Source organism: Neolamprologus brichardi, chromosome 8 (genome assembly GCF_056152115.1).
Source record: "Neolamprologus brichardi isolate AB-2024 chromosome 8, ASM5615211v1, whole genome shotgun sequence".
Taxonomy (NCBI): Eukaryota; Metazoa; Chordata; class Actinopteri; order Cichliformes; family Cichlidae; genus Neolamprologus; species Neolamprologus brichardi.
In genome coordinates, this window is record NC_142111.1 from 22,099,958 (window position 1) to 22,676,673 (window position 576,716).

General features: G+C 41.0%; 10 protein-coding genes and 1 long non-coding RNA gene across 19 annotated transcripts in view; 4 read left to right on the forward strand and 7 right to left on the reverse strand.

Annotated features, from left to right (window-relative positions):
* Positions 1-4,574: 4,574 nt before the first annotated feature.
* meox1 (mesenchyme homeobox 1) lies at positions 4,575-14,011 on the forward strand. Its single transcript, XM_006793158.3, has 3 exons — positions 4,575-5,561; positions 11,015-11,187; positions 13,043-14,011. The coding sequence occupies exons 1-3, from the start codon at positions 5,054-5,056 to the stop codon at positions 13,163-13,165; spliced, it is 804 nt and encodes a 267-aa protein (XP_006793221.2). The 5' UTR covers positions 4,575-5,053; the 3' UTR covers positions 13,166-14,011.
* A 46,230-nt stretch (positions 14,012-60,241) lies between these two features.
* Positions 60,242-77,430, reverse strand: LOC148101799 (uncharacterized). The gene is made up of 3 exons (XR_015719426.1): positions 76,099-77,430; positions 75,709-75,941; positions 60,242-60,545 (listed from the first exon to the last, which is right to left on the reverse strand). It is a non-coding gene; the product is annotated as an uncharacterized LOC148101799 (long non-coding RNA).
* A 6,047-nt stretch (positions 77,431-83,477) lies between these two features.
* On the forward strand, positions 83,478-125,741 carry etv4 (ETS variant transcription factor 4). 2 transcript variants are annotated; one of them, XM_087844864.1, is made up of 13 exons: positions 83,478-83,510; positions 88,625-88,732; positions 89,334-89,424; positions 89,568-89,615; positions 95,979-96,032; positions 112,322-112,451; positions 114,588-114,770; positions 114,867-115,291; positions 119,367-119,435; positions 119,999-120,046; positions 121,476-121,648; positions 124,528-124,629; positions 125,270-125,741. In XM_087844864.1, exons 2-13 carry the CDS (start codon positions 88,676-88,678, stop codon positions 125,495-125,497), a joined length of 1,608 nt encoding a protein of 535 aa, XP_087700990.1. In that variant the 5' UTR covers positions 83,478-83,510; positions 88,625-88,675; the 3' UTR covers positions 125,498-125,741. The 2 variants fall into 2 exon arrangements, with proteins under 2 accessions (XP_087700990.1, XP_087700989.1); XM_087844863.1 differs by lacking the exon at positions 83,478-83,510 and having other exon boundaries at positions 88,548-88,732.
* A 7,033-nt stretch (positions 125,742-132,774) lies between these two features.
* dhx8 (DEAH (Asp-Glu-Ala-His) box polypeptide 8) lies at positions 132,775-142,779 on the reverse strand. Its single transcript, XM_006793159.3, has 23 exons — positions 142,567-142,779; positions 142,196-142,281; positions 142,045-142,117; positions 141,853-141,944; positions 141,178-141,284; positions 140,646-141,017; positions 140,336-140,480; positions 139,818-140,024; positions 139,608-139,695; positions 139,263-139,360; positions 138,481-138,628; positions 137,817-137,998; positions 136,299-136,493; positions 135,989-136,174; positions 135,689-135,899; positions 135,404-135,585; positions 135,058-135,198; positions 134,781-134,936; positions 134,495-134,632; positions 134,211-134,339; positions 133,608-133,804; positions 133,320-133,499; positions 132,775-133,219 (listed from the first exon to the last, which is right to left on the reverse strand). Exons 1-23 carry the CDS (start codon positions 142,673-142,675, stop codon positions 133,000-133,002), a joined length of 3,642 nt encoding a protein of 1,213 aa, XP_006793222.2. The 5' UTR covers positions 142,676-142,779; the 3' UTR covers positions 132,775-132,999.
* Positions 142,780-159,739: 16,960 nt separating this feature from the next.
* Positions 159,740-418,411, reverse strand: thrab (thyroid hormone receptor alpha b). 6 transcript variants are annotated; one of them, XM_087844867.1, is made up of 12 exons: positions 418,388-418,411; positions 390,409-390,586; positions 321,105-321,187; positions 278,491-278,565; positions 214,323-214,701; positions 199,063-199,124; positions 193,319-193,419; positions 192,329-192,476; positions 191,912-192,117; positions 178,761-178,907; positions 175,641-175,899; positions 159,740-170,895 (listed from the first exon to the last, which is right to left on the reverse strand). In XM_087844867.1, exons 5-12 carry the CDS (start codon positions 214,376-214,378, stop codon positions 170,645-170,647), a joined length of 1,230 nt encoding a protein of 409 aa, XP_087700993.1. In that variant the 5' UTR covers positions 214,379-214,701; positions 278,491-278,565; positions 321,105-321,187; positions 390,409-390,586; positions 418,388-418,411; the 3' UTR covers positions 159,740-170,644. The 6 variants fall into 6 exon arrangements, with proteins under 6 accessions (XP_087700993.1, XP_087700992.1, XP_087700991.1 ...); XM_087844866.1 differs by lacking the exon at positions 418,388-418,411 and adding an exon at positions 393,146-393,234; XM_087844865.1 differs by lacking the exons at positions 390,409-390,586; positions 418,388-418,411 and adding an exon at positions 349,564-349,906.
* A 17,647-nt stretch (positions 418,412-436,058) lies between these two features.
* On the reverse strand, positions 436,059-460,926 carry ormdl3 (ORMDL sphingolipid biosynthesis regulator 3). Its single transcript, XM_087844871.1, has 5 exons — positions 460,908-460,926; positions 453,904-454,025; positions 443,894-444,098; positions 443,125-443,276; positions 436,059-440,101 (listed from the first exon to the last, which is right to left on the reverse strand). The coding sequence occupies exons 2-5, from the start codon at positions 453,906-453,908 to the stop codon at positions 439,966-439,968; spliced, it is 498 nt and encodes a 165-aa protein (XP_087700997.1). The 5' UTR covers positions 453,909-454,025; positions 460,908-460,926; the 3' UTR covers positions 436,059-439,965.
* Positions 453,626-476,700, forward strand: wnt3 (wingless-type MMTV integration site family, member 3). The gene is made up of 4 exons (XM_006793160.3): positions 453,626-453,986; positions 465,933-466,174; positions 471,275-471,540; positions 474,192-476,700. Exons 1-4 carry the CDS (start codon positions 453,907-453,909, stop codon positions 474,669-474,671), a joined length of 1,068 nt encoding a protein of 355 aa, XP_006793223.1. The 5' UTR covers positions 453,626-453,906; the 3' UTR covers positions 474,672-476,700.
* A 1,898-nt stretch (positions 476,701-478,598) lies between these two features.
* On the reverse strand, positions 478,599-510,279 carry LOC102777467 (vesicle-fusing ATPase-like). The gene is made up of 22 exons (XM_087844872.1): positions 510,174-510,279; positions 507,039-507,124; positions 506,444-506,540; positions 504,449-504,488; positions 501,473-501,639; positions 501,144-501,251; positions 500,840-500,915; positions 500,286-500,441; positions 496,513-496,712; positions 493,864-494,029; positions 493,629-493,703; positions 492,161-492,348; positions 491,256-491,351; positions 489,748-489,904; positions 489,510-489,643; positions 489,296-489,362; positions 489,105-489,184; positions 486,778-486,912; positions 486,437-486,550; positions 481,932-481,987; positions 481,647-481,719; positions 478,599-479,809 (listed from the first exon to the last, which is right to left on the reverse strand). Exons 1-21 carry the CDS (start codon positions 510,183-510,185, stop codon positions 481,689-481,691), a joined length of 2,241 nt encoding a protein of 746 aa, XP_087700998.1. The 5' UTR covers positions 510,186-510,279; the 3' UTR covers positions 478,599-479,809; positions 481,647-481,688.
* A 1,644-nt stretch (positions 510,280-511,923) lies between these two features.
* psmd11b (proteasome 26S subunit, non-ATPase 11b) lies at positions 511,924-520,250 on the reverse strand. Of its 2 annotated transcripts, none has more exons than XM_006793164.3 (13): positions 520,118-520,250; positions 518,965-519,066; positions 518,245-518,441; positions 517,310-517,367; positions 516,830-517,024; positions 515,116-515,260; positions 514,964-515,024; positions 514,530-514,592; positions 514,154-514,279; positions 513,403-513,438; positions 513,243-513,294; positions 513,012-513,154; positions 511,924-512,917 (listed from the first exon to the last, which is right to left on the reverse strand). In XM_006793164.3, the coding sequence occupies exons 1-12, from the start codon at positions 520,206-520,208 to the stop codon at positions 513,012-513,014; spliced, it is 1,269 nt and encodes a 422-aa protein (XP_006793227.1). In that variant the 5' UTR covers positions 520,209-520,250; the 3' UTR covers positions 511,924-512,917. The 2 variants fall into 2 exon arrangements, with proteins under 2 accessions (XP_006793227.1, XP_006793226.1); XM_006793163.3 differs by having other exon boundaries at positions 511,924-512,922.
* A 2,238-nt stretch (positions 520,251-522,488) lies between these two features.
* Positions 522,489-528,267, forward strand: cdk5r1b (cyclin dependent kinase 5, regulatory subunit 1b (p35)). 2 transcript variants are annotated; one of them, XM_006793166.3, is made up of 3 exons: positions 522,489-522,853; positions 524,073-525,238; positions 525,825-528,267. In XM_006793166.3, the coding sequence occupies exons 2-3, from the start codon at positions 524,334-524,336 to the stop codon at positions 525,844-525,846; spliced, it is 927 nt and encodes a 308-aa protein (XP_006793229.1). In that variant the 5' UTR covers positions 522,489-522,853; positions 524,073-524,333; the 3' UTR covers positions 525,847-528,267. The 2 variants fall into 2 exon arrangements, with proteins under 2 accessions (XP_006793229.1, XP_006793228.1); XM_006793165.3 differs by having other exon boundaries at positions 524,076-525,238.
* A 5,978-nt stretch (positions 528,268-534,245) lies between these two features.
* myo1d (myosin 1D) overlaps positions 534,246-576,716 on the reverse strand; it is a 135,884-nt gene continuing 93,413 nt past the window's right edge. Inside the window, exons 21-22 of the mRNA XM_087844874.1 lie at positions 576,193-576,347; positions 534,246-538,839 (exon numbers count right to left, since the gene is read on the reverse strand). Of these exons, the coding sequence (XP_087701000.1) occupies positions 538,683-538,839; positions 576,193-576,347 (312 nt within the window). The 3' untranslated portion in view covers positions 534,246-538,682. The remainder of the gene's footprint in view (positions 538,840-576,192; positions 576,348-576,716) is intronic.

Here is a 576,716-nt window from a genome sequence, read left to right on the forward strand (position 1 = left end):
GATTTTCCATTTTTGTGTTGTTCGAATATTGGTTGACAGTTGTATGTTTGTGGGAAAATAGAACATAAACTGCATGGCTTTTAGAATTGCAAAATGTAACAGTAAAATCAATTCGTTCCAATAAAATCAAGAGTAGCTGTAAAGTTAGGTAGTGAAATTTTAGAAAAGAGACACTGGCTCTTGGGCTCTGTCTTGCACTCTCACACTGCCTCTGTTTCTACAGGAAATAATACAAAGATTCCATTAATTTTTTCTGCAACGAAAAGTTAATTTCATCCATTTCAGCTCTAAATCTGACCCAAAAACACTGCTGAGAGCACAGAACAAAGTTTGCTTTGCTTTAAAGGCCGGAGATGTGGATACATGCAGACTAGGAACACGGGGCATTTTCCAGTCTAGAAGACAATAGCAAAGATTTCAGATGTGTTTCCACTAGGGGAAATACTCTGTTTGGGTCACATGTGTGGCGATGGAGGAATGGGTGCTTGGATTGAGTAAGCAAGCTGTAAATGCTCTATTAACACACAAGCTCAATAGGACATTAGAAGGATGTTGCACTGGGGAGATGGTGAGGTAAAACCTAGCTGAAATTTCACAAAGATGTCCATGTAGTAGTAGATTGGGCTACAGTATGTGAGGCGTGGGAATTTTAGCAGTTCTCTTCTGAGCTCTATCACAGCTACTGGGACATTTTTATAAACTGTTTTATTTTTTTATATCCTATCAAGTCTAGATTTAGGGTAAGTTCTGTTTTCCTTTTTCCTTTTCCTTTGTGTGTTTGATATACTGATGCAGACCTTTATAACCCCTAAAGTTAGTGACAAGATATGGCAGATTGGATGAAGAACAACCCTGAAAATGAATTTATTATATCACAACTTATTGCACAAATCTAGTATGCATGGGCAAGAATGTCATGTATGTATTTATTACATTCAAGATGAATGGCATTAATTTTCTGAATGAATTCTAGTACCATATTTTTCGGACCATAAGGTGCACTGTCCATGAACGAGTCTGTTTTCATTCATAAGGTGCACCGGATTATAATGTGTGCATTAAGCAAAACAAAACAGTCAGATTAGTCAAATTTGACTCAACTTATTCTTCTTGCTTCTGTACCATTGATTCATTAATGTTGAATTCTCTTGCAGCTGCTCTATTCCCATGTTGTTTCAGTATATTAATGACTAATGTCGTATTGTGGATGGATTATCTCAGTTCTCCTGACTGGAGTTTGGTCCGTTGTGTAACAGTTGCTGTTGTAATGCAGTGTATGACCACATGGCGGCGCCTCCTGTCTCATGACTGGTGTGTCACCCCCTTTTTTGTTCTTCTTCGCACTCTCCCTGTAATGGATGCTCCCGTGTGTACGCGGACTAGTGTGATCTCGTGTAATGTGTGGTAGAGGTAGTACTTTTATTTTTGATATCGTAAATAAATGAGTACTTTTGGAAAGTCAGAAGCGGTTGCTCATTCGCTATCCACCTGCACACCTCCGCGGCTGGCTTCATCTCCACCCCACGTTACAGTTGAGAGCATCAGCCATGCAATAGCATTTGTCCCTAACCATCCTGAACCCGTTAACTTTTATCAAGTGGAAAAAAGTTAGCGTTCATCCTCCAGCTTCACTGTGTTTATGTTATGCTAACATAGCTGTGTCCCTAGCGATCGCGTAGCACATCATTATATACCAGCTAGGCCAACTTCAGTAACCCTGCAAACACCACTGCTGTTGTTAGTTTTCTGTCTTCATTTATGTTGGAAGTGATGGCAGAGCTGTACGTTTTAATTTTTTCAGAAATCTCTCAGTCAGAGCATGCTATATCATGTTTAGGTGGAAACTAGCGAGCTAACTTCCTGCTTACGTTCTGCTAACTTCTAACTCCGTTAAATTTAATAAATTCTGTTTTCATGGATGCCTGGATGTTAAACTTAATTGTTACACCTGGTAAAGCAGCAACGCTGATGATTTAATTAAAGATGAAAGAATTTAGACAGTTTTTGACTTTGGGACCTGAAATCGACAGAGTTTTGGACCCAGATTACTCCGCGAGGCTCCTAACTACGGCAGCCGTAATGCTCCAACAATATGTCAAGTGGTGAGGCTCCGAAGCTTACCAAAGTCATACTAAAACATTTTTGACAGATTTTGGAGCGCCGTGTACCACATAAAATTGGTTCAAGTTCAGTAAGCACAAGCAGAATCCATACATAAGGGGCACTGGATTATAAGGCAATTTTTGAGAAAATTAAAGGATTTTGCGCCTTATATTGCGGAAAACACGGTAATAGCTATTTATCCATACATTAATTTAGAGGTTTTGTGCAGTTTTAGAAAAGCATGTGTGGGATTTACAAAAGCTGCAGTATTTTCTAAAAACAGGTGTAGTGACTTCATTTGAATATCAAGTACTAAATATAGGATTTTTTTTTTTAATATCAGTACAATTAGCAGTGAATTGCATTTTTAAATCAATGTGCTTGATTTTAAATATTCTCCTCTTTATATTTTGCACCTTATGAAAAGAACTCCCAGAAATACATGTGCAACTAGGAAAAGTGCAAAAATCTCTGAGTTCCCACCTCTTACATTGGTTTGGTGACTCCGCTGTCTTTGTAAAAACAGACAGTTTTTTTCTTTGCCAAAACCAAAAGCACAATATGTCAATAAATCTGGCCCTAAATCTCTTTTCTTACTCAGCAGGTCTGTTCATATACCAATTCAAATTGTATTTGTCAATAGAACAAAGCTATAACTCTTCTGGATCCAGATGTTTCCACATATTCATAAGCAGATATCTGCTAATGTTTACTTGCTTGACTTTACTTCATACGGCTTTGTAGGCAAATTCATTTTATGCTGACCATTTCTATATCCTTTAATGTCAAACACATAGCTTCTCACATTCACCGAAACACATAAAAATACCCTGCGTGTCTTCTTCTTGAAACACACGCACATGTGCGCTCTCTTAATGACGTAAATTTTCACATTGCACACACACTCACAGACACACTAATTTATACTGACACACAGATGGCCTCTTCTTTGACCACAAATGTAGAGTAACTCCTGCTCCCTGCGGTGTGGCCAAGGCTCAGACTGCCAGTAAAAGCGAGGGATGCTTCATGGCTCAACAATTTGCTGGCTAAATGGAAAGGGTTTGGTGTGTGACCTCAAACACTCTCCTTTCTTCCTCTCCTTTTCCGTCTCACTTACTCTCTTCTCTTTTGTCCACTCCTGGTTTTGTTGCCCGTTTCCTAATCTGATTTAATGTCATTCCAACCTTTTATTTGTTGCTATGACGTTTTACTTATTATTTTTGTTTTGCGGCAACTGAATGAAATGTTCTCAAAAGCAGGTCAAGTTATTTTCTAGTATTTCGAAAATGAAAGAGGGCAATTTCAACTCCTGTTTTTTCTTCACGGCTTCAAATCAGTTCTCCTTTAGCGTGCCTTGTGTCTTTATTAACATATTTATTTTCTCACTTCTTTTCCCACAGCTTCCAGCTCTCAGTTTTATTTTCAAGGTGCGATATGAGAGGTCAAGACCAGAGTGAGGACGCGTGAGGAAGGCAAGCAGCTCAGCTCGCAAATATGAGCAGTATGAAGAAAAACTGCATTTAAGTAAAGTGCGGTTCAGCGGGTTTATTGGGTAACAGTACGCTGAAATTGAATCCAAAATTTGGTTTAGCCAAAAAGGTTTAAATGGTATTAGAGACATTACTTCATGGGGAAGTGGCTTCTATCATGTGTAGCATGCAGAGATTAGAAATCAGCGATCAGAAAATTGAATAATTGCATCCTTGCTTCATGCGAACGCGGTTAATCTACATGTGATTGGTGTCGCAAACAATTGCTGCTGACGCTGCTTGACATCTCGGAGAGATTTAGTAAGAGATGCAGGATCACAAAATTAAAATGAACTGACAAAGAACCCCCTCTCCCCTCCCAGTCACAGTGTTTGCTTAGGGGAAATATTAGATTGTATGTGTAAAATACGACGGTGAAATTTCATACTGTGTTTCAATAACGTGAGAAAACCTCAGGAGGTGTGAGCGCTCGAATAGTCAATATCAAATCCAGTTGTCCTTTCACCTCAAAGTTAAATAAGTCCAGCCAGGTGGATTTAGGTGTGTTGCAGTAATGTGCACACACACTTACACAGCCATAAAAACAGCACGAGGAAAAAAAGGAAAGACTTTTCAGATTGGAGAGGACAGGCAAGGATCAGGGGTGCAGAGGGAAAGGGTTACGGTTAACTTTCCTCTAAAGGGTGTCAAAAAATGAACTAAATTGGGTGTCAGAAAGCACTAAGGAGTTGAAATAAGTCAGGGTCCCCCAGCTCCCATGTGGGTGGGTGCTTGCTTTATACTTTTCAGACAATGTCCCTTTAAAAGCACCATGTCTGGAAAGCCCATTAGATGTGCATATAAAATTTCCCCTGTGATTAATAGTTTGATGAGGCAGGGTTGGTTGGAGGGTACTACCAACATGTGGCCGGCAGGGCTCCTCCTCTGCAGTCTCACGTTACACTCCATAAACTTGCCACTCTTTCCCACCTATATGTTTAAAAAGGAGGAGGGCTCACTTGTCAAGAATGCCTTAGAAGAGTTGTGAAAACAGCCAGCCCGAGAACGGGAGTCATACAGTTGTGGATGCCGCTTTCCCGAAGAGCAGCAACTTGGTTAGATCTGGGAAGGAGAGAGGGTGTGTGTGAGAGCGACGCAGAAGGGAAAGCGTGTGAGAGTGTGTCAGGACCAGAGGCTCCAAAGGACGTCACGCACGCTCCCAGAGAGAGAGGGAAACGTGCTGTCACAGGAAGGTGTCTATCCTCACGTGCTCTGGGCTGTGGAAGAGTCAACAGCCTCTGACAGAAGTGAGTAGATGCAGTGAGACGATGGTGTTCATTTAGTCAGCTGAAGTGGATATTACTCAAAAGTGACAAAGATATCGATTTCTAGTCCTAACTTACTTTCTGAGAGAGGTTGAAATTCCTCGACAGGGAAAAGACTGTGCTCGAGATCGTGCGAAGGGTTTTTGCATCACGATGGATCAGCCGGCCAGCAGCTGCATGCGGAGCGCCCATCCCAGCAGCCCCATCTGGGGCTGCATGAGGAACCCTCACTCTGGGGTCCCAGGGGTGAATCTGCAGTCGCCCTACCAGCAGGCCCCGTTCTCCCTCCACCAGAAGCCTGAGTTCCTGGCCTACACAGATTTCTCCACCTCCTGCCTGGTGTCGAGCACGCCGCACGCAGCCTACCCTCGCGATGACAGACTGTACCAAGAGAGCCAAGGGGGTTACCAAAGAGCTGACTGGCAGTTCAACCAATGTGAGACTCGTGTGAGAGCACCTGAGGCCTGCCCGCCTGTCGCCCCTGCAGTAATAGGTGGCGGCGGCGGCAGTGGGGCTGGAGGGCCTGAGCTGGACAGTGTAGGGGGGGACAGGCTTCCAGGCACCGTGCCCGGGTGTATGGAGGGAGAATACTCACCCCAGAGCGTGGCGTCGGCCGACTCGGACAAGAAGAGCTCCAATAAGAGGAAAAGAGATGTCACAGGTAAGCCAGCGAGCTGGGATCAAGGGGTGCCACCTGGTGTGTGTTGGTTTAAAAGTATAGGAGAACAGAAAAAACAGTGATCCCTACAGGCATTTGAAAGCAAATAGCCAAATTTAGGAGTGGTAACAAAAACAAAGTAGACATATTGTTTTTGTGTTTTGGGTCTCTGATAAATTTTAGACTAAAAAAAAAAAAAAACCACTTCCACAATTTTTTTCCTTTAGTTTTTATGCCAAACTACTGCACAGGTGTAAAAACAGATCAACTAAAAACAATATTTACGTCATTCTTACCTCACTGAAAATCAAGAATATACGCATCAAGGTCAAGAATTCCTCCCGCGCCCTGTATCACAGCTGGCAATGACACAAATTCCCTGCATTTCCTCACCAAATCAGCCTTAAAGCAGCACACTCACACGGTCGCTATGTAAAAGGTGAGTAGGTGACGAGACTTTTGTGTTCAAGACACACTTTAAGTAGCAGTTGCATCCTCTTATTGTTCCAGCGCTTTCAAAAGGATGATTCATGAGGCATTTGAACTTTTCATTTTGCTGCTGTATCCGTTGGAAAAAGACCTTTGATTTATTACAGCAGGGCGACATTAAAAATTATGATAAAAAAACGAAGTTGGGTGTGAAGAGGAAAGCGTTTAAAGGCCTTTTGGGTATTTTGCGCTGTGTTTTTCTCCTGAACACAATCCTGTTGCGTATTGATTGCTGCTGTGAATTTTTCAAGCGGATAAAAGGGTTGAAAAAAATTGTATTTGGTGATATTTCAATGTATTTAATTAAATTTTATACAATTTTTCTTTCCAGATATTTCCTAAAAAAATTCCCACAAAAAAGGACTTAATGTATTTTTATTCTCAAACATCAATAAGAAGGAATGCCCTTAGATAATTTCGCCTATCATATTTCACACTTGCTAACAGGACACAAAAGTAACAGATAGCCACGACAGACCAATCCTAAAAGTTTCAGGCGAAACATTAGCAGCAGAACAACAGGCCAAAGGAAACATTTAGTTTTAAAGTGAATCTAAATGTGTGAAGGTTTTATTATGGGGACTGTCACCCTAGCAAAATAAAAACACATCCAGCACATATGGAGCGTTCATATTTCATTTGTAGACGTTTTTTGGTAAATTTATCCTGTAATAAACACAGTGATTTATGCGTCTTACAGGAAAGAAAAATAAGCATCCATACTTTTAACTTTTTACACATTTTAATATATATTTAAATTAAATTTTGTTATAGTGCTCAAGCAAGTGTGGCGTAATTGTTATTCATATAGCCACTCCACTTGCCAGACAAATATTAAAGAAATTAAAACAAAAGTTAAAAAAGGGGAACCCAAGACAGAATTAAAAGACCAAGACAAATACAAAAATAACGCTTAAATAAGAGCGATGAGTGTCCAGAAATGTTAATGTTGAATTCAAACCACATAGAGAAGTACACTAGTGCATGTTGCTAAAGATGGTGTCGTCTAAAGTGTCCAGTATTTAACCCTGACCTGTCCAAACATAACAGACCATGTCTGATTGTAAAGCGTGCAAATTTGGAAATACTACATGACCAATGCATGCAACAGACATGAGTCTAATTGAAAAAGAGGAGGCGAGGGAGCACCCCACACACCAGCCCACTCCACTCACCCTCCTTTTTTTTTACCTTATTGTAACCTCCACTCTCTACGCTGAAAACATGCCAGACCACGTCTGGTAAAATCACTTTCCTGTGAGCCCACTTCTTACATTCTTATCCATTGACATTTTCCTGTCGTTAAGCCGTAACATAATCTCCCACTGAGTGCATGCAACATGTCCGACCGCTGCATCAGTTCTGGGTTTTAGAAAAGAACCATTCACTTTTTCGAATTGACTAGCTGGTAGGAGAGCATATATTAGGAAAATGTCCTGAAGGCATTCACATTACATGCACATACATAGCAGCTGCTATACGGTCTGCTTCTGTGTATTTGTTCTGATATGGAAATGTGGTGCACTCGGGTAAAGTTTCCAAATGTTTAAAACCAAAATGATATGATCTGACATTGACTGCAATCCAAAATTTGACCATCATAACACTGTGTGATATTTAACAGGGATGCTGTTGTAAACATTTGACTGTTGCTGGCCCTAAAATCAATATGGTTTTGATATTAAATTTTAAGGTCTGACATGCATGAAAAGGAGTTCTGCACCATTACAAAATGAGCGTGTTAACACTTAACACAGTAACTGTTAGCAAATATACTTCCTCTAACAGCTTGGTTTTGCTACATGCATTTTGCTTTTTCAACAATTTAACTGCTTCTATAAACCATCCATATACAAACAAGCAATAAATGTATACTATAAAGCACTGCAAAAATGATTCTACACATGCAAAAAAAGATTTTTCAGGTAGGCGTAAAAATGTTTTTTTAAAAATATTTTTTAAAGCTGCTGGTTTTGATCAAATGCAGCATGATTTGCACAAATGTACATCATACCTAGGGGTCCATGACCACAAGCCAAGGGTATAACAGCCAGAAAAATAGAAAATTGTGCTCAGTTACTGGAAATGTACAACCATAAAATCTTTGGCTTGATAGAAAGATATACTGTTGCCCATCGCATCACAAGCTTATGAAGTATTTTGGTTAAAATATCTTAGAATACAAATAGTTTGCAACTATATGCTTAATCTCTATTAGGATTAGGACGATGAATGAGGTTCTTGGTAAATGTTATTCCTTTAATAAATGCCTAGTAAGTTTGAGCACCATTCTCATAAAGTGTTATAATAAGAAATTAAACATTTATTAACTGAGAAAAGTTTAAAGATGCTATCTAAAGGGGTTAAAATAAACGTTAGCCAATAAACTGTCTTAATGCATTGTGAAATTCAGTGTTGAACTTTAGCACACACATTTTTGCGATCAGTAGTTTTCGCCTGGGGTTTTCTGCTTTAAAACAATCACTAATTTACAACAACTTTAATTCAGTCCTGATGAAGACAAACTCCTTTTGCACCATCCACCCAGAAAGGCACCAAATGCTGTTTTGCCTTTGGGAGACCCCGCTGTGTGCAGAAGCCCTCTCCCTGCTAGTTTATGGCCTCTGGCTGTGCAGGATATTTATTGGGGGCCTGTTTGGTGAGAGCCAGTATGTGCCCTGCCAGGTGTTCAAAGCAGCTAAACCTGTCTTGGGAAATTTCAAGAGTCGGCACACTTGAGGATGCCCATCGTTATTGATACTTGAACCACAAAAACAAATCTTTTTTTCCCCTAACAAACCATATGGCACATCAGGCGTTTGTACACAAAAACTACACGTGTGCACAAACACTGTATGTCCTGGTTTGCCCAGTCACATCTGGCCCAGGTGCTGCAGTCCATTTCACATTCTGGCACGCTGCTCTGGCAAGCACAGAGCAGAACTTCTCACTTTGACAAATTAGAACCATTTTCTGGTGATTACATCAGCTGCTGGTGTCTCTACGCCTGCACAATTATTACCGAAACTCTTTCCCTTCAATACACAGGAGAGGTTTTACTTAAAGGTAAATCAACCAGCTTTCATATATGTTTATCCTGTTAATGAGGTTTAAAATTTGGCCATTTTTCTAAGCTATGTGAGAAATGCAGGGAAATATATAAATGTATAAACCGCAGCCAATTGTTTCTTGAATAATCTTAGGCTGTGGGTTTTCTGACTGCCACATTCACAGAGATATCTCAAGGCTTTTTTTCTGATGCTTGCTGTCATGTAAAGATGAGTTAATGTGAATCTGCTCCGAGCGCTCCCACGGGGACTGTTCTGACACACACACCCACACCGACGTAGCACTCCGACCTGGACACATCCGCACCTTTGTTCTTTTGTTAGAGGCTTTAACGATGTTCCGCTGCATTCCTCCACTAACTTAGGCCCTCTGTGGCTGGTTTGGTGGCCCCTGCCCTGTGCCGATACGCTCTTACATACATAAATCGCGAAGGAATGTTTAGAGGAAGACATTTGCACTTACAGCATGTGTTCATGAACAGACAAATAAGGGGAAATAAGCAGCAAAAAATAACCCCGGCATGCGCAGGCTGCAGGTGTATGCGACTCGTGAGGCCAGGTCATGGTGGTCTCTTTTAAAAGTGCTGGTTTTAGTGTTTACTATATGAGGGGCCACCCTTTAAAGAGCCTTTGGAGTTATGGTTTGTTGGTTGAAAAGGGTCTTGGGGTCAGTTTAATTGCGAACTAGAGGCCAGTCACAAAATGAGTGGGGAGCTAATTTAAATCAGATTAGCTGTGAATGATAGGAAGATGAAGGGTCTCCAGGTCAAGTAGCACACTTGCATGTGTAGCTGCTTGTGAAGAAAGGGGATGCTGATCATTTTTATTTAGTTTTAAACTAAAATTATGGGATCGTACAGATCATTTATTACCTTCACTGCAAACAGCTTTAAAGCATTGGTTTCCTTGTGTCACCTGACTTTCCCTTTAAGTTGATCCAAACAGACTCATAGGGAAAGCCATCAACACAGCTTCTTAATGTCCAAATATTCCTATCTGAATTCATGTATACCACTATTCCTTATTGAGCAATTTCAGCTGTTTCTGTATAATTTTCTCTTCAATCTTTATTGTTATTCATGATTTTAGCAGAACATTAGCTATAATTTTCAATTTATTCATTTTAGCTTGCTATATGAACTATTATTATTATTATTAAACTATGTACAATAGTTAGTCTGGGCACAAAATTATTTATAATTATAGCCAATTTCTTCTATTAGTCTATTATTTATCTAGTATGTTAAGTTAAAATTTTATTTGATGATCCACATTTTAACTAACAATTTCAATTTGGTAGCCATCCTATTAACTAAGAAAATATTCATAACCTTAGCTTGCCATTGAAATTATTTTTCACAATGTTTAGCTAGCTAAAGGTATTAACTGGCAGACACACCAACACGCAGAATCTTCTCATTTTTACTGATAATTTTAATCTTTTAAAGTTTCGATTCTTATTGGGCGTTAGGCTTACTCTTCTATTTTACTGATTTATGCCGTTATGTTGGCTGGATAGTGGCTCCCTTGTGTAGTGGTTAATATTTTTACATAACCTAATACACAAAGGGTCTGCAATTCAAAACTAGGAAGAGAGACAAACCCTTGGAAGGGTTGCATAAGAAAGGGCATCTGGTGTAAAAATCTGTGCCTAATCAAATATGTGGATCCACCCACTGTGGCAACCCCCTTGGGAGCAGCTGAAAAAAGCTATGCCTTTACTTTGACTTTTGATTAATAGTCATTTCTTCACTCGAACCTCAATTCATAAATAGTTCTGTTTTTTTTCATCTGTCGACAAACCCATTTGGATACTTTGACACCTGATTGGGAATCTCTGGTTTAAAGGAATAAACTGGCAAATGGCTCGCACTCTATGAAATGCCTTTCTCTTTCCAGATATCCAGGAGTCCAGCTTTAAGGTGGATTCCAGCTGCAAGGCAAGAAAAGAGCGCACAGCATTCACCAAGGAGCAGCTGAGAGAACTGGAGGCAGAGTTCACCCACCATAACTACCTGACCAGGCTGCGTCGCTACGAGATCGCTGTAAACCTGGACCTCACAGAGAGACAGGTACAACACTTTTCCCTAATATACAATTTCCAGCATGGCAGGATGAACCATAATGTTATCGTTCCACATCAACATCATACAACATCTTGGAACGTATTGGAAAGCCTTAATGTCTGTCCTTCCCCTGTACTAAATACCAATGCATAAACATAGCGGCATTTGAATTACAATGAACATGTTTTTTCCACAGTAGTTTTCATTCTGTGGTTCTAGCAGAATGACATGCAGCTTTAATGAGTGGGTGGCAGCTCCAGACTCGATGAAATCGGGCGAACATGTGTCGATGCTGCTGGATCAAACCCCGGTCTGCTTGTCAAGCCACTGTCCCTCTCAGCTCCTTCTAATGAGGCCGTGGTGCCACAGTGACCACACATGCTGCCGTCTGCTCCTAAATCTATTTCCCAGATCCCTAAAAAACACACACACATGCATGGACAGAAATGTTCGCACACAGCCAGGTTCCATCTTCGCTCAGGGCTCCCACTGCAACCAGCGCTTTCCAATTCATCCTACATGCTTTGGCAGTTTGCCGTCCTTTCAATCAGTCCTGAGTAATGGACAGGCTGAGGTTTATCTGAATCCCAGAGCTGTAGGGGAGGACACTTCTAGTGGGATGTGCAGGGGTCACCTAAGGCTTCCTTGAATTGTGCACACACCGGTTGGAGTTAATTTGAATCTATTTGAGAGAGTTTAGTTTATAATTTTAAGGGAAATAAACCTGTGCTTTTGTCTGCAAATTGACATAATCAAGTAGTTTAAAAACATAATAACTGTGTATGCATAGCCTGGTTATAACTTAAGGTTTATTTGCTTTAAAATGCATGTATTTGTCTCTGCCATGGAGCGTCCCACACACCATTCTTCTGTTGTAAATACTCACTACCGCACCAAATCCGCAGCTAACAATAGTCTTCAAAATGTATTGTTTCCTCCACTGTGAATAATGTTAACTAAAATGTACAGGCCCCAGCTGTTTGAGGCACCAACTGTATTAGAGACCTACTGATAAAGGCTTAAGTAAGACATTTTCTAAAGCTTTAAATAAACTATCTTGGTCACAGACTTAACAAATGCTCACTCTTCATTTTTTTTTTTTCCTGTCAGTTTTTCTCTATAATTTCCCCAGGTGTCGGGAAGTGTGTGTTTTTGCAGCTATTTATGTCTGGATAGTTAAAATATGAGCTCATTCTCATTTTTGAACAGCGCAAAGATACAGATGAGCACTGTCCACACCACAAGTACAGTAAACTCACATCCTGTGTAGGCTGACTTCCTGACAGTTGACTTTTTTGACCCGCTGTCTATACGATACTCTCTCCCTCCATTCGGAGTGATTTTGCAGCCAGGCCTCAGTGCTTTGTACTGACAAGCCGTGCTCCCTGCAAGGCCAATGCAAACCAAGTGAATTTATAATCTGTGCTGGGAGATTTGTGGAGGATTATTTGTCTATTTTTTTGCTGACCGTGCTGTAAATTTTGCTAAAAATTGCAAACTGGAGAGAAAAGCCACAGTGATCCTGTTACACGTTCAAATATGGTGAAAAATTCAAAGTACTGTGAGAAGGTATCTGGTTTAGATTTGTATTGTCCTAAGACCACAGCCTTTATTCGTAGTGCTAAGCGTTTATACTACTAGATCTACTATTGTTCTTTTCAATTAATGATCTATACAAATCTAAAAACTGATCACAAAAGACAAAGAATACTGTGAAATCAACCTTTGACATCTTAGCAATTTTGTCCCTAATCCACAATTAACTACATTAATTTACCTCAACAGCGTATCCATGCTAACGACTTTGAAGAGTCATCATTCTATATGCTAATTTAATATTTCCTGTGTTTTTCCACTACAGGTTAAAGTTTGGTTCCAGAATCGGCGAATGAAGTGGAAGAGAGTGAAGGGAGGACAATCGGCTTCGCCCAACGAGCTGGAAAATGACGACATAGACTCAGCTGCTTCACCCAGCTCTGAATGATGTTTTTTAAAAAATTGTCTTCGGACAAAAAAAGAAGAAGAAAAAAAATAACGAGGCCTGCGCTCAACTGGACACCAACGCAACCTTTGATTTTATGGAAAGTTGGCTCCAGGAACCAAATAATTCCAGAGACTTTTTCATTCCCAAGAAGAAAACACCAAGCATCCGTCCCTGTTTTCTGTTGTAAATAGTTGATTTATGTCCATAATGAACTGTATTTTCATACAACTTTGATAAATACTCCATTTAAGAGGCCCACTCTTGATACTCCTGATCGTTGTATATTAGTGACAAAGTCCATACAGCAGCTTAAGGCTAGTGATGACATATCAGCCCATGATGTGATTGTGTTTGAGGTCCTCCCCTTTGCTTCCAGTATTGTAATCATGGCCTTTGACGCTTGACTACAACCACCTGGGAAAACTCAGACTGCACGAGTGTTGCCAAGGCCTAAGTGCCTCCGAATCAGATTTTTTTTCTTTTTTCATTTTGAGAGTTTCTTTTTCCTAGAATATAGTTTTTTGGTTTTTTTTTTTTTCTTTTCAGTAAGGCATTTTTACTACGTTTTATACCATTTGAATGTTGTTGATAAAACACAGATGTTGACTGTTTCTGCAAATAAAATAAATCATCTGTTGCAAAATGGGAAACATATTGGTAATTTCTTCCACCTGCAACAGTTGAGTTATGACTGGACAGTAGGTACAGTAGATGTGTATTTTTGGCAGATGCTTTTATTATGTGTGACTATAATTTCTAAAAGCAAAATAATTACTGATAGTTCAGTTTGCTTCCATTTGCTATTTCTGTTGGCAGGGGAAAGCAGGAGTATTAAATAGTTTGCATGTGTGTGCACTTAAAGGATGCAGCGAAATATTGTAGCTATATCAAACACTGTGGTGCACTTATTGGTGGTTGTTTAAAATATCAGTGTTTTGTACCATGATTTAAAATGATGACTCTTCTTCTTGTGCAAGAGCTAAAGAAATAGCACACAAAAAATATTTCTTGCTAAATCTAACAAACAAAACTGCACCAATCAATGTTCTTAATCGGTCCGTTTATCAGTGAGTGTACAATATAATACAACCAAATAGGAATGAACTCATAAGCCTGTCCTTTGACCATGTAGTCGAAGAGCAGTTTTTAATTTTAATTTAATGCATTTTAATGTTTTTAACATGACAAACAGGAAGCATGATTAGTTATGAGCCACATGGCCACTGTGTACTAAAGTCAACACCCTGCAGCTCCTGTTTGCATGCTGCATATATGTGCCACCTGTGTGACCACTGATTAAATATACACAGGACAGTGTTGTTCTATGGTATTGGGCTATTTTATGTCAGATTATATACCTGAGCATTACTATGACAAAAACATTGACCTGATCATCAAATTTATCAATGCTATCTACTACTGTATATCACTTTTATTTCAGACTTTTTTCATTCTTGGCTAAATTTAACTTGCAAGATAGCCCGTTCAACCGCTGTTTTATAAATAACGGCTATAGTAAGCGAAACTGAAACTGAAATCCACACTGGTGACGTTGAAACCGGAGACCTGAGAAACTGAATAACATTCCTCACTCCAAGCGACTAAGAGTGAAATAATCACTGGTGACAGCAATTGGGTGGGACCAAGAGAAACCTTTCTCAACTTCCAAGCAATTGCAACAACTACCAAATACAGCAAGGAATACAGCTGATTGACATATGACCTGGTAGTAAATATGTTAGAGGATTACCCAGGCAATCAGGGCCTGCAATGTCCACAAGCATCCAGCTGTCAGCTGCAAAGCGGCGTGCAATTAGCAAACCTTTTCCAGTATATAAGAAGCTTAAAGTTAGGCAACTTCTGAGCTAGCTGTAACTTAGCTGCCACAGCCACTGTTGTGTATTTGCGACTGGCTAAATAGGCCAATCACAAATACATACACACACACACACACACACATAAAAAAAAACATGCCTTGTGCTGTATTGATAGTAATGCATAATTTTTTTACCTTGGTAAGGCGGAAAACAAATCCTGTTATTCCTAGCTTTTCCGACTTTGCGATTAGAACTCGCTCAACTTGTGAGTGATGTCATTCCCAGCTCAAACTTCCGAGGTAAACTGAATGCAGCATAACTAAATCTAAAATCAGGATAGTTTTTGTTTTTGGAGAGTTTGTGTTGGAATTTGCATTGGAACCTGTGTTGCACTTGGAGCCAGTCATTTGTTGACATTAGCGATTGTTCCATTTAAAAGCTAACATTGGCTAATGTTGCTAATGAGTGTTGGAAGCTGGAAGCGGAAGAGAAGTCTTGACTCAAGGTAATTAACATCACATGCTTTGGATATTCATGGCAATTCACATAGAAATACACATAGAAATAACACAGGCTGTTTCTGTTTTTTATGTTTAATCCATTCGCATCGCCAATAAAAGTATTTAATCCACAAAAATGCTGCTAACACAGCCCTAATGTTGCTTTTGGCCTTAGTAATTTGGTGCATTCACACTGATGCCATGTCTTGTTTTCAGCAGCAGGCAGTCTCCTACATACAAAGTCATTTTGTGTCAACATGATGTCAGCCTGAATTATGAATTTATTTATTTTGATAATGAGGCTAAAAGCATTCATGTAAATGTGCAGATATATGTGCATTGTGGCCTCATGGGCAATGGTTACATGGTCCCAGGTGCAGTGAAACGGTTACAATATAAGAGGGTCTCTCCAAGAAAACCTCATCAAGAAGGATTATGTAGTCCATGAGCAGTCCTGCAACCTCCAACGTCCCACGTGATGATGGCATAATTATCTTCATTAATATCTCAAATGCAGGTCGGATATCCCTGAGGTCAGATTGGAATCAGCTCTCATCAACGCCCACACAGATCCTGTCTATATAGCACGGTAATCCTTAAGAATGTTTTCATAGTGGCAAGTGGTCTCCCGTAGACCCAACACAGATCACGGTGATTGGTCTACAGTGACCTGAAAAGCACTGGCGGAGCTATAAGTGGATGTGAGTATGTTTGAGCGTCTGAATAGGAACATTCATTTTTGCACACCATCACTGTCATTCCAGTGAGCTCACAAAGGGTCATTAACCTGACAAGGTGGAGTCAAGCTCCAAAAGCTAAAGTATTTGGCCCCTACACACTATTTTCAACGGAAGCATCTGGATGGGGCCAATTTGATCTCAACCTGAGTGGAACCTAGACAAACCCACGCACGGGGCCCTGAGGACGAGTGGAAAACAAAAAAGAAAGAAGGAGAAAAAAAATGCTGGCTTACCACTTGTGTATGATGGAAAAGGGAAATAATAGGTGGGTATGGGTGAAAAGACGCCTTCTCAAGTACAGGATGTTGTTGTAGCAGGTAGCCAGTCATCCAATTTCCTGCTTCCCAAAGAAAACAAGAGCTCGAGCATAGGAGTCCTCAGACTTACAATGGTGGGCCTATGCTCAGACTCCGGCCAACCAAACAAAGCCTTCAGAGGTTACTGCCCTTTTTGCTGGTCTGCAGGGACCGGAGTTAGTGGGAGGGTGGGATGGTTGTTCCACACACATACACAGAGTTGGGGTCAAGTGTTACTGTACGTCTGACCCCTTTGGGCCCCCCGCTGCAGCTGCTGGGGGGGAATTACTCCAAGTCGATCCCGTGCCCATTTCCCCCCCATTGCTTAGCCTCTATTAGGGTCTATTATTGTATTAGTGGTAATAGCAGTCAAAATAAACCATGTCCAATTGTAATGATAGTATTAATATCAGCAGTGTAAACTAATGAAGCTGGAATGTTGTTTTTTGACCATGGTGGTTCCTTTTAAATACACTGGGGTGGCCAAATTTATGGATTAGATTTAATTTGCTGGTGTTGTGATTGTGGGATTTTTAGCCTTGGCAAAACACCCAAGCAGTCAGAATGAAATAGGTTTTCCTTTCCCCTTCGATCTGCAGGAGAACAGTTCATCTATACCTTAACAAATATGTCTAAACATATTTTCTTACACTGCTGTCTTCCTCTACGCCGTGTTCTATTTTTATTTATATAATCCGACTTGTAGATGTGCAAATTGAGAGAACACATTTCTAAGAATATCACTCCAATGCTGCGTCCAGCTGACCGTCGACCAAATTGAAGCCACCAAAAATAAGGATGGATGGTGTCCCAGAAATTTCTCCTCTGCTGTGATTATAAAAGCAGATTCAGTTGCAGGAAACATTCTTGAAATAACTCCTCTTCTTTGAACACAACCTTCTCTGTGGGCAAAGAGCAATAAGAAAACATTCGTCAGAGTTCGAAGCAGTCACTGACCTCACCCTCAGCACTCAACAGGCATATTCTTAACTTTCAACATACGGAAGGTATTGCCACTAAAAGCACAGATTACCAGAGATTTCAGCCAAATGCAAAATTTAAGCGAGCTCTCCAGCAGACCACGTCACCAACACAAAGCTAAAAATGTTGCATTTATGGACAAATTCAACATGCAGCTGTACTACAACATTTCCATTTTTACAGATTTCCAATTGTGAGTCATTCAGCTAAATGAAAAAAGATGGCACACACCTCAAAACCTTTAAAAATATAGGCGATGACAGCCTAGTAGTTATTTAGAAGTTATTGGATTGAACCATAATTCAGTTCACTGTCTATAATTCAACATTATCTAAATGATGCAGAAGGGTTACATGACAGACTTTTTTTTGCGTTGTTGATTTTTTGTAAAGTGGACATTTCAGATGTTTTTCCAACTGACTTTGATCATTTTGTTGTGAAAAGCCAAGAACACTACATCACCAGAGCAATACTAAAGCTAATTATCATTTTCATATGCATTTCAGAACTTAAATCCAAGTCCTTATTAGCTTTTTGGAGATCAGCAGAAATCTTTTTGTATATAGCAAATAAGTTGTTTTTTTTATTTAATTCTATTTTCTATTAGTTTCTTTCTTTTTTGGGGCCTCTTGTTTATGTTTGTGCTGTTGTCATCGGTCCACAATTTCCATTTGAAGTGGGACGTCAGAAATCCAGAGTTCCCAGTCAGAATTTTTAGCCGAAACCAACCCCCCCCCCCCCCCCCCCCCCTCAAGTCATATTTCCCACTTGGAAATTTGGAGAACCCACATATTAATTTTACCACTGTTGTGTATTCGTCCATCCATCTATCCCTCCTTTGTGGGCCCAGCAGTCTAAGCAGAAAAGCCTATACCTCTGTCTCTCTACCCGCCTCTTTGAGCTCATCCAAGGCGATACCAAGGCTTTCCCATGACAGATAAAAGATATAATTCCTTTACTGTTTACTGGATTTTCCCTGGAGCCTCATTCCACTAGGACAAGACAGAAACACCTCACCCGGAAGGTATCCAGGGGGCATCCTACTCAGATCTCCAGGGAGAGCCCAGCCACACTTCTGAGGAAACTCATCTCCAGCATTTCTATACACAATCCTATTATTTCTGTCACTACCTGGAGCTCATGGACCGCAGGTCCCAGGAGGTTTTGAGTCAATAGCTTCATTGCATTAATTTGAGACCTGCTCAATAAGCCATATACTAGTTTCCAGCACAAAGAAATGGGCATTGTGCTGTACTCCAGTGCTACTGGTAGATGAACAGCTGTAGCTTGCTAGGAAGCAAAAAAAAAAACCTATATTGACTATATTGCTTTTCTGAATACTATTACTACTTGTGATGTCACTCCCAGTACCTTCATCTTCCCAGGTAAAAGGAACACAGCAAAAAATATAACAAACGTCTTGGTAGTGAATTGAAACCGAGTGGCAAACAGAATTAAAACTAACCCCTATAGTTACTGTGAATAATCACACTGCTGTCTGTGATTAACCTGGCAGCAAAGTACGAACATCAGGCATGCTCGCTATCAAGCACTGAGGGAACACGTATACAGCTAAGCTTTTACTTGCTCTTAGAGGCTGCAGGGGCCTTGACTTTTTTATTCAAACATCCAACTCAAGACTCCAAATGAATGTAAACTGCCTTAAAAATATACATTTTCTTTTTGTTTGTTTGCTTGTTAGTTTAATATTTGCTCACATCTTTACAATTAAACTATCATCTCAACTTGATTCTTTAGGAAGCGATGCACTCTCACCTGCGCTGCACAGAAAAATGTTTATTTTACAAACCCAGCGCTCTGATAGCCTCCGGCAGTTCTTGGAGGGAAAACGCTTGATGGATCGCCGGAGGTGTGAAGGTCAGCTCTACAAGAGGTGACCGTAGAAATTAAAGCATGTCCTTCTCCTACTGGTCCCTGTGATGTGGTCCATGAGCTCCATCTGCACACTGTTATTGTGTCCAGGCGGCACCTCGCGGGTCACATCAAAGAGTCTTTCTACTAAATTTGATAGGCTGATAAGGAAGGACGCTGCTGTGCAACCACGAGGCAAAGAGAGTTTAAGATAACATCCCAATGGAATAATATTAAAGTGGTGCATCTGACTGAACATGTGTCTCTGCATGTTTAATATATACAGTGGGGCAAAAAAGTATTTAGTCAGCCACCGATTGTGCAAGTTCCCCCACTTAAAATGATGACAGAGGTCAGTAATTTGCACCAGAGGTACACTTCAACTGTGAGAGACAGAATGTGAAAAAAAAATCCATGAATTCACATGGTAGGATTTGTAAAGAATTTATTCGTAAATCAGGGTGGAAAATAAGTATTTGGTCACCTGAAACAAGGAAAATCCCTGGCTCTCACAGACCTGTAACGTCTTCTGTAAGAAGCTTTTCTGTCCCCCACTCGTTACCTGTATGAATGGCACCTGTTTGACCTCATCATCTGTATAAAAGACACCTGTCCACAGCCTCAACCAGTCAGACTCCAAACGCCGCCATGGCCAAGACCAAAGAGCTTTCGAAGGACACCAGGAAAAGAATTGTAGACCTGCACCAGACTGGGAAGAGTGAATCTACAATAGGCAAGCAGCTTGGTGTGAAAAAATCAACTGTGGGAGCAATCATCAGAAAATGGAAGACATACAAGACCACTGATAATCTCCCTCGATCTGGGGCTCCACGCAAGATCTCATCCCGTGGGGTCAAAATGATCATGAGAACGGTGAGCAAAGATCCCAGAACCACACGGGGGGACCTGGTGAATGACCTGCAGAGAGCTGGGACCAAAGTAACAAAGGTCACCATCAGTAACACACTACAACGGCAGGGAATCAAATCCCGCAGTGCCAGACGTGTTCCGCTGCTGAAGCCAGTGCATGTCCAGGCCCGTCTGAAGTTTGCCAGAGAGCACATGGATGGTACAGCAGAGGATTGGGAGAATGTCATGTGGTCAGATGAAACCAAAGTAGAACTTTTTGGTATAAACTCAACTCGTCGTGTTTGGAGGAAGAAGAATACTGAGTTGCATCCCAAGAACACCATACCTACTGTGAAGCATGGGGGTGGAAACATCATGCTATGGGGCTGTTTTTGTGCCAAGGGGACAGGACGACTGATCCGTGTTAAGGACAGAATGAATGGGGCCAAGTATCGTGAGATTTTGAGCCAAAACCTCCTTCCATCAGTGAGAACTTTGAAGATGAAACGAGGCTGGGTCTTCCAACATGACAATGATCCAAAACACACCGCCCGGGCAACAAAGGAGTGGCTCCGTAAGAAGCATTTGAAAGTCCTGGAGTGGCCTAGCCAGTCTCCAGACCTCAACCGCCACAATTGTGGCGGGAGTTGAAAGTCCGTGTTGCTCGGCGACAGCCCCAAAACATCACTGCTCTTGAGAAGATCTGCATGGAGGAATGGGCCAAAATACCAGCTACTGTGTGTGCAAACCTGGTAAAGACCTATAGTAAACGTTTGACCTCTGTTATTGCCAACAAAGGTTATGTTACAAAGTATTGAGTTGTATTTTTGTTATTGACCAAATACTTATTTTCCACCCTGATTTACGAATAAATTCTTTACAAATCCTACCATGTGAATTCATGGATTTTTTTTTTTTCACATTCTGTCTCTCACAGTTGAAGTGTACCTCTGGTGCAAATTACTGACCTCTGTCATCATTTTAAGTGGGGGAACTTGCACAATCGGTGGCTGACTAAATACTTTTTTGCCCCACTGTAAATGAAAAAAATGAAATATGAGTGGTTATATTCTGGTGCCTAATTGTCTTTGACAGACTTGTCCAACAGGACCTTGGGAATGCTCAGCAGACAGTCTTCTGTCTTTAAACTCTGAGTCTTGTTAATTCTCATCTTTTTAAATATGACAGTATGAGTTTCAACCAGACATGTGCATCTCTTTCCCTGCATTGGGCTGCAGAAGATGACAGCACGCTGGAGTTTGTCAAAAGAAACAGACCCATGAGAAACTCAACGTAACAAGGCTGTTCTCCTTTCTTCCTGGATGTCTGCGCTGCCTTCTTCTCTTCACTCCTGCATCAAGTTACCTTGGAGTAGCTGGGAGCAGTGGATATAACATCCTCTTTTTCTTTTCAACCTTATTGTTAATCTGTTTCTCTGTTTCAGCCTCTCTGTTGTTCGTGTCTGGTTTTTTTAGCTTGTCACACATGTACCACATGTACAACCAAAACCACCAAACAGCAAGAACGGGAGGAGGAAGTAAGCACGTCTTCCGCACATCCTCCCAAGACAGCCGTTGTGTTGAAGGAGGCATACAAGCAGCGCGTGTTTGCTTGTCAGTCTGTACCTGAGGGTATGCGAGCAAGCCCTACATGTAGACTCATGTGTATTCAGTTGGACGAAATCAGCAGTGGACACTGATACAGCTTGCCTCCGCTCATCCTTCTCTCCCAAGCCCCTTGTCTCCGGTGATTAGCGACTCCTACAGGAGCTATAAATCTCAGATTTCCATTTCACAATCAGTCAAGACTGGCCAAAACTGAGGAGCTGCACAACGTTAAATTATCTGAGACTTCCTGCAAAGGCTCCTTTTGGATGCTGCATCTTAAGCGAAGTGGATACCAGAGCCTAAGGTCGTGGGATTCTTGTCTATGGCTCCCTTTGCTTGGTACTTTTGACCTGCCTGGTTTGAAACCAAGAAATCCAGAAGCAGTTTAGCTCTGAAAATCATCACACAGAGGAATACTCAATCATAGTGTTTGCTAAGCAAAGAGAACACAGAAGGCCTTGTTCACCTGAAACCACACAGTAACAAAACCTGGAGAGTGAGGCTTTGCTGTTTAGCTCAAAGACATCTGCAAAACTAGTAAAACGCAAATTCCAGTTTCAGATCTGGCACTACAGGACATCTCTGATCTTTTTCAAACCGCATCTGAACAAAAAAATTCAGTTATGATGGCAGTACCTTACAAATAGATTCATAAAACCAAACTCCCACTTCGTTGTGTCTTCTGTCCTGTGTTCAAGATGTCTTGGCCTAGTCGTGGACCATAGTTTAAGATCTCCTTCATTAGACCCAAATAAATTTAGTGCTATACCTGATCTTTATAAAAGTGTGTTCAAACTGACAGAAAAACTGAATTTACACTGAAAAAGATGTGACTGAAGACAATCATTTTACACGTTTCTTCAGATTTTATCTCCTCAATTAAAGTTCCAAGATACAACAAATGTTTCGTTAGCATAAAATGTACATTAAACTGAGTAGTACTAACCAACTAGGAACAGTGACCATATAGAAGTACACCGCTGTGTAAAAGTCTTGAGCGACGCCTCATTTGTTGACTTTTTTCCTTCCAAAGACACAGACAGTTTTTTTCTTTTTTTCTAATGGTCTTGAGCAATAGTTCTTGTTTTTCTTTGGAAATTGGCTGCTTTTTCTCTCATTTTTCAGTGAAGTCCTTGTACCTTATTTTTTTAAGAAACTTGCCTGCGACCTATGAATCATTCATGCAAAAAAATGGCACCTTGCTCAAGGGGTGAACCAGTGTTGTATCTACACATATGAGAACCATTTTGCCTGTCACATATAGTCTTAATTTGTTCACATTTTTTAGTTGAATCTACAAAAAAATACCAAAGATAACACGGCTACTTGCCAAAAAGTGGCATATTTCAGGATGGCTACGTGCCCTTAAATAGTTTGAGGAGATAAAAGAAGTGGCAGGCCTAAACAAAAGTGAAAAAGTAAGTCATGTCATTAAGATCTGACAGAACCTACAACTCTTCAAATAATCGATCTACTGTTCACTAAAGCCTAACCAGAAATGATCTCAGTGGAAGGGTGGCTGTAATGAAGCCATTCGTAGAGAGATGGGGAGAGTTATCCCATCACACAAAGACCAGCGTTTGTCCTTTAAGTGCAGGACAAAGATGTTTTGAGGATGTGGATGTTCACATTTTGGACTGAGAAAACAAATAGTTTGAAAGAGGAGTGAAGTATGCCATTTATGTCCATCATGACTGACCATTGTTGAGCAAAGGTCAGCCAACTACAATGCAGTCTTGGGCCATGTCCACACTAATACGTTTATCTTTTTCTCTCTGTTTTGGTCTTCCGTCCACAGTGAGACGGCATTTTTGGTCAAGGAAAACAGAGCTCTTTGAAAACGCTCTCCAAAGTGGATACATTTCAAAACACAGTTTTCGTGTCGCAGTGTGAACAGCGTAACCGCAGGCTTTCGGAAACGATGATGCATTTTAGTCATATGATGCAGTCATGTGACCAATTAAACTAAGATAGGAGAGGGAATTATACAGCAGTTTGCCCTCAGTTTTGACAGCCCTATTAAAGATTAATATCAGTTTGTACAGGCCCCAGATAGCTTTTCTTCAAATTCTTTAATTCTCACTCGCTTTTGCAACTTTGTACTTTTGTGTTACTCGCAGCAACAACTCCAACTCATTGTAAAAGATTTAAAAAACTTTTCCTCGACATTTTGCCGCGACGTCTCAAAGAGCTGGTAAGTAAATAAACAGCAGACATTAACAACGCACGTCGAATCGTCTTACGTTTCACTCGTGCGCAATACAGGAACGTAAGCGTTTGAGTCGTTTTAGGGTGGATGAACAACTGTTCTGAAACGATTGAAAACCATAGTGTGGATGCGGAGCGTTTTTAGATGAAAACGCCGTTTTCAAACTTATCTGGATTAGTGTGGATGTAGCCTTGAGATCTTTTCTGAGTCACTTAGGCCCCACTCACACCTTGCCTCATGCAACCTCAATAGGCCATATGATGGGCTGGGCAACAAGTGGTTTCACATTAACCCCCCCCCCCCCCCCCCCCCCCCCCCCGCCATGGTAATGACCCCCGCCTTTTTCTAAATCTTATCTGACCAATAGTGGGTCAACGACCCTAAGCACTCCCAAATGGTACAAGCCTCGCTAGGAGTTGAATACCTGGTACTCACCAACATTTGTTTTTAGAATTGAAGAAGCCTCTTGTGCAAGAAGAGAAACATCTTAGCAAACCTAAAAGGGTGCAAGTGTTCAAGACTACAATGAGTTGGATGACTGGAAAACTGCAGACATTTTACATGCTTCAGTAAATCCCAGCCCCTATTTCCAATTTTCCAAAATACTTCACAGTTCTGTGAATGAATCAGGTTTTCCAGGGAGAAATGGGATCTCGGTGTTTGGACATTTTATTAGGGTTAAAGTTTCAGAACCATTTGTTTTAAACTACCAGGAACTTCATTTCAAGCTAGTCTCAAAGTCATATTTATGTCACATTATTGCAGCAAAGTTCTTCCCTGAGTCCACTTGCCATAACATCTCATTTGTTAACAGCTAAACCTTATAAAATGCATACCAGCCCTTAAAGGATAGAGGTCCATAGAAAAGCATATCAATCAAATACATCAGCAGCTTCTTGCTCTCCCTCCAGAACAGTAGAGTTTGTCTTCACAGTAAGCCAATCCCACATCTCGAACCCCTAAAACTCTGGTGCAGTCAGCAACCCTCTCCATCATACACAGAAGCTCATTCAGCCATTGTGACGAGGTCTCCATTCATCTGCTTACCTCACAAGTCACCTATCCAAACAGCCTGGGTTTGAAGAGTGCTGGGGAAATGGTCCTGGAGGCAGTGGCATTGGCCAGCAAAGCAATCATCCATCAACACCAGGGCTCCCAGAGTGCACTGGGATCAGACCGCCGTCATAAAGGTGACAGGGCCGCCAGACAGTCAAACCCAGGACAACAAAAACACCCGCGTCTCTAAAGATCCAGTGTTAGCATAGTCTCACAGAAACTTCCAAAGATTAAAGCCAAAAGAAAAATCAGATGCAAGGCCCAAGGAAGACTTTCAATCAGGTTGCTAGAGCTCATATAAAAACATACAAACATTCTAACCACCTGTACTGATAAGATTGCAGCCATGTAGCTGTAACCCGGGTTAAAAGCTGATAATAATCTACCCAATCCCAGACCGTTCCCACAAATATAAATATTACGTTTAGGCGAGGTTATTTCCCCTTCATCTCACTCCTTTCGGCCTGTTTCTCAAGTTGCTGCTGAAAAGAAGAGAAGTTTCAACTCATTCTTCTTTTAATGTGATTCTTCTATGTGAGTTATACTGACATATATTAATATTATAGCATTGCTAATAAAGTTCCACTGTAAGCTCTTCTTCAGCTAATTTCACAAAAATGAAACATTTTATGTCTTGAAAAGTCTTAAAGTTTGCAACAACCCTAAGTTACTTTATTCAGAAATCTTTAGCTAATACATTTATCAAAGCTTTCAATGCCCCCAAGCAGAACAAACAAACTTACCTATTATAGTGATGCAGCTTTAATGTCTAAAACATTCCAAGTATTGAAATGATGGGTTACAGGAAAGGTTGCTGCCTTAGCCTCTTAGGACTACTAATGACGGCTTGTCCATGCACAACCTCCTTTAGCATAATGGGTTAATAAACACCATGCAATAAATGCAAGTGAACAAACATGCATGAACATGCATACACAGTAATGTGTATTTATAGGGGTGGGTAAAAAGATATTAACTGCTATAAATGACAAGATAAACTGAACTTTAGTTCAATTCAGTTTTATTTAAATTGCAACAATTCACAACTACAGTTGCCTCTATATGCATTATATTGTAGTGCAAAGACAATATTAGAAAGAAACCCCAACAATGAGACAACATGACGTAGCGTTTATTACTACTTTTTCAGACAAAATAACCACTGGGAAATATATCGCTAATAATATGAAAACATTTGACTCCTCTTATTTTAACTGATTTAATATATTCTTTACTATTGTTATATTTTCTAATTTTTTACATTGTGTCTGAAGAAGGAGTCCTTTGTCCCAGCATGAAAAGGTAGAATTTAAACACTCGCTGGCTGATCAATAAATAGCACTGTTATGGAGTATCAGCTGTACATTTACTACCTCCAGTAAATTCCAGGGATTTGGGTTTCTATGCAGAGTTTTAGGAGCAAGATGGCAGTTTTCTACTACAGTTGTTATAAATGAGATGATTTTATCCAAAAATGGAAAGCTTGTGTGAGGTAATGCCATTCAAAAGAGCATGGTAGCAGCACAGCATGTGTTTGGACAAGTTGGCTTTTAGAAGTGCTCGAGGTAGCGCCTGTTTTTTAATAAATCAGCAGTGTGAAAACTTAGAAAAGCTTAGACCTGGTCTAGAGTTGCAGAAAACATCTGTAAGCATCATTGACCACATGTTTAAGCCAAATTTACTTTCAGATAAAATTTCCCAAACATCTGTTTCTCAAGCAGAATTTTTTTAAAATCAACAGAAATGTTTACAAATAGTTTTTCCTCATAGGTCTGCGGATAATTTTAGTAAATGTAAATGAAGCCGCATATTGAGCCCAGCTCTACTTGTCTGTCTTCTCTGCATTTTAATGATCTGTGGAGGTGTTGTGAGCCAAGAGTGTGAATGTTCACCTGTGCCAGCACACTCAGTCTGGACTGAATTCAAACCTGCTTTGAGTAGAACCAGAAATTAGCTCAGCCGGTGTGAACCAAGATTTGTAAGAACTTCTCATCCATCCAATCCACCAGCACCCATCCATCTCTCCCGCAACCCATCTCTCCACCCACCCCCATACTCCAAGTCCCATTGGCCCTCAAGTCTGGGCTGTATGAGCCTGTAGCGTGACAACGTGTGTATGTATTGCATGGATATCTATGTGTGGGTGTGTGTGGCTGGTCTGCATCTCTGCAGGTACGTGCGTGTGCAAAATGTGCTCTGTGTAGGAGCCTGGCGTTTGTTATTCTCTCCACAGCCACACTGTCTTTCATCAGGGCCCTGTCCTGCAGCCCACAGACTCTCAGTATACAGTTTCACAGTCTTGGGCCCCTGTCTGCTGTAGCACGTGGGTGGATGATTTCTAACACATGGGAACCTTGGGAGCCCACGCAAAGCTGGAACAATAGAGGACCTGTCAGTATGCGAGCAGTGGAAGAGGACGAGACGGCAGGCGGTGATGATGTCAGAATCATTCACACCCTCCCACACTTCATCTGCCCCTTTTGGCTCTCAGTCAGAGGGATGGATGCACGCATACAGAAGCATCCACGAGTGCAAAAAAATTCATGATAGTAATGCTTCATGCATACCATTCATTCACTGTAATATCTTCCACAAAAGGTGTTGCATATTTGCATAAGTGTACAACTCAGTTATGATTGTTTTGTATATTTCCTTAGTTCTTTCAAAGCTTCTTTTTTAGTTCATTGTTAATTCTGTATGTTTTTATTGTAGTGGGGGTTGTTGGGCATTTGTTAGCGGCAGGATTTAAAAAGTTTGGAACAGATATTGCTAATTACGCTTCACTCCCGAACAATTTTATTTTGCTTTTGTTTATTTTGTACATTATATTTTTTCATATAGTTTTAATTTTGGGGTTCTGGGATATATGGTTTCCAGAAACAACAGCCTACTGGCTTTGGTGATGCTTTAAATTTTCTGTTAGTTCCATATGTAGTTTTAAGAAAACCAAACAGGGGGTCTTTGGACAGGGGTCCTCTGGTGTCTGGCAGTGAAACTTTGTCAGCAGATCCTTTGAGTGTGGCCACCTTACCTCAGTTTTGCTTGACCTCAGTTTTGCTTGACCGGACTTTTTTTTAAAATGGTGAGATATGAATCCTACTGGTTGAGGCCTCTGTCAATGGGGAGTGCTGGTATTTGTGTTTGGTCTACAGTGATGTTTAGGTAAGGTACACGTCAGTAGTAAATAATATCCACAGGACCATCAGGACCCAGTGTTTCAAAGCAGCATTGGAATGTAATAAGATGGTGAGTGTTATTCACTTTACTTGTCAGTGGTTTAGATGTGGTTTCAGAACAGTGTACGTACCAGGTCTATACACTGGTTTGATACACTGATATTTTCTTTCGATTATCAGTAACTTAGAAAGCCTTTAAGGATTCAAAATGTTACCATTTTGCAGAGACTCATTCAATTTTAGATATTTTAACATATTTTAGATGTTAGATTAATCTTTTTCCGGCATGTCTCACTTCAGAAGCAGGAAAAAGCTCACGCCTCGTGGTTCTAATCAATCATTATTAATAAAGAAATTATGAATGTGAAGTTTTTGTGGAACAAAAGGTTGACATGATTGCATCAGTAAACTCACCTGCAGTGACTAAATGCCTGACAGTTTAAGAACTGCTGCTTAAACCAACGTTTAAACCAACATTGTAGACTGCAAAAAAAATAAATAAATAAATTTTAAAAAGTACATATCTTTTTGGTCCCTTACATAAATTTCTTAGCTCAGATTCTAAAGATAAATTATATTTATAAGTGACCCAGAGATCCAGAGATCTTGAAATGAGAAAACTGGGAAGCAAAACAGAACATCTGATTATTTTTTTCACTTCACTTTTTTGTTCCAAAAAGATGGAAATTTGTTCACGTACCTGCAGAAACCTTTAGCTTTATGCTACAATGAGACTAGAAAAGTCACGTAGCAATGCAGGTGGCACAGATTATGGCTTGATTGCTCTTGTGATTAACCCATCAGGTGCCTCATACAATGCCTGAGAATGGCTGTCTACCATTTTTCCTGTTTGGTCCCTGATGAATGCAGAAGCTGAAACTGTGGGATTTAATTCAACAGAACACTGACTAAATAAATAAGTTTATGATTAAATCTATTATGCTGTCACTTTATTTGAAGGCAAAATTGAAAGCGAGCCCCTTAACATCCTATTGCTGCGGTCTAAAGATTCTGTAAACATGTCTGCGTAGAGGCCAAAAAGTATGTCCCCATATGTTTGGGGTATGTGTGTGTACAAAATCCTACTTAAACTCTATAGGATTAGGCCTCTCAGACCAGCCGTTCTCCAGCTGCAGACCTCTTGCACGCCCAGTGGATAGCAATCTGCTTTCCTGTGACACCTCCGCCCTTCTAAAAGTGAGACCCGACACTTCATCCCCATGTGGACAGTGGATAGTCTGTATGTTAGCAAGTTGGCAGAATGAGCAACAATAGGGTGGCAATTGTCTATGGGATTATGTTGGTACAGGCAGGGTAATAGCTAGCTACTATATGCCTCTCTTGTTACATCTTCCTGCTTCTTCCTTCACCTCTTAAAATGGAAAAAAAAAGATACTTTTTATACTTTGGCTCCATTTCTCTGTATTGTCTGGAAGTACATTCAGACCCAACAGCAGAATCCATCCTGCTTATCTGCCAAATGAAGAAAAAACACAATGTGGTTAAAAAATGGAAGAATGTAGGTGGATAGCATGGATAATGAGTGGAGTTGCTGACTGTTTAGAAGTTTAGAGTCGCAGAGAGGGAAAACAGGACAGTTTCCAATGGTCTGCTGGAGTCCAAAGAGGCCACAGCACACGCCAAACACCAAGAGTGAGGAAAGCAATCCATCACTGGACAGGAGGAGGAGATGGGGAGGGTGGAACGAACGTTGGGCCAAACCATAACAATATATGTGTGCGTCCATTGTTAGCTGGCCAGCGTCATTGTGTGTTGCTGGTAGCCCCACGCCCTCTGATTCCAGTGGGAGTCAATAACTTCAGACAATCCCAAGAGGGGGGCAGAAAGGGTATCTGTGGGAATGTACAGCAGGGAAACCTTTCCATTCATACACAAATATGCCCGGTAATGGGAATGCCCTATTTAAAGCATTTCTTTTTTACAAAGTGGGAACACCTTTGAATGCTGTTTAGTAACTGCTACAGCTGTGAATAAAGAGCCCAATGCTGAACACTGCATTTCCTTTCTTTCAAGAGCAAATGCTGCCTCCCCATGTGGCATTAAAACTCTTATCAGTCATCGTGCCTCTTTATCTAAGTGTTGTTAATTGGTTTACTTCATCTGCCTCTTCTTTCTGTTAATCAATGGTTGTGTGTACAACATCAATTATGAGTATAAATGTTGCCCCAGTGAAAGGTTTTGCATTATTTTAAATCTTCATGTCTTCAGAAATATATTGAGTTGGTAGGTGTGCAAACCTTAGAATGATTCTACACATATGGGAATTCTGAAATTCCTCGAGGCAGCATCCCAGGCCCCATTCTCCTTTCCCTTATCCACGATATTTACTGATATATCAATTACTTTATAAACTCCAGTAGAGTTATGCTAAACCATAGCCTCATGATAGTCTTTACTTGAATTAGTTAAGTCTAAATGCTTAGATTGTGGGGAGAATCTATTTGCTTTATTTATATTTTACAATATATAGATAACCTAAGGCACATTGTGTTTGTTTTGACTATCACTTCTTTGTAAGTCAAATTGAAACACAGAGGAGGAGTTTTATAATAACTTTCATTTTTCAGAATTGGATCAATCAAGTAAAGCTATTGAGGTTACAAGTTACAAGGTACACAGCCTCTGACCGTCATGTGATCCTTGTTTGACAGGCTGTTTTGCCGATCAGCAGGCTATCTGGGCCTAACCTAAACAACCCGGGGGTTACCTCTGTGTTTGTTTGACTATTTGCTCTGGGCCAGGTTAGCGCCCTCCCCTCTGAAAGCAACACAAGCCATTACTGCAGACCATCTGTGGACACGGGTCAGTGTTGACTTATGGCTTTCTAAACAGCATGCAGCATCACCCAGAGGGAATCGGTCGGGGCAGCAGCAACACAAGTGCAGTCAATAAGAATACACCGTGGCTGCCCTTACCTTCTAGTGCTTTCTAGTCCTTTGAAAAATATTATAAAGCTGAACTCTTCAGTTTTAAACAGTGTCTCAGATGATATAAAAAATACTTTGACACTTTTTAGTGCACTGATGAGATGATGAAATATGATGAAATATGAAGTTTATGGAACAGAGGCAGCGATTTGGCACACCAGACAAAAGAACTGGATAGAAATAATTTTTTGTTTGCCACACTGAGTGTCAGGTAAATATAAAAGTAGCATTTTTTGACATATACATATAAACAAAGCAATACTTTACTGATGGCATTACACTCATCTCTACCCACAGTTCTTCAGCACACTGGTCCCGCACAAACGAGGAAGCACAGTGCATTGTTTGTCTCACTGCAGCCGAAATCCACTGAGATTCAGATCCAGAAGACTAACAACACGCTAACTCGTTAGCTTGTAAATCCTGATTGTTTTTGTTTTTTTAAAACAGGCAATCACTTATTAAAAAAAATCTTGGACCTAGGCACTGTAAAAGGAGAAATGTATACCAGGAAGTCTTTGGAAAAGTATTTTAATTATTGTAGTTACAGCTTGGAAATAATCTCTTTAGGTCTCAACACTTCCTACTGTCAGATTGCTCGATTATTACGGCTATTTAACACCACATCAAAAACAGCGGTGCATAAACCAAATACATGCCAGAAAGTTGGGCACCAGCCGGTGTGAAACCAACGATCCGTATCCTATTTCTTAATCCCATCCCACAGAAGAAAGGAACTCTCACGGAGACTGCTGAACACCCTCGCCTTTCTGCAAAACACCTGGTGAAGCCGGTGGCCAAACGTGCCACCTCCATACGGTACATCATCATCACCAGCTTTCAAAGGCCCCATAGTCAGTCTTCATCACTCTGTCCTCTTCCATCATCTAGTTTCCATTGCCTGACTCGCCGCAGGTCTGTACACACAAACGTTCATAGACAGGAAAGCTACCCTTACATGGATTACATTTAAGTTTGCCTCTGTCTGAAGGGGAAGTCTCAGCATCCACAAATGTCGACTGCCTTGGCTGTAAACCAATTCCTGCCAGGCTATCACCTTTCAGCCCCCCAGCCCCTGAGTTATTACAGTGCGGCTGTTCACAGCAGGTCCAGCCCAGCGTGGTCTGATGTGGTCCGGTCCAGCGCTGAGCTCTGCAGTCAGTCACCTCTCTCCTCGGCTTCACAAGACGTCTCCAGCCGAACAGTGAGCTGAGGGCTTCCGCCACAGGTGTCTGAGACTTTCTTCTCCTCCTCCTGTCAATCCTTCTCCTCTTTGACGAGCTCTTTAATTCCCTGTCCTCTCCCTGCCTCGCTCCCTCCCACGCTCTTTTTCTCACTCTCTCTTTCTTTCTGGGTTAGTCACAAGCAGTCCAGATTGTTCTCATTTAGTCTGGCGAGTTCAGGGCTCCTATCTCACTGCAGGCCTCAGAGCTTGCTTGCTCGCTGTCCATCTCTCTGTCACACAAGCATACGCACACACACACACATACGTTCCTTTCTTCATCAATCCTTCTGTTGGTTTTACAAGTCTGAGCAGCTGGTTTAACCACTAAATCTCTGGGGATTTGGGATAGTTATGAAGATAAAGCTTGAGGAAAGTGATAGAGGGAAAGTTCAAGGTACATTACAAAGGGTGGTTTTGGAGTATGCATGAGTTGCTGGGTAAAGGTTTATATGGAAGTGAGTAAAATTGACCCTTAGAGTAAAGTGTATGAACAAGTTGAAGTTGAGTTTGGGCAGGTTTCAGCACAGTGTGCAAAAAAAGGCAGAAAACCTTCATTTCCTCTAGGTTTACGCATCAGAGCTCTGTCATAAAACCAGCGCTTTTGCCAAAATGCAAAGCAAAATAATCTTGCACCACATTTGCTGTCTATAAGCGCATGTTTTTCCTATTACAGTAACTTCGGTGGTTTTATTCTATGTCTAACCTTGGAGTTACCACTACAGAGGATCGTGTCTCAATGTGTCATGCACCACTGTGCAGTGCCATCTGACAAACATTCAGCTTCACAGATATGTGGTTTAAACTAGCCCTCCTGATTAGTATTATCCCTTGAAGAAACCAAAACTACAGGATGTTGCATTTTTTATTGCTCTGTCTGGTGAGCTTCCTGTTCTGTTTCATAAATATTCAGTATCTCTTTGGGTAAAATCTTTTAGTAGTTTTCAAACAGTAAACGTTGCCCTTTAACCAGGTGAATAATAGATGTGTAATAGATGTGTAATAGATGTGCGTACTTGTGGAAAGTGACGTAAACCTGCATTCTTTCCTAGAGCCAGAAGGGGGCGACTCCTCTGGTTGCAAAAATATGTTTATTTGAGACCTAAAGCGACTTGACTTCCTGTTTGATTTGGCAGCAAATACTTTCCTGATGAGTTTATGGTCTTGGTTACCAGTTTTAACTCTTACTGAATATAGTATGATGTTTATTTTGTGAGTTATGGTTCTATTTAAAGTATATAGACCATAAAGTATGTTATGCTCCAGAGTGTGGAGTGATTGATAAGTTTGTGCTGGATTGCACCTCATATATGCTCCTCAATTCTGCAATTGTGAACAGCAGCGTACACCAAAAGTGGCGTCACAATCGGCGCCACGTGCCATGCACTGGTGTCATTTTGGCTGGTTTTGTACCTCTTGGCACATCGGGTTATGCAACATAACTCCTGTTATGACTATAAACTGAAGGTCTTGAATGTTTTTTTCAGTGTCAGTGTCTGCCATATGTGGGTGCAAAAGGTTTTGTACACGTCAGCACTTTAAAATGCAACTTTACAACTGGTATTGCTATGTTCACCTTTTATATAGAGGCTATGGCATTACAATATGTTGAGAAGTTCATGTCTTACCAAAAATAAAAATGCGAGAAGTAAAGGAGATGATTTTCTACTCAGATTTACTTCTGGCAGGCTTCTGTCTTTTCATTTTTCCTTCTAGAGCCTGCAGACAGTAGTTTTATATTAATTTGCTCTGCAGACTTAAAACCATTCAGCGAAACTAGTTTATTTTACACAGAGAGTAAAACATCGAGTGGATTTTTCAAATTCAACTGCCTTAGCATAGACATACCAGCCTGGTATCCTGGGAATTATACAGATATTTGCTGATTTCACAGCACACAATTCAGTTGCAACCTCCAGTCCACTTACAGGGAGTAGTGTGTGCTGGTGTTAGAAGGAGAAAAATAAAAGTGTAAAACTTACTTTGATACAGGAGAACAAAGTTTGTAGCAAGCTTGAACTAATTACAATCTTCTGCAGACCTTTTAGTTGCCTAATCTAAACTTCAGATTTGTGCCATTAAATATGGGATATTTTAAATGATATAGAGTTTTGTAAAACTTTCCAGTCGCAACCTTCTTCCCAGCAATGGTATTTACCTTTACGCAGTTCTGCAGCTTGCATGACATTTGCAAAATAAAGACAAGTCGATAAAATACCTAAAACTGTCATTTTTATGTGTGTGTATTGTTTTTTTATGCCAGTTTCTTTTATTTCCTAAACACCAGCTGTGGCACTGCAAACACCCATAAAGTCACCTAAGCTCTGTGTAATTTCCCTCCGACACCATCAACAGAAAGTGAGAAAGTGAGAAGCTGTCCAGCACGGTAGCACCACCTCTCCGTCAGCTGTCCCACTGACTGGGAGGCCATGTTGTTTGTGTTGTGTAACTACCACTGGTGAACCAAAGCACCAGCGGTAATAAAGCCCAAAGATCACAGCCTTGAGTTGAATATTTACCTTAGACTAATCTGACCATGGTTTATATCATCCGAGCTCCGAGGGTGGATGGAAACAGACATGTCTGAGGAAGAGGAGGAGGGGGACTGCAGCACTCCGGCACCTCGTCGTGACCCTTTGTAAAAACCAGTAGACACTTTGAGGAAACCCGATCAGCAAGGAAAACAAGTATGAAGTCAGATCTTTATTTAAGGTAGTCAGCAGGAGCACAGATCATTGATATCCAGAGGAGAGGAGAAAGGAGGAGGTGGGGGGGGGGGAGGTGTGGGAGGGTGGAGTGACCCCCTTCCCCCTCCCACCCACTCCTCCCCTCCATCTTTCTCTCTTCTGAGTTGTTTTCTGAATTCCTGCCAGGAAAGTTTAATGGCTGTGGAATTTGTACAGGAAAAAAGCGGCGCTGGAAGTTTCAGAGGAAGTGGGGATTTGTGCTTCACGAAGGCAGCACCTCTGTTTGTGTTCTCCCAGCCTGAGAGAGCAACAGACAGAGGGAACGAAAGACAGAGGAAGCACGTCAGAGAGCTTTTCCAGCGAGCAGCACGGGCCTCTTGGGGAGGCAGACCTCAGACAGACAGGCCGTGATCATTTAACCTCTCGTATACATGACCACGCATAGAACAATACACTGACGCGCTGCCAGACACACAAACCGAGACGCTAAACGCATGCAGATGCACGTTCATGATGCACTATTTTTTTTTTACTGCAAGCATACACAAAACCGCACACATAAAGATTACACACGGTCATACGCGCTTATCGCAAACCATTTACATCTCGCCTTGAACTGAAACATGATCTTCGGTGCGGTGCTCTTACATCCAAATGCAGTGCAGCTGTTTCTTACTACCACCTCACACAGTAGTAGGCAGATCATTCATTTCACTTTCAAGATATGAAGACTGACAAATGCATGACAAAAGTCCTGTTAGAAAAGTGTGTTTCCCTGTTTATTTTGCTGAATTATTTGTAAATGGACTACTTTTATAGTTGTGGTCAGAAGGTCCTGACATGCTAATTGGGGGGTTTTAATGACTTCGTTAAACTGTTCTCCAGGGTGGATTGATTGTACAGCACACATTTTCAACCTTGTAAACACTGAACCATGAAATAATTTTGAAATTAATGACTATAAAAAAAGAAGAATTGGGTGTAAAAGACTGAATTTATTTGGGATTTTCTCTCATCCACACAACGTCAAAGTCTCCATCCATTCATCCAGTTCAGGGTCACATGGGAGCCTATTCCAGCTGTCATACTATGAAAGGTGGGGTACACCTGGAGAGATTGCCAGTCTGTTGCAGGGCTAAAATCATATATACAGGCTCGAATATATACATACGCCGCACTAATATTTGGTTAAATGTCCCTACAACAAGTTGCATTTTAACCAATGCTTCTGGCATAACAGAGATAATTGTAATTGTTTGACAAGGAGCCGGCTTTTTACTGTGGTTATTATATCTTCACCAGATTTGAGGTCTGGTTTTTGTGAAAGCCATAAGCTTAATGTTAGCCTTCTCGTTCTATGCCAAAACCAGTTATAATGTGTTTTTGGGACCATTGTCCCACATGGTCCAAGTTTCAGTTAAAGAATATTGAGGTAGTCTTCCTTCTTCATTATTATCACCCCGGAGCTTGATGCCACTACGGCCGCGCTTGAGAGTCGGTACTGTATTCTTAGGTTTGCAAGCCTCAAACATCCTTTTGTCATTATGCTAAATAGCTAAATTTTTTCCTCATCTGACTATAAAACTTTTCTCCAGGACATTTGGCTTGTCCATGTGAACTTCATGTGGATTCTTAGTTTGACTGTTGTGTTTCCAGCCTTGTGCTGCCTTCACTGTGTTCCTCATATCTGGTTACTCAGTCTCTGAGTCAGGTGTTCCCATGTTGTGGTTTTCCTGTTTCATTTTGATAGGCTGTTATCTCGTGCACATTGTATTTAGATTTGCTTCCCTTTTCTGGTAATCTCTGATTAGTTTCAGTTGTGTACCTGGTATTTCCCATTTCCCTAATTGCATTGTGTGTATTTATAGCCTCTGTTTCCCCTCTGTGCTCTGTTGCATACTTTGTCTGCCTGTAAGTTTTCCCTCGTGTATCACCGGTTTGGATTTACAGACTTAGTTTTCTGCTGCCTGTTAAACTTCTTCTACATCAAAATAAAGGTTTATTCTTTATTTATTAGCTCCATCCTACGAGTTAGCATTTGGCAACAGAAGACTACAGAATCCCATCCATGACAATGTCAAATTAAGACACTGCAGAACCTTCAGAACCATTTATTAAAATATTTAAGTGTGCATATATGTATGTATTTTAACCTGTATGTATAGTTTTGATTTGAGAAAATCAATAAATTACTGAATAAATTACATTTAGAATAATAGACCGAAGTTAGAATCCCGACTAGGGCATGCATCCAGTATGCCCCCCACCCCCACGCTACACAAGCCTACCTCGGAATATGAGCAGGAAATAACTGAAGCGCGCAGACTTAGACGACGGCCGTATTAACAAGGTTCGTGTCAGGTGGCCCCTGGAACAAGGCATACATGGAGAGGGAATATGTGCAATGCATATCAGTCCTCTGAGGAGACGTAAGTCATTCAAGATTCACTTAAGGCAGACAAGACATTGAAGCTGCAGAAAAATGCTGTAAGCAACTTTGAACTTTTTCTAACCCTAAGTAGTTTAGTTGAGGTTTTGGAGAAATACGACAATAATATGAAAGGAAATGTGAAAATGATCTGTTCTGTGTGGTGCTTGAAATGTGTCGGCTGTAAGGAGTGAAATGACCACCTCTCTACCCTCTAAGTGCACACTTCTGCATCCTTTAAAACTGGAAAAATGTCCTTTGTGTATATGAACAAAAATCTATATGAAATCAAGCTGATTAAAAGAAACTAAGATAATAAGCTGAGAGACTGAGCTGATCCGTGACTGGTGAATATCACTTATGCTGCCTACAGAACTTTTCTCACTCTTTTTTTGGTTTTATGTAATATGTTGTTGATTTATTTCCCTCAGAGATTTAAGTCTCGAGTGCAGCACAATGAAGATGAATGGAATTTGCTTTTAGTGGTTTAAAACAACGAGAATTTAACACCAACAACTCTTTCCAAAAACAATGTCCTGACCGCTCTGGATAATCTACCATCTTTGCTGTGAAGAGTTGGGATACTTTCTACTGAAAGCCCCATGAAAACAGCAAGTATTCTCTCTCTCTCTCTCTTTCTCTCTCTCCCTCTCTCTCTCATATATATACATATATACATAAAAACACCCAGCTCGCCCCTGCGGGTGGTTTTATCCTTCAAGCTCGGGTCCTCTACCAGAGGCCTGGGAGCTTGAGGGTCCTGCGCAGTATCTTAGCTGTTCCCAGGACTGTGCTCTTCTGGACAGAGATCTCCGATGTTGTTCCCGGGATCTGCTGGAGCCACTCGCCTAGCTTGGGAGTCACCACACCTAGTGCTCCGATTACCACGGGGACCACCGTTACCTTCACCCTCCACATCCTTTCGAGCTCTTCTCTGAGTTGTGCTTAAATATAACAAGTAAGTGGAAGTCAAAGTAACAGGTGAACAAGGAAAAAAGAAAAATGTGAAATGCAAAGGTGCCAAGAAGGATGCAAACCAGGGTCTCTCGTTTGTTAAACCTTAAAAGTATGCCAAATACACCCTTTCGACCTCAAGTTAAAACACATTTTGTGAGAGTTTCACAGCAGCATGACAACCACAGACCATAGAAAGTCAAGGACATTCACCAAATTTGTGTAACTATTGAGCCATCTGCCGTGTCCGGTTGGAGATGAGGGGAGGGAGACAGGTGAAAGACTCACTGTTCAAGAGAGCCAGAGATTAATAATAACTAATAATCAAATGTAGACTGGCATGACCCATTCTACTTTTATATATCCTACGAACCACAAATAAGCCCACTGTCTGAGAAGTGCTTTATTGGGATGAATTTGTACAATAAGGTCTTTCAGACAGGGCTTGATTATTCAAGGTCTATGTGTGGAGAAGTTGATTCTTTATTCAGAATCACAATCAGAATACTTTGTTAATCCCTGGGGAAATTATGTAAAAAGCTGGCATGATTATTTATATTATGTTAATTCATGCATTTAACAAACCCAATCTAGAACCAATATCCTTTCTTTCTAGTCCCTATCAGTCACCTCGCTGCAGCATTTTGGATCAACGAAAGGCTTTTCAGGGTGCTTTTAGAACAACCTGATAGTGAATTACAATAGTCATTCTAAAAATAATAAATGCATTAACTAGCTTTTTAGCATCACTCTAAGACAGGATGTTTATAATTTTAGCAATATTGCACAAATGTGAGAAATCAGTCCTGAATATTTGTTCCATATGTGTACTAAAGGAAACAACCTGGTCGCAAATGACTCAAATTCCTCTCAGTGTTACTGCAGGTGAAGGTAATAATATCCAGAATAAGGATCTGATTACACCATGCTTATAAGAAGCAGGAAATTAAATGGCATACAGGCTTTTGTATCTTTAAGACATTCCTGCAGTTTAAGTAATTGGTGTTTGTTATCTTGTTTCATTGATAGATAAAGCTGAGTGTCATCTGCATAGGAATGATAATGCATGCTATGCCTTGTAATGATATTGTCTAAGGAAAGCATATGTAATAAAGAGTATTGGTCCTTGCATGGAACCCTGTGGAACTCCATAAATATTCTTAGTCTGTGAAGAGGCCTCCTCATTCATATGAACAAATTGGAGTTTATTAAATATAATTCAAACCACCGCAGTGCAGTACCTTTAATACCTACTGCATGCTCTAATGTCTGTAATAAAATATTGTGGTCAATGGTATTGAAAGCTGCACTGAGGTGTAATAGGATTGGAGGCCTTTAACCCTATCATGCCCTTCGTATCATATTTTATACATGAGATTCTGAGACCTCTATCTCACCAACACGATCAATACTTGCCAGAGTTTCAAAATGTTATGGACAAAACTCTTTTTTGTCTAAAGTTAACATTGTTCACTCAATTTGAATTTGATTTGAATTTGATTTGTTGTTAACAAAAAGTTACCAAAAATGCCCAATTTATTAAATGTGCTACAAAAAATATATAATAAATATATAATAAAATTATTTCATACACAATATGATATAGCAAAAAAAATGTGGATTTTGTTATAAGGGTTAATAAACATCCCAGTTCCAAAAAAATCTGAATTTTCTGGCTATTTTTTGATGGGTTGGGTCTTACAGGGTTAAATTAGTTAAGACAGCTGGGTCAAGTAATGACTTTTTAATGATTTAATTGCTTCCATCTTAAAGGCTTATGGCATACAGCCCAATGAAAGTAATAAGCTGACCACGTTTAAGATTGAAACAGCCACAAATGAAATCGCAGGATACTGTTAATTAATATATGACTTGGTAGTAAACTTTACAAGCCCTTTTAAACGACCGTAACTCTTTTCATTTGTGTTAGAGACAAAATTGAGGCAATTTCGAGGGAGAAAAAGAAAACAAGCTTTACAGGGATATTTTGTGTTTTGGGTCCACAAGGTACTTCTGTCTGAACGTGGACAGAAAGACTCAGCTCCTCCTAGAGTTTACCGTGTGTGCTTCACATAATTCAGATGGTCCCTGAAAGATGAAAATTATTTTATTACAGCCAAAATTACAAAATAAGTCCATTAGGTCTGGTCAATAAAGGGTTAATAGGAAAAGCACTTGACAAAGCAGCGATAAAGAACGTGCCAGGATGAGAATGTAATTTATCTGGAACACAGAAATACAGTTTTTAAAATATGGCAGTTTCCCATTTTAGGATTCTAAACAATTAATAAACCCTTGAAATGAATCATAAAACCAACAGGTAACCACTTTGTTAAAAACTGAAACGGTTTCAGTTTGGACCACATAAAAGCTTGCAGTGAAAACATATTAAAATCAACATGGGGAGACTTGCAGTAGTTTAATCTAGTTTGAATAAATGCATGCATGACAACCTGCAGGTCTTCAAAGAAGTATTTTATCTCTTTCAACGTTGGTGTTCACCAGTTTTACTAACTCTATGGTTCGGCCTTCCCACAGGCTTTCAGAACCACGGCTCTCACCCATGTCAGCACTTAATGGCTGTACATCTGCCCGGCTCCCCATCCTTCACCTCACACTTCTGTGCAGAGACAGATGGGTAGACATGGGGACAGACAGGCCAGGCGCCCCCAGACAGCCAGCTAGTCATTCAGTCCTGGAAAGAAGGCCTTGATGATGGAGATCACTGTATCCATTACACACACACACTGCCTTGATCCCATACTATGGCACCAGCTACCAGGGGATTCCTTAGCACTCACATGGATGCACAGTTACACATACAAACACATACTCACACATGTGCATCCAGAGCCCTCACATCCTCCAAATACTTAAAAAAACTGATGGGGATACATCCACCTATCATCAGTCTGAGTCTTTCCAAAGGTACTTGGATGTGCGTATAGAGGCCTCTTATCAGTGGATAAACTGAAGCACATGTCAGTCAGAAAGGTTTCTTAATGATGAAGACCCATGTGTGTTTCTTTGTTTTTAAATTACTTTGGGATTTGTTTTTTTGTTTTTGCCTTAAAAAGTAAAACAAATTAAATTTTAATGAACATTTTATTCAAATACCTGCACTCATTCCCATTTAAAGGCGAATAGGCTGCTTGACTTATAAGCAACAACTAGCCAGGCTGCTGTAGTTTGTATGGCTGAATGTAGCGTAGCCACCGTTAGTTCCCTCCCAGCAGACTGTTCCGAACAACCAGGAAAAATTTAAGGCTGGGTGACGGTGAGGAGGAAGCATAGTCATAAACAGAAGCCCCTGGTATGCCACCAACCAGTCCAGATCTCTAATTATCTACCAAGGGCAGAGTAGGCGACTTTGAAGGAACCCTGAAACTGCTGGCTGAGGGTAAATGTAAATTCACCTGGTTATGCCAATTAGAGGTCACTATAATCAATATTAAATCAGTGTAACCTTGTCAAAACAACAAGTCAGTCTCTTTTCTCTGGTCCCCTCACCCATTTGGACCAGGAGTGACACGTTTAGCCACATATTCTCCTTAAATTGCTGGCTGTCTGAGTGGTGTATAAAATAATGTGGGCTTTTTTGGAAACGTGGTCTTGTTATGTGAGATGCCATTTGGATGGAGCTGCTCTTATTTCTAGAAATCTGGCCAAATTGGTTAAACCCCCAATACATGACCAGAGTTGGGACCAGGAAGCAGAGCTGCTGTCTCACACGCCTCTCTGCAGCTTCTCTCCTCCTGTTATCCCCCCAAGAGTCTGTGTCTGCTCCCACACCACCAAAAACCAAACCAAAAATCAGCAATAAATGATTTAAATATTTAAGAAAATCACACAGAAAGAACAATATAGTATCCACACCTGTAGCAAAAAGTGTGCAGAGCCACTCTGGATACTGTAGCTCCTCTGAAAAACAAGCCTCAAATCAGAAATACTTGACTCCTTAACATAACTCTAACACATGCACCTTAAAGCAGATATCTTGGGAGCTAGAAATTGTGTGTCACTAATATAGAAAGATCTACACTGAGCCTGGAAAAATAGTTTGATGCTCTATAAAAAAAACTGAAACATCTTACTACTCATCACTGATTGAAGAAAATAAGAAAAATCCTAGGTTTCTCTTTAGCACTGTAACCAGGCTGACGAGAAATCAGAGCCCTGTTGAGCTAAGCATTCCTTTCACATTAACTAGTAATGACTTCATGAATTTCTTCACAAGAGATTAGATCATGACATATTAACGGTATTACAGGTACTGCAGTGGTTTGAATCATATCTATCTGACAGACTCAGTTTGTCCATGTAAATGGAAAGTCCTCATCATACACTGAGGTTAATTGCTAGGACCAGATCCTGCAGCAGAATCATTAGAAGACATAGCATACATTTTCAAAGCTATGCAGATAATACCCAGCTTTATCGATCCATGAAGCCAGATGACACACACCTGCAGGATTGTCCTAAAGATCATTTTCTCTTCTGATTTCAGATAAAACTGAGGTTAATGTATTCAGACTAAAAATCATCAAATGTATGGTGTCTAAGCAGTTGCTTACTCTAGATGGCATTACCGCGGCCTATAGTGACACTGTGAGGAGTAATGGTATCATTTTTGAGCAGACTACATCCTTCAGTATCCATATTTCTTACATTTGTACAATATCTCTACAATTAGAAACATCCTGTCTCAGAGTGATGCTGAAAAACTAGCGTATCTATTACTTCTAGGCTGGGCTATAGTTGTTGTCAGGATGATCAATAACCTATAAACCAATAATGAGAAACCTCCAGCAGAGCCAGGCTCAGGACATCACCTGAAACTTGTATTAGGGAACCAAGCAGCATCTTTCAGGACTGAAAGAGTTCCTGTAGCTCCTAGAGAGGGCACTCAAGACAAGCCCCGAAAGCATGGTTTCTTCCTTCATAAGAACTATAATAGAGGGATATTTATTTTGCAATAACTCCCATAACCAAGATCCCTGGTTTGAGACTGGAAGAAGAAATTTGAGGACTGGGTTGTGTGAGGAAAGGCATCCGGTGTAAAAATCTCCAAAATCATATGTTTGGCTCCATTGTGACAACGCCTTGTGAATAAGGGAGCAGTTAAAAGAAGCAGTCTTTGTAAGGCGCTCCCTTAGAGACACAGAAAGTTTTATACGATGAAAGTAGCAACTATGGCTGCAAAAAGATGCTATAGAGGTCTATAGGCCCTTTCCTAATGAGTTTATGGTCAACATCAAGTCAAGAGTTTCAGAAAAGGAGGATTATCCAGGATGTGCTCGTTGGCTAACAACTTGTGATTGATAAGTTTTCAGTTTCACAATCAAATCTCCTTAGTGATGCTCTTCGACTTGAGGCTTCATAACAGGACTTGACAGATCAATAGGTGTCATCACAGTGTCAAAGGTTTTATGCCATCTACGCTTAAAGGCTTTGGTGTTCACTCTAGTTTATCAGACATTTGTGTTCTTGTCACATATTTGTATTTGCACTTTCATTATCCCCTTTATGAAATCCAGAAACATGCATGCAGTGCATGTATGAAACTGACTTAAGAGCCAAAACTCCTGCATGGAATCACACAATTAAGTCAAAGGTGTAACAAATTATAGAGTCAACATCCGGTCAAGTTTGTAATAGTGCATGGTGTTACGTTCAACACTTTCAAATACAAACACATCAAAACAGGAAATGCCTGTCAACAAAAGTGAAATGACCATCATATAATGTGTCCTGTGGCATCACCTGTGAAGATAATGATGGGCGTTAATTCCACTTTGGGACTTCTGGAGGAGAAAGCTCTCCTGCTGGGTCTGGAACACAACATTTGACACCACAGCCTGAGATGAGAAACAAACATTTGGCACAAAGGTCTGACCTAACCAAACTGAGAGCTCTTTGGGACACAAGTGGAGGCTAATCTTGATAAGTAATCGAAACAGTACACACATCAGGAGAAATTTGTCATGAACGCAGATTATATTTGACACGTGGTATCCCTCGACTCGGAAAGTATTTCGTGTTCTTGTCTTCTGGTGGTTCTGGGAGCAGCTCCTGCTGAATAAAGCTGTTTTAAATTCCATATTCTGCTGGCAATTATGTTGTTTTCTACCCACAAGTAATGCCTTTGTCGTCTAGGTATCTGTTTTGATTAGCCATCCTGTCAGAGCATGGGGATCAAAAGATCAATCTTCAAACCTGCTGCCAAAAGAAAATCGTTGCTAAAATCTGGCATTACTCACGGTGGATATATCTGCAAATAAGCAGACAGCATTCATCCCCCAAAAATTCATATGGTTTATATAAACCTCCACAAGAATTTTATAGGATTTATTAAATAGTTTTAAGAGAAAGTCCTGCCTATCATTGCCTAGTGCTCATTACTTGTAATTATAAAATACTTTTGTCTGATTCAGACATATTTAAGATTGCACTCAAACTGTGTTAAAATAAAGCATATTTATGTCACTGATTACTTTTGATTTGTCATAGATGTGTCATCTTTACATGGCACTGCACAAATTCATTTTACGCTATATATGAAGTCGCTTCACATGAGGCAGCGGTCGTTTGTCTTTTCATGACGTAACGCGTTCCCAGCAGGTCTCAGAAACCACAACCTTAGTCACTGCGTTCATTTCAAAGAATGATTAAGAAGGTAATAAATCTGCGGCCACAGCATGGGCTTATTCCAGAGAAAATGGAGTCTCTCAGGAACTGCTTGACCATGTATGAATGTCTGCCACACATGTTCAGGGAGACCGAGTATTAGGAGGACACAATGTTTGGTCTTTCACCCATAAATACTCAGATTAACTTTTGTTTGAATGTCTTCATAGACATAGACTTTAAAGGAAAGCACAGCACAGATTTGACAGATCTCGTGAGTCGCTACCTGTTTTAGCGAGTTCCCTGTCGGCCCACCTCAGACCAGGGGTTAGGGCCGCATGGTGGAACAGCGGCTGGGCTTGTTTACTCAGCTGTGGGGCTCCCCAGGTCCAGGGGAAAGAGAGGATGTGTTCAGGGTCTCATTAATCATGGCCATTTCGGAAGAGATAAACAGGCAAGGCCCAGCAGGGATGCTGCAGCTCCTGCCGCTGATCGGGGGGAAGGGATGGAGGAGAAGCGAACAGCATGGAAGGAAAGGAGGAGGTGTGGTGGGGTAGGTGGAAGGCCAGAAGGCGTGTGGATGGTGGGGGGGTGGACGGTGGACTCACACACTAGGGGATACACAATAACACTTGCGTTTTGGTTCCACATCTGCATGGCTGCACAGGCTTGTAAATCTACATTCCTCGTCTGGCCGGATGCAAACCCAGCGCGTGATACAAGTGGATGAACCAGCAGACATTTCTTTAGACAGAGTTCTTCTGTTTTTGCCTGGAACAAAATTATTTAAATTCTTAAATATGTTTTTATGGATGAAATGTGTGTTTCATAGAAAACCAACAACATTAACTTATAGAAAAATCAAGAAAAATCTGTGCCTGGAAAAGATAAAAGTTTGTCGTCGAGGTGAGCTATAGAATAAGTAAAAAGGGATGGTCCACAAAGGACTTTTTTTTGCACAAAAAACAAAACAATCAAATGCATGGTAGAAATCAGATTTTTCCAGTCTGCTTTCACTGTGTACCAGCAGATGGGAGCATAAAACCCATAATCCTCTTTGACAACATTTTATTGGCTCCCTGGAACAGCCAGAAGGCCTGAGTCAGCTCATATTTGATAGAGTTGCAATGGAGCAAGGCCATGCATGGCTTCAGAAAAAAATTATAAGTTTAAAGTTCTTAAAATAACTAGAAGCCAGTGCAGAGACCTGAAAAAAAACTGATATGATCAAATATGGCACTTTTGGAGCTAAAGTTGTCCCACAAACTTTTACAATAAGACCAAACTCACAAAATAAACAAAAGAAAAGCTGCAACAGCATCCCTTGGGTTTTGATTTCCTATTTTAAACCTTTGAGTTTTGGCAATTTGGCCATCACCATATGGGCTTTTTGGGTCCTGGAGTGGACATATTATGATACGGAGCAAGGTGCATCGAAAGACTCTATTGGTGCATTGTTTTTAATTATGTCTTCTCCCTTATTTTTCTATGATGCTCATATTTGATTTGAATCAGAATTTACACCACATGACCTTCCTGACACAACCACAACCCAAAAGTCTGCTCATGGGTGTTTCCACCTGGTCTCAAACCTGTAATCATGTGTTAACCACAACACCACGAGGTAACATTCCAGTAAATAAACTCCTTCACTAAAATTCCCATGTTGTCACATAATAGTATTAAACACATGGATCATCTGCACACGTCTCCACATCTGATTGAAGAGTGATATTAGCTAAGGTGAAGCCTAGCACACAGTTAGCGACAACAACAGGAATCACACCCCAAAATGTGCAGAATTTTAAGCCATTACAATAATTCAAAACAAAATTAAATAACTGTGACAAAAATTCACCCGGTACGGTTATTATGTAAGAAGGTCAGCGATTGGCTCGAGGAGATGGTCTCCTGTTTATACCTGGAAGAAATTCGGTTCTCTACGTCTGATTCCATGGAGAAGTTCAGGAAGATATGGGGGCCCTTTATAGACCACATTAAGAAGGACAGTTCACGCCCTGGGTCCTGACCACGTTGTTTTAACTGCTTTCATTCTGAGCTGTTGCCCATAACTGTTATTGCATAATTGTTATCGGCTCCTCCTAGCGATCTTGTGAATTTGATCTTGTGGATTGGACTCACTGGATTGTGAGTTGTTTGACATGTATACCAGTTGCTTTTTTTTCTCTCTCTCTGCTGTTCTTAATAAGTGCTGGCCGTGTACCCTCTTGTGGGGTTTGTTGCTGTTTTTGTTTGTTTGTTTGTTTGTTCCTGTGTTTTGTTTTTGATTTTTTTTGTTGTTATTGTCTTTATTGCCTGTGTTCCTCTGTCCCGCTGTTTGTGAATGTGTAAAAATTTTGAAACTTGCATAAATAAATACATAAAAAAAAAAAAAAAAAAAAAAAGAAGGTCAGCGATTCACTCTTACATGTGGATGAGTGAGTCACTGTGGGCAGTGGGCAAGATGATGAAAGCGAAATTCCCCCCGATTCATCCATCAGCACATAAACCACTGTGTGAATGTAGGTTATCAAAGAACACTGCCAAAAGTCACACACTCTAATAGTTCATTATTTGCTAAGCTTTTACAATGTAACAATATTTATTTCCATTCAGAGTTGCATGGATTTTTTTTTGCCAAGATTTTGTTTTGGTGATTGGAAAGTCAGACCACTCTGTAAATTCTTCTCCACACATCCCAAAGGTTCCCAGGGAGGTTAAAGTCTACACTCGATCACGAGGATGCTCTCTGAGCCACTCCTTTACAACTTACCCAACGAATCCACTGATTAAAAAACCTGCTCTTTCCGTATACTCACATAGCGAGCTGACCTCATTATTGGGCACATGATAATAATATGTTGCTCAACCTCGACTTCCACTTCAGTGGACAGCTCTTAACTTTTTGCTAAAGTTAAATCCAGGTGGTGACTTTTCTTTTTCTTTTTTTGGCTGGACAGTACACTATGGAAGCTTGTTTCCATATTACGCTATCCCCAAAAATAAGTTAATTAATTAAAAAGTTATTTATTGACTTAAAAACATTGTAATGATGGAAATAAGCTTTCATAGTGAATGAACCAGTCCATCCATCATGTTAAGCATGGACAACGTTTTAATCATTCTTGGCTCTGTAAAGCGTCAAACATAGAAGATAATATAATCATTACTCAAGCCCCACCCACCTGCAATTCAAACTTTGTTTGTTATTTTTGTTGTTTTTTTTAAGCTATGAATCATTCAAACCTGCTCCAACAGGCTCCAAACATAATGATACTGAGCTGGAAATTCAATTAAGTTGTATTTATATAGCACTGGTTCACAACAGTCGCGCAAAGGTGAAGATACCTCAGTATTAGGGTGAAAAGGGAATTTTTCTGCTATGAGAAGGAATTGGGGAGGAAGCACTCCCTTTTAACAGGAAGAGGCCTTTGGCAGACTTTGTTGGAGGTGATGGGGGAAAAAGAACATACACAGCACACCACAAACAACAAATAAGACTCAACTAAAAATGAGCATAACAGGCCCCCTTTAAAGTCGGGCTTTTGAACATGGGAGTGAGTGTGGACTGGCTTCCTGTGTTAGGCACCCTCAAGTGGCTGTTCAAATCATGGAAATGTACTTTTTGGTGCTTCTGCGTTGCCACTTTGCTTTTTGAGCATCATCTAGTGCAGGATATGAGTAAAAGCTCCAATCTAAGACTGGTTTCTTGATTTTCTGCAATCATCAGACCAATATGTTTTCAATGCATGAACACAATCTGTACAAAAGTAATACTGAGGTTTGGCACCTGTATCCCCACTCCTTCTATTGCTATACAATATTAATATGTTTACATCAATCTGTCTGCTTAGCAATGACTGCTGTGATACAAAGCATGAGGTCTGTTTTATTTATTAATGGTAAAATCTGGGTTCCAAAGCTCTAACCACAAATATTGAGCTTTTTTGATATGAATAAAATATTCTCTCCACCGTTCCCCGCTAACTTGACTCTGTTGGCTCGAATCCCGCCAGATCTTTCCTTGTCTCAAACCTTTTCTTACTTCTCCACTTTCTCATTAGGAGAAAAGAATACTTGAATACTTGCATTCAACTGTAAGAAAAAGGCAGAGAGAAATAGTGCTTCTGTCAATCTGTCATGAGGACGAGACACAAGGTCACAGTACTGTGTTATTCTACACCTACAGGCTCCGAGACTGGAAAAAGAGGGACCTTGGTGAAACCTGCTCCAGCTACGGTCTGTTCCAAAAAAATCCACTATTATTACCTGCTTCTCCTCTCTTTGGCCTCTATGCTTCCCTCCAGACCTCTTTCTAACAACCTCTGTTTATCAGAGGGGGCAAGATTTCACTCATCTCCTGGACAATATTTCATCAGTCTGAAGGAAAGAGGCAGACCAATCAGTTTGAGAGACCTGACAAATGCAATAAGCCAAAGGTTTATTTCAGTGTTCCTTCTAAATGGGTTTTAAGATATTGTATTACTCCGTTTATATAAGTCTATTTCTTAATGATATCGAATATGTAGATACGTGCATGTGTGTGAGTGTTTATGTGCGTCTGTCTGCGCCCCCGTGCACGTGTCCTTGCGTTGGACACTAATTGTTCTTGATAGGCTCGGAAAAGTGACATCATTACCAGATTGTCTGGATTTCCCGCAGAGGTCAAACGAGTGGGCAAGACTGAAACACTGCTCCATGATGTGGTGAATGAAAGAGATATGAGGTAAAAAAAAAATATATATATATATATATATAGGGTCTGCAGCACTACCATGATAACTTCATCAGTGGTGAATGTAACCAAGTCAGACACTGTAGATGATGGAATATTTCTGTTGACCTCAGACGGGGTTTGGCGTGTGCTACACCTCTTCAGGTAATATTGTCTCCAAAATAAAAATATTATCCAAAGCATCTAAAAGCCAAGAAACAGAGGGAGAAAGAGGCCCCAATTAGAAGCAGCCTCAGCTTCTGTTTCTGATCTCCTGCTCTAATCACAGACTGTGTAAAGGCTGCATGTAGCCACTATGATCTCACTTACTGGTTTCTGTACTCTATATATTTAGTTTCGGACGTTGCTGTGTTTGTTCTTTGAGGGTGGAGTACAAAGATATCAGCACTTGTGACGGTCTGTACCACACACATATATTATTTGTCAGATAATTCTACTGAAATGCTCCAAAAGACATCAACAGCACAAGTTCAAGAGACATTAAAGGAGGCCAAGAAGGACTGTCTTCTCCCATCTGTCACTCGATGCAGCCACACTGCTGATAATGAAAACTTAACAAAATCCAAATGGATGAGTTGTGCAAATCCTCCCACATACAGTTGTTGGAGAAAGCCAGATATTTTAAGATGTTCATATTCATGGCTGAAGCTGAGGATGGTAATATTGGAGTCTATGAGGATTGCCAGCCTCTAGTGGCCAGAGGAACCTTTGGCTCCAGAGATTTCAGTTAGGATATTATGTGTCATATGAAAAATAAAACATTCAGAAAAGAGAGACAGTTTCAGGAAAAAGTTAGTGAATTACCAGAAATTACCAGGATTCCTGCACTGATTACTTAACTAGAGAAACGCCATGACTACGCTAATAACAAGTACAAGTTGTACCTTTCATATCACAGTGAGTGCACACACTTTAGGCTGGAAAAATAACTGATCTTCTGTGCTAATCATTTATTTCCAGGCTAACTGGATTTCCAATTAAGGATCAGTGTGGAGGCGTATAAATGAAAGCATGCAAAGTGTAGAAACTGAAAAAGTCTGATCTTCTCAAGAAAGAAAACAACTTTTAAAGACCCTCGGTGAAAGCATTATGGAGATGCAGGAGGTTACAAAAGCACTTCTTAACGTTGAGCAATACATATTAAGATATATTGTCTATCATTTCAAAATCATCACTACTTTCCCAAATAATGATATGAAGGGCATAACATTCAGTCATGAAAAAAATAATAATCACAGAGACAAAAATGAAAAGCTAACAGCAGCACGCCTGCAGAAATCACTTGCTAAAAAATTCACTCTTAAGAAAAACACTGAGTATGAATGGTGTTAATGAAAGGACACCACAAAGGAAACCACTGGTCTCCAAAAAGGGGGGGAAAGTGCAGCAGCTTTCAATTTTGCAAAAGACCACCTGGAAGTTTAACTACACTTCTGAGGTGATGTTCTGTAAGTTCAAACCCTCAACAACACAAAAATACCAGCGAACCAAAACTTCATGATGAGAGGTGGAGACGGTAAAAGGTTCTCTAGCTCCTCAAACGATGGCTTTTTGTACAGTTTATGTGGGTCTTTAAATAAGAAAGCCTTTGACAAATTACTGTTTTAATCATCAATTATTCTAAAAAAAAAAATAGTTTCGGATTTCATCGAGTGGCCTCTGAAAAATATTTTAAAAGCCTGTTACAATTGACCAATTTCTGAGCTGACAACTTTAAATATGTTCTTAAGTTGTTGATTAATCTGATTTTTTAAATCAACCAATCCTTGGATCAAAACATGAAATAGTAAACTACTTCTCTAAAATGTCTGAGATAGATGGCTGTGGAACCACATATAAAGTATGACATAGATAATATGAATATACCAAATATCAAGCATGAATTATGACCTGTGGTTGGAAGTTATTAGTGTAATATCAGTTCATGTGTGAACACATGCAGGTACATCAGTGACAAACACTAACTGAAATGAGTTTTGTACACTCTTAAAATCCACAACTTGGACGTTTGAGAAAAGCCAAGAAAAACTTGACTTTTACTTGGCTTGTACTGTTGATTTATTTGTATTATTATTTATATATTATAGTTTGTTTTTTATTGTTAGTAATATGCAAATTCTTACCTTTTTTCTAGTTACATTTTCTTTAACTACAAATACATCTGCGGCATGTTTCTTGTGCGATAATCATATTTTAGTCTGGATAAATATTTCAAAAGTAATACTATAAAACCAACATTCAAAACATCTCAGTGGGGAACTCAGTTTAAACTCAGTTTTGAGATAGTACTGACCAAAAACTACTTTTACTTTTAAGAAAAACAGTACAAGTAAAACATTAAATGGCTGAAGCAGCAAAGTTCATCTTCACCCGTGCACTACTGTCATCTAAAGGGGAAAAACCTAAACATACGTGCAGTTTGCTGTAATATGCCGTGTAAGGCAGCGCTCTTATTTCTGGAAAAATAATTCACTGACTCCACCTTGTGGTCAGTCACATCAGTCTTTGTTTCTTTGATTGGATACAAAACCAAACCCATAGGGGACCACTGCTTCACAGATGCCTGTAGGATCATTTAAGCTGTCGTTAATTATTAGTTAGCATATTGACTTAGAAATTACAATGCACTCTATGAAGAATAAATAAAGGGAAATGAGAAATATTAGGTGCAAGTAACATTACTTCTTTTGAGACAGACATTCTGATTGAGGTGTAGAAAGCATTAACGCCCTGCATAACTTCACAGGTTTTCTCAGGCTGGAGTTTTGTTGGTATCTGCATGAAAAAATAAGCTAGGTGGAACAGCAGTGGATTAGTTAGCAAGAAGATTTGAACTTCCTTCTTGGATGAGCTGGTTGTGCAGAGATTACACGATCTATCTGTATCTGTACGAGCTTCCTCCAGCTACTCCAGCCTCTTACAGTCCAAAGACGTCCCAAATGTACCTTGTTCCAACTTGATGATGCTATAAAAACCTATGATGCTGATATAACGTCTAAAACCAGGGGAAAAAATGTCAGGCATAGTAAAAAAGCTTAAAAGAAAATCATCTTTCAAGGCCTCGCAGGCTTAGCACTGATTACATGTATACTTATTGATCTGCTTTTATTTGATTCCTTTGCAAATCATTGTTTTTAAAATCTTATGCTTGTTGTCCTTTAGCTGTCTTGCTTATTGCCTGCCTCCAGTCGTTCATTTATTTATTTGTGTATTTTATTTTTGAGTGTGTGTACTTGTGTGATTTTAATGTTTGGCTTTCTGTTTAAGTCTACCTTTGAGTACCCTTAAAAGCAACCTGAGAGACTCTTTCAATCCTTCACTTATGAGAGCTTGCCCACAGCTTTTAAATCCATGTAGGTACTTTGGGCTGCTCCCATCTTTCCCAAAGGTCCCCACCAGATGGGATCAAAATGCTTCATTTGGTAGGGACTTTAAACCAGATGTCCTTCCTTTGCTTGGGCTGGGTTTTGTGTCTCCTCCTAGTCTCAGAATGGGGATATTTCATGTATAAAGCAAATTTGTTAATACCAATACCTCAAGGAACCACCAAGCTTTTAAAGTCCATGCATGTATACTGATTTTTTTTATTACCTTACTGTTACCTAACTAAACGTTTTGTTAATGTGGGACACTCTATCTATCTATGCTAAATTAACAGCTTTTTAAATGTATCTAATAGAGTTCATAAAGTTAGGGAGGGATGAAACACAAACTCCTGCTTTTATTAAAATACAAAATGCATGTTATAGTACTAGATTTGTTTGCTTCTCTCCTCTTTGTCTTCTTCAAAGCATTAGTTCAGCTTTTCCGTGTAACAGCCACACATTGGTTTATAGGTAACTGACAAAAACAAAAGATTTTAGGAACACATTATGACTTGTTGGTTTAACTAAACTGAGCGATAAAACGCTGAGTCACAAATATACACAGTGCACAAATCGTTTCTTTATGTTAATAAATTATGTAGCTTCAAATACTTTTGGTGAAAACAAATGAAAACGTTACAACGACAAACAGGACATAATAAGCCACACACACACACACACACACACACACACCAGCGCCATCTTGTCTTGATGCAAAACATGTAGTTAGCTTCTTTCAGTTATGAGTGATTGCAAAGGTGAAGCCCTTTCTGTCTTTTTTCTGGCCTTGATTTCATACTGCGTGGACCTTTGCAACAGACTTTATGACAGATTAACCGACTGCAGTTGGTCCAAAATGCTGCAGCTCGACTTTTAACTGGCACATGCAGGCAAGACTACATTACTGCCATCATACTGGCTTCTTCTTCACTGGTTAACTGTGCGGTTTAGAATTGATTTTTTATTTTTATTTTTTTTGCCTGTCCCGTTTGGCTCTTTTGCCATCAGAATTATTGTCTAAAGGTGAAGAAAGATGATTTACTTTACCAAATGGACCATCCCAGCCTTGCCGTAATGGTCTATTTGATTCACCTTTTATTGTTTATTTTATTTTTTATTTTCACTTGCTAAATATGGGACAGACTTGAATGAGGAAAAGAAAAGGGAGAAAGAAAGAGGGAAAAAACCAGCGGAGAAGAGGGACGGGGATAAAGGGCAAAAAACAAAAACCAACAAAATAAGCAGACAAAAATACATATATCAATCACCTGGATCACCTGTTGAGAAAGAAAAAAGAAAACAAGCATTTAACAAGGGATAAACAACATCATGATGATCTATGGGAATATAACAGTAAATACTAAGTGTTAAATATTATTGTGCAGCACGTAAGATCAACAGCGCACAGTGTGCTTTAAGGTAGGAGCCAAAAAGGGTGTAGTTTGTGTGTGTGAGCACCCGTGTGTAGAATGTGTTTAGAATTGATTTTAAATGGACTGGCACCCCACTATCTCAGTGATCTGTTGACTATACACACACCAGCTAGATCACTAAGGTCTGCTGACAGTATCTTCTTGTCGTTCCCAGATCCAGGCTGAAACACAGAGGGCAGAGGGCTTTTGCAGTAGCTGCTCCGAAACTGTGAAATAAACCGACCCTGCATATTAGAGCCTGTCCTGCCTTTTTAAAGCTCATTTAAAACCCCATTTTTATTCACTGGTTTTTAAACCTCCCTTACAGCGCTTTGGTCAGCTCTTGTTGTTTTTAAATGTGCTTTATAAATAAAATTGACTTGACTTGAAATATTTTAAGATTGATTGTTATCTCAGCTGGTTCATATAAAAAAGACGAGTGAATAATGAAAAAAAGTGGTAATTCACAATTGATATAGATGTTTTCATAATATAGCCCTGTTTTAATTCCACTGTTAGCTTGGATTCAAGTGTATGTGGATATCTTTTATGTGAGTAGGTGACTCATACTGCATAAACATTCATGTGCAAGCCTGCAGGAAAATCATGCTCTACTATAAGTAGCCTCACGGTGGCGCCTCTGACTACAATTTGACCTGCACTGACTGAATAACCGTTCAGGTCATCGGCCCCTGTTTCTTTTGAAAGGCTTATTACTGGAAGCAGCCAGCAAACAATAACCAGACCAACATCATAGAGATGCTGAACATGTTCCACAATCATTAACATGAATATGACAGACTGGTCACGCAGTTACCACCATCCATCCTCCAAAAATATTTACTCAAACCAAACATGGCACCAGCAGTTTATCTCTCACACGCTGTGTTGCCGGGGGATGTCACCAATAAACCTTATCGTCTCCTCTCAGTTGATCACCTCTGCCATCTGCTCTCGCTCACATTTCGCATTGCCAGTCACTTGCTCAGGTAGCTACGTGGTGTTAAAGTGGATTTAAGTAATCACGGTGTTGTTTTATTCCAATCTTTTTTTTTCATTTCTTTGGCACTTTATGTTGTGTTGACCTAGAAGCTGCACTGATAAAGAGAAAACACAAAGACTGCACGTCCACTTCTTCCTTTATATTAAAAGTGAAATGCAGTACTGTGCAAAAGTCTTGGGCCAAATTCTCATTTATTTATATTTTGCTACCAAGAAGCCAGATTTTACTTTTATATTTTAAAATGATCTTCAGCAGTAATTCTTGAGGGTTCAAAGTTTTTCTTTGGACATCATGGCTCAAACAGTGACCTGTAGATTATTTCAGCATAAAAAGAAACCTAACTCCTGGAATGAACCAGTGTTGTTTCTACAATAAAACATATTTCTTACTTTTCTTTAAAATAATATATAAAAAATTTAAAGTTTGACAGTAGATATAAGAAGTATTTTTTGCACCAGTAAAGTACAGGAATCTGTAAAACACGTTGTAGGTCATAGTTTGAAGATCTTGTTGATGAAATTATGAACTATGGAATTAAACTGTCAGATTTCCATCTGCCATGTAATACCACCTGGAAAGCATCTAATTGGCAGCGGCTTAATTTTGTTTTAGTATGACAGTGATCACACTGTGGACAAGCATGCCTAGATAGAAAAACAGGCACAGACTGACCTCCCCGGGGCCTGGATCTCAACATTATTGAAGTGTTTATCAAATGCAAGGTGGTCTTAGCAAATATTAACATTCAAGCTTTTTGACTAATGTCTGCATGTTTCAGTAAACCACTGCACCCATTTCTCATTTTCCTAACAAAGTATAAAGAAATAAGGGATTGCTCAAAGACTTACAGTGGGGTAATGTATTAAAAAAGACTTGAGATCAAGGAAAAGATAAGTTTATGTTACTTATAGGTAAATAATGTTATACGTATCTTATACCCAGCTATCATATTTTATCTTTGAAATCAAATCTATGTATTTGAGTTTTGTTTTTAATTTTAAATAACAGCACTTATAAAGGGGGTATACCTGATGCTTGCTACCTCAGCCACAGACATCACACCGATATAACTGTGTAGTTATTTTACTACTTGGGGCAATGGAAATACACTGACTCACATTTTCAGCTGATAGCAGCAGCATTACCATTTATTTGGAGTCGTGTGTCTGTCCACAGGCAAATAAAAGTCTAATCTTGTTTACGCTCTTCTGTTCTCCATTAACTCTCGAAGGAAAAGTCAGGTTTAGCTGCTCAGTTTTTAGCGACTCGGTTCTCCCGCGCAGTCCAACAGTCTTCCAGCCGATGATTTGGACTCACTGCTTTGATGTAGGCCAAGTTTCTTTTAGCATTATCAAACATCTCCTAAAGTGTGACACACAAAGGGGAGTTGACATCCCCTTTCCAGCTAAAGCCAAAATAAAAGTAGATGTCACAAATGTTTTCAGCAGCTTTTTTTCAACCTATAAATGTACTTACTCTCTTTGCCATCAGTTTTTAATTCCTCTGTGACAAACCCAACCCTAACCCTACTTCTAACTATAGCCCTAGGCAATCATAATAAATCATTGTTGTTTTTATTAAATATCAGGGAACAGAAAATATCATTCTGACACACATCAAACACTAGATCAGTTTTTTCCGAAAAAGTCCATTTCGCCTTTCTCTGAAGTACAGCCTTAAGGTTGGGAGCCTGGGATTAAACAAGCCTAATTCCCAGTAATATCTCAAACTGTTATAATTGTTAATATCTCAGAAAAATATGAGGTGCTTTTTTTTGTTTTTGGAATAGAGACTATGCATTTTAATGACCCAGAACACCTGAGATCAAACTGAATCACTTGTGGCCAGTGAACCGAAATTGGTTTGAGACCCCTCCTTCACCTAGGGGGAGGGGTAAAGCATTTGTAGAGCAATGCTTAGTCGCTTTAAATTCAGTTCTAGTTCTCTATAAAAATGACTCTTGGCTATAACGTGTAGTTTAATTTCTGTAGCCCTGATGCAGTTGAATATAAAGCTTACTGAGTCAAGTCAATCAGTCTTTCTATCTTTATCACACAATCAATTCCCATATGAAACAGGACTCCAAGCCAGATCAATCGGCACGGCTGTCAAAACAGGTCCTCTGAAGATCTTAAATAACAAGTGCCTGAATGACTCATTTAGAATCACTCGTGATTATGCAATGGCATGTGTAACCGAATAGCACAGGGAAAATGTTTTCACTGAACTAGACCCTCCCGTATCAGGTGTACCATGTGTCATAATATGGCGTTATTCGTTTAAGGGATATTGCGAGTTTGTTGTTTTTCACATGTCGTACAGTGGTAGGTCAAAAAGAGAGGTCACTTAGCAGCTATAAAGGCTCAGTGTGAGGCACAGTCCCACAGGATTCATCCAGTGGGGACTATGAATATCTAGGACTGTCTATAATGACACGTTATTTCAGTTTGAATCAAAATAGTGACTGCACTGGCATCCATAACGCTAGACAGTCAGTGCATGGTAATAAATGTAGTATAACTAAAGTATAAATCAGAAATAAATAAAAGTATATGCTTGAAATAATGGGTTGAGCAGTCTTTGTCTCTGTTTACTTATTAGCTGCATCACCCATGAGAAACTAACGTGAAATACATATACACTGCTTTTTATTTTATTCTATTTATTTAATTTTTTTTCCCACCTTTGTTGTATAATGGTTTCTCATATTCTTACTTTAGCACCTTTGTGGTCCAGCTACCCAAGAAACTGCACAATGACAATAAAAAGCTCTAAGTCTCTAAAGTCTCTAAGAAAGACATACGATACACCTGCACTTGGATTATACGTATATGTCAGGAATGTGTGGGAAAGGCTGTGAACAATACAACCAAATGTATGGTTTAGCTGAAAAGGAGGAACTTAAGTTGTTGTTATAACCATTTTTGGTGTACATCCTGTTCACAGTGGCTCAGTAAAATATCACTGAAGACATTAGGTTTCATCTGCTGGGGACTAGGAATATCTGTAGCCAACAAATGTCATGGCAGTTCGTTTAATATTTGAGAGATTTTGAAGTGAACTGGTGAAAAGCTTGGGTAAAATGTTCCTATTCAAAAACTAAAAATCATAACTCAACTTCCAAAGTAGAAATAAAAGCAGGGTTTGACTTGTCTGTCTTGAAACATCAACTCTGTCAGTGCGCCCCAGGGCAGCTGTGGCTACAATGTAGCTTGCCATCGCCAGTGTGTGAATGTGTGTGTGAATGGGTGAATGACTGAATGTAGTGTAAAGCGCTTTGGGGTCCTTAGGGACTGAGTAAAGCGCTATACAAATGCAGGCCATTTACCATTTACCATAACTGCATCTCCCATGTGAAAGTAGCACTAAGGACACATGATACACCTGCACTTGTATTATACATATATGACAGGAATGCGTGGGAAACACTAACAAACCATCAAGCAATACAGGCTGTGAACAAAACAACCAGCAAATGTGTCGATTACCTGCCAGAAAATAAACAGGTTTGAAAATGTTATCCATAAATTTTGACTCATAAGCTTGTCAAAAAAAAAAAAAAACATCTTCTGCAATATCCTTAAAGCAAAGGTTCAATTTGTGAATAGTTGTGCTCGGTAACAATGAGTGGGATCCCAGTAAAATCCCTCCCCAGTGTTGCCAGTAAGGTGATTATGGAGTATCATTTCCTCTAGCTGTGGAAACCCATTTTCTGGGTCAGTGGACCCCACCAAAAGACTGATTGAGTCTTAATAGGGGCTCCCTCAAGCATACATTTGCTCTCCTTGTATTTGAGACAATGGGCCCAACGCAGCAGTTGAGCAACAACACTCTTACTGAGAAATGCTGTAACATCAGAAGAATAGAGCACTAAAGCCAACAACGCAGCAATCTCATACAGCCTCAGCTGGATTTAAATGTTTACATTTTAAAGTGAATTAATGGAAGAGTTTCAATTTTTAAAAAACCCTGAATAACCAAATAATACGTTATTTCGAGCATTTTGCTGAATGGTTCAAATGTCTACCTCCAGGTGGCAGACAGTGTGATATTACCATATGGAGGTTGCTCCTAGAACAATATCATAGTTGCTCCAGAAGCATCAGAGCTTCTGGTCAGCGGCTCAAACTCATTTAGTCAACATAATTTAATTTTAAAGTAAAGATGCTTTTAAGGTTAGATAAAGAGTTTAGGATAAGGTGAAGGCAAGGGTGAGACTGGGTTTAGGTTAAGGCAGGGTTTCTCAAGAGGTTAGAGCCTCTGCAGGTGTGGCGTGAAGGAACAGAAGGAGTGAAACTGAGCTGAAAATATTTTTAACCTCCAGTGTAAGCAAAAAAAAAAAGTTACCAGCATTTATTTCGCTAGAATAAGCCTTCTTTATTGTTCATTTGTGATTTAAAGTAAAGAGGGGGAACGTGAACTTCATCACTTCTTAAAAATTGTGAATGCATTAGGAATTCATTTGAGAGCCATGCAGGGAGCAGATTGTGAAAAACAAAGAGTAATACTGACTTTATATGCTTTTTGACTTTTAGTTTACATTTTTTGTATCCGGTCATTAAGTGATGACGTGACGAATCCTACTTCCGGGCCTAAAGTAGTCTGCGTTTAATATGGCTTTTGTGTTGTTAACATGTTTAATGTTTTGTATTTTCTTCTATTTAATCTCAAAAAGCTCCTAAAACAGTCAGTGATCACTGTTGACCTCCCTCTGCTTTTATTACCGCTAATCATTTATTTAAGCTCAGTTTTTAAAACCTTAGGATGTAACTACAGCCCAGCCCATGCAGCAGTATATGAATGACTAACCTCGTATTGTGGATGGATTATCTCAGTTCTTCTCCTGGCTGAAGTTTGGTCCTTTTACAGCATCCTGCCATGCGATTACAGTTGTTCCTGACCACAGAGAACACTCACGTTAACTTTTATCAAGTGGAAAAAAAGTTAGCTTGTTTATATTATGCTAACATAGCTGTGTCGCTAGCGATCACGTAGCACATCATTATATACCAGCTAGCCAAACTTCAGTAACCCTACAAACGTCACTGCTGTTTAGTTTTCTGTCTTCATTTATGTTGGAAATGATAACAGAGCTGTACGTTTTAATTTGTTTCCAAAACTCCGCAGTCAGGACATGCTATATTGTATTTAGATAGAAGCTAGTGAGCTAACTTCCTGCTAACTTCTAACTCCGTTAAATGTCATAAATTCCGTTTTCATGGATGCCTGGATGTTAAACTCAATTGTTACACCTGGTAGAGCAGAACGCTGATCATTTTATTAAAGATGAAAGACTTTAGACAGTTTTTCAACTCTCAGTAATGCCATAGTGATCGTTTGATATATGGACCTGCAGCAGAGTTTAGGCCCAGACACGGCTAGTGACGTCAGACTTAACAACCAGATACTTACTGTATAGTTGGATTAGGTTTAGGTCTCACTAGGTGAAACTGGGACACATTTTTCTTTCCAAGCTTTAGGAAACTCAATTCTTGGTTGGGTTTAGAAAGCAATCGTGAACTGTTATGGCTCCAGTGACGGAGCAGGTCAGTTCTCCCCTTTACTCTGAAGTGTCCAAAACACTAAAATCAGTGTTGTTCCTGCCATCCATGGCAGACCAGTGCCATGGATGGCAGTTCCACAGTGTGACTGGGTGCATCGGGAACACATTGCAAAGTGCAGACCAGTTACGGTAATGGTTTGGACTGAAATTGACCCTTTCGCAGCTTTAAATATGTTTTAGAAACCCTTGGAGGCAAATATCCCACATGTGCTTTTTCTCCACAAGTCACAAATTCATAACATCAAATGACCAGCATGGATTTCTGCTGGATGCCCTATGTAGAGCTTTAAAGACCATTATCTTCATGTTGCAGCTATCTATCAGCAGTAATAGTGTTCAAAATATGTGGCTCAGCTGGTCAGTGGGCTTCTCTTGATGGTGTTTGCGGTGCTATTGGTACAATAGCTTAGCTCAGCTGCAAAGAAGACCAAAGTGAGAATACAGGAAAGGATATCATTTCTTTTTCACTTCAAAATTAAACACATAATTTTGCTTGAAATGTTTCCAAATTTATTAAAAATCAAAAACTAAAATATAACATGTACATAAGTATTCACAGCTCAGTACTTTGTTGAAGCAATTAAAGCCTCAAGTGTTTTTGAGTATGATGCTACATGCTTGGCACACCTATTTTTGGGCGGTTTCTCTCAGTCTTCTTTGCAGAACATCTCAAACACCATCAGCTATGATAGGGAATATCAGTACAAGTCATTTTCTGATCTCTCCAGAAATGTTCAACAACACCGAAAATTATCTATGTACCAAAATATCTAAGCAAACAGACACAAACATGACATAATGAAAGTCATGATGTTGTAGGCAAGAAAACCCTGACGAACTATCAATTCTAGAGCAGAGGTTAGATGATAGCAAACGTCATTTAAATATAAGATTTATAAGATGCTACAGTAATTAAAAAATTCAGATAAAAATAATAAGAAAGTCAAAAATAAAACATGCTGGTGCTTCTTCAGAAAAAGTCAAAACACCACAACCCAAAAGCATTACAGCAAATTATTCAAGGTCTGGCTTTATGTCAGTGTGGCAAAGACTGCGTTTGACCTCTTTATTTTCTTCGCCATCTACTCATGATTCACCCTCAGAAGCACTCATGCATGGCATCAGCAGTGGAGGAGGGAGGAGGAGGAAGAAGGGAGGGATCCGTTGCTCCCTGTGTAACGAGATTCCCAGCTAATCAGTGACTTTCCTACCTTATCTTTGCTATCAGGACACTCGGGAGGCCGAGTAACCCAGGATGAGCTGATGTCATGCCGAGATGGGTACAGAGGGGGAGGAGTGTGTGTGTGTGTGTGTGCGTGTGTGCTACCCATCCATTTGTGTGTGCCAATGCCATGTTTCAGACATAGTTTGTGTCTGTGTGTGTGTTTCTCTGAGATCAGGAGATGAGGTTAAGTCATGTGACTAACAGTGCCTCCATGGACCTCATGATGTAACACAGTCAGACCTGGTGAAATGTGTGTGTGCGCATATGGTTCAAACCACTGTGAGGACATTGCTACCATGTGGGGACACGTTGGCTGGTCGACACAACATCAGCGAGTGTCCTTTCAACAAAAGAAGCAGTGTGTGTGTGTGTGTTCAGCCAACACTGTAAGGGTTTTGTTTCATTTTGTATGCTGCAGTGTGCTCTCAGAGGTGTACTGTAAATGCACAGCCAGGCTATGCCTGTTAAAGTATGTAACTATACATGTCCTCAGTTTACTTTCAAAAGTAACTTGTTAATTCAATTCAATTCAATTTTATTTATACAGCGCCAAGAGAAGGAAGACAGGATAAAAGACATGCTGTGGAAGAGAGCCAGAGATTAATAACAAGCATGATTCAATGCAGAGAGGTCTATTAACACATAGTGAGTGGAAAAGCCGACTGAAGAACACAAACCAAACCATACAATATTTGTAAAATTTCAACTATAAAATCACATGTACAGAAGTAACAAGTAACAGCACAAATCTCAAAAACCAAAACTTAATAGGAAAAATGGCACACGTACCACTTCAGATAGAGCTGCTCTCATTTCTAGATATTTGACTCATTTATTAAATACCCCAAATCATGACTGTCCAGAGTTGGGACCAGAGAGCAGCGTCGCAGTCATACATGCTGCTCTTTGGATGTCCCTATCCCCATACAGACTGTTTCTGCTCCCATGAAACCAAAAACCAGCAAAAATAAAAGTAATAATAATTAAAAATTCACAAAGAACAACATGACATCCTCAAGTCCCCCAAAGGGTAAATCAGTTACGTGTACACTATTATTCATACATTCGATCTCTCTCTTCTAAGTCCTTCGGAGTTTCTATCTGATTTCTGACTTTAATTTCATGCTCAGTTCTGATAAATTAATTGTTGCAGGTGATTTTATGTACAGGTTGAAAATGACAGTCTTAACATTGCATTTAATTATTTATTAAACTCAACAAGCTACTCTCAAAATGTACCTGATCCCATTCATTGTTTTAATCATACTCTGGATCCTGTTCAGATACAGTATACGGCATAGAACCTGAACAACCTGAAGTAGACGTCTTTCTGAAAGTGCTGTAACTAAATTAATGGAAGTGACTCATCTGCCGTTATCTTCTTCAATGCCACGCACACAATGCGGAGCAGCTATCTAAACTCTAAAACCACAGAGGTCGAATATCTTGTTAATAGAGTTACATCCTCACTGCATACAATTCTGTTTAGTGTAGTTCCTTTGAAAGAGAAGGCAACAAATCAGACGCTTGACTGCCTGATATAATGCTCAAACGTGAGCAGATACGACGTAAGCTGAAGAGGAATTGGTTGAAAAATCTTCATTCAGCCTAAAAAAGAGTGTTTTGTGCTGTAAAAACACTTTTCTTAAAGCTAGCACATCTGAGTATTCCTCACTGTAGCTAGGCTAACAAAGACGTTCTGTTGAGCAAAGTATTCCTTTAACCTTAACTAGTAACGACTTCATGAATTTCTTTCCAAGAAAATGTAACCATTAGAAAAAATTCACAGCCTTCACACAGATGTATCTGTATAAATTTTAATAATGGCTTTACTTGGAGTCTTTCTATCCTATTGAGTTTTCTCAGGTATCTTCAATGATTTCCTCCTCTAAACCAGCGGTCCCCAACCCCCAGGCCTTGGACCGGTAGCGGTCTGTGAGTCGTTTGGTACCGGGCCGCGAGAGTTGAGGCTCCTGTGTGAAATGTGTGGTTTTCAGGGTTTTTATCGGTTTTCAGCGTTATTTTGTTATCGTTTTTATCGATATCTCGGTGTTCCTTGGTCTTTTCACGTGTGTTATGAATAAATCTTCTTTTTTTCGGTACCGGTACTAGTTTTATTTTGTTGTATTTATCCACGACACCTTAAAGGCCGGTCCGTGAAAATATTGTCGGGCACAAACTGGTCCGTGGCGCAAAAAAGGTTGGGGACCGCTGCTCTAAACCATCAATGTGTCTTTTAGACCCCCATCCTAAAGACTGAAGTTTTATTATTATTATTATTATTATTATTATTATTATTATTATTAATTAATTAATGCTGCAGTTTTAAACATGACGTTGATCTTTATGAAAAGGCTATGTACAACGTGGCAGCAATTAAACGATTACTTGAAAAACCTTACTTCATCAAGCTTAGCTAACAACAAATTAGTTTCTAACCTTCTTTTTGCTTCAGAAATTCTTGTAAGAGTAGTTGCACAGGGACTGCACTAGTGAAGGTTTAACATTACCTTCTTGTGGCCTCTGATAATGCCTGCTTGTCTCTGACATCCCTGCTCGTCCTGCTAGACCTTAGAGCAGCATTCGATACCCTTGACAAGAGTATCTTACAACAGACATTAAAACACATGGTTGGTATTAAAGGAAATGTGCTGCAGCTCTTTGAATCATATCTTTTTGGCCATAAATGGAAAGTCTTCTCCACACACAAAAGTTAGTCACCAAGTTCCACAGAATTCTGTGTTGGGACCATTACTTTTTTTATTATACAAGCTTCTCTTAGGCAGTATGATTACAAAACACTGTATATGTTTTCATTCCTATGCAGATGATACCTACATTTATTTATCCAGGAACACATATAGACAGAATTCAACTAGTTAAAATACAGACATATCTTGGAGACATAAATACCTCGATGATCTCTAATTTCCTGCTTTAACTTCAGATAAAACTCAGGTTAGTGTACTCGGTTCTAAATATCATATCTAACCAGATACTTTAGATGGCATTACCTTTGCCTCCAAAAACACTGTGAGGAGAAAGTTTCTTTGTTTTGTTTTGTTTTGAACCAGGCTCTGTCTTTCAGTGAGCGCATCAAACAAATATGTAGGACTGACTTCATTTGCGCAATATTTCTAAAATTAGAAACATCCTGTCTCAGAGCAATGCTAAGAAGCTAGTTTGTGCATTTGTTACTTTTAGGCTGAACTGTTGTAATTCATTATTATTATGTTGATTTTAAAGTTATCTGAAAAGCCATCAGTTGATCTAAAATGCTACAGCAAGAGTACTGACCGAGACTAAAAAGCGGAACCATATGGGAGGCAGAGGCTTTGGCTTCCAGGCCCCTCTTCTTTGGAACCAGCTCCTACTTTGAATTCAGGAGACAGACATCCTCCCTACTTTTCAGATTAGGTCTAAAACTCCTTTTTAGAAGTTCTATCCAAGGGAAAGACATTGAGATAGTGGACTCTTATAAGTACCTGGGTGTTCACCTCAACAATAAACTGGACTGGACTACAAATACAGACATCCTGTATAAGAAGGGCCAGAGTCGACTCCACCTGCTGAGGAGACTGAGGTCCTTCGGAGTCTGCAGGACTCTGTTAAGGACATTCTATGACACTGTGGTAGCATCTGCCCTTTTCTATGCAGTGGCCTGCTGGGGGAGTGGATGCACGGACAGGGACAGGAGCAGGATTGACAAACTGGTGCGGAGGTCTAGCTCCGTGCTGGGATGTCCCCTGGAGTCTGTGGAGGTGGTTGGCGAGAGGAGGATGTTAGTAAAGCTGACATCCATCATGAACAACCCACATCACCCACTGCATGAGTATGTGAGTGGGCTGAGCAGCTCCTTTAGTCAAAGACTGAAACACCCTTGCTGCAGGAAGGAGCGCTTTCGCAGATCCTTCATCCCAACAGCAGTTAGACTCTATAACTCCTCAATCACGATGTCATAAGTCACTGGACACTGTGAACATCCACGGTCACCACTTCATGCATAATGGACCTTCCGCTATATAGTTTGTCTTCCATATTTCCAACCATATCCATAATCACATACTGTGTATGCTACCATTGTATATAGTGTATTATCTTACTTTTTTTCATTGATTGTACTTATTTGTATTTTTGTATTTCTTTCTGATATCTGTACCTGAGCTGAGGTGACGCAAAAATTTCCCCGTTGTGGGATCAATAAAGTCTTATCTTATCTTATCAAGATCAAGGTGTCGGCTCAGTTTCACTCAGCAGTGGATTTACAGAGTAGACACATGGATTTAATACAGTACAATAGTATCAAGTATAAGTTCATATTTACATATCTAATCATATTTACAATTTCAAGAGTGAACTTAAAACCATTTTTCTTATTTGTTTTTGTGTTGTTTTGTATCTTTTTTTGGTATCTCTGTAGGTTCTCTTTGTTAGATCATAGAGCATGCAGTACATACAGTATGTGCTTTCATTGAATTACCTCAAGCATTAGGTATTTTAAGGTCCACAGCGTATGTCGAATGATACGCCCACAAAGACCATTAAACAAAGAAAAAGAGAAACTAAAACCATGACCTGCATCGGATACGCGCCTCGCGTCTTTGGAATGAACTGAAAAAGAGTTACTTTCAGGCAGACAGCTGCAAGCAGACAGGCAGGTGAGTAGAAAGGCAGGTAGACAGGCAGGTCGATAGAGAGACAAACAGGCAGACGAGCAACATCTCCCTGATTGCCACAAGAGGTGTCCCTTACATTGCCCCACTCTCCAGTCAATGGAAAAATGATCTCACTCCTTCAAACGCCTCTGACTTCATACCCTGATGTTAGACTGAGAAAGGGCTGACATCAGTGAAGCTTTACCTGAGCAGTGCAAATAAATAATAATGACATGAGTAGGTAGTGCCCACTTCAAACCAGGCCAAGTTTTCTCAGAGGAATGTTGTTTTTATTGCATCATGTTGCATGGCGTTATACATGCAAACATGGGCTGGGGAACAATTACAATAAGGTGACATGAAACTGCTCAAAAACTGTTTCAAATGCACGTTTCTTAAATACATGGCCAGGCAATCTTTAAACAAGGACTCTGGGGAAATCTGGTATTATAGTCTTAAGTTGTTCTTATTTATTTTTTGTTTCGATTTCAATTAACTTTCAAGCATGTGCTCCAAGTGCTGGTTGTATTAATACATTCAACCAAGATGACAAATACAAACTCTAGAGACATTAACTGTGGGCTTTTATTTTCTCATGTCTTTGATTTCTTTTCACTCCAACAAAACTCCAAACAAACCAAAGTGCGTCACCGCAGTGTGAGAACGTTAGTCTGTTTATTGGCCAGATACGTCTGTGGCGGGAGCAACCAAAGTAAATACAGGAAGAAGATGCTCTGTTCTGGATTTACTCCCAGCATTTATATTTATCTGGCAGTGCGTACTCTTCATGTCTATGGTCTGTTGCATCCCACAATTCAAAGCATCTTCAGTTACAGTAAGGTGTTTAGCTGAAATTTGAAGTATTCACCTAGTAGTGGGGTCAGCTCTAGGTTACATTCTCACCATAAAAAAATATTTTTTGAAGTAGACCAAGACCAATTCCTCCAAGGGGTCTCTGTGAGGTTGTTTGGGTCCCACACCCAGACCCTGAGTACATTTACTATATTCAGATTTGCACAAATGGACCTCACCGAGCAGGAATGGACCAGAGTTTAAACAAACTGAACAGCAGAGATGTGAAAGCACCTTTAATTTTATAAGGGCTGTAGCAGATTTCTTGTTTTAAGCTTTTATTTTATTTCAGGATAAAATAATCTTGTGGATCTTTTGTGCAAGCTATTTAGGGCAGCGGTCCCCAACCCCCGGGCCTTGGACCGGGGGTTGGTGTCGTTTGGTACCAGGCTGCGAGAGTTGAGGCTCAGGTGTGAAATGTATAGTTTTCAGGGGTTTTATCGGTTTTCAGCGTTATTTTGTTATCGTTTGCTCGGTTTTCCTTGGTCTTTTCACGTGTGTTATGAATAAATTTTCTTGGTACCGGTACTAGTTTTATTTTGCTGTATTTATCCGCGACACCTTAAAGGCCGGTCCATGAAAATACTGTCGGGCATAAACCGGTCCGTGGCGCAAAAAAGGTTGGGGACCGCTGATTTAGGGTACCTGTTAGCAGCAGCTGAGTAGACTGATGCAAAACGTGCATGCAGGTGTTGTCCCATATTGATGTGGCAGAACTCAGAAAACTGGAGGTCTAACATTCAAGGTTACTAATAAATATTTCTACTTAAACCATCTCTTCTAGCTTTAACCAAGCACAAAACATCAGCTTCCTAGCTAAAAGTCAAGTGTGCACCTTTCAAACACTGCATTCTTCCCTCTTTTAAAGTGTAAATACTCGTAAATGTAATTTACAATCTTAAAAATATTAGGAGCAAAACAACAGATATGACGATTTTGATGAAAGTCTTGAGAGAATTTGGTCTATTTCACATTTTTACTTTTGCTTTAGCTTCCAAATATGTTTAATTGACTATGTCACTTTAATAATTATTATTATCATGAATATGTCCGTCTATCTAATCAGTTGCAGTCCACATGAAATCCAATCAAATATGATGTCGGGTATAGACAGATGTGTCCTGATTAGAATTGAACATGCATAATGTCACATAGATCTCTATTTAGAGAAACTGTTTATAAGTTGTGCACTTACTTCTGGGGACAAACTGTTTTACTTCACTTGGAATTTATTGTATCAGGAAACCCAATAAGTAAACAGTATATGTTTATTGGTTACACTGGCTAAGCACATTTTCAGTATCAGGTCAAAGTCCCAAAGTCTACATTCATACAGTCCCTCCTATCAAGTCTCAGACAGCTCAAGACTATCCTGTGAAATCAGCAGGAGCTTAAATGCTTCTTAACCAGTTATAAACATTGCATAGGTTCATAGAAGACAGAAGTTAAAAGTTGGCATTGATGGACCCCAAGTTATTAATACCAACGTACGTCTGCAAGCATTCATTTTAACAAGGCTTTATTAGCTTAATATCGATTTAAGCTGATTTGACACGTGCATTGCAGACCTGAACTTTTTTGTGCATGATCCAACTGAGCTGCATGGGAGAGTGCAAAAGCCTGATTCAGTTAGATCTAACATAAAATGGTCTTAAATTAACTTAGTACCCAAAGGCTGTGTCATGTTAGACTTTTGTAATCTAAGAATAGAGCAGGGAACTGTCGTCTATTCTTACATGGCCAGTAAATTCACAGCGAGCATGTAGGGCATCCTGTTTCCTCCCTCCTGCATGCTCCATTGATGCAGCACCCTCACCAAAATCAAACGAAATATTAACAGTAATATTAGTATTGCATTTAATTCATTTTTGTGATGACTACTTTGTGGTCATTTCAACACTTTTCCTAAATTCTGCTCTTGCAACACTAACAGCCTAAAATAGAAGCCCCCAACTACTAGAAATTAATTTTTATTGTTACTGACAATAAAAATGTCAAAGAATATTTTTCATTGATGCAAAATTGTAGAATCTCCACTCCCAAAGACAAAGCTTATGTCAAAGGCCCTTAAACCACATCCTCGCTGCTCCTGGACAATCAGACCTACATACAGTGCATATTCCTCTATCAAGGGCAGTCATTCACATTCCTGCTCTGGTGATGGCCCAGATGGCACAGGATGGCGTGGGTGCTAGTCTGACATAGCCTGGTGGAGAACTTCAAAGACAGTGTGGCGTGCCAGGCATTTCATACATGTGGAGCATTAGCTGATTCTTACAGGTGCAAAAGGTCACCTTGTGTCTTTAGACTTCCTGTGACAGTTGTTTGCAGGGTGTGTGTGAATATGTGTTTGAAGAGGGGCATCTCTGTAGTGATGGTAGGGATGTCTCATGTGATTTACTTTTTAACTATAGCTGCAACTTCCATGTTTAAAAATACTTAATATCCAATAATACTTTATTTGTCATGGTTTGAAAATAAAGGCAACATTTGATCTAGAAACATTATGGAAGGGTTTTAGATAAAGAACATCACTTGAGTTGGTGGGTCAGCCAGAGTGAAATATCTCGACAACTACTGGATGGATTGCGATGAAAATTTACAGACAGTTATGGTCTCCAAATAATAAATCCCAACAACTAGAAGCCTGAGAGAGAGGATTTGGCTATGTTCGCATCCCATGCATTTAGATATTTAAAAGTCATGGTTGTACACTGTTTATTTACCATACACCTTTTAAATTAAATATTATTGTAAAATGTGAATATAAATTTTGATGTTTTTGACAGGACACAGGCTGAAATGTTGAAAAGTATGGTTGCCGAGTACACTACCAACCTATGAGGTATAATGTTAGTTGCATTATGTTAGCTTAAGCATTTATATAATGTTAGCAGACACAGCATTTTAACCTATGAAGCATTGTTGATTAGGACGGACCATCATCCACTTGCAACATTTGCAGAGGATAGACGAGGACATTTTCAGGCGAACCATAAATTGTAGTCCACCGGAAAAAAAGATTTGTGCTGTCATAAAACTCGTTACTTATTTCCATCTATCCTTTACATTACAGTCATATTGTGGCAGCAGTTTGCTATCCGGTCGTTAAGTCTGACGTCACTGGCCGTGTCTGGGCCTAAACTCCGCTGCAGGTCCATATATCAAACGATCACTATGGCATTACTGAGAGTTGAAAAACTGTCTAAAGTCTTTCATCTTTAATAAAATGATCAGCGTTCTGCTCTACCAGGTGTAACAACTGAGTTTAACATTCAGGCATCCATGAAAACGGAATTTATGACATTTAACGGAGTTAGAAGTTAGCAGGAAGTTAGCTCGCTAGCTTCTATCTAAATGCAATAAAGCATGTCCTGACTGCGGGGTTTTGGAAACAAATTAAAACGTACAGCTCTGTTATCACTTCCAACATAAATGAAGACAGAAAACTAAACAGCAGTGACGTTTGTAGGATTACTGAAGTTTGGCTAGCTGGTATATAATGATGTGCTACATGACCGCTAGCGACACAGCTATGTTAGCATAATATAAACAAGCTAACTTTTTTTCCACTCGATAAAAGTTAACGCGAGTGTTCTCGGTGGTCAGGAACAAATGTAATCGCATGGCAGGATGCTGTAAAAGGACCAAACTTCAGCCAGGAGAACAACGGAGATAATCCATCCGACCGGATTGTCACTAAAAGCACTGCTTACCACTGTACTTACTGAAACTGTAGCTGGCTCCAATTTACTGGTGTGTCCATTCACCAGTAACAATGACTTGTGCTTATTTTTAGCGGCGTGCACATATCCATTGTGGATCAACCTTCTTTCAAAGTAAACTAATGGGAGACCAGCGTGCGAGGGAAGCTGTCACTGGTTCTACTTTCACTTCTCCGAGATTAGTTATGATCTGCGCTTTGTTTCAAAACCCAGTTAGCTTTAGCAAATAAATGAGCGTCAGTGATTTAGCATTGCAACCGATGAGTTTCCTCTTGATAACCACATTGGGCAACGTGTGTGATGTAGAGGAGATCGAGTAATAAAACTACTTTAGTACATCATCAAGGAAATCTCTGACAATGAAAACAACAGCTAAGTCGACCAGGTGCAGGCTCAGCAGCACTTTCAGATTAGCATCTGTGAGAAATCACTTGGTTTAACCAGCAGTTTTTATAAACACTCCCCTGCCAGTGTTCACCGTCACTCCCTTGTAGTCACACATTGTGTAATATGGATGATTTTTTAAATTAATATATTTTATTTTATTTTTAAAATCAAGGTTTAGGCTTGTGTTTCAGAGGTCATGAACAACTGTTTTGTCCTTTGTTTTATTGTTTTTGTTTTCAGAGCTGCATAATCCTCAAAGGACCGCAACAAACATGATTTATAGGACATGATGCTGAACATTAAACAGAATATAAAATATTTTGAATGAGATAAACTTTAAATATATGCAGGAGTAATATTGATCATTTAGCACTGATGTGGATCTTTTTTCTGCAGAAGAATTATTTTTACTTTGTATACTTTATGCACACATTTTGTGCGTAGTGAAGTGTAGTTTAAATAAAATTCCTCCACTACTTGTTGCTGTCAGCTACTAGTCAATAGTTTTTGGTAAAATAACAGGTGTTTATTTAGCTATACAAGTAATGAATATTTTAAAATTCTTGACTTTAAGGTTTTGAAACTTAAATAAGTCTATCGCTTTTTAACCAAGCTCCTTAGACTACCACAACCTGGATGACTGAGAACCTACACAGAGATATCCAGCCAGGAAGGAGTGCAGAAAAATGAAGATGTCCATGCAGACTGCAGACAGTCAGCATAAAAGGTTTGTTTTAATCTGATCTGATTTGTCTTGTTAAATTGTTAAATAGTGGACAGAGACGTTTTTATTTGTCTGTATTTTGTGTGGGAAAAAAATCTACACAGACAACAAAGAATATACAGAATCATATAGAAACTTAAAGAAATTCCCTGGGATAGTTTTCCCTGACCCTCACATCCTATTAAACTCACAATCACCCATAGTAGGACATCTGCGGTCAAGCTGCGTTATCAGGTCTCCTAGTACCGGATAAACCCAAACTAAACACAACCACCCACTTGTTCAGGCCTCCAAACAGGCTTGTGTGTTGTTTTGGTGGAAAGATCTGGAGGCATTGTTTACACCACAGAGTTAACAAGGATTGAGAGTCATTACAAGGAGGAATCCAAGAAAATTAGACAGGCCCCCTTGTGAAAACAACACAATACAGGATTGCAAAACCATGAAACCCCAGCAGAAAATTTGGAGCACAGCTCAGGAAAGCTAAAATAACTTGTTATTAATCTGTTTTTGTTCTTTCGATCTCAATGCCAGGCATCCCATAACAGACATCTTTATCATCAGTATGCCAAACAGTCCTACCATCTACATGTCCTGCCTTTGATTTAACAGAGGAGGTTTTGATGAAGGGGAGCCCATGCCCCGAGGCCAGCCCCACTGGTTTTCCCCTTGTATGGATAGATAAACCAGCTGCAGCCCTATAAATGACATAACATGGGATTTTTTTGTCTCCTGAAATTAGCATGGAAATGAAGTGGAAAATGGGATATAAATGGAAATGTGGGTGAAGAGGGGGCTGCTGGCAACAATAAGAGGGTTTACTCAAAACCAGCCCGATGTGAGCAGTGGGAGAGTCAGAGAAAGAGACATAACAAGGCTCTTCTGTGTCTTCTCAAAGCTATCCTGCTTTTAGAACAAAACAGCGTCTCCCACAACTGACTTGGTCTCCATGATGGATGTCTGGCTAGTAATAGAAGCCCAGTTTTATGGTGTCGGTATGTCAACCATGGATAAAAATGCATTTGATTGTATCTTTAACAGTCTATAAATGACCGGATGCAATAGCAAGTGGTTTATGTTGCGAATAATAAGTAAAAATATCCTCCTTCTTTAAAGAATAATTAGTTGTGATAATCTTTTGTATGTTTTTGCCATAATATAAAGAGTGTAGACTCGGTCATCATCGTGCTTAAATACTCAAAACACCAGATTAACCTAATCTACTTTACTTTCTTCCTTTTGCATAAAGGACTGAATCTGAATATCACAGTTCTTTCAACATTTTATTAACTTTTTTATGGGGAAACCATTTGAATACAAGCGCGCCGATCCACACAGGTGTGCACACGGGTGTTCACTGTTCGTAGACTTAAATCACACCTTTCTTGGCTGCTACTTCAAAGCACATTGTGCGCTGTCTGTCCTGCGTGCTGCACAACAACATTCAATATTTAGTATTTACTGCTGTTTACACTTAGCTAGATTAATGCGATGGTGTTGTGTTTAGTATGTTGCTTTGTTTTGGGTTTTTTTGCTTGTTTTCTATTCTTTCTCTCTCAACAGGTGATCCAGGAGATATTTTCCCCTTTCTCACTGTCCCTCTCCCCTTCTGTTTTTCTTTTCCTTCCTCTTTCTTTCTCCCTTTCCTATCCCTCACTCATGTCTGTCCCGTCTGTAACAACTGAAAATAAAATAAAATAAATAATAAAAACAAAGGTCGATCAAATGGACCAATACGGCAATTCCATGATGATCCATTTGGCAAAATAAATCCATTGGGTATCCTTGTTGGTCTTCAGACAACAATTCTGACGGCTAAAGAACCAAATGGGACAGGCAAAAAAAACCCAAAAAACATTTTATTAACTCTTTCTTCTTCTTTTATTTATTTACTTTTGATTTTGGTATGACACCAATGGACTATCCTATCATCCATGATGAGGAATCTGCATTTGGGAGCATGTTTGGTTTAGTTGACCGCCCCTTTCAGTTGGCTGTCTGTAGGCAAATACCATTGCAAACAGACCCGACTGTGGTAGTATAAATTAAGCATTAGGAGTACGAATGCACTGGAGCTTTATCTCTTAGCCTTACCTTAACCTCCTAGGACCTGGCGTCCACATATGTGGACATCACATTTTGGGTTATTTAGACCAAAATACTAAATTTTGCTCTACAAGGGCCTGATATCCACTTACGAGGACATTATACTGCTACTGTTCTATCGAAATTTTAAACAAATATCCTCATATGTGGCTCTCATTTTTCTTAGAAACAAAAATTAGGTTAAAAAAAAATCTGGTAATTCTTTGTTTTTACATTCATAAGGTCCCAATGAGCTCAAATATCAAAGAGAAATTAAAAATGCATGCCGTGGAAGAGTTCGGGTCTTAGGAGGTTAATGCAAACTTCCATGTCTCCATAGACTGGCCTTTAAAAAAAAGTTGATATCACCCAGCCGTTTAAGTACTGAAGCGGTTAGCACTGGCACCTCACAGCAAGAGGGCAGAGTCGATTTGAATTCAATCTGGGACCTTTATGTGTGCATTTGGTCTGTGTGGAATCTCTCTGGTGTCTCCAGCTTCCTCCCACAGTCCAAAGATGTACATGGTGTTAGGTTAAGTGCTGATTGTAAAGGATTGTAAGGACATACAGGAGAAAAACACGAATAAAATCAAATAACAAATAAATACGGGATAGATTACATTTATGTTTATGATATATTTTCTCCCATTTCAAAGCATTAAAATTGGTATTTTCCAGTGTGTATGTATGTGTGTGTGTGAGTGGGAGTATCTCTGTGGGGGAGACTTTAGAGTCAGCTTTGTGTTTGTGTTCCTGGCAGCTCAGCTGGGACGGTGCAGCTGCATGGCAGCCACTTACAGGGCCACCAGTCAAAAACAACCCTATAAATGCTATTGTGCTCACCTGATTGATCTTTCACAAGCTCAGGGCAGGCCAGACAGGCTGACTTTGGAGAGGAATGGCAGGGAATGGTTGGTGAACAAACAAGCGAGCCAGTGTCTGCAGCAGAGGAGGTTGGGCCGCAGGTGGCGAGGAGGCACGCTTGGGTTGGCGCACTAGCCTTCGTCAGATGCCAACAGTGACATTTCCTGACTATGGCTATACACAAGCAGGCATCCCAGCAACGGTGCAGCGTCCTGGGGGGAATGAAGAAAAGGTCCTTGGGTGAATTTTACAGCACACATGGGCTAAGGAGGGGCAGTGCACATACATGGTAGTATGCATTAAACATGAAACAGACACTTCCTCATAAACACACAACCTCTTTTAACCTCTCTCTTTTCACAGACGCACCTCCAATGAAGCTGCTGCAGCTGAGGCGAGTGAAGCCTGTCTTTGGTGCTGGCTGCACATCACTGCCAGGAATTCCACAGGGTGGTGCACGGGTGGGAAATCACTCGGTATGTCTCTGTGGTCTAAAACCCAGCAGGCAGTAACAATCCTCTGCACATTGCCAAAAGGCGTAAATCAAAATCCTGGAAGCAGCCTCAGAGTTAAGAACCAAACATGTCAAGCAAAATGAATCACAAATCAACTCTCAGCTTTCTTGTACATACAGGCTCAAATGCAGCACGATCACCATCAGTTTGTCAAAGCGTAGCGACGTGATATAGAGTCTTTTAACGCCTTAAACAATAGGATCTTTTCAGGAAGGTTCCAAGTTTCAATAATCCCGCATGACCTTTGGAGGAAGTGTCCTGTAAAATCATACAGCAAACATAGCTGGCTCTATTTTGTCTAGAGTTATTTTCAGGTATGTATTGTTTGCAAAGGAAATTGTCCTGGATGTAAATCAGGCACCTTGGGTTTTGCACAGGCAGGACACGAGGCAGCCCTGGGGGGTCTAGATTTGGCAACATAGCATACTAAGGATGTGAGATAGTCGGGAACGGAGGTGGAGCTGATATTATTTTTGGTCACCTTGGGGGGGAAAAAACTGGAAAAGGTGTCTTGCGTGTTGCAAGGACGTGTAGGACATGCACACAGGCAGTACACACAGTTGTTCTTGTTTGCATTATGAAGGATTTTCCAGTTGGCATGGCATGTCAGAGAGGCTGCTCTTCCTTGCAAGCCTATTCCATATTCTAAACAAACCGAGCTCCCTGTTAGCTTCCAGCCTAAGAGTGTTTGTTTTAACGGTCCACTGTCCGTGAAGACATCTGATGTATGCTTCAAGATATAGAAAAAATGGCTATTTTATTTCTGTTTTGCACTGGAAAGTTTGAGTTTGGGTCATTCAGAAGATTAGAATATACAAACATTATGAAATACACTTTTCTACTGCCAGGTTGGACCGTTTTACCTTCAGAACTGCCCTAACTGTTCATGGCACAGATTCAACCAGTGTTGGGAAGGTTACTTTTAAAATGTATTCCATTACAGAATACAGAATACATGCCCCAAAATGTATTCTGTAACGTATTCCGTTACGTTACTCAATGAGAGTAACGTATTCTGAATACTTTGGATTACTTAATATATTATCATGCTGTTTACAACTACGTGAATGTACTATTGCTGTGATTTATTACTGTTACTGAAGGTCCGCGGCTCCGAACCGTAGTAAAGGGACCTCTGGCTAATACGGTGGGTTCTGTGTCGGGCTAGTAGCCGAAAACTAGCTTTACTTTGTTGTCTGGGTCAACTTTGCTAGCGAGAGACAGAGAGAGGCGTTGAAAGGCTGCTCCAACGGAACTTATTGTTTTTGGAGGAAAACACGAACACGGTGTACAGTCGAGTCTTAATAGCTTACTTACAACTGGGCTCGTCAGGCACTCTTCTTGGCTGCAGTGGTTATTATTATATTTACATGCTTCCAGCTCCCGTTTTTGCTCGATGACAGCTCCTACTTTTCCTTTTTCTCCCTCCCTCGCGCACAGACACATAACGTGTATGGCAGTCCATTCTCCCTGCAGCACGGACTACACTGCCTATGATGCTACATTCTTTAGAGCTATACCGGTAGCATTCTGCCTATTAGCTTAGCACAACAACAACAAAAATGCCTCTCTCACCCAGGAAACACGCAGAGAGAGCGTCACCCTGTAACCATGGCAACCGTAACGCTGCCACCTAGAACAACAGAACAAACAGAACGTAGCTGTCAAACAAAACCCAAACAGTCCTGACCCGCCACAATATGAAACAGGGAAGTACCGCCGTGTAATCCATTTATTTCAACAAAGTAACTGTATTCTAAATACCACCTTTTTAAACGGTAACTGTAACGGAATACAGTTACTCATATTTTGTATTTTAAATACGTAACGGCGGTACATGTATTCCGTTACTCCCCAACACTGGATTCAACCATATGCTGGAAACATTCCTCAGTCATTTTGGTAATACTGACAAAAGTGCAGCGGATTTGTTGGCTGCATACCAATAACGGGAACCAAACAATGCTTTGGTGCATAAGCAATGCTCAGATGGTACCGAGGAGCCTAAAGGGTGCCCAGAAAATATCCCTCACAGCATTGCATCGTCACGTCCAGCCTGAACCTGATCTTTCCATCCAAATGCATCAGCATAAATCGATCAGGCAACACTTTTCCAGTCTTCTGTTGTCCAATTTTGGTGAGCATGTGTGAACTGTAGTCTCAGTTTCCTGTTCTTGTGTGATAGGAGTGGCACTCGGTGTGGTCTTCTTCTGCTTTTCTCTGTTTTTTCCACAGTAGATCAGCAGTTTCTGAAATACTCAAACAACCCATAAGTTTTTGATTCAGTCATGTTTGCATAAATATTTAAATATTTAGTCCTGATTAAATATTTAAACGTTTACAGAAATATTTACTTAAGTAGCACTTAATCACAACAATAAGACTTTTGTGGACCAAAGAAATCTTTTGATTGTTTCAATATTTCTTGGCGAAAGTCTTCGCTTCCTTGTGTATCGTCGCTTCACACAATTCCTTAGAAGCCCGTTTTTCTTTTCATGCTCTGACTCCAGTGACTAATGTTGGTGTGATGGGAATGGTCTAGACATAAGCAAACATTATTGCAGCGTCGGCATATCTGGGAAAAAAAATCCATGTAAACATGAGCTGAGCAAGTAACACTAAGGAGAAATGGACCAACAAGGAAGGCTTCACAAAGCAATTATTACTCAAAGTGTACATTTTTACTCATATTTCTTCTCAATTTGCAATCTTTGGTGCTCACACACAGTGAGCACAAGTAATTCAGAGAGAAATGAGGAAACAGAGAGTTCAGTAAGTTCTCTCTTGTCCTGTCTTCATTCCTTTTCCATGCTATAAACATTTACATGAATATTCTGCTCCAATTACGTACCTGCATGTGTTTTCTGAGCCTCTACTCTGCTTCCTTTAAATTCACTGTGTTCTGTCACTGTCCCTTTCAGGCCCTCCTCCTCCCACTCTCCAAGTCATCCAGATTGTCCAGAAAAATATCCACTTACTCAGCTCTACCACCAGTGGGTTATAGTCACTATCACCTAACTTCATCTGGGATAATGCTCTATGGCGTTGCATCTCATGGGAGTCAAACCACCACATTTTGCATACCTGGCTAAAACACTACTTTTACAAGTCCATTGTCAGCATGGAAGCCACAAAAGACAACAAACACATGTGGTTGTATCTTCGCTAACCTCCAGCTCCACCTTAGCATCCCTGTTCTCAGTAGAATCAGAAGAATTACTAAAAATACACTCTGTTACCCTCACTTAGACCTGTTGGATTTGAAAGATCAGCCATTTGAAAACACTTTACATTTTGAGAACCTTACAACGCTATAGATAGAAACTCTATGATCCAGCGATCCACTACAGGCAAGAACTTTGTGACAGCAGAGAGGAAGAGCTCACTTTTAATAGGAAGACATCTGCAGTAGGGAGCACAGCCAAATGGGTATTGTTAGAGAAATAAGAAGAGACAAAAGAGGAAGACAGAGAGACGACTAAAAGGACAAAGCACACGCTGGGGGAGAGTGAAGGCCAACTGGTTGAAATGACATGGCATACTAGCATATAAATGCATGGGGAGGGGAAAAAAGGAGCATAGAGGAAAGATCCTCAGGGGAGGTCTCTCAGCAGGATAACTAAAGGATGATTTAAGGTCGTTTGATCCAGCCTTAAGCTTTCTCAAGAAGGAAAGTTTAAAGCCTGATCTTAAAAGTAGAGAGGGTGTCTACCCCCTGAACCCAGAGTGGTGCAAGAGGGTATCTATCCCCTGAAACCAAACTGAGCGAGGAGCCTGACATAATCTATTTGAACTAAAGTGAGTAAATACAGTAAAAAGAATGAACAAATAAACATAGTTTTATTTGCAGGGAAGATTTGCAAGCATAGATTGAACCCATATGTTTTCGTTTTGGATTCCCCTTAACAACCACTGCCCAGCAAAGCAGAACAATAGCTGTTATGGGGAATCTATTACATTCCCAGTAAAGCTGCAGCTGCTGCATGCAAACTGTCGACAAATGCTTGGTGGAAATGGGCAGCTTTGTGAAATAAACTGACAATGAAGGTTGCTAGCAAAGCCACATATATACACAGGATGTGTTGAATTCATATTACTCAAGTAATGGAGACCAGGGTCAGAGTGTTTTTGTCAGAGAATGACTAATGGCTGGCAAGTGCTCAGTGTGGCGGCTCATCACATAACATTAGGAAGTAGAGTTAATATTTAAATCACTTCATCTTCATTTACAGCAGAGAAGACAAGTCAACAAATACCACATCAACAACAAACTGCTTTAAACTAAAAAAGGTGCTCTCTATTTAAATTTCATTGCAAATGTTTTGATTTTAAAAGAAGAGACAATTCTATTCTATCCTAGTATATCAGAATAAATAATTGTTTTTTATTCCCAAGTTAATGTTTTCCTACTAAGTCACAGGCTTTCAACAACTACCCTTTCACCTTCCCCTAATATGCTACATATACCCCATAACTGTTAAATCCACTCTACTAGGTTGGACTTCAGAATTGCCTCACTTCTTTTTGGCATAGATTCGACAAGGTGCTGGAAACGTTCCTTGGAGATTTTGGTTCATATTGACATGATAGCATCAGAGTTGCATTAGACAGTTGCTGCAGATTTGTTGGCTGCTCATTCATGGTGTGAATCTCATGTTCAAACACATCCCAAAGGTGCTCTATTGGATCGTGGTCTGTGACTGTGGATGCCATTTAAGTACAGTAAACTCATTGTTATGTTCAATAAACCGGTTTGAGATCATCTGAGGTCACTCACTGTGGTCATAAAGGGATGGACACGTCAGCAATAATACTCAGGTAGGCTCTCACATATGAATGCTCAACTGGTTCTAATGAGCCTAAAATGTGTGAAGTTTCTCACACCATTATACCACCACAGCCTGAACCACTGATACGAGGCAGAATGGATCCATATTTCTATGTCACTCAAAGCAAATTCTGACCCTGCGATCTGAATGTTGCAACAGAAATAAAGACTCATCAGACCAGGCAACATTTTTCCAATCTTCAGTTGTCCAATTTTGGTGATCCTGTGTAAACTGCCTCGCTATCCTGCTAACAGTGTTGGGGAGTAACGGAATACATGTACCGCCGTTACGTATTTAAAATACAAAATATGAGTAACTGTATTCCGTTACAGTTACCGTTTAAAAAGGTGGTATTTAGAATACAGTTACTTTGTTGAAATAAATGGATTACACGGCGGTACTTCCCTGTTTCATATTGTGGCGGGTCAGGACTGTTTGGGTTTTGTTTGACAGCTACGTTCTGTTGTTCTAGGTGGCAGCGTTACGGTTGCCATGGTTACAGGGTGACGCTCTCTCTGCGTGCTTCCTGGGTGAGAGAGGCATTTTTGTTGTTGTTGTGCTAAGCTAATAGGCAGAATGCTACAGGTATAGCTCTAAAGAATGTAGCATCATAGGCAGTGTAGTCCGTGCTGCAGGGAGAATGGACTGCCATACACGTTATGTGTCTGTGAGCGAGGAGGGAGAAAAAGGAAAAGTACGAGCTGTCATCCAGCAAAAACGGGAGCTGGAAGCATGTAAATATAATAATAACCACTGCAGCCAAGAAGAGTGCCTGACGAGCCCAGTTGTAAGTAAGCTATTAAGACTCGACTGTACACTGTGTTCGTGTTTTCCTCCAAAAACAATAAGTTCCGTTGGAGCAGCCTTTCAACGCCTCTCTCTGTCTCTCGCTAGCAAAGTTGACCCAGACAACAAAGTAAAGCTAGTTTTCGGCTACTAGCCCGACACAGAACCCACCGTATTAGCCAGAGGTCCCTTTACTACGGTTCGGAGCCGCGGACCTTCAGTAACAGTAATAAATCACAGCAATAGTACATTCATGTAGTTGTAAACAGCATGATAATATATTAAGTAATCCAAAGTATTCAGAATATGTTACTCTCATTGAGTAACGTAACGGAATACGTTACAGAATACATTTTGGGGCATGTATTCTGTATTCTGTAATGGAATACATTTTAAAAGTAACCTTCCCAACACTGCCTGCTAATAGCTAGGGCAGCGGTCCCCGACCCCCGGGCCTCGGACTGGTACCGGTCCGTGAGTCGTTTGGTACCGGGCCGCGAGAGTTGAGGCTCAGGTGTGAAATGTATGGTTTTCAGGGTTTTTATCGGTTTTCAGCGTTATTTTGTTATCGTTTTTATGTTAACTCGGTTTTCCTGGGTCTTTTCACGTGTGTTATGAATAGATCTCCTCTTTTCGGTACCGGTACTAGTTTTATTTTGTTGTATTTATCCAAGACACCTTAAAGGCCGGTCCGTGAAAATATTGTCGGGCATAAACCGGTCCGTTGCGTCAAAAAGGTTGGGGACCGCTGAGCTAGGGCACCCAGTGTGGTCTTTACAGCCCATCTGCTTAAAGGTTTGACACGTTGGAGCTCTTCTCTTGGTGGGAACCAATGGTTATTTGAGTTACTGTCAGCTCAAATGAGTCTGGCCATTGACCTCTTTGACCTCTGACATGCATTTTCTCCCAGAGAACTCTTTGGATATGTTCTCTTTTTTTTTTGGACCTTCTCTCTAAACTCAGGAGATTGTTGTGTCTGAAAATCAAAGTAGATCATCAGTTTCTGAAATGCTCACAGCAGCCCATCTGGCACCAACAACCATGCCATGTTCAAAGTCACCTAAGTCACCTTTCTTCCTCAACCCTATGCTCAGGTTTGAACTTGAGCAGTTTGTTTTGACAGGCTGCTGTGTGACTGGCTGATTAGATACTTGCAGTTGAACACGTGCACCTCAAAAACTGGCAGTGAGTGTGTGTCCATTTAAAAAAACAGAAATAAATGTTGAACGCTTATACCTGCCCGTGGTGCATTTATGCTAACATCGACCAAAAGTCTTTAAATTTTTCAGAAATAATCTAAAATTTGCACAACAACATGACAAGAAAGAAATCTTCACGTGCTGATGAAGCTCAAATACAACAAACACTCAAACTTGCTCTGTAAACTAGTTATTCTGGGGTTTTGCTTTTGTGATTTCCTGTGTTTAAAAAAATACGATTAGGTTAAAATGCCTGAAAGCAACATCATTTTAATGCATTAATACATGCATAAGAGTTGGGGAGGGAAACTCTGTAGTATGGGTGTAATTGTTTTGATTATGCATCGTGATTCCAGTAAATCCTCGTGTGATGTTGCCCTTGTTTTATTTTATGTTTATCAGTCACCATCAGCCTTATCAGGAGCGAGGGAGGAGAGAGGAAAGACAGAGAGGTGTTGTCGACGGCCCTTCCACACACACCCATCCCCCCCACAGACGCCTTCTGCCCCCTCGTCTGCCTCTGCATCAGTTTGTCATTCCCGTCATGCATTTATGCTTTGATTTCGTCCTTTATTGAAAGCATTTCACTCTTTTGGAAAAATTTCTGCCCGTCTTTCCTCCATTTCAACACACCTCACTTTTTCTCTCCCCATAGCGGCAACAGCTAAAGCTATAATAACATTTCATCCATCCATCAAGCACAGCCAGCTTTGATCAATAAGCACTTTGAGTCCACTCTGCAGCACCGCACTGAACTTAAAATGTCTCCCCTCTGTCTCTGTTAGTACTTATCTCCCTGCTGACAAAGCTATATTAGACTGAAGGGTGGATGACTATTACAATAGATTTCACAATGCTTTTCAGCACTATGCGTGTGTATGTGTGTTCTGTAAATGAAATAGATGGGAGGTGATCTATAGCCAATGCTTCTCCATTCATCCTAAAGGACCTAAAGAAGTTGTAAATCTTGCATAAGCTGTAGCAACAGAACTGCGTCAGCACAACGCTAAATGTAGGTGTATCACTGTGTAGGTACTTAACGCGGCTGTTTCTGCTCCTTTCTCCTCTTTTATCCAATTTGAGGAAGTCGAATTAAAAACATGTGTGCTTTCCGAGCGCGTGCCACATCTCCAAAGTCAACTTTTTTTTTTTCCACGGTGCATTGTCTGGAAGCACATGTGACAGTTCCCACTTTAGATGTAAAAATGTTGACTCGTGGGTGAAAAGTAACAGTAAGCCAAAGAGAGAGGGGGTTTCCATGTGAGGATTTTGAAATAACGGCGTCGTTTTTCCACATCTGAAAAGTTCATTTAGCATAAAGAAAGAGATCGTTTACAAACACAAAGATCGTCTTTTTCACAGGGAAAATGAGGAATTTTCACATGTCTTCCTGTCACATGTGGATTGTCACATCTGACTTATTTTTGCAGGTATTTGCCAATAATCTGTGGTAACAGCACCAATATGTTGAGTGTTGCTTTAATAAAGCACAGTGTAGTGCAACCATCAGCAAAAAATCTTTGTTTTTTTCCAACCGGTCACTGGAAAAGAGCTGGTTATGTAAAGCCCGGACTTTTTAGGTTGTGACTTCTCTGGGGAACACTGGTGAGGTTTCTATGTTGGGTTTGACTCGTACGTTTTTGGCCTGTTTGCTGGGGGTTTTTTTTATGTGCGTTTCAAACATTGCTTTTAATACTGACATGAACAATTAAATCAAAAGATTTTAGATGTTTTAAAACATAGGTAATGTCAGAGTCTATGGGTTTCTCTCATTTTTAAGCATTTTCAGTTTGACCTTCTTTGCTATTGAGAAGCTCCAGGTTTTTGATTAGTAGTTGTATCGAGTCAATTCCAGTTTGTTTCTGTATTTTTTTCCTATTTTTCTAGTTTAGTGTTTATGAAGCTTGTCATTTGAGATTTATTCCTTATATTTTGGTATAATGTTTTTGTCTCCCCAGCATCCTTCGTTCAGTGAGTTTTCTTAGTTTAAACCTCTAGTTATTTCCTATTTTACTTTATCAGTTAGTCTCTTGTATCTAAATCTGAGTTTGACTTACCCATGATTGTCTTTATTGCCTTCACCTGTGTCCCCTTTGCCCCCAGCTGTCTCCACTTCCCCAATTACTCCATGAGTATAAATAGTCCAGACCGTTCCCTTAAATGTTTGTATCTGGAGAAGGGTGGTGTACTGAGAATTTGAAGGCGTTTACAGTAGGCGCCTGGACAACAATGTAATGCCAGATGTGCAGAAGTTGGATTATAACATGCAAATCTTAACTCGCTACAAGATCTTCTTACATTGTTGCTTTATGCAGGTAATATAATTGAGGACAGCCTGTGAAAAATATCCGTTTATTATAAAGTTTGGAAATTAAAAAACAACAGTAACACACACACACAAGGCCATATTTATTAGGTGTGTGCCTGTGCACCCGCTTTGGACTCTAGATCAACCTGAATAAAAAGTTTGCTTCATTTTCAGTTACATCTACCTGATCTTGTGACCACAGGTTCAAGATTCATGGTTTAGCAAGATGGAAGTCAGAGCTTTGTTGTCACAAAAGTGGCTGGCCTTCTACCTGGCTACATCACCGTGATCAACTACTGAGTACTTAACCTGGTCACAAGCAAGTTATAGTCAGGTTCAAAATCAACTGACACTGACTGTTATATTCACAGCATGTTTTCAGTGCATTGTCATTGTTTTATAGGTGCAAGTTATTCTTCTCATAGTGTTTGTAAAATAGTTTCATTTTATCTTCTTTATAGATTTTTCATCATCGATGATCGGAGTAGGTGGCACTCATTGGGATCATTTTTTGCAGGAGAGTCATATGACGGCCATTTTTATGTAAATGCATACAGACCCTGAAGCAGAAAGCCCTGCTTAAAAAATAGAGAGCTAACAATCATCACCATGATGCCCATTATTGCCAACTGGAGTTTCATGTTTTGTTGAGCTAGTGAAGGCAAAGAAAGCCTGGCTATGTTGAACATCATTTGCTGTATAGCCCTCTGCATTTGGGTTCTTTATCCTGTGAACTTGACAAATACAATGACTTTTGTATACCACAAGTTTACCCTCAGTGTTTTGCATATTAGCGTTCTGACTGACACTAGACACAAGTAGGTTTGTCTAAAGAGATAAGGTTAGCTAAGTGAACACCAATGTATCAAATATTCTAGCGAACAAGTGCTTAGTGCACGTTATCAGAAACCACAAAAGCCACCCTTGAAGTGGTGCTAGAGAAAAGTTAAGAGGATAACAATGTCGGATAGATCCATCCTCTTTAGCCCATAACTTAACGTATAGAACTTCTTGAGATATTTCACTGGACACGTCAAAACGTGGAGTACCCAGTAGAGGTCTATGAAACAAATGACAGAATTTGTTTGGGATCATAAATCTTGGTTGAGTATTTAGCTGCAGTGCATATAACTGTTGGTACATATTGACCCAAATGGCCTGATATGTTGAAATGACTTGTATTTATGGATAAACGGCACGCCCATTTTCATAACTCACACTGTGTGTTATCACAATTTATTTTTGCTTTTTATGCTTTATTTGACGATATACACCACGGACGAATGACTAATGAGAGCCTACGCCTGTCTAAGCTGTAGTCTTTTGACCTATTTAAGGTCATACACTGACACACAACGTTGAAAATCCATCAAAACAACACGTGAGACATCCCTGAAGCTGCGTGCTTTTATAGGCAAATCCAAAATGGACGCAGAATATCAACCTTCCCTAGTTTATGCAGTTTGAGATCCAACAAAGATTGTAAAGGCATGCTGCGTCTTACGCAAAAGAAAAACAAAATTGTGTAACTTGATGTTTTTTTTCCACCACTTTATTTACTTTAATCTTCCAGCATTTTGAGGGGCATCAAACCCTGACTTGACACCCACTGTACCATCTTATAGAAGAGCATTGAGTGGCTTAAATTCAATTAAATTATCAGAATCTTTTCTAATTTCCTTGAGTCTGTGTTCCTGTTCTGTAGTGAAACTGCTCAGTGCTACTGTAGCAGTACAGAGCGGAGCTGATGCAATATTTATAGCCTGTTGTGTACATCTAAATGTGCATCTAAATATCATTAAGCAGGAAATAACCTGTACAGTATCCCTTGTTATGGAGACTGAATATCAACAGAGGAGAAATGAGGACGAGGGAGGGTGCACGTGCTCTTATAAGGCTCATTGCTGTATCTCTGAATCTCGTTCGCCACTGAAACTAAACGCAAATCCCTTTAGGACTTGATTTCCTGTCTCTCGACTGGCCTCTCTCGGTTTTTTCAAACTGTTTCTGTGGCTTTAATTTGGCAAAATAGTTTCATAAGCAATGAGCACTTCCCCATTCTCTCAGCCTCGAAGAGCTTTAAATCCTGTGGTTATCATGTGGCGTGGAGTTAAAACCACAAAAACGTAAGAATCCTTAATCCTGAATTCATTTGCGTCACTTTTTTAAAGCTTATTTTGATCTATGTAACTCCTGCAGGGCTGGTTCCACTTTTTCCTGGCCTGGCTGTGATGTCTTGTTATAAATATGGGGGAGAGACATGAAATGAGGTAAACAACATGAGGTTCTTTGAGTTTGTCTGGGCAGAAAAGAAAAACTTGTCAGGACTTTCGTGCCAGGGCAGGTTTTTATGAATGGACGGGGTTTTTTTTCCTCTCTCTTTTTTGTGAATGAAAAACAACTGGAAAATCCAGTATAAAAGCTAACAGCCTGCCGAGATATGATTGGCTGCTAAGACCCAAACTCCACCTACGGTTGCTAGGATCCTGACTACCAGGCCTCTGATTGGCTAATAGAGGGGACCGAGACTTCATTCATAAGCCAGTGTATTCATCCGGACAAAGGCAAGAAATTCGAGCTCTTGAAGAGGAAATCCACCAATCACGAGTCTCTCTGGACCGAGCCAGAAAAGCACGTCTCCATATTACCCCCAAATCATCTATGCTGGAGAAGTGACAGCACAGCTGGCGTTCAAAGTCACCACACTTCGGTATAAACTTTATCTAAGAGCGTGCGTCAATCAAATCGGGTTTAGTTTAGTTGTTGCCTCTCGACAACACGCGCTCACAAAAAATCCAACATCTGTTTTCCCCTCGCAGTTTCCTACAAAAAAAGTGGAGCCTGGCAATCTGGGCAGACGTGGCAAAAAGCCCAAGAAAAGTCTCAAATACACACATCTTATATGTTGTGCACTTTTCTAAACATCCGAAGTGTTTTTGAACCAGAAAAGGGAACTTTTGCGCACATTAACTAACAAAGCTGCATCTTTCTGCAAATACAAGTAAATAGGTGGTTGCTCGGGGTTTTTTTTTTTTTTGTTGTTGTTGTTGTTGTTTTTAACTTTACCTGAAACTTGCAATCTGTCACACTCACACAGACACACACAAACGCAAAAAGAAGATTTGTAAAGAGGGCCGCAGCCCGCTGGGTAATCACTCGCCATCGCTTCCCCTCGGCATTTTTTGTGAATGGAGCTCATTATGCATGCAGCCTCCACGCAGCTCCATTCACAAGCAGCGCTCCCTCCTCTCTCTGCAGGCTGCGTGGATCTCACTCAACTCAGCCTAAATGACCACAAACGGTTAACGGATGGATTATAAGATGGATGGATATCTGGACCAGCAAGTGCCTTACACTTTAGCAAATGTACGTATATTGGGATTAACTCTCCGCTCCTCTTTCGCCTGGTTTTTTACGTTTCTGCTACCGGGTTTTGTTTTTGTTTTTTAAATTTCTCTCGGCGTCGCGTCTGCACGAGTTTTGGCTGGAGCAGCTGTGTGTGCGTGCGCGCGATAGGAAACTGTTTGTCAAGCCGCTTAAAACTATGAAAAAAAACCCACTCAAAGTAAAGGATATAATGTGGCGCATTTAATGTTTGTCAGCGGGGTTTCTTACGTGAAAGAGTTCGTTTGGAGAACGTGTCAATGTGTGCCAAATGGTCACGTCGTTCAGACGCATACGGCGCGTTTGTTTTTCCAAGATTGCCTCCACAACTGGGAAATCAGTTGTTTTCAGTGGAGCTTGACGCTCACCAACTGCAGTAGGATCTCATTTGTAATCCATGACACTGTTATCATTATTATTATATCATCATCAGTCCAAGTGGTAGCTTTTGCATCACTTCATGCCATTTTTCCTGGCCATAGTAAAGAGCTGTTAACTGCTTTGACACTGATGTGCTTAAAATGCCCTGTTGGGAGTCCATTTCTCACTTCTTTTCCTCTCTTAACCTCTATGGCTTTTGCAGAAGTCGCAAGGAAATGGGCCCCTAAATAGACTGTTGATGGCAGCGAAAAGGAAATACATGGACACAGAATTGCCCCCTCAGGAATCTGAAGGTAAAGTGAAAGAGTAGAAGTTTAGTCCTCTGGTCTTTTTACATGTTATACATCATGATCTATGGTTAGTGTCAGTCAGTCTGTGTCATAGCTACTGTGTGTCGATGAATATTCACTCTTTGTTTTTCTGTCTTTCTGTTCAGACCTCTTCCAGGATTTAAGCCAGCTCCAAGAGACGTGGCTCACAGAAGGTGAGACTTGCTGACTCTTAATGTATAATTTCTGGGATGTGACTTTGACAGCCGTGGGGGTTGATGCTACATGCGTCTGGACAGATCTGTAACCACTGAAACCACAAAGAATCATTTTATTTGCTACTAAGATTTGCTTGAAACATTCTGAGACTACTACAGATATGCATGGCTCCCTGTTTTTTGTGCTTATGCCACAACATTTTGCACTTTTATTGAACTGCTTTCAAACTTTATGACAAAGCTAATCGGGTTAGTTTTGCTGCCATACAGGATCTCGATTTTTCTGACTCAACACACATGCTCGTAAAATGCTCAGAATCCCCCCCACCTCCAAAAAGTGAACACAGACGGGACATTATTAGCTTTGAGCATACCCTATTTTGGCCATGTTGGCATGTAGTATGCGTGCGAGTTAGGGGCCAATGCAAACAAACAGGCTGTTTGGCTTGTGTCACTCAAAGGCGCATAGCGATGAAATGAGGCCCAGTCAGAGGTGATTGTCAGCTAGTAGACTTAATAAGTGCACTGATGACGTGAGCTGCAATGGAGTAATTATACTGTATGTCAAGAGGGGGAAAACAACACAACCAGTGAGTCACTGAGTGGGTTATTTTTTTTAGTGGTAACCTGGAGCACAGCAGTGGCAGGACAGTGAGTTTAAATTTGCAGAAAAGCTGCAAGTAAATTGGGAAGATCATCACTGGGTGTGAATTTTGTTGTGTCCGTTGCTTTGATGGGGAAGATTAATAAAATATGCCGTTCACTCCAATGTGAGCCAGAACAACCTGATAAACGCTGCTTAAGGTCATTTTCTACTCTGTTTGCTTACTTGAATGTTTGAACTTCACCATGCAGAATGAATGTGCAGACGACTAAACTTGGACGCTTTTTTTAATGTTTGTCTGCTGCATATGCAGCTTGCATATGCACAAAACTAAGGGTGGTCTAATATGCAGTTTTGTGGTGTGAAAATATGGGACAGTGAGAGGGTACTTTTCCTTGAAGTTGGAGATGCGTTATATTCCTCAGTTAAATTTGGGAATTGAAAAATATTAATGTGTTCATAGGCTCAAGATTGTTTCATGCGCTGTGTTTTGAATTTTGGGGAAAGTCGTGCACAACTTATTGCTCCGAGCAGTGTTTTTTAGTGTCTTTGGTTTCTTTCTAAACTATGGTTCTCAAAGGTTTGAGGGCCAAAGCCAAGTTAGGCAAGTACATTTAAAAAACAGGGATTTACTAAGGTGCTATTTAAGTAAAAATGCATTAAAATAACATTTAAAAAAATGGATATCAGTCAGGTTTAAAAGCCAATGAATGAAAATAGAATATACAAATAAAGACAGTTTGTGCCACACTTTAGGATCAGCTCCTGTTAATTTAGTTTGCCATCAATGGAAAACTCATGATGTATCATTAAAACATGTATGCCAATATGTATATATAGTGTCCATCACGTCCTCTCACGTCATCTTTGGGCCAATAGAAAGCTTTGATACATTAACCTATAAAGAATTTGATCATTTTTCTGTTGCTATGTAGATGAATTAGCCAGCTCATTTTGACACTATGGACTCAACCTAAGCCACATGACAAAATGCCCTACTAGGGGATGTTTTCATCTCCGTTGTGTTTCCTGACGCAATAAAGTGGCAATAGTTGTTTGACATTTTTTGTTTTTTAAATCATGCTTAGTCATGTACAACTGTAAAATAAGCCAAAGCAAAGGGGGATGTGAATAAAACTGCTTGGTCAAATAAGGCAGCCAAAATTATATTTTAGTCATCATTTCATGGAAAGTGGTAGCTTGCAACTCCTTCTTAACAACACTGTGCATGCAGTGAAAGAGTGATCGGGGAGTAGCGTGCAGTCTCTCATGATTCTTAGTCACAAAAAAATGCTTTAAAAAAATATTGTTCTCTAGTTGGCTAATCTAGTCTAAGCCCATGTTTAATCAGCATCTGTTAACATTTTGGGCGATCAGTTAACTCATTTAGCAGGATGAAAAGAGTCTTTTTTTTCTTCCATGTTCCCCCCCAAAAAATGTAAAATCTCCTGTAAACATATTTTTGGTGGAACCTGAATGTGATGAATGTGCATCTTTTGACTTGATTAAGGATCGTTGGATTACTTTTAACAGTCAAATGGGACCCATTCTGAGTCATCTGTAGTACACAGGAGATAGAAAAATAAGGGAGGTGAAGCAACTTTGATCTGAGACCTCGTGGAAGCGCTTGTGTCTGCCCAAACAGCAGACGGATATTTAAATAGATCCTGCTTCTGAGCCAGCTACTGTTTACAGCAAACAATGTCGTTTCCACGTTAGCTTCCACACCTTTTCACACGCGGCATCAAATACCTGCAATTTCTCTTCACACCGGCGTCTCGCTTTAACAAAAAGACAAGACCCCAAACCAATAAAGTGCAACAATGGAAGTCACTTCAAAGCTGAGGCCCTATTTGTATTCACACATTTGGCTATTAAAGGCCACACTTAAATGCACCTTCTCCACTTACCTCCAGTGGTGTTAAGCCATTTAGATATCTTTGCCAACGACTTTACTACATAGAAGCTAAATTAAGTTTAGTTTGTGGCGCTCGCAGTCTTGAAATGTCGCTTCCCAGATACAGTGTTGTGGTTACGCTGACTAATTCACGAGGCCTTTTTAGTTCGCATAGCAACTTCCTACCAAAGAAACGGTCCCTTTGAAATCTGATAATGGGCCTTTGACTGTTTCAATCTCAGTTTTTCAGACATTTAAGTCACTTGTAGAGTTTTCTCTCGAGATCCTGGAACAATAAAACCTAAAACTGTCTGCATGGCTAAATAACACAGAAAGCAACATTTAAAGTGAAAATTAGGCCCTTTCTATAATTAGATAAACCAGGCGTTTAAAGGAATTTAAAACATTGTTTGGCAGCTTATTGTTGAGTCACAGAGAGTGAAGGAGGGGGTGGGGGAAAGACCAAACGAAGTGTGTAAGTGTAACTTTATCAAAGTGTTATTTAACCCTAAGTATGGGGCTTGTTTTCAGCTTTCAGCTAAGACCTCTCCTTTCCTGTTGCATTAATTAAAGACCTTATCGTGAGTGATTGCAGTTGTGAGGGATTCACCGAGGTTGTAAAAGCTGGTTTGCTGGAGGGATTTTTTTTTTTTTTTTTTTTACCAAAGCAGAGCGGAAGCAGGAGTGAGACAAAAAGGGTGAAGCGCTGAATGGCAAGAGTTCAGGAGCTTGTCACATCTTGTCTGATTTCTGGGCCTTTAGGTTTGTATGTCTGTAGCTGTTTAGCTCCTCCCAGGATCTCCCACTGTGAGAAGAAAGGGGGGGGGAAAAAAGTCATTCGAGGTGCCTGGAAGCATCGAGGAGAACATGCGTCTGTGCCCGAATAAACACACTTTCCTTCTTGTGCTGACTTGCATCTCAAAGTCCCTGATGAGGTGTTCCTGGAAACAAATCAGATACACGTGCAAGCGCTCGTACGCACACAGGAAAGTGTGCAGACACAAACGCACACACAAACACACGGGGTGATGCCTGACGCTCATCATTTGTTTTCCCTCTCCCGCGTCTCTACGAGGTCCAGCATGTTCCGCTTTGGACATGTTGAAACTAGTGGAAATGATTGATTGTTGGATGTGCAGGACTAAATATTGGCCCCTGCTCTGTCTCATACGGCAGCTTTATTCCTCCCCCCCTGAGGGCGAAAGACTGAAAAGTTAAAAGGGGGTAATATTATTATGGTATAGTAAACCACAGGATGCGGCGTTATATAAGAAATCGATGTCATTTATCAGAACATGCTCCAAAACGGAGTCATCCGGTTTCCTCTGCACAGGAAGGAGGAGTGTGACAACAAGAAAGTGGATTTGAATTTCTTATTTCCTCTTTTTGTCCTCTGCCTCTGCTCGCTCGCTCGCCGTCTGCGTTTTGTTGTCTCCACTGATGAAGTGAGAGAGCGAGCGATGAGGCCACTGAGGTCGAACGCTGGGTCAGATTGTGGTTCTTGGGTGAGGTTACAATCAAAGGTCCTGTTGCAGAGTTGCCATCTGCGAATGTCTTTTTGTAAGGTTAAAAAAAAGTTGCTCTTTATCTAAAAAGTAGATACTTTTCCTCTTTTTAGTGGGTAACTGATGCTTAAGTACCCACAGTGTGTTGTTGTGTGGTTTTTTTTTTTGTAGCTCATTACACCCCTGATTGGGTTCATGATATTTAATGATACCCATCAAATTTTCCTTACCAGTTAGGTTGTACCATGACGTAAGTTTGAGTCCCAAGCAATGGAAACACTTAAAGTCCACACTCTTGTGTTGCTGGAGCGTTGCCAGATTAAAAAGGTTGCGAGCTCTGGCTCCGCGCTACGATTAGGGTTAGGTCATTAACTCGAGGGTTGGCAAAAGAAATGCCAGTGCGTGCATCTGACCTCTTCACCCTTAGTAGGGTGTTGGCAGTCCAACGATTTCGGCTTTTCAACGGCGTTTGTGTGACTCAAAGTCCAAAGCTCCAAAAGGATAATTGTGAATGGGGTTTGGAAAGAGTAGCACAATAGCGTCTGTCTAGCTCTGCTGCACCTGGGCTTGGCGTCGCTGGCTCTGCTTATTCAGTTAGATCCTAGATGAGATTCATTATGAGAGAGTGCCTAATCAGGCCCACTGAAAACGTACACCGCTGCAAGCCATTACAGATCAGATGGAGATATCACATATCACCGTATTGACTCGTCTATTTTTACAAATCAGTGTAAGTCGGGTGTATTTTGTTTCTTAGATGCAAACTTCTCTATCACTGAAAGGTAACTGAATATGATTTGGGTTAATATATTACTCGCATTAAATAGTATTCACTCTCACATATGGAGGGCACTTTACTAAAGTCACATATCCATTGTCTCTAATGCCTTTTATCAATCTACGCAATATTTGGGGGATTTAAATCACATCATTTAGCTTTTAATGGGACTGAAACTTGGGGATTTATGCTTGCCGATTCATTTTTGTTTTAATTACTCACCGGCCACTTTAAATATAACTGCTGGTCTACTGGAATTTTTGCACACAACCTTTTCAAGGGTTTACAGTGAACGGTGCAAAAAGCAAAAATAACCAATGAGCGGCTGTTCTCTGGGCAAAAATTCCTTGTTGATGTTAAAGGGATGAGATTGTTTTGAGGAAGGCAACAGTAACTCAAATAACCAGGCATGCAAAAGAGCATCTCTTAACGCACAACATGCAAAACCTTCAAGTAGAAGACCACACCAGGAGTCACTCCTGTCAGCTAGAAACAGGAAACCGAGGCTACAATTTGCAATAGAGTTTCTGCTGTGACATTTAGATGGTGAGGTCAGAACTTGGTGTAAACATCACGAAAGCGTGGTAGCATCCTGCTTTATTACCGACTGAGCATTGTTTCAGTATCACGTCATGTGGACCAAAGTCTCTGAGGAATGTTTCCATCGCCTTGTTGAATTTATGCCATGAAGAATGAAGTCCTGAAAGCAAAATGGGCTCCAACCCAGTGCTAGCAAGGTACACTTAATAAAGCGGTCGGTCAATGTCGCTCTATTATATTCAAGAGAAGACAGCCAATATGGCACACCAAAACAATCTAGATACTTGATAACCCTACAAGCAACAAGAAAAATATCTCGACTTGATTTCATGGGGAACTATTCACGTAATCTTCACTTGCTCTTGTTTCGCTCTTCCACTTCTTCTTTTTGCTTTTAGTTTCCTTGTTTTCTCTCTACTTCTATTTTAAGCCAGTCGCCATCTCTGCAGAAGATGAAATCCAGACTGCTTTTAGATTGTTAGACAAAAGTCCCCAACTCTTTGGAAACAAATCCAAAAAGAAAAGAGCTGGTTTGTCACACCGTGTGACAGATGTCTTCACTGGTTTGGCCAGAGCGGCTTGTTGGGATTTCGAGTAGAAACTAGATAACACCTGCCTGTTAGTGTAGAGATGTCTGACGGGTTTGAGTTGAGGGAACTTTCACTTATAGACAAAAACATTGTGAAATCGAAGCGGGCAGGCTGGGTGGGGGGCCGAAGGACTTTATTTCCTCTATATAATAGTCTTAAAGCAAGGACAAAGAAAAAATTGTATTGTATTTTTGATGTGACTGCTACAAATGCTACACAAAACCAGTTTGGCAGGTTAACATCTACAGTGTATCCGTGTTGTTGTTTTATTGATTTATCGATAAGTAAACTGCTGGCATGCTACACACACAAATCATGAAGGTGACCTGAATGAGCACGACTCGGGTTTCAAAGAAGAGAAGAAAGTTACACTATCAGGGATGAAAGAAAGGTAGAGAAATATTAGATTCTTGTCTAAAACACAATCTGTTTCTTCTTACTTTCAGCTCAGGTTCCTGACAGCGATGAGCAATTTGTTCCTGATTTCCATTCTGAGAACTGTGAGTACATTCAGTTTTTGTCCTTTAAACGAATGTCTGGAAATGCGCTCTGTGTCAATTTCATAGAAAACAAACTTTGGCCTTTTGACCACGCTTTGTCACAAAATTTCTACTTCAATCAGGTATTGAGTCATGTAACACACATGCCCGTCTAACCCCATCTTTCTGCTTTGGCATTTAGCCCGTTCGTATAATTCCTGTTGAATTTTGCATGTTATGAGAAAGACGGGATGAAAGCAGCGGTCAGAGGCTTACATGAGGATACTGTAACTCGCTGATGTTACAGTAATCTCTTTGGGAGGCAAAGCTATGCAGAAACAGAGGGGCTAATGACCCAGTCAACATGGAGTGAGTTTGGATCCCGGCGTTATGTGCTGCCGACATCCATTTGCATGCCTTTGAAAAGTTGAATGGAGACGGCCCAGGAAACCAGTAAAAAAAATTATTCAGGGCCCAGGTACAAAGATGGCCTTTTGTCCATATCGGAAGGTGTAAAATAGAAAAGCAAATTCCTGGGCTGCACAACTGAGCGCCTATTTGAATGAGTTTCCCTTTCTTGTTGTGTGTTTTAACAATGGCGATTCAGGATATGGGTGGGAGTACGTGTTGCTCTACAAACAGTTTTTTTGTTTTTTTCGGCCCCATTCAGCACATTGAAGGCTTCTCCGTCTTAAGCAATGACATTGAAATGGCTGGCAACTTAAAGGAATCTTAAAGGGAACTTCTAGAATTAATCCCACCCCCTAAGTAAAACTGGCAGCTTTGGTTCCCGGTCAAAGGCGCTTCCTCCATGTGCCTTTTGTGTGCAAACATCATGTGATTTAACCAGCTCCGTGTCACCGCTGTTCGGCCCCTCGGTGACACATGCCCTGCGCAATATTGTCACCGCGTCGGCCGACAATGCGGAGGAGGATGTGCGGATGATCCCCGGGCCACACAGAGGTCATGTCTACTTAACCCCCTGGACTGTCAGCCAATCAGCTGTCAGGCCTCCACTAAGGGTTGACCTGGGTATGATTTGCAGGGTCAGCGGGGCTTCAATTTGACAGGCAGCTCACTTATACGCAGCAGAGACACTCCTGCGTTGACAGACAGTGTCCCCGCTGATCACGGTCAATAGCCGCCGAGTCCACTTAGAGCATCTCTATTCAGCTCTGACTGGTGGAAAACTGAAGCTGACAAGCGACTTTAAATATTTGCGCTTGTTCTGTTCCCATGCTGAACTGAAAAGGCATTCTCAGCAAGTGTTTAAAAAAAGAAAGAGGTGACTCACCTGTTTTGGAAACTCAAAAACATTGAAAAAAAAAAAGAAGCATAAAGGAAAGCCTTAATCCCAGGTGACCGGGATATAATTGAGGCCTCCACTGAATAAGCATCCTAGTAAAAAAATTAAACGTTGTTTACCGAGTCAAGTTGTTACCTGCATGGGTGTGGTGCTGACGAAGGGAGGAAATGTGGAGCGAGTGAAATGGCAAAAGAGAGGGAAAAACATTGGAACATGTTGGAATGCTAGATTAGAGGAGAGGAGGGGGCAAAGCAGGGATTGTGCAATACCTGCACATCTGGTAAATCTATCTCATCTGGTCCATTCTCCCTCAGTTCACAGCTAACAAGCATGCTCTGTCTGCAGGCCGCCACTGAGGGAAGGTTATGCAAACATGCAACTTTTATGTACTTGCTGACCTGCCTGTGTGTGCTTAAAGGTAATTGAGCCATTGGTGATAACAGTGCACCCTATTTTTTTTTTTTTTTTTTTTTTTTCCATCGACTTCATGTGATTGCCCGTGAGGATTAAATGCTTGTTTTTCTGTGGTGACAGCACAGATTACTTTCTGTTTACTGCCTTCGGGGGAGAAACACATGGAGGTGTCAGTCAAATTTACAGTGCACAAGCGTAATTAAAATAGTTTAGACGCGTCACTAGTTTCGCACTAAAAGGCCACAGTCGGAGGCTTTGCCTGCACTGAGAGCTTGTTCTTTGTTCAAGTATGTTGTTTACACTTGGAGCAGCTCGAGAGATGTGACCCATTCATAAATTTTCTTCCCTGTGTGCGTAAAAGGAAGTGTGCCTCTCCCTCCCCCCTCTTTCTCTCTCTCTCTCTCTTGCGCTTTCTCCCTCTCTCAGCCCTCTCCTTCAGTCTTCATTCATAAAAAAGCCCTACAGTACTACAGACCCCCCCCCTTTCTGACGCCCCCCCTGCTCTCCAAGTGGATACTCCAAACTCCTCCCTCCCTTCCTGTGTCTGTACAAACTAAGTCAAATTTAAAAATCTGGACTCCCCTTTCCCTTTTCGCTCTACCTCTCTCTGTCTTTCTCTCCAAACGCACACATTCATGCACACACTGAGTGTTCCAAGATGTGAACTAATCCAGTGATTTTAAGAGTTGTGTGGGACGATTGTTTAGTTTTGTGCCTTGCAGTAATTATATAGGAAGTTGTGGCTATAGAATGCTGTTACAGTTCTTCTCCGCGAGTAAGTTTACCAAGGGAGAGAAAGCAAAATGACAAAGGGGCGAGAGTTTCTGAGGGCAAAGGGGGAAGAAAAGAAAAAGGGATGAACACATAAAACTGAAAATCAACTTTGTCGAAATAATTTTTACCTTTCGTCCTTCTGGGGTCCTTAGAACATTGTCTACATGCAGCTGTTTTTCCGTTTTAGCACACCATGCTATGAAATAGGGCTGCATGATCCGTTTGACTGTCCAGAAAGTGTCAAAAGGTGTCTGAAAAGCCCAAAGGCATCATTGTCAGATTGCTTGTTTTGTCTGACCGACATTAAAAGGCTGAAGTTATGCAAGATATAATCACAAACTGTGCATAAAACATAGACATAGCCACCACAGTGGCACCTGTTTGTTTTGCGAACTCTTATTCTGAAGCCTCAGTTTTAGCATTGTGGCTATCTTGGTGTTTGGAAGCCAGGAGAGGCTTTATTTTGGCAAGCAGGTGGAGTGTTGGGTTATCTGGAAGAGCTGAGGAAGCTTGGTTTGCACACCGCATCTGTAGACTGTATCCATGCATTGCACAGACTCCTGCAAATCTGTGCATTCAATTCTAGACATGTATTTATAAATCTTGAGCTGAAGAGGATGCTGGCTAAAGCTACCTCTCACCACCTGTTAAGGTAGCCCAGCCTCTAATGATACATAACCTTTTAAAGAGTTTATACTGGCAACGCATTGCAATCAATCCCAGTCAGTTTGTGGCACTGGGCACAGCTCGTCTGCCACCAATCTCTTTGCAATGGTTGACTGTAGTTGACTGAATTTCTGAATTTTGTTTCAGATTAGAGCAGTGGTTCTTAACCTGGGTTCGATCGAACCCTAGGGGTTCGGTGAATCGGTCTCAGGGGTTCGGCAGAGCCTCCACCGTGACATGCACGGCTCATTTTGTGCACCAATAAAAAACATTTCTATGTCTTGAATTTGAAAAAAATCACATTTTATTTTTCACTAAAGAGGGGTTCAGTGAATGCGCATATGAAACTGGTGGGGTTCGGTACCTCCAACAAGGTTAAGAACCACTGGATTAGATGGTCTGTCTAGTAATAGAACAAATAGACTGACTCCACCTTGCTGCGTTTGCCTAAAAATATAACTATTTAAACTATTACTAAAAGTTGCTGATTCTCTTCCTAAAGAAAGGAAAGAAGGTAGAAAAAAGAAGAAAAGGTTCCAGTAACCCAGCTCTAACTAAATCCTCCCAGCAGCGTGGCTCTCTGGCTCCCTGTGTTCTGCTTTGTCATGAATTCACAGCGTTCCTCTTGTTTGGGTTGTTTTTCTGGATCCGAACTGGCCCAATCAGGCCCTATTTGGAGCGTGGGGCGATGGGTGAATCGAACCCATCCCCACCCCCTTTCCCTGCTCCCTCTTTCCCCAAAAGAGAAACATGCAGCTCTGTGTTCTCCACTTTCCAAAATACAGCTGCTATGCAACAAAGTGTGCAAAAACAGCCAGGTGCCTGCCAGACATGCACAGATACCGCTCGCCTTCTCGCTCTGGGGGAGGCGAGCCTTCGTCAATGACTGTGTTTGTTGCGGCGTTTTGTTTTGTTTATGAGTAAAACACTTGATTTCTCTAACGTGAACATGTGATTTCTTTTGACAGCTTCTCCTCCACTTACTCACGCGTGTACATAAACACACTTGGGCTGGTATACGTTTTGTTTTTTATACACAGGCTTCAGCCCTGCAGTTTTATGAATGGGTTGGTTGTGAAAGACTGGCTGAGGCAGCACATTGAGTTAGGGGGAGTAAACCTTCATTCATGACATTAACATGAGTTATTCCTCCACCAAAACACCTATAGAAGTACAGGCTTCTTTTCTGCCAGCCTTTCACTGACTACAGTGATATAGAGAGTTTGTATTTTCTCTGTTTGGTGGAGTTATAGCCACATGTTTGGTTTAAATGTCCTAAATTCAGTTAAGATGGGACCTTTTAAATATACATAAAAGTTACTTTAGGTTTACAACTTCTTTTAGTCATGTCTTAGGCAATCAAATCCACTGAAAAGGAGTTTGTAATGTCTACAATGTAGAGGAAAATGCGTTTAATAACTTCCAGTGGGGAAGTTAAAGCTGAACTCCTGTGTTGATTCAGAACAGCCCTGTAAAAGCCAGGGGGCCATGGGGGATTTGAGCCAGGCAGCACAGCCCGCATGTCAGCAGCATGGTTCTGTGAATGGACAGCAGTATGTGTTTTATTACAGGAGAGTGATGGGAGGTGTATGTGCAAGGAAAAAAGGGTTGATGGGATGCTCATATGCATGCCTGTCTCGTTCTGTGTTATTTACATGAAGAGCTCTGCTTTCTGCAGCTGGAATTTTTCTCTTTTAAAGGAGAGCACAGACCAAAGTGGGGAACAGATGCCGTGGAGGAGGGTGAGGCCATAAAAACAACAGTAGCTTAACTTGATTGAATAATAATAGGAAGAAGCAGCAATTGCAATGACAAAGGCCAGTTTGAACATGTTGGCTGTTATGATAATCGGCGTTTATTACAACTTTAGTGTCAATTTGGATTTGACAATTAGGCATCTCTTTTAAGTACACGTTACACGTTCCATAAAAGCTAAAAATAAGTCGGTGCTTACTTTTGGCTTCACACGAGACTCTGTTACTTCCCCTTATTCCCTGGACCTTTAGAGGGGAACATAACAAGGCATATGATTCTTGCTTCGGGTGCGAGAGGTCCCGGACGAGCCCCCACTTGTTATGTTCCCCCCTAAAGGTCCTGGGGATAAGGGGAAGTAACAAAAAGTGTCCGGATTGAAAAAGGAGAGAAAGAGGCAAGCTGGTTTAATTAAAAGGCTTTATTAGCGTTTCAACAATACTAATTCAAAGAGACGGTCAAGCCGCTATCACTTTTTTAAAGGGAAACACAACAAAACTCTAGTTGGTCAAAGCCCTGGAAAGTAAGTAAAACAAAATGTTAATCACCAAACACACTCCTCTCCACAGAGCAGGAGTAATCGAGCAGGATGCGCGCACACACAGTTCACCAGCTCAGCCTAGAGCTCACCTTTCTCTGGCCTTAAGTACCTCTAACTGCTGATTGGAGTCAGCTGTACCCAACGGACGGCACCTAGGCAGAAGAGACCACACCCACACCAGGGCAATTTCAACAGACTCGAACCCCATTCACCTTGGTGGAAGTCATCTAGAGACTTTACTCACCCAATCCGTATGAAAAGACCTGTGATTGGCCCGAAAACGGAACCCAGGGCAGGTGCAGGAATCTAGTTTACCTTCAGTCCACTTCAATCACAATATCCCGAAAGTTTATAGGGTTTTGCTCCAGTTAGGCATAACTGGTAAAAAATGACCATCTACAGTACATATACAGTTGTCCAGTATAATTACAATTATTCCCAACATTTTCAGCTCCACTTCTTCCCCCTCTTCTTCAACCCTTTCTGAAGTCATAATCAAGTTTTGTAACTTTCCCAAACAGAAGTTCGTGACTGTCCATGACAGAACAGACTTTAGCACTGTTTATATTTTACTTAACCCAACCCCATCTAAACCATTATTTGGTTTTGTCCCTTGTATGGTGGCCATCATCTCATGTGTACTACATTTTTAGACATTACCCAGCTTAGCTGCTCGAGAGAACACAAAGCTCCAACACAGTCAGTTGAGGCGTTAAAGAGTCTTTAACCTGCCGGCTTGTTAGCACAAAGTACTTGTTATGCCTAACTGAGCCCATGTGAGAATAACTTGGACAGTAAAAGTCTAGTAAAGTAAAAATCTAAGAGACAAAGCCTGACACTATGTGCTAGAACTGAGAGGGGGCAACTTCAGCTTTCACAGCTCATGTAAGAAAATGACTTTGATATTTCGCAATTTTGCAAACTAAATTTGTCTTTAGAGCCACCTGTGTTGTCATTCCTCTCTAATTTAGTTTTTCTTGTACCAATGCTGCTGCCTTTCCATCAGTTTTACGATAAAACAAAGAAACTAGGAGCATGGCCAACCAGACAGTTATCAACACACCAAACACGTCCAGCTTCTGAGCAGAGGAGGTCAATGCATAGTAACCTGCTGACACACAGCAGAAGGTGTGTGTAGCGTGAGCTGAGAGCTGGCGTACGCTGATATTGATCCTCGCTAGTCCAGGAGAGGAACAGGAGGAGATGGAGAGGGTTGATGGATGACTTGATAAAGATAAAGCAGAGATAAATCAGTCTGAAGGAGAGGGAGGGGAAAGTAGAGGGCTAGGAGCGGGTCAAACGTGCCACGAAGCATTACGGTCAAGATCGCTATCGAGAGGGTTGGAGGGTGGGGGCTTTCTGAGAAGTGCGGGAAGAGCTGTGGATGTGGCATGCTCACTGATAATTTCAAGCAAGGTGTCCCGGCCTTTCAGTGTGTTATCTCCTCCTCCCGATGAGGCAGATTTCACCTCCAAATACGTAAAGGCATGCGTTCTCGCAAACACGTGAACGACTGCACGCTCACATCCACGAGATGCCCCCGGTGGGCAGCTCATTATATCATTTCAGTAACAGTGTGAGGGGGCGGATCGATCGCTACATTAAACATTAAGAGGGGACAGCTATATTGGGGGCCGAGGGATTGAGAGTCGAGAGTCAATATTGTTCCAGATTAATTACATCCACCTCTCGCCTGTGACGGGATGTCCCTCTCGTGGCACGTCCCAAGACAGGAATGTGTTGTATCGCCTGCACTAAACAGCAGTAAGGCTCCGAGATTTATGGCTGTTCAATGGCCATTTATAAAAAGCCAGCGCTGCACAATTGAAAGTGAAGTGGAAAATGGGGAAAACATATGATTTCAGAAGATTTACCAATTAAATTCTGATCCCTTAATACTTTATTTTTTCTCTCTCGCACTCAGTTTTTCCCATTTCTCTAATAACGAGAGCAATATCGATACAAATTGATCCAGTTCACTGAGGATTCAAGGTCGTGCTGCAGGAAGAATTCTGGGGGAAGAAATCTAAGTTTAGTTGTTAAGACAACAATTACACCCCTTTCAAAAAATATTGTTTCGATTTCAAAAAATGGGAAGTGATACTATGATGCTTGCAAAACTGTAGCGTCACTGTTGTTCCCATGTTTAGTGTCATTTCGATCTACATCCTGTTAGCCAATGCAACATAGTGCACCAGAGGCGTTTCAACGGCCAACAAAGTTCAGAAAACATTTGTCAGAAGTGCCACTGTGCTATCCAAAGAAATCATCTCTCCGCCCTACTGATACTATTCTACTTTCCATCAATCTCGTTAGGCTTGTTTGGCAGCTATCTGACAACCGTTCTTTAAATATTCAAGTAGCCTGAACCATTATCAGATGAGAGAAGATGATCTGTAAATCTGATAAAGCAGACACTAATGGAGCCAACACTCCTGGGCCTCCCCCGAGCAGACAGACAGTGAAGCCACTCCTGAGCCCGTTGGCTCCCAGAGACGAGGTTGAGTTCGTCTTCCTGATTGTGCAGCAGCCTTAAAAGCATGCACACATGCCCGACACATGTTTCCATGCACCACTGGACAGGCTCGAAACGGTCTGGATCACATTGGTTCGCCTAGCCTCCCTCGCTCTCTTTTTGCTCTCACTCTTGCACATTTTCACACATAAGTAGAAACTTGGCCAAAGTCAGTACCACATTGTGACCAGATTTTGACTTTTTAGACTTCTTTTTTTCCCCTTTAAGGTTTTTGACGTGCACTAGATAAAGACAAGTTATTTGTGCAGTCAAATGTTACAATCTTGTGTTCTTAAATACATGTGGAAGACGCTCATTTTAGCTATAGTTATAGCTTATCTTTGATAAATGAGATTTAGGTGGTTTTTAAGATTTGCCCTTGGTGCTCTATTTCACCATTGCTGGGCACTTTTGACTCTTAAAATGCACATGTAAAATGCAGCCCTAAACTGGGAAAAATGAACAAGGAAAAGAATTGAAATTCATGATATATTTAAGTGTGTGATGTAATGCATGATACAGTGTGTGTTCTATACTATCAGTATGGAAGCTTATAGTTCTTTAACACATAAGATGTATATATTTTCTACAAGAAGATGTACTTTAATTTTTAAATATCATTACAAAATGTAGTTTAGTGAAACGGTAAGGAAGACAATTAAACAAGGTTCCTGCAATTGTTACTAATATGATTGCTTATAATATGGCACCCATGATTCTAGCTGGTAGCGCCTGTATAAGGATGGGTCATTCATATTCATTGATCATGGTTCATTTTTAATGGATAAACTGATGTAAATTTCAATTCATTCATCTGAACTTTACACAGAAGCAAACTACTTCTGTTCTATTTGTCCAAAATTTCTTACCTCAAATTACTTTTGCCCTTGAATTACTGCAGAAAGAAAGTAACACAGCATTTCCACAAGCAGAGAGGGAATCCTAATGAGCATGTGCAATCACTCTAGCTCGTTTTTGGATTGCATGGTAGCGCCGCTATCCCTGGTCTCCATATGTACGTCGACTTGACCGTTTTTGACCATGACAAATGGTGTAAAAATTGAAAGAAGTTTACTAGGCCAAAACATTCACTTCAACATGCGGTATTAGTCATTTAATATGAAGCTCAAAAATCAGGTACACAGCTGCGATCTATTTATTTTTATCTGTTTAGTGTTTAAAAAAGAGACCCCACACAAAACAAACTATATAAACTTAGAATTAGACCGTAAGCTTGGTCTTACAAAGTAAAATCCACCAGTCTGTGCAAAACTTTGACTGTCAACACATGCATTATAGGTTTGATGTAACCTACACTTTAAATGCTTTTAGATTGTTTTATACTGTGCCAGGCATTCTCCTATTATGTCTCCACCACAATGTATTCACTAAGCAAATAACGTGATTCACAGCCTCTGTAAATCAATAACTTCCTTTTTAACCTTTAAAACCATCGTGGCATAATTGGCATCCTTGTTATTATTGATCACTCACCACAAGAGATCAATTGGAAAGAGTGGGAGACCAGGTGTAGGCCATCTTTGCAGCTTGCTTTTAACGTGGCTGTGCAGCACGCTGAGGCCACGTGTCATTCGTTCTGCACATGTACAGCACATTTCATGTGAGACGGGAACCAGATCTCCAGATAACCCCGAGAAGATCCCTCCAAGAGTCCGACTTGAATCTTATTCGTATGATTGGACGCATTAAGTGTGTATTTACGTTACGCTTCACAAGTTCCTCGCTTTAGCAAGATCCAGTCACCCTGTTTGACGCCGAGGCTGATGTCCAATGAGTTATTGTGAGCGAGGTTGTCGTGTGCTGCAGACTTCCAGAGGCTTAGCACTTGGCCAAGCAGCGTATAAACATCCAACGTAAGACTCTCCAGATGCACTCCTGTCTTCAGATTGGATTTCCCTACACTAGAGCCTTTAATGGTAGGAAATAATCTGTCCAAAATAAGATGAAAGAGTTCATAGCCAGGTCTCGTCAACTGCACGCAGCAGCTCCTTCACTTAAGATATTAAAATATTTTTGACTGATACAGTTCATGAAAGTTTAATCCCATCATTCTGTCTCTTTCAATCTAGGCGATCGTAGAGATTTTTGCAAAAACTGGCTTAAAATATCAGTCGGTGTCAGTACTATTTGTGTTTTTGTGTGGAACCCCAATAGTGTTTCCTGACATTTTCACCCCAACTCCATATGGCTCAGCTGAGGAGACCATTGTGTAGTGAAGAGTCTGTGTGTGGGGATCGTGCATGCTTATGCCATTTGTTTGTGGTAGGTGTCTGTTGAATGGAAACCTACCCAATGTAATTATCCCTCTACTTCCTAAAGCACTCAACCATGACCATCACCTTTCACCCTGCATCTTCCCCCTCTAAGAGCCAACATTTACATATGTAAGAGCCCATCTCCACCCTGTCTTTAGCTTGGGGTCATCCCTTTACATAGGGCTCGAAAAAGGGTGCAAATGGCAAAGAATACCACAAAATAAGGAAGGAGGAGATGAGATGTGTTTGGATTGAGGAAGAGCCCTTTGACCTTAAGAGGCGGTGGGAATCTAACAGACGTTGCACACATTTCATACACTCCTGTGCATGAAATATGTAAAAGCATACACATAAATACACTCACATACATTTATTTTACTGTATATACTTCTGTGTTATCTCAAAATTGTCTGATTTACAACGCAAAAGCTGTTGTGTACTGTATCTGTCGCTTGACTTCTAAACACCTTTCAGTTTTCCATGTTTAAGTTCACAAACTGTTCCTCCCCCTAAAACCATGAAATATGAGGGTCTCTGTGATGATGTAACATTTAACAAAGCAGTTAGAGGAGGTTATACTGCCCCAAATAAAAGCAGGAAGAGAAGTGAACGTGGAAGAACATAACTCTCCCTGGATCCGTTTACAAGACTGCCAGCACCGTATAAACTTTAGCTGCAAATTTGACATCATTTGGACAGAGAGATTTACTGTGATATACCAGAGAGTTTGTAATAGTTGGGGGAGACCAGGGTTTGTTTTAATGACTATTCCTGGAGCTGGATGTTACACTTATTCCCAGATTATGTTTTTAGATACACCAGTGGCTTGGCTTTACAGATGGTAATGTCCCAACATTTTTTTTTATATTGTGGCAATCCCCAATTTTTCATTCTAGCTCTAATATATCAAAGTTTTACTGTGTCTAGAAGAAGATTTTCTGCACACGTGCACCTTAAACAATATACACTACCGGGGGGGGGGAAAGTCCCCACTTGGATTTAACTAAGCAAACAGGTAAGAGCCTTCCACTGGATAATTACTGCAGTGAATAATATGTTTCAGCTGGCAACAGGTTATTTAACCCCAACTGATGCACTCAATAGCTTATTTCTTAAAGCACCATGTAGGAAGACGCATCCCGTGTTCATGGAAAATATGTTATTCACATCTGAAGAGTTAGTCATTGGTGGCCCGCATCAAGCGAAGAAAAAACCCCTGAAACAAATAAAACTGAGTTAATAATGCTGTCCATTAAACCTGGAAGGACATAGTGGTGAATAATAGTCATCTCTGAGAAATAAATGCGGTCAGAATCTGGAGGTTCATTAAACACTTGGTGAAATAAAATCATTGAAATCAGCAATAAAACTCTTGATTGTGTTTAACAGTGAAATTAAGAACATTTCCACGCTCACAGTGTAAAAAGAATTCGAAGGATTGTGACTAAACAGCTGTGTAGCCTTAAGAAAACCACTTATCAGTGAGGTTAATCAAAATTAAAGGCTTTAGTTTGCTTGGGAAGCATAAACGTTGGACTCTGGAGCAATGGTAAAGAAAACACTGTATGGTCTGAATCCAGATTTGCCCTGGTCCAGACCAATGGATGCATCTGGGTAAGAAGAGAAGGGCATGAAGTGTCGTTCCCATCACGCCTTGTGGCTACCGTACAAGCCAGTAGGGGCAGTCTTATGATGTGATGTTAATTCACTTGGTGAGACCTGAAATGAGTTCAGAAAAAAAGGTTTTTCCATTTTAAATGGAGTTTTCTTTTGTATTCGCTGCTGGCACAGACATATTCCAGGACGATAATGCCAGGATTCGTTCAACTCAAACAATGAAGAAGTGGTTCAGGGAGCATTTTCACTCATGGGTTTGATACTACAGATACCAGACTTTAACCCCAATTGAGAAACAGGGATGTGCTGGAGAAGCCATTTTTAGCTCCAGTCAGCCCAGTGGACCACTTTATCTAAAGCAAGTTAATATGTTAAAGACTTAACTGGTCTTAAGGGTTAATTACAAAAACCCACCCTTTTCCAATTACGTAAGTACACATGTGAAAACTGTTAGAAGTGATACATTTGGCTCATTGTATGATGTCTGAAGCATCAGCCCGTGGGGGTATTTCTTTTGGGGAAGAAAAAACAAAAAGAACTTTCTTTGTACAAGAACTCTATGACAAGTTTCATGAGAAATTCGAAGCAACAAAATGTCCACAAACTGAAACAATCCAACTTTGTGTGCTTCCTTAGCAGAAAGATACAAAGTGGCCCTAACCAGAAAAAAAGAGAGGCCATCAGAGCCTTACAGGTCCTAAAACTGATGTCATGGTACTCTTAAGAACTAGATTGTAATGTTTGGGGAGTAGCACACATTTTAGCATAGCTGAAAGAATTTAAAAAATGTAAGATGCTAAATTTGAGTAATGGAGTGCAATCTGCCCCAGGGCACAGGAGATTTGGCTGCTTAAAATAGGCCTCTGAACACTTATGTATAGTAAACAGTCCCCAGATTTCATAAATCGTTGTCACTTGTTAGTGTAGATAAACATTAACAATAGATAGTGTAGATGGATCTGTGTTTCTAAGGGACCCAGCATGTTTAGGCCATTGTCAGCACAGTGCTTTTCCAAATTACACATTATCATTCATTGCAAGTGTGATTGTGTTCCTTTAGTGAAAATGACTGCAGATTCTCTCAGAAACTGCTGTATTCATGTTTCACCAACTGTGTGTGTGTCTAATTGAAGTCCCCATGCGACAGCAGTCACACTCGCAGGCAAATTACACAAACACACAAATCTGCATGGTGCTCATTTACCAGATTAATTAATATTCCAGAAAGGTCACACACACACACACACATACCCAGACCCTTTTGAGTACAGCTGACGCCGTTACCCGGCCGGTCTCTTTGAAATGTAACATCATCATGATCTGAAAGCCACATCAAGGGCAATATTCCTGCCAATCGCATTAGCGGCTCTGCTTGGCCGCGCTGTGAGTGGACACTCTCTGAGGATTGTCTGCAGTTCACGACCAAGACAGAGAGAGATGGGGATGTCAACAGACAAACACGGCTGTATTATTAGAGCAGCGGTCATGTGCCACCCTCTGTGTGCTAGCAGACAAACTGTCGGAGACTTAGAGGAGGCTGGAATCCCATCGCGTCTGTCTGGGAAATCTGGGTAAATGCTCTCTAATCCTGTTGATCCTCCACTAAAGCCAACACTTCCTCACCTGCCTGCCTGCCATGGGAGAGTAAGTACAGACCAAAAATAGGAAGGATATGATGATGAGCAGCGCTCTGAAATCACATCGTTTATCATTTAATGTGTTTGCTTTCTCAAAGGCATTCAGGTTAAAGTGAAACAAACACTCGAACAGGAATTGCAAGTTTGAATCCACAGCAGTTGGCAGAGGATTTTGGATATGCGTAGGTGTTATTGGAAATGTTTAAAAAGGGTATTTGTGACACATGCTCAGAGAGGGAAAATAATAAAGGGCAGGGCAAGGTATATTGGACAGCAGTTGATGTCACACCCTGTACTATATTTTTGTTTTGTTGCTTATTTTACTGTAAATGGGACCATTTCATGTGTGAAACTAGTGAGTGAGATTGCACTTATCGGAAAAAGTTACTCTGTACTCAAGAAGCAAAAAACTCGGGTGAATTGTTGGCATTTCCAACAAGGTGTAAAGGTATTACACTTGTACAGTCCTGCAAAACTAAGTGCATCCCATTATTCAGTAACTTGTAAAAACCACCTTTAGCAGCAATGTTTTCAGGTAATTGTTTTCTATATGATTTCATCAGTTCATCAAGGCTTGCAGACATTTGTTTATATCCATTTCAATCAGGTTTAGGTGTGGATTGCACCACTGCATCCATCTCATAGGTTTTTCAGCCATTCTGTTGTAGATTTGCTGCTGTGCTTGGTATGACACTCTTGCATGTCTCTGATTGGCCCAAGCTTTAGCTGGAGGGCAGATGGCCTCAATGACTGCAAATAGTAAATGGCCTGTATTTGTATAGCGCTTTTCTAGTCCCTAAGGACCCCAAAGCGCTTTACATATCCATTCATCCACCCATTCACACACTGGCGATGGCAAGTACGTTGTAACCACAGCCACCCTGGGGCGCACTGACAGAGGCGAGGCTGCCGGACACTGGCGCCACCGGGCCCTCTGACCACCACCAGTAGGCAACGGGTGAAGTGTCTTGCCCAAGGACACAACGACCGAGACTGACCAAGCCGGGGCTCGAACCGGCAACCTTCCGATTACAAGGCGAACTCCCAACTCTTGAGCCACGATCGCCCCATAATGCAGAACACGACTGCAAAACAAGCCCAGATCATCATATGTTGTATATTGTACCCAAACATCTCTACTTTGGTCTTATCAGTCCAAAGGACGCTGTTCCAGAAGTGTCGTGGTTGTTGTTCAGTTGTAACTTTGCAAACTTGAGCTCTGCCACCAAGAGGTCGTCGCCTGGCAACCCTTCCAAATAATCTGTCTTTTTCTAATTATACTCTCGTGAACGTTAACATTTAACACACCGAGGCCTGTAGAATCTGAGACGTAGCTCTTGACTTTTTTTGGCAGTTTGTTAAGCATTGAATGGTAGGACTATGGGGTGGAATTGTGCAAAGCTTCTGAAGAGTCCTGCAAAATAAAAACTCTTTTCATGTGACTACATATGTTTGTTGACCGAGTGTACGACCGTTTAATGAAAACCATTTTAATGTTGCCATTTTATTTCTTTTTTAGGGAGTAATACTTCCAACTTCCATCTGAACAGCAGATCCCTGAGGCAGTTTGTGGTTTATGTCACTGTAATGTTGTGTCAGTTTCCATTTTGTTTCACTTTCTACCTCCTGCTTTAGCGGGACAGTCATTTTGGGCTTCATTCAGTAGAGCCAGACTTCTTTTTTTCTTCCTCTTTTTGTGAATGGACGACGCTATATAATTACCTGGGTTGAGCTTTCAGTGTGGTCTGCTCCGTCAGCTCCACACCCACTGAACACACACCCACACACAAAAAGGGATACACACTTTTATGCACGCAGCCCGCTTAGAGACTAGCCGAGATTGCTAATACACACGCGCGCTCCTGCACACATGCGCACACTTAAATACATGCCTCCCCAGCTGGAAGTGCGCAGCTGCTGCTGTTTACCCTGTCGGGACCAGAAAAACATCCTGTACAGTTCTCCGGGTGAAAACCTCCCCTCACATAATAAACACAAGCCCTCGGCACATTTTGAAGCTCCACTTTGGGTGGTTTCTGTGGCCGTCGAGGCAAAGGTCCCCTCCAGCAGTCTGGCTTGATGGACAGTTTGGTGTGTTAAAGATTGAGTAGATTCCTTTGGGGGAATCATCATATGGAAAAAACATTTAGTTAAAAAGAAGCTGAAACTTCTTTTTTTTTTTTTGTAGCACATGACACATTATCAGGTTATCTGTTATCGCTGTCTGTGCTTTCTTTTTTTTTATCTCGCCATCAAATGCAAAAAAAGAAAAAGCAGGATACAAGCAAAGGCTGACATCTGGATACCAAATCGGAAAGAATGCTGAGTGTATATGCCGTTCTAACAGAGCTGTGACATTTGCTTTCATCGCTCCGTAGACATCGCTCTGGCCCGTACAGTTGTTTAACTCGAAGTTTAACACGAAGCTTAACTTTGAAAGAGGAAGTTTTGACTGCTGTTGTGTCTGGAAGAGCGAAGAAAAGTGGGCGAGGACACTCTGCGCTTTCAAATGACTGCTGGAATGTGGTCGTGTGCGAGCATGTGTGCTTTTGTGTGCCTGTCCCTGTCAGTGTTTATGTAAGTGTGTGTGTATGTGTGTTTATACGTGTCTATCTGCTGCCCTGTGTTTTGCAGTTGACAGTCACTAAAGCATGTAAAAGAGATTCCTGTGCAGGCAGAAGAATTTGTTTTTGCCGTTTTTGCCTTTGAGCTTAATAGCAGTAGTATCAGGGCAGGGCTGGATGACAAAAGAATATACAAAAGTTGTGCTGTGTGTGCGCCAAGTTTCATCTCTGTTTACTGTCTCTTGTAGCGGTGGCATTTCACAGCCCTCCCGTCACCATCAAGAAGGAACCGCAGAGCCCGGGCTCCGACCCCAGCCAGTCTTGTAGCCACAAACCGAGCTTCAGCTACCCCAGTGGAGAGCAGTGCCTTTATGCCAGGTATTTACTGTAGTGCATGTTTAGTCACGGATGACGTCACCCAAATAAAAACTGTGTATTCCCTTATCTTTATCTCACTATGAAGATAAATTCTTGGTTGAATCTGTCGAACTTTTAATACTTTATCTCTGGGATTTCTTCATCAATAATGCCATCAAACATCAAAAATTACCTTCATGATTATTCGAGACAATCCAGACAAAACAGTCTTGTTTCTTCAATATAGGATAGTTTCAGTCAAAGTAAGTTTTTTGTACAGCACCTTTAAAAAAAACAAAAAACAATGGAGATCACAAAATGATGCAAAAAATAAAAAGTCAATTAAAATAAAGAAAATACGATGTCATGTCACAAACTTAAGTGATTTGAAGCTTGATATACAGGAAATCACTGCAAGCCTCATCCCCCTCGGGCAAACTGTTCAAAAGCTGAAGGGCAAAAGCACCGTCACCACCGTCGCCTCTAAATTTAAGCCTCGGCACGCAACAGCACAAACAAAAGCAATGTCACCACTACTCGTGCTTTGGTGTTGTTTTTGGCTTATGGTTGACACATTAGAGACTGCTCTCGCTTGACGTGCGCTCAACTCGCTGCAGTCTAATCCTGGTAGTAAACCTGAAACACACTGGAATAAGGATACGAGAAGTCAAAAAAAAAGTTTGAAGGTGGTGAAATTTTTCTGCAAACTTTCCAACTGTAGCAACAACTTCTCTGTGATGGTGTCATCTGTATCAGAGAGATCTCTGTGGAGGGGAATCAGCAGGCTGGCACAGACTTGTGCCACGTTGCCAAAATGGGAGACAACACCAAAGTGTGCGGTATACCGGCAGTCATTGGCTGTATCCCAATTCAGGGTCTGCAGCCTTAAGGTACGCAGCCTCAACGATCCTCGAGGACCGCGTACTCAAAGACCGCTAAGGCCGGAAGTGCGAGGCTTGTGAAATGGACGGTCTAGCCTCCGTTGCGCTGCCCAGGTTGCCTAGCAACCATGATACTAACAGCTGGAAACGTTACATACGGCTTTGTTTGACAGAAATGAAGGAGAAAATCTTTTGTTCATTTGTTTGTTTGTTTCTACATGAGCTTTGATCATTCTCTGTAAGATTAAGCTCAGCTATTGGACGGCGTATATTTTAAAGTAAAGGCTTTAAAACCAAGTTAGTACAAACGTCACTAATGTCACATAACTTTGCCGACATGTGGCCAACAGGAATGTTTTCATGTTCTTCGTTATTAAACATTTGCACATAAATAAGTGACATAATATTCAGTACTTACTTAAAGTTTACTCTTCGGGCGCCCCTCATCCGCCGTTTTTTTTTCGGCAAAATTATCCACACCCACCGCCCGCCGCGCTATGCATTCTGGGATATGTTGGGCCACGAAGTCTACACCGCCACGTCCTTAAAATTCAGGGAAATGAAGGACGCATTTGAGGGCCGCATTTTGAGCAGCCTTCGAATTGGGACAGCCTTCGTCGCGTCGATGTGACGTAATCGGCCTTAAAATGCGGCCTTTAAGGCTGCAGACCCTGAATTGGGATACAGCCATTGCGTCACTTTTTTGTAAACGCTGCCATGCATGATGATGACAATGGCAAATCTTAAATTGCCTTTATCACACCTCCCAATTTTGTGAACTTGCCCGCTCAATGGGGCCAGTGTGGCTGACCTGGAATCAAGTGTGCAACCAGGTCCACGGCTATAAACATTTTTTCTGCTAAATGATGAGCAATGAGTAAGCACACCTCAAGCGAGCCATGGTTGGAGTTAATGCAAGCAATGAGTATTTGTGGCAACCGTGACGACTAATTTCTGCTGTATGAAAGTGGGGGAGGAACTCTGAAGTGACACAAAAGGATGATTAATCAGATATTTAGACATCCATTCTTACCAAAGACAAAATAAATGCTTATTTTACTTTTTCTCTCGACAAAAATGTACAATGACCAAGCCCAAGTTGGTCAACCCATATGTAAACTCTTATCACACGTTATTGACTGAATCCCTGCACATGAACTCTTGCTTTGTTTGTTGTATTCATTGAAGAAACAGCTCACCCCTGTTGTGACATGTGTAGTCATGCATGGCTGTTTTTTTTGTCATGAGTGTATTCATGTGTTATTTGACTTCACAGTGCCTATGAGCAGAAAAGGGCAGCAGGAGGAGCAAAGAGCTCCTGCCCAGGGACCCCCATGTCTCCCATGCAGCAGCATTACTCCCCCAAACCTGCCACGGCCGGACGGCCCGATGCTGGTTACATGAACCCAGGTGCCACCTCCCAGCCACTTCCCAGCAACAGTTACCCCATGAATGCCAGGTGACACGGCACTGAAATCTTACCATTGGGAATTCTGGATATTATGTTGATTTCTCCTGACGAATGCATCCTAAACTGCCTTATTTCATTTCCCAGTTCCAGGTTTCAGGGACCTTCAGGAGACCCCATGTGCCCTCAGTTCCCCCAACCAGCGCAGGCCTTTCAGCGCATGCCATCTGCCCCAGCTGGCCACTGCACCACTGGTGGAGGTGGGGGTGGCGGTGGGGGGCCAGGGGGCGGAGGGGGTGGCGGTGGTGTTGGCTACCATCGGCAGCACTCTGACCCCTGCATGCCTTACCTGCAGCAAAGCTTTAAGCAAGAATACATGGACCCACTGTATGAGCGGGCAGCCCATATGGCGGGGCCGGGTCACGTGAGTGGACAGGGACACGGGCATGGACACGGAAACAACCATGGCCATGGACCACACCAACACCCACAGTTACACTCGCACCCACATCGGTTCCCACCAGCCCACATGATGGTCAAGCAGGAGCCCACAGATTACACCTATGAACCAGGTGAGCAATAAAGACGCTCATCTGTCTGAAACGCATCGTTTTAGCTCCTGTCCAAGGACCACCAGTAAAGACAAATCTGCTCTGATTGGTCAGGTGGCAAAAACAGGACATCACTGTTTAAGCACTTTCTCTGCTAACAAAAACATTTTAGCAACACTAAGACATTCTGACATCTCCAACTTTTCTTCTAAGTGATCCAAGTAGAAGATGTCAATGTTCAGGACTTAAGCAGTGCCGTGGACTAAAAAATGACTTGAAAGTAACAGCTGCTTTAGTCAGATTTGTTCCACTGTTTAACAAATTGAACTGAAAAATATGTAAAAGAAGAGAAAAGCTTTATTTGGGACTTTATCCATCTTGAAATGCAGTGGATGTGACCACAGAGATTAGGAGAGAAGGAAACAGATGGGAAAGTGAGACACATTGTGCCAGTATGTTACATAGTGACGGAGATAAGGACCGTATACAAAACCTTCTCTGCAAACAAGGCATTGCAGGCACAATGATACAGTGCTTTTGTTTTTTTAATGGGAGATTATAACTCTGTTTGGCATGGACACAACTGTGTTTTCTTTTTCTGCGCATGAGCTAAAAGACACAATTGAAGAGTATGTTAAAATTCTTTTACTCTATTAATTTCCAAGACCTGGGTGGCATGTCCTAATCTTTTTTGTCTTTTGGTCCAGAAAATAGTTCACAACCAGTTAATGATCATATTAGAGGAAAAAAAGCATTTGAGAGACTCAAAATGGCAAATATAGAGCATTTCTCCTTGTTAGACTGCTTGCGAATCAATGGGTTGAAAACCCTCCCCTGTGTACATTGCTTACTCTAGAACAAAATGTCCAAAAGGCAAACAAACTTCTTCACTGTATCTGCACTCCTACTCAACTCCCTCTTAGCCTCCAAAACTCCTCCTTTCAACCCTCTGACACTTTGCAGTAAAAAAGGGAGAAAAAAAATGTTTTTTTCTGCTGTAGCTACACCCCTCCCTCCTTCCTTATCCCGCTCCCTCCCTCCACCGCTCTCTGTGAGAGAGAGGCAGAGGAATTTCATTGAGAAAATGGAGGGCACTGGAAAGACTAGAGTCCCCGGTGGAGTGCTCCAGGGTTTCATGTTGCACCAGCGGCTTCCTTTTTCTGCAGGCAGATGAACTCATAATGGAAAAATGAGCGTGGCCACAGTAACTCGAACCTCTCACTGGCCGGGCTTTGGGAGTGGGTGAGGGGAGGGAGTGGAAGGGTAATGGGGGGAGGTAAGGGGTGGGGTAGCCAGCTCAGGCACTTTAACAACAAGCACTACCAGCAGCGAGTATACAAAGTAGCTCTTCTGTTAGCTTCTCCCTGAATCTAAAACGAGCAAGAAAAGTAACACTTAGCATCGTGGTTCACCTGTATTAAAATGGCTAAAGGGCTGACAGCAGTGCACATGTGCTGAAAACGGCTGAAATCCAAAGAAAACAGAATTTAAGACTGTTTTGACTTGCTGTTTTTACAGTAACAATGACAAGGGTCACACAACCTTGAGAAAGAAATGGGGGAAAGTACCAAAGGATGTTTTTCTGTGGATAACTGCTAGGTGGAGGAGCAAGTTTTATTTGGTGGGGTTTCCTTAAAAGACTCTCTCTGATATGGGTTTTAACCAATCCAGAGGCTGATCTGACATGAAAGATCAAAGTTTATCTTTATTTTTGTAGACGATTATACAACAAGTGACTGGACTGTGTGCAGGATAATAGAAAGTGACAGGGGCCTAAAACTTGGATGTGATTACCAGTAAATTTTCTGCACTCAAGGACATGTTCTCTCTCTCTCTCTCTCTCTCTTACTGAGCAGTGTTTAACGTCTGTATTGAAAAGTCAGTCACTGGATCTCAGGTGGTCTAAAACAGCGGTCCCCAACCCCCGGGCCACGGATCAGTACCGGGCCGTGAGAGTTGTGGCTCGGGTGTGAAATTTATGGTTTTCAGGTTTTTTGTAGTTAACTTATTTTCCCTGGGTCTTTTCCCCTGTTGTAGTTGTGTGTCTTATTTTGAAATAAATATTTACACGTTACCATAGCAACCATAGAGCGCTAAGGGGCAGAGAGGAGGATGTTACTCTCAATGTTGTTGGCGCACTTCAGGAGGACGCTGCTAATAAAGTTACACAATTACACAGAGAATTCACGTTTGTTATTATATTTACAAAATACCACAGTTTTTGTCTTGGTCGTATCATTTTATTTCGTTCCGCGACACCTTAAAAGTCAGTCCGTGAAAATACTGTTTGTCATTAAACCGGTCCGTGGCTCAAAAAAGGTTGGGGACCGCTGGTCTAAAAGAACCTTTTTTTTAACATGTCAATAAAAATCCAAAAGCATTTTGCAAACATTTAAATGGAAAATGATGTTTCTTTTTGGCGGCTGACCAATAATCTGTATTGGAGTCTTCACGTATGGTTAATAGCATCCATTTACCTGATAGAAACCTAATCCCAAAAATATCCTAAGCAATGATTGAGGACAGTTGTTATTGCCTTTTTTTTTTTTTTTTTTTTTTTTTTTTTTTTAAGTGATCAAGTAGTACATACTTGTAGATCGATCTCCTTGAGCTTCTTAATGTGCAGCATACAAAAACCAGCAGCCTGCCAAAGGGTTCAATTCGGCCAAACGTATGGCTGTGCCCTGTGTAAAATTCACCTTAGCCTTAGAGGTCTACTTTGGTCACCTCTTTTGGTTGTATCGTGAGCCATCTGTGGCACTGAGGTCACTTGTACTCACTGCAGTAGTCTCCTACACAACATGTCCTCCCATATAATCAGGGAATCTTTGAGCTTCTGCACTGATATATCAACAAAATGCAGTTGAAAGGCAACTTGATCATATACTGAGGTTTTCAACCCAGCCATGCCAGCCGCAACATCTGCAAGGTTGCATACATGCAGGCAGGTCTGAAAATATACTTTCCTTCAGTGATTTGTTATTTTCTCTTGATTTACAGTGTCACTGTAAGAAATTATATCCCAAAAGTTTGATGTCAGAAGCGCGTAATGGAAAGAGTAATAAAAAAAACACCACCAGTGTTTTCTTTCACTCTGCACAATGTGAACAATGACAGTCAAATGCCGCAAGTATACAGTCTCATTTTAAAAGCCGGGTAGATAATGAGACTCGTAGTTTCACATACAAATTGGCATTCCATCGCTTAATCACTGCTATTGTGTTGAATCAAAGACGCAGAATGGTCATGCCACGGAGCAGACAATTAACCCCAGTGCTCTCACACCCAGTCTGCCCATCAATCCCTGGTGAGAGCCTGCCATCTCTGGCAGACATATTATTTACAGTATGATCGAGCGTCGCTGCCCTGGAATGGAGGTTTGATTTTCCCCAGTAGCATCTTATCACAGTCGCAGAGCTGCAGCTGCATTCCCCAGGAGTGAGTCACGGTCAGAGCCAGAGGCAAAGAGCTGCACCTTTCAGTTTTATGCACTTGCTTGGCTCATTGATACAGTTGACAGACTGTAAAAAACAGACAAACAAGCTCTTATAATAGGCAATGAGTCACCTTTTTTTTTGTATGCTTAGCCAAAGAAAGAGAAAAAACACACAGACAAAGGTTAGTGGCTCGGTCACAGGAAATGGAAAACAATATTCTCACATTACATGTGAAATGCACTTTACAACTGTCCCAACTTGCAGAGAATTTTGCCGGAAGGTTTATGAGGAGCAGTGTAAAATCTATATCTGTGATTTTAGCGAGCCAACGATGTGCCCAGACAAAGAGCAGACACTGTATACTGTACCACTTTTCTGGTCTGGTGCAGGTGCTTGCTCACGGCCTAAAAATACCACCAGGGACAAGAGAAGTGATATGATAAATGCAGCATTTGCCCTTGCAGGTCACAATGATCCCACTAAATCCAGCTAATACACCCACTTTTCTCAAACAGGTAGTGCTTAGGAAAGCACATTAGCAGCCATCCTTGCATTTTAATTTGACTTGACACCTTACAGGGATTTCTAAATGACACTTTATGCCATAATCTAAATGTCAGTTCAATTTGTTAACCTGTAGTTTGGTGTTTCTGTTACAGATGTGCCTGGATGTCCCTCTATTTACCACCACAATGAGGGCTACCCAAACCCCCAGCATGGCAATGAAGGTAATGTGAATGGTTTGCATTCTACTGCAATAATGCCCTTTAAAGGCCTCCAGTAAATGTTATTATGGAGTTAAAGGGATTTAAGTGATGTCAGTATACAGAAATTGCATGTACCCAATCTGCCCTGTCTCAAAAGCTTTATCTACTCTGGTTAGAGGTCTGCGGTCATTGGCTAACCGGCCTAGAGTGTGCGTGCTTCCATTGGCCAACCAGTGGTGTGTCTGTTTCCATTGGCAGAGGCTCTCGCCTCACCCCTGCCTCAAGAATCCCTGAATAAACATAAGTCCTAGAAAAAGCACACTATTTCCCCAGCAAAAAGGAAAACAAGCCCTCCCTTCTTTACCATTGTTTGCAAGACCATTTTCGGCAATTTGAAATCTCATTCAGATGCACTAAGCATATAAGATATCACAGGTCTAGTATACTAAAAGGGCATTAATGCTGTGAGTTATTTTGGTTGAACAATATTTAAAGCTTGCCACTGGTTCCAGATGAACAACCTTGTTGTGCCAGGATGAAGGCCATTTGAAATACTGACACAATTCTCCCCCCTTCTCTCTTAGGCTATCTGTTTGAAAATGACTCCCGTGTGGTTCCAGAGAAGTTCGAAGGTGAGCCTGCTTACCACATATCCCCTCTGCATGCACACACAACTTCAAATGCACAGCACACAGGTGTTACTTAGTGACAACAGGAAGAAAAGAAAATCACAGGAAACACAGTCACTTACTTCAATCTCTTACATGACTGATTCTCTGCCAGAAGTAAAAGTACCCCAAGGGTATCACTACAGTCGCTGTGGGGGGGACATGAAAGGATTAACTCGACTATTACAATTTTAGTGAACTTTAACAAGTTTGAGCAGAAAGGTTAATGGTTTATTTAAAAAAAAAAAAAAAAAAAAAAAGAAGAAGTAAATGGTTAAGCAGACGAAAAAGAAATGCGTTTAATGACGGTCAAAAAGCAAGAAAGTTGTATACATTTGCAATTTGCTGCAGAAAGTGAACTGCACTTTAGAATCGAAGTGAACAGAGCAGCAATAATTATTATTTACACGTCATTTTAATGTTCACAGTGTACTGACAGCATGGACTAAAACAACGTCTAGTTTTTCTTACACAGAAGCCAATTTTTCCCATTTTATCTGCATGCTAATTGGTTAATGTGGGGTCATGGTGGTTGCAGAAAATGAAACTGCTGGAAACCGAGGTAAATCATAGTAGAAAAAAAAAGTTGGGAACTTCTATACTACTGTCTATCATATTATACACACATCAGAAGGATCCCGGTGTCCTCAGAAACTGAGTTAGTGGGTTTGGTTTCCTTGTACCCTCCAGGCAGGGCTCCTCTGTCACAGAAACAAGCTTTTCCCATGGTGTTGTTGGTTATTGATGCTAAGGGAGATTGAGTGAAGAGCCTGAGGCCGTCAGCACTCGTTGAACCAGTCAAGTGTGCAAGTTCTCTGAGAGACGACAGCAGTAACTTAGCTGTGCATCTCGTGTTCCAACACCTGTGTACAACATATCAAGTACCTGGTAAACAACCGAGAACCAAACACCAATCAGTGTCCATTTACCTTACTAAGTAGTAAGCTTCATTTCTTTCTTTTTGCCCTGTACTGCCCCTTACTTTTATCTCTATTTGCCTCTAGTTCAACATGCTCTGGCTTTTTTAGCTGCAAGCTGACATTTATGGGGATTTGGGTTTACGTCAGTATGCAAACATGGAAAAAAAAAAATCAAGATTAGATGACCTACGGATGTACTTATCCTACTAGAATTAAACCACTTTTAGGCTGTTAGGGGTCAAATGGTTCTTGTTTGCACAGCAAGAAGTACTTTAGACCATAATTTAGTGATTGAATCTTAATGGTCGGATGCATTAATGTGCTGAAAATATATCAACTATCACATTAACTGGCTGGAGATAAACCACAGTGCACATAGGGCAACAAATCTCTAAATTCCTGGTTACATGTAATAGATGGAAAGCACTTTGACGCCTATAAACATACTGAGTACCTCTGTATTCCTCGTCCAGGTGAGGTGAAGCAGGAAGGGGGTGGTATTTTCCGTGAGGGTACACCTTACCAGCGCCGTGGCTCTTTGCAGCTCTGGCAGTTCCTGGTGGCCCTTCTGGATGACCCAGGCAATGCCCACTTCATCGCCTGGACAGGGCGCGGCATGGAGTTCAAACTAATTGAACCAGAAGAGGTAAGTCTGAACTGGAAACTACCTTTTTTTTTTTCCTTCAATCAAAGATGGTGGGGAAGCGTTGTCTGTAGGCGCTATAATCGACCAGGCTAGCCATCATGATGTCACCCACTGGTCTTGCTATTTTAACCCGATTTGACAACAGAGGGATGAATCAGACTGTGAAACCACACACTCATTGGCTAATGATTTGTAACTGAAACGGCATTATCTACTCTGGTTAGAGTCTGAATTATCATCCTTTCTAACTATTAGAATGACCATAAATTGCAAACCAACTTAAGGGGCTTCCACACCGAAAGCGATTCTCTCATTTCCCGTTGTTCTTGTTTTGTACTTGACAGTTGATTATAACCAGCAGACAGGATCTGGCTGCTTAGAAAAGTGTAGTGTAGTTCCCACTAGAGATGGCACGATACCACTTTTTTATGTCCGATACCGATATCATAAATTTGGATATCTGACGATACCGATATGAATCCAATATAGTGTATTTTTTAAACAATAAAACAGTTTTTTCTTATATCTTGCTGCATTTTGTATAAGTTCATACTCAAGTTTAACTAAACAACAACACTAAAGCTATTCTGTTATACCTATATGGTAAAAATACACTGCACCCAAAATATTTCATAGTTCAGCAATACTGATCAATCTACTGCTGCAACGTGCTACGGTTATGAGCCGAGTTACGCTGTGTCGCAAGTTTTGTGAGGTGCTTTTTTGATATTTAATGGATCGGATTACATTTTTTTATTTTTCTCCGATATCCGATCCAGTAATTTACGTCAGTATCGGACCGATACTGATACGTAATATCGGATTGGTCCATCTCTAGTTCCCACATCACGTCTATTACCAGTATCCTTCACCATCACCGGTAGTCACATGGATTTAAACTAACGACTAAGCCCATAAAATCATCAGGAAAGAGTTCGCTGGCATCCCAGTTAAAGTGAGTCCGTGGTTGTTTCCAAGACTTCAATACAAAATGAAATTCTTTGAAACAAGAAGAGTCGCCCCCTGCTGGCCATTACGAAGAACAAAGGTTTAAGGCACAGCCATGCTTGCTAAACTTTTTAAGGTCCAGTAGTCACGTCCATCTTTTACACTTTTGTTTACAGAAGTACAGGGGCAACCCTTCAGAAGCTCATTCGATCACTGCTCGAGGCCTCTTCCTGTTAAACAGGAGTTCTTCCTTCCCACAGTCACCTAGTGCTTGTTCAGAGGGGGTTGTCTGATTCCTGGGATTCTCTCTCAAATGTTGCAGGGTCTTTACCTTAAAGCACCCTGAGGCAGAAGATGTTGCACAGCACTACATAAATAAACTAGATTTAATGCATCTTTGAAAATGGCCATACACAGATGCAGAGGCTGTCCAGCTCTTAAGAGAGACATCTTTATGTTTCAGTTTGCTAAGTTCCTTAGCAAGTAAATTCAGACTTGTAGCCAGAGAGTAAACTTTGTAAAATGTTGGGTAAATCAAGTCAGCAGCATGCAGCACACAACAGGAGTCCGGTTCAGAAGCATTCTCACTACTAGAAATCATCTTTGGTTTAAAGCAAAGGAAGCCAGAAACAAGATGTCCATTGACTTGCTGTGGATTTAGTGGTCTATAACCTGCAGAGTCTTTGTACTAGAGACTTTAATATCCAGTGAGTGTCAGACATATGTGATCTCACATCTCACTTTGTTGGGTAACTTTAAAAAAAAGTTCTAGTTTAACTGGAGCTTTGTCTGCAGTAACAATATCACTTTAAATGTTTGAAAAAAAGACTACTGTGATATAAAATGCATTATTTTTAACACATTACTGTGTGGCCTTGTCCACTGATAGCACTGATAGTGATTGTGACATTAATATGATAAGGATACTCTTTAAATAAATTTAGTGAGGGTTTGAAGGTGCTACCTAGATTACAGCAATGAGAAGGGGGATTTGGCCACTTTCCTCATAGGCCTATTTTCTGATCCATCTTCCATTAGGCCCCCATACATTATTCAACACGCACTGGATTGATAAATGAAGGACAAGCACTATCACAGAAACATCCAACACCCCTGTTCTCTCTCACCTCCTCACATTTCTTAAGTCCAGACATTTTTGCAATGTTTAAGTCTGCAGTTTGATTGGATATCAGAGCGCCTCCATTTAGGTGGGCCCTAATACACACAGGCCTATATTGTGTTTTCCATTATCTTTTTACTGTACATTAAAAATGAATGGGGTAAGAGTTTTACAAGCGCAATTAGAGCTGAGAGCGCACTCAGAGATCAAACGGGGCTGCTGGGCCACTGTGGGATACAACCTGTCTTCCTGAGTCATGAATATCAATGCCCCCCCATCCCCATCCCAAGCTTTACGGTTTCTTCCTACATCCAAGGTGTTTGTCAACAGAAAATTTATCCACTGTTGCACAAGTCCTTGATTTATATCCCCTTGTTTGTGGGGGGTGGGGCTTAATGTGAGGCATTCATTTTCTATAAGAGGCAGAGCTGCTTTATCAGCCCAGGGTTCAAATTTTGGGCTGTATTTTATGGCCTGCCCCCGACAACCCGCCCTGACTCCTGTTTCACTGCAAACACTGTGGGACTCTGGTTGCATTCAAGTGGTAATGGTTACATAAAAAGGAAGTGAATCCACATGTGAGGACTCGCCCTGATCTTGGCATGTCGACACTGTTGAATTTAATAGCAGAAGGAAGTTTGGCTTGCTACTGAGGCCCTCTAGTGGGCAACCTGTGAAATTAACTACCTGTGTCCAACTATTAGGGCAAAAAGACTCGATCTTCTCGAAATGTAATTTGAGGAAGGTTGTGTTTTACACTATTTAAAAGCATGCAAACACGTTTTTAACTGATTTATTTCTTCTTTCTCAGGTTGCCAGGCTGTGGGGAATGCAGAAGAACCGTCCAGCCATGAACTATGACAAGCTCAGCCGTTCTCTGCGCTACTACTACGAGAAGGGAATCATGCAAAAGGTACAAAATGCAGCCAGCACTAAATCTACTGGGAACCAAAGTAATCCCACATAGGTTTTCAGCACAGCGCCTCCAGTTGTCAGAGGGCAGTCAAAGATGCACAAAAGTGCCCTTAATGTCAGTGCACTGGCAAGTTATTAAAAAATAGACCTCTTGCAACTTGTCACGTATGAATGTTTGCAAAGGAACCCCTGGATTCATGTCCAAGTACACTAAATACACCGATTTGCTTTGTTTTCACTCAGTAAAAGGCTGGAGAGGTGCTGGTTTTGAGATTTGCCCTTAGTCTAAATATCACCACACTGGATGCTCCATAAAAACAGGAACATAAACTCACACCCAATATTCCAAAAAGGCATCTTGTGCATTTGTCGGTGACAACTTAAGACAAAAAGTTGGAATAGGAATATACTTGTGCACTCGTCTTGCTGGATAGCTAAAGAAAAGGAAACAGTTTGGTGTTCTTGGTCAAAGTGGACATAACACATTTCCAGCACTTTTATATTTATATACATCTCCCAATTTTCTCTTATACTGGGTGCTTAGTCTCTGCAGCCCTCAGAGGCTACAGAAACTGTGAAATATTAGTTTACAAATGCATTCGTATTTCATTTTAAATAATCCTCCTCTCTCTCTCTAGGTGGCTGGGGAGCGCTACGTTTACAAGTTCGTTTGTGAGCCCGAGGCTCTAATCTCCCTGGCCTTCCCCGACAATCAGCGACCCAGCCTGAAGGCTGAGTTCGAGCGCTACGTCAACGAGGAGGACACAGTGCCTCTGTCGCACCTGGACGAGGGGGTGCCTTACACCCCGGAACAAGCCCCTCAAAACATGGGCCCTCAGCCCTACTCCAAAGGCTACATGTACTAAAGCCAGCCCCAACACGCCCTCCTTTCTACCCCACCTTCAGAGATGTTCCCATTGTACCAACCCACCATCATACATGCCCCACAAAACCCCATGCACCTCTTGCACATGCCCACCCCATCCTCTTGTATATAAGGATATGGTGTTTTTATTTTAAATTAATCGCATTAGGGATTTTTTTTTTGGTTTTGTTTTATTTTTAAGAGCTGTATTCCTCTCACATTCGAGGCTTATTCAATCCATAAACCTGACTGTGGTTGAAGAGATTGCTTAATAAATACTCATAATAATATTCAAACTGAAGTCCTGAGAATTCTTTAACACAGCTGAAAGAAATGTTACTGAATAGTGATGAGAATTTTAATCAAGTGTTTCTTAATTCAAATTAGACTGACCCGTTGTAGCCAGGTACTATTAGTCATTCAGGGCAGTTTAAGGGATAGCTGGAAGGGTGGAGCTGCACCATAATAATAATAATAATAATAATAGATTGGATTTATATAGTGCTTTTCAAGGCACCCAAAGCACTTTACAATGCCACTATTCATTCACTCTCGCATTCACACACTGGTGGAGGCAAGCTACGGTTGTTGCCCAAGGACACAACGACCAGGACAGAGAGCCCGGGAATCGAACCGGCAACCTTCCGGTTACAGATACGCTTCCCAACCCCCTGAGCCACAGTCGCCCGACCATTCAATTCAATTTTATTTATATAGCGCCAAATCACAACAAAAGTTGCCTCAAGGCGCTTCATAGATACAGAGAAAAACCCAACAATCATATGACCCCCTATGAGCAAGCACTTTGGCGACAGTGGGAAGGAAAAACTCCCTTTTAACAGGAAGAAACCTCCGGCAGAACCAGGCTCAGGGAGGGGCGGGGCCATCTGCTGCGACCGGTTGGGGTGAGAGAAGGAAGACAGGATAAAAGACATGCTGTGGAAGAGAGACAGAGGTTAATAACAGATATGATTCAATGCAGAGAAGTCTATTAATACCATCTGCTGGTAAAACTGGTTATGGTACCAACCAAGGTATGGCCGCATACCTTTGAGCTTTAAAAGATGATATTTTAGCATAACTGAAATATTCTGGTTCATAGTGGGGAGGATAACATTTGTGAGGTGGTGAAACTTTTTCGTTTGGAGACAGCAACACAAAACCACAAAGATGAGGGGGAAAAAACAAACTGCAAAAGCTACCTGTTACAAGTTCAGTTGTAAACTGTCAACAGCCTTCTGGCTAAATGCATCATTTGGAGTTAACTAGCACTAAAATGATGCAAAGTCTCTACAGACACACTTTAAAACCCAAAGAACTTTTAACTGGAGGTAGCAATAACGATTGCTACCTCCATTGTGTGCCTTGAAATTCTGGCTTGCCCTTTAATGTGCCTCAGGCAGGACATTTGAAAACCACTGCAGAGAACAAAAGAAGTCGATTACAGGTGTTAGGCACCAAATCCTACCTGGGGGCATCTGTATCCATAAAATAAGTAAGGTTTGGCGAAACAACGAGTAGCTCACTGTTCCAACATGGTATGGCGAGGGGGAGCCAGGATGACAGGTCAGGGGGGAGATATCATCACCCCCACCAAGATTGATTGATTGAATCAAATAGCTTGATTTAACTTTAAGTAAATTACTTCTAAAAAGTACTGATAGGGTTGTGGATTTTGTCTAGCAAACTGAGTCGTGTCTGGGTCCATGTCTCTGCAACACACAAAACTAATAAATTAACCAACGTGAAATTAGGGTTGCTAATAGATGCTAAGCCTAACAAAAAAAAGCAACTACTTTGAAGTGGATAAATAGCCCTAGAGAGAAAAAGTTCCAAGTAAGATCATATACAGTTGTGGTCAGAAGTTTACATCCACTCATCAAGGCACTGAATGGTAGTAATTTCTTTCAATTGTTTTCAGTGTGGAATAACCGTATAGATTACACAGACCCAACAAGAACTGGGTTCCTAAGTTTTAATTTATTTTGGGTTTACTCTAGTCCTCACCAGATCAAAATCATACATGGAAGATGAATTATATACATACACTCACTGAAATCTTTTGATAAGTGGCGCTGAAGGGATTATAATGTCTTTTAATTTGACAAGGCCATTAAGTTGTCTTAAGTGATCTTGATTGGCTGCAACTGGTAGTTTTTCTTTGCTAGCATAAACTGACAGCACTCATTGGATTGACCAATACTCCGAACAATAGGAAAGACCAAGGAACTCAGAGAAGATCTTTAGGTATTCTTCTAACCTTGGCAAACTATCACCCTCAGAGACGAGAGGAAATTACTTGGGATGTTCAGAAACAACCCAGGAATCAACCCAAGCCTGCGTCTGTGAAGGTTCTCAGTCATCCAGGTCATTGTAGTCAAAGGAGCTTGCAAAGAAAAGCGTCTGGACTTCTTTAAGTTGCTTGAAGACGTTTCACCTCTCATCCGAGAAGCTTCTTCAGTTCTAAGGTCAAATGGTGGAGAGTCCCAGATATAAACCTAGTGGGAGAGGGACAAAAGGACCCCCTGATGATCCTCTAATCACCTGAGCCAAGGTGTGGAACTGGGTGTGGGTCCCAATCAGCCAGAGTTTCGGGTGAGTTCATTGTGAAACCTGGCCCCACCTTATCATGCGAATTCCTGAGGTCAGATGGCCCAGATGGTCCCACTAGGTCCCACTAGGTTTATATCTGGGACTCTCCACCATTTGACCTTAGAACTGAAGAAGCTTCTCGGATGAGAGGTGAAACGTCTTCAAGTAACTTAAAGAAGTCCAGACGCTTTTCTTTGCAAGCTCCTTTAACCCAGACCTGCCATGAACTGGAAACTGCAGAACACCAGTGTCACTGTCCAGTGAAGCGAGTTTTACATCACCATGGACAAAGAAAGAAGCCACTTTTTCAAAATTAGCACCTTTAAGCTCAGCTGAAATTTTCAGCTGCCTACATGGACAAGACAAATGTGTTTTGGAGTAAAATTTTATGGTCAGTTGAGGCAAAGACTATTTTGCCACAATGACATGAGGTATGTGAGGCTTTCAAACCTAAGAGCACCGTCAAGCATGATAGTGGCAGCATCATGCTCTGAGGCTGTTCTGGTGCCATTGGTACTGTTACATTGCACAAAGTGGATGAAATAATGAAGGAGGAGGACTACCTCCAAATTCTTCAACTTAACCACAAATCGCTCGATAGTTGAAAACTGGGTGTTCTAACAGGACAATGACCCCAAATATACATCAAAACTAGTTTGGGAACAGACAAATCAGGCTAACATTAAGCTTCTGGAATGGCCTTTCAAAAGCCCCGACCTCAGCCCTACTGAAAATTTGTCGACTGCACTTAAAAGCCAGGTTCAGACTAACCAGTTTAAATAAACTGTGTTAAGAAAAGTCATTAAATATCGACAAAATTATGCCAAAAGCTTGTTGATAGTGAACAAAAGTATCTGGTCACGGTGCAACTTGACATTTCACCAGATATTAGTAGGGGGATATGTATACTTTTGACCCTGTGTTGCTTAGAGAAAATCCAAAATAAATTCAAACTTGCGCAACCAATTCTTGTTGCTTTAAAGTCACTAAAGATGCATGCTATACAGTCGTTCCACTTTCCATTTTTCTCACCAGGCATTGCGACACTGTGTTGGCACTGATCTTCCAGTGAGTCTGAACATGTGTAAATTTCCAGCTAGATCCATAGAACAGTCTTCATTTTGTTTAATTAAGATGAATTGCCAAGATAATGAACTACCCAACAAGATCACTGTGTATTAAAGTATGAGTCAGAGGTAGTGAGCAGGGCTGGAAGGAACTTGTAAAACCTCAGAGAACCCTCGGGCTACCGAAGACAAGAGTGCATTACGCCTCTGTGTGCCAGTGGAAAGTCAGAGGAAGCCCTGATAATCATCTCCAGCTCTGAGGTCACAATGGGATAGGCCTGGCGTAGAAGAGAAATTAGAGTTTGATTTCTTTAAATTTCAAATCTCAAACAAGAGATTGGTGGTGTTGCATTTTAATTAAGTTTCCGGCTGGAAGTAAGTTTCTTTCAAGGGTGCTTGAGAATTATTGCAAGAGGAAGACACTGCAAAGGTTACAAATTTTGGAAATGTTCATATGTGGGCATTTTGAAGATTTAAAAAATCCAGCTGGTTTTTGTTGATTCCTACCAGTTACATTTCTCACCTTGCTTAGTCGAGAGGAACACATGGAAGGTACTTAAAACTGATCCTCAATCGAGGTTTGCCACTTAAATTTGCGCTATTTTTCTAGCATTTGTGAGCTCTCGAGACTATAAATATGGCAGATATCCACAGGGGCTGAAAAAACACACCTTCTGTTAGAAATTGAAATCAAATCAGTCTGTGTCACAATCTAAAGCCAAACTCACAGCACAATTTTTCTATAAGCAATTTTGAGCATCAGTGCAGAGTGAGAAAAACAAGCTACCCTGGATGTTTTTCTTTTTTTGTAACTCAGTGCAGAAAACCTTCTAAGTGCATTTTGGGTAAACCTTCAGAGAGTTGTGTTACTAACTGAAGTAAGTCAAGAAGGAGAGCTGTCATATGCTTTATGTTCTATATGAGTGTGGCCATGGAAGGAATTCCTGCAGTTCTGCTATTTCAGTTATGATAGACTGATGTTCAAAGCTGGTTATAGAAAATCTTTGACTTGCAACACTGGCAGATGTGTGAAACGTCTGTGTGACTATCTCCTGTACTTATGAAGTTATGTGAAAATGCTGGAAAAAGCAAATAAGGCAAAACTAGAAAGTACCACAACTCCTAAATATTCAGAGTATGAATTTTGCATGGTATCATTAAATATGGTTAAATATGGTAAAGTTATTGTACGATAATTGTAAATAATTTCATTCTGAGGGAGTCAAGAGGGAATTCTTTTAGATTTGGTAGATTTCATATGAAGAGACCCTTAAAGTTTCCATATGTAGGAAATAACACATAACAGAACTGGAAAATGTCAGTAAGTAAGAAGTACATAGTGTTCACATGGACAATATCAGACAGTATACCTTGAAAACTGTGAATGACGCCTGCTGACCATTAGTCTGACCCTCAGGAATGGTGAGTACCATTTAACCACCTTCATCCGTTTCATCATCTGCAGTTTGAAAGCATAGAGTAAAAATTTATCCTGCAGTCCAACTTCAATTTAATTTTTTTGCAGTTTCTTTTATTCACACTCCTGACTCACTAAAATATGGAAGCTTTTTTTTAGGACAATCAAAACAAAAGGTCGACAACACACCCAATGAGACTTTTCTTATGCCAAGGCCATTATATTTAAGTATAAGTAACCAATAAAGATATACTAAAAAAAACCTTTAAAAAAAAACATTTTTAAAAAAGTAATAAAACAACAGCAGCAAATGGATAAAAAATAATAATTTAAGCTGTACTTACTATAAAGACGGCTCAATTTTCTGTCAGAAAAGTCTTCAAATGTTGGGGTTCTCGGTAAGACTGATCACAGATTCTGCTCTAACACAGCGACCTATGCTCACAGTTCATCCTAACTTTAAACTCCTAGGACGAACTTCATCACGCATCTTTACAATTAAGCAATGTCAAGTTAACTAATTATGTCTTTACAAGTAACGTTGTCATCAAGATTCTCCCGCTCTGTGCACACCAAAGACAAACGTGCAAGTTGTTACACGTCAAACGTCATTTCGCTTCTCGTGATTGAAGCTAAATATTTCAGCACTGCTGCCCCCTGTTGGGCAACTCTACATAGCTCAAGGTTAATATGCATTAAACGAGGGGGTTTTAAAAAAATATATTTTTTGGCTTATGCGCTTATACTCACCTAGCCTTCACGTTTTATTTTTAACAATAATTTAATTTAACATTAATATCCCAGTACTATACATACATATAAATATATATATTTATATGTATGTATAGTACTATATGTCTTTCCGTATTTAAGACACAGCTCAAAACACACCTGTTTAGACTGGCTTATTCGCTTTAATGCTGATTTTTATCTGTTGTCACGCTCTGTTTTGTAATTTTAACTTATTTTATGTATTTTATGACTATTGTTCCTTTTATTAATTGTGTTTTTTGTAAGGTGACCTTGGGTTTCTGAAAGGCGCCCTCAAATAAAATGTATTATTATTATTATTATTATTATTGATAATCCCATTATTAAAAATACATTGTAAGTGGCCTGTGGAATAATTCTGGTAACGAAAACCTCTGGTTACATTTAGTGTGTCTCTTTGTAAACATCCTAAAGTTTTAAATCTTGAGTTTCCATATTCATATAAGACTTTTCATATATTTTCTTAGGTGTCCTGTTAGCTTGTTACCACCACTGATTCTTAATCCCTAGAATATCCACCCTTAACAACATCAAAGTCATCAAATTGATATTTTTCGTGCATTTTTAAACATTCTCATTCAAATTTCTGTAATTGTTTTTCTTCCATTAACTTCTTTGGCTCATTTTTATTCTCCTCTTTGTGCCTAGCTACAATACCACAATTCCCCCTCTCAGGGAAATTTCCAGTGTACCATTCTCTACCTTCGTAAGAAGAGCTTACGAGTCAGCGGTGTTACTGATGGTTGTGAAGAGAAAGCTGAGCTAGAAGTTGAAGCTTTTAATTTACCAATTGATCAGGAAGAGTAACTTGGACATGCAGAGGAAGCTCAGAGCAGCCACCCCACCTTCCCATCCAAAACAAATCAGCTAAGGAGGTTTGGGCATCTGATGAGGACCTCTCCTGGATGACTCCCATTGGATGTTTTTCTGGCACACCTAACCCAGAAATCTGTCTGGCATTCAGCATCCCTCAGGAGGAAGGGAAAAAAGCTCTGACTCAACTTCAGATAGCTGGATAAAAATGGATGGATGACAACAAAATCTTAACAGGCTTAGGAAAATTCAGTATTTAATGAGAACACATTTTCAGTTTCACTGTAATTCTTTGATACACCGACAAGTGAAAGCCTCAATTCCTGTACAAAATACATCAAATGTTTTTCCATCCTTTTACTCTGACATCAGTCGATCAGTTAAAATATAAAAGTCCCATTACGATTTCCTTTAGGTCATTACTTAAGACTTAACATTGCAGTACAATGTTACTGTTACAATTTAGAGAATAGAAATAAATATAACATTGTTTTGCAAAATCTGCAAACAGAACATTAAAATCGCCAATTTTTCCTGCTAGTCTTAAACAAAGGAAATACCTCTGGTGTTTCTAAAACAACTGACACCAAGATTCCCATCACATCTCAATTTTTTTAAAAAACAAAACAACAAAAAGTCAAGAGTCAAGACGAATACAGAAATGTGATCAGTAAGTTTTGGTGGAAAATGTACACTGTTTACAAAACTGAAAGGAGGAATGACTGCAGCGTCAAATCAAACTGTGACCCTGCAGGGTTTTCCCAGTGCTGGTACGAGACCACACGTCCGACTTTGTCACTACTGTCCAAGTACCCGAGTTGCGCGTTTGTGATGTCACACACATTATCGGCGTCTGAAGGCGCGTGAGATTCTCCAAGCGTTGGGCTCTTCGTAACGGTTGTACAGGGGCTCGAGGCGCTGCTGTTTCTTCTGCTTGCTGAGGCGGGTGGGGTCGGACACTTTAAAGAAGGCAGGTGCGAACTCCACCAGCCAGCGAGGGTCGATGGTGGTCACCTCACGCATGTACTCCTTTGTAGTCAGCACCAGCTCGTGGTACACGACCCTATCGACAAAGAGTTTGAGAAATCAGACAGTGCTCGACTTGCAAGAAAGATTTACTTCCTCTTTCGCTGTGGCACAGTAAAACTGAAATGCTGACATACCACTCGGGCTGCCGGTTGAACAGAGCACTGGAGGGGTGGATGTAAACAACTTGCTGGTCTATCAGGGTTCTGTAGCCCTCCTGAGGATCCTTTTTGGCCGCATTCCTGAAGAAACCACTGCAGATGGCTTTCTGGACTCGCACAGTAGCTTTACCACAAGATACTACATCCAGTTTATGTCTAGAGAGAAAAGAACACGTTAAATCTTTCTAAGCAATATAATTTCTTGTGCTACTGTTAACATTTAAAGTGATTTTTAGTATTTAACATTCTCTAGCTCTGATGTACCTGTCCATGATCCCCAGCATCTGTTTGCGGATATCCTGGGCTCTGCGCAGGGAGCGAGCCTGGATGAAGTTCTCGTAGCACCAGGGGTTGGAGAACTTGTTGTTCTTCCAGGAGTTGTAGACAGCTAGCAGGGTGAGGTGATCGCCCTCAGGCTGGTGGAACTTTGCCTTCTTCTGGTCAGCCAAGGCCTGCTTGTCCTTTAACACAAAAAATGGGGGGGTCATTGAATTCAGAATACATTTCATAATCTTTTACTATAAAAATGTTAAAAGCATTGCAAACACTCAGCTGCAGCTCTCATAGCCACTTTCAACATTTGTAAAGTTTTTATGAAACTTTTCTTTTTCAAGTTTAAATGTTTCTTAAAAACATCTGAAGTAAATAAGTCCAGAGGTTGCTAAAGATTTCCCAGAAGTGTTCATTTCCACTGGACATCCCCTAATCTGTATAAAGTGGCCTTGATCTCGACTTAATGCAGTTAAACCTTAGTGGATTCAATGCTCCATTGATTCAAAGGAAGCGCTACCACAACACATTGCATGACTGCTTACACAGATAAGGAATGAGATGTGTAGAAATGATTGGACGGTGTTCAAAGCATACCTTAGGCCTGTAAAAGACATTCTGCACAGACAGCATCGACACGATTGTGAGCATCTCTTCGCTGCAGCCCAGGTGGACGGACATGATCAGCATCTTACACAACATGGGCTCCAGAGGGAACTCAGCCATCTAGCAGACACAAACGCACGGGAGATTAAAAGTCTTATCAGAATAACAGAAAGACAAGAAGTTAAAGAAAATACAGCTACATAAATCTGATTACATGTCGATTTATCTGCTCTTCTTTGCAGCAGAAAGAAACCGTTGGGTAAAAAGATCCTTACCCTTCGACCCAATCGTGTGAGTAAGCCTTCATCGTCCAGAGCTCCTAAGGTGTAGAGCTGCTCCATGGCTGTGATCAGAGTCTCCATAGGAGGAGCGTCCATGAAGTCAAAAGACAGCAGATCATTGATGCCCATTGCCTGGAGGAGTCAATATTAATATGAACGTTAGTGATCTGAAATGTTAAAGCAGAGGTCTAGTTTACTTCTCCTGTCTGTTAGTTGTTTGTTTTTTTCATGCAGGATGTCATCCTATGCATGATAAGAACTGAAGGACAACAGCTCCTACCTTCAGCGACAGCACAGTGCTGGCCAAGTTGGTTCTCTGGATTTCAGGTACATTGGTTGTCAGCATCTCATCTCTGTAGGCTCTCTCAGTGTACAGCCTGTAACACTTTCCAGGGCCTGTTCTGCCGGCGCGACCTGCCCTCTGCTTAGCCTGAGCCTGGAGCAAACACAATAAAGAGTTTAATCTCACACTAAATCATTTTGAAACACTAATGCCTTCAGCGAGGCTCTAAGAGCGCCTTTGCTACGACATCAAGTACATCACAAAGCCGCTGTACCTGTGAGATTGGCGTCACCACCAGCTGATCAATGCCAGTCTTAGAGTTGTACACTTTCTGCTTGACAAAGCCTGGATCTACAACATAATAGATTCCATCGATGGTCAGAGAGGTCTCTGCAATGTTTGTGGCGATGACAACCTGAGAGAAAGAACAAAGGACGTTATATATTTGCTCTGAAGCAACAAAATATCCTGAACACACTGACTGATTCACTGAAACACATTATATGAACCAAACTTTTAGTTCTACAGACAAATGAAAAGAGACACTTACACAAATTGTAATTTTTGAACAAAACAAATGTTATATGTTTCTATAGATTCTAAAGATTTACTGAAGGTACCTTTCTGCTGCCTGGGGGTGCTGGGTCAAAGATTCTGGTCTGCATCTCACTGGGCAGGGCAGAATAAACTGGCAGAATGATCAGCTCAGGAACATCAGGCCCAAGAGACTTCATTCTCTCATAAAGGATCTCACAGGCTGTGTCGATCTCCTCCTGTCCAGTTAAAAACACCAGGATGTCTCCTGCAAAGGAAGAGTCACAGTAAGATTGATGACATGGACTGATACTAGAGTCCAAAGGTGGAAAGAACATCCCTTTTTCATGAGTTAAAGAGAAAAAACATACCTGGAGGCTCAGTCAGATGAATCTGCATGACAGTGATGAGGCTGGCATCCAGATAGTCCGTCTCAGGTTCTTTGGTGTAAAGAACCTCTACCGGATACGTTCTGCCGGGGATGGTGAAGATGGGTGCTTCATAGAAATACTGAGAGAACTTCACAGCATCCAGTGTAGCTGATGTCACAATAAGCTTCATGTCTGTGCGCTTCTGTACAGTCTGACAAACACAAGAAGAAACACTCAGAATCCCTTTTGTCTCTGATTCTCCATTAAGTCAGAGATTAAATGTAGGAAACCTTTGCTTACCTTCTTGAGGAGGCCAAAAAGAACATCGGTGTGGATTGTCCTCTCGTGAGCTTCATCTAACATGATAATGGCGTACTGGCCCAACTCGGAGTCAATCAAACACTCTCTCAATAACATACCGTCTGTCATGTACTTGATCACAGTCTCAGGACTTGTGCAATCCTCGAAACGGATGGTGTAGCCCACCTGGAAAACACAAAAAGATAAGTCCCAATGAGATTAAGCAAAGCTGCAGTGTGCAAAAGGTGCTCAGTAATTATATACTGTAACACAATTGCACTTTACTTAAGATCAGAAATATTTAACTCACCTCTTGTCCCAGACAACAACCGTACTCCTCAGAGACTCTCTTAGCCACTGACATAGCAGCCACACGACGCGGCTGCGTACAGCCAATCTTCCCCCTGGCTGTGTAACCAGCCTCTGCCAGGTACTGGGTGATCTGTGTGGTCTTTCCAGATCCCGTCTCTCCAATGACGATCAGGATCTGGTTGTCGTGAACAGCCTGCAACAGATTAACAAGGACACGGCAACAGTTAGTAACTGGTAAACAAAAAGCATGCATCCTTATTTGGGTTTGTTTTTTTAGAGGGAATAACAGAGTTTTTGTTGGGGGTGTTATATTTTACTTTGTCAGAACCAGAAGAAAGAAGACACCAGCTAAAAATCTGGTCATTAACATTACTAAAAGCTCAATTAACCTAATCGTTAACATCAAGGACCAAGTTTATGTAAAACATTTTAAGAACTTTTACATACCAACTTGAAAATGTCATTGCTAAATCTTAGAGAAAACGTGAAAATATCCTCTTTAGGGTAGCTATGTTATTAGACTTGCACATGTCAATATTTCCACCCCACCGGGCTGGAGCTTTGTGGATTTTTGTATTTTAAAGATGTCTCCAAAAGTTGATTCTGTTCATCTGGACGTAGCGTTTTCTGGGAGAAACGTTTCGTCACTCATCCAAGTGACTTCTTCAGTCTCAGCTGACTGCAGGTTTCCCCAATCTTATAAACAGTACATTTGCATGATGACTGAAACCAGTGGACACTCTTTCAAGGATGAGGATGTACACATCCTGGACAGGGAAGAACGCTGGTTTGAGCGAGGAGTCAAGGAGGCCATTTACGTGAAAAGGGAAAGACCATCTCTGAATCAAGGAGGGGGCCTAAGGGTACATCTTTCACCATCTTACAATGCTGTGATTGCAGCCATTCCCCAACTCTCTGTGAATGGTACTCATGGCCATTGATCAGTGGTTGTTGATCAATGGTCATGAGAATTTGCATAATTATGATTAAGGAACTGACCTCCCAGCCCATTGTTCCTTCAGTGGGCTGGTTTCGGTCATTATGCAAATGTACTGTTTATAAGATTGGGGAAACCTGCAGTCAGCTGAGACTGAAGAAGTCACTTGGATGAGTGACGAAACGTTTCTCCCAGAAAACGCTACGTCCACATGAACAGAATCAACTTTTGGAGATTTATTTTCCTGGATGATTGAGAATGCATCAAGATATTTTGAGGATGTTTTTAGGCTGAGGATGTTTCAGTATTTCATAAGTTTTTTTATTACACAACATACCCTGAAACGCTCAAACTATAAATGATCAGATTAGCCCTACAGTCAGATTGGGCGATCTAAACTTTCAAAGTCCAATTTTAGTCATTTCAATTCTTTTAAAAGGCCATTTATAGGTGAAAGCGTCTGCCCAGGACGTTTAACAACCTGCAGTCACCTTTGAATAGATTCAGTTAGAAACCAATTTTTGAAACGTGAAATTAAATCTCAGGAATTTCTCCCACTGAGTTTAAACTGTAATGAACCTGAATGAGCTGCTCTTTCAGCTTGTAGATGGGCAGGCTCTCTCTCTGCTCCAGGATAGAGAGCTGGGTCTTCTTTCCATAGGATGCCTTGTTCCCTCCAAACGCATGTTTCTTCCACTCTGGGATGTCATTGGGCATCATGCCAATGCCTCTCATGTTAGCGGCAATCTGTCGACCATCAGCTGTAAGAGAGAAGAGGAAATGTATCTAGCTTTACAACTCAAGTTTGACCGCATATTAAGCTACATCTCTGTTGGGTCGGCAGAATAATGCCCACCAGTGGAAGCCATCTAGACCACCTTGTGCTTAAGGAGGGCACACAGGCACACTAAACCATGACAAGACTATTCCGGCCAGATGGGGGGCTGCAGGAAACCAGATAACTATCTCCAGTACCGGCAAGCCTGAGGGGTGCTGTCTGCCAGCATGGAGGAAGTGTCGTGTCTGGGCTGTGGTTTTTAATAAGCAGGGCTAGCATAAATGCTACAGTGCTACATTAATTTAAAGCTTATCCAAAGGCAAAGATAAAATATTGTCCAATAACATCTGAAAACCCAATTTAAGATACTTCCTCATGTCATGATTGCAGATGTGCTGTTCAACAAACTCCTATTTAGCATTAATTTAAAACTGATTTAATGAGGACGTCCAAAAGACTTCTTACCATCTGGCAGCGGGTCAACCCAGTGTTTGTTCAGCCCCATGGGGATGGAGTCCATCTCTGCTTCCCGTGCCGCCTGCTTCAGTTCTCGTCTCTCTTTTGCCAGAGCACTCTGCATCATGGCTGCCTGGGACAGCGAGCCATCTGGATTCTATGAAGAGCACAGGAAGAGATCATAATTAAATACCATATAAATCATTACATCCAAATTAAACCACATACTGTATTGCTCAGACTATAAGATCACTATCAGCAGGAGATGGTGTTTTATGCACCAAGTTGTGCCTTTTCCTGAATCAGTCCATGGTGATATACTACAGAAACTCATTTACTTCATGACATTAAAACTTTATAAACTCATCCATCTTTTTTCCCCATTCTTGCTCAACGCTGTGGTTAAGCTGGTTGGAAAGGTTCACCAGTCTATCCCAGCGCTGACACAACCACTCACACCTACAGCCAATTCAGCATTACCAATTGACCTAATCTGCATGTTCCACTGGGAGGAACCTAGAGAGAACCCACGCAGGAAACATGCAAATTCCTTACAGAAAGGCTCCAATTGGCCAATGGATTCAAACCAGGGACGTTCTGTTTGTTTGACTGCCGACATGTTTAAATTTAACTATTAAATATAAACAAGAATATTTCGCCAGAATTATAATATAATTAATTCAATTGATAAATCACAGCAGGGTGCTGGAAAACTTTATGGCCTGATCATTTTTTGAAAATTTACTCCTAGTTTATTCTTTTTTCCCTTTCACTCAAACTTCTACTGTTACCTTGACAATCTTGACAGGGCTCATGTCCATGCTTTGCTTCGTGTGGCCTCTCAGAAACGGTGGTTCCTCTTCAACCAGCTCAATTTCCAAGTCTTCATCTGTATGAAATGAAACCAACCAGTTAGCAATCAGGTCACACTTAGTCATGGTTCACATGAACAAGGGCAAATACACGATTTAAATATTCAAGAAGAACAAATATACAAGATAGTATTAAATATTTATGCTTAATGCTAAAAAACTGAAATTGTTTAAATACTTGATGACTGTTTTATTAAGTGCCTTTACTAGCCTGAATTACTCATTTATTAAAGCAGTTCAGTCATAGACAAAACAATTTCTTACCCTCTTCATCATCAACTTTAGGAAGGATGCCTGTCTCATCATCAAAATCAGGAAATTCTTCTTTGGACAAAACATTGGCAGCAATCATCTGAGGAAATTTACACAACAAGAGCATTTTTATTTTATTTTATTTTTTTAACAAACACCTTTTAAAATTAGATAGACGCACAGACATAAACGAAGCTTCAGCCACTTCAAATGTGAACCCACCTGTTTGATCTCCCACTTCTCTGGGTCTGAGATTTTGGTGAGCCTCTTGCGCTCCAGTGTGTCATCCTGTTCCAGCTCCGGCGCGTGGCCGAGGTTCAGGTTGCTCGGCCGATCGGGATTCCTCATGGAAATTTCCTCCCCCCCGTCGGGGCCAACGTTCCTCCTCCTGTTGGGGTTCAGGTCTTCTCCCGTCTCCTGGTCTACATCCTGGCAAACAGAGGAGGAAATAAAAACGTTCCATTATCTGTACCCGGAGCTGAGACACAACAGCTGAAAAATCTCGAGGAAAATTTGATTTAGTTCCACTGACTGAAACTCACCAGAATGAATAAATACATAAATTTATAATATAATAAATGTAAAATTAATTAACCACAAATTATTTGATAAAAATCTTATTTCTTCAGGCAGGATCAGAAGGAAGACATCTGAAAACTTCCTTCACTTTAACACAGAAAATCTCTACTTACTTTATTAAAATCATCTGAGCACTACACTGTTACGTTTTGTTTTTTTACCTTCATACTGAGGCTGGTCTTGGACCCTGTGAACGACAGCACCTTGACTTTGACTCTTTGGCCTTTGCTAACAACATCGGCCACGTTGGCCACACGGCCCTCCCTGCGCAGCTCAGAAATGTGGACCAAACCCTCCCATCGCTTCCTAGAAATTGAGAAGATGATCATGGACAACTTTAACAATGAAATAAGAGACAGGACAAAAGAGGAGACATCTCTAAATAGTATGCACTGAAAACATCTTTAGTAACCGGCAGACCCCTTTAAAACTGAAGGTATATTTATACAATGTTTGCGACCTTATACTAACCTGAGTCCCTCAAGCTGAACAAAGCATCCAAACTGCATGATGCTGGTAACCTTTCCATTGTAGATATCACCAACAGAAGGCTCCTCAGGTGGAGGGCGATCCACGTGTTTGTCCTTCCAGCGGTCAGGCTCTCTCTCTTGGTCTTTTCTCGGACTAGGTGAGCGCTCAGACCAGCGGGAAGATTTGTCTCTTCTCTTGCCACGGTCTCTATCTCTATCTCTATGCCGATCACGGTCTCTGGAGCGTGACCTGGATCTGGAATAGGATCGGGAACGATGCCGTCTCTTTCGGTCCTTTTCCCGATCTCTGTCTCGATCTCTGTGTCTGTCTTTTTCTCTGCTTCTGCTGCGACTTCGCCTGTTTTTTTCTGATCTGCGAGAGGAGAAAAGCCAGAAATACATAATACAATAAACACAACAATAATATCCTGAATTCAAACAGCTGCCACAAGTTTGCTAGTTGGAGCACAGGTATCAGAGATTTAAATAAACCCAACAGGACAATGAAATGTGACCAGTGACTTGAGTCTTACCTGTTCTTGCTCCCTTTGGACTCTGTCCCACTGACACTGGGCATGAACATTTCCAGTTCCTTCATGGCATCAGCTGCTACTTTAACATCATCTTCATCCAGGAGAGCCTACAAAGTTCAGTATAACAAAAGTCAGTCAACATAAATTAGTCAACGTTTCTATTTAGTGTTTGTTTTTTCTTTTATTTACCCATTTTTTAAACCCACATAGGATACTAGCTGAATAAATTAACAACCTGATGAGATTGTGAGTGCTTCAGAGCAACATATGTTAGACATGGGAGGATGAAAAATTACCTTTATTTACTTACAATTACAAATTGCCAAGTTGCCTACCTACAAGCATCAATACCACATTTGGTATTTTGTGAATATATTGTCAGTATATATTGTATTATCATCGCAAAGTTTCTTAAAATATTGTAATTTTGAGGCTGCATCTCCTATCTGTACTGCCAACACCAGCCCTTTCATGTAAACACAAAGAGGAAAATCCTGGGTTCACTTATCAAAATGATAACCAGCTTAGTGACACTGCTTAGCCTGATTGCCAAGAGAAGACACCCTGTGTGTGTTTAGATTGTTTCTTTGTACAGGGCCCATGTGTACAAGCTTGTTTTGCAATAAAGATAATGTGGACACTGCAGCTTCATGACAGTGTGATAAAGCCACACACCTTCGGTGCCGGCTCATTTGGTCTACACAGTGCAGGAAACATCTCCCTCAGCTTTTCCTTTTCTGACTTCGGCTTAGCCACGGACTCGGATGCTGGAAGAGGAGTACACGGTTAGAAATGTCACTTTTAAGGAGGAAAATATGTCCTTGGGACCATTAGCTGCCCAGTTTACAGTTAGCCTAACTACTTTACCTTTACTTGTAGATGCTTTGGATGGTGGTCGCATCGTCTGAATGAGCCTGAGCAGATTACTGATGAGAGAATCCTACAATAAGCGAAGAAAACGTTAATGTTCAGTTGAATAACAATGAGCTTCATGAACAACTCGTAGAGACTAACTTACTGTGAATTCGGCTCCATTTTCGAGTAAAAGTGCTTTGAATCCATCAAAGCCCGGTTGTTTTTCGGCAAGGCTGATGACAAATTCAGCTATAAAGGAACCACAAACAACACATTAACGAAGAACTAGATGAGACTCATAACTGTTGAAGTTTATATCCCAGCATTAAAAAGTGACCCACAACGAATTTATTGAAGGATCAGTATGTAACGTTTTTTTTTTTTAAATCTAGTAAACGACACAATACATCCAAAAAGAACTCATATGTTGACAGTAAATACAAATGCTAGTTTGCTAACAACCGTTAGTTAGCATAAGCAAGCTAGCTAGCTAGTTTTGGCAGAAGGCGATTTTTAAAGGTGTAAAATACGTACCTAAATCTTTGTCATTTATTCCCAGATGGTTGTCAAGCTCCGTGCAGACTTTCGACACTAAAGACAGATATTCGAGCTGCGATAGCTCGTCGATTCCGATGTCTGCCATCGTCCACGAGTTGTTTTTGTTCACACAACGTAGACGCCGGCAGACATATTGGATATGGGCAACATCCTCTTCCGCCCTTTACGGAAACACTTAGTAGAGTTCAAGGTCTGGCTCCTACTTGCCACACGATGGCACTCAAGACCCTCACAATAAATTTGAATTGAAACGTCTCCACCACAGATGTCTTCACATGTGGGGTTTTCATTTCATGTCGTTTGCAAGAGGTTTGCCAGTTCTTAGCCCATATGCTTTTCTCCTTATTTTGCCTTTTGTGCTTGTTTTATAAACTGTATATGGTTTATTCGTGCAAATGTTGAATACATTATTTTTTGCCACAGTATAGATGATAAATTGACTTTTTTTTTCATGTTTTATGTTCTTTCTTCTCAAGTGGCGAGAAATGAAAAAATAAAGCCAGCACCAGCCCCTCTTATGTTTACTTGAGGTTTCTCTGAAAGCAAGTTAATGCCCATAGACTCCTTTATTAAAGCATCTAAACTTCGCTTCATTAAAAAAAAAGCATGTTTAGAACCTAACACCATAAATGAATTTGGTATATAATGAGTTAGGTGTGGCTGTTTTGACTGACAGGTGTGCTGACACAGGGAGCTGTAGCTGACAATTGTCTTCTGTGCTTCACCCCCACTAATCTGAGGCACTGAAGTGAACCTTTCACCAGTGAACCTTTCTCTATGTTGTGAACTTCTTTCGGCCCATTTTAGTGCAAATATCACAAGAATCTGGTACATCGTTTTGGTGAGTGAAATTCTAGTATATAGCTGTTCTTTGCACCCATAAAGTGAATAAATACAGCATGATGACAGGTAAATATGAACACATCTGGCAACAAATATCAACATAAAAATGGGCAAAATCCTAAAGACAAGGCTTTGAAATGCAGATCCAAAAACCAGTGGGTGATGTTATGATGATGGGTCATATCTTGGGATGCATTTCAAAACATAAATGTCTGTTGTTGCCTTGTTGCATAAAAAAACGTTGCAGTGCAATGAATAATTAATTGCCACTGATGAGTGCAGGATATTTGAAATGATAAAAGAAAGCCTCAACCCTGCTACTAATGGTATGTGGACAGGTATAGTTGCCATCTTGACTTTTATGGTTTTGGCCAGAGAATGTAAAGGCACTCCTCTGTTTCAGCACGTCATGCACATACCCAGTCCATTAAGATAAGTTTTTTTATGCTTAAGTAGCGATCAGCCCTTACCTCATCCCCATCCAACGCATTTGCATGAAACTGCAAATGTTTGTGGGAACTACTCTCTGCAGTTAGATATTTACACAAGAGCAGAGGCCGCTAGAAAATGAACGACCAGTGATTTGGCATGAAATGTTCAGCAACCGCACATATGAACATTTAAAGATTACCCACATGCACTGTATGCTGAACTATGTGTATGGGTCATGAGAAGCAAAGTGATTTGCAACAGCAAGAATTCAGTTTCTAGTAATGAATCACGCTGTGCAATCGTGAACGTTTATGCAGTTTCACGCTATGACTTTACTTCTGTTTTTGTTTCTGCCACTGTCGCTGATTCATAGTTCTTCACCCACTAACTGTTTTATCTGTTGTGGAGTCTTGAGATCTTTTCACTGAAGTAAAGGTGCAAGGAAAATCAAGACTGTATGTTGTATCACCTGCATCTTAACTTACTGCAAAAAGCTATGTTTATATGATAAATTAAGGTATGCACTGCACAGGAGATATCCTTCCTCGTCTACTCCTTGGATACCTCCCAGCTTTGATCTCATGACTGATAAATCGCCTGCAGTCTTATAGCTCTTTTAAACCTCAGCTTCGCTCTGCAGAACCCTTTGTTTCTCATTCTCACTCATATATGCGCCCCAAAGGGGGCAGAGCTCCCATGTAAGCTGCTCGTTTACCATTGGGAAAAACCCGGAGTTCTAAGTTTTACCCAAGGACACTTCGGGACAGGGTGGGACCAGAGATCAAACCGCTAACCCTGCGATTAATGGACACCCCACCCATCTTATGAACCCTAGTGCATGATCACTCACTCACACACACACACACACACATACATACACCACCACCATCTGTCTGTTTACACATTTCCCTCAGTTGGTGTCTAGTTGGCTCCCTCCTCACAAGCCTCCTGCCGATAATCTCCTTATTAAAATCAATCCTCATTACCATTCATAAACACACTACTTATTTCACACCACACTTTAATCCTGATTAAGAGCCTCGTTTTCACATAACATCCACATAACTTCTGACATTTTATCATTTTTGAAAAGAACATTATCTCCCAATGTGTTTTGCCGTGTCAGACGAGTCCTGAATTTCACTCATGTTTGATCTTTTTTTTTTCCTTTTACTTCACTTGACATTTCTGCCATCACATCCTTCCATTTGTTCCTGTAGTATGACTTAGCCAGAAAGGGATTCTCATGGAGAATCTCCCATTATAGCAGTCTGCTTTCCTAATAAATCCCTCATGATCTTTTGCAAGTCAGTTTCTCCCACTCTCACACTGTTCAAAATGCAATCTGGAATTTATTTCACTGTTTATCTCTTCGGTACTGTCTATGCTGCCAAAAGTTCAAAGCATGTACACAGCGCAGCCAGAAATGTGTGGACACCTGAACATTACACCCATATGTGATTGTAAAAGATCTCATTCCAAAGGTATGGGCATTAATCTACTGGAACAATGGCCTCCAATCTTCAGGAACAGGCTCAGATTCTGCCACAATAGTATTAGCGAGGTTGAGCATGGAGGTTGGTTCATTCATCCCAAGGCTTCTGAATAGAGATGAGGTCAGAAAATTTGCATCTGGCTTTGCATGCTATGCTATTGTCATGTTGAAACATGCAGTTGGCACTTATTTTTCTAAAGAGCCCGTACTTCACTTTAAAGCATGGGTGTCGAACTCCAGGCCTCGAGGGCTGGTGTCCTGCAGGTTTTAGATAACACCCAGGTCCAACACACCTGAATCAAATGATTAGGTCATTACCAGGCTTCTGGAGAACTTCAAGATATGTTGGTCGTGTCCAAATTCATGGGCTGCATCCTCCTGAGGACCCGGCCTTCGCGGTCTACGTGGGCCGGGTCCTCAGGAGGTCGGGTAGGCCGGAAGTAAACGGCTATGGAATTGGACGGTCTAGCCTTCTCGATCTACTCCCGCCCTTAATTCAGAGTATTTCCGGTTGTCAGCGCCACGGCACGAAAATCGAAAATGGACCCCGAAATCTTTCTCCATTTTTTGTGTTCATTTTTAATTATCAACGAGCTAACCCACATTCTCGCCTGAAAATATGTTTAAAGTTTATTTTGTGGCCCAGAAAGATTAATAAGAGTAATTTTAAAACTTAGTAGCGGCCGCCATTGCCGGAAACTGGAGCTTGGCTGGGCCGCGCTATGAATTCTGGGATATGGTGGGCCAAGAAGGACACACCCGACCCATCCTTCAAATTCGGGGAAAAGGAGGACGCATTTGTCGGCTGCATTCGGAGGAGTCTACGAATTTGGACAGCCTTCGGCGCGTCGCTGTGACGTAATCGGTCTACAAATGTGGCCTCAGGAGGATGCAGCCCATGAATTTGGACACGACCATCGAGGAGGTAATTTAGCCATTTAAATCAGCTGTGTTTGGTTCAAGGACACATCTAAAACATGCAGGACACCGGCCCTCGAGGCCTGGAGTTTGTGAGCTAATGGGTATGTTCAGTAAGGAACACCAGTAATCATGCGTCTGTGTGGTATCCTGTGTGTTCAGGCTACAACTCTATTCTTTACATTGCTTCTTCTTTCACACGCTTTCAAACTCAGTACTGACACCATGTCTTGTTGCATGCTTAAGAAAGGAAATCTGAGAAAGATGATTTTGTTCATGTAGACGTAGTGTTTTCATTTCATCTCCTCACACTGAAAAGGTCATGTCGAGAGGGACAGAATCAACTTTATGGGATCAGTAATGGCACCATTACTCTAGACCAGTCCTTTTCTTGCCCATCTTCTGTGAGCCAATAAGCCTTCAGTGTGCTTCAGTAATCTCAGTACTCTTCTGTCAGTCTGCTTTTAAGAGTTTCATTCGTGCATCCCTTTTTCCCTTTTTCCCATTTCCACCTCTCCCTGGTCATTCAGAGCCTCATTCAAGCCTACATTGTTCACCTTTACCAGCACCAACATCTAGGCTCTACAGAGATCCTTACCAAAATCCAATCATTGCTGGGACTCAGAACTGCTATGATGATTCAATGGAGTATGATCAAGAAAAAGCTTATTAATCATATTTGAATTATTACTAAGCTTATTAATTAGAATCAAATGTTAATAAACCACATTTGAAAGCATCTCGCTTTATCGAACTTCATATAAGAGGTGAGTGCACTTTCTAAATCTAAAAAGTGACGTCAGTGCGATACTGCCTTAAACTGTCATTTTTTTCGACTACTCCAGTTGCAATGACATTTCAGGTAGTGTAGAAGTTATAGGAAAATGGCACTTGTCTCCCATAAGACTATGGGCTTAGTGCTGGTTCACGTTGTCCTGTATATGACAAAGACGGTCCCCATTACGGAAATGTGGGGATGAACTTTGCTGCGTTCTTGCTGCTCATGCAGATCTGCACCACACTCACCAACAATGACAACAGCAACAACAACAAAAAGTCCACTTAGGGCTTCATTAAGGAACTTCACTAATCGGGAACTTCACAGTGACTACACCCATCTTTTATACAGTTGATGCTGTTGCTATTTAAAGCTTGTTAGCAAACACAATGTCTCTTGTTTGTTTAATTTAAATACTCAGATGACAGTTTATGCTTTCAGGGCAAGTTGAGTGCTGTAACTATTTCTTAGTGAATAGGTGCAGCGACTCTCTGGAGTCTTGTTACAATCATTTATCAACTATTCAACTATTGTTTGTTGGTGTTTTTAGATGCTTTAAGGAGAGATGAAATAGCTGTTTCCAAAATCTTTTCCAAGCTCTGTAAGATGAATGTCTTCATGCCAAAATATTTTTGGTATAGCAATGAGTAAATCCCCCATCCTTCCAATAGAACATGCCCAGAACCCTGTGGGCTAAGGCCCAGCCACCAGGCACTCTCCCTCAAGCTACCTCCCCAGGCCTGGCTCCAGAGTGGTGCCCTGGTAACCCTATACTGGGCAGGATAAACTGGTCCCATGATTTTTTTTTCATGGAGGTCCTCTAAATCACTCTTTGTCTGGCCCCCCACCAGGCAGTTTGCCCCAAGAAACACTGTCAGGGGCAAAAGGCAACATAGCCCCTAGGATCATTGGGACACAAACCCTGTACTGTGGTGAGGGGACTCTTACTCCATATCTACCAAAACACACAAGACTGTCCTGCAAGCTTATGTTGCACTGTTGTATATACTGCATGCCATGGATTCTGTTACATGACCAAGAGCATAAACAGTATACTATAAAAGCTACTTTTGGCTGCTCTCTTTTCACAAGGGGTCACAACAGCTAGCATCAAACCAACAACCTTTGATTTGTAAAGCAAATATGTTGACCACTAGACTATGAAGCAACCAAATGTCGCCTTGAGGCGACATTTGTTGTGATTTGGCGCTATATAAATAAAATTGAATTGAATTGAATATATAGTGTCTTATGTACTTGAGTATTGGTACAACGACATAAAAGCTGACTCAGGTAAAGTCCAGACAGTCAGTGGTGGTCTCTTGTCTTCAAACTGAGAAAAGTTTAACTTGGGACTTGCACATTTTGCATCACGAACAGTTATTTTACCTGCTGACTTGAACTTGCTGAATGCCATTGACTTTTTATGGTGTTGTGGTTGCCAGATTGCTGGAAATTGCACATCCGTTTTACTGATTACGGTGCAGCTAAGTTACAAATAGCTCCAGCATCTATTAGGACCTGGGCAATTTGCCATAATTGAAGGGCGATGAATTCTGGTCTCTACCATAAAATACTGGACGGGGATGTCCAGCCGTCAGTTCATGTTATGTAGCAGGACAATGATCTGAACCCTAAACAGGCTGCTCATGCTTGAATAACCCTGCAATGTGGCTGAATAAAAGTTACTTTTTCACATAGGGCCAGGTAGGTTTGGATGGTTGTTCCCATCCAAACCTACCTGGTTCCCATCCAAACCAGGTAGGTTTGGATGGGAACCTAAAAAAGTTGTTCCCCATAACAAATGAAGCCATCACTTAAAAACTGCATTTTGTGTGTACTTGGGCTATCTTTATCTAATGTTACAATTTGTTTGATGAACTGAAACAAACCTGCAAGGAAAGAAGGGGGAAATACTATTTTACAAAACTGTATTTGGAAACAGGCTGCACCATCTGCTGTGTCAGACTGGGGATTCAAAGATTCATAGAGAACCGATTTGTTTTTCTCTTTGTCCATTTATGCACATCCAACCAATGTTTATCAAACTCCTCATTTCCCCCGTCACTGCTTTCTCTGTCTGGTGTAGACTTCCAAGATTGTACATATATTTTCATTTAGGGGCCGTTTGAGGGCAATTCTCTCAGTCAGCAGTCCTCACCTGACCTGATTTGAGAGGAAGCAGGGAAACGTATGGGCTAAGGGGGAAGGGAAGTGGGTGGGCTCTCACTTGCATAACAGCCGTCCAATGTAAACAAAACACATGCTAGATGTGCATGTCTGTCCTTACGCACGATTTCTATGGTGAGTGATGATGACGCAAAAGAGGGAGAGCAAGAAAAGGAGAAAGGGAGAGTGTGCTGTTGTTGGAGGGGATCCATGAAAGATTCTTGAGAAGGTGAGAGTTTAGAAAAGAGTGAAAGAAACAGCCTCCTCTGGATCCCAGTAGTTGGATTTGTATTCTTCTGCTTCACTCTTCTGTCAAAAAGCACACACTGATCTTTGCATAAAGTTCTTTTTAGTTATTCTTGCAATACGTAGTTTGTAGGTTAGAGTCTTGCTGCTAATCGACATCAACACACTAGCACGCCATGTGTTTTTCTGCCCCTACAGTTGTGTGCGTGCCTGTATCCATACATATGAGGGAAGACAGAAAAAGCTGGTTGGGAGTATAAGGATGTCTGCAAACAGTCTTTGGGATTTGAGCATATACTGCAATTGACAGCACAGCTGGCTGCAATGTTCTCCTGCTGCTGAGTGGAAAATTCCTACTATGACCGAGCATGGAGCATTAAGCGTGTATATGTGAGCGAGAGAGTGTATGTGCATGACACACACACCAGTGAGAGCGAGAGAGGAAAAGAGGAGGGCGATCCAAGGGGGGCTGGGCTTGCGTCCAAACAGCAAGTGAGGGATTGGTTGGCGGAAAAGCTGCCTTTGTGAGATCACAGCCCCCACAACAGCTTCCACCCACATGGCGGACTTCATGCAAAAAGGGCCACGCTGCCTACACCCAATTAAAAAAAGTGGAACCTTCTAGTCATTCACACTTACCTGCTTCATGCTAACAGACCCATTTATACACTTCTATAGATGAGTCAGTAAAGACTTCTCACTGGCAAACTGCGGCTGGTATCCTTCATGGAAGTGAAAGTAGCACAAAACACTATGATGTTTTCAGTGCATGCATTGAATGATAACAAATCCCGATATGGTAAAAGAGTTGATGTATCATCTGAAAGAAAACTTGTTTTTGTGTGTGTGTTTCATTTAGGTTTGGTTTTCACCCTCTCAGCGGAAAAGCAGAAAAAAGTTGTCATACATCCTGCCCAGAGTCAAGCAGCAGAAACACACATTTAGAAGATAAGAACATGGTATTTAGTGAACTGGCAATTTCCCCAAATGTCAGCTGATTTCTGCTGAAAAGTCAAAAGTTTTCCTCAGGAGCTGCTAGAGACCACAAATATATCTAAAAGGAGTATAAATAGCTCACATGTCATTTGATGCTATTCTTACTTCCATTTATTCCACATCTAGTCCAGTTGTGTAAATAGCAGCTGCTGTTTAAATCACGACTATATAAAGTGGAAATATGGCAGCATTTATACTGTGATTTCAAGAATAATCCAGCTTTAAAAGGTATCAATTTAGTTTGATAATAACTGTCACCATCAATTTCATTCTTTAACCGAAGGAGTTAGTGAGCAAACACTGAATAACTGTCAGCAGGCTGTCTTTTTTCAGCATTCAGTCATAGTTATGGCATTGCTTAAACCTACTTTTTAAGCATCACCTGGATGTCCTATATAGACTTTTGAGCAAGAATTTCTTACATTTTAATCTATTTATTGATTACATTAGAATAAAATAAAGTATGCAAATCACAAGTAAATGGTAAATGGCCTGTATTTGTATAGCGCTTTTACTAGTCCCCAAGGACCCCAAAGCGCTTCACACACTCAGTCATCCACCCATTCACACACTGGAGGCAAGCTACAGTTGTAGCCACAGCTGCCCTGGGGCAGACTGACAGAAGCGAGGCTGCCATATCGCGCCATCGGCCCTTCTGGCCAACACCAGTAGGCGATAGGAGAAGTGTCTTGCCCAAGGACACAACGATCGAGACTGTCCGAGTCGGGGCTCGAACCGGCAACCTTCCGATTACAAGGCGAACTCCCAACTCTTTAGCCACGATCGCCCCGTGACTCCTGTGACTCAAACAACCAACTCACACTGGTTTAACACTTCCTTATGAGCAAACAGACCTACATGAAGTCACTTGGGTCATTATTATTTTCATTAAAGTAGGAATCCAACTCTTAAAAGTTGTCTTGTCTTGAAAATGAAGGATAAGACTTTCGATCTTCTTGGGAATGTGATAACTGAATAGGATTTTTCCGCCAGCTTGGGTGGGCTTTGGCAAGCTCCACAAGCACTATTCCCAAGTACTCTCTGCTTCCTAAAGCATTTTTGATCAGCCAGGTTACCACACCCAGCCTAAAACACCTGGGACTCCTCCCTTCTGTACTGTGGTTTCAATATAGGAGTTCTTTAGGAGGAAACCAATGAGGATAATTGTAACAATCTTGAACAAGATCTTGCATTCCACACTGAAGAGCCAGATGCTCCTCAATCACTTGGTGTTGCCAGCGTTCTCCTCCTCCATACACCCTCTCCATATCTCCACTGCTGCAGCACTCTTGCCCTCCTCATGCATTGCTTGAAGGTCTCATGTGGTACAGTTGGACCTGGAGCTATGGTTGGATGGTTGGATGAATGGATGGATGCAGTTTGAATCTCAAAGACTTTGAACTTAAGGTTAAAGCCACCTAGGATTCTAAAACTGATACCAGAGGTGCATCTACTAAAAATCTTGGAGAAAGTTGAATGTCAGCGAACTTGACCTCAAGGACCTCAAGATCAGAATAAGTTTTGTGAACATCTTGTAAATGCATTAACGTCAGAAGAAGAAGATGTATGATTTTTTTAACTGGTACCATAGATTTGGGAGGAGGCGACTGAGGGATAGCTCTGGCGGTTGCCAGTATTCTTACTTAATGCGCTCAACAATAAGCTGGCTTGTTGGGCTGCTAAATCTAATCCAGAGTGCCCCAATCTATAGCAGGAGAACAAGTCATCAACCCACCAACTTTAAAAAGATATGTTTATTTATGTTAATTTAAAATAAAAGATTTAGCATCTCTAAATGTGATTAACACATGAGCTGGAATCTGCTGAATTCCCCACCAAGCAGGCGGACACCTTTCCCATCTGTCATGAGGAAATTCACTGTGAGTTAAAGAATTAGCAGCCCTGTGACTCACTGTACCTCACTGGGAAACCTCACAGCACGCTGAGAGACATCTGAGTTGATCTGTCAATAAATCAGACGGGATGTGCTGTGACATGCGCTGATGAACTGAGCAGTGCTGCCAGCGCCCGTCCTTCTCCTCTGATGCTGATTTGAGCAGACAAATCTCGTTTACTCCTCATTTAGCCATCATTTCAGCACGCTGAGTTTATATAGTTGCTGCCTGCAAACTGTAAAGAACGTTGTTTTCAATTATGCAAATGTATTTCACTAAGAGGAGGTACACACAGACCACTGGCAAACATCGTTGTCCTTCTTAGATGAAGGAACACTTGGATTAAGTAAACCATAATCCAAGTGTTCCTCTTGGATTATGGTTTACAGGGATATTTACATTTTCTGATATTAATACCAAAACCTGTCTCAGAACTGCATAGCATGCTAGACTGGTCATTAAAAAGAGTTCAAACAGTGATAATGTTTTTATATTTTTTTGGCACAGCGAAAATAAACTGTCAAGATTTTATGTTTACTGCAGCTCTTATAAATTCAAGATATTGAAATAACATTTTAATTTTATTTCTATTCACGGTGTGTACAATCAAGGGAAAAAGTATTTGGATGGTGACTTGTTGTTGGCTATTTCGCCTCTGTACACCATCACAATGGATGTTAAATCAATATGTGATTGAAGTGCTGACTTTCAGGTTTATTTAAAGGGGTTTAGGGAAAGTATTGCATTAACTGTTTAGTATTACAGCCATGTTTACACATAGCCCACATTTTGAGGTTCAAAAGTAATTGGTGAAGGATTGTTTCCAATACTTAGATGAAAATCCTTTGTAGCCATTGGCTATCTGAAGTCTGTTTCCTCCCTTGAGATGCACTGCTAGGCCCTTTAGTCACTGCTTGTTTGTGGATTTCTCTTTAGTATCTGAAAAGCATGCTCCGATGGGCTGGGAATGGATGACTGACTAGGACATAGGTGTCAAACTCTGGCCCGCGGGCCAAATTTGGCCCGCAGCCTAATTACATTTGGCCCGCGAAGCCATACCAAATTACTATTAGAGCTGGCCTACTGGTATTATACTGCTAATATATATATTGTTTAGTATTAAGCTTTGCTTGTTCCATATTCAGTTTTTCAGCAAAACGTGTTTGAGTCCATAAGAAAAGATTCATTCTTATATCTAGAGGAAGATTTTTTTTTTCAATAAAGATTAATGTTAGCCCGTGACTTTGTTCCAGTTTTGAATTTTGGCCCACTGTGTATTTGAGTTTGACACCCCTGGACTAGGACATTGAAGACTATCAAATTTCCTTGATAAACTTTTTGGGCTGCTTTTGCAGTACATTTTTTTGTCATTATCTCTCTACAGTGAAACAGTTTTGGAAAATTTGGCTGAATCTGAGCAGAGTATAGTCCTGTATGCTTTAAAATTCATCCTGCTGCTTCTATAAGCACTAGCAGCAGCTTCCTTAATAAACATCCGTGACCCAGGTCAACTGCCTACTATACTACGATGTTGTGAAGTTGTTTTTCTTAACAGTGGAAATAATTCTGCCATCATGCACTTTGGTTGTCTTCTGTGGTCTTTCAGGTCTTTTGGTGTTTCTGAACTGGCCAGTATATCGTTTCTTTCTTTCTTTTTTATTGCACCACATTGCTCATTTGGAAAAATGTCTTCTGACATGTTTATTTTGTTTTTCAGCCTAGTGATGGTGTCCTTCACTTGCACTGTAATTTCTTTGGACCTTCCTAACATGGAAAGTTCCAGAGAACGGCTACAAAATGCATTTATAACAATAAGAATCAACTCCAGATGTCTTATCTGCCTAATTTGTAATGAAATAACAACCAGCCAAGTGTTTACTGGCAAATAATCCGATTGATCGGGATACTGTTTAAAAATTACAAACTGTTAATGGAACACTTTTGCCAAACCCCTTGAATCAAATCTAAAACTCTACAATTCAATCACATCTTGATTATCTGGTGGATACTTGGCAGTGTGCAAAGGCGAAACTACAAAAAAATATGTCAATGCACATATGGATCTGATTGTAAATCTAAGAACAAATCCCACGCTTATACAGCTGTAAAAACACAAAGAGACAATGAGAAAAAGGTTTTTGTGAATTCCATTTATTAGTCCATTAATGAAAACCTTCCAGCACATGGTTCAGCTGGAAAACCGAGGGCTAATAACAGACCAAAGAGCCAATGAGATGTAAATGTACTCACATATTTATTACATAAATATATAGTAAAATAGACCAGCAACAATTACCATAAAAAATATCTTCCTTTAAAACCCTGACCATAAACAAAGATTTGAAAAATCACACACTGACATTTACAAACACGCTGATTGTCTGGACCTGTCGTAAGCAGCCCACCATATAAACCTGACAGCACACCACCCACTGGACTCATGTTGGGGGGGGAGGGGTGTAAAATGGAGGGGTGGGTAATAGGTCCAGGTGAGGAAGGGTTTGGTGTGATGAAGTTGTGGGTGGTGTGAGAGGAGATCACAGTAGATATTCGGATGTTTCCTGCATGTATATGCGTTTATCTGCAATAAGTGCTGTCAGTGTGGATTTATTTAGCCCAGAGCATTGCCTTAAGCTTCATTGTATGTCTTTGCATGTTTGTTTACCCCCGTGCATCATGGGAATGAATCCTGAACATTGTTCCTTTGCTTTGCATGCCAGTGACAGTGGCGTCAACTGAGAGGTAAATAAAGAGGAAAAGGAGACAAAAAGTAAGTAATATAGTAATATTTGTTGGTATAATGTTATTCTTGTGTGGTTGAACTGGCACCAGATATCCAGAAGATGGGGTTTGTCGTACCGAGGAAATTTACATAGTCTCCCATATGTCAGTAACATAAGAGTAAACTAAAGACCTTCTGTAACCCTTTTATTACCCTGATAATACATGACGGTCTGGCACCTCGGGATCAAGATTGAATGAGAGATCTGTACTCATACAGTTAATGGCCTTTATTTTCTGTGCACTGTTTCCTATAATGCAGCAAAGTCTAGCAAAGGCTGTACCTGCAGTCTCAATGGCTTTCTATTGAAGCTTTCCATCTCAGTGTTTATTTCCTTTGGAGTTGTATTCTCTCCCCTTGTCTAGTACTGTTCCAGGACCTCGACATCAATCCTTCAGTGACTCATAATATTCAGCTCAAGAATAATAAAAAGAAAAACTCTTCCAGTTTTAGGCAGTCTTCGTAGTAACTTCTAAGATGAGGGATATCAGTGATCGACAAGTGAAAAATAACCATGAATGTGTTTTAATAACCGAATTCCAATATGACGGTGTTCTCTTGAGGCCATAAAAAAGAAATATCTACCAGCTTCTGGATTTCCTTCTTTTATGTTTGCACAGTGTCCTAAAAGCAGCACAATTGCCAAGTTCTTGCTAAACAGGAGATCTCTATTGTTCTGGCTTACAATATAAAGCAACACTTTTTTTCTTTCTTGGAAATTGGCACCAACTTTAAAGGTTCTCGTGTAACAGCCATAAAATTGTTATTATTAATGACACCCACCATGTGAAGTCAAGTCCGAATCTTGTTGTTTCCGTTTGCGTTATTTCCAAACTAGTACTAAGACACACTGTTATCGTATGTTGTGTTTACTGTATGACATGTGTGTCGCGCTGACAGATACACCATTTATCTTGGTTGGTGGGATCATTATAGCAACAATCAATCAACCAATCAACACATGGCAAATTAACCACCTGTCGATTAGCAGTTAGTATTAGCCAAGTTAGCTACATATTAGTAACTATGTTCCTATACAACAGGGTGATAATTCACAGCAATGTGCAACTTTTCCCACATATTGGTGTTGAACTACACAGGTTACCATGTCGCTCTCTTAGTATATTTGCACAACGTGATTTAATTAGCTAAAATCAACAATGTTTGACATAATACATAAGTTAGTATCACATATCAAGTCAAGCTAGCGGTAGAAGTCATTCGACAATTGATTGATTTACATTGAAAGTGGAGCGCCTCTGTTTTACTACAGCTCAGAGAGTAGTTGGTGACTATTTGCAGACAAGTTGGTGTGTTTTATTCAAACTGCGTCAATCAATCTGATAGCAACAAAGCAATCGCAAGGAGGTTGCCGGTGCAGCAGTATATACCTTTTTGCAACCAGTTTCACCTAACAAAGCAAGCAACCTAGTTACTGGTGATTGTTAATCAGATTCTATGCTAATTTTTTTTTCAAAATTGGCAATATAACTAACAGACAATATAAAATATGGACATAGCTTCCGAGTGGAAAAAATAAAGCCTATGCGGAAGTGTCTTAAACCTGCATTCTATTTAGAGGCCACCAGATGGCGATAGTTGTGGTCGCAAAAAGATTTCGAGTTCTATAGATCTGTATGGGGAAAACAGCTTTCTGTCTTGGCTTCTGTTAGCACTGTCCTGATGAGTTTCTGGGGTCATTCAGTCGCTTTAAGTCATATTTAATAAAGTAATCTATTTTGAACATTAATTTTGTGCATCAAAATGGGACCGTGTAACAGTATGACCATGTAACAGTAGCTATGCAAATCTTTTTCTAATGTTACAACTAATAATCACTTCATTACGTGAGGTTTTGTTTAAATTAAAATGAACTAAAGGAACTTCATGAGCCACTGACTTGATGAAATCCTACACATTATCCTGGATTGGGGTAAGTAACAATTGTTTGTGGTTGCTCCAAAGATAATAACCTGGCTGAAAAGTTTCAAAATAACTAACAAAAACACCTAGCATCCCGTCTTTGGCACCTTCCAATTATCCCTGACTGGTCAGGTCAACCCCTGAATGTCTGCAGAACATCTTTTTTCCCAGCAGCTTCTGCAGTCACAGTGAAACAAGGAACATTTGAAAGAGTGGTATCAAACAAAGAACAGTGGTTCCTTTTTTGTGATTTTGTTAAATGTATTGTAGTGTGTTTTTCCACCGACACAAATATGCAGGCTGAAAGACTGTCCTTGAGAAGATCAGAGGAGAAAGAAAATTCCTAAAGAAACATCAAATTAAAACTTAACCCAGAGAGCGAGAGAGACAGAGAAAAAAAGAGGGAGAGAGCGAAAGAGCTCTTCATCTCCGACTGTGAGGTTACTTTGCTTCTATTGGCTGATTTTTCTGTAATATTTACCACATGAGGTTTGTAAAAAGTGTTGAGGTTAATGCACAACTGATATTTTCATGTTAAATCAAGAAAAAAAATACACCCTACTAAGTCGTTCAGTCTATTAATTGCAGCTCTAAAGACTTTACTTGTTCTTGATTTATCATATGGCCTCACACACCCGTGTTGCACAAAGTGTCTCTTTTAAAAAGGACAGTCAATAGTAAAATAGTGAATACAGACACATATAGCTCATAGACATTTGTACATGACAACCCCATCTAGAAATAGTCTGACATAAAAACATCTAGCACGAGCACCAGCTGCTGCATACTGGATGTAGAACCGTCTGCTTCCTGGTAAAACGAAACCTTCCTTGAAACACAGTTTTTGCGAGTTTCACAGAACATACTATAAGCATGCTAAGCTTTCTGTACATGCAACACTGAGACCTATCTGTTACAAACATTGTGGGCAAAAAAGGTGTGCAGTAAAGACGATGTAAGCAGTGGGCATGGCGCCTTGAAGCCGTGGTGGTTTTTGGTAATTTGCTGGTGCTGTATAAAGTGACTTGGACCTGCTACATAGTGAAATAAATGGATTTCTTTCCTTAAGGTTCGCTGACCAGAGAGCGTTTTCTTCGGATTTTGCGTACAAGAATGGGCTCGTGGGCCATGAGGGCTGATGGTGCACATGCTCTGAGAGCGTTTGACAAAACAAGACAAGTGAGACATCACAATAGAGTGGGAAAGAGAGACGATGGATGAAAGCACCCTTTGAGGCCTTTTTATCAAACCTGAGCAGTTTTAAACCAGTTTTTCAACCTGACAAGCATTGCATAATTTTCTTATAAGCAGCCCCCACCTCCGTACAACTACTATACAGTTTATATATTCATATAGTCTCTGATCTGTATCTCTGATTGATAGACTGTTAATAAATGAGCTAATCCGTGTACATTCTTATCTGTCTAGGCATGCATTTTACACCCGTTTACAAAAAACATTGCTATAAATCTCCATGCAGACAGTCAGAGCAGCATAAAACTTATTCCAAGACCACACCACTGTACCACCTATAAGTATCTTCAGGTCTTACTTGGTATTTGGTGTAAAAAGGAAAACAGTGTCCACATAAAGTTATTCATAGTGGCCAAATCATACAGCACTGAACTGAGTTTACAGGGGACCAACTATACTTTTACATATTTTCTGTCACATATATTCTCTGGATACTCATATTAAACACGATCAGTGTTTCAAATAATGAGGTTGAGATAAGTTCAAGTAGTTCCTGTGAGCCATAAGCTCAAATTTCAGATAGTTTTCTCTACTCTTGGCTATAAACTGTATATAAAACATAGGTGTGACTATTAAAGGCACTGTGAAAGTGCCTTAAACCAGCATTCTTTCTAATGGCCACAAAGGGGTGATTCCTGTGAATGTCACAAGATGGGACTTCCCTAATAATTGGGTGCCACGGTGGCAACGTTCATCTTTTCTAAATAAGTGTGCTCTTCACTTGGTGTGATGTCGCTGAGAACAGATATCCCCTAATATGGTCATTTCAGGCACACAGCTCAGGCTGCCAGCACAGAAGTTTCCTTTTTTGTTTTGTTTATGAGGGGCAGCCAATCAGAAGAAAGTTGGCTTAAAGGGTAAAATCGTAAAGTATAATAGTGGCAGAGTATGATGGCTCAGTCACACGAGAGTAAAAAAAGGCAGCCTCCGTGCGACAAAGAAAAAAGGGCGGTTGCAGCGGTTGAGCGTGCAACACCCTCAACTTCTCAGTGACCACTTTTGATCACAAGGCGATTGCACAGATTGCCAGTTGGGAGGCGACCGGTCTCCAAACAAACGTGATCTGACTCCGGCTGCATGCAATCACTCTCAAACAAACTGGAACAGGTTTGCAAATAATTACAGTCTGATTTATAAATGCAGACAGATACTGCCAACACAATGCAATCAGCAATAGTCTGCGCCAATCTGCAAAACTCATCTATGACACGTCTTTGCAGCAGGGGAATTACCTCAACCGTCTGCCAACTAGCTGTATGTTTTCCAACACGTTCTCACTCCCAAAGCGTCACATTTTAGGCTAGGTGACAAATCATCAACATATTACGTTTTCGGCTACCCACCACGTTCCTAAATGACGACCTCGGAAAAAATGAGGAAATATGAGAACCGTATGGACTCAATCTACACAATCTTTTTCTTCAAATCGCTTAGAAACACGCTATTTAACATAATTAAAGTCATGGTTAAGGTGAGGAAAAAGGTTATGGTTAGGGCTAGGGATATGGTTAGGTTTAGGGCTGGAATACAGGACTGGAACGTCTATTACCGCGAGAGCGTCATTGCACTGGATTTCGGCCATAACCCGCCACGTACTATAAGAACGCCGAAGGTCTCCTTTCGCGTTCCTCAGGAACGCCGCGGGACGTGACAAAACGTCGGCATGTTACGCCTCGGGAGTGAGAACGGGCTGCTGAGCGCCTGTGTCATTCTGCAGTTAAACATGTCATCTATGATGATTTAATCAATGAGGTTCTGGCTGGACTGACTGTAGATACTTAATAGCAATTTCAGCGTATGTGGACAGCCTAACGTGGTATTTGCGAGAGATTTGCGTGACTTTATTATATTAAATTGCCATGTTATCAAAAAGAGATTGCATGTAATTGGAGTCAGAAACTGAAAGAAGACTGACTTCATCTTATGGCTGTTTTATCATTGTCTTGATGGCAGCAACTGACGGATGGTCGCCCGTCTGTAAAGCAACCATTTCAAAAGTAACAAGATTGCAAGTTCATTGCACACTGTTGCAATATTTTTTTGTCTCCAGCCACTGTTTTCTGTAGTGTGACTGGATCATGAGGTAAACAAGGATAATAATGAATTGTGACTCATTCAGAGCAACTCAAATACAGTCCAAGAATAAAAAATACTTAGCTGGAAATGAGGATAACTGTTCCGCTTTAATGTAACCTTGGATAAACGGGGTGACTTTAGTCTCTTGATCAATACAGCTTAATTTATATGCATCTTACTCAGCTATTAATGCATAGCTATCCAAACATATTCTAACAGTCAATTATCATTCACGCTTACTGAACATTGTCAGAAATTTGCAATAATGTTTGTAGCTTGTCCAATAAATAACATTTGGTGCTTTGATTACATTGTTTAGCTCATGGGTTTCAATTTTCTCTTCTGATTTTCTTGTTGCACAAATGCAGCCACAAAGGGAGTACTAGCTTGGACATAGTCATTTAATATTGTATGTAGTGATAACCTTAAAGTCACTCTCGGGAGTCCTCAGTTCCTACCATGCAGCATATTAATTCATTCTTTTCCCCGAGAACAAACTCCACAGCATTTCTAAGTGCAAGCCTTCATAATAAATCCTCTGGAGTCCCGTGAAACATGCTGTACAGCAATGCCACACAGGAGGAGGGATATAAAAACAATCGATAAGGCCATCATTGGAAAGGAGAACCCAAAATTGCAAAGCCTCGAAGCGCAGCCGTGGCTGCTCTTTTCTGCAGCAACAGTCCATTTGTAAGAATTGATGCCGCTTTTAGTTTAAAATGTCACCCACTCCTGAAATTCACAGTTTTGTTTTGTTTTTTTATCTCTTGCAGTCCCGCCACACTCAAGCAGAAATGCTTCCCAAGTGACCCCTCCTTCTTCCTCTCTGTTAGCCCGCTGAACACAGTGTTGGTTACATTCTTCAAAGGAAATAACACGAGTATGTGACAGGAATCTGTTTTTACAGACTTGCGTCACACACCGCGGCCTGAAAAGGTGCTTTAGGGATTTTTGGAAGGGGAAGCAAAGCAGGTCCATCAGACATTCAGCATTCACACACTTACGCTCAACGTTCACTTGCACACAGCACAGTTCTCATGTGAAACAGCAACATCCACGTGCACACACTTATATACATGCACAGCCTTGGTTTTAGCCATACAACTGAGAGTTAAACAGAAAATAAAAGAGGCCTGTGGCTGGAGGACTACGGCCAGTTCATTTGCCCCGCTGAGGGCAAACCGTGCCTGGCTTGGATGGGAGCCATGCACTGCTGTATGTACACCACAAGCAACTGGATGAGGAAAAGCTGAATATTGCTGCTGGCACTTTGACCCTAAAAAATGCAAAGACGCTAGAGTGCTGACATGAAAGAATGAATTTATTTTTGCACACAGTTTTTCTTGCACATATCTATGCGAATGTAATTTATTGATAATCAAAAATAAAATTGTAACCAAAATCAATCATTATGTATGTCTTTACTGTGTTGTGGTAACTCACCTATTCCATGAAAAAACTGACCAAACTGAGTCAAAAACAACAGATCTTGACTTTCTCTTTCATGATTTTTTTATGAACGACGTGTTTCATGAAACATATGTCACTTTGATGTTATAACCCCGTAATTAACACTTTAAATTAATCAAATGTCAAAATTAAGTGACGATAATCACCGTGTGAAATCAAAATATACGACTTGAGTCGATCTCCTTTAAGTAAAAATGATGACTTCGTCTCTCAGCATTTTCTTATCAATCTGATGCTTTGAAAAAATACTCCTAATATTTCAGATGTTTTTCTTTTTTTCTGGCAGGAATGGTCTTCCATATAGTGCGGCACAAAACCCAAGCGATACACAAAAGCACCCAAACCCAAACAAACAAAAACCAACAGACAAAACACTCCCCACACGTAAAGAAATCGATTTCGATTTAGGGTTAAGAAAGCAGTGAGGGCCTGGTTATGTCTGCCCGAGGTTGGACTTGGGGTCCGATTTCTGGGAACCTGGATGTCTACTCCTTTCCATCCAGGAAAGGATGACAGAACAAGTGTAAAGTGAACACTGGTGATTGCAAATTGAGACAAAAAAAGAGGAGCTAACAATGGTTTTTTCATCCAAGGTTCATCATCATTTATTAGAAAATGTTCTTTTACCTGAGAGAATCCTTCAATAGCTTCCTTTACCCATTCACAAAAAGTGGTCTGTGTTTGCGTGTGTGCGTGCACGTGTGTGTGTGTGTGTGTCTGTGTGTGTACTGTGTCTTGCCGATGCTCTCATGGGACAGTGCATTATTTTCACACAAATGTAAGAAAGAGATCTGATTAGACAAAAAAAATCTAATAAAATTCACAATGTTTACTCAGCCACTTATTGCACTTCATTCAAAATAACTGTAAACGCTATAATTGATCATTTCATTGCATGGCTTTGCCCAAAGGCCTCTGCCGTTTTTACTTTCAGATTGAACAGAAATTTAATGGTGCAAAAGTCATTTGGCTTGGGTGCAATTTAAATATACATATATTATAGTATTACCTCTGAAGAATCTTCTACCTACTGTTGGTTTGGTCAATTCAAAGTGCTTTTAAGTAAGTGCTAAAGGATTTTTGCTATCAAACACTTGCCTCACATTTCAAAAGCAGAGGTAAGCACATGGTTAACTAACCTTACTTGTGCTACATAAAATCCACATATGAACGTCAACTACTTTGAATACATAAATGTCAGCAACTTGGTCGCGATATGCAAAGATTAAAGCTACATTTTCAAGCAAGACTAAATTTAGGGCCTGGTTTTAATTTTATAATTTGAGGCTCTGAGACGCACCAAACAATGAGAGCATCGCATTCGACGCACACAAGCAAAGTTCCAAACAACACACATATACATACACACACCACTTTCTGAGCAGTTCACAAAAAAACAGCACGTCTCGTAGAATCCTTGTTCTCCACAACATCCCCGGAGCCCCTCCTACTTCTCTGGGTCCCAGACGACTGAAGATTTACTGAGCCTAAAGGACCAGCCAGCAGGCTGGGCTAAAGGCCAGCTAACCCCAACAGTCCTGGCCCGCACCCACACAAAGTAGCAAGGGTCTCTGGGTCATGCAAAGAACCTCTGGAATTCAAGCAAGGGCCAAATCTGATTTCATAAGCAAGACCGGCTCACAGTTGTTACAGCGAGCATGTCTTTTGGAGGGAAATTGCATAGACATCTTGCTACTTGCATGTCTTAACAAACTCTACATTTGGCATGGGGGAGGGGAGAGGGAAACCAAAAACAACCATAAAACCAAAAGACATTACAGACAATCTCCACCCTTGTCCAACATGTCAACATGTGAGAATAAACCAGGATCCATGGAGGGGAAGGGCTGAGAAGCTCCACAAAGCCAGCCTCAAAAACATCAGTCTGCTTGTTGTGGTGAGGAGCAGCATGATTTGTTTGAGCTCGGGGTGTCACCAATTGTTAGAAACCAAAATTACTTTCAGCTTTAAACAGTTGGAGCTGAAAATATGACGCTTGGTTCAAACTTGCATCATTTGTACTTTCATTTATGCATTGTGGGAAGGTTGCTTAGCTATTCAATCTCATAGAAGCAGAAAAAAGGAAATGGATCCAGAAAAGCATTTAAAACCTACTGAGATCTGATTACTGAAACTAATTCGAGAGGTGATTCCAGACTCGTTTTAGCTAGTTACTGAAATGCTATACATACACATTTGTCTCTCCGAGATGCACAAGTATTCTTTATGCCTCACAAGTGCAACCACATCAGCAAATGACCCGTGGAAGAAGGCCCCAATGGCATCTGAAATGACTTGTGTTAACGAGGCCTCATGTACTTGTTGCAAACTACTTCAGGTTTTAGTTAAATTGATCCTCACAGAAAGTTCGGATTCAGTGTATTTAGGCTGGCTTTTTGGGGCATTGGTGGACAAATCCATTTTAGACTTTGACAACTACGATGTGGGTGTTAAACAGCTGTTTCAACTGGCATTCATGCCCAATAATAACCTGCTCCCTATCCCACTTCCCACTTTCCTTTGTAAGTCACCCAAAATCAAATATACACGTTTATCTACCTGGAGTATTTGGTGTGAGTTGCAGAGTTTTGGATATATAATTTGTAGATATGCCTATTTTCTCTTTAATTATAAGATAAGTAAGTGCTCCAAAATCTATAAAACTCAGAAGTAATGTGAAGTTACTTACAGAAAAGTCAGAAACCTTGTTGCGACATGACCAGTTTCAGGTACAGACTGTTTTCTTTGCACTAAACTAAGCCTGCCATTGCAAATGAAAAGCATTAACCCTCAGCTGAAATGAATGCCGGTCATGTTCACATTCTGTCATAGGCACGAGCTTCTTGTCACATGGTAGATGCATGCTTCCCTTCAGTGCAGCGACTTGGTGACTGAAACCTCAGTTGGACAGGGGAGTTTTTAAGTAGCACAAAGCAAATGGGCCAGTTAGAATTATTGTTCCTCAAGAGAAGGCTGACGTTTGTGCAGCTCATATCTCTGGAAAAGAAAAAGGCAACTCACACCAACATAATCTCGGTCAGGGGTTCTCGGTGTTTTGATGACCAATTGCAGATTTAGGGAGCACAAGAAAAATGCACATTTAATCAAAGGCTTTTTAAGTGTGTGTATCTTCTGTTCTGTTGATTGAATTCACCTGTTGCTTATCACCCTTACCTATCCGTCTTGGCCGAGCCCCACTTTTCCCAAGTCTTTTCTGTTGTTTTCCTTTTTCCCTATTTTTCTGTTGGGTTCCCTATTGCTAGATCGACCTGCCTCTTTATCCACTGCTCTTTGACACTTTAATAAAGTCCTTGCTTTCCTGTCATGTCTTACTTTTGGCTTCTCAGTCCTGATAGAACTGTGGATGAATAAAATATATGCAAATATATAAAATTAAAATAGTAGTGGATTCTTACTTGGGCCACAAAAATGCCACTGAGAGCCACTGGAGCGCACTTTGAGAAGCCCGGCTCTACTATGGACCATGTAGATTTGACTTTGGGGTGAAGCGTCTCTTTAATAAAACATCCCCCACTGCACTCCTGACCTTTAACTGCCGCAGCTGCTGGCAACACTCACATCAATAGTTTGGAAAAACGGAATCTGATCCCATAGGTAAACGCACACTCGCACACAAAACTATAGTCATTCATGTGAGGCGTGAGAACACGAGGGGTATGCATCCATCTCTTTGCAAACAACACGAGGCACAGGGCTTACGATTAATGTCACAGGGCACTTCTGAATATGGATCTGCATGCACATGTGAGAGGGTGCACACATAAAAAAAAAAAAAATGTAACAAGCATTACACATTACTTTGCTCTTTTTTTTCTTTTTACTTTTATCCACTTGCATGACAATGGGATGGAGCGGTTAAATTGACTTTTTACAATGAATCTTCGAGTGTTGTATGTTTTCGTATTTACATCCTTGGTTATGGCCAAAATAAGCTGTAAATGAAAAAACAAAACAAAACACAAAACATAGAAAAATACATAACATAGTATTGCACCTTGCAGACGGGCAATATATATATTCTCAGTTTTGTTGGTTGTTTTGTAACATCTATGTGACACCACTATCCTCTCTGCTGGTGTGTGGAAGTTAGGTTGTGGGTGCCGGGCTCAGGTCCAGCCCCTTCCTGTCAGCTACATTCAATTCCATAAAACACTCAGCTATTACAGAAGTCAAAATCCCTCAGTCTCTGGGCCATTCACATTTTAGGTTTACCGTCTAAAGACTGTGCCTTTAAGGTGGAGAAGTGCTCACGTTGGCAGAGCTCAGAGCTGACGTCTCGACATTTTCTTGAGTTTAAGTTGCACCTCCTGTCATTCGAGAACCAAATCAATAAGGTAGAGGGCACCAAAGCTTGAGGGAAGAGTCCTTTTGTAACTTACACCGATGCGTACGCAAGCACATATTATCTCGACATGTACACTTTTTTTTTAAAATCTATATATGCATCTCTGAACTTTCACATGTGCCTGCAAAATATGACTCCTCCCAAGTTCCTTTGAGTCTTGTGTTGTGTGAGGTATGACAAGATTGTGTTTCAGTTTTTTTTTTGTTGTTTTTTTTTGTATTTTCAGTTTTTGTTGCATTATTTTTTTTTCTATTTGTTTTTTTCTTTCCTCCAAAGATGTATTTCATTAAAAAAAAGGAACAAAATATATATAAAAAAAGAAAATTCCTGGGTTTTTTTTTTTTGTTGGTTGTAAATTTCCTCCTGATAAAAGGGGACGGACAACTGGACAGACACACGGACAAACAGATCAGTTGGCTTACAAACACAAACTATAGACGTGAAAAAGAAGTGAAATATGTTACACTGCACACATGGTCAAAAAGTGACAACAGCTGTTTTGTTTTTCTTTTACACAGAGCAGTTGAAGGGTCAAAAAAAAACCAAACAAACAGAAATATAAGAAAACAATGATAAAATGAAAAATAAAAATCTCCAATAATTTTGTTCAGGAGTCTTTTTTTTTTTTTTTTAAAGTCATCTTTTTTTTCATATTGTTTGACGGATGTAAAATCCTTTTCATATATCTTTTGTTTTCTTAATCTACATCAGACTCAGAAGGTAAAAAGCAGCATTATAACCCCAACTGTCACACGCACATACCCAGTCAGCTCACAACAACAAAGGCCGTCGATTTTTTTTTCGGTTCTTTTACAAAGATGTGTTGGAATCCCAAACCTGCATCTCAGGAATGCCGGATCTGTCTTCCTGATCCTCACAATCTGAACGTTGGAGGTAATCCTTACAGTGGGAGCTGAGGGAGGACATTTGGGGTCGTCAGCTGGCACGGGAGCGGGGGTTTGCGCGGGGCTGCGTGGGAGCCGAAGGGGACATCGGCCCTTCCTCCCTGTGTTTGACGACATTGTCTCTGCAACCAGCCACATCACCCCCTCTCGCCCATGTCAATGATGGCAGTGAGGGTTGAGGCCCTCGGCTTTTTTTTGTTTGTTTGTTTGTTTGTTTCCTGTCCTTTCTTCTTCTCTTGCATCCACGCATTCTCACACTCCGGTCTCTCGTCCCTGCTGCTTTGTCGGTCACATTCAATTGGTGGCGCCACTCTAAAAGGGCAGTTATGGCCAGCCTTGTTTCACAAGGCCTGGATCCTGTTTGGTGTGAATGAATCTGGACAAAACTGGGTATGAACTGCTCAGTGGTGACAGCTATGATGCTTTGGGTAAAGGAGAGGATTCTCAGTGTCCAGAAGAGGGCTTAAAGTGAACTTTGAGTGGGCTCTAGTATGGGACAGCGAGTACTACACGGATAAAGAAAAAGCCCTCCTAGGGAGGGGTCTCTGCCCACTGCTTTTGGGCTGTTTTGGCTCTACTGGTGTAATGCTGACAACAGGACAGGTTTAGGGCCGAGCCCACTGCAAAGTGCAAAGGCCCCGTTAAACAGAGCAGCTCAGGATACCCAATTGTGGTCAATTTTAATTGGGGAAACTAACCTGAAAAGGAGAGTTTATGGGGTGTTGCATTAGTGCAAAAACTCCCACCAGCCTGGCTGAGTGGGGTCTGTTATCATATTGATGGCGGGAGGGGGGGGTTAGACTTGAGCTAGGCTCCAGAAAGGGCAGTGTCACGGACTGGACAAGAGGAGGGTAGAATCCTCTAGAATGGATCTCTAGAGGTGGTGATGCACTTTAGGAAGAGTCAAACCAGACTCCACCGCTGTGCCCAAAGATGGCGTTCCAGTCCCTCTCCCCTCCCAACTGCACTCAAGCTCTGAGGAGGTGTGGATAACCCATCCTGTGCATGTGCCCAGTATAAACTACTGCTTGGTATTGGATAGAAAATAGACTAGATTTCTTTCAACCCAGTGAGATTTGGCTTGGCCCCAGAATTGGATTGAACAGAGTGAGCTTTTGAAATCAAATCAAACACTCTTGTATGGTCATTTGGAGGGTAAACTTATCATATCTGCCATGGATGTTTGAGCCGAGATATTACTGCTATAGTAGTGAGCGTTGGGGAGCTAGAAGTGCGATTGAGTTGCCTGCGAGGAGGCTTCACTCCATCATTTTTTTATGTCAAACACACTGCCCATGCATGACAGAAAGCTGAAATTTTCCATGAAAACATTTACCAAGCTCCAGTGGCAGCTATCATAAGTGTAGCGTGGTACGTCGTCACCACGTGCCGATTTGACGGGCGTGGCCACCTCGACTTTTCGGTTACTCCGTGTAATCGTTCCTCTTGCTGCTTTTTGCTTTAATGGGCTGCACATCCCACGCTGTCCTTCGTTGCTTCTGCGAGCCGGTTTCTGTCTTTAGAGAAACTGGTAAATCCCAATTTGAAAAGATGACACTTGGTCCCGCTTGATAAAAAAAAAAAAAAGAAAAAAAAGAAAGAAGAAGAGATAACCCGAATGTTATGGGTACCACTCCCTGGAAGGGGGTAAAACCTTCCAGGGGGATGGTTGGCCCTCCTGTCTTCAGTGGCATTTCATTTGAACCAAGTGACAGCGCTGTGTGTATGTGTGTATTCTGCGAGTGTTTTTGTCTTTCCATGACTACGAGTGTGCAACTATGCACATCTGTGTATCATTCTACACATACTCCAACTCGAATGGTGTATGTCTGTGTGTAGGCTGTGGGCAGCTGCCCTGTGTCCACAGAGGTGAGGTAGTGCCTGACACCACAGGGGCAGTAATGCTGCCCCAGCCTAGGGGTGTGTCCACTTTGAGGTAAATGGTAGCCTTCTTGGCATTTGCCTGCTCTCAGTGACGCCCATGGTAAAAAAAAAAAAAAATAGAATAAAATAACCAAGAAACAAGAAAAAAACAAAACAAAACAGAAGGCAAATGTGTATGGAAGCCCGGAGGGGCCACACTGAGTTGAGCCCACGAAAAGAGGACTCTGTACAAACCCTGCAGGTTAGGGCTGTATATCAACACTGCCGTGCAGTGCATTCAGTAAAATGAGGCATTCACGTTACTCTGAGGTGATGTGTGTTTTCGTGTGTGTGTGTGTGTGTTAAAAAGACAAAAAGAGAGTCAGTGTGTATGTGATGAGGCCTGCCGTCTTGCTGGTGTTTGCTGCTATTCAGAACCTCCTCGGAGGTTGGGTGTGGGAGATTTACTTCTGACCTCTGGCTCAGAATCTACAATCCAGCTTTTACGTTGTAATTCCTCTCTCTGTCCCTGCGCCTTCCTTTTCTCCCACCTCCCCTCTAAGCATCTCCCTTTCTCCTCCCCCTTCTTTTTCCTCTTCCTTCCCTTCCTTCAATGCTGTAACTCTTCAGACAGAGAAGGGCTTACTTGTCATTCATAAGATGGTAGGCTGCTGGCACAAGCAGCATAGGCAATGACAAGGCAAGTCTGCTCGTGTGTGTGTGTGTGCGCGCGTATGTGTGCGTTGTATGTCACAGGAACCGGTCCAATGACAAAAATGAAGGTAGATATCAAGCCATGGTCTGTATGTTTTTCAAAGAGAACACAATTTCATAAAACTGGAGTAGCCTTATATAAATATAGCACCGGTTTCACAGGGATATGAGAAGAACAAGCTCCAAAAACAGCTGTCATGGCTCAGATTGAGTTGAGTAATTGATAAGTGGTGCGGCTGCTCTGCTTTACCGCCGCCGTTACACACCACGGAAACGTTTACGTCTGCTGAAATTTTTATGTGCAGTGTCTGCTAATTGCGTGCGCCTGCATGACTGTGAGCAACAATATGACACTACTGTCCATACCTTCTGAATCAATGCCTTAACACTTATTCAGAAATAATACTGAGAGGTGCTGGCCAGCTTTGACGCTGGAAACATGGGCTTCAAGACAAGTGTAAATCTGTGACCGCTACAATAAAACCAAGGAGGGGAAACTGACCCTCCAAAGAGTGCTGCCCTGAAGAACTGAGGTGGAACTGGCTGTGAGTGTGTGTGTGTGTGTCTCTGTGTGTGTTTGTGTCTTGGCAAATGGCTACAACTCTTACTAGATAAGACATCATGCTCAGACAGAAGGGCCCCCAAACAGATTTTAAAACAGGGGTTGGTATAAGGAGGAGAAAGAGGTGGAGAAGAGGGTGTTCACAAAACAAAATCCTCTGTTTGCTTCACTCTCCTGTTGCTGGTGTGTTGTTTCTGATATTGTTGTTTCCAGTTTTAAAACCACATACTGTGAATGTGATGTCAGAGAAATGCAGATTCCTGCAGAGAGGATTCTCCCTCCATTCTTCCCCCGCAAACACGATGGACTAACCCATCTTCTGTTTCGCTCCAACTTTCTCTTCCCTTTGCGTGCCGGCGAGCGTGTCTCACACCTCCTGGTCCTCGAAGACCTCTAAGAAGAGCGGGGGAAAGAGTTCGTTGGGACATTCCACCTTCATGTGAAGGAAGCGACTGGCGTGGCACGCCCCGATCATCCGCAGGTCCGTCACCTTCATCAGAAGCTTCGGCCAGAAGTGGGGAATGTTGTGCTTGCGGTAGTTGATGTAGTGCTCGAACGCCAGCAGGTACGTCTCCTGGCACTTCTCGATCTTTTCCGTACAGGTCAGGCCTGAGCGATCTGCACAAAGCAAAGACGGCGAGCGGGAAGAGGGAGCGCAGATGGCGGTGGGGAGGGGGTTAGAGAAGAAATATGGGAAAAGGATAGAAGAAGGAGAAGGGAAAAGAGAACATATGGACAATGAGTACTACATAGTTGAAGATGTAAGAACTATAAATGTTAGCAATACTAAATAAGATGAGACCCGTTATCAAGCATCATGTCCAAGGTTTGTACTGGAAATAGCATTATATTATCATGGTGCCATCTGGGCGATTACAACCCAGAAAAAATTCTAATTACGTGGCAGCAATTTTTCCAGTTTATTAAACTTAAAAATACAAGCGTTTATTCTAGGAACATAACATTTTTTATATATATATATTAGGGGTGCAACAATACTCAATCGATATTGAACCGTTCGATACAGTGCTTTCCATTCGGTACGCATATGTATCGAACAATACAAAATTTTAAATTTATTTTATCAACTTTCCTTGTGACGATGCTGTCTGTGTTGAGCGCTCAGTGGATCTGCGCTCGACAGTGCAGCCTAGGCTGAGTAGTCGAACGCAGATTCACTGAGCGCAGGGCAAGCTAGCAAGACAGAAGTTAAGCTCTCCTTGCAACATGGCAAATTGAACCTCCCCCACCCTCATTCAGATCTGGCGTTTGGAACTATTTTGGTTTTCATGGGATGTATGACCCTGAAGGTAAGCGCGTCATGGACAAAAGTAAAACAGTATGTTGGATGTACCACGCAATGCTCAATTACATTGGTGGGAACTAGTGCGTTAGCGCAGTTAGCTCGTTAACGTGTTGTCCGTCCAGCCCCACGCACGGGGCGATCCGCGGTAGCTCGTTAACGGAGATTTGCCGTGTTGTGGCGTTAACGTCATTTCAACGAGATTAACGCTGACAGCACTAGTGGGAACACAACGAATATGACTGCACATTTACTCCGACAGCATCCTAGTGCAAAGACAAGTGAAAGCAGACAAAAACAACAAGCACGCATGCTACAAACTTTAGCCGAGTCATTTAAACAGCCATTAGCACATGATTCTCCTTATGGGGACCTGATATGTTTAATATGCTGCTGAGAATATAGCCCAGAAGAAGAGTATAGTATAGCTTTTATTTTGGAAAGAGACATTTCTCTGTAATAAACTCTCTTTTCCAAAAATGAGTGATTTCTTGATCAGATAGATTAATGTTTTTATTACTTTGTTTCAGCAACATTAAATGTAAAAACTGTACTTTTGAGTTAAAATATATATTTATAATTTTAATAAATGACAAATTAAAAAGGCATGAACATTTTTTTTATATTGAAAAAATATCGAACCGTGACACCAAAGTATCGAACCGAACCGTGAATTTTGTGTATTGTTGCACCCCATTATATATATATATATATATATATATATATATATATATATATACACACATACATATATACATATATACACACACACACACACACACACACACACACATATATATATATATATATACATACATACATACATGTATATGTATTTAGCCATTTATAACCATTTAAAATATGCTTCAATAGTCAAATCTTTTTTCATATGCTGTTGAAATATGCATACATAACACAGCAACCTGACAAGATCACATTCACTTTTATTGGCTCAGTCACGCTAGAATAAAAATAGGATGGCAACATCCTTGTGACTAGTAAAGGCTGGTGGTTATGTGGTGACTGCAATTAATGTTTTTTCTCTTTCGCACTTATGTGGTTGCAACACCTACATAACACTTTTAATCACAATGCGATTGCATAGGGTGCCTGGTGGTATTCAACCTGTCTTCAAACAACCCCCATGTGACTCAGGCTGACTGAAGTCACTCAGAATGGTGAAGGTTAGCAAATAATTGCAGTTGAATTTGCAAATACAAACTGCCAACGAGTCTGTGCCGATGAGCACAATTTTTTTAAAATTGCGTCTCTTTTAAATAGGGAATTCAGCTTAATTGTCTGCCAGCTGGTTGCAGTCTGGGTATATTCATATATATTATAAGGTTCCTGAGTGCTTATGCAATTTTGGCAGCAACTACTTCGCTATTTGTGGAGGAATTTATATTTGAAATCTATGAAAATCTGGCTGGACTCTGAATGTAAGCACATGACGTGAATTTCTGTTTAATGTGAATTTATGTGCATACAGAAAGCAATAGATTTGCAGTTTCGCTGATTTATCACACATAGCTGCTGTATTATGACAAGCAGATTGCTTTTAATGCCAGCTTGACCCCATTTAATCCCAGACTGATAGCAATGAACTCTCTTATACTGCCATTTTAAGGGCGTCTGGGCGCACCAAAGTCATTCTGAGGAGGGCAGCTGACAGCGAGTGGTTGCAGAGTTGATCCTCGTCTTAAAAACAACTGTTTCAAAGACAACAAGGCTGCAAATTCACTGCACATGGTTGCTGTAATTTTGGTGGCGCTGCAATCTCCAGTCACTGTTTTAACTAGTGTGACTCTAGCATAAGTGTGGATACTTTAGCGATGCTAGCACCAGCAGCTTTCATCCCTTTGCAGATTAACATCACATGTGGTTACGTATTGTTGGTGGCATTGTGCCAGTTTTTTTTCATATAGTTCACAGTGTGTTCCCAAACCAGAGCAACTTTAAAATGATAAAAAGACTGCTACTTAGTGTAAGTGTTTTCTCTTACTACTTCTGAGGACTAACTACAAGCTGCATTCACACATTTTTCTCCATCATGCACACTCTGAAGGATGCACCGGGGCATGTATGACCAGGGAAAAATATGAAGTGAAACATACAGTGTATTCGGCCCCCCTTGAACTTTTCCACATTTTGTCACATTACAGGCACATACATGAATCAATTTTATTGGAATTCCACGTGAAAGACCAACACAAAGTGGTGAACACGTGAGAAGTGGAACGAAAATCATACATATTTGTCAAAATCATACATACAACACCACGAAGTCTTCAAGGACTTCGTGGTGTTGTTGCTTCCAATATTCTCTTAGACAACCTCTGAGGCTGTCACAGGCAGTGTTGGTCAAGTTACTTGAAAAAAGTAATCAGTAACTAATTACTGATTACTTCCCCCAAAAAAGTAATTCCGTTACTTTACTGATTACTTATTTTCAAAAGTAATTAATTACTTAGTTACTTTTTAAAAACACGATTTACAACCTGAATAGGTGATAAAGCGATAGATCTTTCAGCCCAATTCTACTTTTTCTGCATAATCCATCATAAAAATGTAATCAAATGGAAAAGTCTCTTTTTAAAACTTGTTTTATTAGTTTTAATCTTTTAACTTTATGCATCAAGCAAAAATTTAATTATATGCAACATTCTCTGACTGGAAGAAATTTGTTTAATATTTAAACCTATTTTCTGCACATTCCAGCACATAAAATAAAATATTTTTTGTGTTTACACTCAGTCTTTCTAATAGATGCAAGTAAAACACAGCAGAAAATAAATAAGGTCAAAGACTGGCGGTCCTTTTGCTCTATTTTCACCTGTAAAGCAGGAGTGAGGTAGGCGGAGGTTTACCCTGATGCAGGTGTGCTGCAGCGGTCAGTGGAAGAATCCGCGAGTTTCTCTGTGAATTTCCCATCACGTGGTAGCTACTCGGTGCTTGCTCGGAAGTTTAGGGGTTTTTTTGCTGTAAAAAGAAGTTTTCTTCCCACGCACAACGGACACTAATGTTTTTGTCACTTTTTATGGAATCAAACTCAAAGTAAGGTCAGTACTTCCACGCTTTAAACGCTGCACGCTCATACTCTCTCCGTACTCGATATATTATCCATTGTTGATCTGCACACAGCTGTTGTCACGAACATCGCACTCGCTTACGTCACTGTCATGAGACATTCTCGCAAAAAAAATCACGGTTTTAGTAACGCAGTAACGCAGCGTTCCTACAGTAAAGTAACAGTAATCTAATTACCGTTTTTGCAATGGTAATCCCTCACTTTACTCGTTACTTGAAAAAAGTAATCGGATTACAGTAACGCGTTACAAGTAACGCGTTACTGCCCATCTCTGGTCACAGGGCAGTTGTGGAGCTGTTTTGCAAAGAAGAATGGGCAAGGATTTCAGTCTCTAGATGTGCAAAGCTGGTAGAGACAAACCCTAAAAGACTGGCAGCTGTAAGTGCAGCAAAAGGTGGTTCTACAAAGTATTGACTCAGGGGGCTGAATAATTACGCACACCCCACTTTTCAGTTATTTAATTGTAAAAAACGTTTGGAATCATGTATGATTTTTGTGCAGCAGCACCAAATATATATTAATATATTATTTATGTATATTTGCCATATTTTAAATAATTGGTGGATGCACTGAGAGAGACGAGGGCATCCCCTCTTTTTTTGCATCCTACTATTTGAAAAAACTGCACTTTTGCGTGAGTACGTAATAAATGTTCTACAATAAATAAACCAAGACTAGAGACATGCAAAGACTTATTCATCACATTTCAATTGAGCTCCCAACACTGAATATGCATGTGGACATTTATCTTCAGACTATAATTAGATTTTGATTCAAAATAGCCTACATTGTATGATATGTAGAGTAGCGAGTAATGATGTCTTTGTATTGCAACTGCAAGGCCAAAGGAGACTGAAAATTTGCATTTAAATTGCATTAAATTCAAACTGATATATCACTAATAACATGTGCAACAAGTCCAGAGACTGCCATGTAGCTTTAAATATGTGGAATAAAGGTTTTAGCAATAACCTGAGCTCATGAGAAGCACGGCTTGCAAGAGCGCCACTTCCGTGTCGTCGAGGTTGAACTGTGCCAGGCTCTTGCCCAAATCAAAGATGGCGTCCGACACCACGCCCAGCCCGCCGTTCTTCAGTTGCTCCCGCTTCACAGCCATCTCCCCGCTGAGCGTCAGCGTCTCGCTCTCCGGGTCGTAGCGCATGGCTGCGCGCAAGGACATGATCTCCATGCAGCAGCCCTTCAACAGGATGATCTGGTCTTCACAAGGCAGCTGGTGAATGAAAAACACGTTCGTTTTCATCTCCGAGCAAACATATTGTCATATTCTCAAAAACAAAGCAAGTGAGTAAGGAAAGTTTATCTATGAAGCGCTTTTCACAGACAAGTGGTCACGCGAAAGGCTAAAAATAAACGTGAACATTAAGTGCAAAAAACCCAAAAACAAAACGATTTAACAGGTTTTTAAAATAAATAAATAATCATTCAATAAAAGATACCACTATACTTTACATGCTGTCTATGCTGAGTCACTTTAATGTCATCTGAAAGTTGATGTCCTTGTATGTTTTTACCAAATTTATTAACCCATTTTTACTGTATTTTATTTACTTTACTGTATTTCAGATTTTTGTTCCAATATTCTCTTAGACAACCTCTGAGGCTGTCACAGGGCAGTTGTGGAGCTGTTTTGCAAAGAATGGGCAAGGATTTGTTTGAATATTGGAAGCAACAACAATTTTAGTTTTGCCCATTCTGTAAATTCTGTGCGCCGATCTGGGTCATCCTCGTTGAGATGCTGCAGTAGCTGGAGTTTGTAAGGCTGCCATTTGTGAGTAGCTAATATCCGCCGAAGGGCTGTTTGACTAATGCCACTCTCTGGTGACATGCGGCGAGTGCTACGCTGTGGGCTCTTGCTGAATGAAAATAGCAAGAATGAAGCAAGAATGAAGCAAGAAACATCAGTGGCTGACACAAAACTTAGCAAGCAGTTTGCTAACTGTAGCATGGCAGATGGGTGGTCTTGTAGGGTGTCTTGCATTGAAATCTGCTGCAATGACCCGGTTACTGCGTTCACCAGATATCAACACAATTTCAATCCGCTCCTCACGTGTTAACCTCTTTGACATGTCAATGGCTGTGAACAAAGAGAAACTTGTAAATAACTCATGACAGAATAAAGTTACGTTGAAACCGAGCACACCATTGGTTTTCTTGTGACATTACCAATAAGTTTGATGTGTCACATGGCCCTCTCCCTATTGAAAAAACAAAAGTTGTATCCAAGATGGCCGACTTCTAATTGGCCACCATGGTCACCACCCATCTTGAGGAGTTTGCCCCCTCATGTATACTAATGTGGCACAAACAGGACTTTAATATCACCAACCATTCCCATGTTATTACGGTGTATCCATATAAATGGCCCACCCTGTATGTATGTGGAGGAATAGTGGCTCTAATCTGAGTCCAACCCTAAATTACTGAGCTCTTCAGCCAATCTGGATCCCAGACACCCTTCAGTGGAAACTCAATTAAGCTGCTTGTATCAGCAATCTCATTTTATGGCCGATATCAATGGGTCGTAGTAATAAATAACTACAAAAATGAAGCAAGCTAACAAAAAAATGCCAGTGTCTTCTGCAGCATTATTTCAAACACTGGCATCTGTATACATCCATGGTTTCACAGCCCTGTAAACCTGCCATCCACAAACTGAATCTTTGACACCAATTTTTTATTCAATTCAGTAAGTTTCATAGAAAAATGAGAACTATCTGTCCTTCAGTTGATTGCCTTAGTGCTCACACATTAGATATGACTCAGCTGCGTTGCTACCTTCCCACATCTTCGCCATTATCCAAGTGTCAATAAAGCAGCAGAGCAAATAATGGCAGAGAGAATTTAGGTAAAGAGGATACTAAATAATAAATGAGCGCAAGGAAGGCAGAGAGATGTGCTAAAGAGGAAGAGATGGGAGGAGGAGAAATATGAAGATGGGCTGAAAATAGGCGTACTCCACCCCCCCACTGATGAACACAGATTATGACTAATACACCCTGATTTACATGGATATTAGAAACTCTGGGTTAAAACCTGTTCAATTAAATCTGCAGCCTCTGATGTGCTGAATTAATCGTACCTTGATGTAAGCTGGTTTCTCTCCTCGTTGCTCTTGACTGCAGAGCAGATTAATTGACATTCACTGGCTTGATTTGTCTTGTAAATTTCTAACTAGGGGGCAGGCTTAAAGTAAATGCCTAATAATGCAGTTAGTACTGCGTCAATTTGTCAAAAAGCAACAGATTAATTTTTACTGGCTAATTGAATGCTGGTTTTGTTTCTGCGGATTCTTATTAGTAATTTATTGCAGAGCCACGAACAGATCGCTTGTACGCCAAACAAGTTCCCTCCCTCTGCCTCTTTAATCAGATTAAAATGACTTCTTTTATAATAAAATATGTTACAATGTGAGAAGAAGAAGAAAATAAACATTGCTGATCATGTGCTTGTGTCTGGAATATTCAAACTTTAAATTTGTTATAGCTAAACCTCCAGCTCTGGGAGCACTATGAGGAGTTTATTCATGCTCAGACGCTGACTTGATTAGTAGTATCCATCATGATAGCGATTCTTGTATAATAATTATACAATGCATTAAAATATGCTGATTAAAAAATAAAAAAGTGACGTTTTCATAAACTCTAATAGATCACAGTAAAGACTTTTTCCTCTTCTGTAATTCATCACGCTGCAGACTCACAGTCGTACTGCTCTGTCACTACAGCTGTCCCGCTAGACAACAGCTCTGATACACCCTGATAATTATCCAATCACCCGAGGTCTCATTACAAGCAGCGCAGAAGGGAAACATGATTACGTGCTGCTAAGTGAGGCAGGCCAAACAGGAGCAGGAATGCTTCACTAATTGTCAGAAACAAAGGCCGGTTTATTTTGCAAACACTGCGATTGCTTGAGGAAATATGTAAATGATCAGCACTTTCCTTGTGTGCTGGACTTTTCTGGTAAACTGAAGCAGTCTTGGTTTAGCTGTGGCAAATGAACAGTTTTGCCAATTTTTGTGTTAATTCAGGCCTCCCCTGTGCTCTTCAGGTCAAATTAACCGCCACTCACCTCAGAGAACATGGGCAGTTTTTTGGCAAAGTCAACGACACGGGTGATGGCGGGAGTGATGATCTTGGTGAACTCGCTGAAGGCCTCCAGGTCCACCTTGTCTCCGTCTGATGTTGGAGCGACTGGAGACTGGCCGATTTTCTCTGGCTAAATGGGGAAATAAATGTGGGCGGTTGATTAGTGCACAGAGGAAAAGTTAAAGTAGATATTAGAAAGCAGAAAAGAATAAAAACTGTTTCATCCATATATGATGAACCTAGTTTACAGCTCTGCAAAGTGAAGCCCAGGCTTCTAATGCCCAAGCAACTGCAAACCAGCCCTGAGGGTCCCTCGATCTTTGACCTCAGTAAACACTTTGATGAATATTTATGGGTTCAGTCGCTGGTTTAACACTTATGTGCAACAAAATGCTGATTTTGTAAATTATGAGTCAGAAACAAGGATAAAGTAGGGCTTACTAAACAATGCACAATGTCACGATTGCTACCTACATCTTTTAAATGCAGTCAAAAGACTGAACTGACTGAACTGTGGGTCAGTTGCATTGTTTCAAGTGCTTATAGTCAACAATTCCATAAAAACATCAAAAACAACCATGCTCAGTGTTGTCCAAAGCCTATACTATCCTAAGTATTCAGTGGACAGTCGTTCAGTGCTTCTGTACCAATCGTGGAAACCAGTATGACTTAAGACAGGGGTGTCCAACTCCAGGCCCCAAGGGCTGGCGTCCTGCAGGTTTTAGATATCACCCTGGGTCAGAACATCTGAATCAAATGATTAGTTCATTACCAGGCCTCTGGAGAACTTCAAGACATCTTGAGGAGGTAATTTAGCCATTTGAATCAGCTGTGATGGATCAAGGATGCATCTAAAACCTGCAGGACACCGGCCCTCGAGGCCTGGAGTTGGACACCCCTGACTTAAGAGGACACTGAGGAGGCCTGTGCAGGAGAGACTTTGGAACACACCCCTCATGTCTCTTTGACATTAAAGTGATGTCATTCATCAGCTTGTGCAGATAGTTTAAAGCATGATCCTGCACAAAATTACAAAATAAATGGAGTGGAAATGTGCTGAGGATATCATGCGCTCACAGTCAGCTGTCCTAGTCTGTGATCCACTTCTTTACTTAGAGAAAGCATCCCTCCTGTTTGTCTCCATGTTTGCCTCTGCAGTCTAAGACAGACATTTTTGCACTTTTATATCTGTGGCTACATTTTTCTATGTGTACTACGCATAGCCTTTTTTAAATAGCAAAGTGATTCGAGCCAACTCCCAGTCACAGCTGCTTGCCTTTCCAGTTCGTACGGTGTGTTGTTGTAGTTGAGCACCTCAGACAAAGCAGTAAATATTATGGCCTTTTTATGGGATTTCTTTAAGGTTTTTCAGAATACAACATTTTTCTAAATGGTTTGTCTTCCACAAAGTGCTGCAAATCAACGAACAGTTTTTCAGAGGACAGTGGAGTGTCCTTGGAGAAAGGACGGGGACATGTAATCAAACAGATTACACTTACTTAAAGGGAGACCGCCGATCACTAATATATATGTTTACAGAGTTGTTTGAATTGATGTTATGACTATGAAAATATTGTTTCCCGCTCCAGTAAATAAAGCATGTGTCAGGGACAGAGTCATTTATTCAGACTTTGCTCCGGCTATAAATGGGATGAGATAAAAGTAGAGGAATAATCACCTCGAACAAAGAGTCATCAATCATGATGCAGAGGAAGAAGGATTGCGTAAGTCAGTGCAAACACAGCCAGTCCTCTGCTGTGAGGCTGAAAGCCGGGCAATTATGGAAAATTTCAAGTAGTTGTTATAATAACTTTGATGGACTGCAACTCTTGTCGTGCAAGAGCCAAAACAAAACATTGCTTTTGTTGGTGGAGGTCAGCGGCCATTTTTCATGGCAGTATTGGGAAAACAGCTGTCGGGAGAGAGACGGGCAGATCTCTCGGGTTTAGCTCTGTGTCACGATTCACAACTGACACAGATGACAATGTAATATAGTCTTTAGCTCAATCCATCCAGGATTAGTATTACCGGGGGACTTAATGTGATTTGGAAATGATCCCATCATGTCACTGTACTGTGTGATGAATTTGTACGGCATAAGCAAAGTTTGTATTTCACTCAAATTTTCCACCATCATCCGCGGACTTGATTACAAATATTCATTAGGAAAAATGTCGCTCAGCTCATGCTGCCATTGATCCCATCCATCTGATCATCCTTTGGGATTTTGCTTCTGATGGATTTCAGCCTGCATTTTCTGTATAAACTGTTCATCATGCTGTGTGGCAACGTGAGTCATGAAATCGCACACAAGTGCTGCTCCAAGCTTTGCTGACGCAAACTCCTCTACTCAAATTCTCAAGCAGAAAGAGAGGCAGCAAAAAAACAAAAAAACTTGGAAAGAAAAGAGCTCAAATCGCAGACGCCGACTCTCACTGGTCCTCTGGCAAAACATGTTATGTAATCCGCAGTGAAGTTTGCACAGGCACAAAAATACAATTGTTGCAGATTACTACACTTCACTTGCTAATACTAGTATAGGTAAAAAGGTGAGTGCACAGACAGTGTAAAAAGAAGATGTTCTTTTCGATAGCCACCTGGCCGAAGACACTGGGAAAACGTCCCTCAGCTCCTTTTCTCAATGATCTTATGTGCTTGGTCACTTGCTAACATCAGCTGGGGTCCCTTACTCTTAATGGGGACAAAAGAGAAGCACTTAAAGAAAGCAAGCAGGCTTCAGATCTGCTAAAAAATACAAATCTACTGTGCAATATTTGCAGCCTGTGCAGAAACCAGCCCACATGATGGCAGCAGCAGCAGACAGAGTTGGGATGGTCTTCTCTTCTTTGAACCAATGCATCTGTAAAGGCAACGCTCCACAGATCCCATCGTCACTACCCGACTTCATGGGTACAACTTTATTTACACAAGAACACTTTAAAACACTTTAATTTCTCATTCAGACTTACCGACCTTTTAAATTAAACATGACAAAGTAGACTTGATAGTTTGCCAAGTGCGTATTTTGGAGGGGCGGCATCCAGTATCTTTGAATTAAAAGCGATTCAGTCAGTAAAGCTTGCCTAATCAATAAAATGCAAATGCAGCCTTCAGTTCTTTGAATAAAGTTCATGCAGCATTGTTCTGCTCTGGCAGTGATACAGTTCACAATTTTTAAGAATCCGCTCAATAGCATTTGTTTCGTGTATCTAGTTTGCAGGACTATTTTTCCAAGTTTTAACCTAGCTACATGTGTGAGTAGTGTATTTAAATCATTCCTTACAGAGTCCACAACTGCCTAACTGTTCTGGATCAGTCAATTGTGTGTTAACACAATGCTACAGTCTTCCCAGTGGCTGTTCATCCCAAGGTCAGATGTGTGGTGTGCAATGCTCAAAGAAATTGCAAAAAACCCCCCAAAACAATCTGAAAATAAACAACAAATAAACAACAAGGCAGCACGGTGGCACGGTGGTTAGCACTGTTGCCGCACAGCAAGAAGGTCCTGAGTTCAATTCCAACATCAGGCCGGGGTCTTTCTGTGTGGAGTTTGCATGTTCTCCCCGTGTTTGCGTGGGTTCCCTCCGGGTACTCCGGCTTCCTCCCACCGTCCAAAGACATGCAGCTTGTGGGGATAGGTTAATTGGATAATCCAAATTGCCATTAGGTGTGAATGTGCGATTGAATGTGAGTGTGAATGGTTGTCTGTCCCTGTGTGTTGGCCCTGCGACAGACTGGCGACCTGTCCAGGGTGTACCCCGCCTCTCGCCCTATGACAGCTGGAATAGGCTCCAGCGCCCCCCGCGACCCTGAAAAGGATAAGCGGAAGCGAATGGATGGATGGATGGATAAACAACAAGGATGCTAAATGTTAAAGCTGATGACAGGACAATTAAAAAAAAGTCTTAGAGGACGTTCCAGGAGAAAGCCTCCTCTCTGTAAAAAGGATACAGAGCTGCATGTGAATAAAACACAAGACTTCTATGAGACCAAAACGTTGATGTCTGGTCATTATGCACAGCGTCGCAATTGGTGAAAACCAAATACAGCATACCAGCACAAACCCCTCAAACCAACTGTCAGAGTGGTGGAGGAGGCCTCTTTTGCAACCACAAGACTTTCAGTAACTGAGTCGACCGCAGATTACTCTTGTATACCAAAAAGAGGTATACAAGAGTGAAGGCAGGTAGAGTTTGACCCAAACTAAGTCATGCTATATGACAATGATCACAAGCGCAGCAGCAAATCCAAAACAGAATGACAGAAAAAGGAAAGACTCACGTGTTTAAACCGACTGTAATGCTGCAACAGAGCTCTGCATAAACAAATGCCTGCAAACCTCAATGAACTAAAGCAACATTGTAAAGAAGATTGGGCCAAAATTCCTCCACATGAGACTGAAAAAGTCACACAGAAAATGCTAACTTCAAGTTATCGGGATGTTCTAAAACTTTCACAGCCTGTGAAAACGTTCTTTTTCACATGACTGCAGCTGGTGAATTGCCATAGAGCCGTTCATGCACAATGAATGTATGGGTATTAATTAGTATTTGTAAATAGTTTCCTCTTCTCTGGCCTATGTAATGCTCATATGTGCTTTCTAATGGACTCGTGTGATTTTCTTGCAACTGTTATTGTTTATTTACTGCATAGCCATCTGGGTGACACTGAGGAAAAGCACTCGGCTGTACCCGCAGAGATGGCAAGGGATTATGTGTTTGTTTGCTGCTGTACAGACTAGTTAGTCAGGGAGCCAAAGCAGGCTTTTTAATAAGTGTTAAGCTCTCCTTGAACTGCACATTGAAAAGGAAAATGCCCAGAATGTGTCCCAAAGGAAGCCAAAAGATATTTAGACTTGAAGATAAGCAGCATTACACTCAGGGAATTTGCTCATTACGAGGAGAAAACAGTAAAAACTTTTTGCCGCAGTGTCATCCTGACCTTTTATTTTATCAGATGCATTAACTCTGCAAAAAGTTTGCGCCTGCAGAGCTGGAGAAGATAAATTGGGTTCACTGTTGTGAAACAGAGAACATGTGTGTGGTTAAAATGGATTACTAATGAATATATTATCACCAATCGCAGAAATGTGACGGAACATTGATAGTGAAACTGCCACAACATGCTGAATTGTTATCAGTGCCAATCACTCAGAAGCGACTTTGCAAGGTGCAAGAATTTTAGATATACAAGGTCACATACAGTGTTGGGAAGGTTACTTTTAAAATGTATTCCATTACAGATTACAGAATACATGCCACAAAATGTATTCTGTAACGTATTCCGTTACGTTACTCAATGACAGTAACGTATTCTGAATACTTTGGATTACTTAATATATTATCATACTGTTTACAACTACATGAATGTACTATTGCTGTGATTTATTACTGTTACTGAAGGTCCGCGGCTCCGAACCGTAGTAAAGGGACCTCTGGCTAATACAGTGGGTTCTGTGTCGGGCTCGTAGCTGAAAACTAGCTTTACTTTGTTGTCTGGGTCAACTTTGCTTGCGAGAGACAGAGAGAGGCGTTGAAAGGCTGCTCCAACGGAACTTATTGTTTTTGGAGGAAAACACGAACACGGTGTACAGTCGAGTCTTAATAGCTTACTTACAACTGGGCTCGTCAGGCTCTCTTCTTGGCTGCAGTGGTTATTATTATATTTACATGCTTCCAGCTCCCGTTTTTGCTCGATGACAGCTCGTACTTTTCCTTTTTCTCCCTCCTCGCTCACAGACACATAACGTGTATGGCAGTCCATTCTCCCTGCAGCACGGACTACACTGCCTATGATGCTACATTCTTTAGAGCTATACCTGTAGCATTCTGCCTATTAGCTTAGCACAACAACAACAAAAAGGCCTCTCTCACCCAGGAAACACGCAGAGAGAGAGAGCGTCACCCTGTAACCATGGCAACCGTAACGCTGCCACCTGGAACAACAGAACGTAGCTGTCAAACAAAACCCAAACAGTCCTGACCCGCCACAATATGAAACAGGGAAGTACCGCCGTGTAATCCATTTATTTCAACAAAGTAACTGTATTCTAAATACCACCTTTTTAAACGGTAACTGTAACGGAATACAGTTACTCATATTTTGTATTTTAAATACGTAACGGCGGTACATGTATTCCGTTACTCCCCAACACTGGTCACATATCATTTGCATATCAGTGCTTTAAATACACAGTAGAGTAAAATGAACTGCATGGCATGATCGTAAGAGCACCTCATGAGTACAGGTTAAAAAACTGCTGTTACTCTGGATATCTCTGTTCAACCAAAACCATATGCCCACCATGCATGAATCACATATGTCTGTTTCTCATTGCCTGGTTGTAGCACAACTAAGTAGCTGGAGAGAGCTTTTCAAGGCCTTTTAATGTTTTTGAGAGCAACAGCTTAAAGGTCAGAAGTTCAGGACCAATCGGGGAAAAAAGGAGGTTTGTGTGAGATGAAGTGCCGCCGTGACGATTTATGCTTCACTTCTCCCGCCTAACGAACTGAATAGAAAACTTGGAGCAAGCAGTGCATTTTGGCCATTAGTAGCCGGGAAGTAGAAGGAAGAAGGATAGCTCGCCATCCCGCCTGTTAGTAAATATGAGTGAATAATTTTGCATTCATGCTTCACTAATTTGTACGATCACGTGTATTGTAGTTCTATCTTTGAGAACTATGTGAATATTGAGGGAAAAGCCTTTTGAATACACATGGAATCAATCTTATCCTACTGCATTGGAAAGCTGCAGACCACCAGTGTGCTGACATTCCTTTCTTTGAGACGGGGTTGTTGACGTCGACGAGACGTTACACTTCGTCCGCAGCTCGTTTGATGGATACGTGAAAAAGGTGTGCACAAACAAAGCTTCTCGTGCATTTTCTGCAGACTGCGTTGAACTGTGAACTATTACTTTTAATAGAAACGCTATCAGACAATTAGGAATGCTATGACCTTTGGACCGATGTAGAGACCCACGCAGGCACAGCTGCCGCACACAGCTGAACCGAATCTTCTCTCGTCAACGCCGTTTCCAGATGCCAGACCAAAGCGTGTGAGAGAGAACACTGTGTTACAAGTCAGAGCAGTGTGTTCCCCTCCATAGGGCCAAATGATTCAATGGGCTAGATATGTTCGTTGGCCTTAGCAACAATGAAAAATCTGAAACATCAGGCCCCGCATTATCTCTGAAACGGTTTCCTTCACAAGCAGTCAACACTGCCACAATGTGCTGTGGGTGATGCCACGAGACAAACAAACAAAGCGCACAAAACTAAAAATGGAAACAGAGTGACTCATGTGTCACTTCTTGGTCTAAAAATTAGATTAAGTGTAATGATAGCAGATGTTTTCTTATTATCCTTTATAGTCTGTAAAGCCTCAGCCACACAGACTTAGAGAGCAGTCAGCAACCCAATGGGAACCCCTGGTCAGTAGGGAAAAAATGTGATTCCCTCAACTGGTTGGATTCTGTAAGCTGCTGCTGTCACTGGCTGAAACTCGTTGCACTTAGGCTAAGGCGCTAAAAATATACTTTGAATTTCTCAGGTTGCTAGAACCAGTGGTCACCTGTAATTTACATAGAAAGTATGTTAAATACCCAACAAGTGCTAGAGGAAGCAGACCAGAAATCGTGGCTTACTGCTGAAACAAACACATTTAATCTGAAGGTGAATGCTCTCTGCGCTTCACACTATTACCAGTTTCACTACGGCTACCAAAGAGTTGGCAAGTGCTTGTAGACAAGTCGCAAGCTACAAGCCACTGTGGCAGTCTGCTAGCGGCCAAATTGATCGTAATAAGGTTTTCGGGGTAGCACCATACACTTCTTTGAGACCAACTTGAGACCATAAAAGTAGAATGGGAGGCAGAGCCTTCAGTTTTCAGGCCCCTCTTCTGTGGAACCAGCTTCCAGTTTGGATTCGGGAGACAGACACTATCTCTACTTTTAAGATTAGGCTTAAAACTTTCCTTTTTGCTAAAGCATATAGTTAGGGCTGGACCAGGTGACCCTGAATCCTCCCTTAGTTATGCTGCAATAGACGTAGGCTGCCAGGGGATTCCCATGATGCATTGAGTTTTTCCTTTCCAGTCACCTTTCTCACTCACTATGTATCAATAGACTTCTCTGCATTGAATCATATCTGTTATTGACCTCTGTCTCTCTTCCACAGCATGTCTTTATCCTGTCTTCCTTCTCTCACCCCAACCGGTCGCAGCAGATCACCGCCCCTCCCTGAGCCTGGTTCTGCCGGAGGTTTCTTCCTGTTAAAAGGAAGTTTTTCCTTCCCACTGTCGCCAAAGTGCTTGTTCATAGGGGGTCATATGATTGTTGGGTTTTTCCTCTGTATCTATGAAGCGCCTTGAGGCGACTTTTGTTGTGATTTGGCGCTATATAAATAAAATTGAATTGAATTGAATTGAACTTCACCTACCAACTGCCGGCAACCTCTTGCGAAGCAGATGGAGAATACACGTTTTTGCCTGGAGACTGAAGGTTGCCAGCAGGTTGCTATCCAGTGTCTAGGCCTGTGTGAATGACACCTAAGGACCACCTCTCTCAAGCACTTTGTTACTTTTTTTTAAATTAAAAAAGATGCATTAGAATTAAAATTTCCACTTTAGGCTGCATTGTGTTGAGATTATTGCCTGTCATGGTCTTAAAGTTCCCATATTTGAACAAAAGGGTTCTAGGGACTTTTAACACCATACAGATGAGTGTGGTGAGCTCATGCTTAAAGTGTCCATTGGCATCCACACAACAGTTTAGCTTTCCCCTGTGCTTATAAAGGTTTAAGTCAGCTATAGAGAACAAAACCATTTTTAGCATCAGGCAGTTTCTGCTTTAGAATTTGCCATTTTCACATAAGAGTTCACCGCTACTGATCGCTACAGTAGTCAGCCTCAATCGGCCACCTGAGGAAATCGAACTATTTACATATTTTCAATTTGTTCGTGTGGGTTGCAGCTGGTTTCCACACATATATGCGAGGTACTCATGTATCCCCCCCATATTCTTTATTTGTTCTGTGCCTGTATCTGATCTGTACCTGATATATGCAGCGTAACAATGAAACTAGCGTTCCAACATACTGAATGTCTTCTCTTCTCTCAGGAAAACACTGCAGTCTAAGTGACAGTGCATCAGGCATCATTTGCGTGCTGAACAGTGTATGAGAAGGAGTGTGATTGCTGCTGTTTTAAAAGTAGTAGTCCTCATAGGGCAGAATGGGCTCATCCTGGTTGGCTTAGCATTTAAATTTAGATATTCAGGGTTAAGTGACTCCAGCTCCCCGTTAGTGTGGGAATGCTGTGTGAAATGGAACAGTTTATCCTTTAGAGGAACAAAGCTCAGGGTTACTGTGCTGAGCTTTAAATTCTGCTTGGTGCAAGATCCGTCCGTAACATAAAGCGCTTTAATTTTAAGTGCTGTTAAAAATACGTTTAACCCTAATTTTAACACCAACTCTGACCTTCCACCTGCTCACTGTAGCCTTCAAACAAGTCATGAGTGGCGACAGGACAAAGCTATGCAGCTATGTGAGTATGCCCATAAGGCCCCATCTTCTCATCCCATCCATCCACCGCCTTCTGCAATAAGCAGGCCGCAAATGCTTTGAAACCCTCTCCACCTCGGCGGGATAGAATTTTTTAAATACAGCGCCTTGATTTGGACATGACATATCATCTCATTCTGCTGCAAAGCTGTTGACAGGCACTTAAAACTGTGTAAGTATCTCCGATAAGCCTGAGCCAAAACATAAGGTCAGAGTCTGTGTTTATGCATGACAGGGGAGCTTGATGCAGACGGGGACACCCAGACGGGGCTGTCCAGGATGAATCTGAGCACTAACACATGCAGGAGAGCAGTGTGTGAGAGACACACGCGCACACAATGCCTGCCAACTTGCAGATGAGCACTAATGACTGAGGATTTGCCTTGGCTGAGATAAGAAAGGATCTTACGGAAAGCAGATGGGCAAAACAGAAAGGAAAGCGAGGGGAGACGCCGAGGGACAGTGAGAGAAAAAACAAAGAAATGAAGACGAGCGTGAGATTAAAGTGGAAACGAAAAGTTGAGGTGAAAACTATGAGGAGAATTATGTCTGTGTTAAGAAGATTTGAATGAATAAAACTCACAACTGAACTGAGGAATAAAGGCACAGACGAGGTGAGAAAAATAGAAAAAGACCGGGGAATACACAGCGATAAAGCCATGTGAGTGACTGCATGTTTGTTGGAAAACACTAAAATAGAGCTACAGAATTTTACTGTGTGAAATAGATAGTGGTGGTTGTGTTTATTGGGTATTTTCAACCTATATTTAGTGCTTTAAACAGATTTAAAATGACCTTAATGTGACTTAAACTTGAGTCTGGCTCTGTCAGAGGTTTCTTCCTGTTAAAAATGAGTTTTTCCTCCCTAATGTTGCCAAGTTCTTGCTCATAGGGTCGTCTGAATATTTCAGTTTCACTGTATTATTGTAGTGTCTTCGCCATATTATCTAAAGCGACTTGAGGTCACTGTTGTTGTGATTTGGGGGCTGTATACATAAAGTTGAATTGAACTGAATTCATCCAAAGAAACTTGCTAGAGTACTATAAGTGCAGTTATTATTGATGTGTTCCCTGCAACAACCCACACCGGTGAAAGAAGGAGATGACTTGAAAGAAATATTATAACATTACTCAGGTGGGAATGCTTCTGCCAGGAGTGGTTCTCTTTTTATTTCTGCAATGGGTATTTTTTTACTCCCAAAATATGAATATAAATTAAAAGTTCATATAAGCCTCAAATCTTTTGGGGTAAATGTAATTATCACTGTCAAACACACATATTCACACATGCACAGAGAGCTTCTCTGGTTCTGTGTATCTTTGAAATCATCCCAAAATTAAGATGCATGCAATATATTTTTAATATGAACTTTTTCAAAATGAGGAAAAATCTGAAGTGGAAAGGTTGATAAATCAAAATATTAAATAAGATAATTGATTCGTCATCGATGTAAACAGGCCATGATGTTAAGGCCTAAAGACCAGTTGATGACAGCCTGGCAACCACTGGTTGCTAGGGAAAAATGACTATTCCTCAACCACCACGCAAACCTAAAGTGACTGTGGCAATCCATTACTTTGAGATGTATGCTGTACAGTGCAGCGAGGAATGCCCAGACCTCTACATTGGAGAGACCAAACAGCCACTTCACAAGCGCATGGCACAACACAGAAGAGCCACCTCCACAGGACAAGACTCAGCTGTCCATCTGCATCTTAAGGATAAAGGACACTCTTTCGAGGATGCCAATGTTCACATTTTGGACAGAGAGGACAGATGGTTTGAAAGAGGAGTGAAAGAAGCATCTATGTCCACTGTGAGCGACCATCTTTGAACAGAGGCGGTGGTTTACGACACCAACTCTCTGCCATCTATAATCCAGTTTTGAGTTCCCTCCCCAGACGCCTTAACGCCCACTCACATCCTGGGCCATCTGACCTCAGGAATTCGCATGATAAGGTGGGGCCAGGTTTCACAACGAGCTCATCCGAAACTCTGGCTGATTGGGACCCACACCCAGTTTCACACTTTGGCTCAGGCGATTAGAGGATCATCAGGGGTCCTTTTGTCCCTCTGTGGGGGGATACTCCCACTAGGTTTAAATCTGGGACTCCCCACCATTTGACCTTAGAACTGAAGAAGCTTCTCGGATGAGAGGTGAAACGTCTTCAAGCAACTTAAAGAAGTCCAGACGCTTTTCTTTGCAAACTCCTTTGACTACAATGACCTGGATGACTGAGAACCTTCACAGACATTACTTTGAGACCGAAACAATTGCAAAGAGGTATGTGGCGTAGTGCTTTCTGATTTCACCCAGTGACGACTAGTAACGTCCAGTAACCATGAGTGTAAGCGGTTGCTGGACGTTGCTGGCAGTTGCTGTGAAACTGCCAGCTAAAACCCCAGTGAACAGGTCTAGAGACTGGTTGGCGAGACCCCGGCAACCTCCGAGTATTCCATAAATGGAACATTGATGAGTATTGTTTGCTGCTGCTAGGTGAAATTTGTTGCAACGCTGTGTACAGTGCTGAACTTTGAGCCTCCTTGTGACTGCTCTGGTTGCTAGCGGACTGCCACAGTCACTCATAGTTTACATGAAAGACAACGCCTTGTCTATAAGAACTCGCCAACTACTCGCTAAGTGGTTATGAAAGTGCGAAAATTTGACACAAATCAGAAGTGCAGATTGTTTGCCTTCAAAAGAAAGAGAGTTTTCAAAATAAAAGACCCACTGATAATCTGCTTCTGATGTCTCTCACCGGTATTCCTGATGTAAAGAGTTCTCAGATAAGTTTTGCAAATCAAGTAATGCAAAAAAACCCAAAACAAAACAAAAACTTTTTAAAGGAGCAATTTTATGCTGTTAAAAGGCTGCTGTACTTGCCCCACAGTTTCTGTATGTGGGCAGCTACTATGGCTCCTTTATAGTGAAAGACAATGAATTGTACTTTTGCCACAGCGTATATCTGTAGCTCAGCTTGGTGGATTTCAGAGAGGACAACCTTTACATCATGCCGTAATCACCTTGAACTTACAAGTGAAACTGACACAAACAACATCAATAAGTGTCTGTGATCTACACGGAGCTCCACCTCAGTCACCGCAAGCTAATCACAGTCCCCCAACACTGTTTGTAAAGGCCGCTGAGGAAGGCAATTAAGCCAGCTTCAAAACAGCAATGGCTAGGTTTTAGTTCGGCTAAGGCTGTCACTCTGAGTAAAATTAATGAGCTTGTTGCTGTTTATGTTGTGGGAGAAGAAGCTTTTTTCTAAGGTAATGGTGAAACCTAACAAGCTACTTTTTTCAGTAGATAATCTTGTAATGTAAGAAGTCGCCTTAAATTGCTCTAAAGAAATGACAGCAATGAAAAATCCCAGCTGAGGTAACCCTAAGCTATCACTTAAATATGCTGGAAAAACAGTGCGGCAACAATGTAGAAAAGAAAATACTTTAATCATATTCAAATACTTTGGTTATCTCCTCTATAAGGTTTCTCTACTAAAGAATAATGGGAACTATAGAAAGTGAACACAATCACAATTGGCTGTGTATCACTGTGCCGTAGCTTCTCACCAGGAATTTGCGCTTCTGCTTCCACTGTGCGCCCTGAGCATTGGTGTGACGATGGGCTTCCGTCACCAAGCGGATCAGCTCCCACTCGGCCCCCGTGGGCTCCGGACGGGTCTGGAGGGATTTTACCATCTCCTCCTTCTTACGCCGCTCCCTGTTCTCCTCAATCAGGCGCCGTTTAGCCACCCGCTTTGAGTCATCCAGTACCACTGGAGGGAAAAGGAGGTGGGAAGAGGAGGAGGAAGAAATAAGAAAAAAAAATTGCCTGAAATTTGTTTGCATATATATAAAGTTGCAGCTCCAGCTGTGAAATATTAGGTCCCTGTGCTGTTTATTCTTACTACCTCTTGAATCTTTATTAAAAAATTAAACAAGTGACATTAATTCATTTTTGTCTTGTATTTTTGTGCGTGCACTCACAGTCCATGGCCATGCCCACAGCAATGCACTTCTTGAAGCGGCACAGCTGGCACTGGTTGCGGGTGATCTTGTCGATGATGCAGCAACCATCGTACTTGCAGGAGTAGGCCGGGTGGAGGTTCTTCTGAATGGTCCTACGGAAAAAACCCTGGAGGTAGACAGAGCAGGCAGACGTGGATGTGAGAGAGACCGTCAGCGACACAGGCGGAGAAATACGAGCACAATAAAAGCCCTGAAAACATTTCGCTTCCAGCCGCAGCTGCTGCTGGCGGGAAGGGAGACATTTTAATTACCGCCGCTGCGTCTTTACTGTGAAATTTATGTGTTTAATGCAAAATTTGATTGAACGTATTGTCAGCCCCACTTGCTACTAAATCTGAGGCAATTTCTGTGAAAGCTACGCGGCGGCCCAACGGTCTACGCACAAGACAAACAAACCGTAGATGGAAATGTGAAAGGAGATTTAATATTATGCTCGTATTATTAGATCTAAAGCATTCTTTTGACAGGCGTAGATACGTCTACATATTGAAGGGAAGTGAGCATGAAATATTTACCATAAATCAGATTTATTTGAAAAAAACAAAAGGAAAAAATGTCTTTTTCCCCCCAATGCTGCCCAATAACTGAGACATCAAATGCATCATTGCCAGCGACGCTCAATCCCAATCCCTTCAGTGACGCCTAAATATAAAATGATAAACAAACACATGAGCAAAAGGAAGCAAAGCAGTCTGATCACACAGCGCACTGACAGCGAGGAAGACAAACGACACACGGCTCAGAGATGAAGTGACAGCAATATGTGTATGACCTTGGTGCATGGCTGTTCACTATAAAGAGTGTGCGCGTGCACGGCTGTGAGTCACATATGCATGTGTGTGTGTCTCGGCACTTGACCTCGAAGGCATTAAATTAAGTTTTCCTGCAGTCCTTATGCGGGTTATGAACCTGCTGTGTGCTTCTCTGGGTTTGTGTGTGTGCGCGTACCTTGCAGCCCTCGCAGGTAATGCAGCGGTAGTGGTAACCCGTGGCCTTGTCGCCACACACCACACATGGCTCATCCTTTTCGAGGTAGCTGGGAATGTACCCTGAAAGAGAAAGAACCAATGAAAAGACAGATCGTGTGTTTCTCACTGATGCTGTGGGCGAGCATCTATAAAGCAATTACATCCTACCACGGCAGAAGTACTTCATCATCATCGTCCTTACCTTTTAGTGCTACTGTACATCACTGTGAATTCAAACCTCTGAATAAGAAAGTAAAAGCACACTTGGAGACCTCGGAAGGAACACAACAGTAGTGTTCGAGTTTTTCACTGTGATGCCTGAATAAAAAAATCCTGATAGAAAAAACAGTTTCTATCAAGGGGCTGTTTCTTCTAGGGATGCAACAATACCAATTTTTTCAAACCGATACGTTACCGATACTTGGATCTGAGTACTTGCCGATACTGAGTACAAAAACCGATACTTCTACCACACACACACACAAATGCAATGAATTGGAAGACAGGTTTTATTTTATTCTCTGCCGATAAAAAGTAAAATCATAATAAAAATGACCACAAAAAAAATTTCAAGTGAAAAATAAGCACTTCTGTTAAATTATTGCAGAGTATCCACATTGTATTTTAACAAAATATCACTGAACTATTGGCACTGTCTCGAGCTTTCAGAATAATAAATAAACACTTCTGTTTGGAATAAAATAAACTTTTTAATTATTGCAGAGTGTCCAATTTCATATCGCGGCTCGAGTATGCTGAGAAGACGGTTCAATCCTATGCTTTCCACGACCGGCATTGGCTGGTCATCCAGAGAAATAAAATGAGTCAGAGCCTCTGTTATTTTAACTGCCTGTGGATTTTCTCTTGACATTTTTCATCGCTTTTCCAAAACCTGAGTTAAAGTTGGCTGTTCCGGTCCACACTGCTGACATTTTGCTTAGCCTAGCTACAGCAGCCTCCAGTTTCTCTTTTTTATCTGGAGCCACCAGTCTCACTCGCCTAACCCTGTGCCTGTTTAGCGTGGGATGTCCCCCTAGTGGCCAATCTAAAAAACTACAACAGAAATGACCAGTCACCCTCTGACTAATGAAATAAGTTAGTATCGGTTCATGGTATCGGTTAACTTTTACGAGTATGAATACACACACATTTTACAGTATCGGTTCCGATACCAGTATTGGTATCGGTGCATCCCTAGTTTCTTCACATCATTTAACCTGCAGGGTAAAACAGTCAGTACCTTTCTAATAGGGACAAGTGCTAATAATTCAAATAGGGCCACTAGACTATACCCACACAGTTTCTGTGGTGAACAGTACCGCTACGCAGCCTGTGGCACCTTTAAAGTGGTCAATGTGAGTTCACTTTCCAGCATCATATTTTTAGTTTTAGACTTTACTAGAGTAGCTTTGCATGATTCACATAATAAAAAAACTACGTTACTTATGTTACTGTGACCTTTGAAGCCAAACGGTTTTAGCTCTCGTCTCTTTAAAGCTCCCCTCCTAGTAAACTGTAATGGTTTAACCTTTCTACAGCCATGCAGACGAGCACATCAGTGCACCGTGACACCGCTGTGTGGTTACAGAGGCAGCAGAGCTCACAATCAACCCCACTTACCCTCTGGTGCTACAGTAAATGAGGTGAAATACTTCTTTTTACACTGGTAATGATAATGTGAAGTGAACCCCCATTTGTAATTAGTCATTAATTAGCAAACAGGATATTCAACAAGGTTTCCAAGTAACTAATAGGGTTGAGCTGGGAGGAAGCTGTACTACATGAATTACTTTGGAAAGTCTGCAAACTTTGTTTTAAACTAAAACAAGAAAAAAGTACTATGCATATTTTCCTACTTCAGTCATCCCTTTAAGTTGTGTACTGACACAAAGCTACTCAAATTACTGTGGTCACGCAATTAAACACACAAGATCTTTACTGTTTGGTTTGATCCGAACCGAGCTGCGGTTCTCACAGCAGATACTACAGCGCCAGCTCATCTAAAGTGACAGTATTTGGATTGTTCTCTCTCTGTCCTACTTCACAGTCGTTCCTCTGCTTTAGACTCAGAAAAGGCACAGTTTGTTCTTTTTTCCATACTGCGAGACCAAAAGAGCAAGCAAGGAGACACAGGAAATAGCAGATTTGCAGACATTTCATGCGATATTTACAGTAGCTATGAAGTTGGGAGGGGCGGAGATGATGCACTACAAGTCGCAAATAAATTCAGTGTGGGTGTTTTAAGTGCAGCACCACACAAACGGGGCTACCGACAAATCTCTGCACTTTGCACATACAGGATCGGGGTGTTGAGATTGTGATCTATTGCACAGTATCACCAAGGAAGCGTCTGATTGGTCCCAAATTCATTCTGCAGCACGACAAAGACCCCAATCATAAAGAAAGAAGACTAAAGGGTCGCGCAACAGATGGTTCGGTCCTCACAGAGTTTCAGATTTCATTAGGAGACGGAAGCGAATCCACAGAAGCTCTCGGTGATTCAAAGAAAAAAAGCTGAAAAACCGGTGACGTTAAAGGCAAAGTACACAATAAATATTGATTTAATGTAGTTTTACTTTTTCTATTGATTATACTTCTATTAAAAAAAAACTGATATAGAAAATCTAATGAGGGATATCTTTGAAAGCCCGCTTTTCTTTATTTTTAGCGGTTAAAAATGGATCCAGTGATATACGCTTTTGTGTGTCTGTGTGCGTGCACCAAGGCGTGGTGAGAGCAGTGACTGGCAGTGTCAGTTGGGCTCTGCCTTTTTGGCTCGGTTACAGATTTTAGAGGAGGAGGGGGAAGGCAAGAAGCGGATGGTGGGAAGAAGAGAAAAAAGACAAAAGAGAGAGAAGAGCACTTGCCAAAGGCACAAAAGTGACAGTTTTCCAAACTGAGGAGCACTCGGCGTCTTTCTGTCAAATTTAAAAAAAAAAAGAAAAGATAAGAAGAACTTATCTAAAAAGAGAAAATAAAGAAAAGTAGTAAAAAGGAGGTGAGCCAGAGACATGACAAAAGGTCAGATGGGAGGATGCAGGGGGGAAAGAGGTTTAAAAAGGAGTCAGAAGAACCGTCACATAAGATCAAATGTGAGCCCCACTGTGTTGGCAGGGCAGGCAGCAGCAGGCGGATCCCCGAGCCGCTGCTGTGGCTGTGTTTGGAAGCCAAGCCCAAAATCAATACCGCTGCAGCTCTGTGGCTCTGGCTGCCGGCCCCTCCCAGACGGGCCACCAGCAAAACGCAGGAAAAGGAAGGAGATTTTTCAAGTGTGGCTGAGTCAAGATAAATATTTTGTCTCCGCAAGTTTCCCACCATAACACTTGCCGCTTTTGTTTTATCAAAGTGTGTGCGCATGTGAGAGTGTGTCTGTGTGTGTGAGTGAAATCGGGTGGGGAGGGGCGTTTGAATCCCTGAAGGAGTCTCGGGATTGTTTCTTAGAGGTCCTTACATGACAACATCCAAGCGAGGTGACATTTGAAACTGTAAACACTGATGACACCGGAGGACAATACTACACAGATAGCTGGAGTTGAATCAACAGCTATTACGCAAAGCTAAGTGCAGCTGTGTTTATTGTCCCTTCCCTGAATGCCACTTAAAATCTATTGCTGTAAATGGATTAAATGCTGTGTTTATGTACCGCTGAAAGGGCCTGAGAAGAATTGATCAAACTACCAATTATGGCAAACGTGGCAAAAATCGTTTTGGTCAATGTGCTTTTGTCTGGTGCTTTTTGTTTTAAACAGCTTTCTTTTAAGTGGACGTCCTTGAACTTTTAATAAATGAATTAAGTTCAAATGAAACTAAAATAGCAGTGGGCACAGGGTTGCTCTGTCAGAGGAGGGTTTATTTTTGCCTGGGAACATAATCCTGCAGGCGCAAAAGCCAGTTTCTGGTTCCTTTACAGAAGATGTGAAAATGCAGACGAAGGGAGCGACAAGAAACTGAGGTGGCAGAAGGCTTGTGCACTTTGAGAGAAGTGAAAATAGAGTAATGTGCAAAGGAAAAAAGAGAAGCAGTGCATTTAAAATCCTTGCATTCGCTCCTGCTTATCCTTGTCAGGGTTGCGGGGAGCGTTTGAGCCTATCCCAGCTGTCTTAGGGTGAGAGGCAGGGTACACCCTGGATAGGTTGCCAGTCTGTCGCAGGGCCAACACACAGACAAACAATCGCACTCACATTCACTCCCCTATTCACAGGGGCAATTTAGTGTTTCCAATTAACCTATCCCGACTAACTGCATGTCTTTGGATTGTGGGAGGAAGCTGGAGCGCCCGGAGAGAACCCACGCAAACACGGGGAGAACATGCAAACTCCACACAGAAAGACCCCGGCCTGATGGTGGAATTAAACTCAGGCAACAGTGCTAACATCCATGCCACTGTGCAATGTTTGATGCACATATTACCAGTAATGCCAGTAATCCAAACCTCAGTCTGCAGTCAAAGCTCGTACAAGTTTTTGGTTTAAAGGATGCAACAGTTTGTAACATCATCACAGCCCTGTAAGCACTTGTCCTGGCATTTTGGGTGCTCTGCACTTCTTGCAATCTTCTACCGATTGATTAAAAACAAAGAAACTTTTTCAAGCTGTTTCAGCTTTTCCTCGGTGTAATCTGAGAAGTCCTGAACTCCTGCACATATAACTGACTTGATTGTACACTTCTGTGTCCAGCCTGGGGAACTGGAAGGAGCACGACAAGCTGAAATTACACCAAATGTGCCATATGGATAATAAGGACATGAAGGGCTCACTAGCGATTCATGCAAAGCTACTCTTGTAAAGTAGCTCTACTGTAAATCTACTATCTATCAAGATGATTTGGTTACCTAGGCTTTGATTATTGGTTTTATTATTAACATATTATAATCGTGTATATTTATGCTAGCCCACATGGTTGTAAAATGTGCTGTTTGGACACAACACAATGATATTATGGTTGTTAAGGTATCCATTGACTTGCTGAGGGTTGGTCCACTCTCAGAGGAAAATTCTGACAGTGTATATAATTGAATCTCAGACAACCATGCCCCTAAGACAGACATACTGTCATACTTTCCCAGTTCAAATGAACCATGGCAGGTAAAGCATGGCACAAGCAGTCATGCAGGGAGGAAGCCTGCTGGGAGGGGAAACATTTGGACTCAGCCTCGGGAGATATATTTTATTAAATCAGCTATTCTGTAGACTTGGATTTTTATGTTGGCGTTCCTCCCACTCTATCGCTCCCAATCTCTCACCTCCCTTCCTCACTCGCTTCTTCCAGCTCAGGGGATTTGGAGCTGTCACTCTGACAATGAACTGCATCCAACATGAAAACAGACAAAGCGGAAGGCTTTCGTTTATTGATGACAGGTGCCAAGATGTTTTACTTCTTCTCTTTGCTCTTGACAAATCGAAAGTGTAATGTACACGCGGCAGGAATCAATCTCGTGCTTAACGTCTTTGCAGTCACTCACTCGGTGCTTGCGTACACTGTGGCGAGACTGAGAGTCCTTTTTTATAAAGCAAAAAAACATTCAGAGAATCCAAAAATATATCAAACACCTCCAAACCAAAGTGCTGGAAAAGCAATTTTCAAAATGAATGGTTACCTATATTTGGAGACTGTTTGTTCTCTAAAGTAAAGGGGTACATCTGAAGACGTCAGGCATATTTCAGGTAAGAGAAGTGCTTTTTTTCTTAGGTGCCACTCCAGAGAGTCAATCCATCAGACACTCACCAGTCATGCTCTTCACCGAACATTGGCTGTTCTTCCTCTTCCTTTTTGGGCCATTGAGCCACCTGAGAAATAACAAAGGGACAAAGAGAGACAAGCAAAGAGGAACAATCAACGCCTGTAAATATACAACACTTATTTCTGTAAAGCTGTGTGTATGTAGGTCATAAAGAAAATATATAGCCAGGTATGCCAAACACATCACAGTCGGAGCTGAATCAGACAAATCACATCTGGAGGGGGTTTGGCTCACACTGACATCACATTGCAGGCAGGTGTCTGGTGGTTCAGCCAGACAGATTATGTGCCCTCAATTGTGATTTTTCAAATTGCACATCAAAGAACTGCAGACGAATGCTTTCTCCGCGAATGGAAAATAAGTAGATCTGATACAATAGCACCGTTTCCCTTTATGCCAACAAAACCAATCAGCAATGTGGCCACATCGTGAGGGGAAGCCAGCAGATATATTATGTTCCATCCGGTGGTCACCGGTTATAAACACAGGTAAGTTCTGTTATATGTCTTTAGAAAGAAAGAAAGTGTACTTTATTGATCCCCGTGGGGAAATTCCTCTCTGCATTTAACCCATTCACTCAGTGAAGCAGTGGGCAGCCATTGGGCGCCCGGGGAGCAGTGTGTAGGGACGGTACCTTGCTCAGGGGTACCTCAGGGTAGCTGTTCAGGGGAATCGAACCCCCGACCTTCCGATCATGGGGCCACCACTCTACCTACTGAGCTATCCCTGCCCAGTTTAGATGTTAGATGGTAGCTTTGAGCTTGCATTTTGGCAAACACATGGTCAGCACTTCTGTTTATAGAGATTCGTCAGCTTCAAAATCAAGCTAATGAGAATCAATACCAGATGGAAATATCCTTTTCCAAGTAATCCAAGTAAAGTCTCCACGTTAATATCAGCTATAAATGGGCTCCAGGACAGATCTATAAACAACAGATCGAGTGACTGAGAGATAATGTAATCTGTACATTTCATGCAAAACCATATACGGAAAGTAAACTGACTTCTCTATTTGTGTAAACCTTCCTCCTATATCCATTTACCAGCCAAGCATCTGGTACTCAAATCACGCAGAGATATAGGAGCATGATTTGCCACCATAAATTTTAATTTTCAGTTGTAACTGAGCTCTCTAGACCAAAAGTTAAGTCATAAAGTTTATGTCAAAGAAAAAGGCAGCTTTACTTGCAGCAAATTGATGCATTTTGGCAGTAAAAGCTGAATGTGCTCCCAAACTGAATCCAAGAAGCAGGAAAAAGACTTTGTGGGGAATACTAGTAAGGTCCCCAAAACCACGGCAATTACGAGAGTGCTCATGGGGAAACCCCACAATAGCAGCCGAAAGACAAGAACTGCAAAGAGTGTAGGTGTCAACCATGCGGCCAAAAGCAACACGCATTCACAGCAAGGATGTGCACACACACCTGAAGCCACGCTCACACATATGGAAGGCATGTAAAGCGCAGATGGGAGCTGGCTAGCAGGGGAGTTATGAAAGCAGAGAGAGATGAGGTAAGGGGGGGTTATGAAAAGCGAGTACAGTATGGGCCGGAGTCAGCGAGTGCTCCCTGCAAGTCTGGGATGTGTTTAGAATCCCGAGAGTCCAGCTCTTTGCTCTCTAACAGCCTCCGGCTCTCCTCCCGCACCAGGACCCTTTAACGCCAGCTCCAGGAGAGGGAGCAGGACTCCATTACAACCATAAATAAACTGAGCTCCAACTCTGCTGGACTCTAGATCACAACACACAAGCCTCTGAGTTAAATTTGCTCTGTGACAGAGATGTATAAGAGTGTACTCTTTATTAATGGGTGAAAGGATCCTTCCTCTGCTGCTACATTTTATCTTATGAAAGGAGTTTTTAATGAGAGAGTCGCTGCCTTTCTAATGACACACCCGGGGGTTCAAATGGCGGTCACGGCAAGCCGTCGCTGATTAGCTACTGCAATAAGACGTCCAAAGACAGGCATCTAGAGAGATGGATAATTGAATAATTTAAACACTCTTAACTTAAGCATATGGGTGGATTTGAATAGTAAACTTAAAATGGGACTTTCACTGAACTTCCTAACTCAAGTTGACAAATCATTAAGTAAAGTTCATGCAAACTGTTGCCCTGTTAGCCATCAACAACAAATAAATAAAAGGTAGGTTAGTTTCCTCCAGACTGTACATGAATAAAGGAGCGTTAGCCACTGTGAAGTCAGCCATTGTTTGCATACGTGAATTCAGAAGTCTCAACTTTAGCTTATTGCTGTTGCCATCTTGGTCACTAAAGCCATAATTGGACAATAGTTTAAGCTCCAACTTACCTGATACTAGCAGCTCAGTAAGCAAAGTCCACCCATAGACTGTAGGGGTGCATTTTACACACTCTCATATCTAAATTATTTTAACAAATTTATTAGAGCATGTCATAAAAACAAGTATCTTAGAAATCTGCCAAACGTGAATTCACGTTTTTATACCCAGCACACTTGCAAGAACGCAAGAAAATAAGTTTCATCTTAATCAAAAAAATCATAACACGCTTTTTTATTTTCTAGCCTTTTTGTAAAACAGTAAATCTGAAAACTCACGAATAGCAACAATATTTGTTGCATGAAATTTTTTAAAAAAAAAGCATCAACACGGACAGTTCAGTGGCTTGATGAGCTTTAAAATCTAGCTGATGCATTTAATAAAGAATAGCTTTAAGCTTGATATAATTTGAACAAATGACTTGCAAAAATATTCAGCCGCCATCCAGATTCCATGAACTGTATGGCGGAAGTTAACGTTTTAACATGAGAGCGTGGCTTCTGGAGCCTTCTTGCTTTATGAAGCGATAAACTCTCTTAACCTAAATGAACAGAAAACAGAGGTGATTGTGTTTGGTCCCTGTGATCACTGCGACTTTGGCCCCTTAGAGTCAAAAATCACTCCGAGGTCCCTCGCAAAGGTTTTTTTTTAATACATTTCTAACTTTTGATAAACAAATCAATGCTGTAATCAAGTTTCTTTCATCTTCGGCTACTTGCTAAAGTGAAGCCATTTCTCTTTGTTAGAGACATTGAGAGAGCTATCCATGCCTTCATTTCATCTCGCCTCAACTATTGTAATAGTCTTTACTCTGGTGTTAGCCTGTCATCAGTTAGCCGTCTGCAGCTGGTCCAAAAGACTGCAGCACGGTTACTAAGTGGCACACGCAAGCGAGAACACATATCTCCCATACTGGCATCATTACACTGGCTGCCAGTTAGTTTTCAAATTAATTTTAAGATTTTATTATCCGTTTTTAAGGCGTTGCATGGGTTAGCACCCTCATTCCTTTCCGATCTTTTAAATTGGTACACTCCTGCAAAATCACTGAGGTCTGCAGATTAATTGCTCCTGGCTGTCCCGAGGTCCAGATTAAAGTACAGAGGAGATCGGGACTTTGGTGCAACTGCTCCTAAATTGTGGAACAAATTGCCCCTTCACATCAGGACCTCCCCAACACTGGACACTTTCAAAACCTGTCTGAAAACCCACTTTTACTCCCTGGCTTTTAAATCAGAATGAGTTTGTATTACTTTTATTGATCTTATTTTTTACTCAAATCTTCTAATTTGATGATTGTTTTTCTTAACTTTTATCATGTCTCCGTATGTTTTTTATCTCTTTTGATTATCTTAATTGTACAGCACCTTGGCCAACAGTTGTTGTTTTAAATGTGCCGTATAAATAAATTTGACTTTGACTTTGATAAAGCACTATACTGCCATGATTGCAGCTTTCAGTATGTCTTGTTTACACAAAGACAAAACAAAAAAGTTCTACACTAAATGAGCTCCAGTCATGTTACTCATTGCTTAATGTTTCTGTGGCTATATTGCACATTTTTCTTCTCTGCTCTCTTGGTCAAAAAAAAAACACAAGTCTGATAAACAACATGTTTTATGTTACTGCTTCTAAATGAGACACAGGCTTAGAGAGCATGTTTTTATGTTTCACACCAGCAAACATTGTCTCCAACTGGGAAACATAACAATATAATTACCTGTCAGGCTCACAAGTTGCTATAATTGTGCATGAATGCCGGCTCAAACTACCCTTCATATTTTAAAGTGGTTTTAATTATAGCAGTGTCTTGTTCTCAGCTGTTCCCTTTTGCCCTTTTCAGAATACAAATGTGTATTATACTGGGCTCTTGAACAGCCTGTTGAATTAAGACTTGATTTATCATGACTGTTGGGTATCTTCTTTAGTGGATTTCAGTGGTCAAAAGCACGGTATAATGTTACTGGCACTGACAACCGTCTCCATTTCTAGCAGTCATGCTGCTCACCTGTGAAGCAACACTTCTACATACAACAACAAATTGATGCAATATGCATATTTTACAAAGTAATACCTAAAGAAATCCGAGAGCCTTTGAACACGGCTGTTGTTTTTCATTCACTTTGTGGGCAAACATGTCAGTTAAAGTGCCAGTAGGATGTGAAAGAAAAGAATTCAAGCTGTCACAGCAGCAGAAAGATGCGATGGGGTTTTCACTCACTGCCACTCAAAGGTAAATATCTCTCCCTCTGCCAACTGGCTCCAACATCACTCCATGGAGCTGCTGGAGGCGACAACCATCAGACTGTCAGCTATGTGACAGCTCAGTCTTCCAGTGCAGCAGCATGTTGTTGCAGATGGGAACATCAACAAATGGGATGACATCAGATACTCATTAATCAGGTCTTTGTCACTCCTACAAGGACTATACTTCTATACTACACCAAACACTATCCTATACCTCTGCATTTCTGTACAGAGAGTTTGCACAAACCCTAAGGTTCCGCAACACAAGCTCGGCAACGTGAGCTCTGATGAATGATGCAACAAATGGCAGAGTAATGACTAGTGATTCACTGAAAATGATCACAAAATAAGAACAAAAACACAGAAACAACAGCTCTTTCTGACCAATTTTAACTAGTGACAGGAAAAAGGAAATACTTTTCCCTAGCAACCGGTGGTTGCCAGGTGGTTGCTAACTGGTCTCTAGGCCTTTGTGACCAGAGCAGCTAGCCTTAGCTAGCTAGCCTTAGCTAGCTAGCTAGCGTGGACCACTTGAAAAACAGTGAGAAGATGAGGATCAACAGCAGGCGCAAGTGCAGAGAAACAAACTTTGTATTAAATCAAAATAAGAATTACGTAACCAACAGAGTGAGTTTCTACAAATATGCAAGAGAAGTTTTTAGCCACAGTAAAAAGCATGCTATTAACATCAGCTAAAGCCATGATAAAATAGGCTATAACCCACCCTAACTTCAAATGTAGTCATGATGTCACATCCACATTGTGGTACCACAACTTAGAACTTATTACCAGATGGCAACGCCTAAAAAAAAGGCTTTAATATGGGAATCCAGAAGCTAATGGGTCATATTACATTGCCTACCTCTGCCTTTTATATACAGTCTATGCAGTAACCTCAGAGGTGTTCTTTGTTCAAAGAGCTCTCATTAAAAAAAGACAGACATTGTGACGAGTGGCCCTGAAAAATAAAATAGCTGTATAATACATAACATAATGGCATAAAATGACTGTATTTATTAAAGTGGGTTAGTCTGAAAGCTTTTACGGCTGTTTAGATTCACAGTGGCATGTTGCATCTTCATCTGTTATGATGTTTTGTTGCTACAAACAAACAGAAAAGTAGATTTGTTTTTGTTTTTAATATATATATATAATTGTATTGCACAGTTGAGGAAGACGTTGGTCACTTAGCACATAGAAGACCTTCTGTTCATGGGCTTAAACTGAATATATGTTGATGGAATCTGAGTCTCTGCAGGTTGAGGCAGGACAGCGTGTGCTATACGAGCATACCAAGGTAAGTTCAATTCCCAGGTCTTGCTCCGTGGCGAGATACAGATTGCAACACAGTTCTAAATGTGCGAGTCCTGTAGACTGTGGCTCTCGGAAAACTCAATGCACATGCTCATACTCTACATTCTCCGCAGCAAAAACAGTATAAAACGTAAACTGGCGCTCAAGAGCAGCAGATGAATTCCTTGCGGCTCGACACATGTGCCGAATGTGGCCGCGTGGTCCAAAACAAATACACAAGAGAAGAAACAAGAGTTTGAGCCAAAAGGATGACACAAACAAACACATAGTGCTGACCTGATGTAGCAGTGGGAATGTAAAATATGCATGGCTGAGGTACAGTTCTAGTTAAAGCCGCAGCTAAAGCTGTGCACGGCCCTCGTGCATGGACGCTGCCTGTTTTTCCCACTCTCCTTCACACTGATATCTCGTCCACTCGTGCTATGTTTAGCCTGCTGACCCACATGGATACTCTCTGCCGCTCCCTCGCCGTTTTATTCCTATCCGTGCAACTTGGTACCACCCAGGCTCCTCTTATTGGAGCACAGTCAGCTTCTCCACTTGTGACTCTGACAGTGAGCGCGACACAGGTATTACTGGTCTGTCAGGTAACTGACACTGCAGGACTTAATAATAAAGATATAGATACACTACATAAAAAGCAGCCAACACCAGTCACAGTCACTACAGTGTAGATTATTAAGGGTAAATATATATATTTCCCCCCGTAAAAAGACAGACAATCTCTGAATACTCTAGCTGTTTATGACATTCAGGCCTTAAATCCTCCCCTCATTAGAGACATACACATTTTTAAAAATAGCATTTATAAAAGGAGCTAAAACAGCTGGTGAGAGCATTTGTTGTTGACTATATTTGGCTGCGGATTAATGCACATCTGGCACTCTAGACCATGTTAATGATGCAACATGTCACAATGAGCCATCAGTCTCTTCTCCCGTGAAACCAGCTCCCAGTTTGGCTGCAGGACAAAGACGTGAAAACCTCTCTACATTTAAACTTTGCTCTTTGATAAAGCTTACAGTTTGAACTGGATCAGGTGACCCTGAATCAACCTTGTGTTATGCTGCTAAACGCCTGCAAATATTTATTTATAGAGCTCTACAGGCGCTCTGTAGATAATCTGTCCTACTAACAGAGCACTCGAAGCGCTTACCTACTACAAGCCTCATTCGCTTACAATCACACAAGCTTTTTTTAAACCTAAAATTCACAGTGACGGATGCATCAGGGACAACCCAAGGATGGTCTCTAGTATCTAGGAGAGATGGGATCGAACCGCTGACATTCCAGTTAGGAGATGACCTGCACCACCTCCTGAGCCACAGCCGTGCCATTACACACACACAGCTTTTCATAACTTTTGTATGTTGTAACCTCAGTTAAAGTTAGTTTTTCTTTATGTAATCAATACATATTTGTTATATTTTTACCCTCCTAACCACGATTTCAGTCAGTTTACAAAATAAGCCTTTATATTGCCTTAAAATTATCCCTTAAATAAAGTCAGTATACAGTTTTCTGACAAACTTGAACAGTTCACTGGATTTTAAGTGACTCAATTTGACTCTCAGATACAATTGTGTTTGTTTATGTAATTACTGTAAAAAACAAACAAACTATTGTTTATATTCACACTCAAATTTTTCACACTTAGAAGAAACTCTTCCTTTTTCACACTTATCTACATTCTGCCGATACTCTGCCTGTGATTGGCTAGAGTTTGTTGCCTTTTTTAATCTAGGTGAACGGAAACTGTCTGCTCTGAAGCTCGTGCATCTTAGACAGAACAACACAAAGATGCTCAAAATAGCCTGGAGAATTATATCCATAACAAACACTCAAAGAGGCCCCCTGTCCTATGTTTAGAGGGCCACAGTCGCCTATTGTTGTGCTTACATGCTGCGGGCCAACAGCTGTGTCTGCCCCGTCCTATACATCCAGAGCTAATGGACACTTTGTTCCCGCCACTCTCTAAATTACAGGCTGAGGAAGAAGGGGATGTAGTATGCCACCGAGTGAAAGCAAGACAACTCCCTCTGATTAAATCCATAACTCTACAGCAACCCAGACATAACCAATAATAAACATGTAGTTAAAAGCTCAAATATAAACAGCTTGAAATGTTCTGAACTGAAACCAAAGAAAAACACTTAGTAGGTATTCGACTACATTTAACTGGATTTTTTTCCATATCCAGATGTGTCTGGTGTGCGCTTAAAACCTATACACTCTATGTTATAAATATAGAGGTTCAGACTTATTTATGTTGATACTGTGAAGTGAATATTTTTTTAAAAAAAAGAAAGATTTCACTAAAGCTGCAAGTTCGTTTAGCACATTTGACAAGATGAATAAAATTAATCTGTCATGCAAACATAGTAGCGCTGAAGTATATTTATTCACACAATTCTCAGTCCAGACTAATGCACACGACAAAGCGAATATAGACTGATATTGCATGAATCAAACCAAATCTCACTGAAAGTTTTCACAGTTTCATACTGGGCGTGGTGGTTTTACATGATCATGAGAGAGAAATCCCAGTGCTTTTGCCAGTATGAAGTACGTGTTTTACACGTAACCACACTAAAGAGATCTGCAGCATGTATTTGCTGTTATTTCTGTGATCATGATAATAATAACTCTAATAGGGATGCAACGATACCAATTTTTTCAAACCGATACTATACCGATACTTGGATCTGAGTACTTGCCGATACAGAATACAAAAAATGATACTTCTACCACACACACACACACACACACACACACACACACACACACAAATACAATTAATTGGAAGACAGGTTTTATTATATTGCCTGTCGATAAAAAATAAAATCTTAATAAAAATGACCACAAAAAAATTTCAAGTGGAAAAATAAGCACTTCTGTTAAATTATTGAGTCTCCACATTGTAATTTTACAAAATACCACTGAACTATTGTCTCGAGCTTTCAGAATAATAAATAAACACTTCTGTTTGGAATAAAATAAATACAAATTAGGTTTGAGAATAAAATAAACTTTTAAATTATTGCAGAGTGTCCATATTGTAAACAAACAAACAAAATAATTATTATTAAATAAATAATAAATAAAATAATAATTGGCTCCCTAGTGGCCAATCTAAAAAACTACAACAGAAATGACAAGCCACCCTCTGATTAATGAAATAAGTTGGTATCGGTTCATGGTATCGGTAACTTTTACGAGTATGAGTACACACACATTTTACAGTATCGGCCCCGATACCCGATACCAGTATCGGTATCGGTGCATCCCTAAACTCTAATTTATAATACAAATCGAACAACACAAATGCAGTTCTGCCGTGAAATGTTCACAGCTCTTTAAAGTATCACTGAGATCCTGCAGGGGGACTTTTCTTTTACAAATGCAGAAATAAAACCTGACAGTGTTTCGGACAATTAGTCTGAGGTTTATGCCGACTGACTCACAGATTGACACCCACCCACCTGGCCTTAATGGGTACCCGCCTCTCACATTAGGGGTAATTGTGAAATAAACTCTGGTTTAAGTACTTTATAAGAGGGCAGACTGCAGGTCACACTGATCTCAAACAAGCGAGGATGATCAAAATACATAAAATCCTCACCAAGTGTCTTTTCCTGTCCAATATCTAATTTAAAATGTTAGGAAGATCTTGCAACATACCACTATTTTTTTTATTTTTTTATTTATTAGAATCTTATGACTCACTGTGTCCAGCTTCAGGGATATTAGTTGATGTTTACCACATACAAAAACCATACTTTGCTTAAATGTGTTCATCCTTTGACATATAATGCCAAAAATGCATCTACTGACATAATTTTTAAGTCCCCAACGAACAAAGGAAGGGGACGTTTAAAGCTATTTCAGCTAATCCCCTATTCACCACAGGTCGCCTACAGTGTCAAAAACATATGGCAGATTTTTACACTGGATGCTCTTCCCTGACACAACCCCCACAAGGATCTGCATCTCCTCCTGGGATCAAACTGGGGATCTTTTGCTTGGTTAGGCTAATGTGTAAAGCACTACACTCTGCATCCACAAACAAGGGAACAGGAAGTAATAGTCGTAAAATCCATAGGAAGAGCGAATAACAATGCTTTTAACGTGGGCATGGCAGGACATCCTCATGTATAGGGGGAAGGAAAAGCTGCGTGTTGTTTATGTGCTCAGTTCCACCAAAGACGCTGTTGTGGGAAAATCTGACCAACACAGAGACTTTGGCAGTGAAGAAACAAACCTTCACTCGTTCTTCACCTTCAATCAAAGGCTCATTCAAGTACACTGTATTTCACCAGATTCAATCAAATGTAACAATTTTACTTATGTAACAAAATTACAGGGAAAATTTTACATTCAAGTCAGAAATTTGGGCGGATTTGGAAAAAGAAGCACAAAACATGCTTGAAGATCAAAATATGCAGATTGAGTGACACAGATGGCGTAAAAATTCACTTCAGGTTTATTTATCTATATAACACCAACAATCACCTCAAGGCGCTTTATACTATATGATAAAGACCCTGCAGTGTTCTGGAGAAAACCCCAACAATCAAACCATTTTCCTTCCCAGCAGGACCAGCCTCGGGGAGGGGCAGCCGTGCCCGGTTTGGGGGTGGGGGCGACAGGAAACAGCTACAACATGTAGATGACTGTCTGCAAAGCTCTGCAACCAATGCATAACCATGAAATCCCTTAAAGCAGTCCACTATGCACTGCACATGGCTGATAATATCATTCTGCTGGTAGACTTCGACTGCTCCCTGTTTTCCTCCTGCCTGGCAGCTCCATCATCAACATCCTTGGTCCAGTATATCCACTCTCTCTCCTCTCAACACGTCAGCCTTGTCTCGCTAACTTTGTCTCCAAACTGCTCTGCCCGAACTGTCTCTTTCACACTCATTGATAATCATTTCATCTTCAGCTCCGGCTCTACCTCCTGTCTTTTTGTCAGCGCCACTGTCTCCAAACCATACATCATAGCAGCCCTTTCACTCTTGCTCCTATCCCCAGTTTTTCACCTTCATCTTTCAGTTAAATGTCCCATGACTGGACATTTTATGTTCAGATGCAAGAGAGCAGACATAACCGGAAACAAAAATCACGTGCTTCGATGAGGATCGTCCCACTTTTTCAAATAAGCGACAATTGGAATAAAACGTAGTGTGCAAAAACGAAACAAACAAAGAAATTGTGCAGCGCAGAGAGCCGAACAATCACAGCTGGTTTTATTTTTACCATAACACTATGCGGCTTGTATACAGCATCATCAAAATGTGCAAGACCATCCAAGGAGGGGACGCTCTGCAGGGATACTTCTATGTCACAAACGTTTTCGCGCGCCATTCCTCTTCTCGTGTTTGTTTTGCATCTTCCAAGCAACAGTGACGCCATAAATCGCAGCTGTCAGTTACAAATTTTAAACAAGGTTTTTAAAAAAAATCTGAATGAGAACGTCTGGCAGTGACCGGTTCCGAAGAATTCAGACTAGAATCTTTACACACCGCACGGCGTTATCTGCCGAATGTAAACACCAGCTGAGCCCAACTGGAACAGATCTGGTGGGACTGCTCCTCATCAGCCAGCACCTCCAAGCTGCATTCATAATCGGCCTGACAGTCGTTAAGTCCATCTCTAGGTTTACATACGGCATATGATTTGGAGAAAGAGCACATATTCTCCATGTGTGTCAATGTGATTGTTTTCCTTTGCAGGACAGGTGTCCTCCATTTGTCTCTACGTGTAGAAATTAAGAACAGCAGGTCTGTTTGAGGCTTAAGTGCGTTCCCTGACACAAATCCAACAGCACGACGCAATTACTGCGAGCCACCTTATGTTATTTACAGTTGAGAGGAGCACTTAATACTTATTGTACACAGAGAACGCCAAACGATTCCACATGCAGACGAGCACCACCAGCCGAGAGCTGTGATCGTCTCTCGTGCATGATGGATGGGAGGATCTCACATAAGTGCAAAGGATAAAAACAGGCCTCGCGCCTCGCGAACAAAGTTTCCTGGATACAAGAGACTACACAACACTTGTATGGTGCAAGCCTTTACCACTGTTAATGCAACACAGTGCAAGCAGTCTTGCGTCAGCTACGGTGACATGTTCAGAGGAGTGATGCAAGGAAGAATCCGACGTGTGCAGGAATTTGTGCATCTTAATATGTTAATAGGAGCACGAAGCAAAACAGCATCGAAAGCGAGTGCCGAGAATGAAATTTAGTGCGTAGAATGTATATTTGTATGGATTTATTTATACGAAAAAAATCAGCTGAACAAGGCTGACGACATATCAATCAATCTTTAGGAGGAGGGCGTATTCTCTGTCTGCCTTCTGGTATCCAAAACACCTCTTTAAAGGACCGGATCAGATCACAACAACTGGTTGACAACACGCAGAAGGGAGGGGTAGAGATTTAATAAAATCCACTGTCATGCTGAGCGCACTACCGATATCCACTCTAAGCAGAAACCACTCCAGTCTGTAGCCTCGGGAGTTGAATTCATCGTCCTTTTAATTATCCCTGACGTGCAGAGTACTGCAGCCAGCAGGTACAGGTGTAAACAGAGATACACTCAGTTATTACACCCGCACATGTGAAATGAAGCAAGATGTCTTCTGCCACGCCGACTTTCTGTTTCCCCCGGCAGCAGAGCTGTTAATCTCCTGACAGGTGTCCGTGTTATCTTAGGAATCCGTCGGCCTCTGACGGAGCGGAACAGGCAGCCAGTCCCTCCACACAGTAACTAAAACATGACCTTACATTTTACATAAATTTGACTGCGGAGACGAAAGACTGAAAAAGTTCCGGTGTTTAAATTCAAACACTGCATGTTAATGCCGGTGTCCAGTGTTGCCTTCAAATGCTCGCTTTATCCTCGGACTGCTCAGCCTGTAAATGGTATATACCACACGATGTAAAGACAACTACTCATTTATAGGGATGGGTATCATTTAGGTTTTATCCGATACCGGTGCCAAAACGGTACTTTTGAAACAGTGCCGGTGCTTAAACGGTGCTTAAAGAATGGAAAACACAAAATTGGTCCAAAAACCTCTAATGTTCAGCTGTTTTTTTTTTGTTTTTTTTTTTAAAGATAACAATGTTAGCCTTTTCTGCAGCTATAGGGCATATATGGTATCACTCTTGGCTGGAAGCAGTGCTTAAACAATGGAAAAAAAACAAACTTTGTCCAAAAACCTCTCATGTTTAACTGTTTTCCACTTTTTCTTTGGTCATTTTAGCCTTTTTGGCCAGGGTGAAGGGAGTATCTGCCATCAAACAAGAAGACAGCTCCATGTAACTACGACGCTGTTTGCTAGTTCACCTTACATGCATTAATGTAATAACGTGGTTAGCCTACTCAACGTAAATTACACACGAACAACATTAAGCTACTCAAGCAGAGAAGAACGGCTGCTGCTGCATCATCATCCGTCATCATTTCTGCTACAGTGGCAGGGCTAGGGGCCTGCCACACCCGCAGTAGATGTGCTCGGTGTGAGGTCTCGCAGCAAGCCATCAAATACGGCGCATTTCTCGGTTTTAAAAAAAAAAAAGCTATGCGTTGCCAGGTGTTTCATTGGATTTGAGGTGTTACCTCCTTTGACAGTATCACAGTATCACCTTAAAGCACTTGGTGCAGGCTGCTGAGTTTGCATATTTTGCTGTGAAGTACAGCCAGACTTTTGACCGCTTCGCCTTGGGCATTTTTAATCTGTAGCTCTGCTCTAAAAGAACGTACGTACCTGGGCCCGCCTACTATCCCCGGAAACATAAAATGATTGGCTAGAATCTAAAGTGTATCATTCCATACCAGTTGGTGGCGGTAATGCACCTTTCAGTTGTTTGCCAACCGCCAATACAAATGTAAGGAAGAAAAAAGTGTATCACAGCTCAGGAAAATAAAGCACCGAAATGTGCGCTGCTTTTCGGTCTGGTTACTATGGCACCGGATACCGGTACCCATCCCTATTCATTTAAGACAACAAGACGACAAAGTTAGAGTTCACCCTGAAAATCAAATGTAGGACATGCAGGGAAGTGGTGTGACAGAAGATACTTGTTGAAGGTAGATGATCTACTGTGGTGAGCCCTAAAGGGAGCAACCAAAAGCTGAAAGTGCTATTTATCTATCAGTTCAAAAACAGGTTTATGTAGGACCTACTTCCTTTCTACTGAACTACCCCCATCAACTGTATCGCTGTGCAAAACGAGCTACCCGTGACCTCATGCTCGTGACCGCGTGGCAGGATGTAAACACTAATGGGAACCCACTCAGCTGAGCTGTAATTAGCTGGCTGCACGCTTTAATTGGCGGATGTAGACAGACAGTTCCGACATGAAACTGCACACACATATCTAGGTCATGATTTGCGGAAAGAGGTGTTGCTATAGATTTTTTTTCAAGTGTACTTCTTAAGATTCTGACCACCAGCTAGTTTCCATTAGATTCAAGACAAGCTGAAGCCGATATCTCCCGCTACATGCCAGAGGAGAAACACGTATACTTGATTTAAGGATGAAACGTCTGTTTAAGTAAACTCGCAGAGTTCTGCTGTGTTAAAATTGCTCATTTAAGAACTTATTGGCAACCAAAAAGAATATAAAATAAAGACCTGATGTGATTAAACAGAAGCTTTCGTGAAGCTTTCAACACTTATTTTGTGAAACCACAAAACCAACCTGTCATTACACCTTCAAATAACTGTGAAGGCGACGCGTCTTTACCTTCGATATTTCACAGTTCAAATGAAAGGAAATCGTGGCGCTTTCTAAATTAAAGACTTGTTTCAAACCCAAAGCAGCCTGATATACAGCGATAACTATTTCCTTTACCCAGAGGTCTCTTCCATACAGAGGGGCCCCTTCCTCTAGCAGTATGAGAAAACAGTCCATTCCACTAATATTATGTTTTCATTAATGAGAAGGGGCTTAAAAAGCGCCATGTTTGTTTGCATTTAGGCTAGACTGACTCAGTCTGAAGAAGCTGAGCGACGGCGGGAACGTCAGGGTCAGGAGCAGCTGAAGGTCTAGTTTCTCAGAAACAATTCAGACAAGAGGAAAAGGGCGAGAGGGAGAGAGGGGCGAGTGGTACGGAGGAAAAAAGAGAACACGACGATGCTTAGCTTATCTTGAAAAATGAATACTGCCTTATCAGAAAACCTCTTTTCTACAGCACTGAGAAAAAAATCATGGCTGCTTCAGTAAAGATACGACCTACAGTAGGAAAGCTAAAGGTAGAGAAGGAGATGGGATGGCTATAAAGGAACTGGAACGACTACTGCTTACTTTTAACAGCCATTATGAAACAATGATGCAATTTCAAACAATAAATACATAATTCAAACTCACTGTTTCTCTTCTCCCTCTGATGGGTTAGAGTCCTGCTCCTTGGGCATGTGTTCCATTCACCTTAATTCCATCCAGCAGCCAATCATGAGAGACTGAGGCAAGCCCCACCCTCGGATGCACACTTGTCATTCGCCGGTTGGGACGAGTCGGTCAACAAAACATAACAGGGGCCAGTCCCTAGGGGCCGGTCCCTGGTGTCCTGGGAAGGTGGGTTTTGGGCGTTTCTCCAAAAGGAGTGCACCCGGTGTGTTGTTGCTCAGGGTGACGCTGGAAAATATGAACGATGATGTAGGTTCCGCGGGTATATCAGCTGGCCTTGAGGCCAGGGCTGGAGGTGGATGACAGTCTCAGGAACGCAGTGGGAGGACTGGGATCCAGGCTGGAAGAGAACAAAGGTCACACTCAGATTAAAAAGTCTCCAGATGTGAAACAATGGGAATATGTGCACGACTAAAGCTCCCATCTGTCAGGACAATAATGATCATGATTAATACACTGGAAAAATAGAAACCACATTGAAATATCAGGCATAGATTAAAGTTTAGACTTGCAGAACAGGTCATCTACTACTTGGAAGGTTGGTGGTTCCATCCCTGGCTGCTATGGTCTGCATACCAAATGTCCTTGGGCAAGATAATAACCCCAAGTTGCTCTGAATGTGTGTGAACGTTAGATAGAACGCACTTAGAGAACGCAGCAACCACGTCACTAATTATGGAGGAATTATGGCTTAACTCTGAATGTAGGTAGTTAAAGTAGTTTCTGTGGACAGCAACAGAATTAGGATGCTAAAGTTGCTACAAAGACAGCCACTGAAGACCTGGTTGTTCTCGAAACAACCCTTTCAAAGACAACAAGACATTCCACACAACACTCATTTTAGTCCTAAGAGTCCAAACTGACAGCAGGCTGGAGAAATCTGGAAGTATTCATATCAGAGAAGCTGCAGTCACAGAGTCAAGGTTACTTTTTTCCACTACAATGCTCTATAAAAATGTGTCGGAGAGCATGATCCCAAGATTTGAATCACTAGGAACCAAGGTAGACACAGAAATCAGACCTCAACTCTGTAAAACCCAACCCATCTCAAAACCTGAGACGCAAACTCGACCCGAGACCAGACATGTTGCTTTGAAGCAGAAAGCATTTATACAACACTTCTACCCAACGTGCTTTACAATTTGCCTGTCAGTCACGTACCCAAACACACAAACAGCAATGGCAGCAAGTCATAGAAAGTCATACAAGGCAGTGGCTAACCACAAAGAGAAGTTGGGAAAGCGCCTTTGCCCTAGGACATGCAAATTGTAGGAGCTTGGAACTGAACCCAGACTGCTTCATAGTTTAGCTACAATTATCCCACACATAAGGCATTTTGGAGCACGTTGTTATCTTGGCGCTCCCTCCCAGAGGGCATTATTTAACTACCCATCTGAATGTATGATCTGCATGAATGCAGACGACTGATAAAGTGAGAACGGGACACAAGACCGAGTCTGCAGGCAAGAAAAAGCTAAAAAAATAGCCAGGTTTGAGGTTTTGTGCCACGAACGATCAAAAAAAGTCTTCTGAATTTGTTTCACCAAGGATGTGGCCATACTACAACCAAACAAGTACTTCACCACATGTTGTGACCACTGAGTTAAGCTGTCAAATCCACTGAATCTCATACTCCATCTACCATTACATGACCCTTGGACATGAGAAATAAAGGCTTTTGCTCATGCATGCAGAAGCAAATTGATTTTTTTTCCATTCACACACAAAGTTAAAGCTGGATAAGTTGGTCTGAAGGTCAGAAACTGTCACGTTCAGCTGTTACTGGCGCCATTGCTAGTTCCTGGAAAACTGCTTAGAGAACGTCACCTCTTGCAAAGGGTTAAGTAGTTTTAAGATTAGCAGCTGAATCCGTGAAAGGGTATGTGTGTTTGTGTAAGTACTAAGAGGATCTTGATCCTTTAACCCCTGCCCTCCTCCCTCTGTTGTTAAAGGAAGGCTTCTTTCTTTCCTTTACTAACCCTTCATTCGATAGCTTTCTAACAATAGAGCACACACAAAGCATAAGAATGGCTACAAATGAGACCAAATTAGTATTACTAACATAGAGAATATGCTGTATGCAATACTGTTTTAAAAACAACCTTTCTAAACAGGAAAATGAGGCTTTCATCAGTTATTTTGTGGCCATATTAGCAGAAGGTGACTGATTGTGAAACCCTGAATCTGATAATATCAGACCGATGGTTGCTGAAAACAGTAAGAGTGCACGATAAAATCCAAATGTGTGGTGGTGCACCAAGATTTTTTTTAAATCATTTTGCATATCAATCCATTTTTCTCCACTTAAAAATAATTTAAAGACCAATGTTCAGCTGTAAAAGCATGACCACTAATGAAGGTAGGCTACACCATTTATCAGTGCATGTAAATACAGTTAAATGACTTCTATGTTCTTCTAATATATAAAGATGCAATTTTTGACATAGATAAGTAAATATCTCCTCCATCTCTTCTTCCCTTATGTTTGCAGAGGTGTATATAAGCAGGCCCACTGCTCCATCTGTCTGTCGATTGTATAGGAATTTATTTTACTTATGTATTAATCACATTATTTTATTGTATGATGCCTTGGTGCCACTGGATTTTAACAAGTCTCACACTCATACAGTAAGACAAATGGTGGGGGTCGAGCAAGGAAGTTGGGGGAAGCAGGAAGAATCTTTTGTCTCTTCTCTGACTCTGGGAGCTAGCAAGGGAGTGTGAACCTTAAGGTGTGAAACAGCTGTGTACTGCCTTTTGTTCCTGAAGAAGGTATTTAACTGAGAGCCATGTTAGGCTCGGGAGACTCTGCTGGCCGTCTGCCCCGCAGTCATGCAGGCTCTCCACCAAGCTCGGGTTTTTCTGTTCTTTGTTTGTGATTAAAGAATGTTAGCTACCGCTCGCCGCTCGTCTGCAGGCTTTATTTAATGGAAAACTTCCACAACACTATATACAGTGCATATACTCACTATCCATTTCATCTGTTCGTTAATGCAAATATCTAATAAGCCAGTCATGTGGCAGCAACTCGGTGCATTTAAGAATGCAGAAATGGTCAAAAATGACCTGGCGAAGCTCAAACAGAGCATCAGAATTCAGGGAAAAAAGGTGATTTAGGTGACTTTGGATGTGCCATGGTTGTTGTCCAATGGAGACACAGGAGATCCACATCATGGATGTGCAGCTGACAAATGTGCAGCATGTGTGTTGATGCTATGAAATCCTGAGGAATGTTTCCAGCAACCCGTTGAATATACACTATGAAGATCTAAGTTGGTAGTTGGTAAAATCAGGCCCAACCTGCTACTAATACACAAATATATACATGTAACGAAAAATAATTTCCCCCAGGGATCAATAAAGTATTCTGATTCGGATTCAAATGGATTTCTGCTGGACAAAACAAAAGGGTCAATTTTTGTTTTGTTAAACAAAACAACCTTAATCAAGAACCCCACAAAGACTAAACATTAGGCATGAAGTAGGCACTTAAAGACACTTAAAGATAAAACACACGCAGACACACTGTGAGCGGAGTCTACAAGGCTGAAACCAACAGGGCAAACTGTGGCGTGATGTTGATATAGGACAGGAGTGATATAAACTGCATATCAAATATAAATGGAGTGTGCTTTATCATAGCTCTGCTCTCTATCAACATCAACAGATCACCACTACAAGTGGCATTAACCTCAGTATGTGTCTGTAACACAAACAATAAGTCGTTTATCACACTGGAACAATGAGCTCAAAATCTGAAAGCAGAGTATTGTCTGATTAGGAACTGAAATTACATCCAAGTACCATATGCTATTAGAGCAAGACAAGTCTTTTTAGAACTGGACCCTATTCCTTTCCATTTTCTGTTTTTAGTATGTTATTTGTATCCATAAACAGCGAGGCTCTAGGGAACTGTAAATTATAATGATGCTGCAGGTTTAGTTTCGGGGCATATTTGTAGAAATAGTGCTTCAAGCCTCTGGCTAGGAGTTACAACAGCTTCTTTTGGACTAAACAGCTTTGGCAACCAACCCACTGGGATGGCTGCCCTGGAACTACGTGCCATCCGAGCTTTTCTTGTGCTTGCTTTAGCATCGCTAATTGCAGAGGCACCGCTCTTTGTTGACTTTTACTTCGTTGTGAACCTTTTTACATCCTCTTCATTTTTCCTCACTGTATTGTGTGTGCCTAACAGCAAGTTATAGGGAAGTGCTAGTGCATGTTTTTTTCTAATTTGTTCTAAATTGTAAGATTTCCCGCACTGGAGGCCTGGACTTCACTGCTGGAGTTTCTTCCAGTTTTTAGTCCTAAAACTAAAAACTGTCAGTTTTTTAATGTTCAAGTGTTTCCATCAATTTTCTCCAGAGTCCAGATCACAGGGGTAGAGTCTCCTCTACTTGGCTACTTCCAGCAACTTTTGCAACAAGGCATGAGCCCATGGGGCTAGGCCCAACCGAGCTCAGCCCCAAAGAGCAACACAAGCCTGGGCCTCAGTGGGCTCGCTAGCTGCACAATGAGCTGTAGGGGTCCGGTGCAGCGTGGATCAGTAGTAGTCGGGTGCAGTCACTGGTTGCAAATACTGGCTACATGACTTTTTGCAGCACTTGTCCCCTGTTGGCCATTAAAAAGACTGCAGGTTTAACACACTTCCACATTGAATCTGAAAAGTGAAGCCAAAGTCAATTTTTCATACCATTTATGGTCCTACCAAAAATGGACTTCCAAAAACTTTGACTTTGAAAAACAGTTACTCTAAAAACATTCCTTTAGTGTTAAATCAAAAAACACGGGCTGTTTACTGATCTCTGCTATTGACCAGGCTTCTTTAAAGTGTTCAACCTTTAGAAGGATATACAGTAAATTCTGAAATCCACCCAGAGAGCTCCCTAACCTTTGGATTGATTTATACCAGGCATTAACTTTAATTCATGTTACTACAAAGACTGTTGAGTCATTAAACAGATCGTCCAAACTCGGCACCATGTTTGACAAACTCTTCCACAACGTCTCTCTTCTATAAACTCACTACCTGTGAGTTTATGCAACACAAAGTGGCACACGGTATCATGATCACAGATAGGATTGAGCCTCGAGCTTGTTAAGTACTTGTGAGGCTGTATCTGCTACCCTACCACACTAAGAACATCCCCATATATATATATATATATGTATGTGTGACTGTAGAAATGTTCTATAAGTCTTTGTCAAAAAGTGACATCACATTAGACTTTGCAATAAAACTTATCTCCCCCTGTCCACAAGCTATAAAATTCACCTGTTTCATCTTAACTGTGTCCTTGTCTGCTCTCATTCATCCTTGATCCAATTCAGGAAGTTATGCTTGTATAAATATTCCCTATATCCAAGGTCAGGGCATGAAAATATATTTTAAGTGGTCTAGGGCCAGTAATGTGTACATTGCATACTTGAGCTATGGAAAGACAGCGTGAAACAGGGAAGATGAAAGGGGGCAAAGTGAAAGACTAAGAGCCAAGAAAGAAAATCTGGGATAATAATATACAGTACATGGAGAGTGGAAGTAAAGCTGATGAAAGCTGGAGTGAAGACAAAACAAACCTACTTATATGTGAGCTCGAAGACAAATAACAGGACGAGGTAGAGCTTGTCAAAGCTTTCATTCGGGTCTTTTTGAGCATGAATATACAGGGTGGGCCATTTATATGGATACACCGTAATAAAATGGGAATGGTTGGTGATATTAAAGTCCTGTTTGTGACACATTAGTATATGTGAGGGGGCAAACTCCTCAAGATGGGTGGTGACCATGGTGGCCATTTAGAAGTCGGTTATCTTGGATACAACTTTTGTTCCCTGAGTTTTTCCAGCAAGATGGTGCACCACCACATTATGGGTGCCAGGTCCGAGCATTCCTAGATGAACAGTTTCCTGTAAAGTGGATTGGTCGTCGTGGGCCAGTTGAATGGCCCCCAAGGTCTCCTGATCTGACCCCCTTAGACTTTTATCTTTGGGATCACCTGAAGGCAATTGTCTATGGTGTGAAGATACGAGATGTGCAGCACCTGAAACTACGGATACTGGATGCCTGTGCTGGCATTTCTCCTGCGGTGTTGCTATCAGTGTGTGAAGAGTGGGAGAAGAGGGTTGCATTGACAATCCAACACAATGGGCAGCACATTGAACACATTTTATAAGAGGTCAGAAACTTGTAAATAACTCATGAAAGAATAAAGTTACGTTGAAACCAAGCACACCATTGTTTTTCTTGTGACATTACCAATAAGTCTGATGTGTCACATGACCCTCTTCCCATTGAAAAAACAAAAGTTGTATCCAAGATGGCCGACTTCTAAATGGCCACCATGGTCACCACCCATCTTGAGGAGTTTGCCCCCTCACATATACTAATGTGTCACAAACAGGACTTTAATATCACCAACCATTCCCATTTTATTACGGTGTATCCATATAAATGGCCCACCCTGTACATACAAAAAAACCCACAATAACCTTACTCCTTGATTTGAAAATAGGCCACGAACGTCTCTCGTGGAGCTTTCTCCAGGCTAATTCCCCTGGTGTACTGAAAGTGAATGAAAACTGTGCCAAATTTGAGCATGTTTGTCTTTATTTAACAGTAAAGGTCAGCCAAGAGACAGAGTATAGGGAAGAGAATCACCTCTAACATTCATCGGTTGTCCATTAAACACTAATCCACTTTATATCATAAAGTGCCCCTATAGCGAACACTGCAGCTATTGAAACACATCAAAACACCTCATACAACATTTTGAACTTCACCAGTGTCCATTTAGCCCACCAAAACATAGTAAATGCTCTCTAACGTATACATAGGCATGATTTTCACACCCAAAAACAACAAAAAAAGGAGAAAACTAATGCTCACTGCCTACTGATGCACACCTTTTCAGTGAGTTATTCAACCTTAAAACGGTAGCAAACTGTTGCATACTGTTTTCACACTGAATGTGCCCCAGATTCATTCATTCATGAGTCCTCGTGGTGTCGATTACATCGACTTGCAGTGAAGAGGAAGAATCTCACGGGGATATTGGTGCGCTAATCAGAAAGCAAACAATTTCAACCGACACCTTATTTAAACAACGATAATTATAGGCACACCGACACAGAAACCAGAATCCAGTTACCTTCAGTTAAACAGTAGGGGTGCAACGATACTCGTATCGATATCGAACTGTTCGATACAGTGCTTTCGGTTCGGTACGCATATGTATCGAACGATACAACATTTTTAATTTATTTTATCAACTTTCCTTCTGACGATGCTGTCTGTGTTGAGCGCTCAGTGGATCTGCGCTCGACAGTGCAGCCTAGGCGGAGTAGTCGAACACAGATTCACTGAGCGCAGGGCAAGCTAGCTAGACAGAAGTTAAGCTCGTTGCAACATGGCAAATTGAACCTCCCCCACCCTCATTCAGATCTGGCGTTTGGAACTATTTTGGTTTTCATGTGACGTATGACCCTGAAGGTAAGCGTGTCATGGACAAAAGTAAAACAGTATGTTGGATGTGCCAGCAATGCTCAATTGGTGGGAACTAGTGTGTTAGCGCAGTTAGCTCGTTAATGTGTTGACGTCTTCCAGCCCCACTCATGAGGCGATCCGCGGTAGCTCGTTAACGGAGATTTGCCGTGTTGTGACCTTAACGTCATTTCAGATTAACGCTGACAGCACTAGTGGGAACACAACCAATATGACTGCACATTTACTCCGACATCATCCTAGTGCAAAGACAAGTGGAAGCAGACAAAAACAAGCACGCATGCTACAAACTTTACCCGAGTCATTTAGACAGCCGTTAGCACATGATTCTCCTTATGGGGACCTGATATGTTTAATATGCTGCTGAGAATATAGCCCAGAAGAAGCGTATAGTATAGCTTTTATTTTGGAAAGAGACATTTCTCCATAATAAACTCTCTTTTCCAAAGATGAGTGATTCCTCAATCAGATACAGGGCTCGCAAAATCGCTAGCCCGGACGTCCCGGGGCTTTTTTCCAGTCGGGCTACCAAAATCTATCTCTGCCCTGCCCGTCGGCCTATCGTAGGAAGGAAAAATATATGTCAATGCTTTTGCATTCTTTCGGAAATGTAGCTGGGTAATTATGTCATTGGCATCGGCCACTGTCAATATGTGACATACTGAAATCGCGTTTGAATTTGCGCTTGTTTTTTGCTTTCACTTTGCAATCGCGTGAACTGTGTATAGAAAGCGACAGTACTGATTGGTGAGTGATGATAATTTGCGCACCAATTCCTCTGACATCGTCTTATCAATCGTTAGCTTACTATGCAAACATGACAAGTGAAATCTCCTGCAGCTTAAACATGTGAGAGGTTGATCGCGCAGAGAATCGCTGAGCGTTATGCGAGTGCGTGTGTAAAAGCAGCAAGATATATATTTTAGTTCTGCTGAGCCAAATAAGACAGGTCAGGGTGAAGAAGTGACAAAACGGAAAGGTTATGACAAATCAGACTATAAGGCAAAAAGAAAGTGCAGCTTTATGGTTTCATGGACAAAAGAATTTCTGTGGCTGCAATATGACGAGCTAAATAACCAGGGCTGCACATAAGTGGTCCGCAGGTGCGCATTCGCTGTCAAAATAAAAACCCGCACAAGATAAGAAGTTGCAACGCGTGTTTGCGTACATAAGATTTTAAGGAAGAGGACAGACATTTGTTTAGAACTCTTAAAGATGTCGAAGAAGCTCCTTTAAGCAATTACTGTGATGTTCCTCCACCTCCAAAGAAATGTCAGAAGGAGTCCGAACCACAAAAGAAGCACGTATTCTCGGAAAAGTGGTTGCAGGAGGTGAGCTGGCTTCAAACAAATGATGAACGCACAGAGATGTGGTGCAGAATGTGCCGTGAAAATTTAATAAATGACAAATTAATAAAAAGGCATGAACATTTTTTTTGTATCGAAAAAATATCGAACCGTGACACCAAAGTATCGAACCGAACCGAACCGTGAATTTTGTTGTATCGTTGCACCCCTATTAAACAGATATCACGATGTGTCATAGATTGTCTTGTTATCCAGTGTTATCATAAGATAGCATTACCGCTTCATTATGGTCCCCATATTCTCCACAACTTCGCAACAGCTTTTTTAACAATCAGTGAGCATCTTACAGAGGATCTTTGAGGTTTGAATAACTTTGATTAAGTCCTATTTTAATGCATTTATGAGATTTCTGGAAGAAGAGGCTACAGCAGCAGCAGTCACAGTATAAAAGGAAAAACTTTGTCACAAGTACGGTATAAAGTAACGCAGCAGAAGTTTATTGACAAACCAGTATCCCAAAAGTTCGTTATCAAAGATTTCGACATCAATTTTGCATGCATGCATGCAGAGCATGCAGCTACATTTGCTCCAAGTGATTTACAACACTCATAACATTCCTTAGATCCAGTTTTCTGATGGACAAGATGACATATTCAAAAAGATCCTGATGACTGCGCATTCATCAAATATTGATGCGATGACATTTTATGTGAAAAAGACTTCCAAAATTTAGGTTCAAGGAATTCTAGGAAGCGCGCACAGCCACCCACACTCTTTAAAACTCACACATCTCAGCTTCATCTACCTTGACTAGCACACTTTCCAGTACGGCCTCAAAATTTTAATTGGACCTGCAAACGCTGGCGTTTTCCTGGTTCACCTTTAATTGCATGCTTTAAAATGCATCAAAAGAATAACTAGTGAATGCATGTTGATGCCTGGAGAAGCAGAATTAATTAAACATGACCTACTCTCTTTCTATGCCGTTTCAGGCCAGAAAAAAGAAAGAAAAACGAGAAAATGAAAGAAAAATCAAGGTACCTCTGCTCTTGAAAAACAGAGAAAATGAAGGTGGATGACAATGGAGAATGTGGATATTGTTAATTTGTATCGATTTGGGGAAAATCAAAAGAAAATAAGTGGTTGAAATAAAATAAAAGGACATTTCTTTTTGATCTCTACATCAGCTGGCAGTCAGTTCATGTGAGAGTAAGCTGTCGTGCAGCTTTGACATGCAGATGTTGCTGCGTCTATGTTTAATTGCAAACTTCCAGCTTCTAAACCATCAATGAGAAACTGATTTGCCACATCTGACATGCACGTCTCGTGTCACTCAAGGTCTTGAGTTATACTGTCAACGAACAATATTTTTAAACCCTCGCACGACCGATGCAATCGTACAACCAGCTCGAGTGGTCTGATGAATGTTTGTCGATGAAGCGACTGCGTTGTTTGCGGTATCCCAGCGAAAAGACGATGACAGGCCTCATTTACAAACACTTCGTAAAAATGTTTCGCGCGCAAACGCAGGATTTATGCGACTTTGTTTGTACACGAAAGGACAAACTGCTGTCGAGCACGTCTGCGCTAAAGATCATGAAGTCTGGGTTGTTGCAGAAAACAAATTTTAATTAAACCGTTGGCCTGTTATTAATCCATTCATTCATTAGCAGAATATGACATTGAAAACTGTTGATTTAATGGACGCATTGAGCAAATATCCATAAAATTGATGCCCTTTCATATCAGCGTTTACACCCTCATTATTTCACATAATTAAAGGAAACTTCTCTTTCTTTGTTTACCACAACTGCACATCTGCAATAGAGACAAAACCACCAGAGCACTTTCACTGTCTTATCATGTGTTTTTCACATGTTTGCATGCTGAAAATTGACCCTTAACCTAGTAGATTACTAAGTGAAGCCTGTCAATCTTGACCAATCGTCACTATGAAGCAGCACACCTCAGTTTATGGGTCAGATCCACTAACACACACATGCATGTAGAGCTGGGTGATAGAACGATAACGATATGTATTGCGTAATAACTTTTTCTCGATAGAAAAGTTAAACTATTGCGATAGGTCTCACCGCTCTTGTCCTCTTAAAAAAAAGAAAAAAAAAAGAACAGCCAATCCAAATTAACTAGCGCAGAGCCGAACCAATCACAGCCGCAGCGTCACGTCACGTGACTTGTTACGTACAGCACAAGTGCCAAGCCGCACATGTGTACTTGTTTGGGAAGCAGCCAGCCGCCGTGCCGCCCGGGTAATGGAGGAAATGAGTGTGCCGACTAGAGAAAAATCAACCGAGAGCGTGACCGAAGGTTACCGAAGAGAAAACAGATGATGGTTCCAATGCCGGAGAGATTGTCGAACGGAAGAGCCACAGAAGTTCCGTAGTGTGAAGGTATTTCGGCTATTTCAAGTCTGACAAAAAACAGAGTAGCGCGCACTCTAAATTGTGCCGAAAGCAAGTCTGGAAATACAATAAAGCGGTGCATGCTCAATCTCTGACTGGAAGCGCTAATTCGTCATCCGGCTTTTGTCAGACTAAAGTAACTGTTAAAACTGTTTGAAAAGCTAAGCTATACAACAAGGAGAGATTGAGAATTTCCTTTTAGTTCTCAGTTTATTTGATATTGTTAAGTTAGTCAATTTTGTCTGTTCTTCTGTAAAACAAACTAAGATTTATTTTTAGAATTAATATTTTGTTTCTAAGTGGAATTGACAATTTAGCCTGTTTCGTTTGTTCTATTTTGAAACTTAAACGCTTTAGCGGCTGCCTTTTGTGTAGTTTGCAATATTTGCCTTTATTTATCTGAAAAAGTCTCATGTTCCTTAAGTACATCTACCCTGTTGAACTTATTATGGGAAATAAATATTTAAATCAAAACAAGCTGCTGATTATTTCACATTAAACTTGTGAGCAACGGCACATTTAAATCTTACAAATATAGTTATTTGGCTTATATCGTGATATATATCGTTATCGCCTGAAATGAAAAAAATATATCGTGATATAAAAAAAATCTTGTATCGCCCAGCTCTACATGTATGTCAGTTAGAACTAAACTTACCTGTGCACATGACTCAGGAATGCATCAGGAACTTTGCAAGCACTTTTGTACACACCCTCATTACTGTTCTATCTCAGCAAATCTAGAACCTGCAGTACATCTGTTTGGTTACACATTCTCGATGGTTCTGCATGCAGTTTGTAACCTCTAAAAACCAGTTCAAGGCTAAGATTGACAACCCTAATGACGCTTCAGAGCAAGTCTAAAAATATGCCCCCACCCCAATTACGTGTCTATTTAAATGTCAAAATGTCCAGTGTCTAATTAGGAGAAAATATGCACCCTTATGTGTTGCCCGAGCATTTTAATTTAGAGCTTCTTCACTAATTAAATCATAAGGATTGCAGTCAAGCCTACATGGTGCTTGCTAAAGGCCCTGCTAGTATAGATATTCATGTACAAAAATATATACATTTCTTTTCATTTAAAATATGAAATTAGTTGAGGTGAAATAAGCACACATTAAAAACAAAGCATAAACATGTCTTTCCCTGTAGTTGCAGCAGTTAGAATGTAAATGCCAGTGTTAATGCAGTGGAGGATGATGGTGCATGCATGCTTAGCCTGTTGAGCTCCTGAAGAGAGCCCTTATTAAAATTCACATCATGACAGCAGACGTTGGGGTCAGTGCTCCCGAATCCCAAGGGTTGCCGGGGCAATTAGTGGTTAAGTAATGGAGAAGGGGCAGGGCAAAGTTGTTGATGTGGCACATGCAGTCCGATCATAGAGCAAACGGTGGTAGAAAAGGGGAGGAGGTGGGTGTTAGTACCTCAGGGTTAAAAGTAGTCAAAGGCAAAGACATCATATTTCATGCTTGGTCTCTCTCCAAGCCAATTACTGCCAGGGAATTATCAATATGCGCTAATAGATCACGGCGAAGCAACAAAATTATGTCTGTTGAGGCCATCCTTCTAAACGTGACCTTGTGGTTGCGAGTATATACAAACACAGATGTCTGCATACACAAAAAATGTTAATGTTCGACATCCACGTGTATACACAGATGGGGATTCAAGGTTTCATGCTCGTCAGGTAAAGGACAAATACAGAAACTACTCAGAAAGTGCATACATCCATTTATTTACTTTGGTGGAAGCAATAACAACTCAGTCAGCAGCTTGCGACAGGCGCCGCAGGAAACTCTTAAAGAAAAACAGCGTGTAGGAATCTCTCGTTACAAACAGTTCGAACTCTGACATACTTTGACAGCGAGCGTTCGGGTGTACTTAGGCGCGCTTGGTTTGCCTCACGTATCCTTAATTCAGATGTCAAGTAAACAAACACTGGATTTTTTAAAAAAATGTGACACATGTTCTTTGCTTGGTTCGTAACAACAGGGTTTCATTTACAAAAGAGCCGTCGTCTCACTGCCTGTATATCAAACGCTTTGATACACAACACATGCTAAATCGCCCAGTTTTCCAAAAAACCCTGAAAAGAGTTTCTCCTCTTGTATAACTGCAGTGCATTCTCATTCAGTTTGCATGCACTTGTCTTTAAGTATGCATACTGCAAGTTTTGCATATTGCCCCCCAACCACCACTGCTATTTCTCTTAATCCTTGCATTAACTTTCTCTGTCATCTCTTCTTTTTTCTTAATTTTATGCCCTTGCAATTTTTTTCGTCGCCTCTTCACCATCTGTCCTTACCATGTACTTTGAACATGCCACTCTCACTGTCGATCGTGGCGACGATAAAGCTGGTGGAACAGCACTCACGGGAAAGCAGAACCGCTGTTTATTTTGCTATTCAATCATCAAGAAGACATGTTACCAAAAAAGGCATAAAAAAACGATTCCAAACAAAAAAAAAAGGACATAACTACTGTGAACTCACAGACTCTTAAACATTTTGAAGCCCTTATTCATCCTAATTAATACTACCTTGGGTGTTGTTGTAGTCAAAACTGACCATATTTAGATGAAGGGACTAACTAACAGAACTTGTGTTGGTGATTTGATCCACAAACTGCATGGATACATTCATAACAGACACACACACTAATTTGTGGTAATTAGTGATAAATAAACAATGAATAAAACACCAGAACTTCCCCAAAACTCAAGAACAGACTTCTTGAATGGGGTTTTCAGCTCATTACCTCACAAATGCGTCAAAAGGCAGGCAGCACACCACAAGCACGCGCTAACTGTTCATTTCAGACTCTCTAATTATGTGAGGTGAAGCCAGATGGCTCCTGTATTTGCATCCACCTGTCACCTATAGTGGCCCCTAACAAGGATTTCTTACAGAGGAGACTTCTAATGAAAAAGTTGCATGGTTGTTGTGAAGGAGAAATTTAGTGTTGGACACACTGATATGAGAGCCTGTGTGCACTTACGGAGCCAGCTTCAAGTGGACATAAGAAGAACTGCACTTCAACAGGCATCCTGGAAATACTTTAAAACCTTCGTTTACCCAGATTAAGGAGTCTGAGCACACATTCGACCTCAGTAGCCGCCCAATTACAGTGTTCAAACAAACCGTGGACAGTTAAAGGTCAGCTGCCTTGCTCAGCGGCATGTCAGCAGTAGCTGTTTAAAGGGAAGCCCAGCGGCACACCACAGCAGATCACGCTGGCGCCTGGCACCGAACGTGAAGACCAATGGAAGACATAAATTTACACGAGACATTTGAATACTCGCAGGGCACGGCCAAGTCGCTAATGATGCTGCCAGCCTCCCCTTCGTCGCTCCCAACAGTACAAAGTCTCCTATTCTTAACATTTTATTGTCCCATTAAAGCAGACAGCCCATAAATCTTAACGAGACTCGAGTAAAAACAACAGACGTTTTGTGTCCTTCCTTTGTGTCTTTCTGCTATGCCGTCTGTTCTGATCTTGATTTGTGCGTCAGTTAACGTTAAAAATAATCAATAAAGGTTGCAGCTTTGAAGCTGGTTTTTTTTTTTTGCCAATAAACGTGTCATTTAATTCTATCATTCAACAGATGAATCAATTAGCCTTTGAGACAGGTGAATAATTGCTTATAATAAGTTCTCAGAGTCCAAAGAAACAATAATATTACATTTGAATATGTTGATCCTGGTAAGTTTATTAAGATGGTTTTCTTTACTGTTTCCCATCACAGTTAAATCTATGTTTAAAACACTTTAACACTTTTTAAAGACAAAAGTAAAAATAAATGCACACAGAACAGGCTTGTAAAAAAAAAAAACAAAAGGGCAAAGCTGGATTAAAATGAACTCTCTCCAACAGGTCTGTGTTAATCCTAAAAAAGTAAACATAGGATGATCAGCAGGCCTAAAGGTACTGTAGGGAAACTAAAGTAACCCTTGTGTTTGCATACAGATCTAAACTGAGGCCAAAGATTAAAGTGCAGAATGAGTAAGGCCCTGGTCATATACAGTGTTGGGAAGGTTACTTTTAAAATGTATTCCATTACAGAATACAGAATACATGCCCCAAAATGTATTCTGTAACGTACTCCGTTACATTACTCAATGAGAGTGACGTATTCTGAATACTTTGGATTACTTAATATATTATCATGCTGTTTACAACTACATGAATGTACTATTGCTGTGATTTATTACTGTTACTGAAGGTCCGCGGCTCCGAACCGTAGTAAAGGGACCTCTGGCTAATACGGTGGGTTCTGTGTCGGGCTCGTAGCTGAAAACTAGCTTTACTTTGTTGTCTGGGTCAACTTTGCTAGCGAGAGACAGAGAGAGGCGTTGAAAGGCTGCTCCAAAGGAACTTATTGTTTTTGGAGGAAAACACGAACACGGTGTACAGTCGAGTCTTAATAGCTTACTTACAACTGGGCTCGTCAGGCACTCTTCTTGGCTGCAGTGGTTATTATTATATTTACATGCTTCCAGCTCCCGTTTTTGCTCGATGACAGCTCGTACTTTTCCTTTTTCTCCCTCCCTCGCTCACAGACACATAACGTGTATGGCAGTCCATTCTCCCTGCAGCACGGACTACACTGCCTATGATGCTACATTCTTTAGAGCTATACCTGTAGCATTCTGCCTATTAGCTTGGCACAACAACAACAAAAAGGCCTCTCTCACCCAGGAAACACGCAGAGAGAGAGCGTCACCCTGTAACCATGGCAACCGTAACGCTGCCGCTTGAACAGAACGTAGCTGTCAAACAAAACCCAAACAGGCCTGACCCGCCACAATATGAAACAGGGAAGTACCGCCGTGTAATCCATTTATTTCAACAAAGTAACTGTATTCTAAATACCACCTTTTTAAACGGTAACTGTAACGGAATACAGTTACTCATATTTTGTATTTTAAATACGTAACGGCGGTACATGTATTCCGTTACTCCCCAACACTGGTCATATATGCCTAGAGACTGGCTGTTGACCCCTCGACACTTACCGTGAAAAATGTGTATGTCAGCTGCTGTAAAATCAGTTGCTTAAGCTCTTAAACCAGGCCTACAGACTGGTCAGAGACCCCCAAGGCAAGTGTGTAGTGATTGCTGGAAGCCTCCTTCTAATTGCTTTGGTTGCTCTGCTGTGGTTACCTGTAGTTGACTGTGGCAATCTGATGCTGAGGCTTCAGTAGAGCCCCAATCTCACCATAATGGAGTCGGTCCGCAATTAAACAAAGAGACTGCCTAAATCCACAGAACGGAGCAAATCCTGCCAAATACCTGAAAAACCCCGGGTAGACAATCCAGTGCCTTATTTTTAAAAGCATCCTTGCTATACTTTTAGTGCACAGTGCTGTACATCTTCAGGTACTTTTGACATATTAACTTTTAATGCACTAGGCGGAGAACAATTTGCCCTTTCTTTCTCTCACTTCCACTTTCTCCTCTCTCCTCATGTCCCTCCTCTTCCCACCCTCCTTTGGCAAGGACAAGTTCAGGTGCTGCCAAGAATGTGACTGAGTTTGGAAAACAAATCCAGCTCGCTTCTCTTTCTTTGCTCTTCGAGTTTTCTCTTTTGCACCAATGGCTGTTGTTTCTTGTTCTTTTTTAAGGTGGGCCACCGAGTGCAGCAGAGCTCCCGACAAAAGTTTGCAACTGAGGTTTTAGACGGCGACCTGCAGCTCACCGCTTTCAATGCAGCTAAGCTAAGCCTCTTTCTAACCCATTCTTACAAACACACATTCAGCCGTTTCTCCGGCTTATTAAAACAGTGCATTCTGTGAAACTGGAGGCTGTATAGTATACGTGGGATTTTCAGGATACTTCCACTTCCTGACACTTGTTCATTTCCTCACAGCTAATAGGACACGACAGATGGATGAAGGATAGCTCATTTTGGAAGTTTGTTGTGTTCCCCTAAAAGGGCCCAGGCGATTAGGGAAGGTAACAAAAAGTGTCTGGGTCGGAAAAAGGAGACAGAGAGGCAAAATGGTTAAATTAAAGAGTTTTATTAAAGTTTCTATTAATAACTCAGCTAAAAACAAAACTCAAGCTTCGGTCAGTAAACTGAAAAGTAAGTCAGGGTTAGTGGTTAGTAACCAAACACACTCCTCTCCGCCAAGCAGGAGAGCAGCTCACTAGCTGCACCCACTCACATGGCACCCTGGCACCAGAGCTCACCTTTCTCTGCCCTTAAATACTTTAAATTGCTGATGGGAGTCAGCTGTACGAAAGAAAAAGGTGGCACCTAAGGCAAGAGAGATGGTAGGACACGCCCACACAGGCAACTTCAGAAGGAGGCCCTGCTAGGGCCGTAACAAAGTTAAAGAACTAACGGGCATTAGCAACAATGAGTGGTTGACAACCACCCACGCTCCCTTATCTCTTTTATAATCTGTAAATAAATGATGGACCATGACATCACCCATTGGTTAGTGCAATCCTGCTTTTTTAAGCCTTGATTTCAGCAATTTTACTTCTATGTCGCTTTTGTTTGTTCGTTTTGGTGCACTGAGCATACCTGGACACGAAGGTGGAGTGTTAAGGTAACAACAAAAGGTGCATCCATCAAATGTATGGGTCCACTGCACAGATACAGAAAGCCGTTATTTAGCATTAAGAAATATATAAAGCAATTACTACTACTTCAATCACCGGCACAGGCTTCTTGGATGGGCCACACCTCACAGCAAGACATAATTTGTAGGACAGTTATATTAAAAAACTTAACTCAAACTCAAATATAGCTGAGAGGTGCAGTTCGGTGCTTCAAAGTAAACCCTAGAAAACATCTAGCATCATTGCAACCAAGAAACTTTAACGTCCAAAGACCCGAACTCTTCCACGGCATGCATTTTTAATTTCTCTTTGATATTCGGGCTGACTGGGACCCGGTCAATGTAAAAACAAAGAATCACCAGATTTTTTTTTTACCCGATCTAAGAAAAATGAGAGCCACATATGAGGATATTCGTTTTAAATTTTGATAAAACAGTGGCAGTATTAATGTCCTCGTAAGTGGATATCAGGCCCTTGTAGAGCAAAATTTAGTATATTGGTCTATCCATCCATCCATCCATCCATCTTCCTCCGCTTTATCCGAGGCCGGGTCGCGGGGGCAGCAGCCTAAGCAAAGAGGCCCAGACCTCCCTCTCCCCAGCCACCTCCTCCAGCTTATCCGGGGGAACACCAAGGCGTTCCCAGGCCAGCCGAGAGATATAATCTCTCCAGCGTGTCCTGGGTCTGCCGCGGGGCCTCCTCCCGGTGGGACATGCCTGGAACACCTCACCCAGGAGGCGCCCAGGGGTCATCCTTATCAGATGCCCGAACCACCTCAGCTGGCTCCTTTCGATGTGGAGCAGCAGCGGCTCTACTCTGAGCCCCTCCCGGATGGCCGAACTTCTCACCCTATCTCTAAGGGAGAGGCCAGCCACCCTTCGGAGGAAGCTCATTTCTGCCGCTTGTATCCGCGATCTCGTTCTTTCGGTCACTACCCACAGCTCGTGGCCATAGGTGAGGGTAGGGACATAGATCAACCAGTAAATTGAGAGCTTCGCTTTTACACTCAGCTCCCTCTTCACCACGATGGACCGGTGCAGCGTCTGCATTACTGCAGCTGCAGCCCCAATCCGTCTGTCGATCTCCGGCTCCCTTCTCCCATCACTCGCGAACAAGACCCCGAGATACTTGAACTCCTCCACTTGGGGCAGGAACTCATCCCCGACCCGGAGTGGGCACTCCACCCTTTTCCGGCTGAGAACCATGGCCTCAGATTTGGAGGTGCTGATCCTCATTCCCGCTGCTTCACACTTGGCTGCGAACCGTTCCAGTATATTGGTCTAGACAACCCAAAATGTCCACATATGTGGACGCCAGGTCCTAGGAGGTTAAACCTTCATACAATTGAAATGAGTGCATTCAAAAAACAATTTAAACCTCTATCATTGTTATGAGATGGCAAATAAGCTGGAGAGGCCAAAGCTGTTCTTTCACCAGGTTGTCCACGTTAAGTAGTCACAGGAGGACCTGTGAGCTACAGCACTAGTTATTTAAAAATAAAATAACTTTTTCCGTAGTGGTCACCAGTGCAGGGACCAGGTGCATAATGCTGGTTTAACTTTAAGACTGAAATGCTGGAGAAGAGTTTCCTCCGTGCGTGTGCTCACGCCAAACGTCACTCTACCAGAGAAGAAAAGGCGTGACTGTGTGGTGCGTCGGCGTGTGCAGGTGGTATAATTAGTCTAGAGGAGCAGGAAATTCTGTTTTCAGTGTGTGAGCGTGTGCATTTATTAATGTGTGTGTTACTGTATAATTAAGTGTGTCTCAACATTAGGCTGAGTGAGCTGGCAATGCTGATACTAGAGGAGAGTTTGTGTGTCTGTGGTGCGACTGGGCGCCGAGCCTAACGCGCCTCAGTGTGCGTGTGCATACGTGTGTGTGTGTGTGCATGCACGGCCATACACACTCAAGCAGGCTGACTGCACGGGTAACTTTATCCAACTGTGCCAGCAATCTGGGACTCCGATTTCCCTCTCCTCCCCTCCCGCCTCGCTCGCTTCTTTTCACTGAACCCACACAGTTACTGTTGCCATATCAACAGCCCTGGGAGAGGTCTCCTTTACGCAGATACGTGATGGAGCAACAGGAAAACTCCCAGAAGGCCAAAGCCATGGCAGGCTTATCAGTACTGATGTGTTTGTGAACGTGCGTAATACGCAAACTTGCTGGAACCTAGAAAAACCTTCAAAAACCGTCCATCCATGCCAGAGGTAGTGCAACACTGCTCAAGGATACATCAAGGTGATGCCCTTGATCTTTCCAGATAGGCACAGAATGCCACTATGGCACCGCTGATGGTTTCATTCTTTCAGCTGTTTACCTTTTTTCCCAGATAATTTGAATTTGTATGAAGTTGACTGTGAAGCAGCAGCAGCTGTGCATGTCAAGCTGCACTACACAAGCCTAGCAGTGAGTATTTTATGTCTTCCAGCGTGCGTTCACTTTCTCAGAGTTTACAAACAAGGCTGGGGTGCAAACAGAACAAAACAGACTCGCGTCAAGCGCACAAACAAAATCATATAAATAAATACGTGTAAATTATCAAGAGAAATGAAAAAGCCTAAACAAATTGGGACGGGTTTTGATTTGAGAGGGAGCCAGTCTGAGCTCCGCTGGGAAGACAAACATTAAGATTCAGCCCCGCATCATCTGGTTTCTTTACGGGAATGGAAATGTGCTGTAATCAGTTATACAAGTCGATTTTTCTATTTCTTACTGTGCAGTATGGCACTTCGAGTGCTATATTATACTATACACGTCCTGGGAATGTGCTCGCTGCATGCATGCATGATGACAACTGGCCGTGTATAAGATGACACCTCTGACGAGACTGAGGCCATCCTGACCATATTTGAGAGCTCAAACACTGCAAGAGTGAGCCGTGCCCGTCGGGTATTCAGGTCAGCTGCCTGTCAGCCTGTTTAAAGAGAACAGACGTACTAATAAGCAGAGGAGCATTCATCAGACTCTTTAGTTTATCGTGCAATATAGTCTGTCATCATCTGCTTAATGCTTTAAATATTACCATTTCACCGCAGAAGGCTGACAGACTGAAAATATGACTACCAATATCTGCGTTACCCACATAGAAGCTTTACCTAGGCTGGAAATATTTAGTGCCCCCCTGGATACCACCCATCATATTTAGTGACTGAAGCCTTGGTAGGTACCTGCAGCAAGCTAGAGAAGCAAAGCAATAAGTTCCTGCAACAGGTGCAGAACTGCTTCATCGATTGCTACGTTTATCTAAGCGAAGATGCTGAACAGAACAAGGACTGATTTCACAAACAGCAGTCTGATTATTTTGCTCCAGCTATTTGTCCCAAAGTTAAACATTTCCAAAGTAAAGCCTTTTAAAACCTTCTTGTGTGTTTCAGATGGTAAGCTGGTTATTTTACGCATTTTTTCATGTCCTGGCGACTCTAAGTTGACAACAGTCACACACGAGTAGTTGGAGACTATAATTACTCCTGTATGCAACAAACCTGGATTTTCACTGCCTTTGAAATTGATGTTTTTAAGACAGCCGACTGGTCTGCAACCAGTTGCAACCTGTTGCCCTCTGCAAAGCAGCTTGGGTGCATGACGAAAACGATAAAATTGCAATCAGATGGAGTCAGTCTGCTATCAGCTTGCAGTTCAAGGGCAATCACCAGCTTTTCCTAGTTGTAATGAGGTTGTTATCCTATTTTTATTCTAGTGTGATTGAGCTATTACATAGTAATAACTCTCCAACAACGTGCCCAAAAGCATTTGAGGATGGCTGCAGAGACATTTCCATCTTGAAGGACTTATGTGTATTTAGCAAGAGTAACTTATAGTCACTAATATAATATTCAAATGATGTCAAATTTTAAAAAAAAAAAGAATATTTTAATGTAAATCAGCCCCTCTTCGCCACCTGATAGCCCTCAAGGACTCAAATGAACTGCATCTTACTTGAATGTGCATACAGGTGTTTTTAAGACACAGACCTGACCTGCAGCAAGCTGCATGTGTAACCACCTACCCCACACACCGTGACACCCTTCACCACCCCCTCAAGACCTCCCATTCATCTACACATCTCAGCCACCTCTGTAATGAGCAATAAAACACATACTGTAAAGAGCCCACAAAAACACACATACACTCACAAAGGACCACATGGTCACTTCTTACACATGCCCCCAACCAATGCCCCCCACCCACCGGTGCAATGAAGCCCACAAGACCTGGTGAGGCCCCGGGGCTCCGCAGAGCTATAACTACACCCACCCCACAGTATAATCTCAGTCCTTTCTAGCCTTGTGCACAGGATTCTGTGAAAGAGGAGAAGGTGGTAAAGGGGGAGGAGAACTTGGCAGCGACAAAAAGGTAGAGCCAACAGGCTGGAAGGTGATTTTCTTGGCAGAAAGTCATGTTGGGTGCCGAGAGCAAGGGGCCCCCCCGATTCCCACCAGCTAGCCTGAATGCCTGTGTGGTCCTGGTTCTGATTACCGGCGAAGCTCTTGTCATACTCGGACACACGAGCTTACAGAAGCCCACATGCGCATGGTGATCAAGGCTAACATTTGCACACATTTACATTTTACAGACGCACGCCCAGTCAGGCGGTCTACACACGCGGCATGTCAATCCTCGGTGTCCGCGGCTTCGCTCGCTCTCCGAGCATTGTCAGAACAGATGAAGCGAACGGGCAGCTCACTTTTGTCACTGACTCAGAGAGACGGCACGACAGAAGAAAATGATAGGGCTGTGAATAAGAAAAGAAGGGGGAGGAGAGAATGTGGCGAGAGCCAAGTCTGTCAAAGTGCAAAATCTTGAGTTTTCATCCCTGGGGAATAAAATGAAACGGTTACTCAATCATTTCATATTTTTACCCCATGCTTTCTCTTTGTTTTGCTTTCATGGACATGCACACACAGATACACACACATATATATGGACACAAGGAAAATCATGTCCATGTGGCAGCCTATATATACACAAAATCTCCCAGACAGCGCATGAGAATATGTGTCAGTGATTTAAAAAAATAATCAGAGAGGGACAAGAAATGTGCTGGGTTGATGGATGTCAGGATGAATTTTATGCTACTTGAACATGTCTTTGCTTCTTAGTTACTGGGCAGTAAAAAGAGTGGAAGCAGCAGAGCGCACATCTTTACAATGTGTGTTCAGACAGGCTCCACCTAACACCCCAGGACGTGAGCCTGCATGCGATTCTGTGTGCTGATGACTTATTATCTGTCTCCACCGGCGTTATTCCCCTTCAATTTACTTAATTTGCTACTAAACTTGAAAAAAGTAGAACCTGTTACAATCATTGAGACAGAAGGAGCCATTTAGGATTCAACCCAGGAACAGTTTCACTCGTTTCAGTCATTTTTACGAGACAAATCTATTAATTTCCAGCGGAGCGTGCAGTCAGATGACTCCTATGATGAGATTGAATAAACAGTATGTGGGAAAAGTTCAAGAAAGTGAGGCACGCTCGATGCTTAGAAGGAAAAGGGAGGGGCAAAGGGCGGGGACGAGCTGTCAGCAGCACATCATCGCCACCTCTGCCTTTTGTTTCTGCCTTGGTGGGTTTGGAATGTGCGTAATGATCAGGTAGACTCTTTAAAATATGTGTTGGAAGTATATGGCAGGGTATGTGTGGTGAGCGTGTGAGTGCTTTATTTACCCAGTAGATTGTGTACCATTTATGTAAATATGTATAAAACTTATTATATTGTATGTAACACATCACAATGCATCTGCTGTGATATTCCTATGTGTCTGCCAGCATATGCAAGTTCAGTTTAAGACTTTTATCACAATTTAAGATGAAATTTACAACCCGGTTTGCAATGAAAACACACATCAGAAGTAAAAATATACTCTACATCCAAGTAAACACATTGATGTCAGTTCACGGTGAACAGTTAGTGAGGAAAGACTTGAAGAAATGTGTTTGCTTATGTCAAAAAGCAAATAAATAAAAATACTGCTGCCCTAAGCTTTGCACTTCTAGGCACCTGTTGCAGTTTTCAGCAGGACTGTTTTTCATTTTTCCTGTTAAATTACCATCTTACTATTTCAGGAGACTAATGAGCAGGCTCGCCAGCGAGGGAGGCCTCATTGCGGTCAGGCTGCCAGGCCTACACTGACCCCCAGCTGGACCTGACCATGAGTGGAGGTGGTTCCTCTTTTTAAGTTATCTAAGGTATCTTACCAAACTAGTGGAAAATGTTGTGACCTCTTACCTCAGTTGCAGAAACATCACAGGTTTCTTTCTGCCGCCTTAAAGCTTTAACAATGATGCGTATGACGATACAGAAAAAGAATACTTAGTGTTTTCTCAGTGATTTGCAAACCAAATGAAGGGCATTTTCCATTCTTCTTTTCCAATGAGCTACCGTCAGTGATCACAGACTACCTGTTTCAAAGTGTGAATCTACTTCCACACAATGCCAGCAGCAGAAGCATCATAGTCCAATATGACATGTCATTATGTTGAGGTTTCTCACATGATGTCATGTGTAAATTGCTCAAGAGCTGGTGGCCATATTAGATGTGACACAACCATTGGTTGCTAGGGAAAAACGTGTATCCCTCCACTGGTTGGCAATGGTTCACGGACATTGTTCCATTGACTAAAGGAACGGTTGCAAAGACGGTGGTGACTGCTTTGGTTACTACAGCTTCCGGTAGTTTTTTCATGTTTTCTTCAAAACCTGCTAACTACTAGCTGAGCAACAGTGGAACTCGAAAAAGAGTGACGCAGAATAAAAGCTGTAGCTCAGCACGGCAGCCGACATGTTTTGAAAGCCGCGACTTTTACTTTGAACATGATAAATATAAGCATAAAAGTAGCCTAGATAGTAGGGGTGGGGGAAAAAATCGATACTGTGTAGTATCGTGATATTTTGTTTGCTAATAATGTATCGATACAGGGACAGCAGAAATCGATATTTTGTTACAAAAAAAGTGACTTCAGAGCACGTTGATCCTTTTTCTGAGCAAGAATCCTGACATTCCTTCACTGTCCAAATGTGTTTAACTTGTTTTTTGGCAGCAATAAACATGACAGTTTACTTATTTTAATTTAAGACATGTTTTATTTTAATTCAGTTTAAAACTTTTTTATTTAATGTAAAATTATATTTTGTTTTAATTTACTTTCAAATTCTTCAGTTGCTGAAGGGGCTGCATAGTTTTCATAAACTGCATAGTTCAGAATAGCTATAATTGTACCAGATGGTTGCGTTCAGTTAAGTTGGACTAGACTGTAATACAAACCGTTCAGTTTGTCAACAATAAAACTGAAATGAGAGAAAGACTGAGTGTGAGACTTTGATATTAGAGAAAATGAATATTGATAAAGTTTACCTTTATGTACAGAATCTGAATATCGCAAAATATTTTAAAAAAATTGCAATAATATCGTATCGTGCGTTAAGTATTGTGATAATATCGTATCGTGGGATGTATGGTGATTCCCACCTCTACTAGATAGTGTTTTCCTTGGAAATCTTAACTACTTAACACTTTATTTGAACAAAAACTTCAGTAACAACTTTGTAATTGTTCAAATGACTGCATAATATTGTCAGATGAAAAAAAAAAGTTCTGCCTGGGATATTTTATCTTGGGTTGATTCGAACCACTTGCTCAAAGCCCTCTTTTACCACCATGTGACCACATCAGTAATCTCCATCCACCATTTGCTCTTCCTGTTATATGCAATGCAGCTAGCAAACGCCGTAGCAATGCTTGGTTGAGTAATTTGTTTACTTTTGGGTTACGTATCACCAACTGCTAGTTCCTCCTTCTCATGTGCCTTCATAGCCTGTTTGTACTCCAGCCCAAGTGGCAAAACAAGTAAGTAATTTCCCAATTCCACTTAAATTTGTTTATACAGAGCCAATTCGCAGCAGTCGGTTGTTTCATCTGCAAAAAAATAAAAAATTCTAACGGCACAGGTCATGATCTTAACTGCGTCAGAAATAATTTTCAATTAAACTTTTCCAATATGAAAACAGCCCTCCAGCGCCAATTTGTAAACATTTATTGTTCTGCATAGTGAAGGACAAACACCTAAAATAAACAATAACCAAAACAGATTTCTAAGCGGTGAGGGCCTTAAATACTGCAGCGTACGTGGGCGTTCATATGCCTTTTTTGTTTGCGCGTGCACATATGTAACTATCCTCGAGGCACGAGCAGAACACTTGACTTTGTGCAGGTGCGACTCCGGCTTATATCTTCTCTCGTCTACCTTCCGCATTTTTCTTCTCAGACAGCTTCACAAGAAAACATCAAAAGCCTTTATTGGACTTTGATGGCTAAACAAGACAATTACATGAAAGGATCCAGCTGTTTAATTTGCACGTTGCGAATGTGGGGTCAGCTTGTGAGCAAAATTGGTTTATTTAGGTGTTCGCTTTCTCTTTTCGTCTCCGCTCTGCCTGTTTCAGCTCGAGATGAGCAAATGAAATAATCAAACCAACAATTATTTTACGATATTGATCTTCAGAGCTGTGAACTCTGGGGAAAAAAAACAAAACTTTCAAGTCTAGCGTGCTCTGAATTATTTAAGTCTCGCTGTGCATGGAAAGAAACAACACAATCATTCTCCTAAAATTAAAAGTTGAACTCATAAGAAATTAAACACCTACACTTAAAACTTCTGCTACAACTTCCCTCCATCAGGACTAGTTCACAGAGACTTGTGATAACAAACTTTAAATTGATGCTGCTTTTAATTAAACTACGTTTTCGTATGGATAAGATCATATTTCAGAACGTAGGTCAAAATTTTCAATTTTAAAAACTAGAAGAGATAACGCAACGTGAGGAAATGAGTTTTAAATAAAATATTAACACAATGTGAGAATTCACATTCGAATAAGGCAATTTTTTAAATGTGTACTTTAATTAACCTGTACAATGAATGGAAAAATACCAAATCATGCGCGCTTCGTCAGTTTCTGTGTGAGCAGCTATGCGTTTCCCCTCTGGCGAACGTTAGACACGACTCGACAGGACAGGACATTTGCAGTGGGACAGTCCTGTTCGACCAGATACGCCACAGATGCTGTGAGACTCAGACGACAGAGAGGCGCTTTCACACTTCAGAGAACCTGTGTTTAAAATACCACCGCACGCATATTCAAATAAAGCCAACGTATACTTACAGTATACATAAAATCATGCAGGCACCACATGCCGTATAGATGTTTGTGCGTGGAAAGGTCAGACGGGTACAGTGGCCTCAAGTTCACCACACTGCAGGGTGTTTTAGGCTGCCAAAGGAGCGCATACACTCTGTCTCCCTTACAGCGGAGGGGGGGGAATCAGCACTACATCAGTTTGGCATGCTGACCCCAACATGCTCTTACCCACAGGCTCCTCTGAGTCAAAGGTAGAAACAAAAGGTGCCAGATAAGTAAGGAACAGAGAGGCGAGGGAGGGCGCCTATGGGACCCAAACAAAGAAGCCAGATAAGGATTGGAGGCATGTCGACCTCGCACAATAATCTGTACACGTTTGACTTGCAGTGCACGTGCAGTATGCCGGTGCATGCGGGCGTGTACATGCATCAACAATGGAGAAAGGAATACGGTTTCTCACAACCTTCCAGAAACACAGCTGTTTGTATTCACAGGTGCAAACAATAATTCATCGAGACACGGTCATGACATCTGAGTTCTCGGCCGCCTTTCTGTCGTAAAATCCTTTTTATGTGCTTCTGCCGGCGACGGTCGCGGGCGGACGCATGTGCTTGGGCCGTACGTCCACATTCTCATGAGCGGGATATTGCTTGAACGCCTTGAGGGAACTTTTTTAATGCACCGATTAGAATTTGTTGTTCAAAAGGTCACAGTGACCTGCCTCGAGAATTAAAAGGCGAATTATGACGGCATTTCCCAAAAATGTCAGATTGGGGAAAAAGTAGGAGGCGGCAAAATTTAAAGCCAATAATCGGAGAAACAGAAGGGGATTTTTACTTCATATACTTCTATTTTTCTTAATGTGGTTTGATACTGAAGAACGAAACTGACCTGGACATGGATACAAGTTCTAGTTTGTATCCATGTCCAGGTCAGAGCAGACCTGGACATCCACGGGAACCGTGTGGAGAGGGTACACTCCATGAGGTTTCTGGCCGTGCAGATCTCTGATGATCTCTCCTGGACTGCAAATACCACGGCGGTGGTAAAAAAGAAAAGGCCCAGCAGCGTCTCCATTTTTTGAGAGTGCTCAGGAGGAACAACCTGGAGGAGAGGATGCTGGTGACATTCTATAGAGCCACCATAGAGAGCATCCTAACATACGGCATAACAACATGGTATGCAGGGTGCTCAGTTGCAGACAGGAAAGTACTGCAGAGGGTCATCAACACAGCCCAGAAGATCACTTGCTGCTCTCTGCCCAGCCTGGAGGCCATTGCAAACTCCCGATACCTCAGCAGAGCTGGCAATATTATTAAGGACTACTCTCACCCCAGTAATCAACTGTTTGAACTATTACCGTCAGGCCGACGGTACAGGTCACATAAAACCAGGACAAACAGATTCAGGGATAGCGTCTTTCCCAGAGCTATCACCGTAGTAAATAAGCACAAAACAATTGAGCCTGCTTAACTATACCATACTGCCACTGTCACTATATTATGCTGCTATTCATACTATCATTATATGAATGTTGCTATTCTGTATATATCGTACTTATTATTGTTTGAGTACTTCGGTTGTTTTATTGTACTTTTTATATTTTATATTTATATTTATTATTGCATTTTGCACCAAGGGAGTGGCACTCCAATTTCGTTGTACCTTGTACAATGACAATAAAGGCTATTCATTCATTCATTCTAGTTTGCAAATTTATTCCAATTTGTTTTTTACTACAAAACAAAACAAGCGTGTTGCTCCTCATTAGTCACTAGAATCAGCACAGATTTACCTGTAAGGTAGTTTTTTTAAAGGTTACAGTCAAGATGCATTGTTGTTTTAAAAAATTTGACCTACATTTCATTGTTTTTTTATTGTGTCTCTTCAGTAAAGCACTTTGTGTCTCCTGTCTTTGAAGCCTGAGTCTCTGAGTGCTGTCTAAATAAATATTCCTTGACATGGTGCTAATGCTCGCTTTCTGATGGAGCAGTAGAGGAACAGTCGCACAAATAGAAGATCTGAACACTAAAATGAGTAAAGCTTCGGAAGATTTCTCTGCTTAAGTGAAACAAAGGTTTTAACAATCCCATTAAAGTGGTCACATTGTCCAGTATGAACAGGAAGAAACCAGTGGCTCTAATTAAAATAGAGGAGACCGTGGCTAACTTCTGTTCACTCCACGGAGTCATTGGTGACCTCTGGCAGATCTTTTTTCAGACATCATTTTTTCAAGGTGTACTTGAACACAGCACTTATGCATATGTAAGCAAGTGAGCGTACAACGCTACACCAGCGAACATTTTGACACTGAATAATTCAGGGCTGGTGGTCACAAGTTCACGGGTGGCTCGAGATACTTTCCATCAAGACAAATCTGTGTTCAAGAGCTGTTTTATATTATTTTTGTTAGCAATTTCACAACTTAAAGTGGTCCAACTTCTCACTCTGGGGGTCATTTCTAATCCCACTGTGCTAAACGAATATCTGCTCACATCTCAGCTTCATATTATCGATATCGGGGGGAGACGGGCATCGCTTGTGACAGGCTAGATTTGATTAGCTCGCCGTGCAGCAGATGAGACGGAACTTTTTTGAAAAAATATTGTTTATAAATAAATCAACAGGTTATGTGCACAAGAAAAACATGTTGTGTGACTGTTGACAACTATTTGGTAACCAAATTAGCTGTCAGTCAAATGCATTAAAAAACAAAAACAACAAAACAAAGGCATGCATTTATTTCTGCTACGCTATAATCTAATCAGTAGCTCTTGCAGTAGAACAGTAACACTGTTGTATGTGGAGAACACATCAGCATCTGTTCATCTACGCTGTGTTTCTTTTCTCGAGTAAAATGTAAGTGAGGCGGGTAAAAGAGAAGGCATCAGCGTAGTAAAGGTGCGAAGAGAGCTTCCAAACAAGTGTTACTTTAGGGAGCATGTCCTGGCTGGTGGGAGCGCTAGCAGCTGGCACAAAAAATGTTTACCCGTGCATTACATTTATGTATTTTCCTCCAGCACGGTCTAAAAATCATTCCAAAATACCAGCGTCATTAGCTAGCCACTATTTTTAGAAGTAAGATGAGTAAGCAAACATTAGAAAACATCAAAAACACACCATGCATGGATAACATACCAAGAGCAGATTCCCAAGCATGTTTTACCCAAAGACAGCAATGCAGAATGGAGAGCATAGAGGCGAGAGGGATTTTATGTAGACACTGCTGTTGAAATAATTCGTTCATTTATCAGTTTGACCCAGCCGTGACTTTAAAGACAAATAAGCTGTTGTGACTGAGAGACAATCAATTAACTACTGGAACTGGCTCACCGGCCACACACAGTGTGTAAGAGCAGATCCAGTGACTAGTGCACAGCCAACAGACGCTTCCACGGCTCCCATTAGTCAAGTGGGACTCAGCCAACACCAGGGAAGCAATAAGGACTTAAAAACCTGAGATCAAATGTGGCCTCTGTGACTCATATCTCAGGGAATAAAGTTCAAAAGAAGGCTAGTGACATAAATAGTGAATGAGCTAAGCCTAGCACCATTAAGCCCAGTGACGTAACGCAGGGCTAGTAAGATCTGCTGTCAAGCTTTGACAGTGGCATTAACATCATAGACGGAGATGTGACGGGGCTATATGTAGTCATGGGACATCAGGGTTACTAAAGCTGACAGTTTACATTGTGTCTAAAGCCAGATTCAACATTTAGAAAAGTAAACAGGATGTTTAATATCAACTTTTCAGACAATGCTTACATAGTCTTTTTGTCATTTTGCAACTTTCAGGATTAATTGAAGGCGTTTAACAAAAGTTTTGCATTTACTGTTCTGAAACTACAGCCATTTTTATACACAGCCCCACATTTTCAGAGGCCTAAAACTAACTGGACAACTGACTAACAAGTTTTTATGGCATATTTCACAACTACTTAAGAAGATAAAAGGTCTGGAATTTGCCAAACTTCCATTTCGTAGCTTTTCACTGAAAACCTCAATATGAGGTCCAAAGTTATGTTGATGCAAGCGAAAGAGGCCATCGTTAAGCGGTAAAACCCAAAATAAACCTACTAAACAATAGTATAAACTTTAGAAGTGGCCAAATCAACAGTCTGGTACATACTTGAAAAGAAGTCTCAGCAACACCAAAAACGGCTGAAAGATCACGGAAAACAAGACAAGTGGACGAAGGAAAACCTCTTTACGCCATCCAGCCAAGTCAAGATCACTCTTGAGGAGGTAGGCTACAAACAAAAGATGATTTAATGAATCAAAATATAGATTGTTGTATACATGGAAGGCCAGATTAGACTTTGTAGTAAACATCTACAGAAACCTGAAAAGTTCATGAAGAATCTTTGGACGGATGAAACCAGAATGACGGAAACAAGAAGGTAAAAAGTTCATGACTTTCATTTGACTGATCAGCTTGTGGTTCACAGCGCAAACAACTGAAAGCATACTGCAAAAGTATCTCAAGATTTTTTAAAAGCAAAGAAATAGCCAAAGCCTTCCTGGAGCATGCTTTTAAGTTATTAAATACAAAACTGAAAGAAATAAGCAGCAACTGGAGGCGACTGCAGTAAAGACCAAGCAGAGGATCTCACAGGAGGAAATACAGCATTTGTATGTGGTGTCTAGACATCTGGCAGTCACTGCCCACAACGGAGTTTTATTCAGTAAATGGACTGATTCTTATATAGCGCTTTTCTACTCTCCCGGAGTACTCAAAGCGCTCTATACAACATGCCACATTCACCCAGTCACACCCATTCTCACAAGCACTACCTCTATACTGAGTGCTTTCTAACTACACTCACACACATTCATACTCCGATGGATGCATCGGAGAGCAACTTGGGGTTAGTATCTTGCCCAAGGATACTTGGCATGCAGACTGGAGGAGCCTGGGATCGAACCTCCAACCTTCCGATCAGTAGGTGACCTGCTCTACCTCCTGAGCTACAGCCACCCAGGCTGTAGTCACAATACAAAAAGTTTCAGAATAAAAGCTGAAAGTCAGCACTTTAATCGCATCTCGGCTCATTTAAAATCCACTATAGTGGTGTACAGCAGCAACATTACAAAGTTAATTATGTAATTAATAATAAACAAATTGGGAGCATGCTGCTCGTGCATCAGCTCAGATGGGCATCATAAAAGAGCCCATTATGCTGCAGCCACCACCCTACAACAGCTGCACCCAAAGACAAACGTGCTGCTTCGGCAGCCTTATCACAAACAGCAGGCCTACGGGCCCAGCTGCCCGCAGCTCATGTGATCTATCATTAGTCTAATGGGCGGTCAATTAATGCTAACTTGCCAGTAGAGCTCGCTCAGACATACAGCTCATTCTTATAGTTTTCCTTTGTGATTGTTTCTTAATCACTCAAAGATCAGTCGTTGTTTTGTCGTGAGTCCACCACAAATTCAATCCATGAATTAAACTGAGACGATCCAGGGTAGACGTGTTTTCATCCTTTTACGGGGAGCATCTCACATTCCTGTTTTATGTTACTGTCACTCCTCCCACAAACAGAAATGCAGCTGGAGGACAAATCAAAAGTATAATATAATTTTTGAAACAGCCCTTATGTTACTTGATTTCATTTGATCACATCAGGTCTACATCGGGTTACAAAGTGGTGCAATGTACAACAAATTCGATTCAGAGATGTCCCTGCTGTCCCCGGCCGAACAGAAGACTGATACGGTGAGATGTTATTAGGTAATTAACCATGAAGCTTTAATAATCGTGCCACTGAAGCTCTGTGAAAGTGCTTATTCTTGCTGACAAAGCAGATCGTGGTAGAGTGTGCTGCCGATTCTCGCTTCTTAATGGTGCATAAAACATTAAATTAGGGCTCCGTGACAACTTAATTTTAACTTAAGCGTTCGCGACTGATTCACTGAAATTATAGAGTGCCATCAACTGACAAGGTCAGTTTGTGTGTATAAATGATTCAAAGAACACTATAATTAAAAAGAAACCAAATGGGTTATTAAGGTGCTACTATAGCAGTGTGACTGAAATTTCTCAGCACATGTTGTTGCTTTGCGATTTCTCCAGTGGAAATCTCTCTGGCATTAGTGCAATCCAGCTGTCATGGGACGAAAGGCGGGTTTTAATCATTTTGTTTAATCACCAAAAGACAGTGAAAATTTAGGAAGCTTCCAAATTTGCATTTGTCTCATAAGACATCAAACATATCCTGGTTCATTATCTGAACCTAGGTGGCTAGGTGTTTGATTTTATACACTTGTTTTCAGAATAAGAGGGTTGGACCAACACATATATCCATACAATGTAATTCCCGTCTTAAAACTGTCTTAAAATAGCAACTTATCAGAGGCCTGATAAACATCTGCTTTTTCATTCAAGGACAATAAAAAAAAGCAGTGGCTTCACTCTGATTGATTCAGTACTCTTATAAGTGAGTTTATGGAAATGCCAACTGGCGATATCACACTTTTTTTATATCAAGTCTGTACACAACCCCAAGATACTAGAAGTATATTCGTCAGTATCATTTAATCTAAAATGTTACGAACCCTGAAGGTTTTACTTTGCAGTATCAGCAACTGGACACCATCTCTAAATAACACAGACTTCAAAGCTCTGCTAGAAGACTTGTTGTGAGAGCGCTGACTACCGTATATCATGTTCCCTTAACCTGTACTTGAGAGTCAAAAACATTATCCATCTGACATGTTAGGAGAGCTTCGTGTTACAGATGAAGTATACAGTACATTTTCAAGGATGCTGAGAGGCAATAGCTACCTACGATGGCAATATCCCTGCTTAAGAGGGTTAGGAATTCAAACCAGGCAGCTTCTGCTGAATAAAATATCACACCTGGAGGGGTTCCAGGCTGTTCGAATGCCGAGCTGGTGGCGGGAGCTCGTACGTGAGACACAGCTAGGAGGCATTACGCTAGCTTTTTGATGTCAGTGAGCGAGGCTGGTTGGTGCAAATGGGACACTGGGAGGGTGAGGTGAAAAATAACAACATTTCTTCCCTCACATGAGATCCTTATAAACAACAGCAACAGAGATTCTTAACAAGAGCTACAGCAACAACATTTCAGACATGTCATTTACCACATAAAGGTGCAAAACCACACGGGATTCCTGTTTTGTCTTTTAGCGGTCTCGAGCTGTTTGGGAAAGTGTGAGGTGCGATTACGAGCGATGCTGACACCTGATAACACATCTGAAGGGTGGCAGCTTTATGCAAAAGTTTAACTGTAACTCAGGTGCATGCAACGCACCGAAACTATTCTCACAGCTACCGACTAATTCAGTAGCACAGTGCGTTTAAACCGCAACAATGCACCAGTAGTTTTGAAGCAGCCCAAAAGTCAACATCACATTAGGAAAATATCATTTTATTGAATAAAACTGGGGTGTGCTGTGTGTGCCGTGCCAATAAAAACATGGCAGCAAGCCATTACTGGCCTTTCCCGCTTGCTCGTAGAAACCGCTTCATGGTTTGAGATGATGCGGTGCCTTCAGCGTAGCACCCGAAATAAAAATTTAAGGTGGAGTTTGCCTTGGCATGGCTTAAAGCAAATATACGTGACTCAGGTCTGTTTGAGCAAGTAAATAAAGCAGGCCTTTGTCTCACCGTTGTCTCTCTTATGTTTGCACAACTCTTATTTTGCATCCTCAGACTTCTTGTGAAAGAATCAAATATTTAAGCTTCTGTGGATATGCAGCAGTAGCGTGAATGAATGATAGAAAAGAAACACGTTAAGGGACAATTATTAAAAAAAATTGCCAGCAGCAACATGACATTTTTAGCTTTCTTTCCTCCACAGATGAAAGATTAAAGTCCACTACCTGTATTGGCAGCCAGTTCTTTTCATCATCTGCATGGGGATAAAGTTATAAACCAATTATGTACCAACATATTTGGATACAGCCTCACTGTTTGGCGTGATGTGTTTTTTAAACATGAGGAAAGATTGACTTGGACAGTTTTTACCTTTCCTGTGTAATTGGGCTGTAAAGCAAACGCATGCTCTTTGATCTCATTGAAGTTTCAGCTGGCGCTTTGAATGCAGCACCCCTATGGGGATGTCTTTTACTGAGTGTTTGAACACGAAATGTATTATTTGTGAAGCTGATATAATGATGGCGGCATCCTCTTGGTGCCTCTACTGGCAAAGCAACGGCGTGCAACCCATTACCTAATGCAGGATTTGAAAATAAAAGTCAAACTGTGACTCTATTCAACTATTTACGAAGAACGTCTCTGCCAAAATCTCCTCTATACGCTCTAATCCCTTCAACAACGAATATTTAGGACATGAGCGGATATACGAAGAGTGCAGCTGCCATGATAAAAATCCTGGCAAGTTACAAATACAAAAAAACCCAAAAATAATATTTTAAGTGCAATTCCACGAAAAGCTATAAGGTTCTGTAGATCCGTGGTGATCAATGCACGATGCGGTTGTTTGAATTATTTATGTCGGCACCATAAAAACCAACAGAAGGCAAAGACTTAAACCCGTGCACTGCGACTCATAAGCACAGCCCTTAAGGCTCTTCTGCAACTAAACAAGCAGTCCAAATAGATAACCTAGATAGTGCACTGCAATTCCTCATCTGTCGCACTCAAACGCACGCCATGCACACTTGCACGAGTGAGCGCGGGAGACAGACTGGCTACACTGCCTCCCCTGCGCTGCTAACTAACAGAACCAGACATGCATGGCCGACGTCAGATGGGAAACATTAAAATAACATGGGACCTTAGGGGACCGGGAAAGAGGATTGGAGCCATCCTGCTTCTCTTTGCTAACAGTCCCTCTGCAACGGTGAAAGAACACATGTGTGTGCGTCCCCTCCCTGACCTCGGTATGCTACAGCTAATTGCATTGAATACAGCTATATAATTACCTTGCTCGATCGTCAGAGAACCCGTGGGTTATCTTCATTAACTGTCACGCTGCCAGTCTTTTGGTGAATGAGCACATATCATTATTGTGTCTGTGTTTAAGTAATTGCACTCCAAATGAGCGCCGCACAAGGTTGTTCTGTGCTGGTGAACATCCGAGACACCCAATCACCTCACGGACCTGCGGGATAATTAATATGAGCTTGCTTGATGCACTTGACTTTGATTGTTTTTTAAAAAAATTAAATAAAAGTCACAACAACATCTCATATATACTCGTACGCTCAAGCGATGGGCTCTCTGTATGCATACTGACGTCGACTTGGTACTTCTTGTTCTCTTCGTCTTCTCAGTTTGCATATTTATGCGAACTCTAACAGGATTTTCCAGCAGTAAGTGGAAAGAGCACAAATACGGAAGATTAGATTAGATGTTCTGCTGGTTTTAAGTGCTTCATTATTAAAAGTTTCTGTTTACATGCGCAGCTGTGAGTAGATGTGTGCAATGCGTTTGCGAGGCCACCGAGTGGAATATAACAAGCGTATATAAATATGAATGAACTCACGAGAAAGATAGATATCCTGTTGTTGTTGTCCTGCAAAATGGAATTATCTTTTAAGCATATATACCTCACTTCGATGCTTAAAGTATGCAAAATATGAATGATAATGTTGTCACGGCGAGTGAGATGAGCCGTATAAAAATAATAAATGAGGATCCAATCGCAGGCAGTAGTGGAGGAGTGTAGGTGGTTTATTGAACACAATGGAAAAACGGAAACAGAGATCACACTAAACTATACTGGAGACAACTAAACTACTGAATATGAACCGGAACTCAAACATGAAGCAAGGTGGACGACGGTACAAGATGGTGACGGCAGGGAACACACGGATGAAACATGGTGGATACACAGACGGACCAGCAACTACAAAGACAGAAGACGCGACTTAAATGCACACAGAGAAACACAGGGAGATTACACACAGGTAGGGGACACAGCTGGGAGTGATCAACGAGACGAGACAAGAGGTAAAACTGAACACACTCACATGAGACGCAGACCTTCACAATAAAACAGGAACAAGAAACCATCACACAAAGACGCAGACTCGACACTGAGAGACAGACAGAAAATGACACATGGAACTTGAACTAAACCTGCGAAAACATGAGAACACAAAGCCTACGAACAACTCCCTAAACAAGAATAACTGAAACATAGATTCATAATCATCATAAGAAAAGAATCCAAAATGCAAAAACACACCAAAACATGACAACTCAAAATACTGGGTCAAACTGACCCAGAACCGTGACAAATGTTTTAAATTAAAGTCAGGGGAATAAGCATTATTTGTAAGCAGCATAAAGAAATATTTTACCCAGTGGTCAATAATTGCTTAGCATATAGATTAATCTTTAAAAAAGCAACCAAAAAAAAATCTATTTTTTTTTTTAATGTGAGTAACAATGGAATAATAATGCCATCAAAAAATTACATGACAGTCCTGGCTTTTGCAAATTTTCTTGAATAGTCTACTTTTTAGTCTAATTTTAATTACCTACTTAATTCCGTTAATAGCACTATTTGTAGCATGTTTTATAATATTCTTATCACCACCTAATATATGTTCACAGCCATCTCCTAAGGACTTATAAGTTCATCCATCCATCCGTTCATCCATTCTCTTCTGGTTATCCTAAGGACTTAGGGTAAATGGTAAATGGCCTGTATTTGTATAGCGCTTTACTAGTCCCTAAGAACCCCAAAGCGCTTTACAAAACCAGTCATCCACACATTCACACACTGGTGATGGCAGCTACATTGTAGCCACAGCCACCCTGGGGCGCACTGACAGAGGCGAGGCTGCCGGACACTGGCGCCACCGGGCCCTCTGACCACCACCAGTAGGCAACAGGTGAAGTGTCTTGCTCAAGGACACAACGACCGAGACTGTGCAACCTTCCGATTACAAGGCGACCTCCCAACTCTTGAGCCACGATTGCCCCAACTTATTAGCGCCCTATGTCAAAAAGACAGATGTAGCTTCTGTAACTTGCCTTAAACCTGCATTCTTCTTAATGACTAGCAAGAATGACTCCCCTAGTTGCAAAGATATGTCTATTTATATGCATAGAAAACTATAGGAGCATTTAAACTTTATTTTTGTTGTTTTAATGCTCCTGACTTGAGTATTACCAGACTCCAACTCATACCTATGTGCAGCTGTAATAGCGCTAAGAGCCCAATAAAACTCTGTGCTTAAATACAAATTCCTCACATGCTACAAATCAAAAGATCACAATGTCTTGTTGTAGTTTGTCTTTTTGTCCGAACCCACCCACAGTCTTTAAGTGTTTACTTTTATAATGCTACTGCTGTTGCTGTGATAGGCATGAGCAACCATTTGTGCAAACTTTTGTTCCTTTGTTCATACTAATGATTATTTTCCAAAGCAGAAGGGCCACTCAGTATCAGTGTGGCACGGACACTTTAACACCAAGCAAAGATAAGGATGTGCATCCTGAATGGCCCCTCGGGGACTGCAGCAGACAAGCTGTTTTAACTGGAGCTGGGTCTGTTGGAAAACTACCAGTCTCTTTTAACTGACAGAGGGAGTAGAAGCACAGACACTCAGATTTCTTTTTCTTATTTAAACTGGTTTAACATCACTGGTTCTTCACTATTTGCTCCCATTACACAACACAGCTGGTGCACATAGCAGTTAACTGAACCCCCCTGCTGAGCCCGAGGCTGTAGGTGTTAGTTTACTGCTGGTCCTGATCCAAGGTGTCCGTATATGCAACCAAAGACCATCAGAAGCTGTAAAGTGAGAAATCGACACTTATTCACTACTATTCTTATTAAGTGTGTGATGCAAAGTAGATGCAGAAAATTAGGCACCAACAGCCAGAGAGAGAGAAAAAAAGCAAATGATAAGGAACAAGTATCCAGACTGGATTCTGTCTTTTGAGCCATTAAACCAAAGCCATTAAATCAATTTCCTCTAATCTGGACAGGGCCATCCCAGGGCAGGAAATGCCAGCCAGTAAGCTTCTTGAGGGAAAAGCAGCCATTGTGCCTGCAAACAGAGCATAAACTGAAGATCTGATTTAATAAAAAGCCCCTTTTCTCTGCTGGGGAAGGTGCCTGATCTCATGTTTCATTCTTTTGTTCCCTTCAGCTCTCTGCATCGCTCTGCTTCTTTAGCCACACTGTCCCTTACAAGAGACAAGCACACCAGACACCACATTACTAACGCGTGTGCCTTCCAAATTAATACAACTGTTATGTATATAAACAGTTATGCATATGAATCTATAGCCAAGGGGCAGGATTACTGGTACCAGGGGTTCTCTAGGTTTCTTTCTGTAGCCTGAATTCTTTTGACCAATTACAGGCTTTGGTTGCATGCAGGTAAACCGAACCTGTGCAGAGGAAAAAGGATAATGCATTTGCCAGCATGCAGTTTAAAGCTGTCAGCTATCATTTAAAACAATTTAGCCTCTTATGATCTTTAAAAAAAGTGTATGTGCATTGTAGCTTATTAATCAGCAGATGTGACCACCTCTATAAAAGCAGGGTTTTGGCCATTTCCCAGTGAGAAACATTGCGGTGTCGATATAACAACAAATTCGCCCTAAGGTCAGACTGAAATCTTGAACTCAACAGGTCTCAGTCAGCATGCTAAATGTTCAAGTTCATGACAGCAAATTTAAAACAGATATAAAGTACTGTTTGTTTGGAAGGGTCGGGAAAAAGTTTTAAAAACCAACATGGCAGCAGAGGTTAGGCTTGCAAAGTTGTGTCTGAACAAAGCACAAGACTTCTGCAACAATGTCCTTTGGACAGATGAGACCAAAGTGGAGATGTTTGGCTGCAACCAAAGACAGCACATCAGCACAACAGCTCATACTGACTGTCAGCACGGTGGCGGAGGGGTGATGATTGAGGACTGCTTTTCAGCCTCGACCTGGTCACCTTTCAGTCCCTGAGCTGACCATGAACTCCTCTGCACACCAAAGTGTTCTAGAGTCAAATGTGAGGCCATCTGTCTAACAGCTAAAGCTTGGCTTACACTGGGTCACGCAACAGGACAACGACGCCAAGCACAGTAGCAAAGAAAGCAAAGAAATGAGCTGCTGCAACAGTCCAGTCAGAGTCCAGACCTCAACCTGGTTGAAATGCTGTGGTTGAACTTTAAGAGAACTGTGCACAAACAAAGGCTGCAAACCTCTAAGAACCGAAGCAATGAAACAGAGATGAGAGGGCCAAAGTTTCTCCACAACAGACTGTTGAAGTCATATAGAAAACAACTACTTTAAGTTATTGGTGCTAAAGGTCATTCTACAACAGGGGTGGGCATTCTCAGTCCACGAGGGCCGGTGTCCCGGGAGGTTTTAGATCTCACCTTGGGTCAACACACCTGAATCACATGATTAGTTCGTTGCCAGGCCTCTGGAGAACTTCAGGACATGTTGAGGAGCTAATTTAGCTATTTAAATCAGCTGTGTTGGTTCGAGGACACATCTAAAACCTGCAGGGACACCGGCCCTCGTGGACTAAGATTGCACCCCCCTGTTCTACAAGCTACTGAATCTTAGTTTTCCCTACAAGCCCATAGAAACTTTTTTCACATGACACCACCATCTCACTCATGTGGGTAGCGTTGACATTAGTAGTAAAAAGTCCATGTTAAGAAAACAAAAGTCCTGATATTAACCAGACAATAGTTGAGTCCTGTTCTGTAAAATGCACAGTATGCACAGGCTTGTATACTACTGAAGTTACCACAGTGTCTAAAGCAAAAGAATGCAATGCAAAACCTTGAAGTACACGGTGTGAAAACCATCGTTATGGTTTCAATTTAAAACCTCCTTTCTTGCCACACGCTGACTGGTGTCATATCTGATAATGCATCAGTTTAAACAAACAGGAAGCAGAAAACCATCAGGAAAGTTTTGCTCCGCTTCAGAAATCCGAAGTCTGTTAGAATCAGTACAATGAGATAATAAACATACTCGAGGCGTATCATCATTTTGTCACAATGTAGCAGCGGATTGTTAGCAGTAATTAATCCAACCTGGATTTGTTTTCAGATAATCTGATCCTCCTTTTGTAAACGGCAGTGTTAATGTCATTTCAGAGATCTTGTGCGGTAATGCCTATTTCTCCCCAGGGTAGGAATTTCTCGCAGTCTCCTTTTCGAGCTCTCATATCATGTATCCTCCTGATGTCTACTTTACACTTGCTTTTTTGGGAAAAGAATTCACTCTGGCTTTGGTTACAGTCTGGCTGCACAATGCAAATGCCTCATTGTGCAGCACCTGCAGTGATAGTATGTGTCTATGGGAGCGGGAAGAATATTGGCTCTAGTCAGTCAACCGTTTCTCAGGATAGGAGCATGTTGGATTGCATGCAGTGTCTTTTGTGTCTTTGCATGTGTGTGTATGTCCGTCGGGAATCTGCCTTTATCTCGGGCTGGTCCATTAGCCGACAACGGAAGTGTGGAGAGAACATTACCAGAGAGACATTTGTTCTGTGTCTGACAAGACCCAGCTGTAAAAGATGAGACTATATTTTACACCAGCGGCCTCCTCAGATAAGATTCTGCCTTTTTCCTTTTCTTTCTGTTAGCTCACATTTTTCTGGAACAAGCCTTTTAACATTGCTAACTGGTGCAAAAGTATCTCTGGCATGTTGTGGAATTGTATCTGCAAAATCCAAGAATCACATTAAATGACCTGCAGAGGTTGCACTCTGGCTTCAAACGGCTCGTTTTCTTCCCGTCCCCATCTGCAACCCTTTCAGTTCCCCTGTTGCCACAACAACACGTGTTCCAAGCCACAACTTCCGGGTGAATCCGCAAGCCGATTGGCTGAAAGCAGTACATACCCACGACACGCCTACTCTGAAATTCTTGCCTAGGTTTCTGGCACTGGTTTCTGGCCCTTTCTGCCCAGGCAATTGGAGGTTTGCATCAGTGTTACGTGACCGTTCACACACCCACCCACACACACAAATACACTCACAGACACACACACCCCCAAAAAAAAAGAAAAAAAAGAAAAGAAAGGACACACGATTGCTAAACTCAGCACATTAGCAAACGTCAGACCTGGGCTCTGCTCCGGAGGACAGCTGCCAAAAGTGACTGGCTGTGTCAAAACACATCGCTCACACCTACACACTGTTTGTTGTTATTCCGCTGCTATTTCATTGATAGAGTCTCAGTGGAATACGGCACGAGACGAGGTGCTAAATGCAGTAACACTCCGGGGAGAGGAGAGTCACCATGATTCAAAAATGGCCACAACAACGCGCTATTTCTAGGCATGAAGAGGAGGAAATTAAAAGTCAGAGTTCACACACCGCAGACATATCTCTAAGCCTCAATGTGCCGCATTTTCATCATTTCTGCAGCTTTACCACAAGCCTGCCCTTTAAACCACACTCAGCCCACAGTGAGAACCTCATCGCAGACCACCTATAAGATGTATTTTCTATCTACACACAGCTTAGCCGCTGATGTATGACTGTGCACATATGCTTAAATGACAGTAAAACTGGAAGATTGGTGCGGTTTAGGGACAGATTCCGACCTGTTCCGTTTAACTGTCGTCTATAGAGAACAAATTGAATTAAGGAAACCTAGAAGTGCAGTTTTATAAGATGAATAAACACAAGGATGTAACAGCATATGGCTCTGATAGGGAAATTCCAGCTTTGCCCTTCTGCTTGGCTACATTAGAGAACCGCAACTACATAAATCCTGGAGCTGAAGCCAAGAAAAATCAATAAAACTTCAATTAAATGATAAAAAACTGACATAAAATATTTATTTTCTATCTTACATTTATTTCTGGGCACATGGCTTTTACTAGGAGTCTGCTTGTGATGCAGAATACAAGAGCTCGGCATGCAGCTCAGCTGATTTGTTTCCTGCGTGTTTTAGAGTCAGTTACAGGCTTAAGGCTCATAATGCCTTTCCGAGCGTGAGCTGCTCCAGAGCCGCTAACGCATTTCCCCGGAATGAGAGCAAGCACACGGGCAGCAGAAAGCAGCCATACGGGCGACGCGGTGGCAAGGCAGCCATTGATCATAGTGATTAACAGAGGGGAAATGTGCCTCGTTTTTCCTGCAGAAGGAACACGAAGGAGAGAGGAGGGCAGGAAAAAGAAAAAGGAAAAGGGCAGATGTGAGGGGAGAACAGAAAAGCCTGAACGTTATTATCAGGATGTACAAAAAACTCACTGAAAAGCCTTCAGTTAATCCAAAATGCTGCAGCAAGAGGCCTGACAGGGACTAGAAAGAGAGAGCATATTTCTCCTGTTTTGGCTTCCCTTCATTGGCTTCCTGTTAAATCCAGAATTGAATTCAAAATCCTGCTCCTCACATACAAGGTCTTAAATAATCAGGCCCCATCTTGACCTTGTAGTACCATATTACCCTATTAGAGCACTTCGCTCCCGCTCTGCAGGCCTACTTGTTGTTCCTAGAGTATTTAAAAGTAGAATGGGAGGCAGAGCCTTCAGTTTTCAGGCCCCTCTTCTGTGGAACCAGCTTCCAGTTTGGATTCGGGAGACAGACACTATCTCTACTTTTAAGATCAGGCTTAAAACTTTCCTTTTTGCTAAAGCATATAGTTAGGGCTGGACCAGGTGACCCTGAATCCTCCCTTAGTTATGCTGCAATAGATGTAGGCTGCCGGGGGATTCCCATGATGCATTGAGTTTTTCCTTTCCAGTCACCTTTCTCGCTCTCTATGTATTAACAGACCTCTCTGCATTGAATCATATCTGTTATTAACCTCTGTCTCTCTTCCACAGCATGTCTTTTATCCTGTCTTCCTTCTCTCACCCCAACCGGTCGCAGCAGATGGCCGCCCCTCCCTGAGCCTGGTTCTGCCGGAGGTTTCTTCCTGTTAAAAGGGAGTTTTTCCTTCCCACTGTCGCCAAAGTGCTTGCTCATAGGGGGTCATATGATTGTTGGGCTTTTCTCTGTATCTATGAAGCGCCTTGAGGCGACATTTGTTGTGATTTGGCGCTATATAAATAAAATTGAATTGAATTGAATTGAATTGAATGAAAAGGAGGAGATGTGAGAAAGTTAGAGGAGAAGCTCGGTGGGTTACACTGGGGAGATGAGGCAAAATGCTGCTGATAATCTTATCACCTCCAGATAATTAGGCATTCAGTTTAAAGCACTGCTAATGACTCTGCTTCCTTCCACACACAAACTTGACTTTACAGCCCAGGTATACTGATGCTCGTCTGAATATATTTTACAGTCTAATTTTAGATTTCCAAATATTTGAAATAATGATACACTACCTGACCGTATTTTTAAAGTTAAGCTTATTTCTAACCAGCTAACCCCAGTTTTTCCTGTCTGGTCTGGTTCATTACAGTTAAGGTCAGGTTTCTGCTCTTGACAGAACTCAGTGTCACTCAGTTGTTTTGAATCTCGAGTCGCAGGGTTGCGCAGACTCCAACTCCACCGTCATGGACTGCAGCTAGCAAGGGGTGGTCACAGTTTCACGCTATGAATCGATGGACCAGCAGGTTTCACTCTGCTGAGATTACCAATCCTTCCAAGAAAGCAAGTACGAGCAAGTCTGAGGCGGTTGAGCTGATGGATGGTAGAAGATATCAGATATTGTTATCTATGAACAAAGAAAGCATTTAAAGATCCCCTCTCAAGCCCAGACGAGTACATACAAACACCCCTGCTTCATGAAAAACACAAAACAATCTCAGTCTGTGGGAAATACTGAGAATGAAAGTGTGTACAAAAATAATTAAAGCTGCCATACTTTACACCACATCACAAAAAACACCCAAGACTTTCACAGCAGATAACCGCTGAGTCACAGCTCAGGGATCAATAGGCAGAAGCAGGTTTTACTACTGCAGGAATTAGCAAAATGAATTTTTGCTCATTTTTAAATGCAAAACCTCCCCATCCAAAACGATGAACTTCATACTTCAACCCCATCAAGTTTTATGGCAGCGCAAACCAATAGTTTGAAGCAAAAAGCTCCAGACTGATGAAATTTTATGTCTCAAGGTCACTTCTCACCCATTTCTAATTTTAGTTTTATATCTCATCAGCAGCCGAGGCTCCTCTGATGCCAAACATGAAAAAAAGAGCGAGCCAGAAAGAGCCAAGTGACTTGCTCCTTAAAACCAGTCTTTTGGGTTTTGTGTTTGTATGTGTATGTCTGTGTAATTGAGGTAATTAGCTGATCTAACAGACTGACAGTGGACCGGACTCCTGCTGTGGGTGGGCTAGTTATGAGGTTATGCGATTAAAATGCTTGAATGAATGCGTTACTCTGCAAATGCACAGCAGGACGTGACGGCCAGTGTGCACTAATCCCGGGAATCTAAAAAGGAAATGCCGTAATACCGAGTAATTAATTGAATCCAGCATCTTCTTTAACAAAGTCCTCAAATCATTACATCTTTTCACCGTCGCTGTACCAGACTGGGACCTTTTTATCTTCCATCCATCTAAGTTTCTGTTTCATTTTAACTTGACAGCTTTACTGTTGACTAAAGGATTTAAGCCACACCGTGAGAGTTATATGATGTCACTGAAAGTTCTATTCAACCATGAAACACCTTTAATAGAAAACTTTACCAAAAATTCACATTGACAAACTGTTTCCTCGGAAATTCCAGCATAACTTAAAAGAAAGTTGTGCCAGAACCGATACTGTGAAGTTACACAACATGAATTTGTAATGCCTGGCAATAAGCAGAAGCAAAAATATAATCGTCTGTGGGAAAATAACAAACGCTATGATGCAATCGCTTTTTTAAATCCTCCCTTGTCTACGTCTATGCCCTATTCTCATAAACCTCTGTGTTATTTTCCCAGAAAAATCAAACTGTGACAGTGACACCTGAACTAAAGTGAGAATTTTCTCGAGGTGACGTCACAATAGAGACTACACGAGCATGCTGATGGCTATTTTTCTGGCTATTATCTAACAAAGACTGGACATAATCATCACAGTCTATAACTTGGCGTTGAAAGAAGCCACATTTTTTAACCATGGGATCCAAGTTCACACTTGAATATACTTGTCATGTGGGGATTGACCAGATGCAGGCCTGCAGACCAAACCAGGCCCCAACTGCTAGTTAAAGAAACCAGGCTCTAACTTATATAACCGTCCCAGAACAGGAATAAAGTTCTACCTCCCACTGGATCCCAGCCTGCAGGATAAAAGTCCTTCCTCAGCATGTTTCATCTGCCCCGTAGCCGCCACATCCCACATCCTTCTGATGACATTTACGATCTGATTGATGGGACAATGTCCAGGGCTGCCGCTCGCGTTAAGGCGCGGTCGTTTGATCAGCAGAGGCCCACCCTGTACGTGCTCGGAAATCAAAAGCTGTGGGCCAAGGCCAGATAAAATGCTGCATGCGCAGAGGAAAAATACATGTTGACACGTGTGAAAAAAACAGGAGAAAGACCTTTGACACGCTTTGGAAGCGCTGCAAGGATTTCTTCATGCTGTAGCCACGCGTGTGTGTTTTTGAACACATAATATTTGTTCATGGTTCATGGATGAAACAGTGTGTGAGTGTTTACGTTCCGTCACAGATGAAGCCCTAAGGTGTTCGAATAGTAGAGGGAACACACACCAAGCACACGCTAAAACACTTCAACATAAGCACATGTAGCGGGGTGCAAAAATAAACAGACATAATACAAACGGTCACTTTCTTGGATCTTCTCCAAGTGCGGCGCTCCGAATAAGCAGGCGGCTGAACGGCATCAGTGTGTTTCTGTTTTCGAAGCCGCGCCGCGGAGGGCCTCGCGATGAGGAGCGAAACGAGCCGGCAGATAAATGGGGAAAGGATGAGGACGTGTCATTACGCTTGACGCCGCCACGGCAGGCGATGGGTGGGGGGGCTTGTTTGTTACAGATCATTACGTGATGCGATTGCGCTCAGAGAGTCAAATTTCTGACGACAGCCTGAGCTGCTGACCTCGGACCGATTTTATGTGGGAAAGCAAGGCAAAACAAACAATAATTACTGCACAATGAATTATCACCGAGGATTCTGGGAGGCAATAAAAGCCGCACTGTGGATCCCACAGTCTAAGCAAAACAACACTCGGCAATTAGTGCAGAGAAAATGCTGTCCTATTAGCGGCAGAGGCCGGTGTTCGTCCTTCCTTCAGTAGTGCTGAGGTAGGACGCAGTAGCACACGCCAACAAATCCCATAAAAAGAAAGGATCCTGCTAACAACAGTAGGGTCGACGCCTGATGCCTTACTGCTCTGTTCCATGGAGCTCCATCATTAAGCCACACGGGATGACATGTTGGTTAATTATCCCGGACACACAGGCTGTAATTTATTTTGAGTCAATCAGCCTCCTGCACCAATCTTGCATATTAATCTGAACGGAAAACTACCCGACTGCTAATTTTGCATGTGAGGAATACCAGACTAGAGATAAATGTGCACAATAAGTTAATTGGGGAGGAAAAACTGATGCAGATTTCCTAATGCAAACATTTGGAACTGACCAACAACCCAACAATCTTCAGGTCACAGGGAGAGCAGACATGTCTCAGACTTCCCTGTCAACAGCCACCCGCTCCAGCTCATCTCGGGGGACAGTGAGGTGTTCCCAAGCCAACCAAGAGATGAATGCCCTGACCCTAACCTTCTCCCAGTAGTACCCCAAATCGCCTGACCTAAGAGGTGCCCAGAAGTCATCCTAGTCAGACGCAGAACCACCTCAACCACCTCCTTCAAGTAGAGGAGTAGTGACTCTACTCAGAGTCGCTCCTAAATAATCAAACTTCTCACGGTGTGTTCGCCAAGGGAGCTTCAGCACTCTCTTCACCACAACACACCAGTGGAGTGGATGTGACAGTCTATCGGTTAATCTCTCCGTAAAGAAGTAGACCTGGTTGCACCTCTGTGTATCGCTGACGTGCAGGGGCACCAAGAATGAGGGAGTTGCATGAGATCTGTGGATCTAATTTCTACTTACTATTTTATTGCTGGTGAAGTTGACTGCTCGGCAGGTCAAAGTGACCCTGAAGCCACAGGGCAACGTCCCAGTACTCACAGCAGGAGGTCTGCCACTGATCCACCAATAAATTACCACTGCTTGACAGTTTTCTAAAAGATGGAGGGGTCAGCTATTTTAGGAGATAAATTAACATTTTATTTCAACTTAGACAATATACATTTGTCCTAAATAGTAGGAACTAACAGGCAAGACAAGAGCACCACAGACACGGAAGAGAAGTTAGAAAGTATGGAGACAGACTTTGCTGACAGCAAAAATTAAAGTAAAAGGCCAACTTTATTCTTTCATGCTAATTAGGCTATGCAAACGTCCTGACTGAGGCCATTTATTGTCCAGATTTCAGCACCAGCAGCACAGAAAGCAGCCAACACACACATACAATGTGTAACCTTGAGCTCAGCTTGATTTATATATACACAGTGTATTGACAGGATGCCAGACCAAAGGTACCACTGCTAGTGGCTAACATAACAGATCATTAATGCCAACTGTGTGTAGAAATAGATGGTAACCCCTCCTCCCAAGTAAAAAAAAAAAAAAGCATCTAAAAGTAGCGGTGCGGCCAGAGAGCTGACATCCACAAACACATATCAAAATGCCACAGGGAAAATGAATGAGTCTGGTCTTCGAGCACCACATAATCAGGCCTCGCTTGTGTACGACAACTGCAAATAACCATGTTCACTCGAAAACACGAGCAGCATCGGCAAAGTGCAGCGGTCGCAAATGTGTACCTTCTGCGCTAATGTATTCGATCTCTCATTTAGCAAACGTCTGTCAGGGTATGAAAAAAAAGAGCTCAGTTTAGGTACTGCTGGCACACAGGCTGACCGCACAGAACAAACTCTATCCCTGCCCGGACGCACTCTGTTTGCCAGGAAACCATTGCCCCCCTGAGCCACTAGCAAATAGCCTCTGAGCAGAGGGGGTTTCAGTAATCAATGAGCTGTGGACGGGGTGGCAGCAGACAGCTAGTTAGTCCAGCTGACAGATACCCACAGACACTTCCAGAGATGTAGCCAATGTCGGCTGTCTGCATGTGGTTTTCGGAGGTTTGAGAATTGCTGTTCAAAGACAACAGCAAAAACAGCACAGTGATAATACTGGCCGTAATCTATCATACCTGTCTTTAGACGGGTACCTCAGAGATTTGTGGCTGCCAGCTTCTTGGAGTCCATGTTTAAGTCATAATGTGTAATTAATTGTTCGTTTTAAATGGACTTTGTTTCGTAGTAGTTCAGAAACATCCACGTGACTTCAGCTTGATTTCTGTGCATCGGCTCGCTGTTCATTCTACCGTTTTGGCCGTACCGGATGTGTTTAGCACATCTGGGTCTAACTGAGAAACTTGGACACCACTAAGTCATGATTTATCCACATATAATCCCATTACTTAACATCTACATTAGGGCTGGGCTATATCATAGCGTTCACGGTAATGCCGGTGTAATTTTGGGCAACGATAGGAAAATGAAATGTCGCGATAGAATATGGGTAAAACGCGCATGCGCAGTGCCTTTGTTTACATACGCACGTGGCGGCGACGCAGAATGAGAAGAGCGAAAGCGGATCGTTAAATGAAACGGATGAACCAGAATTGGTTTGTTAAAATGCTGCAACTTCAGTGGTGTGGAACTGGTTTGGCTTTTGTCCGTCAGATACACAACACAGCACTATTTTTGGTAGCGCATGCTAGCGGATCGTCGTTATTACCGTGTTTTTTTGGAAAATACGGCACACTTAAAATCAATCCTTTGATTTTTCTGAAAATCGACAGTGCCCCTTATAATCCCGTGTGCCTTATGTATTGTTGAGAATAGATTCCTTAATGTACATCAACGTTAAAGAGAATATAGTTGTGATTGCTTGCAACATTATAATATTGTGGTAATGAGTGTAAGGATACAAAATAGAAAATAGGCCTGGGATGGGAACAAAGAACTGAGGTGCAGGGCAGGAGGACCAACCCCCACCCCCAGGGCATGAAGCAAGAGTTACTGGGGGGTGAGGGGCAGACAAAGGGCAAACGGACACTACCTTAAAAGGAGGTGGGGGTCAGGGTGTCAGCACCCTTGGCCACTGTACTAGTGTATTTCCATTGTGGGGGTGTTTACTGTAGGGGGAGGAGACCAGAGGTTATAACTGTAACTGTTGTGTGGAGTTCTTTAGATCAGCCTTTAGCATAGGACTGCATAGGAATGCAGTGTGCTGATCTCCAGATGCATCTGTAAGAATAATGGGTAATAAAAGGATTGTGTAAAACATAGAAACATCTCAGAGTGATCTCTACCAGGACCAAAAGAATCGCAGAGACCGGCGTTGTCTCAACAATTTGGTGCCAGTGACCCGGATCTTGGTAGTTGATCTCCATTTGGACCTTGGCTGAAGCGTAATGGACACTGAGGGTATTGCCGGCAAAAAACAAGGTAAGCAGAACCTGTTTAATCGAATCTGCATATTGGAATTAAGCTAAATTTCACCCAAAAGTGTCCTGAACGCAGAAGTCCGTAAATTTTGATAAGAGATGTGTGTAGAACAGAGCTGGTTTCTCTAAAAGTGAGGGTTTGAGGCCCAGAAAGCAGGACTTTCTAAATTCTATTGTCCTTGGATGTGGCTGCCCCTCCTATGAGTTGACGAATTCATAGGCCCAGACGGCGTTTCTGGAGCTAGGTTTGAGGCCTGGGAAGTTCAGGACCCCCGAATTCTACTAAAACGGTTTGAGGCCGAGGGAGTAGATTGGCTAAAGATTCCTCCCTAAATTCTACTAAAACGGTTTGAGGCCGAGGGAGTAGATTGGTTAAAATTCCTCCCTAAATTCTACTAAAACGGTTTGAGGCCGAGGGAGTAGATTGGTAAAATATTCCTCCCTAAATTCTACTTTGTTGTGAGCTTGTGTTTTAAGAAAACTTAGGTTTGCAAAGTGTGATTGTGCAGAGAGTAGCATGTGGCTGAATCTGAAGAACAAAAGGTGTGTGTGTGGGGGTGCTCCTTTGAGGACAAAGGAAAGTTGTGTAGGTGTGTGTTTAAACTACCTGATAACCAAAATGGAGGAGGTGTGTGTAAGTGCCCTGAGGGGCAAAATGGAGGTGAGGAGCAAAATAGAGGTGTGTGTGTGTGTGTGTGTGTGTGTGTGTGTGTGTGTGTGTGTGTGTGTTCCTTTGAGGGACAAAAGGGGAGACAGAGCGGATTACAGGGGATTATTGACAAAACAATAATAGTAATAATATGGAGAATTTGATCAACAACTAGATGAGAGCAGTTGGGGAGAAAGGAAAAGAGAGGTTGGAGAAGTGGATTAAGAGGTTGATGTGCGGGTGTAAAACAATGGGGTAAAAAAAAAAAGGGTAAAAATTAAAAAGAAAAAACAACAAAACCAAAAAAGTGTGGAATTGTGAGAGGGGAACTGTCTCCAACTGGGGGGAGCGGGTGATACTGCAGGTCACCAGCTGCCCTTAGTGGACACAAAAGAAAAACAGAATAGGAGTGTGGTTGATGAAAAAAAGTAATAATAATATGAAGAGGGTTTTGTTTTTCCCAGTCAAGAACAACTAAAACTTACTTTCAGGGTTTTTAAGACAGGAGAGAGACACGGCTGGAATTAATTGGACATTACAACACAAGGGGAAGTGAAACTAGAAACACTGAAAAGACCTTCAAAATAAAACAGGAAACACACCAACTGAACTCTAACACAGATGCAAATTTAACACAGACTGGGTAGACAGAACATAGGAATGTGGAACAGGAGGGCACAGAGGACACAAAACACCAGGGATAATTAGAAACAACCCAAAATAAACAAAACCACAGAATGTTAATAAACTTAAACATAAACACAGAGTCCACAGACTCCGGACCAGGACAGTGAATGATCAAGTTGTCTCAGTGTGTCACTTGCAGGTGGGGAGATGGACCTTGATCAATTCTCCACAAGCAGCAGTCCGAAGACAATTATAGGTAAAGATCATTAGAAACACCCAGCCCAAGTTTTGGCTGAATTGTTTTGCAGCTTCCCGTCCTCATCCTGAAAAAGCAAGCTCCAAGGAAGCTAATCTTTTCTTGAAGACACGGAGTGCAGTTCCAGAAGCACAGACATGAACATCAACAGTGGACAGCAGGCCAAGAGACAACAGCAGAGTCCTGAGCATAGAGGTCCAGCAGCGCTATGGGCAAACGACATCAGAGAAAGAAAGAGAAGATCCATCATCACGACTGGATGGATGGAGAGATGCAGTTCCAGCAAGCTGCAACTTCACTGTGGGTGAAGGACTTTTGAGGAGACTTTCTGAGTTTGACATTTGCCATGTTTGGAGCAAAATGGCAATGAAAGAGACAGTGGGAGAATACACAGGACAAAGCTGAAGCGAACTGACTGCCATTGGACTGCAAAGTGGGAGAGGAGCAAGTGAGGACAGAGGAATGCTGTTTTAGTCTGGGGAATCAAATTGGGTTAAGGAATCCAGGGAGACAAACGGCTGCCTTGAAGTGAAGAATTGAAAAAGTGTCCAGACCACCACAAAAGGGGGAGGAAGACAAGCACTGAGGTATGCAAGTGCACTGCTGGACAAAACGGAAAGGCAACATCTCACATGCACACAACATGTACTGGGGGTAGCACAAAATCATACAGGAAGTGCACACATCACAAGAGGGTACCTGTAGAAGGGGTTAACAACACACAGCGTGGTTGCCTATGGTAACTCGCAAGCATTAGGATTTAGCTGTGCCTGACTATGATTGAGATTTTTAATTTTTATTTAGGTGTTTCTGAAACAAAAAGGTGGAGCAAAAGAAGTTTTGTTTCAGAAAAAAGGGGGAAGGTAAATAAAATGACATACATAAGTACAAAATGCATGACTAGGAAAAGTTTGGGGGATTTAATTGGCTGATGCATTTTTCTTTTGTTACCAAGTTGAACCTGCCAATTAGATTTGGTGTGTTTTATTTTTTAGAGAAGGAATATTCTGGGACAAGTCCTAAGACTACGATTTTATATATTTGGTTATTCTGGTATTTTTATTTTTTGACAGTGCACTAAAAAGTTTTGTTTGACAATTTTCTCTCTTTCAAGCAGGCCTGCACGATTGGATCTGAAAGCGCTATACTAAATTTTTGCTTGAAAATTATCGCAAACTGAGCTTCTCCACTTTACAATGGGCTCTGGAGAAAGTCACTTATCTGGGACGCAATCAGATAATGAGTCCCTGCCTAAAAGGATTTCGCGAGGTAATCCATTCTAAAATTCTTTTTTTGTTCTTTTTGAAATGTCGTCATATTGCTGGCAGTAGGAACTTAATGCGACGCAAGAGGTTCTGCTATCAGCAATAAACACGGGGATTGACTGGACTGACAAAAACTTGACTGACTTGACACCAATATGCAAGATTGCACCTCCACCCAGAGAGACAAAAGGGTGGATGTATGTATTTATTGTTGAGAATAGATTCCTTAATGTACATCAACGTTAAAGAGAATATAGTTGTGATTGCTTGCAACATTATAATATTGTGGTAATGAGTGTAAGGATACAAAATAGAAAATAGGCCTGGGATGGGAACAAAGAACTGAGGTGCAGGGCAGGAGGACCAACCCCCACCCCCAGGGCATGAAGCAAGAGTTACTGGGGGGTGAGGGGCAGACAAAGGGCAAACGGACACTACCTTAAAAGGAGGTGGGGGTCAGGGTGTCAGCACCCTTGGCCACTGTACTAGTGTATTTCCATTGTGGGGGTGTTTACTGTAGGGGGAGGAGACCAGAGGTTATAACTGTAACTGTTGTGTGGAGTTCTTTAGATCAGCCTTTAGCATAGGACTGCATAGGAATGCAGTGTGCTGATCTCCAGATGCATCTGTAAGAATAATGGGTAATAAAAGGATTGTGTAAAACATAGAAACATCTCAGAGTGATCTCTACCAGGACCAAAAGAATCGCAGAGACCGGCGTTGTCTCAACAGTATGAATTCTGGTTGTGTTTACTGACCTCGAAACGATTTTATGTCGTACAGGACGCTCGAAAATCTGTCAAATGCTTTAGTACGACTTTGCTAAGCTACGAAGCCGCACCGCTTGATGGATTGTCGGAGCATTACGGCTATTTTAGGCAGGCGCCTCGCGAAGTGATACGTACTGTGCTTCAACATAATATTACCGTATTGTGTGTGTATAGCCTCTTTTTAAGTTTTGTGGATATTAAACCTGGTTATGCTGAGGATATGTCGGCTAATTTCCACTGGAAATGCCTTTTGGTTAAACTGTCAGCGAGGAATTTGAATATGCACATAAAAAACAGCTGCTTGTTTAAGTAAAAATACATTGATGGGTTTTTTTTGCACTAATAAAGTTGTGGAGTTGTAAAGCATTTTGTCTAGTGTCAATTATATCGTCAGTTATATCGTTATCGCAAATTTTCAAATGTATATCGTGATAAATATTTTTGGTCATATCGCCCTGCTCTAATCTACATCCTTGTAAATTTTAAGTGAAGTCTTGTCTCGTCTCTGGCTCCTAAACATTAGAGATGTTAAAAAGTGACCAAGGTTTTTTCCTTCATGGCTGCTCAGCTTTGAAGCAACATGCCCGAGGAGTAAAGGTTCATCGAACACATTTGTAGACACCAGCTTCTACTATTTTTTTGTCATTTGTGGTACTGTACTGGCATTTATTCATTTTGACATTTTGCATTTTGGAGAGATGACTTTTGAGATAATTTCCCTTCAAGGCCACAAATACGTCACAAATACTCCTTTCTTCTTATCACAACAGAAGAACGAGATAAGCCGCAAAAGTTGAGAAGGATTCTTATTTACTCCGTCAATGAATGTGTTTGTGTCTCTGCCTCACACACACACAGATCTGCTCAGACATCTACGTCTGTGTGTGGGTGACAGACAGACACAGGACTGGTGGCTTTTAACTGCCATTACTGAGTAAGCCATCAGTGTTCCACACAGCCGTGTGAAAAATAGGCCAGAGAGAAGAGTGGCGGTGACACTATGTGCAGCAATCTCAACACTTCTGCTGTAAGTGAGAGCAACGAGGAAAGAAAGCGAGCACTACGGCACTAAACTATTACTCCGGACGCTGCTTAAAAACAAATAAAACTTCTATACGCACCTGTTCAAATACCGGCACATGTATTCTTTCATGTATAAACAGCTCAGACTAAATGGGAATAATGAGAGTCTCTTTCCAGAATCCCTCAGGCAAACAGATTTTACCTCGAGCCAGTCGTAGCTGTCGTACTTTCCGAAAACAAATTCCACTGAACCTGCTAATGTGGCCATTAAAGTCAAAGTCAAGCCTGTGTGTGTGTGCGCGTGCGTCAGTACATCAGTCATCACCAATTTTCTTCAACTGAAATGGGAAAACAGGTACAACGGAAAATCAGTTTCTATTCCTGTAAAGAATTCTCGGCAAACAAGTTGCCAAGAACATTTCAGCTTTCAATCAGGCATGACCAAGACGAAAGAGCCTTTAACGGCAAGGAAGTCACCTCTGGAGGTTTTAACAGCAATTAGAGTTTTAAAAAAGTCTATATGTAACATGGAAAAGGCTGTACCTAAAATAGCGCTTCGGTGCCTTTTCATATTCGCTCAACAAGTCTCTGGAGCTTCGCTGTTCTTATGTCACGGAATGCAACATGGCGCCTGTGTTCGGCTTGGCCGCTGTTGCTGCTCCGTGTTTTTGTCGACTGCTTCAGTATATTGTTTTTTATCTTGTCATCTCATCTGTCATCAGCCTGAAATTATCTAATCAAAGGCTGTTGGTAGTCCCTCGAACATATTTTAAAACCAGAGTTGATAGATCTTTTAGAGCGGTGGCCACCAGGTTGTGGAATGCTCTCCCTCCATCATTACGTTGCCTTGGTTGTATTTTTTCTTTTAAAAAGCCGCTTAAGACTCATTTATTTAGATTGCCTTTTAATTAGATTTGTGCTGTGTGTTTTATTATTAATGTATTTTATGTATTTCTGTTTTATATTACTGTGACGCACTTTGTGGTTTTTATCCTGTGAAAAGTGCTATATAAATAAATTGATTTGATTTGATTTGCTGGAGTGAGAGAACAAAAAATCTTCATCAAGATATTTACTCATATGAGGGTGGTGTACGAAAGCACTGTCTAACATCATCTAATAGGTATTCATCTGGGTTCATATTTGGAAACTGTGAAGGCGAATGGTTCATTTAGATTTTTATCTTCATCAAACTTTCTTTTCATGCTGGAAGTGAGAAACATCCTGGACATAACAAGATGCGTTTCATTATATACAGAAAACACGAGACCTCAGCCATACAGGCCTGGAGGCCGGTTGGCAAGCCAATGTGTACTCCCAACAGATTGGCGAGTGGCTGTTGGAGTTTGCTGAAAGCTGGTAGGTAAAATCAGTCAAAGAGGGTCCTGCACCAAAAACCTCCTTGTGATTGCTTTGTCTGCTGATAGGTACAACTAGGTACAACAAAATCTCATATCCCGATATAAGAATTCTATCGTGTGATAACGATATAAATCACAAAAATGTAACATTTTTGTAAATTATGTGAATCTCAGGCAGCTCGACTTGCATGAAGTGTTTTCAGCTGCGCATCATGTAGCTGGAGTCGAGTGAAACGATACATTTTTAGACATAAGTTGTAACAGCCGCTGTTTTCTTTGTATTTATTACACGCCGTGCTGCGGGGAAAAGCCTGTTCTAACGTTTGAGTTTATTTTCTAGCACCTGGCGGCTCTTTTTTACTTCTCATCCGTAATTAATCTGCTCTTTCACGTGATTCAGTTTATTTTGAAAAGTCTTAACAGGATCGCGAGCTTTATTGTGAAAGGTTTATGTGGAACATAAGCGGACACGCGATGCTGTTACCGTCGTTGTCGCTAACCAAAACGCATAAAAACAGGCGCTTGTCTGTCTGTAGTGTGGTTATATTAAATATAAGAGAAAGAGAGAACTTTAACTAATTAATATAGCCACTACAGTGTCCATCAAAACGATGAAAAAATATTGCCGTAAACAGTTTATTTTGCGACACCACGAAACAAATGATAGCGTAAAATGAAACGATAGACGTTTTTATATCGTCATCCGATATATATTGTGATATTGAACAGCCCTAGGTACAACGGTAGCTTATAGTTTGCATGGACCATGGCAACTTGTCTACAAACACTCAATGTTGGCTTTGAAAGTAAATGTTGGGCCTTCCACTTCAGCGTGTTTCAAAAAGCGCGACAAACAGTCCAGTTTGTGTCGCATCTTTCAGCGTCTTGTGAAGAAATCTCGACAAACAAGATGCAGAAAATTGGCAACAACTGTGTGCTTAACCATAGAAATCTGCTGACAACCAAAGCACTCACAAGGTTCTCGGTACAGCACGTGGTACCCAGTTGTGACCACTCTCTAGGGAAGCAGTGACTGCCAAAGTGCTGCCAACCAGTGTCACATGTCAATCACTGCGGTCTTCTTGAATGCCATTATGCCAATGGTTCGCTACACTTTTTGACTTGGTAATTTGATTCATTGCCACCAACTGTATGTTTCTACCTTATCAATGAAGCCGTGCAGAACTCATAAAACAAGTACTAGAACACATTTGCCAATAAATAAACAAACATTACAAAGACTACAGTTAGTGAGCAGCAAAGATACAGTACTGCTAAAGAAGGCATGAATCACATGAATCCACTTAAATACCATGTGGTCAGTGAACTGTACACTACTTGTATATGTATCAGCAGCTGACTCAGTGTGACAAGTATGTGGGCTGACAGACTGTCACAGGAAATCAAGACATGATATTGAAATCTATTGGAAAGCATTCAGAAACTGTTTTTTTTAGAGGTTGTTTTGTGGGCAGCATAATGCTAAGAATTCATGCTGAACCTGGATTGTGACTGAACCCTAATACCTAAAAATATATAAATATTAAATCAAACAAACAAAAGAAAACCACTGAATTCTGATGATGAATATGATGAATTCAAAGTAGGATCAGTCTTGGTTGAGTGACTTTGCTCGGATTTTGCAGATTACAATTTATTATGAAAAACCACATCTTATTTTTGCAAAACATGGACACTCGCATCGGATCATGCATAAATTTATACATTCGAGACTCAGTTAAACTTGCAACAGCCAGCAACTGTTGCCGAACGCTTGTTAAAAAAGGCCCGTGCAGATGCATAACAAACAAGCAATTGTTTGAATGAGCATGCAAAGCATCAACTGATAAAACAAACAAGGACTTTGCCCGTTGACAACATTCAGAAATTTCCTACACATGATAACATTTAGCTCGTGTTTCCATTCATCTGTTTCTGAAGCACTTAACCAATTCAATTCCATTCATGTATGATATTATTGTTATTTAAATATTCGCTTTAATTTGACCCAGCACTGTCTCCTATCCAGCGGATATATAACCGACACTTGCACTGCATGCGCACACGCCATCCGTACTCCCAGCGCTGCACATTTTGAAATGATGTTTGGTGTAAGGAGAGGCTATACCGATCGATCGCCACCACTGTGAAGCGAGTTACTGTAAGTGCAAGGAAAGCTTTCTAAAGCTAGCATAAATGAAAAACACAAGTGGTGCGTGCAGGGAGAAACACTTTGAACTAAAGCTTTGCCATAAACATAGAAAACACACACACACACACACACACACACACACACACAGGTATCACAATGTGTAAAGGATGTGTATTCCTTTGTTTTTTTACATGCAAAGTATGTCCTGGAGAGCTAACGTGAGTGCAAAGCGGTGAGCTGTGTTTACAAGCACAAACTCCGCAAATGCAATAGCTCCAAGGGTACAACACAACTGTGCACGATTTTGCAACGCCGTGCAAGCAGTGGCATCTGTGCTGCGATCGGGTTTAACTTCTGACATCTGTGGTTACCACGATGCACCACAACTGCATTGTAGTGAAAACGTGTTTTCGTGAGTGGGAACGTACTGCAAGGAGAACAGACGAGATATGCAGAGTGTCCATACTGGTTAAGAAACAAAAGAGTCGTTGATTATAACGAGGTTCAAGACACTGATGCTTGAGCTTAGGAACAAACTACCAAGTCAAATCTATTTGAAGGGCAAAACTGAAACTGCGTTGGTAATCTTTCTGAGCTTTTGGCTCCTTTACAAAACCAAACCTACAATCACGTATCGTCTTGCAGTGTCATTACAGCTAATAAGAGTTATAAGAAAATAAGATCTGACTGGAAATCGCCTTTAAGCTTAGTAAGAACTTTAGTAAGAACCGCTTTCAAAAGGTTGAAAATTTGCAAGTGCATATACCAAATGTTTATTCATCAATGTAACTAAAAAAGTAAAGAAAATATAACAGGACTAGATGGAGCACAGCTGGATTTTCTTATTTTCAGTTCAGCAGCTGTTCCTCTTTGCTCCAACAGAAACCACTTCCAATAAAAGATGCCATTTTCCAACGTGGAACGCTAACAAACAGATTATACATCACTTTATTTTCCCAATTTCACTCCTGCTGCTGACATGACCGACTCCGGTGCCGCATGCAACGCGCTCTACGAAATGTGCATGTACACCACATGTGTGCACGAATGTTTGTGAGTACAGTACGCACTATAGCAGCTATGTCAGCAGCAGTCTTGTAGCAGCAGGTGAGATTTACGAGGTGCTAAGAATGCTCGCCTGTAGCCAAGTGATGGGAGACGGATTCGCCCTCCTCGCCTCCCTGTACCCCTGCCTAACGCTCCCCGATTGCCTCCACTTGACGACACACGAGCACTTAAAGAAACACATTCACATAAACACATGGCTGCGCTTATACATGGAGTAACCCCACCAGACGAACATGCACACACAACCCTTGAACCTTAAAGCCTTCACTGCCCCCACTCCAGTTCTCAAAGACACGCTTCCTGGGGCAAAAAAACACCTCCTAAAATGTCCTGCTCACCAATTTTTCTTCCCTGCTGACTAAATCTCTCCTCCTTCACACATATTCTGGAATTACAGCATGCACAGAAATGCAGTACAGTGGGGATCATTATGACAGAAAAGGCTGTCCTGACAGGGGAGCATGTTTTACAACCTGAGGCTTCTACCTTCACTGGATGATATAGAGTATAGGGTTTCATTTTCTCTTGCAGCTGCTATATATTCTATAGCTTAAGTAAGCAAGTAAACGCATACTCCCATATCCAGGACGCAGAATGTGTATCAGATGGATGGCTGCTTACTGCAGGTTTGCTTTACGCTACAACAAAAATAACTTTTCTTATGACTGATGAAGGTTCTGTTTGACGAGCAAACATACCTTGTATGTTTTTGGATGCCTTTCAAAGAACCTTTTACCTTAATATTTTATTACACATGCCCAAACTAATAAACCAAGTGATCAGTCAAATCTGCAGGATTTTCTGAGTCAAATAGGCTTTCAATCCGGTCACACCAGATTTCAGTGACTGGCCACGTCGCTGGGACCTAGTTCTCCTCTTAACACCAGTGTTGGGAAGATTACTTTTAAAATGTATTCCATTACAGAATACAGAATACATGCCCCAAAATGTATTCTGTAACGTATTCCGTTACGTTACTCAATGAGAGTAACGTATTCTGAATACTTTGGATTACTTAATATATTATCATGCTGTTTACAACTACATGAATGAACTATTGCTGTGATTTATTACTGTTACTGAAGGTCCGCGGCTCCGAACCGTAGTAAAGGGACCTCTGGCTAATACGGTGGGTTCTGTGTCGGCTTGTAGCCGAAAACTAGCTTTACTTTGTTGTCTGGGTCAACTTTGCTAGCAGAGACAGAGAGAGGCGTTGAAAGGCTGCTCCAACGGAACTTATTGTTTTTGGAGGAAAACACGAACACGGTGTACAGTCGAGTCTTAATAGCTTACTTACAGCTGGGCTCGTCAGGCACTCTTCTTGGCTGCAGTGGTTATTATTATATTTACATGCTTCCAGCTCCCGTTTTTGCTCGATGACAGCTCCTACTTTTCCTTTTTCTCCCTCCCTCGCTCACAGACACATAACGTGTATGTCAGTCCATTCTCCCTGCAGCACGGACTACACTGCCTATGATGCTACATTCTTTAGAGCTATACCTGTAGCATTCTGCCTATTAGCTTAGCACAACAACAACAGGCGCTCTCTCACCCAGGAAACACGCAGAGAGAGAGCGTCACCCTGTAACCATGGCAACCGTAACGCTGCCACCTGGAACAACAGAACGTAGCTGGCAAACAAAACCCAAACAGGCCTGACCCGCCACAATATGAAACAGGGAAGTACCGCCATGTAATCCATTTATTTCAACAAAGTAACTGTATTCTAAATACCACCTTTTTAAACGGTAACTGTAACGGAATACAGTTACTCATATTTTGTATTTTAAATACGTATCAGTGGTACATGTATTCCGTTACTCCCCAACACTGCTTAACACCCTACATTACAGCCTGTGCATCCTGACTGCGTCCACCTTCATTTAAAGGCTGCAAGACATCCTTTACAGAATTGCTTTAGTTGGTTACTGTGGTTTGCTGTATTGTCTGGTTTAAAACAAAATGAGAAGACTAAAAAGATTTTCATCTTCTTTGTTGCAGTGAACACATGTGTGTGAGCAGGGAGGGCAACATGCACTGCTTACACACCTCCGCGGATACATCAGCATACTTCAGGAGTGTCCAACTCCAGGCCTCAAGGGCCGATGTGTTGCAGGTTTTAGATGTGTCCTTGATCCTACACAGCTGATTTAAATTGCTAATGACCTCCTCAACATGTCTTGAAGTTCTCCAGAGGCCTAGTAATGAACTAATGATTTGCTTCAGGTGTGTTGACCCAGGGTGAGATCTAAAACCTGCAGGACACCGAGTCCTGGACACCGAGTCCTGGACACCGAGTCCTGGACACCGAGTCCTGGACACCGAGTCCTGGACACCGAGTCCTGGACACCCCTGGCATACCTGGTTGCTGGACAGTTTAACCAATCTCTCAACCTGAATCACGAACCTTCGAGGATGAGCATCCTGAATGTCAATTATTTACAGCAGTATCATAATCAGTTACAACACAAGTCAATGCTTAAAACAGACTTTTTTTTCTTCTACTGAGGCATTGTTTTCACTCAGTGGTTGAACAGGGGGCCAAATGCAGATGCCTGGTTTTGATTCTAACCCAAGGCCATCTGCTGCTCCATCTCCCTGCTCTACTGTCTCCTCTTCACTAAAATTAAGAAATAGAAGTGAGAAGAGCTCAGAGTATAAAAGAATACTTCGCCTGAGGTGTATATCGATTGCAAAAGCTACCAAACAAAGAGTCAGTCAAATGTTCAATATTGTTTTGTTGTTACAAATGCTAACATGCACACTTTCAACCTGTGACTGACAGGAGTCCCCATTCAGCTTGCAAACATCTGTCCAAACAACTCCGATGGCTGTTCTGTCTTCCTCTGTCCATGCCGCTATGCATTACCTCCCTCCTCTGCAGGGACTTAGAGGATTAAACTGCAATTATATGCTTCCCCTTTCTCCCCAGCTGTGCAGAAAGGGGAGAGGAAAGGACGGGAGAGGAAGGGAGACCTTTGACCCAAAACTAATCTTTGAACGACTCAAACAAATTTAAATACAACTGTCGACGTACACAAATCCACCGTACATATTTGCATATTTATAACCTACCAGCACACTGCAACAACTAAACAGAGATATGTTGTTCAGAAACTGCAAACAGAGCAGACATCAATGTCAAATGTCACATCAGTGTCAGATGTGAAAAAGCAGGAAGTAGCAAGGATAGGCAGCGATCACTTCCTATATGACATTACCCAACTGCGTGTATAGAAGGTATCAGCTGAGCCATCACCCGACGATCAGCTGATTTACTTGGATGATCAATTTATTATTTAGTGTTATTCCAGCCAATAAGACCTTAAAAGATGTGCGACAGCTTTGTCAGATATAAATGATCTGCAGCAGATGAAAGTACTGCTGCTGATTAATATTTGTAAAACAAAGAATGGAAAATATTTTATAGACATCCCCTCCAGTCAGAAGGAAACTTAAAAGCCCTGAATGAGCTTTCATATTCAGTTCTGTCATTATGACGAGACACGACTCACAGTGGATGATGGTGCAAACACTGATGCAAAACAAGTGTCAAATCATCAGGTGCTTGAGCTTCTTCTTCCTCTGACAGATGAATATGTTTACATAAATCAGTCAGTCTGCACACACTTGTTAATAGTCCGATCCATGACATTAGGTGGCACATTAGTGGGGTTTTTTCCCCTTTGGTCAAGAAAAACTGGATGAAATATTGAGACGTTCCTGAATTGAACAACAAGACTGAGCAGTACAAGGAGAGTTGAAAATTACACGAGCAGCAGACACAGCTTGTCAAGCTGGGAACAAAAGAAACAAAGCTCCAGAATACCAATGAAGTCAGTCCCCTGTTTGGCAGTCGTTAATTAATAAAAACAATGGTGATCTAAAGAGGTTAGATATTCCAAAAAGAAAACACACACACATAAATAACAGTCAACGCTCTTTTGCTGTGTACTTTTAAACACTAGAGAGCAATCCACAGCGATCCTACTGACATTTCCAAAAATTTAGAGGAATAAAATGCTTGTTTTCCTCCCATTCGTTGGAAGTGGAAGCACAGGAACGCAACGTTATCGTCAACTCGACATGAAAAACACCGACTGCAGAATCTATTATTTATTTCCAGTCTCTCCTGTATCGCTTTTATTCCCAATCAACCCCTGAGAGAAATATCTGGCTTTCTAGCCTCCAGCCACTCCACTGCGGAAGCCTCCAACTTTGCCTGCTTACTGTCTGTGGATCAGGTAGTGCACAGCGGGTTTCTCGAGAGCTGCAGACATGGTGTGAGAGAAAAACTGGAGAGGAGAGCTGCAGATTTGGGTGACAGTGCTGTGTCATTATGACAATACTGCATTGTTTTCACACAGTGAACCCGACGTGTCGAACCGTTTCTCTGTGAAAATTACATCTATGTAATCAGACCAGCGAGCGATCAGTGGGACCAAGCAGATAAAGTGGGCATGTGGGCACTGCTACAATTAGATAATGAACGGCTATACAAACAGCACCGGCTACAAGCCAGCAGCTCGCTAAGGCTCTGCTGTGTACACTCGCATAATAAGCATACATTTATTAAATACACAAGAAGACAGGCAGAACGCAGCCTACCAGTCATACTGCGCGAGCGTGGAGTTAATGATTTCCCCAGGCCTCTTGCGTTGTGCAGTCCGCCTTGCCTCCGTTCTGGAAGAAATAAAAAGAGGATTGTCAGAGTGGATGAAAAGCTTAGGTGGTGGGTGGAGGATGCAGGGATAAAACATATAGAAGACAAACAAAGGTACACAGTACAAAGGCCAGTAACGCCACCTCCTTGCCCTTTGTCCTCATTCCTCAGGCTCAGTGTTCTTGCTGTCCTTTCTGTTTGTTCTCTCTTTACTTCATTTCTTTCTTTCTTTCACGTTGAAGAATAGTTTTTTTACTCCATCCTTCTTTTGACCACCTGACGTTACTCTCCTTCGACACACCTTTTCCCTCCTTTCCTTCTCATTTTCTTCTATTGTCCCATTCTTCCACTCCGGCTCACCTTCTTTTTCCATCCCTCTCTTTTCTCTCTAACTCTTTAACTCTGGCCTTGGGAGACTTGGCCTGTTTACCTCAGAGACCGACATGAAAGCCAAACATTTATGTATGGGGTCTGTGTCACAGTCACGCTGTAACGGACGCAGGAACATCCTCCTGCAGCTAGCATAACTGGTTTTATGTTAGCTGAAAGTCTCGCATCAGACAGATGCTGCAGACATCTGCTTCCTGGAGAAGACTTTGACTCTGATCTTCACCTACATATCATCTCAGGTTAGAAACTCTGTGCTACTATGCCGGCCACTTAACTTGACCCCATGGTTTCCCTAGAAAACCAATGGGGTCGGCTCTGACCCCATGGGTTCTCCAGGGTTAAGTGAGATAAAAGGATCGACATCAACCCTGTATGTACACAAGCTAAAGAGCTGAATGTGGACTGGAACGGGGGGGGAAGAAGTTTAACCAATTAATTGGTTAAAAAGCAAAACCCACTATTGCGCAGCATATCGCCAGGGTTTTTCCATGTATAGGGGAATTTTAGCCACTAAAATTCCCAAGAGCCCAAAACCTCAGCACTGGCATTAGATATTTTTAACTAGTTTTGTAGATTGTGGTTTCATTTATTCAAGCAGAGCAGACATAGATTTCTGTCACATAAAGTGACACAGACCTACTGCCTTTAGTGCACACAGTCCAATCAACATTAGATGCAAAGTCCCTCCCCAAAGGCCAATTATTAGGCAGGAAAACCCCCGATGGCGCCGCATGTAGTGTCATCGTAAGCCCATCTTTTGTTTTTCCTTCCTTTCTTATCAACATCCTGTCATTTCACACTTATTAATTCTTTCAAACACATTTCTCCCCAAAATATTCAATTTCCCACAGATATGACGCTTTACCTTATGCCTATAAAACCACAATAACTTAACAAAAGTAAACTCTGCTGCACGAGTTCGACTTTATGCAATGGAGCAGTGACTCAGCATGCAATGTCTCATTTTAATGTCTGAGGTTTAGCTGTGAAAGATGTTTAGTTCAGCTTGTCTATTCTCTGGTGACAGCTAAATGAATACTTTAGTAGACAACACTATACTATTGACAAATACATCCCAGCATCCTTGTAGCATTTCAGTACAGTTTGTCTCCCTATAAAGCTCCATGAGGACAATAATGCCCACAAGCGTCAGAATGCATGCCGGCTACAACAGCTGCTTGGCACACAATGACAGAGGTTTGAGGCAGAAGAGGAAATAGAAGAGAGGAAGAGAGAAACTGAATGAGAGGAGGGTTCAAGAACACATGAGAAAATCCCTTCATGGTAAAAAAAAAAAACAGGAAGGAAACAGAAATTTGAAAGTGTTTTAAGACGTTGAAGGAGGAAGGAAGCCCTTAATGTCTCCACGATCCCCTACGATAGGAAATGCCTGAAGTAATGCTTTTGTGTGTATGTCTCCATGTGTTGAACTGACTGTACTACAAACCTGGAAATGGTCAAAAACAAAAAGTCAGAGAACAACTTTGCAGTCACCAAAAGTTGATTCTGTTCATCTGGACGTAGCGTTTTCTGGGAGAAACGTTTCGTCACTCATCCAGGTTTCCCCAATCTTATAAACAGTACATTTGCATAATGACTGAAACCAGCCCACTGAAGGAACAATGGGCTGTGAGGTCAGTTCCTTAATCATAATTATGCAAAACTTTGCAGTCAGTTACAGAAAGTTGAGATTTGGAGAAAAGCGTTTTCAGCTTCTTGAAATGGACACTTTTCCTCCTCCTCTTCTCCTCAACCTCCTCAGACAATCAGCAGCTTTGAACCCACACACTTCTTTCTATGAGGTGGCGGTGCTGCCCACTGCGCCACCGTGAGAACATTGAAGTGCTGTCCAGAAAATAAAACTGACAGTGCAACATACAATGGAACAAAATCACCTCTTACACATTTAAAATATTACTGCCTGGTGGTAATATACTATATACGCTGCGTAGTTGTCTGATCACAACCATTTCATCACATTTTTACATTTTTTATTTCACTTTTTATTTTTATTTTGGACAACGACTGATCGGCCAGTTCAGAAAAAACAGTCTGTGGACATTCTGCTAGTTTTCCCGCTAATTTAATCTGCTGCTTATTTAATGTCAATACTATCTCAATTTGACATATACTTCCTAGCCTGAAGTCCACTCAATACTTTTCTCCAGAGTTTTCCACCGAGGATATTCCATCTGCTGCAGGAGGATCAATCGCTGTTGCCAAGGTCAACAGTGGACTTTCACATTCAATTTCTCAAGTGATGTTTCAGAGTATGTACTATACACTGTGAGAGAATTCTATCCATATCACCCACTACCAATGTACTCTAGACGACATGTGTGTCTGCAATGGAAAGTGTGGGTTGCACTTAAAATACCACATACGGGGGAATTCCCCTCTGCTTGAAAGTAAAGAATCAATTTTCCCGGAGAAACTGCTGCAGAGAGAACAGGAAGGTTGGATGGATGGATGAGGGTATGGGTGGATAATTTGATAGACTGAAGGCCCTAAAGATGACTAATTTGGCTAACAGACGAGGCCGAAGGTCATTCCCTGAGTTTGCACATGGGATCTCTGACCTTGCAGATACAGGCGAGAGGTGGACTAACAACGTGGCGGTGAAATGGATCGAGTCTATAATGGATTTTTTTTGTGTGCAAAAAAAGAAAAATGTAGTATGGGTCAGATACGTTTCATAGGCAACAGATGAACTCACTAAGGACAGCATCTTCAGACTGAAGGTCAGCTACGCAGACCTAGTACTGACGCTCACGTTCAAGCTGCACTCCCCCACTGCAGAGCATCAGATGATAATGGATGTCAAAACAGAAGCAGAGGGAGAGCAGCAATGCACCGAGTCAAGTGCTTGGGTGTCTTTGTAAGAGGACGAGCTTCAAAGTAAAGCCTCTTCATTTTGCTAACGCTGAGCAATGCTATCACTGCTGCCAGCGCAGCCTTTTCACCGTCCTGCCGACATGAATAGCTCCTTTTGTCACAGCGAAATTCCACTGGCAAGTTTTTAATTAGCTGGAGGGCTCTTCCCTTGTAGGCCTGTGTGGGCAAAAAATAGAGAAAAAAAGAAGATGGGGCACAAGGAAGGTTTCTTAGCATGGAGGAAAATGTGGAATCTGTAAGAGAACTGAATGGAGAAGCTGTGAAATTTTTGGATGATTCACACCAGGGTTTAAAAATTTAGATGTTTCTTTGCTTTGTTTTTTTTTTTTACTTTACTTGCATAATAGTGTAATCCTTAAACTATAATATAATCGTCATATTAGGGCTGCCATGGTTATGTCGACTAGTCACGATTACGTTGACTATCAAAATCGTCGACGACTAATTTAATAGTCGACGCGTCGTTTGAAGATTTACGACGCAGGAATAAGTAGTAGGATTTAAGAGTGTAATAACGGACTGAAACAGAAGATGGCAGCACTGCACGAAGAAGGATGACAGCTGCCGTTAAATCCCGAAGAAGAAGCTGTGTCCCAGAATTCATAGCGCGGCCCAGCTCAGTTTACAACAATGGCGGCAGCTAGTTAGTTTTAATGTTACTCTTATTATTCTTTCTGGGTCACAAAATAAACGTTTAACATATTTTCAGGCGAGAATGTAGCTGTGTAAACCTCAAATATCTGCTCAGTTTATCAAGACACCACATATTTTCAAAAGCGCTCCGACGTTTTCGGAGATGTCTGTTACCCACTAGCTCGATAGCTAAGGCTCAAGGCTCACTAGCGCCGTGAGAACACCGGACTCTCGCCAAATCGTTCAAACCCACCGCCGTCTTTCGCTACTCAGGTTAAACATGATATATAAGTCACTTAGATAACTTAAAAATGTTATTGTTTGGCTTTTTTTAGTATTTTATTTGTTCCTGAGTAAATCGGTTTGGCTGAGATTAAAGTTATAGTTTTTACACAGCTGAATAAACGTCAAGCAGACAGCTGATTATCAGAAGTGTGAGATGCTCGAGAATATACTCCGGTGTCCCGTTATATTTTAGAGAGCAAGGAGCAGACGGCTCAGTTTATTAAACTCCACCAAAACAATCTGCAAATTTCATTAAAATTTAATAAACTATCATCTTGTCTTTATTTTTAATTAGCACATACCTTAAACACTTAAAGCTGTAAGCTAATGATAGTTATATAAGAGCAGACGCATGCTGGGGCAATAAGCTGTACGTTTTACGTCCAATGGATGCTTGAAATGATAAGTCAAATAATCGGTGACTAGTCGACTATCAAAATAATAGTTTGTGGCAGCCCTACTTCATATTCAATAAAGAATACTTCATGGTATGTTCTGCATCTACAATGCATGTCCTTTGTGAATAATAAAATGATCACAGCTGTCTTGTGTTTTGCACAGAGCATGTGAAACTTGTTCACGAGTGTCCTGTGACAAGTCGGGTTTCAATCGTATGCGTGTGCCATTTGATCACATGCTTGTGCTATATTTGCGCTGACTGGACCACCTTCTTATATAGCACTAAGCCAACCTCAGTGCAATGTCACATACTGCTGAACACTTTAGGATGTGTGTCGAAACCGTATGCGCAGATCTGATTGAACCAAAGCCAAGGACACTTCAGGCCATATGTTCAGCAGCTTTCACCATGGACTGCCTACAATTACCTACTTTATTCTTTGCTTCAGACAGCACATGCCGAAGAATCACCTCAAACTTAAAGGTGTAGATTCTTTAACTATGAAATAACAACATAGCAAACTTGAAACCGGCAACTTCCTGTTTCCTGTTAAAGGGAACCTATTCAGCTCATTTTCAACTGCATGTTTTTATTCTTAAATAATTAGCTTTGCATGATTCAGAGTTCAAAATAAAAGTATCTGCTTTCATTGGCATCGTACAGACCTAAGAGCACAGCTCGCAGGGATTGCTCGTAACTTTGCCTGTGTTCAATATGAGCATCCTCTACTGTAACAGTATACATATGACAACAAATAAGGAAAACCAAATTAGGTTGCCTTTAACAAAACAAACACAGATGCCATAAGTAAAAACAATACGAGCTCGGTAATTAAATGTAGCGTAGATACCTACGACACTGCAAGAAGATCCAGATGTCCAAAGAGACGGAAAAGCTGTGGGAGGTGTTTAAGGTTCTAATGTTCCCAAGCTGTATGTGACCTAAAGGCATAATGTCGTAAAGCAGCTTCCTGGCAGGAATATTTAATTATGTGATCTCAATTATCCATCCAAGACTGGAAGGGTGCCAGAACATCCAAATGCGGATACTTCGATAAGATCGCTCATATGCTGACTCTTGTGCTCACCATGATGGATCGCTTGATGCCTATCTGACCCACGCCTGCCCTCCATTCCCCTACATCATGTCAATAATAATACAATAATAAGAGCACAATAATAATTTGTGCTTCTTTAATTTAATTTAGTTCTTTGCTGTCCTTTCTCTAGTTTTATGGGATTTTATTTTTTGTCCTTTTTTCACAAAGCTGTCTGACCGAAATAAAAAACAAATCAATATCACTGCCACATCTTTACACTTGCAAATGAAAACTGTAAAAACCTGATTCATGAATTCCTTTATGATGTTCTAACAATCTGGCTGCAAACTTTCCCTATAGTAAATTGTGGGATTTTATTTTACAACTAGTGGTATTTGCCAATTATTAAAAACAATCACGTGCAATGATACAAGAGCACAGGCACTGGAGATGCAAGGCTTGTGACCAAGAAATTTTCATGCAAGCAGTGCTGCATTTTGCAGGATTTGTGCACCCGTTGCTTCTGGCGTGAAAGTGTGAAAAATCACCAATGTGATCTCCCCAAATGAAATGCCCACACTGATCCCAAGGAAGTTTAAAACAGAAGCAGGAAAAAGTCCTCCCACTTCAGAGGACATTCAACTGAAAACATCTTGAGGATAAATTCTGTCAGTGGGCCCCAAGTTCAACGCGGCGCCCCCTCCTCTCTAGTGGCAAATGTAAGGCTTTGAACTGCCGACTGGGAGGGGTGTGGGGAATTCACTGGCCTGTCAGGACTGAGTAATGGTGGATGGGAAAGATCAGATCCTGCCTCGCTGTTCTGCCTTCAGGGAGAATTTTATGACATAGCAGACCGAGCCACGCAAGGCTAAACACTGCATATTATAAAGAGCTCAAACTCTGAGTGTACAAAGTGTCACATTAACATATGGAAAACCAAATTATATCTTCTATAAGATCTTTAATTTAGAAAATTGGAAACAACAAATGGCAATTTTGAATGCACAAGTTGCAGAAATGGTCTTCACATACATGAAGAAGAGATAAGAAGCAAAGAGTAAATTGCAGTACTTAGGATAGAGCTTAAGGGAAGAAAAAAAGTCGAATGAAGACCCTACTAATGCAGTGTAATATCAATTTGCAACAGACTGATATTAAGCAGACGCCCCTGTTAATAGCTTTGTGGAGTGTGCATGAGCAGGGCTCCTTTAGTTGTCTAAGCCCACACTTGACAACAATGCTATCTCCTCCTTCCACTGCACTTAACCTTGACCCATCTCACTTACTCGAAATAAGAAGGAGAGTCAATCTAACATCTGGAAAAAGACAGGCTGTAGTGTAGACCCACAATGTGCACACACTAATGGCATAAAGGCAGAATTCCATCAAACAATTGCAGCAACTTAACAGCATCCATGCCAGCAGCCTAAGGGATCACAAACTTGTCTGGCAAAGGTATCCGGATATCCATTATTACAGAGAGTCGGGGAGTGAAAATGGACTGGCGTTCAGATACTACAGTACTCAGGGTGATTCAGACCAAGTTCCATTCACACAGCTTTTTATTATATGCAGTTTAAAGGTTGTATGTAGCTCTCACACATGAGCAACTTGGGATCATCTATAAACTTGCATGGATGTGACAGTGAGAACATGCAAGCTCCACACTGAACCACAACCAACGCAGAAACTGCCGTGTGCTCAAAGTGATAACCGCTACACCACGATCCCATCCAAATAGTGCAGTGCACTGCGAAATGTGTGCAGTTGCAATCTTCTGTAAATTGTCACTTGGTAACAAATGAAAAGTGGTTCATTTAAAATTCCATATGAACTGTTCGTCCCCACAGTTATCGATTCCTTTGATCCGTTCTGGCATGCTTTTCTAACAGTTGCACATTTACATCAAATGCATGGCGATGGAGGTTTTGCACGCCTGAGTTGAATTCAAGCTGTTTATGTTTAAAAAAAAAGAAAAAATTCTCAACTGTGTTCAGACTCAGAGATAATTAAAAAGCCCCGTTCAGGCTGGAGACCTGTGCAGGCCTGCTGTTTATGTCCTCTCACAGCAAAACAATCAATAATGAATGAACGGAAACAATGTGGAATGTGAGAAGAACTCATAATCCGCACTGTATCGATACCATCTAAAAGCACGCTGTGGTGGAACTCTTCAATATCCAAGGTTAAGGATGTCACGGTGCGTTCCTACATCCAGCCAGAAGCATTCGTGCCTAAACCAAACAGCAGAACAAAACCTGTGTCAAAAAGTGAACTGAAACAAAGGGAATATAAACTTCCCAAATATGACATAAGGCCCTTTGTCACAGTTTTATATTGCTGGATGTGTTTGCCTACAGTGTTTAATACTGTGTGGTCGACATGGTGCTTCATGTCGACCACACCAAAGGACACTGCATGTATCATTTAGAGGACCCGGCATCTTTGAGAGTACTTCATGCTGAGTCACAGTTAGTATAAAATGCCTTATCCAGCTAAATTAATTCAAATTTTAAACAAACAAAACTAATAAAACCTAAATGTAAAGTTTACACTTTTGGCTCCTTTCTGGGACTTCAACGTTCTCCAATTCTTGTATATATGAAAAGTTACAAGGAGGAAGAGCAGTGGAAAGAACCGCCCAGAACACAGTGGGCAGGAAAAGATATGACCTCGATTAGGACATACAGATCCCAAATAAAGTTGTGATCTATATGCAAAGAGGCTTGCAGCAACTTAAACTTGCAGGTTTTCCTGTTTCTCTTTTAACCAGCTGCAATTTATGTTAATTATGGATAAGGGAAATTGTTCCATTGTGCAGCTTTTACATGCATTTTAAAGCAGAATGTCATTTGGATTTGAATGCACACTTTGCTTTGAAGCTGGAGATATTGCCTCTGATGTCAGGAACCAATAATAAAGCCAGCTGTGAAGAAAATAATTTTACATTGATGTGCATGCTAGAAACTATCCTCGCACATTTAAGAAAAAGGAAAACACCGAAAATGTTCTACCAAATACATCTATGTCGATCTATTACGATTACGAATAGATTGGGTTGGGGCTCTAGAACGTGTCATTCCAAGGGCGCTCGTTTAGCCTCGGTCTAGAAGACTAGCTTCACTGTACGAGCAGTCGTAAAATTCACAGCTCTCAGGGAGAGGATGACTAACGGGAGATGGGGAGGGGGTGGCAATAAGGAGCGATAGAAGGAAGAGGAGTCACAGAGAGTGACACGAGGCTTTGCTGATGAGAGCCTGCAGAGCTGCATGGTTCAAGGAGACAGAAAGAGGGTAGTGCGAAGGTCATGGCAAATAAGGAGAAGACACTGGAACAGGGCTCGACAGAAGGGAAATTTACTGCTGGTCAAGCTGCATATAGCTTTGCTCCAGTGCCCTTGACACTGTATTAGAATGAAGTATGTGCTGGGAAGAGGAGTAAGGGAGAATGGAGGCTACAGAAAGAGCAGCGGAGGTATAATACGAGACAACATTTCTGTATATTGCATTGAGATGTAAAAAACATCACACCCATGACATAAAACATACGCACAAAATGTACTTTTATATCGCTGGTGCAAGTTAACCACATTGGAAATGCCTTATTAAAATGCTGTAAGTGTTAATGTTAAGCAATATTAAACTAAATATATAAAAAGTGGTTACAGTCACTGGCATTTATATTCTCAGGCTGTTTTGATGCCTTGTAAAAAGGGCAGGATGTAGTTCGTCTGGGTAGCTGCACCACTGATCAAACACCGGGATTTTTCTTCTATGAATCTGCAGTTTATTTGTATAAGGATATGGACCAATGCCACACAACACAGCGTTTATAGTCCAAACTAATTTGCAGAGCTTGTTCGTAGATTGGCTGTTGTGATGTCCACAATGCCCTCATTTAACCTTCAGCCAATACAAACAAAGCCTGACAGGCATAAAGAATGGGTCCAAGACATAATTAGGTTGTGTTTATGTTACGTTATGTTGACCCATATAGTAACACAATATATCTAAAACACACTGACAGAGACTGCAAGGAGCTGTCAGTGTGTTTTATATGCTGTATGTAGCACTTTAGCTGATCTTACGTATGACATATGTACATGAAAGAATGTGTTTGTCCTCATCGAAGGGGAACTGATCATTTTAATCTCCAAGGGAGCGTCAAATAAAGCTATATTCAAAATCTCAGTTGAAACTCATTGTATGTTTACTATTAGCCTTTTTCTCCAAATGAAATCTGCAGTTCCACCTGTCAAGTGTAATTAAGGAGAAGAATTATGACAACTATGGATATTTCGCAAGCACACAGCTAAGAAACAGCCCCCTTACTCTTCCGCTCCAAACAGAGTAAAACAAAAATCTCAAAGCTTTAGAGAAACTGAAAGGCCATTTTTTTCTATAGAAAAAAATGGCCTTTCAGTTTCATGTTTCAGTTTTCATGTATTTTCAGTGTTTAAGCTATGCTATCAAGCTGCTTCTTGCAACCTCATTGCTACAGTACAAATTGGGGATGTGCATGTCTAATTGACTAGACGTTAGCTGGTGCCAGAAATATTAGTCGATGTTTAGTTTATCAGCGCACAACTGCAGGTACCAGTTGAAGCTTGTTACACTGGCCACTGCCCGGGGCTGCAGATGGCTCTACTTCCCTCTCTCTGTGAATGAAGGTTGTATGTGCATGTGTCATATCTAACATCTTATTAACATGAAACGAGAATAACAGTTTCATATACAGCTCAAAATATTTGTTTGAGTGTTTAACTTTGTCCATTCAAAGTGTGAGAATTCTTTTTCTATTGTTTTAACAGCTATTAAATGATTAGGCAGGAAAAAAAAAAAAACGTTTTCTGGGGCTTCCAGTGAAATCATGATATTAACTGAGTGCATATGTATTTAGAAATGCATTGATTGAGCTTCGGACACAAATCGCATGATCATGAGCAATCTTGGCCCCGACTACTTTAAGCATATTTGCACTGCACAAGACACTATATAATGTGGATTGCACAACACTGGACATTATATTCCTCATTTCCAGTTAATACTTGTACAGCTGCTGTTATTGTGTATATATATATATATATATTTATATTTCTTCATACATTCTTATATATTTCTATATTGTGTATTGTGTATTTTGTTGTACAGTTATTTTATTTTCAACTTTAATTTATATATTTTATCTTATTCTTTCCCAGTTAAATTTACCCCTCATTCTAATTTGTGTTGTACAGTTATTTCATTTTTAACTTAATTTTTATATTTTATTTTATTTTATTCCTTCCTGGTTAAATTTACCCTTTTATTTTCATATTTATTTCCTATCTTATTCATAGCCTTTTCTTTTTTCTTTAGGTCACGAGCAGTTGTCTAAGCATTTCACTGCATATCGTACTGTGTATGACTGTGTATGTGACAAATAAAAATTTGAATTTGATTTTGATTTTGAATTTACTGACTGGCAGGTCAGCTTCCCATATGTCTGTCCCTTTCATTAACACTCAGCACTCGCACATCGGTGCAGGCACACACTTGTTAGCTTACAAACTCCCCAGTGTGAGTGAAGACACAAAGCTCGCTAAGGTGAACCCCAGGGGGACCACCATGAAAACGTTTGTAACAGCAAACCTAATCAAACACTTAAAATAACCTCCACCCAGCTGACAAACTCACTGCAGGGGGGAGTTATAAAGCTGAATAAGTTCTTTTATTACATTTATAACAGTTTGCATTGAAGAATAGTTGATTTTTGCTTATATGTGCAGTCAGTTCTTAGAAATAAAATGGCAATCACACTTTAACAATCAATGCATCTCTACATAGGGTCTGAAACTTCCTGTTTTGTGAGTCAGTTTTTGCTGACACATGTTAAAAAGCTAACAAACAATAGCCAGTGGTTTTGAAACTGCACTTTGGTGTAACTGTATTTCCTTTTTTGGATCTTCAGGGCGATCCTTTGACCAAAGTCTGCTCAGAAATGATTGGTGCACAGATCAGCTTTTAGTACGAAAGATCCTGCTGGACCTTCAAACATCGTTGTCTGTGTAACCCATATCAACTACTCCCTGTCACATGACCCACGATGATGATTCATGATTCATGATTTGCATTGTTACATAGAACTGCAGAAAAATGTATTTGATTACCGGTAACCTGAATCGAACTAGATGTGTTAATGGACATTCTTCTGACCTGCAGGTCAGGTTTTTTTTCCCCCCTTTGAACTGATCTTCTTCATATTGAAGTGGCGAGCCGGTAGGACCATTCTTTGTTTCTTTCCCCCACGTTGCCGTCTTTGGATTACGGACATATTTCCCCATTGTATGAAGCTGCACCCTAAGGAGGAATACCTTAAAAGTGAACTTTAAAAAGAAAAGGACCAAAAAGGACTCTTAACAAAAGGACTCTTGCACAGAAAATCACAGCAATTACTTTTCTAATTAATTGTGGGCATTCGTTTATGTTGTGTGTTGCATTAATTATTTTGTTCCACTTCCCCTTTCCCCCGTTTATTCAATATATTTTTGGCACAAGATATTGCAGTTTTTGGTCTCATCATTCACACCATCTAGGCTCCATAAAGAACTACTTCTTCTGCGCGTCAGTCAGTAAACTCATCCAAAACTAGTCCATAAATAACTTTGCGTTACATCTGCACTGTCGCAACAGCAGTTCTATAGGCTTTTGTGCCTATGTAAACCAAACTCCCCTCCATCTGTGCGAACCTTGAATTTATAATCCCACAATGACCTCCACAGAATTCAGCAAGAAAAAAGGAAGGAAGACGCACAACAGGTGCATGACAACAGCTGTGTCCGACCAAAACTCAAGACATGCGTCAAATAACACTGGCCTCAGTGCCCAACCCGGAACAGAAGCTATCATCGGGAAGGCTAAATGCGATTAGTGTCTGGTGGTAATCTAGGGCCTATTCATTCCTGCTTAGAGTAGGTGACACATTTGATACAGAGGATTAGCCCACCTCTCCTCGCTGTGCAGGGGAGGGGAAAATCAAAGGACAGTGGGAAGCGGTTGAAAAAGGGGAAGGAAGTGCGCGGAAGAAGACGAGGGTAAAAAAGAAACGAGAGCAGAAGCCAGGAGTCCAACGCTTCCATAATTAAAGCAGACGGTTCCTTTGTGCAGCCATGTCATTAACATTACCCAGGATGCTGCAGTTCTTCAGTTAGTGCCTTAAGAACATATGTGATGAGAGGCTGGGAGACTCGAAGACTCGTCTGATGCTGCAGATTCCACCGCATGACGACTTTAACATTCAAAAGTTTGCTGACTGTAATTTCACAAATCCAAACTAACCTTTGAAACGTCGCCACGTGTACTCAGAGCACACACCGACTCACTGCATTCACGTGTGCATCTGCAAAGAAGCCACTGTTTTTAAGCTTATGTGCATAATAAAGTCCCTTTTAAATCCGTGACGTTTTATAGCACAATCGGTGACAATTAGGAGTTGACGTTTGATGCATTCAGCCACACAAAACAGCGAGAAACCATGTGACTCACCACATGTTGCCACACATTGCAAAGGATATGCTATCTCTGTGTTTATCGCTGCATAATAACAAAACTCTTCTCCCCAAACTGTCCTCCTTTCCGCTGTATCAACAAACACACATGTGCAGAGTGACGCACTGTTCACATCACATTTTCTGCAGAATAGACCCCGGGGACTGTGATGTCACTCAGAAAAGCAGAAGTGGAGTATCTACAGATTTTTAAGAGTAGCCATGCGTACAAGAAATCACACCACGAATGAAGCAGCAAGCTTTAATGCTGGCGTTCTGATAAATACATAATCAGTCTGTATTAGATACATTATTCAAACCTAACATACGTGCACAAACATAAATACACCCTTAAAATGGCAGCATTAATGTAGCCACATGAACCAACCACACTGAACACTGCTTTCATTTTCTTCACGAAGAAGAGCCGAGTCTGAAAGACGTTTCTAGAGAGCGAAGATGAAAGAGCTGGAACAAAACTCTAATCTAAACCACACATGTAAATCTGCATCCGCGTTTAAACCTGAAGCAACTAAATGTTTACCTAATGTTGTGATACTGAGCACAATAAGCTTTTAGTGTACTGAATGGTAAATAGTAAAATGGCTTGTATTTGTATAGCGCTTTACTTAGGCTACGTCAACACGTACACGGGTATTTTTGAAAACGGAGATTTTCCGTTTTCGTTTTAAAAAATAATCCCGTCCACACGTAAAGGCAGAAATGAAGAAAAACGCTGCTAGGAACATGCCAAAGCAACAGGTGGCGATATATTCCTAACCGTGTAGAAATGTTGGCCAATCAGAAGTCTAGAAGCCTCGGTGGGAAATAGTAAACAAGGATGGGGCATAGAAGCAGAACCGAGTAGTATGTGTGGAGGGACAGTAACTGTGTGTGTATATGTAAGCATTTAAACACTGCAGAGAGAACAATTAACAGTAACAGTATTGTAGAAATTCATTTCACCGAAACAATAACGTGGCGCACAGTGTGACGTCAAAAAAGGCGCACACCTTTGACGCTGCGTTTTCTGCGTTTTCTGCGTTTTCTGCGTTTTTCTCGTCCACACGTAAATGCAAAAACTGAGTTTTCAAAAATCTCCACCCTGGCTGGAGTTTTTAAAAATCTCCGTTTTCAGTGACTGAAAACGCCGTTTACGTGTGGACGAAAGGTGCAAACGCATAGAAAAATCTGCGTTTTCAAAAATACCCGGGTACGTGTGGACGTAGTCTTAGTCCCTAAGGACCCCAAAGCACTTTACACATCCAGTCATCCACACATTCACACACTGGTGATGGCAGCTACATTGTAGCCACAGCCACCCTGGGGCGCACTGACAGAGGCGAGGCTGCCGGACACTGGTGCCACCGGGCCCTCTGACCACCACCAGTAGGCAACAGGTGAAGTGTCTCGACCAAGGACACAACGACCGAGACTGTCGGAGCCGGGACTCGAACCGGCAACCTTCCGATTACAAGACGAACTCCCAACTCTTGAGCCACGAAATGCACGACATATTGAAATACTGGTTATTTTTTTTGAACTGCAGTGCAAACTCATACACAAGGTTTGTGATGCATCTCTGTTAAATTGTAACGGTCAACCCGTTGTTGAGTTTACATTTGTCTCTGAGCTCTTACGATACTGACGATACTTTTTTGCAGGTAAAAAGATCAAAACTTCTGCCTGCAGGTCCACAGTAGAGGCAAACTATCTGTGTGGAAATCCTGAAAACAGTTTATTTCTACCTCAACTAAACTTCACTGCATATCCAGAGTTTTAACCCTAATGCAGAATATTTAAAGTCCTGTCAGAAGCTACTGTGACGTTACAATTGCTTCAAAATGCTGTTCTTGGACTCCCGGCTAGTACATCTAAATATGAATGTATTGGTCCGTAGAGTCACTCTATAGAAAATCTGTGATTCTATCCCAATTTATTTCCTCAGAATCACCTGGTTTAAAAATATAAATTAAAACAATACAGTAACTATAGCAAATCCAATAAAATAATGCAGAACTGTACTTTTGTATGATAAAAAATTTCAGCTTTGAGTCGTACTCATCCCTCCTCTCTGACACACCGTCACATACCACCTTAATTGAGCATGACATCGATGCTCAACCCAATATCAAACGTTTCTACGGGATCTTTGGAAAAACACAAACAGATGGAGAAAGAATCCGAGTTCATGTTAGCGCATGGGATCGCTGAACCAGCAGACTCTAGCTCTGTTAGCGGGCTGACGAGGCTGATAATTCAGATTCTATACTGACCTGATTGTTACCAAGCGCCATGCATGCAAGGACTGTGCTGAGAGCAAAGTCTGTCACCAAACTAGACCTTTTAATAGGTTATCACACTATTGCAATGGTTGTCCTACTCTACATGTTCAGCGTCTGTCTGCGATATTTGAGATATAAAAAACATAAAAAAGTAAAGTTTTCACATGCAAAACATTATCGCTTTAATTACCACCAGTGCAATCCTTTGGACAGAGTCTGTTTAAATGTGTACATGAATAGCATTCTACATTATACACATCAGTTTACAGGGGTCTTGTTTTTTAAGTGGCTGTGACAACATTAACCTTTACCTTTGCTTTTTTGATTAAATGTTGTTGAAAAAGTCATTTATCGCTTTGGCATCAGAACATTTCAGATAATACTGAGGTCTTAAACTGGAAAGTGCTTCAAGTTGTCAATCTTAATCTCAATAGGAGATGTTTACAGGAAGGACATGCGAAGCGGCTGAGATGCTCACTTTACGGAAAACTCCAACTTACAAAACCTTAACTTCACAGATCTTTATATCAGCAAAATTATGTTATCAACAGAAATCCCCACACACACACACACACAGACTGTGTTAAGCACTTTCCTGTTTATAGCTTTGAGCTTGGTTCTTTTCAGATGCGGGGGTGTGGGGGGCTATTTTGTGGCTCTTTCCATACTTGAAAGTGCAAAGCAGAGAAATACAAGGTTTCACTCTCTTTCAAGTTTTGCATGTGCCAACTTTGGTCTCTGCAGATACGATTACAAAGAGGGAGAAACGGGGCAACACTGTGGTGCAAAAGTTTTACGAGTGTGATAAACCAACACAGAAAGTGGGTGAAGTTTGCATGAGGCTGCAGTTACACTGGAGAAAACAGCGGTCGGAGACCATGATGGGCACGTGACATCGACTTTTCAATGTTGAAGCTTGTTCGTTTCTTTAACGACCAGAGTTTTAGCAAGAGGCTTTGCAACTGAGGAGCAGCCACAGTCCTGAATGAAAACACCAACCCTGAATGTCATTCACGTCACCGTTCAAATTAGAACTTGCAGTTCATTATGCTGTAAAACACATTAAAGATTTTTACATATTTATTGACACTGAAGCTCCAAAATCTGTTGGTCTCCATAGATGGAATAAGATGCCTCCTTCCCTGCATAGAAATGCACGACCGACCTGCATGATTGCCTTGTGGCCAAAATTGGTCACCACAACAATTTGCAATCAGTCCCAAACAGTAAAGAAATCCAATGCAATCACTCGCCAACCACTGGTTTTCCACAGTCACATCGAGCTTGCCATTTTATTTTTACTCTAGAGTGAGTGGGTGTGGGGCAATAAGTGAAAGGAAGCAAAGGTGAAACATAAAAGAGGCGCAGAAAAAGAAAGACAGAACAGTCAGTAAGAGTCATATTGGCGATCTCCTCCAACTTTTGTAATGTTTTCGTTTGTCTTTCTTAAAAAAATGTCCAAAAAGACTACCGTTCTTATGTAAACTATGAAGCTGCATGTATGGACAAAAAATGACTTTTTAAAACAAATCAGAAAGAACATGTCATTTGTTTAAACAATTTAGAGGGACCTTCATATGAGTTAAAACAGAAACACATGTTCTCGTCAAACCCTTGGCAGCAGGAGTGTGTTAAAAGCTGCAAGAGTAGAAATTTATACTGCCAGAGATAAATGATAGTTTTTCAAAAAAAGGAAAGCTACCGTTAACATCTAGCTGGGTTTTTAGTCATTTGCATTTTTACAAATTTGTATGCTTTTAAATGTGCTTATAGAGGACCGTTCATCTTATTTCTCGCGAGAGGAAAACCTCAAAGAGACGCTGCCTTTGGGTCGAAGTTCTGCAATTGCTTTGCCACAGTCGGCTTTGAGCCTACTTTCACATCTGCTGTCAGACACACAGAAAATAGCAACAACAGGGCAGTGAAATGATTTTAACCTACTGCAAATGCAAATCATTTTACTTAAGATGGTTAGTGCAGTGGGCTTCAACTCGTTGCATTTAGAATATTGATGTTCATGAGGTTCGACTGGAGTATTTAATTCAGGTTGCACAACTGGAAAAAAAATAGATATGTAAAAACGGAAATTGGTAGGGTTTTGGCAAGAAAATGATGAAGTGCAAAAGCAAATTAAGACAAATGATTGGCCAATACAGTTAACTGAAAGACACACAAATCAATCACTGTCATGAAAACATTACTTTCAAAATCACTGCAAGACAGCTGCACTTCTGCTTCTCACCATATATTCTTCTATGTAATAAAATTGCATAACCCTCTGGCCACGTGGCAAGGCCCCGCCCCACTCTATAGGGAACATCTTAACCCTTTAGACCTACCATAGAACCAAGTTCGCCAGAGCTTATATTATATTTTTACATGCTGTAGTGCCATTTTTGGGAGCATTTCAAGTTGCTATACATCAATACAACCATTATAGCCCAAATTGTAATAATATGTATGCATTGAGTGCATAGAAATTACATAAATTGCAAAAAAGTGCAATAAACTACAAAAAAATTGAAAATCGTTTTTGCTTTTTTAACATATATTTCTAGTTAGAGAAATTTAAGAGGCTTATCCCCCAAAACTGTAAATACAAAAATGTTGCACAAAATAGTTTCCCACCACAGGAAATTTATTTTAAGTGTCGTCATAGTTTTATTTTTGAAATACACCAATTTTTATACACTGCAGGAAAAACGAAAATAAATATTATAGTGCAAATTTGCAAAAAAGCAGCATATGCATCAAAATAAACTATTTCCAGCAGTGCAATATGAGTCCTAAACATCCCAGAAACGACACAGAAAGTCATAAAGTCAAACATAACTTTTAAAAACACCAGTATAGGCTCATGAGGCCCTGGTGGTAAAAAAAAAAACTACATTTCCGCGAAATGACGTCACTTCCGGTTTTGGGCAGGTCATGGCGGACATGCGAAAGTTCGCGCTGACGTCTATTCCAACGTAGGAAGTGTTATGAACAGCTGATCGGATCGGCAAAGCCTGTTTCTGGAATATTATGTTTTTATTGCTGCAAGCGCTTTTTATGCAGTTTTTGCAAAGCTATATGTGGAAGGAAACTGTGACCGAGGACAAGCTGATGGCATAAGATGTAAGTACAACTCCTCCGGTTTCATATGCAAAAAAAATTATTGCGCTAGCTTATGCGGTTGCAGAGCTACCGGATTTAAAAATAGTTATGCAAAACAGAGCGTGCCCGCTCTGACCGGTTTTAAAGGATTAAAGAGCACACCCACCCACCCCTATGTCAGAATAAAACAAATTGCTTTGCTTCACTTAAAACTTGAACTCTGTAGCAGAACATAGTGTAAACACAACCTTTGTCTTTGCTTATCTCCTCCTTTGAACGCCGTCCTGGTGTGTACAGTCCAGGATTACGAACTTCACCATGATATAAGGCAGTTTACCTTGCTGCACAGCTCCATGCCACAATATAGCAAGATCTTCAACAAGTGAAGCCACAGACATCGGCCTGTGTCAGAGCCGGCTGCAGGTCAAATGTAACTGTGGCCTTTTACGTCTAACAGTGTTAAAGAGGGAGCCGCAGGGGGTAATTAAAAGGAAGATCAAAGTAGCTAATAACAGGCTCTGTCTGAACGCACAGATATTTTAAAAGCCTTTCTGCTTTATCACGAAGCAGATTTGCAGAGGCGCTGTGCAGGGCAGCAATGACTTAAAGGGTTTAGGTGAAATTCATCTCGAGACACTTAAAAGGATGATTTTAGCATTTCAGCATTCAGCTTCTGAAATGCTGTTATTAATTTATGCATTTTTTAACCCTCAGAGTGAAGCTAGCTGCTTCCAGTAACGAATGAAGTCTGAGGACGTGTAATCCAAAGTGGACGTTTGAAGGGGATGCAGAATGGGATGTCCTGCCTCCTCTCAGCCAATAGTTAGGTCTCTTTCCATCCATAAACCATTCTGAGAAACAAACAAGCTGCTCAAAGTGGGCGACCTAAGGTCACTCAAATGTTCAACTAATAATTGCGATTACAACATGAGACAAGACCACAGACAATGAAAGAGGTTTCCCTCTGGTATGAGGTATATTTGTGCACCCTGCAGTCAGTCACCTGGTCTAGCACTTCTTCATCTGTAGCTGAGGTCAGGGCAGCGCTCCTCCTAGAACTAATGACATGCTGCATGAGTCAAGCACAACCCAAACCCAGCAATCCGGCCAAACAGGATCTCTCCAACAAAATGAAAAACAAGCCCAGTTCTCATTAACAGCACAGACATTCAACCAGGACACTTTAGTACACAAACACATCCACAGCACCAGATATTAAAACCTACCAAGCACCAGCGTTGAGCATCAGACGTCTGGTTGGATTTGTTCATTTCTTCTTTGATCTGATAAATACTTTGTTCTTTCCTAACACTGTCCTTTGTAAACTACCAAGGCTGTGCTCGCTGTCAGCCATGAACGCGTCAGCAAAATTAGATGTCACCTTTGCATGTTCTCAGTAACACTTCATTCATGACTGGTTATCTGTAATGGTTATGAAGTGACAGCATCTTGAAGGACACAGAAGAGTCATAAATGAATGGTTGTCGAGAATTGAAAAGTTGCTCGTTTTAGCAACCTTCCCACTCCTTTGAACTGTGCTTGATCTAATTGGCTGCATCTCACAATTAGAAAGTATGAATGACGAGTATAAGAGATGACCATGGGGTTATCTGCTCTTAGTGACATCATAAAGAGCCTAAAGTAGAAAAAAAAGAGTCTGAAGCCGAAAGTTTAGAGTAGTCTGAAACCTTTTGTCTCAAGGATTACTTCTAGATATGCTGATTTCATCATTTTAAACTATGACTATCTTAAAAAGTAACATAAACCATAATAACAGTAAATGACAGTAGATAAGGAAAAGCAGGCAGCACTGTGGTCAGCAACACAGCAACAATGTTCTGGGGTTGAATCCACCGGCTGGCTGGGGTCCTTCCCATGCCTCTGCGGGGTCTCTCCAGCTTCCTCCCACAGTCTAAAGGGTATTTGGTGATTCTAGATTGACCACAGGTGGCTGTTACCCTGCCATAACTAGCAACCTGTCTTCCCTGTATGTGTGTTTGTACAGAAGGGAATGGGCTCCAAGGAGTGGAGCAAAGAAGAGACAGGTGAAGTGAGGATAATGTTACCACCCCTCCCAGAGGCAGTCAACACAAGAACAAACTGTAGCTCTGCTCATTACAACTTGCCCTGGTCCTTCCACTGACTCCTGTTTACTTAAAGAACCTTGTTGGCAACTGAAAATACCTTCACTGAGCATTTTCAACAGCAGGATCTAAATAAACACGCTAAATGCACTCTGTAAAATCCACCATATTATTATTTCCCAGCTTCACAGCTGCACAGGGCCTTACAGTGCTTGCTTACCGTAGCTTCATAAGTGTCGAGCAGAAAAAGATTTCCAGGCTGATCTGAACCAACTTTTACTTTGTCACACTGCTACCTCCCTCCGCCTGCCTCAGACAACAGCAGAGTAGAGACGCCTCGGGGAAACCAGACAGGCATCTGACAAGCGGCAGCAAAAAGCGAGAGCGTTTGCCACCTCACGGTTTGACCGATCGCGCTATCAAACTCTGCGGTTGATACACATGTAGTGCTGTTGCGTTAAAAAAAAAAACATAGCAACAACAAAGCTGCCAAACGCAACGTAGATACTGTAGGGTGTCATGCATTTAGTAGAAGGTAGAACACCGGACAGCCAACCACATCCTGTAGAGATGCAGTGCTCACTACTGTACAACTGCACTCTCTAAGGCTTTATGTAATACCTTAAGCAATTGTAGCACTGAAGTAAACGTTTGCATGAGCTTGTAAATCAGCACTGTGACCCAATTAGCTTGGTGTTCAAGTTGTGGGAAATCTACCTAAAGGGTCTGTTGTTAAGAAGCGCCAGACGGCTGTTTAGGTTTTATACCGGTGTACTGGAAAAACCAACAAACGAACAAAACAGTGGATCACATGACCCTTAAAGTCTGACTTTTTTCTGCTGGATAAGCAAAGATCACAATCGCACTGTCTAATATCAAATGTAATTATAACCAAAGAACATTAAAACTTATTTGGACGATGCTAAAACCTAAACCGATGTGTTGCGTTTTGTTTTTTGCCATTTTTATTGTTTGTTTGTTTTACTTGATTCCACTGATTTTGTACGTACTGTAATGATGACTCAACGTATCAACTGCCACGTTTTACCTGGATCGGGTATCTCTGCCAGAGACTCAATCCGCGTAGAGTAACTGTACGCTTTCCTTTTGTACACGGAGAACAGTAGATGTGACAGATACTTGATCTGTGATCAAATCTATGGAAACTCTAAGAGATCTGCTCAGAAGACCTGCTGCTTTTGCTCTGTTGGCTAACAAACCAACAGAGCAACATATCAAATGTGAGACATTTCTGGAGAAGATACCCAGAGATAGAATACCTACTGTACAGTCAATGGAGAATATTAAAAGATAATTCAATATAAGCAATAAAAGATAAAGATATGCAGGTGTGGGATAAAGAAGGTCAGGCCAGGAATGTCATCATTTTGATATAAGGTCACGGAACAGATGAAAGAGCTCCCTCTGCACTGTAAAAGGCCTTTTTTGTCTCAACTGGTTCACTCAGTCTGACATACTGTTCAAGTTTGCCAATTTACTTTTGCCAGAAGGTTTATGCTCTTTTTCTTTTTGCCTTAGCTAATCACTAACAAGTGATGTTTCCACTCAACCAGGGACAGTACAACAGCACAGAAGATTCAATTTACCGGTTTTATTTGAAACCAAAAACATATGCCAGTTAGTACAAACTGTACTAGCTCATGGCCAAGAGTGTAGTTTAGCCTCGGTGGTATGCCTGTTCACACCACACAGTCATTTACTGTGAGAGAAAAAAGCCTAAATAGCCTATTGGGGACCATTTTTGTTTTAAACCAGACAAAACTAGTGAGCCGACGGATCTAAATGAAGCAATCAGATGAAGAACAGCATCAGTGTGCCCATTGTGGTGGTGAGTGAGAAGAGCTAGCAATACTAGATCATCTAGCATAGCTTGGAGACTTCCAGAGGAGTCAACTGCGTTGTCCTTATTCAGCACTTTTTTATTTTTTAAGTTTAGTTTATTTTTTACATAGTGATACGACTGTTGTCGTAATTCTGTCTCGTATATAAATCTGAGTCTGCAGGTGCCTCTCCGTGATTGGTGGATCCAGGGGACGGACCATACAGATTGGCTAATGATCTGGAGACAACATATAAGATGACACCACCATGGACGGCCAGTCATTCATCCTCGGCCCTTCCCAACCGGCAGACTTTGTGTTCCCTGTCTAGCCATGTTTGTTTGATACAGGAGCATGTAGGAGTGGACTGCCCTTTTGTTTGATTACAGGTTTCTCATGTTTTTGTTAGTTAGGGGGCTAAGTTGCAGTCGTTTGGTTTAATTCTTTTTGAGTAGGTAAGTTTGATTTATCCTTGCGATAGGCTCCTTCTGTTTGTTATTTTGGCATTAGGTCCACCCCACAGTTATAATTCGCTCCTTTTCTTTGTTTTTTTAATTCACTCATTGGAAATAAATCACCATCAAACAGTAGTAATTGTGTGATGTGCTGCTTGGGGTCAAATGGGGATGGATCGCCCTTATGTTATGGTCTGTCCACCCCTAGACGGACCATAACACAGAGATAAATACGTTACATAAACCAGGCAACATGCCACTGCATTTACAGCAAAAGCTAGTTTTCGATGCCCATCCCTGCTTTACAAGTAAATAATTTACAGAGCAGAGCTTAGGCTACGTTCACACTGCAGGCGAAAGCGCATCAAATCCGATTTTTTTGACCCTATGCGACCCATATCCGATCATGGTATGACAGTGTGAACGGCACAAATCCGATATTTTCAAATCCGATCTGGGTCACTTTCGTATGTGGTACTGAATCCGATACATATCCGATGTTTCAGAAAGCGACTGCTGTGTGAACGGTCATGTCGCATTAAATCCGTCTTTTACGTCACTGACACAAGACAGACGCCAATTATCAGCGCCGGAGAAGCGCCCGAGAAGACATCCCGAACGCTTCCTGGCCATCCGGTGAAACTGCTGGGAAGACAACGTTGGAGAAACGTTAACATTTTATTTGTTCTGTATAATCTGCAGATTCTGACAGAAATCTGCAACTATCCTTTGAAGCACCGCTCCTCTAAAACAGCAATAAGGATCATTATTAGGTTATTTACATTATTATGTAAATAACTAAATAACTTTAAGCAAAAATTGGGAAACGTGAAGTCCGAAGTCTTTATATTAACGGCCATCTGTCAAACAATATTGTTTGCTCTGGATCTAAACAGAGCGCGTTGTGTGTGACGTCATCTTTTGCGCATGCGGCCGCTTTGAGGGTTCACACTAGAGCGCGTTTGCTGTCACATTTTATTTGTAGTGTGAACGAGCAGACAAAAAAATCGGATTTGATCAAAAAATCGGAATTGAGCATTAAGACCTGCAGTGTGAACGTAGCCTTACTCATTTTCACTCATCAGCTGATAAATGAAAAAAACTAAGGAAGAGATGGAAGAAGCTCAGCTTTTCAGCTAAGTAGGAAGATGACGTCCCCATTCCTGATGCCACCGCTGTGGGCATTGAGCTGACAAACACAGTTGCTGATTAGACTAGAAATGCTGGCTGCTGTTTAGAGATCTGAAAAGAGGCAAGCCTCGCATACACTGCAAAAAAAAAAAAAAAAAAAAAATCAGGTCACGCAGGACAACTTCCAATTTAATAATAACTAGGAAAAAATAAGATTCCCGAACCAATCAAGAAAGGTCTGTTACTCATGTTTGGCTTCCAAGAGAGACCACAATAGGCTTGGACTGTTGTAAATGATGACTGTACACTGAATGGCAACAGAAGAGGATGATGAATAGATCAGGACAGCCTCACCAATTGAGAACAGAAACCAGCATAACTTCACTGTAACAAAGAAAGTGTCTTGACAGACAACTTGATGTCCAAAGCCTTTCAAGCCACACACTCTGTTCAAAAAAACAAAAAGAAACACGCCAATCCGTTACAGCCTACATTTGTTTGATGCCTTTGTGTAAGACTAAATGAATGCATGGCCATTAAAAGCCATGAACGCCACAAGGACAGAGTCCCCATTGAAAATATGGTAATCATAAACTCAGAGCCGTCTGTCTGTTCCGACTTCATTTTGGCACCTTGGGATTATTTCTGATGTTATTTGCATCATATGCAGCGCATAGAAAAAGGCATGAAAAATATTAGGTTCTAGTTTTCAATGTGACAGCGACAGCTGCCGAGATGTGAGGGAGTTGGCTGTGAAAACGCGAGGCAACACATCCGCTTCGCACATGTGTTCTCTCTCCAGCAGCGAAGCCATCAAACTGAGAATCTAAACCAGACCAAATACAATGGACAACCAAAGACGGATGAACCAGCGAGAGAGTCGAAGCAGGAGGGGGTGAGGTTGGCGCCACAGCCAAACTCTGTAAATCACCGGACTAATGTGCAGCAGGCTTGTCATATGAGCATCTCGCATATGAAGGAAAAAAACTTGGATAGTGTCTCGAGTAGCTCATGTACACAAAACCACATGAAAGAACAAAAAGGGGGGCCTCCTTTGTCCACACAGCTTAGCAGATCTTAGTGTTGCACCAGTGCAAAAAAATTAAAGGCAGTTAGTTAATCAGCATATAAAAACCTGACAGATGTCCCGTATGGAAGAGAAAAACAAAGTGTAGATGAGTAAATGATTCAAGAGGGTCATGAAGAGGTAAAGGGAAGGAAGAAGGAGAAAGTAACTTTGGGCTCCAGCAGACAACATCTGTAGAATTACTTTCTCCCCACTTGACTTTTGAGGGGAGCTGTTGCTTTTTCCCCCCCTCACAAATAAGAAAAGCAGAGCGGGAATGAGCCCTGGAGAAAAGACGCAAAAGTAGAGAATCGTTAGATTGCCAATTGCACTTTTTTACTCTTTCTTTAAACACCGAAACAGGTTTCGATGCATGTGATCTCTCCTCGGGTTCATTCTGCAAATTACTGCAGATGAATGGAAGCGACTGCTGGTCAAATGACACCGTTTTAATCCATTTAACTAAAATAAAATACGAGGATTTAGCAATTTGATTTAAACAAATTAAGTTTTTATTAATGTGATTAGATTCATAAAACTCAATGTGAGCAGTTTCACGTAGGAACTCGTGTTTTTTTGCTTTAGCACTGACTGCACATAATCAGGTCATGAATTCTGAAAGTCCTTCATAAGTCTTTCAACTATAAAAGCGGTGTGCTGTCTTTTTGTGTTATATCTATAAACGAAGGCAGATATTTCAACAGACATTCGAGGTCTGGAAATCGCACACCAAAACAATCCAGATGCATAAACTGCCAAAGGAAAGGTTTGAAAATCTGACTTTGTAGGGACGCTGTCTACCTAAAACAGTCTCTTGATTTCATCGAGCCAGACTGGTGAGATATGTACCCGGCTACCGCTTTAAGATATTCAAACAAATGCACTGGTTTATAAGAAATGTTTCTGCAACAATACAAAACAAAATTCCAAGTAGATCAAAAAAACCCACAAACACTAACTACAGACACTAGCAAAAATTAATAAAAACAATCAGATTGCTCAATTTGATACACTTTGTGCTTGGGCATCAATGATACACAGACACATGTAAAAATGTTAATCTCTCTGAAATTTTAACTTGGGACTACAAAATCAGCCATCCTTGTAGGAGACTGAGATAGTGTTAGTTAAATGTTAATCTATCCAATAGTGATAAAACAAAACAAACTGAAGGGAAAAGAGTGGGAAAATGATGGACAGGGAGGAGTTAAGAGACAGGGGGAAAGGGATGTGACAGGCGGCAAAGTCTTCTTGGGACAGGTTGTCAGTGGCCTGATTGTCAGCCCCCTTTCTGCACACAAATACTCCCTGGGGTCAACATGTGGGGTGGAAGACGAGGAGCGAAGGGGCCCGGGCTGCTGTGGCAGCCTGTACTTGATTTAAGATGTTTGAATCTGCGCCAAAATTCCTGAAGGAACACAGTAAGCGGGGAGCTGGCCATAAAAACAGGCCCAGAACTGAGGCTTTAGAGAAGAGAAAGAGAGAGGGCGAAGTGTGGTGAATATGAAATGTGTGTTTGAGCTCAGACATGCTAGTGTTGCTATGGTAGAACAGGACTCTGGAAATGAGGGAATGGGAGAATTCCAAATGGGAACACTGGGGGTGCAGTGTGTGCAGGGAGCCAAATGGATATGGTTTGAATGTGCATGCGCGTGCATGTATCGCACGTGTTAACACAAAGGCATAAAGAAAGTCTGAAGGAGTGTTATGGAGGCACAGCAGAAGGTAGAAGCAAAGGGAGGGGGGACTAGGGAAGATCAAGGCCAAGGATTCGTGGAAAAGCAAGGCAGGTGAAAGTGAGACTGAACAGATCTGGGATCAATTTTTCAGTGATTCTTTTGCAAAACTCGAGTGCAAAAACCTCGATTTGTCTTTGCAACATATTGTTCTGAAAGCATAAAATCCCAACATGATAAGACAACAAAAGAAGGGCCGTGGGTTCTCTTTGCATTTCATCTTTTTCTAAGGCTAGGAGAGCCCATCCATGTAAACCATCGTAACCTTTTGGATCAGAGGACAAACAATTTAAAACACCTCCTCCTGTGAGTATGTCGCTCATGGCAGGGATAGGATACCCCTCCTCTCTCTTGCTCAGCCACCGGAAAGCTTTGCTGTTGTAAAACGCATTTCCTGCCAGTTTCAATGTGTTTAAACTAATTGTAGTCGTGACAAATCATCAACTATGACTTGCTCTTTAAAATCATGACGCTTCTATAGATAGAAGGTGTGATATGTTACCCACTTGTCCTGTTTCGAGGTGACCACACTGCACTGCAGGGAAAATCCCTCATAACTGTCCTGAAAATGTTTTCGCACATGCACTTCATCCCTGAACTTTCGCAGACATTTCCAAGCAGAGGTGCATGCAAGTTGCTTACCAGTTCCATAGCACACAATCTGTTTGATGCTGGATTATGCTCATATCAGAACAGCAGAGTTAATTGCCTGGAGAATTAGGAGCGAGCGAGAGGGCATCATGTGTTGTGCCTCTTGCCACCCAGGCAGCGCGCCTCCACTAAATCAGCTGATGCTAATTAGATGCTCATCAGTCTGGGTGAGGTTTGTTAATCCCCCTCTCTGTTTTGGACAGGACATAATCATCCTTAAATTAAATTAAAAATAAATAAATAAATATATATATATATATATATAAATATATATATATATAAATAAATAAATAAATAAAATTATTTATGTCCTTTTTTTGGGTTTCTCCGGGTTTTCCAAGGGTCTGTTTCAGAGCGGGACCACACCAGATTCTTGGATCAAAGTTAAGTTTGGCTAAAGATGTTTTACTATCCTCCAATTACCAAAATTTTAAATTTATTTTCCTAAAAATAAATACTTTCCCTTGTTCTTCCTGGCATCTGTGAGTTTAAAACACACCACCAGTTCAAGTAAATGGTGGTTCAGGAAACAGAAACACACTACTTTTAAGATCAGCCTTAATACTTTCATTTTGATTAAACTTACAGTTGGGGGCTGGGTCGAGTCTAGGGACTATCCCCGATTTATGCTGCTATAGGCTCAGGATGCTCGGGGGACTTCCCATGATGCACGGAGCATTCCTTTTCCACTCACGTGCCACTTCAGCGTGTTATTAACTTATCTCTGTGTCGTCTCTCTGTCTGTTTCTTAGTTGTCTCTCTGTCACGATTACGTCGACTATCAAAATCGTCGACGACTGATTTAATAGTCGACGCGTCGTTTGAAGCTTTGTAAGATCACAAAAGACGCAGGAATAAGTAGTAGGATTTAAGAGTGTAATAACGGACTGAAACAGAAGATGGCAGCACTGCATGTACAAGGATGCCAGCTGCCGGTAAACCCCGAAGGAGAAGCTCTGTCCCAGAATTCATAGCGCAGCCTAGCCCAGTTTCCAACAATGGCGGCAGCTTGTTAGTTTTAATATTACTCTTATTATTCTTTCTGGGTCACAAAATAAACGTTTAACATATTTTCAGGCAAGCATGTAGCTGTGTAAACCTCAAATATCTGCTCAGTTTATCAAGACACCACATATTTTCAAAAGCGCTCCGACGTTTTCGGAGACGTCTGTTACCCACTAGCTCGATAGTTAGCCGGGGGCAAGGCTAACTGCAGCCCGTGAGAACACCGGACTCCGGCAAATCATTTTCAAACCCACCGCCGTCTTTCGCTACTCAGGTTAAATATATATAAGTCACTTAGATAACTTCAAAATGTTATTGTTTGGCTTTTTTAGTATTGTATTCGTTTTTACACAGCTGAATAAACATCAAGCAGACAACTGATTATCAGAAGTGTGAGATGCTTGAGAATATACTCCGGTGTCCCGTTATATTTTAGATAGCAAGGAGTTTATTAAACTTCACCGAAACAATCTGCAAATTTCATTAAAATTTAATAAACTATCATCTTGTCTTTATTTTAGTTAGCACATACCTTAAACACTTAAAGCTGTAAGCCAATGATAGTTATATAAGAGCAGATGCGTGCTGGTGCAATAAGCTGTACGTTTTATGTCCAATGGATGCATGATCTGATTAGTCAACTAATTGCAAAAATAACTGATAACTAGTCGACTATCAAAATAATCGTTTGTGGCAGCCCTACTGTTTCTGATGGAGGTGTCTTCCTGTTGAAAGTGAGAACTTTCTCTCCGCCGCAGCCCTTTTGTTGAGATACTTCTAATATAAACTGTCTTGAGATGACTGTTTGTGGATTGGTAATGCATGGGCGGTGCAGTGTGATGACTGCAGCTACTGTACAAACAACAGAAGCGTACAAAGTGAAAGACGAAAAAGGTCCTCCTTTAAAAACAACACATGAAAATGAGGTCCGGTGCAAATGCCAGGTAAGGCTGGCCAACTGTGCTGGTGAAGAATAGTTGAATTGTTCCCCCAGTGAACCTATCTGGCAGACCTCCATGTGGTTTCAGCCTTCACAGTTAACATATATGACTCTGCGTTCCTTCACTAATGAAAATCATAAATACGTCAGGTAATGAAAGCCAAACCCGTACTATAAATATAGACACATCAATTGAAAGTCAATACTGACTGTGCTTTTTATATTGTTCACGGTTATATAATCTACCGTAGTGTTGGTTTAAGCCCAGTCTGGTGTTCTTTAAGCTGTCTGAGTGTTTAAACAGTAACCGGCTTGGTGAGTCTATTTCATGCCGTGCCCCCTTTTTTCTTACTCTTTATCAGCACCTTCTATTTATAGCCCCTTTACTGCAGCAGAGCAGCTTAGTACAGTATGTTCCATAAAACATAGGCTTCTGACCACATAAGCATGCATAGTGCATGCCTCTGCAGTTGTCTCTCTGCGTACGGAGAACACTGGGGTTGTCTAAACAGGCGGAGACACGCACAATGAACTCACACAGCCTTGGGAGTCCACACACAGGCAGTGATGAACACAATGAGACGCATTCAGAGACACGGCGCAAGAAGACACAAACACAAATAGGGTTACGAACAGACAGGGAGACATATATATAACATAAAGAGTCAGCTACAGCAATTGATACAAATGTGGGCACACACACTGGGAGGTACAGTCACACAGATCAGACACAGATTAAAATCCCTGACAGGTGAAGTTAATAACAGTGATCACTTAGTCACAGTTAAGTGTTCTGCACTTAGGGGTCTTTCATCCATGTTATAAAACAACCCACCACCCATCCTATGGTAAAGGCACTCCCTAAGCAGCACAGTGTGTCCCACCATCCTGCAAGAAGTGCCCAGTAATGGCTCAAGGCCCATGTTAACGAGTCTAAGACACTTTATACACCCAGACCTGGTGGGGTTAGGGTAGCCTAACCCCACCAGGTCTTGAAATAGACTTTGTGTGTAATAACTAAGGCTGATCAGTATATACTCAGGCTCACATTAGGGCTTCATTTATTCACACTAAGAAGCACTGCTATAGCTGCTACTGTACACTTTGTTGGGTAAACTTCTTACAAATGAATTTAATAACTTTGAGAAATGGACAGCTGGATGAAAACAGTGAGCAGCCTCTTTCTGGTGCACCCCACAGAGCTGATCATTTCTTCGGATTTCACCGTAGACTCCACAGACAGCCCATGCTGCAAAGTGAGCTGCTTACTGCGTTTGTACAATCCCATAATCCAGCATCCTCACAACAAATCCGAGGAAAATCTCAATCAGCTAATAGTTCAAAAGTTGACTCACTGTGAGATTTGTCTCCAGTCGCTTCTCTTTTCTGTTCTGCTTGAGAGTAAAACTTCTTTTACCCCCAAATTATCAGTCGCCTATTCTACTTATAGCAATATCCAAATGGAAACTCATACACACAGATTATTATCTAGGGTGAGGTGGGGTCACACGAATATAATCAACTTAATTAATCTCAATCCGGTCGTTAAGTCTGACGTCACTAGCCGTGTCTGGGCCTAAACTCCGCTGCAGGTCCATATATCAAACAATCACTATGGCATTACTAAGAGTTGAAAAACTGTCTAAAGTCTTTCATCTTTAATAAAATGATCAGCGTTCTGCTCTACCAGGTGTAACAATTGAGTTTAACATCCAGGCATCCATGAAAACGGAATTTATGACATTTAACGGAGTTAGAAGCTAGCAGGAAGTTAGCTCGCTAGCTTCTATCTAAATACAATATAGCATGTCCTGACTGCGGGGTTTTGGAAACAAATTAAAACATACAGCTCTGTTATCACTTCCAACATAAATGAAGACAGAAAACTAAACAGCAGTGACGTTTGTAGGGTTACTGAAGTTTGGCAAGCTGTAGCTAATGATGTGCTACGTGACCGCTAGCGACACAGCTATGTTAGCATAATATAAACAAGCTAACTTTTTTTCCACTCAATAAAAGTTAACGTGAGTGTTCTCGGTGGTCAGGAACAAATGTAATCGCATGGCAGGATGCTGTCAAAGGACCAAACTTCAGCCAGGAGAAGAACTGAGATAATCCATCCACAATACGAGGTTAGTCATTCATATACTGCTGCATGGGCTGGGCTGTAGTTACATCCTAAGGTTTTAAAAACTGAGCTTAAATAAATGATTAGCGGTAATAAAAGCCGAGGGAGGTCAACAGTGATCACTGACTGTTTTAGGAGCTTTTTGAGATTAACTAGAAGAAAATACAAAACATTAAACATGTTAACAACACAAAAGCCATATTAAACGCAGACTACTTTAGGCCCGGAAGTAGGATTCGTCACGTCATCACTTAACAACCGGATAGCCTAGCAACGAAAAAACAATGAAATATGAGCCATACTGATTTTTTTATACACCATTCTGCATTTAAACTTTAGTTATTATTAATCTGTAGCTCTCTCGTCTTTTACCCCGTCTTTCTCCCCTCACATCGCAGCAGATGACTGCCCCTCCCTAAACCTGATTCTGCTTGAGGTTTTCTTCCTGCTAAAAGGGAGTTTTTCCTTCCCCCTTTTGCCAAGTGCTTGCTCACAGGGGGTCATCTGATTGTTCGAGTTTTCTCTGTATTATTGTAGCGTCTTTATCTTACAATGTAAAGCACCTAGAGGTGGCTGTTGTTGTGATTTGGTGCATTGTAAATAAAAAAAAAGCTTAAAGATTCTCAAATATTTGGTGGAAAAAGAAGCGTGTGCACTGCAGGCCTATCTGACTAACAGACAAGCGCTGAACAAAGTTTCTGACAGCACCTGCACACACAAACACATCCACGCAGAAGAAGTTTGTCAAACCACATTGGCAGAATTACAGCTAAACTAACCCTGACAGACTTGGATTAGGTACTTTGCCAAACGGCACATGGGCAATTGATATAATGGAGATAACTCATCAGCTGCCAGCTTAGCGAGACATCAAACAATTAAAAAAAATGGCAACCGTTATAACAGCTAGCTTTAAGAAAAAGCAAAGCAGAGGCTTTAAAGAGAAAATAAGACTTGTAATATAATCTGAAACCATACGTTTGGGCTTATACCTTCTCTGTTGCTGTCATCAAGTTGCCAAAGATTAAAGCATATACCCAGTTAATGTTCAACCAAGCAATAAGTTAAAAAAATTGTGTCAATATTATTCAGCTTTATTTCACAATCTGGTCTCCTATAGGTCTCCTTCCAGTGGTGGAGGGAAAATGTCCCAATATGGCTTTTAGTAGTCACGGCATGTTGAGTCTGCTCAGATTCTAGAATTGTATCTTTAATGAGAAAGTGGAGGACTCGGGTCAATGACCTGGAACTCATCCAAATACAGAACAAAAGGTGCATCAGTACCTTCCTGCGTCCATCTCCTCACTATGTGCTTGAAAGCTTAACCTCCTAAGACCTGGCGTCCATATATGTGGGCATCACATTTTTGGTTATTTAGACCAAAATACTCAATTTTGCTCTACAAGGGCCTGATATCCACTTACGAGGACATTATACTGCTACTGTTCTATCGAAATTTTAACTAAATATCCTCATATGTGGCTCTTATTTTTCTTAGAAACTAAAATTAGGTAAAAAAAATAAATAAATCAGGCCCCAATCAGCCCAAATATCAAAGAGAAATTAAAAATGCATGCCATGGAAGAGTTCGGGTCTTAGAAGGTTAAGAAATACATTTGAATATACTCGACGTATTTGAGCAAACATTCGCCTGTGGTGTTTGTGCGTGCATTCATATCTGCAAACAAAGTTCTGAGGCTGGACTCAATTTCCTCCTTAGTCTGTCTTTAATAAAATCTCATACACATGTATGGCTGAAACTCAAGCCAAACAAAGTGTAGCGCTAACAGTTGGGACACAATGATGTCCACTGTACGCGAGACCTTTAAAGGTCTTCTCTCTTCTCCGCCTTTGCCGGAGTTCACTTTGTTTGTGTGGCAAAGGAGTAGGAAGGGAAGACTGGAATATTTGTGGCCCGACAACAAAAGCGCTGGAATGCCTTTTTCTAAACTGGTTAACGCTGCCCACCGGTCACAGGCCACTTCTTTCCTCTTCCCCTTCCTCAAGTCTCTTCCAACGTCTCTGTCGGGTTTTTTAATCGTTCCTTCTTCTCTCTGTCTCTTTACATCATTACAAATATATAAAGGCTTCTGTCTGGACTCTCAGAGAGGTGACCACATAGAAATGCAGTTTCTGGGCAGATGGCACAAACTACATTTAACATCAACACTGCGCACAAACGCTCCATCACCACTACCACATGCTGTGATAAACACTCAGTATAGAAAAATATAAGCCAGCATGTTCTTGCATGTACTCCCTCAGAGCTTATGCAACAAAATGACCTACTTTCTATCCAATCAACATTTAATGTACAGTGCTTCTTATCCATGCTGAAGGCGTATTCATTAAACTTGTAAAGCAGCAGCAGCTCAGATGTTTTGGTCCTTAGCTTGAGGTGAAAGACATCACAAGGTATATGTTACCTTTATCTATAGTCCCATATCGCTGAACCGTGACAGCGAGACCAAACACAGGCAGGGCAACGTTAGCCAGAGAAACAAAATGATCTGTCTGGTGTGGCTGAGCGTGTTTTCTGGCACCACAGGGACAGGCTGGACTGTATACTACATATATAACATGGCGGGGGGGGGGGGCTAAAATGTTTGGGCAGGATCTTGTGATCATATCACTGCCTGCTGCACCTGTTACGTGACTCAACTGACACCACTTTAACAAGTGGGGAGGGGGCACGGATTTTTTTCAAGTGAAAAGAACTAAATGGGAAATGTGAACTGGGGTTTGGTGCTTAATGGAGTATAAAGTATTCATAAAACAGCCATTAAATCAAATGTGTGCAATTACTTGAAACTATTAATTTCATTTTATCTTTATTTAAACCAGCGGTGACAACTTGTTTTAGTTCTTTCATAGGGAAACAGATGCAGCAATTTCAACAAGCTTAAAAGTCAACATTTGGCATGACTACATTTATTCTTCATCAAAGCTTAAACTCTCTTAAGCAAGATTTCTTGTCATTTGTTTAAATAGTCTTCAGGTATAGTTTTCCAGGCTTCTTGAAGGGCTTTCAAAGTTCTTCTTTGAAACTTTGGGTCTTCGTTAGCGGCTTTTGATCCTTCTAATTACAAACTGCTTCAAATATTGCACAATGACAGTTTATAATTCAATTGATTTTGACAAGATCTCCAACGAAACCTGTTGAAATTCTGCCCCAAACCAAGACAAAGCCTCCATCGTGTTTTACAGATGGCTGTAGACGCATTTCTTTCCTGGACCTTCTCTGTGCATATTATTGATGATTTGATCCAAAAATTTCAGATTTAATTTAATCACTCTATAAGACCTGTTTTCACTGATTTTTAGAGGTGGGAATCACCATACATCCCACGATACGATATTATTGCAATTTTTTTTAAAAATATTTTGCGATATTCAGATTCTGTACATAAAGGTAAACTTTATCAATATTCATTTTATCTAATATCAAAGTCTCACACTCAGTCTTTCTCTCATTTCAGTTTTATTGTTGACAAACTGAACGGTTTGTATTACAGTCTAGTCCAACTTAACTGAACGCAACCATCTGGTACAATTATAGCTATTCTGAACTATGCAGTTTATGAAAACTATGCAGCCCCTTCAGCAACTGAAGAATTTGAAAGTAAATTAAAACAAAATATAATTTTACATTAAATAAAAAAGTTTTAAACTTAATTAAAATAAAATATGTCTTAAATTAAAATAAGTAAACTGTCATGTTTATTGCTGCCAAAAAAAAGTTAAACACATTTGGACAGTGAAGGAATGTCAGGATTCTTGCTCAGAAAAAGGATCAACATGCTCTGAAGTCAGAGCACAAAAACCTTTTTGTAACAAAATATCGATTTCTGCTGTCCCTGTATCCATACATTATTAGCAAACAAAATATCACGATACTACACAGTATCGATTTTTTCCCCCACCCCTACTGATTTTCAGTTCAGTTATTAAGTAATTTTGTTCCACATTTCCTTCCAATTCAGAGATGTGACTTTTGATGAGGTTTCGTTCAACAGCAGGTGGATCAACTGAAGGACTAGATGCATCTTTCCTGTTTCCTAGGCACATGCCTTTTAGCTACTGTTCATCTGCTGTAGATATTTTTAAGGCCTTTTACTCCTTCTGTTATCTTCCACATATCCAGGTTTGTCAAAAAAACAAAAACATCCAGCCAATGCCCAAAAGAAATCTTTGAAAGACTTTCAATAATCCCAGAAAACTATTGTTCAAGACCACTTAAAGAATTACAAGAGGGTCTGGCTCCTTGGAAACAAAACATAAAGAAATGGGGGGTGGCTCAAGATTTTTACAAAGTAGAAAAATCGGAGTAATTAATGACTTTTATTAGTGGAGTAGTTCCGGCCCCTAGGCTGGATTTTGACACCTGACAGACTGTTTACACATAATGCTATTTTGGAAAAAGCTGCACGAGCATGTTTGCTATTTTGAGTGTGCAAAACCTCAGGACTCCACTAACCTGTCTGTTATCTGGATGCATTAAAATGTCAACATTTAAAGGAATTTGTATTCCTGTCAGATTTGCTTTCGCTGCGGTGTTTGGAAACACAAGCTCCCCGTGAAACCCGTGAACTTAGAAAAATGTTTCCAGCTTGGGTTGCTAAAAGAACTGCCTCATTGTTACTTTGAAACTAGATAGCAGTCGATACAATCATATCTGTTTCACACCAGGAAATACAGTTGGCTGTCTGACAGGAGCTGTTGCAGTGACAAGCAATTCAAAGAGCCTGGTGAAGACTTAGTGTTGCAGTATGTAATCTGAATGGAACAACGGCATGTGGCTGCAATCACGGCTTACAAAGCGGGAGGAATAGAAAAGAGAAGTCAGTTCTGTAGCCGATTAAAGTGCACTGCCTGTGCTGTGAGCTGCTGCCTATTTTAAATGAATCTAACGTCTTTTTTTTCAATGACAGTGTGACACGATAGCAAAACAAGTCAATGTAAACATGTTTGAGGAGTCCCTCAAAAGCATTTGCAAATGAAATTTTGGATCATTTATTGTTAAAATGTTGAGATTGTGCAGGACTTAAAGCTACAGAATGGAATCTATTTTTTGGCTTTCTTCTTATGCAGCTTTTATTCCCCCCAAGAAAATGTTAAAACAGTTATGATATGAGATCCAGATTTTCATTTTGCGATAGCTGGTCAATTAAAACGAGCTATCAAAACTGTGGATTGTGTTTAGCTCTGCTTTGTTTTGTACCGTGCAACCTCATGCTAGCACCTCTGCACGTTTACACTTCTATTGTTTTGAATTTTAAATCAGAGGTTAATGCAACTGTGTGATTACAGAGACATTTGGATATCAGAAACCGCTGCTCTGCTGGGATTTCCCCACACAACCATCCCTACCCAGTACGCAGCGGTTCTATGGGCAAAAACGCCTCGTTGATGCTAGAGTTCAGAGGACTAATTCAAGGTAATAAACAACAGCACCATAATTAGGCGATAATCAGACACTCGTCTGCATACCTCAGTTGCAGAAGAGCGTCTGCTCATTTCAGTTACTGCTGCATCTCTAAAGACACCTCAAGGTGACAGCAAGGCAACAGTAACTCAAATAGCCACTCATTACAGCCGAGATATGCAGGATACGCCCAAAACGTTGAAACAGATGGGCTGCAGCACCAGTAGACCACACCGACTGCCACGCCTGTCAGCTGAGGAAACTGAGTCACCAAATCTCAATCATACAGAGCACCTTTAGGATGTGGTCAAACAGGAGATTTACATTACAGACCTGCAGGAAATGTGACATGCTGTCATGTCGATACGGCCCAAAATCTCTCAGGACTGTTGAATCTATGCCATGAGGAATTAAGGGCAAAACGGGCTCAATACTAGCAAAGTATACCAAATGAAATGGCTAGTGAGTGTATGTGAACAAGGCTCTCCCTCTCTCGTCACTTCTTTCTCCCCGTGTTGCTCGAAGTGGGAAATATACTCCTGGTGCGTCTCTCGTCTGGTCTGTTTATTTTGCGTTTGGGCCACACAGTAAGTATTTCAGAGGGTGAGCGAGTGCATCTCGGTGAACGCAGGCTTCTCTGGACTTTAACTTTTAACTAGAGCGCCTTCATATATGAAGATTAAAAGTCTAGCACTGAAGTGGAGCCAACAAACAAAGGACAGGAAGAAGAGTAGATAGTGCTGAGTACTATTTCCTTCCCTGTTGTGCCATTGTGCCAGTTATCTTCAATGTCTACAACAAAGCAGTACAAATCAATGTAATGAAGGGAACGCAGTTGAAAGACAATCTAAACAGGCTGTGTTGGTAAAATATATTTAATATATATTTCACGTTATCTTTTTTTCTGTGCAGCACCAATAAACTACAGTTCAAATACAAACACGGCCCTCGGGGGTAGCTACGTTACACCGCAAAACCTTTCTAATCTTTACCAATTGCGGTTTGCACTCTTCCGCTTTGACCCCAAGCAGAGCTCGTCTTTAATACAGATGTTGGCGTGATCACAAAGAAATGAATGAAATAAGTATCAAGAGACCTGCGAAAGAGGAACATTTTGTGCTTTGCAGAAAAGAGGCAAAAACCACTTCCCGTGAGTGAATGTGAGAGCCGTCCTAAAAACCACACAGTTTCATAAAAATACCACACACGCTACCTCGATAATGCTGCAGCCTAACATTATAGCTGCCCCTTGTTTACAACACAATAAACCCATATGCTGGAAAGCAAAGAGCACTTGCGCTGCACAAAAAGAAAGAAACAAAAAACCACAATAAGATAACAGTGTCATGTCTCTACTGCTTCGCTGACACCCATGTTTCCAGCCAAAACGCAGGTAAACCCGCACCTGGTATTAGCCAGTGTCATTATTCAGTTATTGTTTCCATTGTTCCTGCAAATATCAAATTAATCCCTTACTTCCTTACAGAATAAAACTGCCCTAAATTGACGCTACTCTATTCTGTCCAGACGTCCTAGAGTCTCGAGGCAGGTTATTAAGTTACTTTATTGATCACTGTGGAGGGGGGAAAAAGCTCATTCAAATGTCACAGAAAATGAGACGGCATTAATACAGAGATAGTCTGAACGCTCATCTGTCTGACTGAAATGGTTTCGGTTTAAATGTCACTGTGTCTCTCTTCTACGCAGCTTTAACTGTCATACAGTTTACGTCTTCCCGTTAGTGGCAGCAAAGGTCTGAATGGCCATCTGACGAATTCAATTCAATCAAAGTGAAACTGCTGCTTGGTACGCGAGTTGTCCAAAAGCGAACGCTGGGATTACCCAGGCAGGTGGTGAGTCAAACTGTCAAAGAAAAAAAGCAATTCAGCCACTGGCTTTCAGCCCACTCACACTTTGCCTATCCTGCTTTACACATGCCCAGGTACATCCTGTCTGCAGATAAGCAAAGCTCGCAGATTATCTTTGCGTGAATCGGAATGCGTCCCATTTGTTTTATCAGCGACTGTGAGCTTGTGGATGCTCATTTGATTACGCTTGCTCTTCTTTATGATTGTAGCTGTGAATGCATTCCCAGGTGGGTGTGTGTGTGCGTCTGTTTGCAAGTGCGTGTCAGAGCGAGAAGGTGATTCCCCTGACGGGCACGACAGATGGGGAGGGAGTGGCTCTGCTCGTTCTCTCTGCCACCTGAAAGCCACGAGGGTATACAGAGGCGATGCCCGACGCTCAATCCGCTGACAGAGATTGCTTTGTTTTGATTTAGTCGCTTGGCGCAGCAAAACAGAAAAGTCAATTTACTATAATTAGAAAAAGATTGCATTGTGGTTTCTGGTTTAATAGCAATTAGCAAACTACAAAACACTCAGACGCCAGGCGTTTCATTTTTAGTCAGTACTACAATTCATAAACTGCGGTAGGCTCTGTCAACTACAGATGTTTATCTTGCTGTTACAGAGTTTATCTGTGTGTTATGGGTAATCTGTGTTCTCACACAGCCAGCAAACCTGACCATTGGATTCAAGAACTTTGATTCAAGTTTATGTCAGAAGGCAGGCCCATTTTAGAAAGCTTTTTTTATGTAATTTATCTAAAATGCACTTGATATGTTTGCACTGATACCTACTATAATGTGCGTCACGTCATCATTCTGTTTCTAATCAAAATGCAATTGAAATACATAATCTCAGTACCACACCTAAATATCAGTTCCACCCTTTTTAGTCAGAAGTAATGACGCAGAAGTAATAACACCCTATATTTGACACATTTTAAGCTATTAGAAAGATTTCTAACCATTTCTTCCAAGTAGATGAGTTTGAGCATCTCTGGATCTTGCTCACAAGTGAGGCAAGTGAGCAGTAGATTGACATGACACAACAATAACGCAGACTGTGTATCAGTCTGTTGGGGTGAAGAGCAGGAAAGCAAAGCTGCAGATTTACCAGATGATCTGCGTTCCTACTCTCGCCTACTCTTGAGAAAGCTCATTTCTGCTGTGATCTCATTCTATCAGTCTGTACCTAAAGGGTGTCTGGGCTCTGCCTGAGAGATAGAGGAAAGAGCTTCGTCATTCAAGTGGGCCTCAGAGAGCCACTGTTTGAAGGTGGTTCAGGCACCTAACCAGGTGTCTTCTAGGTGAGGTATTTTAGGCGTTTCTGCTACTGGGTATCTCTGCCTGGACTATTGCCCCTTGTAAAACAGATGACGGCAGAGCATGGATGGTTGGATGAATGGATGGATTGATTGTTACAAAACCTACTATTGCTGTCACTAAAACAAATCTTAGTGTGATGCAGGCTAATGGACTCAGCTTTGAGTACAATAAAATCCAACCGAAAATGACCATTTTATGTCCTATTCACTATGTAACTATACCTTAAAAAAGCTAGTAGGAGGTGGGGTAACTATCCCACTGTATGTAGTAAATTCAAACAATGTGATATCAAAAAGAGGAAGAACTTCAAAGCAACTAACAATACACACAGAATTAGAGAACTATAGAAATGGGGAAGCGGCAGTTGACAACTTTCTAATAATTGTGATGCTAGTTAGCTCTTTGACGTAGCCAGATGCTATCACACAACTTTTACATTTTTTTGGGTACAAAGGAAACAAAAGTGTTCAGATCAATGTAGGTGTGTAGGAGTGCTACCATACTAAACAATCAACAATGTGGCATCGTAGCAATGTGCAGTTAGGTTTCAAAAGAGAAGCACATCCAGCTGTGGCACCCACCATCATACAGTCAAACCTGGATGATTCAGCTATATAGACATTACGATCTCCAAAAATATTCAAAATTCTCCTACTTTTCCCTACCTTATTTAAAATTTCATCCAACATTTTTTAACTATTTTAATTCAATGCGTTCAGCTGCTGTAGATGATTGGACCCTGAATTTCTCTGCTGAATGTTTTTATACAGTGCAGAGGAGCACGTTCCTGCCATTATCCCAAATGTCAAAATGAAATTTGGCTCTGCAAAGTGTTGACAGTAATCAGCCAAAGTAAGTAAGATATAGATCGATGTGTCAGTGCCCAAAGCCACCCTCCGATTGTGTGTGATTGTGTAGTTCAGCAAGACCGACTGAGTTATGAATCCTCAGAAAAACAATGGCCCTAATAACACCATATCAGTTCCACATGTCAGAGTCTCTATGTTAATCTCTGATTTATATCAAATCTGTAATTCAAGTTTGTCAACTTCAAGTTCTGACCTGGGACCACCTGCATTTGGAGAAAGTAGCTAAAGACATAAAAGCTTGGAAATGTCAGCAGCCTCCAGCTCTCATTCTAATGCATTTATTTAATCAACGTTATATATGCGGTTACTCTCACTTTCCGATTGTAGACACACGCTGTTAACATTTATTAGGTTGCAGCTCAACGCTTGATTGTTTCCTACTCCTCAGCCAACAGAAGTCATTACATATGAATCTTTCACTTTTACTTCTTCTGTATCAGACTCAAAACCTGATTAGGATTCAGCAGACTTCGACCAATTACTCCTTCAACCAGGGCGGTGTTAGACAGTGAGAACATGCATAAAGCAAGAAAGAGATCATCAGTCATCAAGAACGCCGCTTTGAATCAAAGACACGACTCATCAATGAGGCACAGCGTGTTAACATGTAGCAGTTATGATAAAAATCCAACACGGTGCAAGACACCGCTCTTGGGGACAATCGTTGACTGTTGCAATTTCAGCACTGTAAACTGTCAGACGATACGCTGACCCGCTGCCAGCAGACAAAAAAGAAGCGGCCCAGAAAATGTGTTGCAGAACAAGGTTAATTCCACCATGTCCACATTTACTGTCTTGTCAGGACTGAGTGATTCCTCAACCCTCCACAACCTTACAGGGATGTTGCACCAGTTGAGAATGTGTTTGCATAGCAGGCATAATGCACTGCCCAAACACACTGTTATTGTTCTTATACAGCATGTTCAAAGTGTAGTTTCTTTCATTTGCCACACTGAAAAAGCTGCATACACAGGAAACAGGATCATATGTAAGAATCATTAAGCACATGCAAAATGCAAAACTATCTAGCATGCGATTTCCTTTGTAAATGAAGTCTGGAGCTTGTTCATACAACACATGTGACCCTTGAGGTGCTTAGGTGGCAAACAGAATCAGGTTTGCTAACATAGCTCGTCTGGAAAGATGAGGAAACGCTCTGGATGGATTATTTTTGATCGTTTTCCAATGTTCTGGACATTATTGACAGGTGGAAACCATGGGAACCAGTCACTTATTGAGTGCCAGTCAATAAGTGTACAGTTCATATGTACTATATATACAGAACTCTTTCAAGTCTCCTGAAAAACAACCATAAAAAAAACCCATGAACTCTGTACCTGTGGAAATGAGACACTCTGTTCCAGTGGAAAAGTAACACCAACCGCCAACCAGGCTTTTCACTGTCTATATATCACAGTACCATTAGACTAATAGATCCCATTGACGAAGTCTGACAGTTAATACAAGCCGCCAGCGTTGTACACAAAGCCACGCAAACTTTTTCTTACCTTGGTTGTCAGCTGCCTTCACTCCACTGCCCTTTCTTTAGATTTGAATACAGCTTTTATCCCAACACAGGTCTTCGCAGACTCTGCAATCAGAAGAGACAATCTGTGATTCTTCGTGTCTTTGCCAACAAAAGCAAAACATTCACCAGGCCAAAAGTTCCAGGGAGTGAAAAGGCTTTCAGAGGAATCCTGTGAGCCAAATCCTACAGATAGCCACAACTCGAGCACAAGCAAATCCGCATGGCCACTGAAGCATGTATGTACTGCTAAGTCAGGGATGACATGGGAGGAGTCTGGGAGTTCAAGAGAGGAAAATCCCCAAAGGAGGCGCAAGGTTTTCTTGTCTATCAAAACCAATTTTAGATCTTCATGTGACCAGCTTACCACTAAAAAGCTTAGCAGTCTAATCCTTCAACCAAATGAATTGTCTAACTCGAGGCTTTGGCCATAGGCATCAAAGCGCCGTTATAGCATGAATCTTGCCGAACTTTCAAAGGGGCAGGTATATGGAGTATACAGCTCTCCAGTACACTATGCAGGTATTCACTTTACTGTCTGCTTGGCTTCATTACACTTTGTACAAAAAGACCTTTCAATATTAACACCTATTACTGTACATAAACGAAAGACCCCAGGCAATATTAACAGACATCTCGGCCAAGTTAAATATTTTAATCAGTCGCATTAGAAAAACTGAATAACTACCACTCATGCTTCAACAAATACCATCAAGGTACTTGCAAACTCGTGGCGATGCTGATGAACGCCAAGTAAAAAGCAAGCTGAGAGAGAGCATACACGCTAGGCATACCTGCACTTTTTCTAAAGGCTATACGCATAATAGAGCTGGCCTTTATTTATGACCACTAAAGTAAATTATATTTAACATTGAGATGTTTTATTCTGAACAGGCCCTTTATATCAGATTAACTGAAGTGATCTGGTAGAAGCAAATTAAATAATGTTTTGTGTGTGTTTGTGTTTCGGACAACACTAACTCAGTCGGATAAAAACGCCAACTCAAAATGGTTTGATTTCATTTAGCTTATTTTTTGATCGTGAAAAAGGGGATTGAAATGATTAATTAATACATACAGGCAGTGAATGCAAGAGGATGGGACTCAGCTACATGGATGAACCACACATAATTGAGCCTCGCAATAGCTCAGCTACGCATGGGAGTAAATTTATGCTCACAATAGTTTCACGCACGCTCTAATCATGTATAGCCATGGCCTACCTCTCCCCATAGGCGATGCGCACAATTGTGCTGACCTCTGTATCGTCGCTCTGCATGACTTCATGCTTTCAGCTATTTAACTCCCTCCAACTCTCCAGCCTCCCACTCTATTAGCATTAAATTGTATATAAACTGCAAAAATGTTTAACACATGCCCATGTTCATAAGATGCTGTATCTCACACCCTGTGGGAGGTGGGGGGGTGCAGAAGTTGGTGCCAGCATTAATGCGTACTGTGTGAAAATAAAAACAAGCACAAAAAAAAGTCTGTTTTACAGCATCACATGAGCGGGGCTACAGGCTAAGATGAATGCATGTGAGTTTCTGAGATTGAAGACCATAGTTCAACCAGAATGTAGTCAGAAAATATGCCAATGACATGGCAAGTTTCACAACTCCTACAAGAAGGCAAAAGGTTGGGCCTTCCTGGGGATTTATGCACAACTACATGTAGGGTCGACACAGCCCGCTACTATTGTCAATGAGCTGTCCGGTACTGTCAGTTCCTCTTGTTTGATTTCCAGCCAGAAAATATCAGTCATCCTCTTTTTACAAGGAGGCAGGATATGTTATAGGCTCTGCAGAGATTCACCTCAGAAAGCTAAATCTGGTGGATTGTACAGCAACATTGATCCTGTGGGAGTTTGAAGTCTTGTCATTGTTTTAATGGCGCCCAACCAACGCATTGCCTTTTTCCTACTGTTCTTCCATTAACGATGTCCTTTTTTAATGACTATTGTGTTCTGATGACAAGTTCAAAGTTGGCGTGTCGTATCTTTATCATTTGTCTTTCCAGTGACGTTGATGGCTTGATTTCTTCCAAGATTGATTTGTTGGTCCTTCTGGTGGCTGTCTATGGTATTAATAAAATCCTTCGACAGCACCACGTACAATTTGTCGACCGTCCTGTTTCCCCCAGGAAAACTTTCCCCAACTATAGGTCCCCATGGAGAAAAAAAAAAAGTGTAGATCAATGTTTTCATCAGCAAAGAAATGTCCTTAGGTTTGAAGACCTTATCCAATGAGTTCGTCGTTGCCTTGCCCACTGCGATTCTCCTTTGACTTCCAAGGTAAATGAGGCCTCAGAATCATCATTGATCACAGCAAAAAGTTAAAAATAAGTAAAAATAATAACAATAATCTGAATACAGCTAATGTCAACAGTGCAAAACATCAGGATCCTTTTTAAGGACGCTGTTACGTACACACAAATACGTTCACATGCTTATATGTCAAGAGAATAACAAAGTCCGGAAAACAGATGCCTCCCGAGCATAGTTAACAATGTGACAGGTAAAGAAATACGTTCAAAGCTCTGACTGAGACATCCACACACAACTGAACACACTTGGTATCTTTACATCATAATCTTCTGTTGGGCATACTAGATACATTTCCATAGCTTGTATCATTATCTGATGACATTCAGTCGCAGACGCACATCACCGCTGACACTTTTCCTCTTGACCTGACAGGCAGCACACATGAAATCATATCTTGCACTGAAAAGATAATGATGAAGTTATTCATTAAAAGACAGCTTGTTGGCGGCACAACCAACGGGAATGAGAAACAGAAATGGTGGCCTTTGGGTGTTAGATGTTGTCTCACAGTTGTTGCTGCTTCACAAATTAAAATATAAAGATATGCAGAGGCTACGTGGATTGATTATTCTCATTTTCATTTTATGCTGGGAACACGGTGACAGCTAATAACTTAAAGGGTACTTTTGGCTACACTTTTTTCCCCAAAGAGTCGCTACAGCAGATGGATCTGGGTGTTTTCGTTATTGTCCAGGTTTGTGACGCAACCCACCCCCAATCTATCAGGGCTTGGGAACAGCATTAGCGTCTCCTTCCAGTGGTAGCCAATAAAATAATGGACCTAAAAACTTACACAAGACCTCACCATACCTAATCTCAGCGAACTAATTTCAGAAGCAGTTTGTTAGTGCTACCTAATGCTTGTAAAGTAGGGAGGTCTATTAAAAGCCCTTTAATTTTTAACAGAATGAACCAGAGAGGCCAAGCCTTACTACTTTATTTTGAAAGTCATTCCACTCATGGACTGATCAAACGAAAAAAAAAAAAGATGTTTATTGTACCATCATCCAATCACGCACAACTTCACACCGGATCTCTTCGATAAATTAGCTCTAAGTTGAAGAAATGTACGTTTCTGCAACCAATACTCTTCATTTGATGAAGAGTAATCGAGTTTGGCAGCCATGCATTTGATTGTTCAGTTAATCCATATGCTAAGCCAGCTCTTAGGACTTGGGGAGGGATAAATATGCATCCTCACAGGTGGCAGAGAGAAGAGGTAAACCTGACAGCAAACATACATTATAAAATCTATTTAAAAGAGACAGAAATAAGTTGGTGTTTGTAGTTAATGATACTTTATTTTGTGCCGTATACTAGTGCTGGTATGCAAGAAGGGTCCAGACGTACCAAGCTTTATTAACAACGCTAGCAGTCATTGCAGCAAACTCATCGGCAGCGTCTTACTTCCCATGCGACATTTTCCATAATGCACCGTGCTGAGCTCACCAAAAATCATAAAGGACCAATCAGACTCCAAAACTGACTTAAAGCAATGAGCTGCGTTCAGGATCAACATGTTAAACATATCAGAGAATTAACAGCTATTTTTAGAGTTTTTATTAGAGTGTAGACTGGAAATCAGGGAGAGGGTAGGGGGCACACACACTGTACCCTTTACCATATAGTCAACTGCTGAACCAGGTGAGCTACACCAGCACCCTGTTAAGCTATAGCTTGATGTAAATCAAAATGTAAATTTTATTCACGCACTTGTAGGCTCATCCAACCAAGATCTCACTCTGTGAGTCTCATTACCTTACAAGTTCTCTTGCTACATGTAAGGAGACAGCACCTCTCCAGATTTTTGTTGCTATATATGAAAACCCGGTGCTTTATTCTAAAAGAGTTGGAACACAAAAAGAAGATGCTATTCGGAAAGAAAATCCACAGAGCTTGAAGCTCATTGGATAACGCCTAAGTGCTAAACAAAACAAAGGACTTACATGGAGTAACGCATACTAGGAAGGCTTTATTGCACTGAGCATTAGACAGCTCATTTCTTTATCAGCATCGATTCATCTATTTTTGATAGCCAACAACCGGCTTTAGCAGTTGCACCTTTATTGCACTACTATTGCTGTGGTGTTTAAACACGGGCATAAAAATATCACCCGAGCCGAACATCATTACTTGAGTAATTTATCTGAGCAAATAAAACATAAGCAGGTAGCAGAGATTACAAATGGCAGTATATGAGCTTCTCATTAATATCCCTGCCTCCAATCGTGACGTGCAAAAAGAACAGGTGATACAAAGAGGAGTAAAAATGCTCTTTTTCTAACTTGTCAGCCTGAGAGAGACTGACTTGTTTCCTCAACAGCATAACATGTCTTCACATGAGCTTCATTCTTGTGACATGCTTTAGTGCACAGCAACACACAGCCACACCAAGAGGTCAACGCCTGATTTAAAGGTTCAGCAGATGTTCACAACAGATTATGTATGCGGCAGTTTTAAAAGCATTAAATAATATCAGCTGAGCTGTTCCTTGAAGCTTTTTTCCCTTTTTTCTTGAGTCTCACCACATAATGAATACAACACAAGCCCCCTTCATCCCAGACGCTTGTTTGGAAGATGATATAGCAGATATAACTGGATTTGGGGCAGAGTTTCCATATTTTAGCAGTGACTACAACTGATGCTTTTAGGATGAATAAACCCAGTGATACTATGCTATAGGGGTGGGGGAAAAAATCGATACTGTGTAGTAGGCCCCATCTTATCTTAATGACCTTGTAGTACCATATCACCCTATTAGAGCACTTCGCTCTCACACTGCAGGCCTACTTGTTGTTCCTAGAGTATTTAAAAGTAGAATGGGAGGGAGAGCCTTCAGTTTTCAGGCCCCTCTTCTGTGGAACCAGCTTCCAGTTTGGATTCGGGAGACAGACACTATCTCTACTTTTAAGATTAGGCTTAAAACTTTCCTTTTTGCTAAAGCATATAGTTAGGGCTGGACCAGGTGACCCTGAATCCTCCCTTAGTTATGCTGCAATAGATGTAGGCTGCCGGGGGATTCCCATGATGCATTGAGTTTTTCCTTTCCAGTCACCTTTCTCGCTCACTATGTATTAATAGACCTCTCTGTATTGACTCATATCTGTTATTAACCTCTGTCTCTCTTCCACAGCATGTCTTTTATCCTGTCTTCCTTCTCTCACCCCAACCGGTCGCAGCAGATGGCCCCGCCCCTCCCTGAGCCTGGTTCTGCAGGAGGTTTCTTCCTGTTAAAAGGGAGTTTTTCCTTCCCACTGTCGCCAAAGTGCTTGCTCATAGGGGGTCATATGATTGTTGGGTTTTTCTCTGTATCTATGAAGCGCCTTGAGGCGACTTTTGTTGTGATTTGGCGCTATATAAATAAAATTGAATTGAATTGAATTGAATAGTATCGTGATATTTTGTTTGCTAATTATGTATCGATACAGGGACAGCAGAAATCGATATTTTGTTACAAAAAAGGTTTTTGTGGAATGGAACATGCTCTGACTTCAGAGCATGTTGATCCTTTTTCTGAGCAAGAATCCTGACATTCCTTCACTGTCCAAATGTGTTTAACTTTTTTTTGGCAGCAATAAACATGACAGTTTACTTATTTTAATTTAAGACATGTTTTATTTTAATTAAGTTTAAAACTTTTTTATTTAATGTAAAATTATATTTTGTTTTAATTTACTTTCAAATTCTTCAGTTGCTGAAGGGGCTGCATAGTTTTCATAAACTGCATAGTTCAGAATAGCTATAATTGTACCAGATGGTTGCGTTCAGTTCAGTTGGACTAGACTGTAATACAAACCATTCAGTTTGTCAACAATAAAACTGAAATGAGAGAAAGACTGAGTGTGAGACTTTGATATTAGATAAAATAAATATTGATAAAGTTTACCTTTATGTACAGAATCTGAATATCGCAAAATATCTTAAAAAATTGCAATAATATCGTATCGTGCGTTAAGTATTGTGATAATATCGTATCGTGGGATGTATGGTGATTCCCACCTCTACTATGCTAGGATGTATTTGTTGAATCTGCACATGTACGAGATTTGGTGGTATTTCTGTCTACACTTAGCCACTTTATTAGGTGCACCTTGAGTCACATAATGATATAATATTTTCAGCATAATATCTCCTGTAGCCTCAGTCTCTTACTCTTAGCTGTTAGAAGTAGCACCTGGTGTGGACAACATGTCGGGTATTCAGGATGCTCGGTTCGCTTCGGTTGCAGGAGAGCATATTTGAGCTGCTGTTGCCTGTCAGCATGAAGCTGTCTGATTATTTTCCACTAACCGCTGATATCAACAAGGCAGTTTCATCCAGAAAACTTCAATTTACTGCATATTTTCTCTTCTGAAACTGCAGTAAATCAGCAGTTTCAGAAATACTAAGACCAGTCCATCTGGCAACCATGCAACATTCAAAGTCACATAGTTAATGTTTACTCCCAATTCTAAGAACTTCTGTTTAAGATTCAGCAGGTCATCTTGACCATGTCTACATGCCTGAATGCGTTGAGTTGCTGCCAAGTGACTGGTTCATAAGATATTTGTGTCAACAAGGAGATGAACAGATGTCACTAACGAAGTTCCCAATGAGTGTATGCAAAGGTAAGTACTCAGAACAGTAATGGGGATTGTAGGAATTCCTTTCCCAGTTCTATGACAATGTATGCTGGCTGTGTCCAGATGATGGCTCCACCCACCCAGGTAATAAGCTGTTTGTCCCTCTGCCTTCTCGAAGACAGTCGAGGACCAAAAAAACATCTTCTTCCCCAGAGCTCACACCTCATTCCTAAAAAGACAGGGACATGCACTTTACAACATGTAACTACAATGATACCTACTGTTTATGTTTCCCTATTGTGTTTATTTATTTAATGGGTTTCTGTCTGTGTGTTCAATATCAGCTGTTTAAAGATGATAACTACCTCACAGAATTTCATTATGTGACTGAATAATGACAAAGAATCTTTAAAACCTTGAATAAACCCAGTGATATATACAGTAACAACTAGGAAGCTCTCACCCTGATTATTGTTAGAATTTTTATTTTATTTTATTTTCCAGAAGAAAAGCAAAATAGCTCGTATTTTAAAAACATGTGTCACACAACATCAAGAAAACTCGATTCACTCGTCCTGACTGAAAAATAAAATGCCATTACTTTCTGCTCTTCAATCAGAAGTCCATCAGAAAAGCAGGTGATGGAAAAGGGAGCGAGTACGAGTGTGTTTGTTTGCTCTGAAATCATTCTAAGACCGCATGAAAGGATATTTACTAACAGGCTGTTACGTTTTCTTGCAAAGCTGTTTCAGGTTTAAGTATTGTTCCGTTTTCTCGTCGTGAGCTTTTCAATCTTCGAGTTTAAAATAAAATAAAAAAAATCAGTATGCCGGTCCTGCAAACCAATATTTTGCAAGCACACTGTGATGCTTATCTTCACAATAATAAAAGAAGATGACAGCTTCTGTGAGGACTGTTAATCCTTTTAGACAAATCTCAGCTTTAGTACTGAGCCATTTATCCAAAGCTTGACATTTTAAAATGCATCAAGTTCTTCCACATGAAAATAGAACAGGATGGCGCACTGACGGGAAGACTACTGTTCCCAATGATCAATTTGTAACATCTGAAAACCATGGAAACAGTAAATAGCCAATCAAAATCAACCACACTCACACATTGCATGTCAATGTAAATGCACAATATGGAGGCCGCTTTGCCTACAAGCTGGTAGCAGCTATAATAAAGACATTTAATGCAAATGCATGAAGTGCTGCACACTGCTGTATGCTGAGTATGAAGAAAGCAAGCAAACAGCAGTGAAGGTAACACAAAGTACAGTCTATAAACAGTATAACCTGTATATTGTGGCCAAACTGAGCATGTTGTTTGGCTTTTTTGCTCCACGATTGTGACGTCACGTAAGTGCTTTGGAATTACAACATTATCCGTGTTGTTTCCTGTGGGAGCAGGCCTCATTGTGAGGTGCTGGTACTGATAAGCGGCTATTGGAGAACGTCACTTTTTGCTGTTTTAACAAACAGTTATTTTCAGGTTGTTTTTTTTTTAAAAAAATGCAAACATTTTATTGCATTTTATTGGCAAAATAATTAACTAGAATAAAGAGAAAATAACTGACCCTGTGCTCCTTACCTCACGCATATGAATAAACGTTATTGTTTCCTTTCGGGGATATCCTGTTAAAATTAATTCTGAGGGGACCCAGGCTGCTGTTTTGGAAAGCTGCTGTCGTGCATTTATAACTAATGCTTCCTAAAAGAAGTCGGCTAAATGCTGTCAATGCCAGAGAAAAGCCTGAAAAGGAAATGTTGCAGGCTCTCCCTCGTTGCCAAACCACCCGCTGAATCACGTCCATATGTTTGCACAGTATGCAAATCACGCAGGGTTACTTAAATGTAAATTAGAGTGAATGCATGCCTCCATCTGTGTGTGTGTGTGTGTGCATTCAAGAGCCCCTCTTTCCAAACCCGTTGACCCGGTCTGACATCAGCATCTATAGAACTCCACACATGCATCTGATGGTCCTTTATTTTGACTTTGTTACAATATTTATTCCGCTAACGCTCATTCCAGCTCTAATCCGATTCATTGTTCCTCCGCGGCTCTGTCTACAGAGTTAAGTCAATTCCACATGGAATTAATCCAGTGTGCTTTACTTTTGGAACACTCTGTTGGTTTGCATAGTTTAAAAGCTTAGCTGTTACGTATGGGCTTGAACACGCACTCTCACTCACAAGCGCACAGCGCTGTAACAGAGCCAATGAGGAGATTGATCAGCTGGGTTGCGTCCAAATTAAAGGCAGTCCTCTGCAGCCATGCCAGGCATAATAACAAACTCCTCCCTTTGCACTTTTCTTTGGCAGGAATAGTGGGAGAGTTGGGGAGGGAAGCATGCGAGACAGAAAGACAAAGTAAGCTAAAGGAGGAAAGAGAAGCAATTGGATAAAGTCTTGACACCCATCTTAGAAAAAGAAATGCCTGGCTCTTAGATGTCTGACCCATTTTCAGCTTTCGCTCTCTCTTTCTCTCTAATTTCCTTCCTTTCTCTAATCTAGAGTAAAGAAGCTCTGGGACTCTGATTTACTGAAGCAGCAGTGTGCCGCAGGACCAAAGCCTGCACAGACAAACACGTATACGTGATCTCGAGTATAGCACCAGACCGTGCTCAACTGCTGACAGTTTTATATCCTTTGAGTGGCCTTTTATGGGGATGTGTGCACCCTATGCACGGCAGGCACATGTACTGTATGAGCTCATCAGTATGCATGGCGAGAGGCCTTTGTTCCCAAAGAAACGGTTCAATAATCAATTATTCACTCGCTGGAAATACACTGGTGCTCATTTCTAATAATAAAATCTGTTGGCACAACAGTTGGATGCAAAAACAAAATACATATTTATTGCATTTCTGAAGCATACAATCGACTCACATTAGGCCAAAACGATGAACATACAGTATGGCAGTAATAAAACACAATGGTGCCCTCCCACCAGTTGTTTTAATGCATATTACACGTTATTTAGTGGTTTCTGTATTTGAGTTTTTCGAGAAAACATTTATCAGAGGTTACAGTTACTACATTTCATTAACCCGCCATTGTTTGTGGCTGAAGTCTGATAGACGGTAAGAGCAGAGTGAGACTGTCATGATCAAGATAAGATCGCAAACACTAACAAAGGATGGGCTGCATGCTGCATCATTTCCTGTGAACCCCTTGTTTACGTGAAGTTAATCTGAATCCTGTGCAAGCAAAACAGATTCTTCCGCTAATGACGAAAGAGGCTAAATAAAATAAAAGTGCGTAGCCTGATGTTTTTGTTTAGGAATTTGGCTGCTATTTAAAAACTGCACATTTAAAACGACGCTTGCAAATCATTGTAAAAACGCCTGGTGAGAAGGAGAAATGCACAACCACACAACAGGTGCTAGCAGTAACTTTGGTAGTCAGTATCCTGTCTAATAACCTTCTCTGCAGGGCTCTCTGACAGCAAACCTGCCTTGAGGATCATCACCGGTGATGAAAACAGGATGCAAAGTTTGCAGTAGAAGAGGCTGCAGTCTAAAGGACTGAAAAAGGCTATCACGGGCACGAGACTAAAAAAATACACAACATTTTCTTTGACATTAACAGGGTGGTGCAGCTTAAATCCACCCCCCCAGGGTCAGACTGCAACAGCAAGACTTTCATTCAGATGCCGACGTTCTTCAGCATCTGAAGGAGAACGCTCGACAGTGTAATTATAGCACAAAGGCAGCTGGATGCACGTAAATGTTGGCCGCCCTACACGCCAAATTTGGCTCCCTTTGACTTTGTCCTTAATTCCATAATAAAATTCAAGTTTATAGTTCACCGTGCTGATACAGTGGGGGATATCATGTCCCAGATGCTGACTGCTTCAAAAGGAATACCTGACAATCGTGTCGTTTTTGGTAATAAACCCAAAACAGCAATGCAACAAGAATCAGATGGATCTCTGCAGGCAGGGAGGGTGAAGAACACCAGAGGCTGGCTTCAGTCTGCTAATCCCTCGTGTCAGATAAGGTCTGACACACTCATACACACACGCGCACACAAGCAATAACAAGGGGAAGCAATAGACTGTTAACAATGTATTTTGACGTGACACCTGATATGAGCACGGAGAGAATAAACAAACTCATAATACAAACACACGATCTTGGCACCATTTCTCCCTTTATGCCAGTTCCTCGCTGTAATGTCATCTGTTTATAGTTCTCGCTCCCTCTCACACACAAACCCGAATGGAAGGTCAGAGGGGTTAGCGCTGCCTGCCTTGGCACAAAAACAGGGCTACAGATGTGAAAGCACGGAGAGCTCGCTCGCTCTCGCTCCGAGGACCAGCTGGAGCCTGTCCAACCTGGACAAGGGTCAGGGACACGAGTGAGAGAACACAAGCAGCAATCGGAGCTTCTTCTCAGGGGCCTGCCGGCTTGTCACCTTCTTCAGTCACCCTGGACCACCCTAAAAACAAATCTATAAATCATCCGTGGACTCGTTTGATTATTTTCACAGTTCACTTTCACACCTCGTCCGTTGTTTCAATCATCAGTTTAGTCGTGAAAACAGCTTTACTTAAAATCCATGTGCTGCATGGGGCTACAAGTCAGGGCTGCTCGATTATGGCAAAAATGATAATCACGATTATTTTCACTGAAATTGAGATCTCGATTATTTGACGATATTTATTTAACAATAACAATGTATTGAATAATGACTTCAAAAAATAATATAAAATAATGTGCAAATACTGATAACAGTGCAAATGTTTGCAATATAAAAAATAAATGGAAAATGTAAACATCTATGTTTAGTGAACTTTGCAGTGTTGCTCTGTGGTGCAGCTACGACACTGTTGCAAAGTTTACACACTGTGTCTACTTGATCCACGTCTGACTCCGCGAACCCATAATGTTTCCACACCACTGAAGTTTTTTTTACCTCTTTTCAACCAACAGCAGTCACTCTCCTCTCCAAATAACTTCTGCTTAGCTTTCCGAGCTTCCCGCGGGTCCTCTTAATCAGCTGTCCCCAACCCCCGGGCCTCGGAGCGGTACCGGTCCGTGAGTTGTTTGGTACCGGGCCGCGAGAGTTGAGGCTCAGGTGTGAAATGTATAGTTTTCAGGGGTTTTTATCGGTTTTCAGCGTTATTTTTGTTATCGTTTTTATCGTTTACTCGGTTTTCCTTGGTCTTTTCACGTGTGTTATGAATAAATTTTCTTTTTTTTCGGTACCGGTACTAGTTTTATTTTGTTGTATTTATCCGCGACAGGCCGGTCCATGAAAATATTGTCGGGCATAAACCGGTCCATGGCTCAAAAAAGGTTGGGGACCGCTGCTCTTAATTGTTGTGACACGTGTTCGAAATGCAGAGAGGTGCGCTCGATTTGCCACACGGAGCAGCGCGAGAGTAAAGCACGAGGGAGGGGCTAATAATCGGCTCAGTCATTTTTAATGATCGTTGAAAGCCCAGATCGTAATCGTGATATCCGGTAAAGACATATCTGGTTAAATTTAAAAAAAATATTGATACTCTTTGTACTTTTTGCAGCAATGCAGAGGAAACAATATGTCATTTATTTTGGGAATGCACTTATACACATGTATTTTGGATTGATCTAAATAATTTTATAAACACCAAAATTGATTCCTCATATAAACTGAAGTTTCAACATATTCTATTTGGACTCTCACATACCGATAAAATAAATCCAGGGAAAAAATATATTATTAATCTTCTGATTATTTTTGCCAAATTCCACATACATTGTACAAAATTTTCTCAACAGCGTCCAAACATATTTGCCTTTAAAGCCTTGTTTTCCATTTATCTGGAGAATCTTAAGAACAGTACTAACTCCAAAGCATGTAAAACACTAGAGCTGTGTCAAATGTATAATTTCACTTGACTTACGTGTTGTTTATTTATACCTTGAGCACTTCCCTTTTTCTTTTTTTCAGTTATTTTGTTTATCTGTTTTCTTCTAAAGTATACCTTTTTGTTTACGTACTTGTATACGTAACTTGTTCAAGACACTGCAAGCTGTGGAATTTTTCATACCCTTTCTATATTCTACATTACTATGTATGTTTGTTGTTCAATTGTCTAAATAAATGATGAAAAAAAAAAAAAAAAAAAAAAAAAAAGATCGTAATCGTGATTAAAACTCGATTAATTGAGCAGCCCTACTACAAGTGTACTTTCAGTTTGCTCTTGTTGGTGTTTCTCTGGTGCGTTTTATGTGTTTTATGCATGCTCAGGACTGGACAGTATTCACCGTCTTCTCTTCTAAGTTTGAGAAAACAGCTTGAGAATTTTGCAGTGGTACCCATGTCAAAGTAATCCTAAACAAACAAACTGACATTTTTTTGTCAGTTTGTTTGTTGCAGCAATACAAGAAGCTGTTTCTGTCATGCAGGGCTATTGGCAGCTGCTTTTGCCATCCAGTGTCATCTTGCAATAAACAAAGCCGAACAGTTGTTGTTGGGCACAGAACTAGCCGCTCACTGGAGACAGTTTGGACAGAGCTGTGCAAACAGGCAGCTGGTCGGCCAGCGGAAAAATGAAATGGATGCACCTTTGTGCATATACGCAAATCTGTGCAAACTAGCGACGCGCCGATTATGAAATGCAGATGTTTAAAACACAAACTGATCAATGAGGTGGATCGCTAACCCATAATAAAAAAAAATGAGACATAAAAAAGGGCCAGCGTCAGTAGTAAAGGCAAATGAATGTGAACACGTGTTCATTAAAGGGCAGTGATTTATAAAATTCGAAGCTGACGACGTCGTAACTAAGAACATCTGTCTGCATGTTTGTGAACATGCATGTGCGGGTTTTACATGCTGGTTTGAAAGCATGCGCGTACACGCATGCGTGTCGTTTGTCTGAGAGGCTGTGCAAGTGTGCAATGCTTGCGTGCAGCTTGCCAGAATTTCTGTGTCCAGCGCTGCCAGGCTAAGGCTACTTCAAAGCGGTAGTGCAAACTAATCACAGAGTGGTTGCCTCACACTTTGCCTATTAAGTTTCCTTCTAGCAAGGCCAGTTATGTTGAGGGAAACATGAGCCTGTCGTCGGCATCAAACACATGGAGACGGTGCAGAAACACAGTGCTCTAAGAATCAGAATTACACAAGCACGCACATATTCCCACGCATACTATTAGCACCAACCAACACGCATTAACATATAACACGGCTCTCACTACATGCCCACACATAAATTCTGTTACTTTCAGTACAAGTGAGAAACTGAATGAACTTGGACTACACCGATCTCTGCTACGTGCCAGCGTTTGTTGATTGGCTGCAGTTGAAACAATTCAGATGAGGAATGTACGAGGCTGCCAGATCCAAAAGTCTCTTGGTTCTTGTACAAACGCATACACACATGCACATGCACTGCCTCAGGGTGCTTGGCATTAACTTTGCACTCTGGACCTCCCAGTGTGTAGCTCTCCATGCCTGCTTGGCTAGCAAAATTAACAGGTAGAGATGAAAAGCACTCCTTGACTCTCGTGCGAATCCTGTCATGCAGAGACAGACCACTGCTATACATATACCGATATAGACGTATACGTTGACCAAAATGCAAATGATTTTGTGAAATTATTTATTCGGCAACATTCAGACTCCACTGTTTACAGTCCTTCACTTTCTGCAGCACCTGTAGCAGAATAGCATCATGGCTGACCAGACTGTACAACATACACAAATGTTTTGTGCACAATAAGCTCAGAAGAAGCACACATCTAAAAAAAATGTTTTAAAAAAACTAACAAACAAACAAAGGCTGGCTTTGAAAACAGGTAAAATGATCGCCTCAAGGCGCCCAATGCTGTAAGATAAAGAACCTACAATGATACAGGGAAACCCCAACAATCAGACGCCTTATGACCAAGCACTTAGATGACAGTGGGAAGGAAAAACTCCCTTTTAACAGGAAGCTCCCTCCAGCAGAACCAGGCTCAGAAAGGGGTGAGAGGAGTGAGTTTCATTCACACTATCTGCCACTGCTCTCTGTGACTTTCTCGAGTCTCACTGTTCGCACACCCAGTGAAGCACAGCAGAGAGAGAGAGCTGTCAGCAAAAACACCACTGCAGCAATCAGTGAGTAATGACATCCACCCCAGAAAGCCAGTATCAGCTGGGCTCTTTTGTCATCTATATTTTAGTGGATTAAAGCATCCTTGGAGGTATTTAAAAAAAACTGAAGCATAGATTTAGTTAAAATGCTGCACGGATCCCTGGATTAATCACAAATTCCAACTGAGCAAAGCTAGCAAGGCTGTGCGTAGACTGAGGGACCTCGATGGGTTTTTCAAAACTTAAACTGCTTCCAAATTTCTGTAATTCTTGAAGAAGTTTTCCATTTTTAATTACAGGATACTCCTAATCGGCCGAAAGACTGAAACAACCATTCCTATACGCTGGATTAATTTTTAGTTTTGAAGGAAGACTGGAAGCACAAGATTGGCTCTTCTATCTTTCACTTTATTATTTGCAATTTTCACAGGTGGAGTAGAACAAATTTCCCTTTGAGCATTTCAGTTTACACCTTTGACTCATTCAAAACAGACTGATGGGCAAACCTGATTCCTGATATAAAAACAAATTAATTATATTCTTATTTTAATTACATGCTCTAAAAATCATCTCATTTCACAGTGTCTGACAGGAAAGATAGGCCCGTAACTAATTACTAGATTTTCTTTGCTGATTAAAATGCCGTCATTAGCTTTATTCATTGGTTATCTGTAAAACGTTACCTTCAGATATCGAGTTTACAATCCCGCGTTACAAAGAAGAGCATCAAAGTCGGCATGTGGCGTTTTTTGCTCAGCTTGGCTGCACAGCGTGAGTTTTCTATAACAGCTTTAAAAGGTTAAATCCATACAGACAGCGAGCATCAGCAAATGAAGCCTGTAGGGTTGCTTTGGATGAAAAAAAAACAACAAAAAGGTCACAAAGGTCACATCGCCTTGTTTTAGAAATATTCCGAGCATGAAGCAAGCCTCTAAAGTGCTCATCTGAAAAATACTTTAAGCCTTCAGGACCGAGTGGCAGATCTCACACTGTTTTCACAACCATTACCTTCATATAAATATGTATTTATAACAAATGCAAATGTTTTGAAACACATTCTTAAAATGTGCAAGCTAATTACAATAATCCTCCCTCATTATTATTATTGTTGCTTGAAAAAGCAGAAAACGCAAGTGTGAAAAACAACTGTGCTAATGTGCCAACGTGCAGGAGAGATATTAATCAACAGGAGATGACTAATAACCCCGCTTCCGATATAGCACCCATCAACAAATTTCTGTAAAGGTGATTGACATTTCCTGTTAACAGTAAGCCTCTCCACAAGCCACAGTGAGCCTACCTGCAGCTGTGTTTAATGACAGACCACAATCATCATTCGATCACAGCTGACAAACCGATGTTCGCAGAAACACTCGGGCTCGAGCTGACCTCGCTCAGCCGGTGGCCGGCTTCACTTTCTGTCAAACGCGGTGCCTTCGCCGTGACGGGAGGAGGGGGGACAAATGACGTCTTCAGAAATGTTTGGAAATGTGATGTCAGAAAAAAAAAGTTTCCTCAAACAGAAAAGTGCACGGCACGCAATAACAGAGAGCCTAGTGTGGCTAACTGTCGGTCACACTTCAAAGGAGCTCAACTAAACTCTGAAGTGATCTTTTAACCTCACAGACAGTCATAACATAAACCAACGTCTAGTTCCTTAGCCCGGGGGAATATCTTGCATGCACATTCATATTTGCATCAGTCAGACAGGAGTTGGGACTGCTACTGTGAAAACCCCACATATGGCCAAACTAGAGGTCACTCTCTGGCTTAAGAAGCAGTTGCTTTAAAAAAGTAGTGAAACGAGAGCAACCTGCCATAACTAAGCTGATTCAAATCTCGATAAGTCTTAAAAGCAGAGTCCTAAACCTTTTTTTAAACACCTAATAATATCTCACAAATACTTAGCAGATGTTACTTCGAAGTGTTTGCACAACACTGATCCCCAACCAGGGATACCAGAGTCAGTGGTTCATTCAGAATAATTGAAATAACAATTTCAACAACTGATTGGACTTTTAGTTAACAGTAACTAGCAGTAGTAGGTGGATTAGTGGTACAAAGTGGTGCTTGTGCCATGGGCCACAAAGTTTCTTCATCTTTAAGCACCCAGCCATAAAGTCTGCCTTACTTCATTCTATAGAGTTCACCGAATGAGAGTATGGCACCGTAATAGGATGTCACTATTGCAACACGTGATTTGGTGAATTTTTGTCCCTCCTAGATATTTCTTGATCAACTACCAGTGGTATCTAGGGCTGCCACGATTAGTCGAATAGTCACGATTACGTCGACTATCAAAATCGTTGACGACTGATTTAATAGTTGATGCTTTTGAGGATTTAAGAGTGTAATAACGGACTGAAACAGAAGATGGCAGCACTGCATGTACAAGGATGCCAGCTGCCGTTAAACCCTGAAGAAGAAGAAGCTGTCCCAGAATTCATAGCGCGGCCCAGCTCAGTTTCCATCAATGGTGGCAGCTACTTAGTTTTAATATTACTCTTATTATTCTTTCTGGGTCACAAAATAAACGTTTAACATATTTTCAGGCAAGAATGTAGCTGTGTAAACCTCAAATATCTGCTCAGTTTATCAAGACACCACATATTTTCAAAAGCGCTCCGACGTTTTCGGAGACGTCTGTTACCCACTAGCTCGATAGCTAGCCGGGGGCTAGGCTAACTAGAGCCGTGAGAACACCGGACTCCCGGCAAATCGTTTTCAAACCCACCGCCATCTTTCGCTACTCAGGTTAAACATATATAAGTCACTTAGATAACTTAAAAATGTCATTGTTTGGCTTTTTTTAGTGTTTTATTTGTTCCTGAGTAAATCGGTTTGGCTGAGATTAAAGTTATAGTTTTTACACAGCTGAATAAAACGTCAAGCAGACAGCTGATTATCAGAAGTGTGAGATGCTCGAGAGTATACTCCGGTGTCCTGTTATATTTTAGATAGCAAGGAGTTTATTAAACTTCACCGAAACAATCTGCAAATTTCATTAAAATTTAAATTTAATAAACTATCATCTTGTCTTTATTTTTAGTTAGCACATACCTTAAACACTTAAAGCTGTAAGCTAATGATAGTTATATAAGAGCAGATGCTGCTGGTGCAATAAGCTGTACGTTTTACGTCCAATGGATGATGATCTGACTAGTCGACTATCAAAATAATCGTTTGTGGCAGCACTAGTGGTATCATTGCATTAAAGTGGAAGTATTTAGGGACCACAGCAACTCATTAGCAGCGATGTGGTGGCCAGATACCAAGAAGTGACAATAAAAGTCAGCGACATAACTATTAGCAGCACAAAGTGGGCAAGTCATCTCAACCTTGAAGTGGCTGCTAGTGGCAGATATGGTATAGGTACCACTGAATTATATATGACAGAAATATATTTAAAAGGGTTAACTAACTAGAGCTTGAAAGGGTTGGGTCAACCAACCTTCAACTTTAAAGCAGCGTGCAAGGAGGATGTGTGCATAGAACTAAACAGTTAAACTTTCAGCATTGTTAAATTAATATTCAAATTTGCAGACATTAATGATGATTGTTTATAGCTTCCACTTCCAAATTTCGCCTTATACCCATACAATGACAGCTAAGGGTATTCTATTCTATTTCTGCAAGTGCTGCAGTACAGCTGCAAATGTAAGCACTGAAAATGCAATTGTAACATCCTCTGTGCAAGCACAATTTACACTCTTATTTGTTGAGTAATATCCCACTAAAATAAAATCAGTGGAAAACATCTAGAAGATGGCTAGTGGTCACACTGAAATGGGTACTTTAGTAGAGACTGTACGAGCACCCGACGAGCAAGGCTGGTGCTGTAGAACAAGCAAAGCACGGCCTCATTACTACACTTCTATTTCCACACCATCTAAAGTGCTGCATGCTATTCTCCCAAAGGCCAACTGTAAGTTTAGCTACTTTGCAGCACTGCACGGAATAAGTAATGGCCTTATCCTCACTTCCAAATCAAAATAAATAAATAAAATTACAAAGATTAAGAGGCGGCGTTTCAGATCTTGCCAAACCATCAGGTGCTGGAACGAGTCCATCTAAATTTCCTCAAGCGTGACAGATTAGGAAAAAAAGGGAGCAATAAAACTCCTGCTTCTACGGCTGACCATTCATTCAGCTCCTAAATCAGGGGGGTTTTAGCGGAATTCGAGCTGCACTGGCTTCATAGAGGAATTAAATCCTGGTTTCCCAAAAGAAGTAATCCCGGTTAAGTTCTATTCAACAATACAGCGCAGCAGCAGCAGCAAGGCAAACACGTTAAACACACACTGATAGGATAAAGGAGGTCAAACTGTCCTGTACTCATGGCTTTTTCTTTTCTGCGCTAATGAAATGCTGAGTGATGTACAGTAAATGCTGGCAGGACAGAGTATCCATATCAAGGCTTGGGTCTGAGCCAAAATTGTAATTGTGGACTTTTGTTATAAGCATCTCTTTGCTCAGAGTTATTCATTACTCCAGCAGATAATATGTTGAAGAGTGGAAAATTTCCCAGTGGAAGCAGAATTTGTTTGTTTGGCTCCGCTGCTTTGCAGCCCTGTCAGCTGCGCTCTGCTCCCATATGCTGCGAGGTATTTAGCTGTGATTGTGATCTTTATTCTTTTTACACAACAGCTTTTTCAAAGGTGCAATGTTTCATTTCTGACAGTTATTTTGAACCATTTTCTGATATTTTACACGTGTCATATGCACAGTTTAGGGATTAACCGATACACTGGCCTAATATTGATATTGGCCACGATGGTGCGGCTGCTGTTTGCCTGATGGTAAATAAAGACATTGACTGATGCCTGTGACTAATTTGTTGTGTCATATCAATTATGCACCAGCGAATCATGCAAGAATAGTGTGACGAAGAGCCAAAGGACTTTTTTTTTTTTCCTAAGGAAGCTTTCTCTGGTTCAATGGCAAAAACAGAAATCAAAGTAAAAATAAATATTTATATTTAAAAAACAAAAAACATCAGTTTTGATGCTGCCTGTCAGTAAATCAACATTTTGAAAATTAGTATTTATTAAGAAACTGACAACTGGCACATCCTTAGTACAGGGATACATCCAGGACATTAGAAATAATCTAAGACAGCATTTAAAAGCTATCATCAGGGTTTTTCCGGGGTTAAAATGAGCAGTTGGGGTAAGAGACTGATGCACAGCACACTGGTAACAGGTCACAGCTTGATAAAGTTTGCATGCTGTCGCTTGGTAAAATTTGTCACCGAAAGGCATGCTCTGCACAGAAAACCTCTGTGCAATTGCTTTGGTTGCCTGCAACCACTCACCAACCAACCGGCTACGGAGTACACATTTTTATCCCAGCGACCAGAGGTTGCCAGGGGGTTTGCCAACTGGTCTCCAGGCTTGTGTGCCTGAGGTCTGAGGTACCAGCTGCTCCTCTCACACTAAAAGCAACGAATCTGTGTTACTTAACCCTTTAAGACCTACCATAGAACCAAGTCCGCCAGAGCTTATATTATATTTTTACATGCTGTAGCGCCATTTTTGGGAGCATTTCAAGTTGCTATACATCAATACAACCATTATAGCCCAGACTTTAATAATATGTATGCATTAAGTGCATAGTAATTACATAAATTGCAAAAAAGTGCAATAAACTACAAAAAAATTGAAAATCGTTTTTGCTTTTTTAACATATATTTCTAGTTAGAGAAATTTAAGAGGCTTATCCCTCAAAACTGTAAATACAAAAAAGTTGCACAAAATAGTTTCCCACAACAGGAAATTTATTTTGAGTGTCTTCATAGTTTTATTTTTGAAATACACCAATTTTTATACACTGCAGGAAAAACGAAAATAAATATTATAGTGCAAATTTGCAAAAAAGCAGCATATGCATCAAAATAAACTATTTCCAGCAGTGCAATATGAGTCCTAAGCATCCCAGAAACCACACAGAAAGTCATAAAGTCAAACATAACTTTTAAAAACACCAGTATAGGCTCATGAGGCCCTGATGGTAAAAAAAAAAAAAAAAAAACTACATTTCCGCAAAAATGACGTCACTTCCGGTTTCGGGCAGGTCATGGCGGACATGCAAAAGTTCGCGCTGACGTCTATTCCAACATAGGAAGTGTTACAAACAGCTGATTGGATCGGCAAAGTGTGTTTCTGGAATATTATGTTTTTGTTGCTGCAAGCGCTTTTTATGCAGTTTTTGCAAAGCTATATGTGGAAGGAAACTGTGACCGAGGACAATCTGATGACATAAGATGTAAGTACAACTCCTCCGGTTTCATATGCAAAAAAAATTATTGTGCTAGCTCACGTGGTTGCAGAGCTACCGGATTTAAAAATAGTTACGCAAAACAGAGCGTGCCCACTCCCACCGGTTTTAAAGGGTTAACCCAAAGCAGATCATAATTACAGTGCTGATGATGTTCTTGAGGCTCTGGCTAAAACCTCTTTAGTAGCTACCACAAATATTTCTGTGCAGGAAAAAGCTTAATCGAGAGTATTATTAGAGTAAACTTACACTTATCTTTGATTACTTTTATTTTCAGCGTCCTCCGCTGTTGTACTCACATACAAACTTATAATCACACAAGGAGTTCTCAAAGGACCTCTGATTATGAGCTGATTAGCTTCTGCCCCAGGGGCGAAGATAATGACAGCATTATTGCCCATTTAATCCTGGATGCTCATGTAGGGAATCTGTCTGGATTAATCTTTGAATCTTTATAACTTTTTTTTTTGTAAATAGCCACTTTAGCATCACGAGAACTGCTTGTTCAACATGTCAACAAATCTGCATAAACTTAGGCGGCTCTCACAGAGAGACAAGAGAGAGAGGAAGCAGTGCCAGCAAACGTCGGATGAACTCCACCTCGTAAAGTGCTACGCTTCACCCTGGCAGAAATAAACCTCACAGCCCTTGGTGCCAAGTATTCCCGTTGATGAAAAGCTAGTTGTGAGTGGCCCCAGTCGTACCCCGGCAGAGCCAAGCTGACTGGCGTTAATAAGAAAGAAGGGCGGCTGTGTAAAACGCTCTTGCAGCTCTTTCTGGCCAATAAAGGCCATTTTACAAGTTATTATTTTCCCCGGTGATTTGGAAGGTGGTGAAGCAAAAGCTGGCAGCAGAGAGCAACGACGGTTCAATGGGAATGAGAAATACAAAAGATAAAGCAGGGGTGCCTCTGGTAACCATCTGCATTGAAACCACTGCTTAACAGAAACAACTGAAAAAAAAACCCAACTACGCTTTAAAACGAAACCTAACCTACAAAGAGAAGACAAAAAGGAGGGGCCCAAACATACTACACTATGAAAAAGCAAAAAAAGAAAGAAAACCACGAACTCGGTACCCGCTGCTGGCTGACATCTGATGTAATACATCTACTAGTGTGTTTGTGTGCTAGAGGGATGAGATGCTGCAGTATCTAAAAGACAGCAGGACCCCCAGAGGTTTGTGTGAAGACTGGTGCAGAGCAGAGTGATAATCTCTTGTCGTGCTCGCCAACACAGCATGCTTATCAGCGGTGGAGCGTCACGGGCCTCTGAATGCAACACGCAAACCAGCCACGACATCACACTGGAGGGTTAGCCTCATTCTTCTCTGCTAATGAGGTCTGAATTGCCACTTTCCATTAGAACCATTACCGTGTGCCCAAAACATTACAGCAGGATGGCCTGCTATTAAACTGCAGCCGAACCAACGATCTGGTAATTGAAATAAATAATGTGAATACATTTTTGAGAAACATCAGGACAAAAATGTCAAAACTAATATATTTGCACTTTTCTGCGTTGTACAGCAAGAACTTAAACACATGACACGAAGATATTGGGGCCTAGGAACTGGTAAACTGAACTAAAGTGGTTTGTCTGGCGTTATTCAAGCAATTTAAAAATAATAAATTATTCAGTAATTAAAATATCCAGTTCTTTACTGATTTCTGGAACACAAACTCTGTGTGTTACTCTTCTTCACAGTGGATTATTAGATTTTTCAACACATTTTGTTATTTGGGGGTTTAAGTCTAATGAAATTACCAAACTATAAGGAAATGCGTGTAATTAATACTAAGGATGTTGAAGATATGCGCCTACCACTGTTCTGGCAATTTCATATTTGATACTAACGTCATATGCATTTTTGTATTTGGTGCATAACTTTCACCTATCACTAACAGTAGGATTAGCGTTGCCATTTCTCACTAATGTGTTGGGCTGTCAGCAGTGTTGGTCAAGTTACTTGAAAAAAGTAATCAGTAACTAATTACTGATTACTTCCCCAAAAAAGTAATCCCGTTACATTACTGATTACTTATTTTCAAAAGTAATTAATTACTTAGTTACTTAGTTACTTTAAAAACACGATTTACAACCTGAATAGGTGATAAAAAGATAGATCTTTCAGCCCAATTCTACTTTTTCTGCATACAAAATGTAATCAAATGAAAAAGTCTCTTTTTAAAACTTGTTTTTTTTGTTTTAATATTTTAACTTTATGCATCAAGTAAAAATTTAATTATATGCACCATTCTCTGACTGGAAGAAATTTGTTTAATATTTAAACCTATTTTCTGCACATTCCAGCACATAAAATATATATATTTTTTGTGTGTTTACACTCAGTCTTTCAAATAGATGCAAGTAAAACACAGCAGAAAATAAATAAAGTCAAAGACTAGCGGTCCTGTTGCTCTATTTTCACCTGTAAAGCAGGAGTGGGGTAGGCGGAGGTTTACCCTGGTGCAGGTGTGCCGCAGCGGTCAGTTGAAGAATCCGCGAGTTTCTCTGTGAATTTCCCATTACGTGGTAGCTACTCGGTGCTTGTTTGGAAGTTTAGGGGTTTTTTTCGCTGTAAAAAGAAGTTTTCTTCCCACGCACAGCGGACACTAATGTTTTTGTCACTTTTTATGGAATCAAACTCAAAGTAAGGTCAGTACTTCCACGCTTTAAACGCTGCACGCTCATACTCTCTCCCGCACTCGATATATGATCCATTGTTGATCTGCACACAGCTGTTGTCAGGAACGTCGCACTCGCTTACGTCACTGTCATGAGACATTCTCGCAAAAAAAAAAAAAATCACGGTTTTAGTAACGCAGTAACGCAGCGTTCCTACAGAAAAGTAACGGTATCCTAATTACCGTTTTTGCAATAGTAATCCCTTACTTTACTCGTTACTTGAAAAAAGTAATCGGATTACGTTACTGCCCATCTCTGGCTGTCAGCTAGATGTGCACACAGTGTAACTGAGGAGGACACCAATCCTACACTGATAGTTCTGTGTATCAAAATTGTGTCACATGTTGAGTCAGTAAAAGGGAGGGAAACTGTGGTTTCTGTGTCCCTAACCACACTGAGACCAAATCTACACTCATACGAGGGCTTAGGAGCCAACAGCCTTTGGGAGTGACTACGAATGTAAGAACAATTGGTTCGCTTATATTAAAGGCAGCGAGTCTGGGTGTGTTCAGTAAATAAGTGAATTTACTGTATTTCTAACAATCTGATAAATAAATATGTCCATTCAGCTTTAGCAAAAAACAAAGGTTTTAACAATGACGCTACTTTTTGGGGTGCCGAGACTGCCTTTATACAGAATAAATGGGAGATAGTGCTTGTAAAAGGGTAACAGATTCACAGCATTTATTGTAAATGCACAGGTTTTGTTTAGGTATCTAATTAATCTAATTAATTATAAGTGACAGAAATAAGCATAATTCTGTATTTTGGTGCCATAATAGAATTAATCAGCTACCTAACTGTGATTTGAAAAATGCTTTGCAGCACTGTCACAAAGAAAGAGCAAATCCCTAGTTTTCTGTATGTTATTCCAAGCTACCGTTAAACCTGTACATTTGTAAGCATTATACAGGGCTGGCAAACTCTCCAATAGCCCTAAAGTCCATCTAAATATGCAGGTTAATATCATTTCTTGTTTTCTTGCATGCTTGGACTCATTAGTTAGTATGCATAATCGTGTATAGGCACACTCAGTCAAAGATGCTGGATGTTTGGTTAGTCATCTGAGCACTCTCTTTGTGCATAAAGAGGCCAAATTCTTCGCTTGAATAAATACAAACTGAATCAAACATCATGAGCACTTGTACAGGAATAAGGATGTTTTACTGCTAAATCCATCAGAATAAAGCTCAAAGCATCTATGAACTCTATTCACGATTTAGATTCGTGGTTTAATTAGTGGAAGGCAAAAACTCTGCAGGTCAACTCACAGATGTTGGGCAACTAAAGTCAAAGAGACAGTGAAGACCAGTGAATAACTGACATGTCCTATGGTAATCAAGAATGTACATTTATGGGGGAAAGAGTGCATGAGTACTGTGTCAACCTGTGCTAATAAAATCCATGATTCAATAAAATCTATGATCCTTTACCAAGAATGTCAATTCTATAGTCAGTACCTGGAATTTAGGTCCAAATGCGCTCTAGGAGGCTAAAAAGGAAGGAAAACTTGGAATGAACCCATTCACCATACTAGGTTCAGGAATAGCTCTTGACATATTGGCCTACCCAGCATGCCCTCTGCCTCTCTAGACAGCTCTGACATCATTATACAGCAGATACAGACCAGGACATCAGCTGCACAGTCGAGGTTATATAAGTGAACTCTCTACGTTTCTTAGCATTCAGCTCTGCTGCCCCACCATGGGGAAAAGGGAGGGGATGGGAGTAGATGATGGGGGGGAGGAATAAGGAGAAGGAAAAAGAGCAAGGAGGCCAGGAAGAAAGACGAAAAGAAAGAGCGTCTGAAAAAGAGAGGCCCGCTGGGGTGCTTGCTGCCGGGAGAGACTGAAGGTCACCCTTGGCCCCCTTAAGGAGCCCCAGAGAAGAGAAGAGAAGAGAAGAGAGCATCCACCATCCTTGTGATCTTTCAGGCAACCCTGTTACATCACACACTCAGTCAACAAGCAGAGCCAGGATTTCTTATTTGCTTTTCTTCTTTGCATAGAAAAAATAAATACATTTACACCAATAAAAGTGTGAGTGTAAAAAAACATCACTTAAATTTGTCTCACACCTCATTTTCAGTCCATTTACAGTCACAGCCTCTAAATGGACCTCTAAAGAGGCTACACTCCAATGGTGGATTTGTCCAAGGCTAATAATCAACCCAGGGACAGAACCCTGAGATTTAAACTGATAGCTAATGATTAATGAATCGCAGCCATCCGGGGTCATATCACCTCATCTGACATAAAGTAACACTTTTAGACTGCTTTTGTATTAAACCCCAAGACTGGACGGTTATTTAGAGCCTCGTCCAAAAATATGACTAATACACTTTTAGGTTTCAGGTCCTTTTGATGTGCAAATTGCTCTCGATCTCTGAAGCGCTTCCAAATGTAAAAACTCTCCACGTTAAGACTTGCAGCTGGTTAGCATGTTTAAAATCCTTATACTCTGCTATCGGATACATGCTGCACTGAGCCAGAGAAACTGTTTCTGTTGCAAGCTTGATGGATTCAACTGCAAGAGCCTACAGCTTTTAGACTGTCACCTTCTATCTGCACAGCACAAGCCGCTGAGAATCCAGACCCAGGAAAGGCGTTAAGCAGAGTGGTTACATCAAGTGATTTCATTATTATAGTGCTGTAATGCGGTGATGACTGCTTTTGCACGCAAACAGCTGCGAGTGCGCACAGCGAACAATCCCAGTTGCATTTACTAACGATCTGCAATTGTGCACAGTGGTTGTTTTCAGCAGGGATTCTCACATGGCCCCGTGGGGACGATGAAGGTGTCAGCGTTGCTTGTCGTCTGTCAGTCGAAGCTGTTGCATATTAACAAGCATTATTAAGGTGTTTCTTGGCATCATTAAGCAGTTCAGTTGGCAACACTTTGCATTTGGTTTGGCATTCATGCCAAAGCTGGCTTTAACCACCCTGCTGTATTGAACTGTACTCTATTCTGCAGCTGTTTATCTAAAACAAGCTGTATTAGTGGATGCACAGCATAGCAGCGCATTTAACAGCTGCAATTGCTTTAATGTGCTGATCAACTGGAACAATGCTCTGATATGTGCAATATAAAGTGATCAGATCCGACAGCGATCATCAGAGCTGTGCTGGGCGTTAATCGTGCATAGACAGAAGCGGGAAGAGAAAAGGTCCTAAATGCTAGCCTGTAAGGATTACAGGGACTATTATGTAACCAGCTACATTTACACGAATGCACAAAATACATGCACACGTAGGATCTTGCAAACTTAAAAGTGCATACTCGTTTTGATCTATAGGACTGTTTGCAATGCAAGATCATTTCCAGTGCTTTAAAACCTTACTTCTGCATCACCTGAGCAGGGCTGTGGTGTCCATGAGAGGGAAACAGAGTGACACAACCCCCATCAGTGACATATTACTGGCCTCCCACCAATGAATGAGAGCATGGATATAACCAGCAGTTGCATACAGTCAGTAGATTTGCTCAACCACCACATATATTATAGCTTTGCACAGTCAATTGCTATTTTTGCAGATTGATATTGATAAAGCAGAATTGAAAGTGGAATCATATGCCTCAGCACGACTGCAGTGAATCACACATTAATGACTCAATAAGTGCAATCTGTATAATAACTATTTTCACTGTAGACACTTGTGTTGATAGTACTATTACTAAATTAGTACTATTACTAAATTATGGCCATAGCTTTTACTTCAAGAGTCGAAATCCCACCCTCTACAAAATGATGCTGAAACTCTTGTGCAACACTACTTTTGATTTAATATTGCTTGCATTAGTGCACAGGGCTGCACGGGAGCCTTATCATACAATAAACAGTTTTTTCCCCTATTTCTGATCAAATATTCTGACTTCCTGTGGACCTCCCCTTCACCACCCCATTGTAAAAAAAAAAAGAAAAGAAAATCCTGGAAACGCCCCTGACTTAAAGTTAATTTATTAGAGCCTTAAGTCATAGTAATAAGTATTGATCTGCAGTGCTCTTACTGATACAAGATTACAGACAGCACTGCAACTTCTGCAACATCCGAGGGAAGAGAAAGTTGGAAACCAAATTAGGGTCAGGTAACCGCCGCTTGAGGTTCCCTTTAGGAGGACTGTAGGTGTCGCCTGTCATAGCTGCTGATCTTTATCAGTTAGGCTATCAGCCCCTATGCGTGTGTGCACGTGTGCATGCGTGATTTGACCGTGCGCGTCAGTGTGCAGCAGGCGTAAATGCCAAGCTGCACACAGTCCGCAACAAAAGCAAACAAAAAAAAAGGCTCTATCAGTACCCTGACGATCACTTTGGGTATGCTGACAACTGCTAGCCGGAGTGATACGGTGGTGCCGGAGTGACGAGCAGGATTACCCAGCCCCTGCTGGACTCCACTCCGTGCGTTACCCTTCGCTGCTGATCCGATCTGTCAAACCAGCCCGGGCTACTGAGGCTAGCGCCGCCAAACAACTGCCTGCCCACCACGCTGTGAACGTCGTGTTTCGGCATGATCGCGACACTCACCTTCACCTTCAGTTACTCCCCACGCGGTTTGGACACAACTTCCCGCTGGGATACGAGGCGGAAATAAAGCGTGAGAAAGTCCCCGGGTTCATGCACAAGTGTAGCAGTAGAGAAGCGCTGGATGGCTCCCCCGTCCCCTCACTCCGAGCCCATTCCTCGGCCAAGCTGCTGCTCCTCGTACCGTCAAATTATCTCCCCGCTCGGACAACAACCCTCAGTGCTCCTTCCTGCAAAGCTTCAGCGCGGATTGAAGACGTTTGTTTCCTCTTTTTCTTGCCTTCCAGTAGCGTTTGGATGGGCTGCAACGACATCGGGGGAAAGAAGCGAAAAAGAAATACTACACGCTCGCTCCTCCCTCCGCTTATGCCCGGTACAGTAAGGGGAGCGCTCGGCGGTGTGAGCACTTATTAAAACTATCTACTGCTCTCTACAGGAATTCCACTGTAAAGCACGCACTGTACTCACGGACACACGTCGGGACGTTCGTGTCGCGTGAAATGCGGCGCAATCCTCTTCTTTGACTCGCCTCACTTGTCCTTATTTATTGACTTCATCATCACCCCCTCGGAGGCCCCCTCCATCCCCGTTTCCTCCCCATCCTTCCCTCCCTCCCCCTGGGAATCTGGGAGTCATTCACCTTAACGAACATTCAGATGTCATGAATGGACGTAACAGAGGCGTGAAACACTGTAATAGGAAACAATGTAAGAGCCGGGGAAATATATATATTAATAATAAAATAACTAATATAGATATATACAGATACATTTTATTAATAGGATTCCACAAATAGCTATATTTTGATTGGAATCGGTTTGGACGTGCATTTTTTAATATAATTGATTCGGTCTATTGAAGAAAATTGAGCAATTTTTTTAATTATTATTCAATAATTATTCTTAAAAAAATCAAACGTAAACTGACTATATGGGAGTATGCCCATGCTTTTCAGACATTTTACACATGAAGTGATTAGAAATAATCACCAAAATAATTAATAGTCCTTCCGAGTTTATTGTCTTGTTTGATTAATATCCCTTTACAATTGATTTTTAAAGAAAGGTGGACAATGAAATATTTTTATTCAATAAAGCACTCGATTTTATTGATTCATCTGTTAGCCTAATCAATTATCATATCTTTTAAACATGTATGTCCAAACCTACTCCAATAAAATCTTTTTATAAATAAAATAAAATTATCTACAATTCTAAGAAAATATTGTCTTATTTTTAATTTGATAGCACCAGCAAAAATGTGGAAATTAAGGACGGGGGCAAAAAGGGTCTCGAAAAATGGTCCTAAAAAATGATGGAGAAACATTTTGCAACTATTTAGGTGAGCATAAAATGTGCATCTTAAGTAGGGGTAGTTTTTCATGAGTGAAGCTAGGAATTAGTTCATCAATATGCCAAAATGCGCATTACAACAAACTCAGAATAATTTTCTTTAATGTAAAATTGCAAAGACTTAGAATGTCTCATCATCTACAGTACGTAACACCATGAAATGATTCCAGGCGGCACTGCATTAAAGACGGGCGTGATTCTGTCATGGAAATCACAGTATGGGCTCAGGAACACTTCAGAAGTCATTGTGTGTGAAAGTTCACCGTGCCATTAACAAATTCAGGTTAAAGCTCCATCATGCAAAGAAGAAGCCATATGTCAACATAATTCTAAAACGCCGCCGTCTTCTCAGTATCAAAGCTCATTTTGACCTCTCTGCATTCAGTCATACTTGTTATTAATCTCTGTCTCTCTTCCACAGCATGTCTTTTGTCCTGTCTTCCTTCTCTCACCCCAACCAATCACAGCAGAAGGCCGCCCCTCCCTGAGCCTGGTTCTGCCGGAGGTTTCTTCCTGTTAAAAGGGAGTTTTTCCTTCCCACTGTCGCCAAAGTGCTTGCTCATAGGGGGTTGTTCTCTGTTGTATTATTGTAAATGGTAAATGGCCTGTATTTGCATAGCGCTTTTACTAGTCCCCCAAAGCGCTTTACACACCCAGTCATCCACACATTCACACACTGGTGGAGGCAGCTACAGTTGTAGCCACAGCTGCCCTGGGGCACACTGACAGAAGCGAGGCTGCCACATCGCGCCGTCGTCCCTTTTGGCCAACACCAGTAGGCGGTAGGTGAAGTGTCTTGCCCAAGGACACAACAACCGAGACTGTCCGAGCCGGGGCTCGAACCGGCAACCTTCCGATTACAAGAGGAACACCCAACTCTTGAGCCACGATCGCCTTGGTCTACCCTTGTAGGGTCTACCTTGCAAAAAAAAGTGCCTTGAGGCGACTGTTGTGATTTGACGCTGGAATTATCAGCTTTCACATATGGAAAGGGACCATCAGTGCTATAAAGGTATATACAGGTTTTAGAAGAACACATGCTTCCATCCAGATGATGTCCTGTTCACAGAAGCTTATATATTTCAGCAGGATGATGATGATGATGATGCTAAACAGCTTACTGTGGCTATTAGAGCAGCATGGCTTCATAGCAGAGGAGTCGGGATGCTGAAGCGACCTGCATGCAGTTCAGACCTTTGCCCCGCTGGAAGTTAAAAATATAACAAAGGAGACGCAGCACTGCGGAGCAGATAGAAACCTACATCAGACAAAGAGCAGGCTCTAAATGTTGTTGTTTTTTTAACATTTGGCTCTAATATATGGTGCATCTTATATATTCCTTATTTTTAACTCACTGGATGTTAGAAAGGCAACCAGCAAGACTGCACCCCTTGCCGTGCCATTTCTGGTCAGCGAGCCATATGTTTGTCACCCCTAGATTAGGCATCATATTTAATAAAACATGTTTTCTTCTCACTACAATCTCATTCTCGCTTTCTTGTGCGTCATTCCACTTATCTAATAGCTAACATCAACTGTGGATACAGAGCGGATAATATTCTTTGTTATCATCAAATATAATATTACATTTACTCTTGAGAGATAATCGACTCCACTTATTTTGATCAAAATAACAGCTGGAAAAACATAATCTTCTTTCTTGCAGCAAAATTACCACAATTGTTTCAAATAAGCCGTCCCGCTGAGATCCCGAAGGCATCAAGGATTCTATCATCAGATGGTAAAGTGCAAAAGCTTTATATATATAAATAATACCATCACATCTTTTTTAGAATAAAGTCCAACTTTTTTTTCTTAAAAAGAACATGGCGCCGGAAGATCTTATGAAGTGAAGCTTCAGGGATTCAAAAGCTTCCTCCTTCCTCTCTCCAGTCTTGAAAGACATCCTGTGTTCGGTGAATGTACAGCCCCTGAAAGCCATACGGATATTTCTGTCCAGCTAATCTTGCTCGCAAATATGCAGGCAGTCGCCAGCTCCGAGAGCGACACACTCTGTTGACATTGAACACCCAGAATGTGTGGCATTTACATTTGATGGCTTTGCAGGAGTGGAAATGTGTAAAGAATAAAGGTTTATTTCAAGTGCAAATGCCACTGCAGCACACACATGAACGATTCTTGTGTTTGCATTCCCACACAGGGCTTTAAAATGTGAACCCTGATATGAGACTTTCTGTTTGGCGTCGCGCTGGTGTCATTTGCTGCTTTGTTTCATTTCCGCTTCTATTTTCAGGAAGAGCCCGTTCTGTAAAATAAAGCGCCAACAACCAAATAACCACCGGCTGCTCACAGAAAAACACCAGTTAATAATAATGATGATGTATTCCTCTCTGTTCTGCTTTAAAGAGGGTGTGGAATAGGCGCGTGATTTACAGGCCTGCATCTGGAGTTTTTAGTTCAGATGTCATCAGTTTCAGCGGCTGCTGTGATGCCAAATTGCACGGCGCTCCAGCCAGTTGATGCAGGACTCATTCACTCTGGATCAAAAATCAACCTGCTGGTGGAAATGAAGCTGGAGGATCAGCATGGTGGAGAAATGCATCAACTGTGAACTTTAGAGCAGTTTTAGTTTTTGCCAATCCATCCAGTAGTACAACCACCTACTGACACACAAATGCAGTGCTGGGTTTATTCATGAGCAACTACTTTACAACAAGATCAATTTCAAGGATGAATATTAAAGCCCCCAAGTGTCCAATCAAGCACTTTAATTACACACCGCACTACCTAAACTTAACCTTTGGCTACATGCTTTGCAAATGTCAGCCCTTCTTCCTGCACTGGCATAAAACCACTACAGAATCCACTAGGAGTGCATTACTTGCTCTATGCAGAGATTTGGCTGTAAAGGAGCTGGGGGAAGATGCCATGAGGACATCTGGTCTGGAGAATGGATGGATGAATACGTGAATGAGGGCGAAGATGGACAGCTGGATGGATAATAGCCTTTCTATATGAATCTATTCCCACCACAGACTGTGGAGAAACGCATAGAGAGCATCTGGGAAATTCGAGACTTGGATTTGGATTCACCATTTATCAACATTACCGAAGCCACGAAACCAAAAAAATGCCAAATGCGAACACTGGCACAGTCAAATATGTCTGCAAAGAGTCTTTGATTTTTTTTCTTTCTAGAAATTGAAAGCTCAGGATTGTATTTGAGACACTTATTGCGGTTAAAAAGACAAATAACTTGCAGTGCTTCACTTGGGTTTTGTGCAATTTGTCACTGTGATTTTGCATTTAGCAATCCATACAGCATGCATATATGTGGGAAATTATATGTTTTCCCCCTAAGCTTTCCCCCCTCTCAGTAAAATTAAAAACCAAACAAAACAGAACCTTTTATTTAGAAAAGAAAGGGTTTTTATGTTTTCTTTACAGAAATAAAGTCCAGCTTTATTTGATGCAGAAAGGACACATGTTGATGCTTAAAAATTCACCACAATCCACGGAGGAAATTAATTTTCTGACACTAAAAAAAATTCTAATTGGAAACCCCCAGGCGGCACGCTTAATATGTCCTCTTTCCCACCAGCGTGCGAGTGAAACCTGTGCCCATGCATATGCATATTATAATGATCGTTGGCTCTCTGTGAAACACACTGTATTCCCCATGCAATGAAATGTGTTATATAAATAAAGATTTGCTTTACTGCTTGAGCTGTTAATTATCCCGCCTGGCTGTACATATAATAAGTAAAATTATGCTTTTTCAGTTCAAGCCCATCTCTAAATGTTGCCAAAGCAGCCTTGCGTATTTCCATACAGTAAGGGCAAAAATGGCATTTAGAGCTTTAACACTAAACCCACTATTTTATTGTCTCTCTGCACTTGACGCTACAACGCTGAAGAGATTTTGGAGATTTAAAAAAGCAATAAAAACAGTCTGCGTAGGTCACAGACTGAATTAAACCCCCATTTTCTTCCAGTGTTAATCCTATGGAAGCACTGATTGCCCGCCCTGCTTATAAATTAATTTTTACATATTGTTATTGGTACAATGTGTAGGATTTAAATAGCTTGTTATAAAAAAAAAATGCTTATCGGTCAAAATGAGAAGAACAATATAAATATGACTCTGATACCAAATGTCAGAACCAGCTGTATAAATGATTTTTCAATTATTAAGCAATCTAACTGGGAGTGCTTCTCTTTGGTAATCTTTGTTTTTGAGCACCAGAAAGTCGATGCATAAAATGCAATTTCCACACAAAATACAATAAATATATTTATGCCGGCTAGACCGCTGAAATCAAATGAACGAAAGGTAGCTGCATCTTGAATCCCTTATTCAGACCACAATATTTCACACTTGAGAGGACAAAGGAATAAAAAACAAGTGGTTTAGAGTGAGCATTAGTCATGCCCATGCCCTCGATTTAACCTCATTTCCTTCTTTCCCTTTGCACTTGTATTTTTGACCCTGTCGCTGATTGTGTGTCCCTTTGTTGGTATAACAACAAAACCCCACTTTAATGGAAAGCTGCACCTGTGACATTTGCAAGGTGATCCTCTGCAACTGCAAATGAGCAGTCAAATCCTTTTTGAATATGAATACAGAACCCCAGCAGCATCCACCATTCTGACAAACTCTTTAAACAAGCTTAGTGTGTTTAGGTAAAGGAGCAACACTTTCCAATTAAAGTATACATTTTTCAACATGAATTGTCCGGTGCACGGGAGTGAGAGTTAATCTAACAAATGGCTGTCAGAGCTCGATACTAGAGATGCTCTGCTCTGAATAATGGATCGCTCCATGCGCAGCTTGTACTCTGCCTTAATTGCACAAGTACCTAATCTAGCCCGTAAAGATAGCAATCTCTGTTGACTGAAGTTAACATATTGTTCTTTGCTTAATACAGGCCCTGCTGTGCTCAAGGTTATGTGCCAGTACAATACAATCGACTGCTGGGTTTTAAAACGTTTCACTTCTTGTGTTGGGGAAACAATTGAAGAGAGTCCTTTATTATTTCCACACAGTTTACGTGATAGTAAAATTATGTTTTTGTTTATTTGCATTTAAATTGAGTGTAATACATTCTCAGACATTCGTCTTATTTTTTTAAGAATATGTGAGATCAAGCAACCGTGGTTACTTATACTTTTATTCATAAATAAATGATTAAAGCAAATAAAAATAAATACATTTATAAATAAGATAATTTTAAAAGAAACTTTTTTCATCTAGTATAATTTGTGTGTGATCTACTTCAAATGTCCATTTCTAAGGCTCGAGTCACACAGGCCTACAGACCAATTGGGGACCCCCGGCAGCCACTGACCGAGGGAAAAATTAGTCCACCCTGATTGGTTGCTGCATGCTGTCAGTGAGTGTTCCTCTGGTATCCACCGGTCACTAGGGAAAAATGTGTATTTGCTGATTGGAGAGTGGTTGCAGGAGGTTGCTGGCTGTAATTAGTCACAAATAACATGTCTTTGTTTCATTATTGTTACACAGTAACTAACACAGGTTGTGTTTTATTTACTTTTTTGTTAAATTAATGAAGCTGTGACACTATGGGTGCAGCGAATTCCTGACATTTCATAATCAAAGAGCAAATGCAAATGGGTGGTCTTCAGTTTTTGCAATGTGTACTATAACGCAGCAACTATGCATTTGTCCTTGAGGCGGAATCCAAGTGGACTAGAAAAAAGAAGGATAATAGGAATAACTACTCAACTGTGATGTTTGCAGCTGTCCTTGTCCACATCTGCAAGCGAGCATAATTTTGGCTTTAGGGTGACCAGATCCCAACAGACTAAATGTGGTGTAAAGAGTGTGTTTTGCAAGCAACAATATGGGACACAAGGTTGTCTGAAATTTTAAGCTGTCTTTAATCTGTCTGTCAAAATCACACAAACTACTGAGGTTAAAAGTATCGATTATGTAAAGGAGGTTAAATAGAAGCTGAAATCAGCGAGGATTCATAGATCAGCACATATTATTTTGAGTTGGGAATTCAAAGTGGGGGAAAGATGATGGCGTCTCACACTTATGTTAAAACAGAGTCAACTGAAGAATTCGATTTTTGTTGTGTGGTGCTCCTAAGCATTACGATTAATTTATTAGTTAAGGTAAAAATGCAGAATAATTGACTAAATGCGCTTTAATTCAAAACATGCTACATGCATGTAAAGATACTTTTAACTTTGTCACATTTGCAACCACGTCTCTGCTCGGCAAAAGACCACAGACTCACTGTGGAAGAGTGGCAGAAAAGCAGGTTAATGCTGACGTTTTTCATCCAATGTGCATCTCAGTTTCAAATACTGCAGGGAGTAATGGGATAAGAGGGAGCAGGCGAGCTGACAGGCTTTACGTCTTTAACTCTGCAGCAAGATTACCAACTCCCATCGCTGTGGGAAGAAAACTACCTGAGGCGTGTGCAGAATCAACTGCTGATATGTGTTTTGCACCACATGCAGTTAATCACCGGACTGACAACCATTCACATTCACACCTATGGAAGCAACAGATCTGAGGCCAGAGCATTCTTGCTGTGAGGTGATGATGTTAACTGCAATGCTTTCACTGTGCAAGAGCCACAACCAGGAAAAACAGCCAAGAGCGGTCAGCCAAACTTGTGTATTCCCCAAAAACACTTTTTTTGGTTGCTTGCCATTCCTGCCTGAAGTCAGATGTAAAGCAGGTGCTGCACCAAAAACCTCCAGAAAACAGAAAATAAACCAATGTTCTCGCTGTAAAGAAAAAAATAATGCAAGAAAAGTGGAAGGAGTATGTGCAAGCCACAAACTGGGGACTTCCCTTCATAAACAAATGAGGTAAACCAACAATTAAAGCTACGAAAAAACAGATAAAGAGGGCTTACATCCCAAAAGGAAAGAAACGAAATCCCCACAAAGAAGCAGAGATCCAAGGACCCTGGAGCTGAAAAAAACAAATCAGCAAAACTAAAGCAAAAACATTTATACATATTATAGCCATCTGCATGAATATTACTACATCACACTCCTTAGTAAAAGCAGTGATTGAAGATTCTAGGCAGAGATGGGCAGTAACGCGTTACTGTAATCTGATTACTTTTTTCGAGTAACGAGTAAAGTAAGGGATTGCTATTGCAAAAATAGTAATTAGATTACCGTTACTTTCCCGTAGGAACGCTGCGTTACTAAAACCGTGATTTTTTTGCGAGAATGTCTCATGACAGTGACGTAAGCGAGTGCGACGTTCGTGACAACAGCTGTGTGCAGATCAACAATGGATCATATATCAAGTGCAGAGAGAGTATGAGCGTGCAGCGTTTAAAGCGTGGAAGTACTGACCTTACTATAGGGTTTGATTCCATAAAAAGTGACAAAAACATTAGTGTCCGTTGTGCGTGGGAAGAAAACTTCTTTTTACAGCGAAAAAAAACCCCTAAACTTCCAAGCAAGCACCGAGTAGCTATGACGTAATGGGAAACTCAGAGAAACTCGCGGATTCTTCCACTGACCGCTGCGGCACACCTGCACCAGGGTAAACCTCCGCCTACCCAACTCCTGCTTTACAGGTGAAAATAGAGCAACAGGACCGCGAGTCTTTGACTTTATTTATTTTCTGCTGTGTTATACTTGCATCTATTTGAAAGAGTGAGTGTAAACACACAAAAATATTTTACTTTATGTGCTGGAATGTGCAGAAAATAGGTTTAAATGTTAACCCTTTAAGACCTACCATAGAACCAAGTCCGCCAGAGCTTATATTATATTTTTACATGCTGTAGAGCCATTTTTGGGAGCGTTTCAAGTTGCTATACATCAATACAACCATTACAGCCTATATTTTAATAATATGTCTGCATTAAGTGCATAGTAATTACATAAATTGCAAAAAAGTGCAATAAACTACAAAAAAATTGAAAATCGTTTTTGTTTTTTTAACATATATTTCTAGTTAGAGAAATTTAAGAGGCTTATCCCTCAAAACTGTAAATACAAAAAAGTTGCACAAAATAGTTTCCCACCACAGGAAATTTATTTTGAGTGTCTTCATAGTTTTATTTTTGAAATACACCAATTTCTATATACTGCAGGAAAAACGAAAATAAATATTATAATGCAAATTTGCAAAAAAACAGCATATGCATCAAAATAAACTATTTCCAGCAGTGCAATATGAGTCCTAAGCATCCCAGAAACGACACAGAAAGTTATAAAGTCAAAGATAACTTTTAAAAACACCAGTATAGGCTCATTGAGGCCTGGATGGTAAAAAACTACATTTCCACGAAATGACGTCACTTCCGGTTTCGGGCAGGTCATGGCGAACATGCGATAGTTCGCGCTGACGTCTAATCCAATGTAGGAAGTGTTACAAACAGCTGATCGGATCGGCAAAGCGTGTTTCTGGAATATTATGTTTTTGTTGCTGCAAGTGCTTTTTATGCAGTTTTTGCAAAGTTATATGTGGAAGGAAACTGTGACCGAGGACAAGCTGATGGCATAAGATGTAAGTACAACTCCTCCGGTTTCATATGCAAAAAAAATTAGTGCGCTAGCTCACGTGGTTGCAGAGCTACCGGATTTAAAAATAGTTATGCAAAACAGAGCGTGCCCGCTCCGACCGGTTTTAAAGGGTTAAACAAATTTCTTCAAATCAGAGAATGGTGCATATAATTTAATTTTTACTTGATGCATAAAGTTAAAAGATTAAAACTGATAAAACAAGTTTTAAAAAGAGAGACTTTTCCATTTGATTACATTTTGTATGATGGATTGTAGAAAAAGTAGAATTGAGCTGAAAGATCTATCGCTTTATCACCTATTTAGGTTGTAAATCGTGTTTTTAAAAAGTAACTAACTAAGTAATTAATTACTTTTGAAAATAAGTAATTAGTAAAGTAACAGGATTACTTTTTTGGGGAAGTAATCAGTAATTAGTTACTGATTACTTTTTTCAAGTAACTTGACCAACACTGATTCTAGGATACTTCTTTTGTATTTAAGTGAACATGACAAACTGTAATGTTTTTCCCTCCTTTGACAAAACTCACTTGTTTCATTTGTTAACTTCATTGTCATCCCTGCAGTTATCCTTGCTGTGTGGCGATGAAATAAGCAAAAGGGAAATTCATTTAGCTGTGCTGTATTACTGTTTATTATTACCATTGCTTTTACTAGCCCCTCGAGACTTTCATTACAAAAAATTCCTACCAGCATTTCTTCACAAAAGGATGATCTTCCAGAGAAAAGAAAAGAAGTCCAGACGCCCAGTAGGCCAAGGACGCCAAATGATTTAACCCTGATCATTTCTCTACATCCACCTGGAGCCTCCAGGCATTATTTCCTCGCTCTCTGCTCTCTAAACATTCATCTTATGTCTTTTTCTCTACTATACTTTCATATTAATTTATGTGACAATTCCTAATGGAGCGTAAATCTAAATACGTGAATAAAAAAAGCATAAGGCTGCATTTAAACGGTCCATTTCCAGCAGCACTTACGGCCCAAATGCTCTCGTAATGCTCCTCTAAATGCTCCATTTGTAATAAAAAGCAAAAACAATCAAGCGTCATCCAAATCACTACGGGAAAAATGTCCCATTACCCACACACAGGGACGCAAACTTCCACACTGTTATTTGCATTGCTGAAATGTAAATGTGTGCACAGGCGAAACATATTAAGTGAGAGCAATAAAGCAAACAGCAGCAGAAATAAGATGATGTGAGTAAATAAGATGATAATTTAACTTTAATACAAACTGAGATCTGGTTAAATTTAGTGGAAAATTTGTAAAAGCAACCCTAGCGGGAGCCCAGCACGCTGAAGACACTATTGACACTATTAGTATATCAACAATATTTCCTTTAAAATTTTCTTTACAAAACAAACTGTCTCCTATTGGTTAGCAAGACAGCTAACCAATAGGAGGAGAGCTGAGGACGTCCGTGAACGAGACAGCAGGACTTACCAGGTGTATAAAAATGCATTTATGTCCACGCTTCAGAACAGTGATCAAACAAAAGAACAAAAACAGGACAAAACAACTCAACATCTGGGTGACCACTTTCAATCACAGAATGATTGCACAGGTTGCCTGGTGGGAGGCAACATGTCTCCTGCTTTGAGTCCCAGTAGACCTGACTAGGGCTGGGCTATATCATACCGTTAGTGTTGGGAAGGTTACTTTTAAAATGTATTCCATTACAGATTACAGAATACATGCCCCAAAATGTATTCTGTAACGTATTACGTTACGTTACTCAATGAGAGTAACGTATTCTGAATACTTTGGATTACTTAATATATTATCATGCTGTTTACAACTACATGAATGTACTATTGCTGTGATTTATTACTGTTACTGAAGGTCCGCGGCTCCGAACCGTAGTAAAGGGACCTCTGGGTAATACGGTGGGTTCGTGTCGGGCTTGTAGCTGAAAACTAGCTTTACTTTGTTGTCTGGGTCAACTTTGCTAGCGAGAGACAGAGAGAGGCGTTGAAAGGCTGCTCCAACGGAACTTATTGTTTTCGGAGGAAAACACGAACACGGCGTACAGTCGAGTCTTAATAGCTTACTTACAACTGGGCTCGTCAGGCACTCTTCTTGGCTGCAGTGGTTATTATTATATTTACATGCTTCCAGCTCCCGTTTTTGCTCGATGACAGCTCATACTTTTCCTTTTTCTCCCTCCCTCGCTCACAGACACATAACGGGTATGGCAGTCCATTCTCCCTGCAGCACGGACTACACTGCCTATGATGCTACATTCTTTAGAGCTAATACATGTAGCATTCTGCCTATTAGCTTAGCACAACAACAACAGGCGCTCTCTCACCCAGGAAACACGCAGAGAGAGAGTGGCACCCTGTAACCATGGCAACCGTAACGCTGCCACCTGGAACTACAGAACGTAGCTGTCAAACAAAACCCAAACAGTCCTGACCCGCCATATGAAACAGGGAAGTACCGCCGTGTAATCCATTTATTTCAACAAAGTAACTGTATTCTAAATACCACCTTTTTAAACGGTAACTGTAACGGAATACAGTTACTCATATTTTGTATTTTAAATACGTAACGGCGGTACATGTATTCCGTTACTCCCCAACACTGCATACCGTTCACGGTAATACCGGTGTAATGTTGGGCAACGATAGGAAAATGAAATATGGCGATAGAATATGGGTAAAACGCGCATGCGCAGTGCCTTTGTTTGCATATGCATACGGCAGCGACACAGAATGAGAAGAGCGAAAGCGGATCGTTGAATGAAACGGATGAACCTGAACTGGTTTGTAAAAATGCTGCAACTTCAGTGGTGTGGAACTGGTTTGGCTTTCGTCCGTCAGATACACAACAAAGCACTATTTTTGGTAGAGCATGCTAGCGGGCCGTCGTTATTACCGTGTTGTTTGGAAAATACGGCACACTTAAAATCAATCCTTTGATTTTTCTGAAAGTCGACAGAGCCCCTTATAATCCCGTGTGCCTTATGTATGAGTTCTGGTTGTGTTTACTGACCTGGAAACGATTTTATGTACACGGCGCTCAAAAATCTGTCAAATGTTTTAGTACGACTTTGCTAAGCTACGAAGCCGCACCACTTGATGGATTGTCGGAGCATTACGGCTATCGTAAGCGGAGCCTCGCGGAGTGATACGTACTGTGCTTCAACATAATATTACCGTATTGTGTGTGTGTATAACCTCTTTTTAAGTTTTGTGGATATTATACATGGTTATGCTGAGGATATGTCGGCCAGTTTCCACTGGAAATGCCTTTTGGTTAAACTGTCAGCAAGGAATTTACATTTGCACTGTTAAATATTTATATAACTTTAATGCACATAAAAAAAAGCTGCTTGTTTAAGTGAAAATACATTGATTTTTTTTGCACTAATAAAGTTGTGGAGTTGTAAAGTATTTTGTCTCGTGTCAATTATATCGTCAGTTATATCGTTATCGCAAATTTTCAAATGTATATCATGATAAATATTTTTGGTCATATCGCCCTGCTCTAGACCTGACCTCCCAGATTAGGGCCCACCCCACTCCACGCAGTTTTTTTGCAAGTGGCTTGCATGATACTATTTACACAAATCTAATGACAGCACCAAAAAATGATGGTGATGAACGCTGGTTGCTAGAAGATGAGAACTGAGAATAATTAAACAGGCTCACTGCATAATACTCCAGTATGTGGTGAATTCTTATTTGGCACCTCATTTCTGTCTTTGAACAAACAGAGCCAATTTCACCCAGTACTGATGCAGAAACGTTACAAATTGGTCCATAGAAACTCATCTGAATACTGAAACTGAAAGCTCTCTGCTGTAAAGTTGGGTATTTTTTACTGCGGAGTCCAGGAATTGTTTGACAGTGATGGTATCTGATGCTTGGGGGGTTTTGAGAAAGACTTCATGGACTAACGCTGCAACAAGCTACATCATGTCCAAAAGCCCAGAGACAGATGAGAGTGGCATTTTGTAACAAGGATAACTGACTAAAACAAAAACCAATACCACAAATGTGTGCAATGGTTGTGTGTGCAGACTAGACTAGACTAGAAAAGAATACCTTCATTGTCCACATCAGTGGAAAGTTATTTTCAGTTCGCCAAGTCAACAAATCAATTCATAATTATAGACATGCACTTCTTCTTTACAAGCTGAAATGAAACTTGCGCACATCTCCTGCAACACTCAAGCTTTCATAAAAAACGACATCCCTGTGCATACACAAATCCACGCATCTGTTTGAATTCTCAGGGCCCTAATGTTTACAGGAAACTATGACTCAACCAACCCCTGACAGTATCTGTAGCTGTAGGGAGCGGATCAATGCCGAATCGAGCTTCCACTTGGTTGCATTGTCAATAAATAGTTAAAGGCAAACAAACACAACAAGCTTGCCAATTGCAGAGAAAGAGGAAGGCAGCAGATAAAGCACAGAGACAGGAAACGCAGGCTGATATGAAACTGTGTTATCTTGAAAACTCTTGTTTTTCATATGCTTACTACACTACCGCGCTCTTATTACAGTGTCAAGTAATTAAATAGCACGGAGACAGAGCTCAGATCTAACTTGTCAATGAGACGGAAAAGTCGGCCCTAACCTCGAAGTTTGTGCACGCAAACAGCCTCTAATCCTGCTTCACGTTGCAGCGAGGTCAGCGATCAGTATTCAAAGCACGAGCCAACTCCATTCACGCTCCTCAAAAGAAGAAATGACACTTCTTGAGATGCCATTGTGCCTCCCTTGTTGACTCACTTATTTAGCGTATTTGCTTTTGTGTGCATTCGTCTCTGTCTTGTTTTTCAACAGCTTCACATCATTACCTCCGAGTGTCAATTTTCCCACTGCAGCCTTTCATCACAACATGATTCATATCTTGTTTTAAACACAAACAGCTTTTCTTTGAAATGTATCCATGAACTCATTTTCCAAAACTTCTGAACTGTCCAAGCTTGTCTTCGTGTCTTTGTGCAGCACTCCCGAGGAAGCTGACTCATGTTCATCAGCGCAGTGGGACATTTGCATTTCGGGCCTATTTTTCATCCGATCTATTTTTCCTCCTCAAAGGAGAGGCACTTTGATGTCCCTCAAATCTTATTACGTCTGGGCCTCGGCAAAGGCGAAGACTGACTTCCTCTGGTTCTGCAGTAGCATGGAGAAAATGAGGGAGGCAAAAGCCCCGTGGAGCAAAATCCAAATGGATATGGCCAGTCACGAGGGAAACTCTTTGAAACGCACAGCAGCGAGCGTGTCATTCCATCGTGGAGGTGTTAGCGGTGATTAGCAAAACGCCCAGTGTGGCACGTGAATGTGGATGTTATAATCAGTAGGACGAAACGTGCAGTCAGACACATGAAAACAGGCTACAGCTTCATAAGAAGTTCACCATAACGACGGGTGGTAATCCTTCAGAATTATGTTTCTGCTGCACCGTGTTGACAGGAAAAAAACAGTTGATGTGATCTAGAAATGTGAACATTAATTTAATAAAGAGGATATTTTTATACATAATTTAGAATTTATAATAATTCAAAATTGAAACAAACTATCCAAAGTCACACTAGCTCTAAAATCAGCTTCTTTACAGGATGTTAGGAGTATTTTCGACTTTTCTGAGCCAGTGAGAGACACAGAAATCATTCATGTGTTGTTAGTAAACATCAAAACTGATGATTTAAAAAACCAAAAACCTGCACTGGAACATTTGTGAGATGACGGCAGTGGATAGATAGTGGACAATAGAGGACAATCTAGTTTTTATGAATGAACTATGTTTCTGGGGCGACCGTTCCTCAGGGGGGTTGGGAAGCGTATCTGTAACCGGAAGGTCGCCGGTTCGATTCCCGGGCTCTCTGTCCTGGTCGTTGTGTCCTTGGGAAAGACACTTTACCCTACGGCCTACTGGTGATGGCCAGAGGGGCCGATGGCGCGATATGGCAGCCTCGCTTCTGTCAGTCTGCCCCAGGGCAGCTGTGGCTACAACCGTAGCTGCCTCCACCAGTGAGTGAATGAATAGTGGCATTGTAAAGCGCTATATAAATCCAATCCATTATTATTATTATTATTATTGTGTGCACAGATGTTAAGAGTTACTATTAAAGGTGAGTTTTGTTGATGCTTCTTTAACGTAATAATTATTTTTTTTAAAAACATTTTTCTGACAATGAGGTCACACTAGTTCCCTTTTCATACCAACTTAAAGTCCCCGTGTTAATCTCATTTTCAGTTTTGTTGTGAGGTTTAGAATTATGGCATCATTTGAACGTTAAAAAATACTTAATTTTCTCACGCACTGCACTGCAGTTATTAGAAAAAAGGGCTGTTATTTAACCCAAATGATCAGAATAGAGAGGTGGCCGGTCTGGTGTCATGGTGTGAGGACAACAACTTCATCCTCAACACTGATAAGACAAAAGAGATGATAGTGGACACGAGGAAGAAGAGGAGGCCTCACCAGCCGCTGTTTATCCGGGGGCTTGAAGTGGAGAGGGTGAGCAGCTTTAGGTACCTGGGCGTCTACATCAGTGAGGACCTCACCTCGACACTGAACGCCCCACAGCTGGTCGAGAAGGCTCAGCAGCAGCAGCTGTATTTCCTGAAGAGGCTGAGGAAATTTGGTATGTCGGCCAAGATCCTCAGCAGGTTCTATGCTCTCCACAATTGTGGAGAGCACACTGAGCAGCTACATCACTGCATGGTACGGCAGCACTACTGCAGAGAATGATAACAACTGCGGAGAAGATCACCAGAGCCCCGCTGCCCTCTCTGCAGAGCATCTACCATCGCAGAGTCCAGAGGAGAACTGCCTCCATGCTCAAAGACCCCACACACCCCCAACACGGACTGTTCACACTTCAGGGTTTAGAAGTGTGAAATCCACAACATCTCGACTCAACAACTCCTTCTTCCCCACTGCAATCAGACTCTTGAACAGCTGATCTATTTTTAACAGTAATAATAATTTTTGCACATCAGGTCATCTCTTAGCTCTTTTGCAAACAAATCTATTTAACACTTAAATTTTTGTCTCCATTTATTTATTTATACTATTTGTGTTTTATCTGTTCTAGTTCTATTTGTACATATTAACCGGCATCTGTGTGGACGACAGAGAAAGAATTTCATTGCACAGAGAAATGCTTTTCTTTGTACACATGAAATTAAACTCTTTTAAAACTATTCATGTTGGTACCATCCCCACCTCCATAACCTGCCTTATTGGTCAGCTGGTCTGCAGAGTATTGATGTAGCTTCTAACTATTAACAGAACAAAAATGGACTCCTACAGAAATAGCTACGCTACACAATAGAAGATGTTTTTCTACATCTGCATGATCATTTTTGAAAATATTTGCATCATGCACATTTGGTTTGAAACATGTTTTATAGCTCACTACAGTAAAAATAGGATGGCAGTCTCCTTGCAACTGGGACATGTGACAGTGGTTGCATTAAATGTTTGTGCATTCAGAGACCAATTCGTAATTTATAAATGCCGATAGCCTGCAATCACTCTGAGTAAGCACAACTCATCTAAAACATCTCTTTGCAATAGGGGACTCCACTCAGCTGGTTGCCAACTGGTTATTTTCTAATATAAAAGCAAGGTTGCTGAGCCCCCAGGTCATTCTTCTGTTAAATTTCTAATTTTTCGAAATTTCTAAATTTGCGTGTCAAATCTGTGGGTTTCTGGCTGGACATTAACGTAGTTAGTGCAAATTTCTGTGCATGCAGAAAGCAACAGGTTGGTAATTTTCACTATTATATAACAGTCAATCACCATCTATTGCAAACAAATTGCAGGTAATTGCCAACTTGACTCCATGCAATTGCAAAGTGATTGAGTAATTCCATCTTTTTGAAGTGTTAGCATTGTCTTGACGCACTAAAGGCATTCTGAAGACCAGGTCTGTCAGTGGTTGATCCAAATCTTCAAAGCAACCATTTCAAAGCCAACAAGCCTGCAAGGTCATTACTTTGTAATCCTGCCGTGCCCAGACACTTCCCTTTTGTGAGAGTAGCATTAAGCTGCTTTTTTAGGCAGCAAAATAGATAATGGGTGATTTGAAAGCACAGTAACCCTTTAAGGGTTTCACTTCAGTTGTTTTGGATTTTTGACTGAGAGCCAAGAACCACACACACTGAACATGACATAAGGAGCACTGAGGGGTACAAGGTTAATACAAGAAATCAAAAATAAGCCCAACTCCACTGAAATTCAAACATATCAGGACTCTGGAATAACCACAGATATAACTTTTTTCCTGGCTGAGACATTTTAGTTACCATAAGCCGCTCTAGTGAGGAAGCTGCAGACTGAGGCAGCTCTTTGTTATTAGTTTAAGGAGGAGCCACACAGATGTGAGGTGTTATTTATGCAAATATGATAGAAATAAGAAACAGGTGAAAAGCTTGGACTGGCAACAGGGAATTCAGCTCGTTTCTGGTACTTTCCGTGAGTAACTTCCCTCAGTGTGCACTCTGAACACTAAAGCTACTCCATAAACTGGAGGAGAGGGAAAACCCCCAATAAGCATATTACTGGATTTAAATGTTGATTTTGGCAGCTTTGTGAACAGGTTTTTCATAATAGCTTCATTATGTTCAGTGATGAAGATCTGTTGTCACTCATCTGTCTGCTTTCCAGGTTTTGGCTAATCTAAGTTTTACATCGCTTCCACTTTCCCACGCTGTCCAGCTGATTGTGACATCATGGGTCTAGTCTGATCAGCTTTCTGCCGGCCTTTTTCTGGTCATTTGGTTTTCAGTCCGCATGCTTTAAATCCAACTGTGCACCTGTCACTTTGCCTTGCAGTCGCCTTTGTGCAACCCACCTCCTCCCAAGCCTCCACCTTCATCTCCACCACCAGCGTCTAGACCAGGGGTCCCCAATCCCAGTCCATGAGGGCCGGTGTCCCTGCAGGTTTTAGATGTGTCCTTGATCCATCACAGCTGATTTAAATGGATAAATTACCTTTTCAACATGTCTTGAAGTTCTCCAGAGGCCTGGTAATGAACTAATGATGTGATTCAGGTGTGTTGACCCAGGGTGAGATCTAAAACCTGCAGGGACACCAGCCCTCGCGGACTGCGATTGGGGACCCCTGGTCTAGACTTCGGGGAGTCCTGTCCTAATCGCTATCACCGCTGGGATTCAGTTTTGCTCTCCTGGGCTGTCGGGGTCTAACCGCTAAATACCTGAAATTGAGGTTAATTAAACTTTGAGCCGTAAACTTTTATGCAAATTGGAGATGACCTGAATGATATACAGCACAGGTGTCGAACTCCAGGCCTCGAGGGCCGGTGTCCTGCATGTTTTAGATGTGTCCTTGATCCAACACAGCTGATTTAAATGGCTAAATTATCACCTCAACATGTCTTGAAGTTCTCCAGAAGCCTGTTAATGAACTAATCATTTGATTCAGGTGTGTTGAAACAGGGTGATATCTAAAACCTGCGGGACACCGGCCCTCAAGGCCTGGAGTTCGACACCCCTGATATACAGGAAAATCAAAAGAATTGGGATTTATATTAAAAGCTTTTTAAAAACATATATATTTGAAAAACTGCTGTGTGTGTGGCAATGTTTGTGCAAGGTTTCATTCTGATTGGCCTGCTCCTTAAGGAGGAGAGGGTGCATATATACATACACATCATTATAGTAAGAGATATCCTTAGAATAACTGGTAGATTTATTCTATTTATATCGATTATAGTGAAATAAAGTTACGCAGAATGTGTCAAATTTAAATCAATGAACGAGTGCAGAGATACACTGTAATTTTACAGATACACACTGGGTTTATTGTCCAGTTACCAAGTATATCCACCATGCATGAACATCAGGCAGTGTAAGGATGCGTAAACATGAAGAGAGTGCGCCTCAGCTGCAAGATATGGTGATGCAGTCACGCAGCTTGTCCTGAGATCTAAAATAGGGACAACAAACATTTATTCAGAGCTGCCGTTTTAATGATGAGGACTCAGCGGAGGTCGGGGTTGATGGTTAAAAAAAAAAGAGTGCAGTCGAGCTCTAATGGCTGCAAAATAAAAGAATTTTTATACACGTTTCCCTGCTGCTCTCTGAACCCTCTCCTGTCAGAATATCAATTCCTGTGTTCTCACTCTGTGTGCATTTTCCACAAACATGGAAAATAAGCGTGTGTTTGCGTCACACATCCCTTTTCTGTCTGTGGCACAGTAAACAAATACACAGTCAGTAGTTCCTGGTCTCAGTACAACCCCAGTGAGATTGATCTTCCTTGTTTTGACAAGATTATTTGCAAGAAGGCTTTGCGGTGGTTTTCAGCGAGCATACGTACCGAGGTTGTATAATTACGCTGACTTTGAAAACACCGACAAGAAAACAACTTTAAATGCAGAGGAGGATGTAAAAGAAGATACAGGGGAGAAACAAAAGAGACAAAAGGAAACGTGTCTAAACAGAGTCGAGAAGGCTTTTGGGAAAACAATCGAGAGCGAATGAATGAAAAGACGGAAAGCACGCTGAGAAGATTCTCCGCTAGACTTTCAAAAACAATCTTTTTTTAAGCACTAAAGGAGTGCGTGTCTGTGCAGTCAGTTGATATTCCTAAACAGTGACGAGCTTTGCTTGTGTTGACAATAAGAGATCCTTTGAGGGAAGGATACATTTGTTTGCACAGTTTTTCATTCAGTGTGCTGCTGTGTGTACAGACCCCAAACCAGCTGATTATTAACCCCACAATGGCATTTAGTTACAAAGCAAAATATTGTTACACACTACAACAGCTTTAGCTTTTGAAATGAAGTGTTTGAATGACGTCATTTTCCTGCTTTTACAATGTTTACATGATTTTTTTGCAGCTTTTAAATATTTTTTTTAGGAAAATTCTGTAAAAATGGGAAATTCCTAATTTTTTAAAATGAGTTTAAATGAGAGTTACAGACATGCACCATCACTTCAGTCTAATCACTTCTGGCAGCACAAACCCGTAATTATTATAATAAACTACAGAAACATGAAACCAATAAAGTAGCTGCTGTGATGATAAGAAAAAGTGGTTTTATACCAGCTGCAAGATGAATTAATTAAGTAGTCGTTTTTGAGTAAGTGGGGTTGTATGGACTTGTACAGGAACACAACATCTGCTTACGTCTTGATTTGTGACCTCAGTAAACACTTTTCTAATGAGCTCATGGTCTCAGTTACCGGTTCCAAATTTCATACAAGCAATATGACCATTTTGTAAAGCACGGTCCCATTCAAGGTTAATGTAACGAACCAAAACTAAACTAAAAACTCAAACTAGGCCGTAAAACATCACGGAAAAAAGGCACATGATATTGTATGATCAAAAGATAAAACTAAAATTTAAAAAAAATTGCAGCAATCGTTTTTAATCTTTGTCAATCTGGTCAAATTTAGGATCAAACCAGTCTTTCAAAGCTTTTGTGGATTTGGGATGTCTTCATCGCTGTTTTGTTTTTATGCTGTAATATATAATTTACCTTCTTAGGTATGACTTTTGCAATATGGTAATTATAAAACAAAGCACAACAAAACAGTAGAATTAGTTAAACAGTTAATCTTAACCTTAATCTTCAATCCAAACTAGTAAGACACAGGAAAAAGGGGAAAACCCGAGAACAGTCCAAACGTCACACACAGTTTAATCAATAACTCAAGGAAAAAAACCAGGAGGAACACCAGGAAATCAAGAAATGCTGAAATGATTGACTATTAAAAACAAGACAATCTGACTAGGGCTGCCACAAATGATTATTTTGATAGTCGACTAGTCACCGATTATTTTTGCGATTAGTCGACTAATCATTTCAAGCATCCATTGAATGTAAAACGTACAGCTTATTGCACCAGCAGCATCTGCTCTTATATAACTATCATTAGCTTACAGCTTTAAGTGTTTAAGGTATGTGCTAACTAAAAATAAAGACAAGATGATAGTTTATTAAATTTTAATGACATTTGTAGATTGTTTCAGTGAAGTTTAATAAACTCCTTGCTATCTAAAATATAACAGGACACCGGAGTATATTCTCGAGCATCTCACACTTCTGATAATCAGTTGTCTGCTTGACATTTATTCAGCTGTGTAAAAACTATAACTTTAATCTCAGCCAAACCGATTTACTCAGGAACAAATAAAATACTGAAAAAAAGCCAAACAATAACATTTTTAAGTTATCTAAGTGACTTATATATCATGTTTAACCTGAGTAGCGAAAGACTTGAAGTTTGAAAACGATTTGCCGGGAGTCCGGTGTTCTCACGGGCTCTAGTTAGCCTAGCCCCCGGCTAGCTATCGAGCTAGTGGGTAACAGACATCTCCAAAAACGTCGGAGCGCTTTTGAAAATATGTGGTGTCTTGATAAACTGAGCAGATATTTGAGGTTTACACAGCTACATTCCCGCCTGAAAATATGTTAAACGTTTATTTTGTGACCCAGAAAGAATAATAAGAGTAACATTAAAACTAACTAGCTGCCGCCATTGTTGGAAACTGAGCAGACAGTCTTCTTCTTCGGGGTTTAACGGCAGCTGGCATCCTTGTACATGCAGTGCTGCCATCTTCTGTTTCAGTCCGTTATTACACTCTTAAATCCTACTACTTATTCCTGCGTCTTTTGGGATCTTACAAAGCTTCAAACGATGCTTCGACTATTAAATTAGTCGACGATTTTGATAGTCGACGTAATCGTGACTAGTCGACTAATCGTGGCAGCCCTAAATCTGACAAAGAACTGGAGAATGAAACATGCTAGTTGGTGATTAACTGACTGAACACAGGAGCATAACCACGACTAGGAAACAGATGTGAAAGACGATTCTATTGATCAGGAAGGTGACAATTAGTGAAAATTACCAAAGTAAAACTAGAACCAGTGATTACAACAAAACAAAAGAAAACCATGACACAAAATGTGAGTTCACAAACACAGGGGTGCCAAAACAGTGTCTACAACTATGTTTTAAGTACAGTTTTCTGTTTGTATTCACTAAAGGGACTGATGTCTGTGACGCACATTTGAACTAGCAGCTCTTTCATGTAAGATATTGAGTTTCACAGCACATTTTAAAACAGAAGTGCATTAATTGTGCTTCATAATCACAAACCTGACCTCTAATGCAAGATGAGCAAGTACGTTCAACGTCTCAAAACAGGGACATGTATGTTTCACATTTCTATGACGTCTTGGAGTGCAATTACAGTCATTCATGTGTTGCCACAGAACTGAAAAGCAGTAAAGAACTGCAGCTCTGGAGATAATATTTCAGTCAGCATCTGTCTATAATCAAGATCGCCATCTGAGAGAAAAATTGATACTTTGAATCGACAGCAGGAACAAACATTTCAGAGACTGACAATAGAGAAGCCAGCAGTACAGTTTGTTTGTGATTTTCATATTGTACAGCACAGCTTGTGACGCACACATGTGAAGCTACACATACAAATAAAGACATTCATGGCTACTCAGTTAATTATGCCGATCCTGCTGAGGAGCGAGTCAGAATGCACAAACAGCACTTTAAAGCACAAATTTTCTTGGAAAATCAATCACTTGATAATACCTTCACCTCAGCAAGATGTAAACATGACGGCACGCTTCAGGGAAAAGGTCTAAAGCACCAGCTGGAGCTCTGGAGAGTACAGTAAACACTTCAGATCAATCACTTTTTTTCTTTTAGCATTTTCTTTATAAAGTTTTTGAGGAAGTTGAGGCATAACCTAACACGAAAAGGTCTGAATGCCTCTTGGCAAAAAAACAAAACAATAACAAAAAAACCTTGGAAATCAGCAGCAGAAGCATGGAGATATTTACAGATTTGTAGAACAGAGAGATCACTTGGGTAAATGTTTTTGAAAGTTGATGGATGAGTTCACACCGTCTGTGACAGCTGGATTATTTTGATATATTGTCACCATTAAAGCCAACATGATTTCTTCCCTTTTCTAAGCAAATCAAAGGAATGTTTGATCCAAGCGCAACAATTCATCCAAAAATAAATGTTCTAATATTTCCATTAAACTAAACATTTTTAGCAAAGCTTTAAACTGTTTAAAATTCTTGAGGTCTTGCACCGCCATGCAGCGTGGTGTTTTTAATCATAAGACCAAGTGATCCAACAGCGCTCGGTGCTGTTCGATGCCGCGTGTTGCACATTTCAGCCCTGCTGTAATCAGACACTCTGTATGTAACTGGGAGTTATGGCCTACAGGGGGTGGCATCCATAGAGTACGTCAGTAAATGTGTGCTCATGTGTCCATGGCGACACAGTTCATGGCAAACAGAGCGAGAGACAATCAAACGCCGCGGGCTGTGTTATTGTGCTGAGGGTACGAGGGCACAAAATTGCACTGAATTTAAATTGAGCCATTTTTTTATCAGACTTCTGAAGCATCAACAAATTGCCTCTTCGCTATGACTCACTGCACCAGTGTGAATTCATGTGCACCTATTATAGCAGTAATGTTTAGCCTTGGCTTTACGCAATAGTTATCAGCTGTATTAGCACTGCAATTCAAAAAGAGGAAGAACATTTATCCATGGCAATAATAGAAGACAGGACAGATCCCTGCTAGTTCAGTGGAGATGAATATATTTGATTTGCACTGCTGTTAATACTGTTAATACATTTTTATACATTGTCTTGGTTACACTGGATTGTCCACGGTAGGGCTGAGAATCAAAGAGTAACTCAATGCAGTACAGTCCCATTATGATGCTATTACAATATCCTGCAAGCCAATCATCTCTGATGTGCAATTGCACAACTGCACAGTTGCACAATATCTGTGCAACTGTAAAATGGGCAAAAAGAAGGAATTATGTATTAACAGCTCTGCAGTATTGGTGTCTGTGTGTAATATTACTCATTACTGATTTCAGTAAAGTAGTCGTTTTTGTTCCCCTCCTATCCAGTATTTCTCATAGTCAATTCCTTCTTTTTCACAACAACTTCAATTTAATCTTCCTAAGCATTTATTTGATTACTACAACCACGAGGAGTCATAAAGGAGTCACTCTGCTAGGATAAAATGTCTGGGAATCGGATTAGGGCACCTGCCTGCTTTAAGAAAATATCAATATTTGGCGCCCGGGTATTGATGCTGTTATTGCGAGAGGAAATGATGCAATAATGATATTTGGTCCAATCTCTTGTCAGTATATATTGCCCTTGTTTCCATTGGGATTGTTGGTTTAACAGTAAGTACCAGCAGCTTTGGAGACGATATTTCAGTCAGCATCTCTCTGTAATCAAAACCCCGGACAGACAAAAAGCGATGCGGTGAATCAGAAGCAGGAACAAAGATTTCAAAGCCTGATGTCGACTGATGTTCACCCCACCTTTGCACTTTACCTTGATTATTTGCCAAGTGCCATCATGGCACGTCATGAAGTGGTGACCATGGTCAGAGAAACATTTGGGGAATCTATTTAGTGTATCGCTGTGATTGAAAGAATATAAAACTTTCTTTGTTGTAACATTACTTCTTAGCAATAAATCTCATACCATCGTAAAGCTTTATATATCATATACCTTTAATTGATCACTTCATTCCTTTATTGTGAGTAACAAGGGGAAAGTCTCAATATACACATTTTTAATGTAAACAAGAATGTAATGATTGCAGTACCACTCCAGTCAAAAGGCAATTTACAATAATAGTAATACAAATACTGTATTAGAAATGCATTTTATTCTTCATCAAACCCTAAGTACTAATTTAGCCATCTGTTGATTTAGTATTGATTCTGGCATTTCCATTTCCTTTTACCTTATGTTTTCTGTTCTACCCTTAATATGAGATTTTATTGTTTTTAGCCTCATTTTGTGAAATGAAACTGTATCCACCTCTATTGGAGGGGCGATCGTGGCTCAAGAGTTGGGAGTTCACCTTGTAATCGGAAGGTTGCCGGTTCGAGCCCCGGCTTGGACAGTCTTGGTCGTTGCGTCCTTGGGCAAGACACTTCACCCGTTGCCTACTGGTGGTGGTCAGAGGGCCCGGTGGCGCCAGTGTCCGGCAGCCTCGCCTCTGTCAGTGCGCCCCAGGGTGGCTGTGGCTACAATGTAGCTTGCCATCACCAGTGTGTGAATGTGTGTGTGAATGGGTGGATGACTGGATGTGTAAAGCGCTTTGGGGTCCTTAGGGACTAGAAAAGCGCTATACAAATACAGGCCATTTACCATTTACCATTGTCAGATGCGGACATCTCTGAGTGATCATCAAAAACAATAAATACATGGAAAATAATTTAAAAAATAAGCTCATTCTGCATGCATGTGACAGTAAAATCAACAAATATCACATCAACCAAACAGCCTTTGAAACCCAGAGAACATTTTGGGTTGTATCCTACCACTTTTTTACTATCATCACCTTCCTTCTTCTGCCAACCCGAGTGTCGTATAATGCACGGTCTCAGTGCATGAGCATGTGACTGACAAGTGGGAAGAAAGTATGATAACACACAATCATGAGTATGGATGTTTGTGTAATTTCTGTATATCTACACCATGTGTGTGTCTGTGTGTAGGTTTGTGTGTGAGCACAGAGGCATGTTCAATACTTGTTTGCCTCTGCAATGCGTCAGGAACCCACACGCAAGCCCGGCTCCTGGCAGCACTTACAAGGCCTGTATGTTCTGCAAAATCGTGCCTCAAACACATGGCAGCCCTGTTCCTGGGAGCTGGCAACAATCTAATTCACAATATTTTTGCCCATGCAAGCGCGTGTGTGTTTGTGTTAAAGAGAGACAGAGAGGGTTATTGTGCACTATTGGCAAATCCCTTTACTTTGTAGCTGTGATGAGTATATATGTATATACAGATCTGTGCCGTGGAACACAAACAGATGTCTTCTCTGCTAGAAGGTGGTGTGGTAGCCTCAGCATTAAAACCACTGGCAGGTCATTATATTGTTCAGCTGGGAAACCTTGTTTGTTGGTATTTACTCAAGTGTAATTATGACAATTATGAAAATACATTTGGAGTTTTGTGCACTATTGCTTTGTATTATACGTATACACTTAGAACAAGCCTAAACATTATTTTTCAACAAAGCTCCCCCAATGGCAGCAGTTTCCCATAGCAGAACAACCTGCTCAAGGCATCAGACCCCAAAGCACTGATCCAGCCTTCAAACTAGCAAGTCTAAATCCAATCCAGCATGTGTTTGTTGTGCCAGGGACAATCCAATACAGGGAAATCCCAGCCCAAAGCACGCACCCAAAGGATCCTCTGCCAACATCACGGCTCTGGACACTGCCAGAGAGCTCCTCTCCATGTCCCAACTACTAAGAGCTGTTTTGGCATCACAAAGAGACATAAAAACAATATTAGGGATTTTCCCTTTAATGTTAAGTACTGGTTTATGCATTTGTTCTAGAAAAAAACTCATATCAACATGCACAGCCATGCTAAAATAGAGATATTTAAAAGTTATGTTTAGATGTTCACCAGTGAATAACAGCCCAGCGTTCAATGATTAGAGTTAATGGAAACCACATTAATTCTGGGAACAGTAGATTTGCTCAAACACTTCTGAAAGGGGATGGGATGATCGCTTCTGAGGACCAAAAATGTTTGCCCAAACTCTACGGCAATCTAATTTTTGTTGAGATACTTCAGTCCAGAGTAAAGATGGTGACCAACCTACAGGCTGAGACACAGTGGCTGTATCCCAATTCAGGGTCTGCAGCCTTAAAGGCCGCATTTTAAGGCCGATTACGTCACAGCGACGCGACGAAGGCTGTCCCAATTCGAAGGCTGCTCGAAATGCGGCCCTCAAATGCGTCCTTCATTTCCCTGAATTTTAAGGACGTGGCGGTGTAGACTTCATGGCCCAGCATATCCCAGAATGCATAGCGCGGCGGTGGGTGTGGATAATTTTGCTGAAAAAAAACGGTGGACGAGGGGCGCCCGAAGAGTAAACTTTAAGTAAGTACTGAATATTATGTCACTTATTTAAGTGCAAATGTTTAATAACGAAGAACATGAAAACATTCCTGTTGGCCACATGTCGGCAAAGTTATGTGACATTAGTGACGTTTGTACTAACTTGGTTTTAAAGCCTTTACTTTAAAATATACGCCGTTCAATAGCTGAGCTTAATCTTACAGAGAATGATCAAAGCTCATGTAGAAACAAACAAACAAATGAACAAAAGATTTTCTCCTTCATTTCTGTCAAACAAAGCTGTATGAAACGTTTCCAGCTGTTAGTATCATGGTTGCTAGGCAACCTGGGCAGCGTGACGGAGGCTAGACCGTCCCATTTCACAAGCCTCGCACTTCCGGCCTTAGCGGTCTTTAACTACGCGGCCCTCGAGGATCGTTGAGGCTGCGTACTTTAAGGCTGCAGACCCTGAATTGGGATGCAGCCCGTGTCAGCAACGCTACAGTCACACCGGAGAAAGCTGTGTGTGGAGACCGGAGCACAACCAAAATTACTGTGGCCATGTGCAATGAACTGTGATCTTGTTGCTTTTTCAATGGTTGCTGAAATCGAATAGTGTAAATGACCCACGGCAAACCCGACGATATTTACATGCTTTACAGCATAATCTTTATTAACACTCACGTTTGCTGTGCACAATCACACAGCTGCAGCTTTTCAGCTCAGCCAAACACTCCAACAACAACTGACGGGACCTCGTGCAGGCTCTTTGTGCCGTTGAGGTATGATTGCGGATGCCGCTCAGGTGCGTCCGCCTCCCCTGCAGCAGCACCGCAGACCACGCCCTGCCACAAATATGTTCAAGCTGGCAATTAGATGCAATCTGTTTGTGAGAATGTGATGACTGAATGTAATAACTTTGTTGCCTTCTACATTTACAGTGCTCAGCCAAAGCACTCACAGATCTTACACAGAAAATTCCCCCACAAATAGTGACGTAGCTTCAGCACGATGACGATCTAGCTGCCAAATGGCACAGGTGCTCAGCAGCTTTGGTTTTATATAGAAATATTACCAACAAGCTCACAAGTCCAATCATGTTGGACATGAGATTTTATAATCGGAATAACTGCAATCGTAGCACAAGCTAAACAAAATGCCATGACTTCACAGCATAACATATTTTGTGACTTCCTTATAATACAGAAACAAATGGCTGTGTAAAGGCGATGTCTACGGCTGCTAGCACAGAATAATAAGTGCACGTCTTAAACTCCCTGTGGTGCGTTTATGTATTCATAGCACACACGGCAGCACAGACATACACACAGTCTACGTCACTCGTTATTCACACTAACACTCCCTTACACAGGGTCGCCGGCTGCTCTCATTTGACAGCAGAGGATCAAAGTGCTGCTCCATCAGCGTCTCTTTGAGGAAGGCGCTGCAGGTGCAGAGGATTTACCACAGAGACGAGACCGATAAGTCCTCCCTGATATTCATAGTGAAGTAGAACAAAATGAGTACGTGTCCTCCAAATAAGACTTCCTGCATCCATGTTCACAGCAGCCTGGAAATTAGTCATAAAAAATCCTCCCATTTTAGTCCTAAGCTGGCCTGATGCTCATGTTTATGCACTACGGGTCAGTCCGCTCACCTCAGCAGGAAATGGCTTTGGATCCTTAAGATCTTTGTCTGTGTGACAAAGAAACACAAATCTCATTATGCAAAGTACATTTTTTTTCTGAGGATAGCCAAGAACTTGACAAACCAATACAAAAAACAAAAAAAAACCCAAAACATGCTAAATAATGGTTACAAGCTTAGCATAATGAATTTTAAATGACCTTAAAAAAGGAATGCAGTAAAACTGTGCTTGTGGCAAGAAATGTGGTAACTAAAGTGAATATAAAAGCCTTTAGATATTCCTGAAATATAACAGAATATTTTGAAAAATATGTCAAATTCCTATAACTTTCCTTTAAAAAAACAAATGTCAAATTTCACTACAGCCAATGTCTATTTGCAGACAAATCAGTGGTTTTCATGCAAACTATGGATGACAACAGATGACCTGCAGGGGACCAAAGAAATCACAAAGAAGTTTTTGATGGGACACCTCTCCGATTTCATCCAGCAGCACCCAGAAACCACCTGCGGAATACACATTTTTCCCAGTGACCGGAAGTTCACTGTTCATACACCACACAGGAATATGGTCATCACACATCGCATTGAAGCTGACCGTTAGCAGTCGTTTCAGTAGAGAAAAGTTCATTTGGGGACTTGCTCACTCTGGGAGGGTTAGTGGAAAAGTACGAGCTGTCATTGAGCAAAAACGGGAGCTGGAAGCATGTAAATATAATAATAACCACTGCAGCCAAGAAGAGTGCCTGACGAGCCCAGTTGTAAGTAAGCTATTAAGACTCGACTGTACACTGTGTTCTGTTTTCCTCTGAAACAATAAGCTCCGTTGGAGCAGCCTTTCAACGCCTCTCTCTGTCTCAAAGTTGACTCAGACAACAAAGTAAAGCTAGTTTTCAGCTACAAGTCCGACACAGAACCCACCGTATTAGCCAGAGGTCCCTTTACTACGGTTCGGAGCCGCGGACCTTCAGTAACAGTAATAAATCACAGCAATAGTACATTCATGTAGTTGTAAACAGCATGATAATTTATTAAGTAATCCAAAGTATTCAGAATACGTTACTCTCATTGAGTAACGTAAAGGAATACGTTACAGAATACATTTTGGGGCATGTATTCTGTAATCTGTAATGGAATACATTTTAAAAGTAACCTTCCCAACACTGTTCATCACCAAACCAATTTTCATTTGTGCTAGCATGACAAAACCCTCTAGTGTTTTCCTTACCATCATTTTAAATACTTCAACCTTTGAGAAGTGGAAGGAGATTTTGCAAAAACATCTGTTGTGTCGTCTCAGCATCAAATTAAACTTCTTTTAAAACTCTCTCTTCACAAAAACACAAGTAACCAGCACAGCAAGAATGCTGCAACATAAGTGGATTTCTGTAAGTAACAATGAAGCTGTTACTACCTCACAGCGAGCCCTCAGGCTGAGAGGCTGAGGGTAATGGAACTGCTACTGGCTCGATGAGTGTCTAAGGAGTGAGACGAGCTTATGTTGAAGTGGACTTTATTGGATCTAAAGGTATCTTTGTGGTGCTGAAAGTTCTGCTCCTCATTAGGTAAAAAAGTATAATGCATCTATCAGTCCTTCAATCTGGGAATCACTGAAGAGGATCAAATCAGAACCTGGCCCGTGCTGAATTTTTGGGGCCAATACATTTTCTTTTCCAGGAATAAAAATACAGATACGGCCAAAATTTGCAGCCAGAGAGATAAAGTTTTGCACACATGTTTTAAGAATCTGTCACACAAATGTAAACACCTTTCTGGCATCAGTGAGGGATTACATGTAGAGACAGAAAACAATAAAACAGATTTAACCCTCAGAACTACTTTGGGAAGAACCCCAAGATAATAAAATCATGCCAAAAAAATTTAAATGGCAGAGGGATGCCAGCCCAAACACAGACTTGATTTAATGTTGTTCTTTTAACTCGACTTTATATTAAGTTAACGTATAATTAAAAACTACTCAACGAAAGCAATCTCAGTTTAGGTTTTGTGCCTCAGAGTTTTTCCAGCTACTCTCTGCTTTCAGATTTTTGAGACCCAATCAAACCAGCACCGATTTCCACACAAAATCCATTCATTTCACAAAAAAACACGAGCGCTTTAGAATAAAAGGCTTCCATCTTTTCTGTAAAGGAGAGTTGAAACATTTTGCCATTTATTTTACTAGCATGCTAATTTATTTTACTGTTGGGATTTTTACGCATTTTAAGATTATTACTATTTAATATATTATTATTATTATTATTATTATTATTATTATTATTATTATTATTATTATTATTATTACGTTATTATAGAAAGACACAAACCATCTACTATGTTACAAATTCAAACTTAAAGCTATTAGATTTCTTGTCATGCTGCGTACTTTGAATCACAGATGCCATGCAGCCCATCTACGACCTGAAGCCAAAACAAACACAGGCTGTTCTGCTCCATCATTAAGTTTACTGTGCACCCATTTCTCTACAGATGCCTCTGATTGCACTCAAGCTTGAGAAAACAAGACTCGAAAAGCAGCGGAGGAAACACTGTAGAGGTAAAATGTGAGCTTTAATTTCTGAGGCGTGTTGCTGACAAATCAAAATGTCTTTGTTGTTGGGATGTGTTCCTTTGTTTAGGTCTCAGTGGTTCCAGCTGAGAGCTAATTTATTACCATCAGATACACCATTCACACTTTGGGGCAGGGGAACATACAGCAGGAATTCTACAGCACAGTTGGAGGGCGATGTATCAGCTTCTAATCTGATTATGTCCATATTTTCACACGATTCTTATTTGCATCGGTTATTAACAAACCAGAGTGAGTGGACTAATCAAAGTGCTGCACCCATGAAATCCTCGTTTGCTTGCATGCCTGTGCAGGCTGTAAGACACAAGAAAATAAAAGCAGCGTAGAGAACATACAGGCTTTACTGATGTGACAATTTGGCCTCCGCAGACTGCCAGGAAAATAAAAAAGATCAGAGATTCAAAGCAGACAGGGAGCCCAGAGTGCCAGCAGGTCATGCCTGTGCACAGTATGATGCAGTCAGGCCCCGTTGTGCACATCTAATCTTCTTTTGCTCGCTCATGCGTTTGTCTTTTTCTTTTCTTACTCCATGCTGTCCTCTTTTTCACCTTTTCTTGGACTAAAAAGTTTTGTTTTCCAAAAAGATAAATTGTGTTCCACTGTAAATCGATATAGAATAAAATACAATATTTCTGATTGAATTATAGTAGAATGACAACAAAAACTTCAGAAATACTAAAATATGGTTGGGAAAATAGACTGAATTTCCATTTTGCCACAAAATCTGGTGGCAGCGGCAAGAGAGAAGCAAGATGTTCATTTTCCTCAGCATCGTCTCTGGTTCCTCCCACAGGATCTTGAATGCTCCTCGGCAGATGAGCTGTATAATCTCCCCAGTGAACTGAGATTCTACTCTGCGTTTTCCTCCAACTGGTTGTGCCAGGATGACCTCAATGGAGAAATCCAGGAGGCATCCTAATCCAATGCTCAAACCACACCATGAACCCCCAAAAGGTTGATTCTGTTCATCTGGACGCAGCTTTTTTAGTGGGAGAAACGTTTTGTCACTCATCCAAGGGACTTCTTCAGTCTCACCTGACTGCAGGTTTCCCCAACCTTATATAATGCTGAAGAAGTCCCTTGGATGAGTGACGAAACGTTTCTCCCACTGATAACGATGCGTCCATATGAACAGAATCAACGCTTTGGGATTTACTTACCTGGATGATTGAGCATGCATCAAGACACATCATGAACCTTTAGCCATGAAGCAGCTACTATACTCAAGCTCCTTCCAAAGTTTGGCCAAGCCACCTTCTGCTAAGTGACGGGCTATCTCTGTGACCTCATTCTTTTGGTCACTGCCCATTTCATGATCATAGGTGAGGGCTGGAATGGGAAATGACAGGTAAGTCAAAGGTTTTGCCTTTCAGTTCAGCTTTCCCTTCAACAGCAAAGTCAGTACAACGCTCTGAGGTCAAATCAATCTCACGATCAATCCCATTCCTTGTGGACAAAGATGGTTACATTTTCCTGTAAACCCAGTGTCAGCAATCCGGTAGAAAACAAAGGCCTCAGACTTTGAGGTGCTGACTCTTTACAGTCTCACACTGCAAACTGCCCCTGTGTGAATTAAAGGTCATGTCATTTAATGAAGCCAACAGAACCACATCATCTGCACAAATTAGACGCAACTCTGAGAGTGCCACAACCAACACCTTCCTCCCCTGGCTGTGCCTTGAGATTTGGGGGGCATAAAACAAGCTACATACTAGAACTCTGCAACACAGAAGCATACTCACTGGGATGATACTCTATGTATTTTGATGTATGTCAAAATATTAGGGGTGGGGGAAAAAATCGATACTGTGTAGTATGGTGATATTTTGTTTGCTAATAATGTATCGATACAGGGACAGCAGAAATCGATATTTTGTTACAAAAAAGGTTTTTGTGCTCTGACTTCAGAGCATGTTGATCCTTTTTCTGAGCAAGAATCCTGACATTCCTTCACTGTCCAAATGTGTTTAACTTTTTTTTGGCAGCAATAAACATGACAGTTTACTTATTTTGATTTAAGACATGTTTTATTTTAATTAAGTTTAAAACTTTATTTAATGTAAAATTATATTTTGTTTTAATTTACTTTCAAATTCTTCAGTTGCTGAAGGGGCTGCATAGTTTTCATAAACTGCATAGTTCAGAATAGCTATAATTGTACCAGATGGTTGCGTTCAGTTAAGTTGGACTAGACTGTAATACAAACCGTTCAGTTTGTCAACAATAAAACTGAAATGAGAGAAAGACTGAGTGTGAGACTTTGATATTAGAGAAAATGAATATTGATAAACTTTACCTTTATGTACAGAATCTGAATATCGCAAAATATTTTTAAAAAATTGCAATAATATCGTATCGTGCATTAAGTATTGTGATAATATCGTATCGTGGGATGTATGGTGATTCCCACCTCTACAAAATATACACGGCTGGAGGGTAATATAGCAGTGTTCAGTGGTTATTCTTTTAGAAGAACGCTTTTGGGGGACGCTATGAGGTTCACCAAAGTAGACACCTTGAGATCCTGTGTAATGTCTATCAAAGACAGGCTGGGCAAACCCTGGGTTTGTCTGCTTTTTGGTAATCCAGTAAGTCTAATGACTGAAAAACATGCACTGATTTAAAATACAATAAAAAGGAAAGTGCAAACAATTTAAGTAGTCCTAAACAAGATTTTCCAACTCTGTTTCCATTAAAGATAAACCTGCACATCCAGTGTGACGTAAACGCTTCTGATATCTCAAACGCCGGCGCAGCTTCTATTCTAAGACGTAACCTTACAGCATCCCACTGCATCTACACCTCCAATGAAATGTCAGTCAGCCAAAGGCAAAAACAAGCCTTATTCTCCCCTAACACATACTGTAAATTAACCTCCCTCACATCTTTCCATTCCTCTCTGTCAGCAGCTCTCCCCTGCAATGCAGACAATTTTGAAGGCTAGCACTGATGCACTGGAGCAGGTCCAGTAAGTGATTAGGGGAGTGAGTGAGAGTACCAGGATGGCTAATGTCCAACTGTAAATTATCTTGAAGAGACAGATAGTGAGAGAGAGAAACAAACAAGGAGGAGAGAGGGTCAAACAAAGACGAAAGGATAAAAGCGTGTGGTTATGGTAGAAGCAGTCACAAAGAGTTATCTACTTTAGATTAGTGTGGAAAAAGTATCAAATATTGAAGTAGGGTTCAGAGACTTGTGGTGCCGCAGTTTTCATTCAGCAATGCTACCGATATATAAAATGTTAAATAGCAAATGATAAGCTTGTAACAATCAAATGGTGATCCATTAGACTTCAAATATGTCTTATCTGTAGAACTAAAGCTTAAAGAATTGCAGATATTGACTAAATGAAATTAATTTATTGCACCAAAACTGGAGGATGGGGTGTTAGTAGAAATGTCAGATAATTCCTTTTATTACATCATAGTTAACTGAATATTTTTGTCAGTTTTGGACTGCTAATCAGATAAAACATGTTTTGCTCTACAGGATCTATGTCGGCAATTTTTCACAGTATTTGTATGTTTTATAGAACAAATGACTAATTAGTTAATGTCAAAAAAGGTAGTTACTGACAGCCCAAAGGATAAAAGCCTTGTGTCTCTGTCACACCAGAGTAAAAAACAAAGGATGGAAACCCCCTTGCAAAAAAAATTAAAAATCAATGGTTGCCTGGTAATTCTATTGAATTTATTGCTGGTCGAAATCAATTGCAAGCAGTAGCAGCAACCAGCTGCTCATCCAGAAGTTGAGAGTGTTGCACCCTCAACCTCTGGGCAGCTGGGTTGCATAGTGGGAAGCAACCAGCTCCCAAACAACTGCAATAGAACTGACTGGGATCACAGTTTGCAAATAATTACCATCTAATTTATGAATGCATAAAGATTGTCAACACTCAGCAGTCAGTCTGCACCAAGAACTGTAAATCATCTCTAATCCACCTCTTTGAGACTCTACTCACCTTTTTTTGCTAAATGTATAATCTGATCTGCTATGTCGTACAGTAACTAACTATGTCACTATTATGAGCATCAATATATCAATGAGGTTCTGCCTGGATTCTGTAAGTGAGTAGTTTTTACTATGGATTTCTGTGTGTAGAAACAGATTAGCAATTTTCACAAAAGTAACAATCACCATATTATCACAATTAGACTTTGAAGATGGTTGGTCCCTATTTTCAAAGCAGCAATTTCAAAAGGCAACAAGACTGCAGGTTCATTGCAAATGGTCACAGTAATTTTTGTTGTGCTGAGGTCTCCAACCACTGTTTTCCTAGTGTAAGGATATCATTATAAAATGATGAAGTTATGAGTTTTCTTTTTTTTTTTTTTTAGTTTTTGTTGTTTATCAAAACTGGGACAGACAAATCTAATATCAGCCGTTCCAAAATGATATTTCTATGGTGCTGGTGCTCCACATTAATTAAAAACAGCATCACACTCTTCATCCTTCACCTTCAATAACTGTTGTTTCTTGAACAAAACCCACACTGGTATTTGCGGCTGGCTTATATTAGTTTTCTTGGCACTATGAGGTTTATGGCTGATTCTTCAAAGCTTCACTGACCTGCAGTCCCACACAGAAGCCTTGTGTTTTTATTGCATATCACAAAGTGACACATGTCAGACATCATTGTCTGCTTTTGACTACTAATGTTCCTCCATTGCACACACTTTTATGTGAATAAAAGCAGAGAGGAGGAATCACAGAAAAACTGGAAGACAGTTTAGGAAAAAAGGGGGAAAATGGGCATATTTTACATGGCAACAAAGACGAGATCAGTTGACATCATAACGAAACTTCTCCAGTTGACACCATATATTCAATGAATTATTTTTTGTTGATGTTTTCTGGACATTTCATGTTTTGTGCAGTATCTATCAAAACCCCATACATTTTTACTAAAAATGAATAGTTCAGGTTATAAATTTAAGAGCAGGTAATGTCCCTACACACATCCCTAACATAAAAATGAGGTGATAATGTGCAATAATCCCCCCAGTGTGATAAAAGGGGACAGAGAAAGCTCAGTAGGTAGAGTGGTGGCCCCATAATTGGAGGTCAGAATCCACCGAACAGCCTCTCTGAGAAAGGTACCGTCCCTACACACTGCTCCCCGGGTTCCCAATGGCTGCCCACTGCTTCACTGAGTGAACGGGTTAAATCAGGGGTGGGCAACTCCAGGCCTCGAGGGCCGGTGTCCCTGCAGGTTTTAGATGTGTCATTGATCCATCACAGCTGATTTAAATGGCTAAATTAGCTCCTCAACATGTCCTGAAGTTCTCCAGAGGCCTGGTAACGAACTAATCATGTGATTCAGGTGTGTTGACCCAAGGTGAGATCAAAAACCTGCAGGACACCGGCCTTCGAGGCCTGGAATTGCCCACCCCTGGGTTAAATGCAGAGAAGAATTTCCCCACGGGGATCAATAAAGTATACAATATTATTATTATTAAAATACAATTGTAAATGGGTTTTTTGGACATTTTCATATGACTAATCTGAAAGAAGGCATGCTATGAAAGTAAACGATATCCTGATATGAAACTGGTTCTTTGCATGACAAAGACAGAAAGACAGAAAGAAAGAGAAAGAAAGAAAGTTTACTTTGGCTCAAGAGCAGACGCTACATGTAAACTTTGTCAGAGGACAAAGGACAGAAAAGCAGCAACCAGCGGGTCAACCTGTGGACGACTTGTTGGTTTCCTCTACTGCTTGCAATTGATTTCTACCAGCGAAAAAAAAATTCAATGCAATTACCAGGCAACCATTGATTTTTTTGACTTTGTATTCAAAGTCAGATATCATCATGGTCTTTGAATACTTAAAACATATGCAAGCATTCTCTTATAATATAAACCTTTTCCTTTGCTTTTTACATTTCTACGACTGTGAAGCTTTGTAAAATAGCTCTACAGTATATCTCAGTGTGGACCAGTGTATAAAAAATATATGCCTGCAGGCTGGCTTTCAGCTCTGATTGTGAAAAATCTGGTTTTGTTTGTCAGTCTTTTATGGCAGACAGCTCTACATGCGACCTGTGAACCATGCTGTGTTGAATGAGTACAATCAGAGACCAAAGTACGTTAAAATGGGACACAAAGAAGCTAATTGATATAAGGCATTATATGGTGCCTGTGTTGTATTCTTAAGCTGTCACTCTTCAGCAACAAAATGGACTTTAAAAACTAACATTTTTAAAAATGCAGCACACACCTGCAGAGTCTGATGAATGTGAAATTACCCACAATCATTTTTTTTCTTTGTAAGCCTGAACACTTGTGGCTCCTGAGGTCATATCATGGTAGTGCTATAATGTCTGCTATAAATGTCACCTTACATGATGTCCTGCTCTGGAAAACGACCGAGGTCATTGCAAAGATTCTCTCATCTTAATTTCCTATAGTTCAGCAAAGCATCTTCATGTGTCCAGGCTTTAAGTGGCAACAACTCCCAGCTACTTTGCATTGGTGACCATCGGCCCATTAACTGTTCTCACCATGAAAGGCCAATTTGGATTTATGTCACTTAAGAGCAAACATCTGGTGTAAGCTCAAGAAACTACAAGTGTCTTTATTCCCATCTGTCCATTTTGTACCAGTGGTATGTAAGTAATGTATGTGAACTTCACCACTGTGCTGGTGCGTGTCCTTTGGGGAAAAAAGAAAAAAGGATCTCAGTAGCTGTTTAGTGTTTAGTGGTAATTGAGTGGCTAAGTGGCTGAGTACATCCTGCCAAATCAGCAAAAGTACAGGAAAGAGGCCTGGCTCCAGGGGCCAGTGGCTATAATTCCCCCCTTCTACTTATTAAATATTAAACATCCATCCATATTATTGTCAACTGAAGGCAAAAAATGTGGCTAAATTACAGGAACAGACGAAAGCTCAGGGAGCCAGTTTTACACTGATAGAGTCCATCAATCCACTATGAAAGATCTAAAAGCTCTCCACCCCTGGCATCTAAACCTATTTTCAAAAAACAAACAAACAAAAAAGGTAAACTGTAAATTTCTGGGCCAAAAGCCACACCTATTATTAAATTAGCCAGTGCACCGCTCATTGCTATGTTTTTGTACAGCTCTGGCGCACTTTCGGTGCTGCTTCTATTTTTAGCTCATCATGGTCCTCAAATGTGCTCAAAGAGAAATGCCAACAGTCTCAAAGTTACCCAACTTTAGTGTTATCACAGCTGATAAGTCCATATTCTCAGAGTGTGCATATACTGTAAGCTGGATCCTGTATAGTGAAATCTAATAGATGATTTCTGGGAATGTTGGCCCATTTCCATGCCTAGTTTTATCTTCTCACCTCTCTGTTTCTTTGATTTTGTCTTTCCCTTCCTTTAACTTCTGTCCTCAATACTATATTTTTTGTTTGTATTATCAATAAGGTGATTGCAAATATATACATAATTCTTTCAACAGAATTATGACTGCATGGTCAATAGTAACCATAGGCATGAAAATATGTGCATATATTAGAGATTTTGGTGAAAATGATACAATGTAGTGAAATTGGAGACGAACTGGTAAATTAACAAATGTGACCTTGGCCCTGAGCACAGTTTGTATGAAGACTGATTAGGTAGCCGTTCACATACATATGAACCTCATTGCTAAGGTCAGTAAGGAAAATCTGTAATCACTCATGTGCTTGCATTGCACATGCATTGTGTTTGGCGGCTTTCCTGTTCTTTACATGATTACCTCTTTCCCATGCTGTCAATCTCAATACTGACATCATTACTGCAGTCCCATCCTGTTCTTGGCCTCCTTCCTTGAGCCAATCAGGCTCCGCTTCATGTGGTTTAAATTTGTGCTCTCTGTCATTCTTCCTTTCAGACTCTCGTTCGTGCAACTCGCCTCCTCCCCATCTCCACCTGAGACGGAGCTCTATTCAAGCCTCAGTCTTCATCTTCACCTCCACCAGTGTCTACACTCCGGGGGGTCCTGTCTTAAATCCGATCACTGCTGGGATTCTGTTCTGCTACCTCAATAAATCATGTCCAATTATTCCAAATCGTCTTTCCTTATTGAAATGAATTTAGTGACGTTCTTTATCCAAAGGGTTTAATTTGATGTCAGCCTACCCTCTGCAGCTATTTGCAGCTAACAGTTTCAGGACTTATGGGAAGGCTTTCCATAAGACTTGGAGTGTGTTCCAGAAGTGCATTTGTGAGGTCAGACAATGACGCTGGATGAGAAGGCCCAGCAAGCCCTAGTCTCTGCTCCAATCCATCCCAAAGGTGTTCTCTCGGGTTGAGGTCAGGACTCTGTGCAGGCCAGTTAAGTTCTTCCACACCAGACTCCCTCATCCATGTCTTTATGGACTTTGCTTTGTTGGTGTGCAGTCATGTTGGAACAGGAAGGGGCCATCCTCAAACTGTTCCCACAAAGATGGGAGCATGAAATTGTCCAAAGTGTCTTAGCATGCTGAAGCAATAAGAGTGCCTTTCAGTGGGACTGAGGTGCTGAGCACAACTCCTGCACCATAATCCCCCCGCCATCATGCTTTACACTTAGCACAACGCAGTTAGACTGTTACTGTTCTCATGGCAAACACCAGAACGGTCCATCGGATTGCCAGACAGAAGTCTGGCATCTACACTGCTCTAAAGTCCAGTCATGGCGTGCTTTACGCACCTTTGACACTTTGCAGTCCACATGAAGTTCTAAGGTCGGTGGTGACCGGCACTCGAGAAAGTTGGACATTATACATCATTTTTATGTGGGTTTCTATTTCATGACTGAGTTGCTATCATTCCCAATTACTTCCACTTTGTTATAATATCACAAACTATTGACTGTGGAACAGTTGGTAGTAATTTCACGACTGAACTTGTTGCATGGGTGGCGTCCTATCACAATACCTTGCTGGAATTCACTGAGCTCCTGAGAGAGACACATTCATGTCTGTAGAAGCAGTCTCCATGCCCAGTGCTGAGTTTTATACATAACCTGTGGTTATGGAAGTAACTGGAACTCTTGAGTTCAATGGTCCGGATGGGTGAGTGAATATTGCTGGGAACACAGTGACCTAGGTCATTCCTAAAAAAGAAAAAAGAAGGGAATAAGTAAAGGAGAAGTAAACCACTGAGACATGGCTTAGTGACTCATTTATATGAATTAACATCTTGTGAAGAAAAATAAACATCAACAAGATTTTAACATAAACAGCTTACTGAGGTAGAAACAAAAGTCGCATCTTCTATGCGAGATGTGTCTATAACATTAACTGCTTATTTTATATTACATGTAAACTGTATCTACTCATGACACCAGGAGCATGTATCATTTCTGTTCCCTTATAGTTTGTAGACATAGTTTTTTAAATTAATTTGTTTGTTTCTTGTGAATATCACATGAAAATGAATGAAATCCAGTCGCTCAGTGTGCTCATGTGTGCATTGATTAGACTGCTGATCTATACTCATGTAGTGCATCATTTATGTCCACCTACTGACTCTGAAAATCTGCATGTAAAGGTCACTTGGATAATTCCTGAAAACAAGAGATTAAATACCAAAAAATATTGATTCTATTGAAAATATTTAACATTAAATATTGTAAAATCATCTTTAAAAGAACATATCTTCAATTATTTAATTTAATTTTAAAAGAAAAACAGACATATTTGCATGGGGGAAAATGTCAGTAGATCAGAAATGAAACGCCAGGCCGTTTTCATTAACTTTTGTCCCCATTTTGCTGCTCAGGTTGAACTTCAGCAGGTCGTCTTGACATGTCTGCACGCCTGAATGCACTGAGTTTCTGGCTGATTAGATATTTGTGTTAATGTGTAGTTGAATCTGATTATAGTGTCCAGCAAATTCAAGTTTTTTATAGATGATTTCTTACGTATAACTTGTGTAAATGATGCATTACATGTAAATGAGTTAAAGGTAGAGCCTGACTGATTTATTCACAGACTCATATTAATGGGTGATTATTAGCTACACGGAGATGGAGCCATAACTGCATTTATAACAACAAAACAATAAAAAAGAGACAGTAGAAACACCCTTCAACCAGTCGGCATAAATGAGTAAACAAATAACTGAACGAATTTCAGGGAAATCCGTTTAAGTTTCATGTGTCTGAAAGAAAAAAACATCAGCAGATAAACAAAATGATGGATTTTGAAATGACCAAACATCGCTACGTGTATCAGTCTTAAGCAATCTTAATCAGTTGGGCTTTGCTTAGAGGATCATTGTGGATTACAACGGAGAGCAGTACATGTTGGCTTACATCTGTTTCCAATAAAGTGCTGCCTATATTCAGCACTAATGCTGAAATTGGATGGAGAAACAAACAAAGCGCTGTGCTGATTCACTTTTCATTATTCAATCTTATCATTAAGACTCTTGTTTTTTTGGAAGATTTACAAGATTTCTACAACTTTAAGGCTCTAAAAATGTTTTAAAAACTTTATTTTTCATGTTATTATTCAATAGCTATACCCTTTTCCACTATCATGTAATTATTTCCACTTTCTTTCTTGTATTAACTCTTTTTCGCCCTTGAGGACTTTTAGGTGGGTCAGTCTGTTCGATTGAACCGCCTGTCTATATAAGTACTTTCTTTTGGATGCTATACTATCTCCTTTCACAGGACACACTGTCTTTATCTAGACCCCTTCCAAGGGCCTCAGCTAATCTGAGCATCTTAAAAATCTTATGCGACATCTCCTACACTTTGTCTCCTTGCATGATCACAAAATTAAACAGCTTCACTGCCATTACAGACAATTTTGCAAATGCTCTCCAGATGAGCAGCCAAAGATTAGAGAGCGAGAGAGAGAAAGCTACAAGGAAGAAAGCAGCTGAGAAAAGAAAACTGGAGACGCAATCTTCCATTTATGTCCAACACTAACATTGTCTAACTGCTCCTCACTATTGTTATTACACGGTACAGTAAAGAGTCTCAGTAAATCTAATGCCAGCTGAATTCTCACAGAGGCAAAGTAACTCACGAAATAATTGCACCATTTATTTGCCATGTCAACAAACAAAGGGCAACACGTTGCATTGTGGGAACCTGGCAACTGTTCTCTTTGCTCTGGGCTTGTTGTGTGACTGAATAAATATGATAAGAAAAGGTGCAAACGGAGAAATGTCTGTACATTTGCACAGTAGTGGCTGAATCCTTATTTACGGTTCCAAGGCTACAACATGGGAGGTATACAGTTAAGCCTGATATTTGAGTTTTTTCAGCTCATTGTTTCGTTTTAAATACTTGTCATCTGTGTTCAGCTCCTCCCCAAATAGGCGTGGCTTCTCCAGGCTCAGGCTGGCACACCTGTGTCTCATTATCATTTATCCTCAGCATTTAACTCCAGCTCACCAGTCTCATTATAGTTGCTCAGACTGTTTTGTATCTTGTTACCTTTTCTAAAGATATAAACATAGCCAAATCCCCCTTGTTCTGCCTCACCAGCATGTATGTGCCATTTGTTGTTCACCTACAGGATGAAACACAGCTCCAAAAATAAAGAATAACTGGTTAATCTAAGCCTTGAAGCCTCTGGAGACCTTAGTTCCTAAGATGGAAAACAATTAATTAATTCAAGACTGGAAAAGATGAAGATTGCCAACTTTTACAAACCTCTGTAGTTATGAGCCACAGCTGGTCTACCTCCTGTAGAGTGCGCGATCGACTAATTGGGAGGTCCATGGCTCAATCCCTGGCTCCTCCAACTTGCATGTTGAAAGCCAATATGCTGAACACTGGGTTGCATCTGTGTGAGTGTGCGAACGCTGGGTTAAAAGTGCTCCGGCATAGAAAAAAGCATGTATGAATTGGTGAACAAGTGTGTGTAAATGAGGCTTGTAGTGAGAAAGCAGTCGGAGTAGAAAAGCGCTCTGTAAGTACCAATCCAATCAATAAACCTGTTGAACCTTTAGCTCAGGGGTCCCCAATCCCAGTCCACGAGGGCCAGTGTCCCTGCAGGTTTTAGATGTGTCCTTGATCCATCACAGCTGATTTAAATGGATAAATTACCTTCTCAACATGTCTTGAAGTTCTCCAAAGGCCTGGGCTATGTCCACACGTACCCGGGTATTTTTGAAAACGCAGATTTTTCTATGCGTTTGCACCTTTCGTCCACACGTAAACGGCGTTTTCGGTCACTGAAAATGGAGATTTCTAAAAACTCCGGCCAGGGTGGATATTTTCTAAAGAAAAACGGAGAAAACGCAGCGTCAAAGGTGTGCGCCTTTTTTGACGTCACACTGTGCGCCACGTTATTGTTTCGGTGAAATGAATTTCTACAATACTGTTAATTGTACTCTCTGCAGTGTTTAAATGCTTACATATACACACACGGTTACTGTCCCTCCACACATACTACTCGGTTCTGCTTCTATGCCCCAACTTTGTTTACTATTTCCCACCGAGGCCTCTAGACTTCTGATTGGCCAAAATTTCTACACGGTTAGGACTATAGCGCCACCTGCTGCTTTGGCATGTTCCTAGCAGCGTTTTCCTTCATTTCTGCCTTTACGTGTGGACGGGATTATTTTTTAAAACGAAAACGGAAAATCTCCGTTTTCAAAAATACCCGTGTACGTGTGGACATAGCCCTGGTAATGAACTAATCATGTGATTCAGGTGTGTTGACCCAGGGTGAGATCTAAAACCTGCAGGGACACCGGCCCTCATGGACTGGGATTGGAGACCCCGCTTTAGCTTAACCTTTTTGCTAACAAAAAATGTTGGACCCACAGCAGCTGGGTCCAAAGTTAATGCCACTTCGACAGCCACACTGTCAGTGGCTACCGAAGGGATTGCCACAAGAAATGTACCACTGATTAGTAGTCAGTGGATTTACCGCTATTTTCTTCCCACAGAAATTACTTCAACTTCTAATAATCAGTTTTGAAATCTGCTGACGTTTTGCAAAAGCAAATAACTATTCTCTCAATGAGTTGAGTTTATGAGTTGACAAAATGAGTGCCAAAAGTAAATGATGGTCTGATTATGTCAATATTGTGTTTAGAGCATGCCCCATTGCACCCAAGTTACAAAAAAACCCAAGGTTAAGCACATACTGCTGGTTTCACCAGAGGTTTTTATTTGGCTATAAAGTTCTTGGCCTGTAACTTCTTATTATAGCACAACCTCCGCCTGTCACATATACTGTATGTCTAAGTAACTCTAAGATGATTAAAAATTAATCATTTCCAGCAGTATGAAGAAGTTAAACCTCAGTATGATCTCAGTAAAAACTGTTGCAGAACATGCTGGCAAAGAAATGCAGCTTGATCGTAGCCAAATGAAAAATTAACATCTTTATTGAAATGCTGATGAATGTTGGGTCTTCTTATAATAAATGAATGAATATAGTTATTTGCATAATTGCATGTTTTTTTCTCTACTGCTTCTTCATGTGTTAATTATACAACATTTTACAACTTGTCCCTCTTTGACACATACACATGAAACTGTGTGAAGCTCCATGCCAGGAGCTGGTGTGCCCGGTGATGAATATACTGGATGTTTGCGCTCAAAGACAATTCAAAATGTGGACAAGAGGAGCCATAAAATGAAGTTTAAATCACCCACTCTCATTCTCTTATTCTCATTCTCTTATTCTCATTCCCCACGCTCAGAGTAAACTTTTTTCCTTTTGACATTTACATTTGACACTTCAGTAATAACATTATAAATGTTATAAATAGGATGTTATTGTTCATAAATAGGCACACTGCAATGCTCCACACACCCAACTGTGTGGAGCATTGCAGTGTGAAGGACACAGGAAGCATAAAAAAAGTACTCAGAACTCAGCAAGTTCATACAGACTCCAAGCTCTCACAGATAACAAATAGGAAACAGGACGGCAGAACACAGGAGGGGAAAAGTAATTACAGGTGACACTAACCTTTCAAATTAAAACAGGAAAAGGACACAAAACCAACACTAAGACATAGAGGGTAAGACTAAACAAGAAGAGAACAAGGATGCAGAAGCACAAGGAGGCAAGAACTGAAATACAACAATATTACAAAAAACCAGTGCATGTCACTTGGGCTACGTTCACACTGCAGGTCTTAATGCTCAATTCCGATTTTTTGATCAAATCCGATTTTTTTGTCTGCTCGTTCACACTACAAATAAAATGTGACAGCAAACGTGCTCTAGTGTGAACGCTCAAAGCGGCCCGCATGCAGAAAAAGAAGACCAGACAGTAGTGTTTGACTGTTTTGGACTTTATGTTTCCCAATTTTGCTTGAAGTTAGTGTTATTTGGTTATTTACATATGGCCTAATAATGATCCTCATTGCTGTTTTAGAGAGGAGCGGTGCTTCAAAGGATAGTTGCAGATTATACAGTACAAATAAAATGTTCCCATTTCCCCAACGTTGTCTTCCCAACAGTTTCACTAACATCTTCACTGGATGGCCAGGAAGCTTTCACAATGTCTTCTAGGACGCTTTTCCTGCGCTGATAATTAGCGTCTGCCTTGTGTGAGTAACGTAAAAGACGGATTTAATGCGACGTGACCATTCAAACAGCAGTCAAACATCAGATATTCAATACCACATTACCTGCAGTGTGAACGTAGCCTTGGATGACGTGAAGCCAAAATATGAATCGCATTTCTAAAACAAAATAGCAATGAAATCCAAACAGGAGCCAAAAACCCCCAAACAAACGCAAAAATACAAGAAGAACTGAATTAAAACAAGAATTCAAATCTCACAAGAATAAACAAGAATGCAGGAATCAAAAGCAATACTGAACCCTGACAATGCCAGCCGTGGTCTTTTCAGCCAGAATGACTGCAAACACCTGTGCAGACATGCACAGCCTGCGATAACAAAATCACTGGCTGCGACCGAGTGGCCTGTACTGTTTCCAGCATTTGTCTGTACATGTGTTTGTGTGTCTGTGTGTTTGTGGATGTGAATGTGTAGAAACAATGCCAGAAGATCATGTCTGCCTAAACGTCCGTGGGCAGATTTTAACAACTCGATAATGCCACAAACAGACGCAGTAATGACAGGCTGAGTTTGAGCGAGAGCATGATCTGCAGCCATGACTACTGAGGAGCAGTGGCGCTGTCACATCTTCTTTTCCATTTTTAATGCTTTTGTAACCCTCCATGTGATTTATCTTTATCTAATATGTACTCGCTGCAATAGCGTGCACAACTCATCGGCTGAGCTGTGGTTTTACCCAGAAAACGAACGCCTCTTAAACACCTGCTGTTTCCGATTGCTCTGAAATGTCTCCAGTGTGCGATTTCTTGTGCTAAATGATTATAAAAGTTTAGTATTTTTTGCATTACGACCACTTGTGTTTACAAGAGGTGCTGCTGCTAGTGGGGTCGACTCATTCTAGCTGAATGAATGAGTGGATAGAGATCAGTATGTCATGGGTGACTGCACTCTGAAGACTTCTCAGTCTCCAGACAGCCACTATTAGTGCACTGCCTAAGCCCTTAAGGGATGTTCCAACCCTCATCAGGCAGTAATGAAAAGGGGTGGAATGGGAGGTATACAGGCCATGTCTTTGCTCCAGGTCGGTTCACTATTAATTAAATATAGCCAGAGATCTGCCTCAAATCACAGGCAAGTGATGTGAAAAATATTTGCGCCCTTCCTGATTTCCTTGTGTTTTGCATATTTATCACACCTATATGTTTCAGATCATCAAACACATTTTAATATTAGACGAAGATAACATGAGTAAATACACAATGCAGTTTTTAAATTAAGATTTCATTGATTAAGGGTTTAAGTTATAAATTAACCAAATAGCTGCATTTTTGGGGGGGGAAGACATGTTGAATTAAGAAATCACTTAAATGTAACCTGTCTGACAAAGTAAAGCAGGCTAAAAGATCTCTAAAAGCAGCACATCAATATGAAGAAAAACAATATGAAGACTTGAGTAGATTAGAGTGGCATGACCTTAAAAACATGGTTCATGCTTCAATGTGGCAGAATAAAAATAATTCTGCAAAGAAGAGTGGGTCAAAATTCCTCCACAATGCTGTGAAAGACTAATTGTCAGGTAACACAAACGCTTGATAGCAACTGTTACTGGTGACCTAACCAGTTATCAGAGTTAGAAAACTGTAAATAAACAAAATAAGATCCATATAAATAACAGATAAGTAAGGAATAAGCAAAAAGTCAAATGAGCCATTCTTTAAAACCCAAACAGTCGAGAGTCTCATCCTGCTTCTTTCTTGCGAAATTGATATGACTCCACATAAAAATTGCTCTGCGAGTATAATGTTCTTATCACTAGCTATCAAAAATGTATTCCCTCAATGTAATAAAGTGGAAACATAGTTTAATGTAACAGCAAAAGCTGCTTCCTCACTAAAATCTGTGCTTTTTGCTTTATTTTAAACAAACTCTAAGATTACATTTAAGCTTTGATAAGAAGCCAACTTCAGTGGCTCAGTGAAGGACGCTGCAACTGTGTGTTATTTGCTAATTAAAATCTGATGTTTGTTAATGAAAGGTATACACCGGGTCGGGGGTTGTTATTGATTAGCTTTGAGTCACAGACTAACGAGCATCACACAGTATGCCTCTGTGTTTCGGGTCCCACACCGTGAGGAATAGAAAGTAGATAACTGCTGTTTTAGTTTTGTTTAATTTGCTTGTTCTATATCTCATTTTAATTCATTGTCACCTCTGCTTCATTCTCTGCAGCCCTGAGGGGGAAATATGTTGGATCAGATGCTAAGCAGTGGCCGCCTAATTGCTTCTTCGCACCTTTGTTTCCTTTGCTGTGAAGGATCTGCAGTGATGATGGAATCACTTGGACAGAGAAATCTGTCTTCTGAGTATAACAACAAATAACAACAGTGAAGGGAATTTTGGTTCCCTATAACCTCAGGTTAATTAATATCATTATAATTTAATAATGTTAAGTGACGCTTATAGCTGAAGCTTTTATCTTGTCATGTGCTGCTTTGTTTTTAAATAAACACGAGTCTTAATAAGATAAAAGATGTCATTTTATGCTAAAGCCTTTTTTATTAGATATACAGTTGAGCAAAAAAGAAAATTTATGTAAAACTAAGTGCTCCTCCCATAGGAATTAAATATAATTAAAATATAATAATAAAAAGATAAAAAAATTAAGGTGTTGCAAAAGTACAGACAAAGTTTAGACCTCTTGAAATGCTGTGGTAGGACATTAAGAGAGCTCTGCAAAATAAAATCCTGCAAACCTCAATAAACTCAAGCAATGTTTTTAAGGAAGAGTTTGCTAAAATTCCTCCTCAATGATGTGTGAAACTGTTAAAGTCATACAGAAAACCGTTATTTCAAGTTATTGCTGATAAAGGTGGTTTTACAAGCTCCTGAAACATGTGGTATAGTTAGTTTTTTACAGGACTGCAAAGAGTCTGTCATGGTACTGTGTTTGTGACCCAGTATTTGTGTTTCAGACTTTGGAACTATATCTTTTGATTATTGTTGTTCATGTTTTGTTTTTCTTTAGTTCTCAGTGATCTTTGTTCTCTCTTAATGTTTATTTCAGCCTGTTTCTGTCTCTGTGTTCGTCCATCTCCTGTGTCTCCCCAGTCGTGTCTCCTTGTCAAGTCCACGTCTCCATACCTGTCTCCTGTTTCCTGTTTTATTTTGATAGTTCCTTGTCCTGTGTTCAGTGGATTCAGTTTTGCTTCCTCCCAGTCTTGTTATGTCAGATTAGTTCCAGCTGTGTTTCCCATTCCCTCGTTACTCCCTTGTGTATTTAAGCCCTGTGTTTTCCTCTGTCAATTGTCTCGTCGTACACCCTCTTTGCTGTGTGTTTCTTCCGAACTCTTAGTAGTGTCCTAATCCTCCGTTTCCCAGCTTAGTTCCTTAGTTTCCTAGTTCCTTAATTTTTATTTCTAGTTCTTTGTTTTCTGTATAAATGCAGAATTATGTCCAGTAATAAAGCTTCTGTTTTCAGTTAACTTCCCATGTTTGAGTCCTGCGTTTGTATCCTACAGAGTCTGGTAGAAACCCTCTTTCACAGCTGTACTTATATAAACTAGGTTTTAAAATTTACCAGACAATTGTATTATCGTGCCACTGGTATTCTGTCTTCTTTAAAAGTTTGCTGTAATTTATACACGTTCTTCATTCTGTGTCCTTCACGGTGTAGTGGGAACCTTGGACATGTAGGAGAGCTTGGCGTCACATCACAGTGCAGCATATGGCAGCAGGAAAAGGTCAACTCTGCTTCAGTATCCGGTGCCAGATAATACAGAGCACACGAGGACACATTTCAGGCAGTGTTTGATATGTTTTAATGAGACAGGTGGGCGCATGATCAGGTGTCAGCCAGGAGCTAGAGAGCATCAAAACTAAAAGGTGTATCTACACCTAATTAACACGAATAATCGATTACGTCTTTTATCTTAGTAACTGACGAGTTGCTACAGAGGGTTAAGTACTGAGTAATTGACACTAGCTGCATCTGAATGGTAAATCAGCTAATTATAAGTATTTTGCTGAGATCTGAGGTGTAAATCAGCTTTTCATTAGATTGCTAGCATAAAAAGCAACAGAGCCAACAACTGTAGTGCTGCATCAGACCGTGCAAGAGCATAAAAATGAGCCACATTCTTTTTATTCACATCCCAACATACTGTATACCAAATCCCCATTAAATGGTATCTATTTACCATTTATTTACCAAAAATAGTGCCATACACTGACCTGACTAATACACAATCTCTAGAGGCGTCCAAAGACAGTTGTAGACTCTGGGCCTGAAAGGAGAAGCCAGTATGGTAGTGCCTTAAACCTGGATTGTTTCAAAAACCCAGCAGGGCATCAATCTTTTAGCTGCCAAGGAAATGTTAAAAAACAAACAAACAAAAACCCACAACAACAACTTCGGGGTCTTTGGGATCTCAGTGAGCAGATTCCTAATTAGTTTACTGTGGAAATTAAATGGCAAATGGACTGGTGGATATATAGTGCTTTTATACTCTATTTGAGCACTTAAAACACTTTATATTTGCCTTATCTACACTGATTTCTCCCATTTTTTTTGTAGAGTGCTTTCTTCACACAAATTCATGCTCCAGTGAATGCCTTGCCCAAGGATACTTAGGTATGCAGACTGGAAACTGGAGCAGCCAAATATCAAACCAACAACCTCGCCCATCAATTGAAAGGCCAGACGCATCATGTATCAGGTCTTAATAGAGAAAACACTGGTTGGAGACCGCTCTGCAACCAAATAACTGCAACCTTGTGTACAGAGCTTGGAGTCTCCTTTTCATTAAAATGGTCTCTTCTAAGTCAGGGACCAAATCTGAGGCTTTTTGAAGACGTTCTGGAGAAATATCGCTCATTTTCAGACTTTAGCAAAGTACTGTACAGTCTATAAACACAACTGTTTTTATAATTCAGATAAATGAAACATGCTGTGTGAAGGAAATAATCGTGTCGCACTATTTCACAGATGAGCAAATGGTGGTGGTGAGACAATCACATAAACACAAGTAATTCCAAGAGTAAATTATTTACACTTTAAAGCCTTTTATATTCTATTTCACTTATATTATACACACTGTCCATTTGTGGCCATCAGTAAGTCTAAACAGTAACACTACAGTCAAAATGAGCACATAAAGTCACATAAAAAGTAACATCTGATTTATAACAGTTTATGCTACAGTTTGACCTGTTAATACCTCGAGGAATGTCTCGTCCTGCTCTGACCCACCTGTAAACCTCTTTATGTTTACATTTCTTTATACTTTGTTTACTGAATTACTAAATACATGTTAAAAACTGCCCATGTTTCTAACACCTACTTTAGCAGAAAGTAAATCTAATCTTAAAAGTTGAGGTGTTTGTTTCCCCGAATCCAAACTGCGAGAGTGGCCTGATGGCTGAAGGCTCTGCCTCTCATTCTACTTTTAGAAACTCCATGAAGCACGAGTGCACCTGAAGTCTGAGAGAAAAGTGATCTTCAGCCAATGATTATAACGGATGTGCTTTATGTCATTTTTACCATTACAAGCTCCTCAAACAAGAGTGCTGTAACTACTGAATGGTTGTATTATATAACTGGATCATTCTAGCATTCATCAGCATCATCTAGTTCCTTTTTATTATATTTATCTTTATTTTTATAGTCATAGAACTGTATAATTGTACATAAATATACATATTATTGCATTCTTGGTCTCATATAAATATTCCATTATTATAGCACAATATATCTTTTTTATAGAACATAATTACTTCAATAAAACACTTTTGTTAAGAATTGGCCGGATAGATAGTCCAGCGCCTTGAAAGCTAGATGATCATTTTGCTGGTCTTGTTGCAGTGCAGCATACAGACTCACTGAGTATATTCGAAGGAAAATAACTCTTCTCTCTTGACTGATCAGGTCTTTTCTGGAAGTATTGGCTCTGACCACTGAGCATGCGATTCGTTTTAATGAGAAATCTTTGAATCTTGGGCAACATTTGTATGTACTGTCTGTAAGGTGGGTTCCCAAGCAACAAATGGTCTTTTCATCCTAAGTGTTTTTACAGTCAGTCTCAGAGAGCTTTGATTTCAACTAAGTCACTGTCTAAGAAGCAAATAGAAAATCTGGAAATACTCCTCATAAATATAATTAGATTTATAAAATCAATAAAAATATGTGATCTATTGCCTTGTGTTTGTGAGGGGCAATCAATTGTATGCATTAAGAAGACCAATCACCACATGCTCTATCTGCTCCACTGTATTAAATAAAGCCTGCCTGGGTTTCACTTCATTGTGTCTACTTCAACAGGAGAAAATAGACTCCAAACCTGGGCTCAATACCCAAATAAGGTCTGAGGCATCCTCTTCATTGTCCAATCGAGTGCTCAAAATTGAAAGAAACCAATCAAAGACATCAGTTTTCAATTTTGGCACAGCTGAGAAAAGTATTGATCAGCCAGGAGTTTCTTATCTAAACACTGAAAAAAAAAAGGATGCGCTAATACCAGATTTATTATGTTTACTACTAAATCAATACTGTGGCTCCAAACACGATTTGCTTGATTTAAGATTAAAGTAATCAAGACATGTAATATAGATAAAGACAACATGCTTGACTCAGTCACACAAACCTCCAAAATAAATCTACATTGAATTTTTCCATTTACTGAAATACCAAGAAACCTTTATAGAAAAAACTGGACACTTTACTGGCCAACAATTACATTTTAATTATTTTATTTTATTTTTGTTTGTGCATAATTCATCAGTACTTATTGTGTTAGTAATTTTTTCAAATTAAGAAGACTAAAATCCCAGCCACAAAAGCCTTCAGACTGGTTGGTGACCACCTGACAACCATCAGTCTCCAGGGGAAAATATGAGTATCAATGCACAGGACGCCATTGGGTGCTCAAAGCCGTTGTATAGTTGATAAAGCCCCAGTCATGCAGGCCTAGAGACCAGTCAGTGATCCCCTGATAACCAGTGGTCACTAGAGAAAAATCCATATTCTCTTTGTGATTGCTATGATTGCTAACAGGTTGCCACAGTTGCTACTCACTAAGCAGTACTGCAACTGTGAAGAATGCAATGCAAACCAGGATAACTAATCATTCACCTACAAGGTATGTAGCTACTTGGATAGTGTGTGACTACTGATAGGATAGTGCCATCTCAAATCATTTAAATCATTCATGTATTCAAAATGGCAAGTTTAAGTAGTGAAATACATGATTTGACACATCTGCATCAGTTAAAGTGCAATAATAATAAACTTTATTTATAAAGCACACTTAAAAACCAAGGGCATGCCAAGGTGCTTAACAAGTAATAGGACCAAAGCAAGTACTAAGTATGCAAGCAGGTAGCTGTCACTTATACATAGGAAAGCAACAGGTACAGAGCAAACAAGAATTTAAACGAGCATAAAAGTGCATAATATAAAATCATAAAAGAAATATTAACTAGAGGGAAAGGCAAGATTGAATAAGTGGGTTTTTAGTCGTGATTTGAACGGTGCAATGGAATCAGATGCGTGGAGGACAAGAGGAAGGTTATTCCACAGTACCGGGACAGCCAGAGCAAACGCACGGTCATCCCGGGACTTCAGCCAAGACCTGGGTTGGGTCAGAAGTAGTTGAGTGGCAGATCTGAGTGTTCTAGCAGGAGTATGTGATTTGAGAAGTTCACGCAAATATTAAGAAATATTTGGGTGATCAATCGGTGTAAAATGTTTAACGGTACCAACATATCAGATAGCAGCAGTGCAGAAATATAGGTGTCCTAAGACAATATTACCTTTATTTTTTCTAAAACATAAAAGCTTATTTTAAAAATTAACATACAAAATTAAATGCTGGTTGAAGCCAATCAAGAACTTTAAAAGCTTTTCCATGACCGAATTGTCTAAAAAGAAACAGCAAATCCATTCAGACATTCAATGTTCAAAATATGCACCAATCTCCCCAGCCCATCTAATTATTAATGTCAAAATGAAAAATGTATACAACTATGTAATATACAAGAAAAGGCTGGCATTAAAATTAATAGAAAGAAGAGTATTAACCATTAGAGAACCAGTGTCCTCAGGCTAAGCAGAGTAATTGCTGTAGTTAAAATGACGTTTTTATCATCACTCATTTGTTGCTGCTCAATTTTGCATTTCTTTTCCATGACACACTCTTTGTATTGATTCCTTATAATATAATGCCTCATCTGACTGTGTAACAAAAATGGTTGAGTAGAGGACTAATCAATGAACCTCACTCCCAGGACACCTGGAGGAAACCTTAGCAAAGCCGCACAGTCAGGAGTCTGCATACAGTGATGGAAAACACTCGATCCTTTCATCCAACTTGCTTTATGTTATTAAAAAAAAGGGAGAGAAGAAATAAAAGAGCGACAACTGACAGTGGGAGGATTAAAGACTGTGAGAAAACTCGAGAAGATGAGAAGAGACTGAGCGACCATCTGAATGAGGCCTTGCAGCGGGGCAGATTAGCTGCGTTTGTGGTGTTCACACAGATTTCATGAAGCTAATATCAAAGCAGCAGCTGGAGGAAAAGGCCAGGCAGAGACACATGAGGACAGCGACAGAAAAGGGAATGAGAAATGCAATCTCCTTAAAAGAGGAGGAGCCTGCCATCAACTGATGTGTGTGTGTTTCCATGTATATTTTCACATACAGCTCTGCACTGTCCTGCCCTCTCCCTCTTTAACTTGAGAGGAAATTCTCTTGTGAAACTCAGCTGGCTAACTCTTCTGGGATAATATTTTATACAGCTGCAAACTAAAACCTCGTGATGGGTTCAGAAGCCTTGTGATTGAGAACATCTTTAAAAATGCAAACCCCTTCAAAGAGCTTCACTCTGAATCCATATGAAGACACAGCTGGCTTTCTCCCAGACTTTTATTTTTTTATTTTCTTGTGGAAAAATTCTTTTCTTATGACCTTGATGTAAAATCTGGGGTTTGATTATTAGAGGCTCTTCCTATTCGTGCAAAAATTGTTGAAATGCATCGTTCTCTGAGAGGGGATTAGCATGTTTTGGTTTCATGTTCTCATCATGTTTGCTGTTCTAATGTAGTCTATTATCCAAGAGTAAATTGTTGGATCATTTTCGGTGATATCTCTGTGCTGCATCTTAAACAATTCATCACAGTAGCAGATTTAATTTCCTGTATAGATGATAATCTTCCCCAATCAGATACAAAACTTGTAATAAAGAACACAAATAGTTCAGTTTTTCTTTTAAATGTTATCTATTTTGAGGCTGTACCTTAGTGGAACAGAGCTTTAACTCCAAATTATATACAGGAGGTGTGGAAAAGTCTTGAGCCACTCCTGATTTCTTTATATTTTGTTTCCAAGGAGCCAGACGTTCTTGCATTTTTTAAGTGGTCTTGAGCAACACTTCTCCAGGTTTTCTGGAGGTCTTTCAATTTTTTTCCTCAGGCATTACGTCTTTTATGGTCCTTGTACCAGATCATTTTCAGAGGAACGTTTTTGTGTTTGTTCGTTAAGCCACTTAACACTGACTTATGAATCATTCAAACATAAAAGAGAGACCTAGCTCAAGAGATGAGCCAGTGTTGTGTCTACACATAAAAGACAACTTAGCAACAGACCAGTGTTTCTTTAGACGCTTTGTTAGGAGCAGCAGATGAAAAGCATCTGAAAGTAATGCGTTTAAGAAGTAGGAAAAAATCCAGCTCAAGACAGCCAAAACCCGACACAGGACCTGAGAGATGTGTCTCACCCTCCAGCTGATCCATCTACTGTTCACTGAAGCCTCATTAGAAATGATCTCAGTGGAAAGGTGGCTGTTAAGAAGTCATTCTCGTGGATGGGAAACGGGGAGAAAAGGCTGAGGTATGGCAAAGTGTACATGAACTGAAATGAAAATCAGTGGATGACCCAAATGTGAAATGTGTGGCTCAGTGAGTTTCTACAGCAATCTAAAACACAGTAGAGGCTCTATTATGGTTTAAGGCTGTAATTCAGCCAGCGTTGTTGGAGATCTTGTCAAAATTCCCTTCCCTCTCTTCTTTTTAAGTAAGCTTTGCCCACTATTGGTCCCTGTATCAGGCTTTTACTGAATGCATCACAGCATTACTTAGAAGATCATTAAAAATCCTAACTGTTGACTCGGGCCATTCCGTGGTTTTAGTTTTACTAGATCTGACTGCTGCCTTTGACACGGTCGACCACAACATTCTCATCTCAAGATTGCAACATGTCGTTGGTCTTAAAGACAGTTTTATCTTGAATCTAAAAAGCTTATTCATGCTTTTATCACTTTCAAATTGGACTACTGTAATTCCCTCTACTCGGGCCTCCCATATCCTTCTCTTCACCAGCTCCGGTTAGTTCAAAACGCAGCTGCGCGTCTCTTAACTGGTACTAGAAATCACATCACACCAGTTTTAGTCAACCTACATTGGCTCCTTGTTGAATATCGTATCAATTTCAAAATTCTTTTGTTTACCTTTAAAATTCTAAACAATTTGGCTCCCAGCTTTCTATCTGAACTCCTGCATTTGTATAATCCTAATAGAGCACTAAGATCTTCCAATCAGATGCTCCTGATGCAACCGAGGTCTCGTCTGAAGTCTAGAGGTGATCCGGCCTTTGCTATCGTAGCATCCAGACTCTGGAATAACGTCCTTCCTTACATTCGTTCCTCCGAGTCCATCCGGTCTGTTAAATTGCATCTTAAAACTTATTTTAGGCCGGCTTTTGATTCAAACTAGTTGATAACTTTGTGGCTAGTTATGCTGTTTACCCATATTGCAACAATGACAATGAGGCGTCCTTTAAGCTTTTTTCTGGTCTTTGTTTCTACCAATATCCAAAAATGTAAACCCGTTTCTTTAAATTTGAAGTTACTGAATCATTATACAAATAAGTTAATGATAAAGGGAAAATTTAAAAAGGTTAAAAAAAAACTAAAAAAAGCACAAAAGGCAGCCAACATCTAAAGAAGAGCTTTGGATGTCCTTCAAGGAGTCTGGAGGACTGTTCCTGAAGACCACTTCCAAAAAAAATTACCTGAAAGCTTGGAGAAGAAAGTTCAGTATAAAGGACATCATGCTAAATGCAGATTTTCAAGCTCACTAGAATTATACAAACTATGTTTTTGCTTCCCTGTTTCAATCCATTACTGCATCTATTTCCAATTTTCCTAGCAAAACAAAGAAATGAGTGGTTGCTAAAGTTTTTTGCAATGTACTGTAGTCTAGTAAGGGCTGTTATTACCATGTCTGAAAGTAATCTGCGAGCACAAACAGTTCGTCCCATCATAAACAATTTGGAAAACACAGTCGGAAAAGTGCGTTCTCTGGAGCTGCTTCAATTAGAACAAATGGAGCAGTAACAAAGTGTTTGTGCTGAAATTTGACATTCAAATGAGCTTCATAAATTCTCATCATCATTTAAATTCTGAATGCATGTGTCAGCTATTATAATGAATTAGTTTGTTAATGTATACAGCAGGGTGACTGCAAGCCATATACTACTCTTAATACATTTCTAACCATATCTTAGCACATTTAACATTGACCACAAGTACTGCAGCCTGGGCATTGTTATTGTTGCGACCTAAGTAGTTATAAAACTTACATTTTCTGAATCGTTGGCAAAATCTCTAAAGGTTATACCTCCTTAATGGTGTTTTATTTTTGGACATATTTCCAGTTGATTATTGTAGTTTCAACTTAATTTTTGTAGTTCATTAGTTCCAGGAGGTCAGAGTACAGAAGTGTGATGTCATCAGTAAGCGCAGAAAAAAGAAAAACAGTGTGTGAGACGTGAGAACATTATTTGCTGATGATATGCTATGCTGCCTGTAAACTCCGAACCTGAACTGAGGAAAATAAAGTTGCCACAAGGAGAATGGAGTCATGTCTTTCTGAAGGTGCAACATTATTAGAAGTAATAATCCTATTTTCAGTAAAAGTGCCAAACAATTATGTAAAACTAAAATGACATTTATGTAACTTGAATGTTTCCATGTAACTTTAATATTTTTTAATTTCATTTTTTGTGTTGCAGCTCTCAGTTCACACGCACTGCTTTGCCTTGTTGTGCCACTCAGTCAACAAACAGTTGATTTTTTTTTCTTACACAATTATTCTTTAAAAAAAAAAAAAACTGAGCTATTAAAACATATTCATTACAGCCCCACCCCCTTGGCCATCAGCCAGTGTTTTTGACCATAAACCTTGTCTTTCGAATCACTGGTAATGGAGAATAGGGCTAACAAAAAGTTCCACACAGCAGGAGACTTGTCCACCCTGGGAGACTTGCAAAGTCGCCATGGAGACAGCCTAGGCCAACAACAAACTAACATTTCATGGTCACGTATTTCTGAAAGCAGACCAAGTGTTACAGAGTAAAAAAAAAACAAAACAAAAACAAACCTCAGCAATTCCAGGTAAAAATTAACGATCTTTCCACAGGTTCCCTTTCAAGGTTTATCGATTTACACACAACACAAAACTGGAGCCTTATAATAATAAAAAGTCATTTTTTTTAAATCATCTTTCATTACTGAAAGATAGACAAATATATGAAAGATAAAGATAATAATTGGATATTTGACAATTACTGGAATGTAGATAAGCTACATAATGTCAGACAGCAGAATGACTCAATAATACAGGAGACAAGTTAAAATTAAAAATAAGTGAATTCTAAACTATCAGCTTACATTGATACACATGAACGCAGTCAGCGGGGCAAATAAAACAAGCAGACAAATATCAGACAAGACAAAATCAGTGCAAGGTCCAAAACCAGCACAGCCACTGTCAATTCACTGACAAACAAACCACAGGCAAAAAGAGGAAAAAAACAAAGACAAGAAACTCACATGCAAAAGTCTGTGGCTCTCATTCATTGTATTAATTGAACTGACCTCACAGCCCATTGCTCATTCAGTCAGCTAGGTTCAGTTAATGTGCAAATGTATTGTTTATAAGGTTGGGGAAACCTGCAGTCAGCTGAGACTGAAGATGTCACTTGGACAAGTGACAGAACGTTTCTCCCACTGAAAACGTTACATCCAAGAGGTCCAATCTCACCTTTTCCAAGAGGTCATACATTACAAAAAGCTAAATAAGAAATGGCTGGATAGCTTGACTACTAGGAAAATCAAAAAATATGGCACCTGAGGATTACCTGATCAGGAAGTCCAGAACACAGGCAGGAAAAAACTGGCACAACTAAAACTTGGACCAAAAGATGGACCAGATTCAAGAAATACAACAAAAAAAATGGTGGACAGCAATCAAAACAAAAAGCCACAACAAAGTAAATCAGTTTGGGTGACCACTTTTACTACTTTTACTAATACAGTTTCCTCTTCCAGGAACCAATTAATATTACGTCAAAGAAGAGCACACAGCATGATATTGAATTCACTGTACTTCCAGTATTCGGCCAAACATCTGTAAAAGTCCACTTGGGAAAGAAAGGCAGGATGGCTGCGTACAAATTTCAACTTCTGAAAGCCAGAACTGTCTATTTGCACAATTCTGTCAAGGTTTAGGACAGTGCCAGGTTTCAAGGGGTTTCTTTGTAAGTACTACTTTTGTAGTTTTATGTTCCTTTGCAAATTTTATTGCATATTACACCTTTCAAAGAGCCAAGCTGCAGCAGTATACAGCCACCCAGGAGGTTAAAACCGTGCATCTACATCTGTGGTTGAAGCTATGATATGTTTACAGCAGCTGTGCTTTAAACAATGTAGTCATCAAAGCACTGCCAGCACAATCATGTCAAATCACTGTGCACATACAATGGCTGCAATAGCACCAGATCGATTGAAATGTGTCACAGCCATAATTGTCACAGCCAAGGTTACAGCCACAGCACTAATCATAATCAGAGCAGTCGGATATCGTTTAATAGAACAAATCCTTGGATGAATAATTGAAAGAAATGAGAGGTGTTCAAGACTTTTGCACAATTCTACATGGATGCAGATCTTTGCCGAAGAGGCAAGGTCCAAAAACATCAAAAAAAAATCTAAAGCACAGGTAAGAACTGGCCCAATAAAATAAGGAACAGATGAAAGAAGAAAAAAAAAGCCATGAAGAGGTGCAAAGGTCAGACACAATGAAAACGAACAGGAAACGGCTGGAGAGGAAACACAAATGGAAAATATCAAAATGGGGATTTACAAAAGCACCATTTTGGGGGAGGAAAAAAAAAAGTAGCCATGAGTTGTGATGAAACCAGGGTAATGGACTGCTTGGCAGGTGGTCTAAAATAACCTTACATCTAACTCCAGTCAGAAATGCTCACTGTGAAGCCAGTGCCATTATTATCCAAACTGTTACAGTTAAATTTAGTGGCACAGGTGCCATTTGGCTCTGTATGGTGCTGTGAGCTGCATGTGAAGTAGAGTGAAAATTCAGCAGGGAGCAGAACAAAGCAGGCAGTTAAAATATACTGAATTGGAGAGAAATCACCACAGGTACTGTAGACTAGGCAGAAAGGAGGATGCTGGCAGTGGGAGAAACACTTAGCTAATGTTAATGGCAATGTTGCAGGCTGCAGACACAGCATAAAGACATCTTTAGTTTGAACCTTCCCAGTCTTAAAATACCCATTAAAAATAACATTATGACATCCCAGCACAAACAGAGATAATTTCCCTATATTTCATAACTCACCACGTAGGATTTGGCAAAGCTTACAACAGGGGTATGACTGGTTTAATTCACAGGTGTGCTGACACAAAGCTTTACTAGGTAGCTGTCATTTCTGCTTATTTGGATCACTAAGCTTCTTTAATGTGTCTGTAGTTCAGGATGGCTTTGTCTCAAAAATATTATGACCTGCTGTTGGTACAGCCAACATCCAACTGTTATATTACTCTGCTTCCAATGAAAAGACATCTGTCTGTGTGCATTACACCCATACGGTTTGTGGATGCATCTTGCTAACCGGGTTTGCTGGTTAAACATGATGAGGTCTCAGTCATGTAGGTCTACAGGCCTGTCAGCAACAATCTGGCCACCACCAGTCACCAGGGAAAACCGTATGCCCACACTCAGAAAAATAAAGGTGCCAACTGGAACCAAAAGTGGTTCTTTAGACTGATGCCATAGAAGAACCTTTTTTGGTGCCACAAAGAACCTTTCAAACAATAGTTCTTTGAAGAACCATTTCTTTCAGTGGTTCATTGAAGAACCTTTAAAGGTGCCCCAAAGAACCATCAAGAAATGGTTCTTTATGGCAACTTTAATGGTTTTTCAAAGAACCTTTTTAAAAATGGTTCTTTAAAGAACTCCCCACCCCTGCCACCAGTATATTTTTAAGCAAACATTTCTAACTTTTATTTGAATATTCAGTTTCCTACCATCTTCTCTTAAAGGGTAATTGCCAGGTAACCCACCCTCCCCCTTCGCACACACAGAAAACACACGGTATAATTCACATCCTCGTTATAGTGAATAAATATTTATGCCATTTACACCATCAAACTTCGATTGCTAAGGATGAAGAACCTTTTGTTCTTTAAAGAACCATTTGTAATAGCTGAAGAACCATCCACAAAATAAAAAGGTTCTTTGACGTATGATGGTTCTTTAAAGAACCATGAAGACATCTGAAGAACCATTTAAGAACCATAATTTTTCTGAGTGCAGACTGGTTGGCAAGTGCACCTTAGAGGTTGCTGGCCATTGCCAGGTGATATCAGTGTATCACAAAAATGGTGCTACGTGAAAAACTTGTCATTGCTTCGGTTGCTAGCAGATTACCAGGGCTGCTCGAAGTTTGCATGAGCTCATTCAAAACAAATTGGAAAAAAAAACAAAAAAAAAACATCCTGAAAAGTATTTGATATATGAAGCTACAATTTGACAGTAATAAATAATAAACAAATTGTCCACCATATTTTTATGCTCTTCTGAGATGATCCAGCAGAAGGCTTGGCTGATTTGACCCATCTAATATGTTAACTTGATTGTGAACACTTGCCATTTACCCTCTGAATTATAGTGAATCCTGAAAAAGTGTGATGCTAATCAGAAAGTTTGCCTTCAAAATAAAAAGGTTGCCACTGCAGCCAACATGTTTCAAAACATGCAACTTTTGCAAAGGTAAAATGTTTTTTGATTTGTGTTTGCACTTTTTACAGTTTGCAAGGCAGATTTTTGGTGTAGCACCATGCTTGTGACTCCCAGCAACCTCAAGCAACCATTTACAACCAGTTGGGGAACACTCTTTTCTCCCTTTTGATTGCAGATGGCTTTCCAGGCCATATGACTGAGGCCTAACTAAGCAGTCTCTTGTGATGGAAATGTCACTTCTGGCTCAAATAAACCCAACATGCTGGCAATCTAAGCACAAAGGTTAAGCTAAAAAAAAAAAAAAAAAAGTGAAGGAATCCAAGAATTAGCATTTGGATTCAAAGTTGCAGATGAAGGCCATGGGTAGCGCAGTTACAACTCCACACCTATAAACATTTCAGATCTATTGGTGCATGCTGAAGGCCATGCTCACGGACACTTTAAAGAACAATGTCATGCTTTTGAACACGAGCATGACTTATGTCGTTTGATGTTTTCTGTGTGCACAGGTTATGTCATAGTGTAGGTTTTCCAATGTAGCACACATTTACCCCATCCAGACACGCTGCCTGCCTGACATAAAAGCACACCCATGCAGACGTTCAGATATTTGTACAAAAGCATAGTTTCCTTAACACATGGTCAACCATTTGGAACACACACACGCGCAGCTTAAGGCGTGTCAGCTTGGCTCCACTAAGCTGCCAGAGTCCATCTCTGTTAGTGTATGTGCTTTAGGTTAAAAGCTATTAATATGAACAATGGAAAATACAGTGGCACAAAAAAAATAACAGCACAGGAGTAAAATAGCAGGATGACAGAAAAAAAAAAAAACTGTATGGAGAACGACCGAAATAGATAAAAAGGCGCTGAACAGAGCACAAGGGGAATGGGATGTAAAGAAAAAAAATTGCAACTACTGATTAGTTTCATTAACATTTAATATCCTGGTGATTACCGTTTGATTTAAAGGATATTTCAGCAATTAAGTCCTGCACTTCCATTATGTTTTGGGACTATTACAAGACAAATGAAAAAGGGGCAAAGGCTCACATTTCCTCACTTTAGTGTCTTGCAAGTTTTGTGCACAGTACACTTAATGCATGTCGTTTGGGTTATATGGCTGAATTCTGCCAACAGACATCTCGGTACCATTAAGCTGCAGGATGTATTTACTGTACAACCACGGTCACCGACACCTGTCACCTCAGTCAGGTTACATTGCTCAACGTGTTGTATATGTACCTGGGGGAAACTGCACATTAAGCAATGTGTACAGAACATACTGAACACAAAGGTCCAGAGGAAGTGGAGCATTAAAAAGAGCAGGTGACTGAACATTACACACTCCGTGGCAGCCTTACTGGCAGCTAAACTACAATACTTAGTCTGTAACATTTCTGGACATTTATAGTTAGGTGACAATATTGCATTTTCTTTGGGTCACATTTTCACAATTTCAAATAGAAGAAAAAAGCTACACAGTAGAAGCAGCAAATTGTTACTATTTTACCTCAATAAAGGACTCCAAAGAATTGACAAATCACTTCAGGGTTACAATAATCTTGCCAGCTATTTCAAAAAGAGACGAGAGGGTCACCAGTGTCTGGACCCGTTGCTGACACTGTCACACATCATGTACCACTGCTGACTTTGTCTGCAACTCACATACGTGACACGCAATCAGTATTTCTTTTCTCTCTTTCTCCCTCACTCATGCACACTTCTTAGTCTTTTATAAACTAATGTTGGAAATGTGGTTTTTCTTGAAAGAAAATAACCCAAATGTTGCATCAGATTGAAAAGACTCAGCTATCAGCTATTTTTAAATGGAACATCTCCACAGGTCTTCTATTTATTCTTTTGCTCATCTTAATATTTTCCTTCTTATTTGCCAGTCTCTTAAAGACCTTTTCTTTGAAACTGCCTCGCAGGCTTGCATTCAAGAGTTGCTCTGCTGATGCCGAGACTGATCTTCTGCAGTTATCTGTTAATTAAGCTGTCTGATGTGCTGCCTTCTTGCCTAATCGCACACCAGAGTTTTCCACTTGTGGGCAAAGCCAGGTAGTACTTCTCTGTAGGGTAGTAGAGAAGACTATCATATTTAGTCTTCGGTGTTTTGGCAGTGTTGTTGCTTACAGCTGGATTTCTTTAACAACTGTATTAAAAGTTTCAGAAGTACAATAATCTTTTTCAGACTATTATTAAACCCAGCAAGGCTGGTGCAACTGATTTTCAAAGAAGCTAAATATATTGTGTCTTTAACCAACCACCAACTGGTCAAGGAACACTTTTTTTCCCAGGAAACCAAAGGAACCAGGGTTTAGTTTTTAATTTCACTTGCTAAAAGTATTTGTTAAGCTAGTTTAAGATTCTAGTTTCTTAGCTTTAAACTAGTGCTGTAATAAACCTGACATTCAGATTTCTCTGAGAGCCCTTTCATAACCAATTACAACTTTTCAAAGCTTCTAGCATAGCTGTAGACATTCTCACTGTGTCTCAGTTTGAATTGGTTGAAGTATGCAGTGCTGCTCTGAAATCCTTGCAATTGCACTGGCCATTAATAGATTGCTGTGGTCACCTGTAGTGTGTAAAAAAGACACTGATTTTTGTGCAAACACTTACCAACTACTCCCTAAGTCAGGGGCGTCCAAATCTAGGCCTCAAGGGCCCAACATCCTGCAGGCTCTAGATGCGTCCTTCTTGTTCTTCTTCTTTGTGTTTAACGGCGGTTGGCAACCAACGTAAAGGAGCATTACTGCCTCCTACTGTTCCGGAGTATGGGTCAGACAGTGAGGTTACAATCTGTATCCAAAAAACAATACAAAACTGAAAAAAAAAAGACCCTACACTCTTTCATAAACACCTATATCCTTCAGAAACCCCACCAGTTCCCTCACCTGTGCCCTACTACCCTCCAACACACTCTTCAGATTAAATTCCCCAATTCCCCGCTCCTTCAATCTATTCTGCAGAACTTTCCTTTCCACATCATAACCCTTGCACCGCAGTATTACATGCTCTACCGTCTCCTCCTGGCACACTCCACAAAGCCCTGTCTCATGTTCTCCTATCATCTGTAGTGTTTTATTGAATGCACAATGTCCCAGTCTAAGCCTGGTAATGACCACCTCGTCTCTCCTATTACCCCTATACAACCTACACCCTGCCACCTCCTCCTTAAGATGATACAATTGCCTGCCCTTACTCCCTGAATCCCACCGCGTCTGCCACTCCTGAACAACCTGCCTCCAAACAATACCTTTTGCTTCAGATTCGCCGCTTTTAATTTCCATCTCAGTCCTATTTTTAGTCAACGCTCCTTTTGCCAACCTATCCACCTTTTCATTTCCACTGATTCCTACATGAGCTGGCACCCAAAGAAAGTGAATATTGCCACCACAACACATTATTTTCTGCTTACAGTCTCCAGCATAGTATACAGCATGCGCTGCCTTGTCTTCGAACAAAATGATTGTAGACTTGAAAGAACAGCTGCTGAGTCAGAACATACTACCACCTGCCTGATTTTTGAACACTCTACCCATTTCAATGCTACCAAAATTGCTACCATTTCAACCGTGTACACTGCCAGTCCATCTGAAGTGCATCTGTTTATTTCAATATTTTTTGATGGAACTGCTATTCCAAAACCTGTAATTCCAGTATCTGGACTTTTAGCACCATCCGTGAACACATGAATACATTCAGGGTATTCATTCAAGCTGTGAAAATGAAATGCTGAAACGACTCTTCCTTTCAATTTTCTCTTCAGATCCAGCAAATACCAGTCCACAGGAGGGGTCTCCAATAACCATGGAGGAACCACAGGGAACACTACTGCAGGACATACACTTGACACTCCCCTTTCCAAAATGATCCTTCTGACTTCTTCCATACTCCCAGCATTCCAAAAGTACCTCCTTTGTGGGATGTGTGTCCGCATGACCACCAAGATGAACCCAGTAATTCACCGATACTTGCTTCCTCCTAAGATCTAGGGGCATTTCTCCCATTTCCACCTGTAGGGCACTGACTGGAGACGTTTTAAAAGCTCCACAGCACACTCTAAGGCAGGGGTGTCAAACTCAAATACACAGTGGGCCAAAATTCAAAACTGGAACAAAGTCGCGGGCTAACGTTAATATTTATTGAAATATATTTATTCCTCCAGATATAAGAATGAATCTTTTCTTTTTTTTTAATTGACATTTTAGAATCACTATACAATACCATCAACTTCAGCTATCTGTCAGTACATATATTTTTTTCTTTTTTTTCTATATTTAAACAACCAAAATATCCATACAATAAGAATGAAAGAAAAAGAAGCAAAACAGGAAACAACAAACAAAATAAATAAAAATACATAAGGAAAAAGAAAAAGGAAAGAAAAATAAACAAATGAATGTAGGGAGTGTGTTTTTGTTTCCATTAATGTAACTAATATTTCCTCTAGTCTTCTAGTAGTTAACAAAGTCAAAATCTAAAGCAAAAGCAAAAACTGGCCTGTGTTTTTTAATGTAGTCCATCCATTTCTTCCATCGTGATACAAACAGGTCCCTCTTGTATGAATCTTTTCTTATGGACTCAAACAAGTTTTGCTGAAAAACTGAATATGGAACAAGCAAAGCTTAATACTAAACAATATATATATATTAGCTGTATAATACCAGTAGACCAGCTCTAATAGTAATTTGGTATGGCTTCGCGGGCCAAATGTAATTAGGCTGCGGGCCAAAGTTGGCCCGCGGGCCAGAGTTTGACACCTATGCTCTAAGGGCTTCCAATTGCAGAACATCCAAATATCTCAACACAGAAGGAGCTCCTGAACCATATGCCACACACCCATAATCAAAGACCGATCTAATTAATGCCTGGTAAAGTCTTTTCAAAGCAGAAGAGCTCGCTCCCTAACCCCTACACACCTCATAACATTAATAACTTTTTTGCAGCTGATTTAAATGGCTAAATTACCTCATCAACTGTCTTGGTAATGAACACCTGAATCTTTTGATTCAGGTGTGTTGACCCAGGGTGAGAGCTGGGCTAAAACCTGGGGACACTGGGCCTTGAGGCCTGGAGTTGGACACCCCTGCCCTAAGTAGCAGTGAAACAGAAAAGTGAGATGCAAACCAGAAACAGAGAAGTTCACAAAACTTTTCCTTTAAAGTTAAATGTTCTCTGTTTGTTTGTAGTTTATGTTAAACCTTTTTTATTGTTGCAGACAAGCCGACGTCTTACCTGAATAAAAAAGTCTTAAAAAAGCAGCACCCACTTTGACACCGACCGATTTATCTTCATTCAACAACAGCCAGCAACCTTCAGTAACATTAGGGTTGATCTTCCCTTAGCTCCGCCTAGCAACTGGAGATTACAAAGGAATCAGTCTGTAGACATGTGTGCCTGAGGTCTTAATCAGCAGATAACATTTTTGTCCCTCTTTTGGCCTTATTTCTTTTACCTGCTGCCTTTTGGTGTTAAAACTGATTTCATCTGGCTGGAACTTTATAGTGTGTATGATGTAAGCTTTATGGCCGTTATGGTGCATTACGCTAAAATGAATCACAGAAAGCAATTCGAGTAATTACTCTGCTAATCAGCATGAGTGCATTATGTGTATGTATCAGCCTCAGCTAGAAAACATAACACTATATTTCTAAGCTTTCATTCCTTCCTAGAAATACTCTGTTCCCACCAACACTATATGGCCAATAAAACATTTAATACTGTAGTAAAGATAATAACACTTGGCAAAGCAGAAATGTTTTGGCCGCCTATATTGTAATACATCAACCGATTCTATTCTTGTCACTCGATTTCTCCTCGGATGCCAATAAATGACGATAAAAATGGTTCTGAATTCAACTAAAAGAGTGTTTAAGTTGAAGTATAGACTTTTAGACTTATAGATTTTAATATTCATGTCACTTCTGGACAATGTGAGCTACAACAGCCTTTGCTGTATTCATGTAGGAAAACATGACTCTTGTGTCATGTGACTTATGTCTGCAGTGTCATTAGGCTGCAGGACACATTCACTGTCAAGCCACAGTCACCTCAGTCACATTGGATAGCTCGGCACGTTGTATATGTTCCTCTGGGAAAACTCACATTAAGCAAAGTCTACAGAAGTGACTGAAGGCAAAGATCAGCAGGAACCGAAGCACTGAAATGAGGTCATGTGTTGAGATGTTCCACCCCGATGCCGATGACTGAAGACTACAAATTTCACCGATATAGATGGAACGCACTGACTCTTGTCTTGGGGATGGGCTTGTCAGCGAGTGCGTGGTGACTGTTCCTTTACCTGCAGGACTGAGCCAGCTCAGAGGGAAGGAGCCAAATGGATCCATCCTCTTTGGGATCCCACCACCTGCAGAAGGTGCTTTAGGGGTCCACTTTGTTATAGATGCCTGGGTGCCAACTGGCTTCAGGGAAAAAGCCCTGCCTGGGGAGAGGGAAGTCTTGGCAGCTCTGGTTAGACTGCTGCCCCTGAATCTGGATAAGCAAGTGAAAAGGGATATGGATCAGACAGAGGGATGGATGAATTAAAGCACAGGAGAGCTAAAGACTAGTCAGAACCAAGTTAGCCATTCTTCATTCCTTTGGTGTTATTCGGTTTGCAAAGATAGCCTTTCAATTTTCTATGACTTTGCAAACTCTCCTTTAAAAATTAGCTTTTTTTTTTTTTTTTAACAAATGGCTAAATCACAAAGGAAGTGTGTAAATGTCACAAAGTACAATTGAGCAGACTGTGATTATGGTGCAGTGTGTGACCATTCATGTGGAATTTTAATAGGCAGCACAAAATCTCTCTGCGCTCTGCCTGCAATGAATTCACTTTCCCACATCAGCCAGAGGGGAAAAAAATGTTATCTCCCGCAAACCAAAACCAATTTGGTAGAGAATAAACGATGCACCTGCCCAATTGCCAGACACTAAAACCTCTGATCCCTTGTTATCCGCTTCATTTCTTTCATTTTGACACGGCAGTAACTGATTGTAGAGCAGGAATACTCCATCCCTCTCAGAGATCATCATTTCCATGCAAATAAGAAAAGTGGACGAGCAGACAGCACACTTAAGGAGCACTGAGGTATAATATCCCACGGCGGATCAATAAACAACATATGGAAGTGACTCATCACCAGCGCATTCACCCGCCTCATCCTTCTGGCAAAGTGCTGAGGCAAGGCTCTCCCCACGTCTGCTCCAGATCCGATAAGGAGAGATGTTCCCACTCAGACACAAGGGGCCTGCTGGCAACAAGTCCATCTCGTTTTATTGATCTGCTCCACCGGGATCTAAGAAATATGACTGAGAGCTGATTCCCTAATGGGAGTGCAAATAGGAGCAGCAGGACCATGGCCTGTCTGCATGATACATGCCAGGTGGATGGACAGTCCACTCATCTTCTCATTGTCAGCTAATCGGCTGCCTGCCATGCCTTGTTTCTAAGTCAAGGCTAACAGTCGGCAGACGGTGTCTTCTCCTCTCCTAACCATCACCCATCACTCTTAGACATATACACATATAATTCCTCCTCACCCCTCTCTACTCTGTCCTCCTCAATCTAAACTCCCATAGGGGAAGAGGCGAGAGCTGTGGTTAGGGTTAAGTGTTGCAGTTATGGTGATGCACGTACATTTTTAATCACACTTATGTCCCTCTTGTAAGGCAGCAGGCATTTTGGTCTCAGGCTCCACCATTTATATTCAAGCCCACTTCCTACAACTATAGATCATCTGCATTTGGACAGGCTTTTGAAATTTACTGACTTTAATAGTCAAAGCAATATTCGACTCTGTTGAAGTAAAACATGAAAAGTAATCACAGAGAAAAGTTCCAGTCCATCAGTCTAATGATGATATCTTTTAGCAAAGAAAATGAAAATATGAAAATGAAAATAATGAAAATATTGAAAAGGTAAGTGATAGGATCAGCCCAATCAATCATTTTGGCAGGTAATATTTTTTTACAGTATACAAATGCAATATTGGTTCATCTAGGGAGCAAATCAGGGAAACTATATTAATGTCTTAAACTTTATTAAATCAAATGAATGTAATAAAATGGGATTTAACTAACTGAAAAAAAAAATTACCATTAAGCAGCTCAAATTTATTTCCCTTGTAGCTCACAATTTACAGTCAGTTTTTCAGTGCAGCATCAAAAGGGATTTGAGATTACGCAATAAAAACACTGATAGAAGTGAAGACTTTTCACTATAATTCAAAGGGTTCAACAAAAATATTACATCAACCATTTAGCAAGAACCCCCATTTTCACGAAAGTACTGTAAATTGATTATTACAGTTACAACGGGGATTATTTTTAATACTTGGATGCAAACCCGTTTCAGTCAGTGATTACCTGAAACCAGAGGAGTCATTTACTGTGAAGCACCAACCCTTTAATTTTTATGCTGTGCCCCCCTTTTGTTGCTGGATCCCTTTCATTGTTTTAAATCATCTGCATCCTCCTGTGTTACACCAACCGTCTGTATATCTGCCTCCATTTCACCCATCCTTCTCTGTCACCATCATCTTTTACTCCTGTCTAGAAGCTCCATCTTTAATAATCTTTGTCCAATATATCCACTGTCCCTCCTCTGGACATGTACAAACCATTTCAGCTTTGCCTCTCTAACTTTGTCTCCACACTACTCAACCAGAGCTGTGCCTCTGGTATATTTTTTTCCACTCCTGTCCATCCCGGTCACTTCCAATTTAAATCGTAGCATCTTCAACCCTGCTACCTCCAGCTCCACCTCCTGTCTCCAAACTGGATGTGCCAGCCCACTTTAATTTATGGCTCAGCTGATACTTTTCCAAGATTCCATGTGGAAATTCTCGTATACACTGTACACAGTTTTTAAATTACTTCACCTTGCCTACATGTGCTACTGCAAGCTGCTTTGCAACCCACTTCCCCATTTTTGAACATAAATTATTGCACAAAGAAAATTTTTTTTTCTTTGATTATAGTGGTCCTGAACTTTAGTTTTGTGGTTTATTGTTAACTTTAATGATTATTCCAGTAATTGTTTGGACTTTTCTTTCATTAAAAATTCTGAGCACCTCTGCAGCCTGCAAATATCTTCTCAAACATTGTATTAAAATCATAGGAGTCTAGACTGGAATGTAGTAATGTTGGGAGTTAGGGTTAGAATTTTAAAAAGATTTAATTATATTTTAAAGAAAATTAAAACACATTTTGATTTGCTTTGACATTGCTTTATCTAATTATCCCATAACTGAGGACTAAAGTTATGCGAGTACTAACTAGTAGAGGCTTCGAAGTCTGATTCATGTGTAACACTTTTGCTTTCTCCAGGCAAAGCAGCAGGATATTTATATTCACTGATGTATATGGGAGTTACAGCAGCAGCAACTTGGCTGACCTTGGTGCTCCTCATGTATCAGCCAAGAACCCAATGTAAGCCCAGGCAGAGGGAAATAATCACTGTGAATAATTTCTTAATGCTTTCACAGAGGAAACTGGTCAGGCAGACAAAAAAAAAGCTTGATGATGTGAAGCATAGAAAAAACGTAGAAGGTTTACTGGATGGCAGCGAGACAAAGAGAGTGGATAACCAAAGAGTAATGTAATAATACATAAAACTGTAGTAAAAAGGAGGGATGAATGAAAGAAGGGCCATGCATGATAAAGGGGTGGGGTGATATGGAGGCAGTGCTGTGTCCAGAGTCCTGGGATCCTGCTGCAGTCTGCATTATTCATGGGAAAGCTAGATTCATCCAGGGTGACTTACATAGCTCATCATTTACATGCTATCACTACTGAATTATTTAAATAATGAGTTGTGAGTTTGGTGATCCATAAAGCATGGGGTGGGCTCCCCGAGGGGAAACAATGACTTAGAGGTTGGTCACAAGCAGCTATGGCTAAACTAGATTCAGAATAACAGCAATTTACAGTGTAAAGACAAGAGCAGAGAGACGTCTTGAGCAAAGCACTGACATTAATAAAGTTGATGTTACACTAGTGACCAGCTGGAGACCATGGCAGGACCAAAATGTATGCGACCGTGTGCAATGAACTTTGAAGTGGTTGCTTGGCAGTGAGTTGCTGGCTTCAAAACGGCAATAAAATGGCAAGATGAAGTCAGTCTGCTATCAGCAGGCTCAAGTTGGCAAATACATGTGTTTGTGATAATGACTGTGACGAATCAGAGAAAACTGCAAATCTGTGGCCAGATGAACTTACATTACTTACATTCAGTTTAACCAGAAATTCATATAACTGCAAAGGAAATTCCCCTAAAGTGACATAGTTGCTGCAAGATGGCAATTTAACTGCACAATGACGTTGCTTTAATAGTCAGAATATGACCAGAATACAACCAGCTGACATCCAGTTGAGTCAAGTCCCTTATTGCAAAGCGACACATTGCAGATGAGTTTGTTTCACTGACTCACTCAGATTGATTGTGACAATCTGTGTTTATAAATTAGACGGAAGTTACTGGCAAACTTTTCCCAATCTGTCTGAGAGCAATTGCAGTCTCCTGCCAGGCGACTTATGCAATTGCCTTCCAACAAAAAATGCCCAACCTTGCTTAATGGTTGAGTCTGCAAAACCGTCATCCTTCAAGAACTTGCAATCAGCCACCCAGTGTGGAAAAATTCAGTGCAATCACCGCTTAACAACCTTCCTAGTCGCAAGGAAGTTTCAATCCCATATTTACTCTAGTGTGACTGAGCCACTGCGCATCAGACATGAAAGGTAGCTGAACCGAAATCATGTGTCAATCAAGTGTCACACTGAAAATGGCTCAAACATGGTCCAGTATTCATGCCCTACAGAGCTCTGCAGAGGCACGTCTACACGCTGTAGCTGTCTGCTGCAGCTGAGGCCACTTTTAGAAATATGGGGAAAAACCTGCATTCTTTTTTGTGTTTATGCTGATGTAGCTGTTCTCTTTTCTGCTCAAACAAGCTTTACAGCAAAACAGCATTAAATCTCTGCATAGCATATCATGCACAAGCAACACACTTGTTATAGACTGAAGCCCATCTGCAAAAACTATGCGCTGATCTGCAAAAACTGGAGCGCTATATATCCAGCATAAGGAAGAGAACTTAAAACACCTAAAGTGCTAAATGTATCTAATCTGGAAGCAACCTTTGGCTTCTCTGGTGCTGAATATCTGCAGCAATCATCTTGTTGGTTTAGGTTGAACAATGAAGATTAACCCACGCTATACCATCTGTGGTATAGCAGATGAAATGTCTGTATCTTGCACTGCATACCTGGATCTTTTCATAATGGAAAATATTTACTCATATTCCAAATAAAAACAAACAGTCACAGCATCACATAAAACTCACTTTGTTTCTACAAATCTACAGAAAATACCTTAATTTAAAGAACCCACATAAGCAACAGACTGAATCTTTGAACCACATTACTAAACCACAGCAGTTCATCATTCATGTGACATATAATCATAACATCTACCTAAACCTTGGGGAACATCCAGAAATGGTAACAGTTTCATAGCCCACATATATGTGATGAAAGAATCTTTTATACTGGAGGTTTTGGGCTGCACACACACGTGTGGTCCCTGAGGCATTTTAGAGCTTCAAGCATTGGCAGTAATAGCTTATAGACTGTACACTTTAATGTATGATTATACCGTAGCTCCTTATTGTAAATTATATCCAGGTGTAAAACATAAAAGTGTGTTATAAAGCATGATGGTTTGGCAGAGTAAAGGGAGTAATTCTAAGCTCATTTTAATATTCTGGTCACAGATCTAATGTGTTCTCTGCATCTTCCAGTTTCCCTCTTGACACCAGTCTTCTTACTGTGGCTGCTCTATAGAAAAACTGCACACGTGTAAAGTGAAAGTTTATTCTTTTCAGAAGACCCCATCTTTCAGTAACTACACTGGCGCTCAACATGATTTATCCCTCATGTTGTTGAAGCTAAAGAGAGAAGAGAGCCAGGGAGCAGCAGTGGGAATCCATGCTGAGAAAGAGTACTACGGATGTGATGTTTGCTTTGAGAGTGTTGATGGAGAAGCTTGGAGAAGGCCACAAGGAGTTGCTCTGTGTCTTTGTTGATCAAGAAAAGCATATGGTGGGGAGAGAGAGGAACTGCAGAACTGCACGAGGAAGTCAGGAGTGGCAGAGAAGTATGGGAGGTCGGTGAGCTGTGTGGTAGGGGTGACACTGGGTTCAAGGTGGGGGTTTGATTACCTCAAGCACAGGCTCTGGGCACTTTCTTGCTTGTGATGAGGATGGACAGGCTGACACATGAGTCTCTATGATGTTTGCAGATGATACTGTCATCTATAGTGAGAGCAGGGTGCAGGTGGAAGAGAGTCTGGACAGGCACAGGTCCAGCTGGAAAGAAGAGGAATGAAAGTCAGTATAAGGAAAAGAATACGTATGGAAACGAGAAGGAGACAAGAGAAAAGGTGAACATACAAAGACTGGAAGTGAAGGTATATGAGTTTAAATACCTGAGGTCAACCTTGTAAAGCAGCAGACAATCAACAAGAGAGGTGGAGGAGAGAGGACAGGCAGAGTGGAGCTGGTGGAGACGAGTGTCCTGAGTGATTTACAACAGGATAGCAGTAAAAGTGAAAGGAAACCTGCTATGATGTATGGTTTGGAAATTGTGGCCCTGACAAAAAGACAGGAGGTGGAAGTGGCGTAGCTGAAGATGCTGAGATATGGGTTGGGAGTCATCAGGATGTAAATGTGTATGCGTTAGTCCCCGTAGGGAAATTACTCCTCTGCATTTAACCCATTCACCCAGTGAAGCAGTGGGCAGCCACCAATGCAGCGCCCGGGGAGCAGTGTGTAGGGACGGTACCTTGCTCAGGGGTATCTCAGGGTAGCTGTTCAGTGGAGTCGAACCCCCGACCTTCCGACCATGGGGAAACCACTCTACCTACTGAGCTATCCCTGCCCCATTTAATCTAGTCCATTTAGATGGACTAGATTAGAAGTATATCAGAGGAACAGCACAGGCTGAGTGCTTTAGAGATGATTTGTACGTGTGCAGAGGAGGAATAGTAGATATACTGGACAAAGGATGTTGTAAATGAAGCTGCCGCACTCAAAAGAGAAAAAAAATGAAGGCAGGAGGAAAAAAGAAAGACCTTAGAAGAGGTTCATGCACTGAAGGATGACACTTCAAAATAGATTGCATTGAATTATAATGTATTCTGGACCTTTGATGGAGGAAATGTTCTATAACTGGACGTCCTTACATTTTAATTGAATATCCCTGATATAGCAAAACATATTTTACAAAATAATATGCATTTCAAGTTTCAGTAACATTTTAAAATGTGTATTTTTAAGAAAACCAACTATCCATAGTTCATACAGAACCATCCCATCTAATTATTTTTTGACAGCTAGCATGCCCTCGGGCAGCAGCTAACAATGGGACTTGATAATGATGCACAAAACGTACTCTATAGATAAAGCTGCTGATTTTTCCGGATCCATCTATTCGAGGAATGGACAGAAAGCTCGTGTGGAGCAGCACAGATTAAATTATTAATATTCAGCATAACCATTAAATGAAGAGGGTGAAGCTTTAAACTTTTGTCATCACTGAAAGCAAAAGAGACATGATCCTTCCACACCAAATGACTGCTCGGATTAATAGCAAATTATCAACAACGATTTAAGTTAAGTGACTTACAGTCATGTCTTGTCTAGTCTCCAAAAACATATATTCCACCCATCTGATTATGCACTGAAATTCAGTGCAGGGATAAGATATGATAAAGCTGCGAGGGGATAGCTGCAGCAAAAACCTTTCAAGTATAAATCATCCAGTGCAGAGTGGTGATCAAAGGCAGGCAACATGATTCTATATAATAAAAATGCTAGTCGTTCATTAATGCTAATCGTCAAAGTGGGCCGAGTTCAAGATGCTGCTTTTATCTTTGCATTCCCCTTTGAACTACACATGCATTCATATTTAGGCAGGTGCATGTTGACATGGCTGAATGCCATTAGCTGGGGAACAGCTTTGTGATCTGATCTGAAAATACAGCAACAACCTGAGGATAAATAAGACTACAGTCAGTGTTGGGAAGGTTACTTTTAAAATGTATTCCATTACAGAATACAGAATACATGCCCCAAAATGTATTCTGTAACGTATTCCGTTACGTTACTCAATGACAGTAACGTATTCTGAATACTTTGGATTACTTAATATATTATCATGCTGTTTACAATTACATGAATGTACTATTGCTGTGATTTATTACTGTTACTGAAGGTCCGCGGCTCCGAACCGTAGTAAAGGGACCTCTGGCTAATACGGTGGGTTCTGTGTCGGGCTCGTAGCCGAAAACTAGCTTTACTTTGTTGTCTGGGTCAACTTTGCTTGCAAGAGACAGAGAGAGGCGTTGAAAGGCTGCTCCAACAGAACTTATTGTTTTTGGAGGAAAACACGAACACGGTGTACAGTCGAGTCTTAATAGCTTACTTACAACTGGGCTCGTCAGGCACTCTTCTTGGCTGCAGTGGTTATTATTATATTTACATGCTTCCAGCTCCCGTTTTTGCTCGATGACAGCTCGTACTTTTCCTTTTTCTCCCTCCCTCGCTCACAGACACATAACGGGTATGGCAGTCCATTCTCCCTGCAGCACGGACTACACTGCCTATGATGCTACATTCTTTAGAGCTATACCTGTAGCATTCTGCCTATTAGCTTAGCACAACAACAAAAAGGTGCTCTCTCACCCAGGAAACACGCAGAGAGAGAGCGGCACCCTGTAACCATGGCAACCGTAACGCTGCCGCTGGAACGGCAGAACGTAGCTGTCAAACAAAACCCAAACAGTCCTGACCCGCCACAATATGAAACAGGAAAGTAATCCATTTATTTCAACAAAGTAACTGTATTCTAAATACCACCTTTTTAAACGGTAACTGTAACGGAATACAGTTACTCATATTTTGTATTTTAAATACGTAACGGCGGTACATGTATTCCGTTACTCCCCAACACTGACTACAGTTCTTTAATAATATGTGTACATGCAGCGGGGCAGCGGAGTAATCCGAAAGCTGCACAACAAGTTTTCTCTTTCTCTTGTTCTGATCCTACAGGGACACAACCTGGACCACTTAGGAAGATTAAAAATAATCTATAGACAAGTGGAAACAGGTCCCTGAAAGAGACAGTACGTTCGAACTAAGTGTGATTTGTCTTACTAATACATTCGAAATGCTTTCAGCCTGAACATAGGCCTTCAGAGGCAGCTTTCAGCTTTTCGCATGCTCAGTAATGTAATTGTGGTATAGCAGATGAAATTATCCTTCAGAAGGTACTCGTGATGAGAGCGCAGGGTGTGGGCTCAAGTGCTTTTATGACACACGTTCCAGTTTGTAGTCCTTGAGTCAGAAATGAAATGAAATGAAATTCTAGGGGGAGAATTTCTATAGTCCTGCTGCTACTTTAATCTAAATTTGTCTGAAAAGATGTTTGAAGATATTTAGTTGGAGATGTAATAATCAGGCTTGGATATGGTTAGATTTACAAGTATTTGGACAATAGCACTGTGGTAGTCTTCAAAGAGAGCACTTCTGTATAAAACATGTACATTTGAATAGTTGGTATTTTTAGATTTGGTTGTATTGTTTGCTATTTCTTTGCTTTTTATTGTTATTTATTCTACATGCTGCTAACAGGAATCTGTAGTTTATTTAACTACGGGCAGAGTAAGGTTTGGTGCCTCCTAAAAACACCATACAGTGCAAGTGCAAGGACATTTTTTCTATTAAACAATACCGCAAATGCATCTTGTTTTCTCATTATGTTAACACGGTAGCTGGTAATCTGCCGGTGCAGACATCCACCTTTTTGTAGCTTTCACAGCTTGGTAGTATTAACTTAAATTGCTCAACCGGGCTTGTGTGTTTGTGTAGCAGTTATCCACAATAACACAGCTCGTGACACTGAGGAGGGATTCCTGCAATCTGTATTTTTATTTTATACAGTTATGTTTTTTATGTCCACTATTAAAAAAGACTTTTTTGTTGCTTTTTCTGTTTTTGTTGGTCTTAATGAATTCTGCTCAGACCTGAAAATGCCTTCAGTCACGCGGTTTTGAGTAACCCACAAACACTGCTCCCCTCCTGTCTCCTCCTCACTTAGCTCACCCTTCCATGTTTTCTCTTTACTCCACAAAATGTGAGAATAACAACACGATGGAAGTGAACACAGCCGCAGACAAGGACTGAGGGAAAACAATACAGCTGACCATCCTTGAAAAGGCAAAATAAAACTAAACAAAACAAAAATACAAAGCAAGCACAAGATGCTCAGTAAGCCCTAGGTAATTAATTAGGGGTGTTCAGATTTAGTCATGGCTTAATACCCAGCAGTGCAGTGCTAAATTGCAGTGAAGTTAAATCTAATTAGAGCTGTCTCTTAAGCCGCGATGTGTTTTATTTATTGCAGCTTTTCTGGAGCATTTTCTTAATTTATGTGGCATTACCATGGTGACCAGCAAATTTTCAACTGCTGGTTTTAAACTCTGAGTGTCACAAAGCCATCATAAATCTTATTATTGGGTGGAATGAGTATGTTAATAATGTAAAACAAGAACAGTTTATGAATATTCATAGTACATGTGATAGATCTGGGTAAGGCTTTATGAGTTGCCACATAAGCCAGACAGCTCATGCTCTAAAACTATTCGTTATCTGAAGGCGTCACTGCGGACGTCTTCGTCTATAAAGGCACAAAAGTGGGTTTCAGACTTGAGTTAAACACTTTTGTTTTGAGGTTCTTTATTACAAGTTTATTCATTTTCATTTTTTTGTTATGAGCGGGAAGACAGACAAGAGGAATTTATAACCAGCCAAGAGTCAGATTTAGATTAGTGAGTGTGTTAACGTGGATAGAAATATCCTGTTTATGGGGCTCATCCAGGCTCATCTGATTAAGCATATCCCCCAGTGTTCCTGCACCGATTTACATTTAAGACTTTTAAGGGCTTTTTGTTAAAATATGCAATAGTTGTTTGTTTGTTTTTTAATTATTGTACTTTAAAAATGATGATCTAGTTGCATAAAAAATAAATAGTTGGCAGTGTTGGGGAGTAACGGAATACATGTACCGCCGTTACGTATTTAAAATACAAAATATGAGTAACTGTATTCCGTTACAGTTACCGTTTAAAAAGGTGGTATTTAGAATACAGTTACTTTGTTGAAATAAATGGATTACACGGCGGTACTTCCCTGTTTCATATTGTGGCGGGTCAGGACTGTTTGGGTTTTGTTTGACAACTACGTTCTGTTGTTCCAGCGGCAGCGTTACGGTTGCCATGGTTACAGGGTGACGCTCTCTCTGCGTGTGTTCTGGGTGAGAGAGCGCCTGTTGTTGTTGTGCTAAGCTAACAGGCAGAATGCTACCGGTATAGCTCTAAAGAATGTAGCATCATAGGCAGTGTAGTCCGTGCTGCAGTGAGAATGGACTGCCATACACGTTATGTGTCTGTGAGCGAGGGAGGGAGAAAAAGGAAAAGTACGAGCTGTCATCAAGCAAAAACGGGAGCTGGAAGCATGTAAATATAATAATAACCACTGCAGCCAAGAAGAGTGCCTGACGAGCCCAGTTGTAAGTAAGCTATTAAGACTCGACTGTACACTGTGTTCGTGTTTTCCTCCAAAAACAATAAGTTCCGTTGGAGCAGCCTTTCAACGCCTCTCTCTGTCTCTCGCTAGCAAAGTTGACCCAGACAACAAAGTAAAGCTAGTTTTCGGCTACGAGCCCGACACAGAACCCACCGTATTAGCCAGAGGTCCCTTTACTACGGTTCGGAGCCGCGGACCTTCAGTAACAGTAATAAATCACAGCAATAGTACATTCATGTAGTTGTAAACAGCATGATAATATATTAAGTAATCCAAAGTATTCAGAATACGTTACTCTCATTGAGTAACGTAACGGAATACGTTACAGAATACATTTTGGGGCATGTATTCTGTAATCTGTAATGGAATACATTTTAAAAGTAACCTTCCCAACACTGATAGTTGGACATCTTAGTTGTTTATTGACATTTATATCATAGTTATACACAGATTTGTGCTTATCCAGCATATTCTTTTTGGGGGCCTTCACATAATGCTGTGTTTTCAGATGCATCTCACTATTATGGACATTGCATCATTGCCTTCACGCACAAGAAATAATCATCAGCCAGGGGACAATAGCACTCCGTTTCACTTTTTTCCCAGTGATTTTTTGGGGGGTTTTGCTTTTAATTGCTGGTTACATTTAGTTACCCAAAGGTGCTTGGTCATCTTAAAGATCGATGACTTGGGAGTGAAAGCAGGAGGACGTCTTGACATACCAGCAGCTTTAACAGTATGGGATTATAGGAGTAAGAACCACCTGGTTATTCAATCAGAAAGGTAATAATTGATAAATTAATACATCATTCATTGACTTTTTATTTAACTTTCATGTACTCGTATCCAAATAAGTGTCGAGCAGCTTTAATGCTACAGAGGCTTCCAGTAACAACTCGCTTCAAAACTGGATGGTGCTGAAACTCAAACAACGAAGCTTCCTGCAGCAAAATCAAATGTCACAACAATCCCACTTTTAGTGTAGAGACGTAGAATGTCTCCTGACAGCCCACAGCCACATCACGACTAGACTCTGACTCATGCTGGAATGCCTCCACCGCTGAAGTTGCAGTTTTTTATCCTTTCGCGTGAAAGAATGAGATACAGGTGGTGAAACTGAGCTTCCACTGAAGGGTGGCAGGCCTCTCCCATAGCAATAGGTTGAGAATTTTTTTTCTGTTGGTAAACTGGAAAGACTGGATTGTGAACACCTTCAGATTCCCCCCTGAAGAGCTGGGAAAATGACCTGAAAGAGTCTGGGTCACTACTTAAACTGCTGTGCCCACGATCTGAACCTAGATAAGCACCAGAGAATGGATGTGTGCATAGATATTTTAAGAAGGATGGGGTCTAGGTTCATCATACTAGGTTCCCATGGAGCTTATTCCAGCTGACACAGGCAGAGTGGTGTGGTACACCATGGAGAGACTGCCAGTCCATCCCAGTGCTAACACAGGTTAACAGGTTAACACAGGTTATAATTAACCTAGCATGCATTTCTTTGGACTAAGTGAACAAGCTGGAGTACCTGCAGAAAACCCACAGAGGTGCAGGGAGAACGTCCAAACTCCTATTTTTCTCATATAATACAATGGCGACTAACCCCACCAGCTCATTTCTGGACTTCATATTCAAATCGCTTTTTTCAGGTATGAGAAAATAAACATAAATCGTTTTTGTTCACTATGAATGTGGAGCGATGATTTCAGGCACAAAATAAAAGCCAAACAGCGATGCTTACTTTAGTGTGTAATTTAGATGTTGGAATTCGAGATGACTGAAATGCACATATGGTATATAAATCCATATACTGATTATATGTTTGTGCTTGACTGCATGCACAAACATATAATCAACATATACTAAAGTTTGAACTACTTTATGTAAATTTTAGGCATACAGTACTTTATGCTTTAGTTATAGGACTAAAGCTTAAAGTAACATATAGTAAAGGCCTGTTTTGCTTCACACCATATTTATGTCTACTTCAGGCTGAGTTTGACGCTTTATAGAGTTTGACAGAGCAGTCATTAAACTGTAGAGAGACCTTAAGAAAGTCTAGGGGCAAACTCTGGAAACCCCATGGTGCATTTCAGTAGCAGGGCAGTGTTTACAGGGACGTCGTCTCCTGTTGTCCGTCCCGTCTTTGGCTTTCTCAAAGACCCTGCGGGGGAATCCAGAGCTCATAATTAATTGATCCAGTTCTTGTTTGATTCTATTTATAGTTAACCACTTCTGCGCATCAAGACATCCTTCTTCCCTATGACGTGAAACTCTCAACACCCTTGATCAACACATTATTATCTGGTGGAAGCTTGTCAAGGTCACAGCACGGCAGCTGAGAAATGAATCTCGAGTGCATTGTGTTTTATGAGACCCAGCACTGTCACATCCACAGGAAAACCAAGCACACGCAGTGGGAGCCTCACAACATGGAGCATACATATTTCAAAATGTTCAATTTGAGGAGACACGTGCCCCCTCGGTTGCAGAGGGCTTGATGGGCGCACTGCATTTCTGGTCGGGAGGTCATCCATACTTAACGAGGTTGTTGGTTGTTTGGCAGTCATGTGACTTTGTTTTCCTCCAAAGAAAAAGGCAGAGGTGCTGCCTCTGTGGGATGAGCACAAACTTATTTTTGAAGTTGTGAGTTAACATAAAATTAGGGGAAATTAAACATGCATACACGATCAGAGGGTCATTGGGTTTCATAGATGTTTCAGACATATTCATTTACATTTCTGCAGCAGGGCGAGAAAACAGGCATGAGACACATAAGTATTCATAAGGTAATCACTGCCCACCACCTGACATCCACAGATCACATTTTCTCGGCTAAATCTCGTCAGCCAATCACAGTTTTTAAAAATATGTCTCCTTCAACCTGCTTGAAAAGTGAATGTTTAATTTTCTGATGATAGCAGGTTTAAAAGATCTCTAGATAGTAAATATTGTCAAATCTAAAATCAGGTTACAGTAAATAAGAAAAACTTTATCATACGTCTAGATCAGACGTAGCTATTGTTTAAAAATTAAACAAACATATTTAAGTTTAGTTTTGATACAAAATTGATACGAATTTTTTTGAGGTTGTGAAAATGTTAAATAGACACATAATGTTTCCACCAGGTCCACAAATATTAGCTCATGTCTAATGCAACGAGACATAAAAACTGTTTTGTGTTTTCTGTGTAAAAGGCTGTCAAAACACAACATGTTTCAGAATATATTACAGAAAATATCAAATCTGTTGGTTCTAGGAGTCAGAGGTGCTAAGGAGGATGAGTGCACTTTCATAAGAGATATGTTTTTCTACACATTTTTCACAACTGAAAATACTTTTTTTTACTTTACATCAAATCTTAACATTATATCTTTTAGTTTTGCATCCTCTAAATATATTCAGTTATTAAAAATCTTAATTCACGTTAATTAGCGGTACTTCTAAAATAATAAAAACAAATAAAATGTTCAAAATAACAATAAAATATGTTAAAAGTAAGATTTCTCATTCTGCAGAAATGTGGTTTCTGTCATCAAAACATAACATATATTAAAGGTAACAACATTCATTAACTAAATAAGCTTCAAATGAGTTATTCTAAATTGTTACATTTACACAGACTTCTTTTATTGAGTCTGTTTTATCCTTTTGTTTGGTGGCATGGTTTGGTCAGACCTCTGTCACAGAGAAAAACTCTAAATCAGATAGTGAGATGGTCCAGTCGTCTGATAGGTGAGCCACAGTCTTGTTTAGCCTCCCTGTACTCCAAGCAGGTACAGAGGATGGCTTTATCAATCCTTAAAAATGGTTCCCATCCGCTAAGGGGTGAATTTCAGCTTCTTCCCTCAGGACGGAGGTTTCTATTTCCGAGATGCAGGACAAAGCGTTATAAAAACAGCTTTGTCCCCGTTGCTGTCACTGAATTAAATAAGAACTGTTTTTGATTCGAAATATTAAAAATACTATATATGTGCCACAGTGAGGTTTATATCTTTACTAGGTATGTGTGTTTTTAAAGGGATGCCAAATGCTGTCATTTTTTCTGTAAAGCAAATTTACCTTGCCTATGGGTATAAATAAAGTTACCTTGACCTTGACATGTGAGCAGCACTTTTCTGTTGTAGTTGGTTGAGGCGGAAGTAGTTTTAATTTACGGCCCTCGGTAAATCACAGTGGCCAGTTTTGAGATGGTAGGGGAAAAATAGAATTTATGTAAATAAATATTACAAATAAAAATATTGCAAAGTTGAATGATTGTTTTTATTTCAATTAAACAATCTTAAAAGGGTTAGAGTGGTTAAATAACTATAACAAACTAACTTGGACAAGTAACTAATTATATATCAATATAGTAATTTTATGACTTGGTTGAGCATTAAAGGTTCAAACTGTAACAACATATCTTTATCAGATTTAATCAGTGATTCAGTATGATAACTTTCACCCTGTGAGACACGACTCCTCTGACTTTATGAGCATATACAGTGCAGTACAGTGTTGTGTAGTAAATCCCAAAATAAGACAAACCCTGATATTCATTGACTGGAACTACAAGGTATTGAATTCCCAACATGAAACAAAAGGATCAAATAAATGTTGACACTATAAATAAACAGCTCCGATATTTTTACTTCGCGCTGCGTATGTTTAACATGGCAGATATCTACATCCTTTACTTCCTGTGCTAACAAATATTTTTTACAATTTACGTTCACGCGTCCATACAAATTGACAAATGTTAGCTTGGATTAAGTGTTAACTGTCAGACAAATTTAACACCTTTTCAAGGAGAGCGACGAGAAGAAAGACGTCGTTACATTTCTGTGACACTGTGAATCAGCGTAAATAAGTGAATGAACAGAGAAGAGAAAACCTCTTGACAAAAAGAGAGAAAGACCAATAATCTCCGCCTTGAGGTTTTTCTATTTATAGAGGCAGAACGTCTCTTCATATTAAGGTCAATGGCAGCTATTTGCTGCCCTCTACTGTAGAAATACAGACTGGCTTTTTTCAGGTGTACTTACTGTAGCATATTTGTTTTTGTTTTGTTTTTTTAACTGCAGAATTCTCTATACGTATTTTGTTATTTGGTGCATTGTGCACATAATATATGGTCCAGATTTTAACTGCATAGCCCAGAACATAATAACATTTCTTTTTGCATAAACTCTGGGTCACACATTCACATTTGCCGTATGCACTGGTCTCTTTGGCCTCAAATGGAGTGTAAAAAGAATAAGAAAATAGCAAGATGAGCCAAAGCATCCTGAGACAAACACTTTAGAATAGATTTATTATTATAATTAAGCCCTTAAAAGTAAAGCAATACTTGAGAGTCTCAGCTTTCAGAATGGGAAGCATGGTGGTGTGCTGTCCCATTCCCTATGACAGCTGGGACAGGCTCCCTGCAATACAGAACTGGATAAGTGGAAAGTTTTCAAGCTTCAGGAAAAGTTATTATAGTTAACTAAAACTAAACACTAAAACTAAAAAAAGATTTTAGTTAACTAAAAGAAAAACTAGACCTAGAAACTAGAAAACTAACTGCAATAAAAAATGTAGAGGAATTACCCTCACTGTAGTTTTAGTCTTATAAAAAATACTGTTTTTATTGTAACACTTGCACTGATTTTCCTAAACCTCTGCCTCTTGCCTGACATTTGTCCTCCTTACAATAATTAAAAAGCCATTTACTGCGTCTGTCGTCTTAAACGAGCCGATACGGCTTTGTTTTTGCTTTAAGGTAACTGACCTTTTAAAATAATGCTAATTTTCATATAGTTTTGTTCATCTTAAGTTCCTCTTATTTTTTGTAGCATAACAACACTGATGGCCTTTATGCAAATTTATGCTAAAACACATACAGGTAATTGTGATAAATGTCACCACTGGGGGGGCACTTCTGCATGAACATCGGGTAGTAGTCATCATTAAAAAGAAGCATGTGATCAACATATTGGATTTTACTGATGTAGTACTAGGATATGAGCAACAAAGAACAAGTCGTTCAACAATTTCTATCAAAAAAATACAAATGTTTGGAACATTTGCCTCCCAGGTATAACTTAAATCATGATTTCAGCTCATGTTTAAAGAAGACTTCAAAATCTATTCAACATAAATGGGTGGGATGCCATTGCATATCTGCTTAACACCAAATAAAATGCTCATTTTGCCCCTAAAACGAGGATTTATATTGTTATGACTTAAATCATTTGATTGCTTTCATATAATGTACTAATTTACTGCCTCGTAATACCTCACTGTTACTTTCGCTTACTGAATGTTTAAACAGCCCCCGGTGTTGTTTAACAGGGTGAGCACTGTACAGCGTCAGTATCAGCTTGCAACGGGGGAAATGAAGACCATAGATTTAATTTTTGATTTGATGCATAGGTTTACTATCAGGTAGAGTTGACAGAGAGTACAAAGAAGTACTGTTTCAAGCTGCAGAGTTTAGGACAATCATTCAGATTGAATAACCTGATGCACTGCACTAAAAATAACAGCTGCTGTTACTGCATAGCATTCAGGAGGTGCATTGCAAGAGTTACTACTCTCAGGCATTTTCTGCAAACCCTTGTACCTGCAAAGACAAAGTACAGAATATAGCACAAAATATCACATCTATGCACAATTCTGAAAGTGTTTCCTACTTTTATTAAGTACAATTTTCATTCTTCCTTTTGTGCAAACTCTATTGTACTGTAAGGACTAACTAGTCATAATGTTAAGCAACCTAAAAGTCTGAACTAAACTCCTGCAAACGTCATGGAGGAGGCATGTCAGTACATTGTAGTCACTGAAAAGGTGTCCTAAATACAGCCTTTCTCTTTTTGATGAGCAGTAATCCATCTGATGCTTACATCTGTGTTTGGAGTCAACACTCAACCTTCTTGAGAGTCCTGGATGTGCAAACAAAAGTTAAACACAGCCACAACAAGACAGGAGAGGCTGACTCACACCATGTTGTGCCTGTTGTACACACTGAAAAGCACACAAAAAATGATGAGCGCAATGCTTCGTATCACCAATTCCTTCACAGATCCAACACATTTTCTGCATTTTAATTAAACGCCAGAAAACGAGGACACGGCGGCACAAATACGCAGAACAACAATGAAGGATTTTGAGATGATGCTTGAAAAACATTGTATTTAGAGTCAAGCGCTCGTACAGAAAATGGCTTTGCAATGTCCTTCAAAAACAAAGCAAGTACACTTTTTTTAAAAAAAGAAAATCAAACCAGGAGCTACAAGCGCAATTTTTCACATTTAATCAACATTCAGTTTATCCGATGTTCTCAAACAGTCTGATTAAAAAAAAAAAAAAAAGTAAATGCATTGTCATCTTGTGCTGTAGCAAGTCTTACAATGAAGCCCTTTAGAGTAAGAATACATCTGAAAACATGATGAAGGCTCGGGCACATCAACTATTATGTACACATACGTGAACTCTTTGGTTCTATGATCCATGTTTGATTCATTTATTACTTTTTTCCAATTTAACACACTTAATAAAATGAATGTTTTCATGTTTTGCAGTGACAGCGTGAACCACAAATCTAAAGAAAATATGAATCTGCTACATTTACTACCGCTGCCACTCTAAGTCATTTTAAATATTAGATCTATAATTGCTCTTGCTTCTATTACTGCTAAAGGGCACAATAGTGGTTTAACTATTAATCTATACATTTTTATTTTTTCAATTCATAACAGATTTGAACGGATCCTCGTATCCCAGCACAGAATAGACGTTCCCCTCTGATTGAACATCTGGTATCGTAAAATTGAGTTCAAAAGAAGAAATGTAAAACATAATTTTACCTCGAATGAGAATTAAGATGAACTATTATACAGTTTAGTCACCTTTAAACGAAATCCGTGTTTGAGCTCATGTTTCATTCCCTCTCTGCCTGTCCACAACTAATCAGTACCATTTATCAGTTTCAGAGGTCAAATATGAAATGATTCTTCAAACCATAGTCTGTATTCATTTTCCAGTTCTGGCCATCTGCGGTTTTTGCTCCAGGAAAAATTAAACCTGGGATGATCAGGCAATAATTTTGACAAACATATATGAACTGTGTCTTCTTAAAGACAAATCAGGCCGAGACAACTGTTTGTGTAACTGAATCAAAGCACTGTTGTGCACGTGATACACAGCCCACAGTAACTCAAAGACCCTGAATGTTTACGATGAGGCCTACTTTGGCCTTTCACTGACAAACGCAATGAAAACGAAGAAACATGTCGGATTTGAAAAGATGCACTTTCACTGTATTTCTCCGAAAACAGCAACCAGCGTTTTTACTGTAATGCAATGACCTCTTTTAGCACATCGGACTTTATAGAAGTGGAGATTTCAATCAGATGACGAGGAAGTACTTGATATTCTTGAAAGATCTGGATCGTACCTACTTTAAAAATCTTATGCAGCTATTTTCTTTAGTGTCTCCCTTTTCTATCCTTTTTCTTTCAGTCCACAAACTGTTCTCATTAGCCTCGTTTCCAGCACCAGCTAATTTCAGAAAACAATCTAGCAAATTCATCGCAGCCTCCTTGCCCAGCACCAAACGGGAGACGGAGTAAGCTAAAAACATGATAAAAAAGTGTCATCTAAAGCAGTTCATGAGACAGGTAGTTACAGAAGAGCAACACAAAGAAAAATCAAGAGTGAAAACTAGACTTCAAGTAGCCAGAAGCATCCTCCATTAAAAACTACCTAAGGTGATATTGAATGTAAGCCCTAGGCCACTGTTTGACTACTGCTTGGCTATTTTTTCCACCTAGAAAAATAAATCCCCGAATTCAGGATCAAAACTAGGCTTAAACGTAAACGAATACCGGCTCTCTGAGGAGAATTTTGAAATACATTCCAGAGGGTGATTTGGACATTTCTATCCCATATTAACAAGTTTACTTCGACCTAATCAAAATCTTACACTGGAGAATAAAGTACAGCCATAAAAAAGTCAGTAAAATTGATGTTATGGAACCTGCTAACAATCCTCACCTGCAACTCCACCCAATGTAATGCAAGATGCTAAATTCATTTTTCAAACCTTTGAAAAGTCATTTTTATACCAAATATCTGGTCTAGATCCAGATCAGGATGCTTTATGAAGAAAGCATTAAAGAAAAATGGCAGCTACAGCTGGCAGACAAAGTGATTAATCCCGCTTTGCAAGGGTTTATTTTTCTATCTTTGTCCTGAGTGCTTTATTGTTGCATTGTTTTCATCATTCTGGAGGATTTTTAATTCTTAGGTAAATGAAAGCATCAGTGCTACAGTGCATCGGACTGCACAAAGCGTACCTAATAAACATAGATGCAATCAGTATGCAATCTGCTGACTGGTTTGAGCTGCAGACACAGCTGACTCATGCTCAACATACCAGATCCTGAGTACTTTTACAGAGCAGGAACAAACATGTGTGAACATATTTTGCCCATCTCCAGAGCCAGACTGCAGGACCTTTGGATAAGTCAGATCAGTCGAGTGCTTTTGCACACAGGAGGTTTGCAGCGCACAAACCAGGACAAGAGGTGTCCAAATAAGGAAATGGTCAGATAAAAATAAAGGCTGCTTAACTTCCCAATCTTGGCCCTGAGCAGAACAGCGAGGGCTAAATATAAAATCTCGTGGTTTCTTGTGTCTCGCCTCCGCTGCACTTCACAGGTTCCCTACCATTTCATTAAACTATTGTTGCTCTCCTCCAAGCTCGGAAACCTCAAGGAAGACGAAGCTACACGCGAGAGTGAAGCTGAATAAATACAGCAGCGTATCATTACATACAAAATAACTTTGATTACTGCCTCAGTGTGCCAGTAGTGTAAAATGGCACACCACATTTGTACAACTACATTGTCCCGTTCCCCCGGCACGTGTCACATTTGAGAACGTCTACAGAAATGTACACAATACTTTGAGAAATCCTTTTAAAATGTCTCTGGAAAAATCACGAGGCTCAAAGAAGATTTTCCACAAATAATCACAACCGAACACTTTCCTTTTGTGCTCTCTAGTGTTTTGTCTCTCCGTCCTGGGGTTTGGTACCATGGCAGTATGCTCAATAGGCTTTATTTAGAGTGCTGCTCTGCAGAGTGAGGCGCCAAACGACCACAGATCCCAATGGTTCTGCAGCCAAATCAGAAGCTTGATACTCTGTGTGCTCTCAGCAGTCCACAGGGACGCAGGAAGGAGGTGTCCTCTTCTGCCGTGTCAGTACTTATTAATCCCAAAGATCCTCACACCGTGCAGCTGGGGCAGCTTGGGAATGAGTACCGTGAGCAAGGAGACAGTGTTGACAACAAAATGGGCCCGATCGTATTTGGTGTAGAAGCTGGTTAATATATACCTGAATCAAGAATAGGCACAAAAAAGGAGAAGATTACAATGAGCAAAGGGCATAAAGCTTATGTCTAGATTTCTCTCTGCTGGTGTGAAAGCAAGGCAGTCCGTTAAAAGCCTGAAGAAAACCACAATGTCTTTATAAAATGTCACTTTATGTATAAAAAAAACATTTCACTTAGTTTTATTCTGCCAATCACACCCAGATGTTTCCTAACTCACAAAAGCTGTGCCAGCAGTTGTTCTGTGAGACCATTTTAACGTGCCAAACAACAGAATTACAACACTGGTAATGAGCAAATGAGTTGATATGAGAATCTGTAAGCCTAAATCTACACTAGGCTTCCAAGCACCAACAAGCTAAAAAGTCTAATCTAAGTCCATCTAATTTAATCCCATGTTAGGCTAACTGATGATTCCAATTTTGACGAGGATGAGAAGTAGATAAAAGTGGTTTATGAATATGAGATGATTTATCTGAAGTTCGGGAGCAGGACCACATAAACGTTCCCTTTTGAGGCTTATCTACAGATACCCACTTGCTCTCCCTCCCCTCTTCCTCTGTCTGTCATCCTCTCTCAGAGGTTTCAGGGGACTTAACTGGCTCAGGAGCCACTGCCCATCCTCAAGAGGCCTCAAGAGGCCTTCCACACACTGCAGTCTCTGGTCAAGCTCTCTGTCTCGTTATCAATAAACATTTTTTTCATTTGCATTTGGGGTGGTTAGAATGGTCTAAAGATCTAAGGCTAGATTTCATGTATAACACAATATATTTGTTCATAAATAGTAAATATTCTATTACCTATTCTATCACATTCAGTGATGACACCTAATCAACATATCTATAAATCTTCCGTTTATCACAGAAATTTTTCAATTTGCAACAATCTGAAAAATTATTTGTATAATCCGGTCTTTAAGTCTGACGTCACTAGCCGTGTCTGGGCCTAAACTCCGCTGCAGGTCCATATATCAAACGATCACTATGGCATTACTGAGAGTTGAAAAACTGTCTAAAGTCTTTCATCTTTAATAAAATGATCAGCGTTCTGCTCTACCAGGTGTAACAATTGAGTTTAACATCCAGGCATCCATGAAAACGGAATTTATGACATTTAACGGAGTTAGAAGTTAGCAGGACATTAGCTCGCTAGCTTCTATCTAAATACAATATAGCATGTCCTGACTGCGGGGTTTTGGAAACAAATTAAAACGTACAGCTCTGTTGTCACTTCCAACATAAATGAAGACAGAAAACTAAACAGCAGTGACGTTTGTAGGGTTACTGAAGTTTGGCTAGCTGGTATATAATGATGTGCTATGTGACCGCTAGTGACACAGCTATGTTAGCATAATATAAACAAGCTAACTTTTTTTCCACTCGATAAAAGTTAACGCGAGTGTTCTCGGTGGTCAGGAACAAATGTAATCGCATGGCAGGATGCTGTAAAAGGACCAAACTTCAGCCAGGAGAACAACGGAGATAATCCATCCACAATACGAGGTTAGTCATTCATATACTGCTGCATGGGCTGGGCTGTAGATACATCCTAAGGTTTTAAAAACTGAGCTTAAATAAATGATTAGCGGTAATAAAAGCCGAGGGAGGTCAACAGTGATCACTGACTGTTTTAGGAGCTTTTTGAGATTAAATAGAAGAAAATACATAACATTAAGCATGTTAACAACACAAAAGCCATATTAAACGCAGACTACTTTAGGCCCGGAAGTAGGATTCGTCACGTCATCACTTAACAACCGGATAGAACCTTCGGCCACAATTCAACCCGGCCTGCGACATCATAAAAAGTAAAAGTAGTGGGTCTGCACAATAAAGGTATAAAAGTTTGAGGTTGGAGACATAATACATAATACATATTAAGATTCTAATGATTGTAAAGTCTAGAGTCTCTATTTAAAAGATAATTCAACATCTTTCATGAGAGCAGTCGGGCATATGAGGAAGATGTAAGCTAGTTTTTTATTGTAACCTCAGAGGAAACCAAAGTAAAATATGAGAAAAACAAATGCTAACGGCTGCTTATAGAGTTTACCAGAATTCAGCAATGTGTGCATCTGATTTCACAGTTCTTCATCATGTGGTCCTACACTTGTTTTATTGATTATTTATCATTTTTATTGTGGCCCCGTGAAAAAAACAAAAGAACCACATACACGTATATAAACTCGGCTTGTGTGCTGGCTGTATGTTTGCAGAGTTGTGTTAATCCTGGTGAGATGCTGGAATAAATAAAACTATGCTGATTTAATATGAGTCGCACTTTTAGGTGTGGCGGTAAGGGATTTTTGTTAAGTGAGAATGATGAATTGCATCTCCTGCTCTCAGCGGAACAAGTAAGGACATGTACAAAAACACTCCCAGAGGAGTTCAGCAGATGTGTGGCCTTTACATCTGGAGTCTAAAGACTGACCGCTCACTTCTTCCTGCTGGCAGTGGTTGCAAAACAAAATGACAAAGAGCCCCTTTAAATGAGTGCAAAAACAAAGTCCACACCTGCAAAAGCGCTATCGCTACAATGTTCGTGCTGAGCTGGCAAATAAACCCTGGGGAAGCAGAGTGCTTCCTGTAAACTGAACTGTGGTGGTTAATAAGGACAGAAAAAGGCCAAGAAAGCAGCAAGCGGCACTTCTGCAAACACTGTGCCCCTTCTCAATTTGCAGGCTTGGCTAATAAGGGAGCAGCGTGCATGCTAATCAATCCACACTCACACCAAAGGAAAATAAGCGCTGAATTTTATAATGCAGCATACATTTTTCCACTGAGGTGTAAGTGTGTGCAAGTTCACTCTGAATAAAAGGTACTGGCATTCTGATTAAGCCACAAACACACAAGTTCATTCAAAGAGAGCTGCTTTTGCTTTAGGCCTGTCACACACAAAAGTGCTGATGGATGACAAGGTAGTGAGACGTGTCCTTGTCAGAGGTATTGTCCCATTATATTGTCCTCTATGGTTTTTTGGGGTCCTCAAAAAGCCGCATTAAACAGAAAAGCAGAGGAATGCAACTTACAGGACAATAGGTGTGATGGTGAGGAACTTCCGTGAAGCCGTAAACTGCACACCGTAGTCCATCTGCTCCCAGTGTGTAAGGAGGCGAGCTTTGCCTTGATCAGGGGTCTCGAAAGGTGTCCCTTTGACTGTATGAAGAAGCAGGTACATGCACTACAGAGAAGGGGAAAAACAGAACACTGTTGCCACATGATTGCCACACTAGTGGATTATTGATATGTGAATACAAGAGTAAACTTCGTTCAGTACAAAATCTTCCAGGAAGTTAACTTACTAAGTTAAGGTCTTCCTCTTCTTCTTCTTTTAAAATAAATCTAAATCTACTGTAAAGCTCGTAAGTAAAAGTCGGATGTGTTCTCAATATTAGGAACACTTTTAAGCTGCATGATGAAACAGCCCATGCCTCAACTAGCAAATTCACTTGTGTAACAGGATCACGGTGTGGTTAATACTGCACTCTTCTCAAGAAATGTGGGCCTGTCCGAGTTGAAAAGAAAAAAAAGGAACTATGAATAAACAACAACAATAAAAAACAAGAAGCTTGTTAAAGAATCACCTCATTAACCAAAGGCATGTCTAAGAGCAGTGAAGCAGCAAGCAGCTGTGTCTCTGACTCAGCTCTCAACTTACTCCCATTCACCACATCCTAAACCTCTTCACTGTGCTGCACGTGCCCTCGACTCGATTTGACCTCACTTGACCTAGTCAATAAAGGTTAAGGCAAACTGTGGCAGTGCTGGTCCTTTGAGGGACACCACTACACCACTAACCAGATTATGGATGAGGTTGGTGAGGGTCCAGACCACGGGCACACTGGCAAAGGGGATGCTCAGCAGGATGATGTGAAGGAGGCCGATGCCCAGGATGTAAGACAGCCACATACCCCGGCTGTTCATCACTCGGGTGTTGGGGTTAACCTCGCTGTGTGCTGTTCCCACGTTCATGATGGCGGCGGTAAGACTGTGTAACTGTCTCCTGAAACAAAAACCAAAGATGTTACCTTCTGACCATCTACAACCTCTAATGGTAAGCAGTCATATTTAAAGGGTTATACAGACACCTGTAGTGAACTCAACTAAAGGAAAATGAATCATGTAGCTTGGTTGCCCTTAAATGAAGCTGCATAAAGGAAAATAATTACTTTATGTATTATGTATTGCAATAAAGCAACAGTAGGTTATATGATGGCTTTAACCTGACATCTGCAAGCCAATCAGATGCCTTTGCCGTGGTATAAATGGAGAAAACATTAAAATATGATCAAATGAGATTTTAAGAAGTAGCCTTGTGCGTGAATAAAGCTGGTGTCTGCTGGTTCAGTAGCAACTGATTGACTAGAGTAAACAATGTCGCAAGCGCTGATCATTCCAGCATGCTCTTTTGCAAGTTGTCTGGAAACATCACTGGAGACAATTGATCCTTAAAAAGATCTTGAAGTGAAGCATGGAAGCAAACACAGCAAAAAACAAGAAAAGTTCAAATGCGTTGGGTTAATTAATGAAATCATTGTGCTTACTGCAGAGAAAAATGGCTTCAACTCCGACCTTTACGGGCACTACTCCGTTATCACAGTTTTTCCGTTATCGATGGCTTCAGTTATGTAACTAATACTATCCCTGCGCGGCTGATGAGTCTGCGGGGCTTCCATTAGTCGCCCGGTTCCCCTCCTTCAGTTCCGAACGTGGCTCTGAGCCCTACGGTCCACTCGTGAACACGCAATCCATCGAGACGCGTCCACTTTTCTTTCGTCTTCTTTTAGCCAACAGCTGGTGACAACACAGCACGGTCCACGGTGTTACGTCATCGTCGCTCTCTCTCGGCACACGTTTCGGCGGAGTTTTTTTGCTCCTCGCAATTTTCTGTGATACGTCATGTTCGAGTCACGTGAGCTAATCTGGCCAATCACAGCGGAGTGCGCTGAAAACACGTAGCTACGTCTCCCTGACGTCAGGGCAGAGGAGGAGCTCAGGGAAAAGTGATTGACACTTATAAGCTACGTTTAATAATAAGAATCCTGATTTTTAAAACGAGGAGATATAGTTTATACGATTAAATTGCTTCTATTTTTATTTTTAAACAAACAAAAATAATTATCTAAATAAATAAATAAAAACGTTGTGGTTCTGATCACAAAAAACTAAAAAATATATGTAAAATAATTTTATTATTGTATTATTAATAAAATAATTGCCTTACAGTTAAGTATATAATACTAAATCCATTTATAGCAGCACCTTTAAGGTGCCCAGATATTGACGTTCGTGCTGAATTGACCTAGAATTTAGCACATTAGGGACAAATAATATGGCATTTTAGTCAAATGCTATTTTCCCAGTTCCCTGAGTAAATTTAGGCAAATTCAATAAACATAAAATGTTTGTTTCATCATCTTCTAACACACCTTCTATCAATAAATGTAAAAAGTTAATGTTCTGTCTGGTAATAATCATTGGCTTTCAGTTGCAACACAACCTTAGATTGGCCATTGGCTCCATAATTTAGTTGTTTCCACATTCCCCTAACAAGGAAGTATGCCTAGTTTGAGCCAGTGACAAGATAAAAATCCCCTAGGGGTTAAGGCGGAAGGTCATCTGCAGTAAAAATCTGTCAATCTGGCACCATATTTGATGTGTCGTGCAGTGGCATCCCCTTGTGAATAAGCTGAAAGGAGCCAGCTAGCTACTGAGATTTGCATTTCACTTCTTGTTTTTAGCCCCAGGAGCTTTGCGAGACTGACATGCACTGTTTCACTTCATGTCGCTATTCACCACCATGTGAAATATCAAAATTACAATAACAAAGGCAAAAAAATTCCACCAGTGTCATCCTGTTATAAGTAGCTTCATAGTCTTTATTGTTGCTGCATTTGCTTGTCTTTAAGGTATTTTCCATCAAATTCCACTGAAATCTGCAAAGCTTTAGACTTGGTGACTTCCCCTGTTTGTTTTCCCCTGTTTGGCATACTGTAACCAAGGCAGCAAGAGAGTGTGACAATAACATGCACATGATTCATGATGATGGTCTTTGTTCATAACCACTGGATAGCAGTGCCTTTGAAAACTAGACTAAATCAAAATGTTACACATTGTCACAGTTACAGGATGTTGTGACAAAGGACAAAAAATATTGCAGGGACACCTGGTCACCATACTTTCCCCCCATGTCAGCAGAGTAAGGCTCTAGCTGCCCACAGCCCTAACTTGGAGAAGCTGTTGAAGGGCTGTTTTTGTTTTTTAGAAAAACAAACATTTTATAAATATATGATGGAACAGAGAGATTAAAACACAAAATAATCTAGAGATCATCCTGCAATGGACTCCAGTTGCTACAGAAATTGGTCTTTAGACAATTCTTGAAATATATTTGTACATCACAAGTTACCAATGAATCCATACATTCATCCTCTGCTGCTTATTAGTTACATTTCATCTCTGGCTCTCTTCCACAGCATTTCTTTGTCCTGTCTTCCTCCCCATCACCCCCAGCTGGTCACAATAAATGGCTGCTCCCATTTCCCCAAAGCAGGTCATCTTAATATTGGGGTTTTCGCTGTTTTTTCTGTATTATTGTAGGGTCTTTACCTTACAATATAAAGAATCTTGAGGTAAATGTTGGTATGATTTGGTGCGAGATAAATAAAACTGAATTAAAGTGAATATTCTGATAAAATCCCAATGACAGTGAGTCTCCACAGACACTACATTAGGTTTCAACAGGCTAGCATTTTGCCACAGTAACACACAAAGAGTCAAAAACAGTCTCAGCCACGCTCTCACAGCTGGTATAAATTCCAAAACGGTGGGCAGCAAAATCTTTATACACACACATAAAAGAAAGCTCTCGATTCTTCATGTAGCCAAGATGAGAGGAGACCTTGCTAGAGGCAACAGTAAATGTCTAACGTGGATCATACTGTGGTTTCAAAATCAAAAGATCAACAGTGTCATGTTCTAGATCCTAAGATAAACCCATATACTAACTTTGGCCCACAGTAGCCTGAAGCCAAGGGCGTCATCAGTCCTCTGCTTGCATGAAATGTTATGTGACACCTACTGTATCTAAGGGTACCCCTGTGATGAGCGGCATCAAACGGGTTTAGCCATCTGACAGTGGACTGTCTCGTGTGCTCATAGCCTTGGGAGTTATAGTTGTGTCAGATATGTAAACCTAGAGCTCTGCTCAAATGAGAACTATGGATGTCAGTGCTGTGAGATCATCTCTGGCAATGGAACAATGACCAAGTACATGACACTGATAAAATACTAAAGGAGGAGGGAGATAATGAAAGTACTCATGTGGGCACGTATGACACCAAGAGATGAGTATTTCAGTGATTTCACCATGAGTGTGCAAATGATGGTGTGGGTAAACCTAAATAACAAAATATAATTAAGAAAAATGGGTTTTGTTCTATGTTAAAATGCCATTTTAAATCATTAGCTTTTGGTTTAGTCCAGAGCACCATTTAATAGTTGTCTTACAACTTTGGTTACCACTGATGATGATAGATCAAAGCTTCGGTGTCGTGCGGTTGCATTCATTTCTCCACAGCTATAAATCTAACAGATGTTTAGACATATTCCTCTGTAAACTCCACTTCTCTACTCTTAGGGTTTTGCCTACGGCTCATTTAGCTAAGTCTTTCAGATGTAATGCGATTCCATTAATAGGATGCATGCCAGTAACAAGAGCTTTTAATGATGAGATGTATTTCATATTTCCATGTCTCCCTTAAGATGCGGGTCAAGTGTAAATTCTTTGCATGGTTTTAGCCAGGAATTGTTTTTTTTCGAGGCATAAATCTGTATCCAATTATCATCCATAGTTTTACAGACATTACTGTAGCTCCATGCGTGTATTCTGGGAAGAACATTCCCAAAAAAAATGGGACAGGGAAAAAAAATGTGTACCCAGGAACTTCACCATATATATTTGTTGCTGTCTGCCTTAAAAAAAATCTGTTACAATGTAGGAAAATCTTCTTTGTTTTTTCTACATTGTTTCAAATCCAAATATTGCTGTGTAATTTGAAAAAAATCATAACCTTTTCAAAATAAACTAGTGTAGCTTCCATTAGTCATAAAATCAGGAATGAAAATTTGTAAGCAGTTATGTATTCTGTGATGTGGCAAAAAATCAAACTCAAAGCATTATTTAGTATATTGCACCAGATAATGTTATAATATCACAGTTTTAGCTAAATGAGTCAAAGAATACACAGTCAGTTTGGGCCGTTTAAAAAAAAGACTCCCAAGTTTAACTTTCACAGTTTGAATTCTGCTTCTACAACATTTGAAAAAGTCATTTTTTTGCACCTGTATATTTCACTCATCAGACTGCAATATGCAGATAAACAGCAGCGTCTGATTGTAGAAGACCAGCAGATGTCACCATCAACACACTTTGAACTGGTTGCTGCCATCCTGGAGTCTGGACTGTGATGCTTCTACTCTTAAAGACACAACTGTGGAGGCGTAGTGATACAATATGAGGTATAATTATTAATTATCATAATTAAGTCCTGCTTTTTTCTGTCATTCTAAGCAGCAAAGAAACTTAGGAGGTAATGAGCCTCTTCTTAGGTGTTTAAAATGAAGTTGTTATATATAATGAACTCAGTGCCTGTCTAAATGCACTCATGTCATAGGACCAAGTTTCCACTTTAGTAAATTAAGTTAACAAGACTATAAGGCTAGGCAATGCACGTATGAGCTTTACACAACATATAAAGTATAATCTGTACTCATCACTTCTTCGAGAAAATTTGTGGGTTTACATTTTAGTTCATCCAGTATCTTGTATTTCCAGCACTTTCTAGACATCTACCAACTCGTGAGTTCAGAATCTCAATGAATTGCAGCCACAATAAATAAAAGAATTATAAAAATCTGGAAGTACTGCAGAGAAAGGATTTTGGCAAATCAGTGTCGCACCTTTAATTAGCGCATCGGAGCAATGCTTTAGCGACGTTACCTGAAAATACAGAAATATCTACCCACAAACACGGATATGTTCTTAAGGTCAGTGGCGTTCGGGTTTTATGGCCTGCGGATGGGCTGCTTGTGACAGGAATGACACTGCCGGGGTAATTTTCTCCAGTAGGAGGGGTGGACTTGTGACCCAGGCAGGCTTGGATGATAGCCTCGCTGGAAAAGGCTGACGCAGGGAGTCCATTATTGCCCCTGGAGGAAGCGGAGGATTAGAACACCAAAGAATTTCAATAAAAGAAGTGTCTGTTTGGGGGTCGGGGAGAGGCAGAAGGATGGTGAAGGTGGTAGGGTGCTGGGGGGGGGAGTTCCCCTCATTGTCCCAGCAGTGATTGAGAGCAAGAGGAGGGGAGTGGGACAGCATTGTGTTTGCAGCTTCTCTGAAGAAGGTGGTTATTAGGGGGGATGGCTAAAGAGGGGTGAGGGATGGGGAGGCTGTTGACTCTTCATCTTGTGTGAACAAAGTCTCTGGCACATAGCCCTCTTCTGTCCCTCTGTCCTGGACACCCTTGTCTACGAGTGCCATGAATTCTGTCCCTCTCGCCGGGGACCCCCACCAACTCCAACCTGCACCGCCACACATTGTGGGGCTTAAGTGCCCTTTAATTAGGCCGCCTCAGTGTCCGGCTGAAGACCGCTGAGGGTTTAGGCTCTTCCCTGTGGGACCTTGCTGAGCAGCTCAAACACACCAATAGTGCCCTTCACACAGCCAAGGGATAAGTGTTTGCTGCTCTAATGAAAAAGATTTATTTAAGAGTATGGTTCTCATTGCCCCCGACTTAAAAAGTCCTCACAATGGCCCTGATATTATCTTTAACACTGTTCCATTTCCAGGAAGCATTAGCAAGGTCTGTTAGACGAGGCAATCGCTCCGCCACCGAGTGGCACAAGGCTGCCAAAAGACAGACACATCAAGACAGTACACACAGTTTACTTCCTGTGCAGACAGAACATATTGCACATTGAGCTCTTATTGAGGTCATCATCATGAGGTATTAATTAATCGGGCCCTCACTTCGCAGATGGAGGCCAACGAGAATCTGTTTCCTGGACATTAAATTAAAGTGGAAGGTTTCAATCTCGCACGCATTACAGGTCAGTGTGAACCCACGCGAAATTATGCAAAGGAGCGCTAATTCACATAAATTCTCTCTTCCACGTACACAGCCAAACACATGTGCAGCTTTGTCATTGTGATGGAGCTTATTTCATTATCATAACAGCATAAAGCACGGGATCCAGAGTGCAAAGAGGGAGGTGGGCAAGAGGCATTGGGAATTTGCTGAACTACTCCAACAAAATGAGTAATTTCTGGACACCCCATTGTGTGAAGAGCTTACAGGGCGAGGGCTCTGAAAGGAAGGATACAAACATGGCAGCAAGTAAAATAAAGTGAAAGATGGAAGCAATGAGATGCAGAGAAGAAAAGAAATTTGTGAAGGGAGCAGGGCGGGATTGGGCGTGTTCAGAAACTTTTTCGCTACAGCCCAGTGTGTGTAGTTACCCTCCTAATCCTAGTTTTATTGGCTGCCTGTGTCCAGCCATGCCGGTCGGATTGAGTAGGGAGGCCAAAGAAGTGGGGGTGGAGGGGCTGAACACATGTCCTTCTTTGTGGTAATACGCTGATTAGGCCTGAGAAAGAGCCGGACCTGGTTACGGCCTTTCTCAGGTCACCGTAGAAACCAGCCCGGTAGGGGACCTCTGTGTGTCTCCCCCCTCCTGATGTGGACAGGCACACCGAGGTCTTCCTTTGCAGAAATCTTTCCACAACACCACCGCTCAAAATGCCACCGCAATTGTTGTTGAGTCTCCAATGTTTTTGCCTGTAATCGCGTTGCCTTTCTGGGCAGTTTGCGCTGCACTTGTGGCCTCAACCTGGGAAACGTGGTTTCAATGTTGTTCAGATGCAAACCGCAGACTGATTCCTTTGCCTGCACTCATAAATTAGACCGCTGTCACATTCCCATAATCCATCCCTGGCCCTGCGCACCGTCTATCGCTCCGGCACAGCAACTGTCATCCAAATCGCAGCGCTGAGCTCGGCACATTTCTGACGATGCCGTAACACATGACATTGTTCATAATCGAAAACAGACCTGCCTCGATGTCAGCACCGCTATGACATACCGCATCTTGAGTTGAGGCATTGAAAAGTCATCTTTATTGGGATCGCACAGAAGACTCCCCACCACAACCAACTGGAGAGCAGGCCTCATACAACTTTCACCAGGCAATCTATCAGTTATTGTCATATTTACCCCCCACAGAACCCCGACGCCCCTCTCGAACAGGGCGGTAGGTTGAGTGCTGCTCAGTCACTGTTGTTTCCCCATCTTCATTGTTAAGGAAGACTAAAACACAGAAGGGGCGGGTGAAGGGGGCACTCCACCGCTGACCTCCAGACTTTGGTCACTGGGCTCTCTCTTCATGCGGCGGGCACTGAGCCTTCTCGATGCAGAGTGCACGCTCCCAGCCCCTGCTGAGCAACCTCACCACCCCACTCATGCCCTAGAGGTCTCCAGGAAAGCCATCACCCCCAAGCCACAGCCATCCGAGACATATAGAAGTGCGGTGCAAACACATTGCATTTATTTAAATGTAACAGTATTTACGCTGATAGTTAAAGGGAAAAAAAAAAGTTACCTTTTCATGCCTTGGTTAAAACGTTGGATTACAGTGTTTCAGTTTTATATTGGAGGATCGTTTTTTTATTAGATATTTCAGTCAGGATGTTGTGACTTGCGTTCTTGTGTGTGTTTGTAACAGCCTAACCTATCTACTTTTGGCCATCTCAGCAGGTCTGATGTTGCTCTGACAGTATTGAGGTTGTGTTTGTTTAAACATTTTTATTATTGTTTTTTATGCGTTTTTCTTTTTAAGCCGTACTGACATTGTGAATGAACCTATATTGATTTCTGTAAAGTTTTAGTGGTGCTGTAAAGTTTCTTCTGAACATTAGAATTATCAGCTGTTTTATGTACATATTGATTCAAAGAGGCCAATTTCATTTAGTTTATGATGAGCACTGTGTAACAGCTAGTATGAACTACAAGTCTACTGTACATGATTATGGTATAATTAGAAGCATTAACGCAGTGCATAGTTGTGTAATTAATATCGGGAATTCTCAAAATTCTCAATAAAACAGGTCATTCTGACAGTTGATGAACTTTCTGACTTGAAAACAGGATTTCCAGGAAATGCTGGCTCCCATATGGCGCCGCATTCTCAATCTGTTGTGAAACCCATCAGGTAATCTATCCAGGCTTGTATATTAATTTTTAATAAGTGTTCACTCACATTCCTATTATGTTGATTCAAGAATTCCTCGGGTCTGAAATTGTCTGTTTGAATATTCACATGGCAAGAATGTAAAAAGATGTTTCCTGCGCTTTAGTTAGAAGTAAAATAATCCTGATTTTAAAGAAAAAGGGGATTCTTAAAAAAACATGATGTTAAGTAAGATGTTTACAGGGATAAGTCGCTTCTGAAGTGCTCGCACCTTTGATGGTAATTCCTCCCGTGATAGCCACCTGACAATGCCTTCAGACGAAACTTTTAACTAGATTATCATCACTACAACTGGGTTTGTTTGATCTCCGCTGGGTTATCTTGTTTGCATTGGTGCTGATCAGTTTCCTTGTATGCGAATCAAATGCGTGGTTACTTCAGGCTAAGTCCATCACAAGCATCCCACCCTCCTCCTTCACTCCCCTATCTCCCTCTCTCCACTCCCCCCTCCTCCTCCCCGTCCCACGGCTGCTTGCCCCACAGCCCATCAGAATGACAATGGTATTGATGTAAAATGTGTCGCCTTTGGGCCGCTGAAGCATATAACCCCTGCATGCCTGGCCCAGCTACCGCCACAGTTTATGGCTTTATTGTGTTGCCTTTTATGTCCTCCCCTGTTGGGGAGGGCGGGCAACAATTTAGAAAATTCACTGTATATGTGCCCGTGCGTGTGTTGACATGTGTGTGTGTGCGCACTGTACGCACATGTATCCGGATCGATTAGTCAGAGCGCAACCCCCCCTGAAAAAATCAACGTGTCAACATGTATGTCAGCGTGTGCGAGGCTCCTCCTGGGCAGCCGGGCTACATCGCCTACCTCCAACACCACTTTGGGGGATCCTTTTTTTCCCGATGATCCCGGGATTAAGCAAGTTGAGCAACAACTCAACTCTACCTTTTTCATCTGTCCCTCCCTATCCCTCCTTCTCTCGTTTCCCTCCCTCCCTCTCTCTTTTCACTCTTTCCTTTCTTTTTCACATTACCAGGGGGTGGCGTGTGATTGACAGATGGGAACGAATAATAATTTTTTTTTTCGTAACCTAAGGCCATCTTCTGTGATTGGCTTGCCAGCTGACATCTCCAAACCTCATTCTCCCCCTGCTGCCCCCACCGCCCCCCCCCCTCTTAATATTGGGCCTGTGGATGAGGCATCCTGAGGGAGAAAAAAGTAGAGAGAGAGAGAGAGAAAAATATATCTACCTTAGGGAAGAACCTCAGAGAGAGGGAGGGAAGGAGAGGACGGGTAGGAGCGTGTGTGCATGTGTGTAAGAGACACTTATTCTCTTAACTACTAGGAGACAGACACACTTTCCTGGCCCGACTCAAAGAAGGGGGGAAAAGAGGAGGAAGATTTTTTTTTTTTGCTTCAATATCATTTTAATTTTCCCCTCATTCAACAATCAAGCTGCCCTAAAGCTTCTCTTCCTGGAAACTCTTCTTCATTGCCTACTGGAAGTTCTATGTATTGATCTACTTGCCCTCTCACACACTACAAGGCTTACCTCATGGATTTGTATCTGATTGGATATTTGATGTGTGTGTGGTTGTCCAGCTCACGGGTGCTTGGAGGCTATCCCATCTGGTGGTGAGTACGAATCCACAGTTTCAGCATCAGACCCTATAGCTGCATAAAGAGAGAGAGACTTTTTTTTTGGTCAAATGATCATTTCTGAGAGGGCAGAATGTGCACTTTCAGTAGACTGCGTGGAAAAATGTTCTCCAGCCCAGTCCAAAGAATCTTAACCTCAAATACTAGTGTAACGGAAAAGGCTTGCCGTTCTTTTCCCCTGCACATTCAGGTCTATTTATCACGTTGGAGAATGTTTTGATGCAAAAAAGGGTGAATTTTTAGTTTAAATCATTCGAACGTGGGTGTCTTCTTTTAATTTAAGGGGGGAAAAATACTTCAGCGAGTGGTCACCATGCTGATGTCAACAGCAAAAGATGGACTTTGGAGTATTTGCACATAACAGTTAAAGTCATTCATAAATACATAAATTGCGTCTTCACTCAGGGACAATGACAGGACTGATGCTGCGCATGAAAACTCAACAAAGCCTCAAAAAACAGCCCCCCCCCTTATTTATAAACCATAATTAATTTCTTTTCTGAAATACAACCATGTAATTTTAGGAGTGCCTTAGGAAGTACAACAATAATGGCTTATAAGATCAGCGTCATTTTGGTTTTGTTTGTTATTGTGCGTCACTGTTCTACATTCGGGCCGCCGGCCCCCCTGAAAAACCTGCCGTGAAGTGGATCTAAAAGATTTTTGGGGACTGACAAAGTCCCGTACAATTAAAAAAGAAAATATTACAAATTTGCGGTTTACCACGGGGCGCAGGCTGCGCTTAAATCAGTACATTTTGGACATTTTGCTTCAATTGCAATACATTTCACCCCCTCCACTACGGATTTGTGAGGAGACAATATGTTTAGGTGCCGCAGGGTTTTACTCTTTGTTAAATTATCCCAGATCGCTTTTGGCACCAGCAACTGAAATTTAGAGGTTTATCTCATTACAGATTCAGCGACATGCAGCTGACCTCATAGCTCCTGGTCTTCTTTTGTAACATAAAGCTTCTATTTTGGAGATATTTGTGTAGGCGTATGACAAAGCTCTTTTGGCACCCGACACAATACTTGTCAGAGCTACTGCACTTTAGTAGCCCAACTAGCATGTGGTCCCACCGTGGTGCTGTCCAAACCGCGAGCATCTTCTGGTTTCATTTACAGAGCAGGCAGCTGCCAAGCACACAGGCCACAGGGCTGAAGTGTTAATGGCAAAGAGGACTTTACACCCACTCCTGGATTCAGCAAGAACCCTAAGACAACGGTGACAAAGAGCTCGGGATTCTCTCTGTGTGAATTACCTGCAGCTGTTCTGTTCAAGGAGCTTACATGACACCGGTGTAATGTTTGAACCTTAACGATGCGCGCTACCTTTGATTTGGGTAACAAATTCTGAAGTGTAGGCTAGGGTAGATGTTACTGGAGGGGAAGTTGAGATGAAACAGGTAGCTTCAGGTGACCGGGCAGGTGCTGAGGAACGGGCACCGTCAGTGGCACCTTCCCCACGGTATAGAGTATGTCCAAAGGGTGACAAAATGAGCCGGTGCATCAAAAACAAGAGGGTGCCGAGTTTCAGGCAGCCTCTTCCTCGCTTCTGTCTCAGGGGCGATGACTTGGCCATAAATTCTCCAGCCAAGGTGGGACGGGTTTGAGTGGAAGAGGAGTTTTTGACTGCCTTATGCCTGGCAGCCGCGCTTTTTTACAAGATGGGGTGTTGAAAACAAAACAGAGCATAAATAACTCGAGTGATATGCAGATATGCGTGGACGAGGATGAGGTGTGGTGGAGAGAAAAGCCATAGCGAACTAATGAGGAGGGTTTGGAGAGACAGAGCAGCAAACTGCCTTCTTGAAATGCAAGAATGTTTGGAAAAACAGCGAGTTTGTACATCAAGTCATAAAAGCTCGAAGCTTAGATGTGACTTCACATAATCCACAGGTTCCACAGCGTTTCTATCCAGTTATCTGACAACACCGTGCTCTCTGTGTGGTGAAGGAAAAATGAAATAAAGATCTTATTATTAGACTTACTGCTGCGGTTTGGTTTCACCTTTTAACCCGAGAACGATGACATAATACGTTTCTCTTATTAAACGCCAGCTTTGTTAATACTCCTAATCGTAAGTTAGTGTTGCGTAGGATCTCGTCTATTTTCAGAACAGCAGCCAGCAGTGTGTTTGTTTTCCTTGCATAAAACAGCGATAGCTGTAAGTGAACGATGACAGCCACTCTCAGCGATGAATTACCTCAGCTGAACTGACTCCAGCCATCGAGCACCGGCAGTGATTATCGGTTTTAACTCGGCCACAAGATGTTTAAATCCAATAACTGCTGTTTTCCTGATCCTCTGTTATCATCACCGCTGCTAAATCCACATGAGAAAGCAGAGAAGTTGTACACCTCTTGTCAGTTTTGTCCGTGCTCTTTGTCATTAAAAGATTACTTTAAATTTACATAGCTGCCGTTGTGAGAGGCGAAATCAAATAGAGAACAATGGCAGGGAGAAAGAAAGAGGGAAATGACAGAGAAAGAGATGAAGGAATGACGCAAGAGTCTGTTAAATGTTTTTGAAAATCGCAGTAAGTGCAACCGCGGGTGACCATTATTAGTTTAACGTCCATTCAGGTGAAGAATTATTGACACAATAAAGCAGTAAAAATAAATCTGCAACATTGACACAAAAAACTAGCAAATTCCATTTCCTACAAGTGCCAGATAATACATTAAATGCCCTTTAATTAACATCTGGAGCTTGCTATGGATACAAACAACTTCCTGGTTTAATCTGCATTACTTGTGGAAGTTTCGAAAACCACCGGGGCCTCAATAATATCTGTGGCATACCTCTCGGGATCTCCTTCCCGGTTCAACCTGAGCAGCTTAAATGGGGCTCTAGAGTCCATCTCCTGGTCTCAGGAATGTCATTATCTGGCTGTGACACCCCCCCGCAACTCCAAAACCCCTACCGCTGGCAAAGGGGGCCACTTAAATGATCCTTACTACGAGAAAATCCTCCCGTCTGCAAGTCTTGTTTGAAAAGATCAAGGATGTTTAGGTATTATTCTGCAGTTGAAGGTGAAGAAAAGAGCAGGAAAATCCATAAGAATGTAATTCATAAGAAACTTTCGGGTTCCATTATGAACGGCTGAAGGCTGCCATAGGGCCGGGGTCAAAGGCAATTTAGGGCTAAAGCTTAAGAGAAATGTCTCAGCAGAAATTGACATCCACGGGGATACTGGGTACAAAACAATAATACATTTCTAAAAAAAATAAAGAAAAGTTATGATTATGTAACAAATGTTAAGATTCCATTTATCCTAAAGCATCTGTAATGTGACTAAATATGCATTGAAGGGACCCATTATGCTCACTTCCAGCTACGCAGAGTTATTCTTGGACGTACGCTGGGCCTCAGCGGAGCCTCATGGTTCACACACTGTCTCTTAAAAACAAGCCATTTAAGCCTATTTCCTTCTGATTGGCCGTCCCTCATAAGCAGAAGGTGTCACATGAGCATTAACGTTTCTGTTTTTTCTTGTTTTTTTCTTCTAGCAGACGAAAAAATTTGCATGTTTGCAACCGTGTTTCAAAGATGAGGTTTTGAAACTGACTGAAAAAAATTTGACTTGATGAAACTTGATTCAGTCACTCACTAAAAGATTTGCTACCCTTATTTTCTGATCCATTACTTCACTTCACCCAGCGCAACAAGACTGTGGGATGACACTATCAAGGCAAAACCGAGCTAGGTAAGAGGTTCAAAGGAGTGTGGTATTTCAAAGCAGCGAAGGCGAGTCCTAATCTTCTCCCACCACCAAAGGACATGGGATGTGCTCTTGTAGGAAATGACAAAGTCCCCCTGGTGCATGGCTATCAGCTGCTTTAAACCACAGGGCAGCGCAGTAACTCAAAGGGAAAACAGCAACGGCCAGGGGCGAAGAGATCATTAGAGGACACGTGTGGAGGCGCACATGCACGCATTATTTAAAGTCTTCATTACCTGGCTGATCTCACCTCTGTGGCTTGTTACAGAGGTCAATTATTAGTGGCGAGCAATTTCTTTGACAGACAGGGTCAGTGACAAAGATGTGCCGATCACACCTGTGCAGCCTGTGTTCAGTTAAAGCCCTCGGGTCACTGACCAGGTCAGCCGAACGCCTGGCAGATGCAGCGAGAAAAGGAGGAGGCTATCATTGAAGAATAGAAAGGGTCTTATTTCAAATAGATCTTTTTACTTTGCAACCACAAAATTTAAAGATTTCTCCAAACAACAACAACAAACAACCAAGTAAATCACGCAGGAATGTTTCATTGAAAGATTTTCAGAACCAAAAGCTTTGTTTTCCTTTTGTTGCCAGAATTTTACTAATCAGTCACATTTGAACATTTCTGGTTGCATGCAGATACACAGCAAAAAACATCTGATATTTTCTGACAATAATTCAGTTTATTATTAGTATTTTTTATTATATTTTTTTATTTGCTATTATGATTTTCTGACCACAACAACAGCCCTGAAAAATTAAACACTGCCAGTGAGGTTAAGCCACCAGACCAGCCAATGAGTTGCCAGACTGACAGAGAAAAGTTGCATAAAGATTGCATGGTCTTGCAACAGCAGGTCCAAAGAAATGGGCAGTGTCTCAGACTGCAGCAGCACCTCTGAGTGAAGTGTGTGTGAACCGGCGGGCTTTCTTAACCGCGTTTTATTTAATTAAAGTCATTAATTTTTTTAAATTACTTTTAAAGACAATTTGTGGTGTCTGAAATAACCACAATGAAATTCCTGGAATACAGTAAGAGATTTGCAACAGTTCAGCGTGAGTTATGATTTGCATGAGATGCATTGCCGCTGACAATTCGAGCAGGAGTGCCAACAAGCTGCCTTTCATGAAGAGAAGCCGGGGACAATGCGCTGTTTGAGTTGCGGTTCATTCAAACACTCCCTCAGGACTCAAATAAGCTCTGTCCTCTCAAGACAACAGCTCAGACTCTGTTGTGTCCACCTACCAGCAGAGAAAGATGCCAAGTTCCCGCTCTGACGTTCATTTATCAGTGCCTTATACTCCCCAGAGCACTTCAGTGCAGAGCTACTGCTGCTCTCATTCTCTTCCTGACAGGGAGGTTCACAAGTTTACACCATGTTCAGTTTCCCTCTGCACGTCTCCATACTTGTGACTGCAGGGGCTCCTTGTCCCAACTCCGCATGCTCCGCAGCAGTCTGCAGAGAGAACTCGGAGAGGAGGGGAGGCAGAAGGAGGTAGAAAGACAGAACAGGTACGAACATTTTTCAGGGGTCCTGTCATTTTTTATCTGATCAGCCAGGAGCTGTTGGACTACAAATCAAAAGTGTGCCGAAGAAAAAGAGAAGACAACAAAACACAGACAGCAGCTTTGCATTCCAGCCTCCACCAGGAAAAGTCCCATCCTCGGGCAAAGCCGGCAACTTTCCTTGGCCCACTTACTCTCTTTCGAGTGTCTTTATCTCTCTGTGGATTCTGTCGGGGGGATTCATAGATGAGATACCGATGGCAGTGTTTTGTGCCGCCTGCTTTTGCTACGGCCTCCTTTAGCAATGTGACATCCTCCAGGCAAATCTGCCAAGCTGAGCCGCAGCATCAACATATAGCATATATTAGAGTTTAATGCAAACAACAGTCTTGCAGTTTGTTACTGCAGAGGAGCGTCGCTCTCACAGAAGAAGTGACACAACACACATGGGACTCAATGCTTCAGGCACAGACCCAGCATACGCTAACAAAACAACTATAATATCTATAAAGTTCCTCTATGGGAAATAAGTTAACTTATTCAGACACGGCTAAGAACAATTGGAACACATCAGGGCTGGTTTTAGAGTGAAATATTAGGGTGCACTGATAACAATAACAGGTGGATGTAGATGTAGCCCAAAAGCTGAGAAAGAGGACCAGAAAGCCATATGTTGCAACTCAAAGCCAGTGTTATGAACTCAGATGTTAAAGAAACATTTGATGGAGAAAAGCCACTGCAGCCCTGAACTGTACTAGCATGTCAGCGAGGTGCATATCAGAACAAATGTCTAACTTTCCAGCTCCCTAATATGAAGTCCATGTGAAATCAGCTTGCATCGACGTGCAAACAGCACAGCTAATAATGTGGGAAATGCACTGGTAGAGAGTGGGTGTCTTCTGCTACATACTGGACCCTTTTTTCTGGCCTAATCCTCAACCGTAACCCATACCCACCATAAAAGCAACGTGGTTAGGGAAATGTTATCTCGAGCTGAGAGTTTTTGCCTTCAACATGTTGGTGTTTTGAGACCAAATGTGAAAAGCAGGGGTGAAATAGAAGTGTCACACGCTCACTGGCTAATAATTTACAAGATGTTACCCAGTGAGCATAATCGTTCCTTTCTGTCTCCAACAATGACAATGATTTGCAAAATAAACTTCATGTTGTCTTTGATATACCCTCAAGTTAGCGATGGAGCCCATAAAGTGAACAGGAAAATCTTTACTGAGGTCACGGAGAAAGGGCACTGAGGGTAGGTTTCCCATAGACTTATATAGTCTTTGACAACCAAAGGAGTCGCCTCCTGCTGGCCATTAAAAAGAATGCAATTGACTCACAGTAGCAACATCCATCTTTTATGCTATCTAGGCATAAGCCAAACAGAAATTTACGGGAACCGTGAACACAAAAGAAGCAAATTATATAAAAGATATACCAGCAATAGTCTCCTAATATTGTCTTAAGATTAAGGGTTTGAGTGTTAAATTTGGATCTGCCTACTATAGAGATCTCATGAAGACAGGAGGAATGTTCCCACACCACTCCACTATCCAATGATTGTGTGTAGTTTTGTTAGACTTGCTAACTTTACATATGGATTTTAAACTGGACCTTTATTTTATAACTGATGGCTTAGGATGTTTGTTCTATTTGGACGTTACCTGTAATGCTTTTACTTTAAAAGTGGGATGACTTTAAACGCGGTTCCCAGAAATCCACATCAGGGAAGATGCGTATCACAGCAAGGTCTCTCTGTGTCCACACGACGAGGACACAGTGGTCGTCTGGGTTTCCACTCCACTTCTTTATTTCATACGGGTCCACATTACCGATGCACGCAATTTTTTCAAAGTACCGTCTCTTGGCGTCTGGGCGCAATCGGTCGCGATACAGCCCTTTGTCTTTTGCGCTGATTTTGAGCATGGTTCTGCCAGTCCCGATTCCAACACTGTGCGCTTGTTTTGCTTTCTGGCCTACTGACATGGCGCCGCGATCTCACAATGCACTGCGGCGTGACGTCAACTCCAAAGCCCTATACACAGAGCTATCTGTTAGCTTAAAGCTAAAAACATACAAGCTAGATGACACAGCTTGGTTAACTTCCTCTGTTCAGATTGTGTCAAATAGTTATAATTAATAAATATAAGTCAAGACAAAGCACATCTTTTTACACCATATGTAAATAAATAAATAATAAAAATAAAACTTAGAATATAACCTAAATAACATTTTCCTTACATATTTTTTTTTGTAATATAATTTTACAAGCAAAACATATAATAAACATAAAATACACTAGCCTGTAATCATCAATCAGCTTTAAACACTGATCAACAATGTAAAATTACAACATGATTGGGTCATTGTACTTCTAGTACTAATCAGTTAAGTTTTAGTTTTTCAGCTTTAGCAAAACAGCAAAATGTGACTGAGCGTGTAGTTAATTAACTGTTGCCCCCTGAGAAGCTTTTAGCACACCAACAATAGGCCAACACATGGTAGAGATCGCTAAGAAAACTTAACGTGTTGTTAAAATAAGCTTCACTGTGGCTATAAGCCAAAAGCAGAACAATTAAAAGTGTAGTATGCGATACTGTAATGCTTTTACTTTAAAAGTGGGATGACTATACACAGAGCTATCTGTTAGCTTAAAGCTAAAAACATACAAGCTAGATGAAACAGCTTGGTTAATTTCCTCTGTTCAGATTGTGTCAAATAGTTATAATTAATAAATATAAGTACAAAAAAATAGTTTTTTATTCCGTATGCTTCTAGTCAAGACAAAGCACATCTTTTTACACCATATGTAAATAAATAAATAATAAAAATAAAACTTAGAATATAACCTAAATAACATTTTCCTTACATATTAAAATGAAACAATTTTGCTTAATTACTAAGAAACACAAAATCTGGGATTAGCTCTTCCTGACAAATTTACAAAAATGATTTAAAACACAATAAACAAACATACAGATTAATATGAGTGACACTATTATTGCTGAGTGATACATTAGTAGCCCTAACGTTAACATAATGAACACAAAGAATAATATTTTGATGATTACACAAAGTGACAGTGTAGCGATCTGTGCCAAATTAGACAGATAAACTTCAATAGTTATGAAATTTGAATTTCAGCTCTTCTGTACGACCTCTGTTGGTGCATGCTCTGTAAAGTCACGCTGTCTTTTACTGTCTAGAATTATCACACCAATGTAACGAGTCTTCAAACAGCGTAAGGTGCCCGCGGCAGGTTTGTCCACACTAATCTGTAAATTTGTGTATTTCAACACTGGTAAAGTCTGACAAGCCATTTTGAAGTCACATTTGATTACACCTTCATATCCCTGTGGGCACTTACCTGTAATGACCCTCTATTTGCTTAACGAGGCAAACAGGCTGGAGAGCAACACTCCCGAGCTGCTTAGATTTGTGCTTATCGGCCCTGGTCATGAACTTCTGTGGACACATCGTGCTAACGGCAATGAGGTCAAATGTCATGTTGTTTTCAACAAGTTCAGAAGGTCACCTGGTACGTTTCGTGTCCCTGGATATAGACAGCTGTCACACACTGAACCCTGTAACGCAGACCTCCCACGACACAGCACATGAGTCGACTCTTCCATTCAGGTTGAGCTTGCTCAGAAACAAAACAAGAACTAAAATGTGCAATAAAGACATGCCTTGCACCTAAATTTCCTCCCCAAGCAGCAGAAACTGCAGTAGTGATTTTATTGCACTGGGAGTGGCTGAGCCAAAAGTTTTTGTTGACAGTGTTATAGTCTTGATTGCGTGAATTCCCATTTCTCAGCAAGGTGTGTGGTGGAATCCCTTTGTTTCCTTTGCTTCATTTCTGTGGTTTCCAGTGGCCCATCATACTTTCACATCAGTCCGGTTTAGATACTGAGAAAACCCCCAACCAAGCTGTAAACCCCCAGGCCAGAAGAGGCCCCACACGGATGTGCCCGGACATGCACCTGCCAAGCCCTGCCGTTTGCTGCTGCTCTTCTGCTCGTCTCATCCCCTGCAGCAGATTCCCCCGGCATTCTGCCTCTCTGGAGGTCTCTGCGTCTGCTGCTCCCTCACTCGGTTGAGACACGTTGCGCGTAGCTTCCGAGAAGTGAGGCAAAGCGGGCAGGATCAGCAGTGCACACATGCGGTCTCTGTGCATGCATCTTCGTGTGTGTCTGTTTGCACAATGAGTCTTGTAACTCTCATTAACACCTAGCCAATAACTTATCCCTTTCATCTTATCTATCCATAAGGATCAAGCGGGGCACATGCTTTGCAAACAAAGACAAATAGCCTGGCAGATCCACAGCCTGTTGTTTAAACACGCTATGTCCACCACAAAGTCCCATGTGGTTAGCTAATTGATTCCATCAGAAATCCTGCCCACCACAGCAAACAGATTCATCCTTTTGAATGGCACAGTGGTCTGATTCATAAATATCTGACTTGAGCAAGAGAGATTTGTCTTTGAGGTAGCTCATTGATGTTGTTGGGGAGCATGTGACACCAGCATTCATCTAGTGGCTCATCATCCTCTCTGGTCTATCCCATGACTGAGAGATTAATGGGCAGCAACCCATCTAGCAGACAGTGTAATTAAGGTCCTTAGTCACTCAGTCACCAGACGGAGTGAAGTCAGCAACACTTGAACTCTGATGTTGGTGGGATTGGGACTGGCAGATGAGATAATGTGGCTACATTCGCTTGGGTAAACTCAAGACAAGAACATGAATGGAGATTGATGAGCACTATCAAATTACTAGCTCCGCATGGGAACATGAAATCGGAGAAAATGGCATGTTAACTTTGAGTTATTAATAGACAGCAAGCGTATTTTTCCTTGTGCGTAGCAGCATTGGATAATTTTTGAGTGTCAGATCAAGTTTCGTTATGAGCTTCCACGTGAAACACAAGAATTGTTTATTGTGCGTCTGTGTCAGTCACAAACCTCACAGCAGCAACGCAATTGGCTCAGCTGATTATGGGACGATCAAATTACATTAGGTCGTCTGTAAAAGCAAAACAGTTTCATGTGCCAGAATGCTACCTCCGCTAGTAAATCTTAATACCTGGCAAAATATTCATCTAAGGCTACCAATGCTTAGATGAAAAACAGTATAAAGTAGGAAGATGTGGGTGCAGGGGGTTTGGTGGGAGCTTCATGTAGAAGTGCACACGAGTTGTGAACGTATCTAAGAGACGATTTTTTTTTCTTCTTCCCAACTTCAATGGCTTCACTTGTGTGTTCGGGTGGGGCACTGCACTGCGCTCATCTGTCAGAGTCAGTGCCTGCTATGATTGGGTTGCGCCCTGCGGGTGTCCTGAGGTCATCCCGAGTGGCGCTCTGATCTGATCGGCATCAATTGTTCCCGCGTGATCCTCTAAGGGCCTCCAGCGCCACGTTGTCCAGTCAGACTCAGCTAAGTGTTGCAGAGTCTGCAGACTCCTGTGAACTGCCAGCACATCTTTACACCTCTTACCCTGTACACACTCAAATCACATGCATATATTGCAAAACAATTAGCAGTTCAACAATTCAAACACATATTATTCATGGGGTGATAAAGGCTGTGCACAGAAATAAATAAACAAGAAATATAAGTCTGGCATCTAAGAGAGCTTCTGGAAGAAAATTTTGTTTGAGCCTGTCAACATGAAAAGCGTGTTAAAACATGGGCATGACACACACGTCTTCTCTCTGTCTTTTATTTCAAGAGAAATAGAAAGCAATTAAAATTAATTACCTGAGTGAAACTATAATGGTTTCTGGCAACACATGCTGAGCTCGACTGTTTGGCAGTGATTAATCCCTGCTTAGACACATCTGCACGAGTCCTCTGGTGTGGCGCATCGCCTCAGACGTGCCATCTTTGTGCATCACCGTCAGCGTTCTTAACACATCACCTCCAGAGGACAACCGCAAATTAATGACGGTACTGCAAGGGCAGGTGTTTTCATATATTCGAAATCACACGAGGGGGCTTTTCCCCAAACTAAACAGACAGGTTCTTGTGTGTGTTATCTGTTAGATCAGCAGATCTGTGCATGCTAACAAGTGGAAACACTTTGAGAAGTCAGTACTAATAGCTTGTATCCCTGCCCTGAAGTGGGCTTATTAGCCTCCCCTCTCTGGTGAGAAAAAAGGAAGCAAAATAAAGAGGAGCTCTTAGTATAAACAATATAAATCAATAAAACACTCAGGTATGAATCATTGTACTCTCTCTGGGCTACATTTATAGTGTAATGGGAGATTAATGAATACAGAAGCAGTCTCCACTCACAGTGCAGGTTGCCTTTCAGTGAGGCCTCCCTGGCAGGTTACCACTCTTGCTATTGTGGAACTGAGTTCACGGAGGGCACAGAAGATGTGAGGGAAGCACAGGGAAGGGCTTTTGAAGGAATACCAAACTAATGTGAGAAATGTACGGGTTAGTTTTATTTCTTTTTTGCTTATAAAACCTACAATAAAAATGTCAAAGTTCCTAAAAGACAGATAGCAGTACCAAATTTATTCAATTGGTACAATTATTTAGGCGCTTTTGCTGAATATGTCTTAAGGTTTGATGCAAATCCTCAGGAAAAAATAATAAATAAGTGTTTTTTGCACTTGTGTGTTTAACACAGAGGTGCTGACCTCACTTAACGATGCTTTCCCTCTCTCTGTGACACAGGTCCCTGGCACTGGGGCAGCAGTACTCATCTTTGGGCTCCCAACCAATCCTGTGTGGCTCTATCCCCGGCCTCGTACCGAAACAGCTGCGTTTCTGTCGCAACTACATTGAGATTATGCCCAGTGTCGCTGAAGGTGTCAAGCTGGGGATCCAAGAGTGCCAGCACCAGTTTAGGGGTCGCCGATGGAACTGCACCACCATCAAGGACAACCTGGCCATTTTCGGCCCTGTTCTAGATAAAGGTAGGACTATTTCTTTAGGTTGCTATATCTTTCTTGATGGTTTTTGCACTGACATACTGGCTTACTGAGTAAAATAAACGATCTAGAGGGATCTAAATAATCTCTTCCAAACAACACCCAACTTTAAAATGCAGTCTTTGAAGGTAAGGCTACTGCAAGCTGTTACAAAACTGGTGTTTAACACTTTCCACCCTAAGGCTCAGCACTGCCTGAGCTGCCTGGGCTTTTGCTGACAAACGACTAACTAGGGCAATTACAATAATATCCACCTTTCCTGGCTGCACTGAGAAATGAGTGCAGGTACAAGCACTGACACATTAGTCATCTTTATCTTCTATATTGCATTTATCTTCAAACTCATGGGCTTTTTTTTTTTTTGGTTTTTCCCAACCTTGTTTACACACTCGTACATGAAAGAAGGTCAGTGCGGTAAATCTCTCAACGAAACCTGACAGCTGATGTACTGGAGGCATCCATCAGGTGCTGTACACGCAGAATGCTAAGTGTAAACTATCCCTACACTTATCTGCGTCAATTAGGCAGTCCCACCAGACCTGACAGTGGGAAACAAGGCACACAGGTGTCCTGCTTAAGGCCTTCCAGTCCCTAATTATAAAGGCAGACGCTTGTGTGTTGCGTGTGAGGTTGCTGATTGGAAATGAATTAGCCTGTGTGTCAGAGGCGAAGGAATCTGGGCAGAAATGGGCAGTGTGAGCAGTCCAAGCTCCTCAGTCAAATAAAAGGGAGAGGGGAGGCCAAATGAGATTACAGGCAATAGAAAAGGGCCGGGGGGCTCCGCTCAACCCCTACTGTGCATGAAGGCCAGTGCGCGCCTCACACAGTCCAGCTCCCACGGACACCCCATTCACACGCCCTTTTGACTCTGTCATGAAAACAGGCTGAAAGGGGATCTCTCCCAACCTAGCCCGAGTGTGCACAGTGGGATAGGGAAGGATAGGATGGAGGGAAGGAGGTAAGGATGTAAGGATGAAGAGTGTGCCACTTTGGGAGTGATTAATGGAGAAGCTCATGCTAGGGAAGCGAGAGCTACCAACCGGTACCCTGGCCACCTTAAGCTGTGGGTTGGCTGCCGTGGTGCTGTTGGTGGATGCCTGGAGGAAGTGGGGGGTTGAGGTGCTGCAGTGGGTGGTGGTGTATGGGATTTCGGATCAGGGTGTTGGCGGAGGGGTGGCTGGTGGGAGAGGAGGGGGACTTGGGGAGTTTAGGGAATGCCAGCTCCGGGCAGAGCTGGGCTGTGGGGGCGCGAGTCGCTGGACCCTTTGTGTGGATAATACGGTGTGACACAAGGGAAACAAAGGCGGATTGATGGGCCCAGCAGGTAGCAGGAGCAGCGCTAGCCTTGGCTAACAGCCAGAGCTCCAGGGGCCCGGGGCTCACAGGCCCCTGTTTTGGAGGGCCCACTTAGGCTTGCCAGGGCAAGTAGGGATGCCCAACATGAGGACAGTATGTCATCCAGTGTCGTTCATTGGACATTTAGATGAAAACCTCTTTTCATTAGGGATAAACAATGAACATGAAATGTGTAGACAAAAAGTTTCTTATTGTTTCAGTTTTACAAAAGAAATCAAAAATAATTAACAAACATAGTTTTGATTAACGTTATTTCACTGTCTGTATTTCTCAAGATTTTCTCAAAAGCAGCCAACATAAAAAAAGGGTTTTGGTTTTGGGACACTGACTGCAGTCGAATTGTGGGTGGGGAAAATATGGCTAGCCTCCAGACAAACATTTGTAAACTTTGTCTGTGGCTTGTTAAGTGGTCTCATTGAGTTTTTGGCAGTGGATCCATCAAAGAATTTCTAGCTCTAGTTGCCAGTGTGGTCAGCAAAATAGGAGCTTAATTCTCCAGTCGTGTTCATACAAATTTCAAAACTCAAGTCGTGCAATTCTGTAGATCAGATATTCCAGCTGTTGAAAGCCTGAAGGTCTGTTCTGTATAACTATCATAGAGGGGGGAAAAGCTGGGATGCTAGGTAAAATGTAAATAAAAATGTTGCACAATGATTTGCAATTCTATTGATTAATGGTGTTAAAGATTTTTTAAGAGAGAAATCTCTTTATTTTGAAGCCAAAACTAGAAACATGCTTAAAAAAAGGTGGGACAAGGACTATAAAATACTATTATAAGATTCTAATAACCCAGAGGCAACATTGGAAATGTTCCCGATGTTGCCAACTTGTTTGTGCCTGAGTTCATTTAAGATTTATGCAAATTGGAAAACTGTCCCTGTGTTCGGGCCATCAGTAATGTTTTATTGCTTTTGAAAATTATGGGAAAATCATGGCCTCCAGGGTAAAGTGAAGAACATCCAACATTATTAGTACACAGTTCAAAAGTTAGCATCCATAATGATGCAGTGAGGCGTCAGTGCACATAGAATAGGTATCTGGAGATCTGTAAAGGCACCATTAATAAAGGGACCTCTGGCTAATACGATCAGCCAGAGGTCCCTTTACTACGGTTTGGGTTCGGGTTACGTGTTGGGCTCGTAGCCGAAAACTAGCTTTACTTTGTTGTCTGGGTCAACTTTGTTAACGAGAGACAGAGAGAGGCGTTGAAAGGCTGCTCCAACGGAACTTATTGTTTCGGAGGAAAACACGAACACGGTGTACAGTCGAGTCTTAATAGCTTACTTACAACTGGGCTCGTCAGGTACTCTTCTTGGCTGCAGTGGTTATTATTATATTTACATGCTTCCAGCTCCCGTTTTTGCTCGATGACAGCTCGTACTTTTCCTTTTTCTCCCTCCCTCGCTCACAGACACATAACGTGTATGGCAGTCCATTCTCCCTGCAGCACGGACTACACTGCCTATGATGCTACATTCTTTAGAGCTATACCTGTAGCATTCTGCCTATTAGCTTAGCACAACAACAACAAAAAGGCCTCTCTCACCCAGGAAACACAGAGAGAGAGAGCGTCACCCTGTAACCATGGCAACCGTAACGCTGCCGCCTGGAACAACAGAACATAGCTGTCAAACAAAACCCAAACAGGCCTGACCCGCCACAATATGAAACAGGGAAGTACCGCCGTGTAATCCATTTATTTCTACAAAGTAACTGTATTCTAAATACCACCTTTTTAAACGGTAACTGTAACGGAATACAGTTACTCATATTTTGTATTTTAAATACGTATCGGCGGTACATGTATTCCGTTACTCCCCAACACTGGTTACCGTTACTAGCAAGAAAATAGTGTTACTATTTTTCATCAAACAGACGGTTGAAGCTGTCTTCATCTTAATGCATCTTATATCAGTTGCACGGAAGTAGCTGTAAGTAATCTGGGCGCTACATATAAACAATATACACGTGGCGATTTTTCCTGAATAGTTTCGCCAGGATTACTGTCTAAGAACAGCGCTAGCAAGAACAAAAAACAGCCCGTTGGTGTTGGTGGAAAAATGTACCATGTTGACCAATCAAAAAATGATATGGCAACATGACATTTGGTTGTTTAAGAAGAGGGGGAAGTTTTAGGAGTGATGGCGAGAGAGAGAGTGTGAAAGAAAGACAGCAGAAAGAGAGAGAGAGCGAGTTTTGAGATGTGAGAGATTTGTGACGTTTAGCGTGTTTGGAGTGTGTAGTTAATGTGTTGTCTTGTGTAGTTAGCGTGTAGTGTTGTGGATAGTTTTGTGTTGTGTGTCAGAACAATGAGGCGACTGCTGTCTCCAGGTAGAAAAAGGAGTGATACACCTGCTGCTGTCAGACCTGCAGGTATCAGGCTGTGATGTTCTCCTTTATAGTGGACAGGAATGATTTTTTTGGAGTGGCACAAATAGTTTGTGTGGCATCTTATTGAACGCAGAACAGCTGATTGTTCTGTAAATAGTTTGAAATGGTTATTTAAAAAGGGGGTAAGAGGTAAATGGCTGCAAATAACTTTGTTGTTTGCAAAACGTGTGAATATGATTTTAAAATTGACAATTTATATTTGCATTTAAAGTTATGAAATATGATTCAATAAACATGTTTGTGGTTGTTACAGTAAAAAATGTAACTTTTTCTACTCTGATTTTATGTTTTTTGTCTGATTTTAGATCAATTGTGTTAATACAGTCAAAATGAAAACATAACTGTAAATTCAGACACGTGAGGTTGTGCTGAAAACAATGATACCAAACAAGGCAAAGGCAAACGGTGAAATGTAGAGTTCAAATCAAATAATTAATTACTTTTAGAATCTTATAACTCAGTTACTTTTTTGAAGCAGTAACTAGTAACTATAATTAATTACTTTTTCAAAGTAACTTGCCCAACACTGCTGGTATCAAACTTTAAAAAATGTCTTTTTATTTAAATATAGGTTAAGCGCTCTGAAATCATTGGCTCTGTTTGTGTTTTCATTTTACAAAGCCCCTCACCTTTTTTTGGAATCGATGTCACAGGACACCCATAGTGTGTGTTTTTCTATATCTGGTGGAGTGTAATGGGTGAGCCACAGTAAGTGTGCTGTGATTGTGAAACAATGGTGTCTGGTTACATAATAAGCTGTTGTCTTCAAAGACAGCGTAACTCCATCCGTCAGAGTGAAGAAGAAACAGCCTGACACACTGCTAGGTTTCACCAGAAGGCCTTAGGCTGTAAACAGGAATGGGTGGGTGGGTGGGGGGTAACAACATTCCTGAAACACTATCCAGATGCAAAGCAGCACACCTCAGGGGTGACAGGGGGTCACTTAGATCCCACTGAGCGTTCGACTACAATAGGCTGATGTCACTGCAGGGACTCTGCTGTTAGGTTCCTTGGTGGTTCTTCCACGTCACTGATGATGATCAGAACTGTGTAAACATAGTTAAACATTGTTTATATTATATTGTATATAGGAGATGTTAAGGTGTTCTTCTATAGGCTTCTTGTTTTATTACAGTGGCAAATACCTGTCCATTAATGTGCCTTCTCAAAGATGAAATGTTGTGTTAAAAGGTTACCGCCTGAAGGTATCCCTTTCAATACATCTGTCTGGATGTTGGCAGTAGTAAAGATCACCTTGTCTACGTTTACCAGATTGACACACTTCCTTTCCTTCTCCTTTTCTCTGTCTTTCTGTCTGTCTTCGTCCGTCTCTTTCAGCAACCAGAGAGTCAGCATTCGTCCATGCTATAGCTTCAGCGGGCGTTGCATTTGCAGTGACACGCTCATGCGCCGAGGGCACGTCGACCATGTGCGGGTGCGACTCCCACCACAAGGGCCCTCCAGGGGAGGGCTGGAAGTGGGGTGGCTGCAGCGAGGATGCAGAGTTTGGGGTGCTGGTGTCCAGGGAGTTTGCAGACGCCAGAGAGAACCGTCCAGACGCTCGCTCAGCAATGAATCGGCACAACAACGAGGCGGGACGCACGGTAAACGCATTTACTATTAGGAACCTGCAGAGCTGCACTGTTATTTTTCTACTTTTCACATGGAAAATAACATTAAGCAGCCAAAAATATGTGGGTACTTCAACATAATATCCATATGAAAACCTTTAAAACCACAGATATTAACCTGCTGCTGTAAGTGCAGAAGAGTTTGCCCCAGTTTTTAGAACCTGGCTTTCACCCAGTCACAACAACAAAGTGAGGTTCAACACTGACACTGCGGGAAAAGTTCAAAGTTGTTGCACAACTTAAACCCAAAGATCACTTGGAAATAAGAGTTAGAGAGCATAAAAAACAAAGATAGAACAGGTAATCAAAGTCAATGTTTCTTTTTTAATCTTTCAGTTCAATTAAGTTTATTTGTATCGTATCGAATCACAACAATATTTGCCTCAAGGTGCTTTATATTGTAAGGTAAAGACCCTATGATAACAGAGAGAAAAACCAAATATTCAGACGACACCTCTATGAGCAAACACTTGGTAACAGTGGGAAGGAAAAACTCCCTTTATACAGGAAGAAACCTCAGACTCAGGGAGGAAAACATGACAAAATATCTCAAAAATAATGATTATTTTTATATATTTAGCTCAGTTTTAGTATTAGTTTACATGTTTTATGTGTTTTTAGACTAAATGTACTTGTCAGATGAAGAAATTGCAATACAAACCTTTACAGCACTCTGATAAGCCATGTTAGTTAGTTACAATTATTGGTCAACGTTTAAACCACGATGATGTAAAAACAATGGACAAAAAGCTGAGTGAAGATATTACTATTTTGGATTACTGATTGCTCATGTGACAGGCATGAATATGGTACTTAACTTGTCCTCACAATCCCAAGTTTCCATCTGAAAACGAGCACTTGACTTTGAATGACTGGTTAATTACTGATCTAAGCAACATTCATCTACCCGCCATGCCCCCACACCTTGCCTTTCATGCCTTGCATCCCAATGAGAAATTCCCCGACAGTCAAATAACCCAAGTGAGCTGAGGGGGGAAAAAAAAGAAGCAAATCAGCTCAGTCTTAAAACATCACTGGCTGCTGTCACTGCTGGGAGAAAACAGGCTGCTCGCTGAGAGGCAAAACAGGGGGACCACACGGCAACAAGACAGCCCTTTGATGCGCACAGCAGCAGTCAGAGCGACCACAGGAGCTCACCGAACAGAGGTAATGTCAGAGGAGTCACCCGTCCTCTCCACCTGGCCCTCTCACGCTTCCTTATTTAGCCCCGAGGGCCTTGGATTTGATGTTGGCATGACAAGCTCACGGTGTGATGTCACTGGTCCACTTTTCTCCCCTCTACTCACCCAGAGGTGCCACAGCCACCTGCCTTCCGCCCCAGCTGGGGGATTTCTGCAGCTAAATATAGCTGTTGAGCTAAAGCACAACACAATGAAAAACCAAAAACATAAAAACACGCCCCACGGGAGCATACTCACAATGTGAGCCAATAACTTCAGAGAGAATTAGCAGCGGCGCAGAGCCTCCATACTCCACAGCTGCATGACACTTCAATAAAGTGCAGCCACTGGCACATTGTTTTTCTTGGCCTGCTTTGCAAGGCTTTAGTGGTTTTGTTAGTCTGCATTACTGAATTCACTCTAAATCTCTCAGCATAAAGCTTTACCAGATCTTGTTCCGTTGTGGCAGCTTCCAAAACAGTTATCAAACTAAGACCAGCACATTTTACACTTCAGAGCAATGCGTTGCACAAAGAGAAAAAAAAAAATCATAACTTGTTTCTACCCAGAGGACAACAGCTGTAGTTAAAATCTCACCAACCTCACAGCTCCAACGTTCTGCCAAAAGAAGCGTACTTAAAGATTTATTGGCTAGGTGAGAACTTATTTAAATTTTTTGGAGCACCCCGAACATATACAGACAAAAAGTGATCTGTGTGTTTAAGAAGCGCGCCATCCCTTCATGCAGTGACTCAGGATTGTCAGTGAAATCTGTTCTGAATCCAGCTGGATGAGGCAGATTTTCTTTTCTGGGCAAGAGTCATGACGCTTAAGAGACGACGCTTTAGTGAGGAAAAGTGTTATTACAAAAGCTTAAAAATCTTGGATGCATGCTGAGATGCCAAATATGTGGTTTTCACTTTATTTCAGTCACTATAGTCAAAAGAAGGTGTCATTTCCATCTGCAGCAATTCATATTTGGACGTATGGTTCATTTCTGGGCCTCCGTGTGCAGCCAAGACAAAGAAAGTAGTGAGAAGACCTATTAAAAGGACAGAAGAGACACTGACAGCAGATATTACACAGATTAGCAGAGAAATGGTATGAAAAGGAAGCACTGAGGTAGAGGAGGGTTACAAAGTGGCTTGCAGATGCACAATAGGTGGGCAAGTGTGAGTACAGCCTCGTGTTGCAATTAGGTGATCTGTTGACACTGTGGCCTACCTAAACTAATATTAACCCTTTCAACCCTGGGAAATAATTGCCAGAACATTTAAATGTGTTTCTTGAACTGTCGGACACATTTTTAAATAACAAATTAAATATAAATTTAAATATATGCGTTTTAATATTTGCCACATCATTTTTTTGCAACATTTGAAAAAGGGAGAAAACATTTTCCCACGCACAGACTTTTATTCTGGTTTCCTTCCTCGTTCTCAGACTATCCTGGACCACATGCACCTGCGCTGCAAATGTCACGGCCTTTCCGGAAGCTGCGAGGTGAAGACGTGCTGGTGGGCGCAGCCGGACTTCCGCATGCTGGGCGACTACCTGAAGGACAAGTACGACAGCGCCTCAGAGATGGTGGTGGAGAAGCACCGCGAGTCCCGTGGCTGGGTGGAGACCCTGCGAGTCAAGTACGCCTTCTTCAAGCACCCCACCGAGCGCGACCTGGTGTACTACGAGGGCTCGCCCAATTTCTGCGAGCCCAACCCAGAGACGGGCTCCTTTGGGACGCGCGATCGCGTCTGCAACGTGTCGTCGCACGGCATCGAGGGCTGCGACCTGCTGTGCTGCGGACGCGGCCACAACACCCGGACTGAGAAACGCAAAGAGAAGTGTCACTGCATCTTCCACTGGTGCTGCTACGTCAGCTGTCAGGAGTGTGTGCGCGTCTACGACGTACACACGTGTAAGTGAGACAGACAAGCTGGACCTTCAACTCCCCACCTCCTGCATGACTTCCTTGATTCCCCCACCACACACACACAAGCGCAGTCAAAAACATATTCATCCACACACATTCAAGCCCTAATGGGCAATGGCACATCAGTAATGGATACTTCTGTACCATTTTTTGTACAAACCATGCACAAGAATCTATCTTCCAAACCACTACCCCCATAACTACATAATATCTGAGCAGAATGTGTCCCGTGTTGACCTGACGGATAACTTGGTCCACTCTCACGGGAAGAAGCTAGAGTTGTGCCACTCTCCCCTCGTTCGTCCTCACCCTGCAGCATTGGGCCACGACTACCCCTCCCTTCCCCTTTGTCTTTATTTATTTCCCACCCTTCATGCCAACACAGCGTTTTCGGCATGTACAGTAACACTTTTACATGTGAGATTAATGCAGTAAAAAAACAAAAAAAAAAAAACAAAAACAGTGACTCTCCTTGCTTTTGAGTAAAAAGCATCTTCTAACTAACACCTCACTTCTCCAGCCAGTCTGGTTGGTTTACCTTTTTGTTGTTGTTGTTGTTGTTGTTTTTTAACTTAACCAACCTCTCTACCCAATCACTTACTCTTAAGTGATACTGAACACGTCAGCAGCCCCAGGAAACCATCACTTTGTAACTACTGAACTGAACTGAACTGAGGCACTGGAAGTGTCGCAGTCCTGTCCTTTCTAAACTACTGAGCTGATCCCTTCCTTCCCTGCAGACTGACTACTAGAAGACATGTGCTTCAGTCTGATTTTTTAATAAACCCACATTTCTGAAATATTACCACTGAGCTGGGGTTTGAGATATGCAGGAGGAGGCATGCTCGTTCTGCTAACTAACAACCCGTGCACGTGCATTTATGTGCACTATTCATAACTCCAGGTGGTAAACATTTGAGCATTGTTTATGTGAGCAAATTCTTCTTGGTTGCAAGCTAGCAGTTCTTATGAATGACGGCTCTGTTACCACATTCACCCTGTAAATCGCTCATGGTTTCTACAAATGTCATGCAACTTCACCATTCAAACTTACGGAGTCTGGAGGTAAAAACTAACCACAGAAAAGTTCTGATTATATGTGTGAAGGTCACCTATTATGGCTGTGTTATGAATTTGTGCATCAAACTTGAGTCCAGCTTATGTCCAATATTAACTCTGGTGTTTTGTTTTATTTTATTTTATATCACTCTCGGTGCAGAAAAACTTTTGTCTCAACAAAAATCTTTTACTTCTGGGAGCAAAAGGGAACGAAAATAAGGGGATATGTGACGACACGTGGAGACAACATGGGCTGAGAAAGATCTGATTGGCTGTCACATCCTTCCATCTGTGTTTTCAGTCAGCTGGACAGTTGAGGTTTTTACGGTTGATTTATGAACTCGTATTCTTGTCAGTACACCCCGAAACACTCCTGCCGTCCTGTTTTGATTTTTAGAATATTGGGAAAAACAAATTACTGCCGTTTAATCAAAAGAATGCTTTTCATAGACATCAGTGTCAGCACTTTGTAACTTGCAACAAAAGAAACTGGTTTAAAGACCACTAACAAAAATTGCTATGATTTGTGGGTGGATTGTAAAGACTGCCAATTCACGAAGTTTCAAAAAAACCGTCTGATTCTGAGAACATGAAACGTAGAACGGATGATTTATAAGGGATGCGTACGTGTGTGTGCGTGACAAGCAACTACAGAAGAGGATGGATGGACCGACGGACAGCGAGCTGGCTCTTCACAATGGTGGAGCAAAGCAAGAGAGGTTTCACACAACATGTTCTGACAGTCCCACCTGCTTCCTATTAATTATATTCAAGAGCAAACACACAAGTTACCCAGTAGTGTGTAGGCTGTCCTCTCTTTGGGACATAGCTTAGTGTTCACGTCATCTTCTACACAGCCCTCCCTACCTGGGCCTACCTTTCTGTGTTCAGTCCCCCACCCTACCGAGACCCCCAAAGGCCCCTCATCTTTCCCCGCTATATCCAAAGTTTTGTACAAATGTTTTAAAGTTGAATAATTCCCTTTTTATTTTATAATCGTAAATGTTATGTTTTTATAAATATTATTTATTATACAATGTATATATCTGTATGACTGAACTAAGATTATATATTTGAAGAAGAAAAAGCTGTGTCATGTTTCTTTACGCTTGCAACGGTACACTCAAACACACGCCTCACTTTTCTAAAGGAAGTTGAAATGCAGGCTGAAACAAAGGTCTGTTAGATACTCCGTCCTTTGATACAGTATTCACTTACTTAACTTGATTCCACTTAAAGGAGAATTTTAATTATACTTTATTATTATTCCGGTACTGTAGAAAAATCCCGTGAAAAAACAAACTCCTATCGAGTTTTTTTGTGTGACTGTATATAAAAGATGGGCTTCTCCACATGAAAGTCTCCCATTGGTTTATGAAGTTAGAGGGTTTTGGCTGTTGGTCATCTTGGTTGCTTTTGAAGAGGCCATATTTGGATGAGAGCAGAGAGTCCTTCACGCTCTGCCTCTAAAAGACGACATTTGACCACCTCCCTTTATCTTTAATGACGCCCCAGTAAATATCAATAAAGACGCGGTTTGATGACCATTAAAACTAATTTCTGAGTTTTTGTAAGGATAGCTGCATAGGCAGGGACCAGCTAACTGCTGATATACACCGAGTCAATTTTTTCTATAAGCAGGCCTAAAATACAACAGAGATCGTTCAGTTCAGAAAAGAGCTTTAAGTTATTCCTAGTAGGCTTTCAGGGGTTATGAGCTAAACAGTTAAATTTCCAAAGTCGGGAAGTCATTTGTTGGGTACTCTTGCATTGTAGTTTGAAAACAACAGGTTTGTGACATGTTGCATCTTATTGTTTAATTTTTAAAATATACCAGATTACTTCTAATTATTAACTTTACCTGATCTGTGTCACTCTATATTGCGGGGCAAGTAGGAGCTACAGCCTAATGCTAAACGACAAATCCAATGCAATCTCCCTCATAAAGACAAGAGGCTAAACTTTTTTCATGATTAACGAAATATTTCTTTTCCAACTTGAGTAGACGTGTATGTGACTTTTTCCAGCTGCACAATCACATCGCTTGGTTGCACATTTGGTTATTAGCTAGCATAATAGATGTAGCCGTTATGATGCCATCGAGTGGTTATAAACACAGAAGGAAAGTCTTTACGGAGGTCAAGTTAGAAAGTAATTGTTCCAAAGATTTTTATAGGACTGCAAATCCTCTTGTAACTACAGGTATCGCCATCATGTGGCCATAAAAAGAATGCAGGTTTAAAGCACAGCTTTGTCCATCTTTTATAGTCTTTGGTCCAGATACTGGCTAATAAATGCTAAAGAACAAACATAATTCAAACAAAGTACACAGGCCACTGATTTAATTTTGTTCTCTGTTGGATTTATACACAATATTGTCTACTCGACTGGCTAGTGCTGTTGCTAGCATTTATATGTGGTATCCCTGCATTGCTCTGCAATTTCACATCCAAAGCTTTGGGTTGCGATGGAATTTCTATCGTCAGGTCGATCTGCTCTCTTCAAGTAGGTTAAAGGTAGAAGAAGCAACTAGAAATGTATAGTAGGAAACAATAATACTGAAGGAGCGAATCCCAGTCATTGCAGGCTGTGCTGACGTGACATGTAGTTACTCATATAGGGAAGTTATGGTGTAAGATTTCAGAAGGATTGGCAGTTACATCATACTCTTTGCTCAACATACAGATTTAATCCAGAAGGATAAATCCCACTTTAGCTGCTCTAAATTTGAGCATGTTAACAAGAGTGCATGGGAACTAACTCACTTTAAGAGGCAGCCTCTAGTGGTCACTCAGTGAACTGCAGACACTTCCATGCACGTGTCATATCCGTTGCCACCACTGAGCAGAAACACATGCATGAGCCATTCTGTGGAAGTAGGTAGGTTATTCTGATTCAAACCCACATACTGCATGAAATGTATATGAATCTAAAGCTGAAAAGAGTCTCAAAGGACTCTTAAAAACTAATGCTGTTGATCCAGTTAGAACGAGCTAATGAACTATCACCATGGCACCTGCCTAATCCAGTGATCTCCTGGAGTTCTTGATAATACACTGGCTACTACTTAGGATGAGGTGATCTCTTTATAAAGAAAAATATGTATGTGCATGAATTCAGCTTCCCATAATTCACAAGTTTTAGCTCAAATTTAATCTCACTTGCAGAAAATACAAAAAAGAGAAAACAATTTGCTGCTTTTTTACTACAATCCTGGAGGACTGCATCAAGAAACGTGCACACACGCAGCAGTAGCTCCTCCATAAATGGCTGAGTGTTTTCTTGCCAGGCTCTACAATCATTGCTCAACCCAGAAGCCGTGGAGGTTAACCTCAAACGTGTGAATGGGTTCATCTCTTCTCAAATATTTCATAATCAGGAGGTAATTACACTAAGTGATAGTTATGACATTCTTATGATTTCAACAGCCATGAGAACATTTAATAGTTAACTTTTTTGTTTTTCTTGGGAGCAGCAATTTTTTACATGCTACTGTGGAAAACAGACAGCTTTTTGGACGCACTGAACAGTATCTGAACTAAACAGCAACTGAAAATTATAATAATGGAACACACAGCACAAGTTCCTTTGTAACATCCCTTTAAAAACAACATTAACTACAGATACTACAATGTTTTTTGTTAGTAATATTATTTTATTCATACAATAAAAAGATCAGAGGCAAGGAAATGTGCAACATAAGAAAAGAAGTCACGGAATGATCTCTTCCTACAAATAAAGTCTATATAAACAAACATTATCATAATTAGTGTTTGTGCACATGTACTTTGCCCCGACTCTTTTTGTATACATATATATAAAATCCCAATGGAGTGCTAGAGGCATCACAAAGAGACTGCAGCACAAGCAGACACCCAGATACAACAAGCACTGCGCATATCTCTTATTTTACATTATCACATAATGCTGCAGAGGAGGAGACTGCCTGCTTGGTGTCTGCAGCTCAGAGAAGCACACAGAGCTTCAGGGATGAGAAGGATGCAGAGAGATGGGATCTATATCTCGTTTGCTTCCTCCTGCCATCCTTTATCAGTCTTCTGATCCTCTGCAACTGAGTGAAGAGAGAGAAATAAAAGTGAGATGAGGCAGGCGGGCAAAGGAGGCATGCTGCCACAGGAGAGCGCCTGTCTAGTCGACCTATTTTTAGGCACGCTGTGCACCAGCTATACCATAAGCCTCTGATGCCAAGATGAGAAGCAAAGCTCCCGCTACTTGTTGAAAGACTTGTTGTTTATCACCGTGGGCACCGTCCTCCCGCGGTTCATTTCAGAAGGCAAGGTTAGCAACTTAGACACATAACTTTCTTAAACTTTGCCCTGCGTTTTTTTAATGATTCGGATGCATGCATAGTCAAAGTAAAAAGAAAGCACGCCCTCTTTAAATTCTAAGGTTTTATGTCTCAGGACATAATAACGATAATCTGGTCCTTAACAGGTCTTAAAATGCTGGAGATTTAGAGCAAAACATGACATATAACAGCATGTCATTTTTTTTATTAAGTCAAAACACAGAAGCAGCATGCAGAGTAAATACAACCTCACTAATTCCAAGTTTCAGGACCTTAATAAAAGCAGACGTTTTGGCAGTTTGCTGGTCTGGAGCATTCAGGTGTGTTAATGCCACAAAGGAAACATCAGCAATGAGATTAAAGAAGCAATTGTTGCTCCCCATCAATCTGGGAAGGGTTTCATTTTTAAACAATTTCAGAAAGAAGTAGAAAGTATTCAAGATAGGTACCAGTGTTCCCAGGAGTGGATCCAAGGGCTCCTTCTCATGCTCTACAGGCCTCAGTTAGCATATTAAATGTTGATGCTCATGACAGTAAAATTCTAAAAAGACTGAACAAGTGTGGCTCGTTTGGAAGCATTGCCAGGAGACGTGTCTGTTCTCTCCACATAAAGAACTTGGCAGCACAGCTACACGCGTGGCGACACCGCCGTGATGGCATGTTTTACAGCCACGAGATCTGGGCCCTTGTAGTCATTCGGGTACTCATGAACTCCAATGCATACCAAAGTATTCTAGGTCAGCGGTGCCCAACCGTTTTTGTGCCACGGACCGGTTTATGTCCGACAATATTTTCACAGACCGGCCTTTAAGGTCTCGCTGATAAATACAACAAATAAAACCAGTACCAAAAAAAGGAAGATTTATTCATAACACACAGAAAAAGACCCAGGGAAACTTAGATAAAACCTCTGAAAACCATCAATTTCACACCCAAGCCTCAACTCTCGGGGCTCGGTGCCAAACGACTCATGGACCGGCCCGGGGGTTGTTGTTACTCGCTGTTCTAGAGTAACATGTGAGGCCATCTACCCAACAGCTGAAGCTCGGCCAAGACTGGATCGTTCGAAAGAATCAAGGTGTTGCAAAAAGTTCTGTAAAGAAAGCTGTGCATAAAAAATGATCGCAAACCTCAATGAACTAAAGTGACTTTGCAAAGGGAGTCAAAATTCCTCCACAATAATATGAAGGACTGATAAAGTTATATAGAAAATGGTTACTTCAAACTGTTCCTGCTAAAGGCGTCTCCTCAAACACCTGAATCATTCAGTTTGCAGTAGTGTTTGGTGCCCCGTGGAAGTGTTTTTATTGTGACAATTGTTTCGTGTGATGCTTCCGATTCCACGCACGCACAGATTAGCTGTAAAACTACTTAGTCACAGGTAAGTTTGGTAATTCAGTTTTGAATCAGCGCATTTTAACGACACTCTCTGTTATTCTGTGGTTACATCTGCTTGACTGGACTCGCATAACGTTATTTCGAAACTTTGACTGTGACTCTTCAAAGAGTGGAGTCACAGACTTGCACATCAGCTCTCCTCAACCCTCGACAGGATACGATGAGTAAAAAAATGTAACGTTTCAGCTTAAAGCGGCCTCACCGTTGAAGGATGCCTCTATTTCACCGCGTGGCTCCACTGAGTCTAGATTGCCACAAACTTATCAGAAACCAGTCTGCAGAGGGAGAAAATGGACAAAATGTGTATTATAAATCACACTTGGTACGATGATCAAAATGTAAACACTTTGTGCTTCTGACTAACTTTTTCCTTTCTGCTACATTTGTAACTGACAGCTGGTGAAAGTGACAGACGTGTGTGCGGCGTGAGTGTTCAATGTCAATCCTGCTCTGGTGATGTGGTTAGAAACAGGAAAGGAATACTTACGCTCCTTCTTCCTTCAGCAGACTCACGAACTTCCTAACTCTGTAGTCAGGATCCATCTGAAAAGACAGATATGCATGCTTAGTGCTAACAGTCATACGATAGAATAACTATATATTTTATTAGCAGGTTCTTTGTGAACATGCACGGGTTTCTTCAGGTGTTAAACATCACAGCGGCATGCTATCAACGGCGGCGGGTCCTGGAGTTCATGTTTCAGTTTGGATTGGAAAGAAGGGGAGGGAAAAGGAAGCAAAATTAATGGGAACCTATGCAATAACTTACAGTATGTCTGGAATCGCCTGTAGCAACCAGAGTTAAGACATGAGAGCAGTCAGAAACGTTGGAATGAGAGGAAAAAAGATAAAGACCGCAAATGTGTACGTGAGTGCGGCTGTTTGCAGCATGTCTCGGCAAACACAGGTTCATACTTCTTCAAGCTCAGAATGGGGTGTGTGTGAGGAGAGGGGGGCACTGAGCATAGCTGCATTGGAGCATACCACAGCAATTACACAGCCCCAACAAACAGGCTGCACACATAGGCAACATAACAGAGACACCGTCGGGAGAAGAAAGGAGCTAATGGTGTGATTTGGGTTTGTCTGATGCTGCTGGTGGGATGTCCGTCATCGGTTTGATAGACAAATATTACTTGAAATATGAGGTTTTGAGATGGACGAAGAAAATTCATCGTGGCTTTGAGCAGCAGACATCGACTAGCTGGAGTGAAACATTTCAAGTTTTAAAACTTTACTTCAGGAGTTTAGAAATATCTGAGAAATTTGTAAGAAACAAGGGAAAAAACGAGAGAAGCAAAGAACGAGATGATCACTGGATCGTAGATTTCCTGTTGTGACGTACGACAGCGACTTAATTAAATCCTGCGTGATCTGTGATCTCCTCACAGGTCACAGGAGTAAATGGTAAATGGCCTGTATTTGTATAGCGCTTTTACTAGTCCCTAAGGACCTCAAAGTGCTTTACATATCCAGTCATCCACACATTCACACAATGGTGATGGCAGCTACATTGTAGCCACAGCCACCCTGGGGCGCACTGACAGAGGCGAGGCTGCCGGACACTGGCGCCACCGGGCCCTCTGACCACCACCAGTAGGCAACGGGTGAAGTATCTTGCCCAAGGACACAACGATCGAGACTGTCCAAGCCGTGGTTCGAACCGGCAACCTTCCGATTACAAGGCGAACTCCCAACTCTTGAGCCACGATCGCCCTTGTGGACACACAAATCATCATTTTTGCAAATCGAGTAACAGGATATTTAGTTCCTGTTGTTCTACCTGTTACATTTTATTTTTCCTTCTCTGTTTTGTTTTCACAAAATAAAATCCCCACAGCTGGACATGATGTCACAGGTTACTACAGTGACTAATTCGATACTGTTTATCTATTTCAGTGGAGGTAAACAGTTAAAGGATGAAACTTATTACTATTACTTATTTGGAAGAAATTGTACAAATTCATTAAAAAACTAACCGGGACATCTTTTTTCATTTTGAGCTGCATATTTATAGAAAAGGGCTCAAGCAGTTTTGCATAACTCAAAACTACTGGGCTGCCGTGCAGCGGTTTATCTTCTGTCACCCTTTAATTTAAGCATCATCATTTTTTCCTGATTGGCTGCCTTTTGTAAACAAAAGGCTTAAAAGGCAGGTGGGTGGAGCTTCTATGCTCACAAATAAAGTTCATACAAGGCAAAGAGCAGGAAAATAGAACCGCTGAAAACCGCACATTTAGAGCAGTTTAAAGCTTTTGGCTCACAGGGATTACTTGTACTCACTCTTACTGCTGCAAAATCATATATTTTGTCTGTAATGGGGAAAAAAAACCCAAAACAAAAGTCCTCTTTAAAGCCTCCACCAGTCCAAAGACCGATCAGTAAATGATTTATGATCAATCAGGTTGATTATGCTTGTCTGACAGGATCAATGTCCCTACAGGCTTTGCAAGTAAATCATTTAGGGGAACAGGGCAGAAAAGAACTACACCTCCTGCTACTGTACAGAAAAATGCACAAAAACAAAACTTGGAGGCCAAGCCACAAATCCCTTTAGGCAAAGTAAGGAAGGTGAGAAGACTCTGTACCCACTGTATCCCTCTACATAACGGGTGGGTTGAAAGGAGACCAAAAATCTGCTATGACTTGGTGGTCTATGTTTTCATTTTTGTACACGTCTCCTTGATTTATTTTTTTTAAACCTACCCCTCACATTTGCCCCTTCAGTGGCTGATCTTTGCTTAAATCGTAGGTAAAACCAGACCATGAATAGCGTCAGACTTTTTCTTATTCGTAACACGTGAATATAACTTGGAAAGCTGAGCAGAGCACGGTTTCACAACTATGAATGTATTGGAGAGAGTGGTTTGTGAACTAGAAATGTACTGGATCACTCTGCTCAACAAATCATCAGCAAAGCCACACAGTTTTTCACTACAGCTAATAGATGACAGTTTTTTGTGCCTGACAGACGGATCCTGTTGACTGTCGAGAATGCCGGCCAGATGTCGAAGAAGAGGAGGGACGGCCTGCTCAAGCTCAGGCCACACCGAGAGAAAAAAATAATAATAACGCAAAGCCTGTGCCAGTATGAAATCTGTGTTTTGAATAAAATGGGAGGTGATGAGTGAGTTATTGAAAAGACAGTTTTCTTGTGCTTCACAAGTTTCGTACACCCAAAATAACTTGACCTTTCTGTTGTCTAACACAACTAGTACACATGGAGCTGCAACAGCATGTCCAAAAATAGTCAAAAAGGTCACATTTTAAATAGATTTTTAGACAAACACTATAATAGTTGCTTATACAAGACATTTAATACAAGGTATGACATCCAAGCAGTCCAGATGTGTTGTTTGAGGAACTGTTTTCCATTCCTTGATGAGCATAGTCTGCAGCTATGCTCAACTAGGAGCGGAGCCTGCAACACGCTGGGTCGATGCACATTGTGTTCCAGGGTTTTGATATCCAGAAAAGCCTGCGCTACTCTGGCAGTGCAGGGTTTGGCATTGTCCTGCTGAAACAGCTGCAGGGAAGGGTGCTGTCACAAGAATGGCACAAGTACAGGTTGGAGCACTTCATCTTGTTACCTTTGTCCGATCCGATTTCCACCAAGAACAATCACATCTGAGGCGGCGCTCTCATGCAAAGCTGCAGGAGAGGCTCGGATACATATGGCAACGTGCAGAATGCCACAGCCCAGCCTCGGTCAACATCATCACACCGTCGGTCGCGGTACTCATAGCAACAATGTGCACACACCGTTTCGTGTTTTTTCTCTTGGCTTGAGGATTCATGAGTTAATTTGTGTTCGGTACTGAACTGAAAACTAGTCATAGAAGATGTTTGGGTTTGTCTATGAGATATATGAGATCGCTGATATATTTCTGTTAGATCTGCTCCTTCTGCACATTTCGAGCACTTATTATCATTGCTATGCAGATGACACTCAGTTGTATCTCTCTTTTAAACCACAAGACGTTTGTAAGTTACAAATTTCTCAGAGGTGCTTAGACTCTGTTAAAAGCTGGAGGCTAACTATTTTCTGATGTGCCCCTGACAGATTTGTGTCTGAGGTAATGGAAAGTCTCCTTGCCACATTTCCTAAATCTTCTATCAGCAACCTTTGGATAATTTTTGACTCAGCTTTCACTTTGGACGGTCATGTTAAATCTCACTTAAGAAATATTGCCAGTTTCCACTGTATCATGATGGAAATTGTTATTAATGCATTTATTTCATCACTTGTATAATTGTAATTCACAGTTTACTTGTCTTAACAAAGCTTCCTTGGAACATTTGCAGCCTATTCAATAAAAGCCGCTGCGAGGCTTCTGACTAAGTCTTCTAAATATTATCATGTCACTGCCCATTAACTTCTGACTTTAAGATTCTGGATTTGACTTTTAGAATGGACAAGCACCAACATAAAGAGTAGAGTAGAGTGCACTTATGCATCCATATAGCCCCAGCAGGTGCCTGATGTCATGTGATCAGGGCCTGCTTGCTGTGCATGCACGGCTAAAAACTAAAAGAAGACCGAGATTTTGCTACAGTGGCTTCAGAATCTTATGATCTTTTTTAAAAAGCTGCCAAAAACTCATCTTTTTGTGATGCAATTTTACCAACCTACTTAAAATAATCTCTTTTGGAATAGATTTAAAGCAAAGATATGCTTATTTTTGGAAAAGGGAATGAAAGCACATCTGACAATGCAATGTTAAAGTACGAAACTACACACAATGGGTATGAGTCATCACAGGCTGATGTTTAAAAACTGTTTGCTGTGTACCAATGATGATCGTTAATGACAGGAGACATGAAAGTGTGCCCCCAGGGTCAAACCATCCACTTTACATAAACCCACAAATATTATATTTTTTTAAAAAGAAGACAAAAAAAGTTGCATTACCGCAAAATTCATACTAACTACAACATAAACTAACTAAACTGTTGAAAAAAGTCAAAATAAAGACCATAATAGTTTCTCACCTGTGCCGCCATTTCAATCAGCATCAGCAACTTTTTAATGCCGATCCCTAAGCGTTGGCCCTGTACAGCTTTAGCTATCATGGCCCGTTCTTTCTCATTGAAACTGCCCAGCAGCTGTGTAAAGCAGAAAGAGACACAGGAACGATCAGCGCGAGAGAGAAACACTTAAATTCTGTCATTCATTTTTTGCATTCAGGAATTCTGATAAAAAAGTAAGCATAAAAAATGTCGCCAAGTCTGATGGTAAGAAGAAATTCACAGAAGAAAAGCATCTTGCATCATAGATGCAATTCTTTGAAACAAACATTAGAAATTTGTAGTTTCATAGTTGTGTAGTTTACCTCAAAGGCCTCCATCAGCTGCTCTACTTTTGAGATGTTGGGGATGTGGATGGTGGTGCTGAAAGCATCCAACATCTCCATTTCCTGAAGGACGTCTTTACGACTTGTGGTGCCAATGATGAGCAGCTTACGACCCTGAAAGAGAAGCAGATGTCATTTTGTCTGGATCTTTAACCGTTCCCTCACATTCATCAGCTGGTCTCCTCCTATTGGTCATAGGAAAAAGAGAGACCAATGATGTATAACCATTTGATAATGTACAGGAAAAGCACAGGAGAAGTCCAGATGAAAGTGTGTGATGGCTCTAACAGAGGTTCAAGCATCATGATTGCGTGTCCTGGATGGATTCAACACTTATCTAGAACTCAGACTATACAAAAACTGGGCACACCTATGTGTCACCTATGGTCTTTGAGCCATAATATGGATGGTAAATAGTAAATGGCCTGTATTTGTATAGCGCTTTACTAGCCCCTAAGGACCCCAAAGCGCTTTACACAACCAGTCATCCACACATTCACACAATGGTGATGGCAAGCTACATTGTAGCCACAGCCACCCTGGGGCGCACTGACAGAGGCGAGGCTGCCGGACACTGGTGCCACCGGGCCCTCTGACCACCACCAGTAGGCAACGGGTGAAGTATCTTGCCCAAGGACACAACGACCGAGACTGTCCAAGCCGGGGCTCGAACCGGCAACCTTCCGATTACAAGGCGAACTCCCAACTCTTGAGCCACGATCACCCCATGAAGCCTTATAATAACGAACATTTTGGCCACCCCAGTTCCAGCATTTTTCTTTCTCTGACCAACAACCTGTCCATCATTTGTATAGTTTTACAGCAATAGTTTAAGGCAAGTCAGCTGATGCATGGGTGTAACATACACCTGGTCTATACACGCAATCACAATGCCAACCCTGCTACTACAGCTGTGTTAACTTCCTCAGAATACAGTCTTTGATAAAGTCAAAGTTCTAGCAACACAAGCAGCATATATAACAACTTTACTGCTTGACAGATATGAAGGTGAAAATCTTCATTTTATCTCATTTGTATTACTTTTATTGACATGTTTCATTGGTATGTGATGTATCTGATGCTGAGAGACCACAGGCCTGTAAAAACAAGCTGCACCTGCTTAGACAACAGTAATTTTATTATTAGCTAAACAACAGTTATTAAATGTAGTCCATGAGAAGCTGGTTTAATGGCAGATTTGTATAAAAATTTAAATTAAGGTTGTTTTGCATTTTGTTTTCTCACTCATATCCACCCTATTAAACATGTTGCTCCTTTAATGGCTTACACTGCAACATCAGCACGTCTGTATCACACCGGATTATGTTCTCATTGCCCGCGACTACAAACAAGCCAATCAGAAGTGTCGAATTGTGAACATTTTGTAATTAATTTCTCATGTTATCCAAATTTTGATGAAGGCAGTCTTTGATGCCAAAGCTCTTATTGGTCATTGGAATACAGGGCGACTGATTTCGTCATATTCTGGAGATTTCTGGCTGCCCAGGTGAAGGCCGACATTGAGCAGGGGCTCGAAGTCACAACAGGAGTTTGAAAAATAGAAAACAATAGAAAGGAGAAAAAAAGACAGCATAATGCAGCATAATGGAGCAGAGGGCAACAGTAGAGAAGACAAACATGAGCGGGGAAGAAAGAGGGGAAGCAAAAGAAATGTCGCTGCACTAAGCCGACGAGTTGGAGGACGACCAGAAGAAGACCAAGGAGGAGAGGCAGAGGAGTGGCGAGCAGACAGGGGGATTATGGCTGCCGCCTGCCCCCCCATGGCGTGGGGGGTTGTGATGCTGCATGCAGATGAGGTGCCACACAGGCGGCAGTGCTGCCAGGTCCTGGCTCTCTCACAGAGCCCATTCTCCTCCGTGTCCCCCTGGCCTCCCCCGGCCCCAGGCACCCCGCTGGGCCCAGCGCTTTACAACCCCAGAGGAGCACTGCAGCCAGGCATTCAACACCAGGCCCCGCGCCACTTCTCATGCACATGCAGCCATATAGTGAGCTATACCCTCATTCACAAACCCATCAACAACAGACACACACAAACTACAACTAAAGAAACTATGAGAAATGGGTCTCCACCACCACCATTCACTCCGAGCACAACAGGCCTGGACCAAAACACTTGCTAATAACCATACACTCACACACAGGCGTTCACACATGCCAGTTGCAGGCAAAGACCTCCAATAATTCCTCGCAAGACTTTATGTTGGCATCCATAAGATCTGCTGCCCTCTTTCTGCCACCTCAGGACTAGCAACGCTGACAGTGAGCAAGAAATAAACCCTGGTTACCTTTGGAGGTGGTTTCTTCAGCAGCACCAGCAGAGCCTGTAGCACCATGTTGGAGAAACGAGGCCCAATAGGAACGTAATCTGACGACACATAATTTTATTATTTCATTTCCTCGGTCTCATCACGTCTGATTCAAATAAAAAGTAAACTGAGTAGAAGACCGCTAAATATTTTGGGCTCTCTCGTCTTACCCAACAAGCGCTCGATGTCGTCCACAACCACACAGCTCAGCTGGGATTTGTAAGCATCTTCAAATATCTGCCAAAGGGAAACAAAAAGGTACAACCTGATCGCCATCAAAGAAAAAACACACCAGCAAACACTAAAAATAACTAAAAGTATTTTAAAAATGACATTACTACACTAGCATCTTAATCCAAACATCCGGTATTTATATGCAGTTACCTTTTTGATGGCTTGGCATTTGGCGATCTCAGAGTGTCCGATCATCTTGTCAGGAGAACAGATCTTGATGAAGGGAAACTGGGAATCCTCAGAAATCTTAGCCGCCAGTGCCGTTTTCCCACTGTTAGGCGGGCCTGGCGGTGATCAACCATTTTAATTGTTAGTAAAGCAGGCCGCTGTCCTCACCTTATTTTATTTGCCTTATGTGTTTGGGTTGCATGACACGTGTGAGAGTTACCTTCCAGCAGCACAGAGACTAGTGGCGTGCGGTCACTGTTCTTTGTCTGCTGCACCAGCAGCTCCCCGTCCTCCAGGGCTGCTGACACTGGGTCACCCCACCGGATTATGCCGTTCATGATGTAGCTGGCGTAGTCCTCTTGGTTGGTTCCAAATGCCTGAAGAAGTGGTACGAGGAGAGGAAAACAGAAAGTGAGACTCTAATTTTGTTTGCCTGCACGAGCTCAACCGAGAACGGAAATATTAGTTATAAAAAAGATATTTCCTCTGTGTTGTAGTCTTGTATAACCTGCACAGGTGCTTCATCTGAATCCAGTGAAGTTTAATCACAAATAAATATAATTTACAAGTATTGTGGATATAATTCCTGCTTATACCTGGACTGCTTCTTATAACATTTAGCAGGTGAACAAGTTCAATTCAGGTGTAAAATAGTGTTGAGAGGCCCCTGAAGCATATCAAAAACAAAACTCGTGCCCAGAGTGGAAAAAACTGTTTATATTTATATGCAAAACTTCAAAAAATCAGCTTGACTTCATAATACTGTCATCCCAGGTTTTAGTTACAGTCTAATGAGGAGAAAAGACCAGATTATTTAGAGGCATCTTTCACAGATTCCAGCCTGCCACTAAATTTCAAGAGATTTAAGTGTTGCAAGTCAAAACACTTTTGCAAAGGTTGTGGCACAACTGATCGTTTAGCGTAAGGTGGTTTTAAACTAAGTGTCTCAAGTGAGCCTGATAAAAACAAACAAGGTAAATCCTAGCCTAGCTTCTTTCTTTTTTAAAAAAATCTTGACTCATGCAAATAGTGTTCAATCACATAAATATTATTAACAACCAACAGGAGCACTCAGTTCTCTCAAGCAGGTCACATGCAGCTTCTGTTTCTGCACCATCATTCAAAGTTTGTCTCTTTGCAAAGATCCACCAGCAGCATGACTGGACTGCAAAATCTCAAAGTCTGTGATTAAAACTCAGACTTATGATGCATGGATTTCGATGTCAGAGTGCGCCCAATTTTGACGTTTATTAGTCTTCTTGTCTGTGGTGGGCGTTAGATTAAAACACAATGGTGAATGGCGTACGATAAGACAAACCGACAAACTTATCCAAAACTCAGGTTTTCCTTTATATTTTAGAAACAACATTTCTCTCAAATATTTCAGGATGTTTCACGGATCATGTTATGGAATAATGAAAAGGCCAGAGAAAGTGGGAATGGTTGAGTTAAACTTCAGGTTATTTTGACCCATTTCTGTAATATATTTACACATCTATATTATTGCTAATATATATTGTAATATATCTATATACAATCTATATATATCTATATCACTAAAGCACTTCTGGATGGATGCAAACTGCATTTCGTTGCCCTGTACCTGTGCATGTGCAATGACAATAAAGTTGAATTCTATTCTATTCTATTATTAATGTCACTTTTATTTCACTGTACTTTGCATTTCATGTTTAAGAACTTAAGAGAGACATGTGCACAGTAACTTACGGGTTTGATGTCGTTATTCAGCGAGGCCATGAAGTCTATCCTGCTGACCTGCAGTTTTTCCGCCGTCTCCATGTTTACCTCCACGGTGTTGCTGGCCTACATCAGAGCAACAGACAAACAGCACAGGTACAGAGACGGCAAATTGCTTCGGATGAACTCCGTACCCTGTCTCGTGAAATCCATTAAATGAAGTACTGCACATGTAGATTGCAAAATGTGTCAGAAGACAATGTACTCCCTCAGAGCAGAAAGGTCAGACAGAGAGACGGAGGGAGGGAAGAATAAGTGCCTAAAGGAGTGAAGAGAAACATCGCTGCCATCAGACATGTGTCTGTCATTTATCATCACCCTCCAATATCTGCTGCTCTGCGGGGGCAGAACGCTTAACAGATGAGAACTTCACCTTATCTTTGTGCCTTACTGAGCAGTATAGATTTGAGCCAATGCACCTGATAAAACACTTAAGGGAGGGCACACACACAAGCACACACACCTGGATACCTACCCAACCCTTCGACACCTGGGTGGCTGCTTAAACTGGCACTATAATAACATATATTATGCCCACCAGGTGTGTGGCCTGCTACTTAAGCCAGGAACATGACACTGTTCCCGTCAGTGCTTTTGAAAATAATGTATTTAATATAAAAAGAACAGGTTTGCAAAAGTTGAATACATTTTTTGCATTACTTCTACTTTCCTTCTTCTCTTCCTTCTCCTTCTTCTTTCTTTGTATTTGCTTTTTATAGTGCGCATTGGCTTGTGGAAAATACTGGTTTGCTTGCCAATATTTTAACTCATATATATATTGCTCTGAGGGCATTTTACTATTATTTCCTTGTTTTCTATAACCCACAAAGCATACACATTAATAACTGGACAGTAAATAAGCTCCTTGGACTGACCTTGATGTGTCTGTTCATGGCAGTGGACTGAGCAGCTCTGACCAGACCCTCCAGTTCAGCACCGCTGTAGTTCTTGGTTTCCACAGCCAGCTCTTTAACGTCGACATCGCTGGCCAGCAGTTTGTTGTCCCGCATCCTCGCTGTGTGGATGTTGAGGATCTGAATTCGCCCCGTTTCATCCGGTAAGCCTTGAAGAATAAAGCGGAAAAGGAAATAGAGACAGTGACCGCGTGTGGTGTACTGGTTCTGTAGTGCACACAGTCAAAGAGTCACAGCTGATAATAACAGTCTTGCATCCATTGAGCTTTACCAGTAAGGCTGCTGGTATTAACTTGCAGAAATCTGCATAAGATGCATTACTTCTTCATTTGATAGCACGAGTATTACTTATTTACACTGTTTTTAAGACTTTCTGACCCACAGTAGAAGTATTTTCACTGATTTTCTATTAATTATTTGAGCAAATACTTTAACTAATTACTTCATAGGTTTTAAATAGGGATGCAACGATACCAATTTTTTCAAACCGATACGATACCCATACTTGGATCTGAGTACTTGCCGATACAGAGTACAAAAAACGATACTTCTACCACACACACACACACACACACACAAATACAATGAATTGGAAGACAGGTTTTATTTTACTGATAAAAAATAAAATCTTAATAAAAATGACCACAAAAAAATTTCAAGTGAAAAATAAGCACTTCTGTTAAATTATTGCAAAGTCTCCACATTGTAATTTTACAAAATACCACTGAACTATTGTCTCGAGCTTTCAGAATAATAAATAAACACTTCTGTTTGAGAATAAAATAAAATTTTAAATTATTGCAGAGTGTCCATATTGTAAACAAACACACAAAATAATTATTATTAAATAAATAATAAAATATAAAAAAATTATAAAATAAATAATAAATAAAATTATAATTGGCCCCCTAGTGGCCAATCTAAAAAACTACAACAGAAATGACCAGCCACCCTCTGATTAATAAAATAAGTTAGTATCGGTTAACTTTTACGAGTATGAGTACACACACATTTTACAGTATCGACCCCGATACCAGTATCGGTATCGTGCATCCCTAGTTTTAAAAGTATGTTCTTTATAATCATTTTAACTTTTTTTTTCCAGTTCAATTCAGTTTTATTTATACAGCACCAAATCACAACAAAGGTTGCCTCAAGGCACTTTATTGTAAGGTAGACCCTACAATAATACAACAGAGAAGACCCCAACAATCAGATGACCCCCTATGAGCAATCGCTTTGGCGACAGTGGGAAGGAAAAACTCCCTTTTAACAGGAAGAAACCTCCAGCAGAACCAGGCTCAGGGAGGGGCGGGGCCATCTGCCGTGACCGGTTTGGGTAAGAGAAGGAAGAAAGGACAAAAGACATGCTGTGGACACGCTGTTTTAAGTCTACTGAATGAAATTCTGTGTGTTCGCTACTTCTTACCAATCTCCATCTTCACCTCCAGTCTTCCTGGCCTCAACAAGGCCTCATCTATCAGGTCAGGCCTGTTGGTCATACCTGAGGCAGACAGCAGAAAGAGAAGAAACCAGAAGAAAGGGAAGAACAAAAGTAATGAGACAGAGTTTGGCTGTTCAGGCGTGACACAGGACAGGATTTAAGTGTGAAAGTGTTTATGCTAGTTTACATATACTGCGAGAAAATGTCTGCATGTTCGCACCTATGACCAGGATGTTGTTGAGTTGCTCCACTCCATCGATCTTGGATAGCAGCTGGTTAACCACGGTGTCGTGGACTCCTGTGCTGCCTGCCATGCTGCCACGCTGCTTACAGATGGCGTCAATTTCATCAAATATGATGATGTGAAGGCCGCTGTTGGCACCGAGCTGTTCGCCGAGACAGACGCAGAGGAGGAAGATTAATGTGTAAACTGTAAATACGTGCTTTGCACCTTTATCCTATACCATCTGTTCACACAAGCAGGGAGGACATCGCCTCGATAATGTTGAGTAAATCCAGTTTTTCTACATCTGTCATGCTGGATATAAGTAATTTTGCAGGAGATGGTGTTACACAGTTACACCTACTTACTTGAAAGCGCAAAAGTGATATGCATGTTTATCATATTTGCTACAGGGGAGACAACACAGATGAACTACGGAGGTTAAAAAAAAAAACTTTCCCTGTTTACAAATCAATTAAGGAAAATTCTCTCTTTATATTAGAAGCCTTAGAAAAGGTCATGCTTAAATATAAAAATTAAGATTTATCTAGATAAATATGGCCTTCCTGACACACTTTTCCCAAACTGAAATCAGAACTGGATAGTATAGATACATAGCTCTTGTTTGATTTTATTGCCATATAAAAGTTTTTATTTGTCTATAAATCAGAAATTACTTCCAACAGCCAGAACGAGTCCATCTTTTGCAATAAATCATGCACTGAATGATAAATGAACAAAGCCCTCTCTGTAAAAACTTTCACAATATTGAAAGGAGTACATCTGGAACATCTGGAGGATATAAGCGCTGTATATGCACAGAATAGAAGAAAAGAGATATCAACACCTTTAAACATGCACCAATTTGCAAAAATGTCTAAAAGATAAACTATAGACAAACACAAATGTGTATTTTAAACTTTTTTCCTTGTAGCTCCTTTTCCTAAACATATAGGTGTATGCATAAGTTTAGCTTTTTACCAAATAAACAGGGGGTTGGTTTTAAGGAGCTCTCTGTTATTTTCAAAGTCTTACAATATTATAATTGTCTCTTAGTTCTGGGAGTCAGTTTTCGGGTCCTCGGGTAAAGTATGTTGGTGCTGGCCATTGAATTCTGTGGAAAAGTTTGTCTGCCTGCACAACTCAAGGCTGAAAATTCATCAGTGTGCTGCGGTCCATTTCTGTCCTCCCAAAGTTTTCTGCCCTGGAGCTTAGACGCACCTGATACAGCTGCATTTTATTGGAAGATGTGCAGAAAACTGACTTTGTTTTGGCTACTAAAATTCTCAAAATAAGAAAATCTGGTTAATGAAACTGGAATAACTAAAGTCTCAGGCATTTTTTTGTAAGATCTGAAGCTGGCAAACCATAGGAAGTTCTGGTTTGGACATTCATTTAAAAGTTTAAGGAACAAAAAGTAAGCACAGCAGTGTTGTTACAGCTGGGTACTGCCTCTCCTTGCCTGACCTGTATTTTCTTGACATCCAATTCAATTTACAGTGATTTAATGTGGAACTCCATAAAATGGCTTTCCATCGAGCACCCTGCAGAGGCAGAAGAATAAAAAAAAAGAAGCTTCCTATAATAACATAAAAAACTACAAAAAAAATACATTTTTTTATTAATAAAATAAAATTTGAAAGCAAACTTTTTACTGAAAGTAGAATATGTGAGTCAAGTTTTTATATTGTAAAAACTGTTTTTTAAAAATGCCCCTATTATATGAAAAGATACTCAACCCAAGAGTGAGACTAATACAAAAAATTACATTTTTAACAATAAAAACCTAATTTAAAGTAAAATCCAAAGCAAACATATAAGGAAAATATAAGGAAATTGCAAATTTACATTAAAATAAAACTAAAATAAAACTACTAAAAAGTATACTATTAAACTATAATAACCTTGTAAAATATAAAATCAAATTATTTTTTCAGCTGAGACACAGAAGCATAGCAAGAAGAAACCGTGACTGCTTTTCTTTCATCCTGAGCTGAATACAAGTATTGAGCCTCATATGAATGAATGAAAAAAAGCGATGGAGCAGCCGGGTGGGGGGTTATCGCTCCATCGACGGACCTGTCAGACTCTGACGTAGCATTTAAACAGGTGTAGAGCTGTTAATGTCACACACATACACGGTGTGTGTGTGGGGGTTTGTAGGGAGGTCTTATAGGAGGTCAAAGAGAACCCAGCCCCTCATTAAGTGGTGCAGAGTGAGGCTTATGTCACACCATCCAAACCAACTATCACTGCTGGGTTTCAGTGGCCCCTCTTCCCTTTCAAACACACACACACACATGCACAAACTTTAAAAAGTCATTACAGCTATGTCTGGCTAAAGGGCAGATCTCTCCACTCTTGAGAAATTAGATTTTTTCTGCAGTGCTTATCGGTATTTCACTGGGATGCTGGAAGAATACTAATAGCTACTGAGAAAATACTCTGAACAAACACAGAGACTTTTGATGACTTCTAGATGAGAAGTTTAGGAAAGTTCTAGCAACACAGCCAATATTACTTGGAAGCTGCAACAAAACAGACTCGTTTATTAATACAAACAGGACTTTTATGTTTGCCCTGCTTTGGTAAGCTGGCTCTGTTGTGGAAGAACAATACAAAATGTACATCGTGTCCCATTCTCACCCTCTTCTGTTCATCCTCTGCATCTGCAAACAGCTTCCTGATGTTCGCCTCAGACTCTCCCACATACTTGTTGAGAATCTCAGGGCCGTTGACGATCTTTGGCTCCCGGGCCTTCAGCATCTTGCCAATCTGTCGTGCCATCAGGGTTTTACCACAGCCTGGGGGGCCGTACAGCAGGATTCCCTTCACATGTTTACAGCCTGGAGACAGATGGACAAGCAGAGGAGAGGAGCTGATGTTAAGCCGAGCACCCACGGTTCACTTTAACAGCTAGAAAATGAGTAGAAATCGGTGGCAAAATGCATAATTTGTATCACATGTTTCCAAAACAGTTACCTATTTAAACAGATGTCTGCATAAGAATGTGCTAAATCTATTCACAAAGGGATAAGGGATTTGATACCAGAAGCTATCCGGTTTCTGTCTGCAGTCCAGGTTGTATTGATCAGCCACATTTGAGTAGCCTCTGGCTGCAAACAGGTAAACAGTCCGTGGAGAACTACGTTGCTGAAATGCACATTCAAAACCACTCTGTCTCATCCACTAATGTTTTAGCTTTATTTTAGCTGTGTTTAAACATATATGCACTAGTAAACATAGACAAAAGAACAGGAAGTCTTGGCCTGGAAATCTGCTAGTTACACTGGAGAACCCAGAGGTTACGTAAGAAGGATGACCAATGGCTTCTCCGGTTAAAAGAAAATAGTAATTCAACAGGAGAAGGCATTTCCTTTAAGTGTGGATCATTACCCAAGATTTAGGACAATAATTTAGCTTTATACAATGTAGCAGCTGCAAAATGTTGGCATACACCCTAGTATTGTGGTGTATTATCGCTCTGTCGTCATACTCAAGCTTAATATTCAATCCTTCGTAAGAAGTTGCCTATATGTTAGCCTTTTATAGAAATTATCTTAATGGATTATTTTTTGTTGACTGAGAAGGGACTGCAGCGACGCCCTGCAAAGTTTTAGTCAGCCAGTAAGGTGTTAGTGTTAGGTGATGAAGTTTCTATAGTTTGTCTACAGATATTAACAAGAAGCTGAAATATGAATTTAGTTTTCTTAAGAAATGCAGCCATTTTTGACCTTTCCCCCTTTGACTGGGGGGTAAATGTGTGATGAACATGAACAGAGTAGAGTAGGCATTCTTTGCAATACCTACTCTACCTCCAGTGTTGGGGAGTAACGGAATACATGTACCGCCGTTACGTATTTAAAATACAAAATATGAGTAACTGTATTCCGTTACAGTTACCGTTTAAAAAGGTGGTATTTAGAATACAGTTACTTTGTTGAAATAAATGGATTACACTGCGGTACTTCCCTGTTTCATATTGTGGCGGGTCAGGACTGTTTGGGTTTTGTTTGACAGCTACGTTCTGTTGTTCCAGGCGGCAGCGTTACGGTTGCCATGGTTACAGGGTGACGCTCTCTCGCTGCGTGTTTCCTGGGTGAGAGAGCGCCTGTTGTTGTTGTTGTGCTAAGCTAATAGGCAGAATGCTACAGGCATAGCCCTAAAGAATGTAGCATCATGGGCAGTGTAGTCCGTGCTGCAGGGAGAATGGACTGCCATACACGTTATGTGTCTGTGAGCGAGGGAGGGAGAAAAAGGAAAAGTACGAGGAAAAGGAAAAAACAGGAGCTGGAAGCATGTAAATATAATAATAACAACCACTGCAGCCAAGAAGAGAGCCTGACGAGCCCAGTTGTAAGTAAGCTATTAAGACTCGACTGTACACCGTGTTCATGTTTTCCTCCAAAAACAATAAGTTCCGTTGGAGCAGCCTTTCAACGCCTCTCTCTGTCTCTTGCTAGCAAAGTTGACCCAGACAACAAAGTAAAGCTAGTTTTCAGCTACAAGCCCGACACAGAACCCACCGTATTAGTCAGAGGTCCCTTTACTACGGTTCGGAGCCGCGGACCTTCAGTAACAGTAATAAATCACAGCAATAGTACATTCACGTAGTTGTAAACAGCATGATAATATATTAAGTAATCCAAAGTATTCAGAATACGTTACTCTCATTGAGTAACGTAACGGAATACGTTACAGAATACATTTTGGGACATGTATTCTGTAATCTGTAATGGAATACATTTTAAAAGTAACCTTCCCAACACTGTCTACCTCACCTCCATTGATGCACATTCATATCACCTTAAAATATCTTGAGCTGCTGTTCATTTTAAGATTATGAACTTAATGATCAGACCGAGGAGCAGAAGTGTAAGCCGTATAATTCCAGCACTTAAGATTTCCTTCAAAGACTCGCTTCTTCTCCAAGAAGATCATGCGTGGAATCCATGAGCTCTCCGCTCAGTGATGTTTACAGTGTGGCTTTTTTAAATGGCCTTTTGCACCTGGTTAATGACATTTAGCTCAGACTAATTGAGAGGCCACAGATAACCATCTGAGTTGCCATTTGGCCTGCTGAGGGAAAAGCGGCACAGTCTGACAGGTGAACGCGTAGAGACGAGGGGGTTGGCTTCTCTTGCAAGGTGGGGAGAAGTGATGTGGTTGTGTCGGGTTTGGAAGAGCAAGCACTGAAGCTTCTCTCTGTCTGCTTCACCTCTCTGGGAGCAAAGGGGAGGCAAGGTGAAGCTCTCGGCATCTCAGGCACACACACATCATGTGTGACGTATGCACGCATATTGCCGCTCTGTCAGCACCTGCACCCCCTGCTCCCCACGCCTGCCAATTACCACTTTACCTTTTGCTGGGTGCGCTATCAGGACATGCCATCTCATTAGAACATCCAGCTGGGCACAGCCAAAGGCCAATCCCTGCACACAACCAACTGTTTAAAGGTCAGCTCGCACACTGCTGGACACTGCCGTTCTTAGCTCTGCAGGTATGGAGAGTCTGGGAAACTCATGTAAAGTGTATATTTGCCATGCGATGGGGGTTCTTATAGCAGGTTTTCACAAGACTGTTAGCTTCTTGTTAGCTAGCAAGGATTAGGACAGATGTGTGTGAATGCGTGTGAGAAGCGAGAGTTTGCGTATTAGTCACAAAGACCGCCTGATGGCTTTCATTAGAATGAGCTGCTGTCCTTTTGGCAAATGAATCATCATTGTAATCTGATTGCTGTCAAAGATTTATTAATGAGAGGGGATAGCAGGGATTTTAGTCACGGTCCAGGCACCCAGAAAGGACACTGCTTTGATTGTTCCCTCACTGTGGGGGTTGCCGATTCAGGTAATGCTGCTGCATTTCTCAGAGGAATTATTCGACGTTATGTTTGTGTTACGTCGACGAAAGGATTAAACACAAGCTGAATGTAATAACTGAAAACACTGATTATATTTAGTATGAGTAATCTCTTTAATCTGATGAACAGTGGAAGAAATACTGAGAGAGAGAAAAACAGTGATTATTAGGATTGATTTTTTCTTTCCACATTTTGGTTGTTAATGTTCATCAAGTATGGACAAATGCACTCATATCGAGTGAATACTGAGGATCAGTGCTTTATCACTCTGAATGGGATGATAATTTAAAAAATGAACTCCATATTAGAGCCAATAAGAGTAGAAACAGTTTAGACAGTAACATCATCATGAAACAGTTTCCTGAGATCATAGATGAAGTAAGAAATAGGGTCATTTTTTCATCGATTTCGACACAACCGGACTTCTTTTTGTTGGCCAGTTATGGCCTCATCACGCAGATGTCTTAAATCATCATCAGACTTTAAGCATGGCAGTATAAAAAGTGGAAAAAGAGAAACAAACAAATGAATACGTGATGGCAAAACCAGGGGGGCTTACCCATCTGTTCAACTATGTCTGGAGGGAACACTCGGGAGGCGAAGGCTCTCCGGAAGATGTCCGAGAACTCCTTGTCAAGGCCGCCAATGCCCATCCTCTCAAAGTTCCAGTCTGGGCTAATAATAGACTGGCGTGACTCTCGAGTCTTAGATTTCCCTGGAGGGTAAAACATTAAAATGTTTATTATTCACTCAACAGTACACTTTTAATTCCTTTTTCCTCCGTTTCACGTCGCAAGCTTTATTTTGATGTGCATCAAAGTTATTTAAAATTTTAAAATGTAACTTTAAACTCTCCTTGAGCCAGTTTTGGTTTCGGCATTTAAAATATTGCATTAATAAGTCACCCAATGTCTTTAAACCCCAAAGGCCAAGCTAAGTGAGTGAAGTGTGCCCCCTTGTGGTACTTTAGAGAATTGCTTCAGATGTAGTTACTGTAAATGCAGGTGTAACAGGTGTAGTGGTTTTAGCAGTCACATTTGCACTTTGTATTAAGTGTAGGTATATGAGAATCTATTTTTACAATGAGAGAAAAAGTAAAAGTCCGACACTCACCGGCCAGGATTACGGATGAGTTCTCTGCTTTCTCAAAAATCACCTGACTGTTTGGCATCAACAAACCAATGTCGATCTAAAGAAACAAGCAAAAGTAAGATGATGACTAGCTTGAGACACTGCCCTGTTTCCACTGCCTCAATAACAGCATCAACCTGTTTGAAATCAACATTCAGGTACAACATCTGGCCCTTTAACTACCTGAGAAGGTTTAAGATAAACTCTATGGATTAAAATTAATAGCTACCGTGGTATATAGGTGAGTGAACATCAAGGGACAGCATTAAAAATATTCTCCAGATACCTTCTGTTTCTTCCCAGAACCGTGTCCTCCCCTCAGGATGCTGGGGTCCATGGCCTCCATATCTTTAACCACCAAGATGAACAGCTTTTCGCAGAAACTCAACACGAGCTGGTTTTAAAAAAGAAGATACATGCACAGGACAAAACGAACAAAAACACACATAGATAATCGGTTTAACAAGCGCACACACATTTAAGTAGTAAACAAGTTTAAGTGATCACACATTTACTCTTAAATTTATGTGTAAAGGTGTTACTAAGCTTCATTTTAAAACTGGTCTCCGGTTTTGCTTTAGAATGAGTATTTAAAGTGTTAAAGCCAAAAAGCACCTGCTGGCCAACACTGAAGGCCTGGTTGTTGAAGTTCTGGAGGACCTCCGCAGCCATCTTGTCTGTGTCGTAGGCCTTGCTGTCTGCATGCTTCTTCTGCAGGAAGTCAATTTCCACGGTCATGCTGCTTACACACTGTTTGGACTTGTCAAACGTGTAGTTTGACACTGTGATGGCAGAAAAGAACAAAATGAAAGCACAAAGTATTTCTTGTTAACCTGAATCATTGCTCATGGGCACTGTAGTGGGGGCTGGCAGACTATTTAACGCTGGATGTGACAGTTTGTATTTTTGCAAACAGCTAAAGTAATGTTTGAAAAAGTGCAGGACTGTAGTGCATGTGTAAAAATGTTTATTATATCACCTAATAAAGCTGTCCGAATAATAAAAATCACTTTATTTTTATAGCAGTTTTCAAAACACAAGATAATACTTCATAGTGGACAAGTGTGAAGTATTATCTTATCAGTTGCCAATTCATATATCCACCATGTAAAGCGCTACATTAACATTTGTCTGGAGTCATGTTATTTGGATAGAAGTCAGCGCTTCTCTTGTTCCATCTCGTTATTTAACATACTACTCTTTCTAAACACTGATCCCAAATGATTTATTATGCCTGCTGATGTAAACGAAAAAGGAGAAACTTTCAAAAAAGACATCATGAAAGTTGTTTTTATCACCACCAGCGCCTACAAACATTTCAGTCTGTTATGACATTAGTAGCTTTAATGTAATTTTATTTCCCAATACTAATAAAAAAAATGAATGCAACTTAAAAAACTGCACTATACTGTCTGTTTGAAAAGGCTATGAAGCCTCATAAAATGTAAATAAAAGCAGAATAAACTGATGTGCAAAACCACAAGTTTCAGATGCAATTTTGCAAACCTGAGCCTTGCTGCCATGTTCTTTGTAAATAGGCAACACTTCCAAAGAAGAATGTGCTCGGTCTCTTCCTGGGAACATTGGCAACTGTTTAGAGTTTTCCACTTGTGAATAATCTTTCTCACTGCAGAATGATGGACTTCAAAATGTTTCGGAATGTGAAAATTGACTTTTTGTAACCACTCCCAGATTGATGAGCAGTTACAATTGATTACTGCTGGCATCATTCCTCCTTTGCATTTTGTTAACACCCACCTAAACTGTCCAGAACAGCAAACTGATAAAATGTTGCTAGTAAAATATACCTAGTTTTTTGCACTTTGCATCTGCATTTGGCTTAGTTTTTATTAAATAAGTAATAACAAATGCAATATGTAGTTTTTTTGCAGTTGATATGAGGTTTTATTTACCTAATTTTAAGACCTGCTAAGCACCAGGTTACTTATTACATTCTGATATGTATAACTTTAGAATTTAAAGAGAGTGTTGTTATATCTACTAGTATCCCTCTCATCTCTTGTTAAATGCTAACTAAATAGCTGAATCTGAGCTCATTAGTGCATATGGAGGGATAACCACATCACTAGCTCCTCGTTAGCAGCCAGCAGCTCCTTCAGCCTTTAATGTGAGAACCAAATATGAAATCCAGCAGGCAGCTCCTGAATTAGATATGATCCATCATCCACTTTCACTCTAAACTGAATGCCTTCAAACTGCTGCTATCTCATTATCAAAATGAAATAGTCTGCAAGTAGCATGCTGATATTTCCACTGCTGCCAGGTAATGAAAATATCCACATTCAATATGCCCAAATTAATCATAGTCACTAGAAGACACTGCTACCACATTTATATTCATTATGAAAATGATTTGAATGATTAAATACATGGTAGGTTTAAATACCAAAACAGTGATTTGATGAATAAGAATACGTGAAGAATAAGAGTAAGGGCTTTCATGTTTTTCACGGGGATCAAATTTTAAAACTATGACGACATTTATTCTTTTCTTCCCCCCAAATCAAGTAAGACGCACCACTTTAGCCGAAGGGGCTAAGTAAAAATATCTATCAAAGGAAAGTCTTCCTCTTTCACTGGATGCCGGCTAGCCTCTGTGACAGATATGCAGAGGCAACACCTACACATATTGTTAAACTGTCTTTCAATCTGCCGGGCAAATCATGTCCCCTCATTCCCTCCTGACACTTGAATAATAGCTATACCCTCTAACCTCACGCACAATTGGAAATCTGTATGATAAGACCATCAGAAGTTAGCACAGTGAGAAAGACTGCAGTGTGCAGTCAGAAGTATGCACGCTACATCAAAGAGCCCTCATGGTCCCTGCTAGTGCTTCTTATCTGGTTGCCAGTGACTCTAAAGGTATTCACTTCTATGAGAGAAATACTGAAACTCTGTTGATAAATACACAACCATGTAACAGTAGCAATCACAAAAGGTTGTGTTAGACCTTTCAGAATATACTGAAACCTCTTTACACAAAACTCAGGCTAAAGTTAGAGGTGTTTTTAGACTGGTGGTGCACTGGTTTTGTTAGTTTGGTTCTCTTTAATGGGCTCTACGTGGCTTGTGAACTAAAATGAGTTCCACACCTATTTACTAGAGCAATCATTAGTCTATGCAGCCTGTACATATATGTAAGAAACAACTAATCTTTTACTGAGAGCTGCTCATAACAGAAATTATCCATATTTTATCAGAATTTATCTTAATTATCAGTTATATCAGTATAACTGCATTCTAAAGCCTCGAGAATAACAGGATGAAAAAAGGATGAAAATGCAGAGATTTCTGCCAATCTTGTGTAGTGTCTCACAAATTCATCCCCAATATGAACCAAGGAAAAACCTCAAATGAAGTGAACACTTTATTACTTATTTACGAGGTATGTGTAAAGTGAAGAGGGGACTTCTTTCTCCAGAAGAAGTCAGATGGGGAGAAAACAAATTAACAAAAAGCAAAAAAAACTTCATGTTTTGTATTCCTTTTGCTCTGCTGCCCCCAAGTGGTCAAATGTGGAAAGCTTTAAATAAAAAATGCATTGAAAAGATTAAATCTTCAACTCACCTTCAATGTCTTGTCCAATTATTATGCCTGCCCATTTTCTCTGTGAACAAAGAGAAGTGACTGATTTAGTTCCATGCCTTATCATTTGTTCTTAAAAAGTGACGCACTATGGCAACAACCTTGCTAACATTTAGCAGTCTAAAAGGCACTAACATTTCCTACGAAGCTACCACACAGAAAACATCACTGCACGTTTCACAGTGCAACAGTCCTCTGCGAGATGGTCTTATTTCACAAAACTCCACTGAAATACATCACTCGTGATGGGCAATTAGCCATTTTTATTTGAGACAGCAGGCAGACTCCGTTTCCATGTTTTAAATAGTCATTCAGTAAGTATAATTCTTGTGGTAAAATAAGACCATTTTGAGGGGGTTACAGTAGTACCTGTGTGCGGTCGTAGCTGCCAAGTTTATAGATGGAAGAAGAGCAGGCAGAGAGAGGCAAGGCAAAAAGAGGAAAAAGCAGGAACAGACAGTTTGAGACAAACAAAGAGGTCCATGCAAAGAGCTCTCAAACTACCACAGTTTTTAAGTTTACTTGTCACAATATCAGATTGCAAACTGCTATGAAGATTAAAAGAGCAATACACAACAATATGCTTTGTTGAACACCATCAAAGTGTTTTCATGCATTTTTTTAATAAGTGGAAATTATCTATGACACAAATTTGTGTCTGTTGCTGCTCACTGTGTCCCAAACAGTGCATTGTTTTAGTTTCCATGCTGGTCAGCTTGGTCATGTGACTACTGCAATCTACTGTAGGTAATGAGCTGTGGCTCAGGAACTCATAGAACCCTCTCATCCAAAACGCTGAGCTATTTATTACTGATTAAAAACATTAATCGGTCAAAAGGGAAAAATGTTGAAGTGTTTAAGTTTCCTGAAAACTACAGCAGCTCCTGACGCAGGTTACCTCTGCTTTTAAATACGTGCTAGGAAGTCACATTTTCCAGTCAATCACTCTGATCACTGCTGCACACCTAACAGCTCACCTGCTGCTTTTGTTCAAAATACAGTATATACCATCAATAAAACAGAAAAAGTACACTGTCAAGTCTAAGGTTTTACATTTCAGGACATAATAAACGATCTATTCTACAGCAGGTCTTAAAGTTAGGTAAAAGCAACCTCAGATGAACAGAAACACATCATAAATTACACTATGTAATTATTATTTAACAAAAAATAAACAATGGAGAAGCAGCGTGTGTAATTACCCCTGATGATTTAGTATCTGTTGGACAGATGGCCTCACATTTAACACCTGAATACTTTGGTATGTAAAGAAGTTCATGGTCAACTCAATGACTGCGAGGTGCTCAGGTTGGCTGAAAAACAAGCCCCCCCTCATGAGGTGTTGTTACTGATATCCACTATTTAGTTTTTGCCAAAGTAGCACTGTACATCATGGGTAAACATCTCCGCTTTGGTCTTACCTGTGCAAAGGACATTGCTCCAGAATCCTCGTGGTTTGTTCACATATAAATTTGCAAACTTCAGCCATGCTGCTGTTTACGTTTTGGAGAGAAGAGGCTTTCTTTTGGCAGCACTTCCAAACAAGTCACACTTGTTCACTCTTTCTCCAATGGTGCTGTCATGAACCTTAACATTTAACATGCTAGCTGAGGCCTGTACAATCTGAGATAGATGTGTTGGGGTATTTTGCTGTTTCTTTGAGCATTGCACGGTCTGATAATTAATTTTGCACAGACTGCTTCTACATTTTAACTTTATTCATTTATGACACATTTATTTAAGTCATGTTTTATAGTTTATCTGAGTTTGTTTTTACCCAATTTAAGACCTGCTAAGGTGCTGACATCTACAACCTTTGAATTTAAAGACGCTGTACTTACAGAAAACTGTCGTGGTAAAAAAGTATCGGTAAAAATACCGAGACATCATATTTGCAGGAAATACATCAAGGAACAGAGTAATCAGTGACAACATGCGGCCAAGGATCATCTGAAACTCTCAAACATTCGAGCCTACCTGAGCCTGACTGAAGGCGATGGTGTTGATGTTCACACTGGAATGCGGCTTCAAGGTGAAAACATACTTGTGGGCTGAATTGCGCACAATCACGTGTCTGCATCGAGACGAAGAATTAGAAGGAAAGCAAACGTGAAGCAAATACTTGAAACAAACAAATTCCCATTACTTTTTCAAACGAGATACCTTGGCTGGAGTTACGAATGAAGTCATATATTATAAATGTAATGGTAACATGTTCGACTGTCCTTCACAGAAGCACCTAACATGTTTACGTTAATTGTCTTTGATGAATTTATGATTATAAACTGAATGATTTGAGCTCATTCTTGGCCTTTTAACAGCATAACAACAACAGTTTGTATCTATGTTACTTTAAATTGTATCTTACTGGATTAATCAGACCATGACTCAGCAAATGCCATGGACATACAAACATCCATCCCATAATGGGCTCTTTAACTGGGTCTGTCCATCTACTAGAACGTCAAAAATCTGACAATGCAGACATCACTATCAGCTGATACATAAACCCACTGGTTTGACGAAACTAGACACACAGCCTGTGTAGATGCACACCAAAAATCTGACTCACAGTTCAAAGTGTTGATCCTTGTCACTGACGATAGCACAGTTGGTGAGCGACAATTCGTCTGACGGGCATCGAGCCGTTTGCATAACCTGAACAGAGAGAAAAAAAAATGTGACTTTGCAAAAGACAAAAAATACAAATAAAAGCATTTTTCAAGTTATGTCTTTACATCACTTGTGTTTGTTTTGTGTTGAAAAACCTCAGGGTAAAAGGTTTGGTCGGCCTATGGTCATACAAAAAAGAATCAGATCATCACACTTGGCCAGAATAATTGTAAATTAACTAATTTAATTTTGCAACTCCAATTTAGACTTTTGAAAGCTAAAACTGTTAGTGCATTACCTCACTTCTTTTACCAGTTAAAGGTAAATTTGTCAGGTGGGAAGTGCATCATGGGGAAAGATAATTTGTATTATTTCCTGCCTTTTTGGATTTAGCCAGCTGAATTTAACAGCATAGCACGCGTGTGCTGTCATGGCTGAACCAAGAAGCCTTTTATTGCTAGTATTAATGAAGTGTGCCTTCAAATGTTGGTTTAGTGCACCCTAATCTTTAAAAAGGTTTAAAACTAGAAGTCCAATGCACCACAGGCCTGTACAATCTTTTTTTTCAGTGCTGGTAGGTTTTTTCCTGTCAGTTGCACTATGCAAAGCAATGATGTCAAAGCCACAGCAGAACATTAACCTTCTGCACACCTGAGTCACATGCATGCATGCTTTTTTTACTACTCTCTTTGCCTTGAAGAATCATTTTGTACTGTAATTGCACACTAGGTTTGCAGCTCAGTGATCTTTATGACTCCACATCAGGATGTTGTGTAAAAAAATAACTATGAAACTATGAAAACAGAAAATGTCTCAAGGCAAATTCATACACAAGTCTTTATACTGACACATACAGGCTGCGCAGCAAAAAAAAAACATTACTAAACCAAATTACTGTAGAAACACTGAAAATTACAAGAAAACCCCCATCTCATTACATCCTTCTTAGAAAGCGACCAAGATTTAACCTGCTTTCATCTCAAATATTGAAAAAGATGATTAAGTGCTGACCTAGATCTAAAAACATTAATCTTGGCCTACTTTGAGCATTTCAGGAAGTAGGCTTTCTTGTGCCTTTCAGCTCTCCTGATAATCTCAGATTGTCAGTCTATCCGAGGTCAAAAGTATTAAGAATTGTTATTTTTTTGGCGAGTTGTTGGTGATAATAAGAACTGTTTTAGGTTTGTTCATTGAAAAAGGGAAAACAATAGCAGGAAGTGTCTCAACCCATGTTCAGTAGGCCCCCTCCCCTTCCTCTCTGAACAAAAAAAGTACTAAAGTACCAAAAAAAGCCTAAAAAAGCCTCTGAAACTGAAGAAGTCACCTGGATGAATCATTAAATGTTTCTCCCATTGAAAACACTACGTCCAGGTGAACAGACTCAATTTTATTGTACAGCAGGAAGGTGACATGGCGTGTAAAACCATACTTGACTCACATTTGCAACTACACTCAGTATCTATTATAAGATTTAGCCCAAGAGGCCTCTGTTTTTCTCAGCAATAAGTTTGATGACAGAACAGCAGTGAAGCTTACTGTCAATATGGGTGTAGTTAGTAACTTAGCTCCACACAGCAAACAGTGACCGCGATGTTGAACTGGGGGAATGAAAGAACATGTCCACAGCGGCCCTCAATTTTGTTATCAACATTCAAGACGTTTACTGGGGAAAATCTGATAAAAGTCCTTTATCAAACCATCTGTTTAACGAGCTTAAACAAGAAGATAATTGATCTTTCTTCTTACTCTCATCCAGCGCCACTTTGTTTTACACAGCTACAGCAAAACTGACTAAAAACTAAGGCTGTGTGTTTGCAGACAAAATGCACGTTTACATGTTGCACTGGCTGAGAACAGCCCATTCTTTCTCTTTTTGACAGTAACACCTGTACTATGCCGAGGTGAATCTAAACGACGATCACTACATTAATTTTAAAGCTATGGTTACTAATATTTTGCGCATGAATTATGCTATAGTATTAACTGTATTAAATACAACTTTAATGGAAAAAGCTACTTGACTATAATGCATCAGATTCTCTCACGTCTTGACAGAGATGCCTTCAAATAGACTAAACTTTATTAATATAGCCTAGTAGTTCTTTTCCAGTATTACTGATCAAAACATTTAGAATACACACACATTAATACAGTAATTTTAATGCTAAACTATTGTATAGTGTTTTTTCTCCTACAATGATATGTCTGCAGCAGCAGGATTGCTATTAAAGGTGCATCTTATTTTGCAAAATCAGCAGCTGTGCTGTTAACGCCTCCCCTTACAAATACACTTCTAGCTAGATTGCGAAATCCTGGGTTAACTTGATGATGACCAGCTTCACGTGACTGCTTAGTCTGATTGACATGTCAGGGGTGAATCCAGACAAAGGAAACATACCCTGGGTATACTAACCTTGCTTTCAATTACAGGCCCCAGTACCTAAGCAAATATATTACTACATATAACAAAAATGCTGGTAAAATGTGTGTGAATTAATATATAGGATGATATATTAGAATATCACACTTTTAAAATCACCAAATACCCTATATCTCTGGGCCAAAACACAGTGGCATAGGGCTTTTCAGACTTAATTACTGGTTAATTAAAAGTAGCTAAAGTATTAGTAAAAATGCAATTTTTAACACTGAGTTAAAAGTAAGTTTGGGCTTACAGTAAACGTTTCTCTTTATGTGCCTTTCTTGTTCCCTTTTACCCATTAAACACCGCTACACTTCCTTCCTTTCACTTCAGAGACACATCCAACCCTGAACAGCAGGTTTTTTATATCGAGGCTAAAAACACAGCTAAACAGCCCAAATATGGCAAATGTTACTTATAATAATTCACAGGTGGGAAACAAAAACAGCTGCATGAATGCTGAGTTTCACACTGGTCATAAGATACTCCATTTGTCTTCCGGGCTGCCTACGAAGTTATGAATGACAACTGAATCTGCCACACAGCTAGTGCTGTGCTGGCTCACTCTCCGAGTACAAACCCCCCTGCAGTCCTCTAAGTGTACTTCCGGCTTATTCTTCAATATTTTCCGCTCCAAGTGTACTTCTGAGTCTGAGCTTCAAATAAACTCACCCGTGAAGACATCACTGTGGGCTGTTTTTGTTTTTTATCCTACTTCTGGTAAAACTCTGCATCAAGCTTCCGCTGACAGAGGTAAACGCACAGAATGACGTCGAAGGAGGCGGGATTTCAACACGTACTGTAACGTCATCACGCAAGCGACGGGAGCTTGTTTCTGAAATCCTTATAGACACCCATAAAACTGATTTTCTCCCAGGTTGGATTGCTCCAAAGTGACAAAAAAAGGCTGTTTCAGATAATAGATAAAACAAAATCTTTTCTATATGGGGAAAAATGATCCACAATAACATTAGGCTGGGTTTAGACTTAGTTTTAGATTACAGTCTTCAGTTTTTATTATGCCTGTTTTCCTTTCATATTAGAAACCCTCAGAAATTTCAAACTGGGATGTTATGTAGCCCTTGGACCAGGCTTATCTGGTCCTAAGTCCAGCTATAATAAAACAATGGTGTTGAAGAAATAAATGTTTTAGGAAATCAGATATTAAAATGTCAATTTGTGGATGATACAACATTGTAATTTGTAATATAAAGGTGAAAACACATATAGGCATTATTATCACCAAGAATTATGGGAGAAAAGAACAAATAAACAAAAAATGTGGCTAAAATGTAAATGTGCTAAGTCAGATGGATTGTGGATTCTGTGAAGAAGATAATGTGTGAAACGTTTTTGTTTTGTTTTCTCAAAATAGTTTCTGTAGATGAAGAACTCTGTGCAGTAGAGCAATGTTCGGATGTGGTGGAGGGGAGAGATTTACATCACGGACGTGCAGCCAAGAAATCTGCAGGAACTGTTGATATTATGTCAGTATTGACCAAAATATCTGAGGATTGTTTCCAGCAGCTTGTTCCACCTGTGCTACTTAGCAATAAGGCTGTTTTAAAGGGAAAATGCATATGGAAGTGTCCAGTGAGTGTATGATCTATCTGCTCTGGGAATCATATCGTTTCCACATGAAAAACTTCTAATAAAGAACTACTATAAATGTGCAATTTGATAACCACGTCTTGTTCTATGAGTTATAAAAACTTAAATATAACAGCCTTCAAATCACGTGGACAGCAGAAAACTATTTATGAAAATATAAGCTGGAAAACAAGATGCTTAAATTTCAAAGGCAAATGGAAATCTTTATTTCAGATGTGGAAAATCTGTAAAAAATAAAATAAAATAAAAAAAAATCTATAGAAATGCTGCGAGGGGATCCAAACTTTCTCATAATGATGTAGTATTTGATCTGGAACTCTTAATTATCATGACAGCTACAGTAACGACTTGTGCTTCTTGTTTTTTGAGGAAAAGAAATAAATCTTGCTTAGAATCATAGAAAAGGTTAATTCAATGTGATAAAACAAATTACTTTTAGTGAAAAAAAGCAAAATGAAAATCAAAGCCATTAGAAAAAATGGATTTAATGCCCTTTGATGTAAAGTTGTTACTGACAGAGCAGCACACAAAAGTGTAGTCTTGTTCTTAGGGTGTTAACATCTCCATTTTGGGAGTAATTTTAATTTTTTTAATGTAAACACCTCTTCTTTAAAAAAAAAAAAGAAAGACATTTGCTATCGTATACATCATCTGGGATACTCTACCATCATTAAATGCATGTCAGAGAATTTTGCAACATGAAACACCAGCCTACTAACCACCTCATGCAGCTTAGTGGTTAACAAACTAGCTCCATCGGCCCAAATTATCAACTTTTTTTTTCTTTTTTGCAAGAGACAAGACAAAATCCTTAAAATACAAAATATTTATTTTCGAAAATGTCTTTATAAGAGAAAAACAAAACGAGAAAAAAAAAAAAAATCAAAAACCAAATCAAAACCATACAAATTGTTTGGTTGCTAGCATACCACACTAGTGCTAGGAACTAACAATGGAGAACTGTTCACCCGGGTTAACTCACAGACGCTCAGAGGCGATGATCTCCACCTCTACCCTGCGATCTCATTGCATCCAAACACTGAGGCAAACAGAAGCGCCGAAAACATGGCACTAGTGGTGAAATGGCATCCTGTCTGTTCTAGAAACGTATAATAGCAGAAGGGGCAGACGTGGCAACCATCTGATTTCCTTTTTTTTTTTAAAAGAAAAAAAAAGAAACACAAAAACCAAAAACAAAGAAAGTGTTTAATACATATCTGAAATACAGAGGGGACTAACTGTTGGCATTGATATGGCGAGGAGGAGGAGGGGGAAAAAAGAGCTAGAGGGAGCTCTTGGGCTAAAAATCAGCACTCCAAGGAGCATCCCAACCTTCCAAAAAACTGAACAGTGTGCTTCTGAAAGATATGGAGGAGGAAGAGAAAGCCTCGCAGAGCCCGAGGCCACAGAGGTCAAAGTTGCACCTTTGAGGTTGCAGTGGAGTCAGCTTTAAGGCTTGGCAGGCCGAACCTTACAGCAGATATAAACATATATATATTCTTAAACCTTTCCATCTTTTTTTATTGTGGTTGTACAATATTCCCTGATGGCCTGATATGGCCGCTGAGTGTTATACAGAATCCTGAAGAGATATCAAAATTAAAAAGAATAAAAAGAAAAGGAAAAAAAAGAAGAAGTGATGAAATTGTCCGTGGAGGAGGGGTAGAGAGGGGGGAGGGTTTGATGGTGGGGGATCCTGTTTTGTTGCAGTTTGTGGGACTTCCTGTTGCTCTCCCTTGTCCCCTCTGAAAATGTTGCACACGCTGGTCAAACACACAGTTTCTCCATCTCACTGCTGCAGTGATCTGCTCTGAGGGGGTTTAAAAAAGAAGAAGAAAAATAGATTTAGACGAGAGAAAGAAGACTGCACATATAAGCGAATCCTTTAATTTTACTCACCTATGTCAGCTTCTTGGCTTTGTTGTAAAGCGAATCCACGACTTTGCTCATGTTCTGAATTGTTTCCAAAGCTGCTTCGTATGTTTTGTCCACTGGGGGTTCTTCAAATATGATCAAAACACCTTCACCTTGGTCGAGGATTCCTAAGGCGGCGTGCAAAAAAAAGTATTACAGCAGACTGCCGAGTATAGCTTTGCAAAATACTTTTTTTTAATACAACAACACAATTACCGTGAAACTTTTTGTCCAGAATCATTTGTGATAATTTCCTCTCAACATCGCCCTAAAGAGATAAAGATGAGGAATTTAAAATGAGCTCAGATACACAAGACTGAATGTTAGCTTAAAATTTTTTAAATAAATAATAAATCCAAAATGCAGCAACACTTACCTTAGATAGTTTGATTAGACCTGATATGTGTTCTATCTGAAAACCGAAGGATACAAATTAAATACAGGTCTTAATTATACATTTTTCAGTTGTAATGATGAAGAACAAACAATAACATCAGTCTGTACTAGTGTTAAGTAATAGACCTGTTGCAGTCACGCAGACTTCCGCTTCTATTGTTTGATAGAAACACGCAGTATAAACTGTATGATTAGCACAAGAGTTAAATCAAATAGAAAGGCTTTTAATGTAGCTGCCTCATCATGCTAATAGTCCACAGTGTGTCCGTGTGCCATTTCTGGATATTGCAGGGTTTTTCCAGGATCACTCAAACTGATATACCTTTGGGAAATAAGGTGCATCTAAAATATATTCACGCAGTTATGCAGTGACTCTAGAGACAAACATGCCAGTATCTCCCAAAGTTTTCACCAAAATGAAAGTGTAATAAACCAAACAGCAGGGGAAGGGGAAGCATTATTGCTTATAAAATCAAGCTTTCAGGCCAAGAGATGGTATCGCATTAACTCAGAAAAGCAGAGGGTGGCTTATATGGCTGCCAGGGCAACAAAGTCTGCTAGCGGCTGTATTTACAATGATCCCATGTTATGAGATGTTTTTTCTTCAAAGACACAAATACAACTTTACTTTTCGGCAAATGTAAAGTTTTAGGACCGATCGGTAAAAGTTGTCACATTTTGTATTACAGTGGTGGGTTTCCTCTATACACCTGAGCTTTGCATGTTCTCACCTGCACTCTGGAAAATGGTTCAATGACTCGGATGAGGTTTTGTTCCAGCAGGTTGTCGTACAGCTTGGCCAGGTGAGTGTTGATGATTGGGTCGTCCCGCAGCTCTGCTCTGTACTCTGTGAGGGCCTGGAACATGCCAAACTCTGACTTAGGAAAACTTTAAATTGTCAAACAACAAGGAGGCTTAAAACACAAAACGTCAAGGTTTTAATCCTTCAAAATGAAAATCGAGGACCTAATGTTAACTTCTGAGTGTGCCACCTCACCATCAGCTGACAAATGTGAGGCCAAAGAGACCAAAATGACAAAATGTGTGTTTCTTCATCTTTATGTAAAGCCACCGGGCAAAATTTGACAATGCTAAAAGCATTCTTACCTTTTCAAAATCTGCTAATGATCTGTTCTTGCTGGCCTGGGCTACACATTTCAATGCTTCTGTCTACAAACAGAAAGATGAGAAAATAAAATATTAGTAATGTTTTTATAAAGAAAAAAAAAATTAATGAAGCACCCACACAAAACTAAGAAATATCTGGTAGTTACAGTGAAGGTCATTTTCTTCTGAAACACACCAACACATTTATTTAAATTCAAATAGCATCAAAGATTTGAGTAAAATTCTGCAGCACTCGCACAAAAACTGTGTGCTTCACTTAAATAACACGTTTATTACACCTTTACACACTAAAGCTGCCGCTTTGTGAATAATCCACAACTGATATTTCTATTTTATTTAGTTCAAAAGGTGGTTTGCAGCATTTGTGATTCTTTCAGTGTCTGGATAAAAATCCAGTGACAGCTTGTACTTGCCTGTCTGCCTGCGTATCTGAGGGCCAGTTTACCGCTGATCAGGGCTTGTACCTCCTCTGGCCTGAAAAAGTCAAGTAATAAATACATTCATTAGACCTTTAAAGAGTGTTTAGTACCACGTATTACTGTAAAACAGTATAAGTACTACTTACGAGTTGAGTACAATTTTGCACAGGAGCATGTATTTGAGTGCTGTGATGGCTCTGGGGCTGTCGATCGAGTCGTAACCCTCGAAGGCCTCAAAGAAGTAGGAGTAGGCCGTCTTCCAGTCTTTCTCCTCTGCTGCATGGATGATCCCTGCACCAGAGATGACACATCATGACAGTTACCATTCCAGGCAAAAACAAAAACCCACAACAGTGAAGTATGTGATGCTTCAACAAAAACTCAGAGCGCCGAGGCTGCCATATGACTGCATGACTCCAAAGAGTATTAAAACCACCATGTGCTGAGCTTCTCTGGGCGTTGCCCGACATGGACAACTTAATCATAACACTGGAAAGTACAAAGGAAATTATCATGTTGTGTCATTTTTTCAGGTCATATTGTGCTATGCAGCTAAGTCTAAGAATTTAGTCAGCCATCCTGTAAGCAGGAATTTAGCAGTTTGATCCCAAGCACCTCAAAGTCTGTATTTTGCCGTGTAGGCAAGACACTGAAAGTCAAAAACATCCCGGATGTGTCATGTATGCAATCGTAAAAGGGCTGCGTGAATGCAGCTTCTGGTGCAAACTGCTTTAAACTGTTTATAAGACTAGAAAAGCTCTACTGTATTAATCCACTCCGCCATTTATAGCCATGAATAAATACGATAAGATCGTGCCTCTAAGCTCTTCTGGCTTCAACATCAGAAACGGTGTGGTTTTCAGATACTCATAACCGTTAGAGGCACTGGAGATCAAATCTAAATTTGTCATGCACTTGTCGAGAAAAGACCTGCTTTATGTTATTAAAAACACAAAATAATTATTAATAAGGGTAAAAATTCTTGATGGTGCAGCACTGTCTACATCAACATTTTATTACTCTAAACCACCATAACTTCATTCAACTTAACAAGAATAGAAAAATGTGCCTTTTTTGTAAATAAAGCTGAAACTAAGAAAAAGGAAAAAAGGCCAGAAAATTACGATTTACTATGAGATCCTATCAAACAACATTAAACTCTAAAAAAGGGCATCTCGTCAAAGATTTATGGCATGCCTGGCGCCACTCAATGACTGAACCAAAAGAGGACAACATAGTAGACATCAGGCACTAATTTTCCACATATCCAACTTATGCAATCGAATGACATAAAAGATTCTATCAATGACAAAGTTTGAATTTTTAAAAAGCCAGAAAACTGTGCCGATCTCACATCGTCATAGCATCTGCTGCCATCAGTCCTTTCCCCTCCTCTGAACAACTAAGTCGTTCATTTTACTGTAAAAATGTGAAACTAACCCTTGCAACATTTTTCAAGCATCATCAGTGTTAAATCTGACACCTCTTTATTCACTAGTTATTCAGAGGGACTGTTTAGGCTGATTATTACTTTTTTCTTAATCAGTATCAGATCATTGCGTTTCTACTGAGCAGAGCATGGATGATGTACCTTCAGGCAGAGGTATATTATGTAGTCTGTTCAGTTACCTTCTACAATGGATGAGCACACCATTCATTAGCTGTTATATCCATCTGCCTTATTAACCGTTTCAGCCCCATGCAAGAAACATTCAGCAGTAATCAGTTGGTCAAGTGTGAACCTGGCCTTTACAATCCCGCATCTTTATGAATAAAAAAATGAAGGAAAAAAATAGTCTCCCCTTTTGTTAATTCGCCCAGACAGAAAGTTAATCCAGGTAAGACTTTGGTAACTCTTACCTGACTGCATGTCCAGAGCTGCCTGGAGCTTTGGAGGACAGTAAATGGCGTTGGCGGTGGTTCTGGCTGAAGTGAGGGCTGCGCGGGCCTTGGGCAGGTTACTGAGGGCGTGGTATGTCTTACTTTCAAGCAGCTGCACCTCAACCAGAAGAGCTTTGTCATCCATCTTTTTCAGCTCCTGGAGCAGCTGGGAGCCTGAGGGTAAGAGGGCAAATCTGGGTTAATATCGTGTACACCAGCTTCTGCAATAACTTTGTTCAAAATTATGTAATTGCCTGGGGATGAATTATAGTTCTGATATGTGCTGCTCAATTTCCTCCCATAACCCCTTATTTATGAAGTATTTTAGTCAAGCATTAACTTTTTAAATTTAGCACTAGAAGAATGAAAGATTTCTTGCCAAATATCTTGGTGGTAGAAAACAGACATTGCCATTCACCCAAAACATAAAAATGTTAAAAAGGATCTGTAAACACTCACCGAGAGCCAAGGCCTCCTGGTATCTTTTGGTGTCAAAATAGAGCGAGATCAGTCGTGCCTGAAAGAACAAGAAGCTGTTAGATGAGCAGAGAACAGCAGCAACAGCTGTGACATGGAAGCAGTTATAAGAAACAACTAATGACAGAATCGTACCCTTTATTAATTCCATCAGAGTAATCTTAACTTCTACAGCATTTTGATGATGAAAACATCTGGTTGTTACTGGTATCAAACTGTTTCTTGCAGGTATCATATCGAGCTCCGCACTGAGCATCAAGAAATCACACCGTGAGCATTTTATTAGCTTTCCAATAATTGCTGTAAATTACAACTACAACTGTCATCCTCTTCAGGCAAAGGCGGTTTCCTGTTTTCATCCAGGTTCATCTCAGAGTCACAGTGGTGGTGTTGCACAACCAATCGCTCCATCATTATCTGTCTGAAATCACAGCGTCTCCCACTCCATGAGTCAGAACGCATTAAATCTGATCTCTCCCACAGCTGCTATTTATGTTTGGGATATCATATTTCTTTGTTTTCACTATCATTACTCATAAACTGTGTTCCATGTCAGCACTAAGCGAGGTCAGGTGGGAGGACAAATATATCAGCTAGCAATAACTTCATTTATGACAAATCCAATAACCATCTTTATACTCCTCTTCTATCAGAATGGCACAGTTCATGTACTGCAATTTGTTGCTTTTACTACTCTGGAGGTCTTTACTATCAAACTTCCAAAATAATCCCCCACTTAATCCAGTTATCTTTCCCCTTCCTTTTATAAAGTAGAAAGGCCAGTAGAAAAGTGATAGAGTTCAGGAAAAAGACGCTGTTTTAACACTTTTCTGCTCTCATACGTGGTGTGGACAAAGTATGTATGGGCTTACACATTTTAGGTTTTTTTTACAAGCCTATGCTAGACATCTTTTTACCTCCAGGGCTTGTCGTAGGAAGGTCCTCTTCTCAGCCTTGGCCCATTCAATGCATTCAAGACACAGCTCCACCTCCTGCCCCGTTGCTGCTTCCATGTCAAGGAATAGATCTAACAGAGAGCGGACGAGCCGAGCCGCCTTGGCCTTACTGATGGACATCAGGAAAGGCCTCACAAATTTCAGGAGTCCACCAAGTTCTGTGGACAAAAACAAAAAAAACTTATTCAAAACTTTAAGAGCAAAAACATATATATGACAACATCTCTTAGTCTGAGCAGCGCCCTGCAACAGGTTTAGTGAACACTTATTTTGTTAACTGAGTTTTTTGTTGCAAAAAGATGTATAACCTAAACAGATTGTGAACCTAACTTGCTCACTGGCAGGTTTTCTCTCTGATTGGCACCTCCTGCTGCACCTAAAGCAGTTATAAAAGCTCTTATCAGATCAGCACAAGTTCACACTACAAATGCTGAAATCCCAGTGAGATATTCTTACTAGATGTAACCATTATCTGTATGGTTTATATTTTTATATTCAGTTGATGTAACTTGAATTTCACCCCTGTCAGATGAGCTTTTCTGGAAGCTGAACTTTTCTCATGTTAGAGTAAATCAATTCAGAGTTTAAGTCTAGACTCAGAGTTTACTGAGACGGTTTTCTGGAACAGGACCCAGGTTTTAGCCAAACATAAAACGTACACAGAATGTCTTTGAACATTACCTGCAGCTTGTCCCGTCTTTGCCAGCAGTGTGCCCAGCTCCAAGATGCTTTGTTCTTTAACTCTAACCGCTTCCTCATCGTTCTCTTGAACATCTCTTCTCACTGATAAACAGAACAAGTTCACATGAGAAAAAAAATATTAAAATATAACTATGAGGTAAGTAAATTTACAAACATGCATAGTGATCCACACTTTATTATAACAATACACAGTCCCATCTTGTGATTTGTGATGTGACATAAACAGTTTAATCAAATATATTTAAATATTTTTCTTGGTTCTATAAAATCCTCAATAACCAAATCTTTTGAAATACTTTTGAAATGCCAAAGCTGTGCAGGACAAAACGGAGATATCTTTGTCCCATCACCATCTCCAAAATCCAACTAATTTACTAAAGAAAACAATCCTGAGGGAAACAGTCGATTTGTGGCTTAATAACTAAGAAATGAGTTTGCCCCTTTGAGCATTTTCTGGGGAATTGAGCATTTAATAATTTCAGCACTGATACTAGAGATATACAGGTGGAAAGAACATAAGTTCCTTAGAGGTAAACAAGAGAAAAGGACATCTTGCCAGCTAATAGGGCTGGTGTGACAAGGCAGATTGGGGACAGCCATGTCTGTTGTGGGAAATGTAAGAACTCTTTACCACTACTCGTGTGTTTACACCATCATTTAGTTATTTATAGAGGTCCAGCTGATTATGAAACAGGTTATAGGTCCTCTCGCTTTATAAGGTAGCTGCTTTTCACTGTGTTGATGAGAGGCTTTTGATAACAGGCTAATGATGTTAGCCTCAACACTAACTATGCTAACATGACAGTCTTTAGTTGGGTCAATGGGAACTGTGCTCAGTGTCACAGCTCCAACACACACACAGTGGAACTCATGCACAATTCTGACAACCACCAACAGACACATTCCATGGCTAGGCCTAGAGTTAGCAACGGTGCTAACGAGCTAACATCCACCAGCTAGCAATTCCCGTTAGCCACCGTTCTACAGTGAGTCAGCACGGCACACCACCGGCTCCAGCTATTCAAAGCCACTAGCTACATGCTAACCCCGCCGCCTCACACTAACTGTAAAATCACTCATTACAGCAGTGAATGGGATGATATTCACCTCAAAACACCAGCCTAAGACTCACCTATTGAATGTAGGATGTCGATAGAGGCGTTGCGATCCGTGCTAATGAGAGACTGAGCTCTCTGAAACTCAACCACCGCTGCAGCCGCCATCTTCCTTATTCAAATGCTGCCTGAATGAAAAATACGTGCGGGGACTACGTTACCAAACGCCTGTGACGCCACTGTACATCTTGCATGTCGGGATTGAAAGGAATAATGGGAAATGTAGTCATCAAATTCCTTTGTTGCAGTATTAAAAAAAAAAATAAAAACTAGTTCTTATTTCTGCCCATGACAATTTTCTCCCCACAATAACTGAGAATATTGGATCCACTTCGTCTTCACTTCTACCAGCTGTGAGAAATCCGAGTGTTAATTTTGATGACATATTAATTTTTTAGAGGTCTGTTTATTTTTCTGTTTTATTTTCTATTAAGTTTTAAAGTTCAGTTTAAAAGGTGATCCCTTTCAGAGAGCTCCGTGGCTAAATGCCACGTCATTTAGCATTGATGCTAAATGACGCATCATTTAGCATCAATGCTAAATGATGCACGCAGGCTTAAACTGTGCTATTCTGGGATCAGTTTGGGAGACAGAGTCTAAAAACTGATAAAACATTAATTTGGTCTATTTGGTGTGTTTGTTATGGATTAAAATCATGCAACTATACTTTTATTTAGTGCAAAATTACCCCGGCTTAGTATCCAGGTCATAATATCTCTTTAGGTCCCTAAATGTGTGCTGATATTCATTCTGTGCTCTTGCTGAAGCATATTCTAATGTCATTAAATTTACTGCATGTCAATAACTGTTGTCTTCTGTCTCTCATAGTTTTTGTTTTGTTCTTGTCTCTCAATGTTCTCCATGTTCTCCATCTTTTTCCTCACTCCAAAACCAGCTGTGGCAGCTGTGCCTCTCCCTGAGCCTGGTTCTGCCAGAGCTCTCCCGTTAAAAGGAAGTTCTTCCTTCCCGCTGTTGCCAAATTGTGCTAACAGGGATTCATCATTGTTGGGGTTTGCACTCTAATACTGATCTTTTCATTATCTAGCATTGTAAAGCGCCTTGAGGTGACTCTTGTTGTGTGTTGGTGCTATAGATATAAAACTGAACCAATTTAAGCTGAATTCTATGGATACTAACTCTATTTTTCACAGTACACGATTAAAAACTTTAGATTGCATTGCCTCTTGAGAGTTTTCCATGATATCACCCTCTCTATAAACGTGCTTTATTGTATTTTTTTTTAATGTACTGCATTTTTACTGTGTTTTTTAAATGTTTGAGAGACGCGTGTGACACACAAAGCCTTAAATCTGCCCAGATTATTACTGTGATCACTTCAGAAAAGACGATTATTTCCACACACGGAGAAACGCTATGGTAATTTCATCTAATAAATATAATATATCCTACAATCCTACAATAAAATGATGAAGTATGTTAGATGCTGCTGGCCACATCCACACTCACCAAGCTTGATAAAGAGAATACTTGCCAGGATAATGTTTGGACTTTCGACTACAACTTGCAAAGCCTTTTCCCCTTCTGTATTGCTCTAATCATATTGCATTTGTCACAATATGACTGATTTCTGTTCAACATGCAGTGGAAATGGATAAATTTGCTTTGTTTTTCGTTTCTTTTTCTTTTTTGTTACCTGACCATTTTAATCTTATAAATGTGTGCATTGGTCACATCTTTCTCAAGAAAGAGATTTTAATCTCAAAGGACTTACTGGTTAAATAAAGGTTAAATAATGCATAAAAGTATAAAATCTACACAATTACTTAACACTTTATTTCTCATCTTTATGTATTTAAAAAAGAAACACTACTTTACCTCGGTTTGCACTTTGTTTTATACTTAAATTTATCTTTGTATTTATTTGACTCTGACTCTATAGGCTTTACAGAAGATTGGCTATCCAGATCAAGTGCATATGTACAAATGGCAAATTAAATATTTTATCCCGATCTTTATCTAAAAATAAATATATAAGAATAAATTATTTCAATATAAATATTTGTAATAAATAAATACAATACAGTTGGGTTTTTACTGCAAGTTACTGTAAAAATAGCCCTCTGAAATATACAACTCGGTATGGAGATTAAAATCTGCCAATTAGGCTGTACAATGGACCTATATTCCCAACAGGCTTGCAAACCCGGGGCTATGCTCACATTATAGGCGGAGAGGTACTTCCAGATGAGTGCTGTTGCTTTGGTTATGCAGGAGCTATAGGGTGCCACGAGAAAAACATGATAAGAGTTCATCGGGTTCATTTTCAGCACCTGTGTGTGTGTGTGTGTGTGTGTGTGTGTGTGTGTGTGTGTGTGGCTAAAGGCGGAGTGGTTTCCCAGCAGAAACAACACCGCGCACAGAGCGCATAGCGGCGCCCCACCACCGCCTTTGCGTCAACCATCCTCACACAGTCAGTGACACAACACAACATCAGCCCTCGCAGCATCCGCATCTCACGGCCAAGAGGACCAGGAGCAAGCACATCTTCATCCAAGCATCCATTCCACAACTGCCTGCCGTCGTCTGCGCACCGCCGACAGCAGGCGCGTGTTGATGCGCTGCTCGATACACAAATATATATTTTTAAACTCAGCTCGGATTACGTTCTTTGTTGCATTCATATCCTGCGAGATGGTTTCGTGTTTTTATCACGCCTCATAGGGAAGAAGAGACTCGATACGCGGAGCATCACCTCGATATCGCAGTTATTTCCTCACCGAGCTGGAGATTTGGTAAGTTTGCTTCGAATCTGGGGGACTGTTTTCTCTTTTTTTGCTTTTGTTTTTGTTTTGAAAGCCAGGCATTTTTTTTTAACTTTTCGTGGATTCATTTTATTGTAAACAATGCGCAGCGACATCCAATTAAGACAATATGATTTTAAATGTAAAGTAAAGGGTTGTGAAGGTGAAGACAGACAATGCATCGACGCATTGTTACACTTTCGGGGACGGGGGAGGTTTAAAAGATGAGGATTTGATTCATTTTTAAAGCCACCGCCTATCACAACCAGCGTTCTCGTTTCGACGCAAACGCTCAGTTTCAGCACCACGGAGAGCAACCGATGCACACGGCGAACAGGCCAATAAATCCTTTCATTTCAATCCAGCGCAGGCACATTCGCCGGATGCTTCGGTATCTCTCTCGCAACAAATAACTGAGCCACGAGGCTGATGATAGCTGATAACAGGGGCGCTGGAATGATGGATCGAACAGCTCGCATCCTGCGCAAGAGAGCGAGGTCGATCCACCGACTGCCTCTCGTGTTCAAAGGTGCTGCAGTGAGCAACGTCCAAATAAAAAATGCGAACATCCCTTTACGTTTTTGTTCGTCTAATTTTAACGGACATCACTGTCGTGACATTGGGGTTTGTTTTTTTGTTTTTTACGCTGATCAAACGCGACCTTCACCTGTTATTACGGTGTTTACGTTCCGGTCTTCCATTTTAGCGAGAAGGGTGGCGCGTGCTTCACTCTTACTCGTCGCCACTGACCGTAAAATATCGCTCTTATAAAATATTTACGACACACGATTCTATTTGAATCACACGTGCATTACTCTACATGCTCTATAATCTACTGCACATAAAAATCCGCTAAAGCGCCGCTTTCACTCTCAAGCGTTTATAAGGTGATTATTGTGCCGATCATTTGCAGCAGCGGGGGTCTATATCGTTTTATTAATGAGCCTAAGCTATAGGCTGATCCATTCCACCACTTACTGAGTGGGATCAATATTGCTAATAAGCCTGATTGCCGGATAAAGCACTCAGACAAGAGTGTATGAAAACATTGTACACAGATATGATCTGATGTAAGGTGAATGATGGTTCTGTTATCTGATGAAAAAGAAAAATGTTTGCTTCTATGGAAAAAAAAAAAATCACTGATAATCTAAACGGGAGTGATCGTTTACTAATTATGTTTCTGATTATTGATCTTTTCTGCTTCCAGCAGCAGTGGCCATCCTGAGACGCTGACAGGGAGCTGAAATAGAACAGTCAAGGTGGTTCTAATCCCCTCAGAGAGCTCGTTACAGGACAATCCCCTCCAGCGCTTTAGATGCCCAGCAGCAGCCTGTAGCCTGGGACTCTCGGCTCCCAGAAACATCCAGGCTTTGAGACCCTCAGGATCCCCCCCACCCCCACCCCACCCCTTCCAAACCTCTTCTGAACCAGTGCGGCTAAAGCCCCTGGAAGCCTCCCTGCAGTCACCATGGGAACCGTGCTATCTTTGTCACCTAGCTACAGAAAGTCGGCTCTGTTTGAAGATGGACCAGCCACCGTGGGCCACTACACAGCTGTCCAGAACAGCAAGAACGCCAAAGACAAGAACCTGAAGCGCCACTCGCTCATCAACGTGCTCCCCTGGAAGCGGATCGTAGCGGTGTCAGCAAAGAAGAAAGGCTCCAAGAAGGTGCAGCCCAACGGCACCTACCAGAACAATGTTACCCACCTGAACAACGAGAACCTGAAGAAGTCGCAGTCATGCGCCAACCTGTCCACCTTCACCCAGGATCAGAGCACACCAGCTCTCACCAAGAACTCCAACACAACGACATCGTCTGTCAAGAAGGCCCCCCTGACAAACTCCAATGTGGCCCCCGGCACCCCTAAGAGAGTGATTGTCCAGGCCTCCACCAGTGAGCTGCTGCGCTGCCTTGGGGACTTTCTGTGCCGACGTTGTTACCGGCTGAAGCACCTGTCACCCACTGACCCAGTGCTGTGGCTGCGCAGTGTTGACCGCTCCCTGCTGCTCCAGGGTTGGCAGGACCAGGGATTCATCACCCCCGCCAATGTGGTCTTTGTCTACATGCTGTGCCGCGATGTGGTCTCCTCTGAAGTGGCCACGGAGCACGAGCTGCAAGCCGTGCTGCTCACCTGCCTCTACCTGTCTTACTCCTACATGGGCAATGAAATCTCTTACCCGCTCAAGCCCTTCTTGGTTGAGAGCTCCAAGGAGACCTTCTGGGACCGCTGCCTGTCCATTATCAACCTGATGAGCGCCAAGATGCTGCAGATCAACTCTGACCCGCACTACTTCACTCAAGTGTTCGCCGACCTGAAGAACGAGAGCCAGAAGGAGGAGGAGAGGAGCCGCCTGCTCATCGGCCTGGACCGGTGAGGGGATGCTTGGGGGTGGGGTTGGGGCGGGGGAGCGAAGAGGTGTGGGGAGGCGGGGGCAACCTCCAGTCTGGGATTTAGAATATTTGTGATGCTTTTTATTTATAATCATCCAAACTGCTGAGAAACTAGACTGATTCAGTTTGACATTCACACCAACTTTGCATCTAGCAGGACTGATTGATGGAAGGAGGGGAGTCGGGGGATTGATAGGGATCGTGTTTATCTCATATGTGTGTGTTTGAGGTCACAAAGGTCACCAAAAAATGGGGCTTAGGGTTTTAAAAAAAACTATTTCCAAACCAGCAAAGAATGGATTATGAATACACCCAAGAATGAAAGCTTGTTCTTCTTTTTTTGACAGTTATATGTAAACAAAGAAATGCCAGACTTGGGTAAATCCTTTGCTAACATGCAGATATGTTATATCTATATAAAATACTGAAAATCTTAAAAAAAAAGGAAAAAAGTTGTTTTGAAAAGGAAGCTTACATCTACAGCAATGAATGTGGACAGGACTGAGGCTGCAGCAGTGACCTTCTGACTGTTTGACGATGTGATGTGCACTGCCTACTTACTGCAGGAGGGTGAGGGCCATCGCCTGACTGGCTTTCTTCACGGATGAGCAGGCACCCCCGGCTGCAAACCCTGCCTCTCTGGAATGCCAACACCCACGTCCTCTCCATTAAAACAGATACGACTGGACGTTTTTGTATGCATATCTGGCCATCTAAGGAAAGGACAGCGGGGGCCATCAGTGCTGGATCCATATTTTCGTGGGTTTCTGTTTACGGCTCTGCAGCGACCTGATGGACAATAAGCACTGCATTGTGGAACTTTTGATAATTAAAAAAAAAAAGAAAAAAGAAAAGACAACAGCCAGTGGACGTGTGGCCAGTCACAAGTGGTCATGTTGTGTGTGTTCAGAAAGACCTACTTTATTTTCATCGAGAAAAAAATAAAACAAGTTAATGGATGTTTTACTCCGAGGCTTGCACCTGTGGAGGCTTATTTATTGCTTTTCTGGAACAAGTTTTCTTTGATTTTTTTTCCTCCTTTTTTCTTTTTTTACTTAGAAAAATGTAACGTTTTTGCATGTGTGCCATGCAATTTTACAGAGTCTCCAGGAGGGCAGGAGCAGTTCTTCTTTTTACTTGATTTGTAAACCAACTGCATCTGCATTAGAGAATGCTGTGAACAAAGTGACACTAGTTTATTTAGCTATGCTTGCTAAAATAGGCTATTTGTTTACCAGGGAAATTCTTTTTTGTACTTTTCGTCGTTATAGGTTGTGTTGCAACCGTTTTGGAATGATGTTTGAGTTTTTGTGCTTCTGATTCAGCATAGAAAATGTTAAAACAGTGCCATATCTTTGATGAAAATCCCACACGTCTGAGAAAATTCTGTGCTGGTTGACCAGCTGTTGAATGAAGGGTGGATTTTCATCCCACACTAATATAAGGAAACCTAATTTATTGCCACTTATGTATTATTTAGGCACATTTAATGTAAATGAGAGACTGTGATGAGAGACTTTAAGGGAAGGACACGAAGAAAAGGTGAAGGGGGCTTGGTGGTTAAAGCCGGTGTGCTTATCTTTGGTGGGAATGAAGATTGATCTGGTTTATGCTAATGAATGCTGCAGGGATTTATCAGTGGATATCTAATTTAAAAAGACAAGCCGTTAGATCAAAACCATGCTTAAATCTGACCATCACCAAGGTGGCATCCCGAAGGACACCTTGACTCATGCTGAGCTGTTAGTTATGAGAATCACCCCGAGAATATCTTTTGTCCTGAGAGACTGACTTGAATCGGGAGCTATCCCAACCTGCTGTCCCCCACATATCAGTAACAGAAAGCACAAACCATTTTTACGGTGGGATAAATCAATTAAACCGCAGTGACTCCTGCATCTCGACTGCAGAAAAGCACAGCTCACCCTTTAGGATAATCCATCAGCATGGCCTCTGATGAGAGAGATGAGGCAAGCTGCAGAAGACTAATCACAGTTTTAATCAGAAGTTACAAAGACATGGAATAACCAAACAGAAAGCATGCAGGATACTTGAGATATTCATCATTCTTTAACCTAATGACTTCAATAACTACATGAGCTACAGTATTTGGTTATATAAGCTTCACAATTGGTGTCTTAAAAGAAATTTTGTGCTTGCAGTATTCTGAAAATCTGTCTAAAAAGCTGGCAGTGCCAACAGAAAGCTCTGATCAGAAAGATCACCGCTGTGTTTGTGCGAATCAGAGAAAATGAGGAGCTCAGGCAGTCACGACCTGTGGCTTTTTCTGCTGTGGATGTGGAGTCACACGCTGGCTGAGAAGACAGTTCATTTAGAGGGATTTGCTCTGGCACAACAGAGGGACACGCACTTTGGACGGGCTTCTGCTCTAGCGGAAAAAAGCAGGGCATTTGGGATACAGGGCCTCAAAACAGACACCCCTCCCGAATCTTTTCCTCTTTCTCTCTCTGTCCACATGCCCACTTGAAACGTGCCATGTTTTTTCACTTGCATCATTAAGTAGTTGTTTGGAAAAAATACTTTCAAAAGCTTATAAAATATGAAAAAAAAAAAACCTCAAGTGATAGTTAACGAATTCTGTCAAGTTCTTTTCTGTATCTCGTTGCGTACTTTGTAGATAAAAAAAGGTGATTAAAATCAAAAAAGTCGAAGGCTGCACGCGTGAGCGAATGAAAAAAGGTGTGCGTGCGCGCTAGTGTGTGTGTGTGAATGACAGCGTTTTAACTGTACAGAAGAATGTGTGACATGTTTTTCTCCAGCCACACTGATACTTGGACTCGGTTTTTCCCATGATGGGCTGAGGGAGGGGCGTTGATGCTATTCAGTAAAAAAAACAATCTTTTTTTTTCTGACGAAGACAAAAAAGCTGTTGCTGTAATTGAAACTTTTTTTTTTTTAGTTTGTTTCTGCTTATTTTAATTTATTTTTGTACTGTGATGGAAAAAAATAAAATGCACTGATCGTTCAAGGCCGTCGTTTGTCTTTTTGTGCCTCCGGCGGTGGATTAATGTGTGTGAAATCTGATATTAGCACCTTTTTTCTTAGAGAAAGAGCTTTATTAGATTTGTGTGGATTTATCCGTGGAAGCAGCCCAGTAAACACCCAAAATCTAATCTGGTCTAAAACGATAGCTTCGCTGTAGCTTGACAGCTAGCTCATGGGTGGTGACACAGTACGGTACGTGCCTGGCTTGCAGTCTATGGAAGAATTCTGCAACAGCAAAGATGGTTCATTTATTTGAAAATTAATTTAAACAATGCATCAAAATAACTACCAAGTAAGTGCCCAGAGCTGTTATCAATAAGTCTCCCAGCCTTGAGGAGAATTATGGTAAATACTCAGGACTTCCACATCAATAAGTGATGCTTCCAAGATTTCAAACGTATGAAGTCAGTTGAGCAGGATGCAGCTGCAGCCCAGAAATGTTGCAGGGCTATCTTTATTTGTATTTTTATCTTTATCAATTTTCAAATTGTCAAGCAATTAGATACAGTTTACTTTCTAGATCCTGTGATTTGTCCGGGGTTGCCTCAACTGGTATAAGAGCTGAATTAAATGAGTGGAAGAAAACAGATGGATGGATCGATGATTCCTAGATTGGGGGCATTCGGGTGAATGAGAAGGCTAGATTGGGCTTATGAACTGTCAGAGCTGGAGGAGCAGAGAAGTTTTTCTTCAACATGATGGCGAGCCCACAATTCTCACTCTAGAGCAACAATTCTTCAAAACCAACAGATCTAGACGTTTTAATGTGGAGGCATTTGAGTGACAGGGTGCAATAAAGCTGAAATAACCTCTTCTGGTAAATTCACCCAACTGCTGATCTTTAGAGTAACTTTTTTCGGGTTTATGTTTCTTTTCTTTTTTCTTTTTTAAATCATTTTAATGAGACTTGTGGTTCATGAATTTTAACTTTCTTTGGAGTGAAATATCACCCAGATGTCTCTGTGCACACACAACAACATGACAAGAATTACTAACTGCTGGGGCGCTTACACAGGTGCACACACTGACAAGCTGACTGACTTGAATATAATCCTTACATTGTTTAATTTAAATCTCCTTTCTCTGTTTCTTTAACTGTCCGTTCTTCTGATTGGTGGAAGCAAAGACTTGTCTCTTTCTCAATCAAATGTTTGTCCTGCAGACAACTTCAACCCATCTTAAATTTTTTTATCCTTCTGTCACAGTCACCGACTGTTTGTGAGTGTGGATGTAAAGTATGGAAACACCAAACATGGCTCTATTATCAGTGTTGGGGAGTAACGGAATACATCTACCGCCGTTACGTATTTAAAATACAAAATATGAGTAACTGTATTCCGTTACAGTTACCGTTTAAAAAGGTGGTATTTAGAATACAGTTACTTTGTTGAAATAAATGGATTACACTGCGGTACTTCCCTGTTTCATATTGTGGCGGGTCAGGACTGTTTGGGTTTTGTTTGACAGCTACGTTCTGTTGTTCCAGGCGGCAGCGTTGCGGTTGCCATGGTTACAGGGCGACGCTCTCTCTCTGCGTGTTTCCTGGGTGAGAGAGGCCTTTTTGTTGTTGTTGTGCTAAGCTAATAGGCAGAATGCTACAGGTATAGCTCTAAAGAATGTAGCATCATAGGCAGTGTAGTCCGTGCTGCAGGGAGAATGGACTGCCATACACGTTATGTGTCTGTGAGCGAGGGAGGGAGAAAAAAGAAAAGTACGAGCTGTCATCGAGCAGAAACGGGAGCTGGAAGCATGTAAATATAATAATAACCACTGCAGCCAAGAAGAGTGCCTGACGAGCCCAGTTGTAAGTAAGCTATTAAGACTCGACTGTACACCGTGTTCGTGTTTTCCTCCAAAAACAATAAGTTCCGTTGGAGCAGCCTTTCAACGCCTCTCTCTGTCTCTCGCTAGCAAAGTTGACCCAGACAACAAAGTAAAGCTATTTTTCGGCTATGAGCCCAACACGGAACCAGAGTCAGAGGTCCCTTTACTACGGTTCGGAGCCGCGGACCTTCAGTAACAGTAATAAATCACAGCAATAGTACATTCATGTAGTTGTAAACAGCATGATAATATATTAAGTAATCCAAAGTATTCAGAATACGTTACTCTCATTGAGTAACGTAACGGAATACGTTACAGAATACATTTTGGGGCATGTATTCTGTATTCTGTAATGGAATACATTTTAAAAGTAACCTTCCCAACACTGTCTATTATTGAGTCATTTATCTAAGCTCCATCATCCTCAGTTTCTTAACAGAAGACCAATATACTTTAAAACCCTCATTTTTACACAAGAAGCTATTCTGTTGAGCACAGCCATGTCTGATTTTCAGAATAAAGGCTCTGGGGAAACAGGATTCATTAAATTCTTAGGATTCTGTTTGTTTGTTTTTTCAAAATAAAACCCCCAGTCATTTATTAGATCTTGCCATGATGCCTTATTGTTGTGAAATTTAAGATAGCTGGCCACTTAATTAAGGATAACTGTGCTGAGCCATTTTATTGGGTACACCTAAAGGCTTAGTGAACATATGTCTTACAATCGCAGCACAATTTCTGTAAAACACATACACCGTCTGCTTAACTGTTATAACTTTGGCAGTCACTTTTTTCTGAAGTTGCAGTCCGTTTGGCCTCTCAGGGCCACCGTACTTTTACCCACCACAACCAGCTGCTTCTTATAGGCACATGTGCTTCTGTTGTGGTTTGACTACTCTTCTAACATATAGTTAGACTCTGTGCTATCACTGCTAATGGAGTCTTGTACTATCAATGATCCTGAAAGTGATCAGTCAATATGAATGAGCTCAATGCTAGTGTGTTACAGCAAAATTGTCTTCACTGTCTTCCCTTTTTGTCTCGGATCATAGATCAATCATAATTTAGTTCAGCTTTATTCAGTCGTGCCCATTCTGAACCATTTCATGAACATTTTCTGCTGTAAACCTTCTCGATTTGCAGCCAGTTTGTGTCCAATGGGACAAAGTGGACTTTTATGCCAGCACTATTTAGACACCACTGGCTCATAACAACACTCCTAACATTACCTATGAAAACACGTGCCATAAAGGGAGGAAATCTGCTTTTTTGTAAGACTTAGAAAACAATAGTAGGAGCCTACTGTATAAATTTAAAGTCATAACAGGAGATGGTTTGTTTAAGCTGTATATTGTATTTCAGTTCAGTTCATGGAGGACTATCTCATGAGTGCCCTCTAGGTGAATTGCAGCCATTGTCAGAACAATATTAATAGGAAGTGGAATTGCCCTCTGCACTAGGTTCAGTGTTACTGAGCCACAGGAAAATATAACTTTTAATTTCCACACCTGCGTTTATATCTGAACTGGCAGTTCATGCTCTGTTCGGCTCTCTTTTACTGTGTTGGCAAAACTGATCCTAGCCTCCACATCCACAACTAATGTTCTTGAGCAATGACCTTGAAACCCCCACATGCGGGACAGAGACATACGTGCTATAAAACTGTTGGTGACAGCTGTAAATATACAGAGTGCAACTTTGTCATCCACACATCTTTTTTTTCTAGATGTGTGGGGTTTTGAAAGACCTGATTTGATTTCCCAGATTAGAGTAGCCTCTCTGATTGTAGGTGTTAATATGTGTAACCAGATGGTCTGCACATTACCGGTGATGGCTTAGGGGCAAGACCGGTCAAATTAAGGCTACTTAATTAAGAGCCATGTTTCCTTAGCTCACCAGTGGTGTTAAAAGATAAATAGTATCATATTCTGTTGTGTGCTGATGGAAATAGTCAGCAACTACAAGCTTTTTTAGAGACTGTAGTAGACTTTAAAGCTCTGAATGGTTTAGGACCAAAATACATCAGTGACCTCCTGACCCAGTATGAACCTTCCAGATCCCTCAGGTCATCTGGATCCGGTTTTTTATCAGTTCCCAGAGTCAGAACCAGACACGGAGAAGCTGCATTCAGCTTTTAAGCTCCTTATATCTGGAACAAACTCCCAGAAAGCCTCAGATCAGCTGAAACACTCAGTTTATTTAAATCCAGGTTGAAGACTCACCTGTTCTCAGCTGCATTTGAATAAAGCACCAAATCCACACTTTTAAGCTTAAATTTCAAAATTTACATTTTAACTACTGATTTTATCTACTGTTCTGATTTTATCTGATTTGATTTTATATACTGTTTTGTTTGTTTGTTTGTTTGTTAATTAGTTAGTTTGTTTGCTTGTTTTAATCAATTTTAAATCATGCTTTTTATTTGTTTTTGTTTCTAATGTCTCTGTAAAGCACTTTGAATCACCTTGTTGTTGAATTGTACTATACAAATAAACTTGCCTTGCCTAGAAATAGAAATGTAGTGGAGTGAGGCTGTCATCAGTCCACTGAGATCATCCTGAGCCTCAGTGATTTATGCTTTACATTACTGCAAATCTTTTATTCAACAATCACAAGCAGAAATATTTTCTCAGGTTGTTAAAGAAAAGCTCAGTCAGCTATGTTTTGTGTTTTTTAAAAGTTTCCCCAAAATAATCAGCAATAATTGTCATTGTCAAGAACAAAAACACCTCAGCGCAATTAACAATTTGAAACCTTTACTTATTAAGTTCTTAACAACTTGCAACTGGTCAGAAAATATATACATTTCTTTTGTAACTGGTGGCTCCACGTGGTTGATAATCGCTCTCTTGGCAGCATTAAAAAGCATGTTTGAAGCCTGGTACTAAAAATGGGGTTGCCCTTTATGGAAAGCTTCCGCCTGAAATTTTTAATAGCTGGAATTAGGCGTGTGCCCATTTTGAACAGGTGTGCCGACACAGACAGCTGTCTGCTAGGCTGCCATCCATCTTCTTCCACTTATCCAGTTCGGGGTCATGGGTGCTCTGGAGCCTAGCGCAGCTGTTGCCAGTCTTATGGGTGGCAACACAAATCATTGATTAGCCTAATGAGCCTGTTTTTGGACTGTGGGTAAAAGCTAGAGTAATCAGGGAGAAGAGGTAGCCAGTAGATTTGAACCCAGGACCTTCTTGCTGCGAGACACCAATGCTAACCACTGTGTCACTGTTTATAGAGCCATTTTACAAATAATATAACTTACTTTGCTGGCAAGACATCCAATAATTCCATATTCTAGAAATTAAAATTCTGGTATTTTATTAGTTTGTTGCTTGGTAGGCATCTTGAAGGTGTTTACACCTGAGCTTTGCACCTGTACAGTTTATAGATGCTTCTCGCTATAAGTAACTCCTAATTCCACCGTCTGGCTCCAATAAGCAAACCTGGCACTGACCAAAATGTCAACACCAAGGCTTCAAAGTTCAAGTCAAAAACCAACTGGTAACATTATTGTGGCTTGGTCTTTTTTTAGTATACAGTCTATGTTTTTAATGTATGGCTGTATGTTTAACACCTCTGAGTGATAGTCAGAGTCTATCTTTGCAGAACAGACCTCAGAAATGTAAATCCGTGCATTACTCCACATGTACTGGAAACCTCCCAAACCGAGACAGACGTTTCTGGGTTAGTTTGAGCTCTGCTCATTCATTTACCCAACAGATCAGTCAGTCCGGCCTCAGTTAGTCACTGGCCTTGAAGAAAAGTAGACTCATCCCACTCTTTGCAGCAGATAGTCATCCATCAGCCAGTGGATTATAAACCCCTGCTGAGATAGCTGATGATGGCTTGTGACACATTGGCGGTGGGAAGTGGTGTTGTCATGCCAACTGCAGAGGTTTTAGCCGTCTCGACGTCAACCGGAGAAACAGCTGTTAGTGGGTGGATTAACACTGCGCGCTGCCCAGCTATTACCGCATCATGTGTTAGAGACTATGACTGGGAAACAAAACATTAGCTTTAACATCATTTACAGATTAATGACCTCTTATCTGAGCATGCCTGTAGCACATGACGGCACACACATGCAACAAAAGCACAATGGGAATCACTTAGTGAAGCAAATAAATTTATTAATAAATCAATTATTGAAATTGCTTTCATTAAGAAATATAACTAGCATTCATACAGAATATTACAGCATTTCCCTTTAGACGTACCATAAATATATTACAGTATATTTATGGTACTAATGACATCTTACACAAATATGCAAAATACAAACTTAATATAAAATTAGGCACTTGCTGAACGAATGCTGCATACATACAGATTTAGCTTAAAGCTACAGACGACAGAATAAATTACATTAAAGAAAAGGGAATTTGTTTCACTTTGGCTAACATGGATGGGCTTGATAACAGAAACTAGAGACTACATCTCACTGCACGCCACAATAAAGTGAAGAATGGCACAAGTCCATAAACGTTAACATTCATATTTGATCTTGCCTTTGATTTTTACTCTTATGGTAAAGCTACTAATCAGCATAAAGGAAAAGGAATTATCTTTGATTAGACTCGCACATCAAAAAATGTAATAAAAATCATTAAAGAATAAATTTTGTGATTTTTCCATATTAATAAATCCCATGAAAACCCCACAGCCAACCACACACTGTGTACATGTGCCATCCAGATCACTGTATTACCGGGCGACATGTCCCTCCATTAAAACGAATGCACAGACTATTTTGTGCTGTATAACATTTATTACACTAACTGTGCACCAATGCATTTCTGATGCAGTGGTTACATCCACAACGACTGTATGTGTGCTTCAGTAACCTTTGCTAAATCTACAAAGCCCAGGTGTTTTATGAAAGTACTGAAGATTATTGTGAAAATGAAATCTACACTACATGACATCAGATATAGTTTTCAGTCATGTTCCCGGTGCAGAGCTGTGGAGCCTAAAACACCCTTGATCCACTGCAGACCTGCAGCACTAATTTTCCATTAGTTTCAAAACACGTATGTTTAAATAACCTCAACGTATAAAAAAACCCAAAAAACAGGTGAATGAAATGTAAGCTATTGGAGGGTTAGTTATGTTTTATATATATGCTTTTTAGGTTCTATAATGCTTCCATCTGGAGCTGAGGGCATGAAAGTCTGTCAAAGTCAAGGTGAGTAAGTAGGTGTCAGTATTTACAGACAGTAAAGACGAGGCAGAGCTATTCTGGATAGGTTTCCAACTTGAATCAATGAAATCGCCCAATATTGACAGGCTGGCTGTGAAGATGAAGGTGCTGAAGGTTTGATTTGGCCACTGCTCTTAATTCAGAGACTATAATTCACATCAGATTTAATAACTATCTGGAAATGTGTAAAATCAAAGCTGGTAAAGACGCCTGTCAGAGAGCACAGGTAAGGTGAGTGTTCCTATAAAGATGTGACAAAGCTTTTCACCGGCTCCAAGACAAAGAGATCTTCTCCTTTCCTTCATATATATTAAGATCTTTGTCTCTGTATTTAAAGAAGCTTTGTTTCTGATCGTTTATATTTCCTGCCTTGTCTTGTTGCAGGTGTACTCTCCCTCTTTATTGCCACACCTCTCGACTCCAGGATGACTGAAGAATTGTATAAACCTGAAGGATCTTCATCGCCTTGCAGGATGGTACAGCCAGCCTAGCTGGGCAGGCAGCCAAGTGATTTGACCGAGGAAGCAAAAACAGAGAAGGAGGGAGGAATGGGGGCAGGGAGAGAGGAGAAAAGAAGCAGAGCAAGTACAGGAGAGGAGCCCGGGCAGGGCTTTGTTCACCAACCCCCTTTAACTTAAGAAAGCAACGAGAGAAGCGCTGAAGTGAGAAGTGACACCGAGTCCATCCTAATGATGAGCGGTGAATAGCCGCGCAGAGAGGAGGAGAGGAGAGGACAAGCCCTGTGGGAGATTACTGCATGTTGGAGGATATGGAGAGCTGCAGTGTTATAGCTAACACACACACACACTTTGCTGAGCTCCTCTGAAAACCACCTATTAGCGCTGCCAATGTCACTTCCTTAATCCACACCACGAATGCACCAATTTCCCCAAACAACTCTGTGTCTTATCAAGCAACAGGACAAGGTCATCCAGCAGAAAAGCTCTGAGGTAAAAATGGGGGAGAGAGGCACTCACAAGCTAATTTAGATAAATGACTTGTTCATACAACACTCAGACACAGTCAGAGAACTCAGCTACTGTGGCTAAAACGACTGCTAACAAGTTTTCCTCTCAGTTGTGACGAAGCCTGCCTCTTCAACTAGGGCAGACACAGAGGGAACTACATTGCTAACCTTGGGCTGTTGTTCCTTAACCCAGATTCTTTCCTGTGTCTTTGCACAGAGACAATGCAGCCCTGTGACTGTGGGCAGAATAATTATATAGTACTAAAAGTTTCCGATAATCTTTGGACTCAACAAAAGCATCCGACAGCATAACTGTTCCTTCCCTATTTTAGAACCAACCTGACTTTCATTAGCAGATGTTTTTGGTAACAAATGACAAATCAGAAAGAACCCATTTTCATTTTAATTTTATTAGTATGTTAAGTGCTGCATTTAGCTCAATGCCTGCGTCTGTGAAGTTCTTGAATGCAGCTTTCTAGCTATAAAAATGTTGTCAAGCATTTTTTGTTAAGTAGAAATGCCATCTGCTGATCAAAATTATGCACTTTTATCCAAAGACCCTGAAAAACCAACTATTATGTGTGAATGATTTTAAAACTGCCAGAGTCAAGAGTTTTTACTTTTAAGCTCACAATCCTCATATTTGTTGCATGGTAGCAAAACTGTATTTACACAAGAAAAGCAAAGAGCGTTGTTGCCGTCTGAAGATGAGCATCAGGCTTCCATCGACTGTAGTTTCACAGCCATCTGTGTTTACAATTCAAGATCTACTCTGCAGGAAGCTTCCTGGTTTTGTTTGTATGTGCACTGCTGAAAACCACCGAAATTTGAATATCACCATCCAATGCACATAAAGACACATATTGCAATTTTTATGCTGCCACAGTTTGTTGTAATTATTCTAAAAAAAACACAACAACAGCATATTGGAATGTGCTAACAATGGACACTCACCCAACAGCTTGTAAGAACATTAGAGCCACTTTCACGCGCTGATGATTAGATTAGTAAAATTTGGCTTTTCACACTTTGAGAAGTGTGATTAATTTTTTTTAGTGAGATAAGATGCAAATGAAGTCTCTGAATAGACCACAAAATATACGAAAAGTCATGGGGACAGCAGTCTGACTAAAGACGTCACACCCTTCTGTCCTCGCTCCTTCTTGGTGGCTACCAGCCAGCCTCTCTGAGCCAAGAAGTGAAGAGCGAAAAGAGCTAATCAACACACACAGACTCCCTCAATCGCACTCACACACACACTCACTCTCCTTTGATGAAGGGGATATTTGTCAAGTGGAAGCCTATTCCAAAGGACTAAGGGCCACTACAAGTCATCAGGCTATTCACTGGACACAAAGACAGCAAATGAGAGTGCATTTAGGAGCTGGAGTTCACATGGGATTATACAGTACTGGCCAGTAAGAACACGAAGTCTCACGTTTGGAGAAAATATGGACTGAAAACACTTGTAGGGAACAAAGTAACGCTTATGTCATCATCCACTTATTTGACTTTTGTTAACGAGTTACAGAATCCCTGTTTACACCAAACGCAGTGTAAGTTCTGCATGTACACATATTTGCACTGCTGTTCACAAACAGCACGTTCTAACCTCACATAAGCAGCGTTAGCGTGTTTATTATAAAACTGCAGACATCGCACAGAAACTATAAGATTACAAGATTAAAATTAGTAGATTTTTTCCATGGTGCTGGCTGCAAAGTTCAGGATGTGCTCAACACATCCAGCTCAACACCCTGTGACTAAAACTAAAAGAAAAAATGTGCTGTTTGATTCTCGCTCACTGTCCTTTTATGTGATTGTAACTATTAAAACAAACTATAAGTGGACAACCTTCCACTCACCGCTTACGCAGGCAAGTCTGCAACTAAAGTAATTATAATTAAAGTTATTTAGAAAACAAAAACAGGTTTCTACTGTTTAAAGCAATTTAGATGAATCAAAGTCATACGCGAATTTTCTCTTTATGGTTTCACTTTTGATGTGGCTCCTACACACGGAGCTGCAGGGATTATGAATTGCTGCAAAGCCTTTGGATTTTATTTTTTTTTGTCTCTTATGCAACATCAGTGGTTCTGAGAACAGTTGCTGCATAATCTCCTCTCACCTCCACTCAAAATAATCAATGCACAATAAAAAAAAAATATTGCACAAAGCAAATCATTTCAATTTTTGATTCTAAAAAAAGAACGAACACCTCTTTGGTGCATAATCATATAGTGCATATTTAAAAAAACAAAACGCCTAGAATTCAACTAAAAATTCAAATTTGGCATTGCTTTCCAAACTGAGGACCGAGCTGCTCTGTCACATTATTAGCAGCTCTGCAAAACAACACAACAAGTGAATCATCATCATTATTATTCAAGACGGCTTCAAAATCAGCTGCTTTTTCTGTCTCGGCCCACTTTAGTTGCCAGGAACAGCCAGGATGTACCCAGACCGGCTCTTGGTGAAGTCCGGCTGCGACTGGTTGATCTTGGCCTCAACGATGACCGTGCACTTTCTGCCATTCATGCTGCACTGGATGGGACTCGCAATGTTCACCTGCAGCTTCCTCTTCTCACTGTGGAAGGAGAATACAAAGACAGAAATAACTGTTAGAGTTCAGACAAATTACTGAACACTGATTAGACGTTCTTAATGAAAATATCTGCAAACATAACCTCGGATTATTAGTCTGGTCGTTACAATCAGAAAATATTTGCAGCCTCACTGGTTTCACTGTTTAATGCACAGAGATAAAAAATAAGTAACCAGAATGTGTGTACGAGGGAGAGCACAGGTACAAGCCATTAATCATGTTTACTCCAAAAACGCAGCATCATAATCTTGGAAATACACCACAGTCATTCCAACACACACACACACACACAGTAAACGCTCTTACTGTATATGCACAGTCACACTCGCACAGTGATAATAAATCTTGGAGCCACAAATCTTGCTCAGAATAAACTCTCCTTTCATAAAAACAAAATCCTCCTCAGTCATGCACACTGTCAGACTCTCATATGTACACACAGACACACTTTTATGGGACCAGGTACTGTTGTGCACAACAATGACAGAGCATATAAGACAGAAAAACTGCTTTTAAGTGAGATGGAAAAAAATATCAGAGGGAAGTGATCCAAATATACCATAAAAATACAATTTTTAAATTCATATTTATTTAAAAAGGGACAATGCAATCTAACATAGTCCTCATATGGAGCATGAAACTGATGTGCTGCACATACAGTCTATAGCTATTGCTAATTTCGAACTCATGTCCATTGTTGGGCTTTTACATCCACGGTAAATGGTAAATGGCCTGTATTTGTATAGCACTTTTACTAGTCCCGCCTAGGGACCCCAAAGCACTTTACACATCCAGGCATCCACCCATTCACACACTGGTGGAGGCAAGCTACAGTTGTACCCACAGCTGCCCTGGGGCGCACTGACAGAAGCGAGGCTGCCATCGGCCCTTCTGGCCAACACCAGTAGGTGGTGGGTGAAGTGTCTTGCCCAAGGACACAACGACCGAGACTATCCGAGCCGGGGCTCGAACTGGCAACCTTCCGATTCTCTACAAACAAAATTACAACATAATAATTCTGTGTAAAGCTTAAAATAAAAGTCAGATTAAATTAAGATGTATGAAGTGAAATACAAAATCAAATTAAATTATAAAGTGTATTAAATTAAAAACAGTTGAAAGACCTCGAGTTGCTTAAACTTGAGGTCAGATTATTAAAGAGTTTTGGGGAATTATTAGCGGCGGCTAACTTGCCTTTTAGTTTTGAACTCAGGAATCAGCTTAAAGGATTGTGGCAGAAGATCAAAGAGATCCTTTGGAATTTTATTCACGTAACACCAACTAACAGTTGTCACTCTGGGTCACTTTACATAGAAAGTCTTATAGAGAGAAATCTAACAATCCCCCACTGTGCACTCAAGCAACCACAGACTTATTACAAGGCCAGAAAGGGACAACAAAAACCCCGTCAGCCGGTTCATGTGGAGATTTTAAATTTGGACTGAGGAGGAGAAATCCAGTCTACTAAAGAAAAAAAAGCATGCACTAACTTTTCCATTTCTGCAGGCAGTAGTGTACAAAATGTATCTTTAAATTTAATGACTTCAGCTGTAAAATTCAACAACATTATCTGATTAAATCTAGCTGATTATGCTTTTTTTTTAGATTGCTTCATCCTGTCGCCTTGCACATGTGCCTCCGTGATGTGCATTCAGTGTGTCAAAACAGAAACTGGGATTAAATTTGCTGAACGAGGATGAAGCTGCAGATAGTCAAATGTGACGAGCAGGTTTAGTGATGACCCAAGACTCAAATAAGTGTTTAACCCTGAGGAAAGAATTCTCAACATGAAAACTGATCCATGGTGAAATTACATAGTGCACATCCAAGTGTTGAGGGGACCTCCATGGAGTGACAGCTGTGCTGGAAACAGCCAGAACTGCACAAGGAGGGAAACCTCCAAGGGGAGATCGGCCAAAATGTGTTTTTTGCAGCAAAGATTCGAGCACACCTCACACTGGATATGTTTGTAAGCTGAATCTTTTAAGATATGACCTGTATGGTCAAGAAAGCAGAAACACTGCAGCTGCACCCTGTTCAAAGCCACAGCATGAAAATACACGGGTACAGTAGAAACGCTTTAAATTACTGTGGCTGTAAACGTTACAGACCTACTCTAATGTCTGTGTCATGTGATCTCGTGTCAAATCAGTCTAAACCTAGAAGTGTGACTGCTAGTGGTGTATAAAGTATGCCAGCATTATTAGACAGCAGCAGATAGTAGTATTGGCTGCAGTTAACTACGTTTTTGCAGAAACTTGCACAGCCTTTTCTACTCGGAATCAGCCACTGAAAACCATCTGAAATATATTTATATAAAAGGGCACACATAGTATTTTGTTTACATGCTGCTCAGATGGATCATTAAAGGTAGTAAATGGCCAGTATTTGTGTACCAATTTGAAATGAATACTCGACGAGTACAAACTGGCACCGTGCTGGTTTGGTCCTGGAACGTGCTCGATGATCCAGGCGAGTAAAGTAACTGTCAATCAAAGCATGTCTGTTTTTGTCACCTGAACCCTTAGACGACAGCTATTCACTCTAACAACAAAAATAAAAACTGGTGTGTAGGCGGACCGTGATGTGAAGCTATTTGCTGGAAATGTCAATTAAATACAACCTTAACATGATAGCTGCAGCCTGCCTGCACTCATTCTCATCCAATAACAATCACACGATGTAGTATATAAAATATAGGTGTAGCCTCTGGGTCTGAAAAGTAAAGTTATTATGGACATTGCATTAAAACTGGTTTCCTTCTAATGGAAAACAGCAAGCAACTTCTCTTGCTAAAAAAAGTGCATAAAAAACTAAGTAAACACTTTCCTGATGATTTTATGGTGTCAGTCACTAGTTACAAGCTGTATGTATTGCTGACAGAGTGCAGTCTTTAAGATTTCTAGTCATCACAGTGTACAAGGCTTTAGTATTACGTGTGGTCAAACGGTTGGCAAGGTGTAAATGTTTGCAATACTGGGCAGCTGGCAGGCTAACAGCAGCCAAAATGTTGCAATGACTCATTCATTTCTGAATATAACTAGATGTAAGTGTAAAACTTGCAATTTCATTTGAGCTAAATGTATTCACTTTGCTTCTAAATATTGAGTATAGTCAGTAGTTTAATAGTTGACAGGACTGTGTTGCTAAGCTAAATGGTAAATGGCCTGTATTTGTATAGCGCTTTTCTAGTCCCTAAGGACCCCAAAGCGCTTTACACAACCAGTCATCCACCCATTCACACACACATTCACACACTGGTGATGGCAGCTACATTGTAGCCACAGCCACCCTGGGGCGCACTGACAGAGGCGAGGCTGCCGGACACTGGTGCCACCGGGCCCTCTGACCACCAACAGTAGGCAACGGGTGAAGTATCTTGCCCAAGGACACAACGACCGAGACTGTCCAAGCCGGGGCTCGAACCGGCAACCTTCCGATTACAAGGCGAACTCCCAACTCTTGAGCCACGATCACCCCTCTTAGCTTAGCTAACAGCTTAGCTAAGCTAAGCTAAGCTCTTAGCTAGCTAAGCTAAGCAGCTAAGCTCTTAGCTAGCTAAGCTAAGCAGCTAAGCTAAGCTCTTAGCTAGCTAAGCTAAGCTAAGAGGCTGGCAGATGCAGACTTATATTCGTGATTATAATTTTGCTGTTGGACAAACAAATATTGCAAGTCCCCCCGCCCAAAAAAACAGAGTAGAAATATTCCTTTAAATGGAGAAATAAGTAGGCAGCTAAATTTCTCAGTTCCTAACTCTTTAACGATAGAAAATGAAGCTACAGGGAGCAACTGAATAAAGCCCTGGCGATCGCCATGACAGAATTTAATATCTGTGTGTGTGTGAATGTGTTTTTAAAGCAAGAATATATGTATGAGATGCTAACGTGCTATGGAAATAAATCGTGATTATGCTATGTGGGTGTATACGAGTGTATGTGGGAGAGAAATGTGTATGATTACGGTGCTGTGCATCTTAATAACCTTCAACACAGTGGAGACGTATGTACGAGCATGTTTCAGCTCACAGACTGAGAAAATTAAGATGAATAACAGAGAAGAATTCATGCAGCTCTGCTGTTGAAGGAATGATCCATATGGTGGTGCTGGGTTGGAGCACAGCAGTGGATTGGCTTTTAGTGCCTGTCACATCTAGTTAGACCCTTTCTGGGTGAGCGGGTGCTCTGCCTCGTTTGCTCTTAAACAGGATCGATGACGGGAATCAAAGAGTGAGAAGAAAACGGCATAAATCGTGTGGTTGCTGTTAGCAGAAAGCGAGAGAGAAATCCGAGGTGATGCAAATGTGAGGAGGGGAACGAGAAGATGAGAGTGATAATTGCTCTCTGGTAGAGGGGAAGATGGAAATGTAGACAGGAGGGCTGGCGACAGGAAGCTGAAAGTGTGTTAAATAAATATGCATCTCTCTGTTCAGTCAAGTGCTTGTCTTGTCACACTTTCTTCAGTGGCACAATTACCGATCGTGGCATAAACAAATTCATTATCCGCAATTACTGCCTCCCATCTCTGTCCCTGAAATGTAAACCGATAACGCCGACTTGTTGCACAACAACAACAAGCAGAAGAAGTCATAAACAACAAGCGAAAGGCTTCTGCTGCCCACGCTGCACTCCTCTGCAGAGTGTGTGTGCAGCTCTCCATCTCCGCTTAGAGTGGAAAAGCTCAGACTACCACTGATGCTGGTTTCCATGGCAACCCCCGTGAGCTGAACTCCCCCATCTGTCATGGCTGCCAGCCAGGCAATGGGACTGTTGGTGTGAGTATGTTTAGACATGCCTCTCTCTCCGTCCATCTCTACCTCTCCCATCTCTACCGCGCTGCTGAATTGCCAGAGGGGATGCTGTGCTGTGCTCCGTGTGAAGGGCAAACAGGGTTAGGCTCACATAAACAGCAACGTACCCACATGTATACACACACATAATACCCTGTAACACACTCTCACAAAGCCAAAATGATCCCAGACACCTTTCTGATCTGTCAGCTCCAAACCTTTCCTCTGAATAAATACTCCAATAAAAACCAATAGAAGCCTTTATCTGTGAATAGAAAAATGTGATCAGTTGAGTCTTAAGGTCACTGGCTGGCCTTTCCCATAACGAGCCAGAGCCCCGAGGGTAGACTTGGTCCTTCATTGCATGGCCTCTCCGACTGGAAAATCAATTCTTTCCTTTACTCCAACCTCGCTCCCTTTGTGCATCTTTGCCCTTCATGCCATGTGAGCCCAGCCTCACTTGCTTCCTAAAGTAATTCCCTTTCACTAAGAAGGATGCAGAACAGGAGGAGAAAGGGAAAAATAAAGAGAAGGTGAACTGAAATGAGTGATTAGATGAAATGGGAGTAAAAATAAAACTGTGGAGGGTAGAGGACAAGTTTAAGTGTGATGAAAAGGAAAGACAAATATAAAATATGTAGAAAGTCCTGTGCAGAATGGTATCTGAAAGGAAAAGTGTTGCAAAATGAAAAAGGGGGGAAGAGATGTTGGAAAGACTATTTTCAGGTCGAGAAGGCAGGATTACCTCCAGTCTGTTAAGCCATCCAGTCCCACTTCTGAGTCATCCCTCTAATAGTGTACCTGGCTGTCCCCCAAGCTTGCTGCTGCTGAAAAATATATGAGCTCTGCAGGTGGGGAAGTGGGGAGGGCTACTTTGCAAAGCTAGGCTTGCTCTAAAGACGTAAGACTTTGAGGACAGGATCAAAGTTGGAGCACAGAACACAAACTACTGCAGGAGCTTAATCAGAGGCAGCGATGGTTTTGGAGTTTTACGATGACTCGAATAGCAAAATCGGAGAAGAAAAGAAATATCTGGATAATAATCTCAATCATATTAACATGTGGTTGAAGAGCTTCCAGTGACATATCCTATTTAGCTATATTCGCTTTAAGGATAAACTGCAGCTCAGCATCCAACCTCTCTCTATACTCTGGTCCTAATCTTATTTAACAGGTTATCAAGGAGAAAATAATGCGGTGCAGGAATCTCTGCAGCGGTACGAAACAAGGCGTCTTTAAAAGAACAAAAAATAAAGAGCAAAGAGAAAGAATCAAGCTGGGAAAGTGTGCTGAGGGATAGAGAAAGGTATAGATCTGAACAAAAACAGAAAAAAGCACGGTAGACGCACACTTAAAGAAACCGAAACTCCCTCAGGCTGACACACGAGAACAAAAGTTGGGTCTACACTGGAGATCTGTCAAAGCCTCAGCACAGATCTCCTCCTTACAGACAGTCCTGAAAAAGTGAGGCCACCTTCTATATATAAAAAGAAAAAAAAGAACAGTGTCCTTACATCAATATTTCAGCTGGGAGATCACAGAGCTCAAGAGAGGAACCTCACGAAGGGAAGGCATGCACAAATGCCATACGTTTGTTCCTGACAGTGAGCATGAAGTTCAGGCACCGCAGGCCAACTTGACTGATGGATTTCAGGATTTCTTGTGCACGTTAAAGCTACAACTATACAGCCATGACTTTACACACTTTAAAAGCATTCCCTTTACAGTACAGGCACAGGGCATCGTTCACTAACAGTAACTACACACAAATATTTAATCAGTCATTTTCCTCCCGGCTTTGTGCAAACAAATTTAGAAATGCCACCGGCCGTGCATGAGCGCAGACGATGAAGGTACGACAAACATTTAATGCACAATGATGACATCCACAGTTTTAAATGCTTAACGTGTCAAATTCATGACAAAAGCTTCCATTCTTGCTCGTTATAACTTAAACTCTCTAATAGCTACTGTACTAAACTGCTACTGTAGGTAAAGCGGTCGCCCCATGATCGGAAGGTCGGGGTTTCGAATCCACTGAACGGCTACCCTGAGGTACGCCTGAGCACTGCTCCCCGGGCGCTGGATTGTTGGCTGCCCACTGCTTCACTGAGTGAAAGGGTTAAATGCAGGGAATTAATAAAGTATACATATTATTATAACTCTTATTTCTTAGTTTCAGCCTTTACTGGTTTCATCTTCTCCCTTTAGACAACCTCACCACTTTGGGTGAAGAAAAGTGAAAGTAGCAGTGTGCCTGCTACACACAGTAATTTTAAATGCTTGAGATTCACTAACATACACTCAGTAATAACAATAAAATTGTATGGTGTGCATGCCTTATTGATTTTGTGTGTTTTCTGGGTAAAAAAGATTTCTACACACACCAAACAAACGAGGCCAATTCTCTCTTGAAAAGATGGACGTGCTGCACACCAGAGTGGCTTTTCCATACAAAATGGTTCAATTATTTATGTGAGGCTGGGCATTTGTTGTGTTGTAGTTTTGACACCCTTTGTATGTGCGGGTAGCTTTCCAGCAGCTACTGATATATGTGTTTACAGTACAGCTGAACAAGAACTGTTTTAATAAAGATATCATTCATTATCTATTTATTTATTTATTCACTTCATGCTAAGCAACGCACAACTAGTTTTCCACAAATCAATGAGGCACAGCAATTAGTTAAAGGTATGTAGCATAATATGTGAAACTCACCTAATTGCTCAGTATGGCTACTTTGTTTTCTACAAATTCAGCTTTTTGAGATGCTGCATATCAGCAAAAAATATTACAGCTGTGAATCAGAATAAACAAGGAAGTAAGCAATGATTGTTACCACAAGGATAACAAAAGATAAAGAAATGTAATCGCACTGCACTACAGGCAGGCACTGTGAATTTTTTGTGCCCATAAAGAAAGTTTACAGGAATGCCTGCCTTCACCAACAAAACAAGATTTATAGTCTTTTGTTTACATCTAAACAATGATGTCAGCCATTTACCCTTCAGATTGGTTGCTGTTACAATGTTCTACGTTACAGAAATGAAACAAGTGTGATTGGGAACTTTTATAACAGCTTAATCGATTACTCAGTTTTAAAAACCTTTTATAATGTCTTCTTTATACTTACATATTTTGCTTTCATGTTCTTTTGTGTTTTTATGTTTTTGATGTTAGTTTGTTTTCATTTTTCAAAACACATTTCAACTCTATAGAGCTATAAAAACAGCAAAGCCCATTACATATTACATTTAGTTTCACCGGGTCATTAGCCATAGACTAATCAAGGGGCTTACATGTCATCATCGAGTGAATAAATCACTCTTGTTTCATATCCACGAGATGCAGGTACATTTACAAGGAGATTCGTTTTATTTCAGCTTAACAGTGAAAAGTTGAGATGGTGTTAATAAACATAAATACACTGAAAAAATAAAGCTTTAAGGTGTTTAGTCCTGTATAAGTTACTTTGAGGGACAGCTAGCCGCTGATAATTGTGCTACCCTTCTCAATCATGCTACATAGCCTTCCTCCAGATTACAGGCTTACTTTTTTAAATTTGCATGTCACATTTAAGCTTCTCATCTCTGCTCTGAGACTTACACATTTAAAAACGGCATATTAAAAAGTAGAGAGAACACAGAATCTGCATTTTTGCATCCTGTTCCACTTTTCTTTTCATTTTCTTTACATTTCCTCTTCCTTATTTGCTAAATAGGCTTATATTTAACAGCAGACCTGATACAGCATCTCTCTTCCTCTCACTGTCGCACCGTTTTTGTGTCTCACATGGCTGCATCGCATGTCTCACGTGCCCCCGTGTGCTATATTCACACTGCTGCAGAGGAAATGGAAAGATGCACGGGCCATGAGGCAGCACAAACGATCATTACAAATACCTGCATCAGACTTAAAATCATTTGTTCCAGGTATAAGGAATGCATACATACTACAGGTAGAGGTTAGTGATGTCCATCTGGAACAAAAACAAACCACACACAGTGATTTAAAGTGCCCCAGTTTAAAGTGACTGAGGTCTGGACTGGTTCAAAGTGTGAAAACTGCCTGAGAGGCTTTTGAGTTCAGTTCTATAATTAGCATTAGTGAGCCCATGTAGAAAAGTTTTGGTAGAACTGCAACTGCAGGCTTGGTGTATTAATAATAGAGAAATGCAGAGGGAAGAAGCGATTCTGATGGCGTGCTAAGTGTGTTGATGGGTCTGAAATGTTTGCAGCAGGACACTTTAGTTCAGTGAAAAATGAATGCTGGTGGAGATATTCCAATTGCAGATATTAGATTCCTAAAAGTCAACGCTAACAAGTCAGAACCAGTTAGATAATTTCCTTTCATCTGGATCTACAGCACATTTTTACTCTACGTCTCCATCCTTCCCGTTGTACCTCTGGGCTGGCAAAAAGTGTCCTATTAACTGTTGTAGAAGCAAAGAAAAGCCTCAAAGACAAGATCAAATGCAACACTGAAAACCATTTGCAGCAACTGCCCTGGTTGGTGAAGAATGAGATTTTGCTATAAGACAGCCTTTGCTTGCAGTGTTCACTAAGCTGTGAAAATGCAGCAAATCCAAGCAGGCATATCTCCTTTCATGTCTTTTTTTTTTTGCCTCACCCTCACCGTGCTTTCCCTTTTCCCGTTGTTATCTATTCTCCCTGCTACGAAAAGAGAAGAGCTGTTCTCACAGCGGGAAAGATCACAAAGTAGGTCATTTTGAAAACAGGGTAAAAATGCACTGACAGCGAAAAATGCGATCGATTAAATCTGGTGTGGGGAGGAAGGAAGGAAAGAGAAGTTGGTTTTCAGTGCACATGGAGAAGTGGAGTTCAGAGGTGAAGCTGCGCAAGTGAGGCTCACATCAAAGCGATCTATGCAGCGGCTGAGATTCAGTCCTGCTCCAGGCCTTTGGACAAGACAAAGAAGAGGAATGTTACAAGCTATGGATAACACCGTAAACCACTTTGTTCACACACTCCCAAACATGTAAGATGGTATATTATTCTCGTTCTGATGCATTGAACTCCCATAAGACAAATTAGACTTCACAATATTGTGAGAACTAGACTCCAAAACTCCCAGGAGAAGCTGCATGAAGTTTGATGATACATGAACAGTAAACACGAGCTAAAAAGGCCTCTTCTTGTTAATATTCTAAGCGAGTGTTTCTGCTTCTTTATGCACAGTAAGCGAGATCTGGAGCGCTGCAGTCGGGGAATAGAGATGCTGACTATCAAGGGCCGTCGAGGGTCCCTGTAGTGACTGAATAAAGTGCCTTTTTGTGATCCATAAGTGTAAAATTTGAGAATTTCAAGCATGTGTTTCCCAGTTCGGGCTGAAATCAAATACAAGAGCTTAAAAAACAACAATTTAACAGCTGCTGTGTTTTCTGATGAAAAGTGATCAAAAACTCAGCAGCTGCGCGTCTCAGTTTTCATCTGTTGTTCTTGCTGCTCTGATTCAGCACAGAACTGCTGCCATTATCCTGTGAATGAGTCTGTGGAAGTCTGAGACATGTGTGATTGGACAATTACGTTTAAAGCTTTGGAAGGAGAAGATCACTGAATCACATTTATATATTAGATTGTATATGAAGGATGGATTTAGCCTCCCTCGTGGCACCCAGTGGTTTGAAAACCTATTCCAGTAGTCATTTAGAGGTGTTGTGGTGTGATTTTTAAGTTATTTTATGGGTGAAAAAGCAGAACAAAGCTTTTTCTGTGTCAATATGCACCACAGTTTTATATAATTTAAACTTATGCTGCTCTGATAAGACTAAATTAAGCACCAATACCATTTAGAACAAAAGGACCAAAAATGTGTGTTGACTACTGGTAGGATTGCCACATGACATCCTTATTCCCTGAGGACAGCAGGTGAATGACTGCCATCAATAACATCTACTTGCACAAGCTGTTCACAGATGCCCCAGTTAAACAAAAGGACAGACTTCTCACCTCTACATTTCATTGTTTAAGAGATCAGTGTGAGATGAAAAAGAACCGGAAATGTGCAAAGCAAAAGCCTCGTTCTCCGGGGGGACACTGTCGCTGCTCCACAGATGGTGGAGGCTATGAAACACTGCAGAGTCATTATAGCCACACAGCAGGAGGCTTAAACAAGCCTGTGGAGGAGGTCAGCTCTGTGTCGGATCCTGTCACTCTCTTTGTTCTTCTCTTTATACCGTGAAACCAGCGAGTTAAACCTTACTCACCAATCACCTGTGCCTTTGGCGTTTCACTGATCGCATCTCAAGGCTCAGTAGAGTTTACTTTAAACACATTAGGTCAGTCAGTACATCGGTACACACTGAGTCAGAGCAGATAACAAATAGAGTCAGCCTCAATTAGCTGCTCATTACCAAAGCGTGACTGCTCACTTGTCAAGTGGTTACGCCTCCACTTGTGTTCATTAAATTCAATCAACGTATCAATCAAAGGTTCATCCATTTCCATATACTGCCACAAGACTCTTCTCTTTGCAGTGGTAGGAAAGCTGACATGTGCACAGTAAATCACATTAACAGTCATGCTAATTGTCTGAGAAAGACAAGACTCGTCGTTAATTCTAGCACAAGAAATGTATCGACGGGTTAAACTCGTTTTTCAATCCATCCATCCATCCATCTTCATCCGCTTTATCCGGGGCCGGGTCGCGGGGGCAGCAGCCTAAGCAAAGAGGCCCAGACCTCCCTCTCCCCAGCCACCTCCTCCAGCTCATCCGGGGGAACACCAAGGCGTTCCCAGGCCAGCCGAGAGATATAATCTCTCCAGCGTGTCCTGGGTCTGCCCCGGGGCCTCCTCCCGGTGGGACATGCCTGGAACACCTCACCCAGGAGGCGCCCAGGGGGCATCCTTACCAGATGCCCAAACCACCTCAGCTGGCTCCTTTCGATGTGGAGAAGCAGCGGCTCTACTCTGAGCCCCTCCCGGATGGCCGAACTTCTCACCCTATCTCTAAGGGAGATGCCAGCCACCCTTCGGAGGAAGCTCATTTCCGCCGCTTGTATCCGCGATCTCGTCCTTTCGGTCACTACCCACAGCTCGTGGCCATAGGTGAGGGTAGGGAGGTAGATCGACCGGTAAATTGAGAGCTTCGCTTTTACACTCAGCTCCCTCTTCACCACGACGGACCGGTGCAGCGTCTGCATTACTGCAGCTGCAGCCCCAATCCGTCTGTCGATCTCCGGCTCCCTTCTCCCATCACTCGCGAACAAGACCCCGAGATACTTGAACTCCTCCACTTGGGGCAGGACCTCATCCCCGACCCGGAGTGGGCACTCCACCCTTTTCCGGCTGAGAACCATGGCCTCAGATTTGGAGGTGCTGATCCTCATTCCCGCTGCTTCACACTCGGCTGCGAACCGCTCCAGTGCGAGCTGGAGGCCCTCACCCGATGAAGCCAACAGAACCACATCATCCGCAAAAATCAGAGATGAGATCCTGAGGCCACCAAAGCGAAAGCCCTCCGCCACTTGGCTGCGCCTAGAAATCCTGTCCATAAAAATTATGAACAGAACCGGTGACAAAGGGCAGCCCTGGCGGAGCCCATCACCCACCGGGAACGAGTCCGACTTATTGCCGGCAATGCGAACCAAGCTCTTGCAACGGTTGTATAGGGATCGAATGGCCCGTAGCAATGGGCCAGACACCCCATACTCCCGCAACACCTCCCACAGGACACCCCGAGGGACACGGTCGAATGCCTTCTCCAAGTCCACAAAACACATGTAGACTGGTTGGGCAAACTCCCATGCACCCTCAAGTATCCTCGAGAGGATGAAGAGCTGGTCCAGTGTTCCGCGACCAGGACGAAAACCGCATTGTTCCTCCTGCATCAGAGGTTCGACTAGCGGACGAACTCTCCTTTCCAGCACCCTGGCATAGACTTTCCCGGGGAGGCTGAGGAGTGTGATCCCCCTGTAGTTGGAACACACCCTCCGGTCCCCCTTCTTAAAGATGGGGACCACCACCCCGGTCTGCCAATCCACGGGTACTGCCCCTGATCTCCACGCAACATTGCAGAGGCGTGTCAGCCAGGACAGCCCTACAACGTCCAGAGCCTTCAGGAACTCGGGGCGGACCTCATCAACACCAGGGGCTCTGCCACCAAGGAGTTGTTTAACTGCCTCAGTGACCTCGCCCCCAGAAATTGGCGGGTCATTCCCCTCATCCCCAGACTCTGCTTCCTCCTTGGAAGACGCGTCAGTGGGATTAAGGAGGTCCTCGAAGTATTCCTTCCACCGCCTGACAATTTTCTCAGTCGACGTCAGCAGCGCTCCGCCAGCACTATACACAGTGCAGGTAGAGCACCGCTTTCCCCTCCTGAGACGCCTGACGGTTTGCCAGAACCTCTTCGAGGCAGTCCGAAAGTCTTTTTCCATGGCCTCTCCGAACTCCTCCCACACCCGAGTTTTTGCTTCAGCCACTGCCCGAGCCGCATTCCGCTTGGCCTGTCGATACCTGTCGGCTGCCTCCGGAGTCCCACAGGCTAACCAAGCCCGATAGGACTCCTTCTTCAGCCTGGTGGCTCCCTTCACCTCTGGTGTCCACCATTTGGTTCGGGGATTACCACCACGGCAGGCACCAACCACCTTGCGGCCGCAGCTCAATGCAGCAGCTTCGGCAATGGAGGCGCTGAACATGGTCCATTCGGACTCAATGTCCCCCGCCTCCCTCGGAATGCTGTTGAAGCTCTGCCGGAGGTGTGCGTTGAAGATCTCGCGGACTGGGGCCTCTGCTAGTCGTTCCCAGCACACCCTCACTACGCGTTTAGGTGCACCAGGTCTGTCCAGCGTCCTCCCCCGCCACCTGATCCAACTCACCACCAGGTGGTGATCAGTTGACAGCTCAGCCCCTCTCTTTACCCGAGTGTCCAGAACATATGGTCGCAGGTCTGGTGATACGATTACAAAATCGATCATCGACCTACGGCCTAGAGCGTCCTGGTGCCACGTGCACTTATGGACACTCTTATGTTCGAACAAGGTGTTCGTTATGGCCAAACTGTGATTAGCACAGAAGTCCAATAACAAAGCACCGCTCGGGTTCAGATCAGGGAGGCCGTTCATCCCAATCACGCCCCTCCAGGTCTCGCTGTCGTTACCCACGTGAGCATTGAAGTCTCCCAGCAGGACAACAGAGTCTCCAGGTGGAGCACCTTCCAGCACCCACCCCAGGGACTCTAAGAAGGCTGGGTACTCCGAACTGCCACTCGGCGCATAAGCGCAGATGACAGTCAGGACCCGTTCCCCGACCCTAAGGCGCAGGGAACAAACCCTCTCGTCCACCGGGAAAAACCCCAACGTACCGGCAGCAAGCCGAGGGGATATTAGAATACCCACCCCAGCCCGCCGCCTCTCACCAGGGGCAACTCCAGACTGAGACAGAGTCCAGCCCCTCTCCAGGAGACTGGTTCCAGAGCCCAAGCCGTGCGTAGAGGTGAGCCCAACTATATCTAGCCGGTACCTCTCAACCTCACGCACTAACTCAGGCTCCTTCCCCACCAGAGAGGTGACATTCCATGTCCCTATTGCCAGTCTTGGCAGCCGGGGGTCAGTCCGCCAGGGCCTCCGCTCCTGGCCGCCACCCGGCACACAATGCACCCGACCCCTATGGCGCCTCCTGCGGGTGGTGGGCCTGCGGGAGGATGGGCCCATGTCTCCTCTTCGGGCTGTGCCCGGCCGGGCCCCATGGACTAAGGCCCGGCCACCAGACGCTCGCCCTCGGGCACCCTCCCCGGGCCTGGCTCCAGGGCGGGGCCCCGGTAACCCTATCCCGGGCAGGGTAAACTGTTCCCTCTGTGTTTTTTTCATAGGGGTCTTCTGAATCGCTCTTTGTCTGGTCCCTCACCCAGGACCAATTTGCCATGGGAGACCCTACCAGGGGGCAAAAGACCCCAGACAACATAGCCCCTGGGATCCCTGGGACACACAAACCCCTCCACCACGATAAGGTTGCGATTCACGGAGGAGCTCGTTTTTCAAATTTAAGTTATTTAAAAGGTAAAAACATCATTTTGGGAGCACAGATGGTCAGATACCACATCCTCAGAGCAAATAATCAAGAGAAAAATATGCACAGAGCAGGCAACAGAAAAAGTTTGAAAGACTTAATTCAAAGAACATTTTTTCCCCACTTTCTATAACTTGCGAACTCAATGAATCAGTCCAGCAAAAGTCCTTCAGGATGTGACTTTTCCTGAGTGCTCAGCTGGAGTAAACAGTATTGAGAACTTTGAACCAATAGTTTTTTCCCCCTGTAGTTTAAAAAGCTTATGAAGGTATTTTTAACCAGAATGAGCAAAGTATTAAAAATATTAAAGGCAAGAAAACCAGAGGCCAGTTTCATTAAGTTAGACACTAACTAGAGGTCGGAGAAACTAAAAAGATCTGTTGTACAAAGCAGTTTAGTCATAAATTCTGAGTAAATTACTAGAGGTGGGAATCACCATACATCCCACGATACGATATTATCACAATACTTAACGCACGATACGATATTATTGCAATTTTTTAAAAATATTTTGCGATATTCAGATTCTGTACATAAAGGTAAACTATCAATATTAATTTTATCTAATAACAAAGTCTCACACTCAGTCTTTCTCTCATTTCAGTTTTATTGTTGACAAACTGAACGGTTTGTATTACAGTCTAGTCCAACTTAACTGAATGCAACCATCTGGTACAATTATAGCTATTCTGAACTATGCAGTTTATGAAAACTATGCAGCCCCTTCAGCAACTGAAGAATTTGAAAGTAAATTAAAACAAAATATAATTTTACATTAAATAAAAAAGTTTTAAACTGAATTAAAATAAGTAAACTGTCATGTTTATTGCTCAGAAAAAGGAGCTGATCAACATGCTCTGAAGTCAGAGCATGTTCCAGTCCACAAAAACTTTTTTTGTAACAAAATATCGATTTCTGCTGTCAATGTATCGATACATTATTAGCAAACAAAATATCACGATACTACACAGTATCGATTTTTTCCCCCACCCCTATAAATTACATGTTTGAAAGAAGAGAAATGGTAGACTGAGTGACAGCATCTGTTTGCCTTATTAGAAAATATTTTAAAAGAATTCAACAGTTACAAGTATATTTTACTAGCAGAATCCAGCACTCATCTTTTTCCTATGGAGAAAACTACAGTGACAGTAAGAAGTGTTGGAAACTTTGTGCTTCATAAAATTTCAATGCACTGCAAACCTGCATTAGAATTTGTTATTTGACAAGACTCAATACTCTTTACTTTACAGAACAAACAACGATGGTGTAAATATGTCCTTATTTCTCTGAATTACTCTAACTAATAATAATAATATCCATGAGAAACATTAAGACGGGTCTAATGCCTCTATTTTGACATTTTCAGATGAAATCAGTAGTCAAAGTATTTCTGCAGGCAAGCAGCCCCAAGTTTATCAGGGCTGGATATTACATAAACTCGGATAAAAGGCAGAAAAGACTAGATCAAATTGACAGATATGCTGTGGTACTTTTGATATTAGTGTGAGAAAGCACAGATGGAGGGATAATGAATAAAGTAAGGCAATGAAAATGGGAAGGAAAATATGAAGGCACAAGCGAAGCGTGGTGAGACAGCAAATGATGGGGATTTAAATGGCAATTTGGAAATGAAGACAGGAAAGCAGGGACGGGAACAAGAAGAAGAAAACAAATGAGGCCTCAATCTGAAATGGGAGGAGAGATAATAGAAAGGATAACAGGAGAAAAGAAGAAGAGTCCAAGGGAGGAGGAGGCGGAGGAGAAACTGTGCTGTGGCTAATCATAATTGGCCTGACACTGGGAGATGGTATGGTGCTGTTGCTGGGCGAAACGTGTGTGTGTTTGGGGGTGGGGGAGGAGTACGGGGTAAATGTAAAGGTCAGTGAAGAAATGGAGTCCATGAAATGTCAAGGCTCTTAATCCATTCCTACTACTTCATCTCAGCCTAACAGCACTTGTTGTGTTGTGCTTTTATCCACATGGAGAGTAAGATACTAGACTACAGTACGAGCGAACATTATATCCATACATGCAGAGCTCCTGTGGGAATGCAGAGCCAGCTACTTTGCTAGCGAGTGGTCATGTAGCAGAAGAAATATAGTGCATAAAAACAGATGCAAACTGGTGAGTACTGGTCCATAAAAGACAGACTGGATTAACAGCCGTAGTTTACTAATACATTCATCAAGCACCAAAAGAAGAAGTGCAATTAAAGCTTAAACAATTCAGTGCAAATGCATTTATTGCACATTTACTTGATTAATTACATTGTTGCAAAACTGTTTGCATACCAAATGTGAATATTTATGTTGAATAAAGTTTAAATTAAATGTAAAATCATCCAAAAGAATACTAAATGAAGTCCTACAAAAACATAGGGTGGCAAATTTATGCCACATAAACACAGACAAAACTTGTTTTAATGGCTACAGCCACAACCATTAATGTTATTCTGCATGTGGTCCAAGAGGCGCACGAGGTATGGTTTTCATGTATATTGTTTATATAATGTTGCATACATGGGAATATGAAGATATTTTCAGTAATATCTATTATTTTGCATTTTTTCTGTTCTGCTTGCTCAAGACTGTTTATGGACACTAACACGAGAGACTCTGATAAGACATTTATGTTGTAAACTTTGTGTTTTCTTCAGTTTACACTGTGTCTGAAGACAGTAAGAGAGCGAGAGAGGGAAAATAAATGTTTGAAGACATCAGTATGATCCGTGGTCACTCGTTGTTGGACCCCTGTAGTTACACTTGTGCTGAGCCTCTCGTTCAATTTGCAGTCGTCACCTCTTTGTAATCATTTGTTGATCTGCTACATTGAACCACAGGGACTGTGGCATTTGAAGGGTAGTTTAAAAAGGCAAAGTTCAGAGTTGAGATTTGTCAGAGAGCTCAGATATGAATTAAACAGCAACGCTCCATAATGAGAAGCCACAAGGTTTAAAATAATTTACTGAGGGTGCAATTAAACTTCAGAGAATTTCCCATGAAAAACTGATTCTTACAAGTAGCTTGAACTTTCCTAAATCCAGCCACACTTATCTCAGCCCATTAGAGCGCAGCTGAAATGATGCTTAATAAATCTGTCCCAGACTGCTGTATCTGTCAGAAGGTCACTAATTACATCTGTGCAGTTCTGTTCACAAGTAGTACGGCAAACACACGCCGTAAACACTATTCTGTTAACATCCACACAAGGACTCAAAGTCGTATCACTAATTACTGAGTCTCTGAAATTTTAGATGCACTCATGGTGATTTTAATTTTAATCTGCTTGAAGACATATGATCTATTCAGCTCGTCACTGTGGAATTATTGATGCTCAATGCACCAAAACAGCTAAAGCTATCAATGCAAAAGGCTTTTCTTCTGTTAGCTGATAAATACATTAAATGCATCACCACCAGTTCTAGCCATTAACTTGTAAAGTCCCATTTCAAAGTGCTGATTGTTATTATTAGTATTATTATGTTGATATTGAAGTAATCATATTAGACTAGACTAGGGTGCTAAGCTATCAGCTAATGCTAGAAAAATGGATCCATACCCGGATGGGTGTGCCACACAGACACCTGTTAATTAGTATCATATGAATACAATATTCAAACCTCTTACCAAATCTCTCTACATACATCTTCTGTTAGTACAATTAACTAGAAAATCATGTTATTTGTGAGATATACCATAATGATGTTCTAAAAAGGACCAACACCACAAACATGCTTGAGAGGTGAGTTCAGCAGTTCAAAGTATTCGAGGCATAATTACCCACACTTTGTAACTACTTGGATCAGAGGAGTCGCTTGCTTGGAGTAAAGTTTGTATCCAGGTTGACTGCTCACATATATATGTATATTTGCATTTATGTGAGCCTCTCTCTCTTTCCTCCAGGTCATTTGGGTTTGGTTGAACTGTCTTTCAGCCATGTGTGGTCTCTCTCTTCATCTCTTTAAGTTGTGACAGATGTTGCACAACATGTGTCAGCAATAACTGGTCAGTCAAAGTGTTAATAACTTTAATAAAACTTCAGTGGGGAAATTCTTTTAAAAATTTACCCCAATAAGATGGAGAAGGAAATGATCAAAAGCATTTTTGGATCAGGCTGCAAACATGTTTATTTCTGCTGGAAAGGCTTGCATTTTAACATCAGTCGTGGGTACAGATTTACTCTTGGAAGTATCCTCAAGTAGTCATTTAAACATGTGAAAATGCAAAACCAAGTCAGCCTTGAAGGTAGCTGCACTGTGTAATAATACAACATGGTATGCGAAGGCGATTTAAAGTGAAATTTTATCCACATATGCAGATTCAGTTTGCTATACAAGTAAAATGAATATTACCCTTTATATATTGGATTATATTCTATTTTATTTAATCCGGCGCCTCTTTCGTCCTTGTGCGTTACAGAAAAGGAGCGAGAAATGTGGCGAGGCAGACGGTTCAGCGGTGTTTGGAGCTCTCTGCAGTGGAAAAGTAGGTCACGTTGACTTGCACATTCACACACATTTTTTTCATTCATACACTGCACATTTTCACACTTCTAAGTATTATCTCTAATGTATGCTTACCCAGTCGGCACACCTAAACACACAATCCTCACAGTCACAACAACACAAGCACTCGGGCTTGGCTACTCGCCATCCATCACTCCACCCGGCCAGCCTCCTCCCCCAGGCTGCAGCACGGTGCCAATGAGACGAGTAGGACTACCCACTGGCCCACATAACAATGACTCCGAGTGTGTGTGAGTCTCTTTTATGTGTGTGCAGAAATTTGTGAACTTGCAGATTAGAAAATATAAAAGGTTTGAAGGCACATGTTGTCACATGCATTACTATGGAAGACCATAACTACCATAATCAAACATAAATGATTTAGTAAAACAAAATATATGCAAACAATATTAAATGATGTAGAGACTAAATTAATATAATATCACACATGTTGGCATATTCCACATGTGATTATTGGAATACCTGACTACGCAGGGAGTGGATTACTGTGAGTCTCCTCAATGAATAAATAAATATAAAGATATGAGGAAAAAAAGGAAAACATTTGAAATAAAGAGTATGACTCCCCAATAGCTTAAATAATGCACAAGAAAAGTAAGAAAATTGTTTATCTCTATATATTTGATATTATTTTCAATGCATACTTGTTATTACAAATAGTTTTTGATACCTAATTTAAGTATAAATAATTGACTATAATTATTGCCTATAAAAATCTTTATTCACATCTAAGATGCTGTTCAAGAAACACCCTCAGCTATTTAATCAAAGACTAGTCAAGGTCATATTGGTTCAATATAGCATGTATATACCCTATAGCGTGGAAAAATCCACAGAGGATTGAGTATCTAGACAGCTAAAAGCTAATACACCAGCTTGTGCTGATTTTCTATTACACAACATATCCATCTCCTTCTTCTTTGTGTGATTTTTTCTATTATTTACAATTTGTTGTTCCACAGTTTTGTTAGTATGTTTCTTTTCCCCTCATTTCTCTGTCTGCGCTATGAGATTTGCTGTTATTATCTGCAGACAGCAGGGTTATTAATGGATCGCATGCGTATCAGACAAACATGGATCCGATGGTTGCTATGGGAACTGCATCCGCAGCGCCCCAGAAAGGGGGGGCGGAGAGAGGGAGAGCGGGAGGAGGATGAGGAATGTTAAGTGAAAAACAAGAGGGGGAGGGGGATGAGGAGCAGCAGTGGGGCGGGTGATGGATGGAGAAAGAGGAAATGGAGAAGGAGGGATGGAGCGAAAGAGGAGAAGAGAGAAGCCCACTTCTATCAGTCTGAAATATTTGATTCAGCAGAAAGGGTGACCTTGGAGAGGAAGACAAAAGCAGGTCGGCTTTCTCTCTCATTCTCTCCCTTTGTTTTTCTTATCACTCCTCTCCTCCACCCTCCCCCTCCTTTTATAAAAGATATTAGTGCCATCTTCACATATAACAGAAAAATCACGTTGGCACATTTATTGAACAGCAGTTTTTGTTCTTAAATATTAATTAGTCTCAGCAAACAGACCGGATTCCTATAAAAAGAAAAAACTGCATGAATGGATGGCCTTGATTTATTCAAAGCACCAAATGTGTTAGCACGTTGTCCCATTTACTGCAAACATAATGTTCTCCCAGCTTTTAGATAACAATCCTGAGAAGCCTAATGCTGTGTTTTAGTTATTTGGATAAAGTTTAGCAAAAATTCCAGGTAGGAATGTGCGAGTCTGTTGGGTGCCAAATAAAGCTGGTGGCATCTCAGAGATATGTGGCTTACTGTGACATATCAGGTCATGTTAAAAGCATATACAATAGTACAATAATACAGCTGGTCTTGTCACCCTTGTTCAGGATCCGTTGGGTGGTCACATTAAATGCACTGGATAGTAGGCGTGCAACGATACACAAAATTCACGGTTCGGTTCGGTTCGATACTTTGGTGTCACGGTTCGATATTTTTTCGATACAAAAAAAATGTTCATGCCTTTTTATTAATTTGTCATTTATTAAATTTTCACGGCACATTCTGCACCACATCTCTGTGCGTTCATCATTTGTTTGAAGCCAGCTCACCTCCTGCAACCACTTTTCCGAGAATACGCGCTTCTTTTGTGGTTCGGACTCCTTCTGACATTTCTTTGGAGGTGGAGGAACATCACAGTAATTGCTTAAAGGAGCTTCTTCGACATCTTTAAGAGTTCTAAACAAATGTCTGTCCTCTTCCTGAAAATCTTATGTACGCAAACACGCATTGCAACTTCTTATCTTGTGCGGGTTTTTATTTTGACAGCGAATGCGCACCTGCGGACCACTTATGTGCAGCCCTGGTTATTTAGCTCCTCATATTGCAGCCACAGAAATTCTTTTGTCCATGAAACCATAAAGCTGCACTTTCTTTTTGCCTTATAGTCTGATTTGTCATAACCTTTCCGTTTTGTCACTTCTTCACCCTGACCTGTCTTATTTGGCTCAGCAGAACTAAAATATATATCCTGCTGCTTTTACACACGCACTAACATAACGCTCAGCGATTCTCTGCGCGATCAACCTCTCACATGTTTAAGCTGCAGGAGATTTCACTTGTCATGTTTGCATAGTAAGCTAACGATTGATAAGACGATGTCAGAGGAATTGGTGCGCAAATTATCATCACTCACCAATCAGTACTGTCGCTTTCTATACACAGTTCACGCGATTGCAAAGTGAAAGCAAAAAACAAGCGCAAATTCAAACGCGATTTCAGTATGTCACATATTGACAGTGGCCGATGCCAATGACATAATTACCCAGCTACATTTCCGAAAGAATGCAAAAGCATTGACATATATTTTTCCTTCCTACGATAGGCCGACGGGCAGGGCAGAGATAGATTTTGGTAGCCCGACTGGAAAAAAGCCCCAGGACGTCGGGCTAGCGATTTTGCGAGCCCTGTATCTGATTGAGGAATCACTCATCTTTGGAAAAGAGAGTTTATTATGGAGAAATGTCTCTTTCCAAAATAAAAGCTATACTATACGCTTCTTCTGGGCTATATTCTCAGCAGCATATTAAACATATCAGGTCCCCATAAGGAGAATCATGTGCTAACGGCTGTCTAAATGACTCAGGTAAAGTTTGTAGCATGCGTGCTTGTTTTTGTCTGCTTCCACTTGTCTTTGCACTAGGATGATGTCGGAGTAAATGTGCAGTCATATTGGTTGTGTTCCCACTAGTGCTGTCAGCGTTAATCTGAAATGACGTTAAGGTCACAACACGGCAAATCTCCGTTAACGAGCTACCGCGGATCGCCTCATGAGTGGGGCTGGAAGACGTCAACATATTAACGAGCTAACTGCGCTAACACACTAGTTCCCACCAATTGAGCATTGCTGGCACATCCAACATACTGTTTTACTTTTGTCCATGACGTGCTTACCTTCAGGGTCATACGTCACATGAAAACCAAAATAGTTCCAAACGCCAGATCTGAATGAGGGTGGGGGAGGTTCAATTTGCCATGTTGCAACGAGCTTAACTTCTGTCTAGCTAGCTTGCCCTGCGCTCAGTGAATCTGTGTTCGACTACTCCGCCTAGGCTGCACTGTCGAGCGCAGATCCACTGAGCGCTCAACACAGACAGCATCGTCAGAAGGAAAGTTGATAAAATAAATTAAAAATGTTGTATCGTTCGATACATATGCGTACCGAACCGAAAGCACTGTATCGAACGGTTCGATATCGATACGAGTATCGTTGCACCCCTACTGGATAGCCTCAAGTACCATTTTTCTACAGGCAGGTTTAACATTGAGCTGGCATATATTACAACCCAGCTTTTCCTCCATCCATCCATCTTCATCTGCTTTATCCGGGGCCGGGTCGCGGGGGCAGCAGCCTAAGCAAAGAGGCCCAGACCTCCCTCTCCCCAGCCACCTCCTCCAGCTCATCCGGGGGAACACCAAGGCGTTCCCAGGCCAGCCGAGAGATATAATCTCTTCAGCGTGTCCTGGGTCTGCCCCGGGGCCTCCTCCCGGTGGGACATGCCTGGAACACCTCACCCAGGAGGCATCCTTGTCAGATGCCCAAACCACCTCAGCTGGCTCCTTTTGATGTGGAGCAGCAGCGGCTCTACTCTGAGCCCCTCCCGGATGGCCGAACTTCTCACCCTATCTCTAAGGGAGAGGCCAGCCACCCTTCGGAGGAAGCTCATTTCCGCCGCTTGTATCCGCGATCTCGTTCTTTCGGTCACTACCCACAGCTCGTGGCCATAGGTGAGGGTAGGGACGTAGATCAACCGGTAAATTGAGAGCTTCGCTTTTACACTCAGCTCTCTCTTCACCACGACGGACCGGTGCAGCGTCTGCATTACTGCAGCTGCAGCCCCAATCCGTCTGTCGATCTCCGGCTCCCTTCTCCCATCACTCGCGAACAAGACCCCGAGATACTTGAACTCCTCCACTTGGGGCAGGAACTCATCCCCGACCCGGAGTGGGCACTCCACCCTTTTCCGGCTGAGAACCATGGCCTCAGATTTGGAGGTGCTGATCCTCATTCCCGCTGCTTCACACTCGGCTGCGAACCGCTCCAGTGCGAGCTGGAGGCCCTCACCCGATGAAGCCAACAGAACCACATCATCCGCAAAGATCAGAGATGAGATCCTGAGGCCACCAAAGCGAAAGCCCTCCGCCACTTGGCTGCGCCTAGAAATCCTGTCCATAAAAAGCTTTTCCAGCTTTTCCTATAAAATCTAATTTTAGCAGCTGCTGGTACCTAAACCAAACCAAGTCTTGGGTGAAAGCTCGAGTCGATACAAAACTGACCAGTGAAAGTTAAACTAACAAGAAAACAGAAACATCTTAAACAGGAACATGAACTCTGGTTTCCAGAGTGGGACACCTGCCTGTGACTTAAGTCACTGCCAACCCTGTGGCTTCCTCACAGACTCAGGAGACGCCAAAGAACGCCTTGTGTGCACCCACTGTGACACTAGTGACGTTGAACAGTAGTACTTGATGCCCTGGGATGAGATTCGATCTAATAACCTGACGTTAAGGACAAAATAACAGTCGTTTTGTTGTGTTTCCCCTATCAGTTACAACCTCTGATGGACCTTTGGTGGATTGTATAGTCAACTTTCAGTGACACAGCAACTCTTGGTCTCATGTGACTTTGAAAAACAGATTCCAGTAAGCATACAGGTCTTAACTGTGGTAAAACGAGAGCACTGCTGCTGCTGCAGACACTGACTGGACTTGATTTAAAGGCCATAACATAAGAGATTCACGCCTACTATTTTTGCTTTGCCAACAAAGGCTGATGTCTATACAATTTATGTTTTAAGTATTTTTATTTCCATATGTACGTAACCATGTTCAAATATCCACTGCGGAATAATAAAATATGAAAAAGGGTCTCAAAGGATGAACGCAGCTCTAACCATTGGAGACTCACATAAAAACCCTGCCGCAGTCCTTGAAAAAGCTCAATACACACATACAAAGAAAGGCTACTGTCATAATAGAGAAGGACAGGCTTTACGCGTCTATGACTAAAATAACGATCTTACTCAAACACAAACAGAAAGGAAATTAAGGAAGAGTGACGCCAGCATGTCTGACGACATCATCTTACTACTGGAAACTAATGTGATCCCTGATACGCAACCTAAACCAAGAACACACAAATCAGTCAGACTTTAATCAGATAAATACAACTTTTCCATAACCAACATCTAAATTTTCTCCTTCCTTTTCTGTTATCTCTAATTTGATCCATTTCTTGCATTGCTTGCAGTCTCTTCCTCACCTTCCTTGCTGTTCTCTCCCTGTTCCTAACACTCTTACTAATACTGTGTTCATTTCCCCCCCTCTGTTCTTAAACTCTGCAAGCATTATGATTTAACACCCCTCCGGGGTGTCAGAAGCAGACAGGGAGAGGCTAAATGTTGAAGTCTTTAGGAAAGGAGGCAGGAAGCAGAAAGAGAATCCGACCACATAACTCTGATCAATGAAGCGTTGTGTACTGCACACTACTGCTGACTCATACTGTCGGACAGGGTGGAGGGAGAAGAGGATGAATAATATAAGCAAGTGGGAGTGAGACAGAAGGACAAAGGGTGGGGTAGAGGTTACAGGAGAGTAAGAGAAACAAACGATATAACCAAGACGTATCTGTCACAAAGACAAACCTGGACAGTTTATAGGGACAGAACAAGGCAGGGAAGGAGAAAGTAAGCTAGGATGCTCTTATGTAGGAGGTAAGCTTTTGGTAAAAACATTCACAGTTGTAACAAAATCAGTACATACATAAAAATACTGCTTTAACTCCACTAGTCTTCAAACTGAGAGGACCTCAGACTTCTAGTAGGATGAGTGCAGGGGAATCAGTTATGGCTGGTTTGAGCAAGAGCCACAAAAACCTGCAAATTATTTTGATTTTTCTTTTGATTTCTACAGTCGGTAACCAGAGCGAGTGTACTCTATGACATCTGGACAAAGTCTTAGTTTTGAGTAGGGATGGGTATCGAAAACCGGTTCTTGTTGAGAACCGGTTCCCACTGTTTCAATTCCTTGGAATTGTTTGCCATTTTTGCAGACGATTCTCTTATCGATTCCAGTCGCCCCCCGAATGACGTCACCACGTTGCGGAGCGTCATTTACCTGGCAGGAAACACGGCGCCTCAAAACTTTGTTATACTTTACGAGAACGGATGACAACAGGGCAACTTGCAATACTTGCTAAGTAGATATTTATTTAAGGGAGGAAACACTACGAATATGCAAAAGCATTTGCTCACAAAACACATGATAACCTTAAATGAATGTCGTGTTTTTAATTCCGCTCTGGACTCGTGAATCTCAACCCAGCAGCAGCGGTAACGTTTGCACGTCCTCTCCCGTTAATGCGGCAGGTAAATGATCAACTAACAGTGCATATTATGTTAGCGCGATCTGCCTTATTACAAAACCTGCCATTACTGTGCATTTAGGTGACCATGATGAGAGAGAGAGACAGAGTCTGGCTGAGATGCTGGCAGTTCTCGCTGCAGTCTACCGGTAGCGTCTCCTTTCAGGCCAGGATAGACGAATGTCACCGAGCAGTGACTAAGTTTGTGGTAAAAGCCTTGCACCTATTTGCCACAGCAGATGCCCCGATTTTCGGTAAGCGCATGTGTTTAATTGTAGGCAGGGACATTACTGGATATTCTTGTGTAATTTCTACAGAATAATTTATGTTATACTTTGTTATTGCTACAGAAGAATATTAATTTTATTATTTTACATTCACAATTTTTTATCCTGGGGACCCTGTGACACCCCATTGAAGAGCCGTAGGCTGGATCTCTTAAGATCTCACTGTTGGGTTTGTAAGGCCATGTTACTCCTAAATTTCTATGTTGTTCAAAGAGAAGATATAAAACAAAGTTCTAAGCTATTCGACCTTAGTGTTCTTCTTTTTTAAAAAGAATCGATAAAGAATCGAATCGTTAAACAGAATCGAAAATGGAATTGAAATCGTGAAAATCTTATCAATACCCATCCCTAGTTTTGAGTGAAATATTTTCAAATTAAAAACCACTTTAAATTAAATAAGTAGCACAAAATAATAAAAATAAATGTGAAGCACGCTGTGATGCTCAGTTAATTTCATCTGTCAGACGTCATGTTATACTCACCAAACTGCTGCTTTATTTTCTTTTACCAGAACAACTTTTACATTTTCCAGTTAACTGAAATGATTTCTTCTCTCTCGTTTTTTTTCATTTGTCATTAAAACAAACAATGACTCAGCATCATTTCCTGACTGTTTGTCTTGCACTACTCTGACCTTTATTTTTTGATTTATTTCTGTAAAATGTCTCAATTATCAGATGGACTGTCGAGGAAGGTAGATGTTCTCCTCTGATTTAATTTAACCAACTCTGATGATACCAAAACTTTTTATTAAGCTGCAGTATTATGATTTCAGACACTGAAAACATCAGCTACTCCTTTGGTTTGTACCTACATATCATTGAAGGCTAACAAGCTAAACTACACGGGTGCACAACAAAATCTGTGTTGTTAATTTAACACCAAATACTTTAATTATCATATAAAAAGTCCTATTTTAATCAGTCTATAAAAAGAAGGCAAATATTGAAAAATAAGCTTTTTCCAGGTGAAATAAATGCTTTTCAGCCTGATTTTTCTCATTAAAAGAACGAAGAGCAAGTGCAAATGGAATCTGCACTGTTAACTATCTAAACACTTTAACATTAAACTGCAAATAAACTTGTTTTAGTGCCTTTGTGACCGCTGCAGTTGGTATAAATTGTTGTATAATTTATCCATTTAAATTCTACTTAGGCTTATACTTAGGAAAATATCTGCTTTGCTACCACAGGCAGATGTAGCCACTAGCTGTTTGCTTCACCTCTGCTAATTTAAGTAGCTAAACTGGACCTCTTAACCATGTTTATGTCTTGTTCATACTGACAAAGTAATACGATCTGCTGTGTGGATAATGGCACTAACAATACATACAGCCTGTCCAAGAAGCCTTTGCTCACGTTTTGGTGGCTGAAATTCTAATATTTCATTTGTACATTTGTACAATAAATAGTAGGCTGTCTGTGTGATGCGATACAACTGTTCAGGCTGAGAAAGCACCGTGTTATCCAAGCTACAACCTGATCACTTCAGGCTAAAGCTAAAGCCTAAACCCCTAAATTTTAGCCTCAAAACAACAGTCAACATCAAGGTGACTATGCCCATTGTTTATTTACAGTCTGTAGTTATTATGTAATCAATATATAATAAGTTAATAGTCAATACAGAGGTTTGTTAAACAAAACAAACAAACTGTTTTATTACTAGGATGTAATCGGTTATTGTATTGGCACTACATTCAGTCCCGATGTTCTTCTCCTTGACTAATTGGCTAATTTTTTAATAATAAAACCATTAATCTCTTGTTGCAGCCAAATTCACACAGAGGACAGCAGGCAAGGATGCTATAAATGTCCTTAACCCCCCACACATCCACACACAATCCATCCACTGCACAGGCATTTTCATTAGTCAGTGTGGACATTGTAGCAACAGCTTGACTTCCCAGAGTCTTTATCTAAGAAACCAATTCCAGCTGCTTACACGGCGCAGCAACTACAACGACAGAAAACAGCAGAGATTATGTGAACCGAGGATTTAAAAGAATCAGCGGTGAGTTAGGAGGGGAAGACGTGCCAAAAAGTTTCTAATAATACGTTCAGAACAACATCAACATGGCGTAAAACCCACCGAGTGCCACTTTCAAATGTCAAAAAAAAAAATCCCAACCCTTTTTTGGCATATGTATATATATTGAATTTTATTTATCTACCACCTGGAGCTTATCACCTATGAGAATTGAAGACGAGGATGAATAATTCATTACAAAGTTATTTTTACATTTTGTCTCTCAGTGAGGAAAAGTGCGAGTCAACATGGAAGCCTGAGACGTGGCACTGAGCGAGATATAAACTGCATCACATTTAAATGGAAGTAAATCTCATATTTATTATCAAGTCACGGTTTATTGTGCACATTTTAAAAGTGTGCAAGTCTCTTGTTCATGATGTAACAGAGTTAACAGAGACCTCACCCTGTTAGGACAAATGGTGTTGGCAAATGGTGCCAAAAACAAGGGTTTGACTTCAAAGAAAAAGTTGTGCTTTACCAGTGCTGCTGGCACATTGCAAAACTGGTTTATGCCAGTTTCACTAAAGCTCAGCGAGCAGCCTGTGACTGTTTCCAGCAGAGTTGCCGTCTTTTGTGCAATCTACTGATGACCTCGCCAACCTGCTAGCAACCAAAGCAATCATAAGGAGGCTTGCAGGTCCTTATACCTCTTTACAACCACTAGCAGCTCCCACCAACCACTCATCAGCCAATCATGGAATACACATTTATTTCCAGTGACTGGTGGTTACCAGATGGTTGCTGATTGGTCTTTAAACTTGTGTGACTGAGGTCTTAAGCAACACTAGTGAGAAAACGAGAATTACTGCCATACCTCTGCCATCTTTTTCTCTGTGCTGGTTAATGCTTTACCGTATACTCCACATACTTATTCTTAGACTCTAGTAGAGTAGCTTTGCATGAATCACAGTTCAAAATAATCCCTTATCATCTTATACTGCTCCTTGGGGCAGTAGTTCACAGACTGTCTGAAACATGCTTTTTAGCTTCCTTTCCACTCCCTTAAATTCAGTTTCTGATTGGCTGTTAATCTCAAATAGAATATTTGCTTAGTAGGTGGGTGGGGCTTCTCTGCTCACAGTCAGAGCCAAGTACCTGACTTGACCATATTCAGGTTATTTACTTTCATTATCACACCGAGCCAAAAGCAGAAAAACAAAACAAAACTGAAAGCATTTATATCTGATAGGTTTTTAGCTTACACAGATTATTTGTAGACACTATGACCTCATAATTTGAAACTTCTACCGTGTTTAATATAAACACTGACACAATATATGAGATAAAAAATAAGGACAAGCAAAATAAGTCCTCTTTAAAGACATTTTTAGGGTAAAAAGACACTTGCAAACATTCAGCCGTTTCTTGTAAAGCCAGATAATCTTTACCTTTGGCATTTATTGCCAGCAGAGCATTTCTGATATGCGTCTATTGACACCACACTGCAGACTGGTCCTAATGAAACCATAGTTTCTCTTTGCATTATTGATAGCTGGTCCTTTGATATATTCTTTGTGGGGTGAACAAGAAATAAGACTTCACAAACTAATGTACTGTGTTATGGTATATACAGTTTATGATATAGACCTGATTCCACCCTCTTACTATTAGAGGATGTATAGTAATCAGTGAGAGAGGCTGGAACATATATGAGTTCTTTTGGGTTCTTCGACTCTGTCCTTGATTTTAATGTGTGACAGATGCAGCGTGTCTACTCCTATCCTAGCAGAGGATTTGTGGGTGTGCTGCAGTCACTGCTGCATGGTGCGCATGTCAACACACACACACAGGAGCACACACACACACACAAGGGAAAGACAGAGAAAAAAGGGGGTGGCTCTGTCTTGTCTAAATATAGGCCTCAACAGCAGCACAGCCTTAAATATTTCATTGCCTCTTCTCCAGAAATGAAGAAGGGGGGGAGCCAGAGGAGGAAAAAGGAAAGATTGAGAAAGAGGCAGAGAGAGAAAGAGAGAGAGATGAGCAAGTGGGGGGGGGGCCTAAGGGGTTCAGGAGAGACGGAGATCAGGACAATAGGGATAGTCAAAAATAGGAAGAAGAAAAAGGATACGCAGAGGAAGAAAGAAAGAAGAAAGGCTGGAGGCAAGGGAATCTAATCCCTCCTCCTCCTTTTTATGCAAAATAAGACTGAAATATTTTGGAATTTCTTCAGACAAGTGGTGCATCACGGCCGATAAGAGGAAGAGGGTTATCTTCTTATGTATGCGGAGTCGAAATCTCTGAATCACTCCAGCTTGAAGGAACTTGGTATTGATAAGTTTGTGCTTGACACTATGAAAAATACTTTCATTTCTCAGCAAAATAAAGAAATAAATAATAACGGAAAATATCAAACAGATTAATGTCAAGCAGATTTGCAAACTGTCAAAAAGAAATGGCACCACACGGAAACTCAAGTATCCGACTACAGCCATGACAGAAGAGGATTTATTCCCTTTGGCGGTGTCATTCTGTTTTGGCCTCGATGTGACTTTGAGGAGGATAAAGTGTTGCTTTGTTGCTGATTTAAGCTGCCCTTCTTCCAGTATGCTGTTATGGACACTGTGCAGCATGCTGAAGGAGAGATAAAGGTTAAAGCCACATCTACAGGGAGCTGCAGCAGCAGGACGCTGGATGCAGAAGATCCTACAGTACACAAGCATGAGCGCAATCACATGTAGACTGCTTCTCGGGAAATCCTCCACATGCACAAACACAGAAATCTACTAAGAACAAAGGCACAATCACGAACACGTACACATTATTTGCACATGCTGGTGTTCCCTTTGTTCTGTCACTGTTTCACAATGATGGATGAGCCTGAATGTGAAGCACATACAGGGTCATTACGCGAGGCCCACTGGAGGTTCTTAACAGCCCGACACCTACGGGGAAATGGGCTCCACAACGAAACAAGGTAACACCACCAAACGGCAATGATGAAGGACGCACACGCAGGCAACGCTGCAAACACATTAAACACCAAGATGAGCAGATGCAGGCACATCTGTCTGCAAGCAATGCTATATGAACCACACTGTCTCTCTCTTACAACCACAGACACAATGAGACACAAACATGAACAGAGAACTCGATGCATGTAGCAGACTATACTGAAGACGAGTCAGAAATAATAATAATCAGTGTCAGTGACTTAAAAACACGCCTTATCAAAACATTAATGTATGGGTACATCGAATTAACGAAAAGGTCAGCTATCAAACTACATTGTGTCATTGATTTGATCTTAAGCAGTCATTTAGCAGCTTACTGAGTTTATTTTAAGACTCAGTCATTTATTTTGGATTTGCATAGCTTAGACCAGTGGTTCTTAACCTTGTTGGAGGTACCGAACCCCACCAGTTTCATATGCGCATTCACTGAACCCCTCTTTAGTGAAAAATAAAACATGATTTTTTTCAAATTCAAGACATAGAGATGGGATATTGGTGCAAAAAATGAGCCGTGCATGTCACGGTGGAGGCTCTGCCGAACCCCTGAGACCGACTCGCCGAACCCCTAGGGTTCGATCGAACCCAGGTTAAGAACCACTGGCTTAGACATTGACATCTTCTTCTACCATGAAAACGCAAAGTTCAACTCATGTGAATATACTAAACACACTGCCAAGCAACTTAAAAAAAGGTTAAAAAAAAACAGTGTAATAGTTCACTCAACCCTCTTTAGCTCCGATGATGGAACACATTCATTGTTTCAATAAGCTTATGCCAACAGAGTTGGATAAATTTTTCACTGAGATCTTGTATCGATGATGGGAAAGTCAAACCGCTGCATAAAGCGGCACACATCCCACAGACGCTGATTGAAGTTGAGGTTTGCGGCGAGCGTCAAGATGATTTCTCAAACTCAACACGCTTTCACTGAATCCGGGAATATTTCCATGTCAATTCCAGCTCATTACGTACATTCGGGTAGTCAGCTGACCACAGTTTTGGGGACACAACATTGCTGAATCTTGTTGTGTCCCAACTGAATCTTGAGCAGATCAGATATGTTTGTACAGACAGTACTAGACACGATGGGTGCATCGCTTCATGTGGTCTAAGGAGCTTGGAAAGAAAAGCGTCTGGACTCTTTAAGTTTCCTTGAAGACGTTTCACCTTTTATCCGAGAAGCTTCATCAATTCTAAGAGCAATTGGTGGAGAGTCACAGATTTTAAGCCCTATGCAAGTGTCCCCAAGAGAGTAATGGACCCCCTATGGATCCTCTACCTATTCACACGATCCAAGGTGTGAAAATGGGTGTGGGTCACAATCAGCCAAGGTTTCAGGTGAACCCACTGTGAAGCCTAGCCCCACCTTACCATCTGAATTAAAGAAGTCCAGAAGCTTTTCTTTCCAAGATCCTCAAACTACGATGACGTGGATGACTGATGTGCCTCTTTTCTGCACCACTGTGGAATAATTGAAATCTAGACTCAGACCACATGACCTTTAGCCGGTGCTTCAGTGTCCAATCTTTGTGCGCACTAGCAAACACGAGAAGAAGAAAAAAAGCTTCTGTTTTCTAGGTAAATAGGAGCACTGGGAAGCAAAGCATACAGCAGACAGAGAGGTTGCAAAGGCAGAGGAAAAAGCTCATAGGGAGTTGTAGAAGCCGGGTAAAGACAGTATGTATTGTAGTATGAGATGAGCATCAGGAGTGATGTGTGACATCACAAGATGATAGTGAGACCCGTTATGATGTATGGTTTGGAAACTATAGTACTGACAAAAAGACAGGAGGTGGAGCTGGAGGTGGCAGAGGTGAAGAGGCTAGGAGTTTTGTTCAGAGTGACCAGAATGGACAAGATTATTAATGAGTATAGCAGAGGGACAGCTCAGGTTGAGCAGTTTAGAGACAAAGTTAGAGGGGCAAGGCTGGTGGCTGAGGTTTGGACATGTGCAGAGGAGGAATAGTGACTAGACTGGACAAAGGATGTTGGCGAAGGAGCTGCCAGGCAGGAGGAAAAGAGGAAGATGACAGAGAAGGATAGATGACGTGAAAGAGGACATGCAGAGGGCTGGTCTGACAGAAGAGGTTGCTAGGGTAGGAAGAGATGGAGGCAAATGATCCATTGTGGTAACCCCTAAAGGGAGGAGTCAAAAGAAGCAAAAGAAGATATAGAAGAAGAGGCCGTTTTAGCAATCTCCTTAGTGGTTTTCTTTGCTTGATGCATCTTTTATCTGAATGCTGCAGCCAAGTCCCTGGGCAGCTGGTTTTGTCCGTTTAAAAAATAATCCCATATAGATGTCTTTGTAATCTTTTCCATAACCAGTGAGTGTGTGCTGCTTGGATGAAAGAGGGCTGTTCACACACCTCCTCTCAATGAATACGCCAGTTGTTGGACTGACAACTGGATGTGGATAAAATGTTTTATTTATATTTGAAGACATGATGAAATTTTCCCTGACTTCAATACGTAATACTGCAGGTGGAGCACAAAACAGCAATTATAGAAGAACTGCACGTTTAGACACACTCTGTCTGTTTTTGTGATCCGCACCACGTGTCGCACACGTAGGTGGTAACTAGAGCAGGGCGATATGACCAAAAATATTTATCACGATATACATTTGAAAATTTGCGATAAAGATATAACTGACGATATAATTGACACTAGACAACTCCACAACTTTATTAGTGCAAAAAACCCCATCAATGTATTTTCACTTAAACAAGCAGCTTTTTTATGTGCATTAAAGTTATATAAAAATGTAATAGTGCAAATTCCTCGCTGACAGTTTAACCAAAAGGCATTTCCAGTGGAAATTAGCCGACATATCCTCAGCATAACCATGTATAATATCTACAAAACTTAAAAAGAGGTTATACACACACAATACGGTAATATTATGTTGAAGCACAGTACGTATCACTCCGCGAGGCTCCTGCCTACGATAGCCGTAATGCTCCGACAATCCATCAAGCGGTAGCTCAGCAAAGTCGTACTAAAGCATTTGACAGATTTTCCAGCGTGTACCACATAAAATCGTTTCGAGGTCAGTAAACACAACCAGAATTCATACATAAAGCACACGAGATTATAAGGGGCACTGTCAATTTTCAGAAAAATCAAAGGATTGATTTTAAGTGCAGTATTTTCCAAACAACACGGTAATAACGACGGCCCGCTAGCATGCTCTAGCAAAAATAGTGCTTTGTTGTGTATCTGGCGGACGAAAGCTGAACCAGTTCCACACCACTGAAGTTGCAGCATTTTTACAAACCAGTTCTGGTTCATCCGTTTCATTTAACGATCCGCTTTCGCTCTTCTCATTCTGCGTCGCCGCCATGTGCGTATGTAAACAAAGGCACTGCGCATGCGCGTTTTACCCATATTCTATTGTGATATTTCATTTTCCTATCGTTGCCCAAAATTACACCGGTATTACCGGGAACGGTATGATATAGCCCAGCCCTATTGGTAACCCTGTTTAATCTAATGACACAACCAATCTAATAAGTCAAATAAAATGCACTGGGTTCAAACTTTTTTATGCCGTCAATAAAAGATGGACTGATCACCTGCATGTCTGATGTCCACAGCTGTAGACTTTGGTGACACTACTGGGCTAAAAAAAACAAATAAAAATAAAAATCTATGATTACCAGTCAACTGAATTTAAACTGTTTTAAGTTTAGAAGGTAAAAAAAAACTTTCTTTCTGGTGACACAAATTGAAAAGATTGAATAATAAAGCTGCCCAGACTTAACTTGGTGCCTGCTTCTAAAACAAGCTATATTTCACATATCACTGTGAAGAACAGATGTAACTTTATCAAAAAATTGTAACAAATAAATATAGATTTACTGAACTAAAGAAAGTTTTATAACCTCATTCGGCTGCTCGATTATTTGCAAGGGGTCCCCACAGTGGATAGATCCACATATTTAATTTGGCCCCAATTTTATCTACAGTACACAATATCTTCAAAAGCTTTAGATTTTTAGTTTGAAAGGGCCTGAAGATCTCTGATGCCTGAGATCTTTCGGCCCTCAGGTGGCACTGCATTAAAAATATGCATGAGTATTCAAAGAAAAACCACTGCGTGGGCTCAGGAACACTTCCAGAACTCACAGTTCAGAGAATCATCCAAAAATGCAGGTTAAAGCTGTATTAAAGAAGAAGAAGCCACAAGTGAACACGATCCAAAAACACATCTTCTCTGGGCCAAAGCTCATTTAAATTAACTGAGGAAAAGTAAAAGTCTTTTTCAAAAACATGGACATGCAACCTTTGGATTAAAGAGCAGCAGGTTTCTATCAAAGCTCACTAAAAAGCCAACATGTCTGATGGTATGGGGGTACATTATCTACAGGTTTTAGAGGAACGTGAGCTCCCATCCTGACGATGACTTGTTCAGGAAAGGCTTTGCATATTTAAGCAAAGCCTGCATTTAAGCAAACTGCATCTATTACAGCAGCATGGCTTCACAGTAGAAGAGTGTGGGCGCTTAACTGCCCTGTCTGCAGTCCACAATCCTCTCCAAAAATCCTTCAGCTGGTCCCCTCAGTTCCCAGATGTTTGCAGGTTATTATTAAAGAAGAGAAGATACTACAGTGATAAACATATTTTTCTTCATTTTAAACATCTGACATGTTTTCTATGTCCTCTGATGTGAAGAAAATTTGATTTATTAGATGAACATTCTATTTTTATTTCCATTTTAAAGAACCCAACTTTTTCAGAACAGGGTTTGCATTTGCACGGTAGTTTCATTTCACATTAGTGTGTCGATCTTTACTGCGTTTGTCTTTTCCCTGCTCCTAGTCTCACTGTGAATGAACATCCTTGCATACAAGAGACAGGTGAAGCGAAATAACATTGAAATGGCGACATAAATCTAAAATAGCATAGTTTTTCCTCAGTAATGTCAGCTCACTGGATCAGAGATTGAAGTTAAAAAACTGAAGATTTACAAAAAAAGTGAAATATCACTTTGCAGACTCTCTGCTGATAGGATTCCTCCGTGCTACGTACATCTCCCTCAGCAATGCAATGATGCTGACGCGTGGCGTAGTGAACAGAGACCAACCGAGAATTAAACTGAACAGACTGGACAGCTGTCACCAAGAACCAATCCAGCTTTTTAATCAGGATTAGCCTGATGTCCTATCAAAACATCTGATCGGCACATCCATACTGACTTTTGTTCATTTCACATTTTTGACCTAAAGCGGCCAGAAAACCACGTAGAAACGAAACAATAGCTTTAGAAAGAATTAACAAACATTTTATCCCAATTATCCATCTGCCTTTCTCAGCTGAACAGGAAAACAACAAATGATGTACGAATTAATATCCTGTCCCGAAGAGCGCTCCGAGTCCTTATTAAGTGAACATTAGGGTTTAAGTGGGGACAGCTGCTGCTGCGTCATCTAACTGCCTCATAATCCCGCAACCACAGGTCACATCAGCCAGTACCACACATATGAGCCAGTGTGACTGGATTTGACATAATGTTCTAGAAATTCAATTGAGACAATTTTATTATTTTCTCAATTTAGGAAGCACGTTGCTCCTGCAGCTATGCGGGAAATTACCTCAAATGAGAGCCGCACAAGGTTTAAGTGGGGACAATATGCTGATTATTAACTGGAAACAGTTTTCTCTACACAGTAAATAGAAGAAATGAGCTACCTTCACCTCGTGTCACCCACAAGTCTTTAAATCAGAACAGCGAACATTTTTGAGGACATTTTAACATATCGTATTTAGGCACATTAACAGGTGAGTCTGCTTTCACCAGTGCCTGTTGCCCTTCCTCTGACTACTACTTGTTTCCCTCACTGCTTACCTCTTGAAATGGCTAAGCAGGGTGCCAACTAGCTCCCCGATGCGGCTCTCATTGGCAGGCACCATACCCTGCAGGCACACCACGAGATCCCTGCTGTCCTTGGTGTGGAACACAACCAGCTGGTCCTTCCCGGGGGACACGCTCAGCCCTGTCACCTGAGATACACAAATAGAGAGAGAAAGGACACACGCAGTTAAACACAGATAAACATGTACATAAAACAGACAGAGAAATACACAAACAAGCACTCTGCATTGTTACAGTGTTGCAGTTGCATGTGAAAATCAGTGGAGTAATTTGGTTTCACCACAGCTTGCTTCACCAGGAAGTAAAGTGAAGAGAGCGGAAGGATTTGGACTGGTCAGTACAATAATTACTTTACTAGGTACACCTGTTTAATGGCTCATAACACATTAATGTAGTCAGCCAATCACACAGCAGCAGCTGAACGTGTTTAGGCATTTCAGGATGACCTGTTGAAGTTCAAATTGATCATCAGAATGGAAAGAAAGATGTTTTATCAT

What these genes read in the sequence shown, in the direction of transcription:
- thrab (XM_087844867.1), bottom strand. Translation starts at nt 214,378, where the DNA reads ATGGAACACATGCCCAAGGAGCAGGACTCTAACCCATCAGAGGGAGAA. An exon ending in TTCGGTGAAGAGCATGACTG is followed by an intron (nt 193,420 to 199,062) that starts GTGAGTGTCTGA and finishes TTTCTCTTTCAG; the next exon opens with GGTACATTCCCAGCTACCTC. An exon ending in TTACCTGCGAGGGCTGCAAG is followed by an intron (nt 192,477 to 193,318) that starts GTACGCGCACAC and finishes GTCTACCTCCAG; the next exon opens with GGTTTTTTCCGTAGGACCAT.
- wnt3 (XM_006793160.3), top strand. Translation starts at nt 453,907, where the DNA reads ATGGATTTGTATCTGATTGGATATTTGATGTGTGTGTGGTTGTCCAGC. An exon ending in CGGCCCTGTTCTAGATAAAG is followed by an intron (nt 466,175 to 471,274) that starts GTAGGACTATTT and finishes CGTCTCTTTCAG; the next exon opens with CAACCAGAGAGTCAGCATTC. An exon ending in ACAACGAGGCGGGACGCACG is followed by an intron (nt 471,541 to 474,191) that starts GTAAACGCATTT and finishes CCTCGTTCTCAG; the next exon opens with ACTATCCTGGACCACATGCA.
- meox1 (XM_006793158.3), top strand. Translation starts at nt 5,054, where the DNA reads ATGGATCAGCCGGCCAGCAGCTGCATGCGGAGCGCCCATCCCAGCAGC. An exon ending in GAGGAAAAGAGATGTCACAG is followed by an intron (nt 5,562 to 11,014) that starts GTAAGCCAGCGA and finishes TTCTCTTTCCAG; the next exon opens with ATATCCAGGAGTCCAGCTTT. An exon ending in TGGACCTCACAGAGAGACAG is followed by an intron (nt 11,188 to 13,042) that starts GTACAACACTTT and finishes TTTCCACTACAG; the next exon opens with GTTAAAGTTTGGTTCCAGAA.
- ormdl3 (XM_087844871.1), bottom strand. An exon ending in CCAACCTCATCCATAATCTG is followed by an intron (nt 443,277 to 443,893) that starts GTTAGTGGTGTA and finishes CCTTCTCTGTAG; the next exon opens with TGCATGTACCTGCTTCTTCA. An exon ending in ACCATCACACCTATTGTCCT is followed by an intron (nt 440,102 to 443,124) that starts GTAAGTTGCATT and finishes TTCTTGATTCAG; the next exon opens with GTATATATTAACCAGCTTCT.
- psmd11b (XM_006793164.3), bottom strand. Translation starts at nt 520,208, where the DNA reads ATGGCGGCTGCAGCGGTGGTTGAGTTTCAGAGAGCTCAGTCTCTCATT. An exon ending in AGCTCTGGACATGCAGTCAG is followed by an intron (nt 515,261 to 516,829) that starts GTAAGAGTTACC and finishes TCTCTGGTGCAG; the next exon opens with GGATCATCCATGCAGCAGAG. An exon ending in AACCATTTTCCAGAGTGCAG is followed by an intron (nt 513,439 to 514,153) that starts GTGAGAACATGC and finishes TTCGGTTTTCAG; the next exon opens with ATAGAACACATATCAGGTCT.
- dhx8 (XM_006793159.3), bottom strand. Translation starts at nt 142,675, where the DNA reads ATGGCAGACATCGGAATCGACGAGCTATCGCAGCTCGAATATCTGTCT. An exon ending in CACCCCCAGGCAGCAGAAAG is followed by an intron (nt 135,199 to 135,403) that starts GTACCTTCAGTA and finishes TCTTTCTCTCAG; the next exon opens with GTTGTCATCGCCACAAACAT. An exon ending in ATGTCTTTTACAGGCCTAAG is followed by an intron (nt 133,805 to 134,210) that starts GTATGCTTTGAA and finishes TTTGTGTTAAAG; the next exon opens with GACAAGCAGGCCTTGGCTGA.
- cdk5r1b (XM_006793166.3), top strand. Translation starts at nt 524,334, where the DNA reads ATGGGAACCGTGCTATCTTTGTCACCTAGCTACAGAAAGTCGGCTCTG. An exon ending in CTGCTCATCGGCCTGGACCG is followed by an intron (nt 525,239 to 525,824) that starts GTGAGGGGATGC and finishes TACTTACTGCAG; the next exon opens with GAGGGTGAGGGCCATCGCCT.
- etv4 (XM_087844864.1), top strand. Translation starts at nt 88,676, where the DNA reads ATGGATTATAAGATGGATGGATATCTGGACCAGCAAGTGCCTTACACT. An exon ending in TGATTTCCATTCTGAGAACT is followed by an intron (nt 96,033 to 112,321) that starts GTGAGTACATTC and finishes TGTCTCTTGTAG; the next exon opens with CGGTGGCATTTCACAGCCCT. An exon ending in AGTTACCCCATGAATGCCAG is followed by an intron (nt 114,771 to 114,866) that starts GTGACACGGCAC and finishes TTCATTTCCCAG; the next exon opens with TTCCAGGTTTCAGGGACCTT.
- LOC102777467 (XM_087844872.1), bottom strand. An exon ending in AAGGATCAACACTTTGAACT is followed by an intron (nt 506,541 to 507,038) that starts GTGAGTCAGATT and finishes GTCTCGATGCAG; the next exon opens with ACACGTGATTGTGCGCAATT. An exon ending in TGATTGAAATGGCGGCACAG is followed by an intron (nt 481,988 to 486,436) that starts GTGAGAAACTAT and finishes CTGTCTTTTCAG; the next exon opens with ATGGATCCTGACTACAGAGT.